This window comes from Stegostoma tigrinum, chromosome 18 (genome assembly GCF_030684315.1).
Source record: "Stegostoma tigrinum isolate sSteTig4 chromosome 18, sSteTig4.hap1, whole genome shotgun sequence".
Taxonomy (NCBI): Eukaryota; Metazoa; Chordata; class Chondrichthyes; order Orectolobiformes; family Stegostomatidae; genus Stegostoma; species Stegostoma tigrinum.
The window spans coordinates 39294380-39782556 of record NC_081371.1 but is presented as its reverse complement, the minus strand read 5'-3'; the positions used below and the strand labels follow the sequence as shown (position 1 = coordinate 39782556).

Sequence of the window (488177 nt, the reverse complement as noted above, 5' to 3'; positions counted from 1 at the left end):
AGGGCGGTTTCAGCTGGAAAGCAGCAGATTTTTTTTAGTTCAATGCTTGAAAAGGATGGGTTGCTCAGATGTTTTTAAGCTATGTGTGAGTTTATTTAGGGTAGAACCCAAAGGCAATTTACGTGTAAAGGCAGAATCTTATCAGGTCAGAACAGTTAAAAAGCCCAATCTGGTCTATCTAAAGTTTGGGACCAACCTGTTGCTAGCATCAAGGTACATTTCTCACTCGCTAACAAGTTACCATTTAAGGAGGATTATAGCTTCTTAAATGTCTGTATTGAAGTTCTGAAGAAGTCATACTTGTCATGAAACATTAACTCTTTCTCTCTTTACAGATGCTGCCCAACCTGCTAAATTTGTCTAGCGTTTTCTGTTTTTGTCATACTTGTTTGTTTTGCTTCAGTAGGCTCTCCACACAGACATCAATCCATGGTACATCCTGTGATGACAATTAGGCACCATTCTGGCACAGTTATATACGGGGCTATACAGAAACTCAAACAGATAGTGAATTGAGCTGAACTGAATTACCTTTATTGTCACATATAGCAAAAACAGTCAAATTTATGCAAACATGAGTCTTCATATAGAGTTCAATGTCACCTATGCCACCAAAATCAGTTTTCTTCTTTCTGTACTTTACACAATGATTCAATGCTGTCCTTGGTTCTGTAGCTGGTGTAGAGGGAGCCTGCTTGCCAGTGGAGCCTGTTGACTCTAGACGTTTGGTTGGGTGACCCTGGGAGTGCTCATGCCAGGGCAGCCCAAACATGCTAAAGGTGCATTACCTCTGGCTCTCCTCAGTCTCATCTTCCAAGAGTTGCAGCAGGGCAGGAAAAGTGTAAATGGAGGCTTCGGCTGCCCCTAGAGTTCCCTGAGATTTTTGAGGGGCCTGTGTATAGTAACTCCTTCTGGCTGGATTCCACCTGGAACTGCACTGTCTCCTCTGAGCAAGGGACATCTGCAGTGCCACCTTCCCCCTTCAGTTCTGTGGACCAATGGCTGGGCCACTGAAGTGTGACAGTTCTGGACCTGGCTTTCCATGACAGCTGCCATCCTGCTGACATCACAGGATCCTCTCCTCCCTGAGGCTGAGCAAGTGCCTAGTCTCCTGCAGTCCTCCAAACGCCAGCAGCCTAGGCCCTTTCTTCCTCAGCCAGCTACAGAGCTATCACAATGAGTTGCTCACCAGGTGGTGCTCCCAACTTTTCTAAGGATAATATTCCCACAGAGGTGTCAGTATCTGAGTTACAGGAAGTAGCTGATGCTTCTTATGAAACCTTACGTTCATCCCCAAAGGCCTTTTGGTGGATCAGGCCATTTCTCCACAGAGGTATGTGAATGTCTCATCAGTACCTGCAAGACTGAAGAGAGGGAGGTATCATGGGAAGTGGTGTGTAATAAATGACACTGACAGCGAGGTTCGTGTCAGATTTGTAACAGAATTAAGAGTGGTACTTACTCGGTTGCTGGGACATGGATGTCTTGGCATCCCCACAGAAGTCTTCCTGATTTCCGGTGAGGTTTCAGGATTCTCTCCTCTTAGGGTTCAGGAATCTAATGTCCCACACCCTTCCACATGCCTGGCCCCTCACTGCCCTGGTATAGGCCCTCTTATCCTGGAATGAGAGGACGGAAGGGATTAAGTGAGCTGAATGTGAGAGGCAAGGCTATTACCACTGATGCAGGTTGGAGAAACATGATGAGATACTCGGAAGGAATGTGGAGACAGCATTCAGGGCATGCAGGATTAGCGGTGTAGGAGGTAGAGGTGAAACATAAGCGAGCTAGGAAAGAAGTTGCATGCAACTGTGAGATTGGCAGAGTTGAGCCTTGGTGTGAAGCAGATGCAGTGGCAGGGATAGACACAGTATAAAGGAACAGAGAAGAATGTGACATTATGCTAGTGAAGCACAGAAGGTTACTGACATTTTTCTGATAATGGTGGTCATTCCTGACCATTGAGAGCACACTGACCCGGCTGGTGACCTCAGACCAAGCTCCATGGTCTGATGGCCTCCTCTGCCAGTTCTCTGGGAAAAGGATGGCACTCCTTTGTACGACCCTGTCTACCAGAATCTCCAGGTTGGTATCTGTTGGAGGATGGTGGCTCCATCTTCTTCTTCAACATGTTCAGAATCTGCCCAACACAGGGCAGGACAGATCCAGAACATCACGTGAGTGCACAGTAGTTATTTGAATATCATGCAAATGCCAAGTATCCTTGTCTGTGGACAAATATCTGGTGAGTGGTGAGTTATTCTGGGAATGGCACTGATTAGATGGTGCCTGGCCTGGATGTGAGGCATATCATCTGGGCAGGATAGGTCATTAACAGGATAAGTTTTGTGTTTTAGGGCAAAAAAAATCTTAGTAGGCCCCATGGTGAGAAACCATGTAAAAAATTCAACTCAACTTGCAATTCACCAAAGAAATGAAAGAATCAGCCCATCAACTCTGCTGCTAGTGGAAACAATGCTTATAAAATGTTTACAAAGGCTGGTAATCAGTTTGACAGTTTCAAGTTTGCTCTGTGTAGAGAAAAGGGTCAATACCACCAGATCGTGTACGAAGGAAGGTATGTCAATGATCATGTCATGATAGCATCATGGTAGGGAACTAACATTTTAGACCTCATGCTGACCCAGACTGTGCAAAGGTGTACATAGTGTAAATAAAATGTTACTTTACAAAGTCCTAAGACTCTAGACATATCTTTATCAAAGTAATATACCCATACATCATTAGAAACTCCACACAATAGTTTCCGAAGAAAAAAATTATCTGAAAATTGTTCTTTCAGTTTAACAACTGCATATCATGATTACCAACTCATTCAAACTTTTTTATCTTTTCTCTTTAGGTGTACTTGGGCCAAGGCATAAATTATTAACTTGCATCAGATATCACTGCGATTTTTGCCACAACACAACAAATGATATAACAAACAAACTCCATTATTTCCTGGAACTATTAAATTCAATAATGGTGCAGATCATTAATGCAAAATTTGAATAACTTCTAGCACTAATATTATGACAGATATGAAATAGATAAAAGAATCATATCTTTATACTTAAAAAGGGTTTGGTGCTATTGGAAGGAACATGTTCATTTCAAATTCATTATGTTTAATGAGGGGAAGGTGTAGGAGTGTAACATTTGGTTACTTATGTTGTTTATAATTAACCTCAGGTCGCTTATGTGACTGCCATATCAGCAAAATCTCTGTGAATATTTTCCTACTCTGTGCAAATGATCCTGAAGACAATGTGGGACAAAATTGGATAGCATCCAGAAGCTTGAGGATCATGATCTACAAGTAAACTACATTGCTTATATTTGAATAATTGTAGTATGCAGCCCAGCATTGAACGCATCACTGAGTGCTATGTGCCTCTGCAGGCTCCTGGAAGGCTAACACCACGTTAAAGCTGGACATTTGGCCCATGTTACTCTGAATCCTACTCAATTTGTGGACCTTGTTTACGAGTTGATAAATGATTCCTGAATCTTCAGATAGATGCCTTCCTGTGCTTAATTGTCAACCCAAGTGAGCAGAACAATTTGAGGTCAAAGGAACACCCTAGCAAGGGCTTGAAATCTGATGCTTTACAACCAAGCCACCAAGGCTCTTTCCCATTCAACTTGTGGGCAACTCCTTCTTGTGACAGCTGCAGCTTCAGAAATGGAACTAAAAGATTAAAGAGCTGCCAGTCCTTCAATTGAACAGCAGCTATTGGTGTTGGACGACTGGCCCTTAAAGGGTGGAGGTCAAGGTAACACATGTTCTGGTGTGAAGGGCTTGAACAGGAAATCCTACCAAAGAAGGTTGATGGACATGAATAATGAAATGCTTGATCCACAGTAGGCTTGCCAGAAGGATTATGTTCAATGTCAAGAGTCATAGATATGTACAGCATGGAAACAGACTCTTTGGTCCAACCCATCCATGCCGACCAGATATCCTAGATAAAACTAGTCCCACTTGCTAGCATTTAGCCCATATCCCCCTAAACCCTTCCTATTCATATACTCATCCAAATGCCTTTTAAATATTCTAATTGCTCCAGCCTCCTCCACTTTCTCCGGCAGCTCATTCCATACTGCTTGAAAAAGTTGCCCCTTAGGTCACCTTTAAATCTTTCCCCTGTCACCCTTAAACCTATGCCCCCAAGTTATGGACTCACCCACTGTGGGGAAAAGACCTTGTTGATTTACACTATCCATGCTCCTCATGATTTATAAACCTCTATAAGGTCACCCCTTAGCTTCCGATGATCCAGGAAAAATAGCCCCAGCCTATTCAAACTCTCCCTGTGGCTCAAACCCTCCAACCCTGGCAACATCCTTGTAAATCTTTTCTGAACCCTTTCAAGTTTCATAACATCCTTCCTATAGACAGAAGACCAGAATTGCACATGGTATTACAAAAGTGGCCTAACCAATGTCCTGTATAGTTGCAACATGACGTCCCAACTTCTATGCTCAGTGCACTGACCAATAAAGGCAACATACCAAATGCCTTCTTCACTTAACTATCTACCTGCGACTCCAGTTTCAAGGAATTATGAACCTGCACTCCAAGGTCTCTTTGTTCAGCAACGCTCCCCAGGACCTTACCATTAAGTGTATAAGTCCTGCCCTGATTTGCCTTTCAGCACCTCATACTTATCTAAATTAAAGTCCATCTGCCAATTCTCGGCCAGTTGGCCCATCTGATCAAGATCCTGTTGTACTCTGAAATAACCTTCTTCACTGTCTACTACACCTCCAATTTTGGTGTCATTTGCAAAGTTACCAACCATACCTCCCATGTTCACATCCAAGTCATTAATATTAATGACAAAACACAGTGAACTCAGCACTGATCCTTGTGGCATGCCACTGGTCACAGGCTTCCTGTCTAAAAAGCAAATCTCCTCCAACGCCCTCTGTCTCTACCTTCGAGCCAGTTCTGCATCCAAATGGCTAGTTTCCCCTGAATTCCATGTGATCTAACCTTGCTAACCAGTCTAGCATGAGGAACCTTGTTGAACTCCTTACTGTAGACCATATAGATCACCTCCACTGCTCTGCCCTCATCAGTCCTCTTTGTTACTTCTTCAAAAAAACTCAATCCAGCTCGTGACACATGACTTCCCACACACAAAGACATGTTGACTGTCCCTAATTATTCCTTGCCTTTCCAAATGCATGTGAATCCTGTCCCTCAAGATTCCCTCCAACAACATGTCCACCACAGAAGTCAGGCTCACTGGTCTGGAGTTCCCTGGCTTTTCTTCACCATCTTTCTTAAATAGTGGCACCACGTTAACATGGATGAATCCAATACTTGTTTGATCAAGTTGCAAAACTCTAATAAGTACTTATGTTATAGCATGACATTTCACATTAACAGTGAACTTATAGAAGCCACAATCATTTATTTTAATTTTCCAGTTTTCATCAAAGAGAAAGTAATTGTTTGAATGTGAGTCCAGAAAATAAATTGTGGGAGATCACAATTTACAATTCACAATGCCAGCAATTCATAAACAACATAATTTTGCAGACAGACTATACAAGTTAACTGTCTGGCACAACTGATCAGAATTACTACTTATGAAATTAATGTGATATACTCAGAAAAACAAGAATACATAAGAAAAATGTTTACTCATGTTTGTATTACAAAATAAGAATATTTATCATACACTCAAAAAGGTTTTAAGTGTAAAGGATTGTTTTTACTAAACATCTACAGTAGATGGACACAATTTTATTTGAGTAAATAACCTTACATCACTGTCACTGCTGACAAGTTATCACAAAAAATTAATCCTGTAATAAATTTACAAATATTTAGGGTAAAGCATTTAACAAAACAATTGCTAACATGCAGGCAATGTGCAGAAATGTGTATCTGAAGAGCCATTGGCCTAGAAATTGGTTCCAGCCAGAATGTTTCCCATGCTGGAATGGGAGGGGGGCTGGTACTTTGGTTTTGGCCTCATTTACATAAGATTGGTGAGTTATGGACACCCCCTGGGAGACACCAGGCTGCTTCATGGTGAAATAAATTCGAATTTCAGGTCATGTGAGGGGAACAGCAATCACTAATGGTTTGACAATGGTCTTTGGCATTGCTGTGGAGTTAGGAGGAACAGTGCTATTCCTCCTGGTTCAAACATCAGATAAGGTTTGCTTTTAAACATTCCCTTATTGATGGCAGCCTTCAATGGTCTTCTATGAGGTTTTTGAAACCTACTTCTTGAACCTTGCAGCATTCAGCAAGCAGAAATATGAAGAGGACATCTGAGACTGGAGTTATTTATGAATGCCCATGCAATAAAACTAACGTCTATTTGAAATACAAGGTCTTGTCACGTTTTTTCTGCTTTCACCATTGAGGTGGGCTATGAACTTTCAATGCCAAATTTGCACAGCAGACTGCCTGTTATATCAATTCTGAAGTTACTTTCTTTTAAGGTGGACATCAACCAATTTCTAGCCCATTCTGTAGAATATCAATGACTCTTAAATAAACGATGATTAATTCCACTGACAGGAACAGTCTGTTGGTTCTTGAAATGTAAAATCAATCCAAGTAGCATTTCCAGCACAGAAAAGTGGTACAGTCTGAACTGTGAGCTCAACTTCTCTACAACATTTGCAGAATCTTGCATAGTTGTTGATATTAGTGTTGAATATCATAGCAGATGGGCACTTGCCATCACAAGAAGCTACAATGACCTGGAAAGAATTAAGAATCATGATGAGTTCTCCCTTTTTAAATTTCTTTGCAGTAAAACTGAATACAACAATGCTGTCAATTCCACACTCTAATAATACATTTTTGTTTTAAGCAACAGTGGCAAAACCAGAACTAAGATGGTGTTATACATACAGCGCCAGTTGTGCGGCAGTCATCCTTTCTTATGATCATTTTAACATCTAATTTCCGGCAAGGCCTTGTATCTTCTTTGCCTGGTAATAAATAGACATATTAATAGATTGACATATTAGCAACAATTCTTTATACAACAATGCAAATGCGAATATCAACTTAAAGATGTGCTTTTATTTGTTTCATGATACTAAATAAATTAAGACTAATTTAGTAAAAACTGTTATTGACTTATTTCAGTACACAGTAAAGCAAGAATACAAAATGTTGGCATAAAATTGTGTGTCCATTGGCAGCTACAAATTTTGACGTCTTAGAAGTTAAATTATGTGGCGACAGCAAAAATAAGCATTCTAACTTCATGCTGTGCAATTATTAACTTGCTTTATGGTGGTTATTTTACAGTTTAGTTACAAATGATCTCCAACAGTTTTCTTCTCTGTTCATTTTGCTTATTCAAAATCACTTCAGAATATGGAGTCATAGTAAAGTGTTGGATCTAAACGCTTCCAAGATGGTAATTGTTTTTGAACTGCTTTGAGGTGTACAAATATAAGGTGTTCTACAGATCCAAGTATTTCTTGCTTTCCTTTTGAAAGATACTAAAGAAACACATCTCATTTTTGCACAATTTATCCTATAATGAAAAATATTTAATTTAAAAAATATTTAATTTCAGAATGTTTCCTAAATTAGTAATTTCAGATAAGTAAGTAATTGTAATCCAATTTATAACTTGTTTTATCTTTTAATCCCAATCTACCATTCAGGGACAAGACTTGACCTTTCAGCCTTTCACACCTGAGCTCAACTGTGAATTAACTCCATCTATCCAATGTAACTTTATAAACCTCTTGATAGCCTTGTCTAAAAAAAATCAATTTCAGTTCCCAAATTTTCAATAGTCACAGCCTCAAAAGCTTTTTCAAGCAGGAGGCTCTAGATTTCTACTATCTTTTGTGTAAAGCATTGTTTTCCTGCGACGCCCTTGAATAATATGGGTTTTATTCTCAATTTGCATCAGTGGAAGAAGTTTCCTCCTGTCTAAGTGTTTACCTCATTTAATTATCTTAAACACCTAAATGAGTATTTCAAACTCAAGGGGACTAATGTCCAGTCTATGGATCCCGTCCTGATAATTAAATCCTTTTACAACAGTATTGTTATGGTAAATCTCCAAAAACAATATATCCTATAACAATATAATAAATAAATGCATTTAAATGGAGCTCTCACTCGAGTTTCATATAATCATAACGTAACATCCAGCCCTATGCATTTCAGCCACCTTGCAGTAAACACCAGTATTCCATTAACCTTTTTGATTACTACTTGTATGTGTCTGCAGGTTTTTGGTGATTTAGGAACATGGACAACAACTCCCTTTGTTGCTCCACAAAGTCTAAGCTTCAATCTCAATAAAAAATTAATTTGTCCATCTTGGATACAAATTCTCGCACTTCTTACCTTAAAGTCCATCCATTATAATGTTGCCCAGTTACAAAATTTAACAATGTAGGGGCATAGGAATAAATGCCTGCAGTTATCTTATTCACCTTCTGACATCTCAGTGAACATGTGATAGGATCATAATAAAGGTGTAACGGAGGGGTTTGAGTAATCACCGCAATGGATCTCTAGCGACTGAGTTCCAACAAACCCAGACATGAGGTGAATAAAACCCCCCGGTTAGAAAGTTTTGGGAACCATAGGTCGAAGGCCACCTCTTTCTCCCACTTTCTCCCAACATAATACATTCATTGTATGCAAATTCTCAGATTAATCGTATACACTTCCTTAAAATGTATCCATTTTTTAAGTGCAGAAAACCTGTTTCCAACATCTCCTTAGGCAACCTGTTACAGAGGTTGAACACTCATTAAAATGGTGACCTGGAAATTTAGCCATCTTAAATTTAGTAGAAGAAAACATAATTCAGATAATAAAGCAAGTTTGAGCTCTACATTTATCACATCCTCCATTTGAAAGGAATATATTTGGTGAAGTGATGGCGGGATACTAGTGCTTTCCTCCGAGGTGCATTTTTGGGTAATAGAAAAGGAAACAGGGAACAGTTGTTCATTGAAAGACAGGATGACTGAAGTAAGGAATGATCACTGCAATGCAACAGAACTCTCAGTGATAATGGGAACTGCAGATGCTGGAGAATCCAAGACAACAAAATGTGAGGCTGGATGAACACAGCAGGCCAAGCAGCATCTCAGAAGCACAAAAGCTGACGTTTCGGGCCTAGACCCTTCATCAGAGAGGGGGATGGGGTGAGGGTTCTGGAATAAATAGGGAGAGAGGGGGAGGCGGATCGAAGATGGAGAGAAAAGAAGATAGGTGGGGAGGTAGGGAGGGGATAGGTCAGTCCAGGGAAGACGGACAGGTCAAGGAGGTGGGATGAGGTTAGTAGGTAGATGGGGGTGCGGCTTGGGGTGGGAGGAAGGGATGGGTGAGAGGAAGAATAGGTTAGGGAGGCGGAGACAGGTTGGACTGGTTTTGGGATGCAGTGGGTGGAGTGGAGGAGCTGGGTTGGTTGTGTGGTGCAGTGGGGGGAGGGGACGAACTGGGCTGGTTTAGGGATGCAGTTGGGGAAGGGGAGATTTTGAAACTGGTGAAGTTCACATTGATACCATTAGGCTGCAGGGTTCCCAGGCGGAATATGAGTTGCTGTTCCTGCAACCTTCGGGTGGCATCATTGTGGCACTGCAGGAGGCCCATGATGGACACCTCCCCCCTCACCCCTATCCCAGGCCCCAAGATGACATTCCACATTAAGCAGAGGTTCACCTGCACATCTGCCAATGTGATATACTGCATTCACTGTACCCGGTGTGGCTTCCTCTGCATTGGGGAAACCAAGCAGAGGCTTGGAGACCGCTTTGCAGAACACCTCCGCTCAGTTCGCAACAAACTACTGCACCTCCCAGTCGCAAACCATTTCCACTCCCCCTCCCATTCTTTAGATGACATGTCCATCATGGGCCTCCTGCAGTGCCACAATGATGCCACCCGAAGGTTCCAGGAACAGCAACTCATATTCCGCCTGGGAACCCTGCAGCCTAATGGTATCAATGTGGACTTCACCAGTTTCAAAATCTCCCCTTCCCCAACTGCATCCCTAAACCAGCCCAGTTCGTCCCCTCCCCCCACTAAACCACACAACCAGCCCAGCTCCTCCACTCCACCCACTGCATCCCAAAACCAGTCCAACCTGTCTCCGCCTCCCTAACCTGTTCTTCCACTCACCCATCCCTTCCTCCCACCCCAAGCCGCACCCCCATCTACCTACTAACCTCATCCCACCTCCTTGACCTGTCCGTCTTCCCTGGACTGACCTATCCCCTCCCTACCTCCCCACCTATACTCTCTCCACCTATCTTCTTTTCTCTCCATCTTCGGTCCGCCTCCCCCCTCTCCCTATTTATTCCAGAACCCTCACCCCATCCCCCTCTCTGATGAAGGGTCTAGGCCCGAAACGTCAGCTTTTGTGCTCCTGAGATGCTGCTTGGCCTGCTGTGTTCATCCAGCCTCACATTTTGTTGTCCAGAACTCTCAGTGAGTTGATTTTGTCTTTAAAATAGAATACATAGAGGTAAACTGAGTTTAGACAATAGTGGAACTTGCCTGAAGTTCTATCTTTAAATTAATTGCATAGAAAATCAGTCAGGTTCCAATACAAACATGCAAAATATCCCATTCAGTTTACACTTGACCTAGGCAATGCTTAAAAACAAAGAAGAAATCTGCATTATAAGATAATAAAATGTGAGGCTGGATGAACACAGCAGGCCAAGCAGCATCTCAGGAGCACAAAAGCTGATGTTTCGGGCCTACACCCTTCATCAGAGAGGGGGATGGGGAGAGGGAACTGGAATAAATAGGGAGAGAGGGGGAGGCGGACCGAAGATGGAGAGTAAAGAAGATAGGTGGAGAGAGTATAGGTGGGGAGGTAGGGAGGGGATAGGTCAGTCCAGGGAAGACGGACAGGTCAAGGAGGTGGGATGAGGTTAGTAGGTAGCTGGGGGTGCGGCTTGGGGTGGGAGGAAGGGATGGGTGAGAGGAAGAACCGGTTAGGGAGGCAGAGACAGGTTGGACTGGTTTTGGGATGCAGTGGGTGGGGGGGAAGAGCTGGGCTGGTTGTGTGGTGCAGTGGGGGGAGGGGACGAACTGGGCTGGTTTAGGGATGCAGTAGGGGAAGGGGAGATTTTTAGACTGGTGAAGCCCACATTGTTACCATATGGCTGCAGGGTTCCCAGGCGGAATATGAGTTGCTGTTCCTGCAACCTTCGGGTGGCATCATTGTGGCAGTGCAGGAGGCCCATGATGGACATGTCATCTAGAGAATGGGAGGGGGAGTGACATGTCCATCATGGGCCTCCTGCACTGCCACAATGATGCCACCCGAAGGTTGCAGGAACAGCAACTCATATTCCGCCTGGGAACCCTGCAGCCATATGGTATCAATGTGGACTTCACCAGTCTAAAAATCTCCCCTTCCCCTACTGCATCCCTAAACCAGCCCAGTTCGTCCCCTCCCCCCACTGCACCACACAACCAGCCCAGCTCTTCCCCCCCACCCACTGCATCCCAAAACCAGTCCAACCTGTTTCTGCCTCCCTAACCGGTTCTTCCTCTCACCCATCCCTTCCTCCCACCCCAAGCCGCACCCCCAGCTACCTACTAACCTCATCCCACCTCCTTGACCTGTCCGTCTTCCCTGGACTGACCTATCCCCTCCCTACCTCCCCACCTATACTCTCTCCACCTATCTTCTTTTCTCTCCATCTTCGGTCCGCCTCCCCCTCTCTCCCTATTTATTCCAGTTCCCTCTCCCCATCCCCCTCTCTGATGAAGGGTCTAGGCCCGAAACGTCAGCTTTTGTGCTCCTGAGATGCTGCTCGGCCTGCTGTGTTCATCCAGCCTCACATTTTATTATCTTGGAATTCTCCAGCATCTGCAGTTCCCATTATCTATGAAATCTGCATTGTTATCTTTTCTTTGTCCCTAATATACATAGGCACTTTACAAAAGGCACCACACAAGAGGCTCATGGCAAATGCAAGAGTATGGCGGCTCAGGGTTTCAGTCACAAAGTGAATTTAAATATTGCTACAAAAGAAGAAAACAAAGTAAGTATTAGAAGTTTCCTAGATTAGCTATAATGATAAAGTACATTGTTGCTATTCCCCATTCACATAAATGACAGACTCAGAATGGTGCTGACATTTGTAAATGACACCAAATTTGGTGGCTGGAGGTTTTACAACTAATAATAGAGAGGACAGCGCTAAAATATAATAAACAGAGAAACAGGGTGGCATGGTGGCTCAGTGGTTAGCACTGCTGCCTCACAATGCCAGGAACTTGGGTACGATTCCACCCTTGGGTGACTGTCTGTGTGGAGTTAGGACATTCTCCCTGTGTCTGTGTGGGTTTCCTCTGGGTACTCTGATTTCCTTCTACAGTCTAAAGATGTGAAGGTATTAGCCATGCTAAATTCAGGGATGTGTAGTTTAGCTGGGTTTTGGGGAAGGGTCTGGGTGGGATGCTTCAAGGGTTGGTGAGGTCTTGTTGGGCCAAAGGGCGTGTTTCCACATTGTAGGGATTCTATGATCTATGAGAGAGGTACAGTAGGTGAATAAGTTGCACATGGAATTCAGTACTGCCAAGTGCATTTCGTAGTATTAATATAAAATATAAAACAGATGGTGGTCATGTTAAATTTACATGTAACCTTATTAAATCATACTTGGAGTACTTTTCCAGTTCTTCTCTCCATATCTTAAAAAACACATTGCTATACTTGGAGGAACTGCACAAAAGATTTACAAGAAAGTTAACAGAGCTAAGATGACCAGGGACACAGTTTCTAAGGAAAACACTAAGAGGAGACCTCAAGAGGATTTTACACCTAAACAGATGATAGGATGGACATAGGCAAATTGTTTACTAGCTACCGAGTCTTGAACAAAGGAGCATAAATAAGTTTCCCAAATGTATCAACTGAAGAAATTTGGTGAAATTTCTTATCAGTGAGTCAGATAAGAATCTAGAACTCTCTGCTACATGGATTTGAAGTACTGTACACAGCATTGATGTGTTCAAGCACAGAGTTGTTACATACATGAGGGAGAATGGTGGCAAGGTATGAGAGATAATTAGAGTGGGAGGAAGCTTATGTGAAATATAAAAGCTGGTTGGGAGCAGTCAGATTGAGTAGTCTGTTTCTGTGATGTAGGTTCTATATAAATATACTTAACACATAAAACTCATTCTGTGCTTGATATGAACAATTCTTACACCATGCACTTCACATATTATCGATTTATGGCACATTGGTTCTTGAAAAACACTGAAATTATAAAGAAAATACATAATGGGAATAGTACCTGTGTCACAGTTAGTACTACCAGTTGGGACTACTGGACTAATGGTAAAAGGTAATAAACCCAATCCAGAACCTGGCAGAATTATCAATATCAGTTTAATATAAAGTAACAGTATATATTACATTGAAATATTACATATCTGGCATGCATTAAATTAAGCTGGTATATCAGATAATGTTCATGTCACAAAGGATAGCATATGAACACAAGCTGGTGTTGAACCTGAAAGGCCATTCAAGTGCACATGCTTTTAGTCAGTGATGGCATATTTATAAATCAAAGGTAACGCTAAAGAATCACATGTAAGCAGGCGATTTGGATTTAGGTGCATTCTCTGCAGCCACATCAGTTTAAAAAATATATAATTCTGAAGTATAACAGTTTTTGTGATCCGATGAACTGTTTCATTTAAGGATTACTGTTGAAATGTACATATCATGTACAATTGAGCTTGAAAATTTAAAATACACTTGGCTGCATACTGTCACCCTTAGTATGAGTTTACTTCAAACGCACCTTAAATACAACAATCAAATGTCTAACTGTTAAAAATTATGTTTTTCTTTGATAAATATTAGTACAGATAGTTAGTGTGCCACATCATATAGGATAACACTATTGACCTGAGGGTGGGTTTTAAAGGTGACCTAATTCACAACCTTTGATCATTACTAAACACAAACGGAATGAAGACTCAGTTCTTAGCAACACAATTCTATTGCTATATTTTCTTGGTCACTGCAGCTCAGGGGAAAAAAAACAAAGTTATGGTGTTATACACATTCTTTTCTTTCTGCTTATATAATATTATAATTAGATTATAAATGTCATTTATCCAGTTATCGTCACTTTCGAGCATGTATATTGTAGTATTTAAGGAAATTTAAAGTAAACTGATCAAGCTCATGAAGAGGGACAGTGCGCAAACAATCCAAAATATATGTGTTTAATACTCAAATGTATGGGTATAAAGTGAACAGTCACTTTATAAGATACCACTTTCTTTAAATACGTGTCAATTTTTTAAAGATTTGATTTTTTTTCCTTGCTGGGAAAACAGTTATATTTATGGAAGGAGCTAAAGAATATACCATATGAAATAAGAGGAAAATTAAAACTAGGAATATAGAATTAGTAAGAACTTTCAAAAAATATGAGGGAAAAAGACCCTTGAAACTTATTTACGAAATAGAGGGAACCTAATTGTGCCCTCATTGTTTTCACATTTTTATTTCCAATTTTACAAAAAAACTGTGTTCAACTCCTCCTAACCCAGTTGTCCCGCTCCCCCTAGACTATTTTGTAGGTTACTATGGCATGGTGGATCAGTGGTTAGCACTGCTGCCTTCCAGCGTCAGGGATCCTGGCTCAATTCCACCCTCAGGGCGGAACTGTCTATGTGAAATTTGCACATTCTCCCTGTGTCGATGAGAGATAGTAGGGACTGCAGACGCTGGAGAATCTAAGATAATAAGGTGTAGAGCTAAATGAAGACAGCAGGCCAAGCAGCATTGGAGACGCAGGAAAGCTGGCATTTTGGGCCTAGACCCTTCTTCAGAAATTTCTGATGAAGTGTCTAGACCTGAAACTTCAGCCTTCCTGCTCCTCTGATGCTACTTGGCCTGCTGTGTTCATCCAGCTCTACACCTTGTTGTCCCTGCATCGGTATTGGGTTTCCTCCCCTAAGCTAAAGATTTGCAGGTTAGGTGAATTAGCCATGGGAGATGCATTGTTTACAGGGATTGGGTGGGATGCTGTTTGGAAGGTAAGTGCAGACTGGATGGGCTGCTTCCACATTGTAGAGATTCTATGTGAATCTTCTTACTACTTTTCAAAAATTAGGCAAATATAAATAAAATTTCAAATGTTCTTAAGTTTAGTTTAAAGGGATTAAATCAGTTGGCACCATACATGAGATGGGCTGACAGTGGGCTACAAGTTTTTTTCAACTTAAAAATGACCAATTTTGAATATATGTCATTGCTCTATTGTAGTTAACTGTGATATCTAAACTGTTAATTTAAATTGTAACCCTCTTCTCAATGAGGTACCAAATGTTCACAACTCACATATTACTTACCTGTTCACAAAACTTGGGCAATAAATCAGGTGGTATAAAGGGGGGTCGATCTCCAGTATGACAAAATCTCTTCTCTCTGAGGGTCATGGAACTTTAATTCCAATATGTTTCATTGAATTTGAATGATCATTAGCCTTGTCAAACAGTTAGGATTCAAGAAGGCATTTAACTGAGAAATAAACTGGCTTGAGAGATCTCGCATGCCAATTACACTTAGAAATGGTGCTCTCAATTTGTGAATACCCAATTAAACGGCACAGTCAAGATGCTCGTCTACAATCAAAAATAAATTGTGAAAAAATTACTTAAAACGTAAAAGTATTTGAAAGGAAACATGAAGAAGAAATTAATGTAAAACTAAAAATAGTGACAAAAAGAAGAAAATAAATTCAGAGAATAGAAATAATGAAAATACAGGATTGAAGCAAATAGACTAAATAATAAAATTTTGAGAAGTAGAAGAAATCATGAAAATATGCATTTGCTCCCAAAACTACCAAATGTTACTGAAAGTTGGAATCTGACGGATTAGCAATAGACTTGAAATTGCATGTATTGCCTGCACTCTTCTTGATCAAAATACTTAAGTTGATAAGCAAATTAAAAATACTGAACTTTATAATTACCTTTCAGAATGCTGCCAAAAGACTTCATATTTTCAAAGTGAATTAAGATGGTGTATAACCTGTCTTTATTCGACACTGAATAGAATTCCCAAATTACACTTCAAAAGAGAATTAGGATAAATTGTTCCTCTTTTCTTAACAGTTATACTCCAGAATAAGTTGGCGGTTAGCCATATCAGCAGCCTGCATTTATCATACTGCAGCCCAAATAAGCAGTGCAATAAAATGTTCACAACAGTTGTTTAAAATGTTAACGGATTGCCGTTCAGACTGATTAAACACTACATGCTTTGCTTACTCCTTCATTTTCCCAGCGATTCACGATTTTACCACAGCTATTCAAACCAAAGCCAAACAAGCATAATATGCAGACTTGCTCACTTACAAGTCTTGCAGCAACCGTCCATGTAAAGCTTTATGACTCCTCCTCTCTGAAGAAAGAGACGGACAAATAATTAGGAAAAGTGACTGCGGTAAGAGAGAAGACAATGCTTTAAACTTCCACCTGAGCACAATTTTCAACTAGGATTATATAGGATGGGATAGCATATACAGTACAAAAACAAGCCATTCAGCCTAACCGGTTCAATGCCAGCATTTATGCTTCACTTGAACTCTCTCCCATCTTTCCACACCAAAATCTGTCATCAAAGTTAACTATTCCTATATCTTGTGCCTGGTTTGTCTTGCTTGACTAGTTTCCCCTTAAGTATATCTCTGCAATTTACTTTAATCACTCCCTGTAGAAATTTCCATATTCTCACCGCCAGCTGGATAATAGAGTTTCTTCTGAATTTCCATTTAGTTTTTTGGTGACTACCTTGTATTGAAGCAGCCTACGAGTTAGACAGTTAGTAAATGGTTCAGATTAATATCATCAGCGTGGAATTAAATTCCTTTCCCATCTGAGCTAAACTCAGGGATGTCTCCTCACCTTGTCCATGGTAAACAACCTCACAGCAAATACACAGCATTGGCTTGGCAAATCATTGTCAAAGATTTGTTTTCAGATAGAAAGCCCAGGATGATGACATCATTTTGGCAGCCTCAACTCATGCCCTTCACTGCAACTGATGTGCATTCTATCAATCCATTTCATAATTTTTAAAACTTCTATTACGAGTCACCCACAGGCTTACTGTTTCAGGAGAAAAGACACCCAGCTCTCAATCCTTTCTTTGTCCACTTATTGCAAATATCATCCATGTAACTCTGTTGCATTCTCTCCAATATCTCTTTCTTTTTATGGTATGGTGACCTGAACTAAGTGGGTAATTAAAGGACAGCCTAACCAAGGTTTGGTACAGGTTTAGCATAATTTACTGACTTTTTAATTCAATGGTCTTGATTTTTCATTTTTTAGTCCAAGTGTGGGGATGGGGGTATTCACTGGCGATGGAGAAAACTTACTAATTACTTCTTAGGAATGTCCTGGGCCTATTACAAGCCTTGTCATTGGAGTGCCACCTTGGCAGAAGCTGCTAGCCAACTCTGCCAGTGCCTGGCAGTTTCTGGGTGCTAAAGAATTTTGTCAAGACCTATTCATCAGGGAGTCAAACAACAGTGTTTTGTTTTGCTTCTCAAAGGATGGGGGTTGTAGAAAGATGGAAGATAGGGGTTAGAGGCAAATGCAGTGAATGGCTTTCAGGGGTCACCCCTTGATCCTGTCTGTGACTCCACCTGCACTAACTCAAGATAAATGGATGCCCTGCCTTTAAACCAGCAGGCAACTTTATTTTGTTATTCACTCATAGGACATGAGTGTTGCTGCCTGGCCAGGATTTATTGGCCATCCTTAGCTGTCCTTGAACTGAATGGTTTGCTAGGTCATTTCAGAGGGCAGTCAGGAGTCAACCACATTTCCATTGGTCTGGAGCCACATGCAGGATGGCAGATTTCCTTCCTTACAGGACACCAATGAGTCAGATGGGTTTTTTCCCCAATAATCGGCAATGTTTTTATGGTCAAAGATAGATTCTTAATTCCAGTTTTTCTTCATTGAACTTAAATTTCATCATCTGGGATTTGAACCCAGGTCTCCAGAACAGAGCTGAGTTTCTGGATTAAAAGTCTAGCAATAATACCACTAGATGATCACTTCCCCTTACTCTAGTTAGTCACTCTGGTTAACTGGTTTCACAGTCAGGAAGCTAGCCACTTATACTTGCCTGCTTAAAATACAGATAATTTGGCCTGAGGTACATTCAGACCTTTAAGTGATCATTAATTGGCCACTTAGGAGGCTTACTTGTTGGCAGGTTGAGAAAATCCTCAAATGGATAGTCCATTCTGTGACCATGTGAATATACAGTCCATTCAGTACTGACTATATCCGTTCATTCCTCACACCAATCCCAAGCTCACATCAATCCACTATCATCTGCACATTTAGAAATTATGTTTATGATTGCAAAGTTAGCTTGCACCAATGAACATTCCCTCGTCATTCAAGTTCATTTAGTTAAATATTGGACCTTCTATATTTTCAAATTTTAGCTAGTGATCCACATGGATGTCACTGAAAAGACCACAATAGAAATGGACAGATTGTTGTGGCCTGGAGGAGACCAGATCATAACGTGAATCATAATACTAATTCTTGTTCAGCAGCTAGCCTTTTTAGAAGGCATCTTTAGGTTCTCTAATTTTTGGGTATTGGGGCTTTTTTGTATGTAGAGACATATGGTATGTAATTTTTCTTATGGAAGTCCTGTTGTTATATGTAATCATATGTAGCTCACTCAAGCTTTTGTGCTCCTGAGATGCTGCTTGGCCTGCTGTGTTCATCCAGCTTCACACTTTGTCATCAATGATTGTAAGCTGTATTCCAAAAGTGAAACTGCCCTCCCAGAATGATCAAATATGATAAAGGCGTATGTTTTAGTTGTGACAGATGTACGAACCTGTATGCATTCAGTCTCATTAAATGGCGGGCAAACAACTCCTGAGCCAAGTACCACAAGTCCAACAGCTGTCTCCAGGCACTCATATCTGACACAGTTAGTAACCCAAGATGTTCCTGCCTGGAGTGAAAAGTGATTAGCACACATAAGTTTGCTAATATATTATTTTGGCCAGTCAATATATATTTTCTCCATTCATTCTAATTTAACATTTACAATGACAAAGCAACACTTCAAACAATAATTCAGTGGATAGTGAATATTGCTAAATAAACACATTTGATCAAAGATTTTCGTCTTGGATTCATCAGGAAATTTCACAGAGAATACAAATTCAAGGGGAAAACTAAACTTACACCATGAGAGGAGAGTACTGACTGACTGATATGTGGACTCTGATTCATAGAGATGTTGCCATGGAGAATGCACCCCTTAAGTGATTTACAGTTAACAGCCAAGCTTTGTTAAATTTTAAAACAGGCAGTTGTAACTCAAAATCAAAAACAGAAATTGCTGGGAAAACTCAGCAGGTCTGGCAGTATCTGTGGAGAGAACGCAAAGTTAACATTTCAGGTCCGTGATCCTTCTTCAGTTCTAATTTTCCCCAGCAATTTCTGTTTTTGCTTCTGATTTCCAGCATCTATAGTTCTTTGGATTTTTTTGTTCAATGTTGAGTTAAATTGGTCACAGTATTGCACTGAGAAATGAGCTAGTGAATAGCTGTCATGTGTATTATTCAGTTGAAATAGGCACCTACAAATGTTCTTTCTGTCTGCAAAGAACTAGGCCCTGTGTATTAATATATTGGGCTTCCAGAAAAATGCAAGTGCACCACACTATATGCCCGACCGACTATTCCGAATTGATTCTCAGCGTAAATACTTACATATTCAGGATTATCCAGCAAATGTTGTCCAATTGCAGAAACATATCTAATGTTATACACTGTTGCAAATTTTGCAGTGTGGGCTGGTTGTGTATGGTCAATACCCTATTTCTTGTGAACAGTTAAAAGGACATAGGTTCTGCCATTCTTTAGGACATAATGACCATATATCTGGCATTACACCAGCATTGAAATTCATTCACCATATTATTTGTTTCTGTCATAATCAGCACATTTTTGAATTGACAGCAACATCCTGTAAAACACTCATGTTGCTACGGCATGTGACAGTTCACTTGCTGCTCAAACCTTTGAGATACCCTTCCAGGACAATTTGAGGTAGACTGAGCGCTTTTATCAACTATTCCGCATTCTCTTCTCATACAGTTTAAATATCAGTTTTCTCTTTGAATTTGCATTCTTGCAATATGTTTTGATGAGGGCAGAGAAGATTAAAAAGTGACTTCACAGCACAGTCCTGAATGATCAAATGACTATTATATAGTAATGGTTAGCATTTCTGGAATATAAGATAAATAAGGTAGACATCTAATAAAGCTGGCTGGATATTAGAAGATTGCACCATGACCCAAGCTGACAACATGGAAAGGTTCAACAATCTTATGGGCCTATAATTAGTGCTCTAATAGCTGGTTGAAAATTCAGTCCAGCTCAGACCATGATTTACACGTTCAGTGTAATTTTCCTTTTCACTTTATGCAATGAGATAATACAAACAATAAGCTGACTTACATTGTACAAAACAATGCTTCCAACTTCTTCAAAAGTGCATGACGTATTCTTACACATTCCACAACAAACATGAGGATCAGACGAAGGAACATAGACTTGATGCTGTTGATTAGTATAATAGAACATAAAAGTGCAATTGTATAAACATTATGACAAGAATGATCCATACATATAAAAATTACAGGGTTGATAAATTCAAAAGAAAATGACATCAATTCTTTGTATAAATAGATCTTTGTATTTCAGTGATTTCCTAAATCATGTTGGTTCGAACTAATAGTATACAGAGTGTTTTTTTATTTTCATTTGACAAAGCTGAACATTGATGCCGATAGGTAAATAGTACAGTAAAATGATCAGAATTATTTTCCATGGCATAGTTGAGCAATGAAGAACTGCCGGCCTTGGATTAGCTGGTAGCTCCCAATGTCAGCTGCCCAGTTAAGTGCCTGATTGGAATTTAATTCAGCTAGCCTTCCTGAAAAGAGTTGGTTCAGTGCTGTCCCTGGATCCCCAGAATGGAGAGATTTCTGTCACCTGCGTTAAATACCAGCCAACATCTTAGTTTTTTCATAGAAGGAGAAGCTGTCTGACATTGAGGGATGAATTTTATCAAAAATCAACAAAGTTTCAATTTCAGGCAGTGAGATGGAGGGTTTCTCTCCATTAGCTCCAGCAAGTTGTCTCACACAATTCTCCACTGGTCACCTCTAGTTAAACTTGTCTATGGTGGAACTGTAGCACCACACTCATGCTATCATGCATTCAGAAATGGTGGAAGTACTCGCCACTGCTGGCACCTCGCAGGACTCCTGCCAGCATCATATTTCAAGCTCTGCCATGAACCAGGTCAAGGCTGTCAGCCAGGAGCTGTCCTTCACAGTACACATAGTGGGTGGGGGAAGGAACAAAAATTAAACACTTCTTAAGGTATTGGAGGAATGAGTAACATTTTATTGCAAATACAAGCTCCGTTTCATAAATGGATTATCATTTTACATCATCACCTGTCTGACTGACCACCATTGTAAATGCTACTGTAAGAATTGAGATTCACAGGCTACCTGTCCTTCGTACCACGCCATGTTGGAATCCTATCTACTCTTTCACTGATGCCCAGCATAGCATAACATATTCTCACTGTTCAATGTGAAACCACTATATGATGGAAAACTTTGAAATAGTTAAAAACATTAACTTTTATTGAACAACAGCAAAGGGAAAGAAAAACAAAGAAAAGGCTATTTGTTCAGGGAAAAAAGTCAGGATGGCTTGTCTTTTCAGAAAAAAAATACACTCAGTGAATGAACAATGTGCCCAACTCACATCTATTGGAACCTGGTGTCAATTAAGTGCTATCTGTTGTGTACAATGCAGCACTGCTCTATCATGTTGAATGTGATGCTCCTCCTTCTCAATATCCTCATCTTCCTCCTCAGAAGATTGCTGTCTGTATCCCAGCTCTTCAATATCCGTCATATCTCCTCTTTGCCTGATTCGGTTAGGCAGAGCACAGCTGACTAGGCTTATGCAACACACTTCACCTGAACTGGTGGATCCAGGCATTGGAAACTCATCCTCACCAGTCCTATTTTCTGCTGGTAAAAGGTGCTGCCAAAAGAATGGGCTACATTGCTTGCACATTGATGGGGTTGCTGCCATCAAACATGATCGCAATGGGTGGCTCTTCTCTCCCAGTAAGCACCTTTGTAAGGCATCCAGCCTTTAGAATGAAGCAGGAATCTAACAGTTCTCAAGAATGCAGACTTCATGGCAGATTCTAGAATACCTGGTGCAAGCCTCTAAGATGTGGTATTGATGATCACGAATGAATTGGACTTTGATGAAATGGAAATCCTTTCTATTGATGAAATAAGCTGCATTATGATATGGCCTGCTCAGGTCAATGTGTTTACAGTGCCCTGCATGTGGGGGATGCCAGTTTTATTAATAAAACCTACTGTCTGGAATACAAACACTGACCTTGTCACATGGAAAGCAGATGAAGCAATGTGATCTGGCACAAATTGGATCGGTAACAGCCTCACTACATTTATGGATCAAGGCTCCCTTGTTGAGTTTTGCAAGAGATCAAATGCATTAAAATTTAGTTGAGCCATTATGTTGACAGCCAGTGGGATGAGATGGCCACCCACCCCTTCAGCTCATAGATTCCTCACCAGCAGATGGCATAGATCCATGATGGGGCCTCATTCCACACTCCCTCTGATTTTTCTTGTCATGGTACAAACTTCTGAGGTCCATGCATAGCAGCAATTTCTGGAACCAGAAGTCAATGTAGCTACACATCAATTGGTCATGTAACCCCTTCAAATGGCTGCGTAGCTGTTCAGATTAAGGGTACATTGTCTGTGGCAATCACAGTCTGTAGTGGCAATGCATTGCTCTCATCTGGAGGATATAGGATCAAGCATGATAGGGTCTACCCCTCCTGTATTTCCTTTTTGTTTTGAGGGGGCATTCAGCTGGGGCTTCTCCGTGTGGACACTTGGTTGGTCTAAGTACCAATGTGCCCATGTGGGGAATATCAGAAGCTGAGCAGTTTCTTAATTTTGTGAGCAGTCAGCATTCCCACTACCCAAACATGGCAACTTATCATCATCTTCCATGTTGTGGGAGGACCCTATCAAGTTGGGCCTGGGAATATCTCTGCATGGACTTTTGACTGAAGAAATAATATTCTGATGAATGCAGCACAAACCATTCACACCTGTAAATAAGAAGTTTTTAAGTGCAATAAGATTACTCTAACCTCTTCCTGTCACCTGCCATCCACATCAGCCAAGCAAGGCAGAACTGCATATGAGAGCATTTTCACAGAAACTTCCAATTCAAGGTGAGAGGAAATCAGCTCCATGCTCTTGTACAGCATATGGGGCCTTGGATTGTCCTTCTGAATTGTGGCCCACAGGTGAGGCTTTTAAGGTCATTTGTGATTATTTCTGCTTCACAGAGATGACCACATTCAATTTATATTGACCAATGACAGTTGTACACTGCATGCCATTCACATACTGGGTACTACAATTACAGGTGTCTTTAACCTTAACTGTGCAAATGCCTGATTCATGTAAAAGTAAAATCACCACAGTCCTTCCAGACTATAAGGCTGCTGTCTCATTAGAGGGAGAGACAACTGGTGGTGCTTTATGCTAAGGGTCACCACACCTCAGGTGAGGGGAGTGGCTGAGAAGGAGAGTCTTTCATTGTGACTTCAGCCAGTGCGGAAAATGAACTCATGCTGTTGGCATCATGCTGCATCACAAACCAGCTGTCCACCCAACTAAGTTAACCAACTCCACCCACGTAATTGCCCCTTGACAGTCCCCAGACAGAAAAAAACTTTGCTCCTCATTCCAGGTATGGCGGCAGCTATTTTCCATTTCCATTACAATTTTGCCATTCAGTTAAGGATAGGTAACAACACAAGTTGTGCTTGGCATAGTGAGTCATAGGCTCAGCCTCATAACTAAATGACTTCTCTGAATCTCTATGTTCCTTTCTCCCTGGAATTCCATGTTGACCTAATCAATACTGCGCAACCTCGATTCCCAGCTCAGGTTAAGTCTTCGACTCCCAATATTACCACTTGAAGCTGGCCTTACAGTTTATCCCTGCTAAAGATCGTGCCGCATTGCCCAACTTTTGAAGACAGAATGATTGTTCCCATCAATGACCTGCTACTCCTGTCATAGTCCAATTCATTATTGTTCTCCCCCTTCCTGAGTTTCCTCCCTTCATATTCTTTTTCCCGTCTGAATCTCAGTATGGTGCCTCCAGTCCCAACAGTTGACTTCTACAACTTGCCTACAACAGCAGTTTCCCTGATAACCCCTTGACCTTCAGTAAGCAGGTCCTTAGGAGTGACCATGGCCAAAGATCCAGATGGACCTGGACAAACAGCCTTGAATGTTCTGAGGAAGGGTCACTGGACCCGAAACATTAACTCTGGTTTCTCCTCCACAGATGCTGCCAGACCTGCTGAACTTTTCCAGCAACTTCGTTTTTGTTCCTGAATGATATGTGACCAGGCCCCTGACTGGACGTTCAGTTAAGCATCATATAACGGATTCATGGGAAAATTTACAAGCAATACAATAAAATAGACAGTAGCAATATGGGTTCCAAACTGGTTAAGTGATAGGGAACAGAAAGTAATGGTCGATGGAAATGATTTAATCTGGAAAAAGTTTTGAAGTAGAGTTCCCCTATGGTCAGTATTGAGACCACTGCTTTTCGTAATATACATTGCTGATCTAGGTCTTGGTGTGCAGGGGACAAAGTCAAAATTTGTGGATGATACAAAGCTCAGAAACATTGGAAACTATGGAAAGGATGGTGTAAAACTTCAAAAGGACACAGATAAGTTGATGGGCTAAGTGGATATGTGGCAGATGAGGTTCAATGAAGAGAAGTATAAGGAGGTATGCAGTTTCATAGGAAGAACTTAAACAGAAAATGTAAAATAAAGGGTAAAATTTTAAAGGCGTGCAGGACTAGATTGGCCCGGGTGCATATGTGCAAAGATCATTGAAGGTTGCAGAGCAGATGTAGAGACTGGTTAATGATACGCACAGCATCTTGAGCTTTATTAAGAGGGGCATAGAGTACAAGAGCAGATAGGTGATCTTGACCTTAAGTGAGGCACTTGTTAAACCTCAACTGGAGGACTGCAGAGAGTGCAGAAGAGACTTACAAGAATAACTTCAGGAAGGAGAAACTTTAATTATGAGAATAGATTGGAGAGATTGGAACTGTCCTCTTGGGGAGAAGAAGACTAAAAGGTGGTCTGATCGAAGTTTACAAAATCATCAGGGGTGGAGGGAGCTGCAAGTAGTAGATAGAGAGAAACTGATTTCACTTGCAGGAGTATCAAGAACCAGAGGGAAAAGATTTAAACTTTGCAAAAGAACCAAATATGATGTGAGAGAAATCTTCCCTATATGAGTGGTTCAGATCTGGAATACACAACCTGGAAATATGGTGGAGGCAGGTTCAATTGAAGAATTCAAGAGAGTATTGGATGATTATTTAAATAAAACTGATGCAGTTGAGTATGGGGAAGAGGTAGGCGAATGCTATTAAACCATTAAGTTCATTTGGAGAGCCAGTGCAGGCAGTTTGCATCCAACAGCTTTCTTCTATATAATAACACACTGTGATGTCTGTGCAGCACACTGGCTGACTTTTCATGACGCCCCAGACTGGTTGCTCTCAAACTGCAGGTATGACCATGGTCTACTCCATGGACTGCAGAGATACAGAATCCCTAACTGCCCTATGTGGCCAACTGACCAAACCTTTGGACAGAGGTTAGATACTGCCTGTGACTGATTGTTACAAGACCCCCAATTGCTGAAGTCCTCCCTGACTTGACTCCCATTAGACTTTTAGACATGGCCATTTAGCTGAAGCACATGCTGTATGTTTGCTGTGTAAGCTGTGGACATATGCTATAGGTGTGCCATTGGTGAAGCATTTGTACTGTACACTAACATATCCACGCTCTTGACTGATCACTGCTGATAACCATACCAAACTACCTGGCTTTGTCTATGCACTAAATCTTCAATAAGGCAACACAGTAGTACTACAAGCCTTTAAGTTCTGAAGGAAGCAGCAAAGTGCAAAAAGTAAGGTGAGGCACGGATTGCCCTGAGGAGCCTAGAGGGTGCAAATTAATTGAGTGATTAAGAATCGCTTAGATGTACTTTGGTCCAATCCATGAGATGGGTGCCTGTCCTTAAGTGCAAAGCATCCTGGCAGCAGCATTACTATAAAAGGTGCCAATCTGCTCCAAAGTGCAGTTTTGATTTGGAGGGGTGTTTTCTAAGTGAGCCATGAGGATTATGGTGAGGTTGGTGCATGTGTGATGCCAACCTCCATGAACAGGAGGTGCAAGCAGTGCCTGCCTATGGAACATGTCCCAAGATATTAGAGACTGCTATCCATGCTGGTGGCCTGAAGGAACAAGCAACAAGCTTGAGCTGCCAGGAAGCCTCTCTGACTTTTGTGCTAGGAACTGTCACTATATAGTTTCTCTCTGCCTTGTGGGAGAATAGGAAACTGCATATAAATCAGGCAAGATTTGGTACTAATGACATGTTAATGCATGCAAATAGGCCTCTCATTGCTCACTCGAGAAATGCTCATCTCATGATTTAAACTTGATTGCAAAGACATCTTTTTCTAAGGTTGACAGCCTAATTTTTCCAGTTTTGCCATATTTTCCCAACTGACTGCCACTGTCCACATCATTCAAGAGCTTAGAAATTCAGCTCATAGTTTTTTTTGAATTGTCAGTGAAATAACTGCACAGAGACTGGTATCCTATCACTAAGTTACCCTTTCCTTATATGTACATAGTACATGGGTTCTGACCAGCCAGCTCAGATCCAAGCCCTAGAATGAGGATACTCTCTGACAATCCTGTTTATATCTATCAGTCAGGGGTCCCTGTTTGGGCCAGCTTAACAACCCCCATCAAGGATCTCATAGTCAATCACTACATCCCTCCATCCTTAAGTCCAGGGGTAAAGGCCTGTGTAGTTTCTCCAAATGGCAGTCGTATATTGGGAAAAATCCTTGTGGGTATTAATTGTGGCATACGTCTGGGACCCCTTGTTTTGTGGTAATTTCAGATATGCATAGCTCATGCCCAGCTTCGTGAAGAACAGCACTACCCCGCCAATTTTGCGTACAAATCCTGTATGCAAGGGACTGAGTATTCACCCAGCTGTGAGGAGCGATTTACCATTTGCTTAAAATCCCCACAAAGGCAAACTGAGGCATCAGTCTTCACAGTGAGTACAACCGATGCTGCTCACTCTGCAAATTCGACTGGTTTGATGCTTTCTTCACTTTCCAGGCACCTGATTCCTGCTTCTACATTTGCCCATTAGGCAAATGGCACTGGGCATGCCTTACAGAATCGCAGAATTGCTTCCTGGTCAACATGGAAGGTGGCCTTGGCTTTTTGATAGTCCTAAGACCTTCCTAATAAATATTCAGGAATTTAATTACAGCTTCACCCATACAACCATTTTCAAATTGAGAAACATTCAGTTCATTAACATGAATCTTTCTCAACCAATTTTGCCCCAATAAGCTTGGGCCCCAACTGCCTCTCATAGAAACCCAGAACTGATGTCCTACTGTTGCATCCATCATGGAACTGTAATATCTTGGGATATGGTCCATGGGCAGTGGGCATCTGCACAGGGGCTGGCATCTTGATGCCAAGTCACCCTTTACTTACATGTACATCTGTAATGGTTCCTCAGTGTATGTTGTCAGTCTGGCCAGGGCTTGTGCAAACTTAACGTCAGGCCTCATAGGATTCCTTTGCTCTCGAGTCCGCATACCGGCAGCAACTACAATGGCTTGCCAGCCCAGATCCTTAAGAATATTTTAGCCATTTGGCCGAGGGTCAGCTTTGTTGTGGGGTTTTGTTGTGGCCTGAAGGGTCCCTCTGCTCATAATATGCCCTGCATGAGGCAATGAGGCATGAGGACCTGCCTACAATCAAGTGGTATTCCCCAAGCTCAGTCAGACTGGTGAGGGTGTCCACTTCCATTGGGATTTCCAAAAGCTCACATGCTCCACTTACGCATTTTCCAATGATAAAGCCAATTGTAGCAGCTGCTTGGGGTCCAGTTGAGCTTCAGCTAGTAGGCACATACAAAATGGATTCTCAGCATCTCAATCAGGGTTACACCAAACTCACATGCTTCTGCCAGTCATCTTTACCTTGTCAAAAATCCTAATAGATTCTCCTGGTTCTCGAACAACTGAACAAAACCGATAGCATCTCAGAATTCATGGAGGCTTGGGGTCATAATATTCTTTAAGTAAATCCAACAACTCCTGAAAGATTTTAGTTTCTGGTGCCTCAGGGCAATTTAGGCTCCAAATAACCGAAAATACCATGGGTCTGCAAGCAGCCAGAAGAATTACTCATTGCTTTTCATCTGCCCTACTGTCATTTGCCTGAAAAAACAATGCATTCTTTCCACATACTGAGCCCAGTCTTCAATGGCAGGGTTGAATGAGTTAAGGTTCCCAAATAAAGACATGATGCTAGAAATGCTTACCCCAAATCAAAGGTAACTATTGTGTGAATTTTCTTCAGGAACATACTGTTTTCTCTCATTGCCACTGATATAACTGAGTAGAGGCTGGTCCCCTCTCAGCAAGTCACCCTTTATTTACGTGTGCACAGTACATGGGCTCTACTCAGCTAGGTCAGAGCCAGTTCTCAGAATGTGGAGATTCTCTGACACTCCTGTTTATATCTTTCAGCCGGACTCCCTGATTGGCTTAAGTTAACAGTGCCAATCAATGATCTCATAGTCACTGAGATCCAGCTGGCTCTTATTTCAATTACGACAGTGAGATGACATTTTCAGCAGGTGAAATTAATTTGTGTTTGTATCATTTTGCAAATTTCTCCTTAGATGTTTTCTGGTTGCAAAATTCCAAAAAGTATGCAAACCACAGCTTGTACAAGCTAATGTTCAAAGCATGAGTTCAAATCTTATATGGTGGTTAATAAATAAATTAGGAATATAAGGCTACTGTCAATACAGCTTCCATTGATTGATAGTCACAACACATATAGTTCACTAATATTCTTTACCAATATTCAACTGGAATAATTCAAACAATATCTGAAGTTGGATATTGAACAACTAAGGACCTGACAATGGAGAGGGAGTGAATGGGTCATAACTCTTGATGAAGAACTCTATATCATCAGGAGACAAGTGAAAGTTCATAACAGTCAGTGAGCAAACAAGGAAGCAGGGAGAATCAGTAACAAAACACAGGGGATTGCAGAGATGATGGTGTGGAATTGGGAAGAATAGTTAACAGAGATATATCTGGCTCTGGTTAATGCATAGCTCAGTGCACAGCTGGGTAACTGGAAAGAGGTTTCAGTGAAAAATTAGATTGGTAAGATCATGGGCTGTAAAGAGATCAGGGAAATATAATGCAGCAGAGCGCAAGTCATAAAGAATATAGTTTGGAAGGCAGATTGGAGATGCTCAAACATACAGCATTTAGTAATTTTTTCAACATATCAGAATAGAATAACTAACTAAAGACTTTATGCAACACTGTTTTCCAGTTTTGCTGTTTTTTAAAATTTAAATCACTTACAGCTTCACATTTTGCCAAACAGCTAACCAGAGACACTTCCAGGAAAGGAGACACTGTGGCAGGGTCTGAGTTTTGCAAACAATTTGCAATGTAACATTGGTTACCCTCCAGGCGCTGAACCAGTGACTGACCTGGTTTCAATGCAGTGACACTTTGGAACACACAGACATCAGCCTTTTCTGAAACAATTTTATATGTTAATTATTTATCTTAATAAAACCATATATTTATCATCACAGTTATTCAGAAAATATAGCTTGATAGCTATTACTATTTTTAACATTAATAGATTTTTCTAAAGATCAGGGTTTGTAGCAGATTGTGATTTATAAGTTTTGGATTTAACAATGCACAAAAAAGGTAAGTCAAACTGTTGGAGTCAAATTTATTTGAAAAGATGAAGTTTCCATAGACAATACAACATATGTCAAACAATTTCAAGGTGCTATACTATGTATTTGTTTCTTAACTGAAAAAATATTTCTTAATGGCTTAATTTATATCATAAGTTCTGGATGTGAGTTTGCACGCTGAGCTGGAAGGTTAGTTTTCAGATGTTTCATCACCATTCTAGGTAACATCATCAGCGAGCCTCCGACAAAGCGCTGGTGTTATGTCCCGCTTTCTATTTATCTGTTTAGGTTTCCTTGGGTTGCTGATGTCATTTCCTGCGTTGGTGATGTCATTTCCTGTTCTTTTTCTCAGAGGATGGTAGATTGGCTCCAAATCAACATGTTTGTTGATGGAGTTCCGGTTGGAATGCCATGCTTCTAGGAATTTTCGTGTGTGTCTCTGTTTGGTTTGTCCTAGGATGGAGGTGTTGTCCCAATCAAAGTGGTGTCCTTCCTCATCTGTATGTAAGGATACGAGTGATAGTGGGTCATGTCGTTTTGTGGCTAGTTGATGTTCGTGTATCCTGGTGGCTAGCTTTCTGCCTGTTTGTCCAATGTCGTGTTTGTCACAATTCTTGCAAGGTATTTTGTAAATGATGTTCGTTTTGCTTGTTGTCTGTATAGGGTCTTTTAAGTTCATGAGCTGCTGTTTTAGTGTGTTGGTGGATTTGTGGGCTACCCTGATACCAAGAGATCCGAGTAGTCTGGCAGTCATTTCGGAAATGTCTTTGATGTAGGGGAGAGTGTTTATGGTTTCTGAGCCCGTTTTGTCTGTTTGTTTGGGGTTGTTACTGAGAAATTGGCTGACTACGTTCATTGGGTATCCATTCTTTTTGAATACGCTGTACAGGGTGATTTTCTTCTGCTCTTCGTAGCTCCTCTGTGCTGCAGAGTGTGGTGGCTCGTTGGAATAATGTTCTAATGCAGCTTCGTTTGTGGGTGTTGGGATGGTTGCTCCTGTAGTTCAGTATTTGGTCCGTATGTGTTGTTTTCCTGTAGACGCTGGTTTGAAGTTCCCCATTGACTGTTCGCTCTACTGTGACATCTAGGAATGGCAGTTTGTTGTTATTTTCCTCCTCTTTTGTGAATGTTATGCCAGTAAAGGGCATTATTGATGGTCTTGAAGGTCTCCTCTAATTTGTTTTGTTTAGTGATGACAAAGGTGTCATCCACATAGCGGACCCAAAGTTTGGGTTGGATGATTGACAGAGCTGTTTGTTCGAGTCTCTGCATTACTGCCTCTGCTAAGAACCCTGATATCGGAGATCCCATGGGTGTACCGTTGGTTTGTCTGTAGGTTTTGTTATTGATATCACTAAACAAAACAAATTAGAGGAGACCTTCAAGACCATCAATAATACCCTTTACTGGCATAACATTCACAAAAGAGGAGGAAAACAACAACAAACTGCCATTCCTAAATGTCACAGTAGAGTGAACAGTCAATGGGGAACTTCAAACCAGCGTCTACAGGAAAACAACACATACGGACCAAATACTGAACTACAGGAGCAACCATCCCAACACCCACAAACGAAGCTGCATTAGAACATTATTCCAACGAGCCACCACACACTGCAGCACAGAGGAACTACAAAGAGCAGAAGAAAATCACCTATACAGCGTATTCAAAAAGAATGGGTACCCTATGAACACAGTCCGCCGACTCCTCAGCAACAAACCCAAACAAACAGACAAAACGGGCCCAGAAACCATAACCACTCTCCCCCTACATCAAAGACATTTCCGAAATGACTGCCAGACTACTCGGACCCCTTGGCATCAGGGTAGCCCACAAACCCACCAACACACTAAAACAGCAGCTAACGAACTTAAAAGACCCTATACAGACAACAAACAAAACAAACGTCATCTACAAAATAGCTTGCAAGAACTGTGACAAACACTACATTGGACAAACTGGCAGAAAGCTAGCCACCAGGATACACGAACATCAACTAGCCACAAAACGACATGACCCACTATCACTCGTATCCTTACATACAGATAAGGAAGGACACCACTTTGATTGGGACAACACATCCATCCCAGGACAAGCCAAACAGAGACACGCACGAGAATTCCTAGAAGCATGGCATTCCAACCGGAATTCCATCAACAAACACATTGATTTGGAGCCAATCTACCATCCCCTGAGAAAAAGAACAGGAAATGACATCAGCAACCCAAGGAAACCTAAACAGATAAATAGAAAGCGGGACATAACACCAGCGCTTCATCAGAGGCTCACTGATGATGTTACCTGGAATGGTGACGAAATGTCTGAAAACTAACCTTCCAGCTCAGCGAGCAAAACTCACATCCAGAACCTCAATCTGAGCTACAAATCTTCTCAAAACTCGCTATATCATAAGTATCTAATAATAAATAGCAATGTACACCGGCACGGTGGCTCATGGTTAGCACTGCACCCTCACAGCGCCAGAGACCTGGGTTTGTTTCCTGCCTCAGGTGACTGTCTGTGCGGAGTTTGCATATTCTCCTCATGTCTGCATGGTTTCCTCTGGGTGCTCCAGTTTCCTCCCACACTCCAAAGATGTGCATGTTAGGTGGATTTCCCATGCTAAATTGCCCGTAGTGTTCACGGGCATGTGGGTTATAGGGGGATGGGTCTGGGTGCGATGCTCCAAGGGGCAGTGTGGACTTGTTGGGCCAAAGGGCCTGTTTCCACATTGTAGGAAATCTAATCTATAATATATTTCTCATTTAATGATATTGGCATAACTGCACTGTGTTTGCTGGAGTCTGGAACTTAATTATAGGCTAAAAAGACTAATATAAATCTTTTGTGAGGCTGGATGAACACAGCAGGCCAAGCAGCATCTCAGGAGCACAAAAGCTGACGTTTCGGGCCTAGACCCTTCATCAGAGAGGGGGATGGGGGGAGGGAACTGGAATAAATAGGGAGAGAGGGGGAGGCGGACCGAAGATGGAGAGTAAAGAAGATAGGTGGAGAGGGTGTAGGTGGAGAGGTAGGGAGGGGATAGGTCAGTCCAGGGAAGACGGACAGGTCAAGGAGGTGGGATGAGGTTAGTAGGTAGCTGGGGGTGCGGCTTGGGGTGGGAGGAAGGGATGGGTGAGAGGAAGAACCGGTTAGGGAGGCAGAGACAGGTTGGACTGGTTTTGGGATGCAGTGGGTGGGGGGGAAGAGCTGGGCTGGTTGTGTGGTGCAGTGGGGGGAGGGGATGAACTGGGCTGGTTTAGGGATGCAGTAGGGGAAGGGGAGATTTTGAAACTGGTGAAGTCCACATTGATGCCATATGGCTGCAGGGTTCCCAGGCGGAATATGAGTTGCTGTTCCTGCAACCTTCGGGTGGCATCATTGTGGCAGTGCAGGAGGCCCATGATGGACATGTCATCAAGAGAATGGGAGGGGGAGTGGAAATGGTTTGCGACTGGGAGGTGCAGTTGTTTGTTGCGAACTGAGCGGAGGTGTTCTGCAAAGCGGTCCCCAAGCCTCCGCTTGGTTTCCCCAATGTAGAGGAAGCCGCACCGGGTACAGTGGATGCAGTATACCACATTGGCAGATGTGCAGGTGAACCTCTGCTTAATGTGGAATGTCATCTTGGGGCCTGGGATGGGGGTGAGGGAGGAGGTGTGGGGACAAGTGTAGCATTTCCTGCGGTTGCAGGGGAAGGTGCCGGGTGTGGTGGGGTTGGAGGGCAGTGTGGAGCGAACAAGGGAGTCACGGAGAGAGTGGTCTCTCCGGAAAGCAGACAGGGGAGGGGATGGAAAAATGTCTTGGGTGGTGGGGTCGGATTGTAAATGGCGGAAGTGTCGGAGGATAATGCGTTGTATCCGGAGGTTGGTAGGGTGGTGTGTGAGAACGAGGGGGATCCTCTTGGGGCGGTTGGGGCGGGGGCGGGGTGTGAGGGATGTGTCGCGGGAAATGCGGGAGACACGGTCAAGGGCGTTCTCGATCACCGTGGGGGGAAAGTTGCGGCCCTTAAAGAACTTGGACATCTGGGATGTGCGGGAGTGGAATGTCTTATCGTGGGAGCAGATGCGGCGGAGGCGGAGGAATTGGGAATAGGGGATGGAATTTTTGCAGGAGGGTGGGTGGGAGGAGGTGTATTCTAGGTAGCTGTGGGAGTCGGTGGGCTTGAAATGGACATCAGTTACAAGCTGGTTGCCTGAGATGGTTGCCATATGGCATCAATGTGGACTTCACCAGTTTCAAAATCTCCCCTTCCCCTACTGCATCCCTAAACCAGCCCAGTTCATCCCCTCCCCCCACTGCACCACACAACCAGCCCAGCTCTTCCCCCCCACCCACTGCATCCCAAAACCAGTCCAACCTGTCTCTGCCTCCCTAACCGGTTCTTCCTCTCACCCATCCCTTCCTCCCACCCCAAGCCGCACCCCCAGCTACCTACTAACCTCATCCCACCTCCTTGACCTGTCCGTCTTCCCTGGACTGACCTATCCCCTCCCTACCTCTCCACCTACACCCTCTCCACCTATCTTCTTTACTCTCCATCTTCGGTCCGCCTCCCCCTCTCTCCCTATTTATTCCAGTTCCCTCCCCCCATCCCCCTCTCTGATGAAGGGTCTAGGCCCGAAACGTCAGCTTTTGTGCTCCTGAGATGCTGCTTGGCCTGCTGTGTTCATCCAGCCTCACATTTTATTATCTTGGAATCTCCAGCATCTGCAGTTCCCATTATCTCTAATATAAATCTTTTTCTCAGTTTGGTGCAAGGATCGTATTTAAATAAAAGCTTCTGAAGTTGTACTCCGATTTCAGATGCAACATAAATCCACACAAAGAAGAACTCACAATACACTTGAAAGTGAAAGTTACCATCCTTTCAGAGGGCTGTACACTGCTTTCTAATTAGAGGGAGATGACTGGTGATGAATTTAACTTGAGGATAATCACACCTCAGGTAAAGCATGAGGTTAAGATGCCACAGATTTCATGGTCACCTCAGCAGAATCAGGAGCTGAACACATGCTGTTGACATCATGCTGCATCGTGAACCAGCGGTCTAAACAATTTGAGTACAAAAATTCAACTGAAAAGTGCACAGTATGAGGGTCATTGTGAGATCTCGGGAAATGCATAGTCCTTGCTTGAGAGGAGATGGAAGAACTGAAATTCTTTGACCATTCCAGCAGACATTAACTTCAGAGGGACCCTGTCAGAGTGGCCCGAGTTCTACAGGGTCCCAATATGCTATCTCTCCAGTCAATTGCTGCAGTGCAGAGAAGACTTAATTGGGGAAAGCTTCCATTTGTGCCAAAAGGCTGTGATGAGTCACCACATTGCAGAAATTAACTGTGGCAAATATGTCCCTTTGTACAATCTCATTCTGGGAATAAAGTTAAAGATTTCTTTTTAGATTTTTTTCCCAACTGACATAAAAGTATCAATGTTTGTTTATTATTAACTTGGAACATTTGTGGCCGTTTTTACCTCCAAAAGTGGATAGAGTTGTGATTTGGTCAGATGGTAGCTTAGGGCATTAGAAATTTCAAATACAGATCCAGAATGTACAGAATATGTCCAATTCCTATTTTAATGGAGTCTCAAGGTGTTGACTCTGTTTCCCTCCATGGATGCTGTCAGGCCTGCTGAATTTCTCCAGAAGTTTCTATTTTTGTTTATTTCAGATCTCCAACATCCATAGTTCTTTGTTTATTTCAGCAATAACAAGGATTGGGAGAAGGGGGTACTGAGAGGCCGACAGTATGACTGATTGAATAAAGTTGTTTGGGGGAGGGTATAGGCAGGAACAGAGATAGTTGGGAAGTGGGAGGCCTTTAAAAATGAGATACTGAGGGTTGAGAGACCGTGTGCTCTTACTTGTGTAAAGGCAAGGCTGGTGGGCATAGGCAATGCTGGATGACGAGAGAAACTGAGGCTCCAGTCAAGTAAAAGAAGGGAGGAAATGTCAGGAATAGATAGCTGGGGTTGAATGAATCTCTCGAAGAGTCTGATTAAGAGGGAAATCAGGAGGGCAAAAGGGGAACATAAGACAGTTTTGACAAATAGAGTTTAAGAGAATTCAAAGAGATTCTGCAAATATTTTAAGCGCAAAAGAGTAACCAGCCAGAGAAGAATATCCCTTACAGATCAACGTGACCATTTATGTTTGGAACCACAGGAGATGGGTGAGATTCTAAATGAATAGTTCATGTCAGGTTTTACTGTGGAGAAGGACATGCAAACTATGGAACTTGGAGGAATAAATAGTGATGTCTTGAAAAGAGTTCATATTACAGAAAAGGAGGTGCTGGAGATCTTTAAACATTGAAAGGTAGACAAATCCCCGGGAACTGTTCATGTGTTTCCCAGAACTTTGCAAGAAGCCAAGGAAGAAATTGTTGGGCCCCCACTGAAGTATTTATATTATCAGCAGCCACGGGCGAGGTGCCAGAAGACTGGAGGATGGCTAATGTGGTGCTATTATTTGAGAAATTTGATAAGAAAAAGCCAGGGAATGCAAACCAGTGAGCCTGATATCAGTGGTAGCTAAGTTGTTGGAGGGGATTCTGAGGGACAGGTATTGCATTTGGAATGGCAAGGACTGATTAGGGATAGTCAACTTGGCTTTTTGTATGGGAAATCACAGCTCACTAATTTGACTGAGTTTTTTTGAAGAAGTGGCAAAGATGACTGATGAAGGCAGAGCAATGGATGTTGTCTATATGGACTTCTGCAAAGTGTTTGATAAAGATCACATGGCAGACTGGTTAGATCAGACAGGATCGACGGGGAGCCAGCCAATTGTAAACAAAATTGGCTTGAAGGTGGGAGACAGAGGGTGGTGGTAAACGGATTGCTTTTTGGACTGGAGCCTGTTATTGGTGGTGTACAACAAGGATTATGACTGGGTCCACTGCTTTTTGTCATTCATATAAATTTGGATTTGGATGTGAGTATAGGAGGTATGGTTAGTGAGTCTGCAGATGACACCAAAAGTGGTGGTCTGGTGCACAGTGAAGAAAGTTATCTTCGAGTAAAACAGGACCTTATTCAGTTGGGTCAACAGGAGGAGTGGCAGATGGCGTATAATTTAGGTAAATGTAAATGTAAAGGCATTTTGGTCAGGCAAATCAGGGCAGGACTTATTTAGTTATTAGAAAGACCCTGGGGAGTGTTGCCAAACAAAGAGACAAGTTCATAATTCCTTGCAAGTGGAGTCACAGGTAGACAGGGTGCTGAAGAAGGCAATTGACACATTTATAATTCAATTAACGCTCGTAACCAGAAGAAATTTACTAAAAACTAACAAGGTAAACTACAAAGACTAGAAACTCACTGCAGACAGAACGAGTACAGCCACAAATATTTTGAAAGTCAAGGTCTTCTGTTAGAACTTCTCCCTGAAGTTTTATTTAAATATAAAAAGTGATCAGTTAAAATTGTAAATTATTCACAAAGTTATAGACAAGCTCTATAACATTAGAAAAAAATTCAAGAAAAATCATTACAACAAGTAACAGGCTGATTATTGTAACCTAGTAATATTATATCATTTTAAAAAATGATCTGCAGATTATGGTGAAGCATACAGCATTGGAATATATTCAGCAGTCATGTTGCTGTCTAGCTATTAACAATTATGGGTGCCCATTAGCTACAGAAGTTAATTAGACAACGAGATAGAGAAAGGGAGAGATACATAGGTAAATAGCAAGCTGGGAGGTTGGTTTTGAGTGACCTTCATTGATTTTTTAAGGATCTATTGAATATAAGCGTAAATCAGAACACAGAGGCATAAAGGAGACACGAAAAATTTAGCTATACAAATAAAAATAACCACAATAATGCAAGTAAAAGTAGAAACTTGTTAATGATACAGACAGATAATTTCCTTAACTGGGAACGTGTTTATATGCTCAAGGACACAGTCACTGGACATGGGACTGCAGGAATTTTCTCAGTTTTACAATGGAAACCATTTATCTTAACTGCCAATTGGCCTAGCTTTTTTATGAGAGACTAACACTAACTGTCTCATATTGTTTATGGTCATTTCATATTGTTTATTTGTGCCAAGTGGCAAATTCCAAAGTATATTAAAATGATAAGAAACCTTCATTTATTAAAAAGTCTCTCTTGAACTATATCACTATCCCTATGGATAACATCCAGATTTGAGCTGCCAAATGGCAAACAGCATCTTTGTCATTAAGTCTCAAAAAAATCTAACCACTGCCCTTAACATTCCATGGCATGACCATTGCTGAATTTCCCACATCCGGGTGGTTAGCATTGACCAGAAATTGAACTGTAATAATTTTGTAAATACCATGGTTATAAAAGCAGTTCAAACTAACAATCCTGCAGCAAGTAGCTCACATTCTGACTTCTCAAAGCCTGTCCACAGTTTACATGCCAGATCAAAAGAACGATGGAACATTCACTATTTTTCTGGATATGTAAAGCTCTACAACACACAAAATGCTTGACTTCATCCAAAAAAAACAGCCCAACTGATTACTACCATATCAACAGACATTCACTCCCGCCACCACTGACACTCAATAGCAGCAGTCTGTATCATGTACAAAGTGCATTGCAGAAATTCACTAAACTTCTTCACACAGCACCTTCTAAACCCACAACCACTACCTTTTAGAAAGACAAGGGCAGCAGATACATGGGACCACAACAACCCAAAAGTTCACCTCCACGCCACTCACCATCCTGAAGCCTGTTAATATATTGCCATATCTTTAGTGTCACTGAGTCAAAATCCTGGAATTCCCTGACTTAACAGCATTTTTGGCACCTATGCCAAGTGGATTGCTGTGGTTCAAGAAGACAGTTCACTGCCATCTTCTCAAGGACAAATAGGGATGGGCAATAAATGCTGGCCAAGCAAGCAACCTCCACATACTCTGAATGAATTAAATTAGAGAACAAAGCCTTTCCCTAACTCTATCTGTGACGAGTGTTGCTTGGAAAACTGATCCCAATGAATATTGCAGTATTTTTGAGTAATTAAAACATGAAAATTGTTCAAGCGATACCTACAAATATAGACATAACCTAATGTTTAGCTAAAACATGATATTTAAGTGCAGTTATACTGAACATTGACATCAAAAGTTGCAGGGATACTGGACTATATCCAACTACATTGAAGCCAAGAATTATGATGCAACCTCTTTAAAGGTGTCTTTCATCAGTTAAATTTGCATCTGAAAAAAAGCATTAACTCATCTCCAATAATCAATAGAGAGCCACACTGAGGTCAACTATGTGGAAGAGCTAAAGTCAATATGGAGCTTATCAATTCTGGGGCTTGTGGGTGAAGTACATGCTTAATATGATCTATGGGACTACCCAGTAACCAGGTAGGCCTACATTCATTATGTAGCCTTCTCATGAGTACAGCATACTACAGTACAAATGTTCAGTATTTTAACAGGAAATATTTCTACTGATATTAAATCTGGCAGCTGTGCCACATAGAGTGCCACATTTTAAGTCAGTACTACATACGGTGCCAGGAGAAACCATGTTATCTTTATACCTCTATGGTTAGACGCCACACATGCAATGGCATAGACATTGTAGTTAATTCTCATGGGTGTGTGAAGAATATTGACAAAGGGGAGACAACAGATTGACTGAAACATCAATTGTACAAACATTGGCACTTTACCAACTTGACCACAGGACAAGACCTTTTCTTAAAAAGTGCCAGGTCCTGCTGGTCTTCTGTTATCAATGAATAGATGCAGCAATACGCTATTCTAAATAATAAGATTAATTTATATTTCTTGAAAGTCGATGACCATGGAAACTGTAATAGACTCATTCAGAGAACTAGTTAGAGGTTTCAGCATTTGCACTGTGCCAGTTGCAAATTTCATCCTTTTAAAATCTGAAATCGTATTAAAAGGGGACTGGGCATTTTGGCTACCCTTTTCTGTCCTGTGTCTTGACTCACTTTCTAGTGGCATGCCAGGTTATTGGTTATAACACACAAAGTTCCATGACTAATTTTAATTACTTACCACTTTACATGAGATAATTGTATTGTTCTCACAGTTGCAGGCTGTAAAATAAAACAAAATTTAAATTAATGGGAAATTCTGATCTTTTCAAACATTGTTTCTAATGATGCACAATTACTACCTCCCCATGTACTGTAGCATTTCAAGAAGACAAAAGGAATGGAATATAAAATTAGGGAAACTTTGTTAGAGTTGTACTTGCATTAGTGAGACCATGCCTGGAGTACTGTGTACAGTTTTGTTCTCCTTATTTAATATGGTATACAAATGCTTTGGATGCAGTTCAGAGACCTTTCACAACCTACAGCTGGATGCAGGAGTTATCTTATGAGAAAAGGCTGAACAATTTGGAGTTTAGAATAATAAGTGGCAAGCTTATTGTGATCCTGAGAGATCTTGACAAGGTAAATGCTTAAAGGACATTGACCTTTGTGGGGATACTAGAATAGAGGGGCACAGTTTAAAAATAAGAGGGCTCCCATTTAAGTCAGAGATGAAGACTTTTTTTTCTCAGAGGGTCCAAATCAATATTTGGAGCTTACCAAAGTCAGTTGGAGGTAGTTTCATTAATTTTTTTTTCTAGGACACAGATGGACAGATTCTTGGATATCAAGTGAGTTAAATAGTAACAGAGGTAAGTAGGACTGTACAGTCGAGATCACAATCAGATCAGCCATCATTTTATTGAATGACAGACCAGGTTCAAGGGTTGAATGGCCTCCTGTTACTCCTATGTTTGCAACCTAGCTCACCACTACCTTCTCAAGGTCACTCCAGGGACAGGCACCAAATGCTGCCTTACTCATCAATTCCCACATTCTATGAAAGAATGCAATTATATAAAAAATGATTCAAGTTACCACATTGCCAATCAGGACAGCAGATTCCTGAAATAGGTTTCTTCACTAATTTAGTTCCAACTGTACAGATCTTATCAGGAGGAGGACACAAATTTTCATCACACTCTGAAATTAAGGAGAAAATAGGAAAGCATAAAAAGTGTTAAAATGCAATATTTCAAAGAAAGATTTACCAAGTTATTGCATAATTTAAATTAGTAGATACATCTCTTTCAAAATTTCAGAACAAAATAGACTGAAGCAAATGACAACTGGAACCAAGAATACAAAAAAACATTAAATATTTGGTTCAATAATTGCAATGGCATTGTATACTCCAAGTAAACATAATTGTCAAAAGAATTTTCTTACAGGAATTAACCTCTCATGGAAATATGCAGTAAAAGTTTGAGCAGAGATAAAAGCCTAGCAATAAAAATGAGAAACCATCAGGATTAGAGGAAACAGGCATATCTAAATGGAAATGAAAGGGGGAAAAAAGAGATCAAGTTCACAAAATACAAACAGAGGGAGGCTCCAAATTACAAAAGAACACATTGAATATTTGCTCACAATTGACAGGCAATGTATCTTGTTGTGGCCTTCTTCCATTCTTCCCATCCTTTACAAAGCCTTGCTCATACAACATGCACTAGACTCCATGGAGAGAATACAGAGTTAATGTTTTGAGTCCAGTCACACTTCATCAGAGGGTCCAACTCTCTGAAGAAGGGTTACTGGAGGTATTCCATTTTGGTACAACAAACAAAGATAGGGCTTATATAACTAATGGTAGGGCCTTGGGTATTGTTGTAGAAGAGGTACCTTTCGGTGCAGGTACATAGTTCTTTGAAGTTTTGATCACATATTGGCAGGGGGAGGTTAAAAAGGCGTTTGGCACACTTGGTGTCATTACTCAGTCCTTTGAGTACAGGATTTGGTAAGTTGGTCATGTTGAGGTTGTACAGGACATTGGTGAGACCTCTTTTGGAATACTGTGTCCAGTTCTAATCGCCCAGTTGTAGCAAGGATATTATTAAGCTGGAAAGGGTACAGAACAAATGTACTAGGATGTTGCTGGATATGGAAGGTTTGAGTTATATGGCAAGGTGGGTAGGCTGGGAGTTTTCTCATTGGAGCGTTGGAGGTTAAGAGGAAACCTGATAGAAGTTTATATGATAATGTGGGATATAGAGTTAATATTAGTTGTCTTTTCCAAAGGATGGGAAATTTCAAGAATGCCGGAACATTTTTTAGGTGAGAAGAGAGAGTAATTTTTTTATACAGAGGATGGTTCGAGTGTAGAATGAGGAAGTGGTGGATGTAGGTACAATTGCAACATTTAAAAGATATTTGGATATGTACATGAATAAGAAAGGTTTGGAGGGATATGGGCTAAGAGCAGGAAAGTGGAACTAGTTTAGTTTGGGTTTGGACTGGTTGGATTGAAGAGTCTGTTTCCTTGCTTCATGACTCTATGACCCTATGACTCCATGATTCGAAACATTAACTCTGTTGTTCCTTCACAGATGCTGCCAGACCTACTGAGTTTCTCCAGCAACTTCTGATTTTGTTTCAGGATTCCAGCATCCATAGTTCTTTGAAAAGCTCAGCAGGTCAGGCAACATCTGTGAAGAGAAATCAGAGTTAACCTTTCAGGTCTGGTGACCCGTCCTCAGAACACTGCTAAGCTTCTCCAGCAACTTCTACTTTTGTTTCTGAATTACAACATCTGCAGTCCATTTGGTTTTTATCCATAGTTCTTTTTGTTTTGTTTTATGCATTCAGCTCCCTTTTTCTATTATAACTTTTAGCACTGTTATACAAGCACATTTCTCCTAACACTTTTTCTGATTAACATACATAAAACACACTCAAGAAGTTGGGATCTCCTGTAAAAGATGGAAAACTATTTGTTTCTTCAATGATAAATGCTTTATCATTTGATTAACACCACTTCTATTTCAAAATACTCATGAAACTTTATATGAATTGCTCAGCAAATAGATTACAAATGAGAAAGTTCTAATTGCACTCACCACAATGGTATGATGGACAGCAGCGATCAGTGGTGTTGAGGTCTACTGCAAGAATATCTCCCTCATTGCACATCGGAACTGGGTCAATACATGACTCACACACTGAATTGGAAAGGAGCATCTGATACTTATCATGGGTTTAATCCACACTAAATATATTGTCTAATATTGATCCATCTACTTAAAAAAATCATGATGCAGTATTGACTAATACAGCCAACAAGTTTCACACACAAGCCATGATTTTTAAACCAATTGTAGCTAACAAAAGTATTTATTGATTCAACTTATTCTGAGGTTCAATAACTATGTCAGTTGAAAATATCTAAGGACTGTTGTCAAATTTGTGATGTTAAAGTGGAAACATGTAAACCATTTAATCCTATGGTAGAAGCCCCACTGTATCATGTCTCCAGTATTAAGATTTTTGGTACACCTTTGGTTCCATAGCATGTTGTGATTTTAAAATGGACCGTAATTAGGTGATATCAATTGAGAATAGGGAACTGTCCAAGACATCAACATTTCCATGAGTCGCAGAGCATGACAGAAAAATCAAAAACATCACGCAATCCTCGCACTGCGCCTGTACGTGTAACATAAGGAAATGTAATGTAACAGCAATTATATTTGTTGCCTTACAAAGAGGACACCTTCTCTTCAGGCCAAATCTCCCCTGGAATGGCAATCAAAGACTGATTGTGTCTCTGCTTCTTTTCACTTCCACGATGTTGGCGATCTGCTCTTACGGGCCTGAACTTTTGCTGCAGGCCTCTTCAGAAACATGGCGAGTGCTTAATCTAGTAACGTTCCAATACAGTGCAGGATCAATGCTAGAGGCTAAATAGCAACTGTTGTAATCTTGGAATTAAATATCCAAAGCCTTAATGTGTTGGAGTGAAGGTAACAGGACTAGGGATGGTCAGAGTGTTAAATGACAGGTAGGTGAACAAGGAAGTGGAGTGATAATTGGGTGAGGGTTAGGGTAGGAGATAAGCATGTAAGGGGCTCATGTGGATCTGGGGGGAGGTTGGGCATAGGTGTAAGTGCTAAGGTCGGGAAGGCCAGCACCAGATAATTGGGTTGGATCAGATAAGGTTCAGCTAAGGTTATGTCAGGTCAGGTGAGATCAGGTCAGGAGTCACAGGTGATGTCAGTTTAGGTTGGGGGTGTCAGGTCAGGTTGGATTAGGAGGGGTCAGGTCAGGTCGGAGATGGGTCAGATTGAATTAGGTGGAGTTATGAGATACAGGATTGAGGGGATATTGGATCAGGAGGGTCAGTGCAATGCTCTGGCTGTCATGTCAGGGTGAACTGGTGATGTCAAGTCAAGATGGCGTATTGGGTTGATGGGGTTGTATCACGGTGGATTGGAGACCATGCTGGGTGAGTCAGGTCAGTGGGATCAGGTCAGGCCAGGAATGCGGTGGAGGTATGAGTCAGGGAGGTCAAGCTGGGGTTATCAATAGGAAGTTTTGGCAGGTGCAGGTGGTGGGGGGATGTCCTGGAGTTTTACTGTTACCCAGTGGTTAGAACTGGTTTTAGTTCATGTAACTTTTCCTGGGTAACATTCAGGTAAGTAACTAGATCCCTGGAGAGTCCACAAATCCAATTCAATTCAAAGTTGTAGACATTTTTAACAGTCTTCCAAACAATAGGTAAGTACCTATTCTGAGTTGATTACTGCATAGTCAGCATGTAAAGATAACTTGAGTGGTTTTGCAGTGCAATTGTCAGGGTACATTGCAATGACTATCTTCCAATCAAAGGATCTGGGCAATAATCTCTATTGCATAATACACAGAAGCATAGGAGAAAGAATAGGCTATTCAAGCCATTGAACCTGCTCTGGCATACAATATGATTATGGCTGATAATCCACCTCAATGCCTTTTTCCCACAGTACTCCAAAATCCCTTATGTCACTGACATTGAGAAATCTGTTAATCACTTCTTTAAACAGGTTCAATGACTGAGCTTCCAGTGCCCTCTGGGACAGAGAATTCTAAACATGCACAACTTCGTAACTAAAAAAGTATTCTCCTTATCTCAGTTCCAAGTGGCAATCCCCTTATTCTGAAATTGTTTCCCCTGGTTCTACTATTTTGTATGTTTCAATGAGATCACCTATCACTCTTAAATGTTCTATAGAATATAGTCCAATCTCTTCATTGTTCTATCATCCCAGGGACAAATCAGTTGACTATTATTGAAGATGGCAATTTCCTTGTGGAAGGCAAGCTGATTCACATAAGATTGCAAGCTTTAGTTCATGTAACATGTGGGTCTGCCAGTGGAAATCAGTTTTATTTTGCTCTGGAAACGAGTAGAAAATGTGAACTGAAAGCCCAAATTTGAACCAAGTATTCTTACCACACTGAAAGGAGAAACAGCAAGAATCATCTTTTCGCACTTCAACAAGAAATTGGTCTTCTCTACATGCTGGAGGTGAACTAGTTGGACAAGCCAGAGGATCACATTCTGTACGCAAACAACAATACCAAAAATACCATAAATAATTGAGTTCTCCGCTTACAAACTCAACCAGAACAATGAACATTTTACACATGCCACACTGTAGGACAGTATTTATATAAAACAAATTAAGAACGTACAGGAAAAAATGAAATTGTTAAATAAATTCCAGTTTGAACGATACAGCTGTATCAGTTTGTGTCTTCAGCTTCAAACAATTAATTTACTCTAAATGTGATGATATTTTTAACATTTTCCAACATACTTCCAGCTTATATTTATACAGGATATTTCTAACACATTTGCAACCAATTATTTAAACTATACACCAAGGTGTGCTTCTTGCTACGAATCATTGGTGACTGTGGATCAGCCAACTATTGCATACCAAGATGATTTTTCATTTTGTCAACTTTAACCAGATCCTAATCCTTAACCATTAGCATTGCATCATCACTGAAAGTGGAAATGCTCCCAAAGCTCCATAAATGTCAATCTAATATTTTCTACAAACTTACCACATCGGTATTCAGGACAACAAGAAATGGCACTATAGCCTATCACCAATTTATTTCCATTTTCACATGTCAGAACATCAGTTCCACAGATGGTCAAATTGCACTCTGCAGAAAATACACACAGTTAGACAGTTTTCATTTCTCATGTTCGTCCCCTTTTCCAGAATCATTCCATATGCCAATGAATTGCATACTTCATTATACAAGTTCAAAATAATATTTTAATTTATTTAGCCTGCATTTCAATCTAAGACAAGGCATGGAATCCCAACAGTGTGGAAACAGGCCTTTTGGCCCCACAAGTCCACACTAACCCTTGCAGAATCCCACCCAGACCCATCCCTCTACAACTCACCAAATCTACATATCCCTGAACACTTGGGGTAATTTAGCATGGCCAATTCACCTAACTGGCACATCTTTGGACTATGGGAGGAAACTGGAGTGCCCTGAGGAAGCCCATGCAGACATGGGGAGAACATGCAAACTCCACACAGACAGTCGCCCAAAGGTGGAATTAATGACAGGTCCCTGGTGCTGTGAGGCAGCAATGCTAATCACTGAACCGCCATGCCACCCCAGATGGTAGAACTTTTGCAAATCGATTGAAGGGAGTGGAACTGCAGAAGTCGACATTACTATCCACTGCATTGATTCTGCATCAGATTCTATGGATGGAATTGTGAGTATACTTGCAACAGGAATCTACACCTGGAACAAACAACAGCAGTACCCTATTGAAGAAGCAGAACTCAGTGAAACTCTGGCCAGAGTGACTGTGGCCCACGCCAGTCTGAAGGAAATTTCCAGCAAAATTATTATTTTTGCTAGTACCCCTTCCCACACCCTCCTATTATCTCATGGAATAGGAGCCAAACTAATAAAGTTCCAGTCCTTCAGCTGCCCACAACAGAAACTCTGCAAAACTGAAAGGCAGATTGAACAAGAAAATACCTTAAATAAAGCTTTTCATTACCTTCAAAGAAGTAGAAATCCTGTCGATTAGGGAACCAGTTCAAATTATAATTTCCTAACTAGAATCAGGTTCCAGTAGTGCCCCTTAGGTTGGTATCAATTTTTATGCATCACTTTGTAATTACTGGTCTGACTGAAATTTCACGTTGTCTAAACTTATAATATTCCATACAATATAGAATCACTCTCCTAAAGTACTAATGATTTTAAGCATTTCTCTAACTTATTTTTCCTTCAGAATTCATCAGTGTGGTTTTCTGTAATGTTGATGTGAACACAGAATGTGGTAAAAGTAGTGCTTAACTGGAAGTAGCAAGACCAAGTGCAGAGTGATCATTCTGAGACAGCCAGATAACCAGGCAGTAAATGACTGAGGAATACAAAATGTGAGCAAATGAGAATACAAAGACAAAAATCCAAAAAAAAAGACACACTAGAAAGAGAAAGAAATGAAATATGGGCCAAATCATTGGAGACCAGGTGTAGATGCTCTCCAAGACCTCGCCAATGTTTTGACACACAGACTATGTGGTAATCACCCAGGAAATTTAACCTTCCAATGGACAATTACTCAGCACTTGAAATTCTCACAAAACTCTCTACTCTGAGTTGGAATCAAAGACTTTGCAAGGTTCCCACTTACTCAACAGAAGGGTAGACATTTAACACTTCTCTAACTCTAACTATTCTACTGACACCTGCAACTACTCACACCCAACCTTCATCTGACTGCTGACAATGACCGATATCCAAACATCTTCTCCCTGACATTTCAGCCCTTCTTCTCTGACAACTACCAGCCTCCCACTGACTTGATATGCCCTGAACACCTGATCTACCCTTCCATCTAAACCACTTATCTGCCACCTGCATACCCTCCCCCACCTCTAAAACCTCACCCTCACCTTCCCGGCTCCATTCTCCCTCATTCATTTAACTTTCACCCACTTATCTCACACATTTACCTTCTCTCCTTGACAAAGTACCTTTGGATCTTTAAACCCTGAGCAAGGCTGTTATTGTGTTAGAAAGAAACGTGGCTTCGCCTCCTGCGTTGACCCTTTAATGTGGTGAAGGGTTCCCAGATCAGGCATGTTCCGTGTTTCACAGAAATTTGAATTGGACGTCTAATTAAAAAGGAACAGATTGGCAATCAACTGTGATTGCCACTCTCTGGAAGATACAGATAAAAATGGAAAAAATAGTACTGCCTCACTTCTAATTACTGAATGCAGTAATTATATTTGGTTGGTGCACACGTGGATGGCAAGGCTCTGTCAGTCTATTGAGGGTGGGGCTGGAGTCAGCATTCAGCAGATGTCAAAGCCAGTGATTGGGTGTCAATGGTGAGCTGGTGAATGGGTTCAGTTTTACAGTTGGACAAGAGGCCAAGCATTTTAAACCCCTTTTACCCTTCCTGAATAACTATCCAGGTAAGTGAGTAGCAACCCTAGGTCTTAGACTCAGAGTTGGAGACTTTTTCTGCTGCAGATGCTGGCTAATTGTTGCCTGATGTTTAGATTTTCTGGATAATTACCACATCATCAGTGTGTTGGGAGTTCCTAAGGATCCCATTGCTGCATTTGTCTGAGTACATCTCGTCTCCAGCTAACTAGAGTCTGAGAGATATGGGTCATCATTGCCTTTTTTGAAGAAAAATGCAAACTAATTCACTTGTCCATCTGTTCAAACAGAACTATGTCATTTCCTTCTAATAATTAACACATACCACAAATTTTCTTTGGACAACACGCTCCCTCCTCAATGACATCAATAATTATTTCCCCTTCTCTTTCACAGATTGGTGGCGGTACTTGAACACATTCAGGTTCCATGGCAACAACAGTTCCATTCCCCAAGCACTTGTACATGCAGCATTCTTTGTGTGATCCATTCCAGGTCTCACCTGCTGACCGTGGCTGGCCTTCATTATCTGTGCAAGCTGAAAGACAGTCAAAAATAACTATAATCAATATGACTTAAAGTTCTCTGCTTCACTAAGCTTTGGGTTTAAATGTTGAGCCTACTAGATTTGTGCTTTAATTTCAATGAGTTTGCTTCTCTTAGCTATGCCTATGTGCACTGATTTAGCTTCATTTCATTAGGCAGTTCCTCAGAATCGAGTATAGCTTGCTCCCACATCATTTTGATGGGTTTGGAAATAAGCTCAATGAGCAATCTGCAGACTCTGTCACATGTGGGACAGGTAACGCTTGAAAGCTGAGGCAGATGATTTGTTGTGAGGTGTGTGCGCTCTTGTCAATAACTGAACTTCACCCCTGTGTGACTTTGAAGCCCTTGATGCATTCATCTTTGTCCTTTAGTCAATCACAAGCCAGGGACTTCCATGAGTCGGCAGGGGTGTTTGACGTCTTCAGGGAAGCTTTCAGGACAACAACAAATGATTCCTTTGTCTCCTGCCACACTGAGTTCTGAGTAAAGCAGTTGTTTCAGATGCTGAGCCGACGAACACAATGTCCTAGCTAGCAAAATAGGTTTCGGGCGATTAGTGCCTTGTTGATGTATTTTGACTGTGAAGAAGTCACGTTTGTTGAATCATCTTTCTTGCAATCCAGGTATGGTGGATCCTGCAAATATACCACTGCTGATGCTTCTCTAGTGTTTTAAGGTGCTTTTTACAGGTTATTCACATTTCTGAAGCAAATAGAAGTGTGCGGATCATTGCTGCCAGTAAATGGGCTTGAATAAAGGGGCTAACTAATGCAAATTCTTTATCACGTCTGAGGAAGATCAAATTATTACTTGGAACCAATGCTTATCAGTTAGTTGACAACACCAAATGAAAAGCAAGACAGTCAATGGCAAACAGACGTAACACATGCCAATCAGGAGGCTGAAGAACACTTTAAATATATAGGTCCCAGCATCATTTCATTCTTTAGTGGGAGATTCTTACTTGTCTGGGCATGGTGGGGGAAATGATTTTAGGGCTCCAGGCCTACTTGCTCACTCTGGGGATGAACAGTGCAGACGTAATGGCAGTCCTCAAGAAACCAGTATTTGCATATTGTCATGGAGCAGAAAGCCAGGGAGTATTCAAGCAGCTAACAGATGATACATGTATGCTTGATACAGCCTTAAGTGCTCCCTGAAAATAATTCTGGGCAAAATATACTGGAAATCCTCACCATGTCACTTCTCCATGTTCAGCCTGAGGGCAAAGTGCAACACATGCCCAAAGTGGAATTGTTTTGCAAGTTGTCAAAGTTAACTTCAACTAATGGCTCTTTGTGGCCCAGTGGTAGTATCTCTACCTCAGAGCCAGGAGGCCCCAGTTCAAGTTACACCTGCTCCATAAGTGTGTAATAACATCTCTGAATGGATTGATTAGAAAATGTCAAAAATGACTACATTATTTCAATGCATGATTCTTCCCGAGAGCAACATACAACGTGGACATTACATCATAAAAGGCAAAGCACCTGACTATTTTAAGGATTACTTAGTTGAGATCATGCGTACTGGTTATTGAAGATGCCATAATAGTAACTAATTTGAGTCGCAAGTTCAACGAACATCAACACTTTTTGTAACTTCCTCTAAATCCTGTGATAGGCATACTTCAACTCTCTGACAACTCTATTATTTGTCTTTTTTTGCCTATTATATTTACCCATTATTTGAGGAATGAGCACAATTTCAGTCTGCTACTAAAATTTCCACCCTAGACAGGTTCATTTTCTATTTAGCCAAATTCCAAAGCCTTATGTGGTAAACCTCTTCAATAGGTTTGGACTCAAACTTGTAGAGACTGCTGGAATGCACATGACTCTGATTGATGATCAGACTATATACACCATTATCCTTCCTTATTTATGGGATTTGGGGAAAAGGTATTGATCACAGTCCTAGCATTGACACAACAGTTCCACCTGTTTCACTAAATCTGAGACAAGTGTCATTTGCAATCCATGCCTAGGTGTAGCAAAAACTACAACTGCTAGAAGTAGATGGTATCATTGAGCGAAACTAGCAATCATCCAATAAGAAAACGGCAAACTTGGACTACTTGTCAACTGGCAATAATGCAATCATTGCCGACAAGTGATGCTTTCTACAATCAAACAATTGTCACGACTCCACAGTCCACACACAGGTCAATATGTGACAGAGTTATCTTCAGATCTGTCTTGAAAAGCAAAGATACATGTATGTGAAGTCTCTGTAAATTCTAAAATGTTTTGGGTTGAATAAATGAACTGGATTTAGAACGAAAACCACCTCTGCATTGCGATAAGTCTGATAAATAAAAGCTGGAGCAACAGAGCCTAGCGCAAGCATAACAGGTGGCTACAAGCTTATACAACAGGAAGAGATGTTTGATCTTTTCCAGGATGCTTTGAGGAAATCACTAAAGAGCGTTCTTTGTCCGGCTGAGATCCTCGTGCCACCAAATGATATCCCAAGTAGATCAGTTGCTTTAGGAATCTGATGTTGGATGTACAAATGGCATGTCCATCCCATCAGAATTTTTTACATGATTAACGCATCAATACTTGTCATGTTGGCATGGGACAGGATGGTGCTATTCAACCATCTTTCTGACCATTGGATTTGAAGAATCTCGAAAAGACAGCACTGATGTTACTTGTCCAATCTTTTGCATTACCTGTTGTAGGTTGTTCAAATCTCTAAAGTACATAAATATGCGGCAGTCACTCATACAAGTAAACTATGACTTCAGGTTTGAGATCCTCGAGTGTTCTTTTCTTAAATTGGCCATAGTTTGAGCTAACACATGGGATGCCTTCATAAGTTCCATGATCTATGTTTGCCTTCATTGAGAGGCAGTTCCCAAGGTATGAGAAAATGATCCGCCTTTGTCTGGGTCTCACCCCTTGGTCTTGTTTGTGCAAAATATATTAATCGTCTTGGATTCAAGAATCCAAGGCACTTACTCCCTTTATCCTTACACCTTTCTTGATTTTACATTGTCTTTGAAATGTTGTATATGCATACACAAGGACAAAGATTGCAACACTAATGGTAATTAATACCACTTTCACTTCTGTATTAAACTCAAAGTAAATGGGAAACATATGCCTATCATTTAGTAAATCAAACATTAAACAGACAGCAAATTGTCAAGTGGAGTTAGTGGTATTTGCATATATTTCTAAAATACTGCAAGATTTACTAACCACACTGTTCTTCCGTAATACAGTAGTTAGAGTCTGGTTGATGCAGCAGAGTTCCTCGAGGACAAACACAACTCTCACTAACAAATGAACAGGTTGAGTCATGCTCCAGATAGAAGTCTTTGTTCTGACATGTTTTACTTTCACAAGCTGGCACACAAGGTTGGTATTCCATGCCTATGGGGCAGCTAAGTGCTGTATGCAAAATAGTAGAATCATATTACAGAGTTATCAAGTTCTAGCATATTAAATAGCCCTCATAAATACAGCTGTTTTGCTTGTGTGAATATTTTATAGAATAAATCATAAAGAAGCTAACAAAATCTATGCAGCTACATTCAGTGTATCCCATTCAAGATGGGACCCATTAAGGTCATCTCCTCTTTAAACTTAACAAGTACTTCCAAAATGTTTGCTACAATTACAGTTTAAGTTATTACCGGCCAAGTCAGATTCAAGACTAAAATCTGGCTCAATAGATCATAATTTTTGTTGTTTTCAATTAACATGGTTGTCCTTCACAAAGCACAAGCACACAATGTTGCAGATTTTGTTTTAACAATAAAACAGAAGCGCATCATGAGAAAAAGGATAAACTAGAATAATCCAAGCCATGTACAAATAACAAAGTTTCAAAGTTTTCACACTTCAGCTTTCAGTGTCCTTCATATGTACTTTCAATAAAATACAATAAAATAAATCCTATCATAGCATCAACACTTTAATCAAATACCAAAGTTTTGGTTTATCTGTTTCCTTCAATTCGTGGTCTTGAGAGTTTAATAGCCTGTTCTTTGATTGGTCACACAACTGACTTTAAATCTCTGAGCATCAAATAATCTATTCAGATTTCTAACCAATTACTTCTGGTCTAGAATGTTCAACCAGAAATCTCACACCAACATAACCTAAAATGCATCTTTAAGAAGATTGTCATTACCCATTAAAAATTTTCTTATCACTGTTTCTATGTCACATTAATAGTAGTAACAGATTGACATTAAATATATAATGAGTTACATAGCGATCATATTCTACATGGGTTAATGAGCACTTCAGCTTTCAGTGTCCTTCATATGTACTTTCAATAAAATAACTGCTATATCATTTTCTTTTCCAGGCACATGCATGATTTTCAAATTATACAGTTGGAGAGTTAAATGCCTCCAAAATAATCAGAAATTCTTGTCCTGAAACGTTTCTGAGAAAATCCTTCATAAACAACAATTTCTTTCAAATTATTGGTGGTGTGTATTTCAAAATGCTATAGAACCAACTTAAGACTCAATGTCTCCTTGTTAACTATTGAAGACTATTGTTAACAGCCAGTCAATTCATTTGGAAAATACCTGGCAGCCCATTCAATGCCGTTCTAGCAGTAAAATAGCTCTTATACTGATGTTGCTAGCATCAACAGCCAGTTTGAATTCCTTCTCGTAATTCAGCACAGCAAAAACCAATGAGGTTGTCAGTTGCAAAAGACACTCTGACATTCTTGTGCCCATTCAAATATACTGCCTTTCGTCGATAAGTTTGTTAAAAATTGAAATGGTTCAGTCGAATGGTTTCCATGCTTGGCTAAAAATCTCTCTGATTTTAAACCTCTCAAAACAAACTGAATCCCATTTTTACTCCAGGAACTGCTCCCTCAAAAATACTGATATAAAAGTCATAATTCCAGAAATACTGACAAGTTAATTATTAACCTTCATACATGCAGACAAAAATACACATGCTGCTAGTCCCAAATCCAAACTCTAATACAAATGATATTTATATATAAATCATGCATCATGTTCACACAATTCAAAATCTACTCACAAGCAAAGTTCTTCCACCAAAATGTTAGTTGCAACTGTTTGGCTTAAAAGTGTTGCAGAGGCAAAATTAGCCTCAAAAGCAATCTTGGTCAAATGACAAAGCAGCCAATAGATTTTCAGTAAAGTGTCCAAGACATACTGTTGTATTCATTACTATCTTTGTGTCATGTTTTAGGGCTCTTTTGCTAGTGCTATTATGTCATTAAGTTAGAGGCTGTTCTGAAGTGATTCAAAACATGATACGATGAAGCTGGTGAACAGTCTGAATGAGAATGTCTTAGACAAAAAAATGTATGTTTGGAAACTGCAGCTTTTGGGGAACAGATGTTTATTATTGAGGATCAAAGCAAGAGCTATCTGCTGAGTATGCACTTTGGAAGGTTTAGACATGGCAGGTGTATTGACAAAACTTTGAATTGAGGAACAATCAGAGACTATGGGGAGGAATTTCACCCCAGAGCTGAGAAGGAGGGGCAAACATGTTTCTTGGCTTGACATGACTGAATTGGTAGGAAGTGCCAGGATTTTGATTTGGGGATGGGGCATGCTGAAGTGGGCTGTTTAAAATGCCGACCTTGGTGATCCGGGACGTCATACCAGTTGTAATAAAAATAACTCGGCCCCCTCACCCTCAGCCCTTACACCACCTCACTTGCCCATACACTTCCAATGCCGTCCCACCAATACTGTTACCATTGTAACAAAGTTTCCGTATTTTTAAAACGCAAACCACCAACAAAAAAGGCCACATTTCATTTGTCTTCTTAATAATTTGTTGCACCTGCATATTAACTTCGTTTTCATGTACAAGTACATTTATATACCATTAATCCAGAAGACCGTAAGACACAGAAACAGGAATTAGGCCATTCGGTCCATCGAGTCTGCTCCGCCATTCAATCATGGTTGAGAAGTTCCTTAACCCCATTATGCTGCTTTCTCCCTGTAACCCTCGATCCCCTTGATAATCAAGAACCTATCTATTTCAATCTTAAATGTACTCAATGTAATCCTGACTCTCTGTCTTCTGTGTATTAACTAATCCTGAATTCATGCTAACTCATTACCTCAATCTCTAATGCAATAATCTTTTATGTGACACCTGAAAATCCAAATACACATCAATTTAATCTACTGCATCAACTCAGCCTATTGTATCCTCACTGATCTCCAGCAAATGAAGTCAAAAGTATGTCACTGTGACTAAGTCCTGGAATTCCTTGCCTAATAATATTGTGTGCCTACCTACAGCACATGGACTGTAGTGGTTCAAGAAGGCAGCTCACCACCACCTTAGGGGCAGGCAATTAAAACTGGCCCAGCCAGCAAAGCCCACATTTCACAAGAGAATTAAAGATTGTCAAACATGACTTTCCTTTCACAAAGAAACATTTACTCTTATTGTACTAATCTCCTCTAAATGTCCTGCTATTTCTTCCTAAATTATGGACTGTAATATTTTAACAGATGTTAGGCTAACTTGCTAGTAAGCTCCTGCTGTCTTTCTCCCTCTCTTCTTGAATAGGGCTTTCACATTAGCAGTTTTACAATCTGCTGGAGTCCTCCAAGAATCTAGTCAGTTCAGGAATATTGTGACCAACAACTCCACGAACTCTGTTGCCTCTTCCTTTAAGACCTTTGGATCCAAACCGTCAGGTCCTGGTGATTTGTCTTTCTTTAATCCCATTAGTTTGTAAAATACATTGTCCTTCATCTGGATGTGAGTTTGCTCGCTGAGCTAGAAGGTTAGTTTTCAGACGTTTCGTCACCATTCTAGGTAACATCATCAGTGAGCCTCCAACGAAGCGCTGGTGTTATGTCCTGCTTTCTATTTATCTGGTTAGGTTTCCTTGGGTTGGTGATGTCATTTCCTGTTCTTTTTCTCAGGGGGTGGTGGATTGGCTCCAAGTCAATGTGTTTGTTGATGGAGTTCCAGTTGGAATGCCATGCTTCTAGGAATTCCTAGAAGCATGGCATTCCAACCAGAACTCCATCAACAAACACATTGACTTGGAGCCAATCTACCATCCTCTGAGAAAAAGAACAGGAAATGACATCGCCAACCCAAGGAAACCTAACCAGATAAATAGAAAGCGGGACATAACACCAGCGCTTCGTCGGAGGCTCACTGATGATGTTACCTAGAACGGTGACGAAACGTCTGAAAACTAACCTTCCAGCTCAGCGAGCAAACTCACATCCAGAACCTCAACCTGAGCTACAAATCTTCTCAAAACTCGCTACTGTCCTTCATGATAGAGACTATAATAAGGTCTTTTCTCCCAGGAGCATGTTGCTTATCTATTATCTTTGGGATGTTTATAGTGTCCTCCACTATGTCAACTAAAGGAAAATATTAGTTTAAATTGTCTGCCATCTCCTAGTTCCCCATTATCAATTCCATATGTGCATCCTCCAAGGGTACCACGCTTACTTTAACTCCTCTCTTTCTTTTTAAATACCCATAGAAGCTCTTGTTATTTGCTTATATATTTCTTGCCAATCTACTTTCATCACCAATCCTCTACCTTTTTATTAGAGTTTTGGTTATCCACTGCCAGTTTCCAAAAAGATTCCTAATTCTCCTGACTACCATTAATTGTCACTGCTTTCTATGCTTTAGCTTTTGAATGGATTCATCACCTTTGTTAACTACGGGTGGTTCATCATACATGTCAATTTCTTCTTCAGGAACAAAATAAAATTTTTCTGAACATTATGAAAGATCAGCTTAAGTATCTGCCATGGTTTACCCATTGACATTCTCAGCCTATTTTGCTTTAGAAACTCCTTCATACCTCTGTAATTGCCTTTATTTAATTTGAGAACACTGGTTTGAGACCCAAGTTGTTTTCCCTCACACTGAATTTGATATTCTACCATGTTGTGATTGCTATTCTGTACAGAATCCTTAATTCACCGTAACTCATTACACATGACTAGATCTAAGATAGCCTATTCCTGAGTAAGTTCTATAATATCCTGCTCTAACAGGCAATCCCTGACACATTCTACATATTTGTCTTCCATTTCACCCTTGCCCATCTGATTTATCCAGTCAATATACAGATTAAAATCACCAATGACAATTGTAGTGCCCTTCCTACATGCTTCCATTATTTGCAAATTTATACTTTGTCCTACAAATGGATTACCATATCTGCCTCACTGATGAGCATACCCTCTTGTCCCTAACCATAGGCTATGTTCGATGCAATTAATCCAAACAATGTGACTGCCTCCTGAAACATCATGTTCAGGTATTGCTTCCCTTTCCTGATGCGCAACAGAGTCTACAGTTCATATTCCAACTCATTAACTCCGAGCCTAGGAGCCTCAAACAGCCAACATTTGCTGCAAGTATCATTGCACTGGTTTCAACAAGGTCCAATGTACAATAGGAACAACACAGCACCTAGCTAGCTACTTCTATTCTATTTAATTAACTTGGATGCTAAATATTTTAAAGATGCATTTCTCATTTGCACACTGTAAATTGGCATGGTGCAAAAGTTTCTGAAAGAGGGTATGACCTGAACTTATTCTTCAGAAAGGTTCTCTCATCCAAAGTATAGTTCACTTCTTGAAAAACTATCCCAACTCTATGAAAATTGCTAGGAGGTCGCTATCCCAGCAGTGAAGCCAACCAACTTAGGATTGTAGGACATGGGCTCACAATCTGTACTAGGATGCATCTTATCCCACCTTGTCAAAAGTCTCAGTTTCAGAAATGAGAGTAGGAACGCTGAATCAGGTTCCTAAAATCCAGACCTCAAACTTCCCATTCCAGTGTGCAAACCAAACTTAGAGCTGATCTATTTCACATGATCAGAAGAAATAACGTTAAACTGCTGATGTGGTGGCATATAAATTACTTATTTTGTTGTAAAGACCAGAGCAATTTTGTAAACAAAGTAAAATTTACTCACATATGTTACACTGTATATTCACTTGGTCACTGCAATTTGTATGACAGTCTCAATATAATGAGACCATCAGTGAAACAATGTCAAGGACGGGAATTAAGGCCCAAATTGGATTTTTTTCTTCATTTACATTCTGTAGTACCAATGTAAGAGACTTGATAGCAATCAGTTCAGCCATACAAAAGCAGTTGTGAATGGGCATTTTCTGTCATTTCACTATGTTTAATTTATATAGCAACCATTATCAAGTCTAAAAACTTACGACAAAATTCTGGAGTCCTCCATGGAATGCAAACATTGTATTTATTGCAAGCAGCTGCATATAAAGCCAAAGCATCGCATTGATGTGTCACATAGTGAAAATCCCTGATCCACAGTTCACAAAATATTTCTGGAGTAACCTTGAGGTGAACAAGACACTTGTGAAAATCAATATTAAAACAACTTGGATCCTTTAATTTATCATCCCTTGATCTGATTTTAAAATCAATCTATACACCTCAAAATATTGTTATTTAAATAACTGGTATTGTATGCCCTAAATTCGACATCATCACAATAAGAAATTTCATGAAATAATTTTACTATTGTACAATGATTACTCCAGATATGACAACTTAAAATGAATCATACTCGAAAGAAACTATGTAATGCTTTTCTGGCTCAAAGTTTATATTGAGAAATGTAGAAATTTGTACAAATGATTCATAACAACTTGATCCTTCCACTATTTGTAAATAGCTCTTTTCTTGGCCAATGTTTACAGAGGTCCCTTTGCATTGATCCTCCTGTAAGGCGAATGAAAAAAGGTGTTCCAGATAAATACAAACATATTGCATTGTCAACATTTTATTCCTTTTAGTGTGCTTAAAAATCGACACTGGCAGATTACAATGGGACAGTGAAAGAATGATTCACTAATGTTTCATCAACTGCATTCAAATAATGCATAACTTCAAATGTGCTGTGCAATTCGTAAAAAGAAATAAATCTTTACTCACATGTTGATGGCACAGCGTCCAAGGATTCTGATTCAACATATCAAAACAAGCAGTACAGTTAGCAGTGGTGCAGTTCTGTTTTCGGCATCTAAAGCAGTTAGTTTCTAGCCCAGATGTTTCAACCATCCAACTTTCAAGGAAAAGGCCTACATTTTCAAATTCTGTGACAATGGTTCCATTTGGTAGCTTAAGATCGTCAGCAGGATTGCCATTACAACAACCTAAAATGAACAGAGATTGATTGACCGTGAAGGTTAGTGGTAATTTTAAGGACGTTGCAATTATATTATTCTGGCTAACTGCCTGAAAAGGGCATACAGAGTGCTGTATATTATTTGTTGAAATCAATGTTTGTTTCAATGAATGAATTTTTACAGTGCTAGGTTTTAATATTATGAATTAATCTCAGCAAATATGCAATCACATGCCGATTCCATGCATGATAAATCATTAAACAAATCCCATTAAGATACCAAAATTTCAAGTATTGCGATTATGTACCAGTTACACCGGAGAAGATCCCAGCCTAGGTTAAGTTTCTGGCCCTCTGCTAGGTGACTTAAAAAAGACAATACAGCAGTTATGGATTCTATATTTGTGTAAAAATGGCTCAGACAGGACAAAAATCCACCAGGGATCTCTTTTCCAGCACAATTCAGTGACATCTATGAGAAGGTGCACAAGTTAATCAAAGACAGCATTAGTTTAGCTATTATGCATCTGTATAATAGCCTCTCAATACTTGCCACCCAATGTTTAAACATGAAGAATGAGCCCAGTACAAGTAGTGGCAGTAAAAAGCCAAAGACATTGAGAGTGTTTGTGGGGGAAGGGAGAACACTTTTCCTTCAATTTAATAGTCACAATAATTGTTCTCATCTTTATTTTCAGATGAGTGCTGCTCCAAAACTCAGGAATTGCTTTTGTTTTGTTTCATTTTTACATTTGAACAGTAATTCCTTTCTCATTAACAAGGGGAAACTTAATAGGAAAAAAAATTGAAGTCAGGAGAAAAGCTCAGCAGGTCTGGCAGCATCTGTGAAGAAAAATCAGAGTTAACATTTCATGTCTGGTGACCTTTCCTCAGAATTCAGACCGTTCCTCAGGGAAATTTAATAGGACTGACATTTGGTCTTTTAGGTCTTGAAATAAGATATACTCATCTGTGCCAACATACACATAAATCATACTGTCTGTGCAAGAAGTATTTACAGCCTCCAATACTCCGGATATTAATTAAGCAAGCAAACTTTAATGTCTACATTTAAAAATGCAACATTAGTTTAGATCAAAAAGTTTCACATCTATTAATTAAGGTATAGGTTTTCTATTGGAATGAATTTCATTGCAAATTTTTTATCTACAAATGTTGTGATTTCTTTAAACACGATATTCATCATGTTATTATTGTTAAATATGCAATTGGAACACAAGAATGAGGTTAGGCCATTGACTCCATTGAGCCTGTTGTCACATTAAATGTGATTAGGGCTGACCTGCAAGTGATCTGCTTCTTATACAAGTGCTAACAGGAGTAAACATCCTAAAAGTGACTGAATAATATTTCTTTGTCAGACTGTCGGATCCAGTTTAACAGGAGAAAATAAACAGAGAAACATAATAACTTATCCTTTGTGACACCCTGACAACTATCAATGTCACTATTTTGTTGTGTCAAAATCAACATATTGTACATATGTAACGCACTCTTCTGTATCCTTAAATATTCCAGCATCAATACTATATTACACACATATACATACACATACAGGGCAGAAGAAATCAAATCATTTTATATTTGTATAAATATCTAAAATACATTTGTTCAAAAAAGCTTGTTAAGAACAAGCCCAGTAATTACAGACTAGACAGTTTCAATTCAATCATGGGTAAGCTTCAAGAAACAATTATTTGGGACAGAATTAGTGATCACATAGAAAAAGATGAGTTAATTAGGAAGAGTCAGCATGATTTTCTAAAGAGGAACAAGAGTTTGAATAAGTGGCTGGATTCTTTTGAAGAATTAACAGAAAGAATTCATGAGAATCATGTGGCTGAGGTGATGTTCATGAACTTTCAAATGGCATTCAAATGGTACCACACAACACGTCTGAGAAAAGTTGTAGCTCATGGAATAAAAGGGACAGTAGCCACGTGCATTGTCTGAGTAACAGGAAACAAAGTGCAATGGTCAACAGATACTTTTCAGGCTGGAGAAAATATTGTCGTAGAATTCCTCAGGAGTCTGTATTGGGACCCTTTCTTATCCTGTTAGATATTGATGATCTAGATCAGTGGCCTCTAACCTTTTATGCACACAAACGCTTTTCCAATTTAAGTCCAGTCCAGGAACTACCTCATATATCCATGCACACACACACACACATATACATATTATATATATATATTCATTTCAATGCAAATCGATTGACTTGGAGACTGTTTAGGGCCAACCAGGTTTGGATGAAAGTGCATTGGTTGGTATGATGATTTTTGAAGGATCATAAAATTGGGCAGATAAACATAGGTTGATATGGAGACTATGAGGTGCCTTATGGGGCTGGTGAGGGCATAGGGAGGCTTGAGGAGCTATTGTGGTTGTGTCAGATTATGCCAAAGCATGGCAGAAACATAGGATGACATAGATTGGCATGAGAGGTATGTTAGCTTGAATGGATTTTTCATGCTTTTCCTTAAATTAAATTTGTTAAAAATAATTGTGTCACACTTCTGCTTGAAAACAGCAATGAACCAGAACTGAAGTTGAAGGAAATGTCTTTTAGAACATAATAACTACAATTAAGATGCAAGTGATGAATGAGTACAAACTCAAATTATGGATGACAGGAAAACTTTGGGAACAACTCATGTCTACAGTTCACTTACCACACAAGCCTTTAGTTCCCATAGTTCTGTTGGATGGCAAACCAAATTCTAACACAATGATGCCTGTACTGCGATACCACTGAATTGTAACTCCAGAAGGAGTTGTAATCAGATACATCGCTCCAGTATCCTGTATATGGAAGCCTAGCTTTGTGAACGGAAGTCGAGCAGGTCTTGAGTTTACTGTTGTCTGATAAGAAAATAAATGCAACTGAAATCTTGCCATACAATAGCCTTCACAAGTTGAACAATTAATGTATTGTTAGGAATTGATTTACAGTAAAAATATTGAAACAACAAAAACCCCCTGCGCCAGACTGTGTTTAGATTCATAAACAGAAGTCACAACATGAACGTACTAATCTTTCAGACTATTCTAAGCAAAAATGACAAATTAGGAGCACTGTTTGCTGTTGCTCACAAGGAACCAGTTACAGAGACTACCTAGACTTACTGTACATCATTTTGTAAAACTAGCAAAGGTTTAATATTTTATAGCTTGGATACAACTCATCACAGAGAAATGGTCCAGTGGTGCACAATGCTTTCAGTTCTGGTCGCCACATTACAGGAAGGATGTGGATGTTTTGGGGAGGGTGCAGAAGAGGTTTATCAGGATGCTGCATGGATTACAGTGTATGAGCAATAAGGAGAGGCTAGCAAAACCCAGGTTGTTTTCTCTTGAACAGCAGAGGCTGAGAAGAGACTTAATAGAATTCTACAAAATTATGAGATGCATAGAAATGGTTGACAGTCAAAATCTTTTTCCCAGAGTTGAAATGTCAAATACTAGGGGGTATGCATTTAAGGTGAGGGGGGAAGTTCAAAGGAGACATGAGGGGTAAGTCTTTTACACAGAGCGTGGTAGGAACCTGGAATGCAGTTTCAAGGGTGGTGGATGAGGCAGATATGATAAGGGCATTTAAGGGACTTTTCGATAAGCACGTGAATATGCAAGGAATGGAGGGATACGGATAAAAGGCGGGCAGAATGGATTGGTTTCATTTGACATCACTTTTGGCACTGCATCATGGTCCAAAGGGCCCATTCCTGTCCTGTGCTGTTCAATGTTCTATGTTCTAATGCTTCTCTCAGCTTAATATCAAATTATTGATGGACCCCAGCCTCCATATTGTCAGTTGCCTTGCAGCTGGATTATCTCCCAGAATGATTGCTCCTCTTCCTGACGTTTTCCTTTCACAGTTGCCAGACCATACCTCCAATTGTCTTAATCTGAATCTTAACCTCTGACACTCCATGCTAATCTATTCCTTTCCTAGTCCTTTTCCTTTCATCATCTTCTTTCTAATTGCTCTTCTCTACAAATGCCTTTCTCTATTCTGCTCAGCAGTTGTCTTCTTTTACCAATTATTCTCCTCCCTATTGATTCCTTTCTCAACTGTCTTCTTCCTAAAGTCATTCTATATCAGATTCATCTGACGCTGGTTCATTCAGGTACTTCCAGCTCATGGTCGATAATACAAATTATTTCTAAGCTGACTATTTGAGACAAAGGATAAATGCAAATGTTTGTTTACTGTTACTGTGTTTTGCTATAAATATCATGCACCATAATTAACTGTATGAATAAAATGAACTATTAGAAAATGCAGATTTAAAATAAATAAAAATAAACATGAAATAATTAAAAAAACACTGTCTGTATTGTCCGGCAGCCAAAGTAATGGCACGAGATGGAAGCTATGGAACTACCAAATGTGGGAAATGCAAAGATAAAAATATGATCTCTGATTGATATGGATGATTTTTGTTCAATGATATATGAGTTCTTGCAGCATAAATTAATAATAACGTCAGTAAGTTTATCAAAGAAATGTAAAAAATATTTACAGGCATATATGCACAAATGTTTTTGACATTACACTCACCAATCTTTCCAGTCGATCAATGAGAACTTTGTAGTTACGTGAAGTTATATTCAACTTTTTAAAACACAATCCAGAATTTCCACCTGGCACCTTAATGGTAAAAGCAATGATAGCTGATAAATAAAATCATAAAAACAAACATCATGCATTAAGTAATGCTTTGAAAGAAATAGTGTCAAAATTTCACGGAATTAATTGTCATGTACTTACAGGGCGCCTTATAGAATTTGCACTCTGTAATTATTAAAACAGCATTTTTCAGAAAAAAATTCATCTTGCATCCTATTACATTTCGTGAACAATTTTCAGAGATGATAAAATATAACTCAAATGTTATTCCTTAAAACTACATAGGCACTTAAAATGAATATATTAAACAGTTAATAATGACTTGTTATTGATGAAACGTAATGTACTGCCTTTTAATGAACACCAGAAATTAGTCTTTTTATTCAGCAGTAATTTGATTGTAGTTTAGAAAAAGTTTAAAATTACCTCACGGGTAGGACATTGTTCAATATGACCAACAATAGTTTCATGTGGCAATAGAGTCAGTACATAGGCTGCAGCATCATATACTCCCACATCATTGCCATCAAATGTGATGATATGCAAGTCAGAAAACATGGAGCAGCGACCTGACAAGGCAAATATATTTATTGATTGGCTTGAAACTACTCCTTGGTAAAGAATTAGAAAAGTACAATGTGTGTATAGTATTTTGTGTTCAGTTTTTTCGTTCAAACAGAGTATCTTCTTTCTCCTGGTACCTGTAGTAAACCGCATCTCCATGTTCAGAAAGAAAAAAGGTAAAGATCATGTTATATCATGTTTCCACCCATGTTGCACATTCCCAGTATTTCCTGACATTGTCCAGAAGTGCAGTATTGTCCTGCACTTGCAGTAGGCTCTGGACCTGAACTGACATTAGCAAAGGACTCACTAATTTTTGACTTCACTTCTCATATGATCATTGGACAGGCACTCCAAACATGGGACAGTTGAAAGATCTAAATATTTTGGCTGGGGTCAGATCTTCTGGATCACTTGTGGCAGAAGATTGGAGATTGAAAAGAAGGCAAAAATCAAACCCTTGTGTTACATCACTGCCAGCCAAGGGTTAGCATAAGGTTTCAGGACTCTCAGATAGCAGCCAGAATCCTATGATTCTGTTGGCCAAGAGGTAACTTCCAGGTCTCACAGCTGAACTTCTTGTTTGCTGCTTTCCTTTTCAACAGGTGCCCAGGTAGCTGGAGGGTCAGCACCTGGAAGAACAAGTGAAGCCAGAGCAGAAAATTCATGGTATTTATCCTCTGTCCGGTGCAGTTCAACAGGCAGCTCTAGAGGGAAATCTGCACTGGAATGTATTGACTAATACTGTTTTTAAGCCTCTTGCATTTAAAGGTTAGCGTGAACTCTTCCTACAAAAAAACACAAGAAATTGCAACAGTGGTAGACCACATGGCCCACCGAGTGGGCTATAGCATTTAACAAAATCATAGCTGAGTGTGGGTTTTGATTCCAGCTTTCAGCCTGCTCCCCCTATCCCTTAACTCATTAATAGACCAAAACTTTGTTTATCCTAACTTTAAATGTATTCAAAGATAGAGACACTATAACCATATGGGGCACAAATTTCCATATACTTAATTTTTAATAATGAATACCATTGAATCTTTTAACTTAAAAAGTTGCCCACTTACAGGCTGCCTGATATTAAACAAAATAACAATTATTTTCAGATCTGTAGTTCATAATGAAAATTAGCCAGAAGAAATCTTCCCAAGAAACAAAATAACATACAAAATCATTTTGGACATTTCCTTCCTTTGGGAGACATATCTTGTCTAGGACAGCATCAACATGTAGGAATTCACAGGTAAGAGATGGTGCTGAGGGAGCCATAGCACATTGCTGCATTGCATTTAGTGGGTGGAATAGGCAACATGTTCAAGATAGCTGTGGGTGTCAGTGAGTTTATGGCAAATGTTGATTGATGGCCTAACTCCAGAAAAGCAAACAGTGAGGCCAAGGAGCAAAAGGAAAATGGCAGAGATAGACCATGTCAACACAAGGATAAGAATTGGAAATTACTTGCATGTTCCAATTCAGAGTGAGAGCAGGAGGAGATATTGACATAGACAGCAATGTATAAGGGAAAGGAGTAAAGGCAAAAACCTGACAAGGCAGAAACAATGAAAATTCCAAATATCCCATGAAAATGCATGCATGGCTTGAACCTATACATGTTCCCATGGCACCATGTTTTAAAAACAGGCTCAGCCTGATAATGGGGTTCATGGTGGACACAGACTGGTTATGGGGAAGAAAGAAGCAAGAATCCTCACGCAGCCTGATGATTGAAAGGGGCACAGCGGAAGATTGGATATGTCTGTTGAAAGGTAGATGGTTTGGCCAAGAAACTGGAAACACTTAAAGTTGTGGGCATGTTGAAAGCATCAGTTTTGTAGTCAGGATAGTTCTGGACAAGGGGAGGAAAAATAATGTTGTAACAGGACTTTATCAGTTCCTTAAGTGAGGAACAATCTGAAATGATGTGACTACTGGGGCAGTCTAATGCATGGATCTTGGGGAGGAGGTAGAAGGGAACTGTACAGGATTGACAGACTACAAACATAGTAGCTACAGCAGGAGGAGCCCCAGAAATGATATACATGTCAGACTTAGAAATGATGGCTTAATGTTTTATAGCCAGGCCATTGGGGTTCAGCTTTTGCAACATAAATACAAGTTTGCCAGACAAGAAGAGCAGCATCCTTATTATTTAATGGGAATGTTAGGATTGGATCAGTGATAATGAAGTGCTGCAAATTCATACAGCTATAGGCTCGAATGAGTTGAAGAGAAAGTTCTTAAGTCAAAGGGTCATTAATCTTTGGAATTTTCTATTTCGGATGCTTATCAATGATCGGTATTGAATATGTTCAAGATAAAGGCTGTCAGTTACTTTCAGGAGCAGGGGAATTAAGTGATATGGGAATAATGTCAGAGGATGGATTTGAAGCAGAAGATCCGTAAGATTTGTTCAATGTAGGAACAGATTCAAAGGACCAGTTGGCCTAATCTTGTTCTTATTTCTCATGTTCTTACATTCTGATCTTATATAGAGAGAGTAAGAGTGTACCTCTTATGCACCTCTAAGAGTGCATAAGGGTGTACCTGGGAAATCTGCAAATATGAGAAAGTGTCCACTTGCAGCAAAACACTCCTACCCAAAGAAATGGGTGTGGAGGCAAAAGTAATGGAGGAAGATCTCTATATTATGCCAAGCTCAAAATGTTTACACATTGAAATCTGAAAAGACCAGATTGTCATTTTAAATAACACAAAAATAGATACATGCTTGAGACAGAATGCACTGGAAATTGAACAGAAGGAAGTGGTAAGAGTTGGGAGAAAAGAACAAAACAGAATCAAAATCAGAAGTTCTGCATTCTAAAAAGATTTCAAGTGGAACACACAAGTGAAAACAATATTAGGAACAAATGTACTTATTAGTTTTATATCCAATTTGTAAAATTACATGTTTCTGCTTTATTCTGTATAACATTTTTATTTAATTTGGAGAATAACTGTATTAACAGTTCATATAACAGAGTACAGCATTAAAATGAAACCAATACTCACAAGGACACTCCCACTGTGGACAACACCTGTCATTGTTTATTTGGATAGGCATTCCAAGAAAGCCACAACTTGGCTGTGTTATATTAAAAGGACACTAGAAGAAATAATTTCAAATAAAAAAATATATATCAAAAGATATATAAAATGTAAGTATGCATCAATTCTGCAGATTTACTCATGTTGATGAGATTATTTCCTGTTAAAAAAATTGCAAAAATTTGACATTTCGTTCTAAATACAATCAGCAGTATTTGTGACATTGCCGTGGTATTCTGCTTCAAAGCTTTGCTGTTTAATGGAAACAATAGAAGTCAAACCATTAAAAGAAACATAAAATAACAATCGCATTTATGCCAGTGATCAAGAGAAAGTTACAACCTTATGCTCATTGCTAAATTAAATAGAGACATAATTGTAAAATGAGAAAGAGAATGTTCTTCTACATTTAATTAAATCTTTCATTCAATGCATTTGTTTAACTAAAGATCTAATCATGTTAAAGCAGGGCAACATTCTACATCTGAGGACACCTGAACCTATTACTACAAAAACTGCAGGAGTTTTTTCTTGGCATGGTCATAGGTAGCAGTGAATCAAGGTCCATCCAGAAAAATAGGCCTAAATTGTCAGTAAAGTAGAAAATACATTTTGAAAAGATTAACACAGCATCACAGTAAAAGCAGGAGCATCACAAAACCTCCACTTAAATTCTGCATTTTATATTATTTACACATGGTGTCAAAAATCACATGACACCAGGTTATAGTCCAACAGATTAATTTGAAATCACAAGCTTTCACTGCACCCCTAAAGCTTGTGATTTCAAATAAACCTGTTGGACTATAACCTGGTGTTGTGTGATATTTGATTTTATCCACCCAGTTCAACACTGGCACATTCACATCATAGACAATAGTGTGAAGAGCTTGGATTTTCATTCCTGAGACAGGTAGGCAGAATCAAGAAGTTTCATGTCTTACCAATGCACCTCAGGAAAATAGGTTATGATTGGTGGAATCTCTATTCTGTGGGTATGGGCCCACAACCTCAGGATGAAGATCTGAGGTAACTACAGGGGCTACCAAGTCTCCTCACACCCTACCTGCCAACTCACTCCGGATCCACTATGCGCAGGCATCACAAACCATGCTGAGATGAAACAAAATAAAGTTCAAAGTATACATTACAGACTTTACGACATGAATAAGTACTCATTCATTAAAGCCCATTCAAGACTTTTAAATTCTCTAGCGTTCTTAGTCCTTTATAAAAGCAAACATTTGAATTCATAACTGCACATGGAAAGTCACACAAACCTATAACAAACTCTTGCAACTGTCAATCAAATGTTGAATTACAGCCCTCTCAAACTGTGACAATAATAGGTTGTGGAAGCAGTCAAGTAGCAATTATGGTATAATACTGGAATCTTCATGACTTCATAAAAATCCAGGGTTAGATGCATGATATTCTGTTGAATTTGTTGATCAACAACAGTAGTTTAAGATATGCGTAAAGGTACACATCATGATGACAACATCCAACATCCTTGTTTTTGAAGTAAGGACTAAATTTTCAACTTGTTACCCAGATATCTTTCTCTGGACGGACAGCAATGGAAGAATTGGGTTCCCTCTTCTGTCACCTAGACTTCAACTAAGTGTTATTTAGAAGAAAAAGTATGTTTCAAGAAAGCTTTAATGAATAAAACAGGTATTTGGAGATGCCTTTAGTTGAGAAGATAGGAAATTTCTAGCTGAGATCAGAATCATGAGACAAAGAATGTTATCAAGCAAAACATTTTATACATAAAAGGTAGCAGTAAGATAGACTTCTGAGAAATATGATAACTTTTTGTTGAGAAAAACACACAAATGAGATTGTGGTCATTAAGCCACTACAGTACAAGGATGTTGGATGTTGTCATCATGATGTGCACCTTTATGCATATCTTAAACTACTGTTGTTGGTCAATGAATTTAACAGAATATCATGCATTAACCCCATGACTATTCTGGCAGCCTGAAGCAGCCGTGTTTGGAGTAAAATGTCCTAGCCTTAGCTCCTGTAAACTTTATTCGCAAATAGTCATATCTTCAAATAAAAAATCCCATATTAGTGTTTTCTAACTGTTCATTTGAATTAGTGTGTTTTTGCCCAAAAAAATTATATTATGATATTGTTTGCATTAAGAGTGTATAATTTACATCGGAATCATTGACATCAAAATTCAAAGTCATCAAAATTCACATCAATCAATAATTTCCCTAAGGGTGGGAGATTTAGTGATATTCATTAAGTCCTGGTCAGAACACTGTTATTCTTGATTAAATTCCCAATCTCATTCATTGCATTGACTTATGTTTTTCTACCTCCTGAATGAATGGATAAAACTGATGATCTGAATTGTATATTTTGAATTACATCCAAAACCATCAAATAAGAAAGTTTCCACTTAAGATAGTTACAAAATAAGGTTGATGCTTTTGAATAAATAACTGGCATATGTTTCTATTTGTAGCAATTTATTACATTATTCAAGTTAGAACTTTACTTCATCAGTTACCTCAATTAGTGCAGCTATCTCTCTTCCAAGAGAAACATTAGATTGGAACTTTCCAAATAGGAGCATTTGGGATCTGGGCTTTCCAACTAAAATATCACAGACTGACTTCAAATTTGCCTGCCTGATTAAGTGATCTGCTTTCATTCAGGCTGTTAGGTGGAGTATTGTGCATCGCTGGAGCACCTGAGTTAAGCTAGCTGAAAATTGACAGGGAAATATCTTCCATTGCAGAAGTCAAAAACAGTCATAACCTTCGATATCAAATGATCTTCTTGTTCATAAAACAAGAAGTTTAATGACGGATAAGTAGTTTGGAGGAGCAAGAGTAATGTGGCAGAGTAGGATAATAAAGGAAACAGTGACAAGTGAAAACATAAAGCTTGTTTTTTAAATAAGTGTAGTAGAGAATAGGTCAAATTACATAACCTATTATAGAGCTTTTAAGATGAAATTACAAGCCCAAACATTTTTTTTCAATTTCAGTATTTACAGAAATCTAGAATTTTTATAGCCATTTTGTACATTCTGTTTAAAGGAGGAATAAAAAAGTTAAATTGCCCCTACTATGCATTGTGGTGGTGTCACTGATGGAGCTGCAGTTTGAGAATAAGAGGGTGCAGTTGAGATACCAAATGAAATTGCAGTTTCTGGTTGAAGACTCATTGTAGCTGCTGAAGTAGGTGATGTCAAATTAGATAGAGAAGTTGGTGGCAAAGAGGATGCTTCTGATATAGTTTTCTCCTCAGCATGTGTAGACAAGACAGTAACTGCTGTTGATTGCATGCTTTGTGCTGCCTCAGTTCTGACACTTATCTCTGGAGGCAATGTAGCACTGGTTCTGGTAAGTGGTGTAACAGAGCGCCTGGTGACCTCTTCTGTAGATATTTCAGTCTTGCCCACAGTTGTTGGTTGCAATGGTGTGATTTTTATACTGTATTGAGTCACTGATATTGCTGGCTGAGCCACAGATGCTGAGAAACTAATCCCGTCAGATATGGTGCTAGGAGTAGTGGTTAAAAAAGTACTACTTGAAGTTGAAGACAGTATTTTTTCCAGAGTATAACTGGGAGTTCTAGACTGACTTGTAACTGCTGCTGTAGTCCTTGTTGTTCTGGAACTCTCAACAGAGGTTGAGGTAGTCGTTGTGGAACTTGGAAGTGAAGGTTCTGTGGATGTAGAAGATGTTGTATAAGCTGATGTAGACATGGTTACAGGGGATTTCATGCTGACTGGAACTGTTGTCAGTGGAGATGATATACTTGTATATTGGTCTGTAATGGCAGTTGTTGTCTGTCTTACTGTTGAAGACAATAATGTTGTGGGTGAACTGTATGCTCTGTCTGTCGTAGCAGATGTTGTAGTTGGCAATAGAAAAGGCAAATCTGTTGCAGTGACATTAATGCCTGTTAAAAAATTAAACAATTAATATACCATTCACAGATGCAAATTCTTCAACCTCAACCCATGAACATTGTCTTTTTCTGTTGCTTCTATTGAAATTGACATATTTCCTTTAACACATCATTAAAACAAGAAGCTAAGTACTATAACAAAAACTGAGAATGCTGGAGAAACTTAACATGTTTGGCAGCACCTGTGAAGAGAGAAACATTGAGTTAGGTATTACTCTGTTATGAATAAATCATACAGAACTCAAAATATTAACTCTGTTTCTCTCTCTACAGAATCTACCAGACCTGCTGAGCTTCTCCATCATTCTCTGCATTTGATCCAGATTTTGTATTTTGCCTTTAGGTTACATACTACAGTTATTTCCCATAAACCAGTCAAAAACTCCTGAGAACATACTCTTAGGCTGACTCACTAAATGCGTCAAAAAGAACAAAGAACCACAGATACTGGAAATTAAAAACAAAAATAGTAATTGCTGGAAAATGTAGCAGGTCTGGCAGCATCTGTGGAGAGAAAGCAGAGTTAACCTGTTGGGTCCAGTGGCCCTTCTTCAGAACTGATCCCCAGCAATTTATGTTTTTGTTTCTGACTCAATGTGTCCTTTTGGATGTAATCACTTTTCACTGAACACCTTAAATTCGTGTGTCCTAATATATTCACAGGGCAGTATTAAGTTATCAAAACAGTAGTTAATTTGATTTGACTTCATCTTCATTATTTGATATTTCCAAATTTATTTTGCTGATTATTATCCTTAGTATAACAATAGAAGAAAAAAAGTAACAACTAGCTTAGAAATCTGTACTCAAATCAAAGGCACTGTGAATGTGGAGGGCAACATCAGCCTAAAATTTTCAGGGTACTAATACTGAATTAAAATTAACTGACCTAGAAGTGCTAAATTATTGCTGTTCTTCTCTGGACCTTTTGTGTCTCAACGTCATTAACATAAAATAAAGTGCGCAAAACCATGAAAGTAAACAAACTGAGACACTTACAATCCTCCAGGTGAACACATCTGTGGGTGGCTTCATCAAGAAGCATGTTCTTTGGGCAATGTACTAAACATCCTTCAACCCTGCATGAAAAAAAACAGAAAAGCTCTTTAGAGATAATGGGAACTGCAGATGCTGGAGATTCCAAGATAATAAAATGTGAGGCTGGATGAACACAGCAGGCCAAGCAGCATCTCAGGAGCACAAAAGCTGACGTTTCGGGCCTAGACCCTTCATCAGAGAGGGGGATGGGGGGAGGGAACTGGAATAAATAGGGAGAGAGGGGGAGGCGGACCGAAGATGGAGAGTAAAGAAGATAGGTGGAGAGGGTGTAGGTGGGGAGGTAGGGAGGGGATAGGTCAGTCCAGGGAAGACGGACAGGTCAAGGAGGTGGGATGAGGTTAGTAGGTAGCTGGGGGTGCGGCTTGGGGTGGGAGGAAGGGATGGGTGAGAGGAAGAACCGGTTAGGGAGGCAGAGACAGGTTGGACTGGTTTTGGGATGCAGTGGGTGGGGGGGAAGAGCTGGGCTGGTTGTGTGGTGCAGTGGGGGGAGGGGATGCACTGGGCTGGTTTGGGGATGCAGTAGGGGAAGGGGAGATTTTGAAACTGGTGAAGTCCACATTGATACCATATGGCTGCAGGGTTCCCAAGTGGAATATGAGTTGCTATTCCTGCAACCTTCGGGTGGCATCATTGTGGCAGTGCAGGAGGCCCATGATGGACATGTCATCAAGAGAATGGGAGGGGAAGTGGAAATGGTTTGCGACTGGGAGGTGCAGTTGTTTGTTGCGAACTGAGCGGAGGTGTTCTGCAAAGCGGTCCCCAAGCCTCCGCTTGGTTTCCCCAATGTAGAGGAAGCCGCACCGGGTACAGTGGATGCAGTATACCACATTGGCAGATGTGCAGGTGAACCTCTGCTTAATGTGGAATGTCATCTTGGGGCCTGGGATGGGGGTGAGGGAGGAGGTGTGGGGACAAGTGTAGCATTTCCTGCGGTTGCAGGGGAAGGTGCCGGGTGTGGTGGGGTTGGAGGGCAGTGTGGAGCGAACAAGGGAGTCACGGAGAGAGTGGTCTCTCCGGAAAGCAGACAGGGGAGGGGATGGAAAAATGTCTTGGGTGGTGGGGTCGGATTGTAAATGGCGGAAGTGTCGGAGGATAATGCGTTGTATCCGGAGGTTGGTAGGGTGGTGTGTGAGAACGAGGGGGATCCTCTTGGGGCGGTTGGGGCGGGGGCGGGGTGTGAGGGATGTGTCGCGGGAAATGCGGGAGACGCGGTCAAGGGCGTTCTCAATCACCGTGGGGGGAAAGTTGCGGTCCTGAAAGAACTTGGACATCTGGGATGTGCGGGAGTGGAATGTCTTATCGTGGGAGCAGATGCGGCGGAGGCGGAGGAATTGGGAATAGGGGATGGAAAGCTCTTTATATCTCCTCTGCAGTTTATGTAGTAACTCTAAACCAGGCAGCAACTCTGGCTGAATCTGCGGCTGGGTAACCTGTTTATAAGCCTCCTCCAATACTCTATGATCCTCTCTTCCATTGAGGGTGGGGATGAGGCGAACTTTGGAGGGCTTTTTTGCATTCCTTGAATCACAGAAAGCAGGTTGACCAGAAAGGTGTAGTGGATGTCCACAATCTGAGATTCCCAGTCACTGACTGCTTCCAGATGCAGATTGGGTCCATTAGGATTGGATGGAATGTGGGAGGGGAATTCAGAGGTAATTCGGATGGAAGGTAATTGGGAGATTTGACCACTAGAGAATGAGACAGACAGAGAAAAAGTGTCCACTTGAACTGGGGAGGTAATTGGAGGGGGATTTAATGGCGAAGAGGGGAGGCAGTCAGGCTTGCAACCCTAAAGGAACATACGGTGTCAAATGCATCAGGAATAGATCAAATGGAGCTCAGAGATTGGATCTAGGGAATCAGAGGCTTCATGGTGGGACTGGAAGCCTCATTGAGAAGGTCATAGAGAGGCACTTGATTTAAAGATGAGCCTCAAACAGTTGCATATATCCAGGAAGTAAAGGTGAAGGCATGTAACTTCTAAATCGATCAAGTGCTTGCATGAAAAATAACAGTTGATATTAATACAAGAATAACGCTGAGGTATGTGGTCTCATTATCATCTTATTTAAAATTTCAGACTGCCTCCTTGGTGATGGTTGATTTCTTGCCCTCCTTCCAAACTCAGTTGAAGCTGGAGATTGGTGGGTTTGGTTCAGAAAAAAAGAACTCTCAGATTTCAATCTGCCCCAAGGAAGGTATTTTCTCCAGTTATAACACACTGCTTTATTTTAGCTCAATAACTTCGCATGTAAGCAATGACAAGACTGGAAATTCACACTGAAGCCATGCAACGCCCTGATTCTTTAACAACCTGTGCTATCCTCCATTCCTAATTTAAACACTCAATTAATTATTATTCTTATTCATTAACATGAAAAAATGAGATGAAAAATTCAATACTTAACTTAAAATAAAAAGTTAAAAGTGCTGGATTCTGCAGATCTGACAGCAGAGAAATCTGACAGAGAGATAATGAGTTGGATATTACAATTCCCCATTGAGTATGTTTTTGGACTAACGGTGACTAGGGTGGCAAATGCCAAAATCAAAACCCAACCATCATTTATAACTAATATGCAATTAATAACAAATGGTCAATTGATTATGTGAAAAGCTCAATTCACCCCCAGTAATATATTGTCCATACCAAATTATGCTGTACTGGAGAGCTGTATTCAGTATAAATGTATACCAGTCTAGCAAGACAGTTGAGCTGTTCAGACTGTAGTACCAACAGCCAACACCTGACCAAACAGAGTGGGTAGAATCTATGAAGTATCAGAGATAATGGGAACTGCAGATGCTGGAGATTCCAAGATAATGAATCTATGAAGGGACAGCCATGCAGGCTTGAGTTTATGGGAGGAGCACAAGCCATAGACAGAGCTGCAACAGAGTTCTCTCATAACAGAGATTGTAGGAACTGTTGTGTTCATCCAGCTCTACACGTTGTTCGCTCAGAACACCCCACATTTGTCTTGATGATATTTAGTGATATGATTATGATATGATTAGTTTAAACTAATATTTATAATTAATCAGAAGAACATTGGGCAATCAGATTTATATTTGAATATACAGCAATACAGTGGATCCATTTCTTCATTTAGACAAGACAATGAACGCTCCTCTGGCTTTCGCTAGTCTGCTAGATCAATAGCTCCATGGGTAGTGAGCCATCTACTGGTAAGGTGACAAAGATCAGTATAAACAGATAATGCTAGCTCACTGCTCAGAAAATGGCAAGGCCCAAGCAAAACAAAGACTTGAAGAGAGGAAGGTTCACACGGTCAGGCAGGAGGGATCACATCCGGAGTGAGGCACAGCGTCAGCAAGTATACATTTCAGGAAATAAGAAGGCACGTGGGGATTCGGTGCAAGGTGGAAGATGTGCTTTTTGTTTGCCTTTTTGACTCATAGTTTGTAAGGTTTTTTTAAACAGTTTAAATTGAAATTTAAGATCAGGGTCCCAGCACAAAAGAGTGCCATTACAGGTAAACTGTAAGCTCATTGATTGGTGATAGCTACTAATTTGACTATCTATTATAAGATTTTTCAAATTGAAGGCAAATAGGGGAAATATTTAGTGATTACAAACTGAAAGACCAGTACAAAATATTTTTAAAAATCCAAATTAAGAATTAAGCAATTAAAACAGAGATGTCTGGCCAGGTGATTTGTTGTAACTGCACGATGTGGGAGCTGGTGAACCTTCTGATTCCTTAGCACAACAAACAGGAGCTCCATCTGCTAGTCATGTTCTAATGAGGGGAGTTCCAGTACAAGGCCAATTTCCACAACCTTGACAATCATAAAGTCAAAGACATGAGCAGGCTGCCTCTAACTCCTCTGTGGGAACAAGGGAGCACTATGTAGAAGTGGCAAAGAGTTGAAAACATTGTGCCAAGTCCAAGCATTAATAGAAACATAAAATAAAGGAGTAGAAAAAGGTTATTCAACCCCGTGAACCTACTATGCCATTCAATAATGGCTGATTTTATTGTAGCCATAAGTTCACATTCTAATGCCTACTGTTGTTAACCTGTTCACATCACCCACCTCACTTAGCAAGAAGTTATTCACTTTTGCCTTAAAACACACAAATAATCCTCTACCAGTGTCTTTTCAGGAAGAAACTCAATGTCCTCTGTAAGGAAACATTTGGCCTCATGTCAATTCTAAATTGGAGACTTCTTACTTTTAAACAGTAATCTCCACTTCTAAATTCTCCCATAAGAGAAAATATCCTCTCCGCATCTAGGCTGTCACACCTCTCAGGGTCTTGTATGTTTCAGCTAAGTCACCTCTCACTCTTCTATATCCTGCAGATACAGACCTAACTTGTCCGACCTTTCCTCATAAGACATAACAGATGTTAGTCTGATAAAATCTCTTTGAGTTGTTCCAATTAATTGATATCTTTCCTCAAACATGGTGACCAGAACTGTACACAGTACTCCAGATGTGGTCTCACCAATGCCTCGCATGATGACGCACGACTTCCCAACTAGAAGGATAGTGAAGCAGATGCAGAAAAATAAAAATCTTTTGCAGGGATCACAGAGGGCATCCATGTTTCTGGAGTGATATTTCTTGCGGTTGATTTGCCTCACAGCTTTCAGAGGGTTGCTCCATTGCCACAAACATGCAGAAACAATGTTGTGGAGGCATCTTTGAAATGAGTCACTTCTACACCTGGGTTGCAACATCTGTGTTGAAAGAGATGAAGTAGCCCACTCTGGCAGAAAAGGATATTTGTTAACCGATGGATATGCCTGTGAGCTTTGGGCTGTGAGATCTCACAGAGGTCATATACAAAGCTTTGGAGAGGACCAATCATGAAGAAATTGAGGCTCATGGTCACCAGGAGCATAATTCTTCTGATTTTCCCTTCGCCAGAGTCTTCTCAGGAACAGATGCAAAGCCCACTTACTACCTGTGAGGATAAACACATCCTAATCCAACACTGTATCTCAGGCATTTTGAGATCGATTACTTTGCTCTCAACAGCCTTTTAGGTGGGCAGTTCCTCAGTATTCTACATCTCCTTCTTGCAAGTATTTGGCAATCAAGGTACTCCTCTGTCTTACAGCCAAGTATATGGCAAGTACAACATTTCAACCTGCCTTTGCTGCTGCTACTCGACTTGTGCCTTTGTATACAGCAGGTGTGATGGGACTGCTATCATTCTAGATTGCCCATTTTAAAAGTACTTTTCTTAATACCGATGCTGATCTTAAAGGCAGAGGGCTTCTTTGTGCTGATATTCAGAAGTACTGGGTGTTGCTTTAAAGGAATCTACTTCCATGACTATCCCAGCCAGACATGCAATTTGCTATCAGGCAGCATTTGATAGATTAGTTGGCAAAAACAAAATGGAAATTTGCTATGCTTTATTCCTCCTACCCTGGTGAATTTCTTTGTGACCCAGCAGAAGAGACATACTTTTGTTAAGTTGCAACAAACAGAGGTGCCAATGAAAAGAGTAGGGCCTCTGGAATGTGATTTTCATAGCCCTATTAAATGAGTGGATACATGCTTTGTACAGAAAGCATTCCCAACCTGCAAAAATGTCAAGTAAAAATTATACAGGTTAAGAAATGCAGAGGGTAGAATTCTGGCCAAAAAAAATGAACGTGTTGTAATTCGCATATGAAGTCCCTTCTCCACACCCAAATAAAATTTCCTTTCCATATCTCCGTGAAAGACTACTCTACTCCTACCATATTCTACATCTCTCCTGTAAGTTTATTATTTGATTATTTGATTTCCACTTGATCACCATCCTGCAACATGTTGTGGTAGTTGCTACAATGTTATTGGCCCCAAGGTGAATTTCTCTGTCTAAGGCACATCCTACCCCGCCTTTCTCCTCTAATGTTTTTCTCATATGCTCGACTGTTTTAACTACTTTACATCTTTCAGCTATTTTACTGTACTGTACTAGTGGGCCTGAGACATAATTTGTGTTTTTGTACAACATTTCAATACAGTAAAAATTCCCCAATGCATTTCACAGGAGCGTTACCAAACAAAATTAAACACCAAGCCACATCAGGAAATACAAGGTCAGAAGATTATAAGCTTGGTCAAAGACATTGGTTTCAAGAAGTGTCTTAAACGATGAAAAAGAGGGAGAGGGGTGAGAAAGTTTATGGAGGGAATTGCAGAGTTTGAGGCTTTGGCAGCAGAAGGCATGGCTGCCAATGGTGCCGATGCTGAAAAGGTTAGAATTAGAGGAACATTAAAATTCCAGGATGTGTGTTGGTCTAGAATAGTTTACGGAGTTAGAGAAGTGGCAGGACATAGCACATCTTTGAATATAAGGAGGACTCTGCCCTTTCTGTTTAGAACTATGATTTGCACCGCCCTTTCCCACATTCCTCATCACACCTTTAAAAGTCAGAAGTCGCACTACACCAATGGGGTAATAAAATGTGAGGCTGGATGAACACAGCAGGCCAAGCAGCATCTCAGGAGCACAAAAGCTGACGTTTCGGGCCTAGACCCGAGGGTCTAGGCCCGAAACGTCAGCTTTTGTGCTCCTGAGATGCTGCTTGGCCTGCTGTGCTCATCCAGCCTCACATTTTATTATCTTGGAATCTCCAGCATCTGCAGTTCCCATTATCTCTCCTACACCAATGGGGGTTCATTTGAAATCACAAGCTTTTGGAGTGCTGCTCTATTGTCAGGTGCAGTGGAGGGAAGCATGTAGGCACAGAATTTATAGGTGGATAGATAACCGTAAGATAATTCCAAGTAATGAAGAGTGTCAAAACATAGTATGAATGGTGTGAATGGAGTGTCGATAGGCTGACTAAAAAGACTTTGCAGGCGATCATAACTAACTGACACACCTGTGTGATAACAAATAAATGATAGGTATAACAAAGTAACAACTAATCATTGTTATGTATTTATGAAGTCTTCCTTACTATTCTGTTTTGAAACCATCACCTTGATGACTTGTTATGATCTCTCCACCTTTATTAGTTTGTACAGTTTTGGATCACTTGTAACTTTGGTTAGATACCCAGCATATGAGTCTTTTACCTATCATGATATTCCAGCCATTTGGTTTGTCTCTAACACCATCTTATTTTTGATTTTTAAAAGAATTATCTCTCTCTGCCTTAATTAATCAGATCATACTTCATCCTTTCATTAGCTATTCAGCTATTAACACTTTACTCACACTGTTTGACATTTTGATCACCTGCAAAAGGTTGTTATTCAGCCTGCTGACACTCCATTTATACCATTTGCACTATCTTTCAACACTCTTAATTACCTGGAATTATCTCTCTGCCAATGAATTCTGTGACTGTACGCTTCCCTCCACTTCACTTGACAAAACAGCAGTCCTGTAAAAGTTTGTGATTTTGACAAACCCATTGGACTATAACCCGATACAGTATAAATTCTGACTTTGTCCACCTAGTCCAATGCCAGCACCTTCACATCATGACTACCTTTTAAAGTCCTTCAGGCTACCTTACTTACCAGGTTCGGGTAGAACCTATCCCAATGGTACAGGTCACATACTGCTACCAGCTTTTCATGAAATGGAACCCCACTTTCCTACAATCCGTTCAGTCATGTGGCCTCCTCTTTAATCTGTTTATCCTAATGATAATTTCCGCATGGCTTGGGTAATACTCCAGAGATTACAAGCCTTGGTTTCCAGTTCTCTAATTCAGAATCCTACAGCTACCTAAAGCAGGACACCCTGTTGTTCCTCTGTTGTTGATCCCAATTTGGGCCACAATGGTTGTCTCCAACATCCATTCCATTTGTGATGGTCCCTGCCTTGACACCAAGAAGTATCATAACATGTGGGAGTCACAATCCTGCTCACAAAGGATGCTCCCCGTTACCCTGATTATTGAAACATGCATCCTGCAATACAGGTTATGTTTTCAAAATAACCTGCAGATATAAATACATCAATAAACAAAATAAAGGCTGTGTTTTATATTATATTCAATTATGCAAGAACAAATAAAAATTATTAACTCCTACTTTTGTTACAGGTATGAAATCCACGGACACTTACGGTGACAAAAACTTGCAGGCTATTGCATGAGGGTCACTGCATGTTTTGATGCAAGGACTGGCGCAGGCCTCATATCTATATTCACACATTGTCCTGTATGGTATAACCATGCTGCCTTCTGTAAGAAAATGACAAAATATATTGCATAAACCTGGGTTTCGTTCAATACTTTAAAAATTGAAGAAGCTACCCAATGACATTTTACTTCATGCAAAACAAATTGCTGAAAAATAATAAAATCTCACACTTTGTTAAAATGCAGTCACTGGAAATACCCTAGTAATCTGGAAACGAGATTTGAATGCAGCAGACAGGGTGGCGTATTGAGTAATATAAAGAAAAACCAGTTCTGTGCCTGATAAGCAACACATAGGATTGAGTCGGAAGGTGGTCGTTTTATCTTTCCTCATGTCAGGTCTTACGTTTTAAAAGAAATACGATGGTATAATTATGTTACTTACTAGATTTCTCAAAGGCCCTGTCTCCTAAGCATCCAAGGACCTGAATTTTTAATGGATGTTCAGAGCCTGACATCTCATCATATCCAATCAGTGTCAGACATGCCAACCATTTAATTAAGGACAGCGTACGGACTCCTGAGGCTAGTGAGTTGATAGGAAGTACTCCTTCAAAAACATATTTACAGCCAAGTGTCTAATCTGGGGACTACAATGTAATTCAGAAAGAGTGAGAGAGCTCACCTTGGTTGAGGAATGTTCTCTAAGTTGGACATCAAAAATGAATACAACTACCAGGTTCAGAAGTTCACCAAGTATAACAAATTACAATTATAGGGCAGAATTTAACCCAATCCTTAATTGGGGATAGGCTCTAAAGTAGTGTGTGTGGGTGTTGGAGGGGCACTCTATAATTGGAGGAAAAGGTGGGGGGAATAATGTCCTTCATCTCCCCAGCACACTGCAAAAAACAAATCAGTGCAGAAAAAGTCAAGGACCTCACTCCTACCTGCAAGACAAGGCATCAAAGTGGAAAATTCCACTTGTCCCTTCACCATTAATATTCTACCCGTGGTGAGCAGGCCGTATGCCGTATGAGCAGGCTGGCTTTTAAAAGCTGGTGGCCTCCCTGTGGGTTTGGGGAAGTGAGGCTTCACCAGAGACAAGAGCTGTTCCCATTGATGAGAACTCCTCCCTTCCCCCCAACAACAATGCCACCCCTTCCCACTCTTGTTGTGTCCTGCCTGACTGGCCAAGATAAACGCCACAAATTCTGAGCATTCTTCCATAATGGTTGGTCTGAATCAAGGTTCAAGCAGTGGTTACTACTCCTTGAAGGAACAGAATTCCCAACGGAAGGCAAATGCCTGATGGTAGAGTGATGCCAGAACTGTCTGATGGCCAAGGGCACAATCGACCTTCCAAAAATGTCTGGAACAGGGCTGCTCCCATCGCAACTCCCCCATATATTGGGCCACTGCTGCAACCAGTAAGTTCAACCCATAATGTGCCTTTAGTTATAAGAAATCCCAAAGAGTTTCAGAGAATCAATAAAACTAATAAAACATGAATGATAAGCTAAAGGAAAAGGTATTAAGTCAGATTGACTAAAATCTTCAATAGATGTGGTTTTAAAAGACTGGGAAGTGGGGAGGAGATGGGATAAATAAGAAGGTTATATTACCCAACAAGTATGTAAACAAAGAAAACAAGAGGTCCAAGGATGGATTTTGGAGGTTCCAGGAATAAAACTGTAAATGGGAACAGGAAATATTGCCTGACTTCTAAAATTACAATTGGGTAGGTGTGTGTCATAAAAAACAAAGGTGACATCACCGAGGAAGTCAATAAATGTATTAGGTGTGTAATTGAATAAATGGTGGGCATTAATTAAGAATTCATGTGTGCTTAGAATCAATCATTAAAGAGATTATTGCTGGGTAAGTAAAAGAATTCTCAAAATTGGGTCAGAATGATTTTGTCAAAGGGAATTCATGTTTATCTAATTAATTAGAATTCTTTGGAGGAGTTATTTGTTGTAGATAAAGGGAGCCTGTAGACATAATGCATTTATATTTTCAAAAGGTATTTGTAAGGTGTCCAATCAAAAGTTACTGCTGAAAATAAAAATACATAGAACTTAGAACAATACAGCACAGAACAGGCCCTTCAGCCCTCGATGTTGCGCCGACCTGTGAACTAATCTAAGCCCATCCCCCTACACTATCCCATCATTATCCATATGCTTATCCAAGGGCTGTTTAAATGCCCCTAATGTAGCTGAGTTAACTACATTGGCAGGCAGGGCATTCCACACCCTTACCACTCTCTGACTAAAGAACTTGCCTCTGACATCTATCTTAATTCTATCACCCCTCAATTTGCAGCTATGCCCCCTCATATAAGCCGACGTCATCATCCTAGGAAAAAGACTCTCACTGTCCACCCTGTCTAATCCTCTGATCATCTTGTATGTCTCTATTAAATCCCCTCTTAGCCTTCTTCTCTCCAATGAGAACAGATCCGTTTACCTCAGCCTTTCTTCATGAGACCTTCGCTCCAGACCAGGCAACATCCTGGTAAATCTCCTCTGCACCTTTTTCCAATGCTTCCACATCCTTCCTGTAATGGGGCGACCAGAACTTCACGCAATATTCCAAGTGAGGCCGCACTAGTGTTTTGTACAGTTGCAGCATGACATCACGGCTCCGGAACTCAATCCCTCTACCAATAAAACCTAACACACCGTATGACTTCTTAATAGTACTATCAACCTGGGTGGCAACTTTCAGGGATCTATGTACATGGACACCAAGATCCCTCTGCACATCCACACTACCAAGAATCTTTCCATTGACCCAGTATTCTGCCTTCCTATTATTCTTCCCAAAGTGAATCACCTCACATTTATCTGCATTGAACTCCATTTGCCACCTTTCAGCCCAATTCTGCAGTTTATCCAAGTCTCCCTGCAACATTCTTCCACACTGTCCACCACTCCACCGACATTAGTGTCATCTACAAACTTACTAACACATCCACTTATGCCTGCGTCCAAGTCATTTATGAAAATGACAAACAGCAGTGGTCCCAAAACAGATCGTTGAGGCACACCACTAGTAACCAGACTCCAGGCTGAATATTTTTCATATGTGGGATAGAATACATGGTTCTGGATGTGAGTTTGCTCGCTGAGCTGGAAGGTTAGTTTTCAGACGTTTTGTCACTATTCTAGGTAACATCATCAGTGAGCCTCCGACAAAGTGCTGGTGTTATGTCCCGCTTTCTATTTATCTGGTTAGGTTTCCTTGGGTTGGTGCTGTCATTTCCTGTTCTTTTTCTCAGGGGATGGTAGATTGGCTCCAAATCAATGTGTTTGTTGATGGAGTTCCGGTTGGAATGCCATGCTTCTAGGAATTCTCGTGCATGTCTCTGTTTGGCTTGCCCTAGGATGGATGTGTTGTCCCAATCAAAGTGGTGTCCTTCCTTATCTCTGATGAAGGGTCTAGGCCCGAAACGTCAGCTTTTGTGCTCCTGAGATGCTGCTTGGCCTGCTGTGTTCATCCAGCCTCACATTTTATTATCCTTCCTTGTCTGTATGTAAGGATACGAGTGATAGTGGGTCATGTCGTTTTGTGGCTAGTTGATGTTCATGTATCCAGAAAAGCTAGCCACCAGGATACATGAACATCAACTAGCCACAAAACGACATGACCCACTATCACTCGTATCCTTACATACAGATAAGGAAGGACACCACTTTGATTAGGACAACACATCCATCCTAGGACAAGCCAAACAGAGACATGCACGAGAATTCCTAGAAGCATGGCATTCCAACCGGAACTCCATCAACAAAAACATTGATTTGGAGCCAATCTACCATCCTCTGAGAAAAAGATCAGGAAAAACATCACCAACCCAAGGAAACCTAACCAGATAAATAGAAAGCGGGACATAACACCAGCGCTTCGTCGGAGGCTCACTGATGATGTTACCTAGAATGGTGACGAAACGTCTGAAAACTAACCTTCCAGCTCAGCAAGCAAACTCACATCCAGAACCTCAACCTGAGCTACAAATATTCTCAAAACTCGCTAGAATGCATGGTTTAGGTGTTAACATATTAGCATGGAGAGTTGATTGGCTAATGGGGGAGAAAACATATATCAATACATCTTTTGACTGTTTGATGTAACAATTGGAGCCCCATGGGGACTTGGGCAGGGGTCTCAACTTTTTACAACTTACATTAATGACTTAAAAATTACAAGAGAAGGTTCTATAGTTCAACTGGCAGTTATCACAAAGACTGGTAGAACAATATGCTGTGAAGACATAAAGAGGTTGCAGAAGGATAGACAGGTTTAGTTATTGGGCAAAAATTTGGCTCATGCAGTGTATATAATGTGGAAGAACATGTGGTTGTTCACTTTGATAGGAAGATTGAAAAAGAAAGTCTTATCTAAATAGAAAACAACTACAAAATTCTGAGGTGCAGATGGATCTAGGTATTTTTGTCTACGAATCACAAAACATTAGTACGCAGATACAGCACATCACCAAGAAAATTGATGGGAAGATCTCCTTTATTAGAAGAAAAATTCACCTTAAAAGTAACGATATTACGCATCAGTGATACAGGGGATTAACATGACCATGTCTCAAAACTATGTGCAGTTTTAGTCTCCTCATCTAAAGAGGGAGGTAAATATGTTAGGAGCCAGTCCAGAAGAGATTCACTAGAATGATGCATAAAATGAGAGCGTTGGGCACACTGGAGCTGTTTCCATTGGAATTTAGAAGAGTGAGGAGTGACTTGTTGAAGTGCTTGAGATCCTGAATCATCTTGATGGAGTGGGTGTGAAAAAATTTTCCTCTTCCCAGCAGTCCCCAGTTAAGAGGCTATCACCAGGCATGTCATCCAGTGAAGGATGGCAGACCAGCTCTTCATGCAGCCAATACCATCCAAGTATTGGCAGCTTTTCTGTTTCAGCAAAGTTTTTACAGACTTGCTAGTGCTGAAGTGTGGCCTTATTTGATGCAAAGTGAAATGTTTGAGAATCATCAGGTACACAGTAACAATCTTGCCACTGGAGACCTCCCCTCCTTGGACCACAACCCTTTGAATATGATCATTACTGAGCCCCAGTCTCAGCCCAGGAAACTGTTGGGAGATTGCTTCCCTGCAGTGGTGACCTCCCTAAGTGGCAGAGGGATGGTCCACTGCTAGCAAAATGCTTTACACCTGAGACAATGTCTTGAATTAGCCCCTTTAATTGCTTCATTGCATGCCCACCTCTGGTCAGTGGATAAAAAAGCTGCTGCCCTTCACTCCTTCCTTTTTAGCGCGCCACCTATGGACTTATATAATCTCATTGTATGCCTGGTTGTTTTATCTATGAAAAAGACTGCTCCAATTACTTCCTCAGCTCCTTCAGATGTAACGTAGTGCTCTAGGTGTGTTAACAATATCAAAATAAACAAGAAAATCTGAATTCACAATTTTCAGTCTAATGAAAAATGTTGCTTCAATAAAAGATTTTATATGACATACATGAGAAAAAAGACTGAAGAACCTAAATGCATTTGTTCCTTCAGCTGTTGAAGTCAGGAATTAAATCTGTCTGCAGGTGACCTCAAGAACATTTTTTACTGCCAGTAACGCAAAAGGGCAAGAGTAGAGGTAATGTGATATTTTGGAAACTGCCATTAGTACTTCTGTTGCCACACAGTTGTTACAATACTCAGGAGTTCTTGCATAATCTTTGAGTCTAATGTGCGATCAATATTGGTTAAAGTTAATGCCTCTTCTCTATATATGAACTGCATTATGGTACCAAGTAAAAGCACACATATGAAATCTTATTCTAAAGTATTCTTGCCTTCATAAATAGAAGTTTTTTTTAAATCTTCTTAAGATTAGAAACCCAAGTGAATTGCACAATATCAACTGACTGGTTAATTATCTGTCCTCATTCTAAACTGTTCTACAGATGAGTAAGTGCATTTCACTGAAACATACTTTTTGATCATTTTGGAAATGCAACATTGTGCAAATAGCAAAAGCTCAGAAGATAACAAAATAAAATCGTTCAATAAACCAAAGTACCAGTGTTACTTGATTTTATTAGCGGTAAATGTTGCACTTTCTGAATCAGGGACAGTGAAATATTTCCCTTATCCCACTATGTAGACAGCTGTGCCAGTGAGAAGATATGGTTACAGGCTACTTCCGTGAACAGCACAACCTTTTCCCCTTTAGAGTATTAGCTGACTCTTTATATGCAGAGGGTCATGAGTAAAATTCAAGGGCTAAATCTGTGCAGCAAAATGGCCTTGAAGAGAGCATTGTTCCAACAGTTTTCAGTTGGCTCTGTTTTACCAGTTTTAGTTTCAGCACAATATCTCTGGCACGTAATGTATCTCCTATTACATTCCAACACTTCAGGATTATTTAGTTGCCATTGAAAATGCACACAGTCCACTGCCCAATTAAATTTTCACAATAAGGAAACACATTATTTTATATGGCAATATCTAATTACTAGATGCTAATGCCAGTAATTGCTTTACAGCGTTTATTATACTTCATGTCGGATTAAATTCTAATACTATAAGTTGGTCAAAGGAGAGCAAGGGTAACAACCTCTCCATCCCTAGGAAATGGAAAGTAATTGCCATTTGAAGGTCATACATTAACAAGAATACTCAGACATCAGTTGAAGTGGCATGTACATTAGTTTTGGTTTTTTTGGTAAATAAGAATTAAAACATATAGTTTCCTCTCTCTTCAAAACATATATCTATTGATCAGAATGTTAGCAATGTCTACGGCATCCAAGGTCACGGAAAAGAAATGACATAATCTGGAACTTTAACCTTTGCCATCGTTAAGTCCTAATGACAGCTAGTTCATGCAATTTTCTGTCTCTCACCTGAAATCTATTTTTGCAACATGCAATTTCTAAGATAGCAAGTAATATGCTGAAGGCTGGATCAACTTACAAACAAATGCTAAAGAATGTGAAATTTTTTTTTAAAATGTGGTACTCTCTTTTGGCATTTAAAACAGACAAAGATTTGATGAAAATAATAGATTTCAATTCAATAAGAAAAAATAAACAGGAACTTTGCAGAATGATCTGGAAGTGCTGATCAAAGCAATCAGCTAGCAGTAATGCTACAATACTAAACACATACCAGTGCACAGATTTGGAATATAGTACTGTATTAAATAAAAATGTTTATTGATACTTTTAAAGATGTAAAGTTAATACAATGAACATTAATAGCCTACTATAAGTTGGGGGGTTTTATTTTTCAACTTCTGTACTCACTAAAAATGTATGATTACACATTTTGCAAGTACTTTTCCAGATAAAATTCACACATTTTGTTAGAAATTGCTTAAGATACATTTGGTATGATTTCTCTACAGCCAACAGCACTAATCAACAGGTAATTACAGTTAAATTAACTCTACATATTGAATGTTAAATTTTAATCTAATAAATGAAGTATTTTCTGTCAGTAGCATATGCTTATTCATTCATATTTTGGTTTTGTGACATTCAAGAACTGCCTCAGTACTTAAATGTGTAATTTGTTGTGACACTGAGATGGACAGTCAAGAGAGTTTAAGGTTGTATCACTGATCAATGCCGAGTTAGCTGACATCAACTATGCAACAGTGGGAGTTGCTACAATTGGTTTCAGTCTCCCTCCTCTGATCACAACCTATTAATAACTGCTGTAAAATTTGCAAGTACAGTCACCGAGCAAGAATTAGACTCTGTTTTGATATTTCTGTGGCCAAACAATTCAGCAAACATTGATTCATACAAATCTTTGAACTCAGAATTCTGGCCTGTAGGAAAGATGGATGTTCTTAGCTGAATTTTTGTTATGGCATAATTGGCATAAATCATTGAGTATTGCTGAGAGAAAGTGATATGCTGTTGAAAGGTTTTGTCTTGCACTCTTCAGGGCAAAAGCAGGAATGCCAAATTCCAAACAGGAGCAATCAGAGAAAAGGGATGGATCAAGGTGTTTTCATGAAAATTTTATCTGGAAACTACTGATTAATTCAAAAGGGACACAATACTTAGACAAGTTTTTGGTCTGCAGACTGCTACTTACATTATGTAGCTTTAGCAAGAGTCAGCAAGCTATTTTGTGACCAAGCTATGTTTTGAGGAAGGGTCACTGGACCCACAACATTAGCTCTGTTTTTTTCTTCACAGATGCTACCAGATCTGCTGAGCTTTTCCGGCAAATTCTGTTTTTGATCCTGAACTGCAGCATATGCAGTTTTTTCAGTTTTTATTAAGCTGTATTGTGATATTGATAGTCTTAAAGTGGTCGTTAATATAACAGCAAAACTCAGGTCTGTACCGTATAAGAATTATTTTTTGTGTTGCCTTGAAAGAATACGAATTGGTAAAGCCTAGTGAAACTGGCTCTACAATATACATTACTAAATTTGTTCAAAAATAGTACATAATATCTACTGATTGTTAATGTCTCCTCTATGTTTCAATAAACCACAAAACTGAGGATTCCCTTAGCATTTGTGCTTACACACAGCTGGAAGCTTGATGCAAATAGGTACTTGGGCTTAAATGGTCACATAATTATGGGTGTCATTTACACATGGATATAGAAAACACCAAAGTCACTCTACACCCAACCTTCAAGCCCTCTGTCGTAATTAATTTTATTCCATATCAAGGCCACACCTAAAAGTGCCCACTCAAAGGAAAATTGGTGATGTTGCTAGGGTCTGCGTGGTTCTGCCTGAAGCCCAGCCTGGAGGCAGCAAGAGGCCAGTAGGGTCACCTCACCTTTCACCAAATATGCAAGTGCCATGCCTTACTTATGCAGTCACAGACCATCTTGTGAAGGGAAACACCTACTGACATAGGCAGTGCCCAACTCTCTGTTTGGGGCAGTTTAAAACCTCAGGTGGTCTTATTTATCCACTATCTATGCAGCCTGCCTGTCACTTCTATGTGGATGGACCTTCCAAAGCAGCCCTTTCTTTGGTCAGCTCTGGGACAATCTCACAGCCTGGTAAACCTTAGACACCATCAGGTTCAGGGCCCATATATGGTCCCAATCCCCAGTAATATTCTCTAGGGTCCTCTGTAAACACGTGGCTCCAAGGATGCAAAACCCTGTTAAAAAAAATCTTCAGAATGTCTTCCAAAGACATGGCTATTTCTTTAAAATCTTGCAAGTGTTTTTGTTCAGATGCAGTGAATCAAATACACCTTTGGTCTCTTACCTTCAATTCTAAAGCTGCTTGAAAGTTTAAATGATTCAGAATAATCATACTGAACTGTTTTCACAGCTGATGCTGTCAGAGTGATAAAAAAGCCCTTCCTGCTGTAGAGTTCAAATGTACTATAGCCTGGGATCCAGGTGCTTTTGTGATGGATAAATGAAGCATCCTTGAGGAACCGTTGATTGTCTTCCCATTTCTCTAAGCGAAGATTGTCATCTTCACCAACATGTATGAAGTAATTGGGTCTTTCAGCAGACTCAAGCGAAACAACAGGCAATTCTGTAATATTATAACAAGGCATAAATCAATTTATGGCTTACTTCAACTGTAAAATTATTAGGGAAATGTTTAATGCACCACATAAAATGTTGCCCATGAATATAAATATAAATATATTTTGTGTTAAAAGTGTGATTAAGAATTCAGTATTATAGTTGCAAATATACTCGGAGCTCAAATTCCCTCTATCACCCTTCCATTGGGCTGCCACCTGCCCCAACCTCTCCACAATTTTACATTGGCACAAGCAAGACCTAAGCCATGAAATGGAAGAGCAGAAGTAGGTCATTCAGCCCACTGAGTGTGCTATGGCATTCAATGAAATCATGGCTGATCCAATAATCCTTGCTGTAATTCCCTGCCTTATCTCCATAATGCTTGAACCCCTAAATGATTAAAAATCCATCTCAGCCTTAATTACAGTTAGTAACCCAGTCTCAATAGCTGTGTGTGATTAACAAAATTTCACAGATTCACTATCATTTCAATGAAAGAAATTCCACATCTCAGTCATAAATGTGTGATCTCTTACTCTGAGATGATGGCCTTGGCCCTGGAGTCTTGGTGTCTCCTACAAAGGAAAACAAACTTTCAGCATCTACCCTGTGAAGTTGCCTAAGAATATTATATGTTTCAATAGCTGTCCTCTCACTCTTCTAAATGCCAATGATTTTAGGCTCGAGCAACCTAACTCGTCCTCATTACAAACTCATTCCATATTCAGAATCAACCTCGTGAACCTTCTCAGGACTACATCCAAAAGCAGTATCTCTTTCATTCAATGAGGAGAGCAAAACTGTTTATAGGATTCTAACTGTGATCTGACCAATGCCTTGTATAGTTTTCACAAGACCACCCTATTTTTATACTTCCGTTCACTTTGAAATAACGCCAGCCCATTCAATTGCTTTTGCCCTAATTGAGACCTTTAAGTGACCAAGCAATGACTACTGACAGGCTGTTTCAGGCCCCACCTTAATTTTTAGGAGAAAGTCAAGCATGGAGGGTTCCCAGAAAAGGACCTTGCTCATACCTGAGAGAAGGGGCAGGGGTCTCCATCAACAGTCCTCCAACATTGGTCACACTTCCTCCTGCAGGTCCGTCCCCTGTGGATGATCCTTCCCCATTCTGGCCTCTCTACCAACATCCACACACCACCCGAGCCACACAACCCTAATGTTTACTTCCCTTTCTTGTCCTAGCATTCTGACATTTACATGGTTATGGACTCTTGACACTTAGTGTCAGGACCCAGCCCTATCTCTGAAACTTCTGGTTGTTCTGGAACTAGAGAGCTCCTTGGAGCATTAACTGGCTGTGGAGCAGACATTATGAGTTGCATTGCATTCACCATTGACTCCTCAGGTGAAAAGAAGGGAAACCTCACCATTTTTCAAGCCCTGGCTTAAGTAAATTAGAATATCTCATTTTGACCGGATCTGTTGTGTGGTTACATTTTCTAAACAGCCTGTTCAGACCTCTGCTGCAGGTGGAACTTGAACCTAGACCTCCTGAATCAGAGATAGGAATACTACTTGTGCTCCTGAGATGCTGCTTGTCCTGCTGTGTTCATCCAGGTCCACACTTTGTTATCTAGGAATACTACCACTGTGCCACAAGTACAACATGCTAAAACACTGAATATTATAAACCCCACACAATTTACATAGGGTTACATCAAATCCATAAAACAAAACCAATATCATACCAACTAGTCTATGCAGTGTTTATACTTTATCGAAGCCTTCCCATCCTGCTGTTGTATGTCTTTCTCCTTCACCTATTACCTTCAACGATTCCAAGGAAAAATGTATTTGGCTCATCTCCCATGAGGGGTTGTTACTTTACACAACAGTACAAAAACTAGCAGCCTCACCAAGTGGCCTGAATTTTCCACTGCTCACTGTATTTTGTTACACAATGAGCCAGATAGCAGCAAAATGTCTTACTGGAATGCCATAACTTTCACAGAGTGCGATGGGCAGCAGCAGATATGGGCAGGCATTTGGGTCAAACCAGTAAGCACTTTAATTAGATGTTAATTTGGAGACTTGGCAATCTTTGATGCCACTTTTAGCCTTTCTGATTTGCAGGTTATCTGACATAAATCACATCACATGATGAAAACATCTGGGATTGCTAACAATAAGGATATCAAAGATCATGGAAGGGACATCACAAAGTTAAGGCCAGAGTAATTCAGTGCTTCATTAAACATAGAATCATAGAATAATACAGCACAGAAACAGACTTTTTGGTCCAACAAGCCCCTGCTGACCATAATCCCAAACTAAACTAGTCCCACCTACCTGCGTTTGGCCCATACCCCTCCAAACAATTCTTATTAATGCACTTATCCAGATATCAGCTAGATGTTGTAACTACCACATCCATTACTCCCCCTGAAAGTTCATTCTACAGACAAACTACTCTGTGTTTAAAAAAAATTGCCCCTCATGCATTCTTTAAAACTTTCTCCTCTCCCCTTAAAAATATGCCTCCTAGTCTTGAAATCTCCCCCATCGTAGGGAAAAGACACCAGTCACCCTCATTATCTGTACCCTTCATGATTTTATAAATCTCTATAAGGTCACCCCTCAACTTCCCACACTCCAGTGAGAAAGATCCCAGCCTATCCAGCTGTCCCCTAAACTCAAACCCTCCATTCCTGGTAACATCCTGGTAAAACTCTTCTGAATCCTCTCCAATTAATATTATCCTTCCTATAACACGGCAACCAGAACTGGACACAATACTCTAGAAGAGGCCTCACGAACATCCAGTACACCCTTAACATAAAGGCACAACTCCTATAGTCAAAGGTCAGAGCAATGAAGGCAAGAATGCTAAACACCTTCTTAACCACCCTGTCTATATGTAATTATGGACCTGAACATCTCTGTTCTTCAGCACCACCCAAGACCCGACTTTTAATTGAACAAGTCCTGTCCTTGTTTGTTTTACCAAAGTGCAATACCTCACATTTATCCAAATTAAACTCCATCTTTATGCATGTTTCTTGTTTTTATTTCCTGCTAGAAGCAATTGACATTAAAGATTTTCATGAATCTTTCTAATAACGAAGTTAATTTGGCCCCTAGCACCATCTTGCCACCAATTATTTGCCAACAAAAGTTCCTATATCTCAGGTATTTGGAATGTGAAGATTATCTTGCTGCAAGAGAGGTAATCAAAGCCCTCCTGTCAACAGAGACTAGTCCCTAGACTGGCATGAGGAGAACGTGCTTCACTTTTGCACATAATACTTGCAGAGGTTGTTCTGCCGCTGCCAAAACATGTGAATGTTTAAGAAATCATAATATTGGGAGCTTTCATCAGATGTACCATATTCACAGTTCATATGCTATGTGCATACCAACAGTGGCAACTTGCGCCAAACTGATAAATAGGTAGTACATTCTGATTGACTGCATGGGCCAATATGCTATCAATCACTTCTCCAGTACCTGACAGATCTACCTATATTCAAATGAGGCATTACTAAGTTCAGCAAAGAACCAATCACGTACAAGGACACCTACGGCTATGACATGCCACAGAACTGGCATATCCAATGACAGTAATGGCTACTTGTGCCTTAATCTAAAGCTTCAACGACAAACAGGGATGATGCTATCTCTTCAGTCTTAAGATGCTCTTTGAAGTTCTCTAAATGCTTTCAGAAACATAAACTTCATTCATTAAGCTAGCTGACTTGGAAATTGGAACAAAAAAACATACTTGCCATAATGGGTTTTTGAGATTAATACTAAAACAATACGATAGTATAAGAAGGGGTGGCATGGTGGCTCAGCGGTTAGCACTGCTACCTCACAGCGTCAGGGACGTGGATTTGATTCCACCCTCGGGCGACTGTCCATGTGGAGTTTGCACATTCTCCCCATATCTGCATGGGTTTCCTCCGGGTGCTCCAGTTTCCTCCCACAGTCCAAAGATGTGCAGGTTAGGTGGACTAGCCATGCTAAATTGCCCATAGAACACAGGGATGTGTAAATTAGGTGGGTTACAGGAGGACAGGATTGGGTGAGATGCTGTAAGGGTCAGTGTGGACTTGTTGGGCCAAAGGCCCTGTTTCCAAACTGTAGGGATCTATATCTATAACTGTACTGGATATGTTTGATTCCAGTTGAGGGTACCTAAAGTGGATCTTGCTACACCCAGTTATATCATGTTTTAGACAGACACACTCTGATCAATGCACAAGGAGTGTAATAAGTTCATCATAATGAATTTCTTGATTTGGAAATGTAATATTAAAATCACCCTTGTTGATTAGAATAGGTAACACTGCAAAACAGCTTTATCTGACTTGAATCACTGAAAGTAACAAAGCATCACACAAGCTCTCTCAGACACTATAAATGTATTTTAATTTCTCATCCTATCCTCAATACCCGACAAAGATAAATTACCAACAGCTGCTGAGAAAAGATTGCACGGATGATCCTGAAAATCTTCACAAACATTTCATTAAAGTTTTTTTAAGACAGTAATTTATCACATTGATCTCAGCTTAAATCACTTCCTTCTTATTTATGCTTTTAGTATCATTCAGGGTTACGTTACAGAAATCAAATTTACGACTCAGATTCTGAGAGGATGACAATGATTTTATTTTTCTATTTTGACTATCTTATCTGATTATATTGTTAAACACAACAGTAAGAGACATAACTTACAGAACTACTCTGTGCCAGAGTAGCATTATTTAAACATTTCCAAAAACTACTGTTTGTCACAAAATTATTTTTAAATTCAATACCTTCACTTGTGCTATAATTAAAACACAAAAATAATTTATTCATAATTGCTTGATACATTTTCCCAATTGTAAAGTCGCTTGTATAAATTGACAGAATAAATAAAAGACCACATAACTATTAGTGCTTGAAAGCTTGGTTTTATATTTCCTTGCCAGCATATGATGTAATATATATTGGAACATGTGGATGTGAGTTTGCTTGCTGAGCTGGAAGGTTAGTTTTCAGATGTTTTGTCACCATTCTAGGTAACATCCTCAGTGAGTCTCCGACAAAGTGCTGGTGTTATGTCCCGCTTTCTATTTATCTGTTCAGGTTTCCTTGGGTTGCTGATGTCATTTCCTGCGTTGGTGATGTTATTTCCTGTTCTTTTTCTCAGAGGATGGTAGATTGGCTCCAAATCAATGTGTTTGTTGATGGAGTTCCGGTTGGAATGCCATGCTTCGTGCGTGTCTCTGTTTGGCTTGTCCTAGGATGGATGTGTTGTCCCAATCAAAGTGATGATCTACAAAATACGTTACAAGAACTGTGACAAACACTACATTGGACAAACAGGCAGAAAGCTAGCCACTAGGATACATGAACATCAACTAGCTGCAAAACGACATGACCCACTATCACTCGTATCCTTACATACAGATGAGGAAGGACACCACTTTGATTGGGACAACACATCAATCCTAGGACAAGCCAAACAGAGACATGCACGAGAATTCCTAGAAGCATGGCATTCCAACCGGAACTCCATCAACAAACACATTGATTTGGAGCCAATCTACCATCCTCTGAGAAAAAGAACAGGAAATGACATCACCGACGCAAGAAATGACATCAGCAACCCAACGAAACCTGAACAGATAAATAGAAAGCGGGACATAACACCAGCGCTTCATCGGAGGCTCACTGATGATGTTACCTAGAATGGTGACGAAATGTCTGAAAACTAACCTTCCAGCTCAGCGAGCAAACTCACATCCAGAACCTCAACGTGAGCTACAAATCTTCTCAAAACTCGATATTGGAACATATTAATAAAGAAATGAAAAAGAAATGTAAATATAAGCAATTTTTTTCATCAGTAGATTCAAAATGCTGAAATTCTAGATGCCCTGAACTTAGTAAAATGGAGGGACAATCAACTTAATCTTACAAACATTCTCTCATTGATTATGTAATGATAGCCATGATGTGACAAAACTAGTCTGACCCAATTAGTGTGTCATTTCTGTACAGACCAAGAGTATACAGGTTTCATTCTTTAGGATAGAAATTGATCCTTACTGAGTAAATTCTCCAGGTTGTGGGGAAGGGCAGAAATGTCCAATATCACATAACAATGCAATCACGTTGGCGCAGGTAGGTTTGCAAGCATTCCAGACAGCTGCTTAAAATCAGCACTAGGCCACCAATTCCTTAACTTTTGGAAGGTACAATGTCTGCTGTGAGACTCTTCTGTAAAGTTGTTTATGAATGAGAAAAACAGATGCTAACACTACACAGCTCGGAATTCTGTGGTGGCTATTTAAGTTTGTACTCCCACTGTGTTTCAAATCCATTCTATCCTCTATCAATCCCCAAGCAAGGAGCCACTGCTAGCAAGATAAGCAGCCTAATGATCAGCATCGTTAATTACTCAGCTGCTTGAGGAGGCATGATGACATTTTCAGCCAATGAAACAAATTTAAATAAGGACTGAAAATAAGTGTGAGTTGGCATTTGTTCCTTTGCTTTGATCCATTCTGCCAACTAAGGATTTTCCATCTTTTGCTTTCACTGAGTTACCGATTTCCAGGTAAGTGTACTTCAGCTTCCTTCAGTTAACAAATAAGAAAATGGTCTTGGTAATTATCCAATGTACAGGTAAAGATCTGAAGAAGACAGCATCAAATGTAACTTGTTATAAAGTCTGACAGCATTTAAGGCCCCTACATGAACTGAAGTCACTTGCATGAGCCACTGAAAGATTGCTGTCAGATATATCATAGGATGGCATAAACCACTGCTTCTAAGAGAACTCATAAGATAAAAATCAATGAAGGTTGAAATGAAAACATTATCATTACATTAGTGGTGAGTGGTTTAATTAGTTGCATTTAGAGGACAGAAATGTTTGCAGGCAATGGGGTGTTACGCTGTAAAAACATCTATTCAAAACTGATGATGGTGAAGCTTTAATTTCTTTGCAACTATAAAGAAAACTTTTCAAACTGTATTGACAAGTTAGAGAACACTAATTGTACAGGTTCCAAATTTCAGGATCACAGGGCTGGGGGAAGAAAGAACCTCACCACATACTTTGATCCCTAAATTAGACATTGTTATTGACTTTGCTTATTTTGCAGCATTGGGCAAAGCTTTGTAAAGGAAATTAGCAGTTAAGAATATGATAGAGCTGGAAAATGCTGCGAATTAGATGTTGCCCCTGACTATAATTTTTAGAACTAGAGTGCATCGATACCGGGACAACATTTTTGACTGACATCAGATCTCCTTATTCAGAGACTTTTGCACCTTTGAGGGGTGGCATGGTGGTTCAATGGTTGGCCCTGCTGCCTCACAGTGCCAGGGACCTGGGTTCAATTCCAGCCTCAGATGAGGTTGAACATTCTGTATTTGTGCAGGTTTTCTCCAGGTGCTCCAGTTCCCTCCCACAATTCAAAGATGTACAGATTAGGTGGTTTGGCCATGCTAAATTACCCATAATGTCTGGGGGTATGTAGGTTAGGTGGATTAGCCATGCAAAATGCAGGGTTTAAGGGTAGGAGTTGGGTCTGAGTGGAATGCTTTTCAGAAGGTCATTGTGAACTTGAAGGGCCAAATGGCCTACTTTCATACTATAGGGATTCTATGATTCTCTCCTTTACAAGAGTTCTGGATGCTTTCATTGAGCATAATCAAGTTAGTCTTTAAAGAAATCAAAGAGTATGGGGATTGGGTAGGAAAGTGGAGTTGAACTTAAGGCTCAACCATGGCTTAACGGACTTATGAAGGAGAAATCATGCTTGACAAATCTACAGGAATTCTTCAAAGATATATCAAGCAGGAATGATAAAGAGAAGCCAATGAATGTAGTTCATTTGGACTTTCAGAAGGATTTCAGAAAAGTCCCACATGAAAATTAAAGCACCTGAGTCCGGGGTAGTGTAATGAGGGTGGATAGAAAACTGGCTGGCAGAGAGGAAACTAACAATAAGTATAAATGGGTCAAAAAATCTGGAAAAGCACAGCAGGTCAGACAGCATCTAAAGAGCAGGAAAGTTAACGTTCCAGGTTGGAATTCTTCTTCAGGACTGGGCAGGGGGATGGAAGTCCAGAAATAAATGGAGGGTGGGGTGTGCTGGGGGGAAGGCAGATGAGATGGAGATAGTTGGATGCAGGTAGGGGGTTATTGTGGTTGGTTAGAAGGAAGCATGGGGCAAACAGATAGAAGATTGACAGGGGTGGGGAGGAGAGATTTTGAAACTGGTCAAGTCAATATTCAGATCATTGGGCTGTAAGCTCCAGAGGCAAAATATGAGGTGTTGTTACCCCAGTTTTCTTTTGGCTCACTCTGATAGTAGAAGAGGCCAAGGACAGACACATCACCAGGGGAGTGGGAGGGGGTGTTAAAGTGGACTGCAACTGGAAGGGCTAGCTGGTTGGTGCTTGCAGAGCACACTGATCCACAAACCGATCCCTGAGTCTGCGTGTGGTCTCTCCAATATGCAGGAGACCACATCAGGAGCAATAGATACAGTAGATGAGGTGAGATGAAGTGCAGGTGAATCTCTGCTGGATTTGGAAGGATTGTTTGTACCCTTCAACAGAGGTGAGAGGAGTGGAGTGGGGGCAAATGTAACACCTCCTGCAGTTGCAGGGAAAGGTACCAGGTGCAGCAGAGGGTTTGGTGGTGAGTGTGGAGCTGATGAGGGAGATGCGGAGTGGAAGGTTTCTGCGGAGAGTGGACGGGTTCAGGGTGGAAATATCTTTTTGGTGGTGGGGTCCGATTGTAGGTGGCAGATGTCAAAGGTTGATGTGTTGTATTTGGGGTTTGGTGGGATGGTTTGTGGGTGCAAAGGGGGCTCAATCCTTATTGTTGTTGATGGGAGAGGGTTTGAGGGCAGAAATGCAAGAAATGAAGGAGATGCAATCAAGGGAGCCCTTGATAACAGAGGAGGGGAAATTACAATCCCTGAAGTAGGAGGATATCTGGGAAGCCCTAGAGTAGTATGCCTCATCCTGAGAGCAGGGACAGAGGAATTGTGAGTAGGAGTTACAATTTTACAGGAGGGTGGGTGAGATAAAGTGTAGGCAAGGTAATTATGGGAATCAATAGGTTTGAAATGGATATCAGTGGTGAGTCAGTTTCTGGAGTTGGTGACAGAGAGGTCCAGGAAGGGGAAGGAGGTGTCATAAATGGTCCAGGTGAATTTAAAGGTGTGGTGGAAGGTGTTGGTGAAGTTGATGAACTGTTGGAGCTCCTCAAGGGAGCATGATGCACCTCCAATACAGTCATCAATACGATGGAGGAAGAGGTGAGGGATGGTACCGGTGTAGTTGTTGAAGAGGGACAGTTCCATGAATCCTACAAAGAGGCAGGCACAGTTTAGGCCCATGCGGGTGCCCACTGCCACCCCCTTTGGTTTGTAGGCAGTGGGAGGAATCAAGGAAAAGTTGTTGAGGGTGAGGACTAGTTCCGCTAAGGAAATGAGACTGTCGGTGGAGGGGGGGATGCTCGGGCCTACGGGACAGGAGAAGCAGAACGCTTTTAGGCCATCCTCATGGGGTATGGGTGAACATGAGGTGTTGGGAGCCAGGGAACTGAAAGTTTTGGAAAGAGTGGAGAGCATGGGTTGTGCCCTGAACATAGGTGGGGAGTTCCTGGGCCAAAGGAGGAAGGATGAAGTCGTGGTAAGAAAAGATGAGCTCTGGGGGGCCAGGAGCAGGCAGAGGCAATGGGTCAACGAGGGCAGTCAGGTTTATGGATCTCAGGTAGGTGATAGAAACGGGTGGTGCCGGGTTGGAAAATGATCAGTTTTGAAGCTGTGGATGGGAGATCTCCTGGGGTGTTAAGGTTGTTGATGCTCTGGGTAATGATGGCTTGGTGATCAGAAGTGGGATTGTGATTGAGGGGATGGTAGGAGGAGGTGTTGGAGAGGTGGCTTCTGTCCTCAGTGATGCTACCACCCTGTCCCTGCCTTGTCAGCAGGTTAAATGGTGAGGTTGGCACTGGAGCAAAGGAATGGAGGGCCGCGCATTCTGATGGGGAGAAATTGGAGTGAAGGAGAGTGGCGGAGAGATATTCAGGCGTTAATGTCACGGTGGCAGTTGGAGATAAAGAGATCAAGGGAGGGAAGGGGACTGGGAGGGGGTGTCCAGGAAGATGGAGTTTGCTGGAAACAGGAGAAGGGGCCATCATAGGGTGGGTGGGACTCTTTTTCAAAGAAATAGGTGCAGTGGAAGAGGCAGCAGAAAAAGAACTCAACATCGAGGCGCATGGAGAATGCATTCACATACAGGCGCAGGGGGAATGAAGGTGAGTCCTTTGATGAGGGCTAACCATTCAGCCTCAGTGAGGGAGAGGTGGGGTCAAGGTGAATACCCGTCAGGGCTTGGAGCCAGGGCTGGGTGTAAAGCTGGAACTAGGAGCAGGGTGGAGACTGCAGCTGGAGGAGTGAGTATGTGTGTAAAGGAGTACTCACGGGAGTGGAAGCGGAAGTGGCCTGTAGTGCATGCACCGACCAGCCCAACCTTCGAATTGCCATCCTCTTTGACTCCCCCTCCCACTCCCCTGATGATTTGTCCATCCTTGGCCTCCTGTGCTGTCAGAGTGGGGCCAAATGCAAACTTGAGGAACAATATCTCATATTTTGCCTTGGGAGATTACAGCCCAGTGGCATGAATACTGACTTCACCAGCTTTAAAATCTCTCCTCCCCTCACCTGTCCATCTTCTCACTCACCAGACCACTCCACCCTTCCCACTGACCAACTACAATAACCCTCTAACTGCATCCAAATATCTCCTTCGCACTACCCTCCACCCAGTGCATCCCCCACCCTCTATTTATTTCTGGACTGTCCTCCCCCTTCCCTCCCTCCTGAAGGGGGATTCCAACCTGAAACTTTGACTTTCCTGCTCCTCAGATGCTATCTGACCTGCTGTGCTTTTCTAGCTCCACATTTACTAGCTTCCAGCACCTGCAGTCTTTTCTGTCTCCAGTAAGTGTAAATGGGTCTTTTTTCCAAATGGTAGGTAGTGGGTTGCCATTGGAATTATGTTTAGACCCCAGCAATTCACGAAATATATTAATAATTTAGATGAGGAAATGCTTGCATCCCTTATCCCTTAGCTACTCTGTTACTGTCTGGTTAACATTTCACTTTCTGCAAGCATATTGATATTGAGTGAGGATATGCTTGGCTTCTTTGAATCTTCCGTATTCCTATTTCACAATTTTTAAGCATACAGATGATGATTGTACTTTAAGGTGAAAAGAGTTGCCAGGCACAGGGTCAATGTGGAAAGAGATAATTTGAGTGGGAATAACCTCGTGTGGAGTGTGAACACAAACTGAGACAGGTTTCACTGAATAGTCCCGTTCTATAGTGTCGATATTATATAATCTGGCAGACTGAGCAAGCAACCCTGTTCTGTCTCACATGCTGCTTTCAAATATATTAGCCAATACAAAAAAATTTTACACAAATCAGAAATGTGTTTAGGAGTAAACAAGTGTCTTTTAAGAAATAGGTTTGATGTTGAGAAATTTGTAGAATATTTCTTGAATGAAGAGCTCAATTTCGACATATAAGAAGAAACTCACTTGGCTGAAATGAATACCGTCTGTTTGTTTCTTGCTTATGTTTTTCATCTCTTGGCCAACAGACATACAGTGATTCATGATCAAGCAACATCTTGAGTTTGAAATTCTTATGCTTGGGTTCAAATCCATCTATGGGCCTCATATCTCAGTTTTTCTGTAATTTCCCCCAGTATTTCAACTGTCTGTGATCCTTGAACTCTTTTAATTTTGACTTTAATTTAAATCGTTCCCCGTTTCAATTCATTGGTAGCCATGCCTTCAATGACTTTCTCCTCACCAAATTCAAGACGCTCCTTAAAACCTAGTGGGGTGTGACCAAATGATCAATATCTCTTGATGTAGCTCAACATCAGGTTTTGTTTTGTGGTGGCCCTGTGAAGTCCCTTGAGGTGTTTCATTAAGTTAAAGATTCTGTATAAGTTTTTGTTGATGGTATTGGAAGTATCAAGAGCTGGTACATATGAAGGAGGTAGCTTATTCTGACAATGCTGAAATAATGGACGTAAGGCAGATTGACTGCCCATAGTATTACTTTCAGGAGAAGACAGATAGATCTAGTGGCATCCTCAGCAAAGAACTTTATTGGATTTGTGGAATTTACAAAACTGTGGGTGTACCTACATCACATGGATCATAGCATTTCAATAAGAAATCTCACCACTACCTTCTCAAGGGCAATTAGAGATGGTCAATAAATGCTGGCCAAGCCAGCAATGCCCTCAATGCATGGACAAAATATACCTAAAAAGTATGGGTGCTTTAAGGAGCCCTTTTGGTCTCTTCAGGGTGCTATGAAATATATGTTGAGGGGGCAAAGTGGAAGTTATCAGTTTCCATATTCAGCTTTAATTAAGAAATCATGTTCCAGATGGAAGTCTTTCCAAGAATTTCCTCTCTTTTGTCATTAAAGTATTCTGTCCAGCATTATTTATTTGCAAAGGTCAGTTCCTCTCCATTCCCTGCCATAACTCATAAATTAGATTGTCAAGCAGCAATAAATGAGAAATGGAAAGCTGCAATCTCTATTTAGTCATGAGGGATACATTTGGACAAGGTTTATTTATGGTTAATATTTACTTGTCAAAAAGTCAAAATTAGCAAGGATACCTCAGGTAAGTAATAATTAATTATAAGAGTAATAATTTATTATAATAAGAATAATTAAAATTATAAGAATAAATATACCACAGTCTTCAAACTCTGCAAATATCACAAAGTAGCTAACAATCAATTACTATTAAATCTTATAATTGATTTTGTAAGATAACATGCTCAAAACAAGATCTTACAAACAGGTAATGATTATTGAGTTAGTCTATTTTTGGCAAAGTGAATTGACAGATAAATATTGACCACGAAAACTGCATGCCATTCTTCAAAATGCCATTGGACAATTTATGACCTCAACAATGAAATACAGTCTTGTTTTATTATGTCATTGGAAATAAGGCATTTCTGATAACTTTGTAAATACTGCACTGAACTATCGGTTTAGATTCCTTAAGAACAAGCTTCCATATGGCGAGACTGATAGCACCAGCTCAATGTGGCACATGCAGCTGGGGCTGGAATAGAGGAGCCAGGACTATTATCAGGTCTCAAATATATACTTGAGAAGGAGGGTTGTTACTTTTTGGGGTATTGATTGTGTGCCCCGTAATTGGTATGGAGGCAGGTTGCCTGTCCAATCAAGGATGACAACAGATGAATGTTAATGATGGTCAACATATCAGATGCTTCCAGACTGAGATGAGCAACAGCTGCAGTAAAGGGCAAGTAACTGAGAAGATGCTTCAAAATGAAGATGCTTACTCACCAGCAATTTTTAAAAAACCCATATATAATGGATTAAAATAAAAAACAAACTCAAGCCTCCATTGTGATGGGTTTGGATTCAGGGATAGTGCTGTAAATATCCCTTTACAAGGATGCCTTTGTCTAGACCTGCATCCAGGCAGGCTGGTAGAGATGGAGCATATCCTGCCTACAGCACCATCCTCCCTAGTCAACCACTGGTTACCTACCTCCAGAAAGTTCAATTATCCTCTGTAGTAATTGTAACAAAGTCAGCCAGCTAGACCTCAGAATATGAGTTCCCTGATCTGGTCCAAACAGGGTGCCCTGGACAGGAGTGTCAGAGGTTCTCCTCACTCTGAGACTGGCTCTGTGGGAGCTGCAGCAGTGTCAAGGACTCTGAATGTGTAAAAAAGGGTGATGTGGTTATGAAATACCAGCCTCTGTGGAATTATTTCACTCACATCCAACAGCAGGTCAGGAAACTGGACACCAACTGGAAAATCTGAGTCAACCTCTTTTAACTGCCCCAGCAAGATTCTTCATTAAACTAATTAGTTGCCTGTCTCATAGGGGTTGAGCAGCCATGCTGGCCCATGACCAAAATAGTGTCTCCAAAAAAACTGTGTGATGAAACCTACTTGCTGCTGAGAGAACCTTTGCAAGTCACTTTCCCACAGCACTTGAAGATATTAGAAGCTTATCCTCTGTGCCCAAAGTGCTACTGACCACCATCCTCCCTGGTAATAGCATGTGCCAGCCCTCTGTGTGTTAGCTGCAGCTGCTTGGCAGCAGAAATTGATGACAGTCCACAGCAACATGAGGCCCAACTCTTTACATTGAAACAGAGTTTAATTAGTGACCTGTCCAATCTCTTTTTCAACCATTTTTAATTCTGTAGAGTAAAAAGTACCAGCAGTATTTTCCATGTTTTCAGGATGAGTGCTTTCTGGCAGTGTAACAATGGCCACTGACCCAGGAATGTGGATTGGAGTCATTAGAAGGGGTGCTAAATATTGTGAAAGGGAAGGGAAATTTGTCTTCTCACATTGACACAACATAGATAGTACAGCAGTGAAGTACATACAGAGTTTAGTCACTTTGGGGATTAAAGAAAGACAAAGGGTGGCATGGTGGTTTAGTGGCTTAGTGGTTAGCACTTGAAGATATTGGCAGAACAAACATGTATGGAGGTCAACAAGATTTAGTTTCTTAATGGAGGGAGAACATATGTGAATTATGCATATTGGCCTCCACTGGACATAACATTTCAGTGGAGAATTATAGTCTGATTTCTAAATGTTTCTTCCTAAATGTTTCTAGCAAGTTCCACTCCACCAAGCTGACTGTTGCTATGGATACATGTGATAGATATAAATATGCACAGAACTTACAGCAAGATTTAGAACATTATGAGCATCCAATGCATTTTTTCAACTAAATTTCTTCTTACTCACTTGACTGTTTTGCTTTGTATAATCCAGGTGTAATCATAAAATTCATTAAAGTATTCTGTCCAGCATTATTTATTTGCAAAGGTACAACATCCCCAGTGATCTTGTTGTTTGCAATAACAGTGTCGTTGCATAAATAGTTAATGAACATAAACGGTCCTTCTCCAAGATCTGAAATATGAAAGAATGATTTGTGACAACAACATCTGAGAAAATAACATTTGCATTACATAGCAAGATGAAATTTCTTCTGAGTTCCCACCCCAAGCAAAGGTGCATGGTGCTTGAAAAAATGGGCTAAAATGTGTGATGGAGCCAACACCACCTTCCTGCTTGACCATTGCTTATCCTCTGTGCCCAAAGTGCTACTGACCACCATCCTCCCTGGTAATAGCATGTGCCAGCCCTCTGTGTGTTAGCTGCAGCTGCTTGGCAGCAGAAATTGATGACAGTCCACAGCAACATGAGGCCCAACTCTTTACATTGAAACAGAGTTTAATTAGTGACCTGTCCAACCTCCTTTTCAACCATTTTTAATTCTGTAGAGTAAAAAGTACCAGCAGTATTTTCCATGTTTTCAGGATGAGTGCTTTCTGGCAGTGTAACAATGGCCACTGACCCAGGAATGTGGATTGGAGTCATTAGAAGGGGTGCTAAATATTGTGAAAGGGAAGGGAAATTTGTCTTCTCACATTGACACAACATAGATAGTACAGCAGTGAAGTACATACAGAGTTTAGTCACTTTGGGGATTAAAGAAAGACAAAGGGTGGCATGGTGGTTTAGTGGTTTAGTGGTTAGCACTGTTACCTCAGTGTCAGGGACCCAGGTTTATTTCTAAATGCAGACAACTGTCTTTGTGGAGTTTGCACATTCTCCCAGTTTCTATGTGGGTTTCCTCCAGGTGCTCTGGTTTCCTCCCACAATCCAAAGATGTGCAGGTTGGGTGGTTTTGCCATGCTAAATTGCCCGTAGTGTCCAGGGATGTGCAGGCTAGATTGATTGGTCATAGGGAATGCAGGGTTAGAGGGGTGGGGTGGAATGCTTTTCGGAGGTCAGTGTTAAATCGATGCGCTGAATAGCCCGCTTCCACACTGTAGCAATTCTATTAATTGTTGCATTAATATTATTACCATGCTATGAGAATTACCATTTAAATATAGTTTTACAGGAAATGTGGACTCAATGAGATAAACCTTTGGTAACACTTGGACATATAGCAATGTACAGCTGTAGGGCCAAGAAGAAAATCAGAGCCTGTCCTCCTGGTAGTTTAAATTTTAAATGCGGGCTCCCAAGTTTGCACAGCAAGCTTACTCAAGTAAGTTATAGCCATATAAGCCTGAAAAGTGCAAAGTCTGATCTTCAGTCTGTGCTGAATTAATACATTTCAGCCAGTCAGCAACAGAGAAGTTACCATGTTTCTATAATGTTCCTTGTTTAAGTTAGCATTTCTTAATGTTTTACATTGAGCAGGAAAAAAACACCACATTATTGAAGACAAACAAAAGCAAGAATCGAGAGTGTCAGAGGAGCTCAGGAAAGGTAGTAAAGAGTTTTATGTTAGCCATTGTAAACAGTAAATTGGTAATTCAGAATTCACAAAGAAAATTTCAAAGTGCAGTGTCAGAAGGACAGCATCAGTGAAGAAGTGAAGAAAGCATGGAACACAGAAACATATTGTATTTATATTGTACGTTTGATCTAGTAAAATATCCTAAGGTGTCACACAAACACAAAAGGAGAACTAAATTATGCTGAATAAAAATGTCAGAGAACAAAGAGTGACACTGTTTAGAAGTGTGTGCTATATGCATGATTTTTAAACTACATGGACAGACATATGGCAAAAAAAAATAATAATTTGTACATTTCACTGAAATTTAAAGAAAAACATTCCCTATTTTGTTTAAATAGAAACATAAATGCAATACATACCTCGATTATAATATTCACAGTCAAGAGCTGAAAAATATCAAGAATGTCCAGTAAATAAAAAATATCAAAACATATGTGTTGCAGTTAAGTATTTACATCTCTTTAAATCAATCTGTCCTTTTTGTTTGTATGCATAAGTTAAAGATAATATGTCCTGAGCTATGAATTCTATTAATGATTAATATTGTTCTAATCTACTTACAGTGATTTCTTTTGATCATTCGTCAGAGACTCAGATTTCTGGCCTACTCTATTAAATTTTGAATCAAATGTGAGTTTCCTCTAGGTGCTCTGGTTTCCTCCCACAGCCAAAGATGTACAGGTTAGGGGTATTAGTCCTGAAAAATTGCCCATAGTGTCCAGGGATATGTGGGCTGGGTATATTGGCCATGGGAGGTGCTGGGTTAGGGCAGAGATGTGTTTCTGGTTGGAGTGCTTTTTGGAGGGTCCTTGCGGATTCAGTGGGCTGATTGGTCTGTTCTGGACTGTAGGGATCCTATATCATTAATCTATCTCTACTTTGAAGTTTATGATATATGACTTTAATAAGCACACAATTAAATTTGAGTTTTTGAATTCAATTCAGTGGAAGTTTATCGGAAGTAGAAATGGCTGTCCAAAGAACTAACTTAAGTGTCATATATTATTTTGCTGCAACCAGAACTACGGTTGCTTTCCCAACGGGCCATTCTTGCTGAATTTCTGCACTTCTCATTCCTTCCTTTCAAGAGAAATCTTCACTCGCCTAATCCCAGCAATAAAAGAAAAGATAAAATGTATTATCTCTCTAAAATTAACTCATATACTAGAATTACTGTATTGTTGTTATTCCTATCATTGTTATCCCATTTATTTAGATGACTGTGATTAATATTATTCTAATGCTGGTAATAAAGCCAAAAAATGGATGATGACTGGTTAAGATGACATCTACCAAGCATCCCCATTTAAGAAATTTCATTCAGTACTGTCTTCTAATTATGAAATTATGAATTTTTTCATGATTGATTTTTTTTCTTTTGTGGTAGTACAACATTTTGAATCATTTTTTCAATGTAACATTTCTTATGTACCACAGCTGAAATGTATATTCTGATAATACTCACGACAAACACTGGGTGATCTCCAACTGATTGAGATTCCTTTTTGACAGCATGTATGTGCATATGCTGCAACACTGGTGCAAAAACATTCACAGTCTCCACCACGGTTACAGTTGCACGTGTCTGTAAGACAATTCTTATAAAACCAGGTAACATCGACCTTGAGAAACCAAAAATGTTCATTATTATCAAAACAAAATAATGTCATAACGGCAAATTATACCTCATGCCAGTCTTAGAGTCTGACTGAACACAGCACAAGATGCAATTTGATGATGAACATCAATCAGTTCTTGGACATTGTACATAAGCCCAATGTGTGATCTCTACTTAAGTGCTTTAAACCCAGCTTAAACCCACAAAACCTTATTGGCTTCATTTGTTATTTCTTACATGAGGGAAAATAATTTTCTAAAATCTCAGAACTTTTTTAAAGCTGACACAGTACTGCCATCTAGAGTATATTAGGTAACCAAACTATTTTCCAAAACCAGGTGAGATCACGCAACATTCATAATGTTACTTTGTCCTGTTTAACAAGCAATTATGATAAGAAGCACTGTACATTAAACAAGCTAAAAATTCAACTGCATATTACAATATGTTATAACTTCATTTCAACAGCTTTGTATAGACAGACCCAGAAGTAACATCCATACCACAATACAAGGGACAAGCAATAACTATCACCAGTGGGAGAAAATCTAAGCATATGCCCTTGATAGTCAGTGGTACTACTATATCCTTGGGGAGGCACCATTAAGCAGAAACTCAAGGTCATTAAAAAGGAAAGAAGCACAAAAGAGCTTTTCTCTATTAACAAAGGTATCTAATAATAAATAGCAATGTACACCAGCACGGTGGCTCAGTGGTTAGCACTGCAGCCTCACAGCACCAGGGACCTGGGTTCGATTCCAGCCTTGGGTAACTGTCTGTGCGGAGTTTGCATATTCTCTCCGTGTCAGTGTGGGTTTCTTCCGGGTGCTCCGGTTTCCCTCCACAGTCCAAAGATGTGCAGGCTAGGAGGATTGGCCATGCTAAATTGCCCGTAGTCTTCAGGGTTGTGTGGGTTATATGGGGATAGGTCTGGGTGGGATGCTGCAAGGGGCGGTGTGGACTTGTTGGGCCGAAAGGCCTGTTTCCACACTGCAGGTAATCTAATCTAATCTAAAATACACGTCTTAGAGCCCATTGTGAAATATGCAATTATACAGGCTTGTCAGGTCTGACACATACTCCAAATATTACTGAAATAGATCAAAAGACAAAAATCAGTGTTTTTTGCAGTAGAAGCAAATACTGAGAACAAGAATGAGCAGTACAACCTGCTTGACCCCATGGAGGAATGTGTAACTGAAAGTATGCAGCCAACAAAACTATCTGATGAATAGTTTGATATTGCAGATTTGTTTCTGATGTGGATGATACGCTGACATGAATTCAAGAGCAACATATCAATCCTTTGTCTTATTTATACAAAAGCCAGAAATAATGTTATGCAATGCTCTAGTACAATTACTTAGGATCTGAACTTGCCTACTTCACCAACTCGACATTCAGAGAGGGTGAAGAAAGAAATCAAATGCAGTTAAATAGTTGAAATAAAGAGCTTACATACTTCAACACAGGCACATCAGCAGTTTGAGAAATAAGATTTGCTTGTACAAAATGAAAATAAGCTGCAATTTATTCCATGGAAGCTAGACTAATGTCCTTGGATTCAGAATAAGGACAAAAGAACAAAAGAAGAACAAAAGAGAAGTACAGTACAGGAACGGGCCCTTCGGCCCTTCAATTCTGTGCCAATTATCATGCCCTGACTAAACTAAAAAGACAAACCTTTTGCTCTTATTTGATCCATATCCCTCTATTCCCTCCCTATTCACGTAATAATCCAGATGTCTCTTAAATGTTGCCAATGTGCCTGCTTCCACCACCTCCTCTGACAGTGCATTCCAGGCTCCTACCACTCTTTTGCATGAAAAACTTTCCTCACACATGTCCCTTAAACTTCTGTCCCCTCACATTGAACCTGTGCCCCCCAATGTAATTGAAATTTCAACCCTGGGCAAAAGCCTGACTATCCACCCTATCTGCGCCTCGCATAATTTTGTAGACCTCTACCAGGTCTCCTCTCAGCCATCGTCTTTCCAGTGAAAACAATCCTAGTCTTTTAAAACTTTCCTCATAGCCAATGCCCTTAAGACTGGGTAACATGCTGGTGAACCTTCTCTGCACTGTCTCCAAACTTTCATGTCCTTCTGGTTGTGTGTCAACGAAAACTGCACACAATACTCCAAATGCAGCCTAACAAGGGTTTTATACAGTGTAACATGGTTCGCCAACTCTTGTACTCCATGCCCTGGGCGATGAAGCTGCTTGGAAAATGTGTTCTACTCCTGCAATTTTTCTGGAATGACCCTAGCCCTACACTCATCTCTTGAACATCTGGACAACAACAAGACTTACATCAGGCTTCTACTCATCGATGACACATCTGCCTTCAACACTGTCATCCCTACCAGACTAACCTGAAATCTGTGAGACCTTGGTCTCGGCTCTGCCCTTTGCAACTGGATCCTCAGCTTCCTGACCCACAGACCAAAATCAGTGAAGATAGACAACAACACCTCCTCCATGATAGCCTTCAACATTGGCACCTCACAAGGATGCTTTCTCTGCCCCCTACTTTACTGTAGTGCACTCATGACTTTTTTTACTCAATTGTGGGATGTAGGCGTTGCTGGCTGGCCAGTATTTCTTGCCCGTCCCTAGCTGCCCTTGAGAAGGTTCAGGTGAGCTGCCTTCTTGAACCACTGTGGGTTGACCCACAAAGCTATTAGGGAGAGAATTCCAGGATGTTGACCCAGCAACAGTGAAAAAACAGCAATATATTTCCAAGTCAGGTTGGTGAGTGACTTGGAAGGGAATTTGGAAGTGGTGGTGTTCCCATATATCTGCTGCCCTTGTCTTTCTAGATGGAAGTGGTCGTGGGTTTGGAAGGTGCTGTCTGAGGATCTTTGGTGACTGTGTAGCCAAATTCCGTGTGAATGCCATCTATAGGTTTGCCAACCATACCACCATGGTCGGCCAGATTTCAAACAATGAGTCAGAATACAGGAAGGAGATAGAGTGCTGGGTTTCATGGTGCAATCATAACAATCTCTCTTTCTCAATGTCAGCAAAACTAAACAACTTATCATTGACTTCAAGAAGAAAGGAGAAGGACGCACCCCTATCTACATCGACAGAGCTGAGGTGGAGCAGGTTCAGAGCAGCGAGTTCCTAGGAGTGACGATAACCAATAATCTGTCCTGGACCTCCCTACGGAGATGCAAGAAGGCACAACAATGCCTCTTCTTCCTCAGGTAGCTTGGGAAATTCAGCATGTCCAAAAGGACCCGCACCAACTTCTACAGATGCGCCATAGAAAGCATACTGTCCGGGTGCATAACGGGCTGGTACGGAAACTGCTCTGCCCGGGACTGTAAGATAGTTCAGAAAGTTGTTCTGAAAGGACAGCCTACATAATAATGGAAGCCAACCTCCCATCCATGGACTCCATTTACACTTCTCGGTGCTGTGGAAAGGCTGCCAACATTATCAAAGACCCTTCCCACCTAGTAGTGCTCTCTTCCCACATCTTCCTTCAGGCAGAAGATAACCTTGTATGCCTCATTCTGTCTAAGCACCCTATGATCTATATGTCCTTGTTTGCTATGATCTGCTTGTACTACTTGCAAAACAAAGCTTTCCACTGTACTTAGATACATGAGACTACAATGAACCAAATCAAATCAAATCAAAGTGAATTGACCTACAGTTTTACGGATGTAGTATTCCTTTCCAGTAGCCAGTCGTTGTTTGTGCCCATGACACTTTTTTGTGCCAAACCAATGATACTGACTGTTAGCATCTAATGTTTAGGCCTACTCTTCTTGTCATCTTGTCACTTGTTACTGCAGACTATTTATACCTCACGATATCAGCAAGTTCTGTTGCAGTCCTATGGTAATGTAATCCATCACCTCTCAGGACTTGTCTGAGAGTATTCCCGGTTCCGGCTTCGGGTACGATTTAAATAGCTTTCTCCAAAAGCTAAGTCTTCATTGTGCATAATAAATCTGACAAACAGCCCCTCAGTAATTCCAATAACAATCTTTGTCTTTTCAATTCACATTCCATGGCATCAGTTTTTCCACTGAACCATAGAGGTCATCAATAAAATTATCTATGTATTTTCCTGGATGCTGAAATGTTCGGTAGATCTTGCTCTTTTGAAAACTTTGTTTGTTCACAGATTGAACTAACAACTAAAAGCTGCCTGAACATCTCCAAAGATATTTATACCTTCTTTTATATTTTGGTGATTTATAACACTATCAACTGAAGGTCCAATTGAGTACAATTAGGTATTTACCTGTTCATCTTGAGGTTTCTTATATCATTTTGAAACAATTTGATGTCTCAAGCACTATTTCTCTAATGTGTTCAATTCTATGCTCAGTTTGGCATATATGTGAAAGTAAATCTCCCAGATTGATCTGTTTCACCCGCTATTTCTACCTAATGTGTTTAACTATTCTTTTTACTCCAAAGCTGTTTTAAATCTGCAGGATCTCAAGGTTGCTTGTAACTTTCTTTACTTTCAGCTTTTAACATTGCATTAGGTCACGATTACGTATTTATCTGCCTACAGGATTTATAATTCTGTTTTATAGAAATGCAATCTTCACTGTATTACAAGCTTTACAAATCTATTTATCAGAGCAACATTGTATCATTTTCTTCTAATAAAGATTCCAATTCTACATCATAGGAATGATGTTGCATTTCAAAAACTTTAAATTTTGTTAAATATCAATATTATATCCCTGCCTTGTTTGTGAAGTGTTTCCCACTTTTGTGATCAAAATGGTGAATTCCTATCTCTTGAGGACTGGTCAGAGGTTTACCTATCTTCTGTAGCCAAGATGGAGATTTCATACTTTCAAACCTTTCACAGCCTATTACAAAATGTACATTACTTTCCCTGAAATTTCAAAAAATATCTAAATTATAGCCGTAACAAATCATCCCACCAAATCTGTAGTTTAATTTATATGTATTCTGGTCTCATCGTAGTCTTAACATTTTTCTATCTTCTTCTGTCAGACTCTGTCTTCTCAATCTTTTAAATTGCCCTTTCGTAATATTCAATCTGCTCCATGATACTGCCAGTGCAGCATTAATTAATTTATTAGCATTCAATTTAACAGCTATAGCCTTGCTTTGTCGTGCCTCATTATGGCAGCGACACATATCATGTACCTTATCCAAATTCTGTTTTTCCCATTCTGGTCTTTCACACCACTCATGACGAGTTTTCTCCCCTTGCTTGCAGGGATTTTTGACTTTACTCCCAAATTACTGAAACTGTTGCCACAACGCAGGCCATCCATCAGAAGCATTACGTAAACTCATCAAGTTTCCTTCAACAGGATCATTCAAAACCCACACCATCTGGCACTTAGGAAAAAACAATGGGGGCATGGGAAGGCCACCACTTGCAACTTCTCTTCCAAGTCATATATCCTAATTTAGAAATATTTTATCAATTCTTCATTCCCTGGGTTAAAATCCTGAAACTCTTCCCTCAAATACACTGTGAGAGCAACTACAATACTATGGTTCAAAATGTTGCTCACCACCAGCTTCTCAACAGCAACTAATAATGGGGAAGCAAATGTTGGCCTTGCTGGGCTTGCATATTCCATGAGCAATTAAAAAGAGGGTCCTGTGCCAGCCCCAGTAAAACGAAATGCTCACCATTCAAGATTGGCAGGCATTCTAAGCCAAGTTGCCTCACCATTAATAAAGGGACATACAGTCTTGCTGTAGTTACAAAATTGGTAAATTATATTGTCAATGAATCACTGTTGAGGTACAATATGGTAGAGCTCAAGTTATAGCCCTTATACAGCAATTACTTCTGGTTCCTGCAAGCATAACATCGGTCATATAGCAAGGTAACTGACGGCATTTACCTACTTCAAACACACATTCTACGGAAATACTAGATTCCACACACCCTTTTTTGGTGAACTAACTCAGCGTCCATTGAGCAGATGAGGGCAGATGACAAAAATGATTCAGAGAACCTAGTGCTGTCATGGGCACCAGTACCTATTCCACACTGGAGGTGAAAATTAATCACAATATTTTATGGTTTTGTCATTGTCAATTTATTACACTATTGTTTAGTAAGCTAGCTTGGCAGTTAAAACCCAATATAGGTTGTAGTGTTCAAAAACAAGGAAAACCCAATGAGGCAAAGGATAAAAGCAGCAGTGAAATACATACATGTTAAAAATCTTTTTGTTGTCCCAAAATATGAATTCCACCCAAATACCACGGCAAGTGAAAAATGGATGCAAGTAATTAGCCCTTGCTTACAAAGGTAGTACTGACGCCGAGTCAAATATATTGTGGAATATAAAGAAAATGAAAATCATGCACCTACCACATTATGACAAGGAGCAAAAACTTCACTGTACAGAATAGCACATTCTCTCTTCGCAAATGGCTGTCTAATTAAATCGGCTTCACATGGCCTGGTGATACCATTTCTACTCACACACTTGGAATAAAGTGAAAATTAGAGAAAATTATTAATTGTTAAATTATTAACCAGCATCTTAAATAGTTATAAGTTAACTAGCCATTACATTGTAATCATTGTAAATTTCGTTCAAGGAAAACTGGGAGAGGCATCTCAGCAGGTGCAATTCTGATCAGACAGCTATTCCAATTGAACCTCTACTTAGTTAATGTCCAAAAACATAAATTCCACCACACCCTCTGGAAGACAGTGGAGTGTGTGGCAAGGTTGGAGCAATCTCGTGTTGCAAGAAATTTTAGATACTGTAATCACAACTATGTGGTGCTAGGAAAGGAAGAAAATAGCATTACAGTTTAGATAATCTTTGTCACTCAGTGTTTTCCCTCTTTTATATTGACCTGACTTAAATTAGAAGCAACCAATAATGTAGTTACACAGTAACATTTGCAAATCTCTCTCTTGCACGTGTGCTCATCCCACCACAGCAGCTCATGGCTGCCACAGATGATGTCCCTTCTTTCCTGATGTGTTGTCAAAAAAATAAATCCAAGGCATCTCCATCTTGAGTTTGTCAATTTAAAACCCTCAAAGGTTGAAAATGGCTAGATGCTCACAAGCAGTCACTGCTAAACATGAGTTGGAGGGAATTTGGATAACATCTGAAATAAGTGAGTTTTTATTCAACCAGAGCGATTAAAGGTTTATGTATCTGTACTGTAGTTTAAGCCCATCTTAATTTCCCTGGCCACTTTCCTGAAACCTGGGAAACCCATCTGCTTGATTTAAGTTTAAAGCCAAGTTAAATGCAATTAAAAATATTTCATGTGTATTTCTTTCTTTACACAATGAGTGGTTCATGTGTGGAATGTACTGCCAGAGGAAGTGATGGATACAGGTATAGTTACAACATTTAACAGACATTTGCATAGGTACATGAAAAAGGAAAGGTTTAGAGGGCAAAACACAGGTAAATGGGACTAGTTTAGTTTGGGAATATGGTTAGCATTGACTAGTTGGGCTGAAGTGGCCATACCCGCATTCATGCTGAATGACTCTATGACTGACTGTTGAACAAGGCAGGTCAGGCACAAAGAACAATGCTGCAGGTTGGGGTGCAGGAACCACATCACTGTTTCATCTCTGTTACTGGGTCAACTTACTGGAACCCTCTTCCTAACAGCACTATGGGAATCACCACAGCCCGAGGACTGCGGCAGTTCAAGAGGGCAGCTCACAACCACCTTCTCCTGAGGTAGTAAATGATGGACGATTAAGTTAAAGGCTATTATGAAAGAATTTACAGCAGCATACTGAGGTAAGTTTGGGATAATCAGACAGTCAACATCATTTTGTGAAATGAAAATAATGTTAAATCAGTCTTTTGGTGTTCTTTGAGAAAGTAGCATGTGCTGTAGATTAAGGGAGCAAGTGGATGCACTGTACTTAGATCACAACGAAGATATTTCCAAAAAACTAAATAGGGTGACACGAGGACATCAAAATAGCTAATGATTGGGGAGGGGGGGGCGGGGAGATGGTGGTGGGGGGAGCGGGGAGGGTGGCAGGTTAAGTCAATACAGTTTCAAAATCAGGTAACAGGTTAGAGAATAAAGACAGTCAGGAAACGTACTTCAGGTATGGCAGTTAATAATAAAACTATGATAAGCATATTGATTAACCCAGAAGGTGGAAATAATAAACACATGAAAAAAAGCATCAGTGCTGAGGGACAGGTTAGAGCGCATGGCCCAAACAAGAGTTCTATATACAAATGCACAGAGTATAAGAGTAAATTAAATGAGTTGCAAGCACAAATTCAAATTAGAAATTCTGATATAGTAACCATTACTGAGACTTGGCTACAGATAGTTCAGATTCAGAACTAAATATATCAAGTTATTGGGTCATAGAGCCATGGAGATGTAAAGCATGGAAACGGACCCTTCATTCCAACTCATCTATGCTGACCAGATATCCAAAATTAATCTAGTCTCATTTGCCAGCATTTAACCCATATACCTCTGAGCCCATCCTATTCACATACACATTCAAATGCCTTTTAAATGTTGTAATTGTTCCAGCCTCCACCACTTCCTCTGGCAACTCATTCCATACCCACATCACCCTCTGCATGAAAAAGTTGCCCCATAGGTCCTTTTAAATATTTCCTCTCTCACCTGATGAGCCTTACCAAAATGCAACACCTCACATTTATCTAATTAATCTCCATCTGCCACTCCTCAGCCCATTGGCCCATCTGATCAAGGTCCCATTGTATCTTAAGTAACCTTCTTTGCTATCCACTACATCACCAATTTTGATGTCATCTGCAAACTTACTAACCATACTTTTACAGAATGGTTATGGAAATTGGCAGAGGATTTGCAGTGGCCTTACTGATTAGAAACAAAACTACTTCAGTAGTGAGGGAAGATATAATAAGGGGTAAGTATTAACTGAAGACTGTATGGGTGGAACTGAAGAAGGTAAAGGATCTAAAATTGCAATCAGTGTTATGCACAGCCCCTTGGCAGAAACTCTAGAGATAGATTGTATAAATGCAGAAATTAGGCAAGTCGTTGCAAAGTCAGAGTGGTACTAATGGGGAATTTTAACTTTAACATAGATTAGAAGAGGGAGACATGAACTGTCAGAAGGGCAATGATTATCTGAGATAGTTTCTTACATCAATATGCTTTGGATACAACAAGGGGACAAGCAATATTGTATTTAGTAGTGAGTAATGAGCCAGATTTAATTAGTAACCTAATTTTGCATGAACATTTCTCAGATAGTGATCATAACATGACCGGGTTCGATGTAGCGTTTGAAAGTGAAAGCATGAATCAGCTACTAGAGTTTTAGGTGCTGAGATAGCTGACTTTAACGGGATGAGACAGAGACTGTCCACAGTCAAATGGGAACATCTGCTAATGGGTAAAGCAAGTGAAGAACAATGGAAGGTGTTTAAACATATAACACAATATAAGACCAGTTTATACACCCTAAAAGGGAAAAGCTCCTTTTCACGGTGGGGGGTGGGGGGAAGCCAATGAAAGAGATAAGGGACAGCATAAAACTAAACGAAAGGGCTTTAAAAAATGCAAAAATAGCACAGATCCTGCTGAATGGGAAAGGCACAAAGATAAGCAAAGGGCCACAAACAGTTTATAAAAGCTACTAGAAAGCAGTATGATGGAAACTGCAAAGGATACCAATCAATGAGAAAGAATGTTATAGTTACAATGAAGGGAAAGTGGACGGTCAGGCGCAATAGTGGCCTACTAAAGACTGAAAGTGGAAATATCGTCAATGAGATAGGAATTGACAGACATGTTAAATAATTACTTTGCCTCAATATTTACAGTAGAAAAGGAGCATCACTTGCCAGAAATCCTGAAGAAATTAGAAGTACACCAGGACAGGGATTGAATAAAATTAACCTAATTAAAACATCGGTCATGAGGAAATTAATGGAATTAAAGAGTAACAAAATCCCCAAGACCTGATGGGTTCCTTTAAAGGGTGTTTGAGGAAGTAGGAGAGTACATTATAGATACTTTAACTACAGTCTTTCAGCGTTTCCTAGATACAGCTGTCCCTTTAGATTGGAAACTCCACATGTCACACCACTTTTTAAGAACAGTAAAAGAGGAAAACCAGAGAATTATAGACCAGTTAGCCAAATATTTGCAGTGGGAATGTTACTGGAATCTATAATCGTGAATAGGGTAACTTAATACCTTAAAAATTTTCAGTTCCTCAGGGACAGCTAGCATGGATTCATGACAAAACAAGGTGTAGAGCTGGATGAATGCAGCAGGCCAAGTAGCATCAGAGGAGCAGGAAGGCCGATTTTTCAGGCCTTACATCCTTGTTCAGAAAAAAAATATTTCTGAAGAAGGGTCCAGACCCAAAATGTCAGCTTTCCTGCTCCTCTGATGCTGCTTGGCCTGCTGTGTTCATCCAGCTCTACACCTTGTTATCTCAGATTCTCCAGCATCTGCAGTGCCAACTGTCTATGGATTCATGACAGATGGGTCATGACTGACAAACCTCATTGAATTTTTTGAATAACTGACTAAGGTAGTGGACTGGAGAATGTCTTTGGATATTGTTTATATGGATTTACAACAGGGTATTTGATAAAGTCCCAATTAAGAGATTGTTAACTAAAGTAGAAGCCCAGAGAATTGAGGGCAAGTTACTGATATGGCTATGAAATGTTATGACTAGGGATCTTATGATCTTGTTCAAAAAGGAAAAGGAAGGAAATGTGAGGTCTAGAAGGATGGGAACTAATGAAGACTGTAAAGTATATAAGTACATTAGGAGAGGACTTAAACAAGGAATTAGAAGGGCTAAAAGGGGGTCATGAAAAGTCATTAGCAAAAGGATTAAGGAGAATCCCAAGTCTTTTTATACATATATAAAAAGCAAGAAGGTAGCTAGGGAAAGGGTTGGCCCCCTCTAGGACAAAGGAGGGAATCTCTGAGTGGAGCCAGAAGAGGTGGGTGAGATCCTAAATGAATACTTTGTGTTGATATTCACCAAAGAGAAGGAATTGGTAGAGGATGATCTCACAGAAGGGACTGTCGAGTTTCGAAGCCAAGTTGCTATTAAAAAGGAAGAAGTGTTTGTGTCTTAAAAGGTACTAAGGTAGATAAGTCCCCAGGTCCTGATGAAATCTATACCAGAATATTGAGGAAGGCAAGAGAACAAATTATTGAAGCATTGACAGGCATCTTTGTATCCTATGGGCCACAGACGTGGTCCCAGAGGACTGTAGAATAGCCAATATTATCCCATTGTTTAAGAAAGGTAACAGGGATAATCAAGGAAATTACTGGCCTGTGAACCTCATGTCGATGGTAGGGAAATTATTGGAAAAGATTCTCAGGAACAAGATTTATATGGATTTAGAAGCAAATGGGCTTATTAACGATAGCATGGTTTTGAACGGGGGAGTTCATGCCTCACTAACTTGATTGGGCTTTTTGAGGAGGTAATGAAGATGATAGAGGGTAAAGCAATTGATGTTGTCTACATGAACTTCAATAAAGCCTTTGACAACGTCACTGGCAGACTGATACAAAAGGTGAAGTCATATGGTATCAGGAGTGAGCTGACAAGATGGAGACAGAACTGGCTTAGTCATAGGAGACAGAGAGTAACAGTGGAAAGATGCTTTTCAGTATGGAGAGTTGTGATTAGTAGTATTCCACAGCAATCAGTGCTGGGACCTCTACTGTTCATGATCTACATAAATGATTTGGAGGAAAACATAGCTAGTCTAATTAGTAAGTTTGCAGATGATACAAAGATTGGTGGAGTTGCAGATAGTGAGGATGATTGTCAGAGGATACAGCAGGATATAAATCAGTTGGAGGCATGGGCAGAAAAATAGCAGATGGAGTTTAATCCAGACAAATGTGAGGTCAAGTACAGATGGAGATTATACAGTGAATAGCAGAACCCTTAGGAGTATTGATATGCAGAGGGATCTCTGTGTGTAGGTCCACAGATCACTAAGGGTGGCAGTACAGGTAGATATGGTAGTAAAAAAGGCTTATGAAATGCTTGCCTTCATTGGAAGGGGCATCGAGTATAAGAATTGACAAGTTATGATGCAGCTTTATGGAGCTTTAGTTAGGCCACACTTGAAATATTGCGTACAGTTCTAGTCACCACACTACCTGAAGGATGTAGATGCTTTGGAGAGGGTACAACCAAGATTTCCCTAAAATGTTGCATGTTATGGGGAATTTCAGCTAAAAAGAAAGCTTGGATAGGCTGGGTTTGTTTGCACTGGAACGCAGGAGGCTGAGGGGCAATCTGATAGAAGTTTATAATGTTGTACATGGCAAGGATAGAGTGGGAGTGGAAAGTACGAAGCTTTTTCCCAAAGTGAAGGGGTCAAATACAGGTTTAAGTTGCAAGGGGGATTTTTAAAAGAGATCTGCAAGGCACGTTTTTTACACAAAGGGCAGTGAGTGCCTGGAACGCGTTGCCAGAGGAGGTGGTGGAAGCAAACTCATTAGCTGCATTTAACAAGCACATGGACAGATACATGAATAGGAAACGTATAGAGGGATACATATCCTGTAAGCAAAGACAAATTTAGTACGGATGGGCAAAAGGTGTCAGCACAGGCTTGAAGGGCCAAAGGGCCTGGTCCTGCATTGTATTGTTGTTTGTTCTTCTTTGTCCTTGAAATTGGTTGAACGGCAGGCAGCAGAATGGAGGCTCAATTTGTCAGGATGTGACCAGTGGTGTTCCACAAGGATCTTTATTGGGGCGTTAATTATTAACATGATTTATTAACAACTCGCATAATGGCATACAATTCGGTGATGACACAAAGCTATGTGGTATCATAGACAAAAGGATATTGACAGACTGAGTGAATGGGGAAAACAGTGGGGGATAAAGTTCAAAGTAAACAAGTATTATGTTAACAATTTTGAAATAAGAAGAGGTACTTTCGAGATGTTAAATACAGTAGATGTCTAAAGAGGCTTTGGGGTTCAGGTGCATAGAGCTTTAAAAGTTACAAACAGGGGAAGAAAATAAGAAGAAAGTTAATGAAATTCTGGCCTTTAAATCCAGAGGACTGGAGTAAAGGATGCAGAAATTATGCTGCAGTTATTCAAAATCCTGGTTAGACCCTAAATGGAGCACCATGAGCAAGCAGATCTGGGCATCACATCTTCAGAAAGGAGTATTTGACTTGGACAGAGTACAATGTAGATTTACAAGAATGATACCTGGACTTCAGGAGTTAAGTTGTGAGAATAGATTTACAAATTATGCATGTTTTCTTTAGAGCTTAAAAGGCTAAGGGTAATCTGATCAAAGTCTCCAAGATATTAACAAGAAAAGCCAGGGTAGATAAAGATAAATTATTCCACTGGTTGGGGATTCTGGAACTAGATGGCATAGCCTAAGAATCTGAGCCAGATTATTCAGGAGGCATGTTAGGAAGCACTTCTACCCACAAGGGTGGCAGATGTTTGCAATGCTGATCAACAAATGGCAGTTAATGTTGGATCAGTTATTAATTTCAAATCTAAGACAGATAATTTCTTGTTAAACAAAGGCATTAAGAGGTATGGGCTAAAGGCAGGTATATGGTGTTCGATCACAAATTATCTATGATCTCTTTGAATGGTAGAAGGGGCTCAAGGGGCTGAATGACCCATTTCTGTTCCTATGTTCCTGTTGTAGCATATTGGCATGGTTAGATGGCCAGCAAACAGGGCTTAAGGAGGTAACAAAAATATATAGACAGGTCAAATCATTGGACACACATCTGGCAAATGGACTACAATGTGGGAAAATGTGAAATTGTCCATTTTAGCAGGAAGAATACAAATATAGTATATTATCTAAAATGACGAGTGTTTGAACAAATCTAGTACATGAATCACAAAAGGCTATCACGCAAGAGCAATAAATAATTAAGAAACTAACATTACATTATAATTTGCTGTGAAGAGAATTTATTTTAAGAAAAACCTGTGGGGAGGTTATACAGGGAAATGGTGACAGCATATCTGGAGGATTGTGAATAGAATTGGTCACCTTATTTAAGAAAGAATGTAAATGTTTGAGAAACAATTCAAAGAAAGTCTACCTGGTATGGGCAAGTTTTCCTATGAGGAAAAGTTGGACAGGCTAGGCTTGCATTCATGGAACTTAGAAGAATATAGCGTGACTTGATAGAAACATTTAAGATCCTGAGTAGTCTCGGCATGGTAGATGTAGAGACAATGTTTCCTCTTATGGGAGAATCTAGAGCTTGGAGTCACTGTTGAAAAATAAGGGATCACCTTTTAACACTGAGACGTGGTGATTTACTTTCTGTCACAGAGGGATTGAGACTTTGAGATTCTCTTCCTAATAAGGCAGTGAAAGCAGAGGCTTTCAACATTTTTAAGGTCGAGGAAGGTAGATTACTAGCAAGCAGAAAGGTGAAAAATTATCAAGGGTAGATCAGGGTTAATCTGATTGTAATTACAGCAGAAAGTGCAGGAGAAACTCAGTAGGTTTGATAACAAGTGTAGAGAAAGAAAAACAGAGTTAATTTTTCGTGCATGATAAAATTTTTCTTCAAAACTCTCATCTGATTAAATGGCAGAGCAGGTTTGAGTTGCTGCATGATATATACTATCCCATTGTTCATATGTTTGTTTGTGCACTTTAAAGTCTTCCTGATGTTTAATTCCTCTCTTCATCATAAACTTGTGAACACAGCATAAGAATCTCAAGTTGGTCATTGTGCTGCTCCTAGAGTTGAATGGTGATACCCCTCAACTCTTCTTCAATGATGCAACTTCACTATCCAGCAGTCTCTCTATGTCAGAACTTTTTTTCAACAGAAATGTTCATGGAAGAGCAAAAAGGAATTAGCCACCAGTCAAGTGGAAATGGTACCTATTGGTGAATAGCCACCTGCCTCCATCCTAATGTGACAGCCTGCTAGTCACTGGTCCTTTCAACACTAACAGCTTTGGGGATAATGCTACTAACTGTTTTTGTTTCATTTCAGCTGCTGACAGTGTGTTTCTAGGCTAGCCTTCAGGTCAGCACCCTCCCAGTCCTACTCTGACTGACCAGACCAGGGAGAAATGAGAGATCTTCACAGGGAATAATAGACTTTGGATTGAGAAAGTGAGCCTGGAAATATTTTCAATTGAAAGGAACACTTCAGTTAAATGTTTCAGTTAATAATGTTGACAAAATGCTTTTCGTTAAAAATGTCAAAAACTAAGAAAGTAGTTGAGGGGAGATGTAGAGATAGGGTTTAATGTATAATGTATTGATGAGCCTCTGAGGTAACTTGTAATGTGACTCTGACCTCAGTAGTGATATTCTGGTACTCTGCTAGGATGTTAGAACCTGTACAGCACACAGCATGTTGCTCTATAGTCTTTCCATCATGCACAGTCTATTAATAATTGTTGTATAAACGCAATCTTGAAGTCTTCCTGGCTCGATGAAAATCCAAAGAACAGATAATGAAACATAAGGTTCACATTAAAAATTCAAAGCAAACTAATTAAGATATTTGATAACAAGAGGTAGAGCTGGACGAACACAGCAGGCCAGGCAGCATCAGAAGAGCAGGAAAGCCGGCGTTTCGGGCCTAAACCCTTCTTCAGAAATGGGGGAGGGGAAGGGGGCTCTGAAATAAATAGAGAGAGGAGAGGCGATGATAGAGGGTGAATAGAGAAGCAGCTAGGTGAAGAGAAGACAGACAGGTCAAGGAGGTGGGGATGAAGCCAGTATAGGTGAGTGTAGGTAGGGAGTAGGGATGAGGGTTGGTCAGTGAGGAGGGAGGAGCGGGTAGGTGGGAGGGAAGATGGACAGGTTAAGGAGCTGGGGATGAGATGGGCTGGACTTGGGATGCGGTCGGGGTGGGGAGATTTTCTAGCTTGTGACGTCTACTTTGAAACCACTGGGCTGCAGGGTTCCCAAGCGGAATATGAGATGCTGTTCCTCCAGCCATCAGGTGGCATCGTTGTGGCACTGGAGGAGGCCCAGGATGGACATGTCATCCAAGGAGTGGGAGGAGGAGTTGAAGTGGTTCGTGACTGGGAGGTGCAGTCGTTTGTCACGAACCGAGCATAGGTGCTCTACAAAGCGGTCTCCAAGCCTCCGCTTGGTCTCCCCAGTATAGAGGAAGGCACTTAGGGAACAGCAGATACAATAGACTACATTAGCAGATGTGCAGGTAAACATCTGTTTAATGTGGAAGGTTTTCTTGGGGCCTGGAATAGGAGTGAGTGTGAAGGTGTGGGGGCAGGCGTAGCACTTGCAGCGGTCGCAGGGAAAAGTGCAGGGGTGATGGGGCTGGTGGGGAGTGTGGAGCGGACAAGGGAGTCACGGAGAGAGTGGCCCCTCCAGAAGGCAGATAAGGGTGGGCAGGGAAATATATCCTTGGTAGTGGGGTCAGATTGCAGGTGGCGGAAGTGGCAGAGAATGATGCATTGAATCCGGAGGTTGGTGGGGTGATACGTGAGGACAAGGGGAATTCTGTCTTTGTTGTTATTACAGGGAGAGGGTGTGAGGGTTGAGGTGCGGGAAACGCAAGAGATGTGGTTGAGTGCATTTTCCAACACTGTGGAGAGGGAATTGCGGTCCTTGAAAAACGAGGTCATCTGGGATATCCAGGAATGGAATGCCTCATCTTGGGAGCAGGTGCAGCGGAGGCGAAGGAATTGGGAATAGGGCATGGCATTCTTGCAGAAAGGTGGGTGGGAGGAGGTATAATCGAGGTAGCTGTGGGGGTCGGTGGGCTTGAAATAGATATCAGTTTCCAGGTGGTTACCAGAGATGGAGACAGAGAGGTCCAAGAAGGAGACAGAGGTATAACAGATGGTCCAGGTGGACTTAAGGTTGGGGTGGAAGGTGTCAGTGAAGTGAATGAACTGTTTGAACTCCTTATGGGAGCATGACATGACTCCGATACAGTCATCGATATAATGGAGGAATATTTTCTATTTTTAGAAAAATATAATGGGGGATGGGGCCAGTGTAGCTGTGGAAGAGGATCTTTAGCCAACTTAGAATTTTAAACAATCTGTACATTTTTGAATTGCTGAGGCATGCCTTTGCTGAACTAAAATGGGCAGGATTAAACAACTGATTATAATGTTTCAATGCATGATAGAGAAGTTACCTTTTCTCAATTCAAGAGAAGTTTCACATTTTCTGTTTGAAGTTTTTGCCTACAGTTATTCACATCACTCAGGTTAAACCAAATGGAATAGACCATGTCACATTGGACTTAAAAGACTAAATTTCCTTCCTTGTTCTATGCCATTTTGTGACCTTGTTATTCTTACCTGGCCAAGAGCCCAGCTATCTCCAAAAGCTTGAGCATTGCTCACTTCCATGTTGTTTGATGTGGTCATGTCATTTGCAGTATGTTTGTCAAAATTTCCACACAAACCTGTCATTTTGCCCTGCCAATGTTGAGATAGTACAATGATTAGAACACAAGGTATCCAAGTAAAACATCATTAGTCATCAAAATGCTTTTGCAAATAAGCACACAACAAATTTTTGAAAAGGATAAAGCTATTTTTGTTCTTTCTTGAACATACAGTTTCACCAGTTCTTCACATTTATGGATTGTTTCTGATATACATTTAACTTACATTAGTGCAGTAACCAGTTATTCTGATGTTTCCACTTACCCATACCCTGCCCCGACGGAAATTAGGTTTGGTGCACCACAGAAATGAGACAGAGTGAACTGTTATCGATGTTATTTTAATTGGCATCTGAACCATTTCCACAATTGGGCTTTTTGAGAAGTGACTGTATCTTTATTGTGCATTAAATTTGAGCATAAAATAAAATTGAGGCCTCCATCCAAGAGATGACAAAGCAGGAAAATTGTAATTGGAGCAGGGTAATAACCAAAGAAAAATAGAAGGGAAATGAACTAGATTTCTTAACCAAAATTGCTTTGTCAGTTTGTATAAATTATCTGGTAGGGGAATATTTATTAAATGTAACCAATTTTAGACAAATGGAATGAAATTAGTTACTTCTCCAATAATCTCAAAATGAAAAAAATGATGCCAATGAGACACTGTTATTACAGAAAATATTTTCAGAAATAATGTTTAATGACCTGAGCAATAACTGACCAAGATCCACCAAATTGAGCTTTGGTTATTTGAAATATTCATTGGGGTTTTGAATGACCTAAAAGAAATAGGTTCAACAAGTTTCTCTGATTCAATGTTTAGCCAGTCAATCAGAGTTAAGAAGAGATAATGGGAACTGCAGATGCTGGAGAATCCAAGATAACAAAGTGTGAAGCTGGATGAACACAGCAGGCCAAGCAGCATCTCAGGAACACAAAAGCTGACATTTCTGGCCTAGACATCTGATGAAGGGTCTAGGCCCGAAACTTCAGCTTTTGTGCTCCTGAGATGCTGCTTGGTTTGCTGTGTTCATCCAGCTTCACACTCTTCAATCAGAGTTAAGCAGTTCAGTCTGCTCAACCACCAGTTGACACAGAGGGAGTTTAGGAATTTTACCATCTTAAAAAAAACGGATTCTGATGAAAATATGACCTCGTAGACCTGAGAAAGGAAAGATTTTCACCAAATATTGGTGCTGACTGAAAATCATCAGGACATATTATGGATAGCCCACAAAATCTCTGTAAAACAGACCACAGATGCTAGATTGTGGGGAAAACCTCAACCTCAGTCATATTATGTACTATATCCTTTCAGTCTTGTTTATTCACTCCCATCATTTAGTTCAAAGCCCTCAATGAGCTATATGACCTGCCAGTGTACTGGTCCTAGAGTGGTTTGGGTGAAGACTGACCCAAAGGTATGGTTCTTATCTCTTTCAGGAGTAGGTTTGAGGCACACAAATGGAAACCCACTTCTCCTGCACCAAGTGTTTAATTCTTTAACCTTATTTAACATATTCCAATTTATTTGTGGGTCAGGTAATAATCATCTGTCTGTGTTACATTTATTGACATACAAAACTTCACATACAATATTTTAAATAAGCAAAAAGTTGATTAGATTGTACAGTTTTTTATAAGTAGATCTGTCATGCATTTAGCTGCTTAGTTTTGTGTTAATAGTAATACAAAAATAAACAGTGAGCAAATTCTGTGCTATGAATTGTATGCCAGAGCCTACAAATAACAATAGCAACACACATTTACTGCATTTTAAGCTACTTACTTTCTACTTTAGTTTCTCAAATAATGGTACACTATACCCCAGCAACATGATGACCTGCTTCACAACATAAATTGTTGGGAATGCATATTTATGTTAAAGGACTATTTGGGAGTACCAACAGATTTTTGACAATTTTAACATTCTCCAGAACAAGAAAAGTTTCATTATATGATTTCTTGGGAACTGAAATCAAGAGTTTAATGTAGTGTTGTAAGCTACCTTCATCTTGCTAGAAATTAAGTGATTTGGAGAAATGGCTAAGCAAGAGCTAAGAGATGGGTTTATCGATTTATTTTTAAAAAGCCCCTACTTTTGAGGGCCCTGTGTTAATGACTGCCTAGCAACTCTCTCTGGTCTTAGAAAGCTTGATTCTACGTTCTACACCCAGTAGATTAAATAAGTCAAATTCAGAAAGTGTTTAGGGACAAGGTGTGACTGTAAGTGAGACAGATAGGATGATTCAGAGTTCAGGAGTGCAGGAGCTTTAGCCCTTGGCCTTGAGCAACAGGTATGAGATTCTTGCTCCCTGTACGATTGAGGAAAAGGACTGCGGACAGGATGAGCCAGCTGACCATGGCACTGTGGCGCAGAAGGTCATTCAAGAGGGGGGAGCAAAAAGACAGGTAATTGTTTTTCGGGGATTCTATAATTAGAGGGACAGATAGTATCCTATGCAAGCTGGATCGGGAGTCCCGCATGGTGTGTTGCCTGCCCGGTGCCAGGGTGCAGGACATCTCCGACCGGGTTGAAAGGATATTGGAGCGGGAGGGGGAGGATCCAGTTGTTGTGGTCCATGTTGGGACTAACAACATAGGCAAAGCTCGGGTAGAGGACCAGTTCGGGGATTATGAAGCACTAGGAAAGAAATTGAAGTACAGGTCCTCAAGGGTGATAATCTCCGGATTACTGCCCGAGCCACGTGCCAATTGGCATAGGGAAAAGAAAGTTAGGGAAGTAAACACATGGCTAAGGGATTGGTGTGGGAAAGAGGGATTCTATTTCATGGGGCATTAGCATCAGTTTTGGAACCGGGGGGATCTGTACCGTTGGGACAGTCTCCACCTGAACCGATCTGGAACCAGTGTTCTAGCGAAAAAGGATAAATAGGGTGGTCAGTAGGACTTTAAACTAGTGAGTCGGGGGGAAGGGAAAGTGAAAGAGACAGAGAGTATGGAGTTAAATGGAAAGATAAGCAACAGGATGGCATGTGTACAGGTGGATTTAAGCTCGAGGCAGACTAGGAATACAGCAAAAAGGAAGGATAACTTAAGACATCTTGGGATTTCCAACCTCTCTAATAATGATGGGTGAGTCCAGGACCAGAGGACACAGTTTAAAAATAAGGGGTAGGCCATTTAGAACAGAGTTGAGGAAAAACTTCTTCACCTAGACAGTGGTGGATATATGGAATGCTCTGCCCCAGAAGGCAGTGGAGGCCAACTCTCTGGATACTTTCAAGAAAGAGATAGATAGAGCTCTTAAAGATAGTGGAATCAAGGGTTATGGGGATAAGGCAGGAACAGGATACTGATTGTGGATGATCATAATGAGCCATGATCATAATGAATGGTGGTGCTGGCTCGAAGGGCCGAATGGTCTACTCCAGCACCTATTGTCTATTGTCTATTGTCTATAAAACACTTTATCTAAATGCTCGTAGTATTCGCAACAAAGTAGATGAATTAACAGCACAAATCCTCTTGAATGATGATGATGTGGTCGGCATCACAGAGACATTGTTGCAGGGAGCTCAGGACTGGCAGTTAAACATCTAAGGATTCACAACATATCGAAAAGACAGGGAGGTGGGGTTGCCTTGTTAGTTAAGAATGGAATTAAATCTACGGCACTAAATGACAAAGGGTCAGAAGATATGGAGTCTGTGTGGGTGGAATTGAAGAACCACAAAGGCATAAAAACTATAATGGGAGTTATGTACGGACCTCCTAACAGTGATCAGGACCAGGGGCACAAGATACACCGAGAAATAAATAGGGCATGTCGGAAAGGCAAGGTCACGGTGATCATGGGGGACTTCAATATGCAGGTGGATTGGGTGAATAATGTTGCCGGTGAATCCAAAGAAAGAGAATTCATGGAATGTTTGCAGGATGGCTTTTTGGAACAGCTTGTGATGGAACCCACAAGGGACCAGGCTATTCTGGACTTAGTGCTATGTAATGAGCCAGACTTTATAAAAGACTTTAAAGTAAGGGAACACTTAGGAGGCAGCGATCATAATATGGTAGAGTTCAGTCTGCGGTTTGAAAGAGAGAAGGCAAAATCGGATGTAATGGTATTACAGTTAAATAAAGGTAATTACAGGGATATGAGAGAGGAATTGATGAAAATCGACTGGAAGCAGAGCCTAGCGGGGAAGACAGTAGACCAACAATGGCAGGAGTTTCTGGGTGTAATTGAGGACACAGTACAGAGGTTCATCCCAAAGAAAAGAAAGATTATCCGGGGTGGGATTAGACAGCCATGGCTGACAAAGGACGTCAGGAAATGTATCAAAGAAAAAGAGACAGCCTATAAAGTGGCCAAGAGCACTGGGAAATCAGAAGATTGGGAAGGCTACAAAAATAGACAGAGGATAACAAAGAGAGCAATAAGGAAGGAGAGGATCATATATTAGGGTAGGCTAGCTAGTAATATTAGAAATGATAGTAAAAGCTTCTTTCAATACATAAGAAACAAACGAGAGGCAGAAGTAGATATTGGGCCGCTCCAAATTGATGCTGGGAAGCTAGTGATGGGAGATAAGGAAATAGCTGAAGAACTTTATAAGTACTTTGCGTCAGTCTTCACAGTGAAAGACATGAGTAGTATGCCAACCAATTAGGGAGAGCCAGGGGGCAGAGTTGAGCATGGTAGGCATTACAAAAGAGAAAGTGCTAGAAAAGCTAAAGGGTCTAAAAATTGATAAATCTCTGGGCCCTGATGGGCTACATCCTAGAGTTCTGAGGGAGGTGGCTGAGGAAATAGCGGAGGCTTTGGTCTTGATCTTTCAAAAGTCACTGGAGTCAGGGAAAGTCCCAGATGATTGGAAAATTGCTGTTGTAACCCCCTTGTTTAAGAAAGGATCAAGGCAAAAGATGGAAAATTATAAGCCGATTAGCCTAACCTCGGTAGTTGGTAAAATTCTAGAATCCATTGTCAAGGATGAGATTTCTAAATTCCTGGAAGTGCAGGGTCAGATTAAAACAAGTCAGCATGGTTTTAGTAAGGGGAGATTGTGCCTGACAAACCTGTTAGAATTCTTTGAAGAGGTAACAAGTATGTTAGACCAGGGAAACTCAGTAGATGTTATCTATCTAGACTTCCAAAAGGCCTTTGATACAGTGCCTCACGGGAGGCTGCTGATCAAGGTGAGGGCCCATGGTGTTCGAGGTGAGCCACTGGCTTGGATTGAGGATTGGCTGTCTGACAGAGAGTTGGGATAAAAGGTTCTTTCTCGGAATGGCAACTGGTGACAAGTGGTGTCCCGCAGGGTCCAGCGTTGGGGCCACAGCTGTTCACCTTATATATTAATGATCTGGATGAAGGGACTGGGGGCATTCTGGTGAAGTTTGCCGATGATACAAAGATAGGTGGACAGGCAGGTAGTACTGAGGAGGTGGGGAAGCTGCAGAAAGATTTAGACAGTTTAGGAGAGTGGTCCAGGAAATGACTGATGAAATTCAATGTGAGTAAATGTGAGGTTTTGCACTTTTGAAAAAAGAATACAGGCATGGACTATTTTCTAAACGGTGAGAAAATTCGCAAATCTGAAGTGCAGAGGGATCTGGGAGTGTTGGTCCAGGATTCTCTAAAGGTTAACTTGCAGGTAGAGTCCGTAATTAAGAAAACAAATGTAATGTTGTCGTTTATCTCAAGAGGGTTGGAATATAAAGGCAGCGATGTGCTTCTGAGGCTTTATAAGGCTCTAGTTAGGCCCCATTTAGAATACTGTGTCCAATTTTGGGCCCCACACCTCAGGAAGTACATACTAGCCCTGGAGCGTGTCCAGCAGAGATTAACACGGATGATCCCTGGAATGGTAGTTTTAACGTATGATGAACGGCTAAGGATCCTGGGATTGTACTAGGTAGAGTTTAGAAGGTTGAGGGGAGATCTAATAGAAACTCAAAAGATAATGTATGGTTTAGAAGGGGTGGATGCTGGGAAGTTGTTTCCGTTAGGCGGGGAGACTAGAACCCGTGGGGACAGCCTTAAAATTAGAGGGGGTAAATTTAAAACTGAAATGAGACAACATTTCTTCAGCCAGAGAGTGGTGGGCTTGTGGAATTCATTGCCGCAGAGTGCAGTGGAGGCCGGGACGTTGGATGCCTTCAAGGCAGAGATCGACAAATTCTTGCTCTCAGAAGGAATCAAGGGCTACAGGGAGAGTGCAGGGAAGTGGTGTTGAAATGCCCATCAGCCATGATTTAAATGGAGGAGTGGACTTGATGGGCCGAATGGCCTTACTTCCACTCCTATGTCTTACGGTCTTACGGCCTTACAGGCTTACAAATAAGAATAAAGAAGACACTTCTGAGGATGACAGACTCTCTTCTAAAATTCTATTTCCAGTTAAGTTCCTGGGATTCTCATAAAGTTTCCACATACCAACCTTTCCACCTAGTAAAACCTAAAACTCGTGACTTTTTTTTTGAGACTTGAAATCAAGGCGATTAGAATCAGACCTGAATTTCTATCATCAATCTACAGCGGTTACCATTTCAACTCCAACAACAATAAAACGTGGATGCGAGAAGTGATCATATTTTATTCTTTGTTTCTAGATGCATAGACAATAGAGATTATTTCTTCCCTTTTACACCCAAAAAAGACTCATCATCTCCACAGAGACTCACATTTTTGTGTTGTGTGCATGTCTGTATGTGCGATTAAGGGGATATGGTTTTAATTCTATGTCACATATCCAGTGTTAATCAGAGTTTGTCACTGTTTTAAGAATAAGTTTTGTTGATAATAGATTGATTATTTTGAGTTTGTAGTGATTGTAACAAGACCAACCAGCTTGACCTCATAGAACATGGGTTCCCTGACTGGGGCTGTTAATTTGGTCCAGTCAAGTAGCCCTGGGTGACAGATCAAAAGAGGAACATCAGAGATTATAACAGTCTGTGGCTGACTTTGATGGGGCTGCGCCAGAGTCAAGGACTTTCCACATATAAATAAAGGATGATTTGGTGATGGGATTCCAGTGTCTGTGGAGTTATTTCAGAGTTCATTACAGAGACTGGGTGGGTGTTTATTTTTTGGGATAGGGGTACAAAAAAGAAGCAATTAGCCATCTTGGGAAATGAATCAACACATTTGCACTAATGGTTGAGTTCTGGAGTTTGAATATCACTGCATTCTTCCCATCCCCGTTGTAGCAAATTCAAGTTTAGAAGTACAGAAGAAAGTTAGTGGCTACATCAATAATAATGATGCATAAAACCAATGTATCTTTAAAACAAACAACTTGCATTTATATTATGGTATTCATAACTTCATGATATTCCAAATCCTTTTAGGGCCAATAAAGCACGTTTGAAGTGTCGTCATTATTGTAATGTGAGAAACACACCACAATGCATGTATGGAGACATTTCTCTCAGATTTTATTCCTTGTATTGTGGCAACATGTTGGTTTGCATAGTTCAGCTTTACTAAGAAGTGTTTATTCCCTGTAATTGTTCTCATAGCTAGGCATATGCTTCAGTAAGATATACCACAGATCTGCATCTTATTGTAAAAATCCAAACTGCCTGAGATTTGATATTTTCAAAATAAAAACCAGAATGTGCTGGCAGCATCTGTGGAGAGAGAAACAGAGGAAACATTTCGAGTCTATTACAATGCTTCTTCAGAAATGCTGAGTATTTCCAGCACTCTGTCTTTATTTTGATTTCTGTAGTATTTAATGTTTATTCTGACATTTTAAATTTGATATTCTGTTACTTGTAAATGCAATGCACTTCCATTGGGCAAAGTTGAAAGTAATTAATCTACTTACTTGCCACTGAGGTCCAACTTGAATATGTACAGTTGTCTTCCTATCCCAAAACACTGTAATCTCCTGCAGTGGGTAATGTACCACTGAGTAGTAACCTGCTTTCCAGAGCTGAAAATCATGTACTGCTTTCCGTACCCCAGATAAGCTCTAGTAGAAACAGCAATCACAAGTAGTAACTTTATTTTTCTGTCAGTATTCAACTGTGTCAAAATTCTCATACCCCATGTAACTATAGCATTTAATGGATGAATCAACCGTTAATTTAGCACTATCAAGTCTGCTGTTAACATATTTGTGAAAAACCCAATTGCTCCTAAAACAGATTGCAACTAAAATGGCATAAAATTACAATATTTTATTACATGTTAATTACTGAAATAACTTGTCATAGTTATTTCAGATAGTGTTCACAAATAAAATGGAAGATATACATTTGGATGTTTAAGTGAATTCTTCATCTAGTATAGAACTTAAATGTGTCTTATACCAGTTTTTCATCTTAGAATCAACTTGCTCCCGGCCAAGGTATTAATATTCCTGTTGAAGTGTAAAAAGACATTCTGTTCACGTATACAGTGGCTGTTGTTCCTGAGCAGTGAGGGCATATTATCACAAGTATTTTCTCTGCTCTCTCGTGGCTTTGCTCATGAAAAGTAAGTTGAAATACTGATTTCTAAACTCGGATATGGTACAAGATCTAAAGTGCTAGCAAAGTGAAGCTGTGCAGCCTAGTTAGGCATAAGGAATTGAACAGCCGGTAGTATTTTTAGGTGGTATGGCAAAAGCAGGTAGAGTGTGCGGAGTAACAGACAGAAGTAGCTTGAAGGCTGTGAGCAATGCAGGACAGTAAAGGAGATGGAGTTTGGGTGATGGTGGATGGCATGGAGAGGTTCAGTGGAGGATTGACTTTTAGATTGAGATAGAACTTATGGAATTTGGAATGATGAAATTTTCATCTGTCGGAACTAGCATTTTGAGCAGGAAAGCAGTAGTATTCTTTAGATAATAAAACGGGGGAAAGAAAACTGATTGGAACTGAGACCTGAGGGGGCAGCAGGCATGATATGTGGCCAATTTCTTTTATGTGACAAGTGCTTTCAGCATAAAGGACCCTCTTGAATTTAAGTAGATAAGACTTCAATGTCTCTGACAGTCAATAGCAAAAAAGATCTTCCAGAAATCTGAGACTTGCTTCTGAATCAAAAGTTCAAGAGTGAAACAAAATAAATGAACTGCACAAAATAGAGAAAATAACTTACTGTAACAACACAAGCACTGATTTTGTAGGTAAATATACACATGTTACTTTCTATAAATTGAAGACACAATAAAATTTTAAAGAAGTTGTTTCTGTATCCATTGATAAACTTAACTCTTCACAAGAATGTGCAGTTCACTTGGGTAAGTATTTAGCACCCGATGCTCAAACAATAGAATTCTCCCAAGGCTCCACAACGGAGCTCACTGTTGGCAGTCGTAATAGAGGCCAGGAGTTACTTTGCAATCCAAAGTGAGCAAAAAAAGCATTTATGATGACTACTTTTATGTTTTACTCGTTTTTACAATAGGCAAAATATTGGAAAAGCTACAGAACAGAAAATCATTAATGTTGATACATTTGGATAGTGAAAAGTGTCACTTGGTAATACAGCAAAGCATAATGAGTGAGAAGATGTGCATAAATTTTGAACTATGCAGGGCTGCTTTTACGACAGAAGATTTTACATTAAATCAAATATCGGAGCAGTGTGGATGTTAAATATAGACATCGCTGAGTGTATTATGGAGGCTTGATTCCATTCACTGTAAATTGAAATCTAATTAATGTTTTAAAATGAAATACTTGAAAACCATCTAGAATTACAAGAAAACTTATGACTTTCCTGAAGATAATGACTATATAATGACAGTTAGACCAATGTTGGACACAGATTTTATTCAGAAGCTGAAAGAAGTTAGAATTCAGTCATTAATATTCTAAGTGAATAACCGAGTTATTAAAACATCAACAAACTGATAATTACAATTGCACAGTGACTTAATTAGAATCAAATTGGTAACCCAGTCATAAATGTCAATAACTCTAATTTTCAAATATATTTTGGACAAGCTCAATAGGAAAACCTCTGCAGGAATTCTGTCCAGATACGGAGGCAGACCCAGGGTAGGCACAGTGGCTCAGTGGTTAGCACTGCAGCCTCACAGCACCAAGGACCTGGGTTCAATGCCACTCTCTGGGCCACTGCCTGTGTGGAGTTTGCACACTCTCACCGCCTCTGCGTGGGTTTCCTCCAGTTGCTCATGTTTCCTCCCACAGTCCAACAATGTGCAGGCTAGGTACATTGGCCATGCTAAATTGCCCATAGTGTTCAGGAGTGTGTAGACTAGCTGGGTTATAGGGGGATGGGTCTGGGTGGGATGCTCTGTGGGTCAGTATGGACTTGTTGGACCAAAGGGCCTGTAGGGATTCTATGAATTTATATTCCTGTTGAAGTGTAAAAAGACATTCTGTTCATGTGTACACAGACTGCTGTTTCTGAACAGTCAGGGCATATTACCACAGGTATTCCTGACTTGATCCTCATTGAACATTGAGACAAATGCAGTTTCAGTCTGTGCTGCTGAGTAGCAATCAGTGGTGGATATGCTGCCAGGTTCTATCCTAGTCCTGGAGCGATGAGGGTTACAAACAGCAGTGATCTAATTCCAATGCTTTCAGACAGATGCCTATACAACACAAAGAATTGAACCAGAGCACAATATCAATAATTTTGAGCAATTATTTGCTGCAATTATCCGTTAAGCCTTCACAGATAACCATGTAACCTTTCCAGTGTGGTGGTTGTTCATATTTTACAAGCCTGAATAAACTGTTTCCTATGAAGAGACCACGCACATGAGTTTCAATTTCTGCACATTATTTTAAAAGGAGCATTTGAACAGTTTTTGCATACCTTCAATTCATAAAATAAGCAACAAGATTTATGTTTATAAAATAACTACTCACTGGCTTGCCAGAATTGTCATTGAAGTGAAGACGGGTGCCTCCAACAGAAATCATGAGGGACTTCATGCAAATGATTCCACTATCATAGCAATCCACATTCTGAGTGGTTATTGAAACATTCAAATTAGCAGTGCTCTGCAAAACAATTTGATAATTGTGTATTCTCCATGATATTAATAGATATTTTGATTGCACTTACAACTAAATTCAGAATTCCTCTGGTCTCGAGTGAATTGTACGTTATGTGATGTTATTCCATCATTTATCTACGCAGGGTTTCTTCAGAGCCAAATTACAGGAATGCATTGTTCCAGCAAACACCATCCATATTTGGAAGTGAATACTTTCACTAGGAGGGATGGATGGGTAATTGATCTGAAGATGAAACACCTTTTTAATTAGGACATAATTTGCTAGAAATGTTACACATCCTTTTGAAAAGAAGCATAGTTAGTAAATAATCCAAGGGAATAATATGCAAGTCTGCCCATGAGAAACAATTGGTTCACTATATTCTGTTTCAGTTACTATCGTACCTACAGTGTCAGTCTGCTGATGAAAATGCATGAATAATATCTGCAGTGTTGTATTTTGTCTGATATGTGAGATGCAACTGTTATATGCTACTTGCCGGATGAACACCAAGCTATTGTCCAAGTATTTTCACCATGGACATCCAGTCCCTACACACCTACATTCCCCATGCAGATGGCTTAAACGCCCTCTGCTTCTTCCTGTCCCACACACCCGATCAGTCCCCCTTCACCGACACCGTCATCCACCTAGCCGAACTCGCCCTCATCCTCAACAACTTCTCTTTCAATTCCTCCCACTTCCTAAAGACAAAGGGGGTGGCCATGGGTACCCGCATGGGCCCAAGCTATGCCTGCCTCTTTGTAGGTTATGTGGAACAGTCCCTCTTCGCACCTACACTGGCCCTAAACCCCACCTCTTCCTCCGTTACATTGATGACTATATCAGCGCTGCCTCATGCTCCCAAGAGGAGCTTGCACAGTTTAGCCACTTCACCAACACCTTCCACCCCAATCTCAAGTTCACCTGAACCATCTCCAACACATTCTTCACCTTCCGGGACCTCTCTGTCTCCATCTCAGGCAACCACCTAGAAACTGATGTCCATTTCAAGCCCACCAACTCCCACAGCTACCTAGAATACACCTCCTCCCAGCCACCTTCCTGCAAAAATTCCGTCCCCTATTTCCAATTCCTTTGCCTCCACTGCATCTGCTCCCAGGATGAGGCATTCCACTCCCGTACATCCCAGATATCCTCGTTCTTCAAGGACCGCAACATCTCTCCCTCAGTGGTCGAGAACGCCCTTGACCGTGTCTCCCACATTTCCCACAACTCACCCCTCACATCCCACCCCCGCAATAACCGCCAAAAGAGAATCCCCCTCGTCCTCACATACTACCCCACCAACCTCAGGATACAACACATCATCCTCTGACACTTCCGCCATCTACAATCCGACCCCACCACTAAAGATATTTTTCCATCCTTACCCTTGTCTGCCTTCCAGAGAGACCACTCTCTCTGGCAGTCCCTTGTCCGCTCCACACTCCCCTCCAACCCCACCACACCCGGCAACTTCCCCTGCAACCGCAGGAAGTGCTACACTTGCCCCCACACCTCCTCCCTCACCCCCATCCCAGGCCCCAAGAAGACTTTCCACATCAAGTAGATGTTCACCTGCGCATCTGCCAATGTGGTATATTGTATCCACTGCACCCGGTGTGGCTTCCTCTACATTGGGGAAATCAAGCGGAGGCTTGGGGACCGCTTTACAGAACACCTATGCTTGATTCGCAATAAACAACTGCACCTCCCAGTCGCGAGCCATTTCCAGTCCCCCTCCCATTCTGTAGATGACATGTCCAGCCTGGGCCTCCTGCAGTGCCACAATGATGCCACCCGAAGGTTGCAGGAACAGCAACTCATATTCCGCTTGGGAACCCTGCAGCCAAATGGTATCAATGTGGATTTCACAAGCTTCAAAATCTCCCCTCCCCCCACTGCATCCCAAATCCAGCCCAGCTCGTCCCCACCTTCCTAACCTGTTCTTCCTCTCACTTATCCCCTCCTCCCACCTCAAGCTGCACCTCCATTTCCCACCTACTAACCTTATCCCGCACCCTTGACTTGTCCATCCTCACTGAACTGACCTATCCCCTCCCTACCTCCCCACCTATATTCTCCTCTCCATCTATCTCTTCCTCTATCCATCTTCGGTCCGCCTCCCCCTCTCTCCCCATTTATTTCAGAATCCTCTCCCCATCCCCCTTTTCTGATGAAGGGTCTAGGCCCGTAACATCAGCTTTTGTGCTCCTAAGATGCTGCTTGGCCTGTTGTGTTCATCCAGCTCCGCACTTTGTTATCTCGGATTCTCCAGCATCTGCAGTTCCCATTATCTCTGGTCCAAGTATGGCTGTTGGCTGGTTTGGGTATTTCACTATGTGGGATATTATCAGAGCTAAGCAACATGAACTTTTCAGAGAACAGCCCAGCTTCTGGTTTTATCTCAGAGAAAGGGCAATTGAATAAGCGACCAAAGACTTTACTTTCAGCAAAACATGTGCTGAGTTTCCTGGGGCTGCAATAATTGGCCTCTAACAACCACAAACATCTTTCTGCATACCAGATGTGACAACAGCTATGGATGACATGAGTATTTCAACCTTAATAACCTTAATTCACCTTGAGGTGAGGCTAAGCAGGTCTTCTTGGTGCTATCTTCAGTCAAATGTCTTCTTAATGTCAAAGGTAGTTATTCTCACCTCTCAACTCCATACTTGTATTAAGACTTTAGTCTGGAGTCAAGTGATTTTGGTAGAACTCAAACTAATTTTCATTGAGGTCATTATTTGTACCTGCCATTTGAAATATTGTTGACTTTTTTTAGAAATTACTTTATGTAGGAACAGGAATAGGCTATTTAGTCCCTCAAGCCTGTTCTGCCATTCTGCCAGATTATGAGTGATCTGTCACCTAACTCTATACACCTGCCTATGCCTGTACAAAATCCCTTAATTTCTACAGTTTACAAAAATCTAAATCTGAGGTTTATCAGGGTTAAATAGGAATATAGATTTTGAAACAAATCCAGTTGAGCCATGATCCTGTTGCATACCAGAATAGAATTAATGTGTAAAATGGTCTAATTCTGCCCTTACTTGGTTTGGTCATATTTAAAATTAACAATTGGCCCAACATCTGTTGCTATTTGAGAAAAAGAGTTCCACTTTACCCTCTGTGTGTAGAAGTGTTGGGAAATACAACAGGAGTAGGCCATTCAGACCACCAAGCCTGTTCCACCTTTCAATACAATCATTGATGTTCATCCACTTCAAATACTTTATCCCATATTATTTCCATATCCCTTTACATCATTGGGATGCAGAAATCTGTCAATCTTTACTCTAGACGTACTTGATGACTGAGCTTCTGACAATGCTGTGGGGTACAGAATTCCAAAGATTCACAACACTGTGGTCTAAAAGGGTTTATCCTCACCTCAGCCCGAAGTGGCTTCTGCTTTATTTTGAAAATATGTACTCTGAGTCTCCCAACAGGAAGTCTACCTTAACAAAAACCGAAAAAAAAACCCAGCAAATGTTGGAAATCAGAAACAAAAACAGAAATTGCAGGAAAAGCTCAGCAGGTCTGGCAGCATCTGTGAAGAGAAATCAGAGTTAATGTTTTGGGTCCAGTGGCCCGCCCTCAGAAGGAAATCTACCTCATCTGTCCCTTGAAGTATTTTGTAGGTTTCAATATCACTTTCTCCCATTCTTCAAAATTCTAGAAAATACATGAAGAATTGGCCCAATCTCTTTTCGAAGGATGAAAATGTCTGGTGAACTTTCAATGCACTCCTTCTGTGAGGGGACCAAAACTGCACTCAATATTTCCAGGTGTAATGTAACCCAACTCTTATGTACTGAAACAAGATTTTGTAATTCTTGTACACAAATTATCTTGCAAGAAAGGAGAGTGTACTAGTAACCTTTCCAATTGCCCACTGCATCTATATGTTAGCCTTCAATGGCTTATTGATGAGCACACCCAAGTCCCTTTGTATACTAAGATTTTCTAATTTCTTACTACATAAGAACTACTCTATATATCTGTTCCTCCTATCAAAGTTAATAACCTTAAATTATTTCACATTACATTTCTTCTGTCATTTTCTTAACCATGCACAAAGTTTTACCAGATCATGTCACCTACAGAAAATAATACACTTGGTCCCCACATTCAAATTATTGGCATATATTGTGAACAGCTGGATTCCAAGTACTGATCCTTGTGATACTCCACTAGTCACAATCTGCCAATGTGAGATAACCCATTCATTCTTACTTACTATTATTCCCTGTTTTCTGCCTGCTAGCTAATCCTTAATCCATGCCAGTATGTTCCCTCTTGTACCTTGTGTTTTAATTTTCTGACCAACTGTCTGTGGGTGACTTTATCAAAGGCTTACTAAAAATTCAAATACAGACGATCCCCGGGTTGCAAATGGAGTCTGTACTTGAGTCTGTTTCCAAGTTGTTGTGTACATCAGTTAGAACATAATGCAGGACAATATAAAGTAACTGTTTGTAAGTACAGGAAACGTTCATACATTAGGTCTTTAAAACTATAACCCTGTATGGGATTGTGTTTGTTAATACCAGTGTTCGTAAGTCGGACATTTGTAAATTGGGGACACCCTGTATACTATGTCCACAAGCTCCTCTTTATCAATTCTATCTACAAAATCACAAAAAAACTCCAACAGATTCATCAGACATGGTTTTCCATTCACAAATCCATGCTGATTATGCCCAAACAGTTCATTTTTATCCAAATGTCTACTTATTACATCCTTTAGATTCTAGTATTTTCTCTGCTCCTGATGCAGGTCAACAGGTCTGCAGATCTCAGTTTTTCTCTCTCTCTCCTTTCTTAAATAATGGAGTGATTTTTGCTATCTTCCAATCTGTAGGGACCATTCCACAATCAATGAACTTTTGGAAGATGATCATCGCTGTATGCTGTCTCTATAGCCAGTTCTTTCGACGCCCTTGAATGCAGAATATCAGGTCCCAAGGACTTATCAACTTTCAGTTCATTTAATTTATGAAACCTTATCAATACCAATTTCCCTCAATCCCTTACTGTCCCAGGCCCCTGAACTGTAATTCTGCGAGATTCCTTTTACCTTCCTAAGCGAAGATAGACCCAAAAGCAATTATCTAGTTTCTCTGTCATATAACTATTACCCATAGAAATTTTCATGATTATGCCCATAATGGATCTGCATTTACCTAAACCAAATTATTTTTCTAATGAACCAAAGGCAGCTTTTACCAATGTTTTTGCCAGTTTACATTTACACACAATTTACCCATTATCGGTTTCTCAGTCTCCTTTGCTGTGTCCTTAAATTCTCCAAATCAATTGTCCAAGGTAAGAATTCAGTTTAGTAATAATACAAAATAAAAGTGGTTAAATGTGTCTCTTGTATTTAGTTTAATCTCTGTTAATGAGAGATAGGTTTCAACTACACAATTCTTTTTGACTTTTATCACTCATGACTCTACCAAGTAAGGAGTCTCTCACCTACCTATCCTTGCAAATACTGAGAATTGTTAATCAGAAATGCTACACATAGTTTGTGTAAATTTTTAAGTAGTACCATGTACTTGAAGCTACAATTGACTTTTCAATATATTTATTAGTAAAATGTCCGTTCAAAACTCAACAACTAAAGTGAAACATTGCATCATGCTAAAGTTCAAAGCAGACAGTTGTTGATACTAAGCAATAAGACAGACATGACAAGAGCCTGATTTGATTCGGAATTCACATTAAGGAAGCAAAATCTGAGACAATGCACTAATTATGCTTCCAATCCAGAAAGAATGGACTGCAGGAGGTGAGCATGCGCTGTACATGTCCCACCTAGCCAATCAGAATTTAATCAAGCACAGGCTGGACCATTCAGAGTTCAGGGATACCATTGGCCTTAAGTGTCACTTCTGTTACACTTGTTTTGATAACTTAATAGATTTATGAATCTTGTCTAAATACATTTACATTTTGAGCAGTGATAATGGGAACTGCAGATGCTGGAGAATCCAAGATAATAAAATGTGAGGCTGGATGAACACAGCAGACCCAGCAGCATCTCAGGAGCACAAAAGCTTTTGTGCTCCTGAGATGCTGCTGAGCCTGCTGTGTTCATCCAGCCTCACATTTTATTATATTTTGAGCAGCTCTGTATTAGGTCAGACCCTGAGTCCTACAATTGATCTTCATTTGGTTTTTAGAATCCTATTCTAATTTTATTCAATCCCTCATTCTTCTTAATCCTTTAGACCCCTAATGCTGGGAGATATTTTGTATATTCCTAAATGAAGGCAGCAAAAAATAATCATTTATCTTCCATGATACTTTTGTGTTACCTTTTATAAATCCTCCGGACTCTGCCCATAATGAATCCACATTTGTCTTCACGAAACATTACCTCTTTACAGGCCTCTACAAGGTTCTCCAGTCTGTTGCTAATGTTTGTTGTGAGTTTATATTCATAGTCTGTTTCCCTTTCTTTGTTAGTTTTTTGATCTTTCTTTGTTGTATTCTAAAATCTTCCCAAGGTTTACTGCTATTTTTGGCAACTTTATAGGTATTCTTTTTTAATCCTTTACAACTTTTGACTTCCCTTAAAGCTGGAGTTCACTGATATTTTTGGGGGTATTTCGTACTTTGAATGAAAATATAGTTGCTGTAAACTGTGCAATAATTCTTTAAAGGCAATCCATTGTGTCAAGTGCTGTTGAATCTTTTAATGCATTTTCTCATTCCACCCCAGCAATTTGCCCCTCATACCTTCCTAGTTTCCTTGGTTTAAATTTCATACTACTCACCTTCAAACATAATGTAAAATTCTCTAACACTACTGCTATTTATTCCTAAAGGCTCTTCTTTTTTTCAAAAAAAATTAACTACCCTTTTGGTGACATAAAATAAGGTGAAAAATAGCTCATTCTCTCATGAGCTCTTCAAACGTCAGCTGCTAAAAAAGATCCCTAATGCTTATCCTCCACAGTATTGTGTTAATTAGGTTTACCCGCTCTGTATATAATTGAAACCACCCATGATTACTGTAGTAGCCACGCTATATGCTTCTTGAATGTCCTCTCAACAATGTTTGCTGCACCATGCTGTTTCTTAGATCCACCCAAACAGATTCTACATTTTATTTTTACAATGTGAGATCCTACCTTGTTATTGTACAGATCCCATCCTATACTATCTGTGCAACACTGTCTCCTATTCCTTTCTTGCTGGCCTCTTCTTGTCCGCATTTACTAATTTCACTCCTGAAAGCGTTGATTTTAACTTTTACGAAACTTCCCTTAATCTTAAACCTCCCAACTAGCGGAAAATGTTTACCTCTGTATAATCAATTCCTCTTTATTATTTTGGAAATTTGGCCTAAATCACTCAATTGCCTACTAAAATCTGGGGAATACAATGTTTTGCAGAAGACTGGGAGTGGACTAGTAGCATTATTGGCTGGACTGGATTGCTCCCGGATCAGTGCAGTTTTCTGTAGTGTTGGCTAGATGCCAGTTGTACTGCTGCACATGACCAGCTGATCTGAGCTCGCTATTATTTATGCACAGGTCTTCAGTATTACAGGTAGCATTATCAACTTTATGTCCAATAAACTTAGTCATCTCTTACTGTCATTCAAACGGAAACAAATTAATTAGATACAGGGAGCTTGGAAGGAGTTGAATAAGATCATCGACTTATCACTTGCAACTGAACATATTTGCCAAAATAATTGAACTTTATCTTTTATACATATTATATTTTGCCATGATTATAGGTGATTGAATCCATGCAGATTTCTCCTTCCATTCGTTTTCTGATTGTCCACCACCATCTTTCAATGGATGTTTATGTTCGCTGTACAGACCTCTACTTCAATCTGTTGATTATGAAACTACTTGAATCAATTTACTTTTGATTCTTAGCAAGGAAGCAGGCCTGTAACATCACCAAATTTGTACATTATTTTAAAATATACTCCCTGCAAGTGTTTGGAATGTGACGCATGTACCATGCATGAGGTTACATGGTGATACATAATCCAGCTGAGGGCCCACATTGCCTCATGAATTTTCAGTCTGGCTACTAGAGCTTTCTTTGCTTATCCACTCAGCACAACTATATGGTGGAGGTTGTTCTCATGCTGGTGATGAGATATCGAGATAAGAGGCATTACCTCCTAGGAATATTACAGTTTGGAGGCAGATAGGAGTATTATGGTAAAGTCACTGACTTGAAGTCCCGGTTAATGCTGTGGGTTAACAAAGTGTGGAGCTGGATGAACACAGCAGGCCAAGCAGCATCTTAGGAGCAGAAATGCTGACGTTTCGGGCCTAGACCCTTCATCAGAAATGGGGTAGAGGGACAGGGTTCTGAAATAAATAGGGAGAGAGAGGGAGGCGGGTCAAATTTGGATGGAGGAGAAGATAGGTGGAGAGGAGACAGAGAAGTTAAAGAGAGGGGGATGGAGCTAGTAGAGGTGAGTGTAGGTGGGGAAGTAGGGAGGGGATAGGCAGGTCCGGGGAGGACGGACAGGTCAAGGAGGCGGGATGAGGTTAGTAGGTGGGAAATGGAGGTACGGCTTGAGGTGGGAGGAGGGGATAGGGGAGAGGAAGAACAGGTTAGGGAGGCGGGGACAAGCTGGGCTGGTTTTGGGATGCAGTAGCGGGAGGGGAGATTTTGAAGCTTGTGAAATCCACATTGGTGCCATTGGGCTGCAGGGTTCCCAAGCGGAATATGAGTTGCTGTTCCTGCAACCTTCAGGTGGCTTCATTATGGCCCTGCAGGAGGCCCAGGCTGGACATGTCGTCTAAGGAATGGGAGGGAGTGTTGAAACGATTTGCAACTGGGAGGCGCAGTTGTTTATTGCGAACCGCGCGTAGGTGTTCTGCAAAGCAGTCCCCAAGCCTCTGTTTGGTTTCCCCAATGTAGAGGAGGCCACAACAGGTACAGCAGGTGCAGTATACCACATTGGCAGATGTGCAGATGAACATCTGAACCCTTCTTCAGATTTTCTGAAGAAGGGCCCAGACCCGAAATGTCAGCTTTCCTGCTTCTCTAATGCTGCTTGGCCTGCTGTGTTCATCCAGCTCTACACCTTGCTATCTCAGCCATCATCTGTCACTTTTAAGGAAAGAAATTTGCCATGCCTATATGGTCTGGATTAAATGTGTTGCCCTCTGAAATGGCCAAGCAAGCCATTCAGTTCAAGGGAGAGTAGAAGTGGTCAACAAGTGCTGACATTAAGTGACTTGGACAAAGAAAACAAAATATGCACAGACAGACTGGTCCATTGACAATGTGGTCAGGTTATACTAGTTCCCCTTTCACTTAACGTTCATACTTCTATCTTCTAAACTTCAGCTGTGTTCAAGACAGTCAGACACTGAATTCTCTCAACCACAATATATTTTGTGCCTATAGAATTCACTCAGTATTTCCTAAAGTAGAATGCAACATGCAGGTTTATGGATTTGTCAGTTGGGAGTATGCAGTTCAACAGGAAATCTCCTATGTCTGTGTTAGCTTAAGTTACAAGACATCATAGAATCTGGAATCAATATTGAGGTTTCCCCAAGGCAACTCTTATCCCAACAGAAAAACCCAGGGATGGTAAAAGAGAAGTCTGATATTGAAGCTGATAAATATGATTTTATGAGTAAAGTCATGTCAGATATTTTTTGAATATTATACAGGGGAAATTGACTCAGCATGGATCCCAGATGTCAGTGAGAGGAACTTTATAGTGTCGATTGTTGGAGTTACATTTTAACATGAAACAGATAAACAGTATGTTGGCAGTACTTACTTCTTTATCACTATTTCACTCATATCTACTTTTGTTCTACAAAAAATGAAAATAGGGATTGAAATCTCATTAAACCGAACATGCAGCTATTGTGTCTACCAGATTTCATTGTAAATATTTTAACAATGATTTGCCTCAAAAATGTGTTAGACCGTTGAATGGATTAATTCAGTTTATAGATTTGTGAGTTACAAGTAAATCAAACTGTCAATTCTTAGCAATGACAGAAATTGCAAACAGGTTATACGTTTATACTTAACCCATTTATCAAACTGGATGGACAATGTTAGATTAATTGGCCTAAACCAAACAATTCTGAGATTGTGATAACACGGTGTAGAGATGGATGAACATAGCAGGCCAGGCGGCATCACAGGAGCAAGAAAGCTGACGTTTTGGGTCTCAACCCTTTTATGAAGAAGGATCCAGACCCGAAACGTCAGCTTTCCTGCTCCTCTGATGCTGCCTGGCCTGTTGTGTTCATCCAGCTCCATACCTTGTTATCTCAGACTCCACATCGACAGTTCCTACTAATTCCGAGATTATCATGTGTTTTGTGCCGTATAAGATTAAGCCAGTAGATGGCAATGCTGTATCACGCACACATTTATTGGATTGGGGTTGCTACTTTTATATAAGATAACAAAATTTTAACACAGTTATAAACATAACACATTACCAGAAAACCAACAGCTGCAACCTAGTCAAGTCAGGTGAAAATTTTAACAAGGTCCATTTTCAGACACAATTCATCCTGTCTCATCATTGAATTGATTTCTGTGCACAGCACACTGTGAAACATATCACTGACAGGCTGCATAATCAAGAAGGAGCCCAGTAGCATACATTGATAGTTGTTCAAAGGAGAAACTTACTGTACAGAAGCTGCTACAGGCTGTTTGTTGGGAACTGTCTAGAAGAAAAAGCACAGAAAATAGAGCAACAGAGAAACAGAAGACTCCCCAGAGAGCAAGGTCACAGATGAACTCTGTAACAGAGTATACAAATGAAGATTGCAAAGCAACCCCTTACAAGAGAACACGGATGTTCATGCATACTATTATTAGGACTGTCAGACAACGTGCTGTCACTGCCACAGATTTCAGCACACGGCTCCGTAGCTTAGAATTTATTCTTTCCAGAATGGTAATGGTGAGCACTCCATGACGGCACTTGCTAACCCAACCTTGATGCAGAATAGACAGAAACCAGGCAACATCTCAGGCAAAGGTTAGACATGAGATTCATGTTCAGTACCATGCAGGCTTAGACAATGATCATCATGGTCCAGACACCAGTGTTCAAATGGGATTACAGGATCTCAAGAAATCCAGCAGACTATCCACCGAGTGATTTCTGAGATTGCTCAGGCATTGCCCTGAGAGAGTGTCAGTGGCTCAGTACTGCATGAACCTGCCATTCCCTCTGAGGATGATTGCATTTATATTTCCTACACTGCCATCAGTCCCCATGCTGTTGCATCTCAACCAACCATCAGTCAGCTTATTCTGTGATTAGCTAACAGATTGCTCTGAAGTCCAATATTGAGGAGATAAAGCCCTGAGCTGCTTAGGGTCATTCTGTAAGACCATCTGCACTCTCCCTCTGCCAGAGTCAGCAGGTTGCATCAGCCATGCCACTGCCACTGGATTAGCAGGAGCACTGGGATGGGAAAAGGGACTCAGAAGACAATGATCAGGAGAGGGCATTGACTGGATGTGCACAATGCAAGACGGCAGGTCATGACATTGAATCAATATTAGAATTTCTTGATGACATAATCTGTCCATTCTGCATGTTGCAACTGTACACCTAGCACATGCCCATTAGCACTCTGGCAGTCAGGCTGCAATCACACCAGCTGCTTTTTATCGGTTCAAGCCTATTAGCACAGTCACAGTAGTGCTAGGGATTGTAATGTCACGACTACTGCATCCAAACTAGTCATAATTCTTAAAAAGAACCATTGATGTGCCTTAAATTATATTGTCTTGAATCCTCCTGCTTATTGAGTATTTCCATTCAGAATCCAAATGACCTAAATTGCATCATGTTTTACACAGAATACACTCTCACATGCAAATTTATTAAAACTAATTTCTGATGAAGAGTCACTGAATCAAAACATTAACTCTGCTTTCTCTCCACAAATGCTGCAAAATCTGTTGAGTTAAGCTGGCAAATTCTCTTTTGTTTCAGATCTCCAACATCCACAGTTCTTTGTTTCACTTTGTTACTGCTATTTTGTGTCTTAAATTATTTGTCTTATACAGTTTTACACAGTCATACAAGTAACAAGTTTACATTTAAAAGAATATTCTACTCAAGGTGCATTGTGCATGCAACAGCTGTTTACGACCTTAACTTGGTGGGTATATCAAGCGAACAAAAAGAAGGCATAAAACTGCTTTGCTGCTTATGCTGACAGGATCAGGATAAAGTATCTCTGGATTCTCTGGAGATCATGTTCAACCACTGATAACATTGAATTCAGATTATGTATGATTAATAGCAATTTCAGTCACAATTATGCTGGATTTCATATCTTAAAAGAAGAAAACCTGCTTACTCTCAAAAAGACTTAAGCATTACTGTTAGACCCTGAAAAATAAATGTAGATCTAGTGAAAGAAATACAAAATCTTTGACAAAATAAAAGACACTAAATACAAACCTCCACAATGAGTACAAGCTCTGGGAAGCAGAAAGCATAGCATTACTGAAACAAGTTGCTCTTTGTTTACTTTTTTAACTTTGACCTGTTTATCCATTGGATTTTACATTTCATGGGGTTATGTTACAGCAATCCCGTTCTAATTAAAAATGCCTCTGATTTTCCCAAGATTAAGGCTTTGAAAATGTGCAAGTATCTGTTTCGGAGTGATAGAATCACTAGGCTGCTTTGAAACAGAAATAGAAATTAGTCTGCTTCGAGCTGTTGCTAGTAAAATGCTGTCCAAAATTATAACATTGTAGCATATTTGTACACATAATCAAAACAAATAAATATTTATTATGCATTTAACTAACAAGGTATGAAATCTTAAATGCATGATCAAGAATGTGGTGTTAATCTTTCAACTGAATGAACAATGTATCATGTAAATTAAGATCGGTCATGTTAGTAATGGGCTACTTAGCCCCTGGAGTCAAATGGTAGGAATGAGTCTCATTCTCATCTCGGCTGTCAGAGATAAATATATTCCTACAGTAAGGGTAAATGAAAAATCAGAAAGATAGGGAGTCTGACCTTCCTTTGTTCAATTCCTAATAAGTTGTGAAGCAGTCTTTGCGAGGAACTGAAAGCAGGTAGCATATACACACCCTTGGGCAGGAAAGAATGCATGGAGCTGTGGACATTGATGTCAGGCAGTAATTCCAAAAAGCGCAGTAACTGTTGTTTTTTTGTGCTTTTACACAAGATAGTTTTAGATTTTAGAATCTTTAGCACGTGAGGAAATATTAGGGCAAATGACTGAAAAGTGTCACCAAAGATGAAGGTTTTAAGAATGACTGAAAAGAGGAAAGTGATGTAGAGAGATGAAGGAGGTGTGGTGAGGGGCTTGAGAAATTAATGCTGTGTTGCTAAAAGGGGTAGCACTTGTAAAAGGTGATCAATTCCCTGGACCAGATGAGCGTTGTCATGGAGTGTTGAAGATGGTGGCCACAGTGATAGTGGAATCTTAGTGGTTATATTTCAAAGTTTTAGACATTATAGAAAGGTTTCTGAGGATTGGAAAGTAGCTAATGTGAACACTGTTTAAGAAGGGAGGAAGACAGGGAATGGTGATGAAACAGTCAGGTTTGACATCAGTATTAAGATGTGATACCTGGACAGTTAGAAAAGAATGGTAAAATTGCATACAATTAATATGGAATTATGAAAGGGAAATTATGTTTGATAAACATTGAGAGATTTTAAGCATGCTATTTTTAGCACAGATAATGGGAGACTGGTCAGACCACAGCTGGAATACGGTGAACTGTTTTGGGCTCCTTATCTAAGGAAAGATACACAGAATTGAAGTCTATCCAAAAAAGGTTCACTAGGTTGATTCCAATGACGGAGGGATTTTATTTTGAAGAAAAGTTGAATAGGTTGGGCTGGTACTCAATGGATCAAATGACCTACGACTGCTCCTATATCTCATGGTTTTATAATGTGAATAAGTATTCAGTTATTCATTGTAGTCGAGAAAACAGAAATGCAGGATATTTCTTAAATGTTAAGAGCTTGTGAAGTGACAAAAAGTACCAGTTGTTTGTTCATCAGTCACTTCAAGCTAGTACACAGGTGTAGCTAGTAATTAGGAAGTACATGGTGAGTCTTCATTACAAGCAGACTTGAGCCTGAAAGTAACTGTATAGAGCCTTGCTGATAATGCACTTCGAGTACAGGGTTATAGTTTTGTCTTCATAACTAATATGATCATGGGTGACCTTTTTCCGGGTAGGAATGTAATAGAGGTTCACCAGTTTAACCCTTGAGATAGTGACATTGTCTTTTAAAGGGAGACTGAGTTTATATTCTCTAGAGTTTCAAAGAACGAGATGACATCTCTTTGAAACTTGCAATATTCTTACAGCATGTGGCTGAATGGATGCAGGAAGGAAGAATGGTTGAGAGCCAGAGGGCATAATTTCAAATGAAAGGTAAGGCGGTTTAAGACTAAGACGAGGAGGGATGTCTTCATTAAGAGGGTGGTGAACCTTTCGAATTCTCTACTCCAGAGGTCTTTGAAAACTCAATCTTGAGCAATTTCAACAAATGACATCAAGGCATATGTGATTATTTAGACAATAGTACTGAGATGGAAGATCAACCATGATCTAACTGAATGGTGAAGCAGGTGTAGCAGTCTGAATTGCCTACTCCTGATCTAATAGTCAGAGCTTAAGGCCTGGATACCTGAGGGCACAGCACCAATGTTGCAGTGACCTCATTGGTGAATTTAGAGTACAAGAGCATAAGAACTAGGAGCAGAGTGTACAATTCAGCCCTTTGGGCCTGATCCATGTTTCAATATGATCACGGCTGATCTCTTCTCGGTATGTGGTACCCCACTTCTACCTGAAGTGTGTGGCAGGAAGCCAGCAAATGGCTTTACTACCCTGCTGCTATGTGAGGCTCTTAAGTGGGCAACTTCCTGCTTTGATCCGCTGCCACTTTAAATAACATAGCAGCGACCAGGGATTCACCATACATGATGTGTGAGGGTGCCCAAAGTTTGTTGCAGGCTGTGGCAAATGCTAATCCAAGAGCAGTTGGTGCAGAATCAAGGGGCGCAACATCAGGAAAGAGGAAATCCTGCTTGGAGCCACCAGCCTGTCCTTGCTGATGGCCTCCTACATCCGGAGATGACTTTGGGCTGTGGGAAGATGTAGTACTGGCAGAAACCATCCCCTGCCCAGTGGCGCTGCTGACAATACTGGTTTTGAACTCTAATTGGCCAGCAAATCTTGCCAGGTAGCGCCTCTGCCACAAGGTTCTTCTACTCAGGGAAGGCCCATTGCTTTCAGTTAAGTGACGGGGTGCCTAAGAGAAGTGATCCCAGCTTCTCACCAGCTTTCCAGTCAGCAGGCAAGATCCCCATAATCTCCATCAAATACCACCTTCTGTTTCTTTAAATGAATGTGTTTATTCAATCATGGGATGTGGGTGTTACTGGCATAATTGCATTTTTACAGGGCAGTTAAGATTCAATCAAATTGCTTTAGCTCTGGAGTCATGTACATGTCATATTGGGCAAAGATAGCAGATTTCCTTCCTTAAACAACTTCAATCAGCCTCATATATCTTTATGAAAATCTGATATTACTTATTCCACATTTATTCAATTGAAAAATTTAAAGTCACCAGCTGCCATGGTGGATTGGAACTCATTCTCCAGATCATTTGGAACCTAGCCTGTGGAGATTGTCCCTTAACAGAACTGTTATGCTACCACTTTTGATTCAGACTATATTTATAATTTGAAACCTTCTGCATGCATGATAGTAAACAAACTAAAGCTTAAAACTTTCATACTTAAAGAAGGAATAAATGGGGTAGATTTTAATGCTTCTCATCTCAGGATAGACCTCGACTTGTCAGCACTGCTGGTATACCACTAGCTTGTGTCACATGACAAGGTCAATGGGTATACCCTGGAAGGCTGCCTACGTGGCAATGGGACGAGGGATGTTTGAGCACTTCATCTCAAGTAGTGGGCCCTGCTCACACCAAGTGCAATCCACCTCGAAAGACTCCACTCCGTCCTCCACAGCTTGTGCACACAGAATCTTCATTCTGTAAACTTCAGAAACCCTGACTGCAGCCAGGTAATTGCCCAGTTGGGATTAAATCCCTTTGGTGCTCCCAAAAATGGTCACAAATTACAGAAGATACCCAGGCAAAAATTGACATTGGTTGACTTATGGTTTGCACTCATGGATGCACCTTTATGCACTCTCTATTAACAGCAGCTGTAATTAAACTGAGAGAAATGTGCTGTTTGTGTACCAGATACATGCAATAACAATGGACAAAATAATACTCATTGTTGATGATCCCTGAGTTTAAATTTGGAATGGAATATTAATGCAATTATCCTTGCTTGGAAATGCTAAACAATTTTATTGGTCACAAAATAAAGCACTTAAATAGAGATTACAAATTAATTGGTTATCGTAATCCTAAATTTGAAAGAACAGTATGAAACATCCCTAAAGCTACAATTCACTATGATATTCATTGACAAGATAAGTTTTGACACCAATTTATCAACACCAGTAAAATAAAGGTAACAAAGGCATATATATTGTTGAAGGGTGGTCAGCTTAAATGGAATTTTTTAAAAAAACATATTGATAGTTAATTCGGAGAACAGCATTATTCTCGATTCCTACTATTGTTCTGGAGGATAAGTGGGCAAATGAGTCATAAACACCCAGGAAAACAGTTCTGTGGCATATCTCCCTTCACCACAGGAGCCTGATTTCGAATCCTTTTCAAGCTAATGAGGTGATGTCAATCTCCAGTCAGTTATGAGAGCCCTATCTCAGCCCAGTTCTTCTCTATTTCTTTTCTGCTTTGAGTATATAGTATAAAAGCTAGAACAAAATTCACTGACTTTTTAAAAGAGGTTACAGCTCTAAAAAAACTTGAAAAGTTTTTGTTTTAAGTAAGCCACTTGAAGAATTCCAGGCTAAAGAAAAGGTGAACTGTTGGCATGTATACTTAGGTACATATTCCAGAAGAATTATCTCCTTCCAGTGTTACACATTGTTCATTTCAATCAATTAACTATTGTGGTGATAGATGAAATCTCTGGCACAGTTGACCTGGTTCCACATGCTATCTATCCTCTCTAAATGAATCAGAATCAGTTTTTGCCAACTTTGATTTCTTTTACAGAAAGCTCATGGCAGGTTACTCCCATAAGTAACACTGCACAGATTTGGTAAACTATTTCAAAATCATGTTTAGAAAAGAACCCACACAACCCTGAACACTACGGGCAATTTAGCATGGCCAATCCACCTAACCTGCACATCTTTGGATGGGGAAGTAGAAAGCAAACTGAAAAATGAAATTTTGTAGGTGCTTAATCAGATCATAATACTGATCTCACAAATGGTAGCTGTTGTGGATTTGGAAGGTCCTGTTGAGGAGCTTTGGCAAGTTTCTGTAACCCATATTGTAAATGGTACCCAGTGCTGCTATTGGGTGTTGGTGGTGGAGGGAGTAAATGTTTGTGGACGCGGTGCCAATCAGTGGGCTGCATTTTTGAATGAGTGAATAAATGATTTATTGTGACCTGTGTTCACAAATAAATACAGTGGAAAGAATAATAGTTTTCAAGATGGCGGTGGAGTAGCAGCACTGCATCTGAGCTCCTGGCCTGGGGCTCATCCGCTTCTGCCTGCTTTCTTTGTTTTGTTTTTGTTTTTTTTAACGTTGTTCTTTTCTTTTCCTCTCTGTCTTTTTTCTTGTGTTTTTCTCACTAAAAGGCTTTGCAGGTCTTTGGCAGGAGAAGAGCTCGGTCCAGTTTCCCGAGGATGTGCGACTGTGATGACAAGGGTCATCTCCACAGGGAGAGCGAGCCCAGTGCTGAGGAGAGCAAGACCTTCAGGGAGCTCCGAATGGCAGCGAGTGTGGGCACAGCGGTGAGTGATGGCACCAGAACATGGCTACTTCGAGGCTGGTGGGCCCACAAGCACAGGCCTCGATGTGATGGTGGCAGCACCAGCTTTCAAGACGGTGATGAGAGCATAGAGACCTCTGCAAGTAAGTGTCAGAATTGGGATGTTTGGCTTCAACTGCATTAGGTCCAAATCGGTACTGCTGGTGGATGGATGGGATAGGCAATGGCTTGGTAGGCCCAGTGTGGTACTCCTGGAATGCAGTAGTGGCAATGGTAGGCCTGGAGCAGGGCTCCTGGAAAGGACCATGGGGCGGGGGAATCATTGTGCCCAGAGCCCATAGTGGAGACTCCCTGCTTCCCATCCAATGTGAAGCAGAACACAGGAGGGGAGGGAGAATTCTGTTTTTGGTTGTATTCTGTTTGTGTCTTAGATTCCTCTGTAACTCAGGATGGTGCTGGAGCATGGCAACATATTACACTTTTCACCGCATTTATTTGTTAAACACGAGTGACAATAAATCATTCATTTATAAAATGCAACCTTTAAAACCACAGATTCCATTACGACATAATGTACGTTTGTTGAAAGAGATCATGGGAACTGCAAATGCTGGAGAACCCCGAAACGTCAGCTTTTGTGCTCCTGAGATGCTGCTTGGCCTGCTGTGTTCATCCAGCTTCACACTTTGTTATCTTACGTTTGTTGAAAAATGTTTTTGTATGTATGTTGTTGATTTAGTATAGTCAGTCTTTGTTATAAACACATGAATGCAAAATGTTCTTTAATGAAGCATGTCCTGCATTTACGCACACGAAACTTAGCAAAAAAATAAAATTCAAGTACTTTTGCAATCATAATTCTGAAATTGATATAAAGTAGTGTCCTAAATTATACTTTAGATTTAAATTGATGCTTGGCCATGAGTTTTGACACAATAACATAATGGACTAATATTCATAAAACTGTGATCAATTTAAAAGAAAAATGACAGGAACTTTGCCTGAGGTTGCCAAATTTGGCATCAGTGTAAAGGAAGATGCAAAAGTTGCTTCATTGATCAAGGGAGGGAAGCTCAGAGGAAGACTTTGCTGTGGCAAACCTTCTAGCAATACTTGGCAAGTATGTAAGAGAAACTATTTGTCAAATCCATTGTCTGAGAAAGCTGCACAGAATAGAAAGACCTAAAAAGGATCTGCGTGTACCATGTTCTACGACCTTATACTTGTGTAAACCTAGCCCTGTATTTATACTTCCATCACATTCTTCCTCACAACGCTTATGCAGTTCTTCACCAATATCAACTATAAATTGATTTGACCAAATTCAAAACACATCATTGTCTCATCACCCCCTGCTCCTGCCATTACCATGCTTCTGCTGAAACCTACATTGACATTGGCAGGTTTTTAGTTTGACCCCGAAACTTTCATCAATTTTCTTGCAAATATTGGCTTATTTTAAAAGCTAAAAACAAAATGTAAAGCTGTATCAAAAAAGTGGCTATTTGCTGTATCACCCAATCAATTAGGAAACCTGAAATTCCACTACTGGGAATTCAGTGACCTTATCATGCATTCTTAGGCCATTGGCCAATTTTCTTTTTAAAGCCACTGGCAAAAGCAAGTACTTTGAAATGCTGACGGAGAAATTAACGACAATCCCAATGACAGATTTCATGTCATGATCAAATTTAATTTGCCATAGTGTTGAAAGATAAATTGCAACTTTAATTCCAATCTATTTCTGCTAAATCATGGTAAATGACAGAAGAAGAGCTTATTTTATTAAAGTTTCATGGCTAATTTATTCTGTAGTGAAGTAAACTAATACGCATATTACTTCTAATACATTCTCCTTTGTTCTTCAAAACAGGACTAGAATTATGTACTATGTCCAAAGCATCAAGAAAACCGGTGGAAATGAGAGAACCTGCAGTTTTCATTAACAGATTGGCTGTGATACAATATATTGCAAAAATCTGGCCTATTGCACCCATTTCCCTTCCTGATGAGTAACCAAAGGTGATTAAGAGTGGCTTGAGTAATTGAAAAGATATGAGCTAGTTTGGAGTAAGTAACACAGTGGTTGCACAGCCCTGTATACCTGCATTGATCTTGTATACAATTACACAAACTGCCATGAGCAATTCTGCAACACCTTTAGATCTCTTTTCTTTACATGACGGAATCAGAGCTTCTCCACTCAATATTGCCTTTCGTTTCAGCAGGGATAACATTTCAATGGAGCTGAGTAATCAAAACTGAATAATCTTCAAGAAATCATTTCAAATTAGTTCATCAGGTTCAATTTGCTGACTGAAAAGCATTTGATACAGGGCTTCTTTGAAAGACTTACATCTTTATTGGGTCTTTCATGCCCTTAATACATCTGGTTTGCTGCCCTAGGGCAATACCAGTACAAATCTAATATATGTCTGCTTGTTAGATTTGGGAGCTGAGATCTTCCATGCAGTTTCATGTGACCGACAAATATCAAAATTGACAGCGCAGTTTGAAAATCTGGGCTGAGATCAGTAACATCAAATCCTCACACACTGCACACCGCATACAAACATTGAGTAGATATACACAGTAACAGGGAGTCAGTTATCAATGCTAGTTCATACAAAGTTCACAGGATAATTTTGTTTTGCAATTAGAAAACCATTTTCTCCTCTTGGGTTTTTCTTCCAGCGGGTACAGAGGTTCTCATAATTGTTCAAATAGTATTTTCTGCAAAATCATATTAAGTAGAGGAGGACCAAACCAAAGATCCCCAGGAAGTTGAACTGCACAAGCGCATTAAATAGCTGATTGCAGAAAGCCAGGGTTACAGGTGCCAGGGACTACAGATCTATATAAAAATGCTTGCGTCATCCAAGTAACTTGACTCAGCTCTCTAGTTCACAAATGTATAGACAGGATGTTACAAGCAATCATTTTAAAATTTATAGATGGGACTTCAATGGATTTTACTCAAATTAAGAAGCACTCTGCACCCAATAAATAGAAAATCAGCAGCCAACTGGAGAGAAAATACACACTCTATTCAAAATTTATAACAATGACAACAAACCAACTTGAACAGCTTGCTGCTCCCTTAATTAAAACATTTCCAAAATAAAAGTTTTCATAAAGTACTGCATAATAGTCTGACTACGATGAAGATATATGGGAGCGCAGCTTATGGACGGTAGAGGAAAGTGGGGGAGATGCAGGCTGCTCATGTCCCCTGGGTGGAAAGTCTGCTGGAAGTTGACATGACCAGTCAACCCAGTGCCCCCTAGCCCTGCTGTAACTTGCCAGGGGCAGAAAAATTAGTGGAAACATGTCCTAACTTGGAGATTGGCAGATTTATCAGTCCTGGCAACACCAGAGCTCAGGAGTGGACATTTGAGATTGCATGAAGGAGAACAAAGAATTTTCATGGCTGCCCCAGAAAATTAAATCCCTGGGCTTTATGGTGAGGATGCACCTTAGACCCCAGGAGGGATGCAGGGGATTGGGAAGCCAGGTTCCGGGGGGCAATTAGGATGGAAATATTGGCACTAATTTGTTAATAAACATAGCAATGGCAACCTATACACTGCTAATAAACCACAGATAGTGTGGTTATCAGTCTATGAAGAGACTAACACCTGTGCCCTAACCACTGACTTTTGTATTTTAGAGATACAAGATTGTGATGAAATTATCAGAATCCAATATTTCTCATTACAGACGTTGATATTTCATTATTGATATTCTTGTAGCTTATTTCAATGATCCAGGAGTGAATGTGCATTGAATCCAGGATAAACAAATGTTACGTAACAGACCCAGGGAAGGGTCAGCATACAGAAGGGAGGGTTGGTGGAGACTTAGAGTGTCTCTTTAATGCATATAGGGTATCCCTGAATTATGATTCCGCTCCCCCCCGCCAACATTCCGTGAAGGGCCTAGGCCCGAAACGTCAGCTTTTGTGCTCCTAAGATGCTGCTTGGCCTGCTGTGTTCATCCAGCTCCACACTTTGTTATCTCAGATTCTCCAGCATCAGCAGTTCCCATTAACTCTGTCCAACTGGCCACTTCAGTGATATCATGTCATGGACTGCATGCGAGTGGAGCCAATAGGTCTGTTAACAAGCTTAACCGATCTTTATTTATTTGAATATGGAAGATGGGCAATTGATTTCAGAATACACCTAACTAACATGCAACAGATGTGAATTTAGATAGGTAGGAACAGGGTTGAGGGTTGATTATCTGATCTATTTAATGTGCCCCCTGCTGAGATAAGTCCCAGCTTTTGCAAATAAAATCCAGCCCATGGAGTCAGTGGACAGATAGCAGGATCAAAAGCCAGCTACTTACAAACAGAAAACAGTGAGTAGTGGTTGAAGATTGTTACTAAGTCTGCCAAAAGGTAGAAACTGGAGTTTCAGAAGTATCAGTGTAATAGTCCCTTCTCTCCAAAGACCTATATTACATAATTTCCATGGTTTAAATAAATTGAGAATCAGTCAAAGTATTTAATGTATGGCTGATTTATGTAGCAGATGGCAAATTCAGATGAAAACCTAAAAGTGCTTACCTTCACAAGGTACACTTGGCAGTCACTGACATAGTCATACTCCAGTCCGTCAAAACTACGATAATGACGATCACTGTAGATCGTGCATACTGCAGGACATGGGTGGTATGTGCAGTTAAAAACTCCTCGCATGCAAACACTAAGAAGATAATGAATTATTAGGTTCAATTTAAAAGATGAGCATCGGTCTACACTGAAGTTTGTTTCAATTAATAAAAAAGAACTGAGTGAACTGTTAAATTTTAAATGATCACCTTCAGTAAATGTGGCTTTACTTAAGGATCATTTGGCAAGAAGTTAACAACATAAAACATCCATAGTGTTAGGAAATGGAGCACAAATTGCTTTCTCTCATTGACTGTGGACATCCCAGGCTAAGCCAACATCTGTGGCTAGACTACTTCGGAATCAACCATACAGCTGTAGGTGTGGAGTCAGATGTACACTAGACCAGGTAAAGACGGTACCTGAAGGACATTAGTCAGCCAGATGGGTTTTGAATAATAATCAGTTATGGTTTTAGATTTCAATTTCAGATGTAATAATTGAACTTAAATTCTATCAGCCACAATGATTTGAACTTATATCCCCAGAGCATTAGCTTAAGTCTCCATATTACTAGACCAGTGGCATTACCACTACACTGCCATTTTTCCTCACTTGGTCCTACTTCCTGTGGAAGTGGCAGTGATGTGCTTTCTATTTGCCTAGTTGTGGAGAGAGAACAGAGAGAGTTCCCAATATCTGTTTTCACATCTATGAACAATCTGTACACCAGTGAGCCAGGGGCTGAGAAAACCTGCTCAGATTCTTCTAAATATGTAAGAACAAATTGTAAACATCAGCAACACTCTGATAAAGAGGTCAAAACAGCTCTATCACTTATGATTTTCATAATTAGCCAGAATGAAAATTTTAAATCATTTAATTACATCACATGAATGATAAAGCTTTTAGTAAAAGTTCAGTTTATTTTTAAAAAAGATTGTACATACCAAGTGTAACATACTGTAGAAACCACTTCGCCTGGCAAATATTCCTGACCTTTCCAACTGCATGGACAATTTTCAGGCAAATAACAATCTCCACCATGTTTAATGAACCTGTAGCATCGTGGAAAGTAAGTCAAAATGATTTTCTTAAATTCTGCACATACTTTATGATGCTGAAAGTATTTGAGTAATTCTCCAATAATGTCATTATAAATATAGGTGGCATGGTGGCTCAGTGGTTAGCACTGTTAAGCATAATAATATTAGAATCAAACAGTTAATTTTCAAAGTGAATTTCTTCAGTGTCCTTTCATCCCTATAACTTTACAGAACTCCTCTTATGGATGGAACTGAACTTTCATTGAAGTTACGGCAATGATAAGACAGAAATTCTCACGATATTCATCCCTGTAAGTTTGGTAGACTTACACAATTACACTACATTACAGAGCTTTCGCATTTGAAATGTGAAACTGTTTTAAATTATGTCAGATTTCTTGGTCGTATGTATACTTATAATATCTTAGAATCCCTACAGTTGAAGCAGGCCATTTGGCCCATCAAGTCTACAGTGATCCTCCAAAGAACATCCCACCCAGACCTAAGCCCCTACCCTTGATCCCTGCATTTGCAATGGCCAATCCACCTTACCTGCACATCTTTGTGACTGTGGGAGGGAACCCACAGAGACACAGAAAAAATATGCAAACTCCACACATAGTCATCCAAGTGTGGAATTGAACCCAGGTCCCTGGCACTGTACAACAACAGTGCTAACCACTGAGCCACCATGCCACCCATACTTATAATGACATTATTGGAGAATTACTCAAATACTTTCAGTATACTTTCACTATTTGCAATTATCAGTTGCTGTGATGCTATGTTAAGATTAATTACATTAATTTGCAGAGCCAGCATAATACCATTTGTGATATCTATACTTTCTCCCTGCCATAGCGTACAATCTTCCTTCACCATGTAATTTTATTGGCCTTGTTAATGTGGTTTGAATCTGTACAACTATAGAAAAATGTGCATATGTGAAAAAAAAACACTTCTGGATCTCCAGAGATAATTTGTTGGTTGATTTTTCTTTATTTTGATATCAACGCAATAATGCTCATTGTCATCTTGCTGTTTTACAACAAACTAACACATTTTCACATTCGTTATCATCAGAATTATGTATTTGTGATGACAAATGACAATTTACATTCATATCACAACTTTAACATAGCTATAACCCCCAAAGCGCTTCTTGAATCGTTCATCTAGAAAAGGTCACCAAGACAATTGAAGGAAATAGTTAGAGGAGGAACCAAAACTCTGAGGAAAGGAATTGATGTAGTAAAATCTTAATGCAAATGCATAGGGTAAACAAGTAAAAGAGTGCAGGAGAGGAAATGCTAAGTCAGAGGTACAGACAATTTGATCGGACATTTTAGTGCTACAGGAGGTTACAGAGATAAGGAGGGACAAGGCCACTATAGATTTAAACATAAAGACGAAAGTTTCATATTGGACTCATGGGGTCCAGAAGCCAATGTAAGTTAGCAAGGACGTGTGATAATAGAATGTGAGCTGTCGAGCTTATAGGGGATGGTGGACAGGAGAGTACTGATGCAATTAAGTCTGGAGGTGACAATGGATGACAGTTTTTGGGATCAATGAGCTGAGATAGGCAATGTGATGATGGTGGAAGTAGGAAATCATTGTGGCAGAAAAAATATGTCTCCAAGTTAAACAGGAAGTTAAGATGACCAATTAGGTGTGTCTGCCTAAGAAACTGGTCAGTAAGAGAGTTTGTAACTGGTGCCAAGGGAGCAACATTGATAACAGAAAACAGGGATGATGTCTCCCATCATCCTAATCTATAACTGGCCAAAATTGAGAATCAAAGGGTCACCTCCTCATTGTGGTACATGCATCCTTTTTACTGAGCATGTTCAGTCATTTTTCAATCCAATTTTCCTTCATTCCCTTCAGTCCTAATGTTCGTGAAAGGAGCAGGACTTGTGGATATCATGTTCCACTGAAATTCCCAATTTTTCCAATTTCCCCAGCCTCAAGTGTTATATTTGACTGCATAAAGCAAATAATCGCTCAGTAAATGGTTGTCATGAGGAAAGTGGTTACTTTGGGGATCTTCATTTGATGCTGTCAGTTCTTGCACGGGGTATCATGGCAGCACTGACAGTTTCTGACCCGCCTCACTTCCAAGCTACGAACAACTCACATTTCTTTAAAGAACAGACACAATTACATATCCTTCATGAAAACAATACCACGCATTCAGGTTTTCAATCAGCTCTTCAATATATCAATATACTTACCCAGGAGGACAAACACAACCTGAAATACATGGAGTCATGGGCGAACATGTCATATTCATCATTAGGTTTTCACAAGTGACTTCACACGCTGCTCCTGTCCATGGCAGACCAGGCTGAGGGTCTTGACAGTCAAAATATCTCTTATTGTTAGGACATTCCCCAGGTTGAGGTTCTAAATAAAATCAATATAATGCTTCTCATCATGTAATTCACAATTAAAAGGGGTACTTGCAAACTGAAATTTTTTTATCAAGTTGGGAAAGTATTAGGACTATGAATATATTTGTATTTTTAAAATATGAAGATAAATATATATACATGGCTGAACCTTATATTTCCTTAGCTAAGTGTCAGTGCACCATGTTTTTTGGCTGGATTTCCATCTCAAGGCCTGGTGAGTTTTCTTTCCATCACTTATCATACACACCTCATTAGCCACCTACTTCACCCCAAGGCATCCTTCATGGCTGATTCCAGCCCCATCTCACCACGCACCATTCCCCAGAACGATCAGCTCATCAATAAATATCCCAGAAATCACTGCCATCCATTGTATCTGTGCCACCATTTCTTCATTCTTTTGTGGTAGGTGGGCATTGCTGGCTGGCCAAAATTTCTTGCCCATCCCTAGTTACCCTTGTAAAGGTGGTGGTGAGCTGCTTTTTTAAATGCTGCAGTCCATGTGTTATAGGTTGAACCACAATGCCCTGAGGGAGGGAGTTCCAGAATTTTGACCCAGCAATAGTGAAGGAACAGCGATATATTCCCGAGTCAGAATGATGAGTGAATTGGAGGGGGACTTGCAAGTTGTGTGTTTGTATATATCTGTGGCCCTATCCTTCTGGATGGAAGTGGTCATGGGTTCGGAATGTGCTATCTGAGGATCTTTGGTGAATTTCTGCAGTACGTCTTGTAGATAGTACACACTGCTGCTACTGAGCGTCGGTAGGAGAGAGAGTGTGAATTGGTACCAACCAAGTGGGCTGCTTTGTCCTGCATGGTATCAAGCTTCTTGAGTGCTGTTGGTGCTGTACCCATCCAGGCAAATGGAGAGTATTCCATCACATGCCTGACTCGTGCCTTCAGATGATGGACAGGCTTTAAAAACCCACTGTGCCACCTGGACAAGCTGCAACTACATGCTTCCATTTATTTGGCCTGGGCACAGTAGCCTGGGCGAGATTGATGCCCTGCTCTGAAGGTCCTGCTGGATTGATTGTGCAGAGACTGGCATCACTCCTCCCCCAGAATCAGCAGAGCAGGTCACTCTGGTCCATGGCTGCCACCTAGGTTAAAACAGTCTCTGCCATCTGGAGGAATGTTGGAACACTCTAGGAAAAAGGTCAATCAATTTTCTCTCCTCCATCAGTGTAAGTGTCACCATCTTTGTCCAATATATCTCCCTCACTGTATTCTTGCTGCTGCATCCACCTCCCATCAAGGGTCATGCTTTAGCAGTCTCCCTAATGCTTGTAACATCTTCCCTACTCACCATCACCCAACACCCAACACCACTACGCCTCTATGCCTTCTGCATCACCTAACCACTTGCTTGGGATGCCCCCCCAACTGCACCAAAAGTAATAACTGTGCCATTCATTTCCATCTCCCTTAACATATATCTCTTTCATTCCAGGAGAAAACTAAATCAACAACAGAAGTCTCCAGTCAACCCAAGGCCCATAGCATCATCTTATCACCATGGAATTTGGGCATCTATCCAACACACCAGAGACATCTGAGGTGGATGGTTCTTAGATGCCTTTGCTGTAGCAGTTCAAGTATTCTCCCTTCCATTTCTCTCCATACACCCCACCTCAACCAGCCGACCCAACAGGCAATATTAGATGGCTGGAGAACCAAAACAGAGGATAATTGCCCTTTTTTTAACTCTCTTTTGTACCCAACAATTAAGAATTCCTTGATCTTATGAAATATCTACTTGCATAGATCATTTTGATCCACATCCAAAGAATATCAAATAAAGTTACATTATGATTACAAAGTTAGTTTGTTTGATTATTACTGTTGGTAGCATTTGATTAAATGGAATTCCAAAAAAAAATGAAGTTGGACTATGATATTCATGATCCAGTAATACATATAATGTTATGTTTTCCCATACCATTGAGTTGTCAGGTGCTCTAAAGATAAATAATAAGCATTGAAAATAGAAGTCAACCAGAAAATTCAAATCATTTTTATTCAAAATAATTTTAGGAAGAATTGTAGGTAAAGCTTTCCTGTAAATTCAGTTTACCTTCCTTTCGGTACATTTAATGAAATGATGTGGTTGCGTTAATGACGAGTAATTGTAACATACCTGGCTCTACAGGCGCACATGCTACTCTTCCATTCCTACACAAGCTAAAGAAAAAATTATTAGCTGTATGAAATATTATTTGTTTTAATATTTTAAGAATTAATAAAGCAAACCTGAAAAGTAACAAAATTACCCAGGATTACATTCGGTATATAGCATAGAAATAGGCCATTCAGCCTAACTAGACGATGCCAGTGAACATGATCCAGTTTAATCTTCTCCCATTCTTCGCCCTCAAAATCAATCATAACCCTCTATTCCTTTCTCCCTCATGTGCTTGTCCAGCTTCTCCTTAATTGTAAAAACCGAAAGAACTGCAGATGCTGTAAATCAGGAACAAAAACAGAAGTTGCTGGAAAAACTCAGCAGGTCTGTCAGCATCTGCGAGGAAAAATTAAGAGTAAATGTTTCGGGTTCTGAGGAAGAGTTACTGTACCTAAAATGTTAACTCTGATTTTTTTCTCCACAGATGCTGGCAGACCTGCTGAGCTTTTTCCAGCAACTTCTGTATTTGTTCCCCTTAAATGTATCTAGTTCATTCAATTTCATCACTCTGTGGTAAAAGTTTCACATTTTCACCACACTCCAGATGATAAATTTTCTTCTGAATTTATGACTGAATTTATTGAAGACAACGTTATATTGATAGATTCAAGTAATTTACTATACCATTATTATGAGTAATAACTTATTATTGTGTCCCCATAATTTGTTAAATTTCTTCTTTGTATTGACGATGCTCCCAAATTGGAGTCATCGCAAACATGGAAATAGTATTTTTGACTCCAAAATCCAAATGTTTTATATAAGTTGAGTTGTCTACTTTATGAAATAACAGAATAAAATTAAAAATGAAACTCATATCAGTCTGAAAATATTTTAATTGATTTGTTGTAGCAAATTTTCATTCAAGAACTCCAGTTAAACACTGACCCTGACTCAGCAGAGGTTTAGGAACATGATCCAACTTTCACAGTTGAAAGTTCATCACAGTTTTAGCTTAGAACCTGAACAGCAATCTTCAACAGACGAAGAACAAGAGTCATACCATGGTCCTGAGTTACTGTACGTGACTTCTCCTGCCTGAAATATTCCTCCCATAAAGTGACAGGAACACTGAGATCTAGAAGAGACATATTGGATACTCTGAGCCATTTTATTATTTATTGATTATATAACAACATCATCATATAAATATCAAGATTATCGTATAAACATAAATAAAAACAAGTAGACTTTAAGAAATTGAGTCTTCCAAGTTCTGAAATATTCCAATTTACTCTTTAAGGAAAGAATCATGGTCATTCTGGAGAAGGTATAATGACTCACGTTATCACACTTCTTAAAATAAATTCTTTGGTTAAGATTAACACCAGATCCACAATTAATGGGTCATGTGAAATGTTTATTTTATGTAGTGAGAACAGAAATAACTGGAGAGTCATCCGACAGCCCTGTGGAATGTGAAAAAGAGTGAACATCTCAAGTTGATCTAACTCTTCATTTTGGAATAGAAGAGTAACAATCAACTCACAATGTAACCCTGTTTCTCTCACCATAAATACTGTCAGTTCTGTTGAGATTTTCTAGCCTTTGCTATTTTTATTTCAGTCTTCCAGCATCTTCAATCAGCAGTAATTTTCCTTTTGTCGCATTTTACACTGTTGGCTCTCAGCACAGTAGAATTGTTTCTTTTTGATGTGTTTGTACTTGTGCACATGCACTCTGTCGGGCAGAGACATTCTACTCTTCATACTGACTAAGAACATTTAATTCTTGGATGCAGTGATGCAAAGGCAGGAGAGGAAGTCCTCTGCTTCAAGTTTCCACTTTCACTACACAGCCCCAAAGTGGGCAGGGCGCAGTATAAACTAATCTGTTTTCAGTCCTTCTGCCTGATTCTTTTCTCAGTTCACCTGTATACTACCCAAATAGAGGATATTCCAAAAAATGATGGTGGTCTTTGCATCCTTCCACCAAAAAGAGTGTCTGTGGCTGTCTTAACTCTGAAGATAAAGGAGGCAGAAATTATTGCAATGATTTCTTCTCCCTCCTCCAATATGGCATGGTGGATTAATGGGTAGCACTACTGCTTCACAGTGCCAGTGATACGTGCTCGATTCCACCCTGAGGTGACTGTGCGGAGTTTGTACGTTATCTCAGCATCTGTGTGGGTTTATCTGGGTGGTCTGGTTTCCTCCAACAGTCTAAAGATATGCAGGTTAGGTGGATTGGCCTTGGGAAATGTAGGGTTACAGGGGTATTTTAGGGGGTTGGTCTAAATGGAATGCCCTTTGGACGGTCAGTGAGGACTCAATGGGTCAAATGACCTGTTTCCACACTGGAGGGATTCTATGAATGCAACATTTGGCCTTGACAGCTTCTGCATATGTCTCCACATCAACAACTAATAAGACTTGATGCCACTATCCAACAGGCTGACACAGTCTTTGCAGTTCCAACTAAAACATTGAGGTGGAACCAGACTGAAGGCTGGCCACAGCAATTAATGCTGGAGCAGAGACAATTCCTTTAAAATAGAACTGATACGCCTTTTCTGAGAGGAAGTCTCACTTTAGAGAGCTACCAGTCATTGGTAGTTGTGGCAGCACCTGCTGGGAGCAGTGGGCTAGGACAGTGGGCAGTCCCACCATCATGTTGAACCCCGATAGTCTGAGGTTGGAACTTTCAGCTGAGCGAGGGAGTGCGTCAGGAGACCAGGGGCATGAGCAAGAATAGGATTGCCAAGCCTCCAGAATTGGTCTGGTGTCTCCAAGAATTAAAGGTCAATCTCCAGGACACTGCTATGTGGAGAAGATTCATCTCAGCCATGATTTAAATGGCGGAGTGGACTTGATGGGCCGAATGGCCTTACTTCCAATCCTACGTCTTATGGTCTCATAGTCTAACATGAAAATTGTTTTTGTCCCTTCTTTTGAACATTTCTCTTTACCAAATATAATCGCATTGAAAATAGGGGGGAGAAAGGTTTTTTTTAAATTTTATTCATTGCTAAGGACTATATGCTTTCCAATTGGCATAAGAAGACAGTGCACCATAGTGTGCGCTAGGGTCCATGGCTTGTCCTAAGTCCCACCATGGGGCGTGCCAAGTCCCAAAGGGTCTGTGCCAAGTCCCAACATAATGAGTGCCAATTATTACCATGGAGAGTGCCAAGTCCCACCATGGTCAGGACCTTCTCCCTGTTACCAGTAAAATACTTGGAGCAGCTGGATGTAAGTGGCCATTAGGGCCTCAAAAGGCTGGAGCATAAGCATCACACCCAACACATCATCAAAAAATTTCACACAGATCAGGGTGGAAACATATGAAGTAGGAAGATCATTCTGTGGATTTCATGTGCCATAAAACCCATTGGTGGAGTAAGTAAAAGCCAGCTCAGTATTACAGGCATGGAACGATGCTTTGATTTCCATCATAGCTGTTTGCAACCCAAAGTCTTTCTAGAGTCTGGACTTGGACTGAGCCAGATGATACTGGGTCATATAAACAGATCAAAACTGAAAATTTAAGAAGACTTCCTTTGAGGACAAGGCAAAGCTGTAGCATGTAGTGCCTTTCTGATTTCCGGGAGGAGCCCCTGATGTTGGTGAATTGACATGATGTTTCCAGGACTGTTTGCATGTAAAGGTAAAATCATCTCAGCCTGAATGGGTCTAGTGTTACACTCTCTCTAGACTGGTGGTAATTTAGTTTGAAGGTCACCATTCGTCAGGAAAGGGGAGGATAATCCTTCACAATAGCATCAGCCAGTACAGGAAACGAACCCATGCTGTTGGCGTCACATTGTTTCATAAGCTTGTTAGCCAGCCAACTGAGCTAACCAACCCAGGTGGTGGCAAAAGATATAGAGAATTGCAAGAAAAAATAGCAGGCGATACAGTCGAAAGGCCAAAGCCCAAATACTGCCTCCATTTCACTATTTGTGCAAAACTACTACAGGACTAGGAGCACTGGAGGCTAACAGTAAGAGTAAAAAATTTAGGAAAAATCTTAATTCATGTTTAGAAAGGTTTTCATTACTGATCTGACTGCAGAACAAAATCAGTTAATAGACAAAAGGTGATAAAGTAAGTGTGATAAAATAGTTCAGTTTATTGATGTACAGAGCTGATGTGCTGAGAAATAGTAGAACAAAAACATACTTACTGCATGACACAGCGTTGCAATACTTCATCATAGAACGTTCCATTGGGGCAGTTGCAGCCTTCAGCACAATCATCACCACAAACCTCATTTACAGCAAGTGACTGGCAAGTCCGTCCACAAGAGGAGGAACAAGTATGGTATAACATATTAGCCGGGCAGATGATACCTGTACAGCGGAATAATGCCAAGCTAAAAGAAGTGACAAAATAAATTTATCCTGTACATGACAACAACTTATAGTTGGACACTGCCTTTATAATAATAAAACATCACATGGTGCTTTGTCAGAGAATTATAAAACGAAATATGATACCAGATCATATAAAGAGATATTAGGTCATATTACCAAACGCTTGAACAAAACAGAAGTTTTAAGGAGCCTGAAGGGTTAAAGAAAGGAAGAGAATTGGAGAGGTATAGAGAGGGACAATATATGTGTCGAGACAACTGACGGCAAAGTAAACTAAAATTGGAAAAGATCAAGATTAGAAGCAGATGCATATTTTGCAGAGTTGTGCAAATGAAGGAGATTACAGAGATAGAAGAGAAAATGGTCATATAGGGCCTTGAAAACATGGATGAGAATTACTTAATCAAGACATTGCTTGACGAGAAGCGAAAATAGTTCAGTGAGCCCGGGGATGGTACGGGAATAGAAACTAAGGCATAGGTAGCAGATTTCTGGATGACTTCCAGTTTATAAAACACCCCAGCAATGTCCCTAATCAGCTCACATTTGGGGCTTAATTATGCAGCTTGCTTCTGCAGGCGATGGCCCATCTCCACAAGATTGCCCAGAGGCAGGAATATGTCAGGCCACTTGACCATGAAATTCCTTCTCTGGTCCACCCGAAAGCCTGCCTCCTGCCACAGCCTTTCAAAGAACTGGAAAGAATCTGTACTCAATGTATCGACTGAGATTTGATTCTGTAATGTCAGAGTTCTACTGAAGAGAACATTGGAGATAAGTCATACTTGAGCTGTTCTTATCTGCCTAATGATGGCCAACTGAAAGAAGCACAGGCCTAGAAGAACAATAGGCAGTATAAGACTTTTACTTTTAACGAGGTTTTGTCAATTAAGCAAACCAGAGAAAATGAGAAAACAGCATTGTATGCACTTTTATTCACAAGTTTGAACATTTTATAGCTGCATTGCAGAAATTTCCCTTATGTTGGCAGTTCAGCTGCTCTAAGTAGCATGAATTAAGTATTCTTGCTGTTCGGTCATTCAACTTTCATTCTGTAAAATCTGATAACTCGTGAATGAAAAAAATTAAATACATCATCATCCTGACTTTCATTTGTTTTCAGTGGGGAAGTTAACTATATGTTTACAAAAGAGAAAAATATGCCCAAAACTTTGGATTCTTTGCCAAGATTAATTGCAAATTTAAGAAATCATTTGCAAATTTCAGGAAGTCAATACAATTTTATGAAAACAAGAATAATGGTGATTTTTTTTAATTATTAGCAACTTGTCATAAAAATCAGCTGCAATAATAAAAAGCATCTTAGTTCTGGAAAACTTTCTCAGTTCTACAAGCCAAGTGCATCAATAAAACTTTCTCCCATGTTTTATTTTTGCCTCCTCAGTTTTGTTCTAGTCTTTCCCTTTTCAAGTCATATATATTGTCCACATGCTATTTAGGGTGGTGTGGTGGCACAGTGGTCAGTACTGCTACCTTACAGTGGTAGGGATGTGGGTTCAATCCCACCTTTGGGTGACTGTATGTGTAGAGTTTGCACATTCTCCCCATGTCTGTGTGGCTTTCTGCTCAGTGTTCTGGTTCGCTCCCACAGTCCAAAGATGAACATGCTAGGTGGATTGGCCATTTTAAATTGCCCATAGTGTCTGGGATGTATAGACGAGGTGGGTTACAGGAAAAGAGTAGGAGGATGTGTCTGGGTGGGATGCTCTGAGGGTCAGTGTGGACTTGCTGGGCTGACGGGCCTATTTCCACACTGTAACGGTTTTTTCACAATCTTCCACACATCAGCTTCAATCTTGTGATTAGCCAACTGGAAAGCATTTCAACAGAAGCTGAGAGTATAAGTTTTTCCCTCTAATTATTGTTGCTACTCTAGTTAGCAGTTCATTGGTGATCTTGGAAAAAGAAAGCTTCTAACTCATCCAGGTGAATTAAGTAACAGTTAATCACTTTTGAACTCACAATCTTCTACTTTCACATTGAGTACACCACATGAGATATCCAGCCTTTAGAAAGTAACAGGTAGCATAAATCAGTTTTAATGATATTGGTTTTTGTATTATCTATCTCAGGCTTAATGACTCTGAATGGAAACAGACCCTTCTGACCAGATATCCAAAACTTAACTCGGCTCATTTCAGTTATTATAAATTCACCTCTTAACAACTTACCACAATCTGATGCTTCTGATCTGAAGTTGATGTGAACCTTGTGTTTGGCACAAAGATAAGCATAGTGTGCAAGGGCTGTACACATGCACAGACTTCCACATTTGCAAGCATCATAGCGACACTGCTGATAATAGGGGCTGGGATTCACAAATGAATGGCATGGTGCAAAGAGTTCTTGATTGAGAATGTCACACATCATTGACGAATATAAAGCTGTATGTGCAAGTAAGGCAGAAAAAGACTGAAATGTATAGTTTTTAAGTAACCATAAATTTACTAACAAAAATGCATAAGTGAAGAAATATACCACAAGATACATCAATTAAAATTGGATACCATTTTGTTGATTAGTATCACAGGGATCAACCAAGGGGATATTTAGTGGAGTTACACAAGCTGATGAAATCTTCCATGCATTGGCATGTAACTGTGGAGTACCTTCAATCATACCTACAGGGGAACTAGAAGTGAAAAAGGAAAGAATTACAAATGCACACAAATGTAATTAACTCCATCCAAGTAATTCAACATGTTTTGCAGCCAAAGACATTAGTCACATTTCACATCTAACAATGTTTAATGTAATTCTGAATATAGCATAATGTCCAATTGCTCAGTATGCCTAAATAAATGGCCAATATTGCAATTTGCACACTTCCCACTGGTACTTTTTTCATGGATCACATGTTTTTTTTCAAAGTCATCCAGAGAGGCTATATCACAAATGCAACTATCCCTCATTTATGTCCTCTAGTGTCATTTCCACTATGCCCTGCCGCCAGGAGAGTTGTCAGGGAATTCAACCCTGTCAGTGTCAGCACCACCCTACACCATTTCTGTGGAATCTTAACTGATGTTGAGTGTAATCAAGAGGAAATCCTACTTCAGAGGATGGTCACCAGCACCAAAGGAATGGTACTCACTGCTGAGGAAGGGAGGAGCACTTAACCCACAGCGCAAGTTTAAAATATGGTCTCAGTTGTTTTATAATAAGAAAATTCACTGCTGATGGAAGGAAAACCTTTCTGACAAAAGTGCTGGCACTGCGGCGGTTACTAACGGACCCCATTTTGCTCAGAAAAACTGCTGCGGTATTGCCACCTCCATTTAGTTGACAGCCTCTCTAAGCCTGTTTGAGGGAGCAGGGAAGTTAATCTACAATCAACAAAAAGTTGCTATGGTGATAAAAAGGCCCTTGACAAAGACATTCCATATTCAAATTGTCTTCCTAGTGTGGAGAGACCAGTCTGCATCCCTACTTATCATCAGTAATTTGCCCCTGTGGAGGCACACAGTAGGGAACACGATGAACTGTGATCCTGAAATAACAAGGTGTGGAGCTGGATGAACACAGCAGGCCAAGCAACCTTAGGAGCGCAAAAGCTGACGTTTCGGGCCTAGACGCTTCATCAGAAATGGGGGAGGGGAAGAGGGTTCTGAAATAAATAGGGAGAGAGGGGGAGGCGGATCGAAGATGGATGGAGGAGAAGATAGGTGGAGAGGAGACAGACAAGTTAAAGAGGCGGGGATGGAGCCAGTAAAGGTGACTGTAGGTAGGGAGGTAGGGAGGAGATAGATCAGTCCAGAGAGGACGGACAGGTCAAGGGGGTGGGATGAGGGAGGTAGGAAATGGAGGTGAGGCTTGAGGTGGAAGGAGGGGATAGTTGAGGGAAAGAACAGGTTAGAGATGTGGGGACGAGCTGGGCTGGTTTTGGGATGCTGTGGGGTTGGGGAGATTTTGAAGTTTGTGAAATCCATATTGATACCATTGGGCTGCAGGGTTCCCAAGCGGAATATGAGTTGCTGTTCCTGCAACCTTTGGGTAGCATCGTTGTGGCACTGCAGGAGGCCCAGGATGGACATGTCATCTAAAGAATGTGAGGGGGAGTTGAAATGGTTCGCGAATGAGACGTGCAGTTGTTTATTGCGAACCAAGCGTAGGTGTTCTGCAAAGCCGTCCCCAAGCCTTCGTTTGGTTTCCCTGATGTAGAGGAGGCCACAATGAGTATAGCAGATGCAGTATACTACATTAGCAGATGTGCAGGTGAACCTCTGCTTGATGTGGAATATCTTCTTGGGGCCTGGGATGGGGGTGAGGGAGGAGGTGTGGGGGCAGGTGCAGCACTTCCTGCAGTTGCAGTGAAAAGTGCCGGGTGTGATGGAGCTGGAGGGGAGTGTGGAGTGGATAAGGGAGTCACGGAGACAGTGGTCCCTCCAGAAAGCAGATAATGGTGGGGATGGAAAAATGTCTTTGGTGGTGGGGTCGGATTGCAGATGGCAGACGTGTTGGAAGATGATGCATTGGATCCGGAGGTTGGTGGGGTGGTACGTGAGGACGAGGAGGATTCTCTTTTGGTTGTTATTGCGGGGACAGGGTGTGAGCGATAAGTTGTGGGAAATGCGGGAGACACGGTCGAGGGTGTGCTCGACCACAGTGGGGGGGATGTTGCGGTCCTTGAAAAACGAGGACATCTGAGATGTGCGGGAGTGGAATACGAACAGATGCAGCGGAGGCATTGGGAATTGGGAATGGCATTTTTGCAGGAAGTTGGGTGGGAGGAGGTGTATTGTAGGTAGCTGTGGGAGTCGGTGGGCTTGAAATGGATATCAGATTCTAGGTGGTTGCTGGAGATGGAGACAGAGAGGTCCCAGAATGTGAGGGATGTGTTGGAGATGGTTCAGGTGAACTTGAGGTTGGGGTGGAAGGTGTTGGTGAAGTGGATGAACTGTTTGCGCTCCTCGTGGGAGCACAAGGTGGTGCCGATACAGTCATCAATGTAACGGAGGAAGAGGTGGGGTTTAGTGCCAGTGTAGGTACGGAAGAGAGATTGTTCCACGTAACCTACAAAGAGGCAGGCATAGCTTGGGCCCATGTGGGTGCCCACGCCAACCCCTTTTGTCTGTAGGAAGTGCAAGGAATTGAAAGAGAAGTTGTTGAGGGTGAGGATGAGTTCAGACTTCCTGCCAAAATGCCATCCCCTATTCCTAATTCCTTCGCCTCCATCACATCTGCTCCCAGGATGAGGCATTCCACTCCCATACATCTCAGATGTCCTTGTTTTTCAAGGACCGCAACATTCCCCCCGCAATGGTCGAGAACTCCCTCGACCATGTCTCCCACATTTCCCACAACTCATCCCTCATACCTATTCCTGCAATAACAACCAAAAGAGAATCCCCCTCATCCTCACGTACCACCCCACCAACCTCCGGACCCAAAGCATCATCCTCCAACACTTCTGCCATCTGCAATCTGACCCCACCACCGAAGACATCTTTCCCTCCCCACCCTTATCTGCTTTCTGGAGGGACCACTCTCTCCATGACTCCCTTGTCCACTCCACACTCCTTTCCAGCCCCACCACACCCAGTACTTTCCCCTGCAACCACAGGAAGTGCTACACCTGCCCCTACACTCGCCTGTTGCCCCCATCCCAGGCCCCAGGAAGACTTTCCACATAAGCAGTTTTACCTGCACATCTGCCAATGTGGTATACTGCATCCACTGTACTCATTGTGGCCTCCTCTACATCCGGGAAACCAAGCAGAGGCTTGGGGATGGCTTTGCAGAACACCTATGCTCGGTTCGTAATAAACAACTGCACCTCTCATTCGCAAACCATCTCAACTCCCCCTCACATTCCTCAGACATGTCCATCCTGGGCCTCCTGCAGTGCCACAACGATGCCACCCTTAGGTTGCAGGAACAGCAGCTCATATTCTGCTTGCAGCCCAATGGTATCAATATGGATTTCACACACTTCAAAATCTCCCCTCCCGCTACCGCATCCCAAAACCAGCCTAGCTCATTCCCGCCTCCCTAACCTGTTCTTTCTCTCACCTATCCCCTCCTTCCACCTCAAGCCTCACCCCCATTTCCTACCTACTAGCCTCATCCCAGCCCCTTGACATGTCTGTCCTCCCTGGACTAACCTATGTCCTCCCTACCTCCCCACCTACACTCACCTTTACTGGCTCCATCCCCGCCTCTTTAACTTCTCTGTGTCTTCTCCACCTATCTTTTCCTCTATCCATCTTCGATCTGCCTCTCTCTCTCTCCTTATTTATTTCAGAACCCTCTTCCCCTCCTCTATTTCTGATGAAGGGTCTAGGCCCGAAACGTCAGCCTTCCTGTTCCTCTGATGTTGCTTGGCCTGCTACGTTCATCCAGCTCTACACCTTGTTATCTCGGATTCTCCAGCATCTGCAGTTCCTATTATCTCTGATAACTGTGACCCTCTTAATTTTACGGGCCGGATTTCCACCTGCTATGTGTTAAATATATACAATCCGGATGGTCAAGAATGAAATAAGACATTTTTTTTTGGATGGAGTCTTATTCAGAGGATCCATTCTTACAGATCACTGCCTCTTAAATACATGTCAGAGTCCTAGTTTACTATCTTTATATTCTTTACAAATACATAGTAAAATAAATTAATTAAACCAAATTGAAAAGAAGACTTTGCATATCAAGCAGAGGATGCTCCAGTTTCCTCCCACAGTCCAAAGATGTGCAGGCTATGTGGATTGGCCATGCTAAATTGCCCGAAGTGTTCAGGGGTGTGTGGGTTATAGGGGGATGGGTCTGGGTGGGATGCTTCAAGGGTGGTGTGGACTTGTTGGGCCAAAGGGCCTGTTTCCACACTGTAGGGAATCTAATCTAATCTAAAAGTTAACAGCCCCAAATGAACAATGTAACAAAAATCCAAACACAAAATAAAATTAAAGTTTAGTTAAAATGTTTTGGGCAGAAACACTCCAGTCCCCATGGCACCTACTGGCCAAATAGGCTTCAACTCAGCAATTGGACATCACGCACTCCATCTACAAGGAGACATAACCTCAGAAGTCAGGCAGGCAGTCACATACAATGACTCCCCTCCACTGCCTCACTGGAACTGTTTATGGCCATTATGGTGAAGCCCAGGAGCAGAGGTGATCCTCTGATAAGACTCCCCAATTACGCAGAAAATGCAGGTGGCCTGCGAATCCATGAATCATCTTAAAGATCACCAGCATGAATTTGCTTCAGGCACAGAGACTCTGATCCGTGGCTCTTTCCACATATAGACAGCAAGATGGAACAGCAGCCCTCTGATGACTGCTACTATTATCATCAGAGGAGAACTCTAGCATGAGGCAACCAGGTTCCAAATTCTAGTCAGGTCCTGGTAAAAGTTAGTCAAATCCCCTAAAGAGCTCTGAAGACCTGAATAATTTAAGGAGCTACACGTAATTATTGTAGCTGTAAACCTGGTTGGATTTCTTCGTACATTTTTGATCTGTTCCGCAATGTTATGACTCACCTCAGGAATAGGTGAGGCTTGAACCCATGTCGCTTGGCTCAGAGATGGAGACAATGTCGCTGCACCACAATAAAACCCTCCTAGCTCGCTATATATGTGATCTCAGATATTTTCTAATTAACCTGTTCAGACATGCAATGACACACCTATCAAGCAGGTGGGACTTGAACTGGACTTCCTGGCTCAGAGGTACAGATCACAGAAGCCCACATATGATCCCAGTCTTTAATCAAACAATGTATCTTTAACACAAAATCAACCAACAATTAACAATGCAGGCAGTTAAAATTATTTTTACAGTTTTGACTAAATTGAAAGTTCCCTTAGAAAGCAATCTGAAACCTACTGAAAGGAACATTCAACATGGAGTAAAAAAAAACCGGTCCCTGAATTGACACCAACTACAAATCTACAAATATCTGTTTTCACAAAGCTTTCAAACTACACTATATTCTTTGTATAAATAATCAGTTATATAACAGCAGGGGTTGCATAGTCGCTCAGTGGTTAGCACTGTTGCTTCACAGCACCAGGGATCTGGTTCAACTCCACCCTTGGGAGACTGTCTGTGTGGAATTTGCACATTTTCCCTGTGTCTACACAGGTTTCCTCCCACAGTCCAAAGGTGTATGGGTTAGGTGGATTGGCCATGCTAAATTGCCCATTGTGTTCTTAGAATTGCTGTCTTGGTGGATTAGCCTTGGGAATTGTGAGGATTGAGGGGCCGTGAATGGAACTGGGTGGGATGCTCTTCGAAGCCTCAGTGTGTACTTGATGGGCAAGACTGCTTGCTTTCACAGTGTAGGTTTTCTATGATAATACAAATCCAACCAAGTATATAACATCCAGTGCTCAGAGCACTTCCATAATGGGAAACGAAATCAGAGACATTTACTTGTATATTTTGTGTAAAAGGTGAATCTTTCTAAAGAGCAGTACAGACTCACAGAAAGTCATCTCGTAAGTTTCCATTATATGTTCCACATAGGCCCACGGTGTTTCCTCTCCAACTATTATCAAGCTGGAGATACAACCTTCCACCTTCTTTATCAAACTGCATCGAGAGACCAAAGTTTGTCTTCACTCGTATAAATATAGATGATAATCTACGCATTTCAACTATTCCTATAAGTAACAAGATCTGAAATTAATAAAATACTCGAGCTACGAATGAATATCCCACAAGAATGTTATATCTACACAAAAGCAAACTGGAAATGTTTATAAAAACCAAAAGAACTATGGATGCTGTAAATCAGGAACAAAAAGAAAGTTGTTGGAAAAGCTCAGTATGTCTAGCTACATTTGTGAAGGAAAAAGCAGAGCTAACATTTCGGACCCAGTTACACTTCTGTGGAAATATTTCTATTATGTTGCAATCTAATTGAATTTACTTTAATAACCTAAGCTAAAGTATCAAGACAGCTCCATAGGGTGCAGCTTAATTAAGATATTTTGTCTGAAAACAGAGCTTATTTTATGGCAGAGGAGATTAAAATAGTAACTACTACAATTATTTTAAGAGAGTTCTCATACCTGGATACTAACCAACAATTCAGAAATGTTTGTTGTGGAAATTTGTTCAAAAAACCATGCTGGAACAAGTTCCCTCGAGATTATGTACACTAGAATGGACATATGAAACTTCTTATAATTTGACATATGAGCATAAATTCTCTGTTCAGTTTCTTATTCTGGAACACTGCACTGATTTGCAGTGGTGTGGAAAACGTATGTGGTACCTGCCTAAAACAGGCCAGAGCTTAATGTAGATAATAATTTAGAGATGTGGCATACAGCATATATTTCAGTGTGTTGTCTTGCTTGGAATATTCATTCCAAGTTATGCCTCACTGGCAGCACGTCAAAAGCATCCCAATATGATCAAGTTAGTGCACAATGAATATAATTACTAAAGTGTATTATCCGTGTCAAAACTCTCGAACATGCAATGTGTGAAGGTAATGCAATGCAACCATAATCAGAGGGCCACTGTGAAGCTAGAATCTATTACAATTAGGCCATATGGAGGGTTTGAAGCTAATACACTACTGGGTGAATACTAGAGGTCATTTGTTAGTAGAAAGGATAAAAGGGCAAATTTGGGTGGTTGGGCAACAATAGGGCAGATGTAACATAAGTGTGTGACATTATTCACCTTAATAAGAAAATAAAAAGCTGATTATTTCTTGAGTGATAAGAGACTCACATTTTTTTGGTTATCATGAGGAGTGTAGATAGGGCGAGAAATCAAGTTCTTTTCCCCAGAGTGGGGGAGTCCAAAACTAAAGAACATAGGTTTAAGATGAGAAGGTAAAGATTTAAAATGGACTTAAAGGGGCACCTTTTTCATATAGAAGATGGTGTGTGTATGGAACCTGCTGCCAAAAGAGGTGGTGGAAGATGGTACAGACAAAATATTAAAAGGCATCAGGATGGGTATATGAAAAGAGAGGGTTTAGAGGGATATGGGCCAAATGTTGGCAAATGGGACTAGATTAATGTGGTTTAATGTGGTTTAATGTGATTAATATTTGGTTGGCATGGACCAGTTGGACTGAAGGGTCTGTTTCCATGCTACACATCTCTACAACCTCTATGATTCAGAAGGATCTGGGCATGCTTGTCCAAGATTAACAAAAAGTCAACATGCAAGTAACAGCAAGCAATTGGAAGGCAAATGATATGTGAGCTTTACAAAGGGGGTTTAAGGTAAGGAAGTCAAAATGGAATTATATTGATCATTGTTGAGACCACCTCGTGTACTCAATTTTAGCCTGCTGAACCAAGGAAGCACTTATCTGTCTTGAAGGAAAAAGATTACCAGACCGATTTCTAGAAAAGGGGAATTGTTCCATGAATAGAGATGATTAGGCCAAGCACATATCACAGAGAGTTCAGAAAAATGAGAGGTGATCTAGCTGAAGTATAAATTCTTAGGGATCATGACAGCTTAGATGCTAAGAAAATGTTTTCCATGTCAAGGAAATTTAGATCATGGCATTACAGCATAATAATAAAGGGTCAGTCATTGCGTGCTGAGAAAAGAAGAAGTGTTTTGCTCAAAGGGTTGAAAATCTTCAAAATTCTCTACAACAGAGGACTATGGATTCTCAATCATTGACTACATTCAAGAAAACCACTGGTTACTGAGGGGACTAATGTATATGTGAACTATACCAGAAAAGTGAAGTTGAGGTAAAAGATCAGTCATAATTTTGTTGAAGGGTAGAACCTACACCAGCTGTTATTTCTTCTGTTCTAGGGAATGTGGTATGTGCTTAATTTGGAAGAATGAAATGATTGATCATAATATCATTAGGTTTAGAATTGTTGTTAAAGAAGGCAATAGCAAGGGAAAATGGGGAGACCAATCATTAATACAGTCGATGGCACTGAAATTGTACTTATCCAATTTATCCCTTTCCACATAATTTTCCTTAATCTACCAGTGCATTCTGAAATGGAACATATGTTCACTGAATCTGAGAAATCTGGTAAAACCAAGAAGATATTCTAGCAAAAATGCTCAACAATTATTGTGTACAGTGGTGTATAGTAAAGACTATGGTTCGGGACAGGCAAACCATGAGTTCAAAATTGCACCATCGCAAGTTGTGAAGCTGAATTCAATAAATTTGGCAGACAAAGGCAGCATGAAAGTTTCCAAATTTCTGTTAAATTCTAAATTTCAATGACATCCAGCAGGGAAGAAAACTGCCACTCCTACTTCTACCCATATTTGAGTCTAATTCCAACTACTGTTCAATTCTTTGTGTACTGCTGAGAAAAAGATATACTATTGAAGGTTTACATCTTGCACTCATCTTCAGATGCAATAAAGCCAAATTTCAAAGTGAACAACAATTTATATTGCTTTGGAAAAGGGTGTTGATTGGATGACATGTCAACTCTGATTGATGGACGCATTGTTATGGGGAATGTGCCAAGGAGCTAGACTACCAAATGCATCTATCCAAATCAAAAGAGGCACAATGCCTCAGTAAATTCAATTTGTCTTCAGAGAACAGATCCAAGAATACATGTTGCTTTGAATAAACATAAGTGCAAGCATATTGTAAGTCAAATTGATTATTTTAAATTGGTTGAAAGGGTAATTCTTCACCCATTTCAGATTGTTCAATGCATATTGCTCAACTGCAGAATCAGGGTGAACATGAGACACTTTGTTGTGAGTTTTGACAGTCCACATTAAATTACTATGCAAAGGCATGGGACTGCAATAATGTGAGCAACAAGTGAAGTTAAATGTTTTATGCTGGTCCTCTGCTGAAACAACACAAGAAATACTATTCCCAATATGGATGCTACTGTTAAGTCATTAAGAAATGTTCTATTGCCAAACAAATGAATTATAGGCAATATGAATTTCAGTGTCAGCACAATGCACAAAATCCAGGACAGCAGCACATCAAGGCCAATGATTGGGACTCAGGGCTCAAGGAGACCCACTGTGTTCAGACTGGGACTGGGGCTGTATTTCTAGACCAGGAGCAATAGTGTTGCCCATCATTTCTGTCCCTGCCTTTGGCAGTGTCAGATACATTAGATGCACATTTTAATAACTGGCAGATCACATCAAACCATAAGAGCATGAGATATAGGAGCAGAATTAGGCTATTCAGCCCATTGAGTGTGCTCTGCCATTCAATCATGGCAGATATGTTTCTCAACCCCATTTTCCTGTCTTCTCCCTACCACCCTTCATCCCCTTACTAATCGAGAATCCATCTATCTCCGTCTTAAGTACATTTAATGACTTGACCCCTACAGTCTCCTGATTTATTTTCTTCCCCAAATCCTGACGACTGCTAGGAGGCCTGTACATAACTCTCGTTAGGGTCTTTTCTCCCTCACGGTTCCTCAACTCTTCCCATACAGATTATATGCTCTCTGACTATATATTGCTTCTTGCTTTCAATTTAATTTCATTTCTTATCAACAAGACAACCCTGCCCCTCTGCCCATCTGCCTGTCCTTTTGATAGAACGCATATGCTTGGATATTTAGTTCTCAGTCCTGATCCCCTTGCTGCCAAGTCTCTGTGATGCCCACTACATTATACCTGCTAATTTCAATCAGCATTAAAAGTTCATTTACCTTATTGCTTATTCTCCATGCATTTAAGTACAACACTTTCAGTCCTATGTTGACCACCCTGTTCTCATAGTTGTTCTCTTATCTACCGTCCCTGATTTTAGATCCCTGACCCTTTCCTTACACTGACAATGACCTGTCTGGAAACTTTAATAACATCGGCTGACAGCACATGGTGTGACAGTATACCCTGTTGATTCTTTGTAACTAGCAAGTAACTTGCTAGAATCTTAACAATGTGTCTAATGTTATATGTGATTCCGTGATTGGGCAGCACCGTCTCAAAAATCTTAAGTGTATTAAGAATTGCACATATACAATTAATGAGAGAAGAAAAAGCAAAGAACTGCTGATGCTGGAAATCAAAACCAAAACAAAATTTGCTGGTCTGTGGAGAGAAAGCAGAGTTAATATTTTGAATGCAGTGACTCTTCTTCAGAACACTGATTATAAGGTAACTGAACCTGCACTGAAGGGCTGTAACCTGCAGGGCTCCAGACCAGGTGCTGAAAGGTAGGAAAAGAATGGGGAGTTAGTTTATTTTGGCTGGACCAGACACAATGGTCTGAATAGCCTCTTTTCATATCAGAACCTCTCTATGGCTCTATCATTTATCTATGCTCATGTTGCAATTCAGTTACATTTACTAGAAGCTAAATACATTCGCACGCGGGAACTTGTCCTCTGCAGGAAACGGGAGTTTGAACAGGCATTTTATTTAAAGTTAAACAAATGCATAAAGATCAATAGCACCTCAATGCAATGCTTCAATCAACGCTGGAAAGCCAGCCAATCAACATTGGTTTCTCAAGTTCATGTTTAAATTGTTGTTCCCTTTGAAACTTGGTATTCTGTAATCTGTCCTGATGAGTGCCAAATGAAAACCTTCAGCAGCATCTTTCCTCACTTTTTTTTCTTTCTTATTCATTTGTGGGATAACTTTTATTGTCCAAGACAAATTTCCCTTGAAATGATGATCCATCTTAACCATACCAGTCTATGTGGTGTCAGCTCTGAGTGATCCATCAGCTTTATTCCTATTCCATTTTTCTGTAATAGATTGGATACAATTGATTGATCTTGATCGGTCTAATTAATTCAGATTTCTTTCTCTGGAGGATGCTCGTGAACCGGATGGATTTTACCACACAGCATTGTTGATTCCAGGTTTACTAAATTAAGTTGATTTATATGTCCCAGCAGCCATGGTGCTTTAGTTAGTCCAGGCCTCACAATTACTAATCCAGTGACACAGCCACTAAGTTACTGTTTTTTTCTTAATTATTTGTTGCCTGTCCCCAACTGTGCTTGAACTGAGTAGTTTTCTGGAGCATTTTTGATGTCAAGAAGAGTCTGACTAATATTAACTTGCCTGCTGTCTTCAAAGATGCTGCCTGACCTGATAAATGTTTTGATCTTTTTCTGAATTAGTTTGATTCCCAACAATTATACATTAATGCACCTTGTTTGTGGCCTTGGAATGTTTGTATGTCCCTTCATAATTTCAAAATAAATTAAAAGAAATCAATCTGGTTGCATTTTCCTCTGACTATTTGTTCTTCCCATTTCCAATGCTGTGCCGATATTGTGTACTCAGCACCCACTGAACAGCACTTTAAGCAGCAGCAGATTCCCAGTGAAGGAGCAGAAACCAATGGTAGCCTGTATAAGCAAGTTTATTTTTTTAAAAATGCATAGGAGCGATAACCATCCCATGGCAGAGAACTGATTTTACATTTAATTTTGAATTTCCATTCTGATGTAACAAAAGACCATCCTGGTCTTGACATCGAGCAGTGCATGATGTGTCACATAATAATGTTTCAGCTTGGTAAGTAGAACTACATCCTAAGACTAGTGCACTTCTTAAAAGAAGTGTAATGGCTTTCAAACATTTAACATTCACTTCAGTAAATAACATGTTTGTGCACGACAAATCATTGACAAAGATTTGCAACATATTTTCCTCCTGAGATGCTAATTATTCCCCTTTTACAAATTCCAAAATAGTAGAAGTAAACCAGTTACCATTTTGATATGGGAGGCTAATTGCTTGCTGGATGCCGAGGCGTATTTCTCCTGCTCTTGTTAGGGTAATTTGGTTACTTGTATCACCTTTGATGATTAAAGTTATTGACTGAATGCAACTGTGGTCCAGATGCTGAAAGGAAAAAATAAATTTAAATTGCAAGGTCCAAATATGCGAAGTCAATTATTCTGACATGTGTTTTACTTTTATCTTGTGATAAAACAAAGTTGTCAAGTCACACAATGTACCAAAACTGAATTTATCACTCAGTTGACTTTAGTAAACAGGAAAACGTTATCACTCTTGAATAACACAATTTATTCAACTGTAGTTTTTTTAAACCCATGACTCCAAGCTAAAATACCTTTTTATCAATGAAATTATTTTCTATGCTATATGAGTCTTGAGTGGATTGGCTTTTAATGTTATTAAAAAAGCACAAATAAAGCAAACAACCGATTGCAGATTAATAAGCATATTGAAAAGAAAGATTCTTTTGGTGAATAGTCATTCTAATCTGACCAATTTGACAGGGAAAGAGAAAGGGATAAAGTTCTTATAGAGAGCAAAAAAATCTCAGAAATATAGCAAATCACATAGTCATAGAATTATGAGTTATACGATATGGAAACAGACTCTTCGGTCCAACTCATCCACGCTGACAAGACATCGTAAATTAAGCTAGACCAATTTGCCAGTAGATGGCCCCTATATCTCTAAACACTTCCTATACATGTACTTATGCAGATGCCTTTTAAATGTAATTGTGCTAATCTCCACCACTTCCTCTGGCAGCTCATTCCATACTCGCACCACCTTCTGTGTGATAAGTTGTACCTCAGATCTCTTCTGCATCTTCCCCCTCTCACTTTAAACCAATGCCCTCTGGTTTTGGAGTCTCCCACCCTGAGGAAAAACCCTTGGCTGTTTACCCCATCTATGCCCCTCATGATTTTATGAATTTCTATAAGGTTACCCCTCAGCCTCCCACACTCCAGGCAAAATAGCCGCAGCCTATTCAGTGTCTTGCCTTAGTTCAAACTCTCCAAACCTGACAACAACCTTGCAAATCTTTTCTGAGCCCTTTGAAGTTTATCTGTAAACATGTGGCAGATATCTTTAAAAAGGTCAGTGCTAGACATTGCGGCAACTATTCAAAATTGTAACTTTTTTTTTCATTTTCACTGACCAGTTATGTATTTCAATCTCTTTTGTCTTTTTTTTTGGATTCTTAGCCTTTGGTTGAAAAAAATTGAGTTTGGCAAAGTTCTAACCTTTCTGCGGTTAGTGGTATTGCAGAGTATAAAATATGTTTATGGCTCCTAATTGTTGTTCTTATGATTTCATGGTGTAATTTTGAAAAATTCCCACAATTCATATCAAACATTTAGGTGGGCCAAAGAGGCCAATGTGCAACTCGACTCAATAGAAGTGACAAGAGTTTTGACTGTCAGCCAAGAACCCAGTGGGCTCTCCATATTGCCTCTTTTAGGGAAAAACAACCAAATTAAATGTCACTCCGGCAGTCAACATGGCAGCTGCAGGGCTTCCCAGTATCAAAGACTCTGGGGCCAAGTTCTGCCTGCCAATCAGAGACCCACAGCATTAGTGCACATTTGTCCCACAGATAAGGAGCTGACTGCTGCCAGTGCAATACCCACCCAAAGCCCAGTATCATTATGGACTTGGGCTACTGCTGAGTGATGGCACTGATATAACTCATGTTGGAGAGAAGCTGCGGAGTGTTGACAGCAAGGACAGCAGGGCATTTCTCAGTACACATCCCACCACCCCCCAACTTCCCAATGCCTGCTGCCTTGATCAGGTGCTGAATGCCTTTGCATAAGAGACTCCCACAGGTTTGCTTGTGCTCCCCACATGATAAGCACCCCACCTGCCACTGTATTAATACCATTGGTGACAGGGTATGGCTCATCACTTACATAATCAGGCTGGAGGCAGAAACATGATAGGGATTGCAACAAATAAAAATACAACTTATATTGATGAGGCATACAAGATTCTTAACTTGCTAATGATGAAAGTTGTTCATTTAAAAATGTTGTCTGGATAACTGGAGGTATTGAGAAAATGCCAGTTATACAATGGTTTTTAGTCCCAAAATTTAACTAATTATGTCAATATATCTCAACAAAAAACAGAGGGCCAAATATAAATAAGCAATAAGGATGGTCTTCAGAATGATTAAGATAAATTAGGAGACAGTATAGGTTTTTATGTGAAGGAAAACTTGATTATAATCTAAAGTCTATATATTTAGAAGTATGTAGACAGAGCTGAAAGATCTGAATGAAAGAAAACATCTACAAATTTTGAACGTCTGCACCAGCTCAACAATGGGAGGGGTAAAATCAAGAACATTGTAGTTTAATAAAGGAAGGGTACTTGAATTTTGCAGTTATTACCAATGAGTTGAATTTTCTGGAGTTAAACTGGGAAGTCTATTAAAGGAAGCAATAAGAGGGAAAACCTTGTTTTTGGGAACACTGTTGGATTGCTGCATGAAGCATTTAATCTAGGAATTGGGCATTATTAGACCTCATATTAACTGGGAGATGATAGAGTAGGTTAGAGGCCAAACGTACTTTTGCAATAACACAGTTGAAGTTAGCTTTAGTAATGGAAAAGTGAATGGGTACAATAGAAACATTCAACTTCAGAGCCAAGAAAAATAACCAGAGAAATACAACACACTTTTCAGGGTCTGGTGCATTAATATGGTCACAAAACGAGTCCCATTTAAACTTTTTTTTAAGCGGTCCCCAAGTCTTCTTTTGTCACAGCACCTCTATTTAGAAGCTTAAAAATTGTAATCTCAAAGTGGGCAACCAGGAGGTGATGATGTATGAGAGTGGGACAAGAGAATTGGCCACTGCTGCCTTAGATCTCTCAATCCCAGACGGAACATGATCCTAACTTTAGGTAGCCCCGTTCTCTTTGATATATGAGAAAATTCAAATACTGGAAACCATGGAGTGAATCTTATGGGTTTCTTTATTGTTATATTAGTTTCATCAAGTTTCACGTGAAGGTTTTTCAGTATGAGGCCTAGTGAGATGTCTTGCCATATCTTATGAAAATCACCTTATTATTGATCAACCTTGTCCCTGTTGCACCCTCTTCACCCCATTCTAACCCCACTCTACCACTCACTGTACCTACAACATTTAGTCTTTGCTGGGTAATCCCAAAATGAACCAGCATCCCTGGCACAGGCACCATCTATAAAAGGCCATTGCGTGCCCAGCCAATCACTGTCAAGTCTGACATAGCAGACAAGGGGAAATTGCTTTTCAGGCAGAAACCTGGAGGTCCTGCTGGAAGGAGTGGTACAGAGGGGGATTATCCATTACCAGAAGAGGCGCCAGTACCAGACTATGTCCGAGGTTGCGACTCAAGTTAAAGCAGTCTCAACCAGACAAAGGAGTGCACAGAGGTGAAGGTTAATTACTATTTCCACGCTGCCTGTGTAAATGCTGCCATCATCTCTCTGATATCTCACACTATCTCTGCTACTGTAACCACCTGCCATCAAGGCTCATGTTCTACCATTTTCACTATTGCCTGCAACATCTTCTTTTCACTTGCTGTAACTCACATCAACTCCCAACATGACTAACCATGCATGTCCTCAGCGCTGCCCACTCACTCACTGGGGACACCTCCCTACCTGCAAAGGTGACAACTGAGCCACCTACTTTCAGTTCCCTTTAAAACCTGAAAGAAAACAGGCCAAAATACAATGGGAAGACTCAAGATGCTTGGTGGGCTACCAAAAATTCAGCTCTTTGTCTTCCTCCCCACTTTTATGGGGAAGATCCTGAATCTGACCATCCCAACTGGCTGTATTCAAGACTGTGCCCGAGACTCAGGGCTGGTGTTGAAGGCTGCCTTTGACTTAATATACTGGGAACCCTTGACTGCAGGCTATGTCACTTGGCATGGCTGCGGACTGCTCATAACTATGACAAGTTTGATACCATTGTCTCTGCACTAAATGGCAAATTGTAATCTCCAGGTACCTGCCCTGGCTTCCATGCCTTGACTTAAGTAAGGATACAGCAAGTTGTTCCCAACATCAAGTTAGGCTGCACTGAACTTCTCACACAACTTTGCCAAATTTCTTGCCATAGCCCAAATCTTCCAGACCTCTAAAAGATTCTTCCCCACATAACATGGAGAGAAATAATTGGACGGAATTTGCTGAAGCCTGGCGAGTTAGACCTTTTCCATTAGACCAGCTAAAGTTGTTTTGTTCTGTAAATTTTTGGGAGCTGATACTCGCATGATGAAGGCTACATATGAGGCCTTAATGATAATCAGGTAAACAGCGTATCACCTTAACATGAGAACTCCTCAACATTTAATTTTCTGTGACAAAATTAACAAACAATTAATGTGTAAATCTAACTGTTTCCCAAAATGAATGAGGCTGTCTGGGCAAAGCTAACAGCAGAATGATGTAAATTGTCTAGCAACATGTGGCAATTCATAATCCACTTTATCTCTTTCTTGCATCAAGTTTCAAAGAGAGTTGCAGACTAATTCTGCATGTCACTCATTTATTTATACAACAATTCCTGACCCATTATTTAATTATCTGGATTTTATTCAATATTCTTCATGGAATGAATAGATTGAACGCTATTTTTTCGAGATTGCCACATACTCTAGAATCAGGGTCGCAGTTTAGAAACAGAGAGATATACAAACATTTTAAGTTTAACAACTTTGTATATCAGATGGGAACGTAACCCCTTGAGCCTCCTAACCTATTTAATTTTCTGTAATTATCAATGTTATCATGCTTAGTTTGAAAAAAAAAGTTTCCCACATTAAAATAGGTGAGGAATGAAATGCAGCTTGAATTTCACTGACTAAGAATTTATCTCTTTCATTACCTTTCGAAATTGACACCCTAACTTAGCTTGAACATTTTAACATCAGTCACAAAAATTCCCTTAAAATGTTTCAAACATAAGCACATGAAACCGTAAAAGTATTTAAAAATATCATCATCATGATTCATTAGTCCAGACTAATTTCCCACAAAATGAAGCAATTCAATTAAAAATAATTTGAGATGCTAGAAGGTGGCAGCATCTTTGGTAATTACCAAATGATCAGCTCACAATGTTTTTGTCAAACTGGAGGAACGTTTGCAAAATATACTGTCTCAATGAAATACAGTCATACAGCATTGAAACAGACCCTCTGGTTTCACTCATCCGTGCCGACCACATTTCCCAAATTATAACAGTCCCACTTGCCTGCATTAGCCTATATCTCTCCATTCATGTACCTGTCCAAATGTCATTTAAATGTTGTGACTGTGCATGCATCTACCACTTTCTCTGGCAGTTAATTCCACATACGAACCACCCTCTGTGTGTAAAAGTTGCCCCTCAGGTCCCTTTTAAATCTTTCTTTTCTCATCTTAAAATATTGCCCTCTAGTTTGGAACTCGACTGCCTTAGTGAAAACACTTTTGCTGTTTACCTTATCTATGCCCCTCATGATTTTATAAATCTTTGTATGGTCACCTCTCAACCTCGTACACTCCAGTGAAAAATGTCCCAGCCTATCCAGCCTCTGCTTATAACGCAAACCCTCCAGTAACATCTTTGTAAATCATTTCTGCACCCTCTCCAATTTAATAATATCCTTCTTACAGCAGGGTGATCAGAACCAGTGTCAATATTTTACTCACTTATTTTCTACAGTCAAAATCACATGGATAATTTAAAAGTTAACAGGAATTTTAATCCTGCACTCTTAGATTTTCAAATAAAATTGTTATTCTGTTACCTGACCACAGGGCACAGTCTGTAACGTCACACTGAACTGGTTACTCCTGCGGCTTTTCACAAAGATGTATTGGCATGTGCCAAGAAATGTAAAAATCCGACCATCAAACGTAGTAAAATGCATGTCACCTGTGACTGAGCATTCAGCTAAAAAGAAGAAGTATTTGTTACATGTTTTAGGGGAAATGTGAAGTCCTCCTCAGCATAAAAAGAAAGAACTTGCATTCAAAGATTCATGACCTCAGAAGATCCCAAAACCCCTTATAGCCAATGCATTATTTTTGAGGTAAACACCGTTGTTCAGTAGCCAAATACTGCGTCTAATTTGCACATGGCAAGGCCATAAAAAGCCAGTTTAATTACCATTTGTTCAAACTGATTAAACATTGAAAGAAGACCACCTCAAAAATTCAAATATTTCTATTGAATATTTAATATTTATCTGTACAGAAACAACAGGTTTTCATTTAATATTTCATCCAATAACTGGGACTTCTGATAACACAGCAGTCCCTTCACATTGCATTGAAGTGTCTAGACTAGCCATCAAATATTATAAAAATCAATGTCAATCGTAACCTTCAGATTCATGATAAGTGTGTTACTATTTATTAGAAATGTTTAAGAAAGATCAGTTTTCTTCATGGTCAAATTTGAAAGCATGTTTAAAATATGTCAATTGCTATCAGTTTGCTCAATTAGGCAATAATTTCTTGAAACCAAACCAGACAATTATTATTGTCTTAAGCAGGTGCACAAAATCTGACAAAAGAAACATTTTACCTGGACAATCGTTGTCTGTACAGTTCCAAACACCACCACTACAAATGCTGCGAACATCAAACAAGCTAGTTATTGTTTACAGTTAAACACTGTACTTAACTTCCAATATAGAAATATACTGAACAATTTCATGATTTTTTTAAATTAGGGAGAACACAAAGTATTTACTGACTGCAAAAATAGTGTTTTAATATACTGCCCAACCAATACGCAGTTAAAGTACAGTTGTTGTCGCTGTTTCTCATCTTTAGTATTTCAGAAACTGCTTTTGGGTAGGTTAATCCTCTGTACAGAAACATACCACATATTGCAGCCCTCCTGCAAGTGAGATCCTATTGGATAGACTGTACCATGGTATATACATGGGCAAGTAGATACTGATATGCAAGTGCCATTCTCCATGACAAGTCCTAAACAAAATGAGAAACATATACAAAAAATAATTCACATTTCATGCTCTTTGTCAGTCAGCAGAGTGGCACGATTGGAAAATCTACATGCCCACATCCTTCTGCTACGTTATTCCTTCTCAGATATAACAACTGTCATTATTTGCATAGATCATTTTACAATTGTGTTTTACAAAATGTTAAATTTGATAGTATAAAGAAATATATTGTGCCTTTCAATGCTAGTGCTGTACACCTTGTTAAAGGTCATGGTTCAAAAGTTAGCTAGTTCCTTCAATGCTTTCCCCTAAGCCAGTAGATGTTGAGTACTTTTATTTGGGCAGTGACAATCATTTCCAACTGGAAATGGTTGAAACCTCAAACAAAGCTAAACAGCTTGTAATTCACTGCAGGTTCATTAGTATTTGGAAGAAAGAAAAATCTGGGGACATAGTCTCCACAGTGACCACAACTGGCAAAAGATAATTTTTTACTCTGGTGATCCCTTAGACTTATATGTATGTTGCCATGTGTGAAATATGCCATGAACCAACACAATTGGATAGTGTTTTAAAGCAACTGCGTTTTAAATATACCTTTAAAATATACCTTGATAGGTTTAACAGTAGGAACTAATTGGAGTTTGATTGATACAACTAAAAATAGGATCATCATTTAAAAAAAGCATTTTAATCATATTATTAAAAAAGTAGCTTTTTAAAATGTGAAGAACAATTCCTTAGTTATTTTTGTGAATGCAAGTCAATTTCTTGACAATTGTAAGTAAAATATAATCAAAAGCTTTAAAAACTTTCCTTTTTGTGGCTTTGCAGCCAAAAGTTCCAGCTTAGCTTTGGAGCCTCCTTGAGGACCCACAAATTATCACCATGAGCACAAATTCCCAAAGGTGATTCATTCATCTCAGGTCACAAACTAATTTGGGGGAGTGCCTATTTTTGACAGTATATTCTTTTAGATCACAAAAAACTTGAGTCATATTGAACACTTAAAATTCCACAGAATTTGTGCTGGTCACACCAATTTTAGCAGAATTGGACAGAGGAAACAAGTAGATCTGAGTGGAAGCTCCATTCTACTGTAAATTTTCGCCATTACATATATTTAAAAGTGTTAAAAAAAATTTGAAAGTGAAGAGACATAGTAATTATAACTGCAGTTTTCCCATGCATTACAATATTGTAATTCCCTGTTTTAAGTTTCCTCATTTAAGTCCATCTGCTTTTAAAATCAGTCAACAGGGTCCCAGATAATGAAATGTGAGGCTGGATGAACACAGCAGGCCCAGCAGCATCTCAGGAGCACAAAAGCTGACGTTTCGGGCCTAGACCCAGGGTCCCTTTTGTGTTCAGAGATTTTTCTGAAGAAGGGTCCTGACCTGAAACGTCATCTTTCCTGCTCCTCTGATGCTGCCTGGCCTGCTGTGTTCCTCCAGCTTCACACTGTGTTACCTCCCTTTTGAGTTGAAATGCCCATAGTTCTGTTTTTTTTTTGTCAGGAGACTTCACTGAAATCTCTAACTTCCTCCACCCCTTTTCCCACCAGGCCCAATCTAACCACCACTAGATCTTTTTGTCCTCACTCCATTAGGACTCTGATTCCACTTCCAATATTGAATCCTCCAACCTTTCTCCCTGACCTCAGACACCCAAAACTCTCCTGGCAACCGCAGTGCACCTTCTTACTCTCCTCCATCAGATCATCCCCTCCCACCCTTACACTGGCACGACTCCTAATCCACATTGATCAGCTTTTCCATCCACCTGTCAGGCTCCCCCCACCATCTGGCCGACCCATGCCTTTCAATCATTGACCATGTACCACACCCTCCCAACTGAGTGTGCATCCCATTCCCAGCGCAGTTTTTGCTACTGCTGCAGCTGTCAATAACTGACAGCAGTCGCTTTCTGACTATAGACCCAGGCTTTTAATCACACTGGGGCTCTAGATGGAGAATGGATCTGTAACATTGGAGACACCCTCTGAAGATAAAGCTCCATGGATTGTGAGGGATTTCCAAACTGCAAGTTCTGCACTGCTTCCCAATCAACATAGCAAGTCATTTCAGTAAAATTTCTACTCTTAAGTATCTGAGGCCACATGTTCAAAGAGGTGCAGAAATTAAAAATAATCCTTACTAGTGAGGGTTATTAATGTATTGCCCAATGCAGATTCACTGGCACAAATCCCCTTACAGCAGCCATCAGCTGGGTCAACAAATGAAAGCAGTCATGCAAAATTTGAAAATTCAATGTGCATCTCACATCTCATTTGAAGTCTCTTCCCCTACTTTAGAGTTTTGCAAATAAGGGACCCATCATCTAAGCTAGGGACTACATAGAATCCCTACAGTGTGGCAACAGGCCCTACGGCCCAACAAGTCCACAGTGACTCTTGGAGCATCCCAACCAGACCCACCCCCCTATAACCCACCTAAACTATACATCCCTGAACACAACAGGCAATTTAGCAAGGTCAATCCACCTCACCTGCACATCTTTGGACTGTGGGAGGAATCCGGAGCACCCGGAGGAAACCCACACAGAGACGGGGAGAATGTGCAAACTCCACACAGACAGTTGTCCGAGGCTGGAATTGAACCTGGGTCTCTGGCGTTGAGGCAGCAGAGCTAATCACTGAGCCACCATGCCTGATAACCCAAACACTTTTCTACCTATGGATATTTACAGAAGTGATGAAATTGTCTTACCATCTGGACAGTAACAACCATCTAGGCAGTGCAGACTACTCCCCAAGCATTCCTTTTCAAATGTGCAAGTGGGTGGGCAGCAACTAATACAGTCACGGTGAACAAAACTATCTTCACACTGATCAGCTGAAATACAACACAAATTCATCTCAAAAACTTTGATGCAATACAACTTTAATATGTAAAATAAAAACTATGATAATATGGCTTACATTGCATCAATCCACAGTACTGTGTTGTATTGCAAAAATATCATCCTATCAGCTATGTGAGACAGTAAAATGATCCACAGATTTTCCAATATTTCTCCTTCCTATATGAAGGAACGCTCCATTTATGAAATCCTGTTCTATCTTTATGGATGTAAAATAACAGTTTATGCTACAAGAGCGTCAAGTTCATTCTATTCAGGTAGCAGTGGAGAAGATGATCTCCAAATCTGGAATTAAGAGGCTTCATAATATTGTTGAACCAACAGAACATCCTGAATGATGCAAATCAAGATTTAACCATTGAGGGTTCTGAGAAACACATTAACCTTTCAAAACAAATCATAATCAAATGGGGAAATTGCCATCCTAATCTGATCTGGCCTGTGAGTGATTCCAGACCCACAGGCTCTCTGATGAAGGGTCTAGGCCTGAAATGTCAGCTTTTGTGCTCCTGCGATGCTACTTGGCCTGCTGTGTTCATCAAGCTTCACACTTTGTTACCACAGCAATGTAGTTGACTCTCAGTCCACCCTCTGAGCAATTAGGAATGGGCAATAAATGTTGCATAGCTAGTGATGCCCTCATCCCATGAATGAATAAAAAAGGGATGCCCTTCAAAATAAATCACTTTTTACCAATGTATTTTATAATTTATTAGAAAAACATTATCTACGTATGTAAACCTATATGGTTTGTGTCTATTCTCAGATCTATGCTAGGATTATTTAGCCAGCCCATGCTCAAACTGAGAAGCCAGAAAATTGATAGAAGTTGGTCCTCAAGCCACATTCACACGCAGCTCACCTGAGAGAAAACATTAATGTGGAGCCATCTGCCTTGCTGGGCGTACTGGAGTGGGCTACATGATGAGGATCAATCACAACTGCTGCTGAAGATTTTAGAGGCATGTCTATCCAACTCATCACTAAGTTGTTGATAAGAACTTTCAAAAAGCAGTAGCCCCTAATTTAGACATTTCAAATGTTCTAATGCTGGTTTTAGGTATCCCAAACAAGGACTCCACAAATGTGGGCCAAACATTTACATAGATTGACTATAGACTATCCAACTGCTAAACTGAGTCACTTTTATGCTTGAGAAGTTTACAATAATTCAGATAATATTAAAGATTTATGCAAAATCTCTCCTCTACTTAGCATACAAGTTTTTACAAATCAACATAAATAAACATTTCAGTGAAATAATTCAGAATTATTCATTTTGTTTAATGGTTTATGGTAAAATATTAGAGTACCTCAATATTTCAAAGCTGAGTTTAGAAACAGCGAGTACAAAACTTACTACAAGTGGGAAAATCATCTCTCCAGTCCATTAAAGGATAGCCTGCATGGGAGCATGCCCTGGCGTACTCTGTAATTGCACGACAATGTGTTTCACTGTCGTCCGTCCTGTTTCACAGAATAATACATTTATTTCCTACTTAACTATTTTAACATCAATCAAACAAACTATTTTGAAGTATTCACTAATGAGACATGCATTTTATTTTCTTATGAACAGGTGTAATTTTTGATAGCTTCCTGAGGCAAGAGTAATCTAATGAATTAGGAATTTAATACTTACATACACAGGTCATTGATACAGCTGGCAATATAGGGATTAGGCTGAACATATTCACGACAAGTAAAGAAGGGAAACCCCATCAGAACTTCACACTTTGCAATGATATCCTAAATTAAAATTTTAAAAAGCAACATTAAATAAAATCTCAGCATTATTTTCTAAAACAAATTTACAAAATTAATATATCATCATTAATATTTCCATGGTACTTAGCTTATAGGATAAGCTGACAAGTTAACTTGAGTGTCAAAATGTAACTCTAGATTATAAAATATAGAATAAATCAGCATCCATGACTAAAACTCTTTCTAATCGTGTTGCTGCACTTCATTTATCTTCATAAAACCAACAATTTTATTTTATAAATTATTTTCTATATGCATAGTATGTAGGCTACCACCATGTTCATTTCTGCGCTTATCAGCAGTACTCTTCTTGCCTTTGATTGCACAAGCTTCAAATAAAAGCAATTAGGAATGAAATCAAACAGACATTTTTTACACAAAGTGAAAATCAAGAGCACCATTTCTCAAAAGTCTGTGATTGCTGTGTTAATTAAAATTTTCAAGAGTCAACTCTATATTTTTTGCAAGAGAACTTTAATACATTTCAAACAAAGGGAGAAAAAAGCGATCAACTATGATCTATTTGTGTGGCAGAACAAGGACTCAGTAGTCTCATATGTTTTCTACATTTTGTCTTAGCCTTCCCATTATCATTGATATAATCATACTATCTGTATTTTCTAATTGCTTTCAATGCTTGATATCATCATATGACTTCTACATCCTACGTCCTATGTTCTTTTATAATCTTTTTTATATTATCTTTGTTATAATAGCTTCCCCAAACTGTTAGTATTTTCAATTTACATTAACTTGTAAATTATTAAAAATGCTAACATAAGAGACTCTTGTGAAACCAATCTGGATTAACTAATTAACCTTTTAAAAAGGGAAGTAATTTAGTCAATATCTTTCAAAATCAATCACCCTAATGCTGAGATATTTTATAATTTGAGGGAAAATAATCTGGAAATTAAGCTCAAATATTACCAAAATTGGAGCCAATTTTCGGAATAAGGCTAGGTGTCATTCAGCCAATGAATGTCTAAACCAAGAGATCTTGGGCTACACCCACAACCTGTCCACCTAAATCAGGATATCAATATGGAGCCCTCTGCCTCACTGTAAGTTCCTGAATGGGGGGAGTGGTTCCAGCTATACCATGAAGACAAACCGTAAACAAATCTAAAATAACCTGCCCAGCTCATCATTGATTGATGTACTGACTGAATGCTTTAACAGACTGTGTACACCTAATTTGGTGCAGAATGTCTCTTTTATGCTGTCCTAAAATAAAGACTCAACAATTTTAGCTGTGTGCCAAACATTGTGGTTCTTGAGTCTGAATCTATAAAATATTTACAGTAGTCAGAAGTCACATGATACCAGGTTATAGTCCAGCAGATTTATTAAAAATCATGAGCATTTGGAGCACTGCTGCTTTACCAAGTGACTTTGTGAATTCACTGAAAGCTTGTGATTTTAAATATACCTGTTGGACTATGACCTGGTGTTGTGTGATTTCTAACTCTGGCCACTCTAGTTGAACACCGGTATCTCCACATCATATTTAGAGTAGACAGACTATTGTATACCTTCACGCTAAGGGATTGTTCCATTGACAAAAAATGGATTCATTGTCTAGAAATACAGAACTTGAGTATTGCTGAAAAAGCACATTTTGTCAGAGTTATTGTCTTGCACTCATCAGGACAGCTTGCAAGAATACAAATTCAAAGGGAAAACAAACATTCGTATGCTAACTATTTGGCTAGTGGACGCTAATAGGTAGAAGCATTGCATGAAGAATGAAGGTTGGCAGTAGCCAAGCTCTGTTAAGTTTTAAACCAAGCAGGTTTACTTTGACAAGTAAGGACATTGCCCTGAAAATGAACCAGTGAATAAATGTATTTTTTTAATTGAGTTGAAATAGATGCAGCATTTAAATGGACAGTGTATCTACGTGTTCAATCTGTACTGAACAGGACCCTTTACATTACTATATTTTAATACATGCAAATGTGCCATATTGTAAGCCCAACTGGCAACCAGAAATTGCTGTCAGTGTATCTTCTCACACATGCAAGACTATCCAACAATGTTGTCAACTTCAGGATCAAATCTAGTGTTAGACAGTGTGTTGCAAGTTTTAGAAAGTTGAGTGTAGTCAGTACCTTGCTCATTGCCAACACTTTAAGGGACATGCTGCTTGATATGATCCACCACACTCTGGAATGTAAAGACTACATACCCGGCATCACATCAGCAGTGAAATTCGTACACCACATCATTCATTCACATGATAGGGTAGAATATCTTTTCGGCTTGGAGGCGGCCCTTTGGCCCAACAAGTCCACACCACCCCTTGAAGCATCTTACCCAACCCCATCCCCCTATAACCTACACACCCCTGAACACTACGGGCAATTTGGCATGGCCAATCCACCAAGCATGCTCATCTTTGGACTGTGGGAGGAAACTGGAACACCTGGAGGAAACCTATGCAGACACGGGGAGAATGTGCAAACTCAACAGATGTAAGTTGCCCAAGGCTGGAACTGAACCTGGGTCTCTGGCGCTGTGAGGCTGCAGTGCTAACCACTGAGCCACCGTGGTTAGCACCATTCGTGTTGCTACTGCATAAGAGTAGTGTGAAACAGTTAGCCTCACTTCTTGCTCAAAGTTGACTTACAGGGTAATCTAAGTCCGACTGAGCACATTCTAAGATCAAAAACAATGAGCTTAGAGCCTTTCATTTGTCTGCCTGATGTGTATTGAGAATTAATTTTAATCGGGGCAACTATTATTTACAGGATAGCTTTGACATGTTCTATTTCAACATTAGGTTTGCACTGTGAATGAATAAATCAGGCTATGTACAATGTGAATAAATAACTTAGTCCATGTGCTGACGTGATGCCAGGTATGCAAGCCATACATCCAAAGGTCAGGTTAATTGCATCAAACAGCATGTCCCTTCAGCTTTTCACAACATGCAAAGTATTGACTGTTATCAATCAGCCAACCCTCGCAAAACTCACAACAGTGTCTAACATTAGATGCGAATTCACAATCGGACAGTATTTATTGGATAATCCTGAATGTGCAAGGAATTACATTGACAACCAATTTAGGATTATCAGTCCGTTTTACAGTATGGCACACTTATATGTACTGGTACCTATAAACGCAAAAGCCCTGTTCTTGGCAAACAGGCAGAATATGCATTCACACTACACCTGTTTCAACTCACTAAAATAGGTGACAGCATTTGCTGTTCATTTCTCATGTTCTGACCAATCAGAGTTAGCCAATTTAGTTTAAAATTTAAACAAAGCCTGCCTGTTAATTGTCAATCAGCATTAATGAATGCATTCTCTATGCCAATGCCTCTACCAATCAGAATCCACTGGCAACTGATCAGTCCTCTCATGGAATGTAAACACTGGCATCCCTGTTAAATGTTTATTCTTGTGAAATGTCCTGGTGAGTGCAAGATTAAAAATTTCAATTAAATTTATCTATCATCAGCAATACAAAAGATAAGTTAAAATTTGATCATATCCATCTATTCAGAAGTACATTATAGATCCAGAAGTATAGCTTATGGCCAGCCAATACCACAGTGATTATTTAACTATCTTTCTTACTTCATAAATCTTTGAAGTACATTATTGAAACAGAGTAATTGCCATGTTTACCCACAGTCACTATACGACAAAAGCTTAGGGAAATGCTTTGAGTTGTGTCAAAATGATAATAGCTATATAAACTAACATTTTGCATTTATGTTTTTATATTTGAAATTGTAATTTTTATGCCTAGCAGATTGTCACCAATACAAAAATTTAGAAAACACTAACACTAATTACAGCTCCTTTGCCTCGACATGGACTATGGAAATCAAGTAAAACAGATGCACAAGGGGCATCTGAAGGAGACTGTGACATCCAGCTGTTTCCGAAGATAGCAACATCTTCCGTCAGCATGCCTGAAAAAGTCAATACAATAGTATTAGCTTAATTCACTGATTTATAAATCTCCCAGTGTGTGGAACCTTCTGTAAATAAACACATAAACATACACACTTGGAATAGAAGTAAACCATTCATCTCCTTTAGCCTGGGTCACCATTTGATTAGATCAGGGATGATTTGATTGTGGCTTCTACTTTCTTGTCTATTCACTATTCCCTTTTCAGTCAAGAACCTATCTACTTCCAAGTTTAAAATATTTAATCTGTTTCCACTGTTCTCTGGGGAAGAACTTCACAGACTAATAATGCTCTGGGAGAAAAAGAATTCTCCTCATCTCCATCTTAAATGGACTACCTCCTGTTTTTAAAACGTGTCTCCTTCTTGTAAGCTCTCCAGGGGAAACATCTGTGCAGGATTCACCCTGTTATATTCATGGGATTTTCTATCATTCAATAAGATCACGCCTCATTTCCAAACTCCAATAGGTACACATACATGCTGCCAGACCTGCTGCGCTTTTCCGGCAATTTCTGCTTTTGTCTCCAATATTCTACCCTTCTACTATCAGCTCGTATTTTGTGTAATCTTTCATGTGACATCTTGTGAAACTTTAGCTACAGCATTTTGGCAGGTATCCCTTTATCCATGGTGCTTGTTACTTGCTCAAAAAATGACAATAAGTTAGGTCAAACGCGATTTTCCTTTCACAAAACATTTAGATCTGCCTGATTACATTGAAATTTTCTATTTGCCATGCTATAACTTGCTTAAGACTATATTCGATCATTTTCTCTATGACAAATGTTAAGTTAACTGGCCTGTGATTTTCTGTTTTCTGTTCCCTCGCCCACCAAGCCCCTTTCTTTAATAGAGAAGTTGCATCTGATGAGATCTTTCCAGGGTCTAGTGAATTTTGGAAAATTAAAACAAAAGCATTTCAACAGCTACTCCTTTTAAGACCCCAGGATGAGGTTTCTCATGACCTGGAGACCTATCGTCTTTTGGTTCTAATAATTTTCATCATACTTTTCCCTGATTAATTAATTGATTTAACTTCCTAATCCTTTTCATCTTCTTATCCACAATTATTTCTGGGATATTATTTGTACCCTGTACAATAAAAAAAGGCAAGATATCTGTTCAATTATTTAGCAACTTCCATTGTTTTCATTATCAATTTCTCACAATCATTTTCTGGCACACTAATGGGTACTTGCTTCACTCTTTTTTTTCAAGTATCTGTAGAAACTCCTATAGCCTTTTTTAAAATATTTTTTAGCTAGCTTTCTCTTGCACTTTCATTTTTCTCTTCTTATCACTTCCATTTATTACTGTTTTCTTATTTTTGTCCAATCATCTTGCCCCCATTTTTTACCAATTTGCACATATTAATTCCTGAACTGGCATGTTTGAAGTTTAACCACTTCCCAAAAGGAAGGACGTACTCACTCATTGCACTTCTGATAAATAATATTTCACAACACTTTTCCGAGTATTCAACGCAAGAGTGATAACAGGTTACATGTTTACCTTCCACAAACAAAGATCTGAATGCGGATTTAGAAAAGGGGAAAGCATAACTTCCAAAATGTACTTACTATAACTTGTATTGAGATCGTCAGACATATCTTCATTGAAATTACCACACAGGCCACAGGATTTGCCTTTATGTTCTTCTGTGAGCTTCATGTACACACCAGAGAATCCATCCCAAGCTAAGGAAAATCCAAAAGTTGTTTTCACAAGAATGTAATCAGCTAGCCTCTCAAAGAATGCATGCCTAACGGTCTGAGGCAACAGTAATCTAAAAATAAAGATTTTAAAATATTATGGATATTATAAAGGAATAATACTTCTAATTAGTCATAATAGTAAATTAGAACAACTAAAGAGCACGAATAGAGTAAGAACACGGTCTCATTCTCTGAACATTTACAGGCATAATTATGATAAAAGGAATGTTTCACTTTTCAATTTCTACCATTAAATCATTCAATAATTCTGTGATTTATATTGAGCATGACAACATTTAACTGTCTTAACATCAGTCTGCTAATGTGACATAGCAACTTGATATTGTCAAGTGCTGTTGCAAAGTAATGGATATTGTCCGGTTCTACTAATGGTCTACAATAGCTGACAACATTTCCAATTATGTTGTTTGGGTATAGTCCACAGCACAATCTGAAAGGTCTGTGGGCCTTTTAGAATGGTCACACTGTAAGACCTCAAAGGTCACGGCAAAGAACCCACAAATTAAGCAAATAAACCTGACATAACCTTTACTTCCAAATGTTTGCCCTTCAATTAGTTATAGCATTTGCGGACTCAGTTGATTCCTTTATAACAGGATCAAAAAAGAACAAAGAACTTGGCAATGGTGCCAAGAAATGTTCCCTTGAAGCTTCATGGCCACACAACCAGTCCCGGTGCCCGCCTATACCAACAGGTATGCAGTTTCTCCAGCCACTGTTGAGCACAGACTTGGGAGGTCTGCACAGCAGCTGGAGAAATTGAAAGGAACACAGTGGCCAGATGAGAGATGGTGCGTTTAGAGTAGGTCAGGGTGGATGGGAAATACTGAATATAGTGGGATTGCAGAGGAGGTGGATGGTGTTGGGAGGAGGTGGTTTGGTGTTGGGTCCTAGGGAGGGAGGATTGGAGTATGTGTGGTATGAGTGGCAGTGGAAAAGGTCAAGTCCACAATAAGGGGTGCGGGTGGGTGTTGTCAATCTGAAAGCAAAGGCAGGGGTGTTACGTCTGGCACTGGGGATGGGGAGATGGGACCTGAAGGAGCAGAGGTAGTTGTTAGCTCAGACTGAGGTAGGTGTAAGAGAGCTGGGGGACGAGTATTTGAGGAATGGGCGTGCGGTATGTTAAGGATCAGCAGAATAGTAACTCAGGAATTACACTAAGTTTTTAATAGTGTAACCTTTCCTAAGTAACTATTTACTTAAACGCTCTGAATTCTCTGATTTAAATGGATGCTGACAGTGGGTTCCAAATGCAGAGGAACTGCCCAGTGGAATCTACAAATTCCTGGGCAATTCCCTCAGCGTTTGCTACAATGAGGATTTTTACAGAATCCATTTGAGCAACTGATCAACCCTTCAGAAATGATTATCTGGCCATTGACAAAACCTGAGCCATTACTTGATATCATTCCTCATTGAGCAACAGTAACACCATAGTTCAGGCAGGCTCTTCCACTTTTGCTGAAACAGGCATTCAATTGTATTTTATTAAAATAAATTTAAACAAATACCGAATGCAGAAGTAGTGCTACTTCTCATCTGACCCATCATCCGCTGTCATTTGGAACTTGAGAGAAAATTGCTCCCAGAATATCTAGTTGCCAATTGGTATATCCTCTATAGGCTCTAATAATTTGTCTCTGTGTAACAGAATCAAATAAATGCAACTCTATAAAACTCTGGTTAGACCACATTTTGGAATATTGTGCTCAGTTCTGATCACCTCATTATAGGAAAAATGTGGAAACTTTAGACAGAGTGCACAGGAGATTTACCAGGATGCTGCCTGGATTGGAGTGTTGGTCTTATGAAGAAAGGCTGAGGAAGCCACGGCTTTTTTCACTGGAGCAAAAAAGGATGAGAGGTGACGTGATAGAGGTGTACAAGATGATGAGAGGCATAGATAGTCAGAGATTTTTCCCCAGGGCAGAAATGACTATTATGAGGGGGCATAATTTTAAGGTGATTGGAGCAAGGTATAGGGAAGATGTCAGAGGTAGGCTCTTTACACAGAGAGTGGTGGGCGTGTGGAATGCGCTGCCGGCAGTGGTAGTGGAGTCAGATATTTTAGAGGCTTTTAAGCAACCCTTGGACAGGCACATTGAGGATAGTAAAATGTAGGGTATGCAGGGTAGATTGATCCTAGAGTAGGATAATAGGTTGGCACAACATCGTGCGCCAAAGGGCCTGTAATTTGCTGTACTGTTCTATGGTGTATGTTCTAAAGTAGATACTGGGCCATGAAAACACGAGGAAGTTCGTAAAGTTTATAGTTGCATAGCTACCGAACAAAGTGGGAGGGCCCACTTAACAGCAGTCCCTGCCACATATTTCACTATTTTATGATTTGTCCCCCTAAGGCCTACCCTGAGAATACCCAGAAATCCATGATAGTGATGTTTGTAAACACCAAATATTGTACATAAGTAGTAAGACAAAAGTTGCGACATAAAATGGTCACTTTGATTGTTGTGAAGTTTTATAAATCATTTTAATACATACTTGAAAAGTAGTAAGTTTCCTTCTCTCTGCAATATATATATACATAGAAATTAATTTTTTATTTGCCATTCACCTGATTCCTCCTTTCATGACTGAATGACCCAGAATAGTTATTTTTTCTTCATTTGGAAAAAATAAGCTTATAGATCTTGAACAAGAATAGTGTGAAGATGGACATTCACCGCTGTTATGAACCTGAATGCATAGAAACAATAACAAAACAATGAGACCAAGACACCTACGTGACTAGATGTTAATGCAGTAATTGGTCTGATGTACTCAGTTGCATCATACCTCTACCATGTATTGAGGCTGTGTCGCACGACAGTCTTTAGCAAGAATATATGAGCATTTTCCAGGAAAATAAAAATAGAGGCCATCAAAGGTTTCAAAGTGGTATTGACCCCATGATCTGCATATTCCTCCTCTATCCTTGCCAAGATTTGGAACTAAAGAAATAAAAGTTGTAACATTTGGTTACGTGTTTCTTTATTGACACTGAAACATATTTTTTGCATTGGACCAAACACTTACTTTAAACAAGATAACAAAGTGTGGGGCTGGATGAACACAGCAGGTCAAGCAGCATCTTAGGAGCACGCTTGACCTGCTGTGTTCATCCAGTCCCACATTTTGTTATCTTGGATTCTCCAGCATTTGCAGTTCCCATTATCTCTGATCACAACTTACTTTAAACAACCCCTCACTTATTATCGGGAGAGCAGGCTGCATAAACCTTAAACAGTGATTCACATAGACTTATTAAATAAATATTGGTCTCAATAACAACTGTACACAAATCATGTAAATTTAATGCAACAAATGTAGCTTTGCTGCTATTAACACAAGATTTTTACCTCTTCGCTGAACCTAGAAAAGTGTTGGAAGCCATACACAAAAGTGGCTTCATTACTATGGTAATGAATTATTAGCTAAAGCAGTCTTTAATTTGTTTTCAAAGAATAGCAAGAGTTCTAAAACATCTTCTGAATATATGTTCTGATACTGACCAGTCTGACAACGGCTACTATTAGCTTGACGTTCACTGCAGTCACATGTATCATCCCCATTGCAAAAGCCACCATTGAGACAATCCTGTTGACAAACACCTGGAAGTCCAAAAAAATTATTCACTTTTGTAGAAATTAACAATAACAATGTTGTTTTTTAATTCATGTAGTGAAGATAAATTCTAATACATTTTAAAATATTTCTGCAATGTGTTATGATCATGTCAAATGTTACTCCTCATCAAGATAGATCCTAGACTAAAATCTAACTTGATAGATGATGTTTTGTTTTTCTTTATTTAAAGTGGTGGTCTTTCACTGAAACACAAATCGCAATCCTGCAGATTTAGTTTAAACAATAAACCAGAAGCTCATCAAGCAAAATAAATGAAGATGAAATAGAATAAATCGACCATCCAAAATGACACAATTTGAAAGATTTCAAAAACAAAGCAAAATAAAATTCCAGAGATAATGGGAACTGCAGATGCTGGAGATTCCAAGATAATAAAATGTGAGGCTGGATGAACACAGCAGGCCAAGCAGCATCTCAGGAGCACAAAAGCTGACGTTTCGGGCCTAGACCCTTCATCAGAGAGGGGGATGGGGGGAGGGAACTGGAATAAATAGGGAGAGAGGGGGAGGCGGACCGAAGATGGAGAGTAAAGAAGATAGGTGGAGAGGGTGTAGGTGGGGAGGTAGGGAGGGGATAGGTCAGTCCAGGGAAGACGGACAGGTCAAGGAGGTGGGATGAGGTTAGTAGGTAGCTGGGGGTGCGGCTTGGGGTGGGAGGAAGGGATGGGTGAGAGGAAGAACCGGTTAGGGAGGCAGAGACAGGTTGGACTGGTTTTGGGATGCAGTGGGTAGAGGGGAAGAGCTGGGCTGGTTGTGTGGTGCAGTGGGGGGAGGGGATGAACTGGGCTGGTTGAGGGATGCAGTGGGGGAAGGGGAGATTTTGAAACTGGTGAAGTCCACATTGATACCATATGGCTGCAGGGTTCCCAGGCGGAATATGAGTTGCTGTTCCTGCAACCTTCGGGTGGCATCATTGTGGCAGTGCAGGAGGCCCATGATGGACATGTCATCAAGAGAATGGGAGGGGGAGTGGAAATGGTTTGCGACTGGGAGGTGCAGTTGTTTGTTGCGAACTGAGCGGAGGTGTTCTGCAAAGCGGTCCCCAAGCCTCCGCTTGGTTTCCCCAATGTAGAGGAAGCCGCACCGGGTACAGTGGATGCAGTATACCACATTGGCAGATGTGCAGGTGAACCTCTGCTTAATGTGGAATGTCATCTTGGGGCCTGGGATGGGGGTGAGGGAGGAGGTGTGGGGACAAGTGTAGCATTTCCTGCGGTTGCAGGGGAAGGTGCCGGGTGTGGTGGGGTTGGAGGGCAGTGTGGAGCGAACAAGGGAGTCACGGAGAGAGTGGTCTCTCCGGAAAGCAGACACCTTCCCCTGCAACCGCAGGAAATGCTACACTTGTCCCCACACCTCCTCCCTCACCCCCATCCCAGGCCCCAAGATGACATTCCACATTAAGCAGAGGTTCACCTGCACATCTGCCAATGTGGTATACTGCATCCACTGTACCCGGTGCGGCTTTCTCTACATTGGGGAAACCAAGCGGAGGCTTGGGGACCGCTTTGCAGAACACCTCCGCTCAGTTCGCAACAAACAACTGCACCTCCCAGTCGCAAACCATTTCCACTCCCCCTCCCATTCTCTTGATGACATGTCCATCATGGGCCTCCTGCACTGCCACAATGATGCCACCCGAAGGTTGCAGGAACAGCAACTCATATTCCGCCTGGGAACCCTGCAGCCATATGGTATCAATGTGGACTTCACCAGTTTCAAAATCTCCCCTTCCCCCACTGCATCCCTCAACCAGCCCAGTTCATCCCCTCCCCCCACTGCACCACACAACCAGCCCAGCTCTTCCCCTCTACCCACTGCATCCCAAAACCAGTCCAACCTGTCTCTGCCTCCCTAACCGGTTCTTCCTCTCACCCATCCCTTCCTCCCACCCCAAGCCGCACCCCCAGCTACCTACTAACCTCATCCCACCTCCTTGACCTGTCCGTCTTCCCTGGACTGACCTATCCCCTCCCTACCTCCCCACCTACACCCTCTCCACCTATCTTCTTTACTCTCCATCTTCGGTCCGCCTCCCCCTCTCTCCCTATTTATTCCAGTTCCCTCCCCCCATCCCCCTCTCTGATGAAGGGTCTAGGCCCGAAACGTCAGCTTTTGTGCTCCTGAGATGCTGCTTGGCCTGCTGTGTTCATCCAGCCTCACATTTTATTAAAATAAAATTCCATCTATTTCAACACCATTACATCACAGTACTCAAATACCAGACAGAGCTCCCTCAAATGTCAAATCAATAGGGTTGACTTAACGCTTTCATTCAATTTCTGATCTTAAAAGCTTGATAGCCTTTTTCTTGATTATTCACACAACTGAGCTTATATTTTCTGAGCTTCAAGTAACTCCTACACTGAGCTAACCTATTTCTTATCTGTTCTGAACTAACTCCTTTCACCTCTTTAAAGTTTGAGAAGATTTGTAGCTCGGGTTGTAGATGAGGTTGTAGACATGGTCCCGAAGCTGGTGGGTTTGGTTGCAAATATTTTGTCACCCTGCTAGGTAACATCAGTGTACCTGCAGTGAAGCATTGGCGTTCTGTCAGTAGCAGCTGAAGGGTGGTTGTCAGTTTGTGGACTACTCTGACACCTAGGGGTCTGAGTAGTCTTGTGGTCATCTCTGAAATATCATTGGTGTATGGCAAGGTGATAAGTGATTCTGGTCATGTTGTGTCTTCCTGTTCTGATCTGTTTTGGAGATGTTGGGGTACCAGAGTAGCCCACAAACCAACGACTACCCTATGACAGCCAATGACAAAGGATCTCACACCCAAACCCAGCAAAACTGGTGTAATATACAAAATACCATACAAGGACTGTGAGAAACACTGCATAGTCTAAACCAGAAGAAAACTGACTACATGGATACTTGAACACTAACTAGCCACCAAGAGACACAATCAATTCTCACTTGTTTCACTAAACACGGAAAATGAGGGACACAAATTTGACTGGGACAACACATCGATAATCTGACAAGCCAAACAGAGACATGCCAGAGAATTCCCAGAGGCCTGGTAGTCCAACTGGAGCTCCATCAACAAACCCGTTAAATTAGACCCTGTGTACAAACCACTGAGAAGCAAAACCGGAAGTAAAACTAACCACACCAGCAAACCGGGGCATACAAATAACAAGCAGGACAGAACACCAACACTTCACTGGAAGCGCACTGATGATGTTACCTAGCAGAGTGACGAAATGTTTGCAACCAAACCCACCAGCTCAGTGAGCGCATCTACAACCTCATCCTTTCGCCTGTTCTTACTGTTCTTAGATGTAACCACAGCCAGATCTTCAGTAAACTACATCAAAAGGTTGGCCAAAGAAAAAATCATTTCATGATTCTCCTGAACTGAAACCAAGCTAATGCCTTTCAATATTTTCTCTCCCCAATCTTAAAACTCTCAACATACAAATAAACTCACAGTATCAATTTAGGAAGTCTCAGTCACCTGTTCTCTTACACATACTAGTTTAAATATGGCTCCAGAAAGACTGATATGTTGATTATTAAATGTTTTCATGCATGAAGAGCAAAGCCCAGATGTTACTAGCTCAAAATCTAAATTTCAAAGCAAATGACCTGAATATGTATAAATAACAAATGTCTGTCATCATATTTGCTTTAGATCTTCAAAAAATAAATAATCGTTGCGTTATATTTATAACATCAACAATAATTTGTTTGGCAACTTTTGTTCTATTTTGCATGCATAAAATACACATTGGCAATGGACTCACATATACTGCAGTTAACTAACTTTAAAATAGCTAACATTATTTAATGATAGAATAAAGCTAAACAAGTTTATGATTTTGGTTTTAAAAAAATCAGAAGAATGGCAAATGCTGGAAATCAAATCAAAAACAGAAATTTCTGGAAAATCTCAGCAGGTCTGGCAACATCTGTGGAGAAAAATCAGAGTTAAAGTTTCAGGTACAATGACCCCTCTACAGAACTGACTCAGTTCAGCTGAGATTTTCTAGCAATTTCTGTTTTTGTTTACACTTTGCACCGTTCAAAAGAAAGTGTAAAGCAAAGGACAGTTATTTCCCCAGAGAAAAAAGAAAGAACATCAGAAGATAAATTTCACCTCACACCACTAGGATGTATTACACTTTTTTCTGAAGAACCATTTCCATAGATTTATAAAACAATGCTTAATACTATTTTGCAGTCTCCAAAGTAAACTATCAGGGCTATCTCCTTAAAGTGACCCAACACTGATCCTACGACAGTTCCCTCCTGTATTATTTGTCATAGCACAATTATATTTCCTGAACCAAACTACTGCTTCTCACACATGCATCTGGTAACACTCTACAGGACAATTAAGGGTATGATTGGTTTTATCATACAACTTTAGCTACTGTATAAATCAGATCCCATTTCATTCCAATTTTGAAGTAACAATCGAAGGAAGCAACCGTGTTGTTTAATATTCATGATTATTTCAAATGCTCTTAGTGCTCTATGTGTACCTCTGTAATCTGTACATCAGAAAAAAATGAAGACTTAAGGGGACCATCAAGCCTATCATGATGTTCCAGTTCCTCTTGTTACTTAATTATAAGTAACCTTGCAGATTTGTAGCAATACTCATCATGACAGCTGACTCCAGCGAGCATTAGGCATGGTCTGGATCCTCTGACAGTTCTGTACTATGAAAGAGCTGTCAGAATGGAAGTAATGTGCCACATTTCAGAAGAAACTCTGATCAGAATTTTCTCTCAAAAATGTAAAGCTCCCTCTTTTCCTTAAAAGAAGAGATGGCATGAGACTACCTCTCCTTGGAAAAGCAAACCCAACGTTTCAGGACAAGTCCAAAGTCAAGTCTCAAGTGAACTCTGAAGAGTAATGGAATGATATCCTCCTGCACAAATCATCTAAATTGAGCTTGTTGTCATTTGTAGTGTAATATGCGTTTAAAATTTGCTCAGATAGTTTATGAAATGCTCCCATCCCCATAGACCTGTTACCAACTTGAGTAGAATTTTTTTTTCACAAGTGCTCTCAAATAGATAATACTTAGTCAAAAGAGCATTTCATTCTGCAATATTAAGAACGCAGCAATTTGCTTTTCTTTCTGCAGCAACCAACCCCAAGCTAGTACAACAATCTAATTATCCATGAGTCCCTACTGCTCTATTTGTATCTAGGAAAACTGTTCAGCAACATTGTGTTGTTTATTTTTGCTCAGTAGCATCTCTCAAGCCAAAATGACCCTTCCACTTATTTCTGACTTCACAACAGTGTACAGTTTCTTCATAAAAAGAAATGTATACAGAAAGTTAACATTGTAGAGTCATGCTAAGTCACTATGGCAATGTTCTGAAGTCAAACATTATGGAAATAGGGAAGGCAAACATTTTCTCTTCACGACAGAAGAACTGAAACTGTTGCTCACTGATTAATACGGAGATTCAGACCAATGCTGCTCACAACAAAGTAACTAATCAGGAGCGCTGACTATCACCTTCTCTGAGTTGCAAACCTGGAACTGTATGTTCATAAACAAGCATCTCAGAGTAATACCGTGAACATTTTTGTCAAAAATATTTTGATGGTTATTAGTCTCAAGGTCTGTAAAAATACATCAAAATTTGTAGTCAATAAAATGCTACAAATTGTCAGATTTTCAGCTTATCAGAAGTTGCTTATTATAGTCATGGAACTATTAACTGCTAATCATCATGTATCATTCGAATGTCAATAACTGACAAGCTGCACAGTTACTGAAAGTAATTCACAACATGTCATACCTTCAGAGTAACGATATGTAGAATTGTAGATTAAGCTTCTATGTTCTGCAATGGCTGTGCTATAATCCTATTAAGTACATATGAAAAAAATGTCATTCAAAGATCAATGAAAACATGCAGAATGCAATGATGAATATATAACTATCGAGCAACAATATTCCACAATATGTGGCTTATTTCCATTCTTAACAAAATGCACTTGACTCCAGGTGTTTAAATTGATTTGTAAAATGCTGTACTCTCGCCTGTTACAAATATGATTTCAACATCCCCACAAATTTAGGCAATAAACTTTTCTCATTCAGTTCAGACCCACAACAAGCAGAGCCAATTTACCATTTCCCCCTTTAACCATGCTGGAAGAATACCTTGGACAAAGAAGCAAGGTTAACCAGTAACATCCATGTTGTTTTTCTACTTATTCTAGAGTTTTCTCTCTCTTTATCCTATGCTATGGGTACTTCCTATCTCGGCTCAATTCCCTCACTTGCACTGATGGCAACTTTATCCCTAGAGGTGTTTCACAGAAGTACAATCAGAACAATCAACACAGATATTTGGAGGGGAAAAGTAATGGAGAACTTTGCACACAAGAATGTGCCTTTTAAGACTGAGATGTTCAGGCACTGGGAGCCAGTGTATACTAATGAACACAAAGGTGTCAGTTGAACTGGACATGGTGGAGTTGAAATGTGGCAGCAGAACTTTAGACAAGCTCAAGTTTATGGAAGATAGAAAATGAGAGACCAACAAGGAGATGGTCTTGTTTCAATACATAAATGATCTGGAGGCAAATGGAGGTGATATGTTTGGTAAGTTTGCAGATGACACCAAAATTGACGCAGTTGTAAATGGTGAAGAGAATTGTCAAAGAATACAGAGAGATATAGACAGAATGCAGATTTGGGCCGAGAAATGGCAGGTGGAGTTTAATCCAGACAAATGTGAAGTGGGGCATTTTAGAAGATCAAATACAGGTGCGAATTATACAATAAATGGCAGAACCCTGAGGAGCATTGACATACAGAGGGATCTGGGTGTACAGATCCGTGGATCCACAGATCTCTAAAAATGGCAACACAGGTAGATATGGTAGTCAAGAAGGCATACTGCATGCTTGCCTTCATTGGCCTGGGAATTGAACATAAAAGTTCGCAAGTTACATTACAGTTGTATAAAACTTTAGTTAGGCCACGTTTGGGATATTGTGTGCTGTTCTGGTTGCCACTACCAGAAGGATGTTGATGCTTTGGACAGGATGTGGAGAAAGTTTACCAGGACGCTGCCTGGTCTGGAGAGTTTTAAGTATGAGGAGAAATTAAATAAGCTCAGGTTCTTTTCACTGGAAAGACTTAGGCTAATGGGCAACCTGACAGAGGTCTGCAAAATTATGAGAGGCACAGATAGGGTGGATCGTCAGAAGCTTTATTCCCAGGGTGGAAAGTACAACTCTAAGATGGCACACCTTGAAGGTGAGAGGGTGAAAGTTTATGGGAGAAGTGCAGAGAAAGTCTTAAGAAAAGAGAGTGTTGGGTGCCTGGAAGCAGGCACATTAGCGACATTTATGTCGTATCTTGATAAATACATGAAAGAGAGGCAAACAAAGGAATAGAAACTGCATGGACAATAGGCAGCAGGTCTAAATAAGGAATAGGAATCAGTGCAAGCTTTGGTGGGCCTGTCCTGTGCTGTATTGTTCTTTATTATTTTCTTCTTTGTCCTGTCTGAAGATAACAAAAGCACAGATGACTCAGCGGCAGAAAAGATGTGCCAGGTCAGAGATAGATGATATACTGGAAATAGAACTAGTTCAGAAACTGGTGGCCCATTCAGCAGCTTCTAAACGGGTTGCCCAAACAATATGAATCCACCATAACCAACTAAGGAAGCACCAAATGAGTTTTCAGATGGGAGGCCAGTTGTTCACAGCCCAGGTCTAATGAAGGGTCATTGATCAGGAATGTTCATTCTCTTTCACTCCACATCTGTTGGCAGACCTGCTGAGTATTTGCAGATTTTTCCTGTTTTTATTTATGGTCACCATCCAGGTCAGTAGCATCTTGTATGTGACATTGAAACAAAGTTAAAAGTCACATGATACCAGGATATTGTCCAGAAGATTTAATTGAAATCGCAAGTGTTCGCAGTGCAGCCACTTCGTCAGGTGAAGAGAGACAGAAGAGCTCACAGAAATAGAATTTATAGGCAGAAAGATCAAGGGAGGAGATCAAAAGGTCATACAACTGCTGTGAGTAGAACATCAAATTATGTCGGCATGTGACCCCGCCACACTTCTGTATCTGTGAAGCCTTCCTTACTGTCCTGTTTTCACAGGTTCACCTTGATAAATTGCTATGATCTCTCTACCTTAATTAGTTTGTACAGTTTTGGATTGCTTATTACTTTGGTTAGACCCTCGACATTTGACTTTTATACCTATCATGTTATTCCAATCATTTGGTTTTGCTCCGGCACAAGCTTATTTTTAATTTTTTGTAATTATCTCTCTGGTTCTTTTAATTGAATTATAGGTCATACCTTTGATTGTTAATCAGCCGTTGACACTTTACTCTCACTTTCTAACACATTTGGTCACTGGCAGAGACTTATAATTCTACACTCCACTCACAGCAGTTGTATGATCTTTTGATCTCTCTGCCCTTGATCTTTCTGCCTGTAAATTCTGTTTCTGTGAGCTCTTCTGAATCTCTTCATCTGACAAAGGGGCTGTGCTGCGAAAGCTTGTGATTTCAAATTTCAAATTTTAGGCTATATCCTGGCATCAATTGACTTTTGACTTTCTCCACACCAGTCCAACACCCACACCTCCACATCATGGGTATTAAAACAAGTCATGATCTGCAAATATTACATATGAAGCCGCTTGTCGGTGGCGGGGGAGGGAGCGGTTGTTGGTGAGGACAGGCATTGTGTTTGTGATGTCTGCACTTGTCCTGACTCCATTCTCTTCAAACATCAAGATTGCTATGACAAAGGCTTCTCTATTTGGATCTGTCCAGCATCTCTCTGGTGTGGTGGAAATCAGTTTACAGGCTCTCACACTGGTGCACTCAGCTGGCTGCTGCATGCAAGAATCTTCCAACATGAACCAGATGACCAACCCACAAAGCTGAACATGGTGTGTCTCAGTTTCCGACCTATTGTACCTGCAACACTGTAACCACTGCCGCTAGGCCAGTTACAAAATATCTACCTAAAATAATCTGTTGGAAAAAATCTGTTTTCTGCATTATTACAATATTGAGTTGGCACTAGATGGCATTAGTGCCAAATTCATAGCAAAACAGAATTAATTGTGTAAAATTATGATTAATCCTTGTTGGACTAGTTCTGAAAATGCAGACTTCTAATTTACCTCTTAATTATTTTAAATATGAATGAAGTAATTATCCAAAGCAATGGAGCTGCTTTTTTTCCTTAAAGCTAGAATTAAGCTGACTCAAGATCCTGAAAGCTTAGATTTCTAGAAAAAAACTGAAGAATGTCATGTTTACAGTGTTTGAATCGTCCCAAGTACTGTCTACCATTCTTAAATAAAGCAGAGATATTTATAACATTTGTAATATATTAAAATAAATTGTGGCCAAGCACAGAGAAGTTACATGTGCTCTTTTAATCTTCTTAATCATTTGAATTTTCTTCTTTACCCTTTTCAGAACATTAAATTCTCCTATTGCAAATCTCAAGCCCTCTTAATCAATGAAGAAGCTGTAACGTATTCTACTTCATAAATTACTTTACTGCTGGCATTTTATCAAATGAAGATGGTATTTTATTTCAAGATACATTTCCAAATCAGTGGAAGTTAACAACCCAAATGTTATTTGAAATGTCTGAACTAAGCAGAAATGTTGAAACTTCAGCTTTTAAAGGCATTTTTTTCCCCTGCAAGCAACACAAAGAGTTCTTTGTTAAGTTAGGGTTGTTTTATAGTTCATCTACTACAGCATAGCTTACCTCAACTGCTAGGAGATTCCGTTTCTGGCGAATTGTATTAGAACTGTTCCTGTGGGGGAAAATAAAAGCATCTTGTATAATCACACAATAAAGTTGACACAATTAAATACGTGATACCTGACTTGAGCAGGTGTAATCATGTTAGAAATGAACGGTTTAATCAGATCTGGAATATCTGGTTTTTTTAGATTTAAAACTAAAACAATATGAACGTTTTCTTTAAATTTTCCTTGAATCGAAGTACAAGTTACTTACTTTTTTGACTGGTTTTGCCCACGAGCTGAGCCTTCACCATAAAATCCTTTTAAAAAAGACAAAATATTTGTTTAAAGTCTCCCAGCATACAAAACGAAACAAATAGCATACTATAAAGTACTATTGAGCCTAACCAGCGCTTAATAAAACGATAAAATATTCACCAGCGCACAAAGGTAACACTTTTTGCACTAGGGTACAACCTGAAAACTTCGTTTTTGACCTGGAAGACAATTCCCAATTGCACTATGAATGTAAAGCGTCGCCGTCTGATTTATTTTTCGTTGTTTTTACTTATTAGCCATGGGGTTATATTGGTTGTCAGAATTATTTCTTTCCTCCTCAGCACTGGCATTTCAAAATCAGCTGAGAAACAAAGTGGAGATTTTTTCGAAATGTCCTTCGCTCGGCTTATGAACTATTAAATTAAATTAATCTTTCCTTTTAGCAATTAACATTAACAAATCAAAGAAAGTGTACCGAATATCATCCCGGGTAAATGCACTTTTAAAAGAAGAGTTAAAACAATTAAACTCAGCATCCTCACTTTTCCTTCAAATGTTTTCCAGTAGTGAAACAAATATATTTTACCGCATCGCACCATTCAACCAACCGTTCAGAAAATTACCAGACGTGGACAATGCTTCATTAAACGGAAAGCCTTCGGTTCTTACCTTGAAATAACTGAAGAAGTGAATAAAACACCAACACACTCCACGGTATCATTAATTTAAGTTTCCGAACAATGTTCATCTCAATGGAGCTGGCCTGTGAGCTAAACGAGTAAATTTTTTTTTACTAAAATCAGAACTATAATGACATTTTAGACCAATTGGTTTGCAAAATATTGTTTATTTTTTCCTTGTTTCCAAATGAAAGACAGGGCAATCCTGTTAATTACAATAAATGCTCAGCTCCGCGCGGCAAAGGTTTCAGTACACGTTAAATTCTGTCCAGATTTGTCCCAGGATGGAACAGTGGGTTTGTTAGTGTGACGCGGTACTGTAACATAGGCAGCGTGGATGCAGCCTGTGACTTACCCTGTTTTACTTCTGTTTTACCAAATTACGCAAGCTGTTTGAAAAAAAAATACAGATCGAAGATAATGTGATGCGTTGTTCGTAACTTGATGTGTGAATGATCAATTCGTAGCACTAATCATTACAAAAAAAAACAGAACCCTGTTGGGGAAACTCAGCAGGTCTGGCAGCATCCGTGGACAGCCAACAGAGTTGACCTTTCGAGTCCGGTGATCCAATTCTGCTTTCTCTCCATGAATGTTGCCAGACCTGCTGAGTTTCTTTAGCATTGCTGTTTGTGTTTGATTTTTATCTCCAGCATCCACAGTTCTTTTGTTTTAAGCAAAATAAAGTCTTCAACACAAACTTGATGCAAATTTTATATTACTGTATATGTTTCATTTGAATGTTAGGAGATTTATCTGTCAAACCTCATGGGTTACATCTGCAAAAAAACTTGCGCTGCATGATTTACAAAGTAATATTTTAAAATAAACCTGTTACTCCCAAGTGGTTTCTCCCACCATCTAAAATGCAATATATGAGATGGGTATGTGAGTTCTTCACTGACAAAAGTTTCACAATAGATTTCATGAAGCTCATTAATGACTGTCTACTTCTGTATTTAGCCCATCTTAAGTTATTTCAATGCAGCGAAAGTGAAATGAATCTCCACAGTATGTGGCCCTTGATCAAACAAATTGTTTCCTACCCCACAGCTAATTAATGAAACCACATTTGAAATACACTGCACAACTTTGAACCGAAAAAGACATTGAATCCATTTGGAAAAGGTTCATGGAAAAGCAAGAAGCCAGCTTATAGATTCATATGTTCAAATGAGCTCACAAAAATTAAATTATTTTGTAATTTGGATAAACAACATTGAAAAATGTTATAATTTAGTTGTTTAAAATAATTGCAGGCATGCCATGGGAAAGAATGTTATTAAATTTAGACATTGTGTAGGATAAAAAAATTGAGATGAGTTTCAAATTTGGTCCTAAGGTAAGTAAATATGTGGGACAGACTCTCAGCAACGGCAATATAAATTGGCCCCCTTTAAAAAGAGATTGACAGTGAATGGAATTCAAAACATGCAGGTTTTGTTTTCTTTTGCTTGCTTGGGATACGCATCACTGACAAATCATCATTTCTTCCTCATTTCAGAGCACCCTCAAATCCATTGGCTTACTAGGCCATTTCAGAGGGCTATTCAGAGCCTACCACACTATAATCTAGAGCCACAGGTTAGATAAGGATGACAGATTTCCTTTCCTAAAGGTATTAGTGAATCAGCTTGATTTTTCATGTCAAAAATTAGTGGTTTCATGATATCCCCTACCCCTAATGTAGACAGCAGAACTCAATGGCACATAAACTGATAAAACAAAATAACTAATTGGATGGGAAGGGCTATGCGCTCCTCATCTGTAGCTGAACTTCACGAATTCAAGATTGCTCGATGACCGAGAGTAAACTCAGGTTCGTTGGAAAGTGGTGGCTCTGTTAGCCCAGTGCTCTTTGTCTATTCCTGTTTCGGATGACTCGAGGTGCATCGGTCAGATATAAATAATTTCTGCCTGCTTATTAGTATCTACGCAAATCTTCCTTTTGCGAACAGGCCTTCTCCATATCACCTCAGATAGAGTTCCTATTTTGAATCGGAGCGAAGTTTAGATCCAGTCTTCTGTAAAGTGCGCATTTTGATTTGGCAACACAGAAAAATGTTTCTGAATCGAGTTTCTTTCCCTACGTTTTAATTTTGACAGCATCTATGTTACCAGTTCTTAGAACAAGGAAGTACTTGTCTTCCGGCATCTTTCATGGGATGCAAGTGACAAACTGGACAATAAAGTCTAAACAAAAGTATTCAGTTAGCGGTAGCAAGAGATCCGCAGTCAAGAATAAAACGGAACGGAATAGCAATATACTTAGAGAATGAAATCTGCTGAATTCTATATCTTAACTTGAATTACATTCCGTTTGAAAATTTAAGGGTCGCAATGTTAGAGAAGTGGCCATTGTTATGAAGGAGGCTATGGACGTGTAAAGATAAGCTCACCCGGATATATATTTTGTGAAAATATTCTTTAATTAATATTCCCATATTAATAAATGCGAGTTTATTGGTAGGTGATCAGAAGTTTTATGCAATTCAATCCGATAGAGGTTTTATATGAAATTATCTGATTAAATGTTGTCCACATTAAAAAAAACAGTCGCGACGGTTTCTATGACCGACGCCCTTGTGTTTGATGACAGCAAAACATGGTAATCACTTGTTCTGCCCATGTTTACAGGACATTGGTGAGGCAACTTTTGGAAAACTGTGTACAATTCTGTTTGCCCTTCTATAGGAAGAATGTTGCTAAATTAACCAAGGCAAGAGGAAAGTACTAGGCTAACACTCCAGGGCAGCTCTACACTGCCACAGATGCAGCCTTTTGGACGAGACCAAGATTCAGGTTTCAGTTCTGCTGAAGGGTCATATTTAACTTAAAACGTTGACTTTGCTTCTCAGTTCACAGATGTTGCCAGACTTTCTGAATTTCTCCAGGACTTCCTATTTTTATTTCTGAGGTCCAATCTGCCTGCTCAACTGGTAAATAAACCACCAGCACTACTTGGAGAAACACCAGCAAAGCCATCTCTTCAAATATACCAGGTAGGAGCAAAACTAGGTCATTTTCTGAAGAAGGGCCCTACCTGAAACATCAGCTTTCCTGCTCCACTGATGCTGCGTGGCCTGCTGTGCTCCTCCAGCTCCACACTGTTATCTCTGACTCCAGCATCAGCAGTTCTTACTATCTCATTCAATTGTTTAGTCTGCTTCACCATTTAATGATATCGTGGTTGATGTGATAATTCCCAACCCCACTATCCTGCATGTTCCCCATAACCCTTGATTCAATTATAGATTAAAAATGTGTCTTTCTCGGCCTTGAATGTACTTAATGAGCAAGCCTACGCAGCTCACTGTGGTGAAGAAATCTACAGATTCACGAGCCACTGAGAAAAGAAATTCCTACTAATCTGTTATATAACACGATGTGAAGCTGGATGAACACAGCAGGCCAAGCAGCATCAGAGGAGCAGGAAAGTTGACGTTTCGGGTCAAGACCCTTCTTCAGAAATGTGGGAGGGGAAGGGGATTCTGAATTGGAATCTGGATCTGAATCTGATTCAGAATCCCCTCCCCCCCACCATTTCTGAAGAAGGGTCTCGACCTGAAACGTCAACTTTCCTGCTCCTCTGATGCTGCTTGGCCCGTTGTTTTCATCCAGCTTCACACCATGTTATCTCAGATTCTCCAGCATCAGCAGTTCCTACTATGTCCTCCTAATCTCTGTTTAAAATAGGTAACCCATTATTCAGGGGTTATGCCCTCTGGTTCAAGACTCTCCCAAAGGAGTAAATAACCTCTCCACATCTACTCTGTGGAGTTCCCTAAGAATCATAGATGTTTCAATAAGGTATCTCTCATTCTTCTAAACTCCAATGAGTACAAGCCCACCCACCTCTCAACCTCCCCTCATTAGCAAATTTCCTCCATGCCAATTTCTGTCCTTGAATAAACACCTTATCAGATTTTAATCATATTGTCAGCAACACGCATAATAAAAGTGTGACGCAGTTGAGCAGTCTGACCTGCTGCTGAGAAAGTGGTGGTGAACTGCTTTCTTGATCCATTGCAGTCCATGTTCTGTAGGTAGACCCATGTTGCTATTAGGGAGGAAATCCAGAATTTTGACACAGACAAAAGGAACGGTGATATTTTTCCACGTCAGAATCGTGAGTGGCTTGGAGGAGAACATGTAGTTGGTGATGTTCCCACATATCTGTTTTCTTCGTTTGGCTAGGTGGAAGTGGTTGTGGGTTTGTTTAAACAGCCTTTGTGAATATTTGCAACACAACTTGTAGATAGCACGCACTGCAACTACTGAGCATCGGTAGTGGAGGGAGTAGATGCTGTTGGAGCTGTACTCATCCGGGCAGGTGGACAGTATTCCATCACACTCCTGAATTTTGTCTTGTGGATGCAAGTCATGAACTCAGTTACTTGCTGCAGGATTACCATCCTCTGTCCTGTTCTTGTAACCATTGTAGATGATGATCTTTGCGCAATTCTTCTGATCTTGATCTTCTAAGCAACAGGGTCGGGAATGGGTGATGAAGGTGACTTAAGTGGTGAGGGAGCAATCATTGTGTGCTGCATTTTATAGGATAATGATTATTACCAACTTTAATCCCTTAAAGGCATGCAATAATGATGAACAGAAGCATAACATTATCTCCTGTGTTCATCTATTTTATAGATTGAATCAGACTACATGTAAGATTTGTTTAAAAGTATGGCATGAAACAGGGAACAAAAAACAATTCCTGAAAAATGACAACTGTACAGGGGTGAAGTTAGCACTGAAAGAAAATTAGCACCGAAAAGGAGCCTTTTCTATATTTTCATGTGTAATATTGTGTATATGCAGGGTAGGGTACTTTGCAGTCACATGTTCAGTTGAAGTCATGGTTTGTGGAGTGGGGAACACAAGTCCAACCATTTCTGCACTTTACATATCACGTTACACTTTAGATCATCTGTAGGAGCAATTAATCTCACACCAGCCAGATATTGTATGAAAATGCAAACACTTATAGCAATTGAGTTTATTGTTGGAATTAACATCGATTCTGGTGACAATTTAATTCAGGCTCACTTATGATACTTGTTTTTACATATTATCAACTGAAAGCAACATGTGAGAAAGGTTCTGTGGTGCACAAGCCTTCAATTTCATTTAAATTTTCATTTTTAAAATTTAATCAATTGAAGTTAAAGGGATTATATCGGACCATGCTAAAGGACTTTGTGGCTGCTGGGGTTCCTGAGACGACAAGTGACAATCTGACCCTGGAAATGACCTTGAGTTGCAAAGAGAAAAACTGCAAATGTTGGAATTTTGAAATGTAACCAAAAGGATATTGGTATGCAAAGCAGGTGTGTCAAGAATGAGAAGGAGAAAGCACAAGAAAATGTTTCAGATTCAGACCCGTGTTTCAGGTATGCATAAAGTAGCATATACACAATATTACACATGAAAATATAGAAAAGACTTCCTTTCAGTACTAATTTTTTTTCAGTGCTAACTTCTGTCTAGCAGAGTTGACATGTTTCATGAATTAGCTTGTGTTCCCTATTTCATGCTTTTCTTTTTAAGTAGACTCATTTTTGGAGTTAGAATTTGTTAGTGCTCCTGATCTATGTTATTTAATGTCTTGACAATTACGCTATTGCATCAGTACAAATGCTACAGAACAGAAAGAGGCCATTCAGCTCTTCATGTCCATGCCATGTTTTGAAAGAGCAACTCACGTAAGACAATTTCCATTTCCCGCCTTTTTCCCATAACCATACAAATGATTCCTTTTTGGTTAACTATCCAATTCCCTTTTGAAAGCTAAAATTGAATTCCAGTTTACATAGAATAGAATTTGTGGTGGATCGGTTTGTGGAGGATCACAGATTGTGTGCCATCATGAAGCAGATGGGGAAGAAGGTGGTCCATAAGCAAGCAAATTTAAGGAGAATTCTCTGTAATCTTTTCCAGTTGAAAGAGTCAAAGGCCTTTATGAGGTCAGAGAATACCATGTACCAAAGTTGTGCTTCTCTCTGCACCTTTCCTAAATTTACCTTGTGCAAAGATCATGTCCACCATGCCTTTTGATCAATGGTATCTGCTTTGTGACTGCAGGGGGTGGTGCTCAGCCATTGGGAGGAGGCAGTTAAGGAGAATGTTTGCAGTGACCTTCATTGACCAAGGCTTGGTTGAGGAGATCCTTGAAATGCCACTTCAAATGAACCCCTCCATTTTTAGCTCTCTTCAGAACAGGTCCTTGAATGCTTGTGCCATTGGTGTTCTTGACCACACTGAAGAATCCCCATGTCTGTCAGTTAGTGATAGACTTCCTGCAACTATCTGCCCACCACCTGCTCTTAACGTCACTACTTTTGTTGGATCTAAGGCTTTATTTGTCTGAACACTTATTTTCTCTCTATTGCAGATGGTGTTTCCTTAATGGTGTTTCTGATTCAGGAGCATCATGGTACTAGTGATTTAATTGCTCCTGGACCTCTTGGTCATTTGATCAAACCATAATGATATTTCCTGGTACGGAAGCCCAATATCTCCTCACAGATGCTGTTTATGATGTATTTAAGAATAGACTATGCCCTATGAAAATTCCCTGGCTCCTCTTCAGTTAGTGTTGTCAGGTTGAATGTGAAATATTGACTGAGTCAGTCTTTTTTGCAGAGTCCTTGAGTCCAAGGACATTGACCTGCCTTAAAGAGTGCTTCAGATGCCATTGCTAGGCTGATGGACAATGTCGGCAAAATTAGTGCTAGTTGGCCCAGCAGGTATCAGTTGTTGACATGGTCCAGGTGATGTGGACATCCTTGTAGTATTTCCTTCCAGTGTGACATTTGGGACTGTCACTGTTGCCCACAAGAGTCCTGTTGTTCCAGGCCTTTAGACTCATTTTGACAAGGCTGGAAGTGCCTGCTCATGGGTTCTTTTCTTGTGCAATGGGCATTGCATAAAAACAGCTCCATGGTGCTGGCAGAACAGGATCTTTGTCCAGTAGCAGGGACAGCTACAACGATTGGAGACCCAGCTCCCCTGCAATGGCCTTCCATTGTCCTTCCCACAACACTCCATCCCATTTCCTTGTGATTTCCGCTGGCGTGGATTTAATCAATAGGACAAATGGGAAACTGCTCAATTGCATTGCCTCACATCCAAAAGCAAGACCACCCGACATCAATCATTGGGCTGCAAATGCAGACAATGTTTATTTGGGCACACTCAGAGGCATGCGTTCCAAATCATTACATCATAAAATATTCCCATCTGTGAAGTGAAACTGACTGGCCTGTTAAGTGATTGTAAGGAGGTCAGCCAGGTGGACATCATCGAATATGAATTGCCTGATTGGCTGTTAATCTTGGTCAATCAGGGAGCCCTGGATGACAGATTGAAACAGGATGTCAGACATCCTGTTCACTCGGAACTGGTTCTGATGGAGCTGGATCAGTATCAAAGACTCTCCACAAGTAAATAAAAGGGGAAACTTAATTATAGGATAGTGGCCTCTTTGGAATTATTTCAGCCTGGAATTGATTAACTTATTCTTCCATTTTTTTCTGGCACCACCCCATATCTAAGAAAGATTAAAAGGTAGTGACCAATGACTCCATAATTGCCTCAGTTAGTTCCTTTGGTATTGCCAGATTCATCCAATTTACTCCTCGTGATTAAGCAACTCTTCTGTGGAGAGAAAGCAGAATTAAAGTTTCAAGCCCAGTGACCCAAGGTAAAGGATCATTTGCAAACTTTATCCAAATTGATTTTACATTTAAAAATTTGAAATTGCCACAAGAACTGGTTATGTCTTAATGCATACTACCAGTGATTTCACTACATTGTTATATTTTCTAAGCTCCATTGTTTTTGTTTTTAAAAATTACAGTTAAATGATATCTGACAAGAAAATAAGTTTCAGAGCAATGAAATGCAAATACAAGAGACATGGTTGGATCACTGTCACAATTGGCAAGCTAGCTCACCAGTACCCTCTTGTGCAAATATTTATGAATTACAACCTATGATTCAAAGCTGCATTTACAAAGCTGTTTCAAATCTACATCACAAGAAAGGACATACATCTGCAAAGGATGTGCACACTGTATATTCATAAATTAACTGTGATTAGAACATATTGAAGTATAATATTATTGGTTTAAGATTTTTGCAAAGATTTGTATCTTGGATTATGGGTGAGGTTGTTAAATTGCTTGCCAAGCTGGTTTATTTTCATCCAGTCGTTTCATCACCATGCTAGGTAACATCATCGATGAATCAATGTTGTTCTACTCTGCTTGGAATGTATACTGTCCACTCTGTTACGTGAGTTGTGTCATTTCTGGTTCTGTTCTGTATGGATTTTTATATAGGGTCCAATTCTATATGTTTGTTGATTGCATTATGGGTTGAGAACCATTCCACTACGAATTCCCACGTGTGTTTATGTTTGACCTGGGCTACATAGTCCGAATTGTAGTGTTACCGAATGACAGTGGGCTAATCCCACAGAAAGGGAAAACAAGGAAGAAAAATCAGTCAGTTTTGGGGTGTGCCAGGAGATTACTGCAGAGTTCAACTTTCTAGGCAGAATCTTGTGAATAAGTTGCTGAAAACTGATTTTAGGGAACAGTGTGTAATATACTTTGCAATTTGTCTTACATGTCTCATGGAGTTGTACCAGCTGAGAAAAAATAGCATCTAGGGAATGTACAGAAATTTGCTGAAATCTGCAACCATGAAAGCCTGAAGAAAGTGCTTAGCATGGGACAGTTGTAGCATGTTATTGAGGTATTGTGATTTGGTTGTTTGTAAGAACATTGCTAGGATAAAAAGGGTAATGTAGGCTTGATTCCAATTATGATATTGGTTATGAAATCTTTCCCATCATTTTGCTTATTTTTTTCTTGTTTAATTAACATTTTATTAAGTACACTAGCAATCTCAGGAAGGAAATAATAAGTGATGGGAGCAACATTGGTATCCTGACTAGATCTCAGGTATATAGAATTAGACGGGAAAAGAAATAATTGGAACAAGCATGGTTGTGGTGACCTGAAAATTTATTTATCTGTCACTATTTTTGAAAATTTAGGTAAAAAGGAGGAAGGTAAAGAGAATGGGGCTGTCGCATTTATTCCATCTCCTTTAATAGAAATGCAACAAACTCCAGTCCCCAGAACATTACCTAGACCATTGCTTCCCCATGGCAGTATTAGGTCATAGTTCCATCTGTATATTGGAATGAAATTTTACAAATTGTCCATGAAATTCCAAATCCTTTGTGCATTAAGATACAAAGCCTTTAAGTTAGTTCTAATATTAAAATTGTCTGCATGTTATGCTTCCTGCGTGCAATATGACATTCACACATTATGACCCTTCCTTTTATTTTCTGGTGATCATCAGCCCCATCATTAACCTGCAATCCTAATTTTAGTGATAATGGAAACTGCAGATGCTGGAGAATCTGAGATAACAAAGTGTGGAGCTAGATGAACACAGCAGGCGAAGCAGCATCTTAGGAGCACAAAAGCTGACATTTCAGGCGGTCTAGGCCTGAAACATCAACTTTTGTGGTCCCAAGATGCTGCTTGGCCTGCTGTGTTTATCCAGCTCCACACTTTATTATCCAAATTTCAGTTATCTCTTTGATTTTCTAAGTTTCTATGCAACTGAACCCACCTCCCTACCGCTATTCAGTTTAAAACAATGCCTACAGACCTAGTTATGCGATTTGCTCTGATGCATCCTTGACCCTGACATCAGGTGCACAACACACCATCTTGGAGTTTCACTCGTGACCGTAGAAACACTTGTATGCCCTGACTAAAGAGTCCACTATTACAATTGCTCTCTTGGAATTTGCCAAACCCTGCAGTCCATCCCAGTACCAAAGACCTAGCTGCTGCTACTATTTTTCTGAGAGGCTCTTCCCCCATCCCCCCTCAGTATCCAAAATGGCATATTTGTTTGAATGGGGGATAGCCACACAAGACTGCCTACCTCTTCTGGCGGTCCTTATCTACCTGAGTGAATGTGCTGTGTGCCCACCTCCCTGAAGCTCCTATCTATAACACTCTGCCTCCTGCACGCTCCTCAGTGTATCCAACTGTTATACCAACCAATCCACATGCTCTGAGAGGAGCTGCAGCTGATTATACTTCCTGCAGTCACCAGGGGGATAGTTGACTGCTCCTGGATCTCCAAAATCTGATATGAGGAGCATCCTGCTCCACTGACTGCTATTTTCTTTTTAAATTCACTCGGGGATTTGGATGTCCATAGCTTGACCTGAACTTATTACCCACCCCAATGAAAATTTAGTTATGAGTCAATCACATTGCTGTGGGCATGAAGTCAGTTGTGAAATTAAAACTAAAAGAACTGCAGATGATCTAAATCAGGAATAAAAGCAGAAGTTGCAGGAAAAGCTCAGTAAGTCTGGCAACATCTGTGAAGAAAAAAAATCAGTTGACGTTTCAGGTCAGGTGACCCTTCCTCAGAACCTTAACTCACATGTGGGTCAGATCAGGTAAGACAGACAAATTGGCTTCTTTAAAGGAACCAGGGAGATTTTCTTGACAATGGCATGTGGTCATCACTAGAGTCTTAATTCTGAACACTTTTATTGAACTCAAATTCCATCTGCCATGGCGGGATTTGAACAGAGGTCCCCAGAACATTAGCTCAGTTTCTGGATCAATAGTTTAGTGATAATACCACTGGGCCATTAACTCTCTGCCCCTTTAGCAACTTGTAGATATAGATTTTAAAAAGCTCTTACCTTGTTGCTGTTCAGCCTCAAAAAATCCCAGTATTCACGCAAGCCCACACTTAGACCTACCAGCAGCTCTTTGACCACAAAGCAGCCACTCTCAAAATCAGGAATGATAACATGTAATTTTGGCACCCTTATTTCAAAAGGGTTAGAGTATGAGTGTAGAAATTGTAATGAAGTCAACCAGGTGTTCTTCAGAATACAAGTTCCCTGATTGGAGCTGTTAATCGATTGGACCTGATTAACAATCCCAATCAGGGAGTCCTAGCTGACAGATGAGGAGTATCAGGCATTCTGTTCCCTCAGAGCTGGATCACAATCGAGAACCTTCCATGTGTCAATATAGTGACTTATTGATAATGGGACAACTGCCTCTGTGGAGTTAGTTCATTGGCAGTGAGAGATAAGCACGCTTCTGTAGAAATTCACTCGCACCAATAGCCTTTGAATTGGGGTATTTCTGGCATCATGCTGTTATTTGGGAAGCTTGACCCAGTCGGTCCTGCCCTTGAAGACTAGGTCCAGAATGAGGAATGAATGCACTGAAGTTTTTCTGGGCAAAATGATATGAGGCAGACAAAAAGCACTGAGTAATTTTCTTCTGGGATAGTAGGAACTGCAGCTGCTGGAGAATCTGAGATAACAAGGTGTAGAGCTCGATGAACACAGCAGACCGAGCAAAATCAAAGGAGCAGGAAAGCAGATGTTTCAGGCCTAGACCCTTCTTCAGAAATCTCTTCTGATTGCTTGTAGACCTGCAGCTTTGTCAGTTATCGCGAGCCTAACTTGCCCTGAGGAACAAGATACTAACCTTTCACGAGTTGATGGATTCAGTGAAGGAATATTACAATCCCAAGTCTCCTCTAATTCTGAAAGGCTATCATTTCTTCTTCACAATTCAAGAACCAGTGGAATCTGTATCAGTATTTTTGAGGTTAAGAGCACTGGCAAAACCTTGTGCCTTTGGTTTAACGCTTAATGCAATACTGGACACTGTTTGCTATGATTAATGATGAAACCATGCACGAGCCGACTGGCTGAAGCTCAACTGGGCACCAACAGGCACAACCGGGTTTAACTTAAGAAATATCAAGCAAGGCCTAAACATAAGAAACAAAACTGAGAGAAGATTATCAGCTACAGACCAAAAATCCTGTTTCAAAACAATCAGCTGTGAAATGGACTGACAGCATTCAGTAGATGGAAATTTAGTGAAGTTCCAAGAAAAAAATCCACAGTATAAGCCAAAATTCTTAGGAAAATTATCAATCAAAAAGAAAAAATACTGAATGGATGCAGTTCTTCCAATCCATGCAAGAGATCATAACAAGCCAGATGTGGCTAAAAGGAACAACAGAAAGAATACAATTTCTCATGGTTATGCAACATAAAATGGACAGCAACTGTATGTACTTTAACATGATAATCAAAAGGTTGTAATTCTTCTAATAGTAGTGATAACTTTAAGCATGAAACAGATTACAGTACTTGTGTTGTAAATATATATAGTTAGATTTTACCAAAAGGGCAAGGGGGTCTCATCAATGAATGCAAATAAATACAATACTGCAATTCTTAATTAGTCAAGCAATGGTGCCAGCTCTTTGAAATAGCTATCGAACTAAATTTAATCCCACACCCTGCTCCTTCTCCAAAGCCCTGAAATGTTTTCCCCTCAGCTTATACATCTTTAACAGCTAGTGTCTTGTTTCAGTTTACAAGTTACTTCAGCTATAAATGCATAGTACTGTAAAATTATGGGACAATGTTTTATCCTGTATATTGACTTTGAGGTGAGAAATGTCTTAAAGAACATTGCTCTGATTCCTGTTGGAAAATCTAAGAATCACTTAAAGTTGTGACTTTCACGAATGTATGCAAAACTTTTAATTGGAGAGCTAGTCCAGAGACCAGTAGTGAGACAGCTTTCTTCTGAAGTAAAATTCTATAATCATGGTATATTACAACAATATACTGAGATGCAGCAACGATTAATCCACACAGTAAGTGACAATTTAAAAAGACCAAGCAAACAGGTAAATGACAGCTATATATTTATTTGCCACAATCAAATGAAAGATTTAACGGTAAGATTTCTGGTAGCGTGCACGGGCACCAGGTCCACCAAATTTCTTTGCCTCACAACGGCGTGGGTCCGCAACCAGCAAGGTCCTGTCATACTGTATAAGGATGTCCTTAATTTCCTTCTTTGAGGCTTCATCCACATCTGGAAAGCAACATTTTAGTTAAATTTTATTGAAAATTATGAAGAGAATAACTGAAAACATATTAGAGTAAAAATCTGACAAGAACTTACATTTCTGGTAATATGCCACCAATGCTTTGGAAATAGATTGACGGATAGCTGCAAAAAGAAACATTATGCATCATCAAAAAGTCATACCAGGATATAGAATCACTTACTCTTATGTTGTGTTCAATGTACATCTTGGTTTGGGTGCTGATATTTTAGATTAATGGGAAGGGGGGGAACCTCAACGTGTTTAGCTAACATACTAAAATGCCTTTAACCCAGGATGGGGTCATAGAAAAGCAGAAAAAAATACAGCACATCATGCCCATTCTGGCTGAGGAAACAGCTGTACAACACAATTCCACATTTCAGCTCTTGGTCTGTAGCCTTGCAATTTATGATACATTCACCACATTTCTAAATACATTTTAAAAGTGCATGGTCAGTTTAGCCCAGTTGACTGATCAATTAGGTTGCAATGCAGAAACACCAACAGCATACATTTAATTTCCACACCAGCTGTGGACTTGTACATTAAGGTCCTTTATTCCACTGCACTTTATCATTATCCCATTTATTATGTATTCGTCTTGTCTGCCATTTTCAAATGGATTGCCTCACACCCTCTAAACTGAATCCATCCTACTGCCTTTCTAACCACCTGATCAGCTTATTAATATCTTCCTGCAGTCTACAGAGTTCCCTCTCACCACCAACGACATGACCAAATATTCCTGAATGCTCATGTCGGATATGATCAGTCAATAAACATTGATGTTTAAATAGTCCTTCTTTGACAGACAGCAATTGACAGGAGGGAGTAGGAAAAGTTTTGTTAAGGATTCATGTACAGGAACAAGGATGTCTTTCTGCAATTAAACAGGGTGCTGGTGAAAACACAACTGGAATATTGTGTGCATTTTTGGTCTCCTTGTTTGAGAAAGAACGTTCTTGCTGAAGGGGGAGTGCAGAAAAGTTTACCAAATTGATTCTTGAGACTGCCATACAAGGAGAGATTGATATAGTTTAGATTGAATTAACAGGAGTTTACAAAAATGAAGGGTATTTCATAGATATCTATAAAATTTAGGATTTAGAATTTCTTCACCCAGAAAGAGAAGTGTGCCTGTGGAATTCACGACCACAAAAACTGGACAAACCCAAAACATTGTGTTTTTGAGATGGAGGTTGTCGTAGCTCGTGTCTAAAGGGATCACGGGATTTGAGGAGAGAATGGGATTAGGGTATTGAGCCTGACTGAACGGTGGAGCGGGCTTGAGGGGTTGTTTGGCCTATTCTTGTTCCTTTCTTCTACGTTTTTATGTTGTTTTGATCATTTGTTTCCAGGCAATTTGACTTGAAAGTAGGAAATAGCCAGAAAAGAATCTCATTATGCTGGCATACACAAGACCATGTCATTTACCATAGATTTGAGCGACATGACCACCACCCTTCACACGAACTCTAATGTCCACTCCAGCAAATCTTTCCTTCCCCAACAGTAAAACTGGTTCCAACAACTGTAAGAAAGGAAGAAAGTTACATTTTCAAAATCAACTTTTCAGTGCCAAATGCACTGTAAATCATTCCAAGAGCAGACATTTCTTTACGTTAAAAATACGGGAAAAGCAAGAGAACCATGGCTAACAAGGGAAGTTAAAAATTGCATTATATCAAAGGAGGAGGCTAATAAACATCGCAAAATGTTGTAATCCTGAGAACTGGGAAAATTTTATAATTCAGCAAAGGAGAACTAAAACTTGGTAAATAGTTTTTATGTTTCTAATTGCAAACACTAACAAAAAGGTATGCAGGAAAGAACAGCAAAGACAAATTTCAGTGCATTACAGACAGTAACCATAAAATTTCTAATAGTAAACAAAGAAATGGCAGAGAAGTACTTTGTGCCTGCCTTCAGAGGTAGTCACAAGAAGTCTCCTTTAAGTAGTTAAAAACCAAAGGTCCAGTGAGAATGGAAAACTGATAGAAATTAATACCAGTGTAGAAAAGTTTGTAATTGTAAGTTGACATATCCCCAATCTGATGAGCTTTACCCTAGAATGTCGAAAGAAATAGCTACAGAGATAGCGGACCCATTGGTGATTATGCATTAATGCTCGTCCAAAGGTTGTGGATTATGAGGTAACACACATAACCCCACTGTTTAAGAACGAAGGGAGAGATAAAACAGGAAACTATACACCTGTTGGCCTAGTATCAGTAAAAGAAAAAAAATACTAGAATCTATTATAACACATATAGTTATTTGATACTCAGAAAGTAAGTGTGATGGGCAGTCAATATGGATATATTTAGGGGAAATTATATTTGACAAAACTAGGAGCTTTTTTTGACGTTGCTCCTAGTAGAGTGATTCCAAGATAAGTATCAGATTTTGGCCAAAAAAGGTCACTGGCTTTCAGTACACAAATAATTGGGACAAAAATGTAGAATTCACTAACAGTTCAAAGGAAGTAGAATATTTCACAAAGATAAACGGAACATGCCACCACCTCTAAAGTAGTTTGTAACATGAGGTTCCTTGACAGGGTTTGACTGTATAATTTAAAATGTGGATGTATTATATTGCTTGAGATGTGTATTTATAGGTGAGAAATTGGACTGAAACCTCATCTGCTTCTCCGATGCATGTGAAATGGTCGTTTTGAAGAAACAGTCCCCTCAGCGTTTGACGGCATATATCCCTAAAACAGTTGTTTTGGGGACCTTGCCATCCACAAATTGGCTGTACTGTTTAGCTAAATAATAAGTGATGGCATCTCAAACTTAATTTGTAAAGTAGTTTCTACCACCCAGAAGATGTACAACACATGACATGATGCAAGATCATCTTTTCAACAGATTCCACTTGGGAACAATATCTGTCATCCTATCAAGCAAGTGCTGATACATTTCAGAGTGATTTACAAAACCAGGAAGGCAACAGACTGTGAAACAAATCTCCATTAATTTCTCACTAATTACTAGCAAATTTCAAGGAGCTATACTTGTCATTCTTGCACAAAGTAGAAGGTGGAGTAAGATCAACCGTGCAGTTCTGAATCCAAAAGCTAGGACTTCCTTCACTTACAAGTTGTAGATTGTGATCCTCATGTCAATTGACAAATCAAAGAACCAAAAAAAAGGAAGCATCCCATTTGGCCTATCAAGTTCATACCGACCCCCAGAAGAGCATCCCATTCCGAACAATCCCTGTAATTCTGCATTTCCCGTGGTTAATCCATCTATTTTGCATATCCCTGGATGCTATGGGGAATTTAGCACGGCCAATCCAACCTGCACATCTTTGGACTCTGACAGCAACCTGAAGCATCAGGAGGAAACACACACAGGCACAGGGAGAACGTGCAAACTCCATACAGAGAGTCACCCAAAGGTGGAATCGAACCCAGGTTCCTGGCACTGTGAGGCAGCAGTGCTAACCACTGGTGCACTGTGCCACCAACAAAGTGTGGGATTTTCCTGATCTGTTTGGGTTATGAGCAAGGTCAACAAAATGAATTTGTCATTAATCTCAAAATGTCTTCCAGTGTACCTAACAACAAAAGCCTACAAGCTGTTGACATATTTTAAAAGATCTAAATATATTCCAAACCATGCACTAAAACTGTAACACACAAACCCTACAGGATAAGTGAGCAAAGATCGTTCCAAAAAAAACCTTTACGTACTTTGTATTGCAAAGTTCTTGGCTCAATCTGTTCTAGAGGCCTTCCATTCACTTTGATAAGTCCATTTCCTCGTTTGCAGTGGGCAACAGCTGTTGCTGTTTTCTGCAAAAATAAGTAGAATATTTACATGCCAGCCTTTCCACAGGATATTGGTGAGATTTAGCATTAGGACAGAGAAACAGAAAATTTTAACCATGTCAGTTAAATGAAATAAAGTCAAACACATCAAGCTATAGAATATCTACAAATGCAGATAAAGGACATTCAGCCCATGAAGTCTGCACCGACCCTCCAGAGACCCGCTCTCTTCATTCTATTCCCATAACAATGGCAAAACTACCAAGCCTGCATATCCCCGGACACTATGGGACAATTTAGCACGACCAATCCACTTAGCCTGCACATCTTTGGACTATGGGAGAAAAACTGGAGCACCCAGTAGAAACCCACGCAGACGTAGGGAGAATGCGTTAACATCACACAGACATCTACGCAAAGCTGGAATTGAACCCAGGTCACAGGCACTGCAGGGAAGCACTGTGAACCACTCTCTCTCTAGTAACCCAGGAGAAAAATGTGATCTATTGCATCTCACGATGAAATAGAAGTCTTTAGCATGGATTTCAAAAGGGAAAAAGATGTTTAAGAATTTCAAGGGAGCTTAAAGCAAACTAAATAAAACATTCTGATTAGAGCATGTAAAGACAAATGGAGTCAACAATAGTTTTGCCCAAAGGCAGGAAATGGTTAGCAGTGCCCTTCAGGATTTACACTTGAGGCTCTTTCTGTTTACCTTCTATCAATTATTTCAGTACACAGAGAAACAGAAAGACACAGAGGCCAAACTTCATCAAAATAGTGAAATTTGTTTCCAGAATTAAACAGTTGAATGGAAAACTACCTGAACGTTCAAGATTGGATAGGCGACTGAAGGAAACGGTCCTGAAAGGTTATCGGCACCGGGCAAGAAAATATGATTAGAATTATTTCTTCAAATGGAGCGAAAATCCAACATGGACTGTTTGAACTTACTGGCTTGGATTTGTATTATAATTTCTATGCGTAAGTCTAGACAATTAATAAAACTCCAATACTGTCACCAATTCAATGATTACATGGTTGTGAAATTTCTATGACTTTGCCACAACATTTTAATAGCAGTCTGTGAGTGAACACATGCCTCATAAAAACTGCAACAAATGAAGCATGCGTATAACTAAGTATTATTAAGAGTTACAGACACAGAAAAGAGATAGGTGCAAATAATGACTACACTTTCATACACAACCACTCACATTAGAAACGGGGTGGCAAATTTTACCATTCATTTGCAATCTGTGTCTCATGTTAAAAATAAGTCAGTTTTACAGTTAATGTTAAGAGGTCCTTCAACCTATTATATTAATGCTGGTAATCAAACACCTGTCTATTCTAGTCCCATTCTCTCAACACTTTCCCTGTAGTCATGCATGCTATGGTGCTTCAAGTGATCATCTAACTATTTCTTATATGTTGTGACAGTTCCTGCCTCTACTGCCCTTTCAGGCACTGAGTTCCAGATACTTACCTAAAATACTCCAAATCCCCACTAAACCTAATGTCCTTCACCATAAATCTATCCCCTGGCAACTGATCCCTCTAATAAGAGGAAAGTTTATTTTTTATCTACCCTATTTATGGCCCTCATAATTGTGTGCACGCCAATAAGGTCCGCATCAGCCTTCTCTACTCAAAACAGGAAATCACAACCTATTTAGTTTCAACAGCATCTGAGATAACAAGGTGTAGAGCTGGATGAACACAGCAGGGCAAGCAGCATCAGAGGAGCAGAAAAGCTAACCTTTCAGGACCCACAATGTCAGCTTTCCTACTCCTCTGACGCTGCTTGGCCTGCTGTGTTCATCCAGCCCTACACCTTGTTATCTCAGATTGTCTAGCATCAGCGGTTCCTACTATCTCTGAACAGCATCTTAGGTTTGTTTTATATGTCATCAGTGGTGTGACCCTTTGATCTGTTACTTATAAATTCTGTGTCTGATAATACACCTGGAGGAGGACTGAGGCTGCAAAAGCTTGTGTTTTCAGATAAACCCGTTGGATTATAACCTGGTTTCATGTGATTCTTGCCAGACTGAGTGGTAGAGGTGGGTACAGTTACATTGGACAGGTATACGAATAAGAAAGGGTTAGAGGGATAGAAGCCAAATGCAGGCAAATGGGTCTAGAGATAACAAGGTGTAGAGCTGGACGAAAACAGCAGGCTAAACAGCATCAGAGGAGCAGGAAGGGTGACGTTTCGGGCCTAGACACTTCTTCAGAAAAATGGGACTAGTTTCGTTTGAGAATCATGGTCAGAACGGACAAGTGGGACCGAAGGACCTGTTTCCGGGCTGTATTCTTCTATTCCTCTATTCCATATAGTATAGAAGCGCATGCCATCTTAAAATAAGAATCATCTGTCAGTGGTGGGAAGAATTCCTTAGAAACATACACGTTGTGCGGTAAAATGAGATTCGGATCGCCAGTCGATAGTGGGTATAGAGCAAGTTAGCAGAAGGGGAAGCCACTGCGTCCTGCAAGCCTGCTCCAATCGTCCGGGCCAATAGGCCCAAAGCAGACTGACGAGCCGTTTACTCCCTTCTCGCCTCGCATTCATTAATTCATGTTAGGGTCGGCCTATACAGCTTGAATAATCTTAGGCCCAAGGCCGGGCAGTGGTGCGTGCAGCACGAACAGGGGCGGGGGGGGGATGGAACGTGGCGATCCCGGCTGACATTCGAATTTAGAACCTGGCCCTGGATCTCGGGAAGCCGCGTGGCGTCCTCGAACTCCCCTCCCCTTCCCGGGTCCCAGGAGCCGGCTCTAACCGCCAGGCCCAGAAGCCGCTCACTATCAGCCCACGCGGGCAACGCACTCCGTGCCTCACCTTTCGCCCAAAAACCTGGACCGACTGCAAAGGACCTTTAGCGGGCATCTTCCTAGAATTAAGAAAACGACACAAACACACAAGCCGGTTAGCAGTGTGGCAACATTGTCCCCCCAAGTAAATATCATTCGATTCCCCTATCCGCTCTTTACCAGACTCCGCTCAGTAGAGCTGCTGTAAAAGGAAAGAACGGGGTTTCCGACCCACCACATCAAGAGCTGTTTTGCGACGCTCATCTACTTTACGTAACACGTTTTGCGACGGGCTTTGGGTGATCTCTGGGAGTTGAAGGCAGCGATCGGTGAGCCGGAGGAAGACTGCTGCAAACGGCCGAATCACATCACTTATAATATTAACTTACTATTAGGCAATGAATTGAACTTCTAATGTCATATCTTCTGTTCATTATGACTTTTCAATTCTGTAACAGACTGAAATAGAGGTGGTTTTGAAACATTTACGCAACTGTCACCTCCAACTGAGTAATTCCCACTGGCTCCAGAGGTGTGTAATAATGTGTCACGGGGGATCAGGACGCGAAGGGTCAGCCATCGTCACTCTTTGCCTTGGAGATCCCTAAGATAATCTTCCGATTCAAGGTCTTTGCCATGGAGCAGAATGAGCGTTTCTTCTTCCAGAAAGTGCATAGGGACAGCTCCGTGATTAGCAGCCTGAAGGAAGAAAATGGCTCTGACTCTGACATCCTGAGAATCAGCAAATCCTTTAATGCCAGGCCGAATGACATGAAGCTCATAGGCAGTGTGGCCTCCTAGCTATTCCTGTCCTCCATCAAAATTAGAATTAGCTTTTAATGTCACACTCACTCACGAGTACAGTGAAAAAAGTTATAAGCTGCCATTTACAGCACCATGTTAGGTACAAATATACATAGGCACAGAATCTCAGTATAAAACAGAAAAATAAAGCAAGTTAAGAAGTTAAACATTACATCCCTCCCCACAAGTGGTCTTAGATGACAGCAAGCAGGAGAGGCTGGATCAGCTGATATTTCTGGATGAGTCCACCAAGGCCCTAGGATCCTTTGAAAAGAATAAAAATCCTGGAAGTGACAGCTTACCAGATGAGTTATAATCAGCACTTTGGGACTTGATTGGCCAGGACCTGAGGGAAGAAATGAAAAATTAATGGTCAATTTCACATTGAATGCAGGTTTTAAATTCCTGTCTAAAGTCATCATCTAAAGGGTCTGGTCTCTTCTGCGTTTGATGATTCACCCTGACCAAACCTGCATTGTACCAGGTAGAAAAATCTCCGAGAGCCTTACAGTCCTAGTGAATATGATTGCCTTTGTGCAGGACTGGGGGGGTTGAGGTAGTGGCGTTGGTGGATGTACATGTGCCTTATCAGCCTGGACGAGCATAAGGCCTTTGGCTGGGTATTGTACACTGACATGAGGGATGTGCTGCCAAAAAAGGCTTTGGGTAGGAAACCACTATTGGAGCTGATTGGTCTACACCAACATCAGCAGTACAGTCTCAATTAATGGGTGAGAATCAGAAAACTTAGTGATCAGATCTGAAGTCATATGGGGGCCTCCTACTTTCTCCTGCCTTGTTTGTGTGTTACATAGAGACTTTTGCTGAATCCAGTGGGAAAGATGCAAGCCTGGGAAGGGCAACTGTTCCAAGCAGCAGAAACCTGCAGGTCAAAGCCTCCCTGTACATGGATGACATCGCAGTCTTCTGTGCACAGCAGATTCATGAGTATCTGCCACCAGCTCGAACTGGACTCAGGAGTCACAGTAAATCAAGGCAACTGCAGACATAGGGTGAATACGTATATCTGTTCCATTTCTCATACTTAAGTTTTTTGACTTTTACTTCCTTGCCAAAAGAACATAGTTCCCCTTTTCCTCGGCTTGCAAACCATCAGCTTCCAGTCAATGGATCATCCTCTACTGCTTCCAGCATGATCACACAAAATAACTCTGCTATCATTCTTGGAGCATTGTAAAGAGACTTTTTCTCTGCCATTCTCGTGCACTCCCAAGTCATCATCTCCTGCGCTTGCACAAGTTGCTAAAGGGTGTAATTCTTGCATTTTACATCCTTGCTTTCCACCAAAGCTCCAAACACTCCCACCAGTTGAAACAGCAATTTATGTGTACTTTTAATTTCACATTCTGCATTGCTACCCATGATATTGTCTCCTCTACACTGAAGAGGCCAAACCCCTTCCCTATTGGCATTATGGGTATACCAACACTAAATTTTCTGCAGCTGTTCAAGTCGATAGCTCACCAGCATGTTCAAGGGCCACTAGGTATGGACCATAAGTGTTGGCCCATCTAACTGCACCTATCTTCCATAAGTGAACTTCTTCTAAAAAAAAAGTAGATTGTGGCTATTTTTCAATCATTTTAATTATCTGCCTCACTTATCACGCTGGCATTTTCATCTTCATGCTACATTGTTCCAAAGCTTAATATAAATTTGAGAATCAGAAGGCTATAAAAGAAAGGGTGACATGGTGGCTTAGTGGTTAGCATGGCTGCCTCACAGTACCAGGGATGTAGGTTCAAATCTAGCCTTGAGTGACTATCTATATTGAGTTCTCCCAAGAACTGCATGGGTTTTCTCCAGGTGCTCTGGTTTCTTCCCCTACCCGACCCCAACAGTCCAAAGATGTGCAGTTTAGGTGGATTAGCCATGCTAAAATGCTCATTGTGTCCAGGGATGTGTAGGCTAGGTAGATTGGCTATGAGAAATGCAAGGTTACAGGGATCGGTGGTGGATCAGAGGGTTGACGTGGACTCAGTGGGTCAAATGGCCAACTTCCACACTGTAGGGGTTCCAGGAGTGGATTATATGAACAAGATACTGGGAAACACTGACTTCAGCCATTTGCAGCTTATGACCTCCATCCCAATTCCTTCAGAGATCAATTATTGATAATGATTCTACCAATTCCATTTACACCACCCTAGATGTACCTTGTCATTTAATCTAGTCATTATCCTCTCTTCTGCCTTCCAGCTTCCTTTTTATTTCTCCCACCCACCTCACCCTATATGTTTACCCTGCTCATTCTGACAGTCAACCAACAATTTGAAATTGTCTAATCAAATAACGAACTGGGGCTGCTGGAGATCAAAAACAAAAACAGAAATTTTTGGCAAACTCAGCAGGTCTGACAGCATCTGTGGTATGAAGGTAGAGTTAATTTTTCAAGTCACATGACTCTTCATCAGAATAAATCTGAAACATTAAACTTTCTCCATAGATAGTTCCTGTGAATCTTCCCCATTTGAGAAAGGTTGTTCCTCTACAACAGCAGAGATTTCCCATTTACAGGTGATTGCCTTAGTTTGGGAGATCATTATTCTGTTTTACGTTCTAGCTCAGACTGTTCAGCACTGGAACAGGCCCTTTGACCACAATGCCATTTGAAACTAATCCCATGTGCCTGCACATGGTCTGTATCTGTCTAAATGCTTCCAATGCTGCTACTGTATTTGCTTCTCTAACGTTTCTGACAGTGCATTTCCAGGCACCTACTATACTCAAAAAATTGCCTCATATCTCACGTAACTACTTTCCTCTTCTCACCTTAAAACTACACTCTCTAGTATTTGACATTTCTGCCCTAGGAAAAGACTCCAACTGTCCACGATTCTCAGTTTTATATATTCCTAGCCAAAGCTTTAGGTTCGAATCCAAACCAGGACTTAAAAGCTAAGGAATCTTCCCCCGATTAGGTTGTGGCAAACTAAACTAGATCAGCTTTACTACTAGGAGCCTGCCATACAATGTTAATTCAAAATAAAAAACTTTTTATTGAAATTGTTTTTCAGAGGAATGCTGGAAGATGGTTGATAAGAGAATGGAAAGTTTGACCCCATAGGTAGCAACTTTTGTACTTAGTCTGGAGCACTCAGGTTCCACAGTCAGATAACTGTTACTTTTCATGGGACCACTTCCACACTGAAGGAAAAGGAAAGTTCACAATTGAAACAAAATTGGTGATTTCAGGGATAATGTGTTCTTAGGAAAAAAAACTCTAGTGATTAGTTTGGAGAGGGAGTATTTGCAACGGGACTGGAAAGGACAAACAAGACAGAAGGTACTAGCGATAACAGTGTGGATCTGGAGGAACACAGCAGGCCAGGCAGCATCAGAAGAGCAGGAAAGTTGAGTTTCAAGTCAGGACCATTACATCAACTTTCATGCTCCTCTGATGCTGCCTGACTTGCTGTGTTCCTCCAGCTCCTCACTTTTATCTCTAACTCCAGCATCAGCAGTTCTTGCTTTCTCAAAAGGCGCTAGAGCCCTGACCTAGTTACTATCTGCCAATTTTATAAAAGTTTATACATATTATACAAGATATCTCATTTTGAAACTTTGTTGTAATAGGATTCAGCCCAAGGGCAGCTGAGAGACACAGCACACATCACCAGTCAAAACAGATATAAAATTAATCAATTTGTACATTTTTGAGCACATCTAATCTTCCAGTTTAAACAGTGTTAAAAGAGATTCTCAGGTTACATAATTTTAGCATTGTGATGAGTTTCATCCCTGGAATTGGGACATGCAGGTTGGGTAGGGATTTATATCTGTAGAGTTCAAGCTGAGCCTGTTCTACAGGGTGAAATGATTTGAAGTTTGCAACACACCACATTTGGCGTTGAGGATGTGTTGCAGGATCAGTAATATCAAACGCTCTTCCTTCCCCCCCCCCCCCCCCCCCATTTACTGAATTAACATTATCAATTGCAATTGCAGGGATAGGACTGGTCTACACACACAGGACAAGTGTGTCACCAAAGCCTGCCGACATGTTCAAAAAGTTTAAATCATTTTTGTTTGACAATGCAATTAGGAGTTTTAAAAAAAATTAAAACTCTTTCTCCTTGTAGGTACAAGTGCCACGGTCCTGGAACAGAGTGTTTTGTCCTAAATCGTACAATTAATCCTCCTCTGCCTCCTGGGGAGGTTAGCATTAAGAGGTCATTCATCCCCAAATGGTACACGGTGTTTCATTTTAAAATGTGCTGCATAAAGAGCCTTACAATTCTTCTATTTCTTTTTAACAAAAAGAAAATTTATGTTGAGTGTTAATGATTGCGACGCCCTACAGCAATCAGTCATACCATACTTTAAACCTTACATGTGACAACTGCCACATCAAATTACAATCATCTCCCAGGCTGAGAAGAATTGGATTTACGTAAGTAACACTGCAGTCAATGGTGTTTCAGTTGAGAAGACAGAGTATAGAGCAGCTTCAAGTCACAAAAAAATTATAATCCTTCAGCTTTCAAAGTTTCTCTAGTTGCAAATGTGTGCTTCATTTTAAAAAAGTGCAAATAATCAGTAATATAAACTAGACATTCTAATGATGATATTGCCATGAGGAAGGAAGAGAGGAGTTTGCCAATGCATGAGGGAAGTGGTACAGAGCAAAATGATTGATCAACCTGCAAGTCAAATTTTTGGATGCAGCTGGATTTTATCTTAGGGCCTTAAAAAGAAAGATTCTTGAAGTAGTCAATGCATTGGTGTTCATTTTTCACAATGCCTTGGAGTCAGGAAAAGTTCCATCAAGCTAGAAAGTAGCATCTATAACTCTTACCTTGCTGCCCCGCCTGCCCGCCCCCACCCCGACCCCTTTCTCAATTCAGAGGGGGCTGGAGGACTGAATATGGGAAGCTATCGGCCAGTTAGTTTAAAGTGTGTTTAAATCAACTGAAAGCTGCACCCAAAAATAACTCAAAGTAAACTAGGAACATCAGCATGGTTTCAAAGGGAAATCGCAAATTTATTGGAGCGCCACGAAGGAATAAACATGCTGTAGATGAAGTGGAGCCTGTAAAATGTGCCATTCCTGGATTGGCACTAGAAGATGATTTTTTTTTTTAAAAAGTGCCAAAGTTTATTACAAAAGAAATAAAATCTTGACATGCGAGTACTGTATTAGCATGGACAGAAGATTGTTTGGATGGCAGAAGAGAATATGCACAAGTGGGCCATTGTCTGAGTGGCAGCAGGTGAGGTGTGAAGTCTTCTAGGGATCTGCAACAGGGCTTCAATTTGAAAAAAATTACATCAATGACTTCGATGAGGGGAGCAAAAGCATGGTAGATAAATTTATACATGACACCAAGAAAGGCATGTTATCATGAAGACAACACGAAGGCTGAAAAAAAATGTTGGTAGATGTGAGTATAATGTAAAGTTGTTCACTTTGACAGGATAGGACAGACAAATGCATATAATTATTTGAACAAATGCAGAATTCTGAACTGTTTGGGGTATGCTTATTCTGGTCCACGTCCATAATGTCAAAACACAGATACTGTATGTAAAAGCAGTTGTCATTATGCTATTCTTCATTATGTTTACATAACATTTTTACAAGATAAATTGTATGCTTCAGTTATAAAGGGTATTAGTGAGACAATATCTTGAATTGTGTGCTGTTTGTCTTCTTTTGCAAGGACAGACATATGTAGAGAAGGTAATTCAGCAGAGGTTTACTAGATAGATAGTTAACTGGTAGTGGGTGGTCTTAAAGGAGAGGTTGGACAGGCTGATCTGGTTTCCATTAGAGTTTAGAGAAGAGAGGCAATTTGGTTAAAGTTCACTGGGTTCTGAATGGTCTTAGCAAGGTGGAGAAGGAAAGAATGTTTTCTCTTGTGGGTTAATCCAGAACTAGGAGGCATTGTTTTAAAAAGTTGGCTATTCCGGGAGGGTGATGTCTGAGAATTGTGTGTGTCAGAAGTTGATACAACTTTGGATTTCTGCTTCAAAGCTAAAAGAAGTGCTAGAGGCAGGGTCATTGAGTATTTAAGACAGGCTGGAAAATTCTTTTTAGGTGGGGGGGTGGGGGGGGGGGGAAAGAAGAAGAGAGAAATCAAGGCCTAAAAATCAGGATTAACGGAAATGTGGAATTTGAAACAAAAGTCCAGCCATGATCATACTAAACGGTGCAGCAGACTCCAGGAGCCATAACAGTCTACTCCCATTCCTGATTTATACTTAACTGCTGGTAGCCATTTCTCCATGAAAAAGTTGAAATTGATATTTTCCAAATTGTTGAACCTGCAGTAAAATTTCAGCCGTGATTTCTCTCTAGTTTTATTATTAGTACTCAAGTCAACAATATATTCAGTATTTTTGATAGAGGAATCTTCACTAATCACCTATTTAATAAAATCAAATTTTGGCAAGAAATTGCAACAAACTTAAGTGGGCATGCATTATCAGTAAAAGAAAAATCACTATCACTGCCTTTCTGTATTATTTCTTCAGAGCACTGAGGCAACTTTTTGACGAACATGAAATACATGCTACTCCTCATTTGAGGGAAAAAAGGGACCGTCGTCAGTACTTGTGTTTTTTCTAAAATTCATTCACAGGAGGAGGGCATTGCTGGCTAGGCAGCATTTATTGCCCATCCCCAACTGCCCAGAGGGCAGTTGAGAGTCAACCACATTGTGACAAGTCTGGAGTCACATGTAGGCCAGACCAGGTAAAAATGGCACTTTTCCTTCCCTAAAAAGGGATTAGTGACCCAGATGGGTTTTTCCAGAAAACAATGGAGTCATGGTCACCAGTAGATTCTCAATTCCAGAAGTTTTTATTGAATTCAAATTCCACCATCTGTTGTGGCAGGACTTGAACACTGGTACCTGAACATTAAACTGGATCTTCTGGATTAGCAGTCCAGCAATACCACCCCTGGGCCATCACCTCCCTAGTTCAGAATGTTTCTCCTAGCCAGCCTACATCTTATCATAGAGTTAATATGCTAACATTTCCCTGCAAAATAAGCAATTGTTATGAATGTAAAAGCTGTTAGGACAAAATACAAGAAAAATCAATTCTAACATTAATGTATTACAAGTTCATTACTGAAAGAAGTGCAAAGCAGTTATCTATAATTCAATGGCTAATAATCTGGTATGGCCAAGTGCTTCACTATCTTTGATTACTTAAAGCAGATGAAAAGTGAAATTCCTACATTGACAGCATGTTCAAAGGTTTTGCCTAAACAAAAAAAAGTGTTCTTTCAAAGTCTTGCCCAAGTTAGCTGACAAATTTAAGACATTCCATGAGATTCCATGGCAGCGTGGAAGAAAAGAGGGATCTTGGTGTGCAGATACATAGATCCCTTAAAATGGCCACCCAAGTGGACAGGGTTGTTAAGAAAGCATATGGTGTTTTGGCTTTCATTAACAGGGGGATTGAGTTTAAGAGTCGTGAGATCTTGTTGCAGCTCTATAAAACTTTGGTTAGACCGCACTTGGAATACTGCGTCCAGTTCTGGGCGCCCTATTATAGGAAAGATGTGGATGCTTGAGAGGGTTCAGAGGAGGTTTACCAGGATGCTGCCTGGACTGGAGGGCTTATCTCATGAAGAGAGGTTGACTGAGCTCGGTCTCTTTTCATTGGAGAAAAGGAGGAGGAGAGGGGACCTAATTGAGGTATACAAGATAATGAGAGGCATAGATAGAGTTGATAGCCAGAGACTATTTCCCAGGGCAGAAGTGGCTAGCACGAGGGGTCATAGTTTTAAGCTGGTTGGTGGAAAGTATAGAGGGGATGTCAGAGGCAGGTTCTTTACGCAGAGAGTTGTGAGAGCATGGAATGCATTGCCAGCAGCAGTTGTGGAAGCAAGGTCATTGGGGTCATTTAAGAGACTGCTGGACATGTATATGGTCACAGAAATTTGAGGGTGCATACATGTGGATCAATGGTCGGTACAACATTGTGGGCTGAAGGGCCTGTTCTGTGCTGTACTGTTCTATGTTCTATAAACATAACTATTAATGAATTACAAAAAGTTAGTATTCCCTTGGAATACATATGTTCCCACTTACTAAACCAATTGTACTAAAAAAAAAACACCACCACCACTCTGGAAGCTTGCACATTGACAAAAGGAAAAATACATACATGTTTAATAACAGTAAAATGAGCTTTTCCCTCTCTTGTTTGAAAATACTAAGAAAATTACTAGTGCTGCTGTCTGTACTGGGAAACAAAGCAAAGCAAAGCAGTGTTATTAGCAACAGCAATTAAAGTTAAAAAATAACCCCAAATTTCAGCTGGTATTCATATTAATTGAAATTCCCATTTTAGTGTAGTGTAGAGGTGGCTAGTCTAAATCAGTTGCAATTTTAACTAAATAGAGTGGTGATCTGGTGGCTGAATTTTTCAACTTCAAGACCATGTTAAAAAGAGAGCATCCCAACTTCAGACTGGAAAGTAATTTATTACATAAAATGTGAGATTGAATTGAGCCATCATTTTCTTATCCCAAATATACATAGTCAAGGTCACTTAAGACTTTGGAAAAAAACCCAAGAAATCTCAATTCAAAGTCAGTATTACAAGTGCTGAGAGTCTGAACCTTCTGAGTAACATGAAAGCTTACACAAATTTTAATCCAAGTTACATAAACCTATTTTAAAATGTGCAAATTCAGTTTAACACTGAAAATACAAGCATTTGCAATTAACTAAGCAATATTGATGTACAAATTGTTTCTGATTTTTATATTCAAGCCTAAACAAAATGCTTGCTCCTGAGTGCATAATATTGTAGATTCAACAGGTACACCAATACTAAAGTTTTTTTCTTCAACCTGGTGTTGCTTGATAAACTTTTTCACTAATGTACGTCAATAAGGCTATAGATCAGTGCTGCACTACATTGTGTCAACTATACACTCTAAATACACCTGTGCCAGTAAAAGAGTGGTTGTTTCGTTTGTCCTTCTGACATTTCATCATTCTTGAATCAAAGACATTCTGGTGTACACGTCAATATTGTAGGAATGTTACAAGAAGTGGTTTGATTTAGTGCATAACTGAACAAAGAAAAAAACACCAACAGTTAATAGACAAAACAATTGAAAAGTTAATTATAGCACAAATCACATGTTGGATTATATCTATTGGCTATATTGTTAGAAAACATTGGCCACTTCATACATCTCTCTCTCCTATAAACATCAGTTCCATAACGTACTAAAGCAGCAGATAGCTGGGATCTTCAGTGCAATATCAAAATCCAGAATTACTGGAAAAGTAACTTCAATTTCTAAAATAAAAATTGAGAATCTTTAAATTTAGTGACAAATTTATGAATCAGAACAATAGTGATGTCCAGTCAATGGACAATATTAATTGCTAAAAGAATTTTAAACTAGCTTTGGTAGAGATATTAAAGGCAACCAGTTGTACATTCACAGTCATTAAATAAAATGACTATGTATCTATCTAGAAAAAATGTTTCCCAGCTATAATGCCTTACCACACACAAAATCCAAGGCAACAGATGGCCATAGTCTTGGATCACAGTAATCCCTCATAAATGTAAAGAAAATGCTGTGGTGGGGAAAGATTTTTGAACAGAAAGAAAGTGGTTGTAGAAGCCAGGCGAGGTGATTGGGATTAGCAACAAAAATCAGTTTGGGGTGTGGGGTGGAGTAGAATGGAATCCGAGAAAGTCAAATCATTCTAGGGTCCTACATTACAAAGCATTTAGTTAAAACCCCTAAGCTCACAGTATGCGACATTCAGAAGAGACAAGTTTGCTCAGTTCTTAGCACTGTTTACATTAGACTAACCCAAGACAGTACAGACAAAATCCAAACTTCTCCAATACATTCTTTACTGCTAAAAAAAGGAGCAAAATAGAAGCTGTTAAGTTAGTTTAAGCCAATAGTTGCAGCCCAGTCAGCTGTCAGCAAACCTCAAAACTTAATGAAATTCCCTAAATATTGGGCTGGATGGCCGCTGGAAAAACAACAATGTGGTGATAATGTGTCTCAAAACCCATTTTGTTTCTGATGTGCTCAAGTTTAGTGGAAATTTGATTTCTGTACACTATGCCTAACACATGAGTTCATGCTACTGTAGACAGAAACAAAGAACGGTGACTAGAAGTAATTCATTCTATACCAACCAAGTATAGCTGTGATTGCTAGCTGGCAGATAATTCATGCAATAAACAAAAATTGCAAGTATTTGATGGTTTAATGTTATCCCCCACAAGCAATTACATGCTTAGGTTCACTGGAACTGAAGACAATGATCCTCAAAATAAATTATGCTAATTTAGAACTACAATACATAAAACCTTATGTTAAAATTTATCAAAGTCACTTTTCACACGTCAATTGCCTTTAAATCAGGAAAATGTGATCAGGGCAGTTGGGCAGGGAGGGAGGGAGAGGGGTGGAAAACACTGCAAGAACAAAAGTATATACAACTTCTAGTGATTTACATCAGTCCACACGAAGTACAAGGTTGTGTTACAGGTAACAGCAAGCTAAAAAGGCTTCACAAGGTTTTATGGAATAACTTGGGTGCAGCAGGTCCATGATGGAACATCAGTTGAGGATCAAATCGGTACCTAAAAAAAAAACAAAAAAAATTAAATTCTTTTTAAAAAAAAAATCAGCATAAAGCAACAGGATGATACAATTACTACTAACTTTCATATTTTGGACAAAGAAAGATACCAAGGTTCTGCACTTTTTTTTAAAGCTACTACCTCTGGCCAAAAACTGAGAGTAATGATTCTATATATGCAGATACTTGCATGATGGCTATGCTAACATTTAGTTCCACATCTGTATTGGCTTGTGCATTAGACAAGTAACTGGCAAAGGAAAAGCCTCAAAAAGATGATGTTGAAATAGAATGTTAATAAAGCCAATTACTTCCTGCAACAAAATAGACCAATAATGGGTCTCTCAGGCATGATCATCGAAAAAAGGAGAGGGAGCAGATGGGCATAAAGATGTTTACAAACCATAGTGGAATAGTTAAAAAAAAACACAAGTAGTACTGGGAAGGGGAAATGGATTAAAGTCTAAAGAGCAAAAAGGAATTGAAAGCAAACTGTTGTTAGAATACATAGCTAGTGACAGCAAGTTGTAGCCTCAATGTGTAATGAACACACAAAAGTCTGACTGAAGAATTTCAAATGTAACATTAAATTTTACTTCATCCATTTACTGAAAGAATGAAAGACAGCCTATTGAAATCATAATGTAAGAATATATGTTTGATCAGCTCTTATACTGCTTGTAGTAAGATTTTCACTGCATCAAAAGCAAAGGATGAGAGAAAGGGAATGCAATTAAGACTGCTTTGCTACTTGTGATATATGTTTGTGTAACATTCAGAGGTAAAATGTTATTCAGTGGAATTACTGAAGGAAAAACACCTATTAGAGGAAGTCGTACTTAGCTAAACTCTAGAGGAAGCTACAGGACAATTAGTTTCCTTACAGCAGACTTCAAGTTGTTAGAATCTACTATTAATAACTTAAAGTTGGGTATTTGGAGAACACAAGTAAAAATCAGAAGGTGTCAGCATGGTTTGTGAAAGGGGAAAAATGTCTTATTTCACCAATTTATTGGAATCCATTGAAGGAGCAAAATGCCCTGGCATTAAAAAAAGGAGCCTGTTGACATTCAGTACTGAGGAAAACCTAAAGACATTTTTGTACAAAGGTTCCACATGAAAAAGTTATTAGAATTAGATTTTGTCATATGTACAGGGATACACAAGTACAGTGGAAAAAATATACGAAGGCCCCATTTCTGGCACCATCTTACGTACAAAATAGTTGTCTAGGTACAAAATCAAGTACAAAATTAGAAAAATAAAGAAATAAAAATTAAAAATTCAGCACTCAAGTCCTTCAAAAGCAAACTGAAGTACAAGCTCATGGTTGGAGGTAATATGCAAGTACAGATAGATTAACTAAAATACTGCAATTAAAAAAGAAAGCTGAGAAATTCAGCAGGTTGGGCAGCATCTGTGCAGAGAGAAACAGTTAGTTGCAAGTCCTGACACAATTGTTTTTCAGAACAAAAAGGTCAGAGACTTGAAACAGTAGTGATTAGCCTCTCATACCAACTATGAATGTGCAGCTCTTACTTGCCTTCAATTTATTTTCAGTTCTTTCATCTCAAAATGGGATTGAACTAGAAAAGGTTAAGAGCTGCAGATAAAAATGTTTAAAAAGCCACAAGCTGCTGACTCGGCAGTAGGTAATGATTAAACAATCTTTCATACCTTGGATCATATACTCCTGGTGTCTGACACGTGGAACCAGAGCAAGATTGCAACATCATGAGACGATGGTTCATCTTCTCAAGAACTTCCTGATCTATTGATTTGGCTATATTTGTGATTTGGTGTGGGTCAGAAGTTAGATTATAGACTTCTACAAACACCTGAGTAAAGAAAAGCACCTGAGATTACAAAAAGAATTAATTTGGTTTATATATGCCTTTCACTTACAAAACTGATTAGGAATGATTGCATCATTGAAATAATAAATAATGCTACACTCTATACTAAGCATCACAAATCAATTTCATTTTTAAAAAGATTCCTTTTTACCCCCCCATAACTTTATTAACTGAATTTTAGTAGTATCTTTTGCTACCCAGAAAGATGTTTTTGCCAAGATTTCCAAGCTAAAAAAGGAGGAAAACATGTGCCACTAATAAATCTGTCATTTAAGTTACAATGCACTATGACTTAAGAACATTCAAGGTGATTCTTATTAGGAGTTAATCTACAAAACTGACCTCACTTAAAATGTCAAATATGTACATTTCATGCATTTAGCCAAATCTCTTTCACCCTGCAATGGTAACTTGTAGTGCGATTAAAACAATGTGTATTTACTATTTGAAAGATTGAACTTTCAGTAAAAAAAAAGGACAGATTTTGGTTTCAGCTCCACGAAGGTCACATTTTGGTTTTACATTAGCAAAAAGAGATGGTTGTCAATACAGCAGAGCAGTCTTATCCTGAGAAATGTAAATTTAACAAATTAACTTGCAAATGGAGTGAAGTATTTGTACGGAAGTAGATTAAGCTGACAATAAATATTTAAAATTGAAACTGACAAGAGTTAAGATTTAAAAAAAGGATTGGAATGATAGCTCTCTGGGACTGTGCATTTGAAAAACGATATTGCTAGGAGTGAAAAGTTGTGCGTTTTACTATTAGAGGACTTTTTCCAAGTTGACAAAATGTAGTTTTTTTTTAATGCCGCTCCCGTGTGAATGAATTTGTGTTGTGTTATTTTGTTAACAAATGTTAGTAGCCTATGGTGTGTGAATTGGGTTGATGACTAGCCACTAAGGAAAAAAGAAGTGACTTTGATTTTTAAAAAAATCAAACCTGGTTCGATTCTGGTATCAACTTGTCCAGTATTAGCATCTGCTGGGATCATTACTCATAATGAATAGGACTGCTCAAAAGCTATTTGAAATCCAATGCATGCTAAGGGGAAAAACAAAATGACTGCACAAGTTAGAGTTTTATGAAAGGGGAGACTTGGCTGTTAAGGAATCAAGAAAAATGAAAATATTTGACAGCACTCACCTCACTATCATCAAATTCACAATACTGCAAGTCAGCTGAATTGGCAATTGTTCTTACACATGCATAGGTATTGTTATATGCATCTTCACAAACACAATCAGGGAAACAGTTCTATTGAACCAAATAAAAAAAAAAAAAAAAAAGAGTGGTTTGAGTAGGTAAAGATATATACAGGTTCAACCTCAAAACACCCAGAACGCACTCAAGTCTTTAAAGGCTGCCAGGTGATTAGTTACTTCCAGCACTGAAGATGTTCGGAGGTAATGTTTTCATAATATTGCCAAATTTAATGGGTATATTTTAACAAAAATATGGTAGAGAGTTAGGTGTTGGTCCAAAAGGACGAACTGATTAATACTTGGTGAGAAGTAGACCTGGAATTTTTACTTTTTAAAAAAAATCCATTATGACTGGGAGAAGTATGAATTGACTCAACATTGTGTTAACACATTGTCTCAGCTGTTGTAATCGAACTCAAGCAGCATTTTCAGTGCAGATTCTTGGATATTAGAGGCTTGAAGCCCCTTTGAGCAACATGAAAGCCAAATTTTAGAAGGACTTCTGTCAAGTGTCCTTTTCATTGGTCATAAAACACAAGAGAAAAGTTAGCTTTAAAATTGAGAGATAGTAAGAACTGCTAATGCTGGAGTCAGAGATAGCATGGAGCTGGAGGAGCACAGCAGGCCAGGCAACAGAGGAGCAGGAAAGTTGACGTTTTGGGTCAGGACCCTTCTTCAGGGTCCTGACCTGAAGTGTCCCGTCTCTACTCACCTATCACCATCCCGCCTACCTTCCCCAGCCCCTCCCTTCTATTTATTTCAGGGTTCTCCCCCCTCCATTTCTAAAGAAGGAGGGTCCTGACCCAAAACATCAACTTTCCTGCTCCTCTGATGCTGCCTGGCTTGCTGTGGTCCTCCAGCTCCACAGCGTGTCAGTTTTAAAATTGAGCAGGTTACTGAATAAACATCTGATAGCAACATCCAGATTAAAAACTCTAAAGCTCTCAGAAAGACTAAACCATGACAATTTCCTCAGGCAAAATTGACTGAAGAAACAAAAACGTTTCTCAATAACAATAGATAGCAGTCCAGTATCAAAGTCTGGGTCATTATAGAACACTGTGTTCATCCAGCTCTACACCTTTTTATCTCAGGCTCTAGCATCGGCAGTTGCTATTATCACACATGACCAGGTAATATACTTCAGATACTAGCATCAATGAAACACGAGCTGCAGGATTTACGTAGTCAAAGGAGACTTGTCACAAAAACTTCCACATGCTTGACCTCACGCAGCATCAATATCACAAATTTAAGAAAAAAAAGCAGAGAACTGAACGTTTCCACATATACCGGGTTAAATACAAAATCAAGTGGTTTAGAGATGGTTCACTTCCTGGCTTTGTTTATTGTTTTACCCCTCCAATGCATATCTGAAAGAATTATGCATAAAACAGCAGTATAAGCTGTTAAATATTTGCAAACCCCACTCTCCAGAGCTTGGTAGCAAAGACCATACTTGCAATGGCTTAGAATAAGATGCACTGAAACATGTATTTTTGTCAATTTGCTTTGGAGTTTCCTATTTCATTTGAGGTGAAGTAGAAATTTTACATCATGCAGATGGAGTAAAAGAAATATCTAGGACTCACCGTGACCCCTGGCCCTAACGAAGGGCAGGTAGGATCACTTTTGTTACGTCCCTCTCCTTGATACTCTATGAGGAGGTCAGTTCTCCATGTCACATTTTTTGCCTTACCGTTCTGAAGGTAGAATGGAAATTGATTATACAAAAATAACACAGTTTTAAATATAGTGCAGAGAAAGAAAGATCAAACTGACATGAAGCTGAATTCTTCAGCAATTATCAGAGTAATTGCTCCAGAAGTCCAATACCACCTACTATCTTATTTTCACAGATTTTGAAAAACATGAGAGCTAGAAATAAAGTGGATGAATCAGATCTGTAAACAAAATGGAAGAATTTATAACAGCTAATCTGACTGAAAGTTATTTTTATTACAATCATGTCCATATTAAAAAGGAATGAACTATAGTTCCACCACATGGTCAGCATCACAAAAAACCTACCAGCAGAGGCAACAGAGACATGCCATCCATCCTGGTTTTGTTGGTATCATAGCCAGCAATATCCAAGAATGTTGGAGCCAAATCAATGTTTGCTACCAGCATCTGAACGAAACGGAGACCAAAGCCTTTAAAAACTACAGCAACAAATCAGTACCACTCAAGTTTGAGATATCGAAGGCTAACGTTTCAGCATGTTTCAATCTGATACAACACATCTCTTCTCCCCCTCACCCCCGAGCATTTTCACTTCACTCCCCACCACATGCATTGAATACATAATACAACATACGCTTTACTGGTGACAAATGCTCTTGGTGAAGACAGGTGCTACATAACTTCGTTTAGAATTACACGATACAATTGTCTCATTTGACTCTACCGAATGACTTCAATTGATCACCAAACAACAAAATTGGGGTAGCATGACAAAGACATTAAAACAGTGATTTTCACAGCTCTCAAAAGTCCATTCAGCATTAGACAGGATTCTGCAATCAAGATAGACCATGGTGATGTAACGTTAGTCAAGGCGAAAAACCTAGCTTCAAGGTGTTTCAAATAGGGTTGCTGGTTTCATTAAAGCCAAGTCATCATCTTACCGTTTCATCACTGTTAATTATTCTAGACAGTACTAAAATTTTTTAAAAAGTGTTGCTAATATCAAAAGTGAAGCAATAGATGCAAGTTATTTTTGTTGCACTGCAATAGTCAAAGCCAGGAAACAACTTACAAGATTATACAAGACAAGTTCCTGAACCTGTTGATAAAATACACTCCATGTAGCTGTACAAAATTTGTTTCTTATGGAGTTCAACTGTCAATTTTAAAGCAACCTTCCACTCAAATATTCTGCATAGACCTAGTAGTTTACACAAGCATCAACCTGGCACACATACCTGATTACTGCCGGCGGATTTGATTCCAGGTCCTCGCACAAGCAATGGCACTTTAATGTCAAATTCATACAGTTGTCGTTTGTCAATTGGCAAAGAAAATTGGCCTAAAGATACATTTAAACCAGATGTCAATGTAGCACAATGCATTTTATACTATGCACTCTTGATTTCTTTTAGCTTTGTGTTCTATTGTTATTTTATGTATTAATACAAGAAGTATGACTGTCAGAATGGAGAATTAAGGCCATGATTACAAACAAATTCTAGGATTCCTAGAACAGAGGAGGTTTCAGCAAACTAGCAACTACTGCAGAATTGGCAACTGTCTACTTGAACAACCATTTTAAAAACTAAAAGGAATACTGATAAATCCTACTTAAACATTCTTTGTTCATTTAAACTACAGCAGTCACAATTGTATCGACTATATAAATTGTTGTAGTATTCACCAGTATCTTGGGTCAGGAACTTGGGTTCTAAAGCGTGAAATGATTCATTTTGAAAGGTCAAATTTAAATGCAGAATATAGGATTAAATGGTAGGATTCTTGGCAGTGTGGGGGAACAGAGGGATCCTGGGGTCCAAGTCCACAGATCCCTCAAAGTTGCAACCCAAGTTGATAGGGTTGTAAAGAAGGTGTACGGTGTGTAGGCTTTCATTGGCAGAGGAATTGAGTTTAGGAGCCGCAAGGTTATGCCGCAACTCAAACTCTGGTTAGACCACATTTGGAATATTGTGTTCGGTTCTGATCACCTCATTATAGGAAAGACGTGGAAGATTTAGAGAGAGTGCAGAGGAGATTTACCAGGGTACTGCCTGCACTGGAGGGCAGGTCTTATAAGGAAAGGTTGAGGGAGCCAGGGCTTTTGTCATTGGAGCAAAGAAGGATGAAAGGTGACTTGACAGAGATGTACAAGATGATGAGAAGCATAGATAGAGTGGATAGTCAGAAACTTTTTCCAAGGGTGGAAATGACTATTACGAGGGGACATAATTTTAAGGTGACTGGAGGAAGGTGTAGGGAAGATGTCAGAGGTAGGCTCCTTACACAGAGTGATGGGCATGTGGAACGCACTGCTGGCAGTGTTAGTGGAGACAGATACTTTAGAGGCTTATAAGCGACTCTTGGATACGCACAGGGAGATAGTAAAACATTGGGTATGGAGAGTAGTTTGATCTTAACAGGATGATAGGTCGGCACAACATCGTGGGCTGAAGAACCTGTACTGTTCTATATTCTGTGTCATACTGGGCATGAAATGCTAACTATTTCTCTCTCCACTAGTTCTCCTGCAGCAGAGTTACTCCAGCATTATACTGGTGTGTTTCATTTCTAGCATCTGTCGCATGGTGTTTTTATTCAAAGTTATTTTTAAAAAGGATTGTAATAGAACATAGATCACTTTAATAATGGTTGAGTTTGTCATCCATTACAGGAGGTCACTCCAGAGGAAACTCCAAACATCAAGGCAATAATAAAGTACAATGTAAAATCAACAAGTATTTTGACAGGAAAAAAAGTATTATTGCTTACCTGTGTGATAGCCATTATCAGATGTAAAGAAAATGTAGGTGTTTTCTAGTTCCTTGATTGCATCAAGTTTCTTCACAACTTTTTCAACAAGGTCATCCACTGATAGCAACGTTTGCCATCTAAGAAAAATAACCTAGGATTATGCTAAACATCCACATTATGTTTTCCTTAAGAAAAAAGGAAGTGAAGAAAAATAATACCTTTTCCTGAATGCATTATCCAGAAAATTCATTGAAGAGTTGGTCATGGGAGTCTTTGCTTGCCTGATTAGCCAATGTTTATCCTTTGAAGTTTTAAAAATAGGGACATTAGTTTCAATTGACAAGCATTCAAATAACATTTTAATTACTTCTTTGTTACCAAGAATTTATCAAAGAGTTTGTTTATTCACATTTGTGATGGTCATGTGCTCTGAGTGTTCAGCCATCTCTGTTACCCATTTTCACTTCATGTTAAAATACAACTGACACCTAACTTTATGCAGTTTAAAACTTAGTGATAATCCCTGTATGTTTGAATATGTTATTTGTCCAACTAATTATTAGTTTAAAAAAAACCTGGTTGAATTGTTTCTAACATTAAGCTAGACAGTCTAAAATCTACATTTAAAAACAAAACTCAGCCATATCTCCAGAGGTTGGTTCAATTTTACATTTACTATAACCAGTGGATTGGGACCAGAAAGGAATTGGTGCACTCCTCCAACCTCAGTCAGAACATTATGACTAAAGAAAGCTTGCTGATAGAAAATTTGGTCAACTGACTACTCTGCATCTGTAATGGCCTCCCACCTTTCAAAATTCGAAATTTTATGTCAAGACTGTATTAAGGCAGATTTTTATACAAGCCTCTAAATGATTCAAATATACCGCCATTTCTTTAACCATCTCTGTAGATGTATGCTCCAACGTCAAAAAATTGCAAGCTATGGCTACAACGACATCATAAATTACAATGATCCAATGGGATGCTGTTACATTAACTCACTTGAATTCTAGCAACACAAAGCTTGTATTTTACTGATGCAGTTTTAAAAATAAAAAAACAACTTAAATTGTGTTAAGATATTTAATTGTACTAGAATTGAAGAAAAAGCAGAGCAGAACACTTTGGTTTGAATTTACTTCCTGTTCAGTTGATGTTGAAATTTAACTGGAAATTCTTAACATTGCTTTGCTTCGGATTTATTATACACGTTCCTAAAAATATTCAAAAGATTATACAGTTCTAAAAATAAGTTGATCATTTGGAGAGGGTGCAGAGGAGGTTCACCAGGATGCTGCCTGGCATGGTGGGCACCAGCTATGAAAGGTTGAGTAGATTAGGATTATTTTCATTAGAAAGACGGAGATTGAGGGGGGACCTGATTGACGTCTACAAAATCATGAGGGGTATAGACAAGGTGGATAGCAAGAAGCTTTTCCCCCCCTCCCAAAGTGGGGGACTCGATTATTAGGGGTCATGAACTCTAAGCGAGAGAAGGAAAGTTTACGGGAGATACGCGTGGAAAGTTCTTTACGCAAAGGGTGCCTGGAACATGTTGCAAGCGGAGGTAGTAGACGCAGACACAATAGTGTCTTTTAAGATGTATGTGGACAGGTACATGGATGTGCAGGGAGCAAAGTGATACAGACCCTTAGAAAAGGGATGACAGGTTTAGACATAGGATCTCAATTCACAGGCTTGGAGGGCCGAAGGGCCTGTTCCTGTGCTGTAATTTTCTTTGTTCTATTACCAAGGTTAAACAGAAGGATAATTTTAATACATTAACGTATTCCAATCTTGCATAAAAACTACCTTTCCATGTATGTTAAAGTTGCTGTTTCTTGGTGCTTTAACATCCAAAAAGTTCCTTTCATATTGTGGGGCAGGGATCCATGGGGAGTGTGGTGCTGGAGTGGAGATCATCATGAAGAACGGAAGATATTTGGTTCTAGAGTCCAAAAACTCCAGTGAAATATTTGACTGGTAAGTGAAAAAGTGTTGAGGTTAGAAAATGGTTTCTGAAATTACAAGGATATTAAAAATACCGACAAGGCCAAAACATACAAAATGGTGAAAAATTAATACTTTGAGTAAAAAAAAACAAACAATAAGAGGAGACATCTACTGCATATTTTTACATTCAAAACAAATGAAGCAGAAGAATATAGCTTTTAAACAAAGAGCGACATTATTTAGTAATGTCAGTAGCTCAGATCAAATGCTTCCAAATCAGCCAAGCTTGAATACTGCAGGTAGTGGCAATTTACTACTTCATAAAAACTGAGCAGATTGCAACATGTATACTAAATTACACAGTCCTCATGGTGCAGTGGTAGTGTCCCTACCTGATAAACTCTAGTTCCCTGGCTAAGTCCTACCTGCTTCAGATGTTATACATCTGAATAGTTAGATAACAAAATTGAGACAGGTTGGGCAACAAAATGTGAGGCTGGATGAACACAGCAGGCCCAGCAGCATCTCAGGAGCACAAAAGCTGATGTTTCAGGCCTAGACCCTTCATCAGAAGGGTCTAGGCCCGAAACGTCAGCTTTTGTGCTCCTGAGATGCTGCTGGGCCTGCTGTGTTCATCCAGCCTCACATTTTATTGTCTTGGATTCTCCAGCATCTGCAGTTCCCATTATCACTGATACAGGTTGGACTTGCACATAACCAGCCATCATGGGTTACCAAGCAAGACCACTAACAACAACTGTCAAAAGGTTACACCAACATGTTTGTGCTGCATTGCACTAAGAAGGGGAGAGAATAGTGAAGAGGAAATAAAAAACACACAGGGCAGTGAAGAAAGGCAAGGAATGCCTTTAATGAGATCTAGGGACATCAAATTTCAAATAGGATTTTTTTTTCTTAAAAAAAATAGAAAGCGCACGAGAGTGAATTGGAAATAAACGTCTATCAAGTTTGAAATGGAGATTTCTCATTCAGTACGGGTCAGTTTGTCTCAAGTGGTAACTGTCCAAAGTTAGAAGGCTATGAATTAAAATCCAAGGCTTAAACAGAGCCCAGGCTGGTACTTCACACAGTAAAGAGAAAGTCAAAAATCAAGTCAAAAAAAACTCTTAAAAGGCGATATTAATAAAATGATCTTGTTTGAACTCACGGGCAGTAGAGGATCAAAGCAGAGCACGAATCCTCCTGGAAACCTCATTAACCTTTACCACTCAGCCAACCTACATGATCTGGCAAATTTATTGCCCTGTCTTGTACATCGGAACAGAACTTCAATGACTATGCACCACAGGGGTGGTCACACAAAAGAGGCTGTGAAATGCACTGTACAGATGCTTATTTCTTTCTTTAAAAAAAACCAAAAGAAAGAGCTTTTCTAGAAACTTTGTTTTTGTTATTTTTTTCCTAAGTTGGCTAAAGCAGAGGAAAATTGTATAAACAAGCCATTTGACACAGACAGAAGTGAGCTTAAAAAGCTGCATCTTGAAGAACAATTACAACTTCCACTTCCCCATAAGGCGTGCTCCCATGCATGGTCACATACAAGGACGATGAGAAACTTTAACTCAAACGGAGACTTGCAGATTCTGTTTACATTTTCTTTCCCTCAGGTTTATCCACAAAATAGACCTCCGTACAATGCAAAAGAAAGTTTAAAAAAAAACTTACTAGTAGATCAGTTAGATAATCATGGCTATAGTTCTGACCATGATACTGTTGTTTCCCATTAACAGAGAGTGTGTAATTGTAGTATTTTGAATTCTTCACCTAAAAATGGAAGGAAGAATACAAACTGTATTATCCTCCACATTTGTCTAAGTTCCCTCATCTAAATAAAAACCATTGCTATACTTCTTGCATCCAATGACAAGCTAAAAAGGGGCTCACAACTGCAATCTTACTTTTCTCATGTCTTGTATATTTTAAATTTATGTTTTTTATTATAAATGTAATACAGGAAATAGGTGGGAGTAGACTATAAACCCAAAATTTCTTGGCATTCAATACAATTGAGGCAGATCTTTGACTTCGACTCCAGTTTCTTATCTCCACCTCATATCCTTGGATTCTGATTTAGCAAAACAAAACAAAGGAAAAAATGAAGTTCATTTAAAATCTGAGTTACAACGATGGAGCTTAGTCAAGAATGCCAGAGAAAACACCTCTCTTCCAACATGAACTCTTTCACGTGGCAACTGCATATCAAAAGGCATCAACTGATATTTAAATGTGTAAACTTCATTTGATAAAGCAAACACTGCAGAATTCCTAATGTATCCGTCCAGTTGAATAGCTCTTCAGAAGTATGGAAATTACACATTTAAATGACTGTTCTGTAGGTCAATGAGCTCCTTGTAAATGCTTACCAGCGCATACCAGTAATCCCAACCTGGTGGGACATGTTCAACACTGCCTGCGGCCTCTGAGCCATACTGCAAATTAAACAATAAAAGGAGCATAAATGAGAACGTACATGTTTACAGGAAAGAAAATTCTTACGCTTCAATGAACAATTTTTGACAGAAACTAATCTACTAGGGGACACTTCTGAACATCTCAATTGTTCAAGAAAATATTTCTCCCACCATTCTCACACCTCACTCTTATGGTGAAGTGAGGCATCTAGTCCCTTTTCAGGCAGGGATACAAGACTATTCAAATTACCTTCTGTACCCATCATGTTGGCTATTTCGTTCATTTTCGTGAATAAATGAAACTAATTTTAAACAAATTCTTCCAACTTTTATTTAAAATCATTTAATATTTTCAATATTTAACCTTTACTGTCTACAGGGCAGTGCTTGTATAATTGAAGTGTCACTTGATAAATGTCAATAATTTTAGCATATATCCCTGAAAATTAGTTGAACATTTCAATATTGCCTTAGGAAATTCAAACTGCCAGTTATGGAAGAAAGGGACAGCAAGATTTTCCATATTACTTATTTTATTTGTTACAGTCCCTGTGGAAAGGTGGTGTTTAGAACAGCTCAAATGACTACATATTTAAAAATCCAAGCACTCATCTAAAGAACGTCAACAAATAAAACTGGTGTAATTCAGCAAACGAAATAAATTAGATGGCCATTTACTTTATCTCCTCTAAGATACATAGAGAAATAATTAAGATGTACTCAAAATTACAAAAGCAGCATAAAACATCTAACATCAGGTTGGAAGGGGCAGCCACTTTGATCGTGTTTTAAAGAGTAATTCTAATTCTATTAGTTATGCTCCTCATGGACAGCACCAGACTTCCTTAGTTGCTCCACTGAAATAGTCACCAGTCAAAAGCAATTTTCATTTCCAGAAAGCAGTTTCTTTCGTTTCAAAGATTGAGTGCATTTAATGAAAACAAAGGGAGTCTTGGCAAGAACAAAGATTTTTTTTTAAAAAGTACAATTGTGTACTCACAACCAGTAGAACCACCAGTAGCTGTGAATCATGGTTTAAATCATTTGGGAGTAAAATTTTCAGTATTGGTTGCAAAGTTGTGCACCTAGTTATCAATGCAGCAAGCAAAAATGCTCTTATTCACTATTTTGTGCAATCATTCAAATTCAGGTTCAGCTTTAATCAACCTCCTGGCTGTGCCCCCAAAATACTAAAGTCCAACATAACTATATCATCTCCTCCTAGGTTATCTTTATTCCTAAATAAAGAAGGCTAATCATAGTTAAAAAGCCAACTTTCTTCCATCTGTCCTTTACATTCACAGATGGTCACAAACTTGCTGCAACTGTCCAGCATGTCACTCTTACTTCTCCATGCAAGCATCAAAGGCCATATCATAAAAAAAAGTTAGGGGGTCAGTTCAGAGGTAGTAGGAAGTGCCAATGCTGGAGAATCTGAGATAACACTGTGAAGCTGGATGAACACAGCAGGCCAAGCAGCAGGAAAGTTTGACATTTCGGGTCGAGACCCTTCTTCAGAAAAAGGGAGTCAGTTCATTTGTTTGAACAGCTGGTTTCTGATGCATGATACCAACTACATGGGTTCAATTCCAAGTGACCAGGTGAGGTTACGTGAAGGACCCTTCTTCTCACCCTCTCCCCTCACCAGAGGCATGATGGCCCTCAGACTAAACCATCACCAATTATCTTTCTCTAATGATAGAGCAGCACTACGATCTGGTAGAACTATGGTGAATTTGCTTCTATTCCTAAGAACACAACCGACCAATCTTTAAAAAGTAGTCTTTAAAACTTGCCATAACTTAAACATATTAAAAACCAAAAGCAGATTTCATTTCAGATAAGTGGTCAGACTTTGAAAATTTTCCCAAAACACCAGAAGAGAGTTTGTCACAACCGTAACTGCCATAATAAAAATGTCAATTAACTTACAACAATAAAAATTTTACCTCATTCAAATATTTTCCTGCAAAAAAAGTCTGATATCTACAATGATGTTGCAGGATAGCTGAAAACGTGCTGGGTTCCTGCGTCTTTTGCCATGCTTTGCTACTGCAGTTTCCTTCCAGTGAATTATTAAACACACGGTGATTGTGCGGATACTTTCCAGTCAGGATACTAGCTCTGCTGGGGCAGCATAGTGGGCTGGCCACGTACTGAATAAAAATATAAACATATAAACAGTTACATTTAAAACGAATATAATGCAATTGTATACACCATTTACAGTGAACTTAAATCAAAAAGTTTATTCCTGTCAAAATAACATCCAATGTTGTTTGTTACAGGAATGCTGTAAGAATGGTTTACATTCAGCAAATTTTAAATCATGCTAAAAATCATTGGATTGCTCAAGCTGGAAAAAAAAACAAACATAACTCCTTGACGATTTACAAATCCAGTTCAGAATTTCTCCAGTAACATCAATGGGACTCATCAGTCTTAGTCTAAAATTCGAATTACCCCGCCTACCCAATCGCACCAAAAGAAAAAAAAACGCAGCTCACAGCATTTTTAAAGGTAATTCCAAGATCTCCAATAAGCTTTCGGGTTTTTTTCAATGGTGTCTAGAGGAAAACAAAGAAAAACAAAATGACTCAAGCTTAAAGCACTACAACTGATTCGTTTGGTCGGATTATATTAGGAAAATGCTGACTTTTTTGCACTTAATTTGGGAAAAAAAGACAAAGACATAATTTTAAATTGACAAAAACCTTGAGATTGCACATTAAAGTTTAAAAATCCAGATCACCTGAGATTACACAGCTATTTACTACATCTTTAAGCCAGGCCTGTGTTTGCTATAAGGCCTGATTTTACTGATAACTACAGCAGGCCTGATGTTATTGAATACAGTTATTGTTAAAAGCAAACAAAGTCTCCGCTGCCTTAAGGCGATCCACAGCAGCTCTGCTCCACCAGAGCTCTCCGTCCAACTACCGGCTCACCATTCCGCCCAGGAGAACATCTTGATCGTCGGTGAGGATCAAAATTATGTTCGGTTTCTTCGAGCTGACCTGTTCAACCGCAGCAAAGAAAAACAAGACAGCGAATACACAGGACGAAGCAGCGAGTAAAGCCATGGCACTCTCTACTCCTAAACTCGCCTCGAATTTCTATCCTCTATGAACTGAACTGCGCTCTCTCTGCTTCTTTCTATGATTCACAAGTCACATGTGCCTCCAAAACAAGTAACATCAGCTGATCCCCGCACCTGGTAAAACCTTTCAAAGGGCACTAACAATTGACAACTGACAGACGAACACTTGTTTGTCGCAAATATATATTACGCAACGTTCAAAATTCACAGTGATTATTTAACATTACATGTATCCCGCTGTTAATTTTACTTTTTTGTTGGTGGGCCCCACATATTTGCAAAAAGTCTCATTGGAACTTGAAACCAGAGAATTTGACATGGAGGACGCGGTAATGTGGACTGCAAACTACTGTAACAATTTTGTATGTATTTGTTACAGTAAAGACAAAAAAATCAAAACACAATTGTCCTCAATTGTCTTATGCTTTCTACAATATATATTGTGTACATGGTGGACCATGTGAAGGAGGAGACAGAGTGCATAAGTATAATTAAGTATGAGAAAGATATTCATAAACGAGGGAAGCTAGTGGCTTTAAATGTCACTCTGTAAGTTCAGAAAAGATAGTGGCCCAGCCCTAGTTTCTGCTTGGTCTTCTAAGGAGAGGAATCTCATGGACTGCTCACATGCAATTTATTATAACATTGGATCTTTCTTCAGAAATAGGGGTTGGTATGTGCTGCCAAGGTTCATTCATTTGGAATGCAGAGGTACAAACTGCACCAAATAGATTCAATAAGAGCAGCAACATGAAGAATATTCCCTGAACCATTCTGAACTATCCACTATCTGCCAGTTTCCAACCTGTAGTCATTATCAGGCTAAGAGTAGTTGTTGTAAATAGAATGTATTTAGCTGTTTGTTTTGAAGTGAAAATAGGAAAAATATTTTAAACAGAGCAAGCTCTATCCTCCGAAAAATTCTCGAGCTAAGTTTTAGTTTTGAATACTGTCTGCACATTGTGCTCCAATTTGTTTAAGAAGGGCGATTAATTATAACCATAAATATTCACAGTGCAGAACAAGGTCAGTTAGCATGTTACATCTAAACTGATACTTTTTTGAAACAATCAAAAAACTAACTCAACTGCTCTGAAGGTTTTCCACGCACCCTTGATATTCGTCTGCATTGAATATTTATCATCTTAACTTTTGAAAGATGCGATAGCCTCTGGTTTAACACTTTATGCAACAAACACTCTGCGCTTCAACAATCTTGTGCACATATAAATTTATACGGTCACACATCCTTGCTGTCTTCGTGACAATGTTAAATTGACCATCCCTTACTGGTAAATTGCCAAAAAGAAGAATAATCCTTTCATGCTAACCTTATCAAAATTCGTAAAACAGTTTAAAAAAAACTATAGATCTCTCTGAAACGTTCTGTGCTCTAGAACAAGTTATCTTAAAGCTTTCAACATAACTATATCATTCCAGTATATCTGTATAATGCTGTATTTTTTAAAATTTTGATGTACATCCTAAATCTGCATCATTATGCAGTATAAACATTACTTCATATAAAATTGCCTCTTTACAATCATATCTATTTCTATTTTTTAGAAAACTGAAAATATCTTTTGTATTTAGTGTGTGTTTTTCGACGTGTGCTCACAATTATATTTGAATTATTAAATCTTGTTCATTCAAGCTGTTCAGGATTTTGCACTAAATATGTAGTCATACTTTTTATTTCTTCCTAACACACATAAGTTCACACCAGCATGAATTAACTGCACTGATCTGCCCATTTTGCTAACGTGCCAATGTATTGAAGTATTTTTTACAGTATCAGTGTTTGCATCATTAGTAAATTTTGATGGGCTCTCTTATGATCAAACCCAAATTATTTACATGTTCTGAGAGTAAAAATTAACATTGTGTTGACTCCTCATATTCACCAATTCCACTCCAAATAATATTCATAAAGTTTAACCCTCTGTCAACTAACCTTCAATCCATTATGGTGTATGTCAAAATGGTTCCGGTGAAGCATTTTATAGCTGACATTGCATGCTGGGTAATTGCAAATTTCAGTATTTTTTACAGAATCTGTGTTGTTGCATAAGTAAAACAAAAGAAACAAGTGTAGTAACTGGCAAAAGTTTAAATGAACACAGAAAATACTACATGTACACAATGGGGCGGCTAGCATTGTAAAGGCAGTTTGAAATGAGTTTGATTTGGTTTGATTTATTATTGTCACATGCACCTAGGTGTTACAAAGTTGGGTAGTAATTGTAAGGTGGAAGGCAGAATGCTAAAATGTGTGTTTCCTTTAAGAGATTTGTGCTTTGTCTGTACTTAGAAATTATTTTTAACATATGTCTGTGAGGAGCAGCTGAAGTTGCCAGTATAGAGGGCCTCAAAAAAGCCTTACAGGTGGCAGGCAAAACAGGGGTCTTGTTTTGATGTTGTGACAATGAACCTGAATTCAATCAACTAATTTAAACAAAGCACTTAGAAACAGAAAGTCGACTGAATTTAAATCTGATGGTGTTGACAACCTGAAACCAATCATTGTATAACAGGTGCATAAGATGAGGGCATTTGGAAAATTGGGGAGACCCAACTGCCCCTTGCTAGAGTTGGCACCATTCAGCTCTCAGAGAAAGCCTATCTAATTAATCAAAAGTTATCATAGTATTTTAGTTCAAAGTCCTCATTAAAGAAATTAGAGATAAAACATCCCTGATAGCAGAATTAATGCAAGAAAGGTGTTTGTGAAGAGACTGAAATCAACAGAATATTCCAGAAGTAAGTGTGAATTTGGAGGGATTAAATGATAATTTATTGCTTCTTATTAATTGGGTTTATATTAATGGGATGTGTCTTTGTTAAAACAACATTCCAGTAGAATTTAGACCAGTTGGGCAGTACTTAGAGGCTGGGGGAGTTGTTGTTGTTTTTTGTTTTAGTAATTTTGTTAATTTGATCATCGTTGGGTTTAAAAAAAATTCTTGTTACTTGGAGATCAGGGATTTTCTTTGTTTTAACCACTCTTTACGTAGAACATAGAACAATACAGTGCAGAACAGGCCCTTTGGCCCTTGATGTTGTGCTGACCTGTGAACTAATCTAAGCCCCACCCCCTAGACTATCCCATCAGATAAAATACCATGATAACTTTTAACAGATTGAGGGGAAAGGCAAGCACTTCTGGGTGTTTAGGGGGAAACCCCTACTCCTCTCATAACAGATCAGGGCTTATGTTTTAGTTTAATTATCAGAGGGGTTTGGCCATTCTGTCATAGCAGAAGGTGAAATGTTTTGTTTTGTGTGCAATGTTGACAGATCTTCCCATACAAAATGCATGAGAGTTATAGAACAGAGCAAGAAATGTAATATTATGGTTGCAGTGTACATGCATGAACAGTGAGGTCAGCATTAAATTTGAAATTTAAGAGATCAATTCAGAAGTCTAATAACAGTAGGGAAGAAGCTGTTGGTACCAGTGTTTAATATTTTGTATCTTCTGTTTGATAGAGATCATAACTGGGATGGGAGCAGTCCTTGATTATGCTGGCAGCCTTCCAGAAGCAGTGAGAAGTATAGATGAAGACAATGGATGGAAGGTTGGCTTGCATGATCGACTGGGCAGTTTTTGTAACTCTCTAGTTTATGGTCCTGGGCAGAGCAGTTGTCATACCAAGCAGTGATACATCTAGATAGAGTACTTTCTATAATGCATATCCTTCATCAGTTTGACTTTGTAGGTCAAATAGTTATCAGGTGGCCTTAGTCCACATGTAGAGTCTATATTTTTGTAAATATTGCCTATTGGCCACAGTCCCACAGCACTTTGCAACCCATGAATTATTCTTGAAGCATATTATAATGACTTTTAAAAAGTTTTGGTAGTATTGATTTGAGGGACAATATTTGCCCAGGACATAAGAGAGAACTTGCCTTTTCTTCTCTGAAATTGTGCCTCAAAATTTTTAAGCCTTCTTGGGAGTCTTGAGGATTAATGTTACATTTACAAGATGGCACCTCCCTGTTCTTGAATGTTAATTTAGATGTGAAGCTCAAGTCTCTAGAATGGTATTTGAACCATAACCTTCTGAATGAAGTGAGATTGTGAGATGGCTGGTACTAAAATCTATTTTCCTATTAATTTCCATCAACCTTGAGGTGGTGTCAGTACCAATTTCAAATGTTCTGACTTAGCATTTCTCAACTATTGAATCAATAATACTAAAAAGAAGTTCTTACATCCTATGCTCGCTGAATTGATTCAGAGAAAATCAACAGCTAAGAATTAATCACATGGATTTTGGAGACTCGAACAAATGCTACAGTTCATTTTTCTTGTCTTAGTATAATCTTTTATTGAAAAGAACATATTTCTGACATCGGGGAATACTTCTGATCGTCAATTAAAGAGCACCTCATTCCAATTTTGTAAAGTGAGCTTAGCCTATGCTATCTGTTACAAAGTGTATAAGATCAACAAGCCTAGCCTTTTACTAACACCATCACGATCGTACAAACAGCATTTTTTACAATCGTTCTAACTTTGACAAAATGTAGTTTCAGATCAATTTGCAATAAACTTGGATATAAATTGTGTCACATTTACTAACATTTTATGAAATGAACCTTGTCTTTGACAAATGACCTTTTTTAAAATGACAACTGAAATATAAAACACCTCAGGGGACTAAAAGTTTTAAAGAATAGTGGTAATAATACAAGTGTCAGAGTGGTAGAGCTGAATATTGTCAACATATACATTGAAGTTACATATCACCCTTAGAGGTGTTGTCTAAGTATTAATTGTACAGGGCTAATGCAGGAACCTAAGAAAAGATACAATACATCCAGCTGGAGATGAGTAGAGTGACATTGAAATGTGGGTGCTTTCTGGTCAAATTGAACCTAGGAAGGCAATGCCATTCAAGTGGACCACAGCAGATGAGCTGACACGGGGACTGCTCGAGGGTCTCCACACGTCATTGATGGTCCTGCCATACAGGCATACCATTAGGTAAATCACGCAATCTACCCGTAACCTGCCGGGGAGGGAAAGCCACACCTACTTGGGCAGCTCATGTCGAACAGATGTGCCAGAAACGAGAGCTACCCACAGATGAAGAACTCTACCTGCCCCAAATACTAAACCTCTCATTAGGCTTCCCCATGTGGCCGTGTGAATATGCTGCATCACTTCTTTGCTACATTGTCATACTTATGCCTGGGCTGCACAGCAGTACCAACAATGGCCATTGCTCCAAGTCAGCCTTGGAGGGGTGTTGGATATCTGTCCAGTGGAAGGAACCATCAACAAGGGGTGAAAAGTCAAGAAAGCCCAAAGGGAAGGTAGGATCTGATTTTGTTTTTTATTTAAAAGCTATACTTTATTCATTAAAAAAACTTTGTATATATACATAGTCACAAAATGCAGTTCAGCTCTGTACAGCTTCATAGAGCATAGAACAGCACAGCACAGTACAGGGCCTTTGGCCCACAATGTTGTGCCAACCTATTATCCTACTGAGTTCAACGTACCGTACCCTGCATAGCTTACATTTTACTGTCCTCCATGTACCTATCCAAGAGTCGCTTAAAAGTCTCTAAATTATTTGGCTCCACTACCACTACCGGCAGTGCATTCCACATGCCCAACACTCTCTGTGTAAAGAGCCTACCTCTGCTATCTCTCCTATATCTTCCTCCAATCACCTTAAAATTATGCCCCCTCATAATTATCATTTCCACCCTGGGGAAAAGTCTCTGACGATCCACTCCATCTATGCCTCTCATCATCTTGTACACCTCTGTCAAGTCACCTCTCATCCTTCTTCGCTCCAATGAAAAAAGCCCTAGCTCCCACAAGCTTTCTCATAAGACCTGCCTTCCAGTCCAGGCAGCATCCTTATAATCCTCCTCTGACTGTCTGAAGATTCCACATCCTTCCTATAATGAGGTGACCAGAACTGAACACAAAATTCCAAGTGTGGTCTAACCAGAGTTTTATAGAGTTGCAACATAATCTCTTGGTTCTTAAACTTAATTTCCCTGCCAATGAAAGCCAACACACCTTCTTTACAACCCTTTCCTGCCATTAACCCTGTATTCTGCATTCAAATTTGACCTTCCAAAATGAACCACTTCACACTTTTTCTGGGTTGAATTCCATCTGCCACTTCTTTGCCCAGCTCTGTATCCTGTCAATGTCCTGTTCCAACCTACAACAGCCGTCCACACTATTCACAACTCCACCAACGTATCAAAGAGTTTCACTCAATCCCAACAAACCAAAGACCTCTTTTACACATACAAGACTATGTTTACATGCATTGAGGCACTAGGAGGGATTGGTAACTGAACAAATCCTGATTTACCTTCAGAAGGAAGACCTGAGACAGTGGCCTTTCCCAATGTGCCTTGGCAGCAGCTGGTCTAAGATTAAATGCGTCCCTGAGCATGGAGTCCTAGACCTTGGAGAGTGCCAGTCTGCAACACGTGATCAAGGTCAACTCCTTGTGCTGGAAGATGAACAAGTTTCAGGCAGACCAAAGAGTGTCCTTCACTGAGTTGATGTTTGTTTTAGTATGCATTGTGAGTGGGGAAGAGACTGGAGAGAATGGTGCTGCTTTGGATGAACGTTGACAAAAACCACTGTGTCTTTCTCCAGACTTCCTTTGCAAAGGCATATTCCAGCAAGAAATGTGTGACAGTCTCAACTCCACCCCCTACAGCTGCTTTGAAAACAGTGTACAGTGTTACAGAGAGTCTGGGTGTACATTCAAGGACCTCACAGGTAGTGGCCCTTCTCACCACTAGTCAAGTGATGTCTTGTTGGAAAGTTCTGATGATGAGAGATGAATAATTTTCTATTTTCTACGGAGATAAATATTTTTTAAAACTCTAATAGGGTCATGGAGTCATATAGCATGTAAACAGACCCTTTGGTCCAACCAGTCCACGCCAACCATAATACCAAACTAAACTGGTCTCACGTGCCTGCACTTAGCCCATATCCCTCCATACTTTTTTTTTAAAATTCGTTTACTTATCCAAATGTCTTTTAAGTGTTCTAATTGAACACACATCCACCACTTCCACAGGAGGTTCATTCCACACATGAACCAGTCTTTGTGTAATAAAGATCCCCCACATGTCTTTTTTTACATCTTTCTCCTTTCACCTTAAAAAATATGACCCCTAGTCTTGAAATCCCCAACCTTAGAGAAAAGACACCTGCCACTCACCTTAACTATACCACTCACGATTTTGTAAATTTCTGTAAGGTCACCTCTCAATTTCCTACAATACAGTCCCAGCATTCCCATCCTTTCCCTATAACTGAAACCTTTAATTCCCGGCAATATCATGGTAAATTTTTTTCTGAACCCTCTCTAGCTTATTAATATCCTTCCGATAATCAAGGTGACCAGAACTGGACACAGCACTACAAAACAGACTCACCAAAGTCTTGTACAAGCTCAACATGATGTCCCACCTCCTATACTTAAAGGTCCAAGCAATGAAAGCAAGTGCTAAGTGCATTCTTAACCAATCATTCCTACCTGTGACGTGAACTTCAAAGAATTACGTACATCAACCCCTAGGTCTCTCTGTTCAACAGCACTAACCAAGATGCTACTTTTAATTGTATAAGTCCTGCGCTGGTTTGCTTTACCAAAATGCAATACCTCACATTTATCCAAATCAAATGCCATCTGTCACTCCTCAGCCCACTGCCCCAATTGATCTCTTTGTGGTCTTAGATATGCTTCTTCACTGTCCACTATACCACCAATTTTGGTGTCATCTGCAAACTTACTAACCATGTCTTCTATATTGTCATCAATTTAATAAATCAAAAACATTGCAAACATTCCTTCACAGCCCAGAAACACTAAAGCTTGTATTAAAACCTGTGTACTTAATTTTTGAGACTCTAACTAAAATCAAGAATTTAAATTTAGCTTTAAAAAGTACTTAATCAGCATCTCTTCAAATAATTCAAGTTAAAATAGCATAAAATGAAAATTTTTTGATCTGAAATTTGATTTTTTTTTAAAAAAGACATTTCCACTGACAAATTTTGAGCTGAAAAATTCAATACCACAGAGAAAACTACCATTCATCATAATGTGTTTCAGTTCCCTCATAACTACTCTATGTCTGTTCATCTTATAGGACTGGATTCTACTGCTGCAAATTGGGCAGGTCACACTCATTCACCTACGTAAAACATGGCACAGTGATATCGGGTTGTCAATCCAATATCATCCCACCTGTCTCTGGGGGTAGGGACATAAATCATGGGCACTGGTGCCACTCCTGTCCCGGGACCTGGTTCCTGACTTGGGCACAGCGGGCCCTTGGACCCCCAGGTCCTGGTTCTTGGGCCCTCATGTACCCTATGTCCCATACCCTGCCTGTGTCCAATACCACAGAAGGCGGGCAGGTGCTGAAATCAGAAGCCTATCGACTTCACTGAAAAGAAACAAGTATTAAGCCGTTGGGTTTGTTAAAAAAAACTAATAAACCGTAACTTTTCACTGTCCACTCGATGTACTTTGTAAGTTGCAAGGAAGAGACTTGGAGGTGAATGATGCCAAATATTACAATCTTAACTAATGTTATTATTGGACAAATCAGAACCCAGGCTGAAATGTGGCTCGAGAGGTCATATTCTTTTCATTTTAAGCTGGTGGTTTGCCAATGAAATGCAAACGTGCAATGCTGCAAATTTGCATCCAGTAACAAAACTTAAATTTATTTCACAAAAGAAATGAAAATAAAATTTAATAAACCAGAATATTACATAGAACATAGAACAGTACAGCACAGAACAGGGCCTTCAGTCCACGATGTTGTGCCGACCATTGATCCTCATGTATGCACCCTCAAATTTATGTGACCATATGCATGTCCAGCAGTCTCTTAAATGTCCCCAATGACCTTGCTTCCACAACTGCCGCTGTCAACGCATTCCATGCTCTCACAACTCTGTGTAAAGAACGCGCCTCTGACATCCCCTCTATACTTTCCTCCAACCAGCTTAAAACTATGACCCCTCGTGTTAGCTACTTCTGCCCTGAGAAATAGTCTCTGGCTATCAACTCTATCTATGCCTCTCATTATCTTGTATACCTCAATTAGGTCCCCTCTCGTCCTCCTTTTCTCCAATGAAAAAAGTCCAAGCTCAGTCAACCTCTCTTCATAAGATAAGCCCTCCAGTCCAGGCAGCATCCTGGTAAACCTCCTCTGAACCCTCTCCAAAGCATCCACATCTTTCCTATAATAGGGCAACCAGAACTGGACGCAGTATTCCAAGTGCAGTCTAACCAAAGTTTTAGAGCTGCAACAAGATGTCACGACTCTTAAACTCAATCCCCCTGCTAATGAAAGCCAAAACACCATATGCTTTCTTAACAACCCTGTCCACTTGGGTGGCCATTTTAAGGGATCTATGTATCTGCACACCAAGATCCCTCTGTTCCTCCACACTGCCAAGAATCCTATCCTTAATCCTGTACTCAGCTTTCAAATTCGACCTTCCAAAATGCATCACCTCGCATTTATCCAGGTTGAACTCCATTTGCCACCTCTCAGCCCATCTCTGCATCCTGTCAATGTCCCGCTGCAGCCTACAACAGCCCTACTGTCAACAACACCTACAACCTTTGTGTCATCTGCAAACTTGCTGACCCATCCTTCAATCCCCTCATCCAAGTCATTAATAAAAATTACAAACAGTAGAGGCCCAAGGACAGAGCCCTGTGGAACACCACTCACCACTGACTTCCAGGCAGAATATTTTCCTTCTACTACCACTCGCTGTCTTCTGTTGGCCAGCCAATTCTGTATCCAGACAGCTAAGTTCCCCTGTATCCCATTCCTCCTGACCTTCTGAATGAGCCTACCATGGGGAATCTTATCAAATGCCTTGCTGAAGTCCACATACACCACATCCACAGCTCGACCCTCATCAACTTTTCTAGTCACATCCTCAAAGAACTCGATAAGGTTTGTGAGGCATGACCTGCCCCTCACAAAGCCGTACTCTTCCAGATGGTCATAAATCCTATCCCTCAGAATCCTTTCTAACACCTTGCAGACGACAGACGTGAGACTTACTGGTCTGTAATTGCCGGGGATTTCCCTATTTCCTTTCTTGAAGAGAGGAATTACATTTGCCTATCTCCAGTCCTCAGGTACGACTCCAGTGGAGAGCGAGGATGCAAAGATCTTCGCAAGTGGCAAAGCAATTGCATTTCTCGCTTCCCAAAGCAGCTGAGGACAAATCTGGTCCGGGCCTGGCGACCTGTCAATCTTAATATTTGACAAAATTTTCAGCACATCAGCTTCCTCTATCTCTATCCATTCCAGCATGCACACCTGCTCTTCAAAGGTTTCATTCACTACAAAGTTCATTTCTTTCATAAAGACAGAAGCAAAAAACTCATTTAGGGCTTCCCCTACCTCCTCAGACTCCACACACAAGTTCCCTATGCTATCTCTGATCGGCCCTACTCTTTCTTTGACCATTCTCTTATTCCTCACATAAGTGTAAAATGCCTTTGTGTTCTCCCTAATCCATTCTGCCAAGCCTTTCTTGTGCCCCCTCCTGGCTCTCGTCAGACCATTTTTGAGCTCATTCCTCACCTGCCTGTAATCCTCTAGAGCTGACCTTAACCATAGCTTCCTCCACCTTATGTAAGCTACCTTCTTCCTTTTGACGAGAAGCTCCACCGCTCTCGTCATCCAAGGTTCCTTTATCTTACCCCTTCTTGCCTGTCTCAGAGGGACATATTAATTCATCACTCGCAACAACTGTTCCTTAAACACAGTCTCCACATGTCTATAGTGCCTTTACCATGGAACAATTGCTCCTAGTCCATGCTTCCTAACTCAAGTCTAATCGCATCATAGTTTCCTCTTCCCCAATTAAATATCCTCCCATTATGCCTAATCCTCTCCTCCTCCATAGCTATGTAGAATGTGAGGCAGTTATGGTCACTATCACCAAAATGCTCTCCCACCACAAGATCTGATACCTGCCCCGACTCGTTTCCGAGCACCAAGTCTAGAATGGCCTCTCCCCTCATCGGCCTGTCAACGTACTGCGTTAGGAAACCCTCCCGAACACACCTTACAAAAACAGCTCCATTCAAATCTTCTGCTCGAAGGAGGTTTGAATCAATATTGGGGAAGTTAAAGTCACCCATTACAACAACCCTACCACGTCCACACTTTTCCAAAATCTGCTGACTTATGCTTTCTTCAATCTCCCTGCTGCTATTGGGGGGGCTTGTAGTAAACCCCTAATGAGGTGACTACTCCCTTGCTGTTCCTAATTTCCACCCATACTGACTCAGTAGGCAGATCTTCCTCGACAATGGAAGCTTCTGTAGCTGTGATACCCTCTCTGATTAGTAGTGCTACACCCCCCTCCTCTTTTCCCCCCCTCCCTATTCTTTTTAAATGCTCTAAACCCTGGAAGATCCAGCAACCATTCCTGCCCATGAGAAACCCATGTCTCTGTTATGGCCACAACATCATAGCACCAGGTACTGATCCATGCTCTAAGTTCATCACTTTTATTCCTGATACTCCTTGCATTAAAGCAAACACACTTTAACTGATCCCTTAGTTCCTTCCCAGGAAAATCCTTCCCACTAGCTGGTCTACCTCTTGCTATTGCCTCACCTGCATCAACTCTCACCTCCGGTACACAGCTCAGGTTCCCACCCCCTGCCATACTAGTTTAAACCCTCTCGAACTACTCGAGCAAACCTTCCACCCAGGACATTGGTCCCCTTCCAGTTCAGATGCAACCCGGCCTTCTTGTACAGGTCCCACCTTCCCCAGAAGGCATCCCAATTATCTACATATCTGAAGCCCTCCCTCCTACACCAGCTGCGCAGCCACGTGTTAAGCTGCGCCCGCTCCCTGTTCCTCGCCATCTCGTGGCACCGGTAGTAAACCAGAGAACACTACTCTGTTCGTCCTGCTCTGCAGCTTCCATCCTAATTCCCTGAAACCACTTTTTATATCCTCAATCCTTTTTCTGACTATATCATTAGTGCCAATATGTAACAATTTCTGGCTGTTCACCCTCCCCTTTTAGAACGTTATACACCCGATCGGAGACGTCCCAGACCCTGGCACCAGGGAGGCAACATACCTTCCAGGAATCCCGATCCTGACCACAAAATCTCCTGTCGATTCCCCTAACTATCGAGTCCCCTACCATGAGTACTTTTCTATTCTGCCCCCTTCCCTTCTTTGCCACAGTGTCAGGCTCAGTGCCAGAGAACTGACTACTATGGCTTTCCTCTGGTAGGTCATCCCCCCCCAGCAGTATCCAAAACGATATACTTATTGCTGAGGGGAATGCCCACAGGGGATCTCTGCACTGTCTGTCTGTCCCCTTTCCTCCCCCTAACTGTAACCCATCTATCCTTGTCCTGAGCCTTAGGAGTGACCAACTCCCGGTAACTCCTCTCAATTACCCCCTCTGCCTCCCGAATGATCAGTAGTTCATCCAGCTCCAGCTCCATTTCCCTAACACGGTTTTCAAGGAGCTGGAGTTGGGTGCACTTCCCGCAGATGTAGCCAGCGGAGACGTGTGCCATGTCTCCCACCTGCCACATTCTGCAGGAGGAGCAAGCAACTGCCCCAGCATCCATACCCCACTTATCTGAACACCCACTCAGTACTAAAGTAGAAAGCTTGGTTCAAGTTGCTATAAAATTAATAACAAACTTATATTCAATAGAGAAAGTTTAGAATGACCCTTACCTTATTAACTTGGTTAGAGGAGGAGGGCGGGTGGGAGACACTACAGTTGTAGAGTCTCGGGTTTAGCCGCCTTGCTGATATATATGGTCACTACTTTCCTTCCCGGCTGCCCCTCTGGTCCTCGTCACTTCCTCTGCTGCTCCCGCTCCTTCTGTGAAAGAGAAAACACTGCTGCCCGCTACCGGTAAGTAATTTTAAAAAAACTGCCTTACCTTAGCGCAGTCTTCCAGGTTCTTGATGGCCATCAGGACAACGGAGATAGTGGGAACGTTCTTCCTGCTCTTAGAGTTTTGACAATAGAGTCCCTGTAAACCTAGGCTCTCAGACCTCCAGATGAAGTGGAGGATGGGTGAATGAAGCAGTACAGTTTTGAAGAATGGGTGAGACCTGCACTACTTAGAACGTAAGAAAGCATGCCTTATGCCCGATGACTATGTTTTTAATCTGTAGTGGAGAGGGAGTAGAGCTCCCAAAAGACCAACTTCTGCTTCATTTTGACATCATGCACCTCCCAAGATTTTGCACTCATCCTGGCCTCTTGTGAGTGAGTGAGAATGTACCATCTTTTAAACTAAACAGGGATGGGCTCCCTGTTATTGTCATTGTCAGTTGTGCCCATTATTTCAAAAGAATCTAAGGAATGATAATGGTATAGTTGAGTTTTCAATTAAATCACTAGGTGGCAACACAGATCAAGACTGTGGTTTTATTTTAAAAATAGTGCTACAAACATTCACTATATGCAAATGAACGAATATGCGGGTTCCTGAGCAGCCACTGACAGTATTCATTTACTGGGTGCATACTTGCCTCTGAGTCAGAAGTTGTGGATTTAAGTGTAATCACTCCAGTGAAGTGAGTCAATCACAGGATCAAGAATTATTTCAATGCGTAAGGAAGTATATGGCTCATTGTGTCTGTACTGGGTGTCCGAATGAATATTATGATTTTGTGCCATTCTCCTGCTTTTTTTCCACAATAGCCCTACACATTGTTTTTATTCAAATAATTATTTAATGCCCTCAAGAATGCCTTGATTGGACCTGCCTCTGCCACACTTCCAGGCAGGGTACTCCAGACCCTAACTACCGCAGGGTCAAAAATCATATGACACCAGGTTATAGTCTAACAGGTTTGTTTGAAGACACAAGATTTTGGACTCTCAATTATTATTCAGCTGTCACCTGGTTTTGTGTGATTTTTGACCTTGTCCATCCCAGTCCATCACCGGCACTTCAACATCCTAATTACTTGCAGTGTGGAAACAACCTATATATTCACTTTTCATTGCAGCTCTGAAGAAGAGGCACTATCTTTCACATGAGATTTTAAACTGAGGTCCTGTTTGCTTCTCATGTGAATGGAAACATTCCTATTGTAAGATTTCTTCTGGATTCCAGAACAATGATGTAACGGATCCTTTTGCCGAAAGAAACTAAATACTTGGACGCACCTTAGAAATCTAGGAGACTAAGGATTTTTAGCTATCGTGTACAAGGAGACCCCCAGCGCTGAGTGCTCTATGATGAAAGTACATCGTGAAAAATTAAGAAAATTGAAAAAGGTATTCAAGTACCCCAGAGCAGAAAATGATTTATGAAGCAAATATTATTTCTAATGCACTTTTAGTCATCTCCAATTTGAAATGTTTTGTCCACTGGCTGGATACCTGATGTGGACTGTGTATTGTAATAATGAAGGCAATTGCAGTCTTAGTGAGTGAAACATGGTGTGTGGAGAAATGTTAAATTGTAATGCAAATTCTGTAATATTCAAGTTGAAATGTTTTGCGATGTACTTTCTTTAAAAAAGTTTATGAATAATGTATATTTTTGGAAAAACATACTTTCCTTATTATGACCTCCTTCCCCATTTTCCCCACTGATTTTCAACAATAGTTTGCATTTATATAGCATATTTATTGTAATAAAACATATCCAATGCACTTCAGAGGAGTATTACAAAGCAGAATTTCACATCAAGGTACAAAAGGGATATTGTAATGGATGACCAAAGGCTTGGTCAAAGAGAAACATTTTAAGGAATATCTTAAATAGGAAAGAGGTTAATTTTTGCAGAGCAAATGACAGACCTTAGAGCCCAAGCACGTGAAACACGGTCATCAGTAGTGGTGCAATTAAAATCAAGGATGCTCAGAAGATTAGAATTAGATGAATTCAGATATCTTGGAGGGATGTGGGCCAGGAACTGCTAACGGGGATGGATGTGAGTCAGATTTTAAAACATGAATGAGAATTTTAAAACCAAGTTAGTTTTTTCCCCAAGATCTCAATGAAGGTTAGTGAGGATAGGAATAGATTAACAGGACTAGGGCCAGTAAAGGCACAAGCAGTAAAGTTTTGAATGACCTCCAGTTTACGTGGGTAGAATGTGGGATGTTGGCCAGGACTACATTAGAATAGTTAAGTCTGAATGTTAAAAACAAAGGGACAGTAATGTTATTAGCAGCAGACAGGTTAAGACAGGGTGGAGTTGGCTGAGTTTGGGGGCAGAAATGTATGGTTTTATTGTTATCTTAAATATGTACTCAGAAATCCATCACAGTGCCAAATTCAATATTTGGGTTAAGAGGATTTTGTGCTTCTTTTATTAAGAAATAAAATGGCCAATCAGAGTTTGGCCTACTAATAACAAGTGGGAGTTTCAGTCAGGAAGGAAAATCATGATAATTGTTTTCCTGAATAAAACCAAAACAAACTTTTAACATACAAAAGCAAGGAAGAGATAGGATTTTACTGACAGCTAACTATAATGCCCAAATAACAGACAAATTTTCATAAACCATTTACAGAAAGCTAGTGTAAAGAACTCACATTTAGCACTCTACATTCATTAACACAATTTGCTACACTGAGTACAGACATCAATCACCAGCACAATGTAACATAACATATATTGGGTAGTTTCATTAATAACAGCATTAGAACAAAGTCAGTTGCTTCTGCTCACAAATTAACTGTACTAATGTGGTAATAACTATGTAAAAGTGAAGTCAAAAATTTGCTGAAGATTCCTTGATTATAATTGTAATCTTGACTGTACAGAAAATATATCTTAAATTACGAGTTTTGTTTTAAAGGAAACACAACATAGTGGAAGGTGGTAATGATAATGTGCTGTCTTTTCTCTTAACATTTAAAAGGTTTCAAATACGTATTGCATATTGTGGTGGTCTTAGTCTTGGTATACATTTGTTATCAGAGCCAGTTATGCCCTAGTTTTAGTTTTCACGCTGAAAATATCAGCTAGAAAGCACAGTATTTGACACTCTAGAAAAAAAACTCAAGGAAAAAATCCCTTGATTAAATACCCAAAAATCTCTCTCAAATTTATTATATTCCTTATATTTATTTTAAACATTGCGTCCGCGTCTTGGTAAATTCCATTTGCAGTTGGCTGCCAACCCTGACATGGTAAATTTACCTGCAAAAATTATAGTCGCCAGAATGTGCCACAAAGGCGGTGGGGAGGAGAGAAGTCCGTGATTCCAATGCAATTAACCTCAACAAAAAAGTACTTTAAAGTAAATATAATGTGGTTATAGTCAATCGAACCGCCCTTGCCGAGAAAGAAAGGATCTAATTTAAGGGAGGGGATGTGAGAAATTGAGGATGTGCCGAAGCTGCCTCCCCAGTTAGTACAATGGTGAGGACCCGGAACTAGCTTCCCATCCACCTGTAGCTCACTGGCCCTGGGGGGAGCTTGCAGCAAGTTGGCAGTCGGTGGTGGAGAATGGCTGCGTCTCTTCACATCCCTCAAAATGAACTTTCCGAAGTCGACATCTCCAGTGGAAATGACAGCTTCGCGGTTGGTTCTAACTCGAGCGGGATGTCCGGCTTCCAGCAGTGGATGCAGATCACCGATCCCCAGAGAACAGCGCAAGGCCCCTGTCTGCCAAAGAACAGCGAAGCCATTCCCCTCTCTCCGGTGTCACCCTCAACGTTAATGCCAACGCAGCACTGGACGAAAGGGGCGAATGCCACGGAAAAAGCGGCGAGAGCCCTATATAGTGGCGGAGGCAGGGACAGCCGGCCTGGAACAGCGAGTATCGCTTGCAAGCGAACTTCATCCATTGTGGACGGCCTGTTGATCGAACTGTATGATTCCTGCGCTTACAGCAGCAGAAGCATTGACAGCGTGGATAGTTCAACGGAGACCTCCAGCTCAGATGCTTTTCTGGGAAGGAGTAATTCTGGATCTATGTTCTTGCAAGAATTTCAGGAACAGTACACAACAAAACATCAGATGCTGTACCTGGCACAGAAAGGTATAGCATGAAAACTATAAATAAATCATAAAAACTTCGTGATGTTAATGAACACCTTCCTATTTTCTTCCTGTATCTGTAATCAATTTTGAGTTCGACTACACTTCAATATAATTCAATATAATTCTGAAGGTTACTGAGTCAAACAAAGCTTTGGGTGACATTGAATTGCTAAAGAACGCAATGGAAATCTAGTTAAAATACTAGGAACCCTCAATTTCGCAGTTAATTAATATATAATCTTTAAAATGTACCATCATTCAAATTATTCTATTGTATGCAAAAATATTGCTTGTAGAATTGTGGAAGTAAGTAAATGAGGTACGTGATAAATGACAATCGTTTTACAAGCCAGTGTGACTGAAAGTAAACTGTTGGAAGAAACCATGGGTATTTTGAGGTGTTTGATGTTGGTTATTTGAGATGTTAATAGTGTAGTCCAGCTCCTGGATCACCAGGGCTTATTGCAGTAGAAAAAGTGGAAACGTTTTATATTTAACTTTATCGCCAGAGCAAGAATCTCCTGTTTGATGCCTACAATAGCATCTTGTCGAGTTTGACGTGGCGAATAATCGAATTCTTTAGTCTCATTTACCTGAGTCAAATGGTGCAACACTTCAGTGGCAGCAGCAGCGCACTTAAAGCGTAATTTGTGGAGCCAGAAAGGGGGTGGAAGATAAAAGAATAGCGTTGAGTAAGGTTCTCATTTGGAGGGCCAACACAGAAACGATGAACCAAGTGGCCTCATTCTGCAGCGTAAAAATGCTGATTTTTTTTTGAAGCTGAACATGTTAATTAATGTGGGCGGCCCGGGCTGAGAAATCATTGGCACAGCTCTAAACTCAGCATGTTCTCTTCGATTCTAAATGTTGCATCTGTGTCTTCCGCTTTCCGCGAAATGATACACACCGATTGAACAGGCAGTGGAATTGCAGGTTTGGGGATTAAGATCTTCTCTCTGATGGTGAAATAGCCCGTTGAGATCAGAATATCCGTCGCTAATATTTGAAGGGATCATTCACCTCCTTCTGAATATTACAAATCTATAAGAAAACTTGAGGACAATTCCTGGCATTTTGCAAGAATTCCATCGTCTCATTTTACTCCAGTGACAGATGAAAGAGGGGGATTTCACACCAAACAGTAACATTTGGCAGTTTCAAAAAAAAAATCCGAAATACGAGCTATTTCACTATTGAGGTAGTTTTGAAACAAATTAAATCATTTTTATAATAATAGTGGAACTCCTGATTAAAAGGACACGGAAACAACCTATTACTAGAATTTTGCAGTCATTAACATTTCGCTTACAAATATACCCTTTTTCATGATAACAGATGTAAATGAACTTAAGCGAATTATTGAAGAGCTGAAATACAGAATCGCCGTCCAATCTGCAAAACTGGTTCGTCAATTAAGGAGAAAAGACAACCTTTCACACAAAGTACAGAAGAATAGTGATATTGTGACAGCATGTTTGCAAGCAGTTTCACAGAAAAGGCGTAAGTATATGTAAAATGTGGAGTACTCCATTTGCTCTTGCTATTTAAGTGTTTACGTTTTCCCAACAACTTCTAATTCAATATCTCAAAATCTTTACAAATGGATAACTTTTTTGGTGTGTGTTAATTTGTTAGTTATGCATGTTTTGATGTTTGTATGACTTTTAATTTTACGTGTAACTTAAAGGAATTGGCCTATTACCTGAATATGTTTTGTTTGTGTAATTTGTCCACAGTCCACTGGGCTGACTAAACCAATTAAAGCATATTTTGTGTTTAAGGTTAAACACAGTACCATGCTTGCATTTTTATAATAACCTTTGTTTCAAGTATAACTGTTATCAAATAAATTAGGGAGTGATGATTTATAAAGAAGTGGTAAACCACTGCTATAAATTGGAAAAGGAAACCAAACGACTGATTGGAAAGGTACATGCTCTGGAGGGCAATTTTGAGAAATAAATTGTTCCTAAATGGAAAGAGTGTTTTGAGAATTGTCTTTTGAACAATGTGTCATGTTTTAATTTCATTCTGTCTTGGAGAAACATTCAGCTTTTTACACATGCTTTACTTCCATGCCTCTTAATATCTATTTTAGTGGGCTTTTCTTTTGGGTCTTTCCTTAATATGGCTACATTTAACATCAGAAAGGTTTTCCATAACAAATCATGCTAATTTGATATAAAACATTAAATGTTAGCCACAAATGCATTTTAAGAATTCTGACAATGTCTACAGGAGCAGCAACTTATCAGCAACTTTTTCTTCCTACAGAGTGTAATCCAAATTAATATTACATTTGTCATTTTAATTGTAGAATTAAGTCAATGCAAAATGTTTTGGGGAATTGTTTGCATTGCCTGGTTTTAAAAAGTCTGAATATATTTTAGATATCATGCGTAAGAACATGAGTAAATGTATCTACAAAAATATTTAAATATGTTAATACTTACTTTTCTTTTATTTGAAAATGCTGTCTTCTGTTGTTCCCCTCTTCTCTCTATATTCCCTATTTTCTTCCTTCTCTGAGATAGCTATTCAGGTAGGGTTACTTTGGTGTCTGATGTTCTTTGCTTCCTTCCTGATCTCACATTTTTCACATCAGTTGTTATTTATTGTTTCCTTCAAATGCAGGCCGTTGCAACCAAGCCCAATGTAATCTTCATATAGTCAATTTCCAGCACAAATTACTGGGGCTTATTTGTGAATGAAAATTCTGGCAGTTTTCTTGCCCTCCAGCCAAAGGATACTCAAGCCAATTAATATGCTGTAATTGCCATATGATTTGAGATTAGTTAACTGAACACAGGTAAAGAATGAAAAGTAATTATATTCTGTAGGAATCAATGGCATAATAGATTCTACATTTACCCATTAAACTGTTGTAGCATTTTACTTTTCTGATTCAGTAAGGGAATGAGGAGCATCACAATTTCAATATATATTTATACTGTGACTGATTTGGAATTCAAATCTCTCAGTTAAATATTGGGAAATAATTATACTTGCAATTGATTTTCAAATCCAAATATGTAGCTCAATTCTCAACCTCAACTCTCAATTTTTCATTTAAAGCCCAATTAGCTGGCTTTCTGCAACTCAGATGCTGAATCAAATCCCTTTGTCGTTTATACTGCATTAAATTCAATGTATGCAGCACCAAAGAAGCAAGTTCAGTTTTTAGACTCTGAAGCCAGCTGAAGCTTTGCTATGCACCAGATTAAACTGCTCAATCATTGAGGATGGGAGCGTTCAATTCTGATGTAACTTATTCATTGGGAATTAAATGGGGCTGTGAAAATGAGTTTAATTGTTGGTAATTTAAAATTCATAGCAGTTATATAAAGCTGAAGCATAGAATTAAATTTTATAATTCATTCGATATAAACAAAGGCCCAGCCACGTTGTCCTGTTCTTAAGATTAAACTTAGTAGCAACAGTGATTCGGAATGATGCCAAATGCACAACCCATACTTTAGTTTGGGACATATATTAAACATTTCCTAAGTTAATGTTTCAATTATCTGTTTTATTAACATGCAGCATGGCTGAAGTAAGGTAAATATAATAAACTTTATATGTTATTCATTCTAGTAGCATGTCAGTTTGACTCATTATTTTTACTTTTTGAAGTCAGCTATTAGTTGATTTTTTTTAAGTCTGGGCATTTTAGCAGGTTTTTAATCATTTTTTGTATATGTGCATTGTCCTTTATAAATTTAGTGCATTGCTGCCTCAAAAACTGAAGTATTTTCAGATGCACTAAATATATTTCAACAAAATAGTATTTATTTAATGACTGAATTGTCATTTCATTGTGCAATTATTACCCCTAAACTGATTTAATCACTCTCTTGCAAAACTTGTTTAATTTTTTTATTTTTCATCATTTTTCCCTTATTTGACTTGTATAATGGATGCCAGGTCTCTGAATATTATATCCTTTCTTCTGTAAAATTGAATACAAAGTATTCTATTTGTTCGTTCTGTAGTGATGTTTTATTAAGAAAAACACAAAGGCCCCCCATTTTTGGAGACTTATTCTAAACCCTGTATGACACTGCACAGTCAACTGCTGTGACTGATTATCACACAGATACTATAACTAGGTCCTTTCAATCAAAATATGAAGGCTTCTTACAAAGTAAGTCACATAAATAATCATGCTGTTGATGCTAGATGATTTGTTCATTAAGAACATTTCTTTGGTAAGAGCACATGTATATTTGTTTAATATACCATTGCAAACATTATATTAAGAAGCAGTAGACTATTAAAAAAAGGTTTTTCACTGATTCCACTACTTATTTCATACTAAACAAATGGCCACTATAGCATTGAGGTGGCATTCGAGATTTAAATATCATCGGTCAACAATCATTAGGTTGGAATGGGTGCAGCAACTTTAGGAATTTGTAGTATCATAATGGGCTGAATTTTTCTGGCCCTGAACAACTTAGGCAAGGGCAAGTAAGGCAGGAAAGTATGGCAAGATTGGGAATATGTGATTCTTCACTATGGACATTTCTTTTCCCTCAATTTTCCATCCATTATCTGATCAGAGATGAGAATGTTGCTGAGCATGAAGAGGCCTATTTTCATCTCATTAGTGCCTAATTGTGCCTCACTTGTATGCAATTTTCTACTCTTGCTGTTGGAGTGAGACTAGATAGTGACAATTTACAATATGAAAGCTAGAATTCCAGGTTGTCACTTGCTCCTCCAGGCTTCCACCTTGGGCAGCAATACCGCTACTGAGATGCACCCTCTCAAGCATTAGAAGAGGGTGCATCTTAGGTCTCTTAGCTTGCTTTCTTAGGGCTCATATTCTGTACCTATTTGGATGGCCAAGAGCAACTCTGCTTTGCCTTTCCTTGCTCTTGTTATGTACATTACCACATTAGTGAGAAGGTATAGGCTCACAAATCTACATATTGACATGCTATTCAGTGCAGACACAAAGCCAGGAAGCTTTTCATATTGCCCAGAAATGATTAGTGAAAGGGATGAACATATTGCTTAATGCATCAATGTACTACATCAATATCACACATACAAAATATGCCAACAGTTTATGCACCAAGCACTCCGGATGTGCTTCAACCAAATGGCTGTGTCTCAAAGCCTGATGAGCATAGTCCTCAGTCAAGTCAAGAAAGAATGTCATTAATCATAGTGTACTGGGACAGTAAGTCAAGGGCATCACCTGATATCAGTCCAAGAAGCTGGATATGGTCAACTGGGTGCTTGTGACAATCAGAATCAGGGTTCTAAATCTGGGAGTGGGCCCTGGTCAGTTATAGAGATCTACAGCACAGATCTACATCCTTCAGCCCATTGTGTATGCACCAGTGAAAAACAGCTGTCTAAATAGTCCAACAGGTCCAGACAGTTGGGGTCTGTTCACTTTTTATTCAAGACTGTTCTTCTAATTCAGCCATCAAGGTGGGCCATAGTCAGTGGTGGACAATGATGGAGTGTTACACTGTGTTGGGTGTAACAGAAAGAGTAGCTTTCCCTTAGACAGAGTTCTACCTGGATAGGCTCTGAGGGCAGGTGGCCTGTGTAGCTTGATTCTTGCAGCCATAGTCATAATGTCAGTTGATCAATCAGGTGGATTTTTTAAAATTCACTTTGTGGGATGTGGGTATTGCTGGTGGACCAGCATTTATTGCCTGTCCCAAGTTGCCCTTAAAGTGGTGGTGAACTGCCTTCTTGAACCGCTGCAGTTTACCTGTTGACCCACAGTGCCTTTAGGGAGGGAATTCCATTAGAGAGGGATTTACGAATGTGAACTTCTGTTTGCTATGAAAAGTGACCTGTGACAGGTAGGTGCCCTTAGAATTATTTCTGTGTTGTTTGTCTCTCACTACATGTACTGTGAAAAGCAACTGATGACTGGCAGCAATTGACCTTGTGCATAACTGGGTTTTAAATATGGCCATGGCGACAAAAATCAGAAAGTTTCAGCACTGGCAAATACGTCTGATCATGCGATAGTGTGAACCATGGAGCTCTGATGCATAGATAATGAGATCAGTACCAAGAATTGTGTGAGATGAATCACTAGAGTTCACAGAGCGAACCCTCCATGGAACTCCTCAAAATGGCCCTTAGTCAATTATTTGTAAACTTGAGCCCTATCTATGTCCGCTGAATATAAATAAAAACTGTGATGGTTACAAACCTCTGATTAGCCAGTGGGGATATCTTACTTTTTCAAACATTAAAAATATTTTCACACTATCAATTATGAAACATTGATTATGTTAATCATTTGACCTTTGTGTTAACTTGAACACAGTGTTCAAAGAGCACACAACATTGCTGTAGCAGGAATTACTTTTATTTTCAAACCATTTGAAGTATTTCCATCAAAAATTAATGAATGGAATTAAATTGTTACTTCCATCAGGGGTCCATCTAGCGCTCAATTAACAACGTGCAAATACCAATCTGGTTTTATTTGGATATTCATATTGTCTGCAGAACAACCAATTACATAAACATTTTTAAATTAGATTCATGAACGATTATCTACAAAGGATGGCATTCAGTGAAGTATTACTTTTAAAACTGGATATTCCAGAATAACTACTAATGCACAATTCTATAATTATCTTCCATAATGATCAAGTTACTATTCAGTATACTATTCAGTCTAACTGCCTTTTCACAATTTGAGTTACCAGTTGGAGATAATGTAGTTGATGGTGCATATTTAAACTTAAGAAAATATTTGCTCAAGTGTCTCACAAGAGATCATGAGATTAAAAATGGGAAAGTGAATTGACCAGAAAGGTCAATCCAGATAAAAACAGATTGGGATTTGCACATTGTTAATTGAAGACTAGATGAACCCCTGATGGAAGTAACAATTTTTGATGGAAATATTTCAGAGGGTCTGTAAATGAAAGTAATTTCTGCTACAGCAATGCTGTGTGCTCTTTGAACACTGTGTTCAAGTTAACACGAAGGTCAAATGATTAATATAATCAATGTTTCATAATTGATATTTCAAAAATATTTTAATGTTTGTAAAAGTAAGGTATTCCTGCTGCCTGAAGAGAGGTTCGTGACTGTGACAAGGAAGATATTGTCAATGTTTGATTAACTGTTGCGGTTTCAATTACAGAGTTGTGCCAAGCCAAATAAACGCAAGAATTAGCTCTGGAACTGTAACACTTTACACCAATAGTTATTATTCATGTATTATGAATCAAAGGTATTATTCTCAGATCGTGATGAAAGAAAAAGATAACAATTATTCAGTTATCCTTATGTCAAGCAGAGATGACAATTGCTATTTAGAAATGCTATGCAATGAAATAGCAACATAATTTGTGGATTTATGGCAATTTTGGAATGTTACAGTTTGAATTACATGTTCTCTAAGTTTTCTTAAATAGTGTAAGGGTTTAATCTTGCTGTACCATTGTGAATTATGGCATTAAAGTTCAAGTCAGCAAAGTTGTAAATTTTAAAAATGCTATTTTTTTAAAACTCTATTTCAAAACAGTACTTTTTTGTGGGGTTTTTTTTGTTGTTACATGAACCGCCAAAAGATTTTGTGCTTGTTCAAAGTCCTGCCAATTTTAAAAACAAACAATGGAATAATATGTTCAGTAGCTTTATGTATTTGTACTGAAATGAAAGTTTGGTTTGTTTGCACAGTGAGTTATTAAGCCTGGGCATTTTATTTGGGAAAGTGTAGGGGAAGGAACAAGAAAGTGATTGGATAGGTACTTTGTTTTTTTAAGAGGAGTGGAGAGGAGAAACTGCTTATTTTTGTTTTCTAGCCCCTGTTTTACTGTTTTCTAAACCCAGTTTTTAAAAAAGGAGAATGGAAGTAGATTAGCTGCCTTTTGAACCAGGAAATTGTGTTTATGTTTTGTTAAAAATATCAGCTGCTTTTGTGGTTTTACTACTTGATTACTATCTTTGGGTATATACTTTTGCTCGTATATTCATAAAACTATGTCACTCACCCCCTTCAGCCTGCTCCCCCAATCAATGACGTCATGGCTAATGTAATTTTAACCTTAACTCTACATTCCTGCAAATCCCTAATTATCTTTCATGCCCATGATAAACATGAACCTATCTAACTCTGCCTTAAAAAAATCTTTAGGTTCCTTTGAGGAAGATAATTCCAAAGATTCAAACTCTCTGACAGAAAAATGTTTCCTCATTTCTATTTTAAATGGGTGCGCTCTTACTTTTAAACTATGACCCCGGGTCTAGATTTTTCCAAAAGAAGAAAAATCCTTTAAACATCCAGTAATGTCCTGTCAGGATCTCAAACGTTTCAATTAAGTCACTGCTGATCCTTCTAAATTCTAAAGGATACAATCTAGCCTCTCTAGCCTCTCCTCAAAGCTGTCCACTCATACCAGGTATTAGTCTAATAAGCCTTCTCTGAACAGTTTAAAATATATTTATACTTACATGCAGTGTCTAGTACAATAAACAGTACTCCAAATGCAGTTTCACCAATACCCTGTCTAACTAAAACATAAATCCCTACCCCTGCATGCAATTCCCCTAACAAAAAAACCATCATATTCTATTAGCTTTCCTGATTACTTGATGGACCTACATCAAATGATCTCCTGTGATTTATGCACAAGGACACCCAGATCTCTTTGCGTCTCAGAGCTCTGCAACCTCTTACCAGTCAGATAATATGCATTTTTTAAAATTCTTGCTGCCGAAATGGACAATATCTCACTTTCTCACACTCTCATCCATTTGTGAGATCTTTACTTAATCCATCTAAATCCCATTGTGAGCTCCTTATGTCTTCTTCACTACTCACTTTCCTACCTATTTTTGTGTTATCAGCAAATTTGGCTTCTATACCTTCAATTCCTGCAGCCAAATTACTTATATAAATTGTGAAGAATTGAGACCCTAATACTGACCTCTGTGGCAGACCACTCATGACATCTTGCCAGCCTGAATAAGACCCATTTAATCCTATTCTCTGCTTCCTGTTTCTAAGGCAAACTTCTATCCATTATCGTGGATAATGTGAGCTTTTACTTTCTGTAATAACCTTTATCAAATGCCTTCTGGAAATGTAGATACAATATATTCATGGATTTCTCTTCACCTACAGTACAAGTTATTTCTTCAAAGAACTCCAACACATTAGTTGAACATGATTTTCCTTTCACAAAGCCACGTTGGCTCTGCCTAATTTATCTTGAACTTATTCAAGTAGCTTGTTACAATGTCTTTAATAGCTTCTAACATTTCTTCTATGACAGATGGCAAGCTAACTGGCCTGTAACTTCCTGCTTTCTGTCTCCGTCCCTTCTTGAATAAAGGAGTTATGTTAGTTATTTTCTAATCTAAAGGAACATTCCCTGAATCCACTGAGTTTTGGAACATTAGAACCAAAGCATCAGCTACTTCTCTGTTTTAATTCTTTTAAGACCCTAGCATGAAATCCATCAAGATTTGGAGACCTGTTAACTCACAGTTCCAACAATTTTTAGTAAGTGCTACATTCCAGGTAATTGGAATTTTCTTGAGTTCTTCCCTCCCTTTCAGTTCATGATTTATAGCTATTTGTGGGATGCTACTTGTATCATTGCTAGTGAAAACAAAAACAAAATATCTTTTAGTTCCTCTGCCATTTCCATTACTAATTCTCCAACTCATTTTCAAATGAATCTTACTTTCTTAACTTTTTTAAACTTTTTAAATATCTGAAGATTTTTTTCATTCATATAATATAGACAATTTCATATTTTCCCATTTTATATTTCATCTGCTAACTCTTTTCCCACTTATCACCAGCTCCCTGTAAACTGTTTGTATCCCTCTCACAACATAACTTTCACCTATTTCCTACAAATTTGACAACAGTACATTTGGTTCTTTCCTCCAAGTAACCAATATATATTTATAAATATATATACTTGTGGTTCCAAATTGATCCCTGTGCAACCCCACTTGTCTTAGGTCACCAGTCTGAAAAAGAGCTCAATTATCCCCAAACTCCCTGTTTCCTGCCCAGTAGTCAGTTCTCTATCCATGCCAATATGCTGCCTCCAACACAGAAGGCTCTTAACTTGTGACTTAATCTTTTGTGAGATACTTTGTCAAATGTCTTCTGGAAGTCCCAATAACAGACCCCTCTACTGGTTCCCGTCTATCCATCCTAGTTCAGACTTCATCAAAAAACCCTAATAAATTAGACAGACACAATTTCCCTTTGATGAATTCAAGGTGACTCTAATTAGATTGTGATTTTTCAAATGTTTCCTGTTACTTTCTTAATGTACTTTTCTAACAATAGTTGTTAGCTAATCAGCCTATAGTCACCTGCTTTTTGCATTCCTCCGTTTTCAAATGGGGTGTCCTTGTTGGCACTTTACCAATCCCATGATACTTTTCCAGAATCCAAGGATTTTTAGACAATTACAACTAATGCATCCACTATTTTGGTAGTTATCTCTTTTAGGATCCTAGGATACAAGCCATCAGGACAAGGAGACTAATTTGCCTTCAGCCCCATTAGTTTATCTAACAGTACATCTCTAATGATGGTGATGGCACTTAATTCCTCCCCCATATTCTTCTAATGAGATGTTCGAAGTATCTTCCACTGTAAAGACTGATGCAAAATATTTGTCTAACTCCACTGCTATTGCCTTGTTCCTCGAAGGCAGATTGTTTGCTCATATTCTTGAAAGAGAGCAGAAAAATGTTCTAGTGAAGAATTAAAGTTTAAATTAACCAGTTTGTGCCTTTAAGAAAAAATCATGAACTAGATATAGATATATTTTGATTGTAATTCCCAATCATAAGTGCATTGGAGCCCATGTTCATATTTTCAGTTATTTATGGAACATGGTAAAGCCAGCAATGATTGCCCAAATTATTTGCCCTTGAGAAAGTGATGGGGAGTTGTCTTACTGAACACAACTGAGCGATTTGCTAGAAGATTCACAAGCCAATCACTCTCTTGTGGGTCTGGAGTCACAAAGAGGCCAGACCAGGTAAAGATTAGATTTCCCTCCCTGGTAGGGCATTAATGAACCAAATTTGTTTTTGGTTTGCAAAATTCCAATAATGTAATGGTTTCCATTACTGTTGTAAGCTTAATAAAAAACAGTTAGTTGGATTTAAATTCCCCTGTTGCTATAGGATTTGAACTCATATTTCCTGTTCATTACTTCAGGCCTTCAGTCCAGTAACATAACCACTGTGATCCCATATTATATTGTTATCTTGAGGTATAAATCGAAAGATTAAGGTTCAAACCTCATGGGAAAATAGCATTTCTCAAATTGATGTAAAACTGGTAGGAATGAGAGACTGTATGTGTAAGTCAAATTTAAAATCAGCCAAATTCAAAAGGATCAAAAGTATTTAAAAAATTCACAATTTAGGGAGTAAAGGGGAACAAAATTTTGAAAGAAACCAAAACAGCAAACACTTAGTAAGTCTATAAAATCTGTGAAGAGAGAAACAAGGAGTCGTAAAACCATAAGACATAGGAGCAGAAGTAGGCCATTCAGCCCATCGAATCATGTTCTGCCTTTCAATTAGATCATGCCTGATCTGATAATCCTCAGTCCACTTTCCTGTCTTTCCCTGTAATCTGTAATTTCTTACTGATTGAGACAGTGATTTGCAATCTTGAATATACTAAATGAACCAGTCTCAATAGCCTTCTGTGTTGAAAAATTCCACGAAATCACTAGCGTGTGAATCAAGAAATTCATCCTCAACTCTGTCTTAAATTCTGAGATTATGCCCTCTGATGCTAGATTCGCCAAAAAGTAGAAACAACCTTTCTTCACCTACACTGTCAAGTCCCCTAAGATGAATGTTTTAATAAAGCTGCCTCTTATTTTTCTATATTCCAACAAGCCCAATGTACTGCAGCTCTCTTCACAGGACAATCTGTCCATACTTTATTTCTGTCTAGACATTGAGTTATAGAGTTAAACAGCATGGAAATACCTTTGATCCAATTTGTCTGCGCTGACCAGATATTCTAAACTGATCTAGTTCTCTGGACTGCCTCCAATTCTAGTATATTCTTCCTTGGATAAATAGGCTGAATTTTCCCATATTTTGGCAAGGTTTTTTTTTCGGTGAAATTCATGGTCGATGATTTGCCATGGCCCAAATCAACTTCATCATGCAAACTTCCACTCTTCAGCTCATTAGTTATGCAGCCTACAATCCTGGCACCCATCTCATGGAATTGTGCAGCTGTGAATACATTAGTGGTTATCTTCCAAAATTCTAAAGGCTGTAGAATGGATTAGAGGTTGGAAAATGTAATTCCGTTGTCTAAAAACAGAGGGAGAGATGAAACCAGAGAAATTGAGACAATTTAGTCTATCATCAGTGTTAGGGAAAATGCTAATCTATTATGGAATATGTGGCAACAGAATATTTGAAAAGGATTGGACAAACCCAGCCTGGGTTTATGAAACCATATGACGCTTAACAAATATACTGGAGTGTTTTTTTTTGAAAATGTAGCTGGTAGTATAGATAAAGGAGAACCAGAGGTAGTGATATATTTGAATTTTCAGACTGTTTTGAAAAGGTTCCTCATAAGGTTTGTGGAGAAAAGAATGAAGCACATGTGATAGGGATAATATACCGGCATGGATTGAGGATTGGTTGACAGGCAACAGAGAGTGGGAATAATTGGATGTTTTTCCAAGTGGCAAGCAGTGACTAGTGGGGTACTGCGAGGATTGGTATTTAGGCCCCAGCTATTCATGACATATTTAAATGACCTAGATAAGGGAAACAAGTTTGTTAACACCAAACAGACAGGATTGTGAGTTGTGAATATGATACAAGGAGGCTTCAAGGTGATTTAGAAAACTTGAGTGAGCAAACTTATGGCAGATTCAGTACAACATGGCTAAATGTGAACTTATAGATTTCAGTGTGAAAAACAAAGGTCACGTATTATTTAAATGGTGATAAATTGAGAAGTGTGGATGTACAGAGGGATCTTGGTATCCTTGTATGTTGTTCAATGAAAGTAGACAGGCAGGTATAGCAAGCATTTAGGAAAACAAGTGGTATATTGGCTTTCATTGCAAAAGGATTTGAGTTCAGTAGGACTATCCTACTGTAGTTAATCAGAGCATTGATAAGAGCACAGCTGGAAGTTTGCAACAGTTTTGGTCTCCATGACGAAGAAAAGATGTAGTTGCCATGGACTGATTGCACAGAAGTTTTTTAGGCTGATACTCAGGGTAGCAGGAGTGTTTATATGAGCGGAGAGTGATTTGATTAGGTCTATTTTCTAGAGTTTGGAAGGATGAAAGGGGATCTGATTGAAACATGTAAAATTCTATCAGAGCTGGACAAACTAGATGTAGGCAAGATGTTTTCCCTGACTGGGGAGTCGAAAGCCAGTGCACACAGTCTCCATCTATGGAGTGGACCATTCAGGACTGAGATGAGGAAATATTTCTTCATTCATAGTGAAGCTGTGGAATTCTCTACCGCGGAAGGCTACAGAGGCTACATCGCTGAATATATTCAAGAGAAAGATAAATTTTTTTACGATTTTAAAGGCATCAAAGAGTGTTGGGAGAAAGCAGGAATAAAACAGAGGTAGAGAATCAACCATGATCCTAGTGAATGATGAAGAAGGTTCAAAAGGCCAATTGGCCTATTATGCTCCTAGTTTCTATGTTTCTATATCGGTGTTGAGAGACAGGTGTGCTCCTGACTACTGGGACTTTCTCCACTAGAAAGGAGAGGAGAACTGAGAGCTTAAACAAAGCTTAGGCAAGTTCAGCCAACAATGAAATGCAAATGCAAAGAAATTAAGTCACCTTTGCTCATAAGTAAAATTCAGAATTCTCTGTCTAAACCCTAAACTGGAAAGCAAGCTTCTTTTCCCAAAATTAAGAACCTGATTTTTCACTTTTCGCTATATTTTCCCAACTTTCTTTGCCATTTTGCACCTCAATGAAGTGAGCAGAAAATTACTTCCCATGTTCAGGTGTATGACCTTTCATCAGAACCTCAATTAACAGTGTTTAGTAAGCAAGCTGTTCCCTGTGTCATTTCACAACACTATTCCATAAGCTCATGCTGCAACATTCCTTTTCAAAGGTATTGTCTGTATTGTCCTTTGGGATATGCAAGCCCTTCACTGCATGGCCAGCTTAGCTCAACCTGAACCTTTCTGTATTGACACAGCCACTAACAGATATTTCCACAATCAGTCCCATGTTCGTTGACCAGATCTTTTAGAAGTAGTTAATGTAACTTGGCAGATACAGAAAATAAATAAATGCTGTCCCAGATTACCATGGCAAGCCCACTTTCATGTAGTATTGTGTACAGCAATATTGTGTTGTATTTGAAGTACTTCTAAAGTACCTTCCTGAAAAATACATATTGAATTATTCATAGGATCATAGCATCGTTATACATAATGAGATATTGTGGCTGCACAGAGTAACCCTTGTCTCCCAGTAAGCATCCTTGCAAGACATCTGGCCCTTAAAACAAAGCAGGAACATAAGAGTTCTCCAGGAAATAGGCATGATGGCAGCTTCCAGGGTATCATGCACGTACTTCAGAGATATGATACCAATGTTCACAAATAGCTCATACATTGGAATGGAGACCTAGCCTGCTAATGAAGGCTGCCACAATTAACCACTCCCTCCACCACTGATGTTCAGTAGCTGCACTGTGTGCTATGTATAAGATCCAGTACAGAAATTTGCCAAAGATCCTCAGACAGCACCTTCCAAACCCACAACTACTTCCTTCTAGAAGGACAAGGGCAGCAGATGCATGGGAAAATCATCATCATCTGCAAGTTCTCTTCCAAGCCTCTCAACGTCCTGACTTGGAAATATAATGCTATTCCTTCACTGTCGCTGGAGCGAAATCATAGAATTTCCTCCCTAACAGCATTGCAGGTCAACCTCCAGCACATGGTCTGCAGCAGTTCAAGGAAGCAGATCACCACCACCTTCTCAAGGGCAACAAGGAATGGGCAATGAATGCTGGCAAGCCAGTGACAGCCATGTCCAATGAGAGAATTTTTTAAAAGGCCATGTAATGATTTGGTGCTCTCAATGTGATGTGTATACAGACTACAGTGCCCAGCATGGGGGGAAGCCAGCTATGTTGGCAAAGTATATTGTTCAAAATTGCATTGGTAACAACCTTCATATATTTGTGTGTTGAGAACTGACCTCTCAGTTCCCCAGTACGTCATTGGAAGGAGATGGTTCCATGAAAGTTTAGCACAGCTGGCACTAGGTTAGAATGCCCACCCACCTCTTTAGGTCATATGACCTACTGCGACAAGTGACAAGATTCTTTGCCAGTGACCAGGAACATCCTCAATCTGTGGTAACAATCTACTTCGAGACATGGCCATTTGGCTGAAGCACATGTTGCGTGTTTGCTGTGTAAGCTACTGGCACATGGTGCAGGTGTGACTTTAATGTAGCATGGTGCCAGTGTGCAGCAACATGTCCACCTCCTTGATGGATCACTGCTGTCAGTAATGAGAAGCTGTTTGGCTTTATGTCTGTGCTGTGAAGTAAGGCAAGACAGAAATACTGTAAGCCCGTAAGTTCTGAATGACATGGAAAAGCACCAAAAAGGCAGAAATGCTATGGGTATCCAGGTGGGCACAAAGTCAGTGAGTGTTAAGAAAGCAAGCTCAGAGCCCTGATATGTAGTCTGTTTCACTGCATTTTGGGTGTCTGACCCTGTATGCAAAACCACCTGGCAGCAGCATTGCAATGAAAGGTGTTGGTGTGCAGAGAATAGCATTAAAATTGAGAATTGTATTCTAAGTGTGTCAGAGATGTGCATGATGATGTGGCAAGGCTGGTGAATGCACAATACCTGTGGATGAAGGATGCTGGCAATCATTACCCATGGAGAGCACCCTGAAATATTGGGGATCACTGGCCAAGATGGAAGCCCAGAGGAGTGAACTGGAACTGCTCCATTCCAGCTCTGACCTACATGCCAGGAGTTCTTGTTGAGGTTCTTACAAGGGAGATTAATAAATTTAATGTCAGTGAAGTGAGAATGAGATGTAAATGAATGCAAATAGGCCTATTGTTGCTCACAAACACAATTCTCGTTTCACTGTTAAAATCTTGAGTGAAAAATTGGATTCTTTTTCTTGATGTTCAGAACCTTATTTTTCCAATCTCTTTTTCCAACTGCCTCACCATTGCCCCTGTCATTCAGGATAAGGGAAGATCCCACCCTAAGTTATTAATATGCATAAAGAAAAGAAGGGGTCTTAATACAGTTCCTAAGGAACTGCCCTCTGCTTCTTCCTCTCCCCCAGGCCCTACCAGACCCTTTCCACCAACGCCCTCATTCATCTAACGAAACTTGTCCTTACCCTGAAAAATCTCTCCTTTATCTCTTCCCACTTGCCGCTAACTAATGGGGTGGCTGTGAGCGCCTGTATACATCCAAGCTATGCCGGCCTTTTCGTAGGATACGTGGAACAGTCCGTCTTCCGCTGTTATACCGGCACCATTCCCCACCTCTTCCCCTGCTACATTGATGATTGTATTGGCGTTGCCTTGTGCTCCCATGACGAGCTTGAACGGTTCATCAACTTTGAACACCTTTAACCCCACCTCAAATTCACCTGGACCATCTCCAAAATCTCCCTCTCCTTCCCAGATCTCTCTGTCTCCATCTCTTGGTAACCGTCTCAGCACTGACACCAATTTCAAACCCACTGACTCCCATAGCTACCTAAACTACGCCTCCTCTCACCCACCTTCCTGCAAGAATGTGATTCCTTACCCCCAATTCCTCTGCCTCTGCCGCATCTGTTCCCAATTTGGAGCATTCCACTCCCTGACATCCCAGATGTCATCCTATTTCAAGGACCTCAACCTCCCCCCTCGGGTGAGCAAAAATGTCCTCAGCCACATTTCTTGCATTTCCCACACTTCTGCTCTCAAAGCCCCTCCCCAACAAAAATAGGCAGAATACCCCTGGTCCTCGCATATCACCCCACCAATCTCCACATCCAGCGCATATTCCTCCACCACTTACAATCAGATCCCACCACTGAACATATATATTTCCCTCCCCACCCTATCTGCTTTTTGTAGGGACCACTCACTCCGTGACTCCCTCATTTGCTCCACACTCCCCACATACCTAGCACCTTTCCCTGCAACCACAGGAAGTACTACACCTGCCCCTACACCTCACCCCTCACCTCCATCTAAGGCCCAAAACAAACTTCCCACATCCGACAGGGGTGGACCTGTATATCCTCCAACCTGTTCTACTGTATCCATTGCTCCCGATATAGCCTCATCTACATCAGTGAGACCAAGCGCAGACTTAGGGATCGATTTGTGGAGCATCTGTGCTCTGTATGCTATAATCGCCAACACCTTCTGGTTGCTAACCATTTCAAATCCTTCTCTCCCTCCCTTGATGACATGTTTGTCCTGGGCCTCCCCCAGTGCCACAATGATGCCATACACAAACTGGAGGAGCAACACCTCATATTCCACCTTGGGAGCCTATGGCTCAATGGCCTGAACATAGAATTCACCAGTTGTAAGATCTCCCCACCACCACCACCACCACCCCCACCCAGCCTCATCCCATGTCCAACCCTCCCTCTCATCCCCGCCTTCTTGACCTGACAAAACTTGCCCACCTTCTTCTCCACCTATCTGTGCCACCTATCCCACTGACCAATCCCCACTACCCCCTACCTGCAACCACCTATCACCATCACACTTACCTTTCCTCAGGCCCACCCATTCCCCCTCACCTCCTTAACCTGACACTACCTGTCCATCTTCCTCCTCACCTATCTGCCCCACCATTCCCACTGACCAGTCCCCACTTCTCCTACTTGCATCCACCTGTCATCATCTCACCTACCTTCCCACTGCCTCAAACCTCCTCCCTCTATTTATTTCCCAGCTCTGATGAAGGGTCCCGAGCCAAAACCTCAACTTGCCTGTTCCTCTGATTATGCCTGACCTGCTGTGCTCCTCCAGCTCAACATTGTGTTGACTATGACTCCAGGATCTGCAGTTCTCGCTATCTCTAAATTCCATTGTTTACCTCCTTCCAGTCTGAAAAATAAATATGCACTCTGTTTCCTCCCGCTCAGTCAACTTTGCTTTCATGCCACCATTGCCACTTTTACCTCATGGGCTTCAGTTCTGCTGACAAACCTGTCATATTGCATTTTATCAAATGGCTTTGGAAATTGATACACATCACTTCAATCACACTACCCTCATCAACGCTCTTTTTTTTTGCTTCATCAGAAACCCTCAGTAAGAAATCCATGCTGAATTTCCTCAATTAATCATGCTTTTTAAGTGACTGTTGTTTGTATTCTGGAACACAATTTTCACATGTTTTCCTTCCATCAAGGTGAAATTGACTAACATTTAGGTTTTTTTTCCTTATAACAGTTCAGCATTTGCAAATTGCCAGTCCCCTGGGGAGGATTATGGCCAGTATCTCTGCAATTTCTACCTTCCCTTCAGTCCAACTCATCCACGCTGACAAGATATCCTAGATAAATGTAGTTTCATTTGCCAGCATATCCCCCTAAGCTTTTCCTGTTCATATGTCCATCCAGATGCTTTTTAAATGTTGTAACTGTACTAGCCTCCACCACTTCCTCTGGCAGCTCAATCTGTGCACACACCACCCTCTGTGTGAAAAAGAGGTCCCTTTTAAATCTTTCCCCTCTCTCCTTAAACCTATGCCCTATAGTTTTGGACTCCCAAAGTCCAGGGGAAAGACCTTGTCTATTCACCCTGTTCATGCCCTTCATGATTTTATAAACTTCTATGAGGTCACCCGTCAGCTTCTGACACTCCAGGGATCCTTCTTAATTCTCAATCAACTTCTCCCTTCCTGTCCATGCCAATTGAAGACTTTTAGATTTCCTTTTGGCTCCTTTCCATTATTAGCCCAGACTGTGGCTTTGCTTCTCCAATTTCCATAATCCTTCTTTGAACTTTCTCGTTCATCCTGTCGCTTGCACTAACAACCCTATCATATGCCACCATTTTGTGCTTCATTTTTCAACTCCTCTCGGTCATCATTCAGGGACTCCTGGTTCCTGTTCCTCTCATGTTTCTGCAGTATACATCGACAATACCAGGACCATCCTCTCCACTAGCACAACATTTATCAAAGGCAGGTTTCCCTACAGATGTGGGAATATGGTTTCCAGCAGGAAATTAAATTGTCTCTCAGGCTGCCTGTCTTGTTTGCCAACCCTATGCAGCCCATCCTTTCCATTTAACAGATTGGAAAATAGGGATCTTCTGAGCCAATCTATTTGGTCCACTCAAAGCAAATATAAATAGTAAAACAGTTGATACCTCAAAGAGGTGTCAAGCTGCAGCTGAAAAATTTTAAAAACAAGTATAAAAAGCACAAAACCAATGACTGTGAAATGCTTTTTTTTTGAAGGCTGTCTTATGTGCAGTTTCCTGCCAAGTAGATATTTGCCAGATTCATTGAAGCTCATTCAAACCAAACAAGCAATTGCAGATGCTGGAGATCTGAAACAAAAACACAAAGTGCTGGAGAAGGTCTGGCAGCATCTGTGGAGGGAGAAAGAGAGTGAACATTTTGAAATGTTAACTTCTTTTGTCTCTCTGAATTTCTCCAGCACCTTCAGTTTGTCTTATTGAAAGACAGGTCGTGTTAATATGGGGGCGAGGTGGAATGGGTTGAATTTTCCTGAAAAGTGACCCGTTCCCTTCCTTTACCATTTTATCAGGGATATTGTCTGATACGTGTTTTAATGGTGATCAGATTGTGTGATGATGCCGGCACCAGAAGGCAACTTTCAGACCACTTTCGGATCGTCCCTGCCATTTGCAGAGACCATCTGTTACTGAAAGAGGAGTCGATTTTGTTTCCTGTCGGTTTATTTTGTTCAGAGGGCCGCCAGCAGCTAGGAAGTTGCAGGCTTGGTTTTCTGTCTCCAATGCTGTGTATAGGTGGGCGGTCACGCAGACTGCAGTCAGAGGATCCTGTTGGTGCTGCAACACTGCAGCTATCTCTGGGCAAGGGCCACCTTCCGGGGGCCAAATCAGAACAATCTTCGCCCAGATCAGCTCACACCGCGCTGGTGCTGATTTCTGCGTCGATGGTCTGGCCATTTGAAAGCGCAACAACTTAAACAAACAAAAAAAATTTCCCCTCGATATGACCGCTGAATGGGATTCGGGAGTCTACCTGAACAAGCTGTACAAAACGAAAAGCCGTTTCTAAAGGAATAAGGTTTCGACGTTGTGGATCCGGGATGAAAAAGGGTAAACACTCCCTGTCTTCAGGCAAGCGCGTTAGCAAGTGTCTGAAAAAGCAGAACACGGCAGCGGGTATGACCAACATCATTAGCAATGTTCTGAAGAAGAGGAGCTGTATTTCCAGGACAGCACCGCGGCTGCTGTGCACACTCGAACCAGGTGAAGTCCGTTTTGAATTAAAAAAAAACAAAATACAAAATCTCTGACCGCCCTACTCTGTGACCTATTGTCCAATAGATGATGCAGTTGAACATGCACGGTAAGGTGTGCCATGTCGAAACCGTGCCTGGCCTGCGAGCGTCTCCTCTTTCTCCTCAAACAAAAAAAGGTGTGGATTTCACTTCGCCAGCGGGAATGAATAGATCTGGGGCATCGAGGATGTAGCTGGCTTGTATTTCTACACGCCAAATTGGCAGGATAGGGCGATGCAGTGGCTGGCTATATGTTAGTACCTTGACAACAACGGTGTGCGTGTGTTTAAGGCGATTAGGAACAGCTCAGAGACAAACTGGGGGAATGGAACAGGAGGGAAAGAGGTGAGGTGGAAGCAGGCAGTCCCGGATGCTGAGGGTCTGGGATTGTCACTGCTTTAGCCAGGGATGGGGTGGAGAGAGGTTGCACATCATTAGCAACGCCTGGAATAAAATAGAAGCGAAAGCAGCATGAACTCCCCGGCTTCCAATATCAGCAAGAAACACTGTGCAACAAAACTCGACCTCTTCTGGCCTGCCGTAATGGCGAGGAGCTGTTTTTACTGCAAAGTCTTGCTGAAACAGCGCCGCTGCTCTCCACAACCTTCAGCACCGGTGCTTTGTGAACAGCGCAAATAGAGCATTGGGGTTAGAGTAATGGTACCTCCCGGATCCTGAGCTCTCAGTTAAGAGAGCTGGAGTCAATCCTCCCCGTACTGAGACAGCTCTTGGTACACACCTTATCTTTTGTTACTCTGTCAGCTGGCGTGCTGCATTGCGAGAATCCCGAATAAATACTAACACTTGACATTCACTGATTAAGCATGCAGTTGTTGGTAAGTGTTAATGCATCATGGCTGCAAGGCGATCGGCCCCATAATAAGTTAATTCGTTTCTCTGAAACAAATGTAACTCATTTGTCCCCATGCAAGAACTGCCCGAGCTTTGGATGTTTGCAAATTTAATCTCTCGTATATATACTAATATTGTCTTTTGTCCCCACTTAGGAGTGGACACAAAGCTGAAATTTACCATCCAACCATCCATGAACAAGCATGGCTTCCAGCAGGTAAGCCATTGGGCACCTTTCAAATTTGACACTTTTTGGAGGCTTTAATTGTGGTACCTGGTGCAAAGGAAAACTGTTATGGTTGTGAGCAATAATCAGCTCAATTCCAGGACTTCATTTCAGTGGGGCCTCAGGGAATCTTCAATTCCACATTCAAGATGTTAGAAGTGCTCAGCTCAAATTGTGAAACAGTTCATGCTGTCAAACCTACAGACCATGAGGTTAGATGGACTTGTTGTTTTGTGTGTGTGTTGGGGGGGGGGGTGATCCTGCATGTTGTGTCGTTTTCCTTAGGTCACTTAAAACAGTTCAAGGGTTAATGGACAGTCAGTTTTCACACCTGATTGTAAGCAATTGAAGCACAACATTTTAAAATTGTGTTTGACAAATCTGCCAGAGATTTTTAAGGGCTTAGCTTGTAGAATAGATAAGGAGGAACCAGAGGATGTGGTGTATTTGGATTTTCAGAAAACTTTTGATAAAATCCTACATGAGAGGTTATTGTGCAAGTTCAAAGAGTGTGATAATATATTGGGATTGTAGTATCTGCCGATGCTGGAGAATCTGAGATATAATAAACTGGTATGGATTGAGAATTAGTTAGCAGACAGAAAACCAAGAGTAGGAATAAATGGATCATTGATGGAATGTGGTGACAAGTGAGGTTCCACAAGTATCAGTGCTTGGGCCCAGCTATTCACAATATATATCAATGATTTAGATGCAGGAATTGAGCATAATATTTCCATGTTTGCTGATGAAGCAAAGCTAGGTTAGGTCGTAATGTAAGCGATGAAGAGGATGTAAAGAGGCTTCAGGACAATTTAAACAACTTGAGTGCGGAAATAGCTGGCAAATGTAGTAAGATTATAATATGATGTTGGCTATTTCACTAGGTGAAACAGAATGATAGAGTATTATTTAAATGATGATAGATTTCAAAAGGTTGATATACAAAGGGACCTGGATGTTTTTCCATGATAATAAAGTGTGAAGCTGGATGAACACAGCAGGCCGGGCAGCATCTCAGAAGCACAAAAGCTGGCATTTTGGGCCTAGACCCTTCATCATGCTGAAGGGTCTAGGCCCAAAACATCAGCTTTTGTGCTCCTGAGATGCTGCTTGGCCTGCTGTGTTCATCCAGCTTCACACTTTATTATCTTGGATTCTCCAGCATCTGCAGTTCCCATTATCTCTGGATGTTTTTCCATACTGGTCACTGAAAGAAAGCATGCAATTTTGGAAGGCAAATAGTATGTTGGACTTCATTATAAGAGGAACAAAAACAAAGTTGCTGGAGAAGCTCAGCAGGTCTGGCAGCAGCTGTCAAGGAAAAAAATGTTATTGTTTTGGGACCAGTGACCTTTCCTCAGAACTGATGGCGTTTTTGATAAACAAAAACGTTTGTTTTTGTTCCTGATTTATGGCATCCGCAGTTCTTTTGATTTTTATTCATTACAAGCAGGTTTGTATACAGGAACAAGAAAGTCTTATGGTAGCTGTATAGGGCCTTGATGAGACTACACCGAGAGTATTACATGCAGTTTTGGTTTCCTTCCCTGAGAAAAGATATAATCCTTGTTGGTCAAGGACAGTATTACAGTTGCAGAAAGGATGTTTGGGGACTCGTCAACTGAGGTAGTATGGGCTGAGGTTAGAAACAGGAAAGGAGAGGTCACCCTGTTGGGAGTTTTCTATAGGCCTCTGAATAGTTCCTGAGATGTAGAGGAAAGGATAGCAAAAATGATTCTCGATAGGAGTGAGACAGACAGGGTAGTTGTCATGGGGGACTTCAACTTTCCAAATATTGACTGGGAACACTATAGTTCGAGTACTATAAATGGGTCAGTTTTTGTCCAGTTTGTGCAGGAGGGCTTCCTGACACAGGAGGTAGACAGGCCAACAAGGGGCGAAGCCACATTAGATTTGGTACTGGGTAATGAGCCTGGCCAGGTGTTAGATTTGGAAGTAGGTGAGCACTTTGGTGATAGCAATCACAATTCTGTTATGTTTACTTTAGTGATGGAAAGGGATAGGTGTATACCACTGGGCAAGAGATATAGCTGGGGGAAAGGCAATTACGATGAGATTAGGCAAGATATAGGGAGCATAGGATGGGGAAGGAAACTGCAGGGGATGGGCACATTAGAAATGTGGAGCCTATTCAAGGAAAAGCTCCTGAGTGTCCTAGATAAGTATGTACCTGTCAGGCAGGGAGGATGGTATATAGCGCGGGAGCCGTGGTTTACGAAGCAAGTGGAATCTCCCTTCAAGAGGAAGAAGAAGGCTTATGTTAGGTTGAGATGTGAAGGCTCAGTTAGGGCGCTTGAGGGCTACGAGGTAGCCAGGAAAGACCTAAAGAGAGAGCTCAGATGAGCCAGGAGGAGACATGATAAGTTGTTGTCGGATAGGATCAGGGTAAACCCTAAGGCTTTCTATAGGTATATAAGGAATAAAAGAATGACGAAAGTAAGATTAGGGCCAATCAAGATTAGTAGTGGGAAGTTGTGTGTGGAGTCAGAGTAGATAGGGGAAGCACTAAATGAATATTTTTCAACAGTATTCACGCTAGAAAACGACAATGTTGTTGAGGAGAATACTGAGATACAGGCTACTAGACTAGGTGGGATTGAGGTTCACAAGGAACAGGTATTAGAAATCCTACAGAGTGTGAAGATAGATAAGTCCCCTGGGCTGGATGGGATTTATCCTAGGATCCTCCGGGAAGCCAGGGAGGAGATTGCAGAGCCTTTGGCATTGATCTTTAACTCGTCATTGTCTACAGGAATAGTGCCAGACGACTGGAGGATAACAAATTTGGTTCCCCTGTTCAAGAAAGGGAGTAGAGACAACCCTTGTTATTATCGACCAGTGAGCCTTACCTCAGTTGTTGGTAAAGTGTTGGAAAAGGTTATAAGAGATAGGATTTATAATCATCTAGAAAAGAATAAATTGACTAGGGATAGTCAGCATGGTTTTGAGAAGGGAAGGTCGTGCCTCACAAACCTTATTCAGTTCTTTGAGAAGGGGACCAAACAGGTAGATGAGAGTAAACCGGTTGATGTGGCATATATGGATTTCAGCAAGGCATTCGATAAGGTTCCCCACAGTAGGCTGTTGTACAAAATGCGGAGGAATGGGATTGTGTGGAGATATAGCAGTTTGGATTGGAAATTGGCTTGCTGAAAGAAGACAGAGGGTGGTGGTTAATGGGAAATATTCATCCTAAAGACCAGTTACTAGTGGTGTACTGCAAGGGTCAGTGTTGGGTCCACTGCTGTTTGTCATTTTTATAAATGACCTGGATGAGGGCGTAGAAGGATGGGTTAGTAAATTTGCAGATGACATTAAGGTCGGTGGAGTTGTGGATAGTGACGAAGGATGCTGTAGGTTGCCGAGAGACATAGATAAGCTGCAGAGCTGGGCTGAGATGTGGCAAATGGAGTTTAATGCAGACAAGTGTGAGGTGATGCACTTTAGTAGGAGTAACCGGAATGCAAAGTACTGGGCTAATGGTAAGATTCTTAGTAGTGTAGACGAACAGAGAGATCTCCGGTGTCCATGTACACAGATCCTTGAAAGTTGCCACCCAGGTTGACAGGGCTGTTAAGAAGGCATACAGTGTTTTAGCTTTTATTAATAGAGGGATCGAGTTCCGGAACCAAGAGGTTATGGTGCAGCTGTACAAAACTCTGGTGCGGCCGCACTTGGAGTATTGCATACAGCTCTGGTCACCACATTATAAGAAGGATGTGGAAGCTTTGGAAAGGGTGCAGAGGAGATTTATTAGGATGTTGCCTGGTATGGAGGGAAGGTCTTACAAGGAAAGGCTGACGGACTTGAGGCTGTTTTTGTTCGAGAGAATAAGGTTGGGTGGTGACTTAATTGAGACGTATAAAATAATCAGAGGCTTAGATAGGGTGGATAGGGAGAGCCTTTTTCCTTGGATGGTGACGGCAAGCACGAGGGGGCATAGCTTTAAATTGAGGGGTGAAAGATATAGGACAGATGTCAGAGGTAGTTTCTTTACTCAGAGTAGTAAGGCAATGGAACGCTTTGCCTGCAATGGTAGTAGATTCGCCAACTTTAGGTACATTTAAGTCATCACTGGACAAGCATATGGACGTACGTGGAATAGTTTAGGCTAGATGGGCTTCAGATCGGTATGACAGGTCGGCACAACTTCGAGGGCCAAAGGGCCTGTACTGTGCTGTAATGTTCTATGTTCTCTGTTCTATAACTGCCAGAGAGGGATTGCAGTGAAAGTTTACCAGACTGATTCCTGAGATAAAAGGTTTGTTATACGATAAAAATTGGGTTGACTGGACCTGTATTCACTGAAGTTTAGAAAAATGAGAGGAGATCTCACTGAAACATATAAAATTCTGACAGAACTAGACAGAGTGGATGCAGGAATATGTATCCCCTGGCCAGAACAAGGGTTCATGGTCTCAGGGTGCACTGCAGATCATTTTGTTCTGAGGTGAGGAGAACCTCCGTCAGTGAGAACGTGGTAAACCAGTGGAGAATTGTAATGAAGAGTTCAGGAAATATTATAAACCAATGGTCATCACATCTGATCATGCATCAGAAGAAGAATATAGCCTGTTTCAAGGGTTTCCATTGGCCACTCAAAAACTGTCAAGTGTCACAGTGCAGTCAGTTTTTAGATCAATCAGAGAAGAAGTTGGTACTAAAACAAAACAAAGAACTGAGATGCTGGAGAATATCAGAGCAAGGATAGCAGGTACCTGGGAACCAGCATTCCCCTTCAGCAGCATGCCAACTCAATCCATTCGTGCACAACAAGCAGTGCCCACTGACTCAATAACACTTGGCAGTTCCCTGAGTTTGGCTTTTCTGTCTCTAAGGGCAGAAGTCCTGCCTCCAGTTAATTAACAGCCTTTCTTCACCTTGACAAACCACTGCAGCTGGTGGTGGGGTGGGGGCTCAGGGGGGTTAGTCAGAGACTTCAGCACCTCATAAAGTGCAGCCTAACCTGTGCATAAGACCCATTTTCTATTTCCTAACTGCTATTGCTGTACCCTTAGAGAGAATAAACTTAATGATACGGCAACAAAACTTATATGTTCCTCAAGTTTCAAATTCCACATGGCTATCGAAAGAGCTTCTCCTCTCTATCTGTACTGAGACAAACAGAATAAGTGTGAACTGAATGGAAATGCTGTTATCTTTTAATGTTACTTGAGTTTTACAAGTAACCTTCTTCAATAAAATATTACTCAATCATTATTATGTTAAAATGCCATCCCTGAGACACTGAGCCAAGAATCCAGGAACTTGGAATAGTCTATTTTAAGTTAGCTTCTCTACTCCCCAGGAGAGCGGTGGAAGGTGAAAGTTAGCCAAGTCAATGGACTGCCCATTCATCTTCAGATGGAAAAGTGCACAGCGGAATATTCAGTGGGACCAGATTATATCTAGCATGGTCATTAGTTTGGAAATACCCCCAACAAAGATTTACATCTGACAAATCACAATTTCAGCAAACAATTGTAGGGCAACATGACAGTCTTCACTAGCACAAATGTTTCCCTCCTCAAACATAGGCTGGGATTTGGTGATCCGTGCATTGTGTGGGAGTGGGTATTTTAATGGTGACTGACACCCTGCTTCCTCCAGCAAGAAAGCTTGCTGGATGAAGTACCAATCAGCCAGTAAGAGTTGACAAGGGAGTTTCTTGGCAAATGATGAGCCTTGATTCTGAAGTCTTGCCCTGCTAGAGCAGCTGGCTAATCAGATATTAACTGAAGATTTTCACTGAAGGCTGTGGGGACGGGAGAGGACTGTAATGAAGATCAGGTGCAAGGGCAGGGTGATAGCAGCCACTCCCAGCCTTACCATCAATTGATACCAGAATTGGGCAAGTAGACGTGAACCATCAACCTGACCAATCCAATTGACAGCTTGCCATGTTTCCCAGTCTCACCTGCTGGGAGGGCAGATAAGTAGGACAGTGGCACATTCAGGCCCTTAAGTGACCATCATTTGACCACTTAAAATCTTTAATTGTTGCTGGGTTGAGAAGTTCACCCACATGAGAAATTCACCACAGCAGTTAATTGCAGATCTAGCTAGAGGGGAGTGACTATCTGTACAGCACCAACTTGCCAATTATTTGCTCTTCTCACTGCCTTCCTCACCACCTCCACAGAGGATATTTTGCCCCTCTCAGAAATAAAATTTGTAAAATCATTTGGTTATACTTCACAGGGAAATTTGTACATAATTGCAGCCATAAATTATAACATAAAATTTAGTTGTAACTGTATTGTGGAACTAATTCATTTGTATTATTTGATTTTAGTGGTATGATGCTCTGAAAGCTGTTGCTAGGTTACCCACAGGAATTCCAAAGGACTGGAGGAAAAGAGTAAGTGCTTATTGATAGTAGAGGTTCTGTCTATGTGCCTTTGTTAATAAATTATTTATACATGGCCAGATTCACTTTAAAAGCTACATATTAGAAAGTAATTTACTTAAATGCCTTCAGTGACTAATTGGGAAGATTACAAATACCACGGTTACCCCTGCTTATCCACGACCAAGATAGAATTGCAATGATTAATAGTCCACTGCATATATTCCTTAAAGTTGATGGATTTTTCTCTTTTAATGTGACTTGCAAAGGTGAATATAACAGAGGTGCTAATAAACAAGTTTTGGGATATTTTGGTTTATTTCAGTGTTTACATATGGTGAGTAATACAATTATAAATGAGTTCTTAGTGCTGAGTGGTAAATAAGACATCCTGAAGGCTTTCATGTAATCTGTTTACACCATATGCTGGTTAAACAATACAAATGATTTAAAAATTTCATATTGAATTCAAATTTTGACAGTTAATTATTTCTAACTTATTTTGTATTGCCAAATACAAGATCAGCACAGTCAAATGTGTTTATATTTTAAGGAGATTACTTCATCTAATATACAATAATATAGAAACAACATGTAACTAAGTGTGAAAAACTCACAGAGCACCAGAAAAATTATCAATTCAAAGCAATGGCTTCCAGTGCTGAGAATAGATCTCAAAAACAACCTTTGAATAGCAATAGTATGACATGTTTATACTTTAAGCAAAGGATTGGATAACAACATGGTTAGTTTACGCTCTTTTAATTTGGCTCAAACCCCAAAATGGAAATCAGTTTTGCACCATATGACATTTCCATTCAAATTATTCTAAGCACAGAATCATAATGCCCAGCATACTTCCTTCAAAAATAACTTTCTGCGTAAGACCCATTTTCTATTTCCTAACTGCCATTGCTGTACCCTTAGAGAGAATAAACTTAATGATACAGCAACAAAACTAGATATAATGAAATTAACAAAACAATAGAACTAAAGGCATCCTGACTGGGTGTAGCATTTATGACAAAGTAAATAAATTGATAGCACACACTGAAGTAAGTAAATATTCTCTGATAACTGTCGTGGATCTATGTCTTCATGACAAAAATTGAGCCCTAAGTTTTGAAGGGTTTTTGACATTCAAAAAAAAAGTAGGAATCTGGATAAAGTGGCGAGGTAGAAGTGTTATTGAAGAATGGCATTGGTGCAAGAGTTGGAGATGACCTTAGCTCAGGACACCAGGGAGTAGAATTAGTTTGGGGGGAAATGAGGAATAGTAAGGGAAAGAATTCACTAATAGTGATGGTTTACAGGCTCCCTGGCAGTAACTACAATGTCAAGAAGAAGTTACAAAAAGAAATATTGGGTGCTTGTTATAACGAAATGGGAATAATGATAAGTCATTTTAATATACATATAACCTCAGGAAAATCGCATCGACAGTGGAAGCCTGGATGATGAATTCATGAAATGCTTTTGATATTGCTTCTTCAAGCACCGCATTCTGGAACTGACTGGGACGAGGTTATTTTTAAAAATTTATTCATGAAATGTCAGCATCACTGGCATCATTAAAATGTTGCTGGTTATCGGAATATAATTTTTGGGAAAATTCAAAGGTGAACATTACAATAAGTGATTTCCTCGTTTAATTTCTGATGAAAAGCTCAAGTCTTTAGATTCTAGTGTTTCTCATCCATCTGTTTAAATCTTTATCAGTTTTAACCAACTGTAATTTATTGTCCACTCTATTCTCTTTCAGGTTTGGCTGACTCTAGCAGATCAGTACTTGCACAGTATCTCAATTGACTGGGAGAAAACTATGCGTTTTGCTTTCAATGATAGAAGCAACCCCGATGATGATTCTATGGGCATTCAAATAGTGAAGGTAATGTCTAATCTAACTGGAACTCATTTGTTTTCCTATCCCAGCGCTGCAGAACTGTTTGTGTCTGCACGTGCAGTCATGAATTACAAGTGAATATACTGTACATCTAGGAGGACTGGAAGTATACTGTCTTTGAAAGGTTTGCTTCTTGGTAATTTACTTGGCACGTTGCCTATCTTAGATTAGAGTTTATGAAACCCTTCACGGGTGAAAAAAGGATCTGATTTGAACAGAGAACAATAGTGGCTATGCTCATTATGACGGTTATTGGCAAAGTGCTAGTTGATTTCTTACCCCTAATGACAGTGAGGAATTGTTTTTTTTTTGACATGTTTTTGGGAAAACATCGACAATTTTGTGAAGGAGTTTTGATGCACGTTGTTCTCTTTCTTGAATTAATATTGCATACTACTTTCAAAACAGCTTTACTTCAGGCATGAATGGTCCTGCTAAATCTGGTTCTAGGACTGAAATAGGAGAGAGAATGAGAGAACCCTTTCCTCTAGGGTTCCCAGTTAGCCCTTTTGATTTACATAAAGTGTGAAGGCAAGTGGGCAAAAGGAATAATGTAAGTTCTAAGGCTGGAGGTGGTTGAGATAAGAGTAGATAATGAGGGAGTTGTATTCTTAATTACTGTTGGAGTTATTGAACTTATTTTGGCAATGTAGTAAAATCCTAGGAGCTAAGCTGCTTTGAGTGGTGTCAGAAGTGTCTCAGCGTCACAGATGATGCTGGGCCCCATGATGTTTCATGCCATCATGTCAAACATGTTTCTTTCTGCTGGCCACCTCAAATTCAATCAGGCATGTATCCAACAAATATCACATTTGTATGCCTAAATCAATTTAAAGAGGTCTAAGCATAATTTGGGGATTAGGACACATGCGTAGGACTACCTGAACAGCCATGTGTGATGTACGTCCTGCTATCTGTATGGTCGTTTCCCACCCCAATCTAATGTCCAAGCCACATCTCTACTGGCAAAAAACCCAAAATTATTGTGTAAGATTCCAGTAGCTGTGCATTCAAATGAAGACAACAGCATTTCATGGCCAATTGATTTTCCTGGTTTCAAAGTTAACCTTGTTGGCCTATCTTTCCATGCTGTTTACTCAGCTGTCAAAATGTAATAACTGCTGCATTTGTGTGCACGATAAGCTGTTAATACCATTGTAATTCCAGCTTCTGTAGCTGGAAACAAAAGCATTAAAGATTGAGAGGGTAACCTAACAACTGTGACCTTCCATGACGTATGTTGTAATAGCTACCTTTGAAAAATATCTGTCACAGCACAAGAAACATTATCAGTCACCTGCTTGTATCAAAATGGCATGTAGACTATTTTGTATTACGTAAAGCTTAAAATTTAGAGTACCTGTGAATATGCTGACACCAATAATGCTGACAAAAAGAGGCGTATTGCTGAATTGCCTCATCTTGCACTCATCAGAACAAATGCAACAATAGCAAATTTCAAAAGGAACACCAGTGTATGATGCATGATTAGTTGGAAGCCATGTCTGATTTGGTCAAGATGTAGCCATAGAAAATGCACCCAGGAGAGTTACCTCAAAGCTTTTGTTTAAGTTAAACACAAAAGGCAAGCCAATTCTACCTGGTCAACATGTAGAATGGGAATGCTCCAGGGAACAGTGCCCCCAGCCTCTAATTTAGTTAAAATGTCTCAATTCCTGGACAAATTCCCTTGTCTGGAGAAGACTGAGTCTTGTGTTTAAACATATGTAGATCTTAACAAACATAAATATGCCACATTGCATGCCTGACTATCACTGGCCAGGCCCATTTGTTGCCCACTCCTGATCGTCCTTGAGAATTGTTCAGTAGTCTACATGCAGTTAAATGTCAAGTCAAGAGGTTTAGATACTCAGTTCTTGGAGAGGGTAGTTGTTCAGCAGTGAGGCAAAAGTGTTACTTGCATTTTGTTGGTTCAACTCCAATGTTGTCCAGGTCATGCTACATTCAGGCAAAGATTATTGCAGTATCTGAAGAGTTGTGGTTGGTACTACACATTGTGAATCATGGACTAATATCCCTATTTTGGACTGTATATTGAGTGGGAGGTCATTGATCAAACAATCAAAGATGGTTGGGCCTAAGGCACCATCCCTTGTGGAACTCCAGCTATGATGTCCTAAAACTGAGATGATTGATCTTCAACAACAACAACCATCTTTCTTTCTGCAATCTGTGTCTGTACCCAGTGAAGAAATTTTCTTCAGCAGTTCCTCATCCAGGACTAGTGTTTGTCAAATGCCAACTGGACTAGACAGCTCTGGCCATAGCCAAGGAGTCATCTCTAACCTTAGTAATGGTAGTTGTCCCTAGTACCTTTGTGACTGCGCATCAGGCTTCCACCTCTCTTGCTGGAGTGGCTGGGGTAATATTTTTTAATAACAGTGTAATCGGCAGAGGAATACTAAAGTGAGACACTATGAGAGTGTTTTAGAACTGATGCTGAGTCTTGTTTCTAGAATTTTTAAGAGTTCTTGGTATTCACAGTTTCTTTACAGATTTATTGACCAAGCAATATATTTTGATTTAAAGGCCCACACTGGTGTTTGGGTTAAGACAGAGATGAGCAGGAATTTCTCCTCTCAGCAGATAGTGAGTCTGTGCAATTCTTTACAGAAGGTTGTAGAATCAGGGTCATTTTGTATATTCAAAGCTGACACGTACAAATTTTTAGTCAATGTGGGAATCAAGGGTTCAAGGGAGAAGGCATAGAAGTGGAGCTGAGGACAGGTGGCACAGTGGCACATTGGTTAATACTGCTGTCTCACAGTGCCAGGGATCTGAGCTTGACTTCATCATAGATGAATATCTGTGTGGAGTTTGTATGTTCTCCCAGTGTCTATGTGGGCTTCCTCTGGGCGCTGCTGTTTCCTTCCACAGTACAAAGATGTACAGGTTAGGTGGATTGGCCATGCCGTATTGTGCAGGCCAGGAGGATTAAATATGGTAAATGGGGAGTTACAGGGATAGGATGGGATGATCTTCGGAGGGCTAAATAGGCTCTCTCTGCACTGTAGTGACTCTATGATTATCAGATCAGCCATCATTCATTCAACGTTGGAGGAAGCTCAATAGGTTGAATGGCCTAGCTCTGTTCCTACATCTTTTGGCCTTAAGTTCAATGCTATGAAAGACGGACAGAATCAAGAATATTTGGGAGTGACCAATGGTGATGAAGAATAAGGTTTGGTTATTTTATCCCTGCTTGTTGAGTTTTGTTGAAGAGCTTGCAAGTAGAAGGATAAATAGGCCCTGCTTCTATTCATCGTCTCCTTTCCCTTGTTCTTCATGCTGCTTCAGCACCTTGACTCCTTCACAAGTTGCCCGATTCATTAATTCTTCTCAGTGAGAAAGCTGTGAGGTTTGCAACAAATGGCAGTGACAGGGAAATTCTTGGGACGTCCATTGCAGAACGCTTCTTGACCTATCCTTGAGAATACCAATAGTTTGCTGTATCAAGGTTCTGGAGGATTGATGGCATTGATTATATTACCCCTCTCTATCTGTGCACCATTTTCTGACTCATATATCATGTATTAAACCTCCTTTATCTCACAGCAGCTAGCCCCTTAACTGGTTTTGTGTCGTGACTCAGGACAGTAGAATACGTCAAGATCCGTGAGCTGATATCCATGGCTCAGGGCAGGGACAGCACTACTGTGCATTGGTCAGGGGTGAAGCTGCTGTGCTTGGGACAGGAGGCAGTGCTGCTGTTCTTAGGAAGGGGTCAAGCCCAGGAAAAGCATGGATCACCAGGACCCCTGTCACTGGCTGTTATCTAGATAAAGCCAAAAGTTCAGACATCTATTGACTCAAGTGTATCCAGTATGTTCAGCCATAATTTGGCAGAGAGCTAGGCCTTAAGACAAAATTTTGGCAATAACTATTTACTTCACAAGTGGAGCATGTGTAAATCACATTTGATGGCAAACTTTCTGCTGAGGCTCCTTTAGAAGTTAATTTCCGGAGTATGCAAATAAAAATGATGGCCAAAACTGTAGTCACTTCTCCTGATAAAACAAGGTTGATATCCCCAGTGAAATTCAATGACAAGAGTATAGTCGTATACAAATTATAAAGTCACAATTGCATCCTAAACACCACATCCGCAATTTCAAGCTGACTTTTACCAGGATCTTCTGGCCAATTTCCTACTGTAGACTCATCAAATAACAATTTTGGAAATTTTAATGTCTTCCTTAATATCCAACCAGTGAGCAGTCAAAATGAGTGGAATGAGAAGTAGTGTCAGTTCCGTGAAAAATACAATTGTGCAAAGAATGAGAAATGAAGTAAAGCTGTGGTGTGAGAATTTTATCTATGTTAAAAACAGAGAAGATATCTTTTTATAGGTTAGAGTCCTATTTGTCTAGCAGGTATTGTTTGGTCAATGTTGTTTTTAGTTTATTCGTTAAAGTAAATGTCTTTAAACTGGAAACTTTGCTGTAAGTATTCTATCAGTTGGTCATTGGGAATTTAAATCTCCTGTTTAAAGTTAATATCTGTACGGGGATTGCAAGAAGCTCAAGATGAATTTATTTACAAAATCTCTGCTGAATTTATTGATATTACTTAGCAATGATGAATCAAGGCTCATAAACTGATCATTGTTTAAACCTTTCAACGAGGACGTTTGGAATGCAGATAAACATGCAGTTATAGTTTGTTAATTAAATAAGAATTATTTGTTCCAAGGATCTTCACAGAACAGGTTGCAGTTCTTACTGTGGGCAGGAGGCTGAGCAGGATCGTGTGATGCTGAAGCGAGTTCTTCTTGCATATGCTCGCTGGAACAAATTTGTAGGCTATTGCCAAGGTTTCAATGTACTTGCTGCACTCATACTGGAAGTGGTGGAAGGGAATGAAGGAGACGCATTGAAGGTAAATGCAGTGAAGTAGAACGATTTTGCTAATCAAGTTTAAGAATAGCCACAAACTCACATTTATATGGTGCTTCATCATATCTTTTAGAACTCTGTTTGCATTGAACAGAATTGGTGCTGAAGTCTACTTAGTGCATATTTACCTGATTATGTCACAGAGACGTGTCAAGGATTTGATAGATTTTTTTTGTTTTATCTCCAGTTAAGAGCACGCACTTCTTTTCTGTGACTTTTTAGTACATATTTATTGACACTCCAGTAACAATGCAGTGACTAAACCTTGTCCGATATTTCGAGATAACAAAGTGTGGAGCTGGATGAACATAGCAGGCCAAGCAGCATCTTTCCTAAGATGCTGCTTGGCTGGCTGTGTCCATCCAGCTCCACACTTTGTTATCTCGGATTCTCCAGCATCTGCAGTTCCCATTATCTTTGTCAGATATTTGTTTCCTCGGTCTTTCAGTTTTATTGATAATTGCATGTTTGTTTTCTGTTTTATTTTTCCGTTGTGTTATAAATTCAGACTTGGAGTTTTATGCATACAGCCATATATTGCAATAGTGTTACATAATTTTGCAGAAGAATAATGGTGTGCTCTTTTATTATATTCTAGACCATTCGTTCTCTAGTTATTACTTGTGCTTACAATAGATGATGAACTTTACATAAGAAAGCAACTGAGGTCTGTTATATGGAAGTAGTAGATATGGTGTATAGTCTTAGTAGATTAATATGTAATACCCTGATTGCTTTTGTCTCCTTTTAATATATAGGTTATGATTTACTTAATTGACAAAGTACTCCCTGAGAGCTATTTTGCCAATAATTTACGTGCGTTATCAGTTGATATGGCTGTTTTTCGAGATCTTCTGCGGATAAAATTACCCGAACTTTCCCAGTATCTTGATAATCTTCAGAAAGGTGCCAATAAGGAAAGTGCAGGTAAATTTCTTTCAATTTTAATAAATTTAATTTATCTTAAGAGCTGATTTTCTTTCTCTATTGTGCTTGCTGCCTCTTGTTTTACATGTCTATATTTTGAGAAAGAATTTGAGTAATTTCTGACAAACCTGTTCAGAGATGTTACTACATACTTCTGGAATAGGTGGGACTTAAACGCAGGCCTACGCTGCAAATGAAATATTTTTGGGCACAAACAAATTAGCTGTGCTGATTTACATCAAATAGTGTAGCATTCACACCTACAATTGGCCCATGTGGGTGTTAATGTTCTACACAAGCCTCCTCTGACTTTGATTCAACTAACCAGGCCAACATCTTCTACTCCTTTTTCCTTTATGCTTATCCAGATTACTGTTGAATGCATTGAAATATTGATAAAGACTTTCTTAAGTTTATTTTAGAAACATTCCTTCTGCCATTAATGACTTATGCTGGGTAAAGAGAAGCAGAACAGGGAGCAGTCGACCATACACAAAGCCACACAGTTCCAGTGTGTTGGCCTGCCATTTAGTGACAGGTTGTCAAGAATGCTGGCCAACTAATGTAGTGAAAGGGTACTCTGAGCCAATTGGCTGTCAAGAGTGAGACATCAGGACCAAGAGGGGTTACATCATGGCCAAAGTTAGTTCCTGCCACCAACCTAATGAGCCCTGTCCCTCTCAAACTTGTTTTAATTTTAAGTTAGTTAATAGAAACTGAGCAAATAAAAGTCTCCACTTCAGCAACAGACTTTGCATCAATCCTGATTTTGGGCCTTATCGTCATCGTTGTGCCATTTCTTCTTACTTCCCACTTGTGATGTGAGATATGTGGTTTTTAAAAATATATCATTTCTCTTTGGATTTCAGAATTTTGTAGCCAATATAATTTGTCACAGAAGAGATTCTGAATTTTGTTTTCAGCGTGGTGTTTAGAAGAAACACCCAAAACTTTGTTTTAATGAAGTGATTTGCCATGCAAGTAATTATGAAAATTTGTAACTAAGAACAAAACCGGAAGCATTGAATTAAACTGAATATGTGAAACAGTTGCATCTGAGAGAGAGAGGTAGCTAAGGGCTGCTTTTTTAAAAAAGAGGAGCTTGGTTCAAAATTTTCAAGAAGTGTTTGTGGTTAAAACCCAGAGGAGTTTATTTGAAGCAATAAAAATCTAAGTATAGTTGTATGGAAGCAGCAGGGAAAATTCTCAAGATGCGGAGTTCAGACTACAGTTTAATTATGCTCTATTAATGTGAGAGAGAAGGGAAATCTCTCGAGTATGAGTATTGTAAAGGAGTATTGTTGGGATTGATTGATTGGATTGTACTTTTACTGTGTGTTTCCAAATTGCATTTGATAAGGTTCCCCATGGTAGACTCATTCAGAAGGTCAGGAGGAATGGGATACAGGGGAACTTAGCTGTCTGGATACAGGTTGGCTGGCCAACAGAAGACAGCGAGTGGTAGTAGAAGGAAAATATTCTGCCTGGAAGTCAGTGGTGAGTGGTGTTCCACAGGGCTCTGTCCTTGGGCCTCTACTGTTTGTAATTTTTATTCATGACTTGGATGAGGGGATTGAAGGATGGGTCAGCAAGTTTGCAGACGACACAAAGGTTGGAGGTGTCGTTGACAGTGTAGAGGGCTGTTGTAGGCTGCAGCGGGACATTGACAGAATGCAGAGATGGGCTGAGAGGTGGCAGATGGAGTTCAACCTGGATAAATGCGAGGTGATGCATTTTGGAAGGTCGAATTTGAAAGCTGAGTACAGGATTAAGGATAGGATTCTTGGCAGTGTGGAGGAACAGAGGGATCTTGGTGTGCAGACACATAGATTCCTTAAAATGGCCATCCAAGTGGACAGGGTTGTTAAGAAAGCATATGGTGTTTTGGCTTTCATTAGCAGGGGGATTGAGTTTAAGAGTCGTGAGATCTTGTTGCAGCTCTATAAAACTTTGGTTAGACCGCACTTGGAATACTGCGTCCAGTTCTGGTTGCCCTATTATAGGAAAGATGTGGATGCTTTGGAGAGGGTTCAGAGGAGGTTTACCAGGATGCTGCCTGGACTGGAGGGCTTATCTTATGAAGAGAGGTTGACTGAGCTTGGACTTTTTTCATTGGAGAAAAGGAGGAGGAGAGGGGACCTAATTGAGGTATACAAGATAATGAGAGGCATAGATAGAGTTGATAGCCAGAGACTATTTCCCAGGGCAGAAAAGGCTAACACGAGGGGTCATAGTTTTAAGCTGGTTGGAGGAAAGTGTAGAGGGGATGTCAGAGGCGCGTTCTTTACACAGAGAGTTGTGAGAGCATGGAATGCATTGCCAGCAGCAGTTGTGGAAGCAAGGTCATTGGGGACATTTAAGAGACTGCTGGACATGCATATGGTCACATAAATTTGAGGGTGCATACATGAGGATCAATGGTCGGCACAACATCGTGGACTGAAGGCCCTGTTCTGTGCTGTACTGTTCTATGTTCTATGTAATATTCTGGTTTATTAAATTTTATTTTCATTTCTTTTGTGAAATAAATTTTAAGTTTTGTTACTGGATGCAAATTTGCAGCATTGCATGTTTGCATTTCATTGGCAAACCACCAGCTTAAAATGAAAAGAATATGACCTCTCGAGCCACATTTCAGCCTGGGTTCTGACTTGTCCAATAATAACATTAGTTAAGATTGTAATATTTGGCAAGATTCACCATAAGTCTCTCCTTTGCAACTTACAAAGTACATCGAGTGGACAGTGAAAAGTTACGGTTTATTAGTTTTTTTAACAAACCCAACGGCTTAATACTTGTTTCTTTTCAGTGAAGTCGATAGGCTTCTGATTTCAGCACCTGCCCGCCTTCTGTGGTATTGGACACAGGCAGGGTGTGGGACATAGGGTACATGAGGGCCCAAGAACCAGGACCTGGGGCTCTAAGGGCCCGCTGTGCCCAAGTCAGGAACCAGGTCCCGGGACAGGAGTGGCACCAGTGCCCATGATTTATGTCCCTACCCCCAGAGACAGGTGGGATGATGTTGGATTGACAACCCGATATCACTGTGCCATGTTTTACGTAGGTGAATGAGTGTGACCTGCCCAATTTGCAGCAGTAGAATCCAGTCCTATAAGATGAACAGACATAGAGTAGTTATGAGGGAACTGAAACACATTATGATGAATGGTAGTTTTCTCTGTGGTATTGAATTTTTCAGCTCAAACTTTTTCGGTGGAAATGTCTTTTTAAAAAAAAATCAAATTTCAGGTCAAAAAATATTCATTTTGTGATATTTTAACTTGAATTATTTGAAGAGATGCTGATTAAGTACTTTTTAAAGCTAAATTTAAATTCTTGATTTTAGTTAGAGTTTCAAAAATTAAGTACACAGGTTTTAATACAAGCTTTAGTGTTTCTGGGCTGTGAAGGAATGTTTGCAATGTTTTTGATTTATTAAATTGATGACAATATAGAAGACATGGTTAGTAAGTTTGCAGATGACACCAAAATTGGTGGTATAGTGGACAGTGAAGAAGCATATCTAAGACCACAAAGAGATCAATTGGGGCAGTGGGCTGAGGAGTGACAGATTGCATTTGATTTGGATAAATGTGAGGTATTGCATTTTGGTAAAGCAAACCAGGGCAGGACTTATACAAGTAAAAGTAGCATCTTGGTTAGTGCTGTTGAACAGAGAGACCTAGGGGTTGATGTACGTAATTCTTTGAAGTTCACGTCACAGGTAGGAATGATTGGTTAAGAATGCACTTAGCACACTTGCTTTCATTGCTTGGACCTTTCAGTATAGGAGTTGGGACATCATGTTGAGCTTGTACAAGACTTTGGTGAGTCTGTTTTGTAGTGCTGTGTCCAGTTCTGGTCACCTTGATATAGGAAGGATATTAATAAGCTAGAGAGGGTTCAGAAAAAAATTTACCATGATATTGCCGGGAATTAAAGGTTTCAGTTATAGGGAAAGGATGGGAATGCTGGGACTGTATTGTAGGAAATTGAGAGGTGACCTTACAGAAATTTACAAAATCGTGAGTGGTATAGTTAAGGTGAGTGGCAGGTGTCTTTTCTCTAAGGTTGGGGATTTCAAGACTAGGGGTCATATTTTTTAAGGTGAAAGGAGAAAGATGTAAAAAAAGACAAGGGGGGGATCTTTATTACACAAAGACTGGTTCATGTGTGGAATGAACCGCCTGTGGAAGTGGTGGATGTGTGTTCAATTAGAACATTTAAAAGACATTTGGATAAGTAAACGAATTTTTTTTAAAAAAGTATGGAGGGATATGGGCTAAGTGCAGGCACGTGAGACCAGTTTAGTTTGGTATTATGGTTGGCGTGGACTGGTTGGACCAAAGGGTCTGTTTACATGCTATATGACTCCATGACCCTATTAGAGTTTTAAAAAATATTTATCTCCGTAGAAAATAGAAAATTATTCATCTCTCAGTGTTGAATTCAGGAATTAAAATACTACCTTAACTGTGATTAAATGGATAATTTTTCGGTTATGACCATAATTTTTTTGATAGGTAATTATGAGCCTCCCCTGACGAATGTGTTCACCATGCAATGGTTCCTAACTTTGTTTGCAACATGCCTTCCTAATCATACTGTGCTACGAATCTGGGATTCTGTGTTCTTTGAAGGATCTGAGGTGATTCTACGAGTAGCCTTGGCAATCTGGGCCAAACTTGGAGAGTAAGTTACATACTTTAATCAATTCTGACAAACCCAGTGTTGAATCTCATAGTCAATCATTTTTGAAAGTAGCATCTTAGATCAGGAAATTTGACTTGGATGAGAAAACTGAAACCAACAAAGAAAGAATGACAAATGTATACTCTGTTGATCCACCTTAATCTGACTTGAAACAGCATCAGGAAAGTTCAAACCTTCAAACCATTAAGGAAATACTCCTGTATCACCAGCTATCAATTTGTATTTCAAATGCAGATTGGTGGATGTTGAAAAACTGAAATAAAAACAAAAATTAATCAAAATACATCGCAGATTATGCAGCATCAATGGAAATTAATTAATGTTTATGTTGTTTTGAATTGAATGGTGGTGTAGGGTTGCTTTCTTAATCAAAATTAATGTTGCCGTGAGAGAATTCCATTCTATCCTTTGTTTTTGGGGTGAGGGTTGACCAAAGTAGCAGTTGTTTGATTTCTGGACCTTGGACTAAAAACTAAATAATTACAAGGAAGTGAGATATCTTTCCCACTTGCTTCTATCAACATTGGAAACACATTTTGTGAGAACTAAGGACTTGTTGACTTTTATTTCTTTAATGTATATCAAGATAAACGAAAATGGTTTTTTAACATTTCTGTTAACTACTAAATCTGTTAGGTAAAAATCTCATGCACCTATTGGAAATATTATTTATATTGTAAATTTTCAATCAATAACATTCAGTAAATTAAATCTGCACTGGCTTTCAGTCATAGTGGGGAAAAAATAATTGCAATCTAGTTGCAATGTTACTTATCCATCTAGAACATACAGATATCCCACTGGCTTTTAGTTCCTGATGAGAATGTGGTACGGGGAGGATTGTTATGCAGCAATGCATCATTATAGTGACCTAGTTTCAAGTTAAACAAAGCTTAGAGTGTAAAAATATGCATTTTATTGAGATTTTCTCCCTTTTATTCATCTCATTTCTCTTTAAAAAACTGCTTCATGTATAAATTTCCATTTTTGTAAGTGTTCACTGAATTTTAACAATTATTTTGAAGCATCCACATACTGAAAATATCCATCGAAATTCCAGAAGTAATTTGCTCACTTGCTAGATGTTCCACTTCCTAATATATCAGCCAGTATTATAATCACCTTATTTTATGTTAGGAGTGACTACTACCGGCGGAACACTTTTTGCTCTGATTCTCTTCAGTTTTTGCAAGGGCTCCTTGAGGATGCATTCTTTGATGCCTTGATGTCAAGGGCAATCACTCTCCCCTCTTTATTCAAATGCAGCTCTATCTATCAACTTTGGACTGATATAGTATCAAGGTCATTATGATAAATGGCTCTAAATGAACCCAAACAACAGCATAAGTATCAATGCACAGATTATTGCTGTGTAAGTGCCACTTGATAGCACTTTCCAAGACACTTCCCATCGTTTTGCTCATAACCATCAGTAGGTACTGATGGATGACGTTTGGCAGGGTTGGACTTGTCCTGCTTTTAGTGCACAGGACGCATCTGGGCAATTTTCCCGGTTGTCAAGAGAATGCTAGTATTGTGCTAGTACAACTGTACTGGAACAGCTTAGCTAAGCATCCAGCTTGTACTGGTGCACAGGCATTCAGTACTACAGCCAGGATATTGTTATGTTGCACAGCCTTTTCAGTATCTGGCATGTTCAGCTTTTTCATGCTTTCACATGGAGCAATTCAAAATAAGATAAACCATCTGGGATGCTTGGGACTCTAGGAAGAAGTTGAAATGATCATCAGCTTGGTACTTCTGGCTGAGGATGTTTGCAAATGCTTAGCCTTGTCGTTTGCACTGATGTGCTGTGCATCTGTGACAATGAGGATGAGGTTTGCTCTTCCATTTAGTTATTTAATTGTCCGCCACCATTCGCAGCTGGATGGGGGAGGAATGAAGAACTTTGATCTGATCCATTGATGGTGGGATTACGTAGCTCGGTCTATAGCTTGCTGCTGTGCTCTTTGGCTTGCATGTTGACCTATGTTGCAGCCTCAAATGGTTGACATTTAAATTAGAAATGCTATTCAGGCATTCAAACCTGCAGTCCTCACCAAATATTTGATTTCCTTGCTTGATTGTGTTCGTTAAGTGAGAAATATCCTGGGCTACGAGATGAATTGAAGACCATTCTGCCGCAGCTGATGTCCCACGGCACTTCATGGATGGCCAATTTTGAGCTGCTAGATCTGGTTTGAGTCTATCCTGATTAGCTGCTAGAATCAAATATTATGACAGCTGTTTGAAAATTAATTATAGATTGAGTGTAATGATCCATTTATAAGTGGCATAGAATCTTAAAAGTAAAGGAAGTAATTCAGTCCATTTCAACACTGACCCTTCGAAAGGATTGTTTGTTTGGTCCTGCTCTCTCATTATTTCCCCATAGCGCTGAAAATTTGTATTTTTCCAGATTTGACTACCCTTGGTCAATTGGTATTGTTGAAATGAAAAATTATTAAAGACCATGACAAATGTGCTTAAATCTCCATTCGGTGATCAAAGGCAAGAGTTGGGGCATATTACTAAATGGTGTATGAAAGGATGAATCAAGTCAGGGATGTTCTCAATTCCTGGTGATTTTCTTGATAAATATTTACTTTTTAAAATAACTTTATTAAGATATCATTATTTATCAATGTACCATTTTGAATTCATAGCCCACAAGCTTCTTCAAGAGTGGATAACTATGCTAAGATAGCAAGCATCCACTTGATTCTATTTGTGATGGGCCAACTGAGACTAAGAGTGCATTTTCCATGTGGACACAAAGTGAAGGCACACTGTGGGACAAAAAATGTCTTTCTTTTAACATTACTGATAGTGACAAGGGTCACTTTTAATTTTAACAGAAGAATCGAAAGCTGCCAAAGTGCAGATGAATTCTACTGCACCATGGGAACACTGACTCAAGAGATGCTGGAAGATAGTCTGATTGATTGTAATGAGCTGATGCAGGTTAGTAACTTTGCTCTAGTTTATGCAGGAGAATTTCTTCAGTCACTATTTGTGGTAACATGATCAAGAAAATTTCCTGTGTTTGCAGCTTTTACATACACTTCAGACAGTTTCCAAAAGCGCATGCTGATCATTTCTCAGGAAATATCAGCAAAAAAATGATCATGATTAAAGACTTGATACCATTTTCTAAGACATTAATTAACACCAGGAATACTGTGGACAGTTTTGTTATCAATTTTTCAGGAGGGATTGATTTCCATTGGAGCTGGAATAGGTAAGATTCACTAAGTTGGTTCCTAGCATGAGAAGATCATCCTACAATAAAGGGTAATGTTTTATAGTAATATAAACTACAGCACAGAAACAGGCCATCTGCTGGGTGCAACTATTTATGATACATATGAGTCTTCTCCCCTCTTCACCCATCATCTAATCATTACTCTAATTCCATTAGAATATTCTGCTATTTCTTTGGCCTTCAAGTGCTTATCCAACTAAATGCATGTTTACCCTTCACCTCAACCACTCAATACTGGAGTGAACTCCACTCAAGAAGTGTAGAGCTTTCTCCTGAATTCCCGACTAGATTTAGTAGCAACTATTTTACATTTTATGAAGTCCAGTTTAAATCTGTCTGTCAAGGCTCTGTAAACTGTGACTAGATCCTCTGAAGTTTAGAAGAATGAGAGGTAACCTCTTTGAGACAAACTTAAAATGATACACACGATGAAGTTGTTTCCCTTGGCTGGGGAGTTTTTAAACACAGGGCACACTGTCAGGATAAGGAATCAATTGTTTATTACTAAGATGAGGAAAAACTTCTACAATGGAGATTTGTGAATATTTAGAATTCCCCTATTCCAGATATTTGTGGAGTCTTCATCGTTGAATATATTCCAAGCTGTGATAAAGAGCTTTTTAACCTCTCAGGGAATCATGGGACATGGAGAACAGCCAGGAAAGTAAAGTTGAAAGATGATAGGCCATGGATGGAGAGGCAAGCTCCAGGGACCAGTGGCCTATTCTTAATTCCATTTCTAATGCTATCACAGACTGCTTTGAATCCAGTCAGTCTAATAAACTAGAAACACTCCAATTAGTGTTTGAAATGAATTTGAATTATTGATTATTTCAATCCAGTTTGACTCTTGCACTGCAATGAAAAAAGTCTTGCATGGTTGTCATTAGTATTGTATTTGTAAGTAATGGAAAATTCCATTATGGTGCAGTAGGGAGTGTTCTTGCAAGGTTGGAATTTAAGGTGCACTGTTGGAGTTAAATGGAACTAGCTTTACTCTGCAGCTAGCTACACAATAAATAATGTAAGATGTAAAATAATGTAAGTATTCAATCCCTAAATATTTACAATTGTTTGGTTTAATATGTAAAAACATAGCAAATTTAAAAAAAGAATACTTTTTTTAAAAGTGAGTTTCCTCAACTACTTGAGATGGCTGATCTCAACAGGCTTATATCTCTTATTAGAGGGAGAAAGGAAACAGGATTTCTGCTACCATTGATTGCAGACTACCAGATTTTATTTGGGATGGGGAAATGTCAGGCAACCTCCTTACTCATGGGCCAATAAAAGTTTTCTATGGCCCATCAATGGCCTATTCTCTCTTGCAGCAATTTTTTTCATCAGTGATAACCATAAGGCCTGGCAGTTTTCACTGTTCAGGTTGTCACCAGCTATTTCGGTTTTGTCAGGATGGATCTTTCTGTGACCAATGTCTGATATTGTCAGCTGTGACTGGAGGTATGTCCAAAACATTTGAAACTATTATGGACTGTTCCAGTGGTGGTCCCACCGGCTGTTTAGTTGTTAGTAGGTGGCAGCTCAACACATCCGCATTTACCACATCGCCTCCCAGGCAGTATTTCAACTTGTACTAGAGCCACCACTGAATTTTGTCTGAAGTTATGGATGGCACTTCCTTGTCCTATTTAAGTGGACTTAGCAGGATTTTGTAGTCTTATTATTAAAAATTTACATCTGCAAAGGTATTGATGGAAGTTACTTTCTCCAAATATGACTCCCAAACCTACCCTCTCTATCTGGGTGTATTTACACTCAGTATTAGCCAAAGACTTGGATGTATACATTTTGGGTGTTCCACTCCATTCGGCCACCAATGAACCAATGTTACCCCGATGCCAAATGGGAAGGCATCGCATGTCACTATCAGATCTTGTCTGGGATCATAGTGCAGCAGGACCTTAGAGGATGATAGCTGTTTCTTCACTTCTGTCGAAGCTATGGCTTGGCTACACAACCATTTCTGAGGCTGACCCTTATTTTTTTAAGCAGTTGACGCAAAGGTGCCAGGATAGAGGCCAAGTTATGTATGAACTAGCTGCAATGATTCACCAGATCAAGGAAGGACCTAAGCTCCAGTACAGACATGGGAGATAGGGCATCTTTGATCATCCTTACTTTATCTTCCAAAGGCTGTATCTCAGTCTTGTCAAATCTGTAACCTAAGTTGATCTCTTGGGGTATCTGGAACACACAGTTTTTTCCTTTAAGGCTTATGCCTGCCTGGGACAAATGTCTAAGGACTATGTCCAAATTCTCTAACTGCTCGTTATTGGTCTATCCTGTTACCAGCACATGTTCTAGATTAATGGCAACTTGGAATAGACCTTGTAAAATGTCCTCTGTTTTCTGCTGAAAGTTTGCACAGGCTGATGATACCCCAGATGACAGTCTTGTATGTTGGTACATCCCTTCTGGGTATTAATTGTAGCAAACATTTGGCAATCCTCATCTAACCGCAACTGCAAGTATGTGTGGCTCATGTTCGGCCCTGTGTAGGACGGACCCCCTGCCCGTTTTGTGTATAAATTCTCTGAGCAAGAGATTGGGTATTTATCCAGCCACAAAAAAGTGGTTTACCATTTGTGTAAAATCCCCACAAAGGCAAATTAACCCATTGGGCTGCATAATTAGTGTGATTGCCCATTCTACAAACTGCACTAGTTTGATGATTCTTTCCCTTTCCAACTTTGATTTCTGCCTCTACTTTTGCTTTGGATGGGCCTCGCAGAATTGTCAATTTGCTTCCTGGTCAACATGCAAGATGGCCTTGGCCCCACCGATAGTGGATTGGCTATGCTAAATTGCCCATAGTGTTCAGGGATGTTCAGATTAGGTGGATTATAGGGGAATGGGTCTGGATGGGATGCTCTGAGTGTCTGTGTGGACCAAAAGAACTGCAGATGCTGTAAGTCGGGGAAGCAAAAACAAAGTTGCTGGAAAAATTCAGCTGATCTGGCAGCATTTGTGAAGGCGAAAACAGAGCTAATGTTTCGGGTCCAGTGACCCTTCCTCAGAACTGGGATTCTATGAAGTCTAGGAATTATTCATTTCTTTTCATCAGCCCCAATGTCATTTACCTGGAAAAAAAAACACATTCTTTCCACATATGTGGCTTAGTCTTCAGCAGGATCAAACGAATCAAGCTTCACACGTTACAGCACGATGGCAGAAATGCTTACCCTGATTCAAAGATGATAGTTCTGAGTGAATTTCTTCAGAAGCACGCTTTGCTGTGGTCACCACCGAAATAACTTCACAGAGGCCAGTATCTGTCACCAATTCACCCTTTATTTACACCACTTGACACTGGTCTGGCTTCCTCATGGACACTCCTGTTTATATCTGTCAGCCAGGGCTCCCTGATTGGACCAGATTAACAACCTCAATCAGGGAACTCCTATCCTATGAGGTCTACTGGGCTGACTGTTAGTCATTACAGCCACCAATATTGACACAGCTGTCTATAGTCACTATTTTGGAAAATAAGAGGTTGAAAAGCAATCTTGATATCATAGTTAACAAAGTGTGGAGCTGGATGAACACAGCAGGCCAAGCAACATCTCAGGAGCACAAAAGCTGATGTTTCGGGCCTAGACCCTTCATCACCCTCTCTGATGAAGGGCCTAGGCCCGAAACGTCAGCTTTTGTGCTCCTGAGATGCTGCTTGGCCTGCTGTGTTCATCCAGCTCCACACCTTGTTATCTTGGATTCTCCAGCATCTGCAGTTCCCATCATCATTGATATCATAGTTGTATGTTTACACCTATGTGAGTCATAAGTTCCATGAATGGAGAGAAGAAATAGGTAACAGGGAAGAAAAATAAATCGTCTTTTATAAAACCTGAAATCATTACAGTCAAAAAATGGACTCTGATCTAAAAGTTCAAAAAGCAGAGAGGATAAAATGTTGTAAAATCCTTCCCACAAACATGATGAATTTGTGATTTCTGTACCCTGGAGATGGTCAGTAATAAAGACATTTACATCATCAGTCAAGAGTAAACAAGTCACGGTCTGAAAGGAAACATGGCTTCCTGAGTAATACATGATAATATTTTCACAGAAAGCGTATGCCTTCCTTTAGATTTAGGAAACTAGCCCTTGACTGATCTGGGGAAGGAAATGGAGATGAAATCTGTAATCATGTGCTGTTGTGTAGATCAGCTATAAGAAGGTCAGATTTAACTTACTAAATAACAAAATTAATGGTCTGTTGTTTATCTTGCCCTTTGTCTTCCTGCGAGCTCTATCTGGCTGAGCACTGTTTTTACCTCTACTGAATTGCAGCCATTTGAGCACATTTTTAATGTAAAAGCTGAAGCCACACATGGAGCTTATCAATGGTGTTTATCCTACAGAAGTAAGGTTTAATCTTAATTGTTCATGATGAGTCAGTTATTACTGTCTGAGTTTGACATATTTGCATCTACAAGAATTTAGCAGCTCAGTATTTCTTTTGTCTTCATTTGGTAATCTCACAGATTCATGTTTGTAGAGTCATACAACTCTGGAAACAGACCCTTTGATCCAACCAGCCCATGCCAAACATAATCCCAAACTCAACTGGTCCCACCTGCCTGTTCCTAGCCCAAAACCCTCCAAACTTCTGCTATTCGTGTACTTATCCAAGTGTCTTTTAAGGTAGCAACTATGCACACAGGCATCACTTCCTCAGGAAGTTCATTCCACACACAAACCACCCTCTGTGTAAAAAAATTGCCCCTCATGTCTTCTGTAAATCTCTTTCCTCTCACCTTAAAAACATGTACCCTAGCCATGAAAACTCCATCCTAGGAAAAGGACACTTAGCATTAACCCTATGCCTGCTCCTCATGATTTTATTAACCTCTATAAGGCCACCTCTTAACCTCTAATGCTTCAGCTAATGAAATGGATAGGAACTATCATTGGACCACTTTCTCACAAGTACCAGAAGGATGCAGTGGACTAGAAAACTAAGATTCCATTCAGAGTTTATGGTTGGCTCAACAGGGTCTGGGGAAATGTGCTGTGTTGAGATTTCTGTGGTGGTCAGAATTGAATGAGAAGGCCAGTGGGCTAATGTGGATATCGGGTGCACATCACTTCACTTTTTGACAAGCAGCAAGGCTTATACCTCATCCAACACTGTGTTAGTGGTCTGGTATGCCTCTTAATATTCAGCTTCCTCCCTTGCCAATGCACCAAACAACTAAACAGTGAGAAAACTTGACATAGAATTCAGGTTGGGTACCTGATGAGTTCACTTTACTACTTGCTCTGAAAAAACTTTGTGTTAGACACAGGTATCAATATCACAGGGTGCAGTCCATAGGAACTGGCCACTTAGTCGTAGAGATGTACAGCATGGAAACAAATCCTTCGGCCCAATTCATCCATGCTGACCAGATACCCTATACAAATCTAGTCCCATTTGCCAGCATTTGGCCCATATCCCTCTAAACCCTATGAATAGTCATATACCCATCCTTTTCTGAAGAAGAGTCCTTACCCGAAACATCAGCTTTCCTGCTCCCCTGATGCTGCGTGCCCTGCTGTGTTCCTCCAGCTGCACACTATGTTATCTCTGACTCCAGCATTGACAGTTCTTACTACCTCTGAGTGAGGTATACCCATCCAGATGCCTTTTAAATGTTGTAATTGTACTAGCCTCTACCACTTCCTTTAGCAGCTCATTCCATATATGCATCACCCTCTGTGTGAAAAAGTCTCCCCTTAGGACATTTTTGTATCTTTAAACCTATGCCCTCTACTTTTAGACTCTCCCACCATGCCTAATTACCCTATCCATGCTCATGATTTTATAAACCTCTGCTTGTACTCCATTTCCTTGAACATTAACATCCAATATGTGCCAGCCTCTCAGAACCCTCATGGGACATCTGTGACCTTCTTGGGGTGATGAGTCAAATGTTGGGCAGCCCACCTCACACCTTTCTGCCCTATTGTGGGCTGTTTTACTCCCAAAATGAGAGGCAGGTGTTATGGGAGATAAAAATGGGTGACATTGCTGTTATTTTTGTTGAAGGTGGAAAAGTGTCTTCAGTGAGCATTTAGGTAGTGCAGAGAGCATGCAGGGTGGAGATGTTGAGGGTTGGGATGAGTGGGACCAAGAGACAGAAGATGTAGCAGGCAGTAGTGGGAACGGTAGGGTATGGACCATGGTGGAATGTGGGTATAGTAGCGTAGATTGAATGTATCAGAGAGAAGACAGTGGCATTTACATTGGCAGAGTGGGGAAGATTGAAGTTCTTCTGAGTGCTAAGCCTTCCTCCAAATGGCTGAGACTGCTTTAAACTGGCTGGCAACATCGGATCAGGCTGGCATAATCTGTGTCACGGCCTTCATTGCTAGTTTTGGGGGAAGAGGAAGTCCCACTTCTGCAGTATACCATCCAGCAGCACCTCCAGGCCCCTGCTGACAAAGCACAACCCCAATGTCCCCCATGTCTGCCATGTTCAGGGAAATTATCAGGAACCATACAGGGTATCACTGGAGTGACAGTGCTGTCTGGGTACCCAGTGGACTTATAAAGATGCTGTGGCTACAATGGATACCAGTGAATTCCACTGAATGGCAAGTTCTTCCAGGAATAGCACATGGATGAAGCTGAAATGGAACATGAGAGATGCCATGGTGGGAGTAGATAGTTAAGGGGATGTGCTTGTTAAGATACAGTGAGAAGGCTTAGCCAGGTTCACAGCAGAAAGTTCTCCAGATGTATGATTCGGTCCAACATTACTGTGGGTGCAAATCTTTTTTTAGCATTATGTATCTGTAAATTGAACATTGACTTTGCCATATCGTTTCGGGATGAAATTTTGAGAAATCAAAATGTAGTAAGGTATGGATTAATCTGTGTTATGGTTTGTCATAGAAGCCTTACAGTGTGGAAGCAGGCCATTTGGCCCAACAAGTCCACACCAACCCTCCGAAGAATATTCCACCCAAACACCCTACATATCACTGTCACCCTGCATTTTCCATTGCTAACCCACCTAGCCTGCACGTTCTTGGACTGCAATGTAGCAAGACCAATCTATCTAACCTGCACATCTTTGGATTGTGGGAGGTAACCCATGCAGGGACAGGAGGAATGTGCAAACTTCATACGCAGTCACCTGAGGACAGAATTGAACCTAGTGCTGTGAGCCATCATGCTGTCTTACGTTAATAATGTGATGGTTGTAGGAAACATCTTAGCAGGGCCATTCATTTTACTGCAAAAGTGGACTAAATCATTGTAAACAATAAATTACTAAAATGCCAAACCACCAATGTAATAAAATTAAATTTGACTTGCTTCTATAACCTTAATTCTTAGGAAAATCAATATTTTCACATGATATAGATAAAGTAATCATTAAGTTGTCAGAGGAAAGCAGATATAATAATGGAAATTGATCTATAATACACCAGCCAAAATCTTGGAATCCTATATAATAAAAACAGCATTCAGTCACCATCTGTTATAGTGCTTTTAAGCAGAATCCAGATGATGTTTGACAACAGTATTGAATGATACATTCATTATTTCCATTTTAAGGCGCCCTAAGGGTTCTCTTATGAACTTTTAGTTTTTAGCAATTTTCTTCCCAATCCATATTGTGCATAATTTTTAAAATAGTTGATTTGTGACTCACAAAGTTGAATGAAACATTCCAAGGAATACTTCTGTGAAATTCAATATTCGTCCTGCTTGGCTTAATGCCGTATAAAACATCATGGCCAATTCCACCAGTGGGAAAAAAATATGCTTTCTCAAATTCCCACACTCTGAGCTGACATGGGAGATTCAATATGAAATAATAAAATGATTACAACATGAAAGGAAGCCTTTGGCCCATTATGTCTATTTCAGCGCTCTCCAGGGATAGCTTATCTCACTGCTTTGCCTTTTCACATAGCCATGCAATATTTTCTCCAATTATCTTTCAAAGGCCTTGATTGAATTTTCCTCCACCATGTTTTCAAGCCATGTGTTCTGATTTTATTGTTTCGTGAACTTGTCAGTATTACTGGCAAAGTTAGAATTCCATATTTATCCCTAGTTAACCTTGATAAGGTGTTAGAGAGCCACTTGCTTGAACTGCTGTTGGCCCAACCTTATCATGTAGACTACAGTGTTATTAGGAAAGAGGTCCAGTGTTTTGATACAGCAATAGTAAAAGAATAGCAATATCATTCCAAGTCAGGATGGAGTCTATATTGGAGAGGAACTTGCACGCGGTGGTATTCCAATATGTCAGTTTTCCATGTCTTTCTTGATTGGAGAGGTCATAGGTTAAAAAGGTGCTATTGAAAGAGGCTTGCAATTTGCAGTATCTGTTATAGATGGCTTATATTGCCAGTGTGATTGTGTTGGAGAGAGTGCACATTGGAGGTGTTGGATGGAGAGTAGAGAATGGCGTGGATGGAGCGGAATGTATGAGGCTTTTTTCCCAGGGTGGACAGTTAGTTAGTGGGGGACACATGTTCAAAATGTGAGGGGGTGAGTTTAAAAAAGATGTGCGAGGTTAGTTTTTCACACCAAAGGTGTTAAATGCCTAGAACACATCAGAGGGGGTGGTAGATGCAGACACAATCGCAGCGTTCAAGAAGCACCAGGATGAATACATGAACAGGAAGGGAATAGAGGGATATGGATCCTGTAAGTGAAGACAGTTTTAGTATGGAAGGGCAAAATGTGTCAGCACAGGCTTGGAGGGCTGAAGGGCCTGTTCTTTGTTTCTTTGAATAGAGGGCCAGTCCGGTGGTTTCTTTGTCCTGTATAGTATCAAGCTTCTTGATTGTTGTTGGAGCTTCACTAATCCAGACAAGTGTGGGACATTCTGTCACACTCCTGACTCGTGGTTTTTTGATGATAGTGAGGGTTTGAGGTGTCAGGAGGTGAGTTATTTGACACAAAATATTCAGTTTCTTACATCCTGTTGAAGCCACAGCAGTAATAAGGCTGGTCCTGTTCAGTTTTTAGTTATTAATAACCTCCAGGATGTTGATAGTGGGGATTCAGTGATGGTGATGGCATTCAGTGTTAAGGGGCAGTTCTGTGCCTTCGAGAAGCTGGCTTTTGTTTGACATAAATATTACAGATCACTTATCGGATCAAACCTGAATGTTGTCCACATTACATGTTGCATGCAAATGCTGTATAATCATCAGCGAACATCTACACTTGACATTATGATGGTGGGAAGATCGTTGGCGAACCAATGAATGTCACGTGGCCCAGGACACTATCTAGAAGAGCTTTTGCAGAACTGTGTTTTAGGCCAATCCTCAATCGCATTTTGTAGTTAATATTCTAACCAGTGGTGAGCTACCCCCATTCCCATTGATTTAATATTGCTATCGTTCCTTGATGCCTCCACTATGCCACTGTGCTGCCACTTTTTTGGTGCTGGTTATAGTATAGATATTTTTGAATCAGATATGACACCCCTAGAGCAGACTTGAGCCCAAGCCTTCTAGCTCAGAAGTAAGGACACTACCACTGCACTACAAGAAGGCCTGTCTGGTTATAATATTGCTTTTTTTTTTGAAGAAAAATTAGGAACAAGTCCATCAGTTGCTTTGATTCCATAACCCTTAATACCCTTGCCTAAAAATCTATCGTACGGTAATAGAAAAATAAGCTTAACACCTCTTACTTCTTAGGTTTGTGAGTTTCAAATTTTTACTACCTTTGAGCAAAGGGATGTCATTTTTGATTTCACCCCAGACAGTCAAGCTCTAATTTTAAGGAATGCTGTCAGACAAATGAAATACTATCTATGTGCTTAGATCTTAAATACCTCAATTTCATCATCTCTTAATCTTCTATGGGCAAAGGATTACAAGCCTAGTCCAAGTGAGACAATCTCACAATTTCACCCTTTGGCGTTCTTTACATGTTAGAGGTGTTCATGGATAATGTCAAAGTCCTCAAAAACAAATTATTTTCTCATATTTAATAATCCTAGCTCATTGGATAAGTCTGTTACCGAATTAAGTTTTGCTTGTAAATCCTCTGTTGCTGCCATCATAAAAGACCAGAACTGACCAGGACTTAAGCAGTTAACAAGTCACTTCAGCAGTGTAGATATTGCTTCCTCAGAAGAAAGACAAAGACATCAGTGGAAGGAGGAAATCTCTTTATTTGTTTTCCCTCCATCGATGTTTCCAATCATAAATATCAAACATTTTCTTTTTAGAAAAGTATAAGTATTTGTGTTTAAAGAGAAACAATTTCTCATCTGTTATTCCAAAATACTCAATTGCATATTGCATGGGTTAAAAATAGCCTTCTCATTGAGGAATCATGTTTCATTTCTTCTGTTATAGACTCTTTATTCAATGGCACCATTTCCCTTTCCACAACTGGCTGAACTGAGAGAGAAATACACTTATAATATCAATCCATTTCCGGCCCCTGTCAAGTCTTCAGAGTCACAACGGTAAGGGAAACTTCAATTATCCAAATAATGATAGTATTTATACACAATGCGTTAGGACAAAATTCAGTCTAATTACGAGCTCATAATTGGTGATAGATGTTGATTATTGACTATTCCAAATATTTAAACTGTGAAAATACTGTTTTGTGATTTTTGATAATCTTAATACCATTAAATTCTTGATTTTCTGAATATGTTGCTTGTATAAAAGAAGTTAAATTTGCTTGTTGTAATTTTCAACATATGCAAACTATTGTCCTAGAGTACTCTAATGTGCCCCATTTGAGATTTCACCATTTTTGAATAATGCACACAGTTTTATATTGGATTTTCTTCCTCTTTCCCAATACATGTCACAGAACTCTCGGTAAAACAAAAGACAGTGATGACGAGCTTGATTTGGATGATGATGATGTAACAGCTTCTGCAATTGGCTGCCTGGGACCATTCAGTCTACTCGTACCAGAATTGCAGAAATATCAAAAACAAGACAAAGGTAATCTTTAACATGATCTTAATGCTCCTTTTAGAAAGTGAAAGCATTGAAAGGTTAGCAGCAACAAGAGCTGCTGGTTTTGATGATATGAGGTTAACAGAGTAACATTAGTGATGAAAGCAAAAGCACAACCAAAGTGCCCTAATAGACCCAATTCAGATTACTCTGTCAAATAACGGATTACGGTTCAGTTATGAAGATTTTGATGTTAGGTACACATATCTTTTAAAAATATTCATTCAGAGAAAAACAGCATACGAGAGGTAGAATTTAATATTTGAGATGTGAGATCTTGCCTGGTAGGAGTCCTGCATTGCCTTAACTGAGGAAAGACTGACGATGTAAAGTACCCATCAGGGATTGAGATAGTGTCACATTTCCCCAGAATCAATGACCCAATGGTGTGGAAATCAAATCCCCTGAGAGCTGCAGCCAGTTAGAAGCTGGAAGCTCTATATTACTGTCATTGCCACCAGACGTAGTAGCAGCTGCCAGTCATGCCTCCACCAGAAGGCCAGGATCAGAGACAGAGCTCAGGCCAAAGGTAAGTAAAACTAGAATGCAGGCTGAGTGGCAGGGTTCTCAGGGAATGGCTCTCAGCCGGACTCCTGCTGCCCAATGCCAGGTTCCCTGAGCAGCCACCATTTGACCTTGAATGATCGTACTCCCACAGAAGCCACCAGATTTTCATTTTTGGCTCTTTGCTGGGTGGCTAACCATACTCCACCTCATCCTTCATTTGCCACTTGCTGATTACCAATTGCATCTGGGGTACAGCCTTTAAATGTGCTTCAGTTTCCCACTTACTGTCCTCAGCTGACAACTGGATCAGAGTCTTTCTGGTGCAGACGTTATCAGGAGGAGGCTGTGTCCCCTCTCCACACTACCTCTTTTGATTTAAATGTACCCATTGACTGTAAACTTGCCTCTGGGGGATGTGAGATGGGTACAGGATCATTAAATTCTGCTCTTAATTTCTTCTTACTGCAAGCCTTCTGGTTTTCCAAAGCTGCCTTAAAGGTTTTCTTTGCGAAGTAGGCGATAGACAAAAGTTTCATTAATCTCTCTCAGGCACATTCATTCAATTTCCATTTTTTTGTCTCTAAGTTTGTACAGGCTAGTACTCAGCAGTATTGTCTTGTTAGTAGATGAAGCCCAAATTCAATGACCAAAATACTATCAATTTACAACCTACTGAAATTAATGTAATAACATCATGTTGAACCGTGTGACTGTTTGCTGTCTGGTTAAGTGGTGTACAAAAATACTTCTCAAAACACCAAACATTGTGGTGGCTAAATAGGCAGTTGGCCTTTGGAACATTTGCTAGAAATGAAAGCTGTTGGAAAGGGAATAATTAGAGGACATTATTAGAATGGAATGACAACAATTCTGAAAGCCTTCAGGGACATCCAAATTGCATCTCAACCCATTCAGAATCTTCACCAAATTAAGGGGAATAGAGATGCAAAGTAAGCAGACTAAAAGAAAAAAACGGAGATCCAAGCTATAGACATCAATTTTCAGGCAAGTGACAAAACAGACACTTTCATTCATGCCTGCTTAACTTGTAACATGAATTATTTGTGAGGGGGTAGCCCTTTTCTCACACAATTCTCATCTGTGTAGGTGAAAGTTACAGTATATTCATGTTTAAGACAGTTTTCTGTTACATTAGGTACGTCAACTCTATACTGCATGGTCACTGCAGATATTCTTACACCAATTAACATAACTTTGCCTCAGTGGTCAGGAATTTAGATTGCACTCCGCTGCTGTAACTTCTTCAAACATTTGGCAGAAACCCCATTAAAACTTATGAACAGGATTTCTATCATACTTCCGTTAGTGGAGTTGAAACAGCACTGTTTCAATCTGTGGACAGATTGTCTGCTGATCCAAACTCTATATAGGTCCCAGTAGTCACTGCCAAATAAGTACGCCAGGAGTTGTGCGAAGGGAGCATGAGAAACATGCATATGATTGCTTTTGCTTTTCACTGAAAACTACAATGTATGCAATTTTTAAAAAATTCCATTGTCATTCTTGCAAGCAAGCAACATTTCTAACCAACTAGGATATTTTACAAAAGTTGATGCCTTTTCACATGTATTGATGAAACAAATGATTGTTTTATGTAGATGATTTGCTTCTTCTGTTAATGTGAAATGAAATAATATGTTAGGCAAGCCTCGTCACCCTTTATCAGCTTGTGTAAATTCAACAATAGTTTTACATTACATTTAGAAATATGCTGTAATATTGTGTTTGCAGTCACTTTCATTTTGTTTCTAACTCTGTACACAATTTCCAGGTACCGTAAATGTTACTACATTACTGATGAAATCTACAGTTTGACTTTCCATCAAGCCTGTGCGTGACTGAAATGTGATACATATTGTAGAAATTTAAACTTCTCCATTTTTCTGGTTGTTAATTCTCCAGATCAGCAAGATGAACAAATCCTGAAGTCGAGCAACATAGCCGAGCTCAGCCCTGGGGCGATTGATGCAAGCCGCAGTGAGCACCACTCTGTCTTTAACAGCATGATGATGGAACGCATGACAACTGATATCAATGCATTGAAACGACAGTACATTAGGATGAAGAAGAGGCAACAGCAACAACAAGCCCATCTCATCTTCATTAAAGCAGGTAAAGGATCATTCAGAATCACAGTTGCACTTCAAAACCAATTATAGGACTTTATCAGATATTTAGTTTATACTGATATATACATTGACCTACATCCAGGTAGATCAGAAGGCCACTAATTCAACACTCATTCCTTGACGGGTTCTTATCTCTACCAGTGGATGAAATGAATTAATTGTTCTGATTCCTACGGAGTGTCTCTACTTGTTAGAAAATTCAAATATTTGGAATCAAATGAGAACAGGAATAAGCTTAACTTCTTTAAAAAAAAATTAATTTGTGGGGTATGTGTGCCATTACCTATTACAAAATTTATTGCCCATCCCTAATTTCCCAATGTCCAGTTAGTATTCAACTACATTGCTGCGGATGTGGAGTCACATGTAGGCCAGACCAGGTAAGGATGGAAGGTTTCCTTCTCTAAAGGTCATTGGTGGACCAGATGGATGTTTACAACAATCAACATTTAGGTTAACTTTTATCTCTAGAATTTATTGAATTCAAATATCACCATCTGCCATGGCAGGATTCAAATCAATGTCTCCAGAACATTAGCCTGGTGTTCTATATTACTAATCCAGTGGCATTATCTCTAGAGCACCACCTTAACAATAGCACTTGCCTTCACTGGTCAGTGAATTGAGTATAGATGTCATATTGTGGCTATACAGGGCATCAGTTAGGCAATTTTTTTAATACTACATTCAGTTCTGGTCTCGCTTTTATGGGAAAGATGATATTAAACTTGAAAAGGTTCACAAAGGATTTACAAGGATGTTTCCGGGTTTAGAGGCTTTGAGCTATAGGGAAAGTCTAGTTAGGCCGGGACTCTTGTTGTCTGGAGCTTCAGAGGCTGAGGGGTGACCTTTTATAGAGGCTGATAAAATCATGAGGGGTACGGGTAAGGTAGAGAGACAAGGTCTTTTCCCTTCGGATGGGGGAGTCCAAAACTAGACAGCATAGGTTTAAGGTGAGAGGGGAAATATTTAAAAAGGACCTGAGGTGTATCCTTTTCAATACAGAGAGTACTGCATGTTTGGAATCAGCTGCCAGAGGAAGTGGTGGAGGATGGTACAGTTACAATAGTTAAAAGGCATCTGGATGGGTACATGCAGAGGAAGCCTTATGAGAGATATGGGCCAAATGCTGGCAAAAGAGCTTAGATCAGTCTAGGATATCTGGTCGGCATGGATGAGTTAAACTGAAGTGGTCTGTTTCCATGCTGTGTAACTCTATGACCTTTCTGCTGGTTGCTGACACTTACTGCCTAGGCTAATAAATGAAGAAAAGCCTTTTAAATAAGGTCCTAGATTGTAGAGTAAAAACAAATTTCTTGGAGAAACTCGGGAGGTCTGTCGGTATTTGTGGAGAGGGAAGCAGAGTTAACATTTCAAGTCCAATGTTGGACTGTGAAACATTGCCCATTAAGGGTGGGTGATTTTCATGGAAGAGAAATGGTGAAAACTGCCAAAGTGTAAATGTCTGACTGCGCACCTGTTGCGGGAAATTGCTAGTTTAAAATGATAGCGAGGCATCTGTAACAAGGCATTTCCAGAACAATAACACTAATTTTTAATATATGGAGCATTTCTGCTTACCATGCTTGCAATATACATACTGATCATTTTGTCCCGTTTTTACATTTTCTGTTTCTTTTATCAGGAACAGAAGATGAAATTAATCCTGGGATCATCCCAGATCCTAGGAACAAGCTGAATAATGCTATTGAAAGAAGTTAGTGTTTTATAATTTTATTTCATTATTTCTTCATATTATAGTTATATATTGGAGGTACTAAATGTGAAAATACCAAAAGTAAATTAACTTCTTTTTCTTTCCCTGTGGTGTACAATCTTTTCTGTCTTTCTTTCTCTTTTTCATTGAAAAAGAGATTCAATATCTCTCCAGTGCAAAAAATAACAGCCACAAATGAACAACAACACTTCCACTGTTCTTAATCTTTCTTCTTGCTTTGCGCACATTCATGAAATGCCATCAGTCTCTGGTCTTCTCTTAAATATGGTTCAATCCATATCGGTATCTCTTCTATGGAGTAACTCATGGAAATTTAATGACCTTTCAAGTCCTACTTATCTTGCATTTTAGGGCTTACATATGTTCAACCATCTAATCATATTTTTGGATCTAAGGCTTTCTAATGTAATCATTGCTGGCCCCAGCCTTGTTAACAGGTGCAATTTCAACAAAATATCGCTGAGCTCCAGGCATCAGAGATCACTTCCAAAAAGGGTGGTCACCTTTGGCAAAAACACAGAATGAGAGAGAGAGAGAGAGAGAGAGATGATCAAGGAGGTGAAAACAGGTTCTCTCGCTTGTTAATACGAACGTTGCTCCACCTGTATAAAAGCAGTATAGAGAGAGGGTTGGTGATCATACAAGGTTATGGCGGGTAATAGAATCCAGTGAATGTTCGATGAAATGAATAATATAAAGCATATCCATCACTTAACAATTATATTTCACTCCACTCTCATACTTTAAATTGTGATCTTGAATTCTCATGAGACATTAGGATGTCCTTTACAGTTCATCGTAACCCAAAGTTGTTCTTATACTCATATCCATAATGTATTTGTGCTTAAATAGTTTCCCATTTAATGCATCCACTTCTTGGATGACATTTGAGGGATTACTGCGTGACTATAACTAATATTTACTTCTCATATTTTTCTTCATGCTTTTTGCCCTCTTTCTGTTGGAGATGCTATCCCATAAGAAGACTGTGAACATAAGACTTCATTCATCTCCTTCCTGTTCTTATGTCATTTAGGCCTTCATTGCTAATTAATTCACTCTTCCATGGACTGCCCACAAGACATGTTAACTGAAGAACTGCCAATTTTTTCCCTTTTGAAACAATTTTACTAAAGCTCAACCGGAAGTAACATTCAATATCTCTCCAGTGCAAAAAAAGCAGCCACAGATGAACAACAACACTTCCACTGTTCTTAATCTTTCTTCTTGCTTTGCACGCATTCATGAAATGCCATCAGTCTCTGGTCTTCTCTTAAATATGGTTCAATCCATTTCTCATATTTATGCTGACTCGCTGTAAAAGCTATTGAACTAGCAGCAATCTCTTCCCTTTACCCTACAAACCTGCAATTATTTTTCTCCTCACATCACTGTTCAATTTCTTTTGAAAGCCCTGATTGAAACTACTCTGTCCATACTGCTCAAAATTCTGAATAACGCATACAATTTTGAACACCTCTATCAAGTCTCTTGTTTCATCTCTCAGGAAGACAGCCCTAGCATCTCTAATTCAGGCATGTCACTTGAAGTCCTTTGTCTCCAGAATCAGGATTCCACATGGCTTATTACTCATTTTTTATATTCCAAGACTTCAACTATTTATGCACATAAATTCAAAGGTGTCTCTACATTTGCACCCCCTTTAGAATAAAACATTATTTTCTTCATTCTCCCCACCGAAATCTGTCATTTCAAATTTCTGTGCATTAAATTTCCTTTTTTATGTCTCTGCCCATTCCACCAGCCAATGAGTTCTCAAAGTTTACCAGTATCCTCTCATGGTTCACAATACAACAAAGTTTTGTATCGTCTTCAAATTAAGGTAGGGTCATTAACACAAATGAAGAAAATTAGTGGATCCCCACCCTATACCGTCCTCCACTCTGACCATTTATAACTTCCTATCTTAAAGTGCTTTTTGGTCAATTTTGCCAAGTTGATACTTATTGTTGACAAATGTGTTTTACCTCTTTCTATCTACCTACCTGTCTGTTTGTCTGGCTCTCTCTTTATCCATCTATCCCTCCATCCATCTATCTAATGTTCGCATCAGGAATATTCAGATTCAATTTTGAATCATACCTCTGTCTCAACGTCGAAAGAACACCCAGATATTGTGAATTTCCCTATATACTTGAGTACATTTGCCAACTCATGCTGAATTGCAACATCAATGTGCTATGGCAATGTGCCCACCAGGATCTGAGTGAAATATGATCTTACAGTGACGATGTAATATTTAATAAAAATTCATCCAAAGTTTATTACATTATGGTATAATAAATAAGTGATTTATTTATCTTTTTTACTTGAAGGTTTAGAATGAACATTGTGTCCTGAGTATGATTTATTCTGAAAATTTCAGGAGAAATATAAAGATGGAGCTCTGCAGTCAGAGATTATGATTATTCTGGTCACTTATTGACTAGTGAGTTTTTTTTATTATACATTTCACAGGTGAAGGGCCAGTCAGCACCATTCTCCCATCACAGACCAATCAGACTCCAATGATGAACCACTTACTTCTAGGGAAGAAATTGAGAACTACTAACAGAATCACCAGGAATGCTGTAATTCATGTCCCTGGGCCAAAAACCTCACAGGATGACATGAAGTCGAAGCTCAATTCTCCATGGCGCACTCACATTCGAGTTCATCGGAAAAACCTAGCAAGGACCAAGAACCAGCTGAGCTACGGTGATACCATAGGACTAATGGAGGATCACAGTGACATTATGAAACGGAAAAGTAATAAACCAGTAGAAGAATCATCTCTTAGCTCAACAGAAAACAATGAAGCTGACAAGAAAAGTACCGAGGATCGAATATCAGCACAAGCAGATGGACAATCTTCTGATCCAGTTTACAGAGATGCTAACGGCAATGTCAATGTAGTTCAGCACCAGCTAAAAAAACTAGACTTAAGCCCGACTGACACAACTGCAACTGAGCCTCCCAGTCCATCACCAAGCCAAAGGTGCTCATCTGATTCTTCAGATTCCGAGAAAGGAATTTCGGATCTAGGGCACAGAACTAGCACTTTGAAGATTCAGACATTCAACCCTTTTCCTAGTGTTAAACCTCCTAGAAAATCAGCAGCAGCAAGAAATTTAGGACTGTATGGGCCAACTGAAAGGACCCCAACAGTCCATTTTCCCCATATGAGCAAAAAGGTTAACAGCACCGGAAACAACAAACTAAAGGGGACCAGGAAAGAATAAATAAATTAGAATAATTCTGTAATGATCATTTTGGTAATAATTTATTCTTAAATTAATATGTTAAGACTTTTTTAATTATGTGCAATGTTAGAAAACCTACTTTCTGCAAATAACAGTTTTAAAAAAGTGGTTTGACAACCTAAGGTCAAATTTTAAAGTATTGTTGTATGAAATACATTTTCCAGAAATTGAAGACCAATGTTAGATGCACCTAATGTGATATTTATGGGCAACTGAAGGAAAACAAAACAAAGCATGAAAGGTGATGTAGTATGAAAAGATCTAAAATTCTCATAACTGCTGTCTTACCTATTGTTATTGTATAATGTAACAATAAAAAGTATTGTTTACAATTTCAACTACAAATTTCTTTTCATTTTTAATTCTCTGAAGGTGGCAAAATCCAGTGTTTTGGGTTCCTAACATTTGTTTCCAGCTTCTGTTCTATTTATTGTATATTTAACTTTGCATGTTTGAGCCATGAGAAAATATAGAAATATAAACGGCAACTCAAACAACATACACTTCATAAAACTGTAAACATTTCTTTGTGGACATATTATTCCCCAGATTTTTGAGTATATTTATTTTAAGTCATAAGTATAGGGCTCCCACTGGTGGTAAACTGGGTAAGTCTAACGTGACAGTAGGGGCCAAATATAGAGTCATAGAGACATATAGCATGGAAACAGACCTTTTGGCCCAATCTAGTCCCATTTGCTAGCATTTGGCCAATAACCCTCTGAACCCTTCCGATGCTTATACCAATCCAGATGCCTTTTAAATGTTGTAACTGTACCAGCCTCAACCACTTCCTCAGGCAGCTCATTCCATACATGCACCACCCTCTGTATGAAAAAGTTGCCCCTTGGTCCCTTTTAAATCTTTCCCCTCTCAGCTTAAACCTGTGTCATCTGGTTTTGGACTCCCCAACCTGGAGAAAAAGACCTTGTCTATTTATCCTGTTCATGCCCCTTGTGATTCTATAAACCTCTGTCACAGAGATTGACACAAGATTTTGCAGACTTTAAAGATAGCAGATGGGACCCAAATGGAGAAGTTTATTACCCATTATCAAGGATCAATTTTTTTTTTGCCAGCTGAAGAAAGATGGCTCACTCAGTCAGGAGCAGGACCATTTGAACTCAAGACTGAATTCAAACAGAACTGACTTTGGCAGGTTCAACACCCTTAACGTTCACTGCTCAACAAATAAATCAATAATTTAAGTACTCTTGAGGTTTATAGATTTATGTATCTGACATAGCTGTAGATTTTAAATGCCTTGCTCTTCCGACTTTAAAAGACAGACTATAGTTGTCAGAATTTAAATAAGCCATTACAGGGTGTTTTAATTGGCAGGAACAAGTTGCAATATATTAACATCTGGACACATAGCTTTTATATAACATTTAGCTTACATTTTTCCGAAGGATCATGTTCCATTCTGAATACTTGACCGAGGTTTTTAAACACAGTTATCTCAGCTGGGGTTCAGTGTTCACAGTTTGATATTTTAAAGACACTATTAAAGGGTTATCTTTCTCTGATATGACTTATGGATAGATATTTGCTTTGACAAAAGATTAATCACTTGGAGATTTAAATCCAATTCCCTGTCTTATCCCTACAACCCTTGATTTCTTTATTGATACAAGCATATTCATGGCTGAGATAGACAACAGATTAAAATGAGTGAACTTTGATAGCTCTCTATGGTAAAGTATGCAACAGATTTATAGAGTCATAGAGATATACAGCACAGAAACAGACCCTTCGTCCAACTCGTCCATGCTGACCAGATATCCTCAATAAATCCAGTCCCATTTGCTAGAATTTAGCTCATATCCCTCTAAACCCTTCCTATTTATATACCCATTCAGATGCCTTTTAAATATTACAACTGCACCAGCGTCCACCACTTCCTCTGGCAGCTCATTCCATATACGCACTACCCTCTGTGTGAAAAAGTTGCCCCTTAGGTCCCTTTTGTATCTTTCCCCTCTCACCTTAAACCTATGCCCTCTAGTTTTGGATTCCCCAACTCCGGGGCAAAAAGACCTTGTTTATTTAACCTCATGATTTTATAAACCTCCAACCCTGGCAAATCCTTGTAAATCTTTTCTGAATCCTTTCAAGTTTCACAACGTCCTTCCGAAAGAGACCAGAATTGCACACGGTATTCCAAAAGTGATCTAAGCAATGATCTGTATAGCTGCAACATGACCACCCAACTCCTATACTCAATGCACTGACCAATAAAGGCAAGCATACCAAATACCTTCTTAACTATCCTATCTACATGTGACTCCATTTTCATGGAACTATGAACCTGCATTCCGAGGTCTCTTTGTTCAGCCCAGGACCTTACCATTAAGTGTATAAGTCCTGGCCTGATTTGTCTTTCCAAAATACAGCACCTCACATTTATCTGAATTAAAATCCATCTGCCACTCTTCGACCCGTTGGCCCATCTGATTAAAATTCCATTGTATTCTGAGGTAACCTTCTTCACTGTCCACTACACCTCCAATCTGCAAACTTACTAACCATACTTCCTACGTTCACATCCAAATCATTTATATGAATGACGAAAAGTCATGGACCCAGCACTGATCCTTGTGGCACACTGCTGGTCACACACCTCCAGTCTGAAAAGCAACCCTCCTCCACTTGCCCTCTGACCTCTACCTTCAAGCCAGTTCTGTATCCAAATGTGCTAGTTCTCCCTGTATTCCATGTGGTCTAACTTTGCTAACCAATCTCCATGAGGAATCTTGTTGAATGCCTGACTGAAGTTCATGTAAATCACATCCACTTCTCTCCTCAAAACTCAATCAAGTTAGTGACGGACTATTTCCCACATGCAAAGCCATGTTGACTATCCCTAAATAGTCCTTGCCTTTCCAAATACTATAATGCAAGTCCTGACCCACATGATTCTCTTGAACAACGTGCCCACCACCAGTGTCAGGCTCATCAATCCATACTTCCCTGGCTTTTCTTTACCACCTTTCTTAAATAGTAGCACCACATTAGCCAACCTCCAGTCTTCTGCACCTCACCTCAGGCTATCAATGATACTAATAACTCAGCAAGGGGCCTGGCAATCACTTTCTTAGCTTCCCACAAAGTTCTAGGGTAAATCTGATCAGGTTCTGGGTATTTATCCACCTTCATGCATTTTAAGCTGTACAGCATCACCTCCTCTGTGGACTGGAGGGTAGTGGATGTTGGGCCTTTATTCAAGAAAGGTTGCAAAATAAAAACTGGGAATTATACTAAGCTTAGCATCTGCCGTAGGTAAGTTACTTCAGAAGATTCTGAGGAATAAGATATACATGCATTTGGAAAGACAGGGTTTGATTAAGAGTAGTCAGCATGGCTTTGTGCATGGGAGATCATGCCTCATAAATTTGTCAGAGTTCTTTGATGAAGTGACCAGGAAGATTGATGAGGGCAGGATGGTACACAGAGTCTGTATGGATTTCAGTAAGGCCTTTGATAAGGTTCCACATAGGAGACTGCTCTGTAAGGTCAGATCACATGAAATTTTATAGTCTTCTATCAAGTTTCCCTTCAGCTTGTGTCATTCAAGAGGAAACAACTCGAGTTTTTATATCCTCTCCTTATAGCTCACTCACCCTCCAATCCAGGCAGCATCCCGATAAACCTCTTCTGCACCCTCTCCAAAGCCTCTACATCCTTCCTGTAATATGGCAAACCAGAACTGAATGTAATACTCGAAATTTGGCCTAATCAAAGTCTTATAAAGCTGCAACATGACATCCTGACTTTTGTACTCAATTCCCCCACCAATAAAAACAAGCATGCCATATGCCTTCTTTACCACCCTATCTACTTGGGTGGCTACTTGCAGAGAGCTATGGACTTGAACCCCAAGATCATTCTGTACATCAGTGCTGTTCAGAGGCCTACCATTAACTGCATACTTAACATTTGATCTCCCAAAGTGCAGTACCTCACACTTACTTGAATTAAACTCCATCTGCCATTTCTCCATCCATACGTGCAACTGAACTATATCTGGCTGTATCCTTTGACAACCCTCTACACTATCCACAACTCCACCAATCTTTGTATTGTCTGCAAACTTACTAACCCACCCATTTACATTTTCATCTAAATAACTTATATATACACATCATAAACAGCACAGGTTCCAGCATGGATCCTTGCAGAACGGACCTCCAGCCTGAGAAGCACCCTTCTACCAATACCCTCTGTCTTCTATAGACAAGCCAATCTGAATCAACATGGCCAAGTCATCATGGATCCCATGCATCTTAATATTCTGGATGAGCCTACCATTAAAGACCTTGTTGAAAGCCTTACTAAAATCCGTGTAAACAATATCCACTGCTGTATCTTCATCAATTACCCTTGTTATCTCCTCAAAAAATTCAATCAAGTTAGTAAGACATAACCTGCCTCACACAAAGCTATGCTGACTGTCCCTAATTAGATCATGTTTTTCCAAACACAGATAAACCCTATCCTTAAGAATTCTCTCCAATAGCTTCCCACCACTGATGTAAGACTCATTGGTCTATAGTTTCCTGGATTATCCCTATTTCCCTTCTTGAACAGATGAACATTAGCTACTTGCCATCCTCCAGGACCTCTCCAGTGGCTAACAAGGATAAAAAGATCTTGGTGAAGGCCCCAGCAATCTCCTCTCCTGTGCCTCTCTCAATAACCTGGGGTAGATACCAGCGGGCCCTAGGGACTTATCCATCTTAGTGCTCTTCAAGAGACCCAATTTCATTCTTGATCAGTATATGGTTCCACAGTTATAGGATATTGTGTGGCTAGGAGGGGAACTTGTAATTGATAATATTCCCATTGCATTTGCTACCTTTGGGCAACACCAGTGATATGGTCCACCAAACTTTTATATCCACTTCTTTGAAGAGGGTCTAACGGAAGGAATATTGAAGTCCATAATTATCAGGAGACCAGAGATTGTGTAAAACATTCTTTGAACATCTTTTCAAATATTAAATTTATTTAACAAACAGTCTGAAATTTTAAAGCTCTAGTGACAGGATGTTACTCATAATTTCAGGTGGTTAATAAAGGGAAGATATACATTTATAAAATGCCCCTCATGATCAGCCAATATTTCAAAGACTTTTACAGCCGTTGAAGTAGTTTTTAAAGTGTAGTCCTTGTTGTAGCTTGAAGCATAGTAAGTTTACATTAACGAAGGAGTATTGGTTAGAATAACCATAGATTTACTTGAAATGCTAAAACAAGATACAGCTGGCAAAATGAAAATACTAATTACTAATAAATATCATGAGCTACTATGTTCAAATTATTAATTGTTTCTGTAGACCTTGCTTAAGTTTTCAATTGCTCTTAGCAGATCTGGAGAATTTTTGAGATCAGTATGCAGCGACTTTGGTAGTTCCAACTTTGTGTAATCGTCCGATTTCATGTGTTTACGAATACGTTGCAAGCAGCAGTTCTTCAATGAATATACTGAGAAAGAATAAATTTATTATACACTAGAATTAGGATATTCAATTTTGAATATTATAAAGATTCAGGCTGTCAAACTATTTATCATTAAGCAATGGTGCAAACTTAAGAACCTGGGTCTTGAAATTATTGTAAGAGTAACAATTAAATGAACTGCAGCTAAGTAACAGTTTTGCCAGATTACAAACAGACATGATTCTGTTAAGGATAAATATGCTAATGTTTTATGTTCATGTTTGATCACAGTTTTGTGATGCATTTGTTAATCTCAGCCAAATATTAGGGAGTTGCTATATTTAGCCTCAAAGTCCGACAGGGGAGAGGAAATAATTTTATTAATGTTAAATCAATGTAATTTAAGTTTTGTTTCATGCTATTTGCTGGTCCCCAAACTTCAGTAATTAGCAGTTTTTTTTTTAAATTAGAGAGTGAAAGAAATATTTTCTTTCTCTGAATGGATTTTTTTCCATATCCTGTCATTTTATGCAGTATCTCAAGCGTTTTTTTCATCGATGTTTCACTGAAGATTTTGCAACGAAACTGGAAACAATCCCATGGAAATTCTACCCCCAACTTAACAATGTTTGAGCAAAAGATATGAAGATTGTTTTGAAATTGAATCTGCTAATAAAGTGTTTATGATGTATATGACTTTTCTGCAGAACTGTTCTGAAGAAGATTCATGTTAAATTCATATCTCTCTCCACAGATGATGCCAGATCTGCTGAGGTTCTCTAGCATTTTCAGTGTTTGTTTCTGATTTCCAGTAAATGCAATATTTTGCTTTTAGAAAGAAGTAATCAAATAGGTTTTGATCAAGCGACTGGGAGAAGACAGAGAGGTTGAGAAGGTGGGAAGAAGAAGAAAAGAGAAGGTCTGTGAAAGAGAAGGCCAGCATAGATTAATTCACAGTAAGTTTAGTGGAACCACGTAAGTACAATGGAACAAGAAACAAAATATGTGTATAGATGAGGTGTGAATAGCATAAAGGCAGATTTTTGAATGCAAAGTGAAGGGAGTAATAAGGAATTACAAAGAAAAAGCAAAACATATTGATTTAAGTCTATAAAGTAGCCAGTCGAAAGGTGAGATGCTGCTTCTCGAGTTAAGTTAAGCTTCATCGAACATTGTAACTGGCCACATTGAGAACTGAATTGATAAGAAAAGGATGCTCCTGCTTATGTGCGTTAACTGGGTGGAAGGTTTGCCATGGAGGGGTCACCCAGTCTGCATCTGGTCTCTCCAGTGTGACTACATTGTGAACAGTGAATACAGTATAATAAAGTGAATGAAGTTCAAATCAATCATTGTTTCACTTGAAATGCTTGGTGCCTTGTGTGGTGAGATGGTCAGAGGTTAAAAAGAGCTGAGGTCTTACACCTCCTGTGGTTACTTTGAATACTGCTGTAGGAATAGGATAGATTTTTGGAATAATAGAGGAGTGAACCTGGTTGACATGGAAGGAATGACCCCTTAGTGATGCTAAAAAGGGTGATGTGTTTGGGAAGTTGTGTTTTGCTAGACGTGGTAGAAACAGCATTGGGAGACTTGTTGAATGTGGTGTTTAATGAGATGACAGGTATGAGGACAAGGGCAGCCTTAAAGTTCTGTGAGGGAGAAGGAATGAAATGCATGAAAAAGGATTGATATGATGGAGATGTTTGTCAAATGCAGTGGGAGCACGTGATAGTCAACTGAGGAATATGGTACTGTCTGAACAGATTAGACGGAAAACCTGGTAGAATAATATTAAACCCTAACAGGGAATGTGATGTATGCAAGTAAAGGCAAGGTAGCTGTGGAAGTCCATGGGCTTATCATGAATACTAGTTGATTAATTATCCACAGATATTGAGACAGAAAAATCAACAAAGGGAAGGAAGAACTGGATATAGACCATGGAAGGTAAGAGAAGACAGAAATTAGAAGTCAAGTCTATTACATTTTCCAGTTAAGCACAAAAGTAGGAAGCAGAATCTAGGCACTCATCAGTATACCAAAATTAAATCACAGGGAGAGGGTCTGAGCAGGACTGGAACAAAACATGTTTCCTTTATCCCACAGAAAAAGTTGGGCATAGCTAGGATGTGTGCAACTGTCTTAATAACTTTGAAGGAAGTGAGGGGAGTTGAAGGAGATGTTGTTTAATGTGAGAATATGTTTTGCAAGACAAAGGAGGAAGTCTGTTCATCATCACAGAATCCCTACAGTGTGGAAACAGGCCCTTCGGCCCAACAAGTTCACACCAACTCTCACAACATCCCACCCAAACCCATCCCCCCTTAACCCACCTAACCTACACATCCCTGGACACTACGGGCAATTTGGCATGGCCAATCCACCTAGCCTGCACATCTTTGGGCTGTGGAAGGAAACTGGAGCACTTGGAGGAAACCCATGCTTATACGGGGAGAATGGGCAAACTCCATACAGACAGTCGCCCAAGGGTGGAATCAAACCCGGGTCCATGGCGCTGAGAGGCAGCAGTGCTAACCACTGAGCCACCGTGCTGCCCTCAGTCCTGGATGGAGACTTTTTGAGTCTCTAACTGCAAGTTGAGGGAGAAGTGGAGAACTTACAGACCATCTGGTGGAGGACGGAGGTGTATAGCAATTGGATGTCAATGATGAAAAGGAGACAGTTAAGCCAGGAAACTGTTGAAGTAATGAGAACATTGAAATACCATGGATATAGGCAGGGGAAAGGTGGACAAGAAGAGAAAAACAGAAAAATCAAGATAGGAAGAATTTGGTTCTGTGGGACTAAGAACAGACTGAAAAAACGTATTAGAGTCTGAAATTTTGTCACCTAAATGGTGAAATTACCCAGTTAGTTAAAGAAAACTTCTCTCACTCTTCCATGATAATTAATTGGCTAGAGAAATATTTCAAAATAATTGCTAGAAAAAATTAATGAGTAAATAAATGATAACATTTTGACCATCAACGTATTCAGATAACTGTGGTTGATTGTGGACCTAAGAAATAATGGCTGATCGACTGCCAGCTTGTGACAGTTGCAGGTTCAGCTAAAAATGAAGCTGTTTGTGCTGAATTTACCTGGAATGGTGACATCAACAGGAATGTAAGTCGGACCATCTTCATCATATTGTTTGGATGTTGGAAAATATATCTCATCATTCTTTATCAGCAATTTGTCTCCAGTATCTGCATCACGAAAAACCCAAGGATGAGCTGAAAATAGTAAAAGGAGCTTGAAATTGAGTGATGGACCATTTTGTCAGTACCTGAAGTCTATGAGACCTGCTTCTGCCGTTATTTTATTTACGGTAAAATCATGACGAGTGAAATCACAGGAAGACCACCCCTAAATCTGTTAAACACAGCGCTAAGATGGTCAAGGAGGCCACAATGTAATCCAGTTTTGTCCCAAAACATAGTCTATTTCAATAAAATTTGAAAACACACAGGAATCGTAAATATAGAAAATATCTTTACTTTTCAATTAGTTCACAACTGACAATGACCTCTCCCTATACATTAAAAGACATTGAAACCGTTTGGGAGTTCATTCCAGAAAAACCCAATAATACTTTCCAACTTAACATGCAGTCTTTGGCCAGGTGCATTACAATCCAACTTATCAGCACAGTCAAACATCTTTTCTGTGTTTTCTTGCTGCAGTGACAAAAGAGCTGTGGAAATAGTTGGGTGGGTAGATTCATTGGACTTAGGTCATCAGTCCGCAGTTGAAAAACATACTGCAGCTATCATCGTTTCATCAGCTCGTTCTGTCGTGTAACATACAGTGTCCTGCACATTGGAGTCAGCTTTCCTGGTTGTCTCTGCTGGAATTTCCACACCAGTCCCCTGAAGGTGAGCAAAAAGAACCTTGTCATGGATATGGGTGCCCTTACTGCTCCTCTTCATTTTCAACATTTTGCAAAGTCATACCCTGTTTGAACCTAGAATGGGGGGAGTAGATAGTGATTGTGAATTTCGTCACCATCTTGCACACTTCCTCAACAAGAACACATCCTCGAAAACAGTTGGCTTTCTGCTGGCCGGACTAGTTGACAACTTTGACACAGTTGGAATTTTGGGTCATCCAATTGGTTCATGTAATTCTACCGTACATCAGTTTTAAGTACACAGTAACTCTGCTCCAGAGGTAATATTACAATGCTACCAAGGCTACTGATGCTGAGCAACTCACCTCCCTTATACCGTAACACAACAGAAAAACTGCAGGACACTTCTTGGCAACTGAACCATCTCTATTGATGGTATAGTAGAGGTTTGTACTGATAAGGCCACAAACATAAAATTATTGGCACAGGCTATAATTTTTGCTCAAGTTACTCAGACCTGCATCCAATGATGCACATAAAAATGAAAACAGTGCCAAATCAGTTGATGAACTTTACTCTATTAGATGCATTCAAGATAATGCTGTTTCATTGTTTAAACTTGGCCACATCAAAATTTATCACCATTTTAGCAATCTTGCGATTTATACACTCTTTCACGGGAATCAAATTAGTGGCTTTTGATTTCTTTCAATTCAATTCATTAAAAAAAAGTTTCCATTCAAAGCATAAAGATGCTGGCTTATCAGTTTTGGCAGGAGGACCATTTGTAACATTACAGTGAAGTAACAGAAAAAAGTACAAACAATGGGCACAATGTTCTGGGCTTTTGAAAAGCAGAAGGGGAACGCCCAAGATTTTAAGAAGCATTTAGATCGATACTTGAAATGTCATAACATACAAGTCTATGGATCAGATGCCCGGAAATAGGACTACAATAGATGTTGGAGGACTGGTACAGACACAATGAGCTGAAGGACCTATTCCCGTGTTGCAAAAACTCTGAGTTCATCCTGTATTATATGTTCAAACAATCATTTGACCAGTTGGCTGGTTTAGGATGGCAAGTGATGCCAACAGCATGGGTTCCATCGCTACATTGTCTAAGGCTAACATGCAAGATGTTCCTTCTCAACCTCACCCCTTCCCTGCTTGGTGACCTTCAGGTTAAACCACCACCAGTCATCTCTCTCTGAGGAGAGAACAGCCCTATGGTCTGTAAGACCATGGTGACATAACCTTTATACATTACCTTCACCTTTATACAGCAATGTGTATCAAGCACCATCACTCCCTCCCCTCCCTTCCCCAAAACCCCCACCCCTACCTGAATCATAAGTATGCCATTGGATTATTTATTAGCTTCCAAACTTGGTCATTCCTTAGCCATGATTTTTTCCCATTGTTTGTCCACATGATGCTGCCCAGTTAATTTAACATTTTCAAAGGATAGTCTTACGCCTGCCATTTTTCTGAATATTTACAGCAATCAAGGCAAGAAAAAAATACCCAATTAAGCGACAGCATACTGTTTTTAAAAAAAAGTGTACTGTATCCATTACAGAATTGGTTCAAAAATACACTTTGAACATTAGACATTTTTAGATCAGATACTCAATACATTTATTTCACTCTTTAGTCCTAGGTAGTGTTCATCGAGATATAGTCCTGAAGTACAACGCAGGGCCCCTTTGAAAGTAAACACTGTGCAGATTCAGCTTTGCGGGAAGCAGTACAAGGCTTATCCAATTTCCTGCAGAAAAATGTGGCTCAGTTTCAAAGAGAGAGAGGGTCGATTATCCGAGCGAGCTACATCTTAAAGCTATATCCGATTCTGCATTGTTCATTCTCAGCTACTTACTCCGGTACGTGCGCATATGCAGGACTCCTCCAGGAGGAATATCAGCATAGCTCTGAGGAATTCCATCAAAGTTAATCCACCAAGGTCTTGCATTCCGCAGGGTCCGATTGACAAATTTCACAAAAGTGGCTTCGTCTGAGCGCAGAGACCTAAGCGCACTCACTGGCTGTTCGCCTGTGTGAGCCATAACATCTTCGTGACTAAACTAGGCCAGTGCCGTCTCTCATCGAACGCTTTCACTTCGATTTGGAACCATTGCTACAAACCCGGAAGTGCCAACTTAAAAGCCAGACAGCTGCAATTATCCTTAAAGATAGAGTAAAATCGAGGAGGTGGCATGTGTAAACAGGAATGGAGCTAGGGAGAGCTTGAATTTAAACACTTCCAGGTGTAAAACAAACATAGATTCAAATCAAAGATAACAAAGTGTGGAGCTGGATGAACACAGCAGGCTCCTGAGATGCTGCTTGGCCTGCTGTGTTCATCCAGCTCCACACTTCGTTATCTTGGATTCTCCAGCATCTGCAGTTCCCATTATCATAGATTCAGATTAGTCGCCTGGATAAACATGCAACCAAGAAACAGACAGTCTGTGCTCAAACCACAAGGCACAGGAGCTACAGAGATTAGTCCTCATCTGAATAGTTGAGGTGTGCATTGGGGAAAGCAATACCCACACAAATGGTAAGGGCACTTTTGACTATTGGTACGTCTCCTATATCTGCGCCAGGAAGCCTAGGTTCTCAGCTAAATCCCACCTGCTCCAAAAGTGTGTGATAATGTGTCTGATCAGGTGGAGAGGAAAGTATCTACCTATACAAGCGTAAGTTCCAGAGTGCAGAGGTAAAAAGAATATTCTTGGCTCAACAGGAAAGTTTTATTTGAAACTAAGCCTAACAATTAGTTGGTAGAACATAAATAAATATGAACATATCAGAGAGAACAACCATTATTTAGTGAAGGTTAAGTAAGCTAACCTGATTTTCTTTGGAAGAGGTTACTCAAGTCAGATATGTGTGTCTAACAATGCTTTTTTATGTCAGCTTACAGAAGGGCATTTATTAAGGCTCAGTGCAAGAAATGGTTAGCAAAAATGAAACTGCTTGGAATTGGAGGTTATCCACTAACACGGACAAACATTTAGTTGGTAAGACAGGATACATAGTCAAGAAAGCAGTGGACGAGAGCAGGAAATTTCTAAGGGATATTGATCAATCCAATTAATTCACAAAGCCATGGCAGATGTAAGAACGATGTTTTCCATTTATGAATCTAAAAAACGTGAGATCAGAGCATTTTGTAAGTGGTGGGAAGCAACAATCTTTGGAGGAGAAGAGAGATTTTGGGGTCTAAAAAATTACTAAAAGCTGTTAATCTGGTGCAAAATTAGTTGAAAGTCCTATTAGAAACATAGAGCTGGGTTTTTTTTTGGCTTAAGTGTAAGTTGCGTCAAGCTTTATCGAGCGTTTTTCACCAAAAGGCTTAGTGAAATTTCTCACCATATCTTACCAAACTCACCTTGTTAATTACCTATACCCTCATGTCTGATTCCAGCCCCATCTTATCACAATGTTCCTCGAACAACTTGCTGCTCACTGGCTATCCACCAAATGGCTAGCACCCCTTAGCCCTCACCATCTGTGAAAGGCTGCTGTGCATGCAGACAAGCATTGGCAATCTGGCATGCCCCTCATTGGCAATATTATGCCTCAGCGATCACAAAGCCACACTGTTCAGGCTACACAGACACCCTGGCTGAAACTCTCTCGCACATATAACTGTACTGTCATACTGTAGTCACTGTTTAACCAGCAGGCCATAGAGTCCACATATCCCTAGCTACAATCTGTCTAAACACCCTCCCTAGGTCACTGCAGCTACTCCGTCCCCATTGCTCATTGGAGACCAGCATTTCATCATTAACGAAGGCTTGCTGGACATGAGACATTACCTCTGTTTTTCTCTCCATGGATTCTCCCAAACTTGCTGACTTTCTCCAGCAATTTCAGTTTTTGTTTCAGATTTCCTGTTTCCGCAATTCTTTGTTTTATTGTTAGATTTTTGTTAGGTAAGGATATTAAGGTCGAGGAATTAAATTGGATTCATGGAATTGAAATTGAAATAAATTGTATAGTGTTACACTCTGAATGGCCTGTTCCAGTCCCATGCACAGCCTCACTCTCAGACAGTCTAGAGTTAGACCCTGCTAGGAATACGACCCTGACTTCTTTCAAGGCACCTCATTATAGAGGAGGACATTAAGATGACTGGTATGCAGGGCATCTCCTCAATTCTTACTGCAAGAGACAATAGAACATATTTGATTACAGAAGTCTTCCTGTGCAACCCAGCTCGTTTTCAACACAAGTGCCTCCAGTCTCAAGTAAAAGAACATGCCCTTAATCCCAAATGAGAAAAAAACAGACATTGTCATCCACAAGTTAGCTGGTTACATCCCATTCTTCCTTAAAAAAGATCTGGGAGAGCAAAATTGCTGAGGACGAAAGTAAACTGGCAATTTCAAACTAATCTGACATTGATATAGAGGATTCTAATCACATGTCATCTGTATTTTCATTAAGTAGAAGGTATTTTATTCCGGAAGCTTGCAGTCAATTTTACCTTCTATACAGAGCACTTTGGGATTGACTAAAATCTAGAAGCTGCTGTCTGGCCACCATATAAAATGTATTGAATCCTCCTGCTGTTCTAAAGCTCCTTTCAGTGATCTGATGAGTACCTACCTGGATGGCAGACAGAGTGGTATGACACAGGTCCTATTTGATTAGGTGAAACATATAGTCATATAAAAGCCAAGTGGAGTGGTAACTTTATTTGCTGCCAGACAGAGCAGGCAGCAGCATGCTAGTCAGAATTTAATAACTTCTGAATTAACTTGTAGCAAATCATTACTGCTGCTAACCTCAGCTCCTTCATTCTTAATAGATACAATGTTTTCTTAGAATTATTCCTGTTTTACTACCAAACCCGTCAAAGATTAAGTCTGAGTTTCTAAGAATCCATGCTTCTTCTAAATTGCCAGTAATTGATTTACTTTGAATCTATCTGCAGATATTCTTATAACTCAAAACATGTAACATTTTGCAGCTTTCTGATGTATCATATATTAAGACTGTGTTCATGTGTATCTAATCACTTGGAAGCCCTAATCTTTCTACTTTTTACAATGTTTTCAGTGTAAATTATTTATGCTAGTATGAGATGATGCCAGTAGGAAGTACATTTCTTATACTTCATTTTGATTTACCCTGAATGCAAAGTGAGCACTGATTGTGTGTTAAGGACCACAAAATCTATTAGAATGAGGTGCTAATAACACTGGCATAGGTAGTCAGAAAGGCCCAAATCTGAATGAATTGGCACTACAGCCATAACAGAATGGAAACCTACACAATCTGGAGGCTCGGTGAGTACAAATTCAATTCTCATGCTAAAGGAATAGTGAAAAAAATTGAACAAATTCGAGGTCAAGCTGTTTCTCAACATGCTTGCAGTTTCCTGTTGCTTATCACTATGATTTCACGATGCCTTGATTTCATCGATATAAATTATGTCTTGGGGGCAAGGTTTGTTCTTGGGCTAACAGGAAGTGAGCATTTAGAGGGAAGCTATTTTTTAAGAATGTCTGAAGGAACAAGTTATTAGTGCCTACTTTTATCCACCTCAAAACCACACATCTGGGTAGAAATACATCTTCAGGGATTACCAGAGAAAGGGAGCTTTGAAAGATCCTGATTTATTAGGGAGGCAGTGACAGCGATGTACCACCTCCTTGCATCTGATCTCCAACCAACTTTAACCAGTGGATTAGCATTGCCACTTATTGTCAAAATCACAATATAACTCCTAACCTTGGAAGTCTGAGGGTCATTATAACCTAACAAAAAGACATTAGCAACATTAGTCTGCCTGCTGTTCACAGATATTGTGAGTAGAAAATTGATCTTTTCAGTGCCAGCAAAAACAACTTTCAGTTTCCCTGTGATGGCTAGAAGCGGAATATTTGCAAGCAAAAAATAGCGAAGAATGCCTACTTAGAGTCCAGAGTGCACCAAAAACAAATATTTGAAAGAATGACAGAAACACGGAGAGCAGTCAGAGGACACAAAGAAAGAAAGCCCAGTAAGAATGAACAAATCTTTCAGAATAAGTTAGTTAAAAATGATCATGTTTGGAAAAAGCATGAGAACTTTGACAGGAAGCTGTTGTCCAACATTCTATGCTTAAGAGCTGTGGTTTAAAGAGCAGCTAGTTTGGACTTGGATCAAAAACGCTTAGGTAAAAGACATTCTGTCCCAAATCCTCCAGAACATCAAAGATGAGACATTAAAAGGTGTGTGTTGGGACGCTAAAGATGTCCTGGCATTTGATATATATAAGTATTGTGTGAGAAGTTTAAACAGGCTGATTCCTTACTGCCTGAGACGCTCCAAGAAAATCTCTGACCTTGAACTCACGATGGGGTTTCGGGCAAGATACACAGGACTTGGCTGCGTACGATCCAGGAAATGGTTGTAATACTGTATCCAATTTTGGGCCCCACACCTCAGGAAGGACATACGAGCCCTGAAGCGAGACAAGTGGAGATTCTCACGGATGATCCCTGGAATGGTAGGTTTAACGTATGATGAACAGCTAAGGATCCTGGGATTGTACTCAGTAGAGTTTAGAAGGTTGAGGGGAGGTCTAATAGAAACTTACAAGATGATGTATGGTTTAGAAGGGGTGGATGCTAGGAAGTTGTTTCCGTTAGGCGGGGAGACTAGGACCCATGGGCACAGCCTTAAAATTAGAGGGGGTAGATTTAAAACTGAAATGAGATGACATTTCTTCAGCCTGAGAGTGATGGGCTTGTGGAATTTATTGCCACGGAGTGCAGTGGAGGCCGGGACGTTGGATGCCTTCAAGGCAGAGATCAACAAATTCTTGATCTCAGAAGGAATCAAGGGCTACGGGGAGAGTGTAGGGAAGTGGTGTTGAAATGCCCATCAGCCATGATTTAAATGGCGGAGTGGACTTGATGGGCCGAATGGCCTTACTTCCACTCCTATGTCTTATGGTCTTATGGTCTATGGTCTTATGGTAATGTAAATCAACATTACAATTGCCCCTACTTCCCACACCAATCACCTCCACAGCCAGCGAAACTTGGTAACAGACAACAGCCCCACTCCACCCCCACAACTATCTGACAATGCCTGTGGACATCCACCTTCTCCCAATCCACATGATTGCCTCCCTCAATCCGACCCAACTACAGTCTAACACCAACCCTGCAACTACCCCCAGATCACCTGACAAGCCCCTGCGCCCCCATCCTCAGAAACCTCCTAACTAGACCAGACTACCTTCAATCAATCCCAATCCCCAAACCACCTGATTGCTTCCAACCGTATGACCGCCCTGCATAAATACCCAGCTACCCTCAGACACCTTTCCCCAACCCAACTAGCCCATACCATCTAACTACCTCCCAACCAGCTGACTAACTGACTCTGGATGTAAGTTTGCTCGCTGAGCTGTAAGGTTCATTTTCAGATGTTTCGTCACCGTTCTAGGTAACATCATCAGTCAGCCTCCGGTGAAGTGCTGGTGTTATGACCCGCTTTCTATTTATGTGTTTAGGTTTCCTTGGATTGGTGATGTCATTTCCTGTTCTTTTTCTCAGAGGGTGGTAGATGGGCTCCAAATCAATGTGTTTGTTGATGGAGTTCCGGTTGGAATGCCATGCTTCTAGGAATTCTCCTGCGTGTCTCTGTTTGGCTTGTCCTAGGATGGATGTGTTGTCCCAATCAAAGTGGTGTCCTTCCTTATCTGTATGTAAGGATACGAGTGATAGTGGGTCATGTCGTTTTGTGGCTAGTTGATGTTCATGTATCCTGGTGGCTAGCTTTCTGCCTGTTTGTCCAATGTAGTGTTTGTCACAGTTCTTGCAAGGTATTTTGTAAATGACGTTCGTTTTGCTTGTTGTCTGTCCAGGGTCTTTTAAGTTCATGAGCTGCTGTTTTAGTGTGTTGGTGGGTTTGTGGGCTACCATGATGCCAAGAGGTCCGAGTAGTCTGGCAGTCATTTGATGTAGGGGAGAGTGGTTATGGTTTCTGGGCATGTTTTGTCTGTTTGTTTGGGTTTATTGCTGAGAAATTGGTGGACTGTGTTCATTGGGTACCCATTCTTTTTGAATATGCTGTATAGGTGATTTTCTTCTGCTCTTCGTAGTTCCTCTGTGCTGCAGAGTGTGGTGGCTCGTTGGAATAATGTTCTAATGCAGCTTCGTTTGTGGGTGTTGGGATGGTTGCTCCTGTCGTTCAGTATTTGGTCCGTATGTGTTGTTTTCCTGTAGACGCTGGTTTGAAGTTCCCCATTGACTGTTCGCTCTACTGTGACATCTAGGAATGGCAGTTTGTTGTTATTTTCCTCCTCTTTTGTGAATGTTAAGCCAGTAAGGGTATTATTGATGGTCTTGAAGGTCTCCTCTAATTTGTTTTGTTTAGTGATGACAAAGGCAGTAATGCAGAGACTCAAACAAACAGCTCTGCCAATCATCCAACTCAAACTTTGGGTCCACTACGTGGATGACACCTTTGTCATTGGCAGATGTGCAGGTGAACATCTGCTTGATGTCGAGAGTCATCTTGGGGCCTGGGATGGGGGTGAGGGAGGAGGTGTGGGGGCAAGTGTAGCACTTCCTGCGGCTGCAGGGAAAAGTGCCGGGTGTGGTGGGGCTGGAGGGGAGTGTGGACCGAACAAGGGAATCACGGAGAGAATAGTCCCTCCAGAAAGCAAATAAGAGTAGGGAGGGAAAATGTCTTTGGTGGTGGGGTCGGATTGCAGATGGCGGAAGTGTCGGAAGATGATGCGTTGGATCCGGACGCTGGTGGGGTGGTACGTGAGGACAAGGGGGATTCTGTTCTGGTTGTTATTGCGGGGATGGGGTGTGAGGGATGAGTTGCAGGAAATGCGGGAGACATGGTCGAGGGCGTCCCCGACAACTGAGGGGGGGAGGTTGCGGTCTTTGGAAAATGAGGACATCTGAGATATATAGGAGTGGAATGCCTCAGCCTGGGAGCAGATGCGGCAGAGGCGAAGGAATTGGGAATAGGGAATGGCATTTTTGCAGGAAGGTGGATGGGAGGAGGTGTATTGTAGGTAGCTGTGGGTGTCGGTGGGCTTGAAATGGATATCGGTTTCTAGGTGGTTGTCGGAGATGGAGACAGACAGGTCCAGGAAGGAGACAGAGGTATTAGAGATGGTCCAGGTGAACTTAAGGTTGGGGTGAAAGGTGTTGGTGAAGTGGATTCACTATTTGAGCTCCACGTGGGAGCATGAGGCAGCGCTGATACAGTCATCAATATAACTGAGGAAGAGGTGGGGTTTAGGGCCAGTGTAGCTATGGAAGAAGGACTGTTCCACATATCCTACAAAGAGGCAGGCATGGCTTGGGCCCATGCGGGTACCCATGGCCACCCCCTTTGTCCGTAGTAAGTGGGAGGAATTGAAAGAGAATTTGTTGAGGGTGAGGACGAGTTCGGCTAGGCAGATGAGGGTGTTGGTGGAGGGGGACTGGTCGGGCCTGCGGGACAGGAAGAAGCGGAGGACCTTTAGGACATCTGTATGGGGAATGCAGGTGTATAGGGATTGGATGTCCATGGTAAAGATGAGGTGTTGGGGACCGGGGAATTGGAAGATCTGGAGGAGGTGGAGGGCGTGGGTGGTGTCACGGACATAGGCAGGGAGTTCCTGGACCGTAGGGGAGAAAATGGAGCCCAGATAGGTGGAGATATGTTCGTCTACCGCATCTCAAAACCAGCCCAGCTCGTCCCCGCCTCCCTAACCTGTCTTTCCTCCCACCTATCCCCTCCTCCTACCTCAAGCCCCACCCTCATCTCCTACTTACAAACCTCATCCCACCCCCTTGACCTGTCCTACTCCCCAGACTGACCTATCCCCTCCCCACCTACACTCACCTCCTCTAGCTCCATCCCCGCCTGTTTGACCTGTCTGTCTCCTCTCCACCTATCTTCTCCTTTATGCATCTTCTATCCACCTCCCCTTCCTTCCCTATTTATTTCAGAACTCCCTTCCCCTCCCCCATTTCTGAAGAAAGGTCAAGGCCTGAAACGTCAGCCTTCCTGCTCATCTGATTCTGCTTGGCCCGCTGTGTTCATCCAGCTCTGCACCTTGTGATCTCAATATCCCCAGAATGTTGTCTAGTCTCTGGATTAACAGTCTAGTGATAATACCACGAGACCATTGCCTTCCCCATGACTGACAATTACTCTCCACATGCCCCACTTTGCCACCTGGACTGACTTTTCTTAACAAAGTTAAAAATTTGTTCTTTGGCTCTCCAATACTCAGCTCTGGCAATGACATGACATTTTTATCAAAGTGAAATGTGACTTTCTGTGCCATTTCACCTTGATTTCGTTTGTAACATTTGGCTTATTTCTTTGTTGGAAAACTGGTTTGGGTGCAATGTGACAGTACTCTTTGAACTGGATTACCTGACATTCCTGTAGTACATTTATTCCTCAACTCAGGAATTGCCTTGATTAAGTCTGTGCTGGATTCGTTAAACATCTTTATGATCCTTTTGGATATTTTGACCTCCATCTCAGATTTTCCATATAACAAATAGTGTAGAGATGACATATGATGTTGAATTTCTCACTAAGTTTTGAAGTGGCTGAATTCTTTGTTCATGAACTGAGGGATATTTTAACTCATTACAATTTCTGGATGTTATGACAAGTGATGTATGATTTCAGACATTCTACAGTCTCCAGGGTAGTTATTGAAGTCAGCTGGTCTAATTCACAACAATTAGGATAATAACACCAATACTTATCACAGCAATCTCACTCACCACAGGAATTACACTCAGAACAAACAGGAAGCAGAAGAACATCTAAAAATACATATACATATACTGTTAGGAGGCTTGCACAATTTGAAGCCTATGTATACAATGTACGTGCTGAGACTGATGAAAATGTTACCAGAGACTGACAAAGGTGTTCCCAGCCAGTATGAAGACACTGTTTTGATACGAATGATGCTTTCTGTGTGACTATGCATATCAGATATCTTGAGTAAATTATAATTGAAATGATAGTGTACGCGTTATTTTATGGGAAGGTGGATGTCCAATAGTATTCACATATACTGACTGGCTTGCTGTAGTTGTATGACCTATACTGTGAGCACCTTTATATGCAGTCTGTGGGAACCAGGAGGTTGGTGGGTTGTGCATTTTTGAAAAATGGAAGCCCTCACCCTCTGTGGAATGAACTGACTGCAAATGTATCATTTTGACACATGGTTTTCTCTGAAGCACTTGAATACTCTGATAGTGGGAACTGCTGACGCTGGAGAATCCAAGATAACAAGGTGTGGAGCTGGATGAACACAGCAGGCCAAGCAGCAACAGGGGAGCAGGAAAGCTGACGTTTCGGGTCTAGACCCTTTTTCAGAAACGGGGGAGGGGAAGAGGATTCAGAAATAAATAGGGAGAAAGGAGGAGGCAGATAGAAGATGGATAAAGGAGAAGATAGGTGGAAAGGAGACAGACAAGTCAAAGAGGTGGGTGTAGAGCCAGTAAAGGTGTGTGTAGGTGGGGAGGCACCTTTACTCACCTCTACTGGCTCCAACTCCACCTCCTTGACCTGTCTGTCTCCTCTCCACCTATCTTCTCCTTTATCCATCTGCCTCCCCCTTTCTCCCTATTTATTTCAGATTCCCCTTCCCCTCCCCCATTTCTGAAGAAGGATCCAGACCCAAAATGTCAGCTTTCCTGCTCCTCTGATGCTGCTTGGCCTGCTGTGTTCATCTCGCTCTACACCTTGTTGTCGCTGTATACTCTGATACACCACTTGTACCATAGCACCATCTACAGGTCTCCAACTTGTGTACGCACTTAACGAGATACTGAAGTTCTCCTTAGTTCTAGCCATGTTTTCTCTCTCTTCTTTTGATTGTGACTTATCTCTTGGTATACTTCCATAAATATTTTCAGTTCTTCAGTCTTTAACCAATGTAACCACCCATTCATAGATGCAAGTTCTTTTACGTGTCTACACAGTGAATGTTCACAGGTTGAACTGAGAGGCTTCAAAATTGAACTCAATGTTGCCAAGATAACAAAGTGTGGAGTTGGATGAACACAGCAGGCCAAGCAGCATCTCAGGAGCACAAAAGCTGACGTTTTGGGCCTAGACCCTTCATCAGAGAGGGGGATGGGGTGAGGGTTCCGGAATAAATAGGGAGAGAGGGGGAGGCGGACTGAAGATGGAGAGAAAAGAAGATAGGTGGAGAGGAGAGTATAGGTGGGGAGGTAGGGAGGGGATAGGTCAGTCCAGGGAAGACGGACAGGTCAAGGAGGTGGAATGAGGTTAGTAGGTAGGAAATGGAAGTACGGCTTGAGATGGGAGGAAGGGATGGGTGAGAGGAAGAACAGGTTAGGGAGGCAGAGACAGGCTGGGCTGGTTGTGTGATGCAGTGGGGGGAGGGACGAACTGGGCTGATTGTGTGATGCAGTGGGGGAAGGGGAGATTTTGAAGCTGGTGAAGTCCACATTGATACCATTGGGCTGCAGGGTTCTCAAGCAGAATATGAGTTGCTGTTCCTGCAACCTTCGGGTGGCATCATTGTGGCAGTGCAGGAGGCCCATGATTGACATGTCATCTGAGGAATGGGAGGGGGAGTTAAAATGGTTCGCCACTGGGAGTTGCAGTTGTTTATTGCGAACCAAGTGGAGGTGTTCTGCAAAGCGGTCCCCAAGCCTCCGCTTGGTTTCCCCAGTGTAGAGGAAGCCACGCCAGGTACAGTATACTACACTGGCAGATGTGCAGATGAACCTCTGCTTAATATGGAAAGTCATCTTGGGGCCTGGGATGGGGGTGAGGGAGGAGGTGAGGGGGCAAGTGTAGCACTTCCTGCGGTTGCAGGGGAAGGTGCCGGGTGTGGTGGGGTTGGAGGGCAGTGTGGAGCGAACTAGGGAGTCACGGAGAGAGTGGTCTCTCTGGAAGGCAGATAAGGATGAGGATGGAAAAATGTCTTGGGTGGTGGGGTCGGATTGTAGATGGCGGAAGTGTCAGAGGATGATGCATTGTATCCGGATATTGGTGGGGTGGTGTATGAGAACGAGGGGGGTCCTCTTTGGGCGGTTGTGGTGGGGGCGGGGGTGAGGGATGTGTTGTGGGAAATGCGGAAGACGTGGTCAAGGGCGTTCTCGACCACTGCGGGGGTAAAGTTGCGGTCCTTGAAGAACTTGGACATCTGGGATGTGCGGGAGTGGAATGCCTCATCCTGGGAATCAATGCGGCGGAGGCGGAGGAATTGGGAATAGGGGATGGAATTTTTCAATGTTGCCAAGACTTGTTTTCCTTACACTTTCCAACAAGGACCATAAATCACTAATTAGTAGTTCGCTCCAAAAGATTTTGTTCCCTACAGGTATATAGGCAAACTAAATGTCCAAATTGAATTTAAAATGCGTCTGTGAAATGGAAACAATAATAAGGCTGTAGATTTGCATTTATTTTTAGAAGCAGACCTTTACGCTAATGTAGCACTTTTGTTTTCCTCCTTGCTACCCCTCACTGTCTCAGTCTCTACTTAAAACTTGTTACATCCCTAACTTTTCCCAGTTCTGATGAAAGGCAATCAGCCTGAAATTTTAAGCCTATTTTTCTCTTTCTCTGCAGATGCTGCCTGGATCTGCTGAGCATTTCCACCATTCTCTGTTTTTGAGTCAGGTTTCCAACATCAGCAGTAGCTTGTTTCTGCATGTTACAACCCTTGATGAATCACTGAAAATCAAGCATTTCCCACATTATGCAAAACCTGTGAACTGAATTTTGCCAGAAATCATTGATGGGTCATTTTTGGCAAGTTTCATGGGGGGATTCACTGCGTGATTACACACACTATTCTTCAAAATCTGACCTATTACCAATTCATCACACGTCTACGGTGCACCACTCATCCAACTTTCCCTGTCCTGGAGACAGAGTATTCAACACTGCGAAGATGCTGGAACCCCCCTCCCACCCCCATTTATTCAGGCCCAGCCATGCATTAAATGGTCAAGCACTGTCAGTTAGCACTGTGTACATTGTGGGAGGAGGACCAAAAGTAAACTGTTTTTATGGACTCTTGGTGACACTTCATCGCAGATACAAATGCGCATTCAGAAATATATCACTATTTAAGAAATAAACTACACAGGTTACCCATCCTTAGTGTGATCTCAACTTAGGAATCCCTTGAGGTCTCCTTTGGCACAGTTGTGGTGTCTCTACCTTGAGCCTTGGTTAAAATTCCCCCGACCCAGCCGTGGTTGTAAACTCTCTGAACAGATAGTTTAGAAAATATTGAGGAGCCTGTTGGAGAGAGTGTTACTCTTTCCCCAATGCCCAGTGTAGCTGAACATTTTCATCTTTGCTCAATATGGGACCACCACATACTGGAATTACTTCATTTGGTCAATGTGTGATCACTGCACCTGGCTGACATCTACTGAAACCAAGTTAATAAAGTCCTGTCCGGCATGTTGCACCCAAATCTGCAGCACTCTGCCACACAGTAGGTGACATTTCTCCTGCTCAATGTCCTCATTTTCCTCCTTGGAAGAATGGTGCTACTGTCCCAGCAGTTCAGTATATACCATGTTGCATCTTAGCCGGCTGCAGTGGCACAGAGCACAGCATGTTAAGATTATGTGGCACAACCACGTCTAGGGAGTACTGTAATTCCCCCAACAGATTAATACAAGCAGAAGTCAAATTCAGCAGGTCTCTTATCTGCTCTAACATGGCCCTGAGCTGCATTGTATCTTCCCTTTACAGCTGGTTTCAACATGGAGTCTTCAACAATGTTTGCAGGGGGTAGCCCTAGCCTTCCAATTACTGTTCTGGTAAGAAATCCTGCCTTGAAGCAGGCAGGAACATGAGAGTTCTCATCATGTCAGCTCTCCAGATACCTCGCGCAGTTTTCTAGTGTGGTTCCTGATTGTGAAGCTGTGTTAGCTTGTGTATTGTCTGTAGACCCATGCATCTGCCAGAAGCCAGCTATGTTGGCAAATCCTACTGCCTGGGTTGCAGAACGGACCTGGACATGGGGGAAAGGAGATGAAAAGGTGTGATCTGACAGGAATTGGAGCAAATTTATAGCCATAATATATTTGTGGGTCAAGGGTTGTGAGATCCCAAATGAGCTGTTTAATTGTACCATTGTTTCAAGAAGTGGTAGATGCAGGTACAGTTACAATGTTTAAAAGACATTTAGATCTACATGAATAAGAAATGTTTGGCGGGATATGGGTCAAACGCCAGCAAGTGGGACTTGTTTAGTTTGGGATTCTGGTCAGCATGGACTAGTTGGACTGAAGAGTCTGTCTCAGTGCTATATGACTGAGTCCCCAGTCAACTGCATAAAAAACTAATATAGCTTTCACCTTGAGGGTCACCGGAATAGGATGGCCACCCACTCTTACAGGTCAAAGGTCCCACTCCAGCAATTGGCATAGTTTTGTGACGGTAACCTGGGACACCCTTTTGTACCCTTCTCACTAATCTGAAGGAAATAGCATTGCGGAAGATGCTTCCTGCGCATCATGAGGGAGTCTTTACCTGCTACATCTTCATGGAAGTTGCTGCCAGTCCTGAGCTTGGTAGCACATCTGTTTCTCCTCACTGCGCCTTCATTGTACCATAGCAACAGGTGACTGTTTTCCAAGATGGAGGCCCAGAGGAGTACCCACACTGACTTTCCTGTTGGGAACTGTCACCATCTGGTTTCTATCCAACAAATGGGAGGATGAGACCCTGGATATCATTCGGATCAGAGTAAGTATTAATGGCATGCTAATGCATGCAGATAGGTGGAATTAAGCCCCTTGCCACTCACTAGTGTGATTCACAACTTGCTGTTCAAAACATGGTTGGAGAATCTGATTTTTCTTCTTGATTAAGAATTGCATTTCTGCTAAACATGCCCCATCTTCCTAACTGATTCACCAATGCTCATGCCATTTAGGATCGAGGAAGATTCCACCCATAAAAACAATTACAAATGCAGCAACATTGAAATATTGAGCAGTGACAAGCATTAGTTACAGGATGGGACTCAATTAATTCTTAAATTGTTTGTACCTGTAGATGGTGCTATTTTAACTGTAAATGGAGCATGGATTCTGCAGTTAGCAGGCTAACCCAGAACACTAAGGATTATGTGTGGGAATTTGCTGCTGAAATATTGTTGAGTTTATTGGCACTCATTGCTACTATTCAACAATTTGTGGCAAGGAAGATCTACTCAGTAAATTGCCAAGACGGTAATACGGGGTGCAATAACAAACTTTGGGTGTTCTTGTGTCCTGGGAAGATACACAAAGACTTACCAGAGTTTTTTCCTGCTTTCAATTCTTGAAACTATGCTACACTTAAGCAGCAATCATCTGGAAATACCTTCTAATGCAAGAGTATCAATTTTTTTCAGAATTATGAAACTAAGGACAAGTAACACCCACTGTGATAACACTTGGCACCAGCACATTTTTCCCTCAACTGCTCCCACATTCAATGCATAGGCAGCACAATTTCAGTTCATTGTGCCTTTTTCCACCCAGGTTGCTCTTTGATAGGAGGCTACAAAACAATGTTCACCATTGTTTCTATACTGCCACAGTACACATCTACAAAGCTGTTTAAAAGTAAGGTCTCTCCTTCGGCAGAAGCACTTTAAATGTTCTAGATTAGGATGACTGACTCTTTTCCCTGGTGCATGATGCGCAGGAATAAAACATTTTCATTTAAAGGATCTGACCTTGCATTATAGCACATGAACTGCTTACACAACTCTAACATGTTCTAACATGAGATTTGAACACTTGCATGGCCCATAGATCATGAAGCATGATTCTTTACTCCACTGGCATCAGGCCATCACAAACATGAAAGGGAATTAAGGTTAAAAGAGGGAGACTCCGACTTTATCATGGAATCAGATGTTTTACATTTGGTTGAAGAGATCCTTTTTCTGTCTGATCCTTCTTCCCCATAAGTCCCCTTCCTCAAAAGACACCCATTCCTCCAGAGAGGATTTGTTTAACTGCACCACCTACCCTGCTTGGTGTTCTCCTTCATATTTGGCACTTACTGCTGGAGGTTCCATTACATGAAGTTGATAACAAAAGTACAAGAAATTTAATGATCTCTCATCTGATTTTCTGGTACAAAGTGAGCAATAAATCATCCACTATGCATTAGAAATACTTACTCAGTTAGCATTATTGGAGATAAGAAGAAAGAAACATCCAGGCTGCCTTTTTGTTTTCAACTCATGAGAAAGCTCTTTACAATAGGCCATGTGTTGTTTGTTAAGTTATGGACCTTTACTAATCTGAGGAATACAAGCTGAACCTTGTTCAATCCTGATCAGACACACTCCTCATCACTGTTCCATTGAAACTGGATTTCATCGTCAACCAGATGCTTTTTGGAAGGCTTATTAACCTAACGTTTAGCATACTGCAAAACTATATGTCAATGAAGACTGGAGACCTTTAGATCACATGGGAAGCAACATGTTGGGGTACTGCCAAGCCAGCCCCATAATGCATAAGTGGCAAATAACAAACATTATAGAGGTGCCATATATATTCTGGAAATCAGTGATTGGAAGACAGTTGAGCTGTTAAGGGGAGAAGAAAACCTAATTTTACAAGACCGTTTGCATTTAAATGGAGGAGGTCCATACCTTTCCAAACAATCTCTATGGGCTCTCTATCCCCAATATCTCACCCACACACTAATCTAGTTGCTGACATGTTACGCAACCAAAATGTGGTACTTACAATTGCGGAACAGAGAAGGTGATTGATGTGAGTGTGGCAGTATGACTGAGTTCTCCAAGACAACACTATGGCCGTTGACCTCCTCTGTGATCCCTATCCAGGCTTACTTGGGTGGGTAGGACAACTTCCTCTTTCTGGCTTTCAGGAAGAGAACCTCCCACCTTAGCCATGTAGCTTGGAGGCAATAATGTGGAGGGTCATCACTGAACCATAGAGCTTTACAGCAACTTGCAACTAATCAGTTTTCTGCTAAGCTTTTAGGGGTTTGCAAGTTTCAGGATGTTGTGGGAAAGGGATTGGTAGGTCCTGGACATTGGTATGATTTGGAAGTATCATGTTTCTGAGAGATGGAGGTAATAGTTGCCAAATATTATTGAGTTCAGTCATCTTGGATGCTGCATCCTTAGGAGGCAGCAGGCAGATGGGGGGCTGACAGGAACAAAGGGTTTTGCGTGCTGTCATGAGGTTGATATTGATGGCTACTAAATGGGTGGAGATTGGTGGGGAAGGGGTGTGGTGGCACTGAAGGCTTTTGGATATTGGGAGGGGAACTATTATTAGGAAATGCTCCTGAATGCTCAGGAAGGGTGTCAAACTTGGGTTATAAGTGGGTTCAGAGGCTCCTGGATTCAGATAGACTTTAATCTTTTCAGGAAGATTAATGAGGCACAGACCATTTAAATTAGGGCTCAGGAGCTGGACACCCTTTGAAAAATATGCCAACTTTTCCTTCTGCATCAGCTTATGACCCAGCTGCCTCAAAGTCCACCTCTGGCTATGTCCTAGATGGCCACCCTATCTGACAGCCAGTACTTATACAGCTATGTAATTGCACTGCCAATGAGTGTCACAACAGGAAAGTTTTTACCCTCGACTTCTGCTTCAGCCTTTCCTTTCCTGCTGGATCTCATTAAATTCTTGGCCAAGGAGTTTATTTACTCTGAAGAAAGTAATCTTCTCATGTTGGATTCACTTGAGACTTGCCAATTTTGTCGTCATAACCTATGGTCATGATAAAGATAAAATAAAATTAGGAAAATCACTGGCTTACATCCAAATTATCTCTTGCTTTCAACATTCAAAAGACCTGGATCATGTCCTTTCTCTATCTTACTTAAACCTATGAAAACAATTCCAATTATATCATCAGATCCTCATAAAACTTTACTCAATATTTTTTTTCTCTGTTCTTGAACTCATTCCAGTGGAGCAGTGTTCCTTTGAAGATAATAGCCTAGGAATTCAAAAACATTTCAAGAATTTTACAGGTGAAAAATGGGAGCATATGTATTCAAATGGCAGTTTAAGCAAACATGATCAGTATATGTCAAAAATGAAATGCAAGACGCATCAGATTGGACTGTTCAGTAGGTGTCTAGGGTGCATGCCAAAACTACTTAAACTCACTGACGATTGCACAATGTTCAGCATTCAACTCTCCTCACATATTGAAACACTAATATCCAAATGCAGCACAACCAAGACAATATCCAGACTTGGATATTGAAAGGTGGCAAGTAATATTACTGCTACACAAATACCAGGCAGTGACCAACACCAATAAGAGATGAACTAACCATCTAAACTTAACATTCAATGGCATTAGAATCACTGAGTCTCCTCCTATCAACATCCTGGGGGTTTCCATTGGCCATAAACTGAACTTGGCTAGCCATATAGCTACTATGAGACAAGAGCTACTCAGAGGCTAGGAATCATGCAAAAAGTAATTCACCTCCTGACTCCATAATGTCTGATCACGATCTACAAGTCACACGTTAGGAGTGGGATGGAATGCTCCCCACTTGCCTGGATGAGTGCAGCTCCAACAATGCTCAAGAAACTTGATGCCACCCAGGACAAAGCAGCCCTCTTGATTGGCAATGAATCCACAAATATCCATTCCCTGTACCACTGATACGCAATATTAGCAATGTATACCATCTACAAGATGCACAGCAGAAACTCACTAGGGCTCCTTAGATAACACTTCCAAGCCCACAATCACTTCCATCCAGAAGGACAAGGACGTCAGATACTTGGGAACACTATCACCTTCAAGTCCCCCTCCAAGCTACGCACCAGCTGACTTGGAGTATATCACTGTTCCTTCAGTTTCATGGGAACAAATCCAGGAATTCTTTCCCTAATGGTATTGTGGGTGCACCTACACTGAATAGACTACAGCAATTCAAGTTGGCAGTTGGCCACTACCTGTTTAAGGACAACTAGAGAAAGCCAGTAAATGCTAGTCCATGATTAAAAAATAATTAAAGAATTTATATCACCATCCTACACTTGTCTTTTGACATTTTTAAGAATTTGAACTGTCCCACCTAATAAACCCAATGAAATATAGGAGGGACCCTTTATGATTCAGCACTTCTATTTAAAGGGTTTATTTGCTACCTTTCCCCTATTCCAAAAGATCCAAGTCTGGTGATTGGGAGCACATAATGGAATGAGGATACAACAATGTCCCTTCCAAACTTGGGGAAGCCTATAATATGGTCAAAGCCTGATTTTATCTCATTCCGTTTTGATCTGCCAATGAAAAATGATGTTCTTCTTAACCTGGCGAGCCTCTTTGCCCCCTAGCCTTACAGTGATTGACAGAAACATTGCCCATGCAGAATTTACCACTGGATTAAATTATTTATGAGGTTTTGACAGGGAGGCATGTGAATTGGGACCTTCAGAATAAAGTTATTTTGTTTCCAATGAAGTGGCTGCATTCATTTTGTCAACATATGTTGCTATGAAGATGTCTTATCCGAAATGTTAATTTGAACTCTTATTGACTCGACTTATATCTATCTTGGACTTTTTGAAAAGAACATTTAGAAATGCAAAGGAAACTAGTTTCAACAGGGAAAATATATTACATTGCAAAAACCACAAACTATTCAATTAGAATCACTGGATCTAGAACAATCCACAACAAGATATAGAGCATGACCCAAATTGTGGCTGCAATGAAGGTGTTGTATTAGACTACAGACTACAGGGGAGAAAACCTTTTTGGAAGGATAACTTTTAATATTTATCCCTATTTGTCTGAATCCCCTCCCATTAAAGTGTGAGTTAAAACCCACCTTAAGACCTCGTCACCGTAAGCAGAGGATTCCAAAAAGAGATTTCAAGATCCGCAATATTGACTCCAGAGAGCAAATTCAGCTCCCTCCAAAACTGATCCATGAAAACTCCAGTGCCAACTGTTTGCATGCAAAGTGATCTGAGCCGCAGGATGATTTGAGACCAATTTTTTTGTCTGCATTTAACTGTTTCTTAGCCAAAGTAATTATAACATGAAACCTTGCAGAGTGTATTTATGCCTATTTCTTAGACTTGGAATGTAAGTGAAACTTTACAAGAAGATTAGCTTATATGTTTGCATGGGAATTGTTATTAACATTTGTTAATAGTCCTACTATCTTTGCTTGCGTAACTTTGCCTTTTAGTAAGCTGTTTCTTTATTTGTTGCTTAAGAAACTTAGCTGACTGTTTCTGATGCTGAGACATACATACAGAATTGGCAATATTAGCCATAGAAGAGGAATCAGTCTTACCTCAATTGTACTCTTTTACTGATGTGCATTATCATTCATTTTCATTCTACTGATATTCTTGGGAGACTAATTTTCCAGACTGCTTTGAGATTTTCTTTCTTTCATGGAACACAGGCATTGATGGCTAAACCAATTTATTTTTCCCATCTCCAGTTGCCTTTATATGGAAGTTACAGTCCATTTGGTGTAGGGACACCCACGGCACCCTTAGGAAGAGAGGTCCATGATCTTGACCCGGTGATAGTGAAGGTACAATTATGTAGTTCTAAGTCAGTATGACATATGCCTTGGAGGGACAATTCCAGGTGTGGTCTTCCCATGTGCCTGCTGCCGTTGTAATTCTATGGATCATGGATTTAGAAGGTACTGTCATAGGAGCCTTGGTGAGTTTCTACAATGCATCTTGCAAATGGTGCACATTACTACCACCATGTGGAGCTGCACGCATCCATGCAGTTGGGAGCATTCCATCGTACAGTTGACTTATGCCCTGTACATGATGAGTAAGCTTTGAGGAGTCAGGAGGTGAGTCATTCACTGCAGAATTCCCAGTCTTGGATCTTCTGTTGTAGCTGCAGTATTTCTGGAGCTGACCAACTTAAGTTTCTGGAATATAGTAACAACCGAGGAGGGTAAGTGTAGAAGGGAGAATTGGGATACAACAGCAGCAATACCATTGAACGTCCAGGCAAAATAATTAGATCCTCGCTTGTTAGAGATGAGCATTGCCTTTCACTACTGTAATATAAATGTTACCTCCTGGTTATCAGCTCATGTCTGAAAGTTGTCCGATTTTACTGTATACGGACGTGGACTATTTCAGCATCTGTGGAGTTGCGAATGGTGCTGAACATTGTGCAATCACAATGAGCAGATGGTCATAGATTAAGCAGCTAAAGATGGTTGGGCAATACCCTAAGGAATTCCTGCAGAAATGTCCTTGGACTGAGGTGATTTACCTCTAACAACCATAACCAATCTCTTAGCACCAGGCATACTTCCAGCCAATAACATCTCCCCCTAATCATGTGAAATTATTTGACTCGCTGTGATGGAGCAGGCCAGGATGGATCATCCACTCAGTCCTCCTAGTTTAAAATGATTGCAAATTCTTTGCCTTGTTTTTCACACTGCTCTATAGGCTGACTTATCTTTGAGAATGGAGATAAGCCAAGTCCTGTTGTTACATGTTTACTTATCCACTTATATCTGGAGTTGCTCCTGGCATGTTCTACGTTTTTGATTCAACCAGGGTAGATCCCCGACTTGTCGTTAAAGGTAAAGTGTGGAGTATGCTGGGTCATTGGTTACACATTGCAAATGAATAGTTCTGCTGTTGATGATGGCCCTTAGTCCCTCATGGACGCCCACAGTTGCAAGGTGTGTTTCAAAACTATCCTATTTAACCCAATGGTAGCGCCACACAACACAATGCAGGGCATCCTCAGTGTGAAGTCACACTTTGTTTCCCCAAGATCTGTTGAATAATCTCTCCAAACAACAATGTCAAGGACAGATGCATTCTTGACAAGTAGATTGATGAGGACAAGTTCAAGTAGGTTTTTCTCACCACCTATTGCTAATTGAGTCTGTTAGCAACGTAAATGAGGCCTCAACCAGCTTTTTTTGTATTGGTGCTACTGAGCCACTCTTGCTGATCGACACTGAAGTGAACAACCTAGTGTACAAAGCCTGATACCCTCTCCACCTCCCTGTCCCTGTGCTGCCCCACCCCAGTTCATCCTATTTGACACAGACAGGGAGCTGTGCCTGGGCCATCCTTAATGCTTCTTACAATTGATATTCAACATGAAAGAGGATTGTTTAATCAGTGGAGGGAGGGGGGATGTGCTGGGCAGGGTTTGGTGCTTGCAAAGTCAGTGGTTCTCAAACATTTCAGTATCAAGGCACACTTCAATGCGATGAAGGACACCCATGTTATTCATTCCAATGTGCGGTATCAGATGTGTATGTATGCACACCTCTGGAGGTTTGTGCATATGCAGTCAGTAGGGGCACCTGGTGTCAGCCCACACTGCCTTCAATAAAAGACACCGAGGCTCCAGAAGAGATTGAATGTGGCCTTGACACTCAGGCAAAGCAGCACTGCTTCTTGAAAATTTAATGGTACACTTCTCACCTTGCACACCAGCTGAAAACCACCGGTTATTGGTGGTATTTAGCATGAGATTTCCATACTCATGTTTGATGAGACATGAGACTTTATGGACTCCAAGTGCAACTCCATCCTAATTATATACAACTGTACCACCGCCTCAGTTAGATCTGAACATACTCAAGACTGGGATGTGGGCGGTAAGGTATGATTCTGTAATAATGATTGGCAAGTTTCACCAGTCTGTTGGAAGCTCTTGCAATTTTGCCACAAGACCCTTCATAATTTAAAGGAGAAATTTGAAGGCTTGAAAGGGCCCTTATCATTTCTGATGCCTAGGTTCATCTGGTTTCCTTCTTTTTTGTCATTGCAATGGTTTGTTACCACTGACTGCATTGCTAGATTGTGTCACCCAACCTCATTACTTTAATCCTGGTACCATTTGTGGTCTCGACCGGGAAGAGACAACAGATTTCCTTCACTAACTGGTATTAGTGAAATGAGTTTTTTTTTACAATTGTTACAGTTATCATGACTTGCTTTTAATTCTAGATTTTATTAATTCATTGAAACTCGATAAGATGCTGTGATGGTATTTGCACCCATGTTCCCAAAACATAAACCTGAGTCTAATCCAGTGACATCACCACTTTCTAATTGCTTCCCCACTGTTATCAGTTCAAATCCATTGGCTGACTTCATTACTTTAGGACGTGAACAAATCATTTCAAGGAAATTTTAACCACAAAAATGCTTCAATCTTGTTTGGGCCCTGGTGGGGAATTTGGATGGTGGGGTGCGTGTTTAGGGAGGGGAGGAGTGGTGTTTGTTCTTAAAGTGTTAGTGTTAGCACCCAGGTAGCGGGCAGCACCAGTGGCTCATTGGTTAGCACTACCCCCCACAGTGCCAGAGACCTGGGTTTGGTTCCACCCTCAGGTGACTGTGTGGAGTTTGCACATTCTCCCAGTGCCTGCATGGGTTTCCATCGGGTGCTCCAGTTTCCTGCCACAGTCCAAAGATGTGTAGGCTTAGATGGATTGGTCATGATTAATATGAGGATTGAGTGGGATGATCTTCAGAGAGGGAGTCTGGACTTGATGGGCTGAATGGCCTGTTTCCACACCATAGGGATTCAATGATTCAGACCCTAACCTGCCCACTTCCGTTCTGAGGTGATGATTTGGGACATACAATATAGTCAGTATGCATATCTAATCTTTAATCATCATTTGAAATTTAATGCTGAGCTTCCCAGTTGAATTGAGGGTCTCATGGATCAGGAACTAACTATTTACCTGCTGGAACCAGCATGCCGACCTGGACAACACACTGAGATTTAACACCTTCTCTGTCAAGACTTTCTCAATCTCCTCCTCCCAACCTTCGAGTCTTTTTCCTCAGGCCTCTGTGGATCGACTTTCCTCTGCAACTGAGCTGCAGGACATCCTGAGCACTCTTAATCTCAGCAAATCTTTAGACTCCGTCCACCTCCCAGTTCCTGAGCACCCCTGTTATTTTTGACACTGACAGGGAGATGACTGACAGATGCATGTCAATAAAAGCAACAAACATTTACATGTTACTATCCTACGGAAACAGAACAACAAAACCTTCAGATACATTTAATTTTAAATTACAGCCACATGAAAAATCCACGACAGAATTTCAGTGCCAAAAGATGTGTTGGAAACATTGTGTGTGAACTATTGCCTTTTACAAAAAAAAATTTGTTCAGAGAATGAGAGATGTGAATTGTGATCCAGCAGGGGGCGTACCACCCCTTTATTAAATCCCAAGGAAAAGAAATGGAATCTGGCTCAAATCTGGGTGCAATCCCAGTACAGCCCATGCTGTAAGTTCCTAAAGTAGCAGCCAGTACATTAGGCTCATTGCTTTTCAGTTCACTATCCCAGTTACCATGGCATTTTGATCCACCTCAATTAGGCACATAGACCTTATGGGCCCCTTGGCTTTAGAGATAATTATCCATGTTAAATACCTTACCCTCCCAGACCACACACTGGAATTTGATTTAGGATTTCAACCTATACTTCAAACAGTCAGAAAATTGAACACAGAAAATGTTGGATAAGTTTTTAAATCAACCTGCTCAGATATGTTATGACAAACCTCTACAGAAGCTGAGTGAAAACAGTTTATTGCAGCTATCAAAAGAAGATGAAGATAATATTGGGTTAGAGGAATAAGATTATTATACTCCCGGAAACTGCATTAAGCTGGATGGTTTATAATTCAATAGAGGAGATCCAAGAAATCGTTAAAGGATGACCGAATACAGTATATTAACAAAGAGATGAAACAGTAATAAGTTACATTAAAAGGTAAAAATAGTTGTGAATCATTTAGCATTGAAAATGTCTTGTAGTTTTGTGAGTAGCCTAACTTCCTTTGAATCAGAAATTTTGTATTTAAGTCCCCATTCCAGGATTTAGGAGGTGTGTTCATATCTCAGCCAATTGGTTTGATTGTCAATATGCAAATCTGTCCCACATGCCTATAAAAGGGAGTAAGAGCAGGCAAGATTATGGTCAGCCATACTGGAAGTGGAGAGGTGTCCACATCTATAACCCCTGACATTAGGCTGGTGACCAGCTCCAGGTCAAACAAACCACAGAAAATTGATGTGAGGGTTATTTTGCCTGATGTGTGCATTGCAAGATGTGAGAAGCTTCCAAGTCTTAGCACAGAGGTGCAGACACATTATAAATTATAATGGGAATGAAGGAAATGGAACAGACATAAAACACAGATAATGGCTGAATCTTACATTTGTCAGCTAAGTGCTTGTTGCATCAAGTTTTTGAATCGTATTTTGCCACGGGACCTAGCGAGTTTTCTCTCTATATCTTACCAAATTTAACTTGTTAACTACATATTCACCCCTACTGCATCCCTCTCAATTGATTCTAGGCAGTTCTTTCTGTCAGAGCATTATGGGTCTCCTTACAGCACATGGACTTTTGCAGTTCAAGAAGGCAGATTTTGAGATTTCAAGAAGGGGAGATTTTGAAGCTGGTGAAGTCCACATTGATACCATTGGGCTGCAGGGCATCCCAAAACCAGCCCAGTTCGTCCCCTCCCCCCACTGCATCACACAACCAGCCCAGCCTGTCTCTGCCTCCCTAACCTGTTCTTCCTCTCACCCATCCCTTCCTCCCACCCCAAGCCGCTCCTACATTTCCTACCTACTAACCTCATCCCACCTCCTTGACCTGTCCGTCTTCCCTGGACTGACCTATCCCCTCCCTACCTCCCCACCTATACTCTCCTCTCCACCAATCTTCTTTTCTCTCCATCTTCGGTCCGCCTCCCCCTCTCTCCCTATTTATTCCAGAACCCTCACCCCATCCCCCTTTCTGATGAAGGGTCTAGGCCCAAAATATCAGCTTTTGTGTTCCTGAGATGCTGCTTGGCCTGCTGTGTTCATCCAGCTTCACACTTTATTATCTTGGATTCTCCAGTATCTGCAGTTCCCATTATCTCAGGCCGGCAATGCTATCTGGTCTAGTCTATGAGCTGAGTGCCCATCCTCAAGTACACAGTAACCTTGTAGCTGCAGTCTATAAAAGTTATTGTTCTGCCTGAATTGCAGCATTGACATGGAGAAGTTCCCATAAGTGAATAGAAGATGTGGAAAGAGGGCTGTTAGAGGCTGGCACATGTCAGATGTCAATGTTCACGGATGTAGGGTACATGTGAACAATGCCCATAAAGTGCCCTGAGATGTTGCTGTCCAGTGTCCAACATGAACATCCTTTGGAGTAAGTGGTGAGCTGAAATTGACTTTCTTCTTGCGAACTTTCAATGTCTAGTTTGTTCAGCACTTTTGATATGGTAGGGAGCTAAATATTCATGAGGCAATTTGTGGCATTAACAAGCAATAATCTCCTAAAATAGGCAACTCACTGCTGCCCAGCTAGAAACATGCCTTGCTTCTAGGCAGATGTGTGAGTGATGCAGCAACTTGCTCCATCAAAATAGGTTTCGAAAGGCTTCTGTGTGATTCTGCCACAAACCTGACCACATTGTTCAAGCCCTGCAAGATTCTGTCCTAAGTACCAGTTTTTATGATAGAAGAATCAAAACACATTCTGGAAATAATGGGAGACCAAAGGCTACTGAGACAGCGGAACTTGAATAAATTAGTATCAATGAAAAAACGTATTGAGAAATTAATGGGACTAAGAGCCAACAAATCCTCTGACATGAAGGGCTATAAAATGTGGCTACCATCCAAGGTAGATAGAATCATAGAATCATACAGTACAGAAGAGGCCCTTGGGACCATCAAGTCTGCACTGACAAACAAACTACTCTAAATCTACACGAGTCCCAGATTGCAGCATTTGGCCCATAGCCTCGAATGTTAGTATACATCAAGTGCTCATCCAAGTACTTTTTAAAGATTATGAGGTTTCTCACCTCAACCATCCTCCCAGAAACCGACCACTGTCTGGGTGAAAAGCCTTTTCCTCAAATCCCCTCTAAACCTCCTGCCTTTCACTTTAAAAAGATACCCCCTCGTTATTCACCCTTCAACTATGTTTCTTTCAATCCATCTTGCCATGCCCCTCACAATCTCATAAACTCATGTGTGTCCCCTCTGAGCCTTCTCGACTGTCAAGAAAACAGTCCAAGCTTATCCAGCCTCTCTTCATAGCCGAAATGCTCTATCCCAGGCAAAATCCTGGTGAATTTCCTTTGCATCCCTTCCAGTGCAGTCATAGCCTTCCTACTGTGAAGTGACCAAAACTGCACTCAGTACTCCAGATGTGAACTAACCAAAGTTTTGTACAGCTCCAAAATGACCTCCCTGCTCTCATAATCCGTGCCATGACTGATAAAGGCAAGTGTCCTGTATGCTTTCCCCCTCCTACTCTCTGGGTGACATATCCATCCTGGGCCTCCTCCATTGTCACAATGACACCACATGTAAACTGGAAGAACAACACCTCATTTTCCACCTTGGCTGCTTACAGCCCAATGGCCTCAACATAGAATTCACCAGTTTCAAAATCTCCCTACGCCGAGCGTTATCCTGTGTCCAATCCTCCCTCTCATCCCCGTCTCCTTAACCTGACACAACTCATCCATCTTCTTTCTCACCTATCCATCCCACCCTTCCCACAACCTATCTCCACAACCCCTTACCTTCATCCACCTATCACCATCCCCGCTGCCTTTCTTCAGCCTCAACTTCCTCCCTCTATTTATTTCTGAGCTCCCCTCCCCATCTCTTCATCTGACGAAGGGTGTAAACCTGAAACGTTGACATCCCTGCTTCTCTGATGCTGCTTGACCTGCTGTGTTCCTCCAGCTCCATGCTGCATTGACTACCCTACTAATCTGCCCTGTTATCTTCATGGATCTGTGGACAAGCACTACACAATCCCTCTATTCCTCTGAGCTTCCTAGTGTCCTGCCTTTCACTGAGGGCTCCCTTGTTTTGTTACTTCTTCCAAAGTATATCACCCCGCACTTTTCAGATTTAAAGTCAACATGACGTTAATGTGCAGATCTGACTAATACATCTAAATCCTCCTGTAACCTAGGGCCTACTGCTTTACTATCAACCATATGGCCAATCTTCATGTTGTCTATAAATTTATAGTTTATTTTTTAAATGTATCAAAAACAATAAGGGACCCGGCACTGATCCCTGTGGTACGCCACCGCACCCTGAGCTCCACTCTCTCAAGCAGCCTTCCATCAGCGCCCTCTATGTCTTACCACAAAGCCATTTTTTACATGCATCTTGCCAAGTTACCCTGCATCCCATATGCTCACACTTTCTTTATCAGCCTCCCATGTGGGATATTATTGAAGGCTTTGCTGCAATCCATATAAACTATGTCAACTGCCCTATCCTCATTTACACACATGGTCATCACCTTGAAAAATTCAAATTTGTTCGGCATGATCTCCTTCTGACAAAGCCATGCTAACTAGCTCTAATCAAACCTTGTCTCTCTGAATGGAGATTTATTCTCTCCCTCAGAATTTTCTCCAATAATTTCCCTACCACTGAGAGAGTGTCATTAGTCTGTAATTCCCTGTTTTGTCTCTACCACCTTCTTGAAAAGTGAAGCTACATTAGCTGTCCTCAAATCCTCTACACCTCTCCATGACCAGAGGGGAATTAAAAATTTGGGTCAGAACCCCAGTAATTTCCTCTCTTGTCTCTCGTAATGGACTGGGATACAACTCATTCAGATTTGAGGATCTGTCCACTTTTAATTTTGCCATAACCTCCAATAACTGCTCATCCCCAATACCAAACTGCTCAGGAACTTTACATTTCCTCTTCCTAAATTCTGTGCCTTTATCTTCCTTTTCCAAGGTGAAGACAGATGTGAAATATTTGTTTAACACCCAACCAATGTCTTCAAGCTCTATGCATAGCCTGCCCCTTGGTCCACAATGGGCCCTGCACTTTCCCCAATCATCTTCTTCCCCTTGATATGCTTACGGAATATCTTGGGATTCTCCCTAACCTTACCCAGCAGTTTCCTCATGTCCCCATTTTGCTGTCCTAATTGCATTCTTAAGGTGCCCCCCCACGACCACATACACACTTTCTATACTGTACTCGGGTATCTGTTGATTTTACTTTCCCTTTTTACCTGTTAAAAACCTTTCTTTTCCTTCTTATCTATACTTGAATGTTCCTAGACATCCAGGGTTGCCTGGGCTTCTGGCTCCTACATTTCACCCCAAAGGGAAGATGTTGAGTCTGTTCCGCTGCCAATTCCATTTTGAATGCCTCCAACCCAGCCCCCAATGTTCTGCTGTACCTTTACCAGAAGTAGCTGTTACCAGGCTAGTTTGCCCAGATTCTGCCTTATTTTAATAAAATTTATCTCCCCATAGCCCGAAACCCCTTTTTTTGCAGACCATCTTCGTCCTTTTCTATAACAAATTAAAAATGTATGGTGTTGCGGTCATTTTTACCAAAATGCTGTCCCACTGCCACCTTGAATACCTGTCCAAGTACGCAGGCCCAGTACTGTATCGATCCTTGTTGGACTTTCTGCGTGTTGATTTAAAAAGCTGTCCTGAATACATTTCAAGATATCTGCCCACTAAACATTTCATGTTATGACTATCCCGATTAATTGAAACCTACTAATGTAACTGTCCTAATTATTGGACACCTCAGTGAATTGGCTATGTATTATTTACTGCACAATTGCCTGCTGACTGTTTGGCGGTCAATAATACATACCCAGCAGTGTAACTGCCCCCTTTTTATTTTTAAGCTCCACTCACAAAGCCTCATTTAAAGATCCTTCCAAAATATTAACCCATGTTACTGCGTTGTCCTACTTGAAGACCCAAACTCCAGAATGTTGAGTTGCCTGGCTTGCCTGCCCTCAATCATATCTCTATGGTGGCAACAATATCACAATTCCACATGTTAATCCAAGTAATTAACTTATCTGTTTTACCTATAATAGTCTTAGCATTTAAACTGAGAGCCATCCTGCCTCACCTTACTTCCTTGAAATTCAACATGTCTGAACTCCCACTGCCTTAGTTCTTTTACTAAAGCATACTGTGTCCCTAATGTACTAAAATTGCATCCCTTCTCCTGTCAAAATAGTTTAATTTTTTCCCAACAGTGCTTGCTAAGCCACCTGCAATATCGTTGGTCCCATTCTGGTTCAGATGCACTGTCCCACTTTTTCAGGTCCCATCTTCCCCAGAAATGGACTCAATGATCCAGGACACAAAAACCTTCCTCCTGCACCAACTCCTAAGCCATGCATTCATCTGCCCTATTCTATTTCTGTACTCAGACTTCTACTAATTCAATAGTTAGGATTAAACTTACAAAAACTCCTAGATTCTAATCATGGTATTTTCTATGTTATAAGACCTAAATTCTAGGTTCATTCTCCATGAAATGGAAGGCAGCAAACATAACATAATTCAAGAAAGGTGGAAGAAGGGAAGAGGGACTACGGGCCAATTTGCCTGGCATTGATAGGACAGAACAAACTGGAATTTATTATTAGGAATGTGCCAACAGGAGAGTTACAATATTGTGCCATATTGTATTGTATTGGGTTGAAGTTAATGTGGATTTCTGCAAGGAAATGACAAATTTGTTTATATTCTTTAAGGTTGTAATTAGTGTGGTGGATAAGGGGAACCAGCGAATGTAATGTATTTGGATTTTCAAAAAGGAATTGCTGAGGTTCACACAAAATGTTATTACATAAAATTATTGCCCATGGTTTTGGGATAATACATTAACTTGATTTAAGTATTAACTTGTTGACTAAACAGTATAGGGATATAAACGGGTCAATTTGTGATGCCAATTTGTAACCAGTCAGGTACCCCCAAGGTCGGTGCTTGGGCCTCAGCTATTTCCAATATCAATAACATAGATAAGAAGACAGTACATAATATGTCCAAGTATATCAATGCTGTTCCATTGAAAAGGATACCATGAATATTTATTAGGCATGAGAGAATTGGAGTGAAACAATCTTAGTGTAACTATATAGAGCATTGGTGAGATTGTGCCAGGAAAGCTGTGCGTAATTTTGGCCTCTATACCCGATGAAGAATTTTCTTGTCTTGCATTTTTCAGACTGAATACCGGAATGAAAGGAACTAAAAAAAATGATAGAACACATCTCCGTCAAATTTCTTTCAATGACCCTTGAAACTCATTATGGATTAAGCTCCAGACTGGCAAACTGACATTTATATTGTTCTGTGATAATGGAAACTGCAGATGCTGGAGAAGCCAAGATAACAAAGTGTGAAGCTGGATGAACACAGCAGGCCAAGCAGCACCATGATGAAGGGTCTAGGCCCGAAACATCAGCTTTTATGCTCCTGAGATGCTGCTTGGCCTGCTGTGTTCATCCAGCTTCACACTTTGTTATCTTATTTATATTGTTCTACTGAGTTGAACTCCTTCCATTACTGATACTGATAATACTGATATTAATGTCAGAATTACCATACCCAAACTTTATTCTTTCATAGGTTCTAGGTTTTGCTGGAAAAGCCAGCATTTGAATTCCCTCCTTTGTTGCCCTTGCATTGAATGGATTGCTCGGCTATTTCAGAGGACAGGTAAGAAAGAGTCAACTGCATTGATTAAATGAACTGTTTGCTTATCTCTGCCTACATTCCAACTTGGTAGTTTATGGCTCTATTCCTACCACTATTTTTCCATATAATTTAATCGTCACACTATTAACGGTATTTGTTTGGACTCTATGCAGAAAAGTTAACTCACAGTGCTACTGAAGGCTTGCCAGTGTACCCCTGTCTTCCAATACACACTTCAAAAACATTTAGACTGCAAGCCAGATGAGGGCAAGCGTATTAATCAGTTCAGTTGCACAACATACAGCTGGAAACAAAGCAACAAAGAGGATAAAAATGTCCAGATGCTTATTTTTCAGACTAAAGGGAAATGTTTGGTTTTGAACAAAAATGACTGGGGCCCACATCCATGATACACGTGCAAGTAAGAACTCGATGTTTTTTAAAGATTCAGATAAATAAGTGCAAAACATTGTGCCATACCTTCTCAAGAAAGGAGAACATGTTTAAATCATAAACAATCTCTGTTGTAGACCAGCAAAACATCTCAGGAACTGACAACAAATATATAAAAGTGTAACCATTGGGTTGACATCAATCTTTCCTGTTGTGACAAAGTAGAAATTGCCTTTGCAACTGAAATAATTTTTGGGAGGAGTTTGGCCAAATGATAGAAGCACAGGCCGTGTTGGAAGTAAGGTGGAATCTTCTTAGCCACCAGACAATGCGCGCAATTGAGAATTATGAGAAATTTCTAGAAACTAGCTTCTCAGTGTGAAGTGTACAAAGTTCTATTTTCCAACCAAGTGACAAACAATGAGACAAGATTCTCACTAGTAAGCAGCAGGAGGTCTATTTACATGCATTAACATCTCATTAAGATGTCATCTCACCCCAATGACATATAGACTCCCATTCTCCAACCTGTCAGACAGTAGCTAGACAGTGACTGTCTCAATACGGGTGGCACAGTGGCACAGTGGCTAGGCACTGCTGCCTCACAGTGTCAGGGACATGGGCTTGATTCCAGCCTTGGGCGACTGTCTATGTGGAGTTTGAATGTTCTTCCTGCGCCTGCGCAGATTTCTGCTGGGTGCTGCAATTTCCTTCAACAGCACAAAGATATGCAGGTTAGGTGGGTTAGAGATGGTTAAAATCTCAATGCGGTGTTACACGGATGGGACGGAGGGGTGGATCTGGATGGGATGCTCTTCGGAGGGTCAGTGCAGACTCATTGGGTTGACTGAACTCTTTGTACACTTTAGGGATTCTATGATATGAAATTCACAACAGTTTCCTAGTGACTTCAGCTCACCATTTAGACTTTCAGGTCTCCAACTTGGATGCACACCAATGTCTCAGGAGATGCTCTGTGAGTAATGACTGTAAACAACCTCCTGCCCCTTCCATCCCAATGTCCACCCTCCCACCCCATCTACCGGAAATTCCAAGTCTCATCAACAAACAGGGAGGTGCCATTTCTATCTGTCCGACATATCTGGGGCAATAATCAGGAACTGTACATGGCAGTTGCCATGAATTGCCAATACTTGACCAAGTGCATGTTTGGCTATGAAGTCTGCACTAACCAAGGTATCTGGCATGTTCCTACAGTGGCCAAGAATTCTGCCTGCGTTGAGTGGCAACTAGACCAGCATGGTGCGTGGGTAATGAGGCAGGTTTATTAAGACGGCATGGTGTAGAGGAACTCTCCAGGAAACTCATCAAAATTGGCACTCAGCTGATATCTGGTAAATAGCAATAAATGCTGGATTCAGAGTCAACACAGTGTGGAGCTAGAGGAACACAGCAGGTCAGGCAACATCAGAGGAGCAGGAAAGTTGACATTTTCAAACCACACCTTTCATCAGGACTGTTTATCATAGAAGTTACATCAACACTGGGATTGGGAGCCCACTCTAAGTTGGAAATTTTAGGTAACTCCTTTTTAAAGGAGTTTAATTAAGTTAATAAAATTAACTTGGGCAATTAGCAGTTAGAAAAGTAATTACTGTTTTTACTGTTTTGCCCAGGTCATTGAGGCAAACTGACTGAGAACAACTACTTAAAATGGATTGTGGTAGAAGCCCCCAAAACTACACAACGTGATTTCTTGAGTCAAACGCCAATGCTAGTGTAATATGGTCTGAGTGCTTTTCAATAGAGACAGTAGAAAGTAAGACAACTTGGTAGATTCTCAATACTATGACTTTATATTGTTGGAATATATCCCAGTTGATGAATAATCCAAATTGTAATCTGAGGAAATAACATTTAGCAAAAATTATTCTAAAAGTTGTCAGTTTCTATATGGACCGATATCCATTCTTGCCAACAAGATTGGAACAATCTTTGAAAACTGAGAACTTGTGATTAAGTTCTTCCAGGATAGGAATTTTGTGGAGACATTCTTCCAGTAAAATGTTTATTTCCCTTTGATCTAAACACACTTGATGTATCTTTATTTAAAACACTAATGTTGGAACAGCACCAATCAGTATGATGCCCAACTTTCTCAGTTATGTTGTTTTGTACCAAAGAGCCCAAATCTAATTTGAGCTTTTCCTGAATGTGAATGTTGCTCTTATAAAGATTTTTTGATCAATAACTTATACTTTGTTTACAAATCTCTTCTTGTGAGATCAGAAGGTGACTATGCTTGTGCACCATAAGCACCAAAGAACCTATAGAATTAAAAGATAGGGTTGTAGTACCCACGATAATCTTTCCAAGTCATTAGGTTTCTTCTGCAACATACGGCAAGGGAATGAAGGATGGGAGAGATTATGACCTACACCAGAGTAACTCGCTGCTGATTTAAGAACACAAGTTAAGGTGTGTTGAATATCTTTCCCATTTTCTATTATAACATTTTATGCAGCATTTTCTTTCAAGTCTTAATACTGATATATTACCTGTTGTTTCCTACATACACATTTCCACCACATATTTTCCATATTTTTCTTATTTGAATTTTTATGCATTTTCCTTCATGAAATATGTCAAAACATCGAAGTAGTAAGACAATGTGTGGAATTTAATGTACCTAATTTGAATCCATTCTGTTGGTGCCTCTTCTGGAGGAGGTGAAGTTGGGGTTTGGTGTGAACGTGATTTGTAACAAATCAAATCAGGCACCTTATTGGCCAGCGTCAGCCTTCCTCTTGTTTTAGGCCTGTCTGATGTTCATCTATTTCCAAAGAGCATTCTTTTGGGCATCGCTGTCTGGGACCTAAATTGCTCTTGAGAAGATAGTGGTGAGCTGTCTTCTTAATCTACTGCAATTTATTTGCTGTAGGTGGACCCATGAAGGTGTTAGGGAGACAATTCCAGGATTTTGACCCAGCGACAGTGAAGGAACGGTGACATATTTCCGAGTGAGGATAATGAGTGGCTTGGTGAGGAGCTCGCTGTCCAATGCTGCCAAAGCTCTCACTTTCAACGCCACATCTCACCTCTCCACAGTTAAATAGAGGACCTGTACATTTTACACTCATGACCCATCTGAGCTATCCATTCTGCAATATTGGAATGCTGCTTCCATTGTTTTCTTTGCTGTTTCCACATTATTCCCTGCGCCCCAACGGCATGCCTGTAAGTATGAAGGTTTCTTTGGAAATCTGGTAATACTCATTTCAGATGGCAGCACAGCATTCAGCATAACCCCTGCTGAGATCACTTCCCTCCTACGGTGTACGAAACGGAAGTATTTACTTGATCAAATTGCCATGTGTTTGTCTTAATAAACCACTGGGTTTATGCTACAAAGGCTTCTTGTAATCTAACTGCAGCTCTGGGAGCAAAGGCTATGGTAAGCTTGAGAACCAAGTTTGTGAGATTACCTTTCCATGCAGTGGAAAGTCACCATTAAAATTGTTTTTGTGCCTATAAGCCACCTCCTTTTTTTTACTGTATATTTATACCCTTCTGATATATACTAATTCCTCACCATAATATTTAATGATGTCTAATATGATACAGATCTTTATGCTGACCTATAGTACAGAAATTAAATGCTTTAATTTTATTGGTGTAACTTTAAATTGAAACAACGCTATAACATGTTTTCAGGTGCTTGTGGATTTTGCTGTTGATCATTTTGAGGTAACAGGCAGGCTTGAATATGATAGATTAATGCTAATTATAGACAAAATAGTATCTTATGTATTACGTATAATCATCAGTCTCATATTTTCATGATAACACATGAACAGCCCCTTGATGCTGTAATTTTATTGTGAAATATGTGTGGTTTCATTTAAACATTGTATTATTGAAAGGCTTTTTTTTAGGAGGAAAACAATTGAAATAAAAGTTACAAAAATTAGAAAGGCATGTTTTTTGTTTCATTGATTTGCAGAAGAATGTTGCTCAAAAGAGGGAAAAAAAACTGGTAAGTTTTCTCTTCAGTTACTGGCCTTATGTTAATGTGTTTGAAGTTATGCTTCTGAACGATAAGCTCACACTCAATAAAAGTACCAACTGTGAGTAAAAAGCTCCACTAGAACCTATCTCAGTTGGAAGAGAAGAGACCTAAAATTCCTTTTAAAATTCCAGCAGAGTTTTACAAATCTTTGCCAGCTTTGTGAAATTCCAGATGGATTATCCCTAGCTTTGATCTTAGTGAAATTCTCCTCTCAGATCTTCTTACTTGTTTATACAGTAGATGGAGGAGAGGCAGGTGGCTTTAGTCACCTGCTACGTGGCAGCTCTTGATAGTACAGCAGCCTATTAACATCGAACAAAGATTTGTCACTGACTGGAAAGGCCTGACAACATCCTGTGCCTTTTTGTTCTGAAAAAAAAGAAAACCACTTCTTTTTTAAGCTGTTGCTTTGGACAGTTTAATTTCAATGGGCTCCGCAGGAAATGACTACCTGCTGATTGAAACCACTCCAGAGTCACTCGAGCTTTTCTGAGAGTGCTTGTAAACACATGCTTTCCACCAAATGAATGCATGAACAGTTTTGTCTTCTTGACACAGACAACAACAGATGGAGGAGCTGAAAGAAGAAACATCATTAAAACTCTGAAAAACTACCCTGAACAATAATGCTGAATATTCCAAGCAGCCTCTAAACATCTCTAGCAGCTCTTCTCTTCGTTTCATGTACTTCATCAATATTTATCCTTATAACATGAAAAGAAACACTAATGCCTGCCAAAACATAAATCACTTTGCTTAAAGCATAACATTTTTAAGATGGAGAGCAGCAACCTGATGTGTTATTTGAAATGCTTAAATACTTTGCTGAAGCCCTTCATGTCACATTAATAAAATCTACTGAAACGTGTTTTTTCTAAAACAAAATGTCCAAAATCTGTATCTCTGAAAAACTTAAACAATAAGTAAATTTGATAATCAAAAGCAGGAATATGGCAATTTCTGTTTTAAGTACTAAAAGGTACAGTGCAGATGTTTGTCACAACTTATCAATATCATTTCATATTTCTACATTTTGAAGTATATTTAAACAAGATGCTTGTCTGATGAGCATATTTAAGGCAGTGTCTTTTATGATCCTGTTTCATATTTCCTTTCTTTGTCCAACTTTGTTTCAGCCCGATCCTGAAAGCATGCTGGAGTGCAGTCACATAGATGTCGACAGTACCTCATTCAAGTAAATATTCTGCATGGGTGATTCTGAACAATGAACCTTCACAAATGTTTTGTATTTATTCTTTCGTGGAATCTGCATGTCATAGTGAAGCCAATATTTGATTCCATTCCTAATTAGCCTTGAAAAGCTGTGGTAAGGTGGCTTCTTGAATGGCTGCTGTCCATCTGGCACCCACAATGCTACTGGAAAGGAAGCTCCAGGATTTTGACCCAACCACAGTAAAGGAAATGTGGTATAGTTTCAAGTTACAATGGTCTGGAGGCAAACTTGCACACTCCTGTATGTCTAATGCTTATGTCCTTCTAGATAGTAGAGGTTGCAGCTTTTCAGAATGCTGCCAAATGATACTTGTTGACTTGCTGCAGTGCATCTTTAGGTGGTACATTTTGTTGCCATTGTGTGTCAGTCAAAAATGGAGTCAATTTTTAAGTTGCTGGATGGAGTCCCGATCAAGCTTGCTGTTTTGTGCTGAATGGTGTCAACATCTTGATTGTTTTTGGAGCAGGACTCATCCAGATGAGTGGAGAGTATTTCATCACACTTCTGACTTGTGCCGTTTACACAGAGAACAGGCTTTATGGAGATAAGAGAAGCTTTGTTTGCTGCAGAATTCCCAATGTATCACTTGCTGTTCTAACCATAGTGTTTACACGGCTGGCCCAGTTCAGTTTCCAGTCAATGGCAATACACTGGATGGTGACAGGATAAAAAATGAATTAAGTTACAGAAAGGCCTTTGAATGTTTAGGGGGAATGGTTAAATTCCCTTTTTTGGAGACAATCATTACTTGTCACAACATTCATGCTCCATTTGGAATGCAAAACTGTGTGGTCCATTTGTCAATCAGCTATTATAACAATAAACTCTGAATGCTTTAAAACAAAAGCATGACCATTAAATTGGGTTTTGCTGATGACTTAAGTGCATTGTTGCTACAGCAAGTCTATAGGACATAATAATAGGGTGTCAGGCACCCAAGTTCTTTCTTGTCGTTTAGCAGACAGTTATGAGTGAATCGCAGAGAGATGGCAGTCAACCAGTATTAAGTTGGCATTTTTCATTGGCCATCAAATCACCTTAACTCAGTTGGCTCACCTTAACTCCATTTCACCAACATTAAATTTTGTCCCTGGAATTTATGTAAGTTGTGAAGGAAGGCACTTGCAGTTTCTTTCTCTGAACCACAAAGTAGTTTGTAAAATATTGACTTTGTGGACAAACAAGCAATCCACTTAATTTGGATCATGAATCTTCGCACAGTATTAAACCTTGATCAAGGATGCTCAGATTCTGTGCCAAGCTTAATGGTTAATGACGTATTGGTCTTCAGCCTGCATTATCTTTATGTTCATATATATAAGCAATAAAGAATGCAATTCTAAAATAAAGGGATGGAGGAGCAGCTCAGCCCCATGTATTGTGCAGCCTGCAGTACATGGAATATCCTAGATGCTCCTGGCAGTCTGGATGACCACAACTGCCACCAGTTTCACCAGCTTGAGCATCAGATTTTGGAGCTTGAGTGTTGGTTGGAGGCACTGAAGTGCATGTGCAAGGTTCAGTGTTTTGTGGATAGCAATATTTTGAGATGTGACCATGCTGCAGTTTAAGGAACTGTAGTCAGGGAACGAATGGATGACCATCATTCAAAAAGGAGGCAGGAGGTAGTCAGGAAATCCCCTGAATATATCTCACTCAGAAATAGTTTCCTGTGTTTGAAAATGGAAAGTGGAGAGGAGAGTTGGAGAGTGACAATTTCTCTGGGGTTAGGATACAGAGAAGAACAATAATGATTGCTGATTCAGTAATGAGGGGTACAGACAGTTGTTTCTGCAGCTGCAGATATGACTCATTGATGATGTGTCACCCTCAGATGATGATGGTGAGGGAGGTGGAGTTTGCTAGATTAACTGGTGAGGTAAGTGGAGTTTGCTAGTTGTGTTGGTTGCGGTTGAGGCTCAAACTAGCCAGGGGAATGGGATAGTGAATGATATGAAGACAAATTTAGAAGCAAAGCCAAGGATGTCACTGAGCTGATGCAGGGCATTCTGAAGGGGGCAGTCAATCAGTCAGTCATTGTGTTTCCCATTGGGACCAATGACCACACAGTTAGAAAGACAGATGAGGGCCTGCAGCAGAAAAATTGGGGAACTAGGTAACAGATTCAAAAGTGGGACCTTACAGATTGTAATCTCTGGATTACTCCCAGTGCCACGCACTATAGAGGATAGCAATATGTGAACAGAATGGATATACCAGCATACTTATGGTGGGGATATTGGTGGGATTTGAAGTTTGCCAGTTGTGTTGTTGAGGGAGGTAGAGTTTGCCTGTTCTGCTGGTGAGGGAGGTGGAGTTTGCTAGTTGTATTGGTGACGGAGGTGGAGTTTGCTAGTTTAATTGGTGACGGAGATGGAGTTTGCGAGCTGTATTGGTGAGGGAGGTGGAGTTTGCTAGTTGTGTTGGTTGAGGTGGGTGATCAATAGAACCAGGCAGGGGAATGGGATAGTGAGTGATATGAGGACAAATTTAGAAGCAAAGCCAAGCCAGTCTGGCAGGCAGAGAAAATCACGTTAAGACATAGAATGCTTTGCCGGGTTGGATGGCATTTATTTTAGTAAAATGAGTTCTGCAAGTAAGGCAAAAGAGTTGAAGGTGCTAGTTAATACATGGGGATATGACATTATTGTTGCCATGGTGACGTGGTTGAAGGCAGGGTAGGAATAACAGCTCAATGTTCCAGGTATAGAATCTTCAGGAGAGACAAGAAGCTGTGTAAAAGAGGAGATGATGACACAACATTGATTAAGGTCAATTACTGCAATGAAGAGGGATCATATCTTTGAGGACTTCTCACTTGAGGCCATTTGGGTAGAACTTAAAAACAAAAATGGGACAATCATTATTTGGAGTGCATTATAGATCCCAAACATTCAGGGGAATTAGAAGGATAATTATATCAACAAATTTCAGTGAAGTGTAAAAATAATAGGGAAATAATAGTAGAGAATTTCAACTTTCTTAGCAGAGATGACAAAGCGTGAAAGGTTTAGAGAGGACAAAATTCTTAAAACATATCCATGATATAGAATGCTTGACAGGAGGCGAGTTGTTGCTGCAAGTTATTTTACACGTCAAAGCCAGTGAGTGCTAGAAGAGTCAGCAACAGAGCTTTTCAGGGATATTGACCACAATTCAGTATGATTTTAAGGTTGCCATGTAAAGGGACAAAAATGAACCAGAAATAAAGGTTTTTAATTGGAGGAAAGCCGATTTTAACATAAGATCAGATGCAGCCGATGTGGACTGGGTGTAGCTCATTCTAGGAAGCAGTAGGACATTTTCAAAACTAGAAATAGTAAAAGTGGCGGCTCACCATGTTCCTGTAAAGGTGAAGGGGGACCAAAAATTTCAGAGAATTCTGAATATCGAGGAACGTACAGTATTGGATAAGGAAAAAGAAAACTTAAATTAGATACGGAGGGCACAGGAAAAAAGAAGCCTTGGAGCTGTGTAGAACGTGACAAGTATTACTTAAAATAGAATAAGGAAAGAGAAGAAGATACTTGACAAATGCTGGAAGGTAAAATAAAGGAAAATCCAAAGGCATTTCATGAATATATTAAGGGCAAGAGGATAACTAGGGAAAGAAATGTGTTCATAGGGAACTAAGAGGGAAACTAGTTGGAGCCTGATGGCGAAGGTGAGGTGTTAACTGAGTACTTTACATCTGTATTCATGATAGAGAGGAACAATGTAGACACAGAAATCAGAAGAGGAGACTTTGAGATACTTGAATAAATTAAGAAGGAAGCTGAATCATCAGGCTTCAGGTTGGTTAAATTCCACGCACCTGATGAGATGTATCCTAGGCTGCTGTGGGGAACAAGGGAAGAGATTACAGACAGCCAATCTTAACTTTCAAATCTTCTCTGGGCACAGGAGAGGTGCCAGAGGAATGGAGGATATTCAAAATGGGTATTAGGACAAACCAAGGAACTATAGGCCAGTGGTAGCGAAAACAATTGGAACAAATTCTAGTGCCAGAATTAATTGCCACTTGGAGAGGGCAGGATTAACCACAGACAATCAATGTTTTTTTAATGGGGATATAATGTCTGACAGTTTTGATTGAGATTTTCCAGGAGGAGACGACATGTGTGGATGAGGGTAGTGCAGTAGATGTAGTCTACATGGACTTCAATAAGGCTTTTGATAAGGTCTTACATAGGAGACTGGTCAAGATGGTAAGAGTCCATGGGATCCAGAGAAGTTTGACAAATTGGATCCAAGATTGGCTATTTGTCAGGAGGTAGAGGGTGATAGCCAAAAGTTATTTGTGTGACTGGAAGCATATGTGCAGTTGCATACAACAGGGTTTGGAACTCAATTCCTTGCTGTTCACAATGTACATTATTGACGTGGGATTAATGTAGGAGCTTGCAATTGACATGCAAATTGTTAATGTGGTAAACAGTGAAAAAGAAAGCCATAGTCTACATAATGATGTAGATGGTATAGTCATATGGCCTGAACAATGGCAAAGTGAAATTAATCACGAAAAGTGAGAGGTGATGCATTTAGGGAGAACTAACAAGGCAAGGGAGTGCATGATGAATGGTAGTACCCTAGGAAGTAAAGAGGAACAGAGGGACCTTGGTGTGCATATCTACAGATCCTTAAAGGCAACAGGACAGATGGATAAGGTGGTCAAGAAGTATCTGTGATAATTGGCTTAGTTAGTCAAGGCATTGAATACAAGAGGAGGAAAATTATGATGTAGCTGTATAAGATGTTAGTTTGGCCACAGCTGTAGAACTGAGAACTTCTGTTCACCACACTATACGAAGGATGTGATTGCTTTAGAGAGGTTGTAGGAAGAAGAATTAGGGTGAGCCTGATTGATGTGCGCAGATAAGGTATATAGGAAGACCCTTTGCCTCCTGTTAGAGAAATCAAAAATCAGGGAGCAAAGGTAAAGTGCAGGAGATTTAGAGAGAATTTATGGAAGAATATTTTCAGCAGAAGGTGGTGGGTATTTGGAATTCACTGCTTGAAAGATTGGTAAAGTTAGGAACCATCACAACATTTAAGAAGTATTTGGATGATATCATACAAGGCTACAGGCCAAGGGCTGGAAAATGGGATTGGATTAGACACGTGCTTGATGACTGCTGCATGCTCAATGGGGCTCTTCCGTTCTCTAACAAATGAAGTGGTAAAGTCGCCATAGTCTTTTCAGACCAAAGGGCTGCTCTCTCATGAGATAAAGATGACTGGCAATGGTTTAAACAGAGGATCGCACCTCAGGTGTGGAGTCAGGTTGGGACGTAACCTCAGCCAGTTTGTGAAGGGAACCCAAGATAGTCACATCATCTGCATTGCAAACTTACAGGATCAAAGAGCTCATCAGATGGGTGGGAAGAATGATGAATATCAAAATGCAGATTATTTTGTGTGTCTCTTGTACCTGTAATACTCAAGAGTAGGACTACTTACTTACAGCTGGACCAGGAGGAAAAGTGTCTATTTAATTTGGGAGACATGTTGAAAATTACAGTCATACAGTTGATAAGAAAATGTGAATATAATATTTATTCATTTTGCACATTTGCACAAAACAATGGATTGAGACAGATGCCTAATTTGGTATTATGGTAAAGTGTACCATTTTGTAAAACAGGTTTTTTGACAAATAAATGAAAATATTTCAGAACTTTCAGTTTAGCAATGTATTGGTGGATTTTTAAATGTATTATTGGGTTTCTCGATCTCGCATTTATGTCTTATACTTGTTTCAAGTATTTTTGGCACTGGTGCCAAAGGTAGTCCTGGTTGGTGCAGTGGTGTAATGGTAATGTTATTAAATTCATCCCAATGAACTACTCTGTCTCTGCCTTAGGTAGACAAACAGGAGGCTGGAAGAACACAGAAAGCCAGGCAACATCTGGAGGAAAGGAGAAATCAACATTTTGGGTATTATCCTTCTTCAGGACCAGATGTGGGGGTAAAGGGAGCTGCAGATAAAGAGGGGGATGGAAGGGGTAGGGGAATGGCGGTGATAGGTGGACACAGGTAGGTGTGAACTATTGGTGGGAGGAGTGAATCCGATTGGTAGCTGGAAGGGAGGGTCAGTAGGTGGAATGGAAGGGAGGAGGTGGCTCGAAAGGGAGTCAGGGAAGGTTATTCAAAATTAGAGAACTCAATGATGAGTGCTGTGGTCTGTGGGGTTGCTCATTGTCTCTTCAAAGAATTCAAACAGATTTGTCAGACATGACTTCCCTTGACAAAGCCATGCTGACTCAACCGTATTTTACCATGCACTTTGAAGTACCCTGCAATGTCATCCTTAATAACAGGCTCTAAAATCTTAGCAATGACCAAGATCAGGCTAACTAGTCTATAATTTCCTGTCTTCTGCCTCCCTCCCATCTTAAACAGAGGTATTACATTAGCCATCTTGCAGTCATCTGGGACCCTTCCTGACTCTGGTAATTCCTGAAAGATCACCACCAATACCAACACAATCTCCTCAGCTATCTCCTTCAGAATCCTGGAGTCTAGTTTGTCTGTTCCAGTGGATTTATTCATTTTCAGAACTTTCATCTTTCCCAGTACCTTTGCCTTAGAGATGGCCACTACATTCACTTCTGCCACCTTACTCTCTTGAAGTTCTAGTATGCTATTGTTGTCTTCCACTGTGAAGATTTATCCAAAGTATCTATTCAGTTTCTCCACTGTTTCTTTGTTCGCCATTACTACTTCTGCAGCCTCATTTTCCAGCCATCCAATGTCTACTCTTGCTTCTTTCTTGTCTTTTATATATCTACAAAAACCACTTGCAATTTTCTTGTATATTACTACCTGACTTACCCTCTTATTTCATCTTCTCCCTGCTTATTGCTTCTTTAGTTACCCTCTGCTGGTTTTTAAATGTTTCCCAATCCTCTGGCATTCCACTGATCTTTATCACACTGTATGCTTCTTCTTTTGCTTTATTGCTGTCCCTGACTTCCCTGTCAGCCATGGTTGCCTCATCCTCCCTTCTTCCTTGGGATGAATTTCTGCTGTACCTCCTGAATTATCTGCAAAACCTGCACCAATTGAGGCTCTGAAATGGCCAGTTAGTGATTAAGTATCACCCCGCCACAAATTTTCCCACAGAGGATGAAGGCATGTTTAAACTGCATTGGATCTTCCTCAGAGGGCCAATGGTGGGAAAGTAACGGGCTGGGCTTCATCCTAAGGATAGGTTCCCCAATGGATCTGGGCAGCTACCAACCCCAGTCAACGGGGCTTCCTTGTCTAACATTTCCAAGAGGCTTCCCATCCCTGTTCCTCTCCTCCCAGCTGTAACAGCTGTCTTCTTTGGGAACTGGAATTACTGTTAGCAACAGTTGCTGCTCCAGGTGATACTGTTAGGATCAGAGAGTTCTGAAGTGGAACGTCTTCCTCAGACAGGAATGGATGCCTTGCCCATAACTCTTCTATAAGCATTAAGCAGCAATATGGTGGCTTGCTAGAAGGAAGGCAGATATACCATCAACTTATACTCTGGGAGAGGGGATCCTGGACGTTATGTAATATTCCACCCGTAACTTTATTCTAGTTTGTTAAGCTTCTCACAAATGCATACATTCTATAAACTACTGATTCTCTCAATTTTGTTAAGACACATTTGGAAATACAACAACCAAGAATGATTAACTAATTTTAAAAGCAACATGAAATGCATTACGTTGTTTACATCATAGCATGCTCCTTCAAAGGTCTCCTCAACTACTTTCATCCCACTCATGAAGAGGAAGAAATTTTAAATGAGAGGCTCATAAGCCAAAAATGTACAAGATACATTGACACTTGCTGCAAGAGTGATGTTATGTGCTTTTAAGTGGGTTCACTACCCTATTTATACCAGAGATTAAGAAAGTATCTCAATCCATATGTTTCAACTCAACAGCTTCAGGGTTTAATGTTCTGGTGGATGTTTCATCGGATTAGTTAGAATCACCACCTGTTCCTAATTTCTTACATATCATTTTGAATGGTATTTTAGGGGCCAATTAGTGAGCATTCATTTGATTTGAAAATTCCTTTGCAAAGGAGTTTGCTTCCAGTGAAATGTTTGTTGGTCATGAGGGAGAGTACTTGCTTTTGAAAAATAAATCTTCTACCTGACGCTTTTCCATCTGAATTAGACACTGGCAGCCACCTCTCCCCAGTTGGAATCTTAAACTGTGTAAACAACACATTATTCTGACTAATGGTTTGTTTAAATAAACAGTTGGCCTGGTAGGAAGGGATAGAATAATAAAATCCCGCCAGTGCAGATAGAGGCCATGTGGCCCATAAGGTCCGCACCAACCCTCCCGAGAGCATCCCACCCAGACCCAACCCCCATTCTATCCTCCTTTAATCCTGCATTCGCCATGGCTAATCCACTAAACTGCACATCCCTGGAAACTATAGGCAATTTAGAGTGTCCAGTCCAACTAACCTACACATCTTTGGACCATGGGACGAAATCAGGGAGAATGTGCAAATCCACACAGACAGTCACCAAGGCTGGAATCAAAACCAGGTCCACCTCTAACCACCATTGACTAACCACAATGCTGTATCAGAGTTCCATATTTAACAGGAAATATTCTCCGAGGCTCTGTCTATGATGTATTTTGTACTTTCTACTCTAATCATCCTGATTTATTTAAATTAAAGATAGCTAGCTTCTTGATTAACAAGGAGAACAGGGTGAAGGCGCAGGAGTTTGGGGTTGAGAAACATATCAGCCAAGATTGAATGGCAAACTTGGTGGGTCAAATGGCCTAATTTTGCTCTTATACCTTATTATGAATAAATCTGACCCAGATAAAAATTGTTTTTCAAAACAAATATCAGTATCAAGCAATTCAGTTTAGGAATAGTAATTAAGGAATGCAATTAAGTGGTATATTGGCTATGGTGTAACTTGAAACAGCTTAAGGTTATGAAAGACTATAAAACTCCAAATGTTCTGTTTATATAGTTTTCCAACTAGATATAAAGCAAGTAGATCTGTCCATCCTGCCCCAAGCCAAGCTCCATTATTTCACTATGATGCAGTGTGGCCTGAACATAACACTCATCCCTCACTGTGAGCCCTGTCTTAACTCCCATCTAAGCAATTGGGTTTTAATCTAAGTAAAGTCTACATGTTTGACTCTAAATGGTTCACATCCTCAAGGTATACCACCATCCCTATCATGAAGCAGTGTTGCCTTGCTGACATTGTATGCATGTTGAATTTCCTTTGTTTGGTGTCTGGATAATAATTCCTGAGAATCACAACAGGAGGGGAGAAAACTGATAGGAGTCACATGTAATTTGAGGTACATTAGAAGTAGCCAACATATTCTTACTTTAATGCCAGAAAAAGATCCGAGGTACAATCCCTATTACATGTTAACCATCTGGTTGTAGCCAGGCAGCAACAGGATGATTATGTTTTTCTTTCTCTCAAGATCACCACGGTCCCTAATCCTAATTTACCATAATTACTACTCCCTGGAAAGTGTCTTTATATGCATTTAAATGTATCTGTTACCTGGCTTAATCCAGGTATGCCCCTTAAGCCAGTGGACTTTTAAATTCAGAATCTCACCATTTTTCAACTTAAAGTCAAGTCTATCTTACAAAGAAATACTTAATTCAACTATATCTGAATATGTTATACAAATGCCTGCTGTTTTTCTTTGAAGCCATGCCTATTCCAAAAATAAATCACTACTAACATTAATCATGTTTAAGATTAGTTCTTTCAGAAATGTTTGACTAGCTAAGTAACAAAAACATTCATGCAGAAAAAGTGAAGACAACAGAAAATATCTTCAATATAATTTTGTTTTAGTGGTCCAATGATAAGTTCTTTCTAAAACTTCGTCATTACCATCACAATGATGTTTGTTAAGATTGAGTGAATTGAGAACCTTTTATTTAAAATTTTCCTTGTCTCCTTAACCATATAGTCCTAAGACAGCCTTTGTGTCCTTCCTGACAGCAAAGATCATTCAACAAAGTTCTTTAATCTGTCACCGTTTGAAGTCGTTCCAGCACCTTCAGACATTCAAGCAATTTGAACTCCCTCATGTTTCAAAGAAAATAGTTGAGCATTATATAAAATTATCTTCTAATCAAATATCACAATAAGGAAGATTTTCTAAGTAAATAAGTACAATAATATTTTGAGATATTGGTTAGGCTGAAGCATTAGTATTCCTTCTACAGTTAAACAGCAAAGAGATGTCAATTTCTATTATAAAATATTTGAAATAATACGGAATTAGAATAATAATGTCCAATTATCTGCCGTAGCAATTAAAAATTGCTTTTATATTTTACTTAACACTGACTTCTGCCAAATACATTTCAGGAACTGGCAACACTACCATGGCAATTGAAGAACAATTGCAACCAATGTTTTATAAACCTATTGGATTTTCATTTCCCACATTCATTTTCTTCTGATGGTGTGTACTCATACTAGGGGGTAATAGATTTACAGTAACCTTGTTCAGGCTGCCATACTTTCAGGCTACTTCTTACAGATTATAGATCACAGCGTGGGGAAAAATTATATACTCGTTCTGTGCTTCTCACCTACAAAGTTCTTTCTTTAAGCAGAGGTCACTTATAGTGATCAACAGCAGAAATTAAGGTGGATCTTTATTTTTCACTTTGTCCAGGGTCAGTGAAGCCATTTTTAATACTGTTATTACCGACAAGACTCAGACTGACAAACTGATTAAACCTAGGGCCTTCTTGGGCATTGGTGACCCATTCATCAGAGGAACTGTTTAGAATGTTTCGAATGTTAACACAGTGCTGGAAGATGATTCATTTAATAATTGTTGCAGTTCTCAAGTAACAAAAATCCAGACATTTTAAAAAAGAATGCAGGTTATAATACTTAAATAAAATTTATATAATGCAAATATACGGGTAAACATTGGCTCCATTATGTCTAAAAGGATTGCATACAGGCAGATCAACATTCAGCAACCACATCTTTCTGTCACAGTTTTGTTTCTTTTCCCTAAACCTGACTGGGAAGAATGATGGAAACCACTAGCCCTCTCAAATTCTCTGTAATCTTGCCAAAATGATTCAAACACTGGCTATCCTTACCTCAATCTTTTTCAGATGGTTTGGACTGTGCAATGAAGAGTTCACAAACTCCGACTCTGACAAGCATATGATTGTGTTTTCACTTTGGGTATGCTAACCCACAATATTTACTTTCTTCACTTCTAAGGGTAAAGCTAAGCAATTTGGTAAGAATATGCTTTTCATGTCCAATGCTATGATAACAAACAGAGTATGCCTGATGATTTCACTGAATGAAGAGAGCGCTTGTGTGGGGGAGTTTAATTAAATGGCATGCCTTTTCAGCATACTGCAAGATTACTATCCACATCCTGATTGTGATTATTTGTCTTCACATTCTTTAATTAACAGAAAGCCAGGTCATGCTAGCAATAGCAATAAGTTCACAGGCAGTACTGTTTAAGCAAACATCGTAATGAAACCTCATGTTATTGGGTTACTTGTTCAAATGCCCTATTTTTACATCATTCTTATAGTTGCTACATATGCCTAATATATGACAGACTTAGAATGCACATTTTCTTAGTACTTATAAAAAATCCACTTCTGATAATGCTGTCAATGTTATTCACATTGAAATCACTGATTGGAATGGATTGTTTTCATGGCATTTCCATGGTTTTTGAGAATAGGAAAACAGTCAATAAGGATATATATTAAAATATATTCAAAACTCCAAGCTGCTTACAGACCTTAGACCCTGAGAGCCTAGTTTGGTTTACAGTTGTAAGCTGTGTACTTTACACATCCTGGTGGCACATATCCCTGACCAAGTAAGCAGATAGATAATTTTCTTCTAAGCCTTCTAAAAGTTACATTTGAAGAAACTCCTAGAAACTACATGACATTGATTTTACCCTTGGGTATTCAATTGGCGCCGTTTTTGCTGTCAGATTCAAGATTGCAAGTTCATGATTGGTTGGTTGCTTTGATGAATGACACTGTTAATGTGCCTGGAAAGAATGTGGGAAGTGTTTGCCCAGCTCGGGATTGGTAAATTGGCCAAACAAATTGCACAGCTGAAGTAGACACCAGTGGATTTTAATTTCATTCATTACAATAGAATAAAAATCACAGCAAATGTAGAGTGGGAGGTTGTTACCGAGGAAGTAAAATTGAAAATCAACCCCAGTGTCTTTATGCTGCAATTTCCCCTCCAAAACCCAGAAACACGGATGTAATATTAATTAGTAGCTGGAGTAGGATCACAACATCCTAAATGTAAGGTAAACATAAATTCCAAATATAGTTTTTTTTTAATTAGTGACATGAATTACGTGTTTCATCTTATTTTAGATACATCTTAGTATAAAGATTTAAATTACTCCAATTAAAGCCAGCAGAGTTCATGAATTTCCATATGTTAAGTATATTGCATTTGAATTAATTAAATTGTAACAGTAATATTTGGGAACAATTAAGTGAGTAGCAAATCAAGTTCCCCACAGAAGGGATAGACTTACAATATGCACTCATCAATAAAATTTAATAAATGTTATTTTGACAATATTGAAAATTGAATCCCAAAGTAATTGTGTCAAGTATTATGCATAGAAACACAATAATACAGGTAAGATTGTTGACTGAGATGGTTTTAGAATACTACTGACATTGAACAATCTCTTCAACTACACAAGAATGCCTGACCCAGAGCTTCATTCTGAAAAAAAATAATATTTTGCCAGTTGCAATGTATTTCAATCTCCAGTTGAGTCTCTGTGGTGAAAGAAGTTTAATAAGCTTAGGAACTGTCTGGATAATAGTGCTTGAAGAAGTTAAAGAGAAAATATAAATAAAATGCAGAGGCTGATGAATAACTTCCTAAGATAACAAAGTGTGAAACTGGATGAACACAGCAGGCCAAGCAGCATCTTAAGAGCACAAAAGTTGACGTTTCAGGCTGAGACCCAGAGCTCTCTGATGAAGGGTCTCGGCCCGAAATGTCAGCTTTAGTGCTCCTAAGATGTTGCTTGGCCTGCTGTGTTCATCCAGCTCCACACTTTGTCATCTTGGATTCTCCAGCATCTGCAGTTCCCATTATCTCGAATAACTTCCTAAGTTGTGTTAATGCATGTGATTTAATACTCCGTTTCATTCAGGCGTTGGATCATGCACCTGTGCAAATTATATCAAGTTAAATGATCAATTTTCAATAGTTCTACTCCTATTTTCAATTTATTACTGATAATCTCACATGATTGTGTCCTTTTTTATTTTGTTGATGCATTTCTAAACTGCAATTAAGATGGCATTGATTCTCAGAGTTTGAAACAATTAACAACAAGGTCCTTAATTTCATGTGGCGGCAGAACCAAAATGCACATTGTCAATAAACAGTGGCACAAGACTCCATGTCCCACTCACTGAATTTTTAAATTTTGGCCTTTGTTGTAGGGAGTTGTCAAACAGCAGGTAATGAGTACCTGTAATGAGCAACTGGGTAGTGGGGAAGAATACAAAATGAAATGAAAAATATTTGCAAGACTGCTGTAACTTGTTTCCAGGCAGCAAATTAGACTGGTGTAGAAACAATGTGTGTATAGACCAAATGACCTACCCATTAAACTATATGAAGTGCATTGCCTGAGGAAGGAAAAAAAGTGAAATAAAAAAGGCAATAAAATTCTATTAATAATAAACTATTTACTTCTGGTGATATGGATAAATGAGATTTAAAGTTTAGGTGAACAACCACGGGTCACAGATTTTACTTTTTTGAGGTGTACAGCTGCACCTCATTAAAAGCATGCTATGTACCAGATGTGGAGTTTACTTTTTGAAGAATCCGCACATTTGTTGCAAGGTGTACTTCATAAGCTTTGCTTTTGATGCTGTGCAATTATTTAGAAATTGCCTGGTTATAAAATAAAACTGAACGTAAAGAAATTCAATCTATGAAAATACACACATCTCACGTACATGCAGCAGGACAAATAATTGAAAGTAATTATTGTTACTGGAAATCAGCAACAAAAACAGAAATTGCTGTGGAAAAACTCAGCTGATTTGAATGCATCTGTGGAGAGAAAGTAATGTAATGTTTTGGTTCCAGTGACCCTTCTTCAGAACTAAATAACTGGTTGTTCGTCTGAACATTGTTCAATGGATAAAATGATATCTGTTCATCTTATCTTTCTATCATTAGAGCCCATTTTTTCTCATTTTATCTGTTTCTTTTATTTTGAAGTATCTTTTCTTGTCTTTTAATGATTTAATGATGGATCTATTTAATTATTTTTGTGTTTATGTTTTAAATGGTATTTCCTGGAAGATTGGCTGCAGCACCATGTAATAAAATAAGTTGAGTGAAGTGATTAGCTGTGAAATGAAATTACAGATCTAACAGTTTCTTCACCTGTTTCATGTTGCTGCATATTTCTTGCATATTATAAATTTAACCCAATTCTAATTTCTACCACTGCGTACCTGAAACCCAAATTCTCTTTAGAACCTCACTGCTTGGACTTTTTCATAACTTAGGAAGCAGTCTGATCCACTCTTTTTAAGCCCAAAGAGGACAACATCACTTGCCTATATCAAAATCCTTTTGCTAATGTTCTGCCCATTCACTTAATATTTTAATATTCTTTATAGTATTATACTTCAATCCACACTTCTGATTTGCATGTCATCTGAAAATTTGGTTATGTGGCTTTCTTTCTGAGCATTTAAGTAGCTAATAGTTACAGTGAATTGTGAAGATCTTAACACACATCCTTGTGGGACACGATTAATTATGTACTGCCAATTGGAGTACTTATCCACGATCTCTATTCTGTCTCCTGTCACTCACATAACTAAATCAATAACTTTCCCTCAATTTCACAAGCTTCACTAATAGTGAATTTATTGAATGTCTTCTGGAATATTTAACTCTACAACTCACAAAAAAAGGTTAAACTGTCCTGACCTACCTCTCTAAATTTGTAAGCAAACTAGTAAGGTTGCTGGAAATCTGAAATAGAAACTGAAAAAAATACTTATCAGACTCAAAAAGTTAGGTAGTAACTAACTATTTTGGCTGGGTCAATTATGTAGAGTTTTACAAAGGGTTTTTCTCTGTGAGCTGTGGCAAAATTTCTCAGCATATCATTTCCAAAATTGCTTCATTAATTACATTCCACAACTCCCACTGGTACCACAATTGACCGAACCCAAGCTTATTTCTACCGTCTTGCCTTACCGAGAGAAACGTGCCACTGCGTGGGTATACTGGAGTAGATTGGTAATCCTGGCACCTGCCATCTTTAAACAGTCATAGTGCATCTCCAGGTGCACTGTCAGCCTGGAACTGCCCAACATGGGTTATGACATTTGCCCCAGATATGACTGAGAAAGGGTAATTGGCATCCTGCTTTGCAGATAGGCACCTGGATGCCCTGGCGATCGGGACTGCAGAACGGGGATGTCATCATCCCTCAGGACCATCAGAAAATGTCACACAGCCATGTCCAAGGTTGCCAATGGATCCTCTGCCATCGAGAGGAATACCCAACAGTGAAAGAAAAGGTTCGATGATCTTTGCCGCTTAGCTGGTGTACGTGCCTCCATCTTCTTCCCAATACTTCATATTCATTCCACCTCTGTCGCTGCACCCCCCCTCCCATCAAGGTTTATGCTCTGCCACTCTCAGTACTACAAGCAGCAAAGAGTGATAGAGTTTTATAGCATGGGAAGAGGGCTGAAGGGCTGTTTGTACGGGTAATCAAGCACCTATCTACTCTCGGAGATAATAGGAACTGCAGATGCTGGGGAATCCGAGGTAACAAGGTGTAGAGCTGGATGAACACAGCAGGCCCTTGCTCCTAAGATGCTGCTTGCTCATCTATCTACTCTCATCCCATTTTCTAGCACTTAGCCTGTAGTCTTGTTTGCTGTGGCACTGCAGGGGATCATCTAAATACTTGTAAAATATTTTGATGGTTCCCACCTCTACTATCCTTTCAGGCAGTAAGCTTTAGACGCCCATCACCTTCTGGATGAAAGAGATCTTCTTTAAATCCCCGCTAACCTCCTCTCTTTTACTTTGAGTCTATGCCGTGATTAGCAATCCTTATACTCAGAGGAAAGTTTTTTCCTATCTACCCTATCTATCCCCTTCATAATTGTGCACACCTCAATCATATTCCCCCTTCAGCCTCCTTTGCTCGAAGGAAAACAATCCCAGCTTATCTAGTCTCTCTTCTTAGCTGAAACAGTAGAGCCCAGGCACTCTGGTCTAGGTGAATCTCATTTGCACCATCTCTTATACAATAATATTTTTCTTATAGTATGATTAGCAGAATAGCAAACAGTACTCCATCTATGGTCAAAGCAATATATTATGTGGCTCCATTATAACCTCCCTGCTCTTATTTTGTATTCAATGCTTTGACCAATAGAGACAAATATATCAAATGCTTTCTTTACCACCTTATCCACCTGTCCTGTTCCCTCCAAGGATCTGTGGACATGCACAGCAAGGTCCCTCTGACTCTCTTTACTTCCTAGGATCTTACCGTAAATTACGTACTCTTTTGCCTTATTAGTCTTTTTAAAAATGTATTACCTCACACTTTTCAGGATTTGTCATTATTCTTCTCAGGTGACCAGCGCATTTATATTTTCCTTTAATCTAAGGCTTTCCTTCTCACTATTTATCACACCACTAATTTCAGTGTCATCTGTGAACTTCATAATCGAAGCCCTTCCATTATATGTAGATCCTTAACGTACATTATAAACAGCAAGCAATCCAATACTGAACCCTAAGTTAAGCCATGGTACATTAGTTTCTGGTCACAAAAACAACCTTCATCAATCACCCTCTGCCTCTGGATACTAAGCCAATTTCAGAACTAAATTTGATCTGGAGCCATGGGCTGTTACCTTCTTTACCAGTCTCCATGCATGAGTTCATCAAAAGCCTTACCTAAGTCTACATAGACTACATCCATTAGACCCATATACACATATCTAATCACTTCCTGCAAACACCTAATCAAACCGATCAGACATGATCTCCCCTTGAAAAAGCATGCCAACTGCCCCTAATTAACCCTGGCCTTGCTAAGGAGAGATTGTCCCCAGAATTTTTCTAATACTTTCCCAACTACTGGCTCCCACTGCTCAAAGAGAGGAAGACCATCCAATAGAGGTCAGTAGTGAGAAGTGAGGAAGATTCTATGAGCAGTTTTTCCTTCCCACCAGCAACATATAAAGTGAGGCAAGCTCTTGTGACAGTGGCCATTTTGGAACGAACTGTGAGGTCAAAGTGTAGCTGTCGCATCGAAGTGCAGGCTTTGGTGAGTAGCATTGAGGTCAGGCAAGGCAAGGGTTATCAGAGGGGTAGTAATGGCAGTTGACGGAGTCGTAAACTCCTGTGACATGGAGTCTTTCAGTACAGAAACTAACCCATCGGTCCAACCAATCATACTGATCATGTTCTCAAAATAAATTAGTCCCACCTACCTGTGCTTGGCCGATATGCCTCCAAACCTTTCTTATTCATGCACTTATCCAAATATCTTTTAAATGTAGTAACTGTACCCACATCCACCACTTCCTCTCAGATATGGGAGACTTAGCAGGGCGAAGTCAAATCTCCCTGACAACAATATCTGCAGGAAGTGTATCCATCTGCAACTCCTCTCAGACTGCATGGATTGGTTAGAGCAGCAGCTGGCCTCACTGAGAGCTTGCAGGAGGCAGAAAATTTTATAGATAGGAATTTCAGGGATGTGGTCACATCAAAGGTTGAGCCAGATAGATGGGCAACCACCAGGAGACACAGGTAGGCAGTGCAGGATGCCCCTGCGGCTATTCCTCTCTCGAACAGGCAGACTGTTTTAGAAACTGTTGAGGGGGAATGGCCCCTTGGGGAAAGCAACAGCAGCAACCAAATCGGTGGCACCCCAATTGGCTGTGTTGTGCTGTAGGCAGGTTCAAAGAGTAGGTGTGTGGTACTGATAGGGGACTCGGGCAAAGATAGGTGTTTCTGTGGCTGTGAGCGAGATTCCAGGATAGTGTGCTATCTCCCTGGTTTCAGGGTCAAGGATGTCTCTGAGCAATCACAGGACATTCTGAAGGGGGATGGGGGGGTACCTGTGAGGTCATGCGCTTGTTGCAATTAACAACACAGACAGAAGGGTTTAAACTAGTGTGGCAGAGATGGGAACCAGGACAGTAGATGAGGAATTATTGAAGTAGACTCTAAGAAGGCAGAGGTTAGATCAGGCAAGGCCAGGATAGTGAACACATCAGGACTAGTGATCTTAAATGTATTCATTTTATCACAAGGAGCGTACCAGGTAAGGCCGGTGACTTTAGAGCCTGGACTAATACAAGGAACGAGAGTGTTATAGCCGTTATGGAAACTTGATTGAGAGAAAGGCAGGGCTCACAGCTCAACATTCAAGGGTTTAAATGTTTCACGTGTGATAAAGAGGGATGTACAAGGGGTGGGGGAGGTGCATTACTGATTTAGGGAGACTGTCATTGCTGCATAAAGAGAGGGACCGGAGAATCCGTTCAGCGAGGCTATACAGGTAGAACTCAGGAATAAGAAAGGTGCAATCACTATGATGGGGTTATACTATAAACCTCCAAATAACTAGCAGGAAATAGAGGAACAGATACATAGCTAGATCATAGAAAGATCTAAAAACAGCAGGAAAGATGTAAACATGGCCCTGCCCATGACTCCTTAACCAGTGTAAACTCCAATGTGCCCTGAGATGCAGCTTTAATGTGTAACTTGTAAGTGGATCATAAAGGATTCTCAAGGTGCCTTGAGGGATCTGGAGGCTCACAGTCATCGGATGCCAGCATCTGTGAATTTGAGGGTGTGGAGAAGCATATGGTTAGTGCAACAAGATACCCTGAGACACTGTGAAAGGTTGTGAGATGGTGGTCCAGAGAAGCAAGCGGTGAGCTGGAGTTGCCAGACACCTATTCCCAATTTTCACTAAGAGAATTGTTCACATCTCGTTTCCTTATGGCGGGTTGTGGAACAGGAAACTGCCTGTTACTGAGATGATTGAATTAATAAAACTGTTAACAATCAATAATTCCGGTTAATTGGCATCTTGTTGCTCTCCAGTGAGAGTCTTGTCTCGGCAGTGGATCTATGTGTTGGAAAATGCCACAATTTGCTCTTTCTGTCAAGAAAGATCCCACACCAATTCTCTCTCAAATCCCCGAAATTTATCACCATAGCCCAGGGCTTCATAAAGTTCTGCTCTACATATCACTAACTGTTTCTCTTGACCTCATGTATTTCTGACATTTCGTGTTATTTTAAATCCATGCTGGTTCAACGCTGATCAACCATAAACATTCAGGGTGTTCTTTTGCTCCATCCTTAATTATTGCCTCTAATAAATGATAACTGCATGGCAGCTGGTCTATTGTTTCAAGATGACCCCTCTAGGAGTGTAATTTTACAATTTAAAGGAATGGTTTCTGAATCAAGTGAACCTTGGAAGATTATAGTCAGCCAATGCTTTCCTCTACTTCCTCTAAAATCTTGGGATAAAAATCATCCTGAACTCGGATTTGTCCATTTAGTACAAGATTTTTAATTAGTTAATTTGTGACTTTTAATTTTGAATCAAGAAGTAAGACTCAATTTCCTTGGGATAACAACATGCAGAGAAGACAAGGATGCTGCTCAGTGAAAAGAATGGAATGGTTAGCAGGCAAGGAAGTTGAGTAATGGATGAACCTAAAGGGTAGGGTCACACAAGTCAAAGGAGGAATCACGAAGATTTGATTGAGGGTACTGCAAAGTTGGGTGAGAGTGGAAAACATGGTGAAATCTGTTCAATCTCCATTGCCCTCTATGGCAAGTATATCCTTTTAGATAAGGAGATGAAAATTGTTCATAATACTCTGGCTGAGGTATCAGCAAGGCTCTATAGATCTCAGCAAGCTATTTATTCCTCTACTCAAATTTCCTTGAAATGAATGCCAACATATCATTTGCCTTTCTAATAGTTTGCTGCAACTCCACACTGGTATTTTGTGACTCATGGACAAGTACATTCAGGTCTCTTTGGACACCTGGACTTCTCAAGCTCTCACTATTTGAGAAATATTTGCTATTGCATTTTTCTTTCTGTCAAGTTAATAACTTCACACTTTCATATTATATTCAGTCTGTCTCTAAACCATACTGTTGTCCTGTCCTGTCCTGTCTCAAACCTTTTCTTTCCCTACCCCACAACTTACCTTTTTTCCCCCAGGTTGGCATCAATACCAAATTTGGATATATTACAATTAGTCCACATATTTAAATCATTTATATAGATTGTGAAGTTATGGGGCCAACACTGACCCTTGCAGAATCCCAAAAATAACAGCCTTTTATTCTAAGAATGATGCATTATTTCTATCCTTTCTATTAATCAATTTTCAGTCTGTACTAGTATATATTTTCTAATTCCATGCATTCTATATTTATTTAGTCTCCATCTATAAGCCTTCTGAAAATCCAATTGCACCATATCCCCGGTTCACGTTCATCTATGTGACATCCTCAAATAACCCCAATATGTTTATTAAACGTGATTTCCCCTTCATAAATCCATGACGACTCTACCCGTATTGCAATTCTTTTCTAAAATATTTCATTATCACATCCTTAGTAATAGATTGTGACATCTTCCCTCTAATGATGCCAAACTAATGAGCCTGTCATTCTCCATCTCCATCTTCCTCCATCTTAAGTAGTGGGCGAAAATGTACTAACTTCCCATCAGCTGGAACCTTTCCAAATCTATACCATTATGAAAGGTAACCAGAAATGCATCCACCATCTCTGTTGCTACTTCCTTCAACACTAGGACAAAGCTTAATCGAGGAGATTTCAACACCCAATCCAGTTAGTTTTTTTCACTCTTTTTCTAGCTTGCTACTTAAGCCTACCCAGCCTGATTCTACATCTTAATCCTTGAATAGAAGATCCTCTCTTTCTAATAAACAGCTATCATCCCTTATTAGAATTGCAACACTACCTTGTTTCCTTTTTTGTTTAATTGTCCTAAGTGTACAACATCCATGGATATTTTGTTCCCAATCTTTCACCGTGTAGCTAGGCCCCCGTAATGGCAATTGTGTAAAATCAATGTAAGTCAATTTATGCATTCAAATCAAACTTTTTTGCAAATTCTACATGCATTCAGACAGAGTTCCTTTAAGTCAACCATTTTAACATTATATCTCATTCTGATTCTAGTTGATGCTTCCCATTACTTCATTTATTTTTGTTTGCCATTCTCCGTCCTGTGTTAGTTTTCCAGTCACATGTTCAATCTCTTAATTCTTCTGTTTCTGTGCTTGCTAGGACATGTTTCATGAAACATGAAACTATAATCCTATAATTCCTGCTTTGGAGGTACTACTATGTCTACTTTTAGGACCTCATTGCTCCCTTTCCTATCCAAGTTAATGGAACTGACAAGGACCACAACCATTTGAACAATGTCCCGCAGTCATTCCGTGACATCCTTAACCTTTGCACCAGGGAGGCAATATATTACGCTGAAGTCACATTTATGAACACAGAAATGTTTGGTTGTCCCTCTAACTAAATAATCCCATGTTAAAAGATCTTCCATACTTCTTCCCACATCACTGTACAGAGGAGCCAATCATGCTGCCATTGACCTGGTGACGATTGCACTTCTCTGGAAAACCCTTCCTCTATCCAAAGTGGAAAGCAAATTTATGAGTGAGATCACCTCGAGGTACTCCTGCAATATCTGGCTGGTTTTCGTGGAATGCATGGATTTCTTTGGCTTCCTGCACATCCTGAGGCTATGGCATGATCACCTCCTTAAAAAGGCTACCCACATTGTCCTCACTGAGGCACAATAGAGTCTAAGCCTCCAAAAAGCAGACCAGCAGTTGGTTCACACAGTGACATTTTCTGCTGATACTTTTCTCTCAGATACATGGTTTGTTCATAACTTTCCAAATTCCGCAGGCTGTATATTCCACTCAGCTGAGTTGCCAAGCTATGCTCTAACTGTAGGAGCTACTTGGTACAAGTAGAATAGCTCATTATTTACTCACCAACAGCTGTTTCTGCTTCACCAAAGTAGGAACCAATTACTGAATGACAAATAAATTTTAAAAAGTATAAATATCCCCACTTCACCCACTAGCCAAACTTACTCTGCTTGAAGTCTGCACTACGCCGTGATGTTCCTGACTCAAGGGCAGACTCCCTGCTTGCCTAGACATGCGATTGGCCATTTACCCACACATGTATAGCTGGTGAGCTGAGCTGCACATAATCACAAGACAAGATCTAACCCATCTTTCTGCAAGACAACTACACTTATCTTCTCCTCCCATCTAAAGGCTACAGGAACTGAAGATTCCACCAATTGTTGCAAAACTTTATCTTGAACACAACAAAGTTCTGAGCTTTCTGACATGAATGAGTCTGCTTGTGTCAATCCAAATGTAGGTTAATCCACGACCCTGCACTAAAACCTTTCTGCCATTACAGTGTGTTTATCTACTCTCTGCATTAATGAATTGCAGAGTTGCTACCAAGGGCAGCAAGGTGCCTGGACACAACTCCCATTATAGTCTTAGGCCCCAAGATGACATTCCACATTAAGCAGAGGTTCACCTGCACATCTGCCAATGTGGTATACTGCATCCACTGTACCCGGTGCGGCTTCCTCTACATTGGGGAAACCAAGCGGAGGCTTGGGGACCGCTTTGCAGAACACCTCCGCTCAGTTCGCAACAAACAACTGCACCTCCCAGTCGCAAACCATTTCCACTCCCCCTCCCATTCTCTAGATGACATGTCCATCATGGGCCTCCTGCACTGCCACAATGATGCCACCCGAAGGTTGCAGGAACAGCAACTCATATTCCGCCTGGGAACCCTGCAGCCTAATGGTATCAATGTGGACTTCACCAGTTTCAAAATCTCCCCTTCCCCAACTGCATCCCTAAACCAGCCCAGTTCGTCCCCTCCCCCCACTGCACTACACAACCAGCCCAGCTCTTCCCCTCCACCCACTGCATCCCAAAACCAGTCCAACCTGTCTCTGCCTCCCTAACCTGTTCTTCCTCTCACCCATCCCTTCCTCCCACCCCAAGCCGCACCCCCATCTACCTACTAACCTCATCCAACCTCCTTGACCTGTCCGTCTTCCCTGGACTGACCTATCCCCTCCCTACCTCCCCACCTATACTCTCTCCACCTATCTTCTTTTCTCTCCATCTTCGGTCCGCCTCCCCCTCTCTCCCTATTTATTCCAGAACCCTCACCCCATCCCCCTCTCTGATGAAGGGTCTAGGCCCGAAACTTCACCTTTTGTGCTCCTGAGATGCTGCTTGGCCTGCTGTATTCATCCAGCCTCACATTTTATTATCTCCCATTATAGTCTTGTTTTTTTTACATTTCTTAACTCTACTTAGACATTTTCATTGTCTGCTTTTCTCTCACTATAACTTGTCCTATCATAAAAATAATTTCACCTTTAATCATTATTGCTGCGCCTCCTCCTCAACCAGATTCAGTACTCTTCCAACAGACCTAATAATCTTGTATATTCAGCTCCCTGCTTGATTGTTTTCCACCTATGTCTTAATAATGGCTGCCATGTCTTACTCAAGTTGAATTGGTCCATTACAACTGACAATAGGTCACAGACTTGAGGGGTCCAAACTGTTTTCATCTCCAAACATGCTGCCTGGCTTGCTGAGAACTTTCAGAATATACTGCTTCTTTTCATACATATTCAGACATTTAAGTAACGTACCTAGAGATTCTGAGTCATACCAGTGGTTACACTAAACATTGCAAATCCATGACAGGGAATAACTGCAACAAGCAGAAAGTGCATCGATGAGCTTTCATAAATTGTAGGTACATTGGGCAAATCTAGACTTCGACAAGATCAGAAAGTGTATATGACACGCACTTCTTCGATGAGAAATGTACGTTTTCAAATGCCATGAAAACATTTCAAATAAAAATCCTAATGTTAAAATGCAACACTTACTTCCACTTACTGCTACCCGTTATAATATTAAACTGCATTATAAGAGAGGGGATGGGATTCTTGGGGTAAAATTGAAACTGCCAAAACTTGAAAGAGATACATCCTTGTGCAATGCCTGAGGCAAAGACTGAGATGAGGAGATCTAATTAACAGGACACAAGATCGTTTCAAAAATGATTTTAAAAAGACTAGACTGGGGAAGACAGAAAATCAGGTGAAAAGAGCTGATGAAAACTGAAGTAGCTGGAGGAACACAGCAGGCCAGGCAGCATCAATAGAGCAGGAGAGTTAACGTTTCAGGTCAGGACCCTGAAGAAGGTTATCTGTGGCTCCAGAATCTGCAGTTCTTACTATCTCCAGCTGGTCAAGTGAACCCTTATACAAATAGAACATAGAACATTACAGCACAGTACAGGCCCTTCAGCCCTCAATGTTGTGCCGACGTGTCATACCAATCTGAAGCCCATCTAACCTACACTATTCCATGTACGTCCATATGCTTGTCCAATGATGACTTAAATATACTTAAAGTTGGCGAATCTGCTATCGTTGCAGGCAAAGTATTCCCTACCCCTACAACTCTCTGAGCAAAGAAACTACCTCTGACATCTGTCCTATATCTTTCACCCCTCAATTTAAAGCTATGCCCCCTCATGCTCGCCATCACCATCCTAGGAAAAAGGCTCTCCCTAGCCACCCTATCGAACCCTCTGATTATTTTATATGTCTCAATTAAGTCACCTCTCAACCTTCTTCTCTCGAACAAAAACAGCCTCAAGTCCCTCAGCATTTCCTCGTAAGACGTTCCCTCCATACCAGGCAATATCCTAGTAAATCTCCTTTGCACCCTTTCCAAAGCTTCCACATCCTTCTTACAATGCGGTGACCAGAACTGTACGCAATACTCCAAGTGCGGCCGCACCAGAGTTTTGTACAGCTGCAGCATAACCTCTTGGTTCCGGAACTCGATCCCTCTACTAATAAAAGCTAAAACACTGTATGCCTTCTTAACAACCCTGTCAACCTGGGTGGCAACTTTCAAGGATCTGTGTACATGGACACCGAGATCTCTCTGCACATCTACACTACCAAGAGTCTTACCATTAGCCCAGTAGTTTGCATTCCGGTTACTCCTACCAAAGTGCATCACCTCACACTTGTCTGCATTAAACTCCATTTGCCACCTCTCAGCCCAGCTCTGCAGCTTATCTATGTCTCTCTATAACCTACAACATCCTTCTTCACTATCCACAATTCCACCGACCTTAGTGTCATCTGCAAATTTACTAACCCATCCTTCTACACCCTCATCCAGGTCATTTATAAAAATGACGAACCGCAGTGGACCCAACACCGACCCTTGCGGTACACCACTAGTAACTGGTCTCCAGGATGAACATTTCCCATCAACTACCACCCTCTGTCTTCTTTCAGCAAGCCAATTTCCGATCCAAACTGCTATATCTCCCACAATTCCATTCCTCCGCATTTTGTACAATAGCCTATTGTGGGGAACCTTATCGAACGCCTTGCTGAAATCCATATACACCACATCAACCGGTTTACTCTCATCTACCTGTTTGGTCACCTTCTCAAAGAACTCAATAAGGTTTGTGAGGCACAACCTTCCCTTCACAAAACCGTACTGACTATCCCTAATCACTTTATTCTTTTCTAGGCAATTATAAACCCGATCTCTTATAACCTTTTCCAACACTTTACCAACAACTGAGGTAAGGCTCACTGGTCTATAATTACCAGGGTTGTCTCTACTCCCCTTCTTGAACAGGGGAACCACATTTGCTATCCTCCAGTCGTCTGGCACTATTCCTGTAGACAATGACGAGTTAAAGATCAATGCCAAAGGCTTGGCAATCTCCTCCCTGGCTTCCCAGAGGATCCTAGGATAAATCCCATCCGGCCCAGGGAACCTATCTATCTTCACACTCTGTAGGATTTCTAATACCTGTTCCTTGTGAACCTCAATCCTACCTAGTCTAGTAGCCTGTATCTCAGTATTCTCCTCGACAACATTGTCGTTTTCTAGAGTGAATACTGTCGAAAAATATTCATTTAGTGCTTCCCCTATCTCCTCTGACTCCACACACAACTTCCCACTACTATCCTTGATTGGCCCTAATCTTACTTTTGTCATTCTTTTATTCCTTATATACCTATAGAAAGCCTTAGGGTTTACCCTGATCCTATCCACCAACAACTTATCATGTCTCCTCCTGGCTCTTCTGAGCTCTCTCTTTAGGTCTTTCCTGGCTACCTTGTAGCCCTCAAGCACCCTAACTGAGCCTTCACATCTCATCCTAACATAAGCCTTCTTCTTTCTCTTGACCAGAGATTCCACTTCCTTTGTAAACTACGTCTCCTGCGCTATATACCTTCCTCCCTGCCTGACAGGTGCATACTTATCTAGAACACACAGGAGCTTTTCCTTGAATAGGCTCCACATTTCTAATGTGCCCATCCCCTGCAGTTTCCTTCCCCATCCTATGCTCCCTATATCTTGCCTAATCTCATCGTAATTGCCTTTCCCCCAGCTATAACTCTTGCCCAGTGGTATACACCTATCCCTTTCCATCACTAAAGTAAACATAACAGAATTGTGATTGCTATCACCAAAGTGCTCACCTACTTCCAAATCTAACACCTGGCTGGGCTCATTACCCAGTACCAAATCTAATGTGGCTTCGCCCCTTATTAGCCTGTCTACCTACTGTGTCAGGAAGCCCTCCTGCACCCACTGGACAAAAACTAACCCATCTATAGTACTCTAACTATAGTGCTCCCAGTCAATATTTGAAAAGTTGAAGTCCCCATGACAACTACTCTGTCTCTCTCACTCCTATCGAGAATCATCTTTGCTATCCTTTCCTCTACATATCTGGAACTATTCGGAGGCCTATAGAAAACTCCCAGCAGGGTGACCTCTCCTTTCCTGTTTCTAACCTCAGCCCATACTACCTCAGTTGACAAGTCGCCAAACATCCTTTCTGCAACTGTAATACTGTCCTTGACCAACAATGCCACACCTCTGCCCCTTTTACCATCTTCTCTGTATTTACTGAAACATCTAAATCCCGGAACCTGCAACAACCATTCCTGTCCCTGCTCTATCCATGTCTCCAAAATGGCCACAACATCGAAGTCCCAGGTACCAACCCATGCTGCAAGTTCACCCACCTTATTCGGGATGCTCCTGGCTTTGAAGTAGACACACTTCAAACCAACTTCTTGCTTGCCGGTGCCATCTTGCGTCCCTGAAACTTTATTTCGGCCCTCCCTACACTCAACCTTTTCTATAGTCGAACTACAATTTTGGTTCCCATCCCCCTGCTGAATTCGTTTAAACCCACCCGAATAGCCTTAGCGAATATCCCCCCCCAGGATGTTGGTACCCCTCTGGTTCAGGTGAAGACCATCCTGCTTGTACAGGTCCCACCTACCCCAGAAAGAGCCCCAATTATCCAAGAATCCAAAACCCTCCCTCCTGCACCATCCCTGTAGCCACGTGTTCAACTCCTGTCTCTCCCTATTCTTCGCCTCACTAGCACGTGGCACGGGCAACTAACCAGAGACAACAACTCTGTTCGTCCTAGCTCTAAGCTTCCATCCTAGCTCCCTGAATTTCTGCCTTAAATCCCCATCTCTCTTCCTACCTATGTCGTTGGTGCCAATGTGGACCATGACTTGGGGCTGCTCCCCCTCCCCCTTAAGGATCCCAAAAACACGATCAGAGACATCACGCACCCCGGCACCTGGGAGGCAACACACCAACCGTGAGTCTCTCTCGTCCCCACAGAACCTCCTATCTGTCCCCCCAACTATGGAGTCCCCAATGACTACTGCTCTGCTTCTCTTCCCCCTTCCCTTCTGAGCAGCAGGGACAGACTCTGTGCCAGAGACCTGTGCCCCATTGCTTTCCCCTGGTAAGTCGTCCCCCCCAACAGTATCCAAAACGGTATACTTATTGTTGAGGGGAATGACCACAGGGGATCCCTGCACTGCCTGCCGGTTCCCTTTCTGTCCCTGACTGTAACCCATCTGCCTTTTTCTTGTACCTGAGGAGTGACTACCTCCCTGTAACTCCTCTCAATAACCCCCTCTGCCTCCCGAATGATCCAAAGTTCATCCAGCTCCAGCTCCAGTTCCCTAACGTGGTTTTCGAGGAGCTGGAGTTGGGTGCACTTCCCGCAGATGTAGTCAGCAGGGACACTAGTGGTGACCCTTACTTCCTACATTCTGCAGGAGGAACGTTCAACTGTCCTGACCTCCATTCCCATTATTCTAAATTCCCAAAGAGACTGTTGAAAAGTAAAGAATAAAAAATAAACTAGTTACCTTACCAATCAGGCGCAGAGAACCCTTTTTTGGTTAGAGGAGGAGGATGGGTGGGAGACACTGCCCATGTAGTGTTTCGGGTAACGCAACCACACGTATATATTACCTCACTTACTCAGCAGTCCCATGTCCGCTCCTGCTCAGCGTACGCTCCGCCTATTTACGGGGTAATAAATTTGTTGCTTAAACATCACACTGGTGAAATTCTGACTATCACTGCAAGAGTGGGTTTCTCCTTGCATATGCTTGAATAAAGATTGTTCATTTGAATGTGACACCTGGCTCCTAAGGCATTCTTGGGTACCAGGGCAAACCTTTCTCTTTCAGTATTTTATTTTCAAGTTATAACATTGATCATAAATGGTTATTGTAACATTGTGGTGGTACTGAAAGTTTCTTTATTGACAAGTGTCTTCAAATTCATTCTGAAAACAGTAGTAATCATTTTTGTCCAAATATGATTTTGTACCCCATTTTAAAATGTTACGTATCTAATAATTTACTGAATTTTGCCTTCGCCTTCATTCAAGTTTTTTAATAGCCAAACACACATTGCATTGTTCTCTATTCCCACAAATCAGTTTCCCCAAAAGGTCATGACTACTCATGTCCCAGCATTCAAATTCTAAAGGGAAAATTGCCATAGTCTTAACAGACTATAGGGCTGCTCTCTCATTGGACAAAGGCAACTGGTGGTATAACCAGAGTGTCACTGTTACGAAGTTAGGTTGAGTATTTGTGCATGCGAAGGCAGGATGTTAGAATTTGATGTTTGTAAAATAATAGGGTGGGGGGGGGCAGAGTGTGTGATCCCTTTAAAAGACAACGTGCTTTTTTCTAGGCTTAGAGACTTTTTTTAAAAATGTGCAGCTACACAGAGTTCCTGAAATTGAAACATTTGTAGCAGGGGGCTGTGTGGTTGGCAACCCAGGCAGTAGTTTGATTAGGCAACCAGTTTGAATATCAGCTAATTAATTTAAACAAGGCACTTAGACTAAAAACCAACTATGTTAAAAAAAATCTGATGGTTTTGACAACCTAGGACCAATCCTCATGTAAGAAATTGTTAGGTCATCAAGGGTTTAATAGAAGAGAGCGTTTGAAAATTGGTGCGACTGCAACTGCCATCAGTTGGAGTCAACAACAAGCAGCCCCAAGGGAAAAAAATCACTGTCTCTTTCAGAATTGTCTAAGCTCTCAGAAAACCATCTGACTAAAGGTACAATGGAAATCTTAATTCATATTCCTGACACAAGAATTTAATGGTGAAAGGTGTTCCTGACTGAAGAACTGCAGAGAAGGAACAGAACATTCCAGAAGGCACAAAACATACCCTGGTGGCTTGGTGGTTAGCACTGATACCTCACAGTGTCAGTAACCTGGGTTCGATTCTGCCCTTGACCGATATGCGGATTTTGCAAATTCTTGCCATGTTTATGTGCATTTCGTCCAGGTGCTCCGGTTTCCTCCCACAGTCCAAAAATTGGTGGATTGGCTATGTCAAATTACCTGTAGTGTTCAGGGATGTGTAGCTTAGGTGGTTATAGGGGGAATGGGTCTGGGTGGGATGCTCCAAAAATCAGTGTGGACTTGTTGGGCTAAAGGCCATTTCCATACTTTAGGGATTCTATTCTATTCTAAGATGTATCCTGGCTGTAATTTCGAGAAACCAAGTTTTAAGTTGTTTTTATTATTTTGGTTTATATAAGAGGGGGTCATATTTATTGGAACAGCATACCATTAGAATTGTGTTTTATTTGGGAATAGTTAATAGTTAAGGGGGAATTGTTGGTTTGTTAACAGTTCAGTTAATTTGTTCACTGTTAAAGTTAGATAAATAATTGTTACTTGCTGATTATAGAGTGAGTGAAAGGAGTTCATTGCAGTTAACCACTCCTTTAGAACAGATTGGCAGGGGGTGGCGAGATGCAGGTTCTGCCACTTTTCACACTTCTTTTAACAGACTATGAGGTGAGGTGAGCCTTTCTGGATGTTTTGTTTCAGTTAATGGGAGGTGAAGGTAGAAGATAGGCTTAGTGAGGAGGACAGTAATGATGAGCAAACCCATCATAGCCAACTACCTGGTAGGGATATATACAAATATGTCAAAACATTACCAAAATTTAAGAAAGAGATGCAGAAGCCTTTTTCATTTCCTTTGAGAAATTGGCTAAAGAGATGAATTTGCTAGAGACTTTGTGGGTAATGTTAATTCAGACCAGGCTGGTAGGCAGGGCTAGTGAGGTGTTTGCAGCACTGTCAGAGGTGGTGTCAGGAGAAAGGAAAGGAGTAAAATAGACTATTCCGGGTTCTTGCAGAAATTGTTACCAGAAGTATCTCGACAGTGTTATCAGAAATGTTTAAAAAAAGGAACCAGGTCAGACTTTAATTAAGTTTGAAAAAATTAAATGGAGCAACTTCAATAAATAGATGAGAGCATTAAAGAGAGAAAAGACATATGAGGATCTAAGAGATGTTCTTTTGCTGGAAGAGTTTAAAAGCTTACTTCCAGAAATGACAAGAACTCATATTGAAGAACAGAAAGTTAAAACAGCGACAAGATCTGCAGAGATGGTGGATGAGTACACATTAGTACATAAATTGAAATCTAGCTTCCGATTGCAATTTCATTTCATGAGGGATAAAAATTGGGAAAAGAGACATTCTTCATTAAAAAAAAGTAGTTCACACTGGGAACAGACATGTGGAAAAAGAATCCCAAGAGGGTGAAAAAACGATGTAAAAGGCCTCAGATGTTTCTACTGTAATAGAGGGGGACACACAAAGTCACAGTGTGGTGGATTACAAGAGGCACTGGGAAAAAGGATACAGTAAAAGCGGATATCTCAGTGGGATTAGTTGAGTTAGTGAAGAAAATCCCAAGAGAAGTTGAGGCCCTGCAGCAGAGTGCACAGCCTCGTCACAAGCTGAATAGTAAGTTAGTGCTTGATCTCTTCAAAGAGTTCACTTCTATAGGTATGTTTTACAGAGGAAGAACAGCGCAAGAAGGTAAAGAAGTTAAAATGTTGAGATATACAGGAGCTGCTCAGTCTGTAATAGTAAGAGATGAAAGTATTTGCACTCCTTCTGAAATGTTACTCGAGAGAGTCACAATCTGTGGAATAATTGGACAGAGATTTAGCGTCTCCTATATTAGATAAGGCTAGAAAGTTCAATAAAGACTGGGGAAGTGATAGTGGGAGTCATTGAAAGAATGTCTATTCCAGGAATACAGTTTGTTCTTGGAAATGACCTAGCCACAAAGGTGGGAGTCATGGCTATTGTAATGAAGACGCTAGAAGAAAATCAGGGAACTGAAGAGTTAAAGAAAAATACTCCAGAATTTTTCCCAGACTGTGCGGTGACAAGATCCCACAGTCATAACTTAAAGCAAGAAGGGAAAGCCAAAGAGAAAGACGGAGCAATTGAGTTCCAGTTAGCTGACACCCTGTTTGATGAAATGGTAAAGTAAGAACCTAAGCAGGTAGAGCATCTGGCAGAGGTGTTTAGTTATGAAAGAGTAATGGAGTTACAACAAAAAGATGAGACAATAAAAGATTTACATCATAAAGCCTACACAGAAAAGGAATCAGAATGTATTCCAGAATGTTATTACATTAAGGATAAAATCTTAAAGCGGAAATTGAGACTTAGGGACATTAGGGCTGATGAGAAATGGGTGGAGGGTCACCAAATTGTGTTGCTGGTAGCATGCAGAGGGGAATTATTATGGGTAGCACATGAATTACTTGTACGAAGTCATCGACAAATGAGGAAGACGTAGACTAAGATAAGGAAGCATTTCCATTGGCCTGGATTTACATAAGGATGTGGTTGAATTTTGCCATACTTGACATACATATCAGATGGTAGGAAAGCCACAGGCAGTAATAAAACCAGTGCCTTTGATCTCAATACCTGCACTGGAAGAAACTTTCATGCAAGTTATGATTGATTGTCTACATCCTCTCCCTAAAACAAAAAGTGCAAAACAGTATTTGCTAACCATTACCTGTCTGCCAGGTTTCCAGAGGCATTTGCATTAAAGAATGCTCTAGCAATAAAGATTGTGGAAGAGTTGCTTGCTTTCTTTACCCATGATGGACTACCCAACGAGATCCAATCACACCAAGGATCCAATTTTACCACCAAATTATATAAGGTGGTCTTGGGTAGATTAGGCTTCCAGCACTTAAAATCAAGTGTGTACCATCATGAATCCCAAGGAACATTGGAAAGGTGGCATCAGACCCCAAAGACCAAGCTGAGGACATATTGCCAGGATTACCCAAATGACTTGGATAAAGGTATCCCATTTATATTGTTTGCTGTTAGAGATGTTCCAAATGAATTGACTCAGTTTACTCCATTTGAATTGATATTCAGGCACAAAGTAAGAAGGCCTTTTAAATTAATCAAGAAAAAGTTGATGGGTCTAAAGTTACTAATCTCATAGTTGGATTATGTATCTGAGATGAGGGAAAGATTAAACAATAGGTGACTTAGCGAGACAACACGAAGCACAGCACGTAGTAAAGCAAGAAGCCGATAAGAAGTCGAAAATTCATATATTTGCTCATAGGGATAAAGTATTGGTACTGTTATCAGTAGTATGAGATCCCTTCAAAGCAAGGTTTAGCGGTTCCTATCAGATTGAGAAGCTAAGTCAGCTGAATTATCTGGTAAAATTGCCAGATAGGAAAAAAGTTTACCGGTATGTGTTGGGAACATGCTGAAACTCTACTAAGACAGGGAAAGGGAATCAGAGAAACAGGTATTAGTTAGTGCCATTCAGAGCAAGGAATCAAATCCAGATGATGTGGATTTTGATGTGCCTCAGAATAAATTGAATAATGAGGAAATCCTTAAAGAATGGGATAGGATAGTGAACTATCTGTCTCAAGAACAGGAAACCTATTGAAAGTCTTGTTGCAACAGTATGAGGATATTCATAGAAACAGAAAGGGAAGGACCAAACTATAGTACGAGGTTGATGTTGAGACTGCTGTACTGATAAGACAACATCCCTACAGCCTTAATACAGTCAAAGCAGCACAAGTAAAGATTGAAATGAAAGTGAAGCTCCAATAAGGCAGAGTGGGATTAACCGATTGTGTTGGTTCCCAAATCTGATGGTACTCAATGATTCTGCATAGATTATTGAAAGATCAACACCACAGCCAAATTGGACTTGTACCTAATTCCAAGGCTGGAGGACTGTGTGGAAAAGTAATATGAGCCACTGACATCATAGAGTTGATTTACTTTGTGTTACTGGTGAGTACCTTTGTCAGACAGAGCAAAATAAGTATCTGCTTTTGTAAGTGCAGATTGGCTATATCAATTTAAAATAATGCTCTTGGGAATGAAGAATGCACCAGCCATATTTCAAAGACTTATGAACGTGTTGTGACAGGATGTGCCGAATATATGGATGACTAAGCGATTTGTAGTAATTCATGGGAAGATCACATGGCATATTTGGCAGAGCTTTTTGAGAAACTACAGAAGGCAAAATTGGTCATAAATTTGGGACAGACGGAATTCGCAAAGGCGGAAGTGATGTTCTTAGGACACAACATCGGACATGGTCAGATGATACTGAGGAACGTGAAGACAAAGGCCATCGAGGAACTTCCAAGACCATCCTCAAAGGAGACAGTTTTACGATTTTCAGGACTGAGTAAATATTATGAGAACTTTGTACCAAATTTTAGTGGCGTGGTGACAGGGCTGAAGGATTTGTTAAAGAAGAACTCAAAATTTTGATGGACAGAACAATGTCAGGAGGCATTTGAGGATTTAAAAACAGCGATAACCACCACGCCAAATTTCTTGTAATATTTTGAAGTTGCTATCGACGCAAGCGAAGTACGGGTTGGGGCTGTGTTGTTACAGGAGGATGATTGTGGAATTGAAAGGAGCAATCAGTTATTTTTCAAAGGAACTCAATATCCACCAGAAAAAATATTCAACTGCTGAAAAAGACTTATTGTGTTTTGTACTGGCCTTACAACATTTTTATGTTAATGTTGCAAACTATGTATCAGAGACAGTTGTGTACACTGATGACAGCCTGTTGACATTTTTGGAAAGATTTAAAGACCAGACAATTTCACTGGTGTCTTATGTTATAAGCACTTAATTTATAGATTGTACATGTGTGGTAAAAATGTTATTGCAGCCGCGTTGTCGCAGGATTAAAAGAAAAATGTGTATTCAAGATAGAAACAGCAGTGTTCTGCGTTATATATGTATACAGAATTAGCATGAAATGTGTAACTTCAGATTAATGACCTATGGATCTAGGAATAATGGCATTAAGGTTTAGAAAAAAATGAAGCCATCTTTACATCATGTGGAGCTGAAGGAACACAGCAGGCCAGACAGCATCAGAGGAGCAAGAAAGCTGATGTTTCGGGTCAGGACATTCCTTCAGAAAAATTTTGTGCCCCTCTGATGTTGCCTAACCTGCTGTGTTCCTCCAGCATATGATGTTGTTTTTTCCTCCTTAAGGTGGGGGGCGGGGGAGGTGTTGCAAAGTTGGATAGAGTGTTTGTGGATTGGAAGGCAAGATGTTAGAATTTGATATTTGTAAAATGATAGGGGAAGAAGAATATACAATTCATTTAAAAGATGATGTGCTTTTCCTAGGTTTAGACTTTAAATATAAATTGTGCAGCTGCACAGAGTTCGTGCATTTGAAACAATTGTAGCAGGGGGCTGTGTGGTTAGCAACCCAGGCTGTAGTTTGTTTAGGCAACCAGTTTGAATATCAGCTAATTATTTTAAACAAGGCACTTAGAAACTAAAAACCAATTAAATTTAAAATCTGACGGTTTTGACAACCTAGGACCACTCCTGGTGTAAGAAATTGTTAGGTTATAAATGAAGAGGGCATTTGAAAATCAGAGAGAGAGCAATCACCATCTGTTACAGTTAACAACCAGCAGCCCCAAGAAAAAAAATCACTGGCGATCTCAGAAAACCATCATCTGACCAAAGCAGCACTCTCAGCTAAATTCCTGACACAAGAATTTGATGGAGAAAGTTCCCAACTGAAGAACAGTGGAGAAGGCACGTAACATTCAGGAAGACATATCCTGCCTGTAATCTCGAGAGACTAAGTTGTAAGTTTTTTTTATTATTTTGGTTATTATAAGTGGGGCTTATATTTACTGGAACTGCATACCATCAGAATTTTGTTTTTGTTGGGAATTGTTAATAGTTAAGGGGGAATTGTTTGGTTTGTTAGTGGTTCAGTTAATTTGTTCACCGTATGGGTACCCTATGAACACAGTCTGCCGATTCCTCAGCAATAAACCCAAACAAACAGACAAAACGGGCTCAGAAACCATAACCAATCTCCCCTACATCAAAGACATTTCTGAAATGACTGCCAGACTACTCGGACCCCTTGGCATCAGGGTAGCCCACAAACCCACCAACACACTAAAACAGCAGCTCATGAACTTAAAAGACCCTATACAGACAACAAACAAAACAAACGTCATCTACAAAATATCTTGCAAGAACTGTGACAAACACTACATTGGACAAACTGGCAGAAAGCTAGCCACCAGGATACATGAACATCAACTAGCCACAAAACGACATGACCGACTATCACTCGTATCCTTACACACAGATGATGAAGGACACCATTTTGATTGGGACAACACATCCATCCTAGGACAAGCCAAACAGAAACATGCACGGGAATTCCTAGAAGCATAGCATTCCAACCGGAACTCCATCAACAAACACATTGATTTGGAGCCAATCTACCATCCCCTGAGAAAAAGAACAGGAAATGACATCACCAACACAGGAAATGACTTCACCAACCCAAGGAAACTCAACCAAATAAATAGAAAGCGGGACATAACACCAGCGCTTTGTTGGAGGTTCACTGTTGATGTTACCTTGAATGGTGGCGAAACATCTGGGAACAAACCTTCAAGCTCAGTGAACCAGCTTACATCCGGAACAAAATAAAGACCCACTCTCTTGTGGACTGAGAGGAGGAGAGTGCTGTCTTGGAGGTGAAAGGAAGACGTCGGGTTGGCTGTGCACCCTTGCGACCAGTGGATCTTAATGCTGGCTTCGGCCTAACACTGGTTCAGGGGAGCAGCCAACCTGCAACGATGGCTGCGGCAAGTGCTCGTGCCCCAGGCCAGGGGGTCCGGAACACCATCCTGTGTTTCCGTGAAGAAGGTGGATGAAGGTGCACCTGTGGACCGCACCTTCTTCGTGAAGAGGGTCCTGTTGGACTGTTGCGGGTTCGCTGCTGCGGACATTTACTGCCTGCAGGATTTCCCCGGAGGAGGTTTTTACGATGTGACCTTCAGGAGTGCCAAGCTTTGCGAGCGCTTCCTGGAGGTTTTCAAGGAGAAAGGAGGTGAGGGCCCCCTCTCTGTATTGACCGCTGTCCCACTGTTTGTGATGCCAGCGCAGAGGAGCCGTATGCTGACTGTACACATGTACAACCCGCATGTGCCAGCAGTTGGTGTCCTGACCTTCCTTGGAAGGTACGTGAAGGTGGAAGGGGACCTAACTGACATCATGGACCCCTTTGGCATCTGGACCAGTAAGAGGCAGGTCAAGGTGACGCTGAGGATGGGCGCGGACGGGAACGTCGTACACCCACCGTCCAGCTTCGCGATCGGTGGGAGCAAGGGCTACCTGACCTATGCAGGGCAACCTAAACTCTGCCATGCCTGTGGTAGGTCAGGCCACGTGGCGGCCGACTGCAAAGCCACCATCCGCAGGAACTGCAGGGAGGAGGGACACCTTGCAAAGGATTGCCCACAAGAGAAAAGCTGCAACCTTTGCGGGGAAGCGGGCCACCTCTATAGGGCATGCCCGCGGCGGGGGACCACCTATGCCCAGGTCGCCATCAGGGGCAATGCAGGGCCAGTTCCCCGGAGGAGAGGAAGGCACCAGGGCCCTGCAAGGACCCCACTAATGTGCAGGAGGGCCAGGTCATGCAGGAGGGCCCAGCCCCGCAGGATGGGCCCGAGGCCAGCAAAGTGCCCCTGCAGGCTCCGGTCCCTGCCCCCGACAACCCGGAGTCGATGGAGGCGGCGACAGGCGACCCAGGGGAGTGGACGACGGTCCAGAAAGCGAGGAGGAAGGTGCATCAACGGGCCCAGGAACCACAACCATCAGGCGGGAAGAGGCAGCTACAGGGGTGCTATAAGAGCTCCTCTGACGAGGGGGATTCGGAGAGGGCCCGCCCGAAGCAGAAGCTAAAGATCTCGAGGGAGAAGGAAAGCAGCACCACGCTTCCAGGTGACGGGAGGCGTCCTGAGGCTCCCTCCGACACCCAGCCACGTGCCGCTGGGGCACTGGAGGGCCCCCCAGAACTTCCAGGCGGGAAGGTGGAAACAGCGCGTCCCCAGCCTGACCCGGAGCTGGACCCTCCTGCCTCCACACCCCCGACGGGGGGATGCCACCCGGAAGGCAGCACGGACGGTTTCCTGAGCCCGGAGAGCGTCCAGCAGTTAGCCCGGGCAATGGGCATGAAGGGACAGATGGAGGGGCTGGACCTTGGACTTGGGGAGGGTACTGCGGTCACTGCCCACAATGGGGGTACAAGTTGCGAGCATTAATGTGCGCAGTGTCAAGTCCACCGCAAGATGTGTATCCACGTTGGCCTACCTGACCACCATCAAGGCGGACCTCCTGTTTCTGCAGGAGTGCGGGATACCGCACCTCGGCAGGTGCGGGAAATGGTCCGGCGCCTGGACCTGTGGGCCTTCGATCTGGTCGGGGGATAATGACTGTCGCTCCTCGGGCCTGGCTATTCTGCTGCGGGGGCACGACTTCACCATCTCTCAAGTTCAGGAGGTGGTGGGGGGCGCCTCCTAGTGCCTGACGTCACCTACAGGAACGCTCCCCTGAGGCTGATCAATGTGTACGCCCCAGTGGTACGGAGAGCGCGGTTGGATGTCCTGCAGCGGCTTCCACTCCTGCTGGCTACGTCCAGGCCGGTCATCCTAGGCAGAGACTTCAACTGCATCATCGATGCAGATGGAAGATCCGGCATGGGGACAGCGGGTGGGGGGAGTCAACTGGACGTCACGTCCAGATTCCTGATGGGCACGGTGAAGGATGCCAAGCTGCTCGACGTCTTCAGCACCCCTGCAGACGGAACGCAGCAGAGGTACACCTGGTCCCGGCCAGACGGGTCTATTCGCTCAAGGATAGACTTCCTGTTTGTGTCACGGGCGTTCTCGGTCAGGTCCACCGGCGTCGAGCCGGTGTTCTTCTCTGACCACTGCCTCCTACTGGCCGACTGTCACTTACAGGACGACCAGCCAGCCGGCAAGGGGATGTGGAAGTTCAACACAACTCTGTTGACCCCAGAGAACGTCAAGGAGCATAAGAGGGAGTACGCCGGTTGGAGAACCGTGAAACTCCTCTTTGAGTCTCTGGGCGACTGGTGGGAGACAGTGAAGGAGAACATCAAGAGGTTCTTTGTCCTCAAGGGTGTTCAGAAGGCGAGACAGAGGCGGGGAAAGCTGTTGCGACTCTAGAAAAGGGTGCAGGACCTGATCCTTCTGTAGTTGATGGGGGTCGATGTCACGGGGGACCTCCACGAGGTGAGGAGCCAGCAAGCCTCGCTCTTCACCGCGGAGACCTCCAGGATAATCTTCCCGTCCATGGTTCGCTCCGTGGAGCAGGACGAGACGTGCTCGAGTTTCTTCTTTCACAAGGTGCACAAAGAGAGCTCTGTGCTTAGCCGGCTGAAGGAGGACGACGGCTCGGTGACGTCGTCTTGGCCCGACATTTTGAGGATCAGCAGATCCTTCTATGCCGGACAGTACGACACGAAGCCCACGGACAGCACGGCCTCCAAGTCGTTCCTGTCATCTATCACGGAGGTCTTAGACGACGGCACGAGGGAGTGGCTGGACCGGCCGTTATCCCTGGACGAGCTGACCACAGCCCTCAAGTCCTTGGAGAGGAATAGGACTCCCGGGAGCGACGGCTTACCGGTCGAGCTGTATTCCGCTCTGTGGGACCTGGTCAGCCAGTACCTGCTGGATGTGTACGATAATGCGCTTCAGGCAGGGGAAATGTGCAAGTCCATGAGGAAGGGCATCATCACCGTTATTTACAAGAGGAAGGGGGAGAGGGAAGAAATTAAGAATTGGCATCCCATTTCACTATTGAACGTGGACTACAAAATCCTGGCCAAGGTCATAGCCAACTGGGTCAGGTCTGTCCTAGAGTCGGTGATTCACCCTGACCAAACTTGTGCTGTGCCGGGCAGGAAGATCGCTGAGAGCCTCGCGCTCATCAGGGATACGATTGCCTACGTACAGGACAGGCGGGTCGACACCTGCCTCGTCAGCCCGGACCAGGAGAAGGCCTTCGACAGGGTCTCTCATGCTTACATGTGGGATGTCCTCTCCAAATTGGGGTTCGGAGAGGGCATCCGCAATTGGATCCGGCTGCTCTACGCCAACATCGTTAGCGCAGTCTCGATCAACGGGTGGGAATCGGATAGTTTTCCTGTTAGATCTGGAGTCAGGCAGGGCTGCCCGCTCTCTCCTGCCTTGTTAGTGTGCTGTGTGGAGCCCTTCTCCGCATCCATCAGGAAGGACGTGAGCCTGAAGGGCGTGACTATCCCAGGCAGCGGAGGCCTTCAGGTCAAGACCTCCCTGTACATGGACGATGTCGCCGTCTTCTGCACCGATCGTCGGTCAGTGAGTAGACTATTGGACATCTGCGGCCAGTTTGAACTGGCCTCGGGTGCCAAAGTCAATAGGGGTAAGAGCGAGGTCATGTTCTTTGGGAACTGGGACAACCGCTCCTTCATCCCCTTCACCATCAGGACAGACTACCTGAAGGTGCTGGGTGTTTGGTTTGGTGGAGCTGGGGCGTGCACTGAGACTTGGGAGGAGTGTATCACCAAATTGAAGCAGAAGCTGGGCAGGTGGATGCTGGTCCCTCTCCATTGCGGGTAAGAACCTGGTTGTCAGGTGAGAAGGGCTTTCGGTACTGTTGTATGTGGTGCAGGCCTGGCCTATTCCCTGGACCTGCGCCACTGCAGTCACCCAGGCCATCTTCCACTGCATTTGGGGGTCGAAGATGGACCGGGTCCGCAGGGACACCATGTACAAAGACCCGGAAAATGGGGGAAAGGGCGTACCGAACGCCACCCTCGGCCTGACGGCTACCTTTGTGTGCGGCTGCATCAAGCTGTGCGTAGATCCTCAGTACGCAAACACCAAGTGTCACTACTTACTGAGGTTCTACTTGTCCCCGGTGTTGCGAACGATGGGCCTGGCCTCGTTGCCGCGGAACGCTCTGAGTAGTTGGACTGTTCCGTACCACCTGTCCTTCATGGAGAAATTTTTGAAAGGAAACACCTTTGACCACAAGGCCGTCAGGCAGTGTTCAGCACGTAGTATCCTCGAGACCCTTCGGGAAAAGGAGAGGGTGGATGCCATTGTGTGGTTCCCCAAGCAGACTGCCAAAGTCGTTTGGCAGAATGCCTCATCACCAGAACTTTCAAACAAGCACAAGGACATTGCTTGGCTGGCGGTGAGAGGGGCTCTGCCAGTGGGATCCTTTATGCATGCCCGGAATCTCTGCGCCACCGCACGCTGCCCTCGAGGTGGCTGCGGTGGGGATGAGACTGTCGATCACCTCCTTCTGGAGTGGGCCTATGCGCAGGAGGTCTGGAGGGGGATGCAGTGGTATTTGTCGAGGTTCGTCCCGAGCAGCTCCATGACGCGGGACTCCGTGCTCTACGGGCTGTTTCCCGGGACGCACACCGAGACCAACATCAACTGCGCCTGGAGGACCATCAATGTGGTGAAAGACGCTCTTTGGTCTGCCCGCAACTTGCTGGTCTGCCAGCTGACAGAACTGACCCCGACCAAATGTTGCAGACTGGCGCAGTCCAAGGTCCAGGACTACGTGCTGAGGGACGCGCTAAAGCTTGGGGCAACCGCTGCCAAGGCGTGGTGGGGAAAGACCACGGTATGAAACCCCTCGTCCAGAATAGAAAAAAGGGCCCTATCTGGTACCTGGGCCCAGCTGGCGCCTTCCCCAACTGGTCAGGGGGCCAACTGGGACTGTGCAGGGTGACAACTGCCGGGGTATTTTCTTTGCTTTGTTTTTTTTCCTTTAGTTGATGTATGTACCCCCTGCGTAACCCGGAGCGGCTTGCATGACTGGGTAGGTGTATAATTATGTTTTATTTTTTGTACATCTTATGAATAAAGTATATTTTTTCAAATAAAAAACAGGTGATGAAACGTCTGAAAACTAACGTTCCAGCTCAGCGAGCAAACTCACATCCAGAATTTGTTCACTGTTAGAATTAGATGAACAAATTGTTACTTGTTGACTTGTAGAGTAAGTGAAAAGATTTCATTTCAGTTAAACACTCCTTTATAACAGATTGAATGGGGTAATGGGCTGTTTACACCATTTTTCACTCTTAACAGATTATGAGGTGAGGTGTGCCTCTCTGGATGTTTTGGTTTTAGTTAGTGGGTGGGTGGTGTCAAACACCACTTGATAACAGTCACCATGCCTTAAGTGAGGGGAGAGATTGAAAGGGTTTCCTTCATGGTAACCTCAGCCAGTATGAGACCTGAACCCATGCTGTTGGCATCACGCTGTATTGCACAGCAACTATCCAACCAAACAAACTAATCTAACCCCTTAATCAAGTCGGAAAGGACATACTTAGCCTCCATAATTACTTTCTTCAATGTGTATCTGTGGCTTTCCCAAACAGGCATGTTATCCAAACATTTGGCAGTAAACCAGTGGGTGGCACGGTGGCTCAGTGGTTAGCACTGTCGCCTCACAGCACCAAGGACCTGGGTTCAATTCCAGCCTCGGGCAACGGTCTGTGTGGAGTTTGCACATTCTTCCCGTGTCTGCATGGGATTCCTCCAGGTGCTCTGGTTTCCTCCCACAGTCCAAAGATGTGCAGGGTAGGTGGATTGGCCATGCTAAATTGCCTGTAGTGTTCAGGGAGGTGTAGATTAGGTGGATTATAGGGTGACAGGTCTGGGTGGGATGCTCCAAGGTTTGGTGTGGGCTTGTTGGGCCAAAGGGCCTGTTTCCACACTGTAGGGATTCTGATTCGGATAACATCATTCATCAATCTTCAACATTTCTGTTCAGTTTTTCATCATACATTTAAATATTAAATAACCTGTTGATATACAAAAACTTGCAATTTGCAATTGAAATCAGAATAATTTGATGTACTGTTTCATTTTCAGGAAGTAATTTTAAAAATAAAAATATATTTAAGTAGCTTGCAAGAAAGAACCAGTGATATTCAAGTATTGAAATCCAGCGTTCCTTGCTGTTGGCTTTTTTGAAAATAAAATTAAGATTAGGAAATCTGCAACATGAAGGTTACTACAACATGCCCATATGAAATTTTACGGATGGCCAGGCATTCATCGGACAAATAACTATTACTTGGACATAATTTACAAATAATTGGCAATACATTAGATTTTCAATTAAATAGTTGAATGTTCCTACTTGTTGAACATAGCCATAACAACCAGTTTATAGCTATATTTTAAATAATCAGTCATACTGCACTCAGGCTCTAACACAAGTTCTGAAAGATACCAAGTCTTTATTTTGTTCATATTTATACAGATGCATACAGCAGTTTCTAAATTTGCCTTGTAAATAAAACATTTTGAAAAATGACTTTTAGCTTTTAGATAAAATATGCATAAAATGAAATGTGAAGATAATATTTAGATTAATGTAGATTGCTAATATCAGTACTCTGAAAATGAGAAAGTTACACTTCTCGGTTCTCCAATTCGTGCAAGAACCCAATTTTTGTAACTTTGCTTTGGAGCTAGTCAGATGAAAACATCTAGTGCATTGTCATGTAACAGCTTTATTTAAAAGTTTTGGCAACATATTAGAGTCCACCTTCACTTGAAACCAGTTCCAGAGAAATGTATTTGCAGATGTTCACCAGAAAGCCTAAAAGCCTAGATTACAAGTAATGAAACCTATCAGGCTACAGAATAGAGTGGAAAAACAGTTCTATTATCTATTGGAAGGCTTACAGAACTAGTTAGTATTACTCTAGAACTGACTTTAAGTGGCCTTTGATCTCTCGGCAATATGCACAATGATGTAAATTAAAGATATTTTGAATATTTAATTTGTTCATCACATACTGTGCACAAATATGTATATACATATTTAAAATATATATACTGGCACCCCTTCTTAGTTAGTGCACCAGCTACCTTGGCTTCAATAAGTAGTAGATGCTGTGTATAAATAATACTTGTTTGATGTTTATTGCTGCATCAAATGTAGCTATTGTCTAAAAGTTCATTAATTTAAATTCATTAGTGTAAATATTAAAATATTTCAAAATGTACAGTGATTCTGTTAAAATGCAGAAAATGAAAAGAATATTTCCATAGTTAGAAAGCTTTTGCTCCAACGTTAAGTGTAGTTTTGAAGATAGTATGGCAAAACAGAGGAGTGGTTTTTCCATTACAGACTTTTTTTGAACTTAGTACTCAGTGGGGTTAGTCGAGTCGTAAACTGTACATACAGTAAAAAGGTTTCAGATGTTTTCCTTTACCAAATGTAATTAGTTTCGGCTGGTATGTGACTCTCAACATTCTCCTTAGGCAAAGGCGTATGCTGTCTGTGCTTGAAGCCTGCTGACCTCAGGGTGTTCATTAGGCTGGCTCCATATCCTTCAAAAAAAATCAGAGAGCTAAAAACAACCAATTGATACATCTCCAGCATCTGCACTGTTGATGTGACTTTGAATAGTTGCAATGCAGACCTGGTGAAAGAATAGACTTGGAGTAAAATAGCAAGCGTATAACAGTAAGAATATGTCAACAAAGCTACACTCAACTGATAGGATTTCAAGGATATGTTCTGCATTCAATTTACAACCTCCATTAGCTACAGCAACTGTGATTTCCATTTAACGATTACTTGATGTCCTACAGAAGTTTGGTTTTCAAGAGAAACCAAATCCGGCATTAAAGCATTAAATTTATTCAGGAGGTGATTTATTGGTTTGATAAGTCTCTATTAAATGGGACAAAGAACAATAATAATTAGCTGAAAGGTATCAGATTACCTGGGATTTAATACATTAAGATCAAATACGTTTTCAAGATTATTTGGCAAGAGAGGCTGTGAAATAGGTCAGGGTTTCTACATGCCCTTTCATTCCCACTTACTCTTGTTACAGTGTCTTCCATGCCAGCCTTCCCTGCATTCACATTTGTTGGGCTCAATACAGGATCCATGTGGTCCACAGTCAGGTTCACAAACAGCTGCCAAAAAAAAACAAAATGTGAAAGTTTAATTCTTCACAACTATGTTTAAATTTTCTCACACACAATAAACACAGGTAGTAGGAACTGCTGATGCTGGAGAATCTGAGATAACATGGCATATAGCTGAATGAACACAGCAGGCCAAGCAGCCTGGATGAACATGCTTGGTCTGCTGTGTTCATCCAGCTCTACACAATAAATAGTTGGCTTTTAAAGTTGTAGTCAAAATGGATGTAAATATTTGGTATCCCAAATGGGAATGGTTATTTCTTGAATTTATAAAAAAATTATTCATCTAACTGTTTCTGGCAAGTTTACCTTTTAGGCGGTTATTAAAAGATCAATGTTGTTACCTCACTTATGTAACCAGCATACCATAATATTTTGAAAAGATCAGTGCAGATAGTCTGACAAATCATTTGGCACAGATTATTTTTTAAATAGTTTTTAATATTTTTCCATCATATTTCTCTTAACCATTTGATAAAATTTATTCCTTGACATTGTACATTTCTATAAGTGTCCGACAGAAATCTTACTCAGGTGATCATGAGACATGTGAGAGATTTGACAGTATGATGCAAATTTAAAGATCTTGTCAGTTTGAATAATGCAATGCCACCCATTTGTTCACATAATTATGGAAAGCAACTAAAGGGACTGAAACTGATCTTTCATGTAAATGATGAACTAGCAAAAGCAACCCAGCAGCTCAGTTCACATCCTACCCAATTTTCTTGCTCATTGACTTAAATTCTGCTGATTAGGTATTGCCCAATTGTGTACTTTCAATGAAAATCAATTTCACCCTCAAATTCTTGAAGAACAAGAGTTTCCAATTAAATTCCATTTGAAGACCACGTTCAGTTCATTTCTGAAGTCAAAAGGAGCCCTGATTGCAATCTCCAAGATTTTGTAATGCTGTGATAACAAAGCATTCCAGAAAGAGTCAAATTATAGCATGGCAATTGTAGGAGAATCAAAAGATAAAATAACTAACCAGAGAAATTTAAATTTAGTTTTTATTTACAAAAATCTTACATTCTTGAAGGAGGATCATGCATTTTTTAGTCTTCCATACAGGATGCAATACTTAAGTACTATAACCTACAGTCTAGACTTTTTTCCTTTCTGGTGGACATCCGCAAATACATTTCTCTGGAATTGGTTGCAAGTGAAGGTGGACTTTAATATATCAGCAAAACCTCTGAGGAACTTGAAAAGCAAGAGACAATTTTTCAAGTTGCCAGATACTTACGCTTAGAGCACAAATCACCCTGGTAACCCTTAACGCATTTGCATTTGTTTCTCCCAGTGCATTTCCCTCCATTTCTGCATGGCTGTCGACATTTACCTGTGAAATAGAGAGTATTTTTTAAGCTCTGAAAAATTCTATATTTCTAATGATCTAACATATTTCAGTCCCTAATAATAAATATTACAAGGAGGTAGAATTAAGTTCAATTAAATGCAAAATTGTTGAATTAACGGGCTACAAAATAGGGAACACTAGAATCAGATATTTATTTGACCCAAGTGGCCCAGGACTAAGAAGTTAACAGTGAGTGAATTATAACCTGGTCTGAGAGCTACATCATATCTTCTGTTTGTGCTGCATCTGTCTTGGTTAGTTAATGTTGTTACTGTGCGACATCCTGAAAACATTGGAGGTAACTGCACATTTAACATGACAGAATGAGCACTAAACAACAGTAGGAGGAGGCTGGGAAAGGCGGTGGCTGGCACGGTTGTAAATTATATTGATAGGGAGAAAAAGATAAGAGAGTTTGGGTTGCTGCTAGGAAAGAAAAGATTGGTGCGTAGGTTGGAGAAGAGAAAGTTGCAAGCTCCCAGCAGGAACAGGACAGTGCAATGCTGGAAGGATGGAGTTGAGAATCTGGGGACAAGTAGTGAACATTGGGAAGAGATCAGCCAAGAACCAGAGATTAATTAAAATAGACAGACTGACCAGGAATCAGTTGTGTCAGTTCTAGAATCCACATTATAGGATGGCTGTGACTGACTGGAGATGGTGCAGATGAGATTTACCAGGATGTTGTCTGGTATGTACAGTTTGTTATGCAGCCTTTGGATAAACTACTGCTGTTCTTCTTGAAGCAGAGGACATCAAGTAGGGGACATAGTTGAGATGTATAAAGTTGAGAGACACACACAGAAAGGAATTTTCTCCTTGGTAGAGGGATCAAAGACCAGGGGACATAAATTTAAGGTGACAGCAAGAGGTTTAAAGAGGATATAAGGAAACTACTTTTTTCATCCAGAGGGTGACGGAAATCTGGAACTTATTGCTTGTAAGGGTGATAGTGGCAGAAACCCTCATTTCACTTAAGTGGTACTTCGATGCATACATGTGATACCATGGTGTACAATACAATACACCAAGTGCTGGAAAATGGGATTACAACAGTTAATGCTTGTTTTTGGTCGGTGCAGATGGGCTGAAAGCCACTTTTCTGTGTTATAGACTTCTGATTCTATGACTCTAAGAGATTGTCACACAAAAAGAGGGAGCGGAGTTTGGGGTCAGATAGGCAGACTGAAGGGGACACACAAAATTAATGTATGGTGCAATAATTTCAATATAAGTGGTTGCAATATGTGTTTTAAGGTTTCTTGATATGCTCTTAAGATAATTTGCTGTTTTTTATCGTTAATAGGAGCTTTGAGATATTTGATCACTTAAAATCTAACACATCAAACAAAAGATCACATTCATAGCTGGAACTTAAATGACATAGTGATATTAGTGAGAAAGTAGGTGACGACATTCAGATAAGATTTATTTCTTTTCTATTTTAAAGTGCGTAGTTTTAAAACTGTATAGAGTGTCAAGTTTTGTCTTCCCCATTATCTTAGAGTTTCAGCATTGAATTCATTTAAACACTTAAGTGTTTATATACAAATAGTTGGCACCATCTTTAATAATTAAAGCAATTGATACAATTATAAACAGCTACTTTTCAACTGTCAATGTAGAAGTAGCATCTCTGAAATAGTTACCGTAGTGTTTGTAACAAGGTCAGCCAGATGGGTATCATAGAATGAGTTCCCTGATTGGGATTTTTAATCTGGTCCAATCAGGGAGCCCTGGCTGACAGATATAAACAGAATTGTCAAACGGTCTGTTCATTCTGAGGTATATTTGAGGGAGCTAGGTAGTCTCAAGGACTTTCCCTGTCTAAAGAATGGGTGACTTGACAACAGGATACTGTCATTTGTGGAGTTAATTTGGTCATAATTCAGGAAATGGAAAGGAGGAAGTAACTGAATGAAATCAATATCAGAGAAGTGGTAGTGAGTAAATTATTGCAGCTGCGAGTTAACAAGTGCGTGGTTCATGAAGGACTTCATTCTAAGATCTTAAAAGAAGCATCTAGTGTGACAGTTGATGCATTGGCTCTGATTTTCAAAACTTGCATAGATTTGGGAAAGGGTCCTTAGGATTGTGATATTTCAAAAACAAGAGGGGGGAGACAAAACCAGAAACTAAAGGCTAGTTAGCTTCCCATCTGTCACACAGAAAACTTTAGAAGCTATTAAAGATATTTCAACAGGACAGTTAGTAAAATTTCAAGGTAACCAGTCAGAATCAACACGATTATGAGAAAGGGAGATCACATTTAACCAAATCATTTCAGTTATTTGAGGAAGTATTGTGTGCTGTGGATGTGGGGTAAAAGTACAGATCTAATGGTACTTAGATTTTCAAAAAGAATTTCATAAGGTGCCTCATTAAAGGGAAGGGTTGTGGAAAATGAAGACTTATGGTACAGTGGATAACATATCGGCTTTGAATGGAGGTGCCTAGCTAATAGGAAGCAGACAGTAGGTGTAAGTGGATCTTTTCTTTGGTTGGCAAGATATAACAAATGGTGTGGAATGAGGATCTGTGCTGGAGCCTCAACTTCTTACAATTTTATATGAATGATTTAGATTATGATAAAGTTGCTAAATTTATTGACATCAAGACAGGTAAAATGTAAGCTGTGATGAGGACATAAGCACAGTAGATGGATATAGATAGGCTAAGAGAGTGGGCAAAAATCTGGCAGAAGAAATATAATTTGGAAAATGAGCAATTGTCCATTTTATGTTATTTAAATGAAGGGAGATTGCAGAGTGCTGAAATGCAGACGGATCTGGTTGACCTAGTGTATGAATTACAAAAGGCTAGTGCACAGATTTGGTGAGTAATTAGGAAAGGAAATAGAATGTTTTTGTTGATTGCAAGGGGAATGGAATACAAATGTAGGGGGCGTTATGCTTCAGTTTTATAGGACATTTGTGAGACTACTTGAGTACTACATGCAGCAGTGGTTCCCTTAATTTAAAAAGGTACAAAAGGTGTTAGAAGTACTTTAGCGAAGGTTTACTAGAATAATATCTGGAATGGGCAAGTTGTCTGATTGGGAAAGGGTAGACAGGCTAGGCTTATATGCACTGGAAACACAGAGTAAGAGACAATTTAATTTAAATGTTTTAAAAGATCAGGAGGCTTGTCAAGGTAGACACAGAAAGGATATTACCCCTTACGGGAGACTTTAGAACGAGGCGTCACAGTTTCAAGATAAAAGGTCATTTATTTAAGAGAGATAAGGCAAATTTTTCCTATTTCAGAGGATCGTGAGTCTTTGAAACTCTTCCAGAAAGGGTAACAGAAGTAGAGTCTTTGAATATTTGTAAAATATTTTTAAAAATTGTGAAGCAAGGAGTGAAAGGTTATCTGGGGGAGCAAGGAATGTGGAAGTTACAATCAGATCAGCCAAAAACATATTAAAAATGGAAGAACAGACTTCAGGGCCAAATGGCCTACTCCTGCTCTGACCTTGTGTTCATTTGCACATACAATTTTAGGCTTGAGAGAGTAATATTTTAGGTCCATGCCTTTAAATTTAGCGCAAAATGAACAGGATCATGTGACTTGTGCTGCAGTCTGCCTGACAGCAAGCCTAGGTTGCTTAACTGTTGAAAGTGAAAGATGATCCAGATTGTTCGAGGTGCAAAGAGTTTACACTTGGAGACAATAGTGGCATTCTATACACTACAGTGGATGGAATGCTGGTCTTCCAAGGACTAGTAAAGTGTTGAGCATCTCAGGTTGTACATAGTTGCACTTTAAACTGTCCATTTAGTTCCAAGAGAGCAGTTGCGCTCTCAGGGAGGGTTAATCAGCACTTCAATCTAGATTTAACCTTTATGTGATGCATGTTGCTACTGAAATGATTGAGATTTCTCTGATATCATTGAAAACTCTCAGACACGGGGTTCAGGTGACACACAGCAACTAAATTCCTAAGTCCTTATGGTTCAGTTTGCTATAATGAGTGTTAGAGCTTGTGATTCGATTGCAAAGACCAGAGCCACATGGGAGGTTAAAATAAGGCCAGAAGATTTGCCATGATTTAGTGAGAGGGAGAAGTTGCCAGGAAAACTTTCAGAATGAAAGATAGTTCCAAAGTTGAAAGCTTGGGAATGTAAGAGTTCAGAAATAAACTCAGGAGATTAAAGTAATTTTCAATTACATCCAGAAGAAATGGGAATTCTAAAACTGCATAAAATGCTGGTTATGTCGCACCTGGAGTTTTTTTTCCATTCATTTGTGGGATGCCCTTGAGAAGGTGGTGGTGAGTTGCCTTCTTAAACCGCTGCAGACCACCTATTGTGTGTTGACCCACAATGCCAAGAGGGAAGGAATTTCAGGCCCATCAGGTTGTCAGATTTCCTTCCCTGAAGGACATTAGTGAACCAGATGGTTTTTTTCCAGACAATCATTTCATAATATCAGTAGACTCTCAATTCCAGACTTTTGTTTTTAATTATCGAATTCAAATTCCACCATCTGCTGTGGTGGGAGTCGAAACTGGGTCCCCAGAACATTAGTTGGATTTGTGGATTAATAGTCTAGCAATAATATCACTAGGATGTTGCCTGGTATGGAGGGAAGGTCTTACAAGGAAAGGCTGAGGGACTTGAGGCTGTTTTCATTAGAGAGAAGGATGAGAGGTGACTTAATAGAACATATAAAATAATTAGAGGGTTAAATAGTGTGGATAGGGAGAGCCTTTTTCCTAGGATGGTGACGACGAGCACGAGGTGGCATAGCTTTAAATTGAGGGGTGAAAGATATAGGACAGATGTCAGAGGTAGTTTCTTTACTCAGAGTGGTAAGGGAATGGAATGCTTTGCCTGCGATGGTAGTAGATTCGCCAACTTTAGGTACATTTAAGTCGTCATTGGACAAGCATATGGACGTACATGGAATAGTGTAGGAGAGATGGGCTTGAGATCGGTATGATAGGTCGGCACAACATTGAGGGCCGAAGGGCCTGTACTGTGCTGTAATGTTCTAATAGGCCATCACCTACCCAATGTGCACTGACTTATTGACACATTTTAGAAGAACTTGCTTGAACTACAGAGGGTGCAGAAGAGATTTATCAAGATGCTGCCTGGGTTGGAGAGTCTGAGCTAAGGTATATTAAGTTAGGCTAGACCGGTTGGCATTGTTTTCTTTGGAGCAGTGAAGGTTGGGATGGACCCAACAGAGGTGTATAACATTATAAAGCTGGCAGATAGGATGGATAATAAGGCACATTTTCCATTAGTAGATGGGCCGATAACCAAGCAACATCTTTTTATTAGGCTAAGGAGGAGGTTAAGGAGAACTTTTTTTCACCGCTCAGAGGCTGGAGCTCAGCCTGAAAGGCTGACCGAGTCAGGCATTCTTGTTAATGTTTAATCAATATTTAGGTATTCGCATGTCACTATAATCTCAAGGGCAATGGGTCAAAGGTTGGAAAATGGGATTAGTCTGGTGCAGACATGATAGGCTGCAAATGTTTGAGTCTATGAAATTAATATTTTTTAAAGAGACAGTAAAACATACACCAAAGTGTGTATGTGTGTTTGGACTAAAAATAAGAAGGGGACATTCCATACTGTGATGAAGTCTAAGATGCTTTTATAAAGACAATCATTAGTTGACAGTTCTTTTAGTTTCTTTTAGAAATATTGTTATGTCATCCTTTGGCTATTAATTAGAAATTAGACTTTTTTTAAAAAAGTTGTTGATTTCTACAAAGATCATAATGACAACATAAATTAAGATTTTAAAAATTTGTTTCGTCACATTGACAATAAATGGCCCGCATGCAAAAACTTTGATCTATTTAATCATCTGTTAACTAACTAGTTCAGTTCAGTTCCAAACTAATTGTGAATAACAGCATCAAGATAAAGCTTAAAGATTGTACATAATTTGTTCACCATTACAAACAAATCACTTTTGTTGAACACTTCTGGCAAGTACAAATTATTAAATAAAAACTGATACATGCAAATGTAAAAGGTTGATACTCACTTATTTCACACTGATTCCCTTCATAACCTGGTGGACAAATGCATTTGGCAGGATGGAAGCAGGTTCCACCATTGTAACAGCTTGTGGTGCAGTTTGCTGAAATAAAACAATTTCAATACGAGATACTCAGTATAATTTTCAACAACTATTGCAACACAACGTACTGCCCATAGCATAACCTGAATTAATGTCCTTCTTTAAATGTTCAATCCATGGCTGCATAGTTAATACACATTTTCTGTGATCCATGTAAGTTTATACAAAATAGCTGGAATAAGCCATTCAGCTAACTGATCATAGCATATCTAATTGTGGCTTAACTCTGCTTTCCTGCCTCCTCCTCAATTTCAATGTAGATCTGAAACCTGCCTAGCTCAGTTGTGAATATAGTCTTTCATTCTGAGATGTTGGATTGAATTTGTTTGCGCTGATAGGTTGGAAGTTCTCTCTTTCTGCTGGCTATCATATCCTTGAAGTGCAGTATGTGTTTTTCAATCTTTCTAATTACACATAATCTGGCAGCCAATCAGCCTCACTCAAAGTTGTTGTGCGAAATGACATATGTCACATGCACCTGCGAGCCATTTCACTGATATTGGATTTATGGCATATTGAGTAGACTGAGGGGTTTTTTTGCTGGATTTGTAGTACAAAGAACATCCGACACTTCTCCATCTGTATTGGATAAAGCTACAATCTGAATAAAACAATGATGAAATATGATCGGCATTACACTTTCCTTTTAACAAGATCCAAAAGGAATGGAGCGACAACTTGGCTCCTCCAGTGTGCCAATATTTTAATGTTAACTTTCCTTCCTGATTCCAGTCCAGCTACTGACTTTAAATCTCCTCTCCTTGTATCTATTCTTCTGGGCCTGTTGCCAATGTTAAATCAGTAACATAAGTCTGGCCTGAAATTAAAAGTGGGAAGGAAACTCTTTATTTAAATATCACAGTTCTGCATGAGCTAAGTGACATCTAACAATAGTTAACAGATAATGTTGGGAGATTTTAGAATCATAGAATCCCTACAGTGCGCACAGAGGCCATCCAGTCTATTGAGTCTGCACTGACCCTCCAAAGAGCATCTCACCCTGACCCAGACCCTCACCCCACTTCCATAATCCCACATGTATTATGGCTAACCCACCAGCCTGGACATTACAGATCAATTTAGCTTGGCCAGTCCAGCTAATCTACACATTTTTAGACTGTGGAAGGAAACTGGGAGACCCAGCAGAAATCCACACCGATATCAGGTGAATTAAACAACTCCATACAGTCACCTAAGGCTGGAATCAAACTCAGGTTCCCGGTGCTGTGAGGCAGCAATGCTAACCACTGAGCTACTATGATGTGCAAACTGTGGCATGGTAATGTAGTGTTCCACTCAAAGCCAGATGTTTCAACTTTGTTATTAAAATGTGAGGCTGGGTGAACACAGCAGGCCAAGCAGCATCTCAGGAGCACAAAAGCTGACGTTTCGGGCCTAGACCCTTCATCAGAGAGGGGGATGGGGGGAGGGAACTGGAATAAATAGGGAGAGAGGGGGAGGCGGACCGAAGATGGAGAGTAAAGAAGATAGGTGGAGAGGGTGTAGGTGGGGAGGTAGGGAGGGGATAGGTCAGTCCAGGGAAGACGGACAGGTCAAGGAGGTTGGATGAGGTTAGTAGGTAGATGGGGGTGCGGCTTGGGGTGGGAGGAAGGGATGGGTGAGAGGAAGAACCGGTTAGGGAGGCAGAGACAGGTTGGACTGGTTTTGGGATGCAGTGGGTGGGGGGGAAGAGCTGGGCTGGTTGTGTGGTGCAGTGGGGGGAGGGGACGAACTGGGCTGGTTTAGGGATGCAGTAGGGGAAGGGGAGATTTTGAAACTGGTGAAGTCCACATTGATACCATTAGGCTGCAGGGTTCCCAGGCGGAATATGAGTTGCTGTTTCTGCAACCTTCGGGTGGCATCATTGTGGCAGTGCAGGAGGCCCATGATGGACATGTCATCTAGAGAATGGGAGGGGGAGTGGAAATGGTTTGCGACTGGGAGGTGCAGTTGTTTGTTGCGAACTGAGCGGAGGTGTTCTGCAAAGCGGTCTCCAAGCCTCCGCTTGGTTTCCCCAATGTAGAGGAAGCCACACCGGGTACAATGGATGCAGTATACCACATTGGCAGATGTGCAGGTGAACCTCTGCTTAATGTGGAATGTCATCTTGGGGCCTGGGATAGGGGTGAGGGAGGAGGTGTGGGGGCAAGTGTAGCATTTCCTGCGGTTGCAGGGGAAGGTGCCGGGTGTGGTGGGGTTGGAGGGCAGTGTGAAGCGAACAAGGGAGTCACGGAGAGTGTGGTCTCTCCGGAAAGCAGACAGGGGTGGGGATGAAAAAATGTCTTGGGTGGTGGGGTCGGATTGTAAGTTTCAACTTTGTGTCCTGTTTAGAGATTTGATAGCCACAGAAGGTGCATTTATAAAATAACAGATTGAAAGCATTTGCAAATTGATAATCAATCAATAAATGGCAAGTAGTAGGAGCAAGAATCTGGTCAGCCAGAACCACTGTCATAGCTGCTATGCAAAAGACTCATCAATAAAGATTTGATGGGCAGTTTCTTGACATTAGACGTACTCTGTGGCAAACATTCTCCTCACTCTGAAAGACCATCAAAAGAAGACAACACATTTTCAACCTTTAGCAAAACTATCAAATGAACAAGTAGCTCTTCTTATAATTGTTCATCAGACTGTGGTTTGTGGGGAGTCCAAGTCATCTCAGAGTTATATCTTGTTTAATTATTGCGTTCAGTGATCACACAGCCAGACTGTTCCATTTCTGCGCACATCCCTCACCATGATAAAGACAAATATTCACCAAACATATCTGAATGAAAGAAAAGGAAACAGTGTCTCAGCCAGGTTCTTCTTTTACCTTTATCACAATTTATACCAAAATATCCTGGAGGGCAGATGCACAATCCTGGACTGATGCAGAGACCTCCATTCAAACATCTGGGGACACACAGAGCTAACATGAAACAAAAGGAAAAGTTGAAAGATTTTTTTTTTAAGAAATGCACTGATTCTCAAGATAGCATGTCTTATGAACATTTCATTGATTCATTAATAATCTAAAATAATGCGCTTAAAAAGACATACACTATTCTTCCCTTATATTGTTTGTACCTCCATTACCAACAATTCAATGAGGCCAGGAAGTAGGCTCGAGTGGCCTGAGGTCTTTTAAAATACAAGGGTATACTCACCCAGAGTGAAACGCCTTTCCATAGAAAAAGTGAAAATGTTTTTGGCTGACTCCACATACTGAGATGGAGTGAATGGTGGGCTCAGTCACAATATTTAATTGCTGGGCTTACTGGCTGATGCATTTTCAGAACCATTCTGTACATCTCAACTTACATTTTAAAAGCAAAACTGGCAGGGACTGATTTATACCTGGAGTATAGGTCAGGGATTTGAAAAAAAACAGGGGCATGGAATGTCAGCTCCCTTCCTCTTTAACTTTACTGCAGGATTTCAGGGAGCCTTCTCCACAGACAGAAATTCAGCAGACCCCTGCAAAAAATACATATTCCACGTGAATGAGATCATAGACTCAGTTTCCCTTGTTAGCCTTTGCTGACATTGCTGGCTGGGTAACATAGGATTGCGGTCCCTGACAAAATATGTACGATCCCTCAAAAGCAGCTGTAGAACTTGAGAGGTCTGTGACTTCATCTCATTCACCACCACCATGTCCTGTGAGCAGGCAGACCTGTGGAGATGATAGGAAATCAAGGGGCTAAACAGGAACTCTGCTGGGGGTGTAGCAGGGGTTGGGCAATGTATGTGGTTTAAAGGAAGGAGAATTCAAATGACAGCACAGGTCAAGTAAAGATGTACAGATTATCCGGGCAATTTTTATAAGGTAATGGTGGCTAATTAAAATACCAATGGAAACATTTTCACATTTTAATTCAAAACTTACGCAGCTTTAACTTTTGCATATTCTGTTACTTTTCTAATAGTGAATATATATTTCAGTAAAAGAGAACACATGTCAAAGTACGGTAAGATAACAAAGTGTGAAGCTGGATGAACACAGCAGGCCAAGCAGCATCTCAGGAGCACAAAAGCTTACGTTTCAGGCCCAGACCCTTCATCAGAGGCTCTGATGAAGGGTCTGGGCCCGAAACGTCAGCTTTTGTGCTCCTGAGATGCTGCTTGGCCTGCTGTGTTCATCCAGCTTCACACTTTGTTATCTTGGATTCCCCAGCATCTGCAGTTCCCATTATCTCTGACTCAAAGTATGGTAAACTGTACAATAAAGTCAACTGCCATGATTGTTCTGAGAAGATGCATTTGGTTAGGTCATTTGTGCCAAAAAAATATGCATAATCATGAGGCTCACTTTAATTTAAATAATGCATTCTTTTCGTTAAGGCACAGGCGAGCTTGAAATATTATGCATTTCCAAAATAACACATTAATTTAGCTTTCAAAGCAACACAAATAGTTTTAGTTTAAGTTAATTTATTTTTCATTCCTAAATTATTCTCGCTCTGTTTTAATATTTTTGCTCTAGGTTTTCTGCACCACATTCCTGCCAACAGACTAGACAAATACAGCTCTGTGGCTGGCTGCAAGAAAGTGTGTGAAAGGCTCCAGGTGATTTGCCTGCCAACTTGCCTTCCATTCCCTGGGTAGCTTAAAGCAACAACTTCAGAAAAAGGCACAGTGTCTTGTTGAACAGAAAGCAGTACATCAGTTATAAAACTGATCAATCTTTGATGGACACATAAAACTTTGTTTGTCTGATTGAATTAGATTTAAAAATGTTAAAACAGAAATCCACAGACTATCATGTCATTATTACCTTTCTCACAATGAGGTCCATAGAATCCATCAGGGCATTCACAGACCTGTCTGTCAGTACAGTAACCTCCATTGCGACAGCCGCCTGGACATTTAGCTTTGCACAAAAAAAAAGTTCCTGTAAATCTTCAATAACCAATGCATTCATAATGTTACCTTATTGACATGATTCATAAAGGATGGTGTACATTACAATTAGAGTTAAGCAGTTCGCCCTTTATCAGTTAATGCAAGCACAGGTTCCGTGCAGTTCCTTTTCTTTTTAAACTGCAATTAGCTAAGGTACCTTGTTACTATGCTGACTGGTTCCATAATTTGATTGGGGAAGGGGTTCCAACAAATTTCTGATTTTGCTCACATCTCAAAAGGTTTAATCTTAAAATCTGTGTTTGTAGTCTTTTAATGCCAATCTTCCAGTCTGTTTTTTTCAGCGTAGGCAAGAGCAAGATGCAATCTTACCTTTATAATCTCGTACTATAAAGGGTAAAACTGATCATCCAAAGAACAACTTGGAGACCAACACTGTATTACTTGGCTACAATATTGGGCCTCAATCTGCTTTCTGAAAGGAAAACTCTTTCATTCACGTGAGTACGCTGCCCTCCTCCTCATAAGAGCAGCTAAACATCAGAGCAGGAAAGCAGTGAGATGACAGGTGGGTAAATGACTGGGTTTAATTTCAATTTCCTCCACTGAGTTTTCACCTGATTAGAAAAGTTAATCAAGACTGATTTTCAATAAGAACTGGCAAATTGATTACAGATTCAAATTAGAGTCCTGAAAGATGAGTTTATCAAATTTAGACTATAGATGAAACATAGGTAGATTCATGCCTATTTAGCAATGCTCATGGGACACTCAGTTTAAAGTTTTTGGCCCCTATGGTGAGTGTTTGTTTTACAAAGTATTTCATAATCTCACTAGAAAGTTGAATTTATTAACAGCATGAATTTGTATCAGAAAGGAATTAATTTTACAAAATTTTCACGATTCAGATAACTTACATGAATGAAACACATTAGTAGAATGATTTGGCTTACCTCTTTGACAAGTTTTGAAGAATATTGCATTATGAGGTGTTTGAAGAACAACATTCCCTTCCACATCCATAATGACCACTGTGACCTCAAAAGCTGCCACCCCATCCTGGCTGCCAAGGCAAGGAAATCCAATCTGCACAACTAAAAATGTCATAACAGCTTATAGCAAAACTCAGAATTACTGAGCCACCCCTTTTCCTTATCTGCATTTACATATCTGTCAAGTTTCCAAATGTTAAAAAGAAGGTAAGTAACCTGATTGGGGCACTTGTCTCTTTTTAGTTATAACACATGTAAAAATAACATACAAATGCACCTCCTGTAATTTTTATGGGGTTCTTCCTCTTTTCTCTTCTTTGTCCATTCGGCAGATGTCACTGACAGGATGTGTTTCAGAATGATTCTACAGGAAATAGTGGCAAGTGTAACTTCAGACTGGTTTGAGATTAGCTCAGGTTCTCCCAATCCCATGAATCTATCTCCCAGGGAAGCTGGTGGTAGAAAATATAGGCCCAGACTCAATGTTGTTCAAGCACAGTGTGCCCAGTCAGTGAGGCCCAAAACTCCCCTAAAATTGGGCATCAACATCCATCTACATCTTACGTGCCTCCACAAACAGTTCGCTTGTAAGAAAAATACATTTAAACAAGTCGTAGTGAGAGGGTTGGAAATGACAGTTGTTGATGGGAGAGGACTGAACGGGAGGTTGAGGAGTTGAGGGGAGCCTTAAGAGGGTACAGTTCCTTCCCAATCTGTAGAAGGCTGTTTCTTTAAATGGAACCAGCAATCTCCTGACACGGAGGTTGCTGATTCAAAATACATTTTGCTGAGGCATCTTTCAACAGGTGCTTGCCCTCATTAACATACTTACGAAGAAAAACATACATTTTAGGCATCCACCAGTCAAACCACAGAGAGTAGACCACTAAAAGAGGTAGAAGTGAGAATCTGGCTTGGCAATAATACAAAGTGAAACATTAGGACCGATCAGTGTGGAGAAGGGTCAGGTAAGTGGAGAACATAAGAAAGTGGACAGAAGGGGGATGACTGCAGTGTGCACTTTTACAGTGAGCTGAAAGAGAAGCCTTCATCCTTGACTCCTGAGAGGTGTCCAGTTTGCTGTTGAGTCATGACCTACTTTACAGCAATCAGTTTCTATATGTGGTTTTCATCAACAAGGTCACAACTGCATTCTAGCTCAAGAAATTTCAAGCTATTACAAACAAAAATAAAATCAATGATTTCTGGTAGTTTTAAATGCAAAGTACTCACTTGAGATTTTTCATCTTTAACTATTCTTTCCATTGAAAACATTGAGAAAAACACCTTACCTAATTATTGAACTAGGCTCAACACTACCAAACATTCGCATACTGTATTTTACTGGATCTTAAATTCGGGATGTATTTTAACTTTGAGATTTCTAACGTTCTAAATCAGTGTTTTCTTTCAGACAATGTGGCCTTTGAATTTTCTTTTGACAGAATTCCAGCTCAGAGGATAAAACACAGGGGTTCTGTAACTTTAGTACACAACAACACTGTTCAGTAAGTTCAGTTCTATAGTCCAAACTGTACAAGATCATGCGAATTTCTTCAACCCAGTAAAAAAGGGATCATTATAGTTGCGATTTTCTAGCTGTAACATGACAGAGCAGTAAACTTCACTATTGCGATAAGAAATAGAACATTAATCAAATACTTCAAGTTTAGATTCCTTACAGTGGGGAAACAAACCCTTCGGCCCAACAAGTCCACAGTGCCCTTTACAGCATCCCACCCAGACCTATCCCCCTGTAACCACACCCCCACCCCAAACAATACAGGCAATTTAGCATGGCCAATCCACCTAGCCCGCGCATCTTTGGACTGTGGGAGGAAACCGGAGCAAACCCACACAGACACATGGGAGAACGTGCAAACTCCGCAGACGTTGCCCAAGGCTGGAATCGAACCCGGGTCCCTGGCACTGTGAGGCTACAGTGCTAACCACTGATCCACCGTGCTGCCCATAGTTTTATCATTCAAAATTGATTGGACCCTCAGGTGGTTTCATAAAGTTAGGAAAACTGATAAACACAAATTCATCCTGAACTGTTTAAACCATGCAAGCTATACGTCATTGAAGTTTCTTTTTAGCGTTTTTTTTCAGTTCACAGAGTACAAAAATACCTAATAAAAGTTGGAAAGTACTGCCAGGGTCAAGTGCTTCATGAGATCTTGGAAGAATTCAAGCACAGAAATATTTAATTACAGATTCTCCCCCACTGGACCCCCTAATGGTGCCAACTCATACAGAAAACCAATGACCTGTAAATTATAATAGTCTAACAATCAATGACTCATCAGCTATTGTTTACTGCAATAATGAAAAATAAGTTATGAAGCAAACATTACACCAACCAGTTGATTTCTGTGAATAACTTGCAGCCTAAGTGCCAGAAAGAGTTGCAACACTGTTTACATGCAGCATATGGAGTATTTAAAGATAAAACACATATATAACATTTTGCACCAATCTGTGCGTGAGTGTCTAACATTGGGCGCTGGCAGATAATTGGAGCATTTGGGTGCAGAGAAGCATCACAATCAAGTTTTATCTTGTCTTCATATACACAACTCAGCATGGATCATCATATAGTCATACAGAACTGACAGACTTGTTTTCTTTCTCTCTTTTCTGGTGATGCTGCTGCCCAGGCTAACACCATATGACTCAGTACAGACCAGCATATCAAAGCATAAACACCTCCAGTCCGGTGTCTCAATGCCATGCCAATGATGTGTTTACCCTCTGACATTGTGGAAGGGGAAAAAAAAATCAGATTTTTAATCTGAACATTTAAATCTACTGATAATCTACTGCTTTGTTACATTGTTAAAATTTTCACAACCTTATCTCTTTTAAGACATGAAAAAGCTGTTTTGTTTACATTGCTTTTCAAACCTGATACTTTTCAGTACAAGTAAAGCAGACAGGTTATAACATGCAGACATTTACAAACATGCCTTGAAATACTGAAAAGTAAGGGATTTACTGACCTGTGGCCTTGTGAGAGATTGTCGCCCGTAATGGAATGTTTACTGTTGGATCTCCCATAACGTCTTTATCCAAAGACCGAAGGGATCGAAATTCATAAAAATACAAAGCCTGTAATGATAGTTTATAGTATAAATACGGTTTCCAATGGTTCATTTTTATGTGAACTGACACAACACATCTCTTTCAAAACTCTACAGATGAGACCCTTCAATCATTTCTCAAGTCTGAAAGAACACAAGAACTAGGAGCAGGAGTAGGCCATCTGGCCCCTCGAGCCTGTCCCACCATTTAATAAGATCATGGCTGATCTTCGAGACTCAGCTCCACTTACCCGCTCGATCACCATAACCCTTAATTCCTTTACCTTTCAAAAATTTATCTAGCCTTGCCTTAAAAACATTCGGTGAGGTAGCTTCAACCGATTTACTGGGCAGGGAATTCCACAGATTCACAACCCATTGGGTGAACAAGTTCCTCCTGACCTCAGTTCTTCATCTGCTTCCCTTTATTTTGAGGCAATGCCCTCCAGTCCTAGTTTCACCTGCTAGTGGAAACAGCCTCCCTGCCTCCACTTTATCTATTCCCTTCATAATCTTATATGTTTCTATAAGATCTCCCCTCATTCTTCTGAACTCCAATGAGTACAATCCCAGTCTACTCAGTCTCTCCACATAATCCAACCCTCTCAACTGTGGAATCAATCGAGTGAATCTCCTCTGCACCCCCTCCAGTGCTAGTATATCCCTTCAAGTAAGGAGACCAAAACTGCACACATTACTCCAGGTGTGGCCTCACCAGGACCCTGTACAGCTGCAGCATAGCCTCCCTGTTTTTAAACTCCATTTCTCCAGCAATGGCAGACAAAATTTCATTTGCCTTTTTAATTACCTGCTGCACCTGCAATCCTACTTTCAGCAATTCATGCACAAGGACGCCCAAGTCCCTCTGCACAGCAGTGTGCTGCAATTTTTTACCATTCAAAACATAGTCCATTTTGCTGTTGTTCCTACCAAAATGGATGACCTCACACTTATTGACATTGTACTCCATCTGCCAGACCTTTGCCCACTCACTTAGACTACCTATATCCCTCTGCAGACTTTCAGTGTCTTCTGCACACTTTGCTCTACAACTCACCTTAGTGTCAACTGCAAATTTTGACACACCACACTTAGTCCCCAGCTCCAAACAGTCTATGTAAATTGTAAACAATTGCGGTCCCAACACGGATCCCTGAGGCACACCACTAGCCACTGACCGCCAACCTGAAAAACACCCTTTTATTCCTACTCTTTGCTTTCTACTAGTCAACCAATCCTCTATCCATGCCAATACATTACCTGTAATACTGTGCAACTTTATCCTATGTAGCAGGCTTTGGTGTGGCACCTTGTCAAATGCCTTCTGGAAATCCAGATACACCACATCCACAGGTTCCCCAATGCCGATTATGCAAGTAATGTCCTCAAAGAATTCCACCAAATTAGTTAAACATGACCTACCCTTCATGAACCCAAGCTGGGTGCTCCCAATGGGATGATTTATATCCAGATGTCTTGTTAAAAAAGCTTCAGGGAAAAAAGCCCCAGTCTATTCAACTTCTCCCTATCGCACAAACCCTCCAATTTCAGTAACATTTTTGAAAATCTTTTCTGAATCATTTCAAGTTTAACAACATCTTTCCTACGCCAGGGAGACCAGAACTGAATTCAGTATTCTAAAAGTGGCCTGACCTATGTCATGTACAGGCACAACATGAACTCCCAAGTCCTGTACTCAATGCATTGCCCAATAAAGGCAGGCATACCAAACACCTTTTTCACCATGACATAGAGATGTTCCAAGGAAAGGTTCGCTAACTGTTCAGATAGAAGGCAGGATGCTGCCTTCATGACTTTATGAGATCGACTTGTTCTGTACTAATGGCCTGTTTGCCATCTATGATCTACTGGATATAGGAAAGGAAAAAAAAAGATTTATAGATTTAGCAAACATCAAAACTAAAAATTGAAACTAAGTTTTTTGAACGCACAATGCTTTAAAAGACTACTTATTTAATCCAGTGTTTTCAGTGGGGAAACTTACAAGATCACAAAGCATGATGCTACAATTCTTACTCCTATCTATGTGAGGCTTACTGTATTTGTATATAGCTTCATCAGTTGGGGTTTATCGTTAGTTCTTGTCTCCAAGCTAAAACTGGAATTCAAACCCCACCTCAGGATTTGAGCAAACTTTAGGCTGGCATTTCAATGTAGTCCTGACAGGTTGTTTCACAGTTGAACTTGTTTGTAATGCAGAGGCATTGCCTTGTGTACTCAAGTACAGGAGTACAGTGAAAAGCATATAAACTTGCCACTCACCGGTGCCATCTTAGGTACAAAAAGCTGAACTTTAAAAAAAAGTCGAGGGGGAATGTCCAGATCTAAAAGTTTTATCTCCATGAGGTAACCTTATCTCTACAAGTTACATGGGCCTCCCTCCCCAAAGTCTCACGACTCAGTGCCGCTGCAAGCCCTCAGAAGTCGCTCAGTCAGGCTACGGAGGTGGCAAGAAAATATACCAGTTGCCTTCTAATTTGCCATTTCAGCCAGAGTTCACAAATTTATACTTCTGAAAGACAACATAAAGCAGGCACCACATTCCACCTAAAATTGTGTAGCTTACAAACAAACATTCATTTTATTGGTAAGCTTCTAGATGGCACTCGCCAATGATAATGCATTCCTACAAGACCCAATACATTCAACAGTAGAGGAAAGCGTGGTGTAAAGAAAATAAATATTTAAAGAAATTCAAAATTGACACTTGGATTCAAACACCAGAAATCCAATTCAAGTCGGAACAGGATTTTTTTGGTTACATGCTTTTCTGCAAATAAAGTTTCAAAATATAACAATTCCCATTTGGGTTATAAAACTTCTAATCAATATGGTGAAAATAGAACAGGAAAGATTAAAATAAACATGAGGTTACATTTGCAATAACAAGGTGTTGAGCTGGATGCGATTCACTTACAGATCTGGATCTATTACTCTCTCACAAGAATTGTTTAACAAACTCAAACAAAAGAACCAAACTATTCTTCAAGTAGTAATTGGGGAGAGAAGACATATATTTTGTGACATCAAAATATGGGGTGGCACAGTGATTTGCACAGTAACCTCACAGTGCCAGGGACCCAGGTGACCATCTGTGGAGTTAAAGCATTCTCCCGGTGTCTGCATGGATTTCTTCCAGGTGCTCCAGTTTCCTCCCGCTGTCTGAAGATGTGCGGGTTAGATGGATTAACTGCAGTAACTGTGGGTTTGCAGGGATAAAGTGGGATGCTTTTCAGAGGGTTGGTGCTGACTAAGTGGACTGGATAGCCTTTATCTGCGCTGTAAGGATACTATAATTTTACCAAAATAAATTCATGTATGGTATGATACAAATTTATTTAGTCCAAGCTCAATACTTTCATCATGAATTAGTGCAGAAGATTTATGATACTGCATCTTCCTACTTGTGCTAAATACTTGACTATAAATGAAAAATTCTGCATTATGGCTGTGGAAGGTATATTTCAAACCTTAACTATCTTTTGAAAAGCATTATTTCTCATGTTTCAATTCCACAGATATATATGGATGTAATTACAGTTACTTCAAAACTGATGTCTCAGGGAAGAAACATTAAATAGCAATGCTTTTGAAAGTTGAACATTTAATGAGGTATCTATTTCACAAATCAGATAACTATATATTTTCTAGTAACATTTGAAATAATCAGAGGACAACAGCCACCCTGAAGCATTTTTAGATAGCAAACACTAATTCAGGATCAGGTGAAATAACCTGATGCACAGCATCCAAATTTTATTTGCAAAGTAATTTGAATCCAAATGTAACCACTGACCAATAATCAATCCTGGGTAACTCTATTATGTAACTTTTTGTAGTTATGCAAACAGTTCGTGGATCACAATATTCAATTTCAAAATTGACTGCAACGGCCAAAACTAGGCTTTGGTTTTTTACGAAAAGAAACGAAGGAAATTCTTTCAACATGTACCAAGCAGCAACAGTTACATCAGTTGATAATCCTACAAAATGTTCACGTTAAATCTGTTAATGATAATGCTGAATGCATCAATCGATATGAAGCTATTACCCGGAATTGTTCTGTGCTGCCACATACTGGCCATATTGAATACTGCACCCTGGCTCCACACTGTTATCCCTCATTCATTCTCTCACTTGGCAGGTTGCTTACCCTCTGTCCTCCAAATGAACAGGAGACTGGGCACCTCTTCTTCCCATTACCACATTCCTTCCAGACCCCCTCAACCCCATCAAAGAAAAAATAAAATTGATGGCTGATAAGCCTTTCCATTACCGATCTTTTCCTTCCAGAAACACAAATTAATGCTCTATGCTAAAGAGGTTTATATTAACAAGAATTTGGGGCTTGTGGGGAGAGAGGTTTCTTCATAACTGCCACACCATCTAAGAAATCTGAAACTCACCCTTACACCTCACCATTTCAAACAGATGATTTTGGGGCTTGCTAAGAGGTTTTAGGTCAATGTAGCTTTGTTGATATATGGGCCAAACTGGGACTGGTCTTCAGTTTCATCAGTGATGTAGGACCAGAGGTTTTGATTTACAAGGACAGAGATAGAAACACATATAAGCATAAGACTAGCACAGATATCACAGGCATATGAAACATTGAAATAGACATGTGGAGCCAGGAACAGGAGTTCAAAAGGAACCAAGCGAAATTAGACTGTCAGGGATTGAAAAATAGGGCAGACTAACAGAAGTTGAAAGAAACACAGATGATGGATAAAGAGATTGTCAGCACAACGACAGTTCACATGTATTGAACTTTTGTTTCAAAAATGTATATTCCAGCCCCAGATGTCCGTGTAGAGATAAAGTCAGTCCCCTGTAGGGCAGGTCAGACCAGGTATTGTGACATTGGAGAGACAGTTTTTATGTTGATCTAGCAGTTTTCTTCTAAGATGCATTGCACTGAATGTCATCAAATTACTGTGGTGTGATTTGAACTCAGTCACAGAATTACAAAGGAAACGGAGACAATGTTTGCAGGTCAGACCAAGGTGCTGAGTCTGACAGATTTGGGCAGAAGTAATAGATGTACAAACAGAAAACTGCAAAAAAAAAGGTGTGGCATAAAGGAAAAGAAAGAAAACATGAATCAAGCAGACAGATAGAAAATAAGAGATAGTAGGAACTGCCGATGCTGGAGTCTGAGATAACAAGGTGTCGGGCTGGCTGAACACAGAAGGCCGAGTTGCATCAGAGGAGGAGGAAAGCTAATGTTTTGGGTCTGGACGCTTCTTCAGAAACGACCCTTCATTTCTGAAGAAGGGTCCTGACCTGAAACATCAGCTTTCCTGCTCCTCTGATGCTGCCTGGCCTGCTGTGTTTATCCAGCTCTACACCTTGTTATCTAAAATAGAAAATAAGACCAGACATGGGGAGAAATCTGGAGGAAAACAGTGATAAATAATCTAGAACACTGAAATAAGAAGCCACGATAGGATCTATTGTCACCAACACACCTGGGCAGTCCTGGGACCTCCAGGAATTAAAAATTAACTCTAGCAACCCTCAGGAGAAAAGTTCTTGGCACATTAAAGAAATTTCAGTTGTTATTTCATTTGAACGCTTTATTAGTTTTAAAGCTATATTCTGATTTGCAGTGTTTGATCTGTATTTTTATAAAAGGCTTCAATCAGAATCTGTCTACACAGTTTTGTTTTCTAATAGGAAATCCCAGAAGACAGAAATACTCCATGTAGCCAGAAAGATTAACGAGTGCTATATCATCATTCATGTTTAGCAAGGAACAATTCACAGTTTTTTTTCAAAAGCAGGAGATTTTACAGCTCCTTTACACCTGCGGTAAAATTTACAATTAAGCAGATAGAAAACTGTGTCTTTACCCGAATTCCTAAAGTCTGCTACGTGGACCGAAGTTCTTTAGCATGAAAAGTCCAATGATGTTGTGTACACTGATAGAGATAATTATTATGCACAATTATCAAGCCATTAGTACATAAGGTGATTTATATACCACTTGTGAATTATTTGAACTTTGTTATAGACCCTTGATGAGATTACTGCCAGGAATGTAGTATCATTTGCACATCTGCACTTTTTCAAATCTGCACTTTATGGGAGCACAGCATGTTGCATGATCAATGCCACTTACAGGGTAATTAAAGTCCTAACCTTAGTAATTAATAGGCATGTCCATATTATTTTTAATCTTGGCAATAGCTCGAAGTTTCCTTTCCTTGCCAACAGATGTGCCACTGCATTTGACCAGCACACCACACACCGCCCACCCCCCACCCTCCCATTTTCTTGAATAAAGTGGCACTTCGTATTTCTGGTTACAATGTTCAGTACACTTTCAAGTGATTGAGAACAGTCCCTAATGCAGAAGGCAAACACTTCATTAGAAAAATTAGCGGGTATTTTATTGGGATTGGGTAAACAAAATAAAACAAAATTGGTGAAGAGACTCAACATGTCAGAGAGCGAGCTGTGAGATAGTATATAAAGGAGGAAGCAGCAGTTTAACAGGCGTGCGTAACAGTAAAGAGAAAGATGAAATGGAAGGTTGTTTGTTGGGAAATGGAGCAGGAATTCAAGGTTTTTTTAAAAACAACTGTGAGCAAAAATGGCATGAGTTCAAAGTTTTGATGCTTAGGCTTAATTTCTTTTTATGGAAAAAAGAGTAACATACAATTATGATTTCCTTTGGCTTTGTGTAAATCTAAAGGACAGATAGGAACATACTGATGTTTAATTCCTAGAATTAGAAACAGCTTGCTCTAATAGTTATAGCCTGATCTAGATCATTTGTTTTCCCCAATCAATTTCACCAGGTGACGTTAAGAAATGCACATAGCTGCAGTGTCTCTATATTTGGTTATGGAAACACTCAACACTTACCACTAAACTTAAACCACGTTTATCTGATTTTGCTTATATGTCCCAAGTAATATTCTGGAAATTTTAATTATTGTTGTGTGCCAAAATGAGTCCTGATTAAAAGCCTGATCTGTATCTTTCTACTGTAATGATGCCATGAATTCTGCTCTGCCAGATGACTGAAATTAATGACCAAAAGTGTTTTGTAAAATACATGGAAACTTAGAGAAAACGAGGCTGTCATTCAGTCAGCAGCACCCATGAAGGCACCTTGAAAGATCAGCCACGCTTTGACTCTTAACCCTGCAAGTTTCTCATCCTTGAATATATTCTACCATTTTTAAAAGTTATTTATGGAATATATTGCACTGCATGCTTAGGTAAAGCAATCAGATCCTCATAACTTTTGAAGAAAAACAAACTCAACTTCTCAATAGCCTTCTGAGGATTTCAAATCCATAACCTCTAGTTGCTGACCCACTCACCACAGGGAATATTTTCTCTCTCCATTTATTTTATCAAAACCTCTGATTATCTTAAAAATCCGAGCGAGGTCACCTCTTCACCTTCTGTGTCCCAAAGAGTACAAGTCCTAAATTTTCCCAACTGATTGCACAAATGAAGTCCCTCATCACTCTTAACATCTTGGCAAACCTCCTCAGTAACCTTTCTAAAATCACTCATTCTTCCATCCTAATGAGCCACATGAAGCTATCACGAGAGAAAATTCACATTATGTGGAAAGGTTAATCCAGCCATTGAATAGTAATTATCAAGGATAAACCATGAGGTTGATGTATGCTATGCTTCACATCTCAAAGTCTTTGTTGTTCAGCCCGGAAGGATAGCTTTGAAGTTCAAGATGATATCTTCCTAATATACACTACTACCATCAGCCACTCTGATAATGATAAATTAGAACAATAAACTGTCATTTGTAAATTTTGTCTAAAAGACTAAAAATAAGTTAATTAGCAAATTTTGAATGGGTGCAGATTTGTTAATCTGAAAGAAGTAAACACATCACTAATAAAATGCATCAGAGATAATGGGAACTGCAGATGCTGGAGAATCCAAGATAATAAAGTGTGAAGCTGGATGAACACAGCAGGCTAAGCAGCATCGCAGGAGCACAAAAGCTGACATTTCGGGCCTAGACACTTCTTCAGAGAGGGGGATGGGGAGAGGGTTCTGGAATAAATAGGGAGAGAGGGGGAGGTGGAATGAAGATGGAGAGAAAAGAAGATAGGTGGAGAGGAGAGTATAGGTGGGGAGGTAGGGAGGGGATAGGTCAGTCCAGGGAAGACGGACAGGTCAAGGAGGTGGGATGAGGTTAGTAGGTAAGAAAGGGAGGTGCGGCTTGGGGTGCGAGGAAGGGATGGGTGAGAGGAAGAACAGGTTAAGGAGGCAGAGACAGGCTGGGCTGGTTTTGGGGTGCAGTGGGGGGAGGGGAAGAGCTGGGCTGGTTGTATGATGCGGCGGGGGGAGGGGACGAACTGGGCTGGTTTTGGGATGCGGTGGGGAAGGGGAGATTTTGAAGCTGGTGAAGTCCACATTGATATCATTGGGCTGCAGGGTTCCCAAGCGGAATATGAGTTGCTGTTGCTGCAACCTTCGGGTGGCATCATTGTGGCACTGCAGGAGGCCCATGATGGACATGTCATCTAAAGAATGGGAGGGGGAGTTGAAATGGTTCGCAACTGGGAGGTGCAGTTGTTTATTGTGAACCGAGCAGAGATGTATCCATTGTACCCGGTGTGGCTTCCTCTACATTGGGGAAACCAAGCGGAGGCTTGGGGACCGCTTTGCAGAACACCTCCGCTCGGTTCGCAATAAACAACTGCACCTCCCAGTCGCAAACCATTTCAACTCCCCCTCCCATTCTTTAGATGACATGTCCATCATGGGCCTCCTGCAGTGCCACAATGATGCCACCCGAAGGTTGCAGCAACAGCAACTCATATTCCGCTTGGGAACCCTGCAGCCCAATGGTATCAATGTGGAATTCACCAGCTTCAAAATCTCCCCTTCCCCCACCGCATCCCAAAACCAGCCCAGTTCGTCCCCTCCCCCCACTGCATCCCAAAGCCAGCCCAGCCTGTCTCTGCCTCCCTAATCTGTTCTTCCTCTCACCCATCCCTTCCTCCCACCCCAAGCCGTATCTCCATTTCCTACGTACTAACCTCATCCCACCTCCTTGACCTGTCCGTCTTCCCTGGACTGACCTATCCCCTCCCTACCTCCCCACCTATACTTTCCTCTCCACCTATCTTCTTTTCTCTCCATCTTCGGTCCGCCTCCCCCTCTGTCCCTATTTATTCCGGAACCCTCACCCCATCCCCCTTTCTGATGAAGTGTCTAGGCCCAAAACGTCAGCTTTTGTGCTCCTGAGATGCTGCTTAGCCTGTTGTGTTCATCCAGCTTCACACTTTATTATCACTAATAAAATGCATTTCAGTGTAGCAGAATACAGGCATCAAATCCTAATTTGTTCCCGGTGAATAGTTAGACCATGAAAACCATAAAAGATAACAGGCTACCTCTAATCTCAGCGTACTCTCTTTCTTTACTAAAACTGCATCAGATTAAAGGTAAAGCCATGGGTTACTTTCTTTCTTGGTAAAATTAATAACCCAGGATACTCGGGTTCTTTAAGTATTCCTTGAGCAATTGCATGATATCTCAGAACCCAGTCAAAAGCTGTACAGCATCAATGGAATTTAACTATCAGGTTATAGTATCGAACTACCTCAAATTAGTCGTAAAGTTAAAAGCAGCATTTCTTGTTATAGGTTATTCATAGTTTTAATTTTGAAACTGAAAGCAGTTTTTTGGGTAACTCCTGCTAAAGTAAACATAAGATGGAATATAAACTTTATTTCAAGACCAACATTTAAAACTGTGGCTGTACTTAATTCATGGTCAATAATTGTAAAACAGAATACAAAAATAATGAAAACTGCTGCCTGATTAACTAAATATTAAGAGTGATTTTATTACTGTATCACTGTTCAGTAAATTTAAAACTCTGGATGTTAAATATTATTAATAAGTGTTACAAAGTACAACTAATTTTGTTCAACTTTGAATATGCTCAATCTATCAATATAGCAGGTAGCAGATAAAACTATACACGTTTAAGTTTGAAACAGATGCTAGTGAATACTGGAGTGAAATGACAAGAAAGCAACATCATTAAGGAATTTACAACCAATTTACAACTATTAACTTGAAGAGATTATACAATTTTATATTCATAGGGGAGGTGATGGCCTAGTGGTCTGGGCTGTTAAACTAGCGTCCCAGGCAATGTTCTGGGAACCTGGGTTCAAATCCTGCAAGCCAGACAGTAGAATTCAAATTCTATAAAAAGCAACTCTGGAATTTAAAATCTAATGATGATTATGAATTGATTGTCAAAAAAATTCCATCTGGTGCACCAATTTCCTTTAAGGAAGGAAAGTACCATCCTTACCTGATCTGTGAATCCAGACCCACAACTATGTGGCTGATTTTTAACTGCTCTCTGAGCAATTAGGGATGGGCAATAAATGCTGCCTAACCAGCAACACCCTCATTCCATGAATGAAGAAAAAAAATGTTACTACCACAATATATTTGTATATAATGGGTGTGTTCTAGTGTGTACTGCTTTGTTTTCGATCCTATTTCCAGTAGTGCCAATACGGTAAATGCTAATAACCAATCTCGCCTCATGTCATTCATGCATGTGTCTAGACTGAAGAAAAAATGGTTGTGCTGTAATTAAGTCAACCAATAATTAAGTGATTACCTGGAAATAATAAAACACATATGTTATTATTTCTTAACCTCCAAACTAAACAAAATCAGTCCCATCTTTTGAACATTAAGCTGAGACAATGTCATCAAGCCTCTATTGCCACAAAAATAAAAAGGTTGTACTTAACCTGAATTCTAATAGTTCATTACATTTGCCCTTCCTTTAGAGAGCATGTTTTCTGTTTGATAGCCTATAACCCAGTTATGATGTTTGCCACATAAACACCAAGTTTGTATCTGTGTGATGTACAGTTCCAGTGAAACCAGATGTAGGCCACAAGATAACTATCAAACCTTCTTCTGTAGGCAATAAACTCTTACTTTGGCAGAAGTCTGAGAAGTTTATCACTGTTATTTTCTGTTAGTAGATGGAACAGATGGTTGCCACATGCATATTGCACTGAATAAAGGGGTATCTCCTGGGCCCGTTGCTTTAATCTTGGTTGGCATGCACGACACTGGGATGCAAAATACCACAGTGGAACATGATAAAAATATTAAGACTTCAAAAGGAGCTCATTTTCAACAAGAACCACTTTCTGTAAAACAAAGCTTACAAGCTATAGGCAAAATTCACATCCACATTCAAGCTGCACTAGATGGAGGCCACAAACAAGGTATTTCTTATGTTTGGTGACATCACAGCTGAAAGGACAAGATATTATGGAGGAGGTAGGGTGCAGAGAAGGGCTTGAAATGATAGTTACATGACTGATCATATTTTGGGCAACGCGAAGGGTAAACAAGAAAGAAAAATATAACATTGAAATCAATCATTTTCCATAAAGATTATTTATACCTGCCAGACAAATTGACATTGTTCATATATAATCATTTTTTATACCCTCACTCATTCATTATTTGAGATAAATGTTTATTTACAATTTATGCGTTTTTTAAACTTCTGGGTTTTTTCTTGCAATGACTAACCAAGTTAGTAAAATTGCTGAAACAAAATTTCTAAGGGTACAGTTTTCATTTTGCAGAAACAGGGTCATCATCTAGATACAACCTAGTGTTAAAGATCCTTTAGTTGAGCTTTCAAATGCCCAAAAAAATTACACCCAAATTTTCCCAAAGTCAAGCAGAGATGAAACAATGTAAATTGACAGTGAGATTTTGCTGTACCATTTTACTGGTGATTTAAGTTTATTCTGTTAAGAAACACAATGAAATGCATACTAAACTGTAGGATTTTCTAATTTATTTTAATTGCATTATTTCATTATTTAAAAATAATTTTCAAAGCATGCGACAGGTTAAATTAGAGATTAATAAAGTTACCATCCCGAGAAGTTCAAAGCATGCAGGCAAAACTGTCAGACAGAATTAAGTCAACACATTATGAAATAATGTTGGCTCCTATATTTACCTGTCCTGTTGCCTGCCAGGTAAAATTAATGGCCTGGATGTTGACTGGGATCGCTGGCATTCTCTGTTGGGCTTTCCTGAAATCATGAGTGAATGGAGCCATTTTACCATCAGAAACGATAAGGATATCCTCTTCAAAACCTGAAAGATGGTGATTTCAGAATAACCAATCAGACCCAACATTATGGCACCAGCTTTATTTGTTCTTTTGCCAAAACATCTGTATAGGAAAATGTCAAACGTACATTACAAGCTAAATATATTTCACTTTTTTTAATTGAAAAATTACCATTTCCTAGATCCTTTAGCAGCATCTGAAGTGTGCATTTATGTTCTGAAGTACTCTGAAAAACCATAGCAGTTTCATAAAACCAATGTGAATGCAAATCATTCAGAAGGTTTCAGCTCATTGATGCACATTCATTCAAACATTTTTGATATCATGTGTTCATTCTTGTCATTCAAGATTGATACCTAAATGTACAAATTACCTCAAACTGATTTTGTTGCATAGTTGGTAAACAAAAAAACATGGTTGAGTTCATCTGATATGATGTGCAAAGTTACTGCAGGGGAGGTGGGCTCCAACTTTAATTATGTAGCACTGTTAATTTAAAGAAATATCCCAATGTGATTCGCTGCACTACAAATCAAAGCATGGCTTTGAGCTACATAAAGAGATAGCAAGTCAGAGAATCTAAAGCTTGCTAAAAGAAGTAGATTTTAAGGAGATCCTAAAGGAGGCCAAGCAAGGTAGAGGAGCAAAGGCTTCTAGGAGAGAATCCCACAGCTTAGGGCCTGGTAACGAAGGCACAGTCACCATGGTTGAGTAATTATAATGGGGCATGCACAAAAGGCCAGACTTGGAGTGACACAAATATCTCAATAGTGTTCTGGGAGAAAAATATAAAGAGGGGGAGCAGCAAAGGGTTTGAAAACAAAGATGAAAATTTTAATTATTCAAGATGATTTTCTGGCTGACAGCCATCATAGATCAGCAAGCACAGGGATGACAGAGGAATAGGACTTACTTCCAGTTAAGATAGGAATAGAGGATGTGGGACACCAGCCAGGAGTGTGTTGGAGCTGTTGAGTCCAACAGTGATAAAGGAGAGATGAGGCTTTCAGCAAGTCAGCTGAGACAAGGATGAAGCTAAGTGATGTTAGAGGTGGAAACAAGCAGTCTTCGAGCTGGTATGAATGTGGTCAGAAGCTCATATCAGGATCAAATACAACCCTAAGGTTGCAACCTGGCTGCCTTAATCTCAGACTGTCATTTGGGAGAGGGGTGGACTCAGTAATTAGGTAATGGAGTTTGGACCAAAAGCGATGGCTTCAGTCTTGCCAAAGTCTAATTGGAGGAAATTTCTGCTCATTTAGTTATTGAATAAGCAGTCTGATAGCTTGGCAACAGTGGGGAGTCGTGGGAGGTGATGGGAAGGTAAAGCTGATTGGCAGTGTAGATGTGGAAACCCAGGCTGGAGAAGTTTGCAGATGATACCAAGTTGGGTGGGAGGGTGAAATGGTACGAGGATGCAGAGATCTTTCAGCATGATCTCATCAGGTTGGGCAAATAGGCAAATCAATGGTAGATGCAGTATAATTTGAATAAATGTGAGGCAATTACCTTCAGAAGCAAAGCAAGGCAGTAGATTACTACCCGAATAGCTGTAAATTGGGAGAGGAGTGTGCAGTGGGACCTGGGTGTCTTTGTGCACTAGTCACTGAAGGGAAGCATGCAGGGGCAGCAGGCAGTAAAGAAGGCAAATGGTGTGTTGGCCTTCATTGCAAGAGGTTTCAAGTACAGGAGCAGGGACGGGTTGTTGCAGTTGTACAGGGCCTTGGTGAGACCACAACTGGAATATTGTGTGCAATTTTGGTATCCTTTTCTGATGAAGGATGCTCTTGAGGCAATGCAGTGAAGATTTACCAGGCTGAGTCTGGGGACGGCAGGTCTGATGTATGAGGAGAAATTGACTAGGTTTGGATTGTTTTTGCTAGTGTTCAGATGAATGTGGGGGAGGGGGGAGGCATCGGGGTGTCTCATAGAGACTTATACAAGTCTAACAGGACTGTACAGGGTAGATGCAGGGACAAACACCCAAGGGTGGATGTTTCCAGAGCCAGGGATCACAGTATGAGGATCCAGAGTAGATGGAGATGAGGAAACATTTCTTCATCCAAAGAGTGGTGAGCCTGTGGAGTTCATTACCACAGGAAGTAGTTGATGCCAAAACATTGAATGCATTCAAGAGACAACTAGACATAGCACTTAGGACAAATGGGATCAAAGGTTCTGGGGAGAAAGCAGGATTAGGCTACTGAGTTGGACAATCAGCCATTATTGTGAATAATGGTTGAACAGGCTCAAAGGGCCAAATGGCCTCCTCCTGCTCCTATCTTCTGTGTTTCTGTGATATTGTTAATGCACAGCACATGGGTGAGGAATAGGAGGGGGAAAGGCTTGATCCTTAGAGGGCACCAGGGGTAACAGTGAGGAAAAGAGAACACTGCAACTGATTTTCTGGCTGTGATTACAAGAATGAGAATGGAAGCCACATGAGAATGGTTCCTCCCAGTTACAGTGAGGAGAAAGGCATGGGAGGAATATGATGAATTGTGTCAAAGGCTGCAGATAGGTCGAGGTCAGACAGGCAAATTTTGCTTTTGCCACAGTCCCCTAAGACACCATTTGTGACTTGGATATGAGCCACTTCAATACTATGGCAGAAGTGGAAACCGACTTGGAGGAGTTTAAACATGACGATATGTGTAAAGAAGGCTAAGTTAAACTTCAGAGGGAGACCCTGAGACATTGGGTGTGCAAGAGAGAGGGTAAAACCATCTCAAGTGGCATAACTGTTCACTCAACATTTCAGTGGTTAACTTCACAGCCAGACCTGCTTGCTAGGGGCGCCCGCACACAACACTAAGCGCTGCCAAATACAGCATTCACAAAGTGCGGTTTCCAATTGAATTAGCGTAAATATAAAATAAAAGGCAGAAACCCCTACTCTCCCACTTCAGGTGGAGGAAGTATTTCCGAACGCTACCCGCTAGGTACTAGAAAGTAACTCTGCTCACCTATCAAAATTCTGGCTTGGTGAGCATCTATCCACATGTTAAGGCTCCCCTCAGGTTGTGTAGCTCCACTCAGAATGAGAAGTTTCACAGTCAGTAAGAGGCTCGCCGGACGCACAAGTGTCGTGCAGAAGCCCATCCTGATGGTTTCCCCTTCAGTGTGTCTTTCTGACCCTCGTTGCCGCGGTGTACTCTCAGTGATGCGCTCCGCTCTGGGCTTCGTGCCGCTCCGTGTCCACCACAACCTGACTGGCTGAGGGGGCGAGCACTGCGCGCCTCCACCATGCCAGGAACGTGAAGCGCGCTCCCGCCATGCTACCGTTCAGTGACTTTCGTCCGTCGCTGGACCCGAACTCAGTGGATCGAAAAGCTACTCTTAATGGGCGGATTTTTCATTTTAAGTTTCAAATAGATGCATCAAAACATCTCCGAAACTAATGTTTCAATTAAAGCAAGTGAAACAAAACAAAATCTTCGACATAAGTTTTATCGAACACGATACGGTCATTTATAGCCTGCTAAAAGTCATTGCAAAAAGGCTGCAATATTCTGCTTATCTCCCAAATGAATTATATTCACTGGTTGTGTTGCGAGACGGGCTACATTTTGGGTGTTCTGCAAAATGAGGTTGTTAAAGTGTGAGCTAACGTGAAAAATATATTTGTACAAACACCGAAACTTACACCTACCTCCCCTCAAAAAAAATCGTGTACATTCTCATCATTAGGGGCATGTAACAAATTCGGCCAGCTTTTTAACATGAATTAAAAGTAACGATATCTCTCTTTAGTGTTTGGAATGCAAGGTAGGGAAAGATCATTTGTTCCATTTAGATGTGCTTGTGTTGTAATCAAATAAATAGTTATATTCGGGTACAGTGGTAGTTACCGTATGTGTGGGTTCAAGTCTCACCTCAGGACGATTTTTAAATAGATATTAGGAAAGAAATCTTGTAATAAAAAGACAAACACCACATACTTTACAAATCTAACCTTTACTTTGGATCATGGAGCTTTGTGTTTAAATATGTGCAATCTAGTACTATAACCGCAACAATAGAATTTGTTATTGCCAATTTCAAACTTCACCAACGCTGCATTTTGTGTTTGTGCCCAGTTACAGTCCAAAATTACTATGAAGCCAACTGACATATGGTCTCACTTCCTTAAGGGCAGCACTGCTCTGGATTTGCATTGTAACAGCTATATTGCACCTAAACTATGCAAATTCATCCTGATGTGATGAAATCCATCATCATGCAGAGTTTCCAAACCAATAATCATAACTCCCACTGTCAGGATCACTACTGCAGGGCTTCATCAATAGGAAAACTCTTCAAATATCAACAGTGCCCTTTATATTTCAGGTGTGAGTACAATAACCGAAGGGACTGAGAACACAAATGTTGCCAATAGAATTTTTGTTTGGTTTATGATATTTTACCAATGCTCCCACTGTTGCCCTGTGTCTCCTGAAAAATTTCCATAAGTGCATGTCACCCTTGCTTTCTAAGCACTAGTTAAATTCTACCAGAATTACTTGGCACAAACCATGACAACAAAGCATGAAATTTGTCTCATAATAAAGGGCTATTATACTTTAAATCTAAGGATAACTACTGAGCATGTGCTAAAGGATATATGTCATAATGACATGGGATCACTTAAAAGTAAACAGTGTCAGCAAGACTTCCACAGTACATGTCGCTGTCCAAAGAGACTTGGTGGTTCAGGTGCATACCTTTGAAATGCCACGAACAGATACAGAATTCAATCAAGAAACCCAATGGAATGCTGGCTTTTATATCCAGGAGAGTGGAGTACAAGGATGCAGAAATTAAGCTGCAGTTAGACGAAACCTTGATTAAACCCCATTTGGAGTATTAAGAGCAGATCTAGGTGCCACACTTTAGGAGGAACACATGCACTTTGGACGGAGTACAACATAGGTTTATAAGAATAATACTTGGGCTTCAGGGGTCAAGCTATGAGGAGACATTACACAAACTAGGCATGTTTTCTCGATAATTTAGAAGGTTAAGTGATGATCTGATCAAAGTCTTCAAGATATTTGAAGAAATAGGTGGTCTAGATAAACTATTTCCACTGCTTAGGAGTTCTAGAACTAAAGGAGAAAGTCTTAGAATTAGGGCCAGACCACTCAGGAGCAATGTTAGCAGGTATTTTTTGCTCGTAAAGGGTGGTAGATATTTGAAGCTCTCTTCCACAAACAGCAGTGCATGCTGGATCAGCTGTTAATTTTAAATCCGAGATTGATAATTCCTTGTTCAGTAAAGATACAAAGGTTATGGGCCAAAAGCAGATGGATGGAGTTAGGCCAAAGATCAGTCATTAAAATGTGAAACAGAGATAAGGGGCTGAATGGACTATTCCTGTTCCTATGTCTTCTTTTACTATGCCTTGTAAGTAATTACATTTAATTAAGACCATTAATGTTCACTCTACAAAGTAAATAAATATCATTTCTACAAATATAAGGTAAATAAGAATCTTTGTGATGAAGAAAGAGGAAGCATTGTCCACTCGTCAGAGCCCTGTGCAGATTTCGATATTGAAATATCATTTATAACCTATGAATTGTATGCTTTTTTCAGGTTATTTTAGATAAAAGTAGCTTTCTGCCCTGCTGAGGTTCCTTAACAGCCTCGAATTTAAAAATAAGACATCCAAATAATTTGTCAGACTGCATGCAAAAAATGAAAGTTCTGTAAGACTGTAACACGAAGCCCTGAGAATATATAGTGCTTTTCCATGAGGTGCAGTCACATTATAGTATAGGGAAGTACAGCAGCGAACTTCCATACAGCAAGATTCCCTTTTGAGTTCATGGATAATTATTGGTCAAGGTGTTAGGAGAGCTCTTCTTTGAATATATCATAGGATCTTTTTCACATACCTGAGACAGCAGACAGGACCTCCATATAATGCTTCATACAAAGAGCATACACAAAACATATTTTAAGATCAGCCAAGAGTAGTCATAGGTATATTCGAAAAGATGACAAATGTAAGTTTAATTTTAAAAATTAAAATAGAAGTTAGTTAAGGGAGAATGCTCCCATTGAGTACAAGTTTGCAGCAAACCATATGATGGCACTGAAATTTGTTTTTGATCATGATATTTAAAGTATATAATTGATCTGCTGTGGAATTTCACATGTGGAGACAGGACGAAATGCATACTTCAGGTGCATCAGCATGAGAGGATGGTAGGTTATTAGGCTAAGCCACACACCTTAAGCTCGGTTCCACCTTTAAGCTGACTATTCTGTATTTATTTTTCTATAAAACTTCTTATTGTAAATTTTGTAATATTATTTATAATTAAATAGCAAACAGAATTTGGAAAGTAGATGAGGAATTGTTCAGTGCACATGCATTTCTCTAAAGTACAAGTTGTGGAACCTTTAAACATGATACAAAGGTATGGTGGGGAGAGTATAATTACAAGAAGTTTTGTTGGGGAGTTAACTAGAAAAGTGAACATAAGATTTACAACTGAAAGATTTGGTGTAAAATTCATGCAAATATAAGGCGTTTAAAGTTGTTTTACATTTTACTGCAAGTTGTAAACCTAGGTCTATTTCAAACAATTAAAACATACAGACATTTAGGCTATCTGGAGATAACTACTTCTAATGCCTACTAATATTGATGTTGGTTGGCTCGCCCAGCTGGTTTGTTGTTTCGCAAACATTTCATTACCGTGCTGGGTAACATCCTCAGTGTAGCCTCTGACAAAGCGTCGGTGTGTTCTCCCACTTGGTTTTTAAACTCTGGGGTCTGTTGAGATGGATTGCCTCACTTCCGGGTTTCCTACGTAGTGGAATGTATATGGGGTTGTAGGACCTTTGTGGTGAGTTCCGACATGTTCCTGATGTAAGGTAGTGTGATGAGTGTGTCAGGGTGTGTAGTATCTTTCTGACGTTGTTCGTGTAGGCATCGTGAACTCACCACAAATCTCCCACGACCGCTGGGTATCAGAGTGGCACACAAACCCACGTCAACCGTATGACAGCTGCCCACCCAAACTAAAGACCCGCTCCCTGACATGGACAAGTTCAATGTCATCTAGAAGATCCCCTGCAGAGACTGTGAGGAATACTACACTGGACAAACAGGAAGGAAACTAACAACAAGAGTACATGAACACCAACTGGCTACAAAAAGACACGACCAACACTCACTCATCTCAGTCCACATGGACAAGGAGAACCACCATTTCAACTGGGACAACACCAAAATCCTGAGACAAGCTAGGCAGAGACAGGCACAAGAATTCCTAGAAGTCTGGCACTCCATGAAGCATGCTATTAACAAACATATTGACCTCAACCCCATATACATTCCACTACGTAGGAAACCCAGAAGAGAGGGAATCCATCTCAATGGACACCAGGGTTTAAAAACCAGGTGGGAGAACACACCGATGCTTCTCAGAGGCTGCACTGAGGATGTTACCAAGCATGGTAATGAAATGTCTGCGAAACAAGAAACCAGCTTGACGAGCCAACCAACCTCAACACCCACAACCCAAACTACAAATCTACTCCAAAATCTTAATGATTTCAAAATATCGGGCAAAATCCTGGAGATTTACATCAAAGAAAGGTATTGGAAAATCCATATGTTTCAAGTTTTATCTGTGAAATGACAGGTAAGATTTACACTTTAAAGTGTCAGGCAGTGATCATTTCTGACAAGGTCCAAGACCAACCCTTTGATGTTAAAGAGAATCAACATCATGAAATTGCCAACATTATAGCTCTATCCAGAAACTGAACAGGACATGTCCTTTATATCAAAGGGGAAAAAAGAAAGTGGATAATCATTAATGACTTGCTTACTGCCTCATCATTTAAAACATTTTAACCATTGACAAGAGATAAGTCAGAAGCATCATTGGAACCTAACCACTTATCTAGATAGATACAGCCAGAATAACATTGAGGAAGGATAGTAGAGTACACAACTTGTTTACCACCCCTGCCACTTTACTCAACATGCATCTCTTTCATCACAGTTGGAATGACGCAACGCTCTATGTAAAGGATACTTTGTAGCAATTCACTAACATTATGCAATACAATACAATTTCCCTTTTTTGTAACTTTTGTCACCAAGAAGGACAAGGGAAGAAATAATGTGGGAATTCCTTTGTCTCCAAATTCCACTACATGTCACATACCATTCTTGTTTGGACATACATCACTATTCCTTCATCATAGCTATAAGTCAATATCCTTGGATACCTTGCATAGCAACAAGATTGGAGCCATATCATCTCACAAACCATTGCATTCCAAGGAGAAAGGACACCACACCTTTTCAGCACAATTACAGATTTGCATTATCTGTGACCTTGTCAGAACCAGAGAGCAGAAAATAGTGCTTTGCACTGCAGTAGTCCAGATGGAAGTGCTAATAGATATCAGAAATATTACAAGCATAATTATTCATATTGAACTATTAAACATAAGTTAATTGCTCTTATTGATTGTTCATAGCTTATTTTCAAAGCAGCCTTTGTGAAATTCTCAGACACATTTTCTTCTGGTATAAATTTTACTTCTAATGCATAATATTTCGTGGTACTTATATATCTTTTATTTCTGTAAGAATGCCATAATTCAAATCAATTAGTATAGAGCTGATACTAAGTTACAATTGCCTGAAATGTTAACTGTATGTATTTTCAAATTAAAACACAAATAAATTTTTATGGAATAATTTATAATGTTTAAAATATCCTTGTTAATCCCTATTTTTCATCCTAACTCATACTTGAGTTGCTGACCGATCCTGGAGACAATTCAATGAATAATTAAAGCTCATATTTCACCCACATGACCAATTTTAATGAGTTGTGAGCATGTACATTAATGTTAACAGACTACTCAACCTCTCAGAGTTGGGAAAGGATTACAGAGGCAGGAAAGTATCTCAGCCAAGTACAATCTTGTCTTCACTTGGCAAACATCATTACCAGCAGGAGTCATTGTACAGCTCCCAGCAGCTGGAACTCTAATATTTGTACCTCCCTAGCTCAGGGACATTAAAGCTAATTATGGTACGCCTACAATAACCACAACCGAAATCATATACACCAGCATTGATCAGGATTTAATGTGGATGCTTCTTGGTTTTTGTATTTCAGGGCCAGACTGGGCAAAAATTCTGTTTCAATTTAAAAAGAAGTGGAACAGTTTACTCTACTTTTGATATCTGTCTAATGAACTCACTGGAGGACAGACCTGAAACTTTTCTTTCACACAAAAATAGGATAATGTCTTTATTTCAATTATTTGAAATGATGAACAACTTTTCTTGACTTATTTTGTACCCCTAACATTTCCATATTTAACATAGTCATCAGCAGAAATACTGACTTTGCTAATGACACTCACATCCCATGAATGAATATTCAAAAATCACATCTTCCTTGCATGTTTTTATAGCTGGCTGTTCTATCCCAACCAGACATCAACATTAATGGAGCTCCTGCCATTCCTTCATCTCTGGTGCATACCACTGATTTATTCTTGACCTCATTCCCCCTTAATTCAGGTCTGTCTCACATTGACGTTAAGAACAAGGTCAACTTGAAATGAACACTGTTGAATCATAGAATCCCTACAGTGTGGAAACAGACCATTTGGCCCAACAAGTCCACACCAACTCCTCAAAGACCATCCCACCCAGACTCACCCCCCTACCCTATACCTGTAACCCTGCATTTTTCCCATGGCCAATCCACCAAACCTGCACATCCTTGACTGTGGGAGGAAACTAGAGGACCAGAGGAATCCCACACAGACACAGGGAGAAAGTGCAAACGCCACACAGACTGTTGCCCATGGCTGGAATTGAACCCTGCTCCTTGGCACTATGAGGTAGCAGTGCTGACCATTGAGCCAACATTAACACTTTCCAAAATTTGCACCACCTATCTTTCTGCTAGCTGTCAGAGTAATTTCTTCCAATTGGTTATGAAGAAGATAGGAGTTATCAATCCATCCCAGAAGTCTGTGTCCTTTCTACCAATTTTATTTGGTGTTCTGGCTCCCATGACGACTGAAGCTGGAATTGTACAACTTTGAAGTTCGACTTATCCTAGAATTTAGCTTAAAACACCGTATTTTATTGTTCACCAAAACTACGTACTTCGACCTTTGTAAGATTTCCACTTTCTCCATTTTCCACTGCCATCAAAAGTGCCCTTGTCTCCTTTACACTTCATTTTTGCAATAGCCTCTTACCTAACACCTATAAAAACACTCAATATACTACAAGTAACCCAAAATTCTGTCATCCATGCACTAAATTGCATTTACCCCTCGGTGTAATCCTTGCTAATCTACACTGGATTTAATCCCTAGTAAATAAATCTCCAACTCGCAGCAATAAATCCCTTTGTGGTCTCACACCAGCTAAATTCTTCAATTTTCTGTGACCTATTTCCAGTGTTGGCTTCTAGGCCTTTGTTGTGAACCTTTGGCGCATATCCTTCCATTCCCTATATCATTGTTGATGGTGGATCCTTCAGCTCTCAAAACCCATTTCACTTAAACCCTCTTCTTAAAATGCCCCCTCTATCATTCTTTTGGTCACTTTTTCACAGAAGTTCCTTTCCTCTTCATAACATAATATTTGCAGAACAAAAATAAGTTATTTGCACAAGAGGTCCAATGTTTGTCTTTCACATGAGTCTGTCCTACCTCTTGCAGCTGAGCTCATCAACATATCCTTTACTTCCTTTCTCCATGCTATGGTTATCCGGTTCATCAATGTTAGTCACCCTAACTAGTCTTTAGGTTAATGCACTCTACACTCTAATCACCATCTATGTAAAGAATTTTGTTAATTGGATTTAAGGCCTGTGCTAAGACATTAATTCTGGTCTGTTGCAGATGTTGAGCCATCTTCTTTCCGATCTACACGTGCCCTATCAACTCATTATTCTAAAGCCATCTAAGGTAATCTCAGATAACAAAGTGTGAAGCTGGATGAACACAGCAGGCCAAACAGCATCTCAGGAGCACAAAAGCTGACATTTTGGGCCTAGGCCCTTCATCAGAGAGGGGGATGGGGAGAGGGTTCTGGAATAAATAGGGAGAGAGGGGGAGGCGGACCGAAGTTGGAGAGAAAAGAAGATAGGTGGAGAGGAGAGTATAGGTGGGGAGGTAGGGAGGGGATAGGTCAGTCCAGGGAAGACGGACAGGTCAAGGAGGCGGGATGAGGTTAGTAGGTAGGAAATGGAGGTGTGGCTTGAGGTGGGAGGAAGGGATAGGTGAGAGGAAGAACAGGCTAGGGATGTGGGAACAGGCTGGGCTGGTTTTGGGATGCAGTGGGGGGAGGGGACGAGCTGGGCTGGTTTTGAGATGCAGTGGGGGAAGGGGAGATTTTGAAGCTTGTGAAGTCCACATTGATACCATTGGGCTGCAGGGTTCCCAAGCAGAATATGAGTTGCTGTTCCTGCAACCTTTGGGTGGCATCATTTTGGCACTTCAGGAGGCCCATGATGGACATGTCGTCTGAGGAATGGGAGGGGGAGTTAAAATGGTTTGCAACTGGGAGGTACAGTTGTTTATTGCGACCCTAGCGGAGGTGTTCTGCAAAGCAATCCCCAAGCCTCCGCTCGGTTTCCCCAATGTAGAGGAAGCTGCACCGGGTACAGTGGATGCAGTATACCACATTGATAGATGTGCAGGAGAACATCTGCTTAATATGGAAAGTCATCTTGGGGCCTGGGATGGGGGTGAGGGAGGAGGTGTGGGGGCAAGTGTAGCACTTCCTGCAGCCGCAGGGGAAGGTGCTGGGTGTGGTGGGGTTGGAGGGGAGTGTGGAGTGGACAAGAGAGTCACGGGGAGAGTGGTCTCTCCAGAAAGCAGACAAGGGTGGGGATGGAAAAATGTCTTGGGTGGTGGGGTCGGATTGTAGATGGCGGAAGTGTCGGAGGCTGATGTGTTATATCCGAAAGTTGGTGGGGTGGTATGTAAGAACGAGGGGGATCCTCTTGGGGCAGTTGTGGTGGGGTGGGGTGTGAGGGATGTGTTGCGGGAAATGCGGGAGATGCGGGCAAGGGTGTTCTCGTCCACTGCGGGGGGAAAGTTGCGGTCCTGGAAGAACGTGGACATCTGGGATGTGCGAGAGTGGAATGCCTCATCGTGGGAGCAGATGTGGCGGAGACGGAGGAATTGGGAATAGGGGATGGAATTTTTGCAGGAGGGTGGGTGGGAGGAGGTGTATTCTGGGTAATCTCAATATTTTTCTGGAGAAAACTATTCCAATCTGTCCAACCTTTAACAGTAGCTATTGACTGTCAGTTTTAGTATCATTCAAGTACATTTTTTTGCACTTTCTTCAACACTTCCATGTCCTTTATCTAACATAGAAACTAGAATTAATGACAAGATTTCAAGCATTGTACAGTGAAATTTTTATAGGACCAAGCATAACTTCTCCAGTTTTCTATATTTATTTCCCCTAGTAGTGAACCCCAGATCTTTGCTTGACTTTGCTAAGGCCTTATTAAAATACATAGTCACTTTTGCAATGTATTTCCAGATACCGCTTTGTTCTGCCACCTCAATTAGATACTAATTTTCCAAGTAGCTTGTGGTTTATTTATCTTTTCTATCTCAAAATGCAACCTCACTGTTATCGATGATGAATTTAATGTGCTAATTGCACCCTCATTAACAAAGGTTAGTAATGTCTTATTGTATTTTGTTACAGTCTATATTGAGAACACTGCCAACACACCCCATGGCCCAATGCCCCGTCAAATTCAGTATGTAATTTTAAGTGTCACTTGTATATTTATGTACACTAAAATGCTACTTAAATTATTTTTTATTGTTCATAATTACTGACATATTACAACATCAAAAAAACACACAGCTTTTACTGAGGAAGGGTCCCAACCTGAAATGTCAACATTCCTGTTCCTCTGATGCTGGCTGGCCTGCTGTGTTCCTCCAGCTCCACACATTGTTACCTCTGACTCTAGCATCTGTAATTCTTGCCATCTTAGCTTTGAAATGTACAATTTTTTTGAAAGTAATTTCTTCAGGTGTTCACATTAGAGGAAAGAAAGCGTAATAACTATTTGTTAAAAGACAATTTTCATCTCCAGTGTCATTTGCAGTGCAGATTGATTGCAGTACTCAATTAGATGCCTCTTTGACAGCCGTTCCAGAAAAAAGCTAATGCGCAGGAAGGAATTTACCCCAAGAACTTTCATGTAGACTGAGACTTAAAATGACGTTTAAAAGCAACTACTTTTGACAAGATTAATTTGAGAAATTACCCCACAAAACATTAAATGGCAAACACATTTCTACATTTTAGCATGAACGAACTTTATGTTTGATGTTAACTTAATAGAAATTATAGGGGAATTATTGACATAGTCTTCAGCTTATGGTGATACTGAAAGATGATGTAAGTATGTCAAAATACTAAACTTTATAAGAGTAATCTACTGATCATAGTCAAATGAAAGAGTTATCTCATAAAGAATTACATTTAAATTAGGTGGTTTTATTAGTTTCCAATTGCCATTAATAAGACAACAGAAATGCTAACTGAACATGCTGCTGGTCTGAGAGAGCCCTCTGCAGGACATTACTGTTTTCAGAAGTACAGGTGAAGTCTATTGGATTAGGTTAAAGAAGATGGGATTCATAATTTTTCAAACATGGATTTTAACAATCCCTAAAAACTAAAGCACTCATATGTGCGCGCAGTTTGCCTCCTAAGAAAATAAAAAATGTTTAAAGTTGAAGATTGGTACCCAGACTCATTCAGATCTTTCACCAGTTTTGGTCAGCCTTTATCATGCTGAGTAGTACGTTAAGGGGGAGGGTCAGTTAGGTCATTTGTCTGAATGGCAGGTTTGCCTGCAGGGTGATGCCAACAATGCAGGTTTAACTCCTATACCAGCTGTGGTCACCATGAAGATCCCATCTCCCTAGATACCTAGACACATAGGATCCTATTGTCATCAATATAGTGCCATTCCTCAAACTTTCCCAGGCCAGGGTCTCTTCAACCATGACTCCCAGAACCTGCTCCAGCCATTACTGCCTCCCTTTGAGGAACTACAGGTTACCTTTCAATGGTGCTAGTCACTCACAATATGAGCTCTGCCAATGTGTCCAGTTAATTAAAGCATGGTCCACGCTGTTTGATCGTACAGCCATGGGAATGAGTTGATGGCACAAAGTTGGTGTGCATTTGACAAACACTTTTAATTGTGCATTGTGATACCTGCATCCATTTTCAGGGGCTATCCTATTTAGAATGCAAACATTGGACATACTCTTATCTCATCTGAGTATTCTTCCTCTTGTTTTGGTAAATTTCCTACAAACAATAACAGATGAAAATTTCAATTTACTAACAAAACAAAGTAATGGCCATTTGTCAAAATGTAATCCATACTGGCTGTGAGTTTTCAGCTACATTAGATAGAAGGATTTTTTGGGGGCAAATAAGATGTGAGTGGAGGAGATTCTGTGAGCATATTATTACATTGGGTGGCACAGTGGTTAGCACTGCTACCTCACAGCACCAGGGACTCAGGTTCAATTCCACCATCAGGCAACTATCTGTGTGGAGTTTGCACATTCTACGTGTGTCTGCATGGGTTACCTCTGGGTGCTCTGGTTTCCTCCCACAGTCCAAAGATGTTCAGGTTAGGTGGATTGGCCATGCTAAGTTGTCCATCATGTTCAGGGATGTGTGGAGTATAGGGGATGGGTAAAAGTGGGATGCTCCAAGGGTCAGTGTGGACTTGTTGAGCCAAAGGGCCACACTGTGGGGATTTTTTTTAAACATCCTTGCGGATCCATAAATTGAATAATCAATTTTTACTGAATGATTCCTGAATGAAGAAATTACAGGACCAGTTTTCATTTTTTGTATTTACTATAATATGGTTCAGAATCACACAAGGTAAATATGGATGAAGATGCAAAAACGGTGATCCGTAGAAAACATAAATTATACTGGTTTTGTTATAATTGCTTTTCTTGCAGGGGCAGGATGCCATCTGCTCCACTTTATGGTCCTATTTTCAGATATGCAGTTCTGAGTAAAATTCTTCCCTACTCTGAGTTAAAAGTATGTTTCAAAACATAACTGTCTTTTGAAATTCAATATTAATAACAATATTCTGTTTCACAATGAACATTGATAATGAACATCCAAAATATTGCAGGATTATATAAAAGGCAGCCGTGCCTTTCCAGAAGCTTGATTTAACATAAGGTAAGGATGGTAAAGGTTATGTGGACCAATCTGGCAAGGTTGTTGTTTCTTGCAGTATTACTTGCAGACCTGCATTCATATTCATTATAACCTCATTCCATGCACTGAATTGAGATTATGTGAGGTCTTAGAGTTCTTATTCCTAATAACAGTTCCCTTCCCAGCTCACCTGTTCCAATAAAATTTCTATAGCTGCATCTGTAAAACAAGTCATTCTGGGGCCTGCACAATTCCTTTCAGCTGTTTTTGACTAGGTTAAAAGTTTTCATAATTGAAATTCACTCCAAGCAAATTTACTCTTTAAGCTTCTAAGTGCTTTAAATCATGTAGTGACACCAATAGACAGTTCCTAAGGCAAATATTATTCACCTCTAGAGCTCAAACTTTGTATTATGATTAGGTTGACTTTGAGGTTCTGGTCGTATTAGTGCCCCACTACATTACTATGCTGCCCAATTCCTCCTGGTTTATGCCTGAACAAAGATTCTGTGCTGTTGCAACTTGTTCCTCGCTAAGAAGATTAGGTTTATATTGATGTAGTGTTAAAACAGATGCTAAATGGGTTTTGAGCTGATAAGACAAGCCTATGTGGATGTTCAGTTTCAGCGCAAACTTTCACCGAAGTTGTTAATTCCATAATTTCACTAATTCAGAAAACTGCAGGTTTTCTACTCAAATTGCACCTTGATGCAATTTTTGTGGAACAGTCTATGTGCTCTACAACTTCCACTAAATATGCAGAGTGAATTGTTTGATTCATAATGGCAGGTGTCAGGATGGAATGGAGACCAAGGAGGACAATGCACACGTTGGAGTAATTTATAGCACAGAAAGAGGGTTTTTAAGCCCATTGAATCCATGCTGCCTCTTTGTAGAGCAATCTAACTTGTCCCATTTCCCAACTCTGTCTTCATACACCTACAAACTTATTTATCACAGGTGCCCATCCAATTTCCTTCTGAAGGCATGACTTCCAGGTTTTGACTATCCGCTATATAGAAAATGCTCTCCTTCGCATCCTGGCCACATTTCTTCCCAAAATTTTAATTCTGTCTCCCCTAGCACTTATGCCATCAGCTATGGGAATGAGTCTACTTTATCTAAACTATTTGTTATTTTGTTCTTATTAAACAGTTTTAACACAAGCCAGGTTCCCTGAAGAACAAATCTATAGTGCTAGGATCCCTGTACAAGTCATTTATGCACTTGTGGAAAGACGCAAACAATGCTGAAATGAGTGTCTCCTCTACAGACAAAGCAGCAGATAAATTATTTTAAACTCAGCAGCTAACAAGATGATCACTCAGCTCTGGGGATTTGTATTCATTCAATAAATCATAACATTATCCTGTGTGCCTCGAGTAAATTAACCAGCCCCCTCCATGGAGAACCCTGCTCTTCAACACAACCTTGTAGCTAAATTGCTACAATTACCACATCAGGTTGATATCATCAGCAAATTTTGATATTTCTCTCTTGTACTCCAGTATACAATGCATGTGTAAACTGGAATCAAGCAAGGCTGTGCCATCACACCAACCCTTTTCTCCATCTTCCTTGCCACAGCACTCCACCCCACATTCATGAAGCTACCTATTGGCTCAGAGCTGATCGACAAGTGAGAAAGCATGCAAACTGCATCATCCCCAGTGCAAAAACAAGACAACCTCTGTCATTGAGCTGTAGTATGCAGGCAATGTTAATGCATGCGCGGACGATCACCATTGCCTTCACAGAAGCATTTGAGAATATGGCCCTTCGGTTAAATATCCAGAAGACAAAGGTGCTGTACAAAACCCATTTCCATTGCATGATACTGTGTCCCAACTATCAAGATCCACAGTGAGCTTGTGGACAATGTGAACTAAACAGCTTCAGGCCATCTAAGAAATAGAGTGTTTGATGACCAAGACTTCAAGCCTGCACCAAGTTCATGGCCTACAGAGAAGCAGTGTCATTACTCCTGTATGTGTTTAAGACATAGAACATGTCCAGCAGACAACTCAAATCCCTTAAAAAGTAGTACGAGTGATGCCTCTGCAAAATCCTGCAAATCCATTTGTAGGTCAGGAGCTGTAATATCAGTGTCTAGGCATTGGTCATAATCAACTTATTGTGTCGGGTGGGTCCCATCATTCACTTGGCTGATACAAGACACCAAAACAAGTACTGCACTCAAAGTTTGCATTTTATATTTTATACAGTTACCAGGAAGGCAGAGGAAACATTTCAAAAACTCTTCTAAGCCTTTCTGAAAAGCTCTATATATCCATAGACTCATGGGAACTTCTCATCCAAGACCTCAGCAACTGGAGAAGGAACATCTGGGGAACACAGACTTTCATCAAATATTTTCTTAAAATCTTCAGTCTCAACATCTATTGCTTTCTCTTCATCCACTTCTTTGTTACTTCACTAAAAAAAATCAGTTACATCAGTTAAACATGATCTGCCTACTACAAATCCATGCAGGCTCTCTGTAATTAAGTCAAATGTCTTGAAGGGTCTATTAATTTTTTGGATGTTTCTAAAACTCTACCCACCATTCATGTCAAACTGACTGGCCTGTAACATACATGTGTGAAAATGGCTGAGTAATAAGAAGCAAGCTGCACTGGTGAATGTGTGTTTGGGCAACACTAAGATTCTTAGAGTTCCCCAGGGATAGGTGTTAGGAAGCCTGCTTCTCCTGATATACGTTAATGACAAAGATTTGCAATATCTGCAATAGTACAAAACTTGGAAACGTTGTGAACCACGAGGAGGTGAATGTAGAACTTTAAAAAGAAATAGGTTGTTGAAATGTGTGTACAAGTGACAGATAAAATGTAATGCAGAGGACTGTGAAGTGATTCATTTTGATAGGGAGATCACAGAAAAATACAAAATAAAGGGTGCAATTCCAAATGGAGTGCAGGGGCAGAGGCACCTGGGGATATATGTGAATGAATCATTGAAGATGGCAAAACAATTTTCAGGCGGGAAGAATAAAGCATTCAGCACCCTGAGTTTTATTAGTGGAGGCATAGAGTACAAAAACAAGGGAATTATATTAAACCTGTATAAGAGACTGATTTTGCCTAAAATGGGGTATTGCAACCAGTTCTAAGTACCACACTTCAGGAATGCGAAAGAATATGGGATGGGATGGCCTTCGGAGGGTCAGTGTGGACTTGATGGGCTGAATGGCCTGCTTCCACATTATAGGGATTCTATGATTCTATGATTGGAGAGTGTGCAGAAAAGATTAATGCACATGGCACCAGGAAGAGGAAACTTCAGTGATGCGGAAGGATGAGAAAAGTTAGAACTGTTCTCCTTGGAGAAGAGAAGATTAAGATATGACTTGATATGAGATTTGATAGATGTTTTGAAAATAATGAGGAATTTAGACTTTTTAAATGGTGAGAAGCTGTTCCCACTGGTGGAAGGATTGAGAATCAGAGGGTATGGATAGAAGGTAATTGGCAAAAATCAAGAGCGATATTATCAGGTGGCAAATGGTTCAGATCTAGAATTCCTGAGAATGTCGCAAAGGTAGGGTTATTGAAGCTTGCAAAAGGGAATTGGATCATTACTTGAAAAGGAAACAGTGGCAGTGCTATAGTGAAAAGGCAGGGCAAAGTCATGTGGAGATTTGGCCCTTCAGAGAACCAGCATAGACGCAACAGGCTGAACGTTCTATGATTCTAATTATTAGGAATGTCCTTATGCCTTTTCTTGAACCAAGGTCGCATGTTTCCAATCCTCTGGCATATCCATCATATCTAGGGGAGATTAGAAACTTCCACCAAGCTCTACTACTGTCTCCACTCCTAATTATTCCACTCCATCCAGTAACTCTGCTGACTCCTCTTCTATTGATATTTGTACTTACTACGTGGTTACTACTTATATATCAATGGAAGATTTATCAGTGGACTTTCAGGTGAGCTGCCATTCTATTTTCATATTTTATTTGCCATTCTTAATTTCCTCTTCACTTAACTTCCTGTCCCAATATACTGTATTTGGTTTGATTTCCATTTGAAGAATTCACAGATATGCATCTTCAAATTCATCACATCATCAAAAGAATCTTGTGATTGGTTCACTATTCTTGTTGCCTGAGTCTTGCCAACAGCTTATGCATCTTTTCCCTAAAGATCACCCATTATTCTCTTACAGTTTCTCCTGTCACACTTTGGTTCCATTTTACTTTAGCTAGATTCCTTCTTATCCCATTGATGTTAGTCTTCTTCCAATTTCAAGTTCTGCTTTAAATTGTTCCTTGCTCTGCTCTGTTACCATCCAAACTTATGATGTGGTGATCACTCTAACCAAAGTGTTTCCCCACAACATTAGAAGTCATCCTTCTTAGTTGGACTGAAGGCATACTATTTAAGAAAGTACTGCTAAATATTTTCAGAAATTCTTCCACTTCATTCCACTTTAACATAAACCAATTGATATTTGGGTAACTAAAGCCCCACAGTCTCAAATCTCCATTGTTCTTACACAATACTGTGATTTCAATGCAGACTTTTTCCTCTATCTCTCTCCCTAGTTTATATCCTCTCAGACACGAGTAATCTTCATCATCAGGCAATTAATCACCATTCTCCTCTGTTGCAACCTATCTCTCCTGCCCCAGAAGTCCAAAGAATCTGAGGCCCTCACTCCTGTATCCTGCCTCAAATATAACATGATCTTCCTTATTATCTTATTCCTATTATTGCTATCACGTTGCATGGGGTAATCCTGTAATGATTACTTTCAAGATCCTTACTTTTTAACATCCTCCAGAGCTGCTGAAAGTCTGACTGCAGAACCTCAATAACTGTCCTCTCTGCATCATTGATACAAACTTACAACACAACATCTGGCTCACATCTTTCCTTCTGTAGAATATCCTACTAGCTCTTAGTGATGTCCTTTACCTTGGCACCAAAGAGGCAACACACCATGCAGGACTCAGATTGACAGTTATAAAAATGCCTATGTGTTCTGCTAACTATGGGATCTCCTTTAACAATGGCATTCCTACCTTTTGTTTCACTCCCCACTCAACAAAAACTTATAGGCAGTCCCTTGACAATTTGTGTCACGGTCTAAACTGCATTTTTTTAATGCTATCGTCAATCGCAGTAATCTCTAATGCTGAGTATCAGTTTTGAGAATAGCAAATAGCCCAGAAAGTGTTTCATTTCCTATCTCTTCTCAATTCTCTTGGGCATGGCTTGGCATTGGCAGAGGAAGACTAGAGAAGGTAGTATGTCCTGTTTCCACAGCAAGGAAACAATTCACCTCATCCTCCTGTCCTTATCTCCTGCAACAATTGTTGCCTGCCTTTACCTCCTCCTTACATTTTTCTTGCAATCGAGGGTGCTACTAACAAAATGTCAGTGACCAAGAGCACCCATTCTCCTGGGTACTTCTATAGGATGTCTAATAAAGTGGCACTTTTAGGGAAAATCCTGAGAAGATTTCCAGGAAACAGTTAATAGAGCATTGGTGAAGTCCCATAAAGTCTCCTGATGTGCTCCAAAAATTGTGCTCAAATCTCCAACAGCAAATGAACAACGCAAGGCAATACATCATTAAGTTCCATTCAAAATTCTCAGGAGTTACCTGTTTACTCATGTTGATTGCTGCTTGGGTAGATTGTTACAGGAAGCATTATCCACAATATGGTTTACAATCACTTTTAAGAATGATCAGAGGCAATTGTATTGTCAAACTGCCCTTTAATGATTTGCCAGATTCTGTTCTTTGCACAGTATTTAACTTTCTAATTAGGATGGGTCTTGCACTAAATGGGGTATAAGCTGACTTTGCATCTTGAAAGCCCATCTTGTCCATCTCTTTAGCACCTAAAGCAGTGGTCCAAAATAACCATCTGCTATTGCATAAAACCTATTTTAGGATGCTGTGTGCTGTCTTGATCTTGAACTTAATTCAGATTTAGAGATAGTAAGAATCGCCGATGTTAGAGTCAGAGATAACAAAATGTGGAGCTGGAGGAATACAGCAGGCCAGGCAGCATCAGAGGAACAGGAAAGCTGACATTTCTTGTTGGGACCAAGAAGGGTCCTGACCTGAAACATCAGCTTTCCTGCTCCTCTGATGCTGCCTGGCCTGCTGTGTTCTTCCAACTCGACCCTGTGTTACCATAATTCAGATTTAACCTGGATCAGATTCGATGGACTGAATTGACAATTAAGTGACTGGCTTTTGGTAAGGTTCCCCACGGCAGGCTGATGGAGAAAGTGAAGTCGCATGGGGTCCAGGGTGTGCTAGCTAGATGAATAAAAAAACTGGCTAGGCAACAGGAGACAGAGAGTAGTAGTGGAAGGGGGCTTCTCAAATTGGAGACCTGTGACCAGTGGTGTTCCACAGGAATCTGTGCTGGGACCACTGTTGTTTGTGATATATGTAAATGATTCGGAGGAAGGTAAAGGTGGTCTGATTAGCAAGTTTGCAGATGACACAAAGATTGGTGGAGTAGCAGATAGTGAAGGGGCCTGTCAGAGATTAGCAGAATATAGATAGATTGGAGAGTTGGGCAGATACGTGGCAGATGGAGTTCAATCCGGGCAAATGCAAGGTGATGCATTTTGAAAGATCTAATTCATGAGCAAACTATACAGTAAATGGAAAAGTCCTGGGGAAAATTGATGAACAGAAAGATCTGGGTGTTCAGGTCCATTGTTCCCTGAAGGTGACAATGCAGGTCAATTGAGCGGTCAACAAGGCATACAGCATGCTTTCCTTCATTGGATGGGGTACTGAGTACAAGAGTTGGCAGGTCATGTTACAGTTGTACAAGATTTTGGTTTGGCCACATTTAGAGTACTGCATACAGTTCTGGTCACCACATTACCAAAAGGATGTGGATGCTTTGGAGAGGGTGCAGAGGATGTTCACCAGGATGTTGCCTGGTATGGAGGGTGCTAGCTATGAAGAGAGGTTGAGTAGATTAGGATTATTTTCATTAGAAAGACGGAGATTGAGGGGGGACCTGATTGAGGTCTACAAAATCATGAGGGGTATAGACAAGGTGGATAGCAAGTAGCTTTTTCCCAGAGTGGGGGACTCAATTACTAGGGGTCATGAGTTCAAAGTGAGAGGAGGAATGTTTAGGGGAGATGTGTGTGGAAAGTTCTTTACGCAGAGGGTGGTGGGTGCCTGGAACGCGTTGCCAGCAGAGGTGGTAGACGCAGACACAATAGTGTCTTTTAAGATGTATCTGGACAGGAACATGGATGGGCAGGGAGCAAAGGGATACAGACCCTTAGAAAATAGGTCACGGGTTTAGACAGAGGATCTTGATCAGCGCAGACTTGGAGGTTCAAAGGGTCTGTTCCTGTGCTGTAATTTTCTTTGTTCTTTGTTCTATGTGCTTCACACTTAAAAAGTATGTGTATCTTTCTTTTATTTAAATTTTAATTCATTTGACAAGATTTTTTTACAAGCTATGAATTATGAAGAAAGCAACTAGTCTGGATTAATATTCTCCAAATTTATTCTGTTTAGAAATCATGAACATTAAGCTTTCAAGTCTGAATTAGGGAAGTAAGTGAACGACATTGAGTCACTGCAGTGATTGGAAATTGATGGATCTTGTTGACTATGAAATCCTTGATTGGGCTTGTTAACCTGGGCCAATCAGGAAACCTAGCTGACCGATATAAACAGGGGTTCAGCATTGCATCCATTTGGCAACTGACTCTGAACTGGTTGGCCATAAGCCAGTGTACTGTGGGCATGTAAATAAAGGGTGACTTGATGATGGGATACTGGCCTCTGTGTAGTTATTTCAGTCATACGAAAGTAGTTTTGGTGTCCTTAAAGGCTACCAAAATATTACAAATGCTACTTGTTTGCATTTGATTATGAGATTTGAATGTGCAAATTTCCTGTGGTGTTAAAAGGTAAAGCTTTGTAAAATATGGGAGACGTTGACATTTTTATTGGAAGATTTGAGGAGATGAGTGTTTTTATGCACAGAGCGGTAGGTGTCTGGAATATGCTGCCAAGGGGGTTGGTGGAGGCAGATACTGTAAGAGCATTTAAGGGGCTTGTAGAGAAGCATATGAAAAAGCAAAGAATGGAGGGGTATGGGCCACGGGCAGGCAGTAGGGATTAGTTTAATTTGCCATCGTGCTCAACAGAACATTGTGGGCTAAAGGGCCTGTCCTGTGCTTCACTGTTCTATGTTCTATCCCCATGTGAGCAGCTCAAAAACTTTGCAGTGATTTTTGACTTTGCAGAAATATAGACTTGAAGCCAAAATTGCTCATCTCTTCCATTTCACTTCAACACATATTTCCAGGGCAACTCAAAGCAATCAAGCCCTGTAAAGTCAAACAATGTAATGCTCACAAAAAAAATCCAATTTGCATTACAAGATACTAAGGAAACTTCTACCAAGATCTAAATGTAATCCAGTCCATCCAGTGTTTCCATTGTTTATTATTCTTTGCTAATTATAATGTATTAAAATATGAAAATGAAATAATGTTGTCAGATTAATATTCTTGAGAAAAGTTAAGGACAATAATTGAGAGAATTGGATGTACCTGCCTCTGTAACAGAATTATTAAAAGCATAACCACTTCAAAGAACATAAATTTCAAAAGTAAGCAATCTATGTATAAAACCTAAGGGTCAATTTTAACCTTAGCCAATTGGCCTAAATCTACCAGGCAGGAAGGTAGTTAAAATTATGCCGGTGACTTATCCATGACTTTCCACATGCATCTGTCTTCCAGTTTCAGCTGCTTTAATAAAGAGGCAGCAAGCTTTGTTGTTCATTATTGAAAAAAGTCTGGAATGTGTAGGTATCAATGCATGCCAAAGTTGTAGTCTGCGAACTTAGCTCCATCTTTTCAACTCAGACACTTGGCTTTAGAAACTCTGAGAACTCAGACATGAACTTCACAGACAGGCATAGGCTTTTCTTTCCAAAAGTTCACGTTTTATGTTTTCATCATATTGACAACCTTGTTATCAGCTTCATGGAAAATACAAAAGGTAGCCGAAAGAATTTCTGAAAAATATTCAGAACAATTTAGTTGACTGCCCAGATTGAATTTGTACGTCCGTAATTCTTAATTAGTAGTTTTTATTTCCATTTTCAACATACTGGTTGGTATATTCTTTATGTGTTCAGTTGTGAGTATTACTATTTTGATAATATTCAATTTCAGCTAACCAAGTGAAAGTGTAATACAGAATCAACAAAATGTTTCAAGAAAGGCAAAACATTTGAAAAGTTTGCCTGTGTATTGCACAAATGAGTACTTAGCCCAAAGAGAAATTAGGATATATTTATTATTATCTGAAGTCGCACAGAAAATATACAAGTAATTTCAAAAAATGAACACAGTGCAATAAATATAACTTTTGTTCATCGGTTATTTTCTTATATCTATAATTTTCAAATTGCAAACAATTTATGTCACAGATATGGTCACCATGAGGGGAGTATACATAAAATCAAATAAAATCAGCAAAATGGATGGTTACTGTATTTTTAATAAAGTATATACAAATTTTAAAATATTGGATTTGTAAGTGTAAATGTAGGGTAATATCTATTACCTATTTATTGTAATTGGATAGTAAATGAATAAATCATAGGTTAAAAATACATTCACTTGTATTTGAATACTACAAGCATCAAAACATTTTGAGAAGTAAAAGATGAGGTAAGAGATAATGGGAACTGCAGATGCTGGAGAATCCAAATAGCAAAGTGTGAAGCTGGTTGAACACAGCAGGCCAAACAACATCTTAGGAGCACAAAAGCTGATGTTCCGGGCCTCGGCCCTTCATCAGAGAGGGGAATAAGGAGAGAGGGGGAGGTGGACTGGAGATAGAAAGAGGAGAAGATAGGTGGAGAGGAGACCATAGGTGGGGAGATAGTGAGGGGATAGGTCAGTCCAGGGAGGACAGATGGGTCAAGGAGGCGGGATGAGGCTAGTAGATGGGAAATGGAGGTGCGGCTTGAGGTAGGAGGAAGGGATAGGTGAGAGGAAGAACAGGTTAGGGAGGTGGGGACGAGCTGGGTTGGTTTTGGGATGCAGTGGAGGAAGGAGAGATTTTGAAGATCCATCCTGGGCCTCCTGCAGTGCCATAATGATGCCACCCAAAGGTTGCAGGAACAGCAACTCATATTCCGCTTGGGAACCCTGCAGCCCAATGGTATCATTGTGGACTTCACAAGCTTCAAAATCTCCCCTTCCCCCACTGCATCCCAAAACCAGCCCAGCCCATCCCCGCCTCCCTAACCTGTTCTTCCTCTCACCTATCCCCTCCTCCCACCTCAAGCCGCACCGCCATTTCCCACCTCATCCCGCCTCCTTGACCTGTCCATCCTCCCCGGACTGACCTATCCCCTCCCTACCACCCCACCCACACTCTCCCCTCCACCTATCTTCTCCTCTATCCATCTTCGGTCCGCCTCCCTCTCTCTCCCTATTTATTTCAGAACCCTCCCCCCATCCCCCTCTCTGATGAAGGGTCTAGGCCTGAAACATCAGCTTTTGTGCTCCTAAGATGCTGCTTGGCCTGCTGTGTTCATCCAGCTTCACACTTTGTTATCAAAGATGACGTAAATTTAGTTTATCTTCGTTGTGTATTTTCTTACCATAGTTTTGCAATTAATAATCTATCTCCAACGGAAACTGGACAGATAGACAGTTGAAGGTGATCAGCTGACACACCGCCAATATCCAACCTTGCTCATGTAATATTTCCCTTTTAACCCACTCTCCTGAACACAGCAAGAGAAACAGCATAAAGCTAATAAATTTTTTCCACATGAGCAGAAAACATGATTAACTCTTGCCGTTCCTTTAGCAGCAACCTAACTGACTTTCTCACCAGGTAAACTGAAGGTATAAGTTATGGGCAGCAGCGTCCAAATACCAAACAAAATTGCCAAAAGCATTCAGCTCCAGTAAATCAATGTATTGACTGTAACTCTAAAGAATTGAGCGGTTGTGCCTCTTCCAGAAGCTCCACTTTGTTTACAATGTCCAGACTGGTCATTTGAGATGGTGACTCTCATTGTATCATAGGCGGACAACCTGGATAATCTGACCAATAATAAACTGATGCTGTGTCCATATGGAAGTGATAAAAACTGGCGAATAGTGTGATATCTTTGGCAAGGCTGCAGATGGAGCACTGAGTCAATATATGTATTTCATACACGTATTCTTCCAGAGTAGTCTTCCTGTTTACGTTGCAATTGCTTACAGTCAGATGCACAGGCATTAGGATGTTGCTCTTCACTAAATACGAAGTACAGTTGGACAACTGTCACTGGCCAAAAAAATAGAAAGCTCATATAGTGGTAGAAATTGAGTGTGAAACTGTTAACTGCAAAAGAATTGAGAAATTTGAAAGGAATATCTTTGAAAGGATTTTTTTACCTAAGTTGTCTTGTACCTAAGATGACATGAAGGACTGTAATGCTGATCTTTTTATTTCTTTATTCTTATAACATATTCTTAACATCCTGTACCTGGGTACCTTTGTACCTAAAATTTCGTTGTACGTGGCGATGTTGTAAACTTTTCACTGCACTCATGAATCTATTATAATTCTGTA

General features: G+C 40.3%; 6 protein-coding genes across 15 annotated transcripts; 1 reads left to right on the top strand and 5 right to left on the bottom strand.

The window, feature by feature from the left end:
• Positions 1-5655: 5655 nt before the first annotated feature.
• otogl (otogelin-like) lies at positions 5656-214986 on the bottom strand. The gene is made up of 56 exons (XM_059652231.1): positions 214982-214986; positions 214136-214184; positions 210158-210224; positions 204249-204347; positions 203533-203687; positions 203312-203433; positions 200581-200786; positions 198869-198996; positions 194941-195047; positions 194659-194765; positions 193145-193270; positions 190329-190437; positions 190028-190074; positions 189246-189391; positions 183416-183548; positions 177217-177394; positions 171297-171421; positions 170961-171173; positions 168579-168744; positions 165457-165531; positions 164409-164452; positions 162086-162257; positions 159753-159860; positions 158758-158896; positions 136126-136260; positions 133119-133265; positions 125228-125347; positions 114279-114395; positions 107780-107936; positions 106674-106700; positions 104739-104906; positions 89623-89901; positions 80377-80494; positions 72258-72337; positions 70411-71249; positions 67281-67374; positions 64128-64270; positions 63843-63866; positions 63633-63722; positions 61744-61933; positions 58858-59078; positions 58119-58257; positions 52114-52305; positions 48681-48893; positions 45977-46081; positions 45357-45464; positions 42985-43086; positions 40967-41071; positions 40107-40147; positions 37397-37460; positions 29719-29897; positions 20536-20637; positions 18897-19016; positions 16379-16424; positions 6890-6969; positions 5656-6735 (listed from the first exon to the last, which is right to left on the bottom strand). The coding sequence occupies exons 1-56, from the start codon at positions 214984-214986 to the stop codon at positions 6535-6537; spliced, it is 7572 nt and encodes a 2523-aa protein (XP_059508214.1). The 3' UTR covers positions 5656-6534.
• Positions 214987-227872: 12886 nt separating this feature from the next.
• rps16 (ribosomal protein S16) lies at positions 227873-234937 on the bottom strand. The gene is made up of 6 exons (XM_048549623.1): positions 234856-234937; positions 234704-234755; positions 231778-231879; positions 229509-229605; positions 228149-228196; positions 227873-228058 (listed from the first exon to the last, which is right to left on the bottom strand). The coding sequence occupies exons 2-6, from the start codon at positions 234749-234751 to the stop codon at positions 227913-227915; spliced, it is 441 nt and encodes a 146-aa protein (XP_048405580.1). The 5' UTR covers positions 234752-234755; positions 234856-234937; the 3' UTR covers positions 227873-227912.
• Positions 234938-243918: 8981 nt separating this feature from the next.
• On the bottom strand, positions 243919-261227 carry gnsa (glucosamine (N-acetyl)-6-sulfatase a). 3 transcript variants are annotated; one of them, XM_048549244.2, is made up of 14 exons: positions 260931-261224; positions 260490-260549; positions 259932-260138; positions 257935-258000; positions 257237-257335; positions 255410-255577; positions 253813-253895; positions 253613-253731; positions 252079-252182; positions 251183-251284; positions 250744-250854; positions 249093-249203; positions 247767-247927; positions 243921-246090 (listed from the first exon to the last, which is right to left on the bottom strand). In XM_048549244.2, exons 1-14 carry the CDS (start codon positions 261063-261065, stop codon positions 246018-246020), a joined length of 1599 nt encoding a protein of 532 aa, XP_048405201.1. In that variant the 5' UTR covers positions 261066-261224; the 3' UTR covers positions 243921-246017. The 3 variants fall into 3 exon arrangements, with proteins under 3 accessions (XP_059508443.1, XP_048405202.1, XP_048405201.1); XM_059652460.1 differs by lacking the exon at positions 255410-255577 and having other exon boundaries at positions 243919-246090; positions 260931-261227; XM_048549245.2 differs by lacking the exons at positions 257237-257335; positions 257935-258000 and having other exon boundaries at positions 243920-246090; positions 260931-261225.
• Positions 261228-277560: 16333 nt separating this feature from the next.
• On the top strand, positions 277561-340733 carry tbc1d30 (TBC1 domain family, member 30). 7 transcript variants are annotated; one of them, XM_048549451.2, is made up of 14 exons: positions 277561-278138; positions 279476-279640; positions 299663-299724; positions 306053-306118; positions 307869-307994; positions 312723-312908; positions 313684-313852; positions 318376-318544; positions 321424-321529; positions 332178-332290; positions 332650-332786; positions 335232-335441; positions 337104-337175; positions 339675-340733. In XM_048549451.2, the coding sequence occupies exons 1-14, from the start codon at positions 277604-277606 to the stop codon at positions 340436-340438; spliced, it is 2880 nt and encodes a 959-aa protein (XP_048405408.1). In that variant the 5' UTR covers positions 277561-277603; the 3' UTR covers positions 340439-340733. The 7 variants fall into 7 exon arrangements, with proteins under 7 accessions (XP_048405408.1, XP_048405409.1, XP_048405412.1 ...); XM_048549455.2 differs by lacking the exon at positions 277561-278138 and adding an exon at positions 279015-279073; XM_048549452.2 differs by lacking the exon at positions 337104-337175.
• Positions 340734-345449: 4716 nt separating this feature from the next.
• Positions 345450-351930, bottom strand: vhll (von Hippel-Lindau tumor suppressor like). 2 transcript variants are annotated; one of them, XM_048549327.1, is made up of 3 exons: positions 351637-351930; positions 349006-349140; positions 345450-345946 (listed from the first exon to the last, which is right to left on the bottom strand). In XM_048549327.1, the coding sequence occupies exons 1-3, from the start codon at positions 351821-351823 to the stop codon at positions 345783-345785; spliced, it is 486 nt and encodes a 161-aa protein (XP_048405284.1). In that variant the 5' UTR covers positions 351824-351930; the 3' UTR covers positions 345450-345782. The 2 variants fall into 2 exon arrangements, with proteins under 2 accessions (XP_048405284.1, XP_048405285.1); XM_048549328.1 differs by having other exon boundaries at positions 349006-349113.
• A 79135-nt stretch (positions 351931-431065) lies between these two features.
• Positions 431066-464541, bottom strand: wif1 (wnt inhibitory factor 1). The gene is made up of 10 exons (XM_048549136.2): positions 464284-464541; positions 461201-461340; positions 449074-449182; positions 446033-446173; positions 444994-445089; positions 443050-443145; positions 440136-440231; positions 434013-434108; positions 432656-432751; positions 431066-432154 (listed from the first exon to the last, which is right to left on the bottom strand). Exons 1-10 carry the CDS (start codon positions 464417-464419, stop codon positions 432033-432035), a joined length of 1128 nt encoding a protein of 375 aa, XP_048405093.1. The 5' UTR covers positions 464420-464541; the 3' UTR covers positions 431066-432032.
• Between the last annotated feature and the right edge of the window lie 23636 nt (positions 464542-488177).

Excerpts from the sequence above, each read along its gene's own strand:
- otogl (XM_059652231.1), bottom strand. Across the intron at positions 165,532-168,578 it reads TTGCAACGCTGTGTCATGCA|ATCTCAGTGTTCCTGTCACT; the intron begins GTAAGTATGTTT and ends TGTCTCTTCTAG. Across the intron at positions 164,453-165,456 it reads TACAGTAACTCAGGACCATG|CTTGTGTAGGAATGGAAGAG; the intron begins GTATGACTCTTG and ends TTTTTTCTTTAG.
- rps16 (XM_048549623.1), bottom strand. The coding sequence starts at position 234,751 with ATGCCCGCTAAAGGTCCTTTGCAGTCGGTCCAGGTTTTTGGGCGAAAG. Across the intron at positions 229,606-231,777 it reads CAAGAACTTTGCAATACAAA|TTGTTGGAACCAGTTTTACT; the intron begins GTACGTAAAGGT and ends CCTTTCTTACAG. Across the intron at positions 228,059-228,148 it reads GGTGGCATATTACCAGAAAT|ATGTGGATGAAGCCTCAAAG; the intron begins GTAAGTTCTTGT and ends GTTGCTTTCCAG.
- gnsa (XM_048549244.2), bottom strand. The coding sequence starts at position 261,065 with ATGGCTTTACTCGCTGCTTCGTCCTGTGTATTCGCTGTCTTGTTTTTC. Across the intron at positions 253,732-253,812 it reads GATAATGCATTCAGGAAAAG|ATGGCAAACGTTGCTATCAG; the intron begins GTATTATTTTTC and ends TATTTTTCTTAG. Across the intron at positions 252,183-253,612 it reads TGATAATGGCTATCACACAG|GCCAATTTTCTTTGCCAATT; the intron begins GTAAGCAATAAT and ends ATGTATCTTTAG.
- tbc1d30 (XM_048549451.2), top strand. The coding sequence starts at position 277,604 with ATGGCTGCGTCTCTTCACATCCCTCAAAATGAACTTTCCGAAGTCGAC. Across the intron at positions 278,139-279,475 it reads GCTGTACCTGGCACAGAAAG|ATGTAAATGAACTTAAGCGA; the intron begins GTATAGCATGAA and ends TCATGATAACAG. Across the intron at positions 313,853-318,375 it reads TGCCAATAAGGAAAGTGCAG|GTAATTATGAGCCTCCCCTG; the intron begins GTAAATTTCTTT and ends TTTTTTTGATAG.
- vhll (XM_048549327.1), bottom strand. The coding sequence starts at position 351,823 with ATGGCTCACACAGGCGAACAGCCAGTGAGTGCGCTTAGGTCTCTGCGC. Across the intron at positions 349,141-351,636 it reads GCATATGCGCACGTACCGGA|CTCATCCTTGGGTTTTTCGT; the intron begins GTAAGTAGCTGA and ends TACTATTTTCAG. Across the intron at positions 345,947-349,005 it reads TGTTGATGTCACCATTCCAG|TATATTCATTGAAGAACTGC; the intron begins GTAAATTCAGCA and ends ATTCTTTCTCAG.
- wif1 (XM_048549136.2), bottom strand. The coding sequence starts at position 464,419 with ATGGGCTTCTGCACGACACTTGTGCGTCCGGCGAGCCTCTTACTGACT. Across the intron at positions 449,183-461,200 it reads CCTGGCAGGCAACAGGACAG|GCTTTGTATTTTTATGAATT; the intron begins GTAAATATAGGA and ends CTATCATTACAG. Across the intron at positions 440,232-443,049 it reads TGGTATAAATTGTGATAAAG|CAAACTGCACCACAAGCTGT; the intron begins GTAAAAGAAGAA and ends GTTTTATTTCAG.